Here is a 576,716-nt window from a genome sequence, read left to right as displayed (position 1 = left end):
TGAAGGTTCAGCAAGGGGGCCATGCGGTCCCCCTCCCCTTTTTTATTTAGCCCTGCAGGTTGGGGTGCCAGGGGCCTAATGAGGCTCATAAGGGTGGTCCTGTGGCCCCCTTCCCTTATTTAATTGAATTTGCCCAGAAGATGGAGTCCCCCAAAGCTTTGAGGCCGGGGTGGGGTTCACCTGCCCACCTCCCAATTTGAAATATATTTGGTCCCAAGGAATGGGGTTATTGGGGCTTATTAAGGGTCATGGAGGCAATGCTGTGTGTCCCTCACCTTAGAATTTGGCTCTGGGGGATAGAGTCCCCAGAGTCCAAGAAGCCTCAAGGAGTGTGGCTGTATGTCCCCTCCACTGTTTCATTGTGTTTGACCCTAGGAATGTTGTCCCTGGGGCCTAATGAGGTCCGGGGCGCATTGCCCTTGCCCCTTTTTAAATTGAATTTGGCCCCAGGGGACAGACATATATGACGTCTATCACTGGGTAGTTATAGTTAGGATCATTTTTCCATAAAAAAATATTTGGGGGTTTGCTTATGTCTTACGTGCTTTTTGATGAATCTTCACAAAACTCTCCCTAAAAATGATTTCACCTTCGCTCCTTCCTTGAAGCGCATTTTCCCTCATTCATTTTTCAATAGGAACTATAGACAGAGCTAAAGCCCAAACCGCTGAAAGGTTTACACCCAATTGGGCATCAAACTAGACCGTAGTCTAGAAAGAAAGCATTTTGTGACTTGGTGAAAATCAGTTCAGTAACTTTTTAGCAATTAAGGCTCGGAATTAATGAATGTCTGAGGCAACAGAGACTTTGCGGGTGGACAGGTCTCATGGTGAAATCTGATTAGCTGCCACCACATCATGTTCTGTTTCCCCGCCTGCACTGATGCGGGCAGGGAAACAGATCAAGATATTCCCCCCGCCCGGAGGGAGCAGCATAAATAGCTGGGTTGGAGAAATGCCAGAGCCTGCAGCACGTGGGGAGTTGACTGGGGTTGTAGCCCCCAACCAGTGCATGGTGGGTTCCGTGGATGGGCCACCTTCAGTTGCTGCAGGCCCTGGGAATGGGGCCCCAAGGCCAAATATGGCTTGTGGGAGTCTGTGGCCTCATCTCCTTTCAAATACATAAGCCCTTGAGATTGGGGGCCCCAGGGCCATAATAAGCTCGGTAGGGGGCCCCAACTCCTTGCTGTGCATGGCCAAAGGCTATGTGTAGGGTGGATTTGGCTGCGTGTAAGGTGTTTGCCACTGGGCCTGGGCACTAGGCCTCATCGAAGGCCCTGTGCAGCATGTGGTTGGCTGCGTTTCGGGGTGTTGGCCATAAGGCATAGCCAATGACTTTGCCAACCCCCCAAATGCATACAGCCAAAGGCCTTGCTCAGCGTGGGGTTGGCAGCATGTAGAAGTTTGGTTGGCAAGCCAGGCCCTGTGGCCAACACCCCACTATGCGTGACCAAATGCCCTGCGCAGAAGGGGGTCGGCTGCATTTGGGGGGGTTGGCCACAGAGTCTGGGGCCCCCCATAGTACATGGCCAAAAGCCGGGGTGGCGGAGAGTTGGATTTGCGTAGGGTTACTAAATTTTACTATTCACAAAAAAAAACTAGCAAGTACTGAAAAAAACAAAGGTTAAAGTAACATTATAGTTAGGTGAAATGTTCAGTAACAACATCACTTTTTAAACTCTAAAATCCATTGAAATTCACCAGTTATAGGTATTTCAAGTAACTGTAACTTGTGCTGTAAGGTAACTATAATTCGTGCCCTCGGCCTGCACTGCTAATTGCCCCACATATTACATCACTCATGGAATCTCCTGTGACATCATTGATAATGTCACTGCAACATTTGCAATTACATCATTTTTTGAGAAACTGTGCATGGTAGGGGCTTGAGTTACTTAGGACCATGTTTTGTGCTTTAAATTAATTATAACTCACACCTTCACCATGCACTGCTTCTACCCTTGCACAGTACATCACTCACTCATGACATATTCAGTGATTGCATTAATTACATTCCTAATGACATCCAAAATGACATCATAGTTAACAACACTTTGCACGGCAAGGGTGAGAGTTATAGTTACTTTATGGCATGAGTTACAGTTTGTCCCGATAACTATAACTGGTGAATTTCATTGGTTTTGTTAGTTTAAAATGGTCTGTTTGAAGTGACATTTTCACCTAAATGTATTCCTTTTAACCTTTGTTTTTTCAGTGAAGATAGATGGATAGATGGATAGATAGATAGATAGATAGATAGATAGATAGATAGATAGATAGATAGATAGATAGATAGATAGATAGAACCCACAATCAGCAGTTCAATCAAATCCTCTTGGAAATACTAGAGAACAACATGATGGAAAAAAGAAGGGAGGTCCCGGACAGGGACTGGCATGAGATAAAGCGAGAGAAAGAAAGAACGTGTGTGTGTGAAAGAAAGAAGGGTGGGAGGGAGTATGAGAGAAAGAGGGAGACATTAAAATGTGAGAGAGAAAGGGAATGCACACGAGCAAGAGGGAGAGGAAGACATAGTGAGAGAGGAAGAGAAAGAGGGGATAGAGATGAAGCGAATAAGAATGTGTGCTCTCTAAAGAGGCCAAAGCAGGGCCTGGATGAGCACATGGTTTGTACACCGAATGACCTACTGAAAGGCACTTTGAGGATCTCCACCTGCCTTCAGTCTCAATTCTAGAGCTTTCAATGGGCCCTATCATGAACATCTTCTCACAACCTGAACTCACCCAGACACCTAGTGGTGTCTCAGTTCACAGTAAGCACCGTGCAAGAGCTATATGTTGCAAGAAAAAAAACGACAGAAGCCTAACATCCAAAAAAAACAAATATTCTCCGTGAAAGAAAAGTACAACATGTGAAATGGAAATACGAACTGCATTGCTCACATGGATTACTTTTTAGGGTCGAGCCTGCGTTGCATGCGCTTGTGCATGCATATCGCAGTGAGACGCTTTTGTAGTTAGAAAAGGGCTCGGAGCCCTGTCAACTTCACGTCAGTGTTTTTTATTGGTTCGTGGGCTTGCCTAATAAAATCTGCTTGTTTTCATTAGTCGAAGGCAAGCATATGGCATGCCTTTTTCCGGTGGCTAGCCCTCCTCGAGCGCAGCGAACAAGTACAGAAAACATGCGAGGCTCGCTGTTTTCCATCGGGCTCGTGGACTTCTTTTTCTCTAATTTACAAGCGCGATCTCGCTTGGCAGAAGTCGAGCGTTTTACATAGTTAATTTCACTTTTTCAGGTTATGTACATAAATGTACTTTTGCCCGATAGGTGAAAACTCGGGTTAGGAGTTTACAACGTGATCAGCTCTAACATGAGCAAACGCGAGACCCGTTGCATTGTAAATGCTTGTTACAGTTATTGTTGTGCCTATTTCAAAGCCACCTTTCAACTGGGTACCACCAAAGGCCACTTAAACCCTGGTGATAGAAAGTGGTCTGCTTGGTTTAGGCCAGGGCCATTGCCATTAGACCATTCCCTGTAAAACAAAAACACACTAGCCATGTTGTGCTTATGTCAGGAGCTATGCATAAAATTGACTGATAATGTTGGTGAGCCAACAAATTAACAAGGAGAGACAAACCAAGGGGCCTACATTGGCTCCCAGAGGCTGTGCTGGATCCCACATAAAAAAAAAAATGGTATGTAAATCATGCAAAAACATAGTTTAAAATATCATATAGTCTCTTCAAAATTCAGAAAAACTGTATTATCCATTTTTGGATACATTTATTGAAAGTGACAGTTTTTAAACATGAACTTGATATTGGTGACCTGTGAGGCAAATGAGTTGTGAATTAAAATATTTGCCTAAGATCACAAACTTTGCAAGCTGGCCAGCTGGGATGAATTACACGTTTTCTTGTTTCACACACAATGGGGTTAAGATTGCCTGCATTTGTTTGGGGCCGGCCCAAGAAGACCTTGAGCAGAGCCAGGGCGAGGCATCTGGCTTGAGGTATCAGTGACTCTCCCACCTTACTTAGGCATACTGCACCCAGGAGGTAGAAGAGGTCATGGAGGAGACTGCAGCAGCATGTTACTAGCCTTCACATTTTTTTATCTGAATCTCAGACTTTGCAATGAATAATACAGGTCCCAGAACATTTGGAAGAGAAGGATTAGCAAACGATTAAAGAATCAACCATGTCAGGGAACTAGAATATAAAGGCTCGCCTTTTGATCCAAACCATTATATATGAGCCACAAAACTACACCTGTTCTTCCTATGAAACATCTTAGTCATTAGAGAGTGCAGTAATGCAGATTGAGGACTGGCCTTATTCAGGAGATGCTCCTGTCCACGGTAGCAAGACATGTTGTTTTGTATATTTATTTCCTGAAGGAGGCGGGTTTGGGGATGGGAAGGGCAATTTAAATTCAGAAAGATGCAATTCACGTTTAGAGAAGGCTGCTAGGACCTCGGCCAACATCCCATTATGATCAGATTGCAGTTGTTATTATGCACTGCTCAAGGCATCCATTAACAGCCCTCTGATCAAAGCTATTATGTGACTGATGCACTCCTGGCTTTTTATTGTTTATGATCATCTCATTTTACAATGGATCGGCTCCTCTATTATTCAGTCAGATAGACCCGCCTCTGGGCTAACAGTACAGGATCTCAATCTTAGACTTTCAATTGAGTAATACAGGCCCCAAAGCATTTGGAAGAAGCCAGAGGAAGACAAGCCTAAAGTGCACTGAACCAGTGCTTAATTTGTAAATAAAAACGTACCGGTGCCCAAAGCCCTCCGTGGCTGCTGCTATTAAATGTGGGAGCACAGAATACTGAGGCAAGGTAATCCTTAAGCCATCTCAGGCCTCTTCAATCCATTTACACTCACTCCCTGCCCCTCCAGCTCACAGTTGCAACTGTCTTCTTTCTCCCATTGTGACACTTTTTAGTTTTTCTCCTCCTCTGTCTTTCCCATATGTGCTTTTGCTCGCAGCAAGTGCTGGGGGCAGAAGAATAAGCCCCGGCCCTCAAAAATAAGTGCTGGTGCTCAGCACCGGAAACATCAGGCACAAATTAAGCACTGCACTGAAAACTGGTATTCATTCAAAAGCATTTTCATAAATCCCTTATCATGTGTTTTTGTTATGACGCAGCCTCTGCAGGAGGTAGCAGAGGGCATGGAGGAGGCTGGATCCCTTGGAAAGGCCAGCAGGACATGAGGGTCTGCTCAAAGCCACACAGAGACACATCAAGACGTTTAGAATTTCTGTTTTCTGTCAAAAGAAAAAGTGAAAGCATATGCTCCTGTAAATAGATACTCTGTGTATGCACACATAAACCATTCAGGGTGTCGGTGTACTGCATGGGACCCGACATCACAGGATCATCTGCGATTATGATTCTGATGACGCCAGGTCACATGGGCAGTCTCATGTACCAAGGCCCTCAGTGATTGACAGGCAGACCAGGGCAGGACACAGTTGAAACACACAGCCCCCTGGGCGACCTTAAAAGGTGACATTTGCAGAACATCAGGGAGGATGTGACCAGAATGTCCTAAAGATACCCAATCATGGTCAAGAACAAGGTTAACCAAACTTTAGTCCAACATATCTACAAAAGTTTGCACTTATCCATTAGCACATGAGCCTGTGAAAAGCGCCTGGAGGGCAGACCCTCACTGAAGCAGGAGTCACAGAGTGACAGCTAGCCAGGGAGAACTAATTTTGTAATTGCTGTTACATATTCATTTTGTAGGTAATTGGGTGGACAAAGCCCCTTCGCCCAAAGCAAGCAGCCGTCAAAGGAAGGCATTATTTTTTGGCACAAAGCCCTGGCTAACAGTTTTGGTAGGTGGAGCTTGGCATGAAAAACTATGGATAGTAGTGTGTGAACACCCATGTACTGCTCATTGGATTCCCCCTTGAGGCAAAGCGCTAGTTGTATCACCGTATGGGCTACTTTCCAGAGTGAACAAAAGCTTCTGCTGGAAAATAAACACTATATCAAAACGGTGTGAAGGTTTTCCTCACTTTGCACCGGCATAAAGTCTTGATGAATGGGCCCTATCATCTTCACCTACATATAACTCAAAATAATACCCATTGGTTTCTTACCCCAGAACTGCCATTACATTTTCTTGGCTTTTAGGATTCTGTGCACTTTAGTTCGACTAATCAGTGGTAAAGTGCTTGTGTATGTTCTGTCTACCTTAAATATGGTAAAATTGGTATACCCCTGATTGGCACATTTAGGTTACTTGTATGTCTCTAGTAAGTGATACTAGATGTACCCAAGGCCTCTAGAGTAAATGTTACTAGTGGGCAGCAGCACTCATAGCGCCATCCACTAAAGTAGCCCCGTAAAACATGTCTCAGGCCTGCAACTGCAGTCTGTAGTGCAGTTTTTAAACTGCCTTTTCAACCTTGCAAAACACACCTTTAATGAGACCTAAACCTTCCTTTTTTTAATACTTTTTTGCGAGACCTAAAACTTCCTTTTTAAAATACTGTTAAGTCACCCCTATGGTGGGCATTAAAGTCTCATAGGGCTGGGTGCATAGTGTTTAACAAGTAGGACATGTGTACTTAAGATTTACCTGTTATGATAGTAGAACACTCTAAAAGTCACTTTTCACTCTGGTACGGCTATTTTTCCCATAGACTAAGAATGAGTTATTTTATTGCACCTACTGAGTAATAACTTCAGTTTGGGTACAATGCATCTCCAACTCTATTGAATTGTACTTTATAATCATCTTTAATGGAAAAATCGGATTTTAAGATATTTCTCAGAAAATTCCACTTTTAGAAAGTTAGCAATTTACTGCCTAGACGAAATAAATGTACCTTTCTGCCAGTGTACCGGGTTACTTGACTGTGATTGGATCTTCTGCAGGTAATATTGTATACTCCTTCCAGTCATGGGGACAAAAGAGGCCTAGGTGTAGAGGGAGTGGGTCTTCCTACCAGGATGACTTGAGAGGACTTGTGACCGGCCAGAGCCCTGCAGCTTGCTTCCGCTAGAGTGAGTCCCAATCCCTAAGAGGTGCCCTTCAACGTCCTGGACCATTAGCTGGCACCAGACTGTACTCCTTCTGTACTCCAGGTACACATGAAGAGGTTTTGGGCTCTTTGAGACCTCATCGAAATAGCAAGGGTATCTTTGGCCCTAATACAATTGAGGAAAAGCCCATACCATGTTCGCTTCTAAAATTGTAAAAAACAGCCATTAATGCTGTGTCAAGTGCACCCCACCCCCAAGTACAAGCCCCATTGCCATTGTGTCTGCTGCACTAATGGTAGCTACATCATACTCCCTCTCCTTCAAGCTTCTGTCTCTGCTTCACCAGTCAACTTTGACTGTGTGACCAATCTACCTTTTTCTCTTGATCTCTCTTTGTCCTGTCTCTTTGTCATCTGTCTCTTTACATTTCTCTCTTAGGTGGCCTTCTTCCCTGCTATTTTGCTTTCTTCTGTGGTCCTCTCCTGGTTGCCTCTCCACTTTCTTGTGTCTTTCTTTCTCTGCTCATCCACTCACTTTCATTCAGTGGTGCTGGAACAATGTTCAAAGTGTGCATGCTGTCATCAATGTTACATCACTGAAGTCATAAGATTTGTGAAAAATCCAAAGACCTGATTTAAGAAAAGTGGCGCTGCATCCAATGCAGTGCCACTTTTCTTGCGCCCCTTAGCGCCCCCCTAATGTCACCATGTGGGCGCCTTATTTAAGCTATGGGCTACTATGGTGGTAGTTGGAGAACTATCGTCAAATGTTTTGATGCAAGTTTGGTGCTTTGCAGGATTAGCATCAAAATTCTGCAAAGCACATTGAGGCCCATTGAAAATAATGGTGTGCCACCTTTTAATGCCTGCTCTGCGCAGGCACTGACAATGCTGTAAAAAAATGGTGCAAAGAAATCTTTTGGATATCTTTGTGCCATTTTCTCAGCCACCCCCTAACGAGGGAACACCCCCCCATGCATACATAATGTCTGGCGCAGGCATAATATGGTTGAAGGTGTTACAAAGGGGTGGAATGGATGCAGCAGGAGAGTGTTGAGGGTATGTAATGTAGCCAGTTGTGCATTTTGGATCACACTGTTGCAAAATGTACTAAAGCATTGCGAGGAAGCACATTGTCATTAACAGACAAGTGGTCCTTCATAAATATAATATTGATCCTTGCTTTATTAGGGCCATTCAGGGACTGAATCAGAACCCCATTGCACGGTTCCAAATGTGGGGGTAGGATCCGAAGCTATTTTTATCACAAGAGGCACAAGGCAGGGGTGCACCTGCTCACTACTGCTCTTTGCGCTCTGTATCGATCCACTTATAAGAAAGCTGCTAGACAATAAGCTAAGTGCTCCAATGGAAATGATTGAGGGGAATGTTAAAACGTTAGCCTATGCAGATGACATTGCTATAGTATTGCCAGATCCAAAGACATCGTTAATAGAAATAGAGAAAGAAACGTCCAAATTTGGTGAGGTATCGGGCTATCTATTAAATAAGGCGAAATACCAGATAATGGTCAATGAATGGGCAACTTTAGAGGACGAGCGAAAGGCAGCGCAAGTGACTTTTCTGGGGGTTAGGCTAACAACTAATTTGGATAGTATTATTGATAATAACCTCCCTCTAATGTTAGCCAAGACTAGAAAGGAATTACAAGGTATGAATAACCTGTACCTTTTGATAGTAGGATGATGTAATGTTATCAATATGCTCTTCCTACCTCTGGTCCTATACTTTTTCAGGACAATTCCACTGAAATTCGGTAGGAGCTGGTTTAACCGTATGGAAGATTTAGCAAGCAGCTTTATATGGTCCTTTTCAAGCATGTTGTGCTTTTAAGCATTTAACACTCCCAAGGGCACGAGGTGGATGGGCAGTTCCCAATTGTCGTCTATATTACTGGGCTGCAGTCCTGCAATATATTCAGCCCCTAATTATACACAACGATCCTGGTAAATCACCAGGGGAGGCTTGCCCAACTATATATACAGCATGGGCTGAAGTAGTACAGCTGATGCTGCCTTTTTGAGAATGATGGAGCAAAGCTACTTTAAAAAAAATCATATTTAAAACAATACGGTCTGCGTTTAAAGTATGGTCTCAAATCAAGCGCAGAATGGGAATTGATCGGTTCTGCTACTACACTCCTGTTTGGAACACTTCTATCCTCCCTGGGATATTTAGGGATAAATAGTGTGATAAATGGGTACAGGGAGGTGTCTGAAAATTAGGTGACTTGTAGAATGGCAGGCACATTAAATCCTTTAGTGATGTAAAGGAGGATTTTGCTCTTGACAGCAAAGACTTTTTCAAGTTCCTGCAAATCAGACATTTTTTGATGTCCTTATCTAGGGTAGGGTTATTGGGGGAGAAGATTGCAATTATGAAGGTGCTTGAGAATAAGGCAGATTGCTGTATACGAGAACTCAACCCATTCTTATTGAGCCTCATGCAAGATGATTTGAGGAAGCATATAAAGAGATGGGGGTGTTGGATAGGGGCCTCAGAAACATCTTTCTTAGTTTCTTTGGAAATGGCCCAACGAATATTACTTTCTGCGGGACCTCAAGCCCAACACTATAAAACGCTATTCAATTTATATGATACCCCTGCTAGAATTTCCAAATGGGGAAAGTCTGATGGGATTTGCTGCCCGTGGTGCAAAGGACGGGAGCTGATTTAGCTCATATGTTTTTTAGCTGTGATAGGCTTCAAACACTTCTTTCTGACACCACAAAGTTTTTGGAGACAATAGTACAACGGGTAAATGGTCTAATCCCTGTATTACTAGGGATGAATAAAGAGGTGTGTGCAAGCTAATCTCAATGTTTTGTGTTTTTGACCACTGCTGTTATATGGTGCTGTATGGCTACAGATTGGCTAAAACCTGATCCTACAACGTTTAACCAGTGGCTGGCTCGTATACTTTCCATGTATTATTTGGAGATGGGCTTGTACGCATTAAAGGGCCATGCATGTAGGAAGAGGGGTATGAAACTCTGGGCCCCGCTGACTCTATGGCTAAGTAAAACGTAGACAGACAGTATTGAACGGTGTTTATTGAGAATGGGATAATTTCTGTAATTTGCTGATGGTAGTATAATTCTCAATGATACAGAAAGTGATGTGCGACTTTCATTTGCCCTTTTTTTCTTCTCTTTTATTTTTGCTTGTATAATTTTCTTTTTGTTTTTGGCATACCTTTTCTTTTTTTTATTCTTCCTCTGTTTTTCCTATTTTCCTTCTTTTTTTAGTGTTCAACAGGTGTCATTGTAACTTACTGCACGCCCATTAAAAAATAAAAAAAATAAAAAAATAAAAAAAATAAAAAAAATGACAGTTTATTTTCCATTGAAATGGTGACAAAATTAGCAGTTTTCCTCTAAAAACTGTATAGTGCACACATTATGTGTGGAAATCAGGTTTTAGCAAATATTTATCACTTTTGTTTCACCAAGTAAAGTGCCTTGATTTTGTTTTGATCCTATTAACGTTTTTTTCATCACACTTCAGAATTACAAAAAAATTACTACATTTGAGTTTTACGAACTGCTGATACATTTTGAAAATATTTTACAGGTGTTTAAATCTTATTGTGTGTTAGAAAACACTGACATGCTATAACCTTTGATTTCAGACTGTGCACACCAGCTAAATTGTTAAATAGTTCACTTTACAAAAAACTCTACATGTGAATCCTCTAACCTTACAGTCAGAGAAAGAAAAGTAAGCACCAATCTCCATGTTAAAAGAATAAGCAGCAATTTGTCAGAAGACATAGCCTCACATTTGACATCTGACTTTGATCTCACAGCAAAAGTGTCAAAGTAAAAAAGAATATAAAGGCATCTTTTTTGCTTATTCACCTTCCAAAGCGGCAGAAGAAACACAATCTAATCAAAGATTGAACTACAACACATTCTAAAGTTACTGTGCAAATCAATAGCAGAGTCACCTGCATCAATGAGATGAAATACAAGAAGTTTAGCAGAGAAATCCATCAAGCATTAGTCTCTATTGTCACAAGTCAGGATCCTTAACTAACATCAGATTAGCATCAGCAAATTGGTCTTCATGCAAAACAATTTAGTAACACCAATTTGGAAAACATCCAACCATGATAGAGTCATAGACAAAACAGCGCAGCTGGTACCTAGAAAGGAAAAGCAAATATGCATAATAATCACATTTCATGGTATATCTATCCTCTGTATGGATCAGCAAAGCAGAATCAGTCTTCGTCCTCAGGACATCAGTCAATCAGCAAGACATCAGGGTCTCAGTTAGGGAATATGAGCCAGAATATCGGAATAATCAGTTTTCTCTCAGAATATCGGAATTAATCTCTCTCTCCTAAAGTCTGAATGTTCTCCCTCTGCAGTGTTGTTATATCAAAGCCACCTAAACTATCCCCTAATTCCCTATTGGTCAGTTAATCCTATGTTCACACTCTGTCCAATAAAACTACTATACTAAATCTATGAATTCTAATATTTCTCTGTTCTCATACTGTTGATTGGTTTGTCTTGCAATGTCCTCATCATCTTGCTTGTCAGGAAACAATATTGTTGCAGCTTCCACTCTAGTCAGTATCTTCATTGTTCTTGTCCTGGGACAGTCAGTCTCGCACACATTACACACAAAATGTTGCATTAGAAAGAACATCATCTCCTAGCAGTTGGTTCTCACGATAAGCTTCCGTTATGAGCACATTTGAACAATACAATAGACATTTCACCGTTTAATTCACTTGGTCAGCAATTTTATTAAACACTAAGAACTACAGCTTTTACAGGAGGCCTGGCAAAAAAGGCCAAGGCACTCGCTAAGTTAAGGCTTATAATTTATACTGCTAAAGCATACTTCGTAGCCCTTAATACGACATATTAGTGCATTAGTCTAACATATATTCAATATTTCATAAGTATTCATCATTGATTAGTACACTTCGTTAACATTGATGCCCATTCTTCGAGATCACATTTTCAAATGTGTGCATTATATTTCTACATTATTTCATTTTCTACATAAACTCATTAATCAGAATACATAAACACTCATTAATAATTTCTCATTAAAACAACTGCGCTAGCACTGGCACTTCTCAAACAGCAAGTTATGTGTAAACAAAAACTGCTGGTTATTGTTTGGGCATCTCATGCAATTCTTACAGTGGCACTTATGCTACGGATGCTTGGGCTGCCTGGGGGCCGACACGCTCCATAAGGGTTGTAGTGCTTTGTGTTATGCCTCTGGTTTCTATGCTACCACCAAAGTCTTACGTGCAACAAAGGCCGGATGTGCAGTGGCGGCTGGTGACATGTGAAAGTGGTGGGATGCAAAAGTGTGTAATGAGTACCCTGTGGCAAGCAAGCATAGAAAGCAAGCCTGCCCATCATAAATGGCTTTCGGGGGGTTCTACCTCCTGGAAAATTTTGAAAACACAGTGGGCAAAAGGTGCATTTTCAAGCAAATTTGAGAAAGCAAGAAGGTTAATAAAGCAATTGTGAAAGTGCAGTTCTGACATCAATAAAGAGATTTCATATGATAATGAAATAGGTAGCTGCTCATTCAGTATAACCAGAGAACTTCACTTTACACCCTCCAAACACGCAACACATAGACTCACCTGTAAGCACTGTATTTTTATTCACTTCTGTCTCCTCAATATTTTGGCAACTGTGTACCTCCTTCACACACACCGGCACAGAATCACAATTGCAACTGGAATACATGACAACTGCTCTGTGTGCTCTGCAGAGAGGCCAAGGATTGGATGACCAAGTTTTTTACCACCTTTTTGATCCACTGACAGGACCTGTGAGAAGTTTGCGCTGCCTTCAGCCTTTGCTCTAGAGCTCTCAATGGGCCGAGAGCTCGGGAGCAAAGGCTGAAGGCAGCGCAAACTTCTCACAGGTCCTGTACCTGAAAAGCCTGAAGGTGACTCAGTTCAAAGTATGCACTATACAAGAGAAATATGCTACACAAAAAAGTACAGAAATATAACATCCTGGAATCAGATGCTCATTTTATAACAATTCAGTTGTCAGTTCCTGTTTTTTGTCTACTCTTTCAGATCAAGGCTGGTTTTCCTCTGAAAGAGGCTTCCATCCTGGAAAGTGGGTTGCTCTGCAGTATATGGCATTTAAAACCTGAAGGCATTTAAAACACAACTTTATGGTGTGTACATCATGAGACACCAAGCCCTGCTTACTGGAGCTCACAGTAGCATAAATGGGTGCCTTTGGGAAGTTACAAAGAAGTTTTTGACTCTAAGCCCCTTTTCCTATATCCTGTCCCCCTAAGCAGCAGCATGCATCGAACCAGCAAAGATCACATGTCACTTGTTTCTGGAAACAATCATTACATCTGTGCAGCCCTCATTTGCCAGCACTGCAGTGGTGATGGCTTCTGTGATCTTGTACAATTTTATTACCATCGTTAGTTTCACTTAAGTAAACCCTTGCCATTCAGGCAACCAAACTTTGGGGCATATTTATACTCCGTTTGCGCCGAATTTGCGTCGTTTTTTTCGCAAAACTAACTCCATATTTATACTTTGGCGTTAGACGCGTCTAGCGCCAAAGTTCATGGAGTTTGCGTCATTTTTTGGCGTGAACACCTTCCTTGCGTTAATGAGATGCAAGGTAGGCGTTCCCGTCTTAAAAAATTACTCCCAGGCATGTGCGTGGTATTTATACTCCCGGGCAAAAATGACGCCCGGGAGTGGGCGGGGCAAAAAAACCCGCATTTGCGCCTCTTTTTAACGCCTGGGTCAGGGCAGGCGTTAAGGGACCTGTGGGCTCAGAATGAGCCCAGAGGTGCCCTCCCTTGCCCCCAGGGACACCCCCTGCCACCCTTGCCCACCCCAGGAGGACACCCAAGGATGGAGGGACCCATCCCAGGGAAGAAAAGGTAAGTTGTGGTAAGTATTTTTTTTTAAAGAAATTTGTGGCATAGGGGGGCCTGATTTGTGCCCCCCTACATGCCACTATGCCCAATGACCATGCCCAGGGGACATAAGTCCCCTGGGCATGGCCATTGGGCAAGGGGGCATGACTCCTGTCTTTGCTAAGACAGGAGTCATGTTAATGGAGTCTGGGCGCCCAAAAAAATGGCGCAAATCGGGTTAAGACGATTTTTTTGCCTCAGCCTGACTTGCCCCATTTTTGGACGCCCAAACGCCATTTTTCCCTACGCCGGCGCTGCCTGGTGTACGTCGTTTTTTTTCACGCACACCAGGCAGCGCCGGTCGGCTAACGCCGGCTAACGCCATTCAATAAATACGGCGCCCGCATGGCGCTTCAGAATGGCGTTAGCCGGCGCTAATTTTTTTGGCGCAAAACTGCGTTAGCGCAGTTTTGCGTCAAAAATTATAAATATGGCCCTTTATTTTCAGAAACACATGCAGAACATCAGGGTCAGCCTCAGACTGTCTGAAACACAAAATAAACTCCAGCACCGGCTACAAAATAGCTAAAACCCAGGCCACATGATGACGCTTGCAAATCGGGGCAAATTTTAACTTTTAACAGTGTACAGTTATCTTGCACAGTACACTGCATGCATTTGTGTTTTAGCTGTAGTTAATGTATGCGGTAACATAATCAGGGAAAACAACAGTAAAGGCGAAACCAGGTCGCAGCAAAGCACAAAACATGCCAACATACAGCCACAAAAAAAAGCCCACACACGGACCTGTCAGACCAGCCCAACGGGGTCTGTCAGATTGCCAGAACACCCAGCAGGCCCAGTCTTCCCCAGACATCGAATTCACACACACAAACTTTCAAACAATCAGGAATTTGTAAAGTGCGCTACTCACCCGGGAGGGTCTCAAGGCGCTGGGGAGGGGAGGGGGAAAAGGGGGAGGGGGTGCTGCTACTGCTTGAACAGCCATGCTTTGAGAAGTTTTCTGACGGTTAGGAGGTCTTTGGTCTGGCACAGGTGGGTGAGAAGAGTGTACCACATTTTGGCGGCAAGGTGTGAGAATGAGCTACTGCCATTGACAACTTATTTTAACCCGGAGTCACAGCAGTAACGTAGCAAAACTTGAGGGGGCCCACTGCAAAGTCCCTGGAGGGGGCCCACTCCCCCCTGGACCTAGTCAGGGTCCTGCCGCCCGTGCACTGTGTACTGTGCTGAGGGCCGGTTCTGAAGCTCGGCTCCCACTCCGCACCACAGGGGCTGCAGGGGCCTTTGCTACACCTCTGAGTCACAGCGGAATTGTGAGGCGGAAGACTGAGAAGTAAAGCACAAGACCGCAGGAGCTTGTAATCCCGATTTGGGTGGAAACAGAAACTTGCACCAAGTCGAGAGTTACAGATTGTGTGTTAAAAAAATAACTTCTCACACACATTTCTGGCAGAATTTGTGGAGGAAAAATATATCACATTTCATTTTTTGAAGCTCATAATGAGGACAGCATTTGGTATTAACTCAGAATGGTGAGATAGCACCACCCAATCCGCATCGTGAGGTGTCAGTATTGCTTTTTTTGTGCTGCTCTGGAGAAACTAATCCGTCATGGTGAAAAAGGAACATTAGCAAGGATTTCAGAATGAACACAGGTCTGATTAATAAAAATACCTTCTATAAATCCCTGTCAATGGCTCCCAATGCAGTGACGGAGTCTGGCGAGGGACAACAGGCATTCACCCGGCAATCATTTTGGTAAAGAATATTTTCGTGAGAGCATGTAGCTGTTTAATGTGCTGGTCTTGCTTCCTCCAAAGGCAACAGCTGACATTCACACAGGGCAGTGGTCTCCAAACTTTTTAATGCCATGCCTCCCCAGTTGAAAAATAAAAATCATTTGGCCCCCCTCAGAATTTTTCACAATTGTTTGATAAAGATGTCAATGTTTAGATATGTCTGGACCTATTTAAACATTGCAATTAAGTACTATTACTTTTTTTTAAATGAAATAACATGCATCTGCTTAGAACAAAGGCCTGTTATCTGTATAATGCTTCTTTAGGCCAGAGCCTGAGGCCTCCCCTGGGATCACTTGAGGCCCCCCTTAGGGGGGCCCGCCCCACAGTTTGAAGACCTCTGACATAGGGGGATGTCATACGAGCCGGACTCTTCACAGACAGCCCTGCCCTTAAATGTCATTGTTTGAGCTGAGGCTCTGGTTCAAGGTAACACAAAAATCATACTCACAAATTATTAGTGAGTGTCTTACAATCAGCGGTGTCATCACAGAGAACAACCCTCATTGTGCCTTACTGCATCCGGGCATGCATAGATTTGAAAGCTGACCACCAGCTCCGCACTCCATCCACCCTCACATCTGCTGAGCCAGTCTTCTCGCTGCTCCCTTGCTGTTCATGATAGTAAACAGCATGAGAGCCGTGCAAAGATTGGCTTGGACAGGCCCCTTATGAGACTTAGTGGGTGCGGCTGCAAACCCCCTCGGGCTCTTAACATTGAATAGCCTGATGAGGGTTTGAGTGCGCATGTCAGTCTGGTCAGGGCAAGGCACCCATCCAACCCAACATGCGCACTTCACCCCCCCAGGCCCAGCTGAACCACCTGCCGATCATCATTCGAGCTCCACCCCCTGCCCCTCAATCACTCTCAAAGGCAAATGCGGGGCAATGGCGATGGGCTAAATTGAATCAGGTAACACATTTATGGGGCTACCCAGGGGCAATAAAACAGGAGGCGTGACGCACCCATGCTCCAATAAAGAAACCGCTGCTCTGGGTGTGCACCCCAGATTACACTGTACTTTGAGACTTATATGTGCCTTTTCACACATATACACCTGTACCGGGGTAATTATGAGGTTGAAGATGCTTGGACCATAAGTATGCAGGAAAATAATGCCCAGGATAATGTGGTGGTTTCTTTGCAGTCTTTATTTGGTGGCTCTCATTATGATTTTGTCCTGTTTTTAATTGTCTTTCTCTTCTTAGTTCCAGAAATGATGGTAAGGGTTGGGGTTTTCTTTAATCTGTTCTTCTTCTGACTCTTCGTAGGGACGCAGGATGCATTAGTCGACTCCAGGTACCTCAAGAAAAGGACAATAGTGGGTAAGTGGACATTTGGCCATTTGTTTTCATTATAGGGACAGGTGAGTGAGGAGGGCAGCGGGGAAAAAGGGGTCCAGAGTGGGACTCTAATACATCCAACACTTTGTGCTTTGGTAACCTGATCACACATGTCACCTACATCTACGTGTTTCGGTGCTCACCAGTGTTTGCAAGCTTTCCAGATACAAACAAGAAACAAGTCATGCAAGAGAATCCCTGCTAACTACGACTACCCATTGCCTCACTCCCCCACCGCCCTTGCTAACCCGAAACCAGTCACTCCAACCCCATATGTGGTCGCGTACCTTGGTAACCCAAATCCCTCTTGGGACGCGGACGGCAAGTGCATCTTCCTCATCTCCTTTGCACCCAAAGGATATCCTCCCGTCTCAATATCCCATCAGAGCACTCCACATTTCACTTCTCAGGGACTCCGATTCGGGTCCTGGCGTTCTGTGTCCTTCCCCGGGTCCCGGATTCTCTCCTCCCACTTCCATCCTCCTTTTCTGACGTCACCACCAGGCTCTCCCCCCCCCCTTGTTGTCCAATCTGTGTGCTCTATATCCCCTGATGCAGAAACAGGACTGCTAAGTGTCTGGGATGTGGTACCCCCGGGGCATTCCTCAGTCCTGTAACCACCAATCACTGGATATCATGTGCTGAGTTGTAAACGTGCCTGTTTTGGTGCCTCTTCCCTGACATTGCCATTCAGGCCATGATAACACTGGTGAACAGGACAAATAGTCTGCAGTGACCTGTTCTGCACCTGTAATATGATAAGTCTGAGAAGAAAAAGGTTGAAGTGAAAAGAACCATCGTAATACGCGGTGATTGGTATTTTTAGGTGGTGCCAACCAAGTGAGAGGGGCATGGTCGGTTAAAAGGGTGAAAGTATGGCCAAGAAGATAATATTGTAAGGCTTCCACTGCCCACTTAATGGCCAAACATTCTTTCTCAATTGTGGGGTAATGTCTTTCTCAAGGCAGTCATTTTTGATTGATATACAGCATGGGGTGTAATTAACCATCTTTATCTGGTTGGGAAAGCATGGCTCCTAACCCCTGGCCAGAAGCATCCGTTTGTAGAGTAAAAGGTTTTTGAAAATCAGGGCACTGTAGGACTGGGGCTGAGCAGAGGAAAGACTTTAATGTGTCAAAACTGGTCTGTTGAGGCTTTGTTAGTGTTTTGCAGGTGCGTGGGTTGGCATTTGTAATTTAGTCTGTCAGAGGGGCAGCCTTATACGAAAAGTGAGGTATGAATCTCCTATAATAACCCACTAGTCCCAAAAAGGATCTCACCTCCTGTTTTGTCGGGAGATAGGGAAGATTGTAGATAGCTTCAGTTTTGTCTATTTGTGGTTTTATTGTTCCATTGTTGAGAACCTAACAGAAATGGGGTTTTTGGTTGGCAGTCAGGTTGCCCTCTGTCCAAGCAAGAACCCTCACTCTAGTCAGGGTAAGTCACACACAATCCAAAATCAGCCTGTGCTCACCCTCCGGTAGCTTGGCACGAGCTGTCAGGCTTAACTTAGAAGGCAATGTGTAAAGCATTTGTGCAATAAATCATACAACACCATAGCATAACACCACAAAAATACACCACACAGTGTTTAGAAAAATATATAATATTTATCTGGGTATCTTCAGGTCAAAACGATCAAAGTTGCAATATGAATTTGTAAAGATATCACTGAAAAGTGATATAAAGTGTCTTAAGTCTTTAGAAAGTAAACAGAGTCTCTTTCAAACACAAAGTACCTGGTTTCTGGTGGAAAATCTCCTCAGAGGGCCGCAAAGGAAGAGGTGCATGGAAAAAGGGTGTGTGCGTCGATTTCTCCCCAGCACACACGGACTTGCGTCGTTATTTTCCACGCGGGGAAGTCGGGCGTCATTTTCCGGCGCGCGGACAGTCTCTTTCTGTGGGTCGCGGGGATTACCAGATGTCCCGGGTCTGTGCGTGGATTTTCCTGCTTGTTTTCCGGCTGCGCGTCGTTCTGCGGGGCTGCGCGTCGAAGTTTCGATCTCACGGCAGGCGTCGCGTCGATTTCTCCTGCGGAGTCGGGCGGCGTTGTCCTTGCGAGGCAGTGCGTCAAAGTTTTGATCTCACGGCAGGCGTTGCGTCGATTTCTCCTGCGGAGTCGGGCGGCGTTGTCCTTGCGAGGCCGTGCGTCAAAGTTTTGATCTCACGGCAGGCGTCGCGTCGATTTCTCCCGGGAAGTCGGGCGGCGTTGTCCTTGCGAGGCCGTGCGTCAAAGTTTCGGTCGTCCCAAAGGCGTCGCGTTGATCAGCGTCGGTGTGCGGCGTTTTTCTTGCCGCGGAACAAGCTGTGCGTCGAAAAGTTCGTCGCACGGAGCGTCCAAGTAAAAGAGGGAAGTCTTTTTGGTCCTGAGACTTCAAGGAACAGGAGGCAAGCTCTATCCAAGCCCTTGGAGAGCACTTTCACAGCCAGACAAGAGTTCAGCAAGGCAGCAGGGCAACAGCAAGGCAGCAGTCCTTTGTAGAAAGCAGGCAGGTGAGTCCTTTGAGCAGCCAGGCAGTTCTTCTTGGCAGGATGTAGTTTCTGGTTCAGGTTTCTTCTCCAGCAAGTGTCTGATGAGGTAGGGCAGAGGCCCTGTTTTATACTAAGTTGTGCATTTGAAGTGGGGGTGACTTCAAAGAGTCTCTAAGAAATGCACCAAGGCCCCTTTCAGTTCAATCCTGTCTGCCAGAGTTTCAGTAGGGGGTGTGGCAGTCCTTTGTGTGAGGGCAGGCCCTCCACCCTCCCAGCCCAGGAAGACCCATTCAAAATGCAGATGTATGCAAGTGAGGCTGAGTACCCTGTGTTTGGGGTGTGTCTGAGTAAATGCACAAGGAGCTGTCAACTAAACCTAGCCAGACGTGGATTGAAGGGCACAACAAGATTTTAGTGCAAAGAAATGCTCACTTTCTAAAAGTGGCATTTCTAGAATAGTAATATTAAATCCGACTTCACCAGTCAGCAGGATTTTGTATTACCATTCTGGCCATACTAAATATGACCTTCCTGCTCCTTTCAGATCAGCAGCTGCCACTTCAACAGTGTATGAGGGCAGCCCCAATGTTAGCCTTTGAAAGGAGCAGGCCTCACAGTAGTGTAAAAACGAATTTAGGAGTTTTACACTACCAGGACATATAACTACACAGGTACATGTCCTGCCTTTTACCTACACAGCACCCTGCTCTAGGGGTTACCTAGGGCACACATTAGGGATGACTTATATGTAGTAAAAGGGGAGTTCTAGGCTTGGCAAGTACTTTTAAATGCCAAGTCGAAGTGGCAGTGAAACTGCACACACAGGCCTTGCAATGGCAGGCCTGAGACAGGGTTAAGGGGCTACTGAGGTGGGTGGCACAACCAGTGCTGCAGGCCCACTAGTAGCATTTAATCTACCTGCCCTAGGCACATGTAGTGCACTCTACCAGGGACTTACAAGTAAATTAAATAATCAATCATGGATAAACCAATCAGTAGTACAATTTACCCAGAGAGCATATGCACTTTAGCACTGGTTAGCAGTGGTAAAGTGCCCAGAGGTCAAAAGCCAACAACAACAGGTCAGAAGAAATAGGAGGAAGGAGGCAAAAAGTTTGGAGATGTCCCTGTCAAAAAGCCAGGTCCAACATGACCCCCTACCAGCCTAAAGCCAGGGGAGAACAATCACTATCCTGATGTACTTCCCTGTTTGAGGCGACAGAACAAGGACCCAGGCCCACAACAGCAGGGGCATGCTCCAGTTCTTCGCCTTCCTGACTCCAATTGGATCACTCTGTCCATACTCTTAGGGCCCACTAAGCCAACCCATGGGGAACATTTCTCCTTACCTGCGGATCCCATCTGTGCAGCACCTAACCTTACTTTGCTCACAGATGTATCCCAGGAGCAGGATAGTACCACCATGACCAACACAGTGGTGTTGCCCACTCTACCCCCGGGGTATGACACTTGTCCCCTCCCCAGGGATAACTCTGTCCACCCGGACAGCAAGCCACAGTGATTACTGACAGCTGCCAGGGATGAGAGCCAGGCCCTAGGCCTCTCAAAGCTCTCCAACCACTGTGGATGTGGAGAGTGGGGGGCGGTAGCCCCAGGTGCTTGGCACCCTTTAACCACTCTCCCTTCCACCAGGTCAGGGATGACAGCCTGAACCTGGTCCTCCCCTCTGGGGCTCTGTACCCTCCCTCCTGGAGCGGTACCCCCAGAGTCCAACATGGTCAGGGTGCTTACAGAAGTCGCCCTGTACCATTCCTCCACCAGTGCAGGGCTGTTAACCTGCAACTGGCCCTCCAACCTGGGGCCTGTACCTTCAGGTTGGACTAGGGCCCGGGGTGAGGCTTCCCTCCCCCTGCCCTCCCTTCTGGGGTCCAGCACCCTCCAACTAGGAGTGGCCTCCTCAGAAGACAACATGGTAGGGGCACTGTTATCAGTAGCCCCTCCCTCCAGGTCCGGGGAGACACCCTGAACCTGGTCTTCCAGCCTAGGGTCTGTACCCTCAGACTGGATCACTGCCTGGCAAACCAGGACTTCCTGGGAGGCACACCTACCCCCCACCAGGTCAGAGTTTAACCTCTGCACCTGACCATTCAACTCAGAGTCACCACCCTGAAGTTGAACAATTGCCTGGCACGCCAGGACTTCCTGGAGGGCACACTGACCCTCCACCAGGTCAGAGTTTAACCTCTGAACTTGGCCATTCAACTCAGAGTCACCACCCTGAAGTTGAACAATTGCCTGGCACGCCAGGACTTCCTGGAGGGCACACTGACCCTCCACCAGGTCAGAGTTTAACCTCTGAACTTGGCCATTCAACTCAGAGTCACCACCCTGAAGTTGAACAATTGCCTGGCACGCCAGGACTTCCTGGAGGGCACACTGACCCTCCACCAGGTCAGAGTTTAACCTCTGAACTTGGCCATTCAACTCAGAGTCACCACCCTGAAGTTGAACAATTGCCTGGCACGCCAGGACTTTCTGGGAGGCACACCTACCTCCCACCAGGTCAGAGTTTAACCTCTGAGCCTGGTTCCCCAACCCAGGGTCACCACCCTGAGGTTGGGCAATTGCCTGGCATGCCAGGACTTTCTGGGGGGCACACCTACCCCCCACCAGGTCAGAGTTTAACCTCTGAACCTGGTCATCCAACCCAGAGTCAACACCCTGAGGTTGGACAATTGCCTGGCACAGCAGGACTTCTTGGGAGGCACACCTACCTCCCACCAGGTCAGAGTTTAACCTCTGAACCTGGGTATCCAACCCAGGGTCAACACCCTGAGGTTGAACAATTGCCTGGCACGCCAGGACTTCCTGGGGGGCACACCTACCCCCCACCAGGTCAGAGTTTAACCTCTGAACCCGGTTATCCAACCCAGAGTCAGCACTCTGAGGTTGGACCACTGCCTGGTACACCAGGACTTTCTGGGAGGCACACCTACCCCCCAACAGGTCAGAGCTTATCCCCTGAACCTGGTTAGCCAACCCAGAGTCACCACCCTGAGGTTGAACCATTGCCTGGCAGGCCAGGACTTCCAGGGAGGCATACCTACCTCCCACCAGGTCAGAGTTTAACCTCTGAGCCTGGTTCCCCAACCCAGAGTCACCACCCTGAGGTTGGGCAATTGCCTGGCACGCCAGGACTTTCTGGGGGGCACACCTACCCCCCCACCAGGTCAGAGTTTAACCTCTGAACCTGGTCATCCAACCCAGAGTCAACACCCTGAGGTTGGACAATTGCCTGGCACAGCAGGACTTCTTGGGTGGCACATCTACCCCCCACCAGGTCAGAGTTTAACCTCTGAACCTGGGTATCCAACCCAGAGTCACCACCCTGAGGTTGAATCTTTGCCTGGCATGCCAGGACTTCCTGGGGGGCACTCTCACCCCCCACAAGGGACACACTGTCCCCAAGGGCCACACAAGAGTCTGGTTGGCGCAGGTCTCCCGACCTCTGCCCATCCGGCAGAGTCTGGGTTTCCCCCAAACCAGAAACGGTTTCACCTGGGTCATTCCTGGGGGGCTCTGCTCTCAGAGCTGTCCCCTGACTCTCAAGGTCCTCCACTGGGGTCTGCAACCCCCTCTCAACCCTATGTCTGGACTTCTGCACCCCCTCACTAGGAGGGGTACTGCCAGACACCAGAACTGTTGGGATGCTGGCTACAGTCACCCCCCCAAGTTCTTCTGACACTGCAGGGCTTCCCTCAAAAGGTGGCCCTACGGTACAGGCTAGGCTTCCCTCCTGGTGTTCCCTCATGGAACCCTCTAGGACCTGGGACCTACCTGGGACACTACAATCCTTTCCCACCACACTCGGTTGGGAACCACCTAGACCACTCCCTTCAGGAGCACCCCCAAATGCCTCTTCAGACTCTCTGGTACTCACCCAGAAGTCTGCCTCCATTGTAAGTTCCCTGGGGTCAGAGAACTCACACTCCACCTGGTGTTGGCGTAGCTCTGGAAAATAAGGACCAGACATATGCTCTCCAGCAATTACATCACTCTGCCCTTCACATGTATTAACCACAGTACCCTTCACCCAACCACCCAGTAACTCAACCTTGGAAAAGCACTCTACTTCACCCTCCTGAGACTGGTGAGACAGTATCTGTCTGTCCCTGACACTCAACCCATACTCTTCTGGGATGTCTCTACACTCTATATCCAGGACGTCCACCAGGGGGGAACCCTTTTCTCTGTCACTCTCTGCTAGAGTCAGTAAAGTGTCCCTCCCCCCAGTAGGAATATGACTCCCTGTGCCAGTTCCCCAATCCTTCTCAGGGACCCTGTGCATAACGGGAACTACCTCATACCCTTGAACCGCCTGGGGTGTGTCAACTCCCTTCTTCAAGTTGGGCACCACATCTCTGGGCTTGTGCCCTTCTTCAGCAGTACTAGATGCAAGATTTTTGCTGCCACCATCTGAACTGGACTCAGCCCTTCCGGCCTCCAGTTTCAGCTCTTTACAGCTCAGCTCTTGAGCTGCAATCTTTTCTTCTTCCAGGGCTAAGAGTCTTTTTGCCTCAACCTCTGCAAGATACTCCTCTAATTGTTGCTCCTGTCGCCTTTGACCCCAGAGCCATTCATCTATTTCTGGGTCACTGTCCAACTCTGAGTAGTCTTCCTCCTCATGTGAGAAGTCTTCCTCCTCCTGTGCGTAGTCCTCCTCCTCATCTGAGGGGTACTTAGTCATTTGGTTTCTTGCTGCCTCTCTCTCTGCCCATATTTCCTCCCCCCAGACTATGAAGTGATGGAGCATCTCCGCCTTAGTAGATCTCCTTGCTACAGGAAGGCCCCATTTTCTGCAAAGCTCCCTTAGGTCAGCCTTAGTGAGGTGGTCAGTACGAACAAAGAATGAGTAGGTAAGCAATCCCATTCTGATAAGATCTTATCAGCAAAAACCAAAATCCAAAGTCCCAAATATCAATAGTATATCCAGGAGGACATCAGAGAACCAAAAGCCAAAAAAGATGAAAAATCAAGTTGACCTTCAACTGTGGGTAGGTAGTGAAATACTTAGCTACTGTATGTCACTGCACAAACACAAGTCCTATCCTCACCGCTGATCACCAATGTTAGAAATTGGGTTTTTGGTTGGCAGTCAGGTTGCCCTCTGTCCAAGCAAGAACCCTCACTCTAGTCAGGGTAAGTCACACACAATCCAAAATCAGCCTGTGCTCACCCTCCGGTAGCTTGGCACGAGCTGTCAGGCTTAACTTAGAAGGCAATGTGTAAAGCATTTGTGCAATAAATCATACAACACCATAGCATAACACCACAAAAATACACCACACAGTGTTTAGAAAAATATATAATATTTATCTGGGTATCTTCAGGTCAAAACGATCAAAGTTGCAATATGAATTTGTAAAGATATCACTGAAAAGTGATATAAAGTGTCTTAAGTCTTTAGAAAGTAAACAGAGTCTCTTTCAAACACAAAGTACCTGGTTTCTGGTGGAAAATCTCCTCAGAGGGCCGCAAAGGAAGAGGTGCATGGAAAAAGGGTGTGTGCGTCGATTTCTCCCCAGCACACACGGACTTGCGTCATTATTTTCCACGCGGGGAAGTCGGGCGTCATTTTCCGGCGCGCGGACAGTCTCTTTCTGTGGGTCGCGGGGATTACCAGATGTCCCGGGTCTGTGCGTGGATTTTCCTGCTTGTTTTCCGGCTGCGCGTCGTTCTGCGGGGCTGCGCGTCGAAGTTTCGATCTCACGGCAGGTGTCGCGTCGATTTCTCCTGCGGAGTCGGGCGGCGTTGTCCTTGCGAGGCCGTGCGTCAAAGTTTTGATCTCACGGCAGGCGTTGCGTCGATTTCTCCTGCGGAGTCGGGCGGCGTTGTCCTTGCGAGGCCGTGCGTCAAAGTTTTGATCTCACGGCAGGCGTCGCGTCGATTTCTCCCGGGAAGTCGGGCGGCGTTGTCCTTGCGAGGCCGTGCGTCAAAGTGTACTGCCATTTGTTAAATTTTGTTTTGACCAATGACTTTGTGTTTCACCACTTCGCATATTAGTTGCTCAATGTTCACCAGTAGCACATGGTATGTTTTGTTCAGTTTAGCCGCCTATGGGCTTTGACATTGCATTAGCCATTACTTTCTGTATTCAGTTTAGCTGCCTATGGGCTTTGACATTGCATTAGTCATTACATTCTGTATTCTGCCTATTGGCTTTGACATGCTGTATCCAGTCTAGCCGCCTATTGACTTTGACATGCTATTAGATATTCCTATTGGCTTTGACATGACACTAGACATTGCATTTGATATTTAGGTTAGCTGCCTATTGCCTTTAACATGACATTGCATTTGATATTTAGGTTAGCTGCCTATTGCCTTTAACGTGGAGTTAGACATTGCAGTTGAGAATCCAAGCTGTATTTTTCCAAGCTGTGTTTTTGCACCAGAGAACCAAGATGTTTTTCTCACAGTAGACTAGACCTGATAAGAGAGAGTACATGGGTGTTTTTCTCTCCGCTTGAGCTTGGGAACAGGAGTAGTCTCGGAGACCTGGCCAGTCTCCAAAAGGCTTGCTCAGTTTCCCAGGTCTGAGAGGAGGGGGCACACCTTTGTAACGAATGACACAGGCTGCAGAGAGTCAGATTCGAATCTGCCGGACCTCGTGCTGGAGCTTGGCGTCAGCTGCCAGCAATCCCGTGTGGGTAGATGAATCTCTTTCTCGCGGCTGACAGGGGTCATCAGCTTGCAGACCTTAGAAAGATGAAGCTGTAGATAGTTTCCCACACGGTGAAGTATTTGTTTTGCTTTGCATTCAATATCTTATAAATATAACCTGCTGTGTATATTGCAAACTGATATATTTTGTTTGATTAACGCGGACTTGAAAGCTACTAATTCGTCATACATAAAAATTGTGGTTGGGGAAGAATTAACAACAATAAAAGTCTTCTTTGACCTCAGAAGTGCATTTCTAATGTGTGTTATGTTAGTGCTTTAAAACTAGCTAAGACGAAAGCACTACACAAAGTTTCGGTCGTCCCGAAGGCGTCGCGTTGATCAGCGTCGGTGTGCGGCGTTTTTCTTGCCGCGGAACAAGCTGTGCGTCGAAAAGTTCGGCGCACGGAGCGTCCAAGTAAAAGAGGGAAGTCTTTTTGGTCCTGAGACTTCAAGGAACAGGAGGCAAGCTCTATCCAAGCCCTTGGAGAGCACTTTCACAGCCAGACAAGAGTTCAGCAAGGCAGCAGGGCAACAGCAAGGCAGCAGTCCTTTGTAGAAAGCAGGCAGGTGAGTCCTTTGAGCAGCCAGGCAGTTCTTCTTGGCAGGATGTAGTTTCTGGTTCAGGTTTCTCCTCCAGCAAGTGTCTGATGAGGTAGGGCAGAGGCCCTGTTTTATACTAAGTTGTGCATTTGAAGTGGGGGTGACTTTAAAGAGTCTCTAAGAAATGCACCAAGGCCCCTTTCAGTTCAATCCTGTCTGCCAGAGTCCCAGTAGGGGGTGTGGCAGTCCTTTGTGTGAGGGCAGGCCCTCCACACTCCCAGCCCAGGAAGACCCATTCAAAATGCAGATGTATGCAAGTGAGGCTGAGTACCCTGTGTTTGGGGTGTGTCTGAGTGAATGCACAAGGAGCTGTCAACTAAACCTAGCCAGACGTGGATTGAAGGGCACAACAAGATTTTAGTGCAAAGAAATGCTCACTTTCTAAAAGTGGCATTTCTAGAATAGTAATATTAAATCCGACTTCACCAGTCAGCAGGATTTTGTATTACCATTCTGGCCATACTAAATATGACCTTCCTGCTCCTTTCAGATCAGCAGCTGCCACTTCAACAGTGTATGAGGGCAGCCCCAATGTTAGCCTTTGAAAGGAGCAGGCCTCACAGTAGTGTAAAAACGAATTTAGGAGTTTTACACTACCAGTACATATAACTACACAGGTACATGTCCTGCCTTTTACCTACACAGCACCCTGCTCTAGGGGTTACCTAGGGCACACATTAGGGATGACTTATATGTAGTAAAAGGGGAGTTCTAGGCTTGGCAAGTACTTTTAAATGCCAAGTCGAAGTGGCAGTGAAACTGCACACACAGGCCTTGCAATGGCAGGCCTGAGACAGGGTTAAGGGGCTACTGAGGTGGGTGGCACAACCAGTGCTGCAGGCCCACTAGTAGCATTTAATCTACCTGCCCTAGGCACATGTAGTGCACTCTACCAGGGACTTACAAGTAAATTAAATAGTCAATCATGGATAAACCAATCAGTAGTACAATTTACCCAGAGAGCATATGCACTTTAGCACTGGTTAGCAGTGGTAAAGTGCCCAGAGGTCAAAAGCCAACAACAACAGGTCAGAAGAAATAGGAGGAAGGAGGCAAAAAGTTTGGGGATGTCCCTGTCAAAAAGCCAGGTCCAACAGAGACTTTATTGAGGTTTTGGCTAGGTGGCATTACTCCGGATTAGCCTTTAATCCGGAGTTGTGCCGGATGTGAAGTATAGTCTCTAGATGTCTTAAATGTGCTCCGAGGTTCGAATGTAGACAATGATATCATCTAAATAGGCAACAGCGAAATCTTGATGTGATCGTAATAAGGTATCCATTAACTGCTGGAATGTAGCATAGGCACCTAGTAGCCCAAATGGTAATGCCTTAAACTGGTATAATCCCAAGGGAGTAGAAAAAGGCAGTTTTGTCCCTGTCAGTTGGAGAAAGGGTGATTTGCCAGTACCCTTTATTATATCCAGGGTGGTTAAGTGGCTAGCTTGCCCTACTCTTTCAATCAGTTCATCGAAACGAGGCATGGGATACGTGTCAAAGTGGGAAATTGCATTAATCTGTTGAAAATCTATGCAGAACCAAATGCTGCCGTTCGGTTTAGATACCAATGCAATTGGGGAACACCATGGACTGGTTGATGATACAATCATTTTGTTGACCAGCATTGTCTTTACTTCCTGTTCGACTATTTGTTGACAAGCTTCTGGTATTCGATAAGGTTTTAGTCTCACTTTCTTTCCTTCTTCAGTGATAATTTTATGTTCTAATATTCTTGCCTTCCCAAGGAGGATTTAAAATACATCTTGATTACTTTGGACTAGGTCTTTTATTTATTTCTGTTGTGTCAGGGATAGGTGGTTTCCGATCTTGGGGGTTGTCTGGGTTTCTACCGGTGTAAAGGTGGGTAGATCTATGTCTAGTGGTTTAGATGAGGAGACTAACAAGGTAGGCTGTGGTGGGACCAGGTGGTCCTCCCCTTCCACCCATGATTTTAACAAATTGATGTGATATATCTGACCTCTTTGAGGGGCATGTGGAACATCCATACAGTAAGTTACTAGGGTGATGTGTTCCCTCACCATGAAGGGACCTTGCCATTTCGCTAAAAGTTTGTTGTCAGAGGTGGGTAATAGAATCAAGACCTTGCTTCTTATGGCTAATGTGCGCATCTTACTACCTTTATTATATTGGTCTGCTTGTTTCTTCTGTGCTTTTTCCATGTGCTCTCTAACATCTTCCCACAGCATGTGTATATGACCTTTTATATGACCTTTTATGTTTTATGACCTAGTATGTCTTTCCCTTCATCCTCATCCTCCTCTCACTGTTCGGCCGCCATTCGAGCAAAGAATGAGGATGACGTCCAAATGCTAGTTTGAATGGACTATGTCCAGTTGATGACTGAGAGTGGGATCTAATCGCACACAGTACTAAAGGCAACTTCTTGTCCCAGCCTCTTCCTGATTCAGAGATGGTTTTCTTTAACAAGGTTTTAATCGTTCTGTTGTAGCGATCCGCTAACCATCCGTTTGGGGATGGTACACTGAAGTGCTGATTTGGGTTATCCCCAGGAGTTGACATATTTGTGCCATGAGTTTAGACATAAAGGGGGTCCCTTGGTCAGTCAGAAGTTCCCTAGGAAATCCCACCTGGGAAAAAAAACTTGATCATGGCTTGGGTTACCATGTTCGTGGTCATGCTAGTTAGAGGAATCACCTCAGGATAACGAGTTGCATACTCAACCAACATTAGGACTGCTGAATGTTCGGGACATGGTACCTCTGGAGAATTCCTCACCGTCCTCTAACCACCAATCACTGGATGTCATGTGCTGAGTTGTAAACATTCCTGTTTCAACACCCTGGACTATTCCTGTACCTTAGATGTGAAGTGAATACACACAGAGGACAAGGGAAAACTGACACCCTGGAGTGCAGCCGGCCATTAACGTCAACTCAACAAAATGCCAGGGGTAGCAGAAGTGACTTCATATAACGTTGAACCTTTCTTTCAATCACACACTCATGCATGCATGCACATACACACATTCACAAATGCACACCCTCTCTCTCACTTAAACACACTCTCACTGGAAGCACGTACACAACATATTTTTTAAAGCATTTTTTACCTACCTTAACTGCTAGGGAAGGTCATATTCCATTTTTTATTACAGTAACAGTGAATTCACAGACAACAAGAAAAGAAGAGTTTCAAACAACGTCCATAAGGACGAGCTGCCCTTGTGTTCCTGGCAAAGCCTTTGCCACCTCTGACCAAGGGTTCCAAAGGCAGTGCCAGGGGTCGCAACGTGCAAGCCTGGCGACCCCTAAATGACTTCTGTGTAGTCGACTCTTCCCACACTTCATTCTCATCTTTGAACCTTTCTTCTGTAGAACTACTAATAGGAGTTCTCTTTACTGTACAGCTAAATCTGATCTAGATTGAAGGGAGCGGCAGATGAGTAGGAAGAAAACAAAATCTAAAGGAAACAAAAAAACGAGTCAAAGATAATAGGCCTGACTATAATGTGCTAAAAAATGCAAATAGCTTTTATTCATGCCTCCGCTTGCAGGCATAAGCTATGCCTGCCTTGCCAATGCATGTTTGGTCTGGCTATAGACAGTTTTACTTGTTGGGCAGAGCTCATGATATTAATCTCTGAAAATAAACACAAAGAAAAAAGAGCAGCTTTGGGTCAACCTCTTCGACCACTAGCTTTGTGCCATTTTTCTCAAATAGCTTGGAAAGGCAGTTCTTCAAGTCTTGGATTAGCCACTGGAATTTTGTGGATGTTTACATTATTCCATTACACCCTCTGTTGAAGCATTGGTGATGGTCCAAAAAGTAGCTCCTTTGTGTGACTTCAGCTCTTTGTCATCATGAGATGACACCCTCACAACAATGCCAGCTTATTGTCCCACTTGAGGTGATAAACATGCTACAGTATTTGTGGGATTCCTTGCTTCAACGTCAGTGCTTAGTCTGTAGCAAGCAGGGGCGGCTCCTTCCCTATGGCGAAAGAGCGTCGCCCCACTGGCTGTGCCCGAAGCAGAAAAATAAAACCATAGTTTACTATCATCTTATTTTTCTGCTTCTGGCACAGCCAGTAGTGCAGGGAGGGCCGGGGCTTGTCCTCAGGAGGTGGGAGAGGAGAGAGAGGGGAGGAGGAGGGAGTGCACTCAAGTGCGCATGTGTGTTTGGCCGGCCATCTGAGACCGTCAAAAACACATGCGCACTTAGGTTTCCCCAGCCCGGCTGTGTTTAACAGCCGGTCTGGAGAAACTGCACAGACCCCAGGGCTGTGTCTTAGCGCAGTCACTGCCATTCAGACAAATCCTGCCGCTGTTTTGATGCAAGGTTTTGCATGAAAGCTGAGCCAGGATTGCTGGGGAACCTGTGCTGTTGTCCCAGCAGTGAATGCTGGGACACTAGAAGAACAGGAGGGCAAGGCGACAGAGTCAAGGTAAGTGTTTTTTTTAATTTTTATTTTTACCTTGTCTCCATGCCAACACAACCCCCCCTCACCCTCCCCTTGAGCTATGCGGCCACCCTGCAGGTAGCAAGTTGAAATTTTTATAATTAAGTGTTTTTTCCTTAAATGGGGTTTGCCCTTCTAAAAAACTTTTCACATATACTGTGTTGTTTTAAGGGTAAACGTGTACCTCAAAGTGCTGTCAACCAATATGACGTCTCTTTGATGCCCGTTTTTCTGACCCTAATGTGATATTTTACAAGAATGTTTTCTTTTTGCACTGAGACACATAACTATAATATCATAATCCTGTTCAAATGACACCAAACAGATGTTACACCTCAATGTGTTTGGCCACCTAAATGTATGTTTTGTTTCCAAATATTTATTGCACCTAATTGTTTTTCCATACTGCTGCACATTTATCATTAAGGGCAACTTTTCTCCTGTATGTGATTGGGTACCTACACGTGGTTTTGCAAATTAATATATTTTTTTCACCTAAATTTGATTTTTGGACCGACATGTGGATTCAATTTCCTGTTAATCTTACACTAAGAGTGATTTTGCACTAGAATCTTGTTTTGGTCTAATATTGATTGGCACTCATATCAGAATTTTCATACACTTGCTGATGTTGCAACAAGGGTGATCCTATACGGTTTTCCTCCTAAAGGGATGTAATTTTATACATAATTATGGCTTTATGCCTAAATGTGACACCCAGTCCTACTTACTTTGCACTGAGGTTAAAGTTTTTACCAAAAAGTGATTTTGCACCTGCACACAATTTTTGCACAACATATGATTTTGCACATTAATGTGATTTGTGCTTCTAAACATTTTCACATTCATGCTGATAATGTGTCAAGGTTGAACTTGCACTAATGTGAAGATAACCACATGAGGCAATTCTAATAAGTGCCTTTTAAAAGTAACATGGCATATTTCTACCAAGAGCTTCCCTATACACTGTAACACCCTATGGCTCCCCACTGGAGTGTGACACACTGAATCTGCTTCTCAAGATCGCGCCATTAAAAATAAAAATAAATAGAGCGTAATATTAGACCAGTGACTAGGATGCTTGGATCTTGGGGTGTGTGAAATTTGCATAATTTGGTTTTACACAATAATGTGAGAGTTCATCAAAATTATATAAAATGACATGACATGCAAATGCGTCCTTTTGTGCTACATTTTAACACAAAATCTATCCTCACAACATTTTTTGATTCAAGGATTCATTTCAAACTAAACAAAATCTTCAGAGAAAAACAAAACCCCACAAACAGCTGCTTGCGATCTGTTGTTTCTGAGTATTTGGGTAGGCTTTTACTGTGAATGATGAGGTTACAATCAATTTTTACTGCAAATGGCACATAGATACACAAAGAGGCATTATGCATTAATTTGGGGAATTTCATGTAACAGCCATAATGCATAATTCCCAAAATTACATGAACCACTGTGATATACTTTAAATTTCACACAAGACTAGTTGTAACAAAATTTAGGAGATCCAATTCCCCCTAAAACACTGCGGCCTTACATCCAACCCGGAAACAACATTGAGTTAAAACTACCCTAGTTTCAGAGTATGCACCATTAAAACTGACTCACTCAATTTGTACTAATGACTTACCCTCCTGAACCAATAAACAAGGCTTCTTCTTTTTCTTAGCATCAACAGGCACAAAATACCTGACGGGAAAGAATCTACTATCTCAGATTACCATAAATGGAAATGTGAATTACTTATCATCGTTTATAAGAATCAGAAGATATTTATACCATCCTCAGATATTGACCTTCAGATCTTCACCACATTGTTTGATGCCAGGAATTGCCCAAAAGCTTATTTCAAGACCACGGACAGCAACCGTGATTTCATGCATACAACCTCTACTGACAGCACAAATCTGCCCTCATCGACTCCTGCAATCTGCTATCACCACCCCTTGCAACTGCAGGGAATGAAACCAGAGAACAGGAGTTCACCATCAATGAAGGTACTAAGGAGCTTAACCTGGAACAAAGCTATTTATATATTTATTCAATTCAAGATACTGCCAGAGACTAACCCTACAGCCGTCTTGGCCACCACATTGTCACTTGATACAGCCAAACTGTCAATCAAACCTTTGATCTAGTTTAGGTGCACTTAGACAACAGCTACACAAAAGGACATGACTATTGATAGAATGATACACATGTGAGGTACTATTTCTTACTTCATCTCAACAACTGACTGCACAAATGTGAGAGGAGCACAAAACTCTTATCTATTCTCCAAAAGAAACTGCTAACAAAGAGGTCTACTCACAAAGATAGATTTACACGTGACTAAATTTTCACATGTAATTGTAGATTTACAATGTGTAGTAAATGTAATACTTTTATCTATTCACCATTTCCCTCAAAGTGCGGACCTATATCTTGACCCTTAGAAACATGGGGTATAGTCAAGTATAGGTGTATAAAGTTGCTACTCGTAACATCACGCTCATAGGTGGAAGTCTTCACCACTCGGGAGAGATTTCCCAATGGGAAACCATAGGGAGATTTTAAAAATTGTAATAAATCTTTAGAAAAGAAGTATTTTTATATCAACATTTAATATAAATGAATTTTATATATTTATTGTAAATGTACAACATGCTACAGCACTAGTAACTTTGAATTAAATATTTAATCTAAATTTATCAATTAAGATTGTTTTTTAACGATTTAGTAAATAAATATACCCACTTAAAAAGTAAAATGTTTATATTTATTGTTAATTCAATTTCTAAATGTAACATGTAGTATTATTTATATGACTTTCATTTGTTCAGAAAAGTATGTAAATATTTTTAAATGCCAAAAGTTTATAAATGTATTTATTTTAACATTATCTCCGATGGAGTTCTATTTTCTGTCCCTGCCTCCATTATTTTCATTAGGATGGTGTTGTAATACATGAGAGTGGCCATGTGCAGTGCTAGACTGTTGGACCTGGCTTTTTGACAGGGTCATCCCCAAACTTTTTGCCTCCTTCCTCCTATTTTTTCTGACCTGTTGTTGTTGGCTTTTGACCTCTGGGCACTTTACCACTGCTAACCAGTGCTAAAGTGCATATGCTCTCTGTGTAAATGGTACTATTGATTGGTTTATCCATGATTGGCTATTTAATTTACTTATAAGTCCCTAGTAGAGTGCACTATATGTGCCTAGGGCCTGTAGATTAAATGCTGCTAGTGGGCCGGCAGCACTGGTTGTGCCACCCACTTCAGTAGCCCCTTAACCCTGTCTCAGGCCTGCCATTGCTAGGCCTGTGTGTGCAGTTTCACTGCCGCTTCGACTTGGCATTTAAAAGTACTTGCCAAGCCTAGAACTCCCCTTTTCCTACATATAAGTCATCCCTAATGTGTGCCCTAGGTAACCCCTAGAGCAGGGTGCTGTGTAGGTAAAAGGCAGGACATGTACCTGTGTAGTTATATGTCCTGGTAGTGTAAAACTCCTAAATTCGTTTTTACACTACTGTGAGGCCTGCTCCCTTCATAGGCTAACATTGGGGCTGCCCTCATACACTGTTGAAGTGGCAGCTGCTGATCTGAAAGGAGCAGGACGGTCATATTTAGTATGGCCAGAATAGTAATATAAAGTCCTGCTGACTGGTGAAGTCGGATTTAATATTACTATTCTAGAAATGCCACTTTTAGAAAGTGAGCATTTCTTTGCACTAAAATCTTGTTGTGCCCTTCAATCCACGTCTGGCTAGGTTTAGTTGACAGCTCCTTGTGCATTCACTCAGACACACCCCAAACACAGGGTACTCAGCCTCACTTGCATACATCTGCATTTTGAATGGGTCTTCCTGGGCTGGGAGGGTGGAGGGCCTGCCCTCACACAAAGGACTGCCAAACCCCCTACTGGGACTCTGGCAGACAGGATTGAACTGAAAGGGGGCTTGGTGCATTTCTTAGACACTCTTTGAAGTCACCCCCACTTCAAAGGCACAACTTAGTATAAAACAGGGCCTCTGCCCTACCTCATCAGACACTTGCTGGAGAAGAAACCTGAACCAGAAACTACATCCTGCCAAGAAGAACTGCCTGGCTGCTCAAAGGACTCACCTGTCTGCTTTTCTACAAAGGACTGCTGCCTTGCTGTTGGCCTGCTGCCTTGCTGAACTCTTGTCTGGCTGTAAAAGTGCTCTCCAAGGGCTTGGATAGAGCTTGCCTCCTGTTCCCTGAAGTCTCAGGACCAAAAAGACTTCTCTCTTCCTCTTGGACGCTCCATGCGCCGAAATTTTCGACGCACAGCTTGTTCCGCGGCAAGAAAAACGCTGCACACCGACGCTGATCGACGCGACGCCTTCGGGACGACCGAAACTTTGACGCACGGCCTCGCAAGGACAACGCCGCCCGACTTCCCGGGAGAAATCGACGCGACGCCTGCCGTGAGATCGAAACTTTGACGCACGGCCTCGCAAGGACAACGCCGCCCGACTTCCCAGGAGAAATCGACGCGACGCCTGCCGTGAGATCAAAACTTTGACGCACGGCCTCGCAAGGACAACGCCGCCCGACTCCCCAGGAGAAATCGACGCGACGCCTGCCGTGAGATCGAAACTTCGACGCGCAGCCCCGCTGAACGACGCGCAGCCGGAAAACAAGCAGGAAAATCCACGCACAGACCCGGGACATCTGGTACTCCCCGCGAACCACAGAAAGAGACTTTCCGCGTGCCGGAAAACGACGCACGACTCCCCGCGTGGAAAATAACGACGCAAGTCCGTGTGTGCTGAGGAGAAATCGACGCACACACCAGTTTTCCACGTACCTCTTCTCCTGTGGCCCTCTGAGGAGATTTTCCACCAGAAACCAGGTACTTTGTGTTTGAAAGAGACTTTGTTTACTTTCTAAAGACTTAAGACACTTTATATCACTTTTCAGTGATATCTTTACAAATTCATATTGCAACTTTGATCGTTTTGACCTGAAGATACCCAGATAAATATTATATATTTTTCTAAACACTGTGTGGTGTATTTTCGTGGTGTTATGCTATGGTGTTGTATGATTTATTGCACAAATGCTTTACACATTGCCTTCTAAGTTAAGCCTGACTGCTCGTGCCAAGCTACCGGAGGGTGAGCACAGGCTGATTTTGGATTGTGTGTGACTTACCCTGACTAGAGTGAGGGTTCTTGCTTGGACAGAGGGCAACCTGACTGCCAACCAAAAACCCCATTTCTAACATAGACTTACTCCAAATCTGGGCTGTAGTACATTTACAACTGTTTTGTGGGCAATTGGGCTGCAGAAATTTGAGAAGTGTAGTTTGTGAATATCAATGGGCTTACTCTCTTGTGGAGAGTGTATTTGCATGTCCCTCCTTAAACGCCAACTTACTCCTCCCTAGCCCCATCCTTACTCCTCGCTATAGCCCTTACATTTTGAAATAGATATTCCCTATGTTGGGCGACTCCCCGTGGTACCTTCCACCTTTCCTACTAAGTTGTAAACTTAATTGTGTGGAGATCTCCCCATAGAAGAGATAGAAGATATGGAGGTGGGGATTTACACCTGCAGGGTTATCAAAAGCAGTTTGTAGTAAGTCTAACCACAGAAGTTAGTTTATGCATAAAGAAATTCCATTTGTGACTCAGGCCCAAAGTGTGCAAACTGCACTATTACTCTCTCCCACAGGCACTCTCCTCTGTTTGACTGCTGTACAACCCTGTTACCTTCCTCAACACACTGCTGAAGAGCATAACCATAATACTAACCACAATGCTTCAACATGTCCCTCTAAGTGCATTATCTCTGATGCACCCAACACATCGGCATATGATCACAGACTCCACAACACATCCTATTACCACAATCTTTAAAGCTAGATGCCCTTCATGCAATCAAAGATCAGTCTTGCCATGAAATCTAAGGAGAATCACCTCTTCTACTGACCCACTTTCTACATATCACAGCTTCTCTCCTGAACTCTAGGGGACAGATTTATCATTATTCCACACAGCGCAACGCTGCAAGAAAACTTGCTGTGCTGCGTCAAATGGAGAGAGCAGAAATGCACCATATTTACTAACATAATGTGCAGCCTGCAGTTTCATTGCTCCAGTGCACTATGTGCTGCCTAGCGCCAATGCAGACACCCTTACACTATGATGCAAGAGTGCCTGCATTGCAGACAGGTTTGCTTTTGTGCAGGAAGGGATGCCTTCCTGCACAAAAATACCCTTTAGATGCATTTTATTCTTTCTAAGTGTGCTCATCATTGTGCCTCTATTAGTAAGGTATACAATGTTACGCATCCCCATGTTTACAACTCTTGGTAAATCTCAGAATGCATTATAAAGGGTGGATGCATGTGAATGTCAACTCTCCAATGCCTTCCCGGTGGAGAATAACGCAAGGCCACAACTTGCGCTGCCTTGCGTTACACCAGATTTACCAAGCTATGCTGGACCACACAAAGTTCCTTTCCGTGGCTTTGCAAATCTAGCTTAAGGATTGTGTTGTGCTTGTGTCACCCCTCGTGACACAAGGACAATATAACCCATTGATAAATCTAAATCTAGGTGTACACTGGCTACTGACTCTTTAATCGCTTCCATCATCAGAATGCAACATCTTTCAACTTGATTGAGCAAAAAAAAGAAAAATTGTTTCAGATTGAATAAACCAGGAGTTTCTATGAAGCGCGCATGAGTTCCTATGAAGCATATCTGCATGCCTGTAGTTGCATGCATTATCACAGAGCATTAGAGCAGACCCATTGGCTTTGCCAATGTGAGTATAGGAGGTTACATCCCTCCGGTCTGTCTCACGTTGAAGTTTTTGATTCAACTCCTATTCTCAATCTGACCACAAGATGGCAAACAAGGTCTATATTTCAATTACACATTTGTAAGTATGGTGCGAAAGTAGGCCATGAAAATAGTAACTCTCTTTTTGAAGGGTGCCCAGAATCATGCTAGGAAACATGTCCTATCCTTAATTCACGAGAAATGTTCCACAGGACGGCGCAGGCAACAGCACATCATACGCCTTTACTCTTCCGGCGTTTAACCAAAAGTTTCTGATGTTTGTTTCATTCGGGAATTATTTTTTTCTATCAATTTACGAGTGTTGCTTCAGAACACTGTAAGATAAAGTGGAGAGATTCATGATCCGTCATGCTTGCGGACGTCTCCTCGCACCCTTGCCTTATTTAGAGGAGACTTTGGACTCATTTGGAGGGCACACTGAAATGTCGGTGTACTAGAGTTTGCGCCGAATTCGGGATTCAACTTGCGGAAACAGATGTGTTTTTTCCCTCGGCTCAAATTTTGCATGTCAGAGTTCGTGCAATTACTCCGTTATTCCCCACGTAGAGGTCTGGCACTCAAGATGTAGAGGTAATACTGTACCCAAATAACACTACACCCTGTTGTTTTCACGTTACTTGCTTATAATGAGACCGTCACCGTCTGAAGAAGCTCTCTCTGGCAGTGCTTAATTTGTAAATAAAAGCGTGGCAATGTCCAAAGATCTTCTCCGAAACACATGGCTGCTGCATTTAAATATGGGAGCACAGAATACTGAGGCAGCGTAATCCTGAAGCCATCTCGGGCCTCTTTAATCCATTTACAACCACTCTCTGCCCCTTCAACTCACTCATGCAGCTTTCTGCTTTCTCCCTTTGTGACGCTTTTTTTTCTTCTCTTCCTACATCTTTCCCATATGTGTCTTTTGCTCACAGTAAATGCTTGAAGCAGAAAGATAAGTGCCGGCCCTCAAAAGTAAGTGCTGGTGCTCTGCACCGGAAACCACCGGCTCAAATTAAGCACTTAAGTCTCTGGTATCTAAGTTTGAGACTGGTATGGCTACCAGCTCTATTGAATTGTGTTTTTTTACAGTTATTTATAGCACAAACTCGGCCCATGGACATTAGAGCGCTTATATTAACACTAGTTAGATTATACAAGGTCAGATTATGTTTTTTTTAAGCGCAGCAGATAAAGTGATTTGCCAATAATCACAGGTTATTAAACGGACACTGGTGCAAGTAGGCAGTTCTTGCCATAACGCCACATCCTTCAATTGAACCATGGACCATATTTACAAGAAAGTAGCTCATCATAGATGATGCACCACTTTTCTTGTGCCCCGTACCGGCACCTAACTGTTGTGTTTTGACAACTTGTTGTGGAGCGCAGCACCATGTGCGCATTTATTAACACTGAAGACTGTATTGAAGTGCACACGGGCCAGCTGGCAGGTTGTTCTGTAGCTGCTGTCAACAAATGTCAAGGCACTCGTGAATTAAGTAAAAGGTCAGTAGTCCATGTGCTTGTGCCGTAATGTCCTTTTCCAAACCATCAAATACAAAGTGAACCGTGGAAGGTTAGCATGGATCCAATTTATTCTTGAACCGAGATATTTATATACTGGTAAAGCAAATATCAGCCAACACGTGTTTCGTCCTGAGAGATAATAATCTCAATGACTTCCTCAGGGCCAAAATACTGTTTACGAAAGAAGATGAGCGATTATGTGCTCACACAGACTGATTAGGAAATTACAGTTTGCTGGATAATTAATATTTGGGATCCCAGGAGAGCTACTTTAGCTCATATGGCATCGCTCATTTTCTTTCGTAAACATTATTTTGAGGCCTGAGGAAGTCATTGAGATTATTTTCTCTCAGGACAAAACACGTCACCAGTATATGAATACTTGGAAATGCTTTAAAAGCTTAAGCCAGCCCAGGGGTGGCGTAAGAGTGATGCAAGGGGGAGAAATATCTTTATTTCTATCTGTTATTTCTGATTCTGCAGCAGAGAAGAAGGAAATTGCATTCATTGATTGTTTTTGTGCAGGAAGGTGTCCCTTCCTGTGCAAAAACAATCATCCCCACAACACAGGCACCCTTGCCCTGTGGTGCAAGGGTGCCTGTGTAGGTGAATGGCAGCAGTTTGTGTGCCAGCGCAGGGGAGAGGACAGAAATGTAGATATGGCTCATTTGTGTCCTTTCCTAGGGGCCCAGGCTGGAAAAGTAAGGCACTTGCTGAGCCGCCCTGTGCCACAGGTCTTATAAATATGGTCCTAATTACTAGGAGCAGAAAATAGATGTCTGAGTGGTGGCAAATTTATTAGCAGACACAGACACTTAGGAGCATATTTACAAGAAAGCCGTGCATCGGTCCTGATGCGCCACTTTTCTTGCGTCACCCCTGCCCCACCTAACGACACCATGGTTGCACCATATTTACAATGTGGTGCACCATGGCGGTCGTTAGGACAAAAGCATCAACATTTATTAAACCATTATGGTGCTTTGCAGCACTAGCGTCAAAAATTCTTGACGCTTGTTCAGCAAAGCGCAGAGAGGCCCTTGATTAAAATGGGTGCGTCATTTGAACGCCAGCTCTGAGTAGGTGTTAAAAATGGCCGAAAAAATAGCACAGTGAAATGTTGTAAATTTCACTGTGCCATTTGTTTCGGCCTCCATGCGTCGGAACGCCTCCTTTGCATAAAATATGCCTGGTGCAGGCATAATGTGGCACAAGGGTTTACAAAGTGGTGCAATGCAAACATTGAGCCACTTAGTAAATATGGTGCAGTTAGAAAGGCCTCCTTTCCCTGAAGTCTCAGGACCAAAAAGAATTAATCTCTACAAAAAGGATTTCTTGTGCGGCCAGGAGAAATGTTTCTCCTTCCTATAATTTGCCCCCATTATTTTAGTTTATTTGACAAAGAATATTGTTAATCATGCTGGTTAGTCTAAGTAGAGACAGGAGCTATTTTAAAACAGGCATTTTTTTCAGGAGCGGGTATATGCCAATCCAGTGATGCACAACTACGTAAACTGACACCAACCTGTCACTCACCTCATTATCAGATCTGGAATATTATTCTACAGGTATGAATGAGGGAACACTTTTGGGACTGTCTCAGCAGGTCTAAACCGCTGCCAGCTAGTGCTCAATCCCACCACGTGAAAATCACTAGAGGTTAATTTGATTTTCATGCCTTTTCTCTTTTCTTTAACTTCATACAGTAAAGCCTTGTGCTGCAAATTCATGATAGATACCGCCAATGGAATATTTCAGAGAAAATGTCTCTCAAGAGATATTGTCAGTTTGACCCTCTCTACATCAGAACAAAAATTAACGAAATTTCAGGGGCGGGAATGTTGAGCGCATAATTACAAATGTACACAGGGCTACACATCTTCATGGTAAAACTTTACAAAAAATACACACAAGGCGGAACAGCTGCGACAAACCGTTCTGGAATTTCACGTTTGCAGCGTGCCCATCTTACACCAGACACAAACAAAGGACTGATGTTTCATTACCAGGATAGCAAGATTTTTGAGTTGACCAATCAAATCCTTGAGATAAAAATATCAACTACCAGAATAATGTGAAAGTGTGTATGTAAAGATATGAATCAGTTGATGGGCATTCTCTTTGTTTTCTGCACCTTCTCAAACTCTGTTAATTCAGAATAATATATGTGTGGATGTGTGCAACTGTGTGTATTTGTGAGTGTATGTGGCTGTGGATGTTTGTGTGTGAGTGAGCTTTTGTGTGTTTGTGTGAAAATGAGTGGCAGAGGGAGTGTTGATCAGTTATAGTGAGTGACAGTGAATATGTATGAATGAGTCAGATTGAATTAGAATAAGTGAGGCTGAATGAGAGACCGCGATTCTGGGTGAGAGCGAGTAAGCATGAGTGACTGATAATAAATAAGAGAATGAATGTGCGTTTGTGGCAGGTCGTGAGGAAGTGAAAGTGAGGGAGTTTGGATGAGCGAGAATGAGTGGATGTGTGTGATAGTGAATGAGTTTAACTTTGTGTGAGAAGGAGTCAGAGTTAGTGAGGATAAGTGAAAATGAATAAAAATGATTGAGAGTAAAAAGATGTTTAAGTGCTTGTGAGTGGGAGTCTGAATGAATGAGGTTAAGAGTAAATGCTAGTGAGTGTGACTGTATAAATGAGAGAATCTGAGTGTGTTGGAGTGAATAACAATGAATGGGTGATAATGATTTAGATAGAGAGAGTGTAAATGACCCGGGTGATGGTGATGGTAATTGTAAATGAGTGAGAAATACGGGGAGTTAGGGTGAGTGAGAGAGTGATTGAGTGTGAATGACTAAGTGTGAGTGAGACTGAATGAGAGTGAATGTATATGAGTGTGTGTATATATATATATATATATATATATATATATATATATATGTTATACTGACATTCTGCCATTGGCCTTGGTATACTGCAAGTAATTATTCAATTATTGATGTATGGAGATTACCGGGGTTAAATGCTGGTGCTGGTCTACAAGAAGTTGGTCTCCCTTGCTTCATTTGCTCACAGAAATGTAGGGCATGATAATGCCATTCACGTTCACAGTTTCAAAGATCACTGGCCTCCATTGGTAAGAATCATTTCACTACACTAAAGTTCAAAAATATTTACTATGACAAAACATATATTTTCAATGTATTCAGGTTTGCCTTTATCCAATTTGATGCCAGATGTACTAAAGGATTTTACGATCACTAGGCCAGTGATTTCCAAACTCAAAGGATTGCGACCATCAACTTTTTGTAATATACAAAAACCTATTCTGACGAGTTTTTCCCACTTGTGAAATCTGTATTGTGACCCATATAATTTGTAAGTGGTGAGACTGGGGTGTTCCTTCCAAATTGCATTTCTGTACGATATGTGTCAATAGTTTGTAAACACAATACTGGTCGCAAATCATTAATAAGTTACCAGCTCCTCAGAGAAGTGGGTAACTGGTTCCCAAAGAGACAGCTCCCTCTTTAGCAATGATTTTGTCAGCATCATTGGGAGCAGGCAGTGTTCGGGGGACCACTGCCTGTTCTTCTAGATGTCTTCCCAAACAGGAAACGCTCATCTTTTAAAGCAGCACCAGTTTCTTTAAAGAATGTGGGCTCCATTGCAAATAGTGTCTGTTTGGGTATGCATGTATATGGATTCTGATTTGCTGTTATTTGTGGATAGAAGTGTTAGGGACTGCCAGTACTGGTGGGCCGAAAGAAGGCTGCGGGTATAGGCTCTGTTTAACCTGACTGTACTCCCCAAGGTCTTCTAGTGGGTTGGTTCTGTGTTTCTTCTAGTACTGTATCAGTGACTGAATGATGATGGCCTTGGTCTACCCAACACACGTTTCAGAATCCTAAGGCAGCACGTTTCCTAACATGGGTCTGAGAATATCCTCATTAAGGGCCAGATGTAGGGGCAAAAAAATTTGCGACTCGCATTTTGCGAGTTTGTGCGACTCGCAAAATGCGAGTTGCAAATCGAAATGCAGGCAAAACAACAATGCCGAAATAGCGACTCGCACCCGGAGTCGCAACGCAGAGTGCTAGTCCGCCGATTGCGAGGTCGCTTTTTGCGACCGTGCAAAAAACAAACTCGCAATTTGCGAGTGGGTGTCGCAAATTGCGAGTTGCATGTAAATTGATTACAACTGCTGCAGAACACTCCAGAAACCACTCCAGAACACTCTGGAAACACTTCCTGGCACATGATGATGACATCACAGCCAGGAAGTTTACTAATACACCTGGGAGGAGGGAGGACCACACCCTTTTATAACTGCTGAACTGCACACAGGAGAAACAGCAGCTGCCATGGAAGGAACTCCAAGGAAGAGAAAGCTGAAGTTCTCAGAGAGGGAGCTGGAGGTGCTGACAGACGAATGCTGTCAGCACTATGACGATTTATTTGGCAAGGCAGCCCTAAATGTGCCTGAAGCCACCAAGAAACAGCTGTGGCAGGACATCCAGGACAAAATAAATTCCCTGGGGGTGAGCCACAGGAGCATTGATGACATCAAAAAAAGGTGGTATGACCTCCGCTCCCGGACCAAGGAGAGGGTGGCTGAAAGGCTCCGGGAGATGAGAGGCACAGGAGGGGGACCATCATCAGTGCCACCACCCACACCCCTGGAAGAAAGGGTGGAGGAAACCCTGGAGCAGGAGGCAGTATCCGGATTTGGGGACCTGGACACCTCAGAGCCCAGCACATCAACCGGTGAGTACCATGTGACATGCCTGTACCCCTATCAATGCAATAGCCCCACCCACCTTGTACACTGGGGCATGCTCAACCAAGATAGCTCCATTTCAGGGTAGCAAACACCAGAATGATGCATTATGGGAAATGTAGTCAAGTAGGCAGTTCATAGGCAAATGTTTATTAGGAAGTGTGCAACAGATAGTAGACACTGACAGTCTGTTCCCCATGTCCCACAGGTCTCCCACAAGACACCACCACTACTCCAATCAGCCAGCCCAATGAGGACACCTCAGGACCCGCCAGCACTCCCACCTGCACGGCCAACATCATCCCTGCAGTATCCACACCTGCTGCAACTGTATCCCAAGAGGCTGCGCCAGCAACAGGCAGGAGTGAGGCAGTGGAACACACAGGGCAGCCACCGCTGCGCAGGCGACGCAGGTCCAGGACATCAGGGCTGCAGTCCGGCCAACAACCTCCCAGCACCAGTGAGGCACAGCTGCTGCATGGTCAGCGCCTACAAAATAGAATTTTAGGGAGGATTAGTGGTGTGCTGCACCGCTTCGTGCGCAATAACGAGGCCAGCATGCAGCAACTGAACTCCAGGATGGACATGATATGCACGAACACTGGGGACCTTGCCCTAGCCATGAGGGAACTGGCGGGAGGACTACTGGCCCAGGCCGAGGGTGGGCGGCGCAGGGACCGTCAGCTCCTGCACAGACTAGACAGGATGGCCACATCCATCGGCAGGCTGGCTATGAACACCACAGGCCTGTCGAGGAGGACAGTTGGGCTGCAGGTGGAAATGGGCCATTTCGCTGGGGATGTGGCTAGGGGCCTGGGACGTCTCACCCACGTCATTGACTTGATGGAGGCACGGCATCCGTCTAGGGGCACAGGGGAAACATCCCAGGACAGTGAGGAGGGCTCTACAGTGAGCAGTGTCTCTGCCACTGACAGTAGGGTGCTCAGGAGAACCAGGCAGAGCACAGCAGAAGCACCAAGGACCAGCCAGGCTGGCAGGAGGGGCAGAAGGTCATAGAGATAACCCTGGTCCTGTTGAAGTGGCACATGACGTCAATGTGCCACATGCCTGGTTTGCATTTTCATGCCCATGGACAATCATTACTTGTATATAGTTCAATTTCTGCACTAATAAAATAGTTTATTTGTTCCACTTAACAAATGGTGTTTTTGGTCAATAGGTGAGTATGGTTGGAGTTGACACGTACCTTATTGGTTTGCAATATGTTCCCGTCTCAGTCTGCCTTGATTAGCTATACTCCGATCCCCATGATGGCGATGTGGTTGTTCTTGCTCTTCATCATCAGGATCTGGGTCTGCAGGGGTCAGAGGCAGCCCACGTCGGGTGGCTATGTTGTGGAGGATGGCACATGCGACCACAATTTTGAATGCTGTATTGGGGGTATACTGGAGGGCACCTCCACTGCGGTGGAGGCATCGGAATCTTGCTTTCAGGAGTCCAAAGGTGCGCTCTATGATGTTCCTGGTCCTCTTATGTGCATTGTTGTATCGCCTCTCACATTCATTGCTGGGTGTTAAAAACAGAGTCATAATCCTTGGCCTTAGAGCATATGCACTGTCACCTGTTGGGCACAAAAAGTACACTGTTAGGAAGTCCTGATTGGTGTGCACAATGACCTGTGTGTATGTCTGCAAGGTGTCTGTAGCTCTACCTAGGAGGTATCCGTCTCCAAATTCCCCACGTTCCAGGCGTTGATGTATCCCACTATGCCTAAAAATGTATGAGTCATGGGTACTGCCTGGAAACTTAGCTACAATGTCAGTGATGATATAATGGGCGTCACAAACAACCTGAATATTCAGTGAGTGGGTACACTTTCTGTTGCGGAAAATATGTTCCAGGTTTCCAGGGGGGCATGTTTGAATATGTGTCCCATCTACACATCCTATGACATGGGGAAAGTTTGCAATCCTGTAAAAGTCCAGCATGGTGCTGTTTATTTCTGCCTCATTCCTTGGTAGGTATATAAAGCGTGCCATGTGTGTGACTAAGGCATCTAGGAATACCCTGAGGAACCTTGACACTGCACTTTGGGATACCCCATCTGCCACATCAATGACCCCCTGATAGCTCCCTGAGGCCAAGAGGTGCAGTGAGCATAGCACTTGCACATGCGTAGGGATGGCGCAGCCACGCAGAGTCTGGTGTTCTAGCTGTGGTTTCAGTAAATCTATTAATTCTAGTATGGCTGCGCTGCTAAGGCGGTATTTGTCATAGATCTCCTCTTCAGTTTGCTGAAAAAGAGTCTGCCTGGTTCTATATATCTTCTCCTGTCTGTGGCCCCTCCTCCTCCTCTGCTGAGCTGCGTAGACTCTCCTCCTCACTGCTATGAGGTATATCTCTGCCATCTTGAGTAACCCAGATGGCTTCTGGGTCTCCTTTTATGCTTTGGTTATGGTTACCACCTGCTCTGAGTTAGTGGTAAATGGGACATGCAAACTGGGCTTTTTGCGACTAGTCGCAATTTGCGAGTTGCAATTGCATAAGCTTTGCGACTCGCAAATTGCGACTTGCTATTTGCGGGTCGCAAAATGGGGTCGCAATTTTTGCAAGTCGCAAACGGCTCGCATCACTTTTTGCAAGTCGGAAATGGGGTTTTTGAATCCCATTTCCGATTTTGCATTGTCGCAAATAGCGAATCGGGCCATTTGCGACTCGCAAATCTTTGCTACATCGGGCCCTAAATGTCTGGCCTGGCTCCATGTCAACTGCACTTAAAGAACAAATAGGTGAATTATTACTCTTTCCTGAGTTTTGATCCAGATCTAACTCTTGCCCTCAATGTCGAACATGTTCATCTACAACTCGGTGGTGTAACAGCTGCCTAGCAATTACAAAGGAAAGACAGTATATTCTCAGGTATAACCTTGGGCTCTGAGATTTATCTCCTACAAAGGTAAGTCATGCACACTCAGTTTGCTTGGAAGATTGTCAATCAGTACAATATGAAACATATATTTTCATATTTAAAAAGACCAATTAACTGTAGTAGGCATTTCTCTATTACCGTACACATTTCCCCTGTAAAAGTTTGGCAAGTTTGACCAGACGAATTTTAAGAAAAATCGAGGTATTAGCTCACCCGAAAAATATCCGATGCATTAAATACCTACAGTACTAAGCATTTCTTTAGCGTTTTTTTATGACTGTACACATTTCCGCTGATCAATTTTGGCAGGTTGGACCTGCCACAATTTAAGAAACCGAGGTATTTAATGCATACGACAATTATCGGATATGTTAAATACCTTTTAACTCATAATTCTGATCCTGCGTAAATGAGTGTTTACTCTCTGTTTGGAATATAACGAGATACTCATAATCAGGCTCGAAGTAGCTGTCTACACTCAACTGATATCATATGACCCCCCAAATAGTTTTTAAAACAGCTCACAGTACTGAGTTAATCCCTTAGAGAACCTTGGGATGGCTGTAGGTGTCAGCACACTGATTTTACTCAATCTATCTGTTGTGAGTGACACTGTCAGCTATTCCATGTTTAGGGAGTGATATATATCAGCTGGGATTACCCACTTAGAATTGGCAAAGTTAAGCACCTTTCTCAATGGTTCAACAAAATTGTCATGGCTACCACCCTTTGCTGCCATGGGGTCTTCCACTTGTGCGTGTGTGTGTGTGTGTGTGTGTATAACACCACTTACCATAATCGCCCACTCTATTAGTGTAGGACATATATTTGTATTTATTGTTAAGGTACATACATGCGGAGTAAAGCATAGTGAATCTACCCTTCCCTACATATACTTACCCTAATGATACAGTGGCAGATGCCATTTTGACTACAATATGTTTTGCTAGCACAATACTTAAATTGGCATATTCTGTTAGAATTAACCATAACTTACCATAACATTAAAAATAACACAAAGCTACAAGATACATAATTCCTGCAAAAAACAGGTGTGAAACTCAGATGTACCTAGCACATACTGCAGCAAGGCATGACAACACGGTTCACATCATATAGCGTAACAGAAGAAATTGAGAGGCAGAACCACTTGGACTGGGGCCAGCACAACATGCATGAGGGCTTTTCTTAGTTACACACATTGGCCCGTATTTATACTTTTTGACGCACAAATGCGCCAACGCAGTTGTGCGTCAAAAATTTTAATGCCGGCTAACGCCATTCCAATGTGCCATGCGGGCGCCTTATTTATGGAATGACGTTAGCCGGCGGAGCTGACTGGTGTGCGTTAAAAAAAATGACCCACACCAGGCAGCGCCGGCGTAGGGGAAAATGGAGCTTGGGCGTCAAAAAATGGGGCAAGTCGGTCTGAGGCAAAAAATCTGCCTCAACCCGATTAGCGCCATTTTTTTTTACTCCCACCCTCCATTGACATGACTCCTGTCTTAGCAAAGACAGGAGTCATGCCCCCTTGCCCAATGACCATGCCCAGGGGACTTAAGTCCCCTGGGCATGGTCATTGGGCATAGTGGCATGTAGGGGGGCACAAATCAGGCCCCCCTATGCCACAAAAAAATAAAAAAAATAAAAACTTACCTGAACTTACCTTAAGTTCCCTGGGATGGGTCCCTCCATCCTTGGGTGTCCTCCTGGGGTGGGCAAGGGTGGCAGGGGGTGTCCATGGGGGCAGGGGAGGGCACCTCTGGGCTCCTTCCGAGCCCACAGGTCCCTTAACGCCTGCCCTGACCATGCGCTAAAAAATTACGCAAAAGCGTCTGGACGTCATTTTTTTTTACCCACCCACTCCTGTGCGCCATTTTTGCACGGGAGTTTAAATTGGAGTCATTTTTTAGACGGGAACGCCTACCTTGCATATCATTAACGCAAGGTAGGTGTCCACGCTAAAAAATGATGCTAACTCCAAGATCTTTGGCGCTAGACGGGTCTAACGCCAAAGTATAAATATGGAGTTAGCTTTGCGTCGGAATTTCGTCAAAAAACGGCGCAATTCCGGCGCAAACAGAGTATAAATATGCCCCATTGTGCTTTATATAAATAATTTTTAGTTGTGCTTCCTATTATATTCAACACACCCTTTTGGGACCCCAACTTTCACAGCCTACTTAAAACAGCTACCCACCTACACGCATGCCTGGCTTGCAACATACATAAACCAGAACAGAGAAGGAGTCAGCACTCCCCAAAGCCTCTCATTACCCCAGGTGTCCTTACTTGTGACTCACAAACAGTTCTGTCAAATAACTGATCTAATGATGCTTGGAGGCACGTGCCGTTTTCGTATTGGAACCAAGGCTTTAGCACTGATGGTGTGGCAATTTTTTTGGCACGGTCCTACGGCCTCCTCCTCAGATTCCTTCACTATCACCTAGCAAAGGTGCTCACATCTCTCCATGGCCCCTCTCTCACATAGATTTCATTTGCTTTAAAGCACTGGTAAAGGCTGGATTTACTACTGCACTCAGCAATCCACATAAAATACAGATCTGTTCTTTACAGCAGGCTTGTAAACCTTCTGCCCAACTATATAGAGTCAAAACTGCTACTAGACAAAACTTCCATCACCCTCTCTAGCAGGAACATTAATCACATGAGTTAGCTTGACATTTTTATTGCTGCCTGAAAGCAGGACGCACAAGGAACTCCATAGCAGGTCTTTTAAAAATCTAAAGTTATTGCTCAATAAAGGACCCCTTCTGAGTTCAGCGCCCAGTGCACCCCACCAGTCGCACCCCCTAAAGCCGTCCCTGACTGGCACTTAACATTTACGGATTGTTGCACCCATACCTTGCGGTATTCGTGCGCACATCGATTCCATGCACCCACCTTTTTAATGTATTTATCTACACCTTTAGTAACACCCCTTTTTAAAGGCTGTGAATCCCTCACCCAGCCTCGGCCGCATCCTGGAGTATTTCCTGTAGATGGATCTAGACAGGTGGGTTACGTCACGCATTTGTCTGCGAATATTTTTCGAATGTAAAGCTATTTTATCCTTTCTCAATCCTACCGCAAGGTGGCAATAGAGCACAGTATTTGAATTGGACAGTTGGATTACTTTGTTAATCCTTGTCAACGAAGAGATATTGGGTTAAGAAACATGAATTGGCGCAAACGAAAACAAGCATTTGTAATGCAATAGGTCTCGCATTTGCGAGAGTTGGAGCGATTGGCGTTGTAAATGCATAATTGGAGTTATATACTGCTACATAATTGGTCCTCTCCTGCCACATAGTTCAAACCCTGCATATAAGTAAAGCACTTCCATTTACCTCCTTCCTCTATCTGCAGCAAAAAATAAAAATGCTGTAATTTAGCATTTGCCATGCTAATTCCAATAGAATACCACTTTCACCATGCTACCATCAGAGTTGCTTGCTAACACAATTAAAAAAAAAAACTAGAAAACACCTACACCGTGATGTACGTTGGTAAACACAACAAGATGTGAGGCACAAAATATGGATAATGAGTGGCGTCAGTGAGGTTACACATCCATGTAAGTAGCAAGGAAAGGCACCCATATACAATCCAAGTGCTGTGAGGCTTGCTTGTTACACAATGGCAGCTCGGCAAAGCAGGCCCTAACCTTTTGTGACAGAAGTAGCGTGTGAGTGGATGAGTAGCATAAAAGTTGCAGAAGGGCCAGCATGTACTCTGAAGAGAAAGACAGATATTGCGATGATGCACGTTGTAAGTTTTTGTCCTCAGAAACATGAGTAATAGTCCATTGTCATAAAAGTGACAAATGCACCCTTCCAAGATGGGTTCTCTTACTTTAAATTCCTTTTTTAGAGAGTAAAGCCAAGTAGCAAACAGAGCGAGTAAGTGTACAAACACCATTGCCGATGTTTTGCGGCTACATATACATTGGACCGATTTAGTTTAAGACAGTTTATTTTTGCTTAAGCGTCAGAGACACCACAGTTACAGCAAATGTATCTTGAAATGTACATCAAATAATTTGGACGGTTGCCAACTCTGTTCCAGTCTCTATGTGAATTTTTAGAGCCCGTGATTAAGGGCAATTCTTGCCATGTTTACACATAAGTGCAAGTATGAGGAGCGATACAGATCCTTACAGCGAAGCTCATTTTCTCTTTCATGTAGGATAGATATGGCTATCTAAACAGATGGGAGTGCATGTGGATTGGTTTCCATTGTAAAGGTAGCCTAAAGGCATAAGAAGGAACACATTTGACCTTTAGAGCCATCTGCTGAAAGATTTTTTTTTTACCCTGAACAAAAGTAAATTAGCAACAAGTAGTCTGGTGGGGCAGGAGAGGGTTAAATAGTATTTAGGGTACCGAAAAATAGAATGTATTTGAATGAAAAGGCCTCTACACTATTTAACACACCATACAAAGCTTTCCATTTTGTAAAGTTTAAATAAAGAATGCATCTGTTGTGCTCCTCATATACATAGTGCTTCATTTGTAAATAAAAAGGTGCTGGTGCCCAAAGCCCTCCTTTTAAACACGCGGCTGCTGCAATTTAATGTGCGAATATGGAATACAGAGGCAGCGTAATCCTGAAGCCATATCAGACCTCTTTAATCCATTTACAGTCACTCCCTGCCCTTCCAGCTCACTCTTGCAGCTTTCTGCTTTCTCCCTTTGTGACACTTTTCGTTTTTCTTTTCCTCCCTCTTTCCATTATGTGTCTTTTGCTCGCAATAAATGCTTGAGGCAAAAAAAAAGTTCTGGCCCTCAAAAATAAGTGACGGTGCTCTGCACCAGAAACAACAAGCACAAATTAAGCACTGCATATACGTAAATGTTATTTTATGTCCTTTGACTGTTATTCAGTATCATAGCTAGTATGCTCTGTAGTGTATTTTATGAATGCTGCAATTTTGAAAGCCAGCAAAAGGCTGAGGACAACAAAAATAACAAGAAGACACTGAGTAAAGACACATATCCCCACAAAAAGTGCTATCTAGGCTCAATCTTAAAAATAGTGTGGGTTTGCAGCTCTAGATGGGAGAAGCAAGTGGAAGACCTCTGAAAGCGTCAGAAAAGCAGAAGTGACCATATGCCCACAGAAGCGAAAACAAGGTACGCGTTGAGGCGCGTTGATGAAATGTTGTTTAAAGATGAAATGTAATCACACCAAAAAGAAATCAAGCGGTTCCAACGTCCAAACCTGAAAAGTAAATTGTGCTCCTTTTCACTCAAAACGCGATGCTGTAGTTTGTGACTGTTATTGTGTTAATATGTGTTAATATGTTGATTCCTTTTCCGACCATGAAGGCACTTTACAAAACAGCCACAATGCTAAAAGATAAAGCGCTGCTTTCGTGAAGCGTTCGCCTAGTTTTTGAGATTGTTTTTCTGTAGGAAAAAATAACAAAGATTTGAAATAACACGGGAGAAAATAAAGCTGTCCCTATGTACAAAAATTAAATAGTGCTCCTTTTCACAGCTACTTAGTAAATTAAAGTGCTGAAAACTAAATTTCTCTCACAGTACTGTTGTTTGTTTTAAAGTATGATGCTAATTCAACCGAGAATAAGAACGCGTCCCCATACGGCCATAATGCTTCCAGAAAAAGCGCGGTGATTGCTAAGCGGATGCCACGTTGAGGATGAAAACAAAACACAACAAAGATTTAGAGTCACACGAAAAAATAAATAAAGTTAGCGCTATACACAAAAATTAAATAGCGCACCTTTCACACATGGTTAGTAAAATAAAGTGATGAAAAAAGCAATTTATCTCCGCGAAAGCGACTAGTAAAAAGTCCTCCCAAAACTGCTATAATGTTACAAGTGAAATTAAATCACACAGAAAATAAATACAGCAAGTGCTATGTACGAACCTTAAACATAAATATTGCTCCTTTCCACAAGGGACATGATACTGTTTGTTTAAAAATATGTTACTAATTCATCCAACAGTAAGAACACCTCCCAATACTGCCACAATGCTGCAAGGTAAAGAGCGGCGATCGTGAAGCACACACTGCCTCGAGGATAAAACAAAACACGACCGCTGATGGGAATTCCAATTTTTTTTTTTTTTCTCAGATAGAAAATAAAATGGGACAAGTGGAAGAGTACAAGTCCTGCGGCGCTGCTCCAATGGGCGATAACAATTTCCAAAAAGGTGGGACAACGAGACAAGTTTAACGAATTACAAGCAAGGAAATCTGAAGGACAATGACACCGACAAATGCAAAGTAGGGGGCAGGCACTGAGCCCACAAACTACAAAACAACAGGTCACTAAGCGGCAGCGCCAGTGCTGTCTAGGCTCGACCTAAAAAAAGGGTTACATACTGAAAGCACCGGTTATTTTACACTATGACCACCAGGAAATATTTATTATTTTCGAATCAAAACTTTTTTAGTCACATTTTTAAAATAAGCATGTGCCGCTATACTTTCCCAAGCTTAACATGCCACATAAATTAAAATTAATTAAATAATTAAAACACAGATTTACCCAGACCAATGAGTGCACCCCATCATATTCCTAAATATGGGTTTGGGACAACAAGGACTGGCCATTCGTCTAGAAGTGCTATCATGACACAATCTTTGAAGGTCCCGTAAGGAATTTTGGCCACAGCCTCCTAATGTATGAGGCTGGTAAGAACAATTTTGTCAGGGCTCACTTTCGTTGCCAGTCTTTGTCAGGGACATCTTAAGGATTTGGGGGGGCCTAGGCTGAACGTTTTTGGGGCCCCTGCTTTGAATTAATGATCCAGTTTCAGCTTTCATGTCCTCTTCGGCCTGGTCACTGACAGATTACAGGCACACCCGTCCAAATTCTAAATGTGTTTACATCTTATATTTAAGGATAGTGACATGTTTTTAATATTGTAGCACAGCAACCGCTCACTGATGTACCTGCAACTACTCTCAATGTCACCCTCCCATTTCCCATATGTGAGGTCCTGTTTTGATCTTTCTCTGCAAAATGCCTGTAATAGACTCTAACACATCACCCACATTAAAATAAATTAAAGGCAAACAGTATTTAAAGCAGTCTATTTAATAATTATTCAAGTTCATCAGATCAAGACTCTCTGCAGAATAGAGCTGGCTCTATCAGGGCACCCTGAACGCTGGGGTCCTGGGCCAGAGCCCACTTTGTCTACGCCATTAAATGACTCCGGTCTTTGTTTTGTTGTCCTGATGTAAATAGTGAAGTCCAAATGCTTTCAGATGACGATAAAAAGCAACAATAAGCCAACAGAGACGTTTTTTGCCCAACACACCACCCCAGTTTGGAACCAGCCATATGGACATCAGTCCTGATGTTGTTCCCAATGGGAACTGTCCAGCCCAAACTGCCAGGCCAGGTCCTCCATGGACTGGAACCAAGCATCCTGGGACTAGGTTTGCAGTAAAAAAAATTATGTATTAAACCCAGAACCTTGTGATTGTGGTGAATGTGTGCATTGTTCAGCAATCCATCCATCATCTGTTCTTTTTGCATTTATCATCATAAGTGGGAAGGGTATGCCCAGATGTGGGTTCTGTGCTCACTGTGCCACTGGATTCAAGCTAGCCTGGCTGATGAAGGGTGATACCCAAAACTGGTCCCAGGATGCTTGTTTCCTGTCCAGGGAGGACCTGGCTTGGCAGCTCAGGCTGGACTATTCCCACAGGGAGCAGGATGAAGACTGATTTGCGTATGGCTGGGTCCAAACTGGGTTAGCTTGGGGGACAAAAAAATGGATTCAACCAAGATCTTTGTGACTAGGATGAATGTTTGCATTGCCCAGCATTCCATCCATCATCTGTTCTTTTTTGCTTCTATCCTCAATGAAGACACAATCTCATCCTTCCACCAGCAAAAAATTAAAAGAAGATCCTCCTTCACCAGAAAAAGATCCATCTCCTGTGTCAATGGACATTCTGCTGGTGGAAATCAGAGCCTTACATCATTTTGTGGAGGAAATAAATAAGCACATCCAGCACCTTGACAACAAATGATCTCTCATGAAAATGTGGGTGTCCTTGATAGAACAACAGATAGTTGAACATGGATGTCCTTGATAGAAAAACAGATAGTTGACCGACAAAACCAGTAAAATTGTAACTATGAAAAAGGAGGTTCTCCAATGAAAGAAACAATCAGAAGACTTGGAAAGCAGAAACTGGTGCAATGATCTTTGTATATATTTTCTTCCTGAATGCACTGAAGAAGAATCCTGTCTCCTTTTTTGCATCCGTTCTTCCCCTATTGTTGGACCTTCCTCCCTCTACTGTTCTCAACATTAAAAGAGCTCTCAGATTGAGTCCTTGTCTTTCTACACCAACATCTCATGCTAAAGCGAGAGGAGTTATTATCCTATTTTGGGAATTCACTGATCTCTTCAAAGTTCTCAATGCTGGCAAATCTAAAAAACAAATTATATGGTTGGGCAGGAAGATTTTTCTTACTCAAGATGTCTCTAATGCTACAGCCAGCAGACAGAAGAATTTCTTAGTCTTCATCCTGCTTTCCCAACTTGGGAGCTCGATATGGTCTCTTTCACCCATGCCTATTTAAGCTCAGTTATCAAAAGAAGTCCATGTTGTATGAAAATCCAGCTGACCCTAAAAAGTTTATTATTCTCACACTTTCCATAATATGGAAACTGCTGGTCCTTCCACACGCTAGAAGTTAGTTAGACTTGATTTATCTGTTACTAACTTGTATTTTTATACTTATCGCTTAAAATTGATTTTGCAATATATATGTTAAAATGCTCTTTATTTATCTTTTACAGGTCCATAATAGTTATGTACCTTGTTCATTCCCCTCCTGCTTATTTTTCATACTGCTGTGGTTCATGATCCCTTCATTGGCTGTGCCACCATCATCTGCGTTGTTGCTACCCCATTCTCCCTTGTCATATTTCTCAGGTATGCTTTTTCTGTCATCATTTTGTTCATGTACTCTCTCTTTTTGATATTCTTTTCTCTTACCCTCTATTTTGCTTACCTATTTTCCTTTTTCTCTTCTCCCCCTCATACCATTATATATTACTATTCACTTTTTCTTTCTCTTCTATGCTGTTCTTTATTCTAATTCTAATGTTTTTCCATGTTGGTTGCTCCTCATGATTTATTTAATATACTTATGCTGTAACATTCAGAGTAATCTCATGGAATATTGAAGGATGTATGAACACAGTTACATGGCAGAGAATAATATTCCATTTAGTCAAATATTGCTCCAAGAAACTCACTGTACTGAACCTGAAGCTTTAAACTTTAACAGAAGTTGGGTGGGTTCAGTTTTTGTCTCTCCCACCTCCAATACAAAATGCAAGAAAAATCTTAATATGTCTGTACTCTCACAAGGAAATGATGACAAAGGTACATGGATTGCTGTTAACTTTTTAATAGCTAAAATACCATTAACTGTTTTGAATATATATGCTCCAACAAAACCGGATTACACATTTTGGCCCACAATTGCAAACAAAATGTATACAATATCATGATTCATACTTTATTATAGGAGGTGATTCTAATCAAACCATGGATCCTTTTTTAGATAGACAACCCCAGGTCACTTTTTCCCCAATAAAATGCATAAACAATTTCAATCTGCTATTCCCCAAAGCACACTAGTTGGCTCTGGGAGAATCTCTAACCCCAAATTCCTGGGATTACTCCTTTTACTCCGCTTCACCTGGCACACTTACAAGATTAGACCACATTTTTATCTCTTCACCCTTATCACAATCCATTGTCCAATCAGTTTTTAGCCCCATACTACTCTCAGATCATACCATGATTATCACAGTTTTGCGCCCCCCTTCTGACACCCATAGATGGAGATTTAACTACTCATTGTTAAAAAAGGTTAACAATTCTCTTCCTCCTTCATATCATTTACCTCTGAGTATCACTTATTTAATGACTCTTCATCTATTTTTCCTCCTTTATTGTGGGATGCATTTAAGGCAGCTGCTCGAGGTTTTAGTATAGACGATGTAGCAAAAAAAGAAGAAAGGTCATATCTAAGAATACACATCACTATTGTCTTCAATTAAAACTTTTAAATATTTGTCTTCCAAATTCAAAACTGATCTCCAAAATCTGTTTAAAGACAAATTACAAATCAGTTCTATCTCCACCAACGATGCCTCACCTATTTTTTTTAGAAGTAGCACTTGTTATTATGCTGGGAAGAACAAAGTTGGTAAACTAATAGCTAATTATCTAAAGGTGAAGAAGAAACATCATACAAGCTACTGAATAGTTGACTCTCAAGGTATGCCAGTGACAAAATATCAAGATATCTTAAATGATTTTGTTAACTTTTATAAACATCTATATTCTCCCCAACATACAATTGATCAATTTCACATAGAAGAATATCTGCAACAAACCCCATACTCTAAATCTTCTCATTTAAATTTTGACACTCTGGAGGCGATTGATACTCTTGATGAAGTTGCTCATGCATCAAGCTTACTAAAATAAAGGGAAGGGAAAACACCAGGACCAGATGGCTTTATTGTGGAATTCTTTTAACACTTTTTTTTTTAACATTATCCTTTCTCATATGATATGTCTTTTTCATTATCTTATAGAATCTAAATCTACTTATGGTACATTTCAGAAAACCACAATTTGCCTTATTCATAAAGATGGCAAAGATCCTACACATTGTAAAAATTATAGACTATCTCACTGGTAAATGTAGGCTATAAGATTTTTGCTCAACTTCTTGCTAGCTGTGATTGGAATAATTGCTTCCTCATCTTATTGGAAAAGAACAATCTGGTTTCATTAAAGGGAGGTTGGCATCAAATAATACTAGATTGTTTCTCAATATACTTAGTAAATCTCCTCCTTTATATACTCCTCTTGCTGCACTTACAATAGATGCAGAGAAAACTTTAAACAAAATAAATTGTGATTTTATGTTGAAATCTTTGACTTGCCATGATTTTGGGCCTCTAATAATAATTTAATTTACTTTCTCTATCATTCAACACATGCCTCTGTTATTGTTAATGGGAAAATGTCTACATACTTTCCTCTTCAATGTGGTGTATGACAAGGTTGTCCTCTTTCCCCTTTATTATTTGTCCTAGCACTTAAATCTTTTCTTTTCCGCATTCGTTCTTAATCTTCTATACCTGGCTATCACTTTGGAGATCATCAACTAAAACTTACGCAGATGATGTACTCATTTTTATCTCTTCTCCAGAAACTTCTATCAATACTCCTTCGACAACTAACTCTCTTTTCTAAAGTCTTGGGATATAAAATTAATAAAGATAAAACTGAAAATATCCCACTCAACAAATATACCCTCAAACATTCTTTTATGGAAACTTGTTTTCTGTGGGCAGCATCCTCTAGAATTAAATATTTAGGTATCTGGTTTACTAAAAAATCAATACAAGACTCCATTATGATCGATTTCAAATAACTTCCCACTCAAATTGAAACTCTTCCATTTCCTGGAACCCCCTATTTCTGTCTTTATGGGGGGTGGTTAGATTCTAATAAAATGTTGATAGCTCCTTTTTTGCTATATCTTCTTTCTGTGATGCTAGTTCATATTTTTACAACTATGTTCAACAGTATTAATTCCATACTTACTACATTTTTATGAAATAATAAGAAAGGAAGTGTCTCTCTATCCCTTTTTAAAAATCAAAACTAGATGGAGGAGTACATTTCCCAGATTTTTATCAATATTCCAAAGCTTTTGGTTTATATCAATCTTCTGTTTGTCTTTCTGACTCATCTTCACGCCTCTTTTCCCCTAAGGGTGGAGGTAGAGGGAGCTCTTCTTTATCCTTTTTCTCCTAAAGAAGTATTATCTTTCATCATACTAATGCTCTGATCAAAACTCCTTTTGTTCCTAAAGCAACAAAACCTTCTATGTTTCTTACTATGTCTATATGGTATAAAAACCTATTAAAATTACTAAAAAGGCTGAATTTTCTGGCACCTCTGGAAAAATAAATGTGCAATGTGAATTGTACATCTGTTTGAAAATTATGCTCCTAGTTTGTTCCCCCATTTTAGTCTCCTTTTCAGCTGTCCTCAATCTCTTCACACCTGTTTTTCATTGCTTCTTAATCCTATACTAGATGCATATTTTAATTTGCTACGTACTCCCGTCATTTTTCCTCACACGTCAGACTTAACCAAACCTCTTACTGCTAGACTTAGAGCCTCTGCTTTTTTATAAAATTATTTCAATTTTGGATGTACTTAGAACCAAGTACAAAACTGCATTATCTTGTGACCAAGATCTTGGATTGCTATGGTAAATTCCCTTTTGGAGTAGGATTTGGTCACAGATTTATAAAATTTCCAGAACAACTGGTATTACACAATCCATATTTTTCCTCTACCGTAGGCTGTCTTTTGCCCCCATATGATGCTCCACAGTTTCACCACATACCTCTTCTAAAGGTTGGCCATGCAATCACCCCAATAGTGACATTATGTATATACTATTTAGATGTCCATTCACACTTTCCTTTTGGCACAAAGGTTGGTCCCAAATCAGAAAAATGTATCACATACAACATTATTTTAAGATTATCCACCTTTAGTGGGTACTTTATCTAGCTAATTTTCCCCTTCCTTCCTCGATTACAATTTATTAGACATTCTCCTGCCAATTGCCTTTCAACAAATTGTTTTTAACTGGAAATGCTCATCTGAATTATCTTATAAAGGTTGGGGGGTAGTATTTGTTTATAACATACACTCGACAGTACCTATTTGTCTCAGTGTTCTACATCTGAAAAATGCTCAAATATTATGGTTACCTTTGACCCCATTTCTCAAACATACAAAGGAAGATGTATTATCTACCAGTAATACCTTGCCTGAAAATTTTCAACCCTTGTGAATTGCAGGAAATATTTGTAATTGTTAAGTTAGTGTGCTATCTTATAGTTTATGAGGATATTACTTTTCCATATATAAGTGATATTATTTAGCATGTATTTATTCTCCTTTCACCCTAACCACCTCTTCCCTCAAAACATGATGAAGGCTATAGTTATTTAATATAATGTTTTATTTGTATTGTAATATAATATAATATCTCATTTAGTGATTATTCTCTAGTTGTATTCTGATAAATAAACATGGTAGTTTAAACACTTAAGGTAGTAACCAGGGTTGTCTTTGTGCCCAGACTGGTACAGCCAGTCCTCACTTCATAGAGAGAAACATTTAATGAATATTGGGGTGCAGATAGGGCGGAGGAGCCGTCAAAATTCATTTAAGTTGTACCAACAGTGTGGTATCCCAATACCGACAAAGGACTGCAGTCGAGTAGGATGGATGAAACTGTGAACAAGGTCCCTAAATGAATTCAGAGGGTCTCGGAATCCTTTTCTTTACAAAGAACCAGGAAAAGACAAACGACAGTCTCACAGTGCGAAAACTTGTTCAGAAGTCCCAGGGTAGATGGGGTGTCTATGTTCTGGTTCCATCACTCAGAACCTTTTACCGCTACTGTATTGCACTTTACTCTACTATTGAGCCTAAAACTGAAAATGAAATATACTCCTTTAGTGTTTGAACCTCAGGGTAGTGGAGTCAAGCAGTCCAAGGATTACTGATGGAGTTAGTGTGATGTTAGAGCACAGTATTTAAAAGAACATATACTACCAATCAATAAATCATTCAAAAGACAGTGCTTCTATAGTTGAAAGAGCACTTAACCTTTAACACACAACACAATACTTTGTAAAGTCTGAGGACACTTAAATTGGTACTCTGGGAACTTAACTGACAATTACTGTGGTTTGGGAGGTAGCCTAGGCTGCCTCTCTCGGACAGGTGTCAAGTGCAGTTCAGTGGAAGTTTGATGTTAGCCCTCTCGGTGGAACTTTTGGGTTCTGTTTACAGGGATCTCCTCCGAGTCTGGTTGAGCTACTTCCAAAGTGAAGTGGTTACTTAATCCCCAAATGTGAAGCCCCCTTTTTTATTTCATCCGTCCAATGATAATCAAGGCAGGGGTCTCCTTGACTCTGCCCCAGCGCAGCTTTTGTTGTCCCAATCTGCATCTAGTTTGCATGTTATAGATTTTGAAGCAAGCCGGTCTTGTTCATTATTGAAGACATGGCTAACAGAGCTATACTGCTAAATAGTGCTGGATCCTGCACTGCACTGCTATTTTCTCTGTCAATGCTTAATTTTTTTTAAACTTAGAAACAAGAGCTTGGGCTATGTGGGGCCCATTTTACTTAGGTCTCGCAAAAGCATCTAATATACCCGCTTGCGCCTTGAATTTAACCACTTTCTTTGGAAGCACGAAAGGTCCCCTGCCTCCATTCCTCTCTATAACCTATTTGAAGGACCTGTTCACCATGGGATTATGTTCTGGGTGGGAGTCCTGGGAACTCCATTTCCCATTCCTTCTTGCTTCTGAATATCTGTAGGGGACCATTGACCTCACAGGGCTCAGAAAGATGATGTTCCTATTCCATCTCTCAGACTTAGCATTCAACTTATCAAAAAACTATTGATGGTTGCCATGGGTCTGCCTCTTGCAGATCAGCCATCAGCTAGATACTACCTGGGCTCCGTTGTGCAATATTTTCTGCATTGCCAAAGCAATAAAAAAGGATTTGACAAATCAAAGTTTGTTTCCTTCATCTCTTTCACTCAGCCATTTATGTTGCCACATGCATAATCCCGTTACTGCTTAGGTCTGCCATTGGTTGCGTAGCATCTGGTGCATAAGACCAGCAGTGCACAGTGCGGGCTGAACTCCAGTGCAGCACCAGTTATAGCCAGAGGAGCAGGACTGTTTAGCAGCCGACAAGCAATCTGTATTATTGGAATCTAATTGTTATTTATCATATATGTTAACAGATTGTAGTGCATTTGGCCCATTTAGAACTGACCAATGAGTGTGCTGGGCTGCACTGATCTAATACAGAAAGGTTTCACTTCAGCACAGTTTAAAGATATTTTTAATTTGATGAAAGACATCACGGCCTGTGCCCAATCACGAGCATAGCTCTCAGTAGTGCAGCAGGTGCAGTGGCACTGGAGCCCAGAGGTATTAGGGTCCCAATGAGTCCAAATTATGGCTGCATTTAACTGTCCAGCCAATAGGTGGGGAGGCCTAATTTACTTTACTACCACAAGAGCCTCATCCTTCACCGGCTTCTTCTCCCCCCCTTGGAAGGGTGGCCAGGCCCGCATCTGACTCTCCACCCTCTGCCATTAACTGCCCCCTGTCAGCAATCTGCCCTAAACTGGCAAACCCGCACCCAACCCCAAACATGCTCCCCTAGGCACTCCTCCCCAACTCATACAGCCTGTGTCAGGTGGGCATGTGGCAACTTCCCACAGTGCGATTGGCTATTTACGGAAGAGGCCTATCCCTCCCCTTACCTAACTATATATAACCCTCCCCTAACTCCGTTCCCCTGTTTCCCTCCCACCAATTCCGTCCCTGTGACACCTTCCGTGTCACAAAGGATCCCGTGGAGAGACTAGACTGCGTCTCTGCTCTCTACAGGGCCCTTCATAGGACCCAGAAGGCAGAATACATACTGACCACAAAATGAACAAAGGATGTGCAGTGAATCTACTCCACATAGAGCACTGATAAGGATAAGCCAAAATTTAGGTCAAGGGGGAGGAGGGCTCTAGCAAGTCTTCGAAATGGGCTGGTGAAGATAATGGTAGGGAAGAGCCACAGAAGGAAGAGGCAGGCAAATGCTGAAGCTATTGAGGACTGCCAGGTTGCTTACCAGTAATCGTCCTGTCACAATCACAATTGTGGCTGGCAAATGGGCAGTGGCAGGGTGAGGGGAAAAAAGAAATATATATATATTTTTTTTAAACAACTCATTTTAATCGTACTGCCGCTCTCCACTGCAATCCAGGCACAGGCTCCTGAGGCCAATCATGAAGCTGCTCCGAGCAGCGTTATGATTGGCTGGAGCACCCAGGCTGGGCGCTCCATGGCAGACTGGGAGCCTGGGCATGCCTGAGACAGCCGACCAAACATACATGTGCACTGAAGGGAGTGCTCTGTGCACTCCCCTCATTGATCTTCACCCCAATGGCCCCACTGCTTTAAAAATAAAACGATAATAGACATTGTTTATCGTCGTTGTTAGAATTGGGTCTTTGGTTGTCAGTCAGGTTATGCCCTATCCAAGCAAGGACCCTCACTCTAGTCAGGGTAAAGGAGAATCACACTCAGTTAACCCCCACTCACCCCTTGGTAGCTTGGCACAAGCAGGTAGGCTTCACTTCAGAGACAATGTGTTAAGTATTTGTACCAACACACACTCAGTAATACAGTGAACCACTACAAAATGACACATCACAGGTTTTGAAAAATATTAAATATTTTATCTAAATAAACAAGATCAGATACGATATAAATACACAATGTACTCCTAAAAATACGAATTTAGCATTTAAGAGCAAGAAAACATTGATTTGAGGTAAAAACACTTCAAGTTGGTAAAATGCTGCATCATAACGAAGTCGTTTCCTACAATCCAACGTCAGTGGCGCTGTTTACAGAGTCAGTCCGCCCCCAGGTACAGTACCCTCAGAACGAGTAGAAAACAGACTGGTGCACGGAGTCGGGGAGAGTGGCTTCGCTGGTTCTGATGCAGCGTCTGTTCCTCTCTACAGGACAGTGGAGGTGAAGCGGCGTCGGATGCGAAGTCTGTCCCCTGGTTCCAGCAGATGTGAAGTCCGGCGGAGTTACGATGCTTCGGGGTGACCTCATGGGGTCGCGATGATGTCACAGTGCCGCATGCGCTGAGATGGCGTTGGATCGTCACAAACGTTGGACTTACAACACTCCGGTGGCAGAAGTCGGGCAAGATCAGCAGTTGCAGCGACATGAGGCCTACAGGTCCGTCGGACTTCAAGGAGGTCCACGGCCTCGGGGCAGTCAGCGTCATGGTTCAGGGGTAGCAGCGTCAGCTCACAGGGTCGTCAGATTCACACTAAGTGAGGTCCACGGCCGGGTAGCAGTGTCCTTTACGAAGTCGATTGGCATCGTCAGGTGTCGGTAGACAGGTTTCTCTCCAGAATTCACTTAGAGGGGTCCAGGAACTGGAATGGCACCCTCTGGCAAGCTAGAGTCCACTGCAAGAAGACTCATGTCTGGTTGTTGAAGCCATTGCTGTCCCTGAGGCTTCAAATAGGGGGCAATCTCTACTCCAAGCCATTGGAGTCACTTCTCAAGCAGGAATGCAGCTAAGTCCAGTGTCTGTCCCCTTGCACAGGCAGAAGCAGCAACTGCAGGATAGCCTAGCACAGTTATAGGCCAGGGCAGCACATCTCTTCAGCTCTTCTCCAGGCAGAAGTTCCTCTTGAATCCTTGAAGTAATCTAAAGTCTGAGGTTTGGGGTGCTCTTCTTGTAACCCTTTCTCCCTTTGAAGTAGGCCTTCTTCAAAGTAAAGTCTCCAATGTCTGTGAAATCCTTTCTTGTTCAGTCCAGGCCCCAGCCACACACCAGGAGGTTAGAGACTCCATTGTGACAGGGCAAGCACAGCCCCATTAGGTGTGAATGGTCACTTCTCCCTTCCCCTCCAGCACAGATGTCTCATCAGAATATGCAGGCTACACCCCGGCCTTCTTTGTGTCACTGTATAGAGAGAGGTGCAAGCAGCCCGGCTCTCAAACTGACACAGACGGGTAATCCACAAAACACAGAAAGTCACTGAACAAGAAAATGTCTACTTCCTAAAAGTGGCATTTTCAAACACACAATCTAAAAAACAACTTCATTAAAAGATGTATCTTTAAATTGTGAGTTCAGAGACCCCAAGCTCCACATGTCTCTCTGCTCCCAAAGGAATCTGCACTTTAACAACATTTAAAGGCAGCCCCCATATTAACTTATAAGAGAGATCGGCCTTGCAACAGTGAAACCCGAGTTTGGCAGTATTTCACTGTCACAGCATGTAAAACACATAAATACATGTCCCACCTTTCACATACACTACACCCTGCCCATGGGGCTACCTAGGGCCTACCTTAGGGCTAACTTTTATGTAAGAAAATGGAAGGTTTAGGCCCAGGTGAGTACACTTGGAGAGTCGAATTGGCAGATCAAACCTGCACACACAGACACTGCAGTGGCAGGTATGAGCCATGTTTATAGGGCTACTTATGTGGGTGGCACAACCAGTGCTGCATGCCCACTAGTAGAATTTGATTTACAGGCCCTAGGCACCTCTAGTGCACTTCACTATTGACTTACAAGTGAATCAAATATGCCAATCATGGATAAGCTAATCAACAATACAATTTACACAGAGAGCATATGCACTTTAGCGCTGGTCAGCAGTGGTAAAGTGTCAAGAGTCCTAAAGCCAACAAAACAGGTCAGAAAAGATAGGAGGAAGGATGCAAAAAGAGTGGGGATGACCCTGCAAAAGGGAAAAAGTCCACCAATTGTTTTATTTTTAAAGGTTTGCAGCTGCTGCTGGCGGGGGTCAGCCTTCCCCCGCCATATTGGAGGGGCCACCCATGCATAGTCCTTGCACAATGAGAAGATCTCCTTTTAAGAAACATGTCAAAACTTTGACAGGCGAAGCAGTCATTTTGATGGCACAGAGTGCCTATCTTTAAATACATTGATAGGAACCTCTGTGACGCTGGTTCCTGCCAATGTTTAGAGGTGTCTGCAGGGCTAGCAGACAACTCTAAATTTGGAAGGCAGGGGAATCTAGTTATGCCTGGAGTAAAATTACTCTGCCTTACAGAAGGACTTATCTCGACCTGCCAAAGAGGAAGACCATTGTCTCAAAAAAGCCATTATCCACAAAATATACTTCTGAACCTCCTACATACTCCTCCTCTCTCTGTTTTCAAATAATTGAAACAATTAAGCCATTTAAGCAATAAAATAATCCAGAAACCATAAAGCATATTTTAAATACAAGTAATGTAGGAATAATTTGTGCACTATTTCATCATTTTGTTTTAAAAAAGACAGTCTCTCACCTTCACAGCCGATGGCTTCTAAAGGCCCACTACCCTCCAAATTGAAAGGATCCCACAGATGCAGAGGAGGCAAAATGGCTATCTGTCCCACTCCTTAAGCATGGGCTGACTGCTCTAAATTAAGATCAAACGTGTCCTGCCCTAAGAAGGAGGAACTAAAGTATACAAGAGATTCACTGTAAAAAAGCTATACCTAACTGATGAACATCAACTGGAGCAAAACTGGTCCTAAGTTGTTTTTACTTCAGTTCAGGGAATACCTGGTTTGGCAATTTGGTCTGGCGTGTTCCCATTGGAGCTGGGCAACTCTGATTTGCAAACGGCTGGGTCTAAACTAAGGCGGCATGATGTGCAAAATAACAATGAACTAGAATTCACCATGAGTGATCACCTGAATCTGAGATTAATTGAAGCATTCCATGCATCTCTTTTTTGTATACTCTCGTGTGTCACCATAAGTGTGATGAGTATGCACACTGTGCACACTGTGTCAATGGAAGCAAACTATACCTGGCAATGACCGTCCTAACTACTGAAAAACAGGACCTATGTTGCTTGTGTTCTAGTTCAGGGAGGATCTGGCCTGGCAGTTCAGACTGGATTGTTCTCATTAGAGCAGTGCCAAGATTTATTTATATATGGCCTGAGTAATTACCAGTGGCGGAGATTAATTCAAGAGTTACAGCCACCATTTTATGTATGCTTTACTATGAAGGAGGAAGGCAGCAGTTGCCAAGTTGGAGATGGTGGCTGTGATCCCCAGTTGCAACTCTTTGAAGCCCACTGGAATGATGCAACGAGGATCAGGAGGTCAATATCAGAGCCGCAAGCTAGAACCCCACAGCAGATAGATGGCCTGCTCGCAGGTCTCATACACACAGGAGTCTCTATGAATGTCATTCACAGTCTGTCCTCAAAATCAAAAAAAAGTCTAACTCTATCACTGCGGAGAAAGTCATCTGCCTACTCTGGCAGGAGGAATGGAGGTAACTGTTTACCATGGTAAGAGAGATGCACCAACAAGACTTCTTGTCACTACCGAAGTGGGACAGCCTCAGCTGCCACACCGCAGAGGACATAGGCCTAATTTGCTTTGCACAGTAAGTCAGATGCCATCAAAAATGCCCCTGCCCCATGAAATGCTACCAAGTGTGCAGCTTCCTAGGGATGGTGAGGTACTGTTGGCGGTTCCTGCCCAACCTGGCTATACGGTCAGAACCCTTGAGGACCCTCACCAGGACAGCAGCCGCATGAAGACTGGAGGGCCAGAGGATGCAGCCTTCAAAAACATCAAAGACCCCTTCTGACCAATACCCCCATAGTCTACTTCAATCCCTAATGGCCACAGAGCTCGTAGATGACGTCAGCCCATAAGGCCTGGGGCAGTTCGTACACAAGAGGAAGAACCAGAGTGTGGTCCTCGCTTGCCTACACCAATTGAGCACATGCAGCCAAGGAAGCACAGTACACGTAAATTGAAAGGGAAGCATTGGCAATAACTTAAGGGTGCCACCACTTTCATCTCCTATGAGACTTCAAAGTCATCACAGACCACAAGTCACTGGTCACCCTAATTAGGGGCACAGATACACACTTGCTGCCACAGATTGAAGGAGGGGCAAAGCAACTGCTACCATTTTAGTTGTATAAGTCCCTGGGCATGGATTCCTGTGCACTTTCCATCATGTCATCCACTTGCCATTGGGCATAAGGATGAAGAACCTGAAATGGTTCAGTGGAGTACCTGAACTAGTGGTTCAGGGTGCTTGTTCCAGAGTGATGTCACTAGAGCAGATACAGAGAGTCACTCAGAAAAACAATGGGCTTCAAAAAGTGAGACATTCTTTGGTAGAACGCATGGAAGTTGTTCACACACATGATGAAAGCAGGCTACCCCACATGTGGAGGGTCTGGAAAGCACTAAGTAGAACCAGTAAAGGAACACCCCAGAGACGTGAATGAATAGTGACAAACAAGAGGGGTTGAACTGTGAAATGATGATCACCAAAGGATAGAAAAAATGAAGTCCCACCTCTGGGATAAGGTGAGGTTCCCTGGGTGATATGAGCAGGTAAAAGACATTGTGATGAGGTGCACATCGTGCCAACCAACAGGGAGAGCAGTCCCAATGCCCCTGAAGCCACAGAAGAAGCCAGAGCATGCTAAGGATCAAAGTCAACTTTGGAACCTTACTCGATGCGTGGCCCATGATGGCAAAGATCAACAGATCTTCCTGCCACCTGGTGGTGGAGCTCAACTTGTTGATGGCTTTCCAAAAGATACAACCTCTGTTGGAGAAAACTGTTACAGCGTTTGTCATCCCAGAGGCAATACAGATGGAGATTGGATCACCATGCCAAGGGATAGAGTTAAAAGATTACTCTCCACAAAATAACACTGGAGTGGAGTATATAAAACGATCAAGAAGAGATGTGCATAGTAGATTACGATGCCCCATACCTACTTCTGATTCTCAGCGCACATTGAACAAAACTTACCAAGGCAACACAAAGATGTATTTTACACAGTTTTTTTAGGAAAATGAATGCCTTTGGATGAGATCTTTCAACGTAAGCCAGAGTGTAAAGGTAAAGACGGACTCACGGCTCTCTGACACCGAGTCACCCTGTTAGTGTGAAGGCTGTGCCAACTTAAGTTATGATCAAGGGAAATTCCAAGGTAGTTAAAGGTCTTAACCTTACAAATTTATGACCCACCCAGATAAGATGATCTGGGTTTAACATTCTTGTGTCCAATGCTCATCGCAAATGATTTACTGAGATTTGTCCTTTATTCATCATGAAACAGGAGTAAGACACACCAAATACCCTAACCGTTTCATCCCTTGACCCTTGACCTTGAGCACGGGTAATTTACATATTCCTTCTACAGTTTTTATGTTCCTTTCTATTGCTCACCTCACTTCGTTTTGGCTTTTATTGTCCTGGGAGTTGTACTCCCACTATTTTAAGAAAACAGGTTACGTGTCCAGTTGTGCAAATAGATGTATAATGCGAGCCAAGTGACAAACTTTACAAATGCAGAGTGCAAATAAACATAATAACATGCTACCAAGAAGCAAAAACTTCGCAGCTCTTATTTTATGCATGCTTGCATTGGCTCAATTGTGCATCCATTATTTTCGAACACAAAACCCTTTCCATCACCATTATATGCCATTTTTTTGTAACCCAGAACTCGTTATTTCCTTTGGCTCTTTCATATATCATACACTGCGGCTCTAATCTAGCATTTGTGTTGTTTCCCATTGCATTGTGATTTATTTGGTTTCAAACGAGTCTCTGATCCGTATTCATATCATTATGCAGCTTTTTTGCACTTCGAGGTCCTCCAGTGTGCCGACAAATTTGCCACATATTCTCTGTTACTAATCAATTTTTTCTAAATTTTTATTCTTGTGCAAAAGATTGTATTCTTTCTCGTGTGTTGTTTTTTTTTTTTTTTTTTTTTTTTTTAAACTCGTTTTTTTTATTTAATGTCCCAGTGAACCAACTTATTTCCAACATTCACAGATTACTTGTTCGCCTTTGTGCATTATGGTTTTTGTGAATTCAGTTGGTCCACTTTTCTGTGTCCATATTATCATGTATCATTCTTTCAATTTGAGGCCCTCCAGGGGGTTGACCATTTGAATTATGTTCTCTTTAATCGATGCTCTTTTTATTTTGCACAAAAGATCGGTATTTGCGGTTTCAAAATGAAACAATCTTGTCTGTCCGTGTTATTACGCATCATCCTTTGAGACTCTCCAATGGGCAGACAAAAATCACTCACATTCCCTCTGATAGGCCATTTCATCATTTTTTCCTTCTGTTTTCCAGGTTGCATCCCTCCGGTGGGCTGTTTTTTTATTAGGCCACTCTGGCATTTTTTTTTAAACATTTTTCATGCAAACCACCCCAATCCCAAATAATCACAGTGCACTGTGCTATAACGTGTCATGTGCTAATCTATCACCAAGGAGAGAAACTCTCATCCATCTTCCAGTATTACACCAAACTTCGAAGAGGGGAATAAAGTGCACTCTTAAAAAGTGTAATGTGCTTATTTATCCCAAAGTCAGAGGTGCCACTTCTTGACACACAGAGCATGCGCTGGACTCTTTTACAATATGCAATGTGCATGTCACTTCCCCAAACCAGAAGAAAGCGAAGGTTAATGTAGTGTGATAGCTAGGCGGAATGTTCAGTAACAACCTAATATGTGAAACAAATTCATCAGTTGTAGATATCTCAAGTAACTATAATTTGTGCACTAAGATAACTATAACTCACGCCCCGCCATACACAGTTTTCTCATCAGTAATTTAATTGCAAATATTGCAGTTATATTGTTAATGTTGTCATAGAAAATGTCACGAGTGATGTAACATATGGGGTAATTAGTAGTGCACGGCAGGGAAACAAGTTAAAGTTACTGTTGTGCATGAGTTGTAGTTTCCACACGTAAGGCTTGTGACTTGCTGCAAATGGCTTTTGGCCGTGCGCGGCAGGGGGTTAGCTAAAGGACCTGACCTCCAGCAAGGCCCTGCTTCCCACCCCCCACAGGCAGCCAACCCTATGCTGCAAGATTGACCGCAGGCTAGGCCCTTTTTCCAACTCCCCCACTGGAAGCCAACTCCATGCGGTGCACGGCCTTTGGCCATGCGCAGCGGGGGGTTGGCCCCAGAGACTGGCTGAATCCCCAGAGAGGCAGCCAACTCCAAGTTTTGAATGTCCTTTGGCCGAAAGTCCTGATTTCAACCCCCAGAGTCAGCCAGGCCTTGGCAAACCCACCTGAAGCAACCAAACCCATGCTGCACATGGCCTTTGGTCAGGTGTGACAAGAGATTGCCCGCAGGTCCTGCTTCCAGCCCCTCAACAGGCAGCAAACCCCTCACTGCACAGTTAGCTAGATGGCCTGGCCGTGGCCAACCCCCTACCCACAGGCTGCCAACACCACGTGGCGCATGGCTTTCAGCTGATATTAATGTGAAATAATAACAATAAACAGTATTGCAGCAGATGTGACCTCTATGTTCTTCACACTACACTGAGAGACACATTATGAGTTGCTTGTTATATTCTGACCCATGCGGATAACTCCTGTTCCACGCTGGTCGAAATTATGAGTTAAAAGGTATTTACCACAGTCAATCGGATGCATTAAATACCTCTAGCTTTGTTAAATTTCAACAGCTCAAACCTGAGACATGCAGATTCAGGTGTGTTAGACACCAAACTCTGCATGTTATTCCCCAGTAACTCATAATAGGTGCTGTTTATCACACCCAATAAATAAAGAAACTCAGTGTATCATTATTTACCAGGTTCAATAAATAACACCTTAATTTGTAATCAGGTCCCTAGACTGCAGGATATTTTAAGGTCACATTCTTGCAACCATGCATGGGAGTCCTTATGAAGCTCACACAGACAGAATACTCTGTCAAGACCCTGCTGTGTGATGCAAGTTAAGAGCTTTCCCTTCACTGAAATGTTTTTTTTTCATTTACCAGTCATGCGCTGTGAAATACCTGGACTCTAAAGGATCCAGCCGCTTACAGTGAGGTCAGTATTCAAGGGTACAGCTAAGCTGTCAAACACCATATCCAGTCGATGAGGTGCTTCTCACTTGCTCATGGGGCCTCTTCCTAGTAAATTGCATCTTGGTGGATTGCAACCCTCTTCTTGCTAACCAGGGTTTTTTTTACATAGCACACTAGGCCACAGGGGGAGACATTAAGAAAATAGAATGCTGTGGAAAGGGCCTGCATGCAACAAGTACTGGTTTGAACAAAGATGTATCAGGGTGAGATTTGTATTGGCAATAATGGAAATGACTTATCTATCATAGTTGTAAATGTGCTGGGTATCATATTTACTCACTGTAGGTATACACAGATATGAACAGTGTAATGCCACAATAACTTACAATGTGAAATCCTGCTTATCTAGAACACCTTATTAAGGTACAGCCACACCAGTTAAAAAACCCAGAACCTCTGATGTGTTCGGGTTATGCAAACTCAGGTGACTTTCTTGTTTTTTGTTTTGTATTTTTATAATGGTGCACCTTAGAATGAAGCACTTTTCTTATGTCTCGCTTATGCTCCATTGACATGGATACCTTTACTCAATATGACACCAAATCATGGAATATGATACAGCTGCCAACGAGGTTCTAGATGTTCAATGTCAATGCAAAAAATATAGGGACCGATTCACAAAGGTCACATTTTTTTTTTTATTCAAAACATGGCATTATAATATTTTATAATTAAATAATAAACACACTATAAATATTTTAACATTCATTTGTATTTCATTCTTATTTATTTATATTCTACATATTTTAAATAATTTAATTTAATTTAACACTATTTCCTGTAGGGATTTATTTTAAGTCACTTCCTCTTTCATTTTTAATGAGTGTGGCGGTACCAGTCTTTGATCAAAAACAAAGGTGTGTTTTGAACAGAGATTACGGATTATCACAATACTAGATCTTATGTCAGTAATACAGGGCCAAAGCCCAGTCAAACAATTTAATGTTATTGCATTATTGCCCACTGCTGAGGGCTACAATGCTTGTTAAAGGACATTTTTGTGTGTTGTAAGCTTGAGCAGCAGGCAAGGGCTTGCAAAAAGGGAAATTACCCTTAACATCGGGTATAGACTGAGGCAGAAGTGTTATCACTCAATCAGAATCTTCCATCCACTGTGGGCAGAATGTTCTAAAATAAAAATAAAGGAACCAAAAAAAATCAAACTGGAAAAATAGAGCAGAAGACGTGTATCACCTATTGTTGGCCCTGAGTCACATCATTGTCTTCAATGGTGCACTCAGCATCTGAAAGTTCTATAAATGTTGCATTCTCAGGTGTTGAAAAATGAATGAGTCTATATCATAACTATACGTGCATAATATACATAGAATTCAAGCAAGTTGAACGTTCTGTTTTTTTAATTCAGTCTTTTGTGGAGGAATGCTGTTATCTAATATGTTGTGATGCAGGTTTTAGACCACTTCTTGAAAACAGTTGTGCCTTTGTGAATGCCTCGCAGTTTCTAAAGATGGCTGTGGAAAACAGAATGTCTTGAGGTATGCACAATGTAGCAGAAAGCAAATTACACATACACTGAGTCTATGGGTCAAAACTGAATCTGTCACACATGTTTCAAGGAAAGAGAAACAACTATGTTTAACAATATGAAGAATAAAAAACGTAAAAGCTTTTATAATTCTTTCATATTAGCAACTACATGGACCGATGATTTGATGATTTATCTCCATACCAAGGTTTATGAATTATAGCAAACCAACGAAATTGTATTAAAAATAAAAATGATGGTATATGATAATGATGATAATGAGCATTATAAGTGCGTTGCACCTTGCATGTGCCGATATAATACCATGGTGCAAGCATTAACAATGTATATGCACTGAGTAGATTTGGAGCACTCAGCGCACATTAACATATTTCTCCATAGATGACTAGTTATAAGATGGTAATACAAGAAATAGCAATGGACATCTGACATTTTTATACATGCAGAGAAATGGGGGCTGCACAACTGCTTTTTTAACTCAAAACATGCTAATAATAGGAATGAAGGCAGTGTACATAATGCAGTTCAACAGTGGTGTTTAAGAAAAGTGATCAGTTGTATGCAAGGGGTATCACATTTGTTTATGTTTACTTCTTCTATGTTCTATTCATTTTAGAGTCGTGACTGGTACTCTCCACCAACCACGATAGTCTCTCCGTAACATGAGAGGTATCCGATGAGCGGAGAAAAGAGACAATCCCAGCACATTCCTCTGGTTCTGCAAGTCTAAAGACACAAAGAAGATCAAGATTTTCAAAAATGAAGTAAATCCAAGGTACAGAACTGATTTCGATATGTTTCCAGTGTTTGCATCTTTCTCGAGATTAAAGTATTCTCATATTGCTTACATGTGTTTAAATAGTTTTAGCACCCTCTGGTTTCAGTGGACATTTCTGTTTGTTGTCCAAAAATATCATGACCCATTTATTTTGATAATTTAGGAATTCTCCTCCTGTAAGTCCTTTGGTAATGCTCTCTGACAGATGCTCTGTACATCAAAACGTTATGGATGGCGTATGAATATATACAGAGGTAAATAATATATTTAATTCACCAACATTGATATTTGTCATAGGGTTGCACACATTTACAAGCAAAGTACAAAAAAGTGACTTTCAAAAAATGAAAATACAGGAGGGATAAAAATGCATTAAAACAAATACAAAACCATTCCAAGATGGCTGTCATGCAATGGTGCTCATGTGTGTTACCCACCTTGGATTGTTGCTTCTTGAAACAAAAGAAAAATATTCCAAGATAGCTACTGTGAAAGCACAGTTGTGCGCTCATTTTGGAATGGTTTTAAATATTGTTACTAATTTCTTTTGAGTTAAAAAATGTTTTTACTTTTTGCTATCTTTTACCATGGGAAACTTTAGAATGAGGGTGGTGATCACCCTATGGTAAAGTATAGGAACAATTAATAAAGGTCTATTAAAAATAAAAATATATTTTAAATATGTATGTAAATTAATTGTATATATTTATTTTAAATCTAGAACAAATAAAATCAATATTTCATCACTATTAGTTGATTTGGAAAGAATTATTTAATTAATTTGAACATAATAAATGAAAATTATTTTTCTGAAGTTTAAATTATTAAATACATTCTATTTTAAAGTAGATGTGTTTATTATACATTATTAATGATAAACATGCTGTTTTGGATGAAATTAAATGATGTATTTATATTTTACAAAAAAATGTGGTTACATTCATTTATAAATTTAAAGAAGTTTATTAAAATATTTCGCAAGTAAATATTACATACAGTATATTTTTAGATATTTTCTTTAACATTAAAATGTATTTATTTATGTTTTTAATTATTTTATATAACTTTCTTTAATTTAACGTTATTTACAATGTGTTTTTAATTAAGCCACTGACTTCATTATTTTCTATGAGAGGATATTGCATTACCAGTGGTTGACCACATGTGGTGCTGGACTTACTGCTGTTTCTTTACAACAGTAGTAGTTTACACTCATAAATGTGGCCCCACCCCTTTTTCCAGGGGTGGAGAAATGTAAGTCTGCAGTTTTGAGTAACTTTACAATCTGATTTTGTGAATAGCCAAAGGTAGCTAAGTCACTAAAACGTTTAAGGGTAGATTAAAAGTATGACTTACTCACAAGTGTAAGTTACCTTTGTGAATAACCCTAATTATCTGCACTAATTCAGGACATTGATTTCAATGTAGAAATATCTGTTGAGTGCATTCTTGTGTACATTCATCCTCAGTAACAGCCATTTCATAATTCCCTAATTCTCACAGGACTGATCAGTACCCAGAATGCATCATCCTCAAGTAGGCAGCACAGGTGATTAGTGGGTTACAGTCCACCTGGTTCCCTGTCTAACGTTGGCTATGAGCCTGTGTTTGACCAGAGGGTCTAGAATATCTAAAACTGTATCGTATTTTTGGAACAAAACATATCATGGCACCAGCCATGGTGTTGCTCTTTGAGTACCCCTCGGTGACACACACATATTCTTTATCAATAATTAGTAATACGGGAGAAGTCCATTGTAATATTGGTTCCCTCCATCAGACAGGGGCTCCTTGTTCGCTGTGGATTTGTCAGGCTCTTGACTGGTAAAAGGTAGCCCCCATTCAATTTTGTTTTTTAATCTTTTTTTTGATCTGTGTTTCAATTGCTGCACAAGCTGTAGTAATAAGGATGAACTTTAGGGCACCAAATAATACAACACCACAAGGGAAGTGGTTTCACTGAGCAGGCTACGGGTGAAACATTTTCTATCATATATGCACGTGCTGAATACCCCTTTGGCATATTCTAATCATGATTAGAACATTGGAAGTTGGCAGCTCCATTGAAAACAATGGAGTGCTGCGGGCTTTTAACGCGGGAGCGGGCCTTTAGTAGCCGGTAGAGCCCGCTACGGCGGGTTCTAAGGCTATAGTAGATCTTGGTCCTGTAGATCTAATATCCATATACCTGCCAAATATGAACCTTGTCAGAATTTAGAAATTCTAATAGGTTATAAGGAACACCTAAACTCGGTTTGGTGGCATTTAGCACATGGAGTACAGAATGTCAGAATTAGACCCTTTGTGAAACCGAGAGCTACCTAGCCCATGGCGGCTGCAAGGAATCTGAATGCTTCAGAATCAAGACATTTGATAACAGAATTACTCACAATATGTAGACGACTTCGAAAGCACATTCTACAGACTGTAGGGACTAGTATTTGGTTGCTGCAGTTGCACAACTGCATGCTCAAATGCAGGCAATTAGTCCATGGAATAAGAATGCAGACATGGACAAAGCACCCACAATAAAAGATGATAATTAGTATTGGAATTCTCATGCAACTAATCAATTGGAAGTGGTCTCTCCGCACACTATGTCCCCAGACAAAAATGCTAACTATGCGTATTCTACTTGGCATGGTACAACCAGCAGAGAAGTGTACTAAATGAAGAACAATTTATGTCAGTAGTAACTCTACGATGTATAGCACACCATAATTAGCAGTGTTACCAGAGATGTTAAAACAAATACAGAATGAACATAGTACCAGTATGGCTGTTGTTTGGTAACTTTGAGACTGTCTCTATGATAGTTCTATGTAACCTTCAAGGGGAGGTTGCTGCTCTGACAGTACACCAACCCATGGCTGTAATTTGCTTTTAGATTGTGAACGTGAGCTTTCTCAAATTATTTCAGTAGTATGCACCTCTGTAGTTTTAGATACTTTAGGTTCTCATCCCACGAAACTGCAACTCGAAGCAAAATTTAGACTGAGGGTACTGGTAAGAAAAAGTAAAAGCAGAGGGCTATTGAGAAAACCAGGACTGGATTCTCCCCCATGGCATGAGTCTAGTAGGGATGGATCCAATTTGAAGCACCATGAAAAATGTAAAGAACTGTATTGCTATCAGTAACCTGATCTTCAGTTTCTTTGCATAACTCTAGAGAGTAGAACGATAGAAATAAGTAGATGGGATGATTATTGCATGAAGAGTGAGTATGATATGTCACACAGAAAAGTGAAAGGGAGCTTGCAAACAATGTTGAGATTAGCATGAAGAAAGGATAGAAAAAAATTAGACTCAGAATCTCATTTAAAAAAAAACAGAAAGTGGCTGAACTAACAAAAAATACATCAACAACTCTGCATACTTCTGCGGGCAGGATGTGAACAGTGGTACTTCTGGATAGTGAAACAGAAGTAACTATAATACACCAAACTCTCAAACAGCCTCTGGTGGTGACACCAATTAAAGAATATATGCATATTGTACAGATTAAATCCATATAGAGTTTATGATGTAGACATACAAATTGAAGAGCATATATTGTGCAAAATTAAAATTGTAATCTGGTCACATCTGCAGGATGACTACAACATCATTTTTACAGAGGAAGATGTGGCATGATAGGGCATGTCCCTATCATTTATTAGGCACATGCCTTGTGGAGAGTAGGTATTAATGCATGCATTTATCTCCTTATTATCTCAGGAACTCAGGGAAAATATGCACTCAAGTAGGCTTTAAAGCAGTTTTTGGCATTGTACAGAAAATTAGAAACCAAGGGTGATATTTACAAGAAGTTGGCGCATCAGCATTGATGCACTAGTTTTCTTGCCCCCCCCAATGGCACCATGGGTGCACCATATTTACAATACAGCGCACCATGGGTGCACAATACCACAATAGCATCAACATTTTTGGTGCTATTGTGGCGCTTTTCTGCAGTAGCACCAAAAATGTTGATGCTAGTCCAGCAAAGCACAGGGAGGCACATAGGAAATATGGATGCATCATTTTAATGCATGTCCTAATCATGTGCTAAAATAATGCCAGAAATGGCGCAGTCAAATCTAGTAAATTTCACTTGCTCCATTTATTTAGGGCATCCTTGCTTGGGAACACCCCCATGCATACATTATGCCTATCGCAGGCATAATGTGTCACAAGGGTTTACAAAGTGGCGCAATGCTCGCATTGTGTGACTTTGTAAATATGGCATGGGGAAGTTGCCTCCTTGACGCCACATTAGTGTAAAAAAAAATGACACTAGTGTGACACAAGGGGCTTGTAAATATGTGCCTAAGTGGGGTGGGACAAAGATCCTGTACCACATTAGGGGCCAGATGTAGCAAAGGGTTTTTCCCATTCTGTGTCAATGGGAAAATGTGTTTGTACATATGGCCCTAGATTCCCTTATGGAGTAAACCCCAAATCCAGGCTCATTATCAGTTAAAACCAGAAGCTATGCACCATGCAGTGGTCATCTAGGATCAACTACCATATCAGGGTGTAATAGTGCCTAGTAATTCAAGCATGAACACTCCCCTTTTTCTGGGATTGAAGCCAGGCAATTCATATAGAATAATTTTTGATTACATAAATTTAAAAGCAAACACACGTGTAGTGCAAAACACTAAAAATAATGGATCGATGAAGAAATTAGTTAGGAAGAAACCAAAAATAAAATTTCTCATAACAATGGATTTCAGTACGCCTATGCGAGTATGCCTGGGGGGTATAAAATAGCACAGCGCTTCTTATGGAAAGAATAATGGAGATGTTACAAGAAGATCCAGAGTGTTATACATTGATGACATCTACTTCACAAATGATGATTTAACAGATCACTTAAATATGGTGGGCAGAAAAGTGACTCTTGTAGCCTAGCATGGGCATAAAATAAATGTTAAAAAATCTAAGACTTCATATCTTAACATGATCTTCTTTTGATATGAATTATCCAGTGAGCATTCACTGCAGCAAGACCAGCATCTACTCCTCTCACAATATCCAATAAAACCATAGGTGTAGGTTTCCCATGTCGTGTTGGCCCAATGCTAATAATCAATATAAGTATCACTTGATTGTAGTTGAGTCTTGCTCTAGATTTCTTTTGAAGTGGCCACTAAAGACTGCCACTGTTTGCGCATTCATAAAATATTTGCAGTCACTAACGGCAGTGTGAGTAATTCATAAATTTCATTCAGACAATGGTCCTACATTCACATCTAAGGCGTTTTTGAATGCTATGTCTGCTCTTGGAATACCACTGCTATACTTGCACCCTTTCCGTCTGAAATTTAACAATGTGGTAGGGCAGGCCAATGGTATTCTTGTGCAAGCCTTGACTGCTAGGGTATTAATTTCAAGAAAGTCATGGGTCCATTACCTTCCTCGGGGTCAGAGGGCTCTAAATAACTAGCCTAGAGGAACATTTGGTGGACGAACCCATATCATATGCTTTTCAAAGACCCAGTGTAGGTACATGATTTTGATCACACAGATTCATCTGATCCTGTCTCACAACTGGATTTGTTACAAACACATTATGAAATTAGAGAGGCCCTATCCAAGAAAATAAACTCTGCCACTGAAGATAAAGCTGCTGGTGGGTGGCTTCCCAAAAGTAGGAATAAGTTCGGGATTCAATCCGAGACAAGTAAGTCTTCGGACCTCCTTACAGACCACCTACTCAAGCTCTTGCAGTCTAAGGTAGATACATATTAATTCTGCTGCCACTTCCTGGTGCAAAAAAATAACAGACGGCTATTGATCAATCATATCAACCAGCAATATGTAGCCAATTCTGAAAGCAGACCCCCACAGATACCAAAGTGCCTCTAGAGTAATCCAGTGAATCCTTTCCTTATTATGGAAATGCCTCAAGAGGAGGACAGCCATATTAAATTAATTGTCCCCATTCTGGGAACTGATGAGCCTGCTGTGTCCCCAGTTTAACACCCATCGTCAAGTACTGATCTGGACATGGTGCAAGTACCTTCTTCACCAAAATGGCCCTGCTATACTTTTGCAACAATTGCAACTGTAATTGATACCTATGCAAGAACATTAATTTTCTGGTAATGAATCCAATCCAGGTTCTGAACCAGGAGGGTTTTTCTTCCATCGTTTCAACTAACACAAGCAACATCTACTTCTGTGATTAGTAAATGCTTCAAATTTCTTCTTACCTGTTTCTGGGGCTTTGATCAGTATATCCACCCACTCTGATCCTACATTGAATCTTAGATGCAATATCATCATTCCTTTTGTGGTCCCAAAATATTAATTATAAACTTGCTACTGTTGCATAGGCACTATTCTCTAAAAAGTTCAACACTGTTTTTTTGTGCTTCAGAAATTGACACCTGTGAGAAATTGGGTTGTTGATTGAAGGGAGAAGAACCTTGTTCAAACAAGGGCCACAGGCCTCATCAGGGTGAACCACAAAACCCACTAAATTAACCTGTGGTTAACCCTCTGGTAGCTTGCCACAAGAGTAGTCAGGTGTAACTTAAAGACAACATGTAAACAATTTATGCAGCACACAAACAGTAATAAAGTGAAAACACAACACAAGAATAATCCTACACTAATGTAGAAAACTAGAGTACATTTTAATAAATTATTTGATGTCAAAATCCAACCAGTAGAACCAGAGTGATGAACTTTTCAAGTTTTTAGTAAAAACTAGCACCTCAAAGCACCAACCGGTGACATCTAGTTGACTGAGACTGGGTCAAACTCAAAATAAATATGGCTGGCCGCGATGGAGCACGGGTCGAATTCATAAAGTGGATTGGACCTGGTCAGCACTTACTTTTGGACTTACAAGAAATTCTGGGAAAAGTGTTCTGAGAAGGTAAAGTTAAGTGGGACAAGGCTGAGGAGGTGTCTGAGGCAGGAGTGTCATCGTTGGGGAGCTCCTGGTAAAGATTTCTATGTTTGGACTACTTTTTTGGAATTTGAAAATCTCGAGCTGGATGAGGCAGGAGGCTGTAGCAGTCTAGAGTCTAAGGATGCCAGATATCAGTTTGATGAAGGACCTCTGTACAGGATTTGCTGCTGCAGAGAAGAACATAGCAGGAGCATCTGTAAAATCAGGCCAATCTTTGATGCACCTTGGTTGGATAGATGAGCAGGTCTTCCTTTGGTTCTCGGAGTAGTTTTTAGAGAAGTCCCATCTGGGCACCTTTAGCACCACCACCAATGGTGTTGGCCTGGGAGGGCACAACTTGTAGCATTAAGACTCACTGATACTGGGTCCAGGTGTGGATTCAAGATGGTGGGAGCCTGTTATTTTTCTTTAGCTCTGATCAAGAGGCCATCAACCTAGCCCTTGGAGTCACTCTGGTAGTCCTCAGTTCAGGTAAATAAGCAGGGCTCAATAAGCAGGGCAAGCCTCTAAGGGTTGAAGGCATGTCCCAGGCAGCAAACCAGTCCTTCAAAGTGCAACAGAGCAGTCTTATGGAGTACACAGCAGGCCACGGCAGAAGGTAGTCTTCGGAGAGTCCTTCTGCAGGTCCAAAAAATGAACTGAAGTGTGGGTTTGAAGGTCCCCTTTTTACACATGGTCCCTTCTTACCCGTAGGAGAAGTTTTTAAAAGTGTTCCTATGAAGTCCTAGAGGTTTCCTGACTTCCTTACCATGGCTTCACACTTGCTTCATGAACAATGCAAGAGTGACAAGTCCTTTGTGTGAAGGTAGAGCACAGCCTATTCAGTTGCAGGTCGGGCTGTGCCCAGCTCTGCCCCCCATCCTACCAGTTGATGGCCCTTCCTAGTACACATAATCCCCCTATTGTGTGGCTGTCTGGAAGGAATAAACAAAGTCCAATTGCCTACTACATCAAGTCATGTGCCCTAGAACAGGCTGCAAGCACCAAATAGGTAGGGCAAGAAAATGGCAACTTTCTTAAAGTGGCATTTCAAAATTGTGACTTTAAATCTGTCTTTGCCATTAAAGAGGATTTTAAATTACTATTTCTCAGACACCAAACATGAAAATCTTTACACTTTTATTTTATTCTCGCTTACTTTTTTACGTCTTGCTTGTGTCTGCTTTGTTTGTTCTTACAATTTACTTTGAGTGTCTCAGTCTTTTTGTGTTCTCTACTTTCTTGTTGCTTTCCTGCTTCTGTCATTGCCATTAAAGGGGATTTTAAATTACTATTTCTCAGACACCAAACATGAAAATCTTTACACTTTTCTTTTATTCTCACTTACTTTTTCACTTCTTGCTTGTGTCTGCTTTGTTTGTTCTTACAATTTACTTTGATTGTCGTAGTCTTTTTTTGTTCTCCACTTTCTTTTTCCTTCCCTGCTGTTTTTCCCTCTTGATGCCTCCCCATGCACACCTTACCTTTATCAAGCATCCTTGCAATGCTCTTCCCTTTCCTTCACGCCCTCCCTGTCCTGGCCAACACCCTCTGCTCCTCTTCAACCTACCAGACCTACTTAATCAAGGCTTGCAAATTATCATACAAAGGATTTGCTACTGGCATACCAAACGCAAGCCAGTCTGTGCCCCACCCATGCCCGGAAGCAGGAATGCTTGTCCTCCCCCATTGCAAGCCAGCCATGAGCCTGCATTCTCTCAACCTCTGTCACTGCTTGCCGTGCTACTATTTTGCCACATCAAAGAAAACCAAAGGGCCACTCTCATGCCACCTACAAGTTATCCTGTACTGTCCAACACCCACCAGTTCACAACTCCCACACAAACGGCACCCAACTCCCAACTCACTGACTCCCACACTCAATAACTACCAATCACACTGCACTCCAAACTCTCCTGCATTCTCAGGACCTGCTCTCTCACCAAATCCACCACAGAGATAAGGCACCTACTACACAGCAATGCACCAGACCTGCTGTTTCTCACAGTGGGCAGCCGTCCGAGGCTGCAGGGGATGGGCTGGAACCTCCCCCCACCACTGCCAGCAGCAGCAGCCCCAGTGGGCAGCCGTCCGAGGCTGCAGGAGAAGGGCTGGAGCCTCCCCCACCACTGCCAGCTGCAGCAGCCCCAGTGGGCAGCCGTCTGAGACTGCAGGAGAAGGGCTGGAGTGTCCCCTACCACTGCCAGCCCGACACCAGCACCACCACTGCCACCACTAAGCAGCCGTCACCGCCGGCGGGCAGTGTGTAGTCCTGCCTCCAAAGGCTGTAGTGCGTCCTGGCCCCTGCAAATCCTGTGGGTGTGACACCCAGGTGAGAGACTGTGACTTTGCACTCCCCGAGATCTGCATCATTGGGCACAAGGCCCCCTCTAGAACCAGTGGCAGAAGCCATTGACTCACCCCATCCTTCCCAGGATGAAGCACACTTGGCACAAGGCCCCCTCCAGAACCAGTGGAAGAAGCCATCCACTCACCCCATCTTTCCCAGGATGAAGCACATTGGGCACAATGCCCCCTTCAGAACCAGTTGAGAAGCCATCCACTAGGGAGACTGTGGCCTTGCACTCCCCAGGACCAAGCAGTGGGGAACCACCCACTTGAGAGACTGTGGGTTTGCACTCCCCAGGACCAAGCAGTGGGCAAACCACCCACTTGAGAGACTGTGGCATTGCCTTCCCCAGGACCAAGCAGTGGGCAAACCACCCACTTGGAGACTGTGGTTTTGCAGTCCCCAGGACCAAGCAGTGGGCAAACCACCCACTTGAGAGACTGTGGCCTTGCACTCCCCAGGACAGCGCACAGGGCATGTAGCCCCTTCCAGGACCAGTGGCATTGTACCATCTTCCGGCTGAGATGCTCCCCCATTCCCCGTCCCCCTGAGGTGCCTGTGTATTTTCAACTTGATGCCCCTGCAGAGTTCTCTCCGTGATGTTGCAGGAGTGAGGTGGGGCCATGGCCTATGTAATGTGGCCCTGTGGCCCACGGACATTGAGGACTGGGCAGTGTCCCAACATTTGTAAATATGTATATAAGTTTGTATTTTGATGCACTTATTCCTGCTATTTTATCGTATTACACTAACTTTCTCCCAATCATTTGGTCGAGGCATTATTCCTGAGAGGTACAGGATGTATTTCTAATGGTACTGCATCTGCTTGTGTGTATGGGGGTGGGGGTGTTGCATGTGTGTGTCACTCTCTTTTTCTTACCCCCCTCCTTTGTGTGTTAGGCGGCAAAACTCATGTGATCGTCTTCGCCGGCGTTGGTGGTCATAGTGCAGGAGTCGGTAGATGAACATCGGAAAAATTTGCAACTCAGGCTCCATGGCATTGTGATTGTTCCCTGAGTCTGCAGAGGTGACTCATTTAACTTCTGTGTTCTGTTTCCACCGTGCTTTTGATGTTGTTGGTACTGCCCCGGAGAAGGTGGTGGATAGGTGTGTAATATTACTGTGGGCAGAACATTGTCTTCCGCCTGGCTGTTGGCGGTTACCGCTGTGGTGCTTGTTGATACCGCCGTGGCGGTTAGTGTGTTAAAGTGGCTGTCTGTTTGGGCGGTTTCCTCCATGGTCATAGTTTCATTTTTGTTACCGCTGGCCTTTTGGCGGTATTACCGCTGCTCTATCACCGACCGGCAGGGTTGTAGTAAGGGCCTAAGAGTCTTAATCCTTAAAAAACAGTGAGAATGCTGATGCTACACAAAGTACCTGGTTAGCGTCAAAAATAAAGCTGAACAGGTGAGTGTGCGTTGAAAAAAAGGTATTGATGCATTGATTCCTTACTTGCAAGTGAGGCCATGCGTTGCTTCCTTCTCTGGTCGGGTCAGCGATGCGAAGTTTCTGCTCCTTTGCAAGAGAACGATGCGTCAATTTCCGGACGGTGCACCTCGGATCCGCGCAGAGTGGGGTTGACTTGGACGTCCAGGGACCATGCATGGGAAATCTGGTCGCATTGTATCAGAAAACCGCACTGCGTGGGGTTTGCGTAGTTATCAACCTCCATAAGCATGTGTTGTGCATAGTTTCTCCACCTGCAATGCCTCGATCTCCCAGCCACAATGCATGTGGAGTGTCGATTTTACACGCAAAGCCGACGCGTGTAGTTTATCAGCCGCGTTGCGGAAGGTGCATCCAAAATTTCCCTCCATTGCGTTCTGTACTGGGATTTTCAGTTTTTTTCTGCCAACTTCACCTTTCAAGGGCCCATAGACTGGATTGGGCACCACTTGGCAGGTCAGGAGTCTAAGCTGAGAGTCCAGGTGCTGGCAGGGGAAGTCTTTGATGGTCCTGAGACTCCAACAACAGGAGGCAAGCTCAGTTCAAGCCCTTTGAGATTCTTCTCAAGCAGGAATGCACAACAAACTCCAGTCTTTGTCCCCTTTCACAGCCAGCAGCAGCAACTGCAGGATAGCCCAACAAAGCACAGTCACTGGCAGGGGCAGCACTTCTCTTCAGCTCTTCTCCATGGCAGAGGTTCCTCTTGCATCCATAAGTGATCTAGTTTTCAGGGGTTTTGGGACCCCTTTCTGCCTTTGAAGTAGGCAAACTTCAAAGGAAAGTCTCTCTTATTTGTAAGATCCTGCCTTGCCCAGGCCAGGCCCCAGACACACACCAGGGTGTTGAAGACTGCATTGTGTGAGGGCAGGCACAGCCCTTTCAGGTATGAGTGACCACTTCTCCCCTCCCTCCCAGCACAGATGACTAATCAGGATATGCAGGCTACACCCCAGCTCTCTTTGTGCCACTGACTAGAGGAAAGGTGCGAACAGCCCAACTGTCAAACTGACCTAAACAGGGAATCTACAAACAGGCAGAGTCACAGAATGGCTTAAGCAAGAAAATCCCTACATTCTAAATGTGGAATTTTCAAACACACAATCTAAAAACAACCTTTACCAAAAGATTTATTTTTAAATTGTGAGTTCAGAGACCCTAAGCTCCATATTTCTTTCGGCTCCCAAGGGAATCTACACTTTAATAATATTTAACGGCAGCCCCCATGTTAACCTATGAGAGAGATTGGCCTTGCAAAAGTGATGAATGAATTAAGCAGTATTTCACTGTTAGGACATGTAACACACATCAGTACATGTCCCACCTTTAACATACACTGCACCCAGCCCATGGGACTACCCAGGGCCTACCTTAGAGGTGCCTTACATTTATAAAAAGGGGAGGTTTAGGCCTGGCAAGTGGGTACACTTGCCAACTCAAATTGTCAGTTGAAAACTGCACACACTGACACTGCAGTGGCAGGTCTGAGCCATGTTTACAGGGCTGCCTATGTGGGTGGCACAACCAGTGCTGCAGGCCCACTAGTAGCATTTGATTTACAGGCCCTGGGCACCTTTAGTGCACTTTACTAGGGACTTACTAGTAAATCAAATATGCCAATCAGGAATAAACCAATCAGAAATACAATTTACACAGGTTAGCAGTGGTAAAGTGCCCAGAGTACTAAAGCTAACAAAAACAGGTCCGAAATAATAAGAGGAAGGAGGCAAAAAGATTAGGGGTGACCCTTCAAAAAGAGCCAGGTCCAACAGAAGTGGTTCTGCATTATGAACTCTTTGACAAATAGAAAATGAATTTGTTTTTTGTTGTGTAATGTCCTGCAACTACAGCAGTTAAGGTTTTACTTTGTAAACTGTGTGACAAATAGAAAGAGGTTTTCTATTGTGAACTCTGCGACAAAAGTTAGAAGTGCCTTTACATGGTTTACCACTGAAAGACCTTCTTACACCCATCTCTAGATCATGAGTGGTGGAGAGGTCTGGTTTTCATTGTGTACGGTTGTAACTTATTGTGTGCTTTGCAGAGCTCTGATTTTCTACCTCACACCACATTTAAATACCCACAGACTCTCACACCCTGAAGAGTACCCGTGCCAGATGGCCAGAAGCTTTCTGACATTCCTCATACACTTGTACTCTTCCACTACGAACAGCATTCCCATCAAAGTAGCAGCCATACACTACCAGAAGCACTTTCACACCCATACCAGACTAGTATTCATACACTGCTGGTATCACTTTAATTTCTCACAGAGTAGCAGTTCTGACACTACTGACAACATGCTTATACTCCTCACAGAGTAGAAGTTGCAAAATACTGGATGCATTTGCACACTCCCTACACATTAGCATGCACAAACTATCAACAACACTCTCTGCACTATGTGAAGCATTCTCACATGCTTAGGTTTAGCAGAAAACCTCATTGATTGGCGTGTTTTGGTGTGCTATTGGGGTTCAATGAAGTGGGAATGGAAGAATAAATCAATAGGTGGATGAGTCCTGTCCTGATTTAATTTTGCTGATATATTTCAAAATAAAGCATGATATAAGGCAGACCACATAACTGACTAAATTGAGTGAACCTCTGCTGTTAACCTACACACTAAAACAACAAAATATATTGTTGTGACGCATGCAAGTCTCAGCCACTGCCAATCACCTGCCTTCCTTTCCAGTCCATCGTTTATTGCCCACTGCCCTCTCACACAGGGAGCAACAATATCAATGGCATAGTTATGGTGCCATCGGTGCTAATGCAAGCAAGAAAAATTATTACTCCAACTTTCTCCTGATTTGGTAGTAAAAAAACACTATATTCAGTGTGCAGTGGTCTCCTCATATCCTTGAGCCCGGAGTGACTATTAACCCAGCTGCACTATTGATAGCTACACCCTTGATGTATAGCAGGCTTGGTCCCACTAGAAAGCTCAGGCAGAACTATTGCTATTGGACCAAGAGAGACCAACTCTGATTTATGTCAGCGATGTCTCTAGTGGCTTTATCAACAAAACATTATGGACTGCAATGCTTCCAGACTAATTACTAGTGGCTGAGATTAATTCAAATATCCTCCCCATCATTTTTTGTTTCTCAAGCTGAGATGCCTCAATGTGAGGGTATGTCCAGGAAAGGGTCCTATGCTCACTGTGCAAAAGACATAGATAGCACCACACTGAGAAGTCCTAAAAAGGCTGAAACCAGGGGCCACTTCTGTTCCTGTGTAGATGGGAGCTAGTCTAATCACTTACGTTTGAACATGGGTTAAATAACACACTAGTAAAACAGGCAGAAGGTTGGCCTAAGTTAGGAGGTGATAAACCTCTTTATAGTGTTACCTTGTAAAATAGCCCCTTCACTGTAATACACAGTAGTGTAAGCAGGGCCAGGGCTGGCTCTAGAGCAGTGCGACTTGTGCGGCCGCACTGGGTGCTGATGTGGGAGGGAGACCTCATTGGGGGGGGGGGGGCTGTGTTGATCAAAACCTTATTATGTAAAAGCACCTGCTGCAGAGTTTTTTGTGTGTCCAGCTTTCGGGAAGCAATAAAAGTAGTCAAGATAACTCTTCTGATTAATGTTCCTAATAGAGCAAGAGATCGGGGTTTTGTCTAGTGGCAGTTTTGACTCCCCATAAAGTAGCGCAGAGGGTTAATATGCATTCTGGAAATGAACAGTTCTGTATTTCATGTGGATAGCTGAGTGGAGTAGTAAAGGCAGCCTTTACCAGCACTTTAAAACAAATGAAATGTATGTGAGAGATGGGCTACCGAGAGATGAAGGACCTTTTTGCCGGGTGGTAGTAAGGGAATTCGAGGAGCAGGTCATGGGTGGGGGTGAAAAAAGATTGTTGCACCACCAGAGCTAAAACCCCGACTAGAGCAGGGCACACTGATCCCACTTCATGCAAATCAAACTTTCAGTCTTTTTGAAACAATTCTACTATAATAGTCTTTTTTCTTGTTCATTGATGTGTCAAGTCTATAACAGTTGTGCCTGTACATTTTTGCAGGGCGATTTTATCTTGTGAAAAACCTAGGGGCATATTTATACTCCGTCCGCTCCAAATTTGCGTCATTTTTTAAACACAAATTCAGCGCAAAACTAACTCCATATTTATATTTTGACATTAGACCCATCTAACATAACATTTTTGGAGTTTGCACCATTTTCTAGGTGCGTGAACCTACCTTACGTCAATGAGATGCAAGGTAGGCGTTCCAATCTAAAAAATGGTGCTATCCCCATAGCCCCATATTTATCCACCCATGCTAAAATGACACACGGGTGGGGGGGGGCAAAAAAATAGTGCAAAGCTTGCTTTGCACTATTATTTAAAGCCTGGTTTAGACCAGCCATTAGGGGACTTTGGTGGACCCATTTCCATGGTCTGATACCATGGAATGGGTCCACAGGGGCCCTTCCTAAGCCCCAGGAACACCCCTACCCCCACCAGAGGGACACCGGAGGATGGGGGACCCCATCCCAGGTAAGTAGAGTGAGTATTGGTAATTTTTTTTATTTTTATTAAAGTGCCAATGGGGGCCCAACTTGGGGCCCCCTGCACGGCACAGGGTGCAATGACCATGCCCAGGGGACACTTGTCCCCTGTGCTGGCCATTGGGGTGGTGGGCATAACTCCTGTTTTTTCTAAGACAGGAGTCATGTTTTTGGTGGTTGTGCACCAGGAAATGGCGCTAGTCTGGTTATAGGCATTTGTTTTGCCTCAAACCACATTTTTTCTGCCGCACAACCCACTCCTTCCCTAAGGCCACCCCCATCCGGCTAGAGTCTTCTTCTAAGACGCTAGCCCAAGTTTAGCGCCGGCTTGCGCCATTCCATAAATACGGCTCCGGCTGACGCTGTGGAATGGCGCAAGTTTTGCGGCAAAAAGTATAAATATGGGCCCTAGTTAGTGAGACACTTTGATGGATTTTTCTTTACGTCTTGTGTCCATGACTCCTAATGCGCCCAAGTCCCTGCTAACTTCCCACCTTGATACTCTACACCTCTGGCTCCATGTCTCCAGTCCAGTAGCAAGTCTTTCTTTGACTCCATACTTCAAGTGTGTCCCTGAAACCCTTAGCTTCAAAACATCGAGCCAGGTCAGTAGACTAATCCATCTGTTGATCTGATTGACCCTAAGTCACAGGTTTGAATCCCTCTTGGGTTCACTCAGCCTATCACATTTCCATGGCCGCTAAAATGTGTACCACTGAGTTAGGAAAAAATGACCATATATTCTCATAAGTGGCTCCATAAAACTTCCTTCGCTGTGAACACTGCTCTCTACATATACACACTATTAGGCCTTTTGGCTGCTAATTCTGAATATTTAGTGTTCCTTCACATTCACCAACACTTTCATTGTCTGCAACACAGGTTTTCTCAGCACAACCTGTCACACATTGAACTCCTGAGTTACCTGCAACTCTCCAGTTCCATTTCTGACTCCATTAACCATTGCTTTAATTAAAACAATATATATTAGATTTCTGCAGCTCCCTTCTCCTGGGGCTGCATTCATGTAACTGTTTCAATGAGCAGTGTGGGGTATTCCGGCCTCTGGGGTTATTGCTGTGGAAAGGGCTTCTCCCATGGTCCCATCTCCCCCACCTACCTTTGTATTATGCACTATTTGGCTGGTGAATGGGAAAATAGCCACTTCCTTGTTTCTTTATGTTTTTGTATGTGGACTCCACGAACATACACCTAAATAGAAGGGTTCTAATAAATATTTTTTCACAAAACCTGTTTTGACTAATTTACCAACTAGATTGGATTTCACTAGGGTGATGAAACCAAGACCGGGAGAATGCACTTCTTGGTGAAAAAAGGTTTTCTGTATGTTTAATCGACTCCCAACCCCTGACTCCCTCATCTCTTTTAAGGCTCTTTTTGAATAGATTGTTCCCTATTCTTAACTCCTAGACATCTTCTCACTTCATACTGACTTCTACCCCTCTATATCACTCCCTTACCTTAACTCACCTAAGGTACTGTTGCATTTTTTAAAGCAAATTCCTATCTAAACCACCCTACACTCAACTCCCACTCCCTTTGTCCCTTCTTACATGTTCCAGGTTCTTCTCTTCTTTTCCTTGTTTTTTCATGATCCTTTTCATTTTCACCACTGGTCGCGGTAGACATAAAAAACAGACTTCAACAACCAGTTTTGCAATAATATTTTTTTTAAACCGTACCCAGTCTTCAATCCAGATCTGATATGTACTTTTTCCACTAGATCATTCTGTATTCGCGGAGAAGGTATTTCATCAAGAAAGACCTTCTTCAAAATACAATTTTCTCAGTTTGAGTTAATCAGGCTGGCATTCTTCAATTTGGAACTTCGCCATAATTATGGAATGCTGTATTGTTTAGCACTAAAATCAAAAAATAATGTAAGTAGCTTTGCATCACTCTGAATTTGTTCCACTGTGCAACTTTTTATTCCGTGTAGTCCAGGAAGAGAGGAATATGAGAAGAAGGGCATGGAGTTTTTATGGTTGGAGCAAGAGGGGCAGGGCACACTTATCGGTTCAGGCATTCTTTTGAGGGGTAAACTACTGTTATTGGCCCTCTGTTGCATGACTGTCTTCAATAAAGGACCTAGAATTCCAATGCATTTAGGGCCGGATTTAAGAAAAGATGAGCTGCACCCTGTGCAGCCCCTTTTCTTGCGCCCTTGGCGTCCCACCTAACCCCACCATGTGTGCGCCGTATTTAATACGCACCACGGCGGTAGTTGGGGAACTAGCATCAACATTTTTGATGCTTGTTTGGAGCTATACAGGATTAGCGTCAATGATTTTGACGCTAACCTGCAAAGCCCATTGAGGCACATTGTAAACAATGGTGTATCTCCTTTCAAAGCCTGCTCTGATCAGCCGTTAAAAGTGCTTGAAAAATGATGCAAACAAATCTCTTAGACTTCTTTAAACCATTTTTATCAGCCCCCCAGAACAGCTCTCTCAACTCTGTTCTTTAAAATTTTGAAAAGATACATTCATAAACTCGCGGAAAGAGTGGGCAACATCCACTGAAATAAATCCAGTAATATTTTGGACAATGCACAAGTGGAACAGATTTCTGAGTTTTTGCCTCCAATACATTGAATTGCAGCTATTATTTTGTGTGTCATGCACCTATGGAGTGATTAAAAACACCAGTCACTGGATCACTGGCTTGGCATCTGGCTTCATTTACTTTATTCCTTAGGTAATCTAGACCTAGGTTCTAGAACTAATGCAAATCAATTATCATCCTGAAATCGATTTTGGTATTTCACTTGAAATATGGCAACAAAACTGGAATGTAAAATCCAGAAGGGAATTTACCTCATACTACGATTTTACATTTTTACATTTTTAGGGAAATTTAATATATGTGAAATATAACGCTTTCTGTTTTTGATCTGATGCATGTACTGTTAATAAACAGATGTGCAACATTTGAAAAGGAATGAAACTCATCTTTATGCTTATTAATGTGGAAAAAACAATCGTTCTTTTGCAATTTGGCATTCTCATTTCACAAACATCTGTTAGAGCATTTTGAAAGTACTTAGGAGAACCCAGGACACTTTTCATGGAATTTTTGCAGGCAGCCTGTTTGTTTGCAACTGCTCTCACTGCCAATTTCCAAAACAGATGCTGCTTTTGTGGCAATCCAAGACCATGCATATTACTTCTTGTGAATGTCTGCAAAACACAGCTCCATGGATACAGGCCAGGTCTGCCCAAAAAAAGGTGACCCGATGTATTCCGACACCGCTTGAACTGGAAAATATTGAGTGTAATTGTGATTACAGCCCTAGAAATGGAGTATAACATTGATTTTGGTGATTGCCACACCAAAATACGCCTGTTCTGTTTTTTGTCAGAACTTTAGATGTGGTAAATTCCGGCAGATTTTACCTCTGAAATTTACGCTGGGGTGCAAGGGTTAATACTCGTATTACACTTAGGCCCATACTTATACTTTTTTAGCGCCGCATCTGCGCCGCTTTTTGACGCAAAAGCAGCGCAAACATACAAAATACAATTGTATGCGGCGCTAAAAAAGTATAAATATGGGCCTTAATTTAAAAAAAATTAATTGGGGCCCTAGGGGGATATTCACAAGCGCCATTTCCTTACATACTACAGAAGGCTATTCACAGACCTACCAGCATAGGTCTCTGTCTTCACTTCTCCTATCTTTTATGTGGGGAGATCTGTGGAAATCTCCGCATACGCGCTTATATGTTTTTGTACAAAATGTGCAAGAGACATGGAAGTGCCTGGAAAATGGGGAATACTTGCTACAAAATAGGATGGGTTTACGGAGGGTCAAGGAGGAGTTATGGGAGAGACAAAAACCCTCTTCCGCTCACAAAACAGTAAGACCATTGCAATTCACAAACTGAAGTTACAACAAACAAGCATTGGCAAACCAATAGGTCTCTGCAGTCCCAGAGCTATTAGCTATTAGCATTGTCAGTGTCTTTTAGCCATGTGTTATAGAGTGAAGTGGAGTGGATGTATGTCATGTGGAGTTGAGATATGTGTAGTGTGCATATGTGCCATGGTGTGGAATGAATTTATGTGGAGTGTAATTATGTTGCATGGTGTGGATATATCTGGAGTGGCACATAGTGGAGTTGGATTATGTGTTGTGATGTTGAACTAAATTGTGTGGATTGCAATTATGGGGTGAGAAATTATGTGGGCTGTAGTAAAATTGTTTGTGAATATGTGTGGCGTTATGTGTAGTGGAAATATGTGGCATGGTGTGAGGTGGAATTATGTGGATGGTAAGTATGTGCCATTGACTGTAGTGGAACCCTCCACAAGCATCTCCTGCGGTGATGATAGACCATTCAAGACCAATATTGAGAGTATGTTCTTCAGCTACACCACCAGCAGTCGTTACCTCCTTCTCAACACTTGCACTCCTGACACCACTGAAACTCTTCACCCTCTCGCAACACTTGCACTCATGCACCCACCAACACAGGCACGCTCCACTACCCCCCCATCCCCCTACTGACCTATCCACTCTCTGAGCAAACACCTGTTAGAAATGCAGAGTCTTCAAAATGTCTTCTCCTTACACTCACAGAGACCTCAAAGCAAAATCAGCCCCCAAGATCACTAAAGACAACTTCCGGAGATACAAGATCACTAGACAGGATAGGACAAACAAACCAGGAGGAGGAATCTCAGTTATCTATAGAGACACATCCTTTGCTCCTTCGTCACAGCTGATGTCTGCAAGAAACTGAAACTCCTGGTGTACAGTCTTGGCATTTTCAACATCACCACCCTAGAGAAGCCTAACACAAGAACAACAAACAGATTTCAGATACTCGATATCATATATCATTGCCCAGCTCATACTCAACTCCAGCTCCTTCATCCTCCTCAGTGACCTCAAATTCTACCTGGATGACCTCACTGACCCAAGTACCACCAACCTCCTGGAAAGCCTGAGCATACTCGGGCTTCCACAAATGATTAACTTCCCCACCCACATCACAGGTCACCTGCTAAACCCCAGTTTCACCAACTTCACCAGCATTTCTTTGGACAGGCTTACTTTTCTGAGCTGGACCGACCAAACATTGCCCACAGAACTGCAAACCACTACCATCTGTACAAAGACAACATCACCCATTCTATTTACAACTTTAATCTCTGCATTACCCGTGCGCAGAAACCCTGGCACCTTTCAAAACCATGAAAAGGATGAGGCCACAAGCTACCTGCTACATCAATGACCTTTGACTCACCAAGTGCCATTGCAAGCAGTTTGAGCACTGATAAACACTCACAAATCACCCTTAACATAAAAAACAAGCCTATAAGTCAGCTCTTCGACATTTTCACAATCAATTGAAAGCCACCAATCACTCAGCACTAACTGAACAGATAAACAGGAAGATCCACAGCTCAAAGGAAATCTCTATTGTATAGGACTTAACCATGCCAGCTGCCACCTTCACCACTGTTTCCCCTTCTCTGGAACTATATTACCAGCTTGTGCGTTTCTTCAGAGACAACAATTTTGCACTCCAACTAAACCCTTCCACTAAACCCTTCCACTCTGGCAACCACCTTTCTAGGTGACAACGATTCCAGGAAACACTCTGAACTGCTGGCTCACCATCGCCTACACAGAAACTACCACTGCCATGCAATCTATCCACTCATGGGCACCATTGAACTCATGCATGTATTTCATTTTTGTAGGAGGACTCAAGCCCATCAGCACCTCCTTCAATCCAATCATCAGCAACTCCCTAACCATGGTTACCTTCCTGGACCCCAGGGAACACACAACACCACACCACCAACGTACCACTACTGAAGAAATTCCACAGAGGGCCTTCCTCACCAACTAAATATAGACCCATCTTTCGGCTACCCTACCCAGCAAAAGCCATGGAGAAACTCATCAACAAGAGGCGAGCAACCCACCTGGATAACAAACACCACCTGAACCCATCACAATCAGATTTCAGACCAAGACACATCACCACAAACCTCATCACCGCAACCGATGATATTCGTATCATCATGGACCTAAGCAACACTTCATGCTTCGCCACATCTCGTTGGCTTTCAATACCCACTCAATCCTCATCCAACACCTCCACAAGCCAGAACTTTTGGGAAACAGACCCTCAGTGGATCATTCTCTTCTTCACAGGATGTGTGCAGAAAGTCAGCCTATCACCCCCTAGACCTCTGAACCAATGGAGCTGATCTCAGGAGCCCGCAAGGGTGTATCACTCAGTCCAACCTTTTTCATTATCTACGTGCCTCATCAACACCAGTCTGAGAAAATTCCTCCAAATTCGTTGGCCAAACACCATCAGCAACAACGACCTCTGGCAACAGACATTCCAACTCCCTGCTCATGAAGAAGCCCTGAAAAGGCACTGGGGTTGGATTGGTCACATCCTAATATCAATCAGAGGCAGCAGATCACTTTTGTGAGGTAAGTGACACAAAGTGCAATAAATCAAAGAACATTTCAAACTGAAGCCGGCTCGCTAATTTAATTTAAATACACGCAGCCTCCAAATTAAGGGTACAGGCAGAAATATGGGCTGGTCTGCCCACAGAAACCCCGTGTAGCTACGACCATGCATAATGCATATGTTGACAAAAACATTAATTTAAAAAATAGCTTGCATGTTTGCATGTTTGCCAATTTCAAACCTAATGACTTGCCAATGCTTGTTTATTATTTATTATGTAGTTCCCTAAAATTGATTTTTCTGGTGCTGCTGAAATGCATTTTGTTGCAAATGTTTTCCAAACACTTCCTGCTGGTCAAATTCATAGTACTAGATGGATTAATGGGAAATAATAAATGTCATTATCACAATGGGGAATCGCTTGTTTCACCCCACCTCATCAAGCGCTGCAGGAGAAGATTTTCCTGCTTCCCAAGATTTGATTTTCCTTTCAGAGATGACCAGCCTGCCACTAAACGGCTAGAATCTAAAGGCCAGTTTCAATGACATCAGTGCTCCCAGGCACAGTTCATCCCACAAAGCACCAAACTCAAAGATAGAGATATTGTTCTCTTTTTCATGGTACCTCCCCGAGGGTGATTGATGCTTATAATTTATTGCAGTAGGGAGATACCAGAGCAGGAACACAGTCCGCCAGTGATAATATCAATGGGCATGGGCTAACACTCCTCTACTACCTAAGGGCCACACAGGGATAGATAGATAGACCATCCTTCCTGGCAACGCAGTGCAGCAGCGACAAAATCTGTGCTGCGTTGCGCGAGAAGGAGGGAGCAGGAGAGGACAATTTATGCAGCGATATGGCTCTCCCCTCCCCTTTCCCTAGAACCACTGCTGATTCCAGCTGCCGAGCGCCACGCACACACCTTTGCGCCTTAGTGCAAGGATGGTTGCAAGAGTCTAGCATAGGTTTTGTAAAGGAAGGGTACCCTTCCAGTACAAAAAAATAGGCCTAGACAACTTCTAAAACCTTTCCTCCTTTGAATGTGTGCTGCACAGTCCAGCACGCATACACCGTAGGGGAAAAAAAGGAGAAATTACAACATTTATCTTTTTAATGCCTGGTATTCAAGACGTTAAACTTTGACGCAAAAACCTGTCTCACATTTTTGGTAGAGAGGATTTTGTGTCAAAAAGAGTGGGTGGTTGCATGGGTATGCCCATGTAACATCCCTCAGACGCAAAGTAATGCAAAGTTGCACCTAATGCTACTTTGCATGCCTTTTAGTCATTTTCCAGCACTATACACGTTTGGTGCGGGAAAGTAAATAATAAAAAAAACATTTTGTACTGGTTTGCATCACTTTCATGACGCAAACCCAGCGCAAAATGTTGGTAGATGTGCCCCACAGACTTCTTGTCCCTATGAGGCAAATTTGGTTTTTCCCCAGCCCACTAGAACACTAGGGAAAAAATATAACAAGGAATGTTGTGGGTGGCGCCAGTATGCTACATAGAAAGGTTTAAATAATGTTACATCAAGATAGAATGTAGACTTGTCATAATGGAAATGTATTAACCATAGAATCTGACTTTAAATGTATGAGATAACATATTAACTCAGTCTGAATACCTGCTTATATGGAACAACTTTGTAAAGTACAGATCTAACCAATTAAAGACGAGATCATGTCACACATGACGCTACTGTCACAAAGTAAGGCAATATATCAGTCGCCTGGGGCGAAGGTCCAGTCAACCGAGTAAATATTATATATAATAGCAATATGGTGCTTCTGCGCTGGGCTACAGTTGTTGAAGGCCACCTACCAGCCAATATCAGCCCTAAGCTACTTCATTGTCTCAGGGTCTTTCAACATTCCAAAGTTCTAAGAAATGTCACCTTATAGGGTATACTAAGAAACATTTGGCCAGATTTACAAGGCCATAGCGACTCCTTATGCCACATTAGCATCATTTGTTTTCCGCTATTGTGGCTCAAGGAGCCAATTTTCATTGTGCCATGTTTAAAAAATGGCGCAATGCATGCATTGCCCCACTTTGTGACCCCTTGTGCCACATTATGCCTGCCTCAGGCATAATGTATGCAAGGGGGCATTCTGGTGTTGGGAGGCCGGCAAAAATGGCGCAGTGAAATCTACAAGATATCACTGTGCCATTTTTGGCATCATTTGTAACACCTGCTCAATGCAGGTGTTAAAGTGACGCACCCATTGTAATCAGTGGGCCTCCCTGTGCTTTGTTGCACTGGCGTCAAACTTTTTGATGCTAGTGCAACAAAGCGCCACAATAGCGTCAAACATTTTGACACTACTGTCCTAACGTGTGCCATGGTGGGCCGTATTGTAAATGGTATGATTAAGTCATTAGTAAGATATTTCTGCTACAATATCAAAATAGATTGTAAATGAGTTTCACATGAATATGTGTTATGTGATAATTGTACCCAGGTTCACATGAACATTCTGGGTTGCTCTTGTAATTGTTTTGTATTGTAAATACGGTGCAACCATAGTGTCGTTATGTGGCGGTAGGGGAACGCAAGAAAAGTGGCGCATCAGGACCGATGCACCACTTTCTTGTAAATCTGGCACAATGGAGCTGATCTGAGGCACCGCCGAGTCTGAAGGCTAAATAGGTACTTAGTACAAGAAGACAACAAACAAGTAACATTTGGAGGACTAAAAGCTTGCTTATTTGAATAAACTCTTTTGCAGATGGATACCAGGATCAGATACATAGTGATGATCTGTAAATAAATCACGTTATCATAAAAAGCATGTTTTAGATCACTTACTTGAACTGCAGTACTGCTTTTCGGAGTGTCCTGCATTTTCCGACGATGGCTGTGGAGAACAGCATGAAGTAAGGTATGCAGGATTTAGTTTTCTGCAATAAGCAAGTTACTCAAACATTGAGGCCATGGATCAAAACTGAATCTGTCACACGTACTCTTTAAGGCGCAAGGAGCAACTTTATTTATAATATGTAAAATACAAAATAAAAGCCTTTAATACTTCTTTTATTTTAGCAACTACAAAGGGCAGATGATTTGCTGCCATCGCCCTCCCACAAGGTGAATTCAGGGACTAAGGGCCAGATGTAGCAAAGGGTTTTTCCCATTCTGTGTCAATGGGAAAATGTGTTCGTACATATGGCTCTAAATCACAAGCTTTCCTCTCCATACTAATGTTCATGACCTAAAGCAAACCAACCAAATAGCGCTGAAAACAAAAATTATGTTTTATGTATTACACTTCATTTGCACCTTCATGCACTGAGTACCATTTTGCTGTACTTGCTTGAAAAATAATGAATATAGGTATAAAGGCAGTTGTGTCTTAGAAAGGTGATTAGGCTTGTGAAAGCTGTGTCACCGTCGGTGTGTTTACTTCTTGTAGAGTATTTGTATTATTTTTAGAGCCTTGTCTTGTATCCTCCACCAACTACGACAGTCTCCCTGGTAACATAAGAGGCATCTGACGAGAAGAGAAAAGACACAATCCCAGCAAATTCCTCTGGTTCTCCAAGCCTAAGGACACAAAGAACATGAGGATTATTAAAATTGAATTAAATCGAAGTTAAAACTGCTTTGGGTATTTTTTCAGAGTTCACTTATTTCCAGTCGCAGCTCGCGGGTCTTACATGGGGAGGAGCGGCGCGTGGCGTGGCAGCAGGGAGGGTAGAAAGGGGGAATACTGATACTGCTGTAGCGACTGCAGGCAGAGACTCCCAGCCTGCCCTGCTGCCAATCCTGACGCTGCTCAGAGCAGCATCAGGATTGGCTGGGAGAACCCAGCCAGGGGGGCTCCCGGGCGGACTGGGGCCTGTGAAAGCTCTCTCCAGCCCGGCAACTGTGTTGCCGGGCTGGAGACAGCCTATTGCGCATGTGTGTTTGACCGGACCGAGATGGCCGGCCAAACATACATGCACTTTTGACAGGGAGAGCTGAGCACTCACACTCGTCACACTCGTCACCCCGTGGCCCTGCCCCTCTAGAAGAAAACGATAATAAACTAAGTTTAGCATTGGTTTCTTTTAGAGGTTTTGCAGCTGCCGCTGCTGGTGGGGGGCGAAGCTCCTCCACCCTAACGGAGGAGCTGCCCCTGCTTATTTCATTGAGCTCAGACTGTACTTACATTGATTCATATATTGGACTAGTTTGGGCGCCCCCTGCTTTTATTGGAAATTCTGATTTGTTATCAAAAATATCATAACCCATTTGTCTTGATAGTTGAAAAACTCTACTGCTTTGTTTGCCTTGAACTTATGGAAGATTTATGAAAACATTAATAGATGGATAATATATTTTGGGGAAATTGACAAAACTTTCACACAGCAAGCCATCTTGCTGCAGGAAAGGGAGAGGACAGGAATGCACAGTATTTAACAGTATATGGTGCATTCCTGCGCTCTGCCTGCCCTGGCACACAATGTGCTACCTAGCGCCAATGCAGGCACCCTTGAACCAAGGAGGTATTGTTTTTGTGCAGGAAGGAGTACCTTCCCGCACAACCACAATCCTCAGAGGCATTTTCCTCTTTCTAAGTGTACTGGATGATTCAGCACACTTAGAAAGAGGACACAACAAGGAGAAATATAGATCGTTCTCTTTGTTACGCCTCTTGGGGGGAAGGCGTACAATTCTGAAGCATCCTCAGGTCTACTACTCTTGGTAAATCTGGAAATGTATTAAAATACATTGGTGGATGAACACCCACGCTCTACCTATGTAGTGCACTCACCATGCAGGGTAATGAAAGGCAGTAACCTGCGCTGACTTGCGTTGCACTATATTTACCAAGCTTCGCAGGACCATGCTGGGTGGCCATGCATGGCTTGATAAATCTCCTTGTAGGATTTGTGGTGCTCTGCGTTGCCTTGTGTGGCACAGGGCAACCCATTACTTATAATAAATATACCCCTTAAATTGTGCAAATGAATGTTTCATTCATGGAGTTGCACAAAATTACACAATACAAAAGAAGGGACTTTAAGAAAAATAAAAATAAAAGACAGGTTAAAATGCATTAAAACACAAGCAAAACCTTTCCAGGTTGAGTGCCTTGCATTAGTTCACATATGTGCTACCCATCTCGCACTGGTCTTTTTTTAATTAAGAGTGAAATTCCAAACTTTTACCATAGGGAGACTCCAAAGTCATGGTTGGGATACCCCTATTGTAAAGCATATGGAGCATTTAAATGTTTGCTAAACTGTATATTAAATCAGTAAAACTATTCAAAGTTAAATATTAATGTTAATTATTAATTTAAGTATTTATTTTAAAGGTCGAAAACCAAGGCAATCACCTGAAAGGGACAATGAGTCCTCAAACTGTTGGCCCTCTGAGGGGAGAGAAGAGGTGGACGTCCTCCTTTTTCTTGGACCCAACCCTACAAAAGCACCTCTAGTCTCCCAGAGCATGAGACATTGACACCTTCATCTGAATGTGACTTTGACTCCCAGAATGGCTGCCACTGTGTGGGGGAGAAGAGGTGGGACCCTCAATCTCGATGGACACTGTGCTACAAAAGTGCTTCTTGTCTCCTGCAGCATGGGATGCCAACAAAATCACTTGAAGGAGACTGCAAGTTCCAGAACTGCTGTCACTGTGAGAGGGCATAAGAGCTGGACTCCTACTACTTCTTGGCAACAGAGTTATAAAAGCACCTCCATTCGACCACAGCGTGAGATGCCAACGCATCACCTGAAAGGCACTACAAGTTCTCAGAACCACCATCATTGTGAGAGGGTGTAGGGGGTGGATTTTTCCTTGGAAACAGTGCTACAATTTCATCTCCAGTCATCCACAGAGCTGATAAAATGACTGTTCAAAAAATAAAGTCAAGGGGTGAGTTTAGATATTTTGTATATAGTGCCACTATAGAGTGTTCTGCTTGGCTTTATATGTAAATTGGGAAAAGGGAAGTGGCAGTTAACTTCCTGGGGGTAGTAAAACCTAAAATATTGGCCAATCACCCCACTGAAGATTGCACTCTAGAAGAAAGGGGCATATTGATAGAGGAGCTATAATCAATCCTGTATCCTAAGAAGGCTTCCAGAAACACAAACTAAAAAATGCGTCTGAGAGTGCTGCTAAAAAAGAACAAGGGAAAAGGAGAAGTTAAACAGAAATCCAGGACTGGATTCTCCACCACAACAAGAGTCTAATAAGGCAGATACAATTTGTGGTATCACGTAAAAATTAGAAAGCTATATTGGTATTGGTGAGCTAATGGCTGATCTTCGCATTCTTTGCAGGACTCTGGGGAGTATTTCAGGAAGGACATGTCATTTCAGACAGAAAAGTGAGAGAGCCAACACAAAATATTGAGGTTAGCATGAAGAACAAAAAGATCAGTCTCAAAATAACAATTTAAGAAAATATCTGGTCTGACAAAAATCTGCATCTGATGGTGAAACGAATTGAAGAGGACATACAAGTTGAAACACCGGATGGACACCTACATTCTCCTGATTAAGTTTATTATTTAGAAATACAAAATTATGGGGATAAATTGTGCAAAATTAAAGTTGTATTTTGGTCACATTTGTGAGATGCCTGCAACAGAATTCCTGCAGAGGATGATTGGCCTCCATCGTTTATAAGGCACATGCCTTGTGGATAGGAAGTAGTAAGGCATGCATTTTCCTTTTTATTATCTGAAGCTCATGGAAAGATATGCAATCAAATGGACTTCAAAGCAGGCCTTGGAATTGAATAGGATGATAGAAAACAAGTTTGGTGAGACAGATATTATGTGCTACATTTAAATCCCTTATGGACTGAGCACCAAGTCCAGGCTCACTATACATCAAAAACAGGAGCTAAGCACTATATAAGAACCATTATAGATCAAGTACCCTATTACGGCGTAATAGTGCCTTGTCATTAAACCATGAACACTACACTTTTTCTGGTGTTGGAGCTAAACAATCCATATAGAATATTTTTTTTTATTAAAAGCACAGACACTGGCATATGTGGTTCAAAATGCTCACAGTACTGGGCTGATGAAGAACTTAGTGAGGAAAAACACAAGCCAACATTAGTTATCTGCTGGAAATTTGCCTTTACTGCTGTCAATTTGCTGGCTACAGAACTATGCAGTTTAACACTGCTAACCAGCGATAAAGTGCTTCTGATCCATCTTTCAACATGCTAAAACTCGCATACTCCTGATTGGCATAATTAATGTACCCATACGTCCCTAGTAAATGGTACCAATGTATAGCCAGAGCCTGTAAGTTAAATGTCACAAGTGGACTTCAGCACCCATTATACCACCTGACATCAGCAGACTGGCTGTGCAGATTTTAACTTCAAATTCGACCTGCCCCCTTTTGACAGGCTTTTCAAATATTTGTATGTCACCCCCAAGTAGGCCTTAGTGCCCTTAAGGCAAGGTGCCTGGTATTTAAAAGAGGACTATGTAAAGGTTTCCTTTTAACTTTTTCATTATAGTGACTAGAGCTATTTTTATTGTGGCAAGGCTGGCATTTCCATCATAAAACACTGGGATAAAATAATAAATACTAATACTAAATCGTGGGAATGGAACCAGCTAAAAAGTTAATTAAATAATTATTTTAAAAGTTGTTACATCTCCAATTCAATAGAGAAGTCATATTTTTTGAAAATATTATGCAAAAGTAACTTTTAGAAACTTACTTTTGCCCTGCCTCTATTCTTTAGAAACTAAGGGCCTCATTATAAGTCTGCTTATCTTCAGACTTGCAGTGATGGATTGACCGCTGCATGGCAGGCCGTCTGACTGCCAGGAAACCGCTGCCAAGAACATGGTCCCAAACGGGGTGACAGCAGTCGGAGTCGTACTCAGCCACTGCAGCACTAAGTTCGGCCCCACCGTGCTGATCATGACTCCACTTTCCACCTGCCATGAAGATGCTGGTGAAAAGCCAATGCTGGGGGACACAGAGGGTCCGTGAAGTGCCCACGAACATGTGCTGGGAGCACCCTCTGTGTGACAGCATTGGCCCCGGCTCCATAAGGAGCTGAGGCCGATGCCGCTACATGGTTTCCACCTGGCTGACTGGCGGAATCCTCAGATTTTGGAAGTTTCCGTCATCAGCCTAGTGTAAACCTTGTAATGGGGTCAGAGAAGAGCCCGCAAATCCGTGGCAGTCTCCTCTACACGGGGCTGTCGGGCCGACTGTAGTCCTGCCAGCTTCGTAATGAGGCCCTAAATCCACATTTTGCTGTCCAGTTTTGGCTAACTTATAGTTTGCACTTGTATAGGCGTTAATGAGGTATGAACTTGCCACTAGGATCAAACAATACATTACCTGAATTGGCAGAGATAACCCATCTGAACCTGACAAAATATGCAAATTAGGCTGGGAAGAAAATAGTTTGATATCAAAGTATCAAATCCTGATTAAATGTCACATCCTGCTTGACAGGTCTACTGGGTTTTTCACATGACACTTGGGTAAATTTCAAAGAGGCATCCCCTGTCATAAGCAAATGTTAGCTGACACTGGGGCAGGAACCTGCTGTTGTCTCCTCATCCAGTCAGGCCCAAATACAGTGGGCTTTTCTGACATTGTAGTGTCACAGCCTATTGTCTATGATATTTGGATGCACATCAAAGTGTGATGGCAGGTTGCCAAAACAGTTCTTGTGTACCCCATGTCTGGTTGTTGAAAACTCAACTTTGTTCTTCCGGACTGCTGTATCTGAGATCTTTGTGAGCACAGGGAACGGATTGTGATGTGGAGTTAATGGAGAACACTAGGATTACCATTGTATACCCCTCACACTCTTGAAGCCCTCACAGCCCACGTTTCATGTGGCTGCATACTTCTGCATTCTTGAAAATGCCCAAAGTCTGCATGGTTAGCCCCAGGAACCTTTACATAATGGGTTAGGTCATTCTCACGGTTCATTCCTATCTACTAGCTTATTGCAGGCATAAATGTGGGATCTCCAGGGAGCCACTTCAGAACACTTCTGGACACATGGAAGATCATAAGAATAGTGAACCTGCAGTTTGAGACCTGCGAAGAGCCCAGGAGACTGGACCTGCTCTCTCACTTGTACAAAGTACAAAGAAGCGGACTCCAAGGGTCATAAGTCTAACCTCCTGTTAAAGCTACAAGGAGACAACAAGCTACAGGCAGCCTTTTTCTGCAACTTCCCACCTGATCTATGGCAAGTGACCCTGGAATAAAACCTGCTATTAGACTTCCAGCCATCACCTGAGTCTCCAAGTGCCTCCCCTGTGGTCCTCAGTGTCTTTAGATGTGCATTCCTGTGGTCTACTCGGACTTAAAGGACTAAAATCAGAAGGTAAAATCTGTGATCAGGACGAACACGATTAATGTATCCAACCCATGTTCCATTTCAGCTAGTGTCAAGTTGCGCCTAGGTCCTGTTTATTGCAACCACTAACTTTCATTGAAACGTTGTGCTTCTTGGCACTATTTATTCTTAAAAGTTTTAAAAATCACATCTCTGTTTCCCCTGCATTGCATTTTTGTCATTTGAGTGTCACTTTGTTTACTAAAATATACTCTATTGTTCTAATTCATTTTGAGATTTATATTATTGTACAGCTTTATTGCTGTTTTAGTACTGCATAAAATAATTTTAACCAGATTTACAAGGGTAAAGTGCCTCCTTGTGCCACACAGGAATCCTTTTACATTATTGTGGCTCAAGGGACCAATTTTCCCAGCACCATATTTACAAATTTGTGCAATGCATGCATTGTCCCACTTTGCGACCCCTTGCCTCACATTATGCCTGTGTCAGGCATAATGTTTTGCAAGAGGGATGTTCCGATGTTAGGAGGCCTGCAAAAATGGCGCAGTGAAATCTACAAGATTACACTGCGTCATTTTTTGTGTCAATTTAATGCCTGCTTAAAGCACCAATTTTATTCAATGTGCCTCCTTGCACTTTGCTACACTAGCGTGCATCAGTACTGGCGCACAAGTTTCTTGTAAATAGGCCCCGTTATTCATTGCCTCAAAGGTAAGATTGTCTACTCAGTGCAATAGTAGCTAGGGGGTTGAACTCAAGATAATTTAGTGACTTTAAGGGTTCACCTTCACAGGGATTGTGCATTTCACCTAAGGTGGTTTCTTAGCCCCCTCAACTAATAACCCAATTTCTTACAATATCTGAGACTAGTTCTTGAGTCTTAATAGAACATATTTCTCAAGTTGAGGATTTCAGCATGCCTATCCAAGATTGCCTTAGGCGGGGTTTTTGATGGCAAGAATAATAGGGATCCTACAAGAAAATCTAGAGGTGTTTTCATATATTGATGACATCTAGTTCAAAGATGAAGGTTTATCTGAGCACTTAAATAGGGGATGACGAATAGTGAGTCCTTTCGTCCATCATAAGAATACAATAAACTTTTAAATATTCTAAGATTTTTCATCTTTGCATAATATTCCTTGGATATGAATTATCCAAGGAGGGTAAAGGATTGACACCAGAGATCCTGCAGAAGTGTTCTACTTTACAACTTCCAAACACACTGAGAAAATTGCAAGTTCTGAGGGCGCTTTTGAACTTTGGATGAGCTTACTCATTGCAGTAGGCTGAGTAGGTTAATCCCTTATACTGACTAATTACTCCCAGATCTCTGGAGAAAAAAAAAACACATACTGCTATATTGCGCGAACTGCAAGCACACATAATATAGACAAAATAATTATAGATATGGACAACAAGACAAGCCTATTAATTAGAGTTATTACTGGAACTTAAGGCTACATTTATATAGTCTACAATGTGGGACAGATGACCCCCAACCTCACACAAATCACACATATATTCTGTAGCAGGAGAACAGTTTATTCCTACTGAGAAAATCTTCAAAGCAGCACAGGCAGCAATTTTGAAGGTGCATCCTCTTTCACATGTATAGTAAATAGTTGTAGTTCTCCTATACCTAGGCTTGAGGTAGCTAGTGAAGCTAGTATCCCCAGTCAGGTGCTCTATGCCTTTGCTGTACTCACACACAAAATGCGGCTATTGTAAGGTTTGCGCATGACAAGTATTTCTAAAGTATATGCAAAGTATCCCACAAAGTCCAATCCATTTATCTGTAAATGAGGAGAAGAGCTTATCCTATGTGGCTAGCTTTACGTAGCCCACGATTGGCACTATGCAACACTAAGCAACAAAATTCTCTGAATTGTGCTACAGTGCAGGAAAATTGTGAAGACAGTGACTTCAGCACTAAACTTGTAGGTTATTCCTTGCACAAATAGAAGACAAAAATGGCCTTTTACATGATTTACAGAAGGCTGCTCCATCAGTCCCTACAATATTTGTGTCAGATTGAGGATTATATATACAGGTTTAAAAAGTAGACTTTCCACTCTGGCATCTAAACAGATTCAGAGATTCAAAATGTAAATTGATAAAAATTTAACTGGCTTTGGAGAAAGGTAACTTTTGCACAGAACAAGCTTTTTTTGGTCCATATACAATGCAAAATGGCCCATAAGTGTGACGGAATTCATGCTGCTGATTTATCTGCAAAGACATTGATGCTTTAGTAGCTGCTGTGTCTCAATCTCAAACACGGATGCAGACATAATGCTGGTTATACTGAAAGGCGAAAAGCCTTCTGACATTTTCCCTTCCATATTCTCGTACAACCTCACCCAAAAATGTTCCTATGTTTGATATACTTGGCATCAGGACTGTAGTTAGAAGTGTATTTTTAGCGAGGCGAGGCCCTCAGCTGTGACCAAACATTAAAGTTGTACTCTTTAGGTGCATTCTTTTCCAAATACTGGTTGTACTACTATATATCGAACTCCAAAATATTGTGGTGCAAGAGTAACAAGGACAGAATATCACAAGGTAAGTGCATATAGCATGGTATAGATTTACTATTCCTAACACCACATCTATATACCTTGAAGATATACATATCATGTAGGTAAGTAAATGTGAAATAAGGTAAAGAAAATCTATACTTATTTACCTGTTGATATGTTGGATTCAATATTTTGTCATTGCCATTCCGTGCCTTTGATATTGTGGTTTCAATATTCAGGGAATGAATATGTGGATTGTTTGAAGGTACATATTAAAGCACACTCAATAAACTTTCACAATCCAACTTTAAATCTTATCAATTAAACAAGATTTAAAGTAGAGGGTTTAAAGTACTTAAGTAGTCTTACTCTCAACTTTGTGTATTTTTTAAAATGTTCAAGATTTTTGAAATGCAAAGCTTATGAAGTTCATTTAAAGCTGGCCTCAGCTCAGAGCCCTCCCTCCCACAACTCTCACCTTAGGTGGTGGCTGTCCAGCCTACACACTCATTTTCTTTTTCTGGCGGATGCTTTACCTGGGTCAGCCTGCAAAAGGAAATCATCACACCTGGATGGCCCAAAGGGATAACCTTATCTCACATAAAGTTAGAAAACCTCTTCTTCTTTTTAAAGTGAGGAGTTTTGGAATTGCTCCTAACATCATAAGTGAAGTTTCAATTACCTCGCCACTCATTTTAAATAACTTTACAGAGAGCTAGGAGTGTGCGCCACAAGACCTTTTGGGAAAATTATTGGTGCACAGCGTGTTTCAAATATTTTAGGGGTACAACAATGGTGAAAAGTAAATAGAATGTATTTGCTATTTACAGATGAAGTTGTGAAGGTCTCACAATAAATTTCATTATAAGGTTGTGACAAAAGATCGATAGTTCACTTACATTTGATCAAGAGCACCAGTCAAAACTGCATGGACTTGATGCTGGCTTGTACATTGACATATACCCCTCATAATCAAAGGCTGGTTCTGGAAATGTGTTGTATTAAAGGAGACCTTTGTTAAATATTGACCAGAAAACAGGTAGGCATGGTAAAGGATAGATGTGGCCTGGCTGAGGACACTTGTTCCGTCTCAAGTTAGAGGAGCCAGAGATGGGCAGGCAGCAGCACTGCCTCAAAGGGTCAGAGTAGTGGTTTCATGGTTTGCATCTAGAACCCTGCACTATGATAACATCTCTCTTTAATGCTGCTTGCATGTTACCTCCCATTTGGATGCTATGGAGTCCTCCATTTCCAGAATTATGGACAAGTGCCCCTATTTCACATGCAGTTGACTCCTTTCGATATCCTACCTTGGATACCATCAGAAACTGCAAGCCACCCTCCAATTCATAATATCCAAGCTTTACTACGTGTGCAGCGTATACCTTGGCTCATGTGCATTCATCATACACAAAATACAACTAATCTAAAATGCTGCTGCAAGAATTCTTCTCTGCGGTCTCCCAAGAGAGCACATTACTTCAATCTTGGAATCATTTAACTTGCTACCTATAGCAAAAAGGGCAACATTTAGGGCACATTGATTTGTCCACAGAGCCTCCAAGGAAAAAGGACAGCTATGTCTACAAGCTATATTCAAGCAATGCAAACAACAAGACAATACACTTCAGGTTTGCACCAATTTACCATAAGAAACCCATAGGAGGCACTGTTTTCTCAGTATAAGCCGCCAAGCTCTGGAACTTACAATCGGCCAGCATTCAGAACATTCAGGAGCATATACACTTCAGAAGAGAGTAAAACATGGCTGTTTCATAGACAACTACACACTCAAGTTTGTCCTCCAATTTACAAATTGGAAACAACCTAAACAGCAAACTACGTTCGATAGACGGGTACGTTAAGGAGGGCTGACCCATGGTTCCCTGGGGTATTATATTGTTATGTTATTCTTATATACCATTTCTGGCCACACCAACACTTAGCGACCATCCAACTTTAAACTTTAGTCCTCTTATATTCACATAGGGCATATTGCTGTGAGGCAATAAACCAGCCATCACCTAATTACCATATATGGAACAACGTAAGAGACCTGCCATGCAGTGTCAATTGGAGGACTTTAACCTAGTACATGACTGCAGGCCCATCATATCTATACAATGACTGGTTCTTTACAGAGCACAATGACTTGAGGTATGGGATGATAGATACAATCCACATTCCAGCAGATTTCTCAACTTCTTTCTCCCTCCAACCATGCCAGCTCAGGCCCACAAATATACACAATATTTGTGATTAAACAACCCAGTGCAGCGATCATCTAAGAAGACTACAATAATAGGGAATACCATAAAGGGATCTGCAGAATTGTTTAAAGCTGTGAATATACTGAAACACCAAAAACTGCATGTATGTGTCTCTCACACCTCATCATCCACTACTGCATCTCATAACATGATAACCACACCTTGGAGGTCATCATCCACAACATGGAAAAACTTCCCAAATAGGATCACAAAGCAAAGACAAGACCCTTACATACGCAAACCACCCAATACGGCATAGTTTAATGCTCATGTTCGTAAGCTCTTCAGTGCCTCACAAAGGGGTAGTAAGCACTAGACAAATGCTGCAATAAAATACTATATGTATCGTTTGTGCATCAGCATGATTTCCTTTGATCTTAATGAAATCTTTGTTTCCAACTCACTTGAGAATTACAAAGCTAAATGTGCTTCATTGGTGCTTCGTGATACAGTTTTTTACATTTTATATGCATGTGTTTCTAAAACATTTTGGGCCAGATGTATCAAGCTCCGGGTTTGCATTTCTTAAACAGCGAATTTCAGATAGGAATTTGCACATTAGGAAATGCAAACCCCAGGGTGCTGGGGGCCTAAGGCCCCCTCTGATGCACCCCAAAAACATATTTACAGACATGTGAAGCACACATGTCATTTTTAAAAATGCATTTATAATGCATTTTTTAAAATTGCACATGCTTACCACCAAATTGGATTTGGTGGTAATTGCATTTCCTAAATGCACAATTTGCATTTAGGAAATGCATGATGCATGTGCTTTGGGGTCACAATTTTAAGGAATCACTATTTTTGCGATTCCTTAAAATTGCACAGAGAATGCCTTTCATACAGCTGGAAATGCATTTTTGCATTTGCAAACGGCCGAATTTGTCAATTCGCACCGTTTGTGAATGCAAAATTGCTTGAAACATCTGGCCCTTTGTGAATTAGAAACAAATGAACATCCTACAGTCCTCATTTTTGCACTCACTGTATGCAGGGCCACTGGAATTATGTGTTTCTGCAGCCATAGAATTAGCCGCATAAATATGAATTTGCAGCATTTGCCACATAATCCATCATTTGTTGCATGATATACAGATTTTAACAAACATCTTATTGTGGCTCAAACGGATCAAAGGTCATTAAAAACACTGGAACCTGTGCTGCTGCACAGTGGAAGGTCCTTTGCATCGGTTGACCGGTCAGCATTCCAGCAGTAATTTGTTGTGGAACTGGTAATAATGAAGTGAAACCTTTGGCCAGACAGTGCTAACATGTGAAAATGCTATCAGAATGAAATAATACTTTAAATAACTCTTACCCATTAAGCCCCATAATTTGTGTTTTCTTGCCTCGTACTTCAGTCAATGTTGCCACATAATTTGGACCACCCCAGCCACGTAATTCCAGTGGCTCTGCTTGTAGGCCAACCAGATTGTCATCTTGCTTGCTTTGTAAAATCCTTTCACTTTACAGTGAGAGAAAAGAGTAACCAACTTCTCAACATTAAAAGAATAAGCAACAATTTGTCAGAAGACATAGCCTGACATTTAACTTCGGTCTTGTAACAAGATGAGACATTTTTATTGTTCAACTTCTGAACCACAACATGTTTTTTCCGAATATACTTTATGCGTTCAAATGTGCATTTAGTTTCCTTAGATAAATGTAATTTAAAGATAGATTTGATAATTATTCTGCGAACTGCCTAGGTCACTTGGGGTGGCCAAAGACTAAGGGGGTCATTCTGACCCTGGCGGTAGACTACCGCCAGGGCCAACGACCGCGGGAGCACCGCCAACAGGCTGGCGGTGCTCCCATGGGCATTCTGACCGCGGCGGTACAGCCGCGGTCAGATACGGGAAACCAGCGGTGTCCCGCCAGTTTCCCACTGCCCAGGGGAATCCTCCATGGCGGCGCTGCATGCAGCGCCGCCATGGGGATTCCGACCCCCTTACCGCCAGCCTGGTTCTGGCGGTTTTGACCGCCAGAACCTGTCTGGCGGTAACGGGTGTCGTGGGGCCCCCTAACAGGGCCCCACCAAGCTTTTCAGTGTCTGCTAAGCAGACACTGAAAATCGCGACGGGTGCAACTGCACCCGTCGCACCCCTTCCACTCCGCCGGCTCCATTCGGAGCCGGCATCCTCATGGAAGGGGGTTTCCCGCTGGGCTGGCGGGCGGCCTTCTGGCGGTCGCCCGCCAGCCCAGCGGGAAACTCAGAATTACTGCGGCGGTCTTCTGACCGCGTAGCGGTATTCTGGCGGCTCCCGCCGGCCGGGCGGTTACCGCGGCCGGCGGGAGTCAGAATTACCCCCTAAGGCCCATAGTTATACTTTTTTAGCGCTTCATTTGAGTCACTTTTTGATGCAAAAGCAGCGCAAACATACAAAATACAATTGTATTTTGTAAGTTTGCACCGTTTTTGGGTCAAAAAGCGGCGCAAATTTGGCGCTAAAAAAGTATAAATATGGGCCTAATATTGGCAGGCAGGGCCTCAATTATTATTCCAACATCACATTTTGGAACAAAGACAAAAAGTAAAAGATACAGGCTCCCTAAAGGCGAGCAAAGGAGTGCACTTGCCCCCAGTACCACCATGACTAATTTTGTGGTTTGTGTTTTATACAGCATGCTAGACACAAAGCAAGCACATAACAGATGACACAAAAAGTGTGAATGCTTCCTACACCAAGATACTGGTGGTCACCGAATGTAAATAAAAACACATGCAGCATATTTACAAGAACGTGATGCACCACTTTTCTTGCGTCGCCCTGTGCCCCCTTAATGACACCATATTGTAAATACGTCGCGCCATGGCCCACATTAGGACAACATTTTGGGGCTATTGTGGCGGGTTGCAGGATTAGCGCCAAATAATAAGGTGCTAATCCTGCAAAGTCAAGGGAGGCCTTTTAAAAACAAGAGCAGCGTCACTTTAACACCTGCCTCAGGCATGTGTTAAGGCGTAAAAATTATGGCAAAAATGGTGAAGTGAAAGCTTGTAAATTTAACTGCACGATTTTTACGGGCATCCCTGGGTGGGAATGCACCCCTAGGATACGTTATGCCTGGCACAGGCATAATGAGGCGCAAGGGGTTACAAAGTAGTGCAATGCATGCATTGCGCCACTTTGTAAATATGGCGTGGGGAAATGGGCTCCTGAAGACCACATTAGCGTAAAACAAATGACACAACCATAGCGCTAGGAGCTTGTAAATACCCCAGAGTTATTCCCCATGTATTTGTGCTGAACAATAGATCTAAAAGGCAATGGGAATTATGACAGAGTGCATACGTTTAACGGGATTGCATCATAGTGAAAGAGCAGATTGAAAGGACCATGGGGGAGGGTTTTTTGGGGAATATTTTCACATAAATTATATGAAAGCACACATTTTGGAAAAAAAGGGCTCGCCAGTATCTTGCATGGCTTATTTTTGCACAAGGACCTGCTTCACATAAAAAAGCCACTCAAGATACCTATAGGAAACTGATTTGAGATAAAAGTGTCTCTGGAGATATTTTCTACACAAACCAATCACTAGGGAGCAAAGTTCTAAGTGAAATCATAGAACGCAAAATGTTAAGAAATTTCACAAACTTTATGTAACATGAATTTAGGATATTTTTCAAATTTTGCCAGCCTACTAAAAAATCGTCCAGACATATGAAGGACATAAAGTACTACGGCCCTGATTGAGACTTTTTGACACTAAACTGAGTTAACACAGTTTAGCGTCAAAAAGTATACCACCAGCTAGCGCCATTCCAAGACGCCAGCCGGGCGTCTTATTTATGGAATGGCGCAATCCGGCGCAAAGGGTGGGCTAACGTCATGGACAATGAAATTAGCTGGGTGGGGGTGGCGTTATGGGAGAAGGGGGTTTTGCACCCAAAAATTACATTAGGCTGCTTAGAGTAAAAAAAGATGACTTTAACCAGCCTAGAGTCACTTCTTGATGCTAAACCTACCATACCACATGACTCCTGTCTTACAAAAGACAGGAGTGTTGCCCACCACCCCAATGGCCAGCATAGGGGCAAGGGTCCCCATGGCATGGTCATTGCACCCAGTGCCATGTATGGGTGCCCATTTCATGGCCCCAATAGCACTTTAAAAAAACACACCAATACTTACCTCTACTTACCTGGGATGGGGTGCCCCATCATCCGCTGCCCCTTTAGTGTGGGCGGGGGTGTCCTTTGGGTCTGGGGAGGGCACCTGTGGACTTATTTCATGGTGTTCCACCATGGAAATAGGCCCACAGGTCCCCTAAGACCTGTCCTCACCCAGGCATTAGATAACGGTGCTAAGCAAGCTTAGCACCATTATTCAGGCCCGCCTCCCTCCTGTGCACCATTTTTGCACGGAAGGGTAAATAAGGCACATGGGCCTTAGAGTCCTTTTTTGGCCGGGAACGCCTACCTTGCATCTCATTGACATAAGGTAGTTTTCCGCAGGCAAAAAATGACTTTAACTCCAATATTTTGATGCTAGACGGGTCTTGCGTCACAATATAAATTTGGAGTTACATTTGCGCTGAAATAGCGTAAAAAAATGACGCTATTTCAGCGCAAAAAGAGAATAAATATGCCCCTAGATGCATAACATGGAAGGGCATGACGACTGTGAAATTATAATTTTGCTGATCAAGTTATGCTATGGTGACAAACGCATCTACATAAACATGTTTTGTTATTTTCTCACAACTTACATTGCTGTAACAAATAGCCACAAAAACGTTTTGTGGGGACACATGTTGCAACAAAATCATCTCTCACTAAATAAGCTGAAGCAGGGTTGTTTTATTTTCTCGCCCAAACAAATTTTTACTGCGAACTTTGTAAATTATCTTAAGCATGTAAAGCTTATAAAAAAAGTTTCATAACGTATGTGTAGGAAAATATTCATAACTTTGCTCATCCCCCAGTTCCCTCACCATTAAAATGAGTAATACATCAACACAAAGGGCCAATTCTCAAAAGTATTCTCACCTCTAAGTTGAATTTGAATGCATAAGAACAAATACTTCCATTTACTTACAAGTGCAACTCACATTTTGTGTTCAGGAAATTTGACTGTACACTTTAAGAAATCTGTTTGCTATCAATATGTAGATTACTAGAGTATGCAGAAAGCATTACATTTGAGAAAACAGCTCCAAAGGGTGAGAATGACTATCTAACAAGGTGAACACTCACCCACGTTATGGTTGGAGGTTTGCTCAAGTAGTAAATCCCTATGCCTAACTTGAATGGGGGAAACATCCTCACAATGATGTGCCTCTGGAATATCGAGTTAGGAATCTCGATGCACCAAATATTGGGAACAAAATATCGAAGGACACAATTTCGAATGAAAAGTAATTATAGATTTTCTATGCCTAACTCCACACAAATATATTTATGCAAACAAAACAACTTTCACTTGTGAGTAACTAGAAGCTGAAAGAATTCCAGAACTAATCCCGGAAATCTGTGTGTCTCAGTTTCATAGGAATACTCGTGGGATTTCTCTGTAAACTCCAAAACAAGTTGGACTGTTACTCTAAAAGTGGGATTATGTATACTACAGTGTTTATCAATAGTTTGGAATATCAAGGTTTCACAGAACAATAATGATCCACAGGAGGTGTTTGGTGCTGTAAATTCTTAGGTGTACATATCAGTATGGTTAAAATAGTAAGAAAGTAAAGTATATACCTGGCGATGACATACTCAGTGGATGTATATATGATGGCAAAATGCTGAGAAATCGTAAAGTGACTTCACTCCGTACAAAGTACTTATAAAAAGTCGTGGTGTTTTCCTTCACACTGAAGGATAATTGTGTAGGTAAGTAAAAGGCTTTCCATTTCATGAGAGGATTCACCGCAGGCAGCCTGAAGAATGACTGTAATGAGATCAATCTTTTGCAGAATGTAAAGCACACTTATTACCTTAGGAATCCATAAACCTTGATCAGGTCTTTCAAAAAATCTTCGTTAGCCCATGCCTGTATCAAGAAAGGGTAGGAAAAACACAACTCTAAGTTTATTCATGTTGTCCCTGTCACTTAACAATTTCAAATTTTCAACATTTACAATTCATGACCTTGCATTTCAGAAAAGTGTATCCACTCATCCTTTCCTTCATACACTCACCTAAACTCAATAAACTAATGAAGTCCACAATTTTAGTACTCGATCAAATTTGGGTTATCATAGAAAACCCTCCACTTGCTATAGAAAATACTACGTTTAGAGGTATTTCAACACTGCAATATCTCCACCAAGGATGTAAGTGGGTGAAGGAAATTTAGCCAGTGGGTGTCCTGGTAGATTATGCATTTTGCAAATGTCTATTACCAACAAACTGTATGCCTGATTGAGACGTTCTAACCTTCTCCATACACAAGAAACATTTCATGTGGGGTCTGTGTCTCAAGTCTACTCAGAAAATGTGAATGATAAATGGGCCTCTGACCTACTGTCTAAATGTTTGTTTCCATTCTTTCAGCCTTTCAATACCTGTTCCCATCATTTACTGATCAATTACCATTTGATAAAACTATTTTTATTCTTCTTTTTATAAAGTTTAATTAATATTTTTATTCTTCTGTATACTTTACTGTAGCGGCACCTCCCTATGATAAAGTCTAGAGAAAAGTCAACATCCTTATTTGAGTAAAGAAAGGTAAAAATATTTTATATCAAATAGTAATAAAAATTAATTTTATACATATTTTAAATGTGGAACAAAATAAAACATTCTGCAGAACTATTAACTTAACTTAAAATGTATGATTTGACTTTAAGTATGATTGTTTTCTCCAATTGTTATTAAAAATAGATTCCCACCTACGTTATCTTTTTAATTATTGATTCATATTTATTAAAATTGATGTAAAAATAATTTAAAATAATATGATTATATTTTAATATAAAAGTCACATTAATATATTCATTTAAAAATGGTATAAGAATATTTTCTAAGCAAGTAATAACTATGTTTTATTTTTTAGATGTTTTAGATAATAATATATTTACCTGTATTTTAAATCATTCAATATAATATTATATCATTTCCTATGGGGTTTTATTTTCATATGGGGTTTTATTTTCTATGTGAACGTGTTGCAGTATCAGTGGTTGGCCATCTATGGGGCTAGGGGTAGGATCGGCAAATTCTTAATGAGACCTTTACACTCATATGCTTGGCAATAGCATTTTGTAGTACTCTAGTAGTAATATTGCAGCACTACTAAAAGAACTGCAGAATCCACATACATTTTGATGCAAAAAACTGCATATAATTACATTATTCTCAAATATATTACACCCTTGTAGCACATCCATTCAGCACACACACCACATCTCTCCACGCAAGAGGTTTATTATTCAACCAGACACTAAGGCCCTTATTACGAGTCTGGCGGTCCTGGGACCGCCAGACTCACGGTGGCAGTTGGACTGCCGCAAAAGCAGCGGTCCGGCCTCCACATTATGACCATGGTGGAGCCACCACGGTCCGACTGCCGGCACCACCAGGTTGCTGCCGGTCGACAGCCTGGCGGTGCTGGCAGTCTTAATCCGCCAGGGCAGCACTGCAAGCAGCACTGCCCGGGGGATTACGAGTCCCCTCTTCGCCGGCTATTACATGGTGGTTCCACTGCCATGCAAAGGCTGGCGGAGACGGGATACCGGGGGCCCCTGCACTGCCCATGCACTTGGCACGGGAAGTGCAGGGGCCCCCATGGACAGACCCATCACACTTTTCGCTGCCTGAATTACAGGCAGTGAAAAGTGCGACGGGTGCTCTCGTCCCCGACACACTGCAACATTGCCACCGGCTCGATTACGACCCAGCGTCAATGTTGTGGCCCAAAGGGAAACTCATAATAGGGCCAGTGGACGGAAAACCGGAGTGGGGTCTTTCCATCCTAAAGATTTTGGCCGGCAGCCTCCGCCACCTGCCAAACTCAAAATTAGGGCCTAAGGGTCTGATTACGATCTTGGCAGATGGGATACTCCGTCGCAAATGTGACGGATAGCCCGCCATCCATTTTACAAGTTCCATACAATATAATGGAACTTGTAAAACAGCAGGCGGGATATCCATCATGTTTGTGACAGACTATCCCATCCGCTATGGTCGTAATTAGGCCCTATGTCTATCCATTCCATGCAATGTCCATAACTGACAATAAATCGCTTGTACCTCTGTTGACCCCACTCATTATATCTATTCTCCACAAACACAATGATTGACCCGTTCATAGTATTTCCCCATTATAAACAATAAATGGTGATTCAAAACACATTACCAAGTCTTAAATACCATCAGGCCAAAATATTCTATCAAGAATATCAACTACCACAATATAGAGAAAGTTATTATCTTAGCTTCACATCGTCAAACATTTACAATATGTATTGGTATGTGACAGTGGATTTACCTAGACGTAGAGTTAATAGTAGCAAACCTGTAATTAACAATATATTATGATTCACAATAACGTAGGTTCACAATATTGCAATAGTTGATATTCTGGATACAATACTTTTGGAGGATGACATCTTGTCACTCTGTACTGTGGCATACATTAAGAATAAATACATACTCCCCTCATACCACCTTGATCCTACTTACTACATTCACCCAACATATACTACTTTGTTACCACATGCACTACCTCCTTCCTACATGCATTGCAGTCTCCCCACATACCACACCCAATAACCCATACAATTATTCCGTCAATCCCCCAAGCAATATTCACTCATCTAATGGATTTCATCTTTCCAAAACACATCACACATTTACCCACACACACATCAACCCACACCACAACATACAAGCATCAACTCAATATTCTTTTATAATACACAAAATACAAAACATCAGTCCATCCAATAAACTGCCTCCACCAATCACATTAGCTACATGAGTTCACACTCTGCTCTACATTCCTTTACCTAGCATACAGTTTGAATCATCTTATGCTATCCAATAATCTACCTAAGGCACTAAATACATCCCTCCTTTAAGAATATTTAATGAAAACACACTCAATGCCACTCAGTCCAAACGATTTTACCCATAACCTCCACCCATTATCTACAGCACCCCCTTGCATATTACTCATCGTCCTCATGCTTCTCACCATGTCACCTGGTGATGTACAATCATTAAAACCTCACACATTACATCTACAAATAGAAAAACAACGTTTGGGTTCTCGCCCATTTTTTAGGAATCTTGGCATTGCCATGAACAGAGAAAGATGAATGATGCATAGTTAATTCATGATTTGTTAAAGTTAATACGTACACAGCTTCCTCTAGTACATCTGGGAATTTTAGTGGGCCTTGGGACAAGTGAAAGTGGGATAATGAGTTATAAATTTCCTGTGAAGTGAATCTAAAATGTCTGTTTAATGTAACTAGTTAATAAATATTGGGATGGGAGTAGCCCCTGCATGATATACAGTTGTATTCCATTGTCTGGAGAGCCCCACTGCATGTTTATCAGCTATGCTGAGTTTTATTTTGGCCCTAGCGTCATAATAACCTAAGCATTTGCCTAAAGGCCTAGGCCTGTTCATGATGGTGTGAAGTCCTGGACCTGTCCTATGACCTATAGGGGTGCAGCAAGCTATCCCTCATTGTACGCAGTCGAATACGGTCATTGCCCTCAGTATAGCACTGTTTTTCAGAAAATCTCACTAGTGTGACCTTTTTATTTGTGAGTGGGATCTACTGGCCCAGTTGTGTAAAGTTCTGCTATTATGTGTATGCCTTAATTGGGGCTTAGGAGCTGGGGGACAGCCAGGAAGGAGTAGTGGAAGGAGTGGTAGGGTAGAGGGAGTAGTGGAGAGAGTGCAAAGGGTGTAGAACAGCAAAAAGAAAAACATAAAAACTAAACCATCTCACTTTACTCACATTCCAAGTCCTTGAGGATGAGGGAAGGGAGCGTTTCACAACGTACACAAGAAACTTGGGTGCAACAAGCAATGGTGTCTGCCTGTCAGATAGTTTCACAGATGTGAGAGAACATCATCTACAATTTCTGGTGATTGAGCTATGGGTCTGCTCTGAAACAATCTGTCTACTGACTGAGGGAAAAAGCCTGTCTCGCCCAGCAGGTGGAGAGACTGTCCTGGAGGAGACAGGTCCAGGGTGCCCCTGGCCTTTGTGAGACACCCAGTGAAAGCTGTCTGCATAAGAGCAAGCAAGAGAGGGACAGTATGAACTGTGTTCCCTCTTGGTCCCTCAACCATGTTCCTAAAGGGAACAACAGCTGTGTGATCATTTCCTGGGTGGCAACTGCTTAGCTGCCTGGGGGCTACAACTGTAGGGATTTCCCTTGATCCAGACATGGTCTACAACTACCGAGTTGCAGTAGGCCCTGATGGTGGCTACAACTGCTATGATCAAGATAGGCCCAAGCAGGGCTGCTCCCATTTCTGGGCTAATTAGGCCTGCAGCTGATATGACCACCCTTGGCCCAACCCAGGATGCATCTGTCCTTGGTCTAGGTGGAGCCCTATGACTGTAACCTAGGGAGAATGCCAAGCATAGCCGCAGACTGTGGTTGGATGAGAGCATTGATGGATGCTAACAACGGTCACTTCCTTTGCAGGCTTGCAGACGTTTTAGTCACCACAGCCCCCTCAAAACACACAGTGGAGGGTCTCCACTTCAACTAGAGGCAAATGAGGATCAAATGTGCCACCTGTATGAAGAGGGGTAAGACTAAAAAATAGAGGTGCTCATTTACAAGCCCCTTGCGCTGCTGTAGCATCATTTCTTTTTATGCTACGGCGGTGCAGATCAGTCCCCACCTGCGTCCTATTTACAAACTGGCACAATGGGACCATTGTACCAGTTTGTAAACCCTTGCGCCACATTATACCTGTGCCAGGTATAATGGATTCAAGGGAGGCGTTCCCCTGCAAAGAGGCCCTTTTGAATGGTGTAGATAAATCTACAAGATTTCCCTCATCATCCTAGCTTCATTTTTTAGTGCCAGCTCAGGGCAGGCATGGCATGCGTTAAAGTGACACTGTGCTTTGTTCTGTAGGCCTTCCTGTGCTTTGCTGGACTAGCGTCAACATTTTTGATGGTAGTCCAGCAAACCAATACAACTGCATCAGAAATTCTGACACAGCTGTGCTAATGAGTGCCAGGGTGTGCTGTATTGTAAATACAGCGCTACTATGGTGTCGTTAGGGGGGCACAGGGTGGCGCAAACAAACGGGCACATCGTGATCAATGACCCAGTTTCATGTATATGTGTGGCCCTGAGTGTGCATTTCACTTTGTAACCTAAAAGCTGCACCTGTGCTTGATTCAGGCTTTGGCTTGACCTTCAAAGGGGGGGATCACAAGACAGCGGGGGGGCCTCCTGTGAAGGAGTAGTAGAGAGAGCTGGGTGAGTGTAGAGCAGAATCTCAGTCAAGGACACACAGACACAAAATGGTATGATTACTGGTATTGTGTAGTGTTTAGTACAACTTTGTGATTAAAGTACTTTATTGAAAAGACAAGCACAGGCCTGGACATTGAAGGTATTGAGGCCATGGTTGAGTGCTGAGCTTGAGCACCCACACAACCTCATTGAGACCCACATGAGAGCCAAATGCAGAAGGTACTGTACTTGGTCCAGTTTACACAGACATAGCAGATGGACCCACGGACATTAGAGGCAAATTAACTCAACCCCTAAGATTGGGACCCACTAGTCCCAGCCTAGCTACGCCCAATGGGGCTTCCAAAGATAAGTCATAGAATACAGTAGTATTGTGCTGCGAACAAATAATTCTTTCACTGACAAAAGCCATCTTAGTAATAGGCAAGTCACAAGACATCATGACATATTATACTGGCCTTGCTGCTGAGGCGTGTGAGATAATGGTCTATAGCTGTTTTTTCAGATTTCTGGAGATCTGTGTAAAAAAAGACTCTCAGCACTTCACATTATAAAGCCCCTTCATATGACATTTTCATTTTACTTAAAAAACACTTTGGGGGTCATTACAACCCTGGCGGTCTTTGACCGCCAGGGCTGTTTTTGAGGAAGCACCGCCAAGAGGCTGGCGTTGCTTCCAGGGGAATTACGACCACAGCGGAAATGTTGCAGTTGCACTGCTGGCACCGGCGGTTTCCCGCCACTTTTGTCCCGGCGGATTTAATCCTAAAAGGGTAGCGCTGCCTGCAGCGCTGCACAGGGGATTATGAGTCCCCCTCCCGCCAGCCTTTTCATGGCGGTTTAAACCTCCATGAAAAGGCTGGCGGAAAGGGGAGTTGTGGGGCCCCTGGGGGCCCCTGCACTGACCATGCCACTGGCATGGGAAGTGCAAGGGCCCCCTGCCATGGCCCCATGCAGCTTTTCACTGAAAAGCGTGACGGGTGCAACTGCACCCATCGCACAGCCGCTACACCGCCGGCTCCATTTGGAGCCGGCTCCCGTGTTGTGGCCGAGATCCCCGTTGGGCCGGCGTGCGGAAACCCGCTTTCCCCCCGCTGCCCCAGCGGGGACCTCAAAATAGACCCCGCGGCAGTGCGGCTGCATTGGCGGCCGCACAGCGGTTCAACCTTGGTGTGCGGCCTCAGCCGCCCGCCAAGGTTGTAATGAGGGCCATTGTGTTTGCCAGAGTGTATAATGTAAAACCACATTCTTTTGCATTTGTCAAAGAGTTCACAACATAAAACCCCTTACAAATGTACCTCTCAGAGAGGCTGCAATGTATTTCATATCGGATCAGCGTTAATGTTGTCTTTAACATCTATGACCAATGCAACTACTTCATAGTGAGCTACACCAAATGTTGCTCAATCAAATGTCCATAAAGAATATCAACAAGTGGTTGGAGCCAGAATATTGGGGCTACCTTACTATTAGACCCAAACTGAGCAACAAACACAAAGCTTTAGTGCTTCACCTTTGGGTTAGGGAGACAGACGAGTCCAAGACTGGGGCCTGGTGTGGATTAGAAACTCAGAACTTTTCAAAGCACATAATTACACTTTATTGTGCATTTCGTTTAAAGTACTTGAATTCACACAAAGTTAAATACTAAACATACTGGTACAAATGTAAAAAAATGGAATTCAGATTATCTAACCCCTCCTGAACAGAGATTTGTGTTAGAAGGTTTCTCAGAGTTAAACATTGTAAAGCCCATCCTATGGGATTTATCCCAAAGGTCACACTATAAAACTTCTTCAACTCTATTTGTCAGTATATTCAAAATGTGAAACTTCTTCCAATAGTATTTGCAAGAGAATTTAATTTATTGCAGTTTCCTACAGCATTTGCCAACTGAGAGTCTCCATTGCAAAACATGTCATAATGTATTTATCATAGGATAACACCATGCAATGCCACTTGCTTGTGCGTTTAACATGGAGTCTGCATTAACAGTGTTATTATCAGTTGTGATTAATGTGGCGTAACACAACTGCTGCCCAACCAAATGGCCATAAAGAAAATCAACAAAGGACCTGTGTCAGAATCCTCTCTCTATAGTGCTTTTTATTAATTCTTATTGTGATCACATGAGCTCTGGCAGAAAATTAGCTCTGTCTCGACAGACTTAACCTATCTATAGTTTAATTATGTAGCTAAATTGCAGCTGAGACGCAAGGGGGTGCTGTACATCAATGAGTGATGTTGGAAGACTACACAGCATTAAATAAATCACCCTCATTTAAAATTGCATAACATGTTACATTGTTAACACTTTTAGCAAAGGGGAGATGAAATGATTGACCCAAAATTACACAATTGATATCTTTTAAGATCACCTTTTGTGATTCTTATGGCCTTGTAGCACTGGCATGCACTTGCAGAAGCTTAACGAGTGTTTATCACAGACTAGAATTTAAGTTATTCTGTTATGACGTGAAGAGCAAAAGCTAGGACTAGGGCCAAGGTCCCAAAGTTGCAAAACCTAGACACTTTTCTTCCCACAAGGTTACACTTGCTGACATGCTTCCAAGTTCCATAAGGCAGTGGTTCCCGACAGGCGGTCCGTGGACCCCTTGGGGTCTGCAAGGCATCCACAGGGGGTCCTTGTCTGCTTCGAAAATGTAATAATTTTAACAAATTTGGTCCCCAGCTTTCAGTAATGAATTACTGAGGAGGTTACCTGGATTCCAATAATGATTCAGTGGGGGTCCTTGAGTAATGATAAAGTGGGGATCCACAGAAGTCAAAAGGTTGGGAATATTAGACATATAAGGCATTGATTCAGTAACTTTATGTTATGGTTTATTCTTTTGCTTCAAAATAGTAACTAATGCTTATTATCTTTTTCATTCAGAAATATTAACATTAATTATGATGGGGTAGAGTAAATATCTGTATAAGTGAGGATATTGTTTTTGGGAGTGGATGACTTTGTGACAATAGATATGGACTGGAAGAGTGTGCATAGGGTTAAAGAGTGTCAAGAGTGATCAGTGAATGAATAGAGAGTGAGAGGTGAACAGAACAAGAAAATGTGGAAAGGTTGGAAAATGTGGAGGGAGAATAGTGGGATGAGAAGGTGTGGACGGGTTGAGGGTGTGAATATGGAAAATATGGATGGTGGATGGAGGTGACAGTAGAACGGTGCCTAAGGATTATGGGGCAAATACTTATTAAATCTGGCCCTACTTTTTTTATTAAGCATGCTGATCTGTCAAATTAGAAACATAAGCTGTTTTTTCTGAGAAATATAATCATGGACACAATTTAGAATGCACCATTCTCTTTACCAGGGCCCCCATTGGAAGAACATTAAGTCAATAGATGAGAGCTATTGTATGGTAAAATGAAAAAAGAGCACTGAGATACAGAGGTATAGAGAGAGGAGGGGTAACAAAAGCTGAGGTAGTAAAATGGAATCAAAAGTGACAAATATAGATGTAGGCACAGGGAAATTAAAAGCCATAAAACTTAATCCACCCAAAGAGAGAAAGTTTCTGCAGCCACCTCCCAGTGAGTACCACAGCCGGAGAAGATAGCCGCTCACTCTCCCTACATGTGCAGCAGACCATGGTGCTGCTGGGAACCTTTGTAATGGGACCCCCCACCCTCTGAGGGATGATTGGAAGCGCCCCCCCCTCCCCGCTAACACTGAAATACTGAGGCTGCCTCTCTCGGACCACATTGTCCCACTTGTTGTTCGCTGGTTCTTCTTGGCCTGCCATGCTCAACCCATGAGACCTCTTGGCAGGTTCGTGGCACCCCAACTGGCACATGCTTAAAATAAATGGGGACCATCATCGGCAGAGGGGATAGCCATAATGGGGCTGGATTGAAGAAGCGCCTCAAACACAGAAAATCTCAACTGCCCGGAGAGGGGCCGCAAACTAGTCATCTGATTCTCTGGGCCTACGAACTGAACTCTAAGGCTATACCATGATGCCACCAACAAATACTGCTACAGTTGATTTAGAGCCTTTGGGAGTCCACTGCAGCAGCCACACAGCAGCACCAACCCTGAAATTCAGCAGAGCCTTGGTGGAGGGGTTCTTCCTGCCTCTGTCACCTCCCACTGTGACGGGGTTGTCTGGTTGTCTCTGCCTGAAGGATCCGCATGGTGTCCTGATGCACCTGGCTCCACTACGTTCCTTAATGAAACAGAGGCTACTAACGCAGGGTGGCGGTTGATGAGATGCATGTGCCTTGTGAGGCCCTCCACGGGACACTCCTGGAGCCCAGAAACAGGCAGTTGCTACCCTCTAAAACTCGCTCACATAACACCTCCTAAGACTGCCCACAGCACCTTGTATTGTTCCCCTGTGAGACCTGGGGAAGCTAGAGAAGCACCTAAAGAATTATAGTTGAGGTACTCCAACACACTTGCTAACCAAGCGCTACTCATACTCAAGTCAGTTCTCTAGACCAGAAGAGATCACAGTATTTCCCAGCAGATGAGAGGCACATTTAAGGAGATATAGCGATAGCTTGAGCCAAGAAAGACTGCACGTTAAAAGAGATGCTGTCTAAACCTTTTGGGAGCAGATTGGAAGACAGGCCTCGAACCATCAACAAACTGGGGGGAATATGAGAGTCCATTGACCCAAACATTTCTAGAAGCCCTCTTCACCTCCTTCTGGGAGGACTTGCAAATTGTGTTGAAGGATCTGTCCCAGGATCTGAAGGAGGTCTGTTGCAAGCTGGTGGAGGTGGGTGAGAGGATCCCCAACTCTTAAGATCATGAGACTAGCAGAGCTAAGGAGATCAAGCAGCTCCAGCAAGAAGTTGCACGTCTTCATGAACAGTAGATTGACTTACAGGCCCATGCAGATGACCTTGAAAATCGGTCAAGGCATAACAATATATGCATCCAAGTGGTCCTTACAAATGCCAAGAAGGATGATATTGCCACTTATGTCAAGGCCCTTTTCACTCAAATCCTTGAAACAGCACCTGACAAGAAAATCCAGATCGATAAAGTGCACCGGATTGGACCGCAGTGACCCTGCAAACACCTGCCCAGCTAACATTTTGGTCTTTGTCCATGATATCCAACTTAGAGAAAGAATTCTTCACAAAGCTAGGGACCTGTACCCCCTGAAGTTCAGGGAACACACACTGGTTCCATACTAGGACTTATTGGTGATTACTGTACAAAAGAGGAGGGATTTCTGCCCCATTTTCACTCATCTTCGAGAGAAGGGAATAACCTACTTCTGAGGCTACCCCTTCTGCATTTTCTTTCGGTGGGAATGGAAGCTGCACCAACTTCACCAGCCTCCAAGATGCTGCAGATTAAAGCACCTTCCGAGGATGCTCAACAGGCTTCCCCACAAAAGTGCAAAAGCCAGGAAGCGCTCTCTTTGGCAGGGAGTTTCCTCAGGTGACCACCGACCAGATCCTGAGACTATGACACTGGAACGCTGGGCGGTGCTGGAGTCGCTGACAGGAGACGGCAACAGGTGAGATCCCGATCGACCGTAATTGTGGCTCCAGGACGGTAATTGAGATGTGGGAGGCTGGGGATGGGGGTGGAGGGGCAGAGGATGGAGTGCACAGGCTGGACAATGGAGGTCTGTATAAAGCCACAAATCCCATTATTTGTTTGCCTGAATGAACTATGCTGCTGTCCCTGGCTTTTCATCTTTGAAATGTTTATGTTTTCGTTATTATTGATTTGTTAACTGTTGGGAAGGAGTACACTCATTCTTGGTGGACACAAATCATGCTGGGTAGTTTCTTAAACATCAACTCCCGACATCCCTACATCCCTTGGGCACACATGGGTCGACTCTTAGGGCGTATGACTCCAGCACAATGACTAACCCCTTAAAAACACAATAAGTTAAAAGTCATCACTCTCAAAGTGAAGGAGCTTTACAACCCAACCAAGTGTTGTGCGATCCTTTCCTATCTAAAGCAAACAGGAGCTGACCTGATATTGCAGGAGATGCACCTGCTCCCTGGAGACTGCCACAGACTTCAGTCCTGAGCCTTCCCACATCAGTTTTTCTCATCTGTGGCCACTAAAGCCACTTGAATGGCACTCGCTCCTTCAGAAGGAAGGTGGGTGACAAACTGGCGGAGATCAAAGGGCACTTTTTGGACCACAGGGTGCATGTCAGGATCACCTTTTTATAGTACATGGCAACCAAGAAAGAATTCTTCACCGGGCACTAGCAGAAGTTATGTCTAATCATGAAAGGAATGTTCTACTTGGGGGGATTGGAACCTAGTTTTCCATTACGAGCTAGACAGGTCAGGGTCTTGATATGGTGGGACTGGGGTTTTGTTTCCCGGAAGGTGCCCATTGAGTAGGGGAACTGAGGCTTAGGGATCTGTGGTAAGAATGGTACCCCATGACCTAGAACTACACATTTTATTCCCACGCTTACAGGATATATGCCCTACTTGATAATTTTTTAAGAACTACGTGAATTCAGAATTTGCTTACAGACATAGAGCTAGAGCCTAGCTCCCTCTCGGACCATGCATCAGTTTCTCTTGTATTAGATCTCCCACCCTCGCAGTGGAGGTTCTGGCCCTGGAGAATGACAGAAGCCTTCCTCTAGAGGACTAAGGTAGTGGAACAGTACACCCAAGCCATTACCAACTTTCCTGAACTCAGTGACACAGCTGACACTTTCATCTCCCTTCTACGGGAGACTCTAAAAGCAGTGATCCAAGGTGAGCTAATAGCGGTCTCCACAGCTGATAAAACACTTCGGCAGGAAAAGAGGCAACAGCTGCGCCAGCAGGTGATAGAGCTGGAGAGGATACACAGACGCACCAGCATGCCATGTTTCTAGAGACAGAAGCGGCCAGGACACAACTCACTGGCTTGGATATGGACAAGACTGAACATGCCTTACTTAGACTTTGTCATTCCTTCTATGTGGGATGAAATAAGTGTGGATGCTGCTGGCCAAAAGACTTCATTCCCAGAGACAGGCAACGGGGGTTGAGTCTCTCTTGATCCATGAAGGCACTGAAATAGTGGAAAATGCCCACATCGCATCCACCTTCCATAGCTTTTATGAGGACCATTATTCTTCCCAGACCCTAATGGGGAGGGACCAGGCTCACACCCCAAAAGCGCCCACAGGGCATGCCTGTCGGCTGCACAGGCAGATTTGTTGGATCGCCCGATCAGGATAGAGGGGGTCATATTAGCCATAGCAAGATTGAAGCCTCTTAAATCACAAGGCGGCTTCCCAGACCTGTTTTATAAAATGTTCTGTCAAATACTGGCACCCATCTTGACCTGACTATTTAATGTGATAACTGTACCGGTTACATTCCTGTCCTCCAGGTTGGAGGCATCCATTGTGCTTACCCCTGAACCGGGGAATTTCCCAAATAACTGGAGTCCTACAGACTGACATCCCTCCTGAACATGGACATTAAGCTGCTCACTGGAATTCTGGCATCCCAGCTGATTCCCCCGTTACTGGGCCTAATTGAGCCCGATCAGGCTGGATTTATTCCACAAAGACAGTGCAGTGACAACACAAAGCAAATCCTACACTTTCTTGACAAAGCCAAACGCTCCCAATGTGACATTATGCTCTTGGCCATAGACGCAGAGAAGGCATTTGACTGGCTTCACTGGCCATACCTGGTAGCTACCCTGGAACATTTTGGTTTCGGGACCAGATTTTGAGCCTGAATCACGAGCAATTACAGTCAACTGAGGGTAACTGTACAGGTCAATGGCCTGATTTTGTCTCCATTCCCCATCTGCTGGGGGACAAGACAGGGGTGCCAAATCTCACCCCTGCTGTTCGCTCGTCCCGTATCCACCTTTGTCTAGTGGATACGGGACGATTTGAGCATCACAGTCATTGTTTTTGGCAAGGATATATATACCCTCACCCTTTACGCTGATGATGTCATTGTCACATTGGACAAGCCTCCCAGGTCCTCAATCTCTCACTGTCCCCGAAGACGGTGATGTTCCTTGCACACCACCATCCAATTCAATGTCAACCAACTTCTATTCCATACTAGTGCTTACAACTTGCACCTACCATTAAAGAGACATCGACCCTAAATTATCAAACCCTCCTAAAGCAAGTCAAAAGGGACCTGAAACACTGGAAACTTTACCCTTTTTCTTGGCTGGGCTGGATAGCAGGAATAAAGATGACCATGTTCCCTAGAATCCTATTCCCCTTTCAAACCATCTCCCTACCGGTATGTTCCAAGCCTTGCAGAGTGAAATACACGGCTTTATGTTGACAGAGAAAGGACCACCCAGAAGTCGGGCATTGGCTTATCAGTCTCCGCTGAAAGGAGGTTGGGCATTCCTAACATCCTACAATACTACTAAGTGGCCCACCTCTGCTACCTGGTAGAAAGGTCCAGGGAGCAAACCAATAAACATTGGCTGTTTATGGGCCGAGCAATCAATGTCACCTTCCTTTGGTAGATTCCATTCCTGGTGCATCAGCAGAGACCATGGGGCCTTTATTCCTCATCGGACAATCACACAATTACACAATTCTGAAAGTATGGAACCAGACTGCACAGTGTAGGGCCCTCTAAACATTCCCGTCCCTTCAGACCCTGATAGTACCCAACGTGGCTTTTATGCCAGGCCTGGATCAGGTCCCGCTTCACCACTGGCTGAGCACCGTCTGTAGTTCTGCTGGACAATTATTTGACAAATGGGCCTCCATCCATTTTTGCGACTGAGGAATGACTATGCACTCACGGAGTCAGAGAATACGATATCTGCAAATTCAACACTGGGTGATGCATCCAGGAATGCGCCCTGGAACACAGTGGACCCTCATGGATTATGAAAAATGGTTTCCCATGAAGAATAACCACAAACACCTTATCACCAAACTGCTCAGCATAATACAACACTCCACCCCAGCGTTTAAGTCACCGGACCAAACTCGCTGTGAGGCGGAACTGGCGATGACACTCACGACAAAGGGATGGGAGAAGGTGTATTATCGGGGCACACCACACTGTGCGTAATATGGCCAGCATTTAAACAGCCACAAAAATTGCCACGTATTGGTACCTTACCCCAGTACATTTGCGCAAAGGTAATCCTACTTGCAGCGATGGTTGTTGGAGGCATTGTGGAGCCCTGGGACATTAGTACACCTTCTCGGGGAATGTCATAGGCTCACCCAGTACTGGGAGGGAAACCTGAACAACAGTGACACTCATATTGACACTCATCTACCTCGGTTCCCTCTGCATGTCATCCTGGGACTTTCCAATCACCTAACATTCCCACTCAAATCGCACAGGGGATGGCAGATAGGCATGGCGTTAGAAGCAGCCTTACAAAATATCTTCGCTCACTGGGGCACCAACACAATCCCAACATATCTAAGGTGGCTTTACAGACTATGGCACATGCTGCGGATGGAGAAACTCTCCTTGGTCCTCACTGCTCAGGGAGATTTCTTCAGAGAGCTCTGGCACCCATACTTGACCCTACTCTCTAGAGAATTCATGGAATTGAGGCCCCAAATACTTGCAACTACTACAACTGACAGCTGTAGATGAACCCTGCAGGTCACAGGGGCGGTCTTGGGGATGATCGCCAGACCACAGTACGCCCTACCAGGTGTATTTGCCATCATGTGTACTCTAGGTGAGGGTGGGAGAGTGGGGCTATTACACTGTTCTTTTTGGTTAAGTAATTTCATAGGAATAGCAGCACCTTATTGATTGTTTTATCTTAGCTGTCATATGAGGGTAATATTGCTTATACAAAGATGTCAACCTGAGAAGGACTTCAGTCGATTGCTTGCAAAAAAGTTCCCAACTGACCAATAAAGATCCAGATCTTCCTATTGTCCTGGATAAGAGCCTCCTTACGTAAATGGCTGCACACCTCAAGGGGCTTGTGGATTGTGTCCCATGCCTATACAGTAGATTGTGATATAGGGTTACACCCTACAGCATTACCCTTACCTTTCTCATATATAATAATAACCAACCCCGAAAAATTACAAAATCTCAGGCATTGAGAACTGTGATCGAGATAAAGTAAGTATCAGCAAATAATAACAGTTCCTGTTTCAATCAGGTATGTTTATAGGCAAAACTGCCTGCAACTGATGGATTTTGGCTAGAAGTGGTTCTAGAGCTAAGAGAGAGAGGAGGCATCCCTGTCTGCCGCCCCTAATTGTAGACTGGCCTAAAGAAAAATCCTTAACAACTGACCTGCAATGTTGTCTTCATATCCAGCCATTTAGAATTGCTCAAAAAGCAGACCTAGCCCCTTCATTTCAAAGTCATAACGAGGCATCCCCATTCAACACAATTAAAAGACTTTTCAGAATTTAAAGAAGAGTTATTTTGTCATTTCAGACATCCTTCATTAAGTGTATCATGACCCTAATATTTTTCCTAGGACATATGCTAGAATTGAAACCAGCGTTACTTTATTGGACAAGAGATAGTATCACTGTTTCCAGTCTTTAGACGAGTACCTTTGTTTGGATCTAATACTGACATTTGCTTGTGGCTGGCACATTTAGAGGGTCTTTATTCAGCTTGGATTAAGCAAGATGAATAGTTGATTAAATTCATGGCATAAGTTTCCCATGGATGTTGTTTCACAAAGACCGTGCATCGGACCTCGCCACTTTAGCGTTACTCATCCTACATAATTTGGTGGGGAATTCATCATCCCCCAATGCCTTGTTGTCATCCACAACATCTAGGGCTTGTGTATCTCCTCTTCAGAAATGATGCCCTCTGAGGCATTAAGAGCCTTTTGCATTAAACAAGTCAAGGCCACCCCATCCAAGAAAGAAGATTTAAGACCTTGAATCTCAGTTTGATTGCAATTATACAGTTAAGCAAAGAACCAGGCAAATTCACTCAACATGTCTACCAGATACAAAAGCATTATAGTTCGGTGATTGAGTGTTGCAGGGATGGCCAACAGTGATTCTTGCTGCCTTAGCTTTCCACATTTTCCCCAAACTTATAATACTTCCTCTTCCAGTGATGCAGACCTGTTTCATAAGCAAATGGTTCAGGTCATCTTTTCCTTCAGTCACATTTCTCAACAGGGTGGGTGTGAATGTGATAACGTCTCTCACAACCCTTTCCAGATCCTTTCGATTCCAAATGGTGGGCACGTGGTATGTTGTGGAATATTTCATCATTCGGTCTATGAGTGTTGCCCAGATCACCTGAGCAGAGGCCTCATTTTCTGCCATGAAGACCAAAAGCATAGATCTTTTTTCATGTTATCAGAAGCCGTTTCATACTGAAAGATATTCATGCACTTATGTGTTACCCATGGAATGTTGAGGATAAGATCTAAATGTAGAAGAATCGAAGACTGATCAGAAATGCCTTTCCCAAGGATGTGCAAGTTACAGCAAATGGAGGGGAGTTTGCTGACATCCGTCTATATGTGTGTAGATTCTGTACACAAGTGAAGTAAAAACGTATTTTCTTTCTATTAGATTCCTAAGTCTACAAATGTCAGATCACCCAATAAATCCTTCTATAGGTCTATGCCTCTGGTATTCTGACATAGGGAGCACTAGACCTGTTTACGACTGTATTCACTATCACATCCCTACCAGAATCAATTCAGCCGTGCCTACTTCTGTAAGAATTCTAGATATCATGGGAAAAACGGATAGTTTAGTACCTATCGGCGCATACTCTGAACCACTCATCAGTATCCTTTCCTGCATTGATATCTTTGCTGGTACACCTCCCACCTTGATGAGACCACACTTTCAAAAGAAACATGCGCAATGATTTTCTGCTCAATAAAGGCAAGAACGCCTCTTTTGTGTGCAGCCATACCAAAAGTACAAGACTCTGAATCCAAAGTGTTACTTGCAAAATCAACCTTGATCACCCAATTCCTCTTGAGTTTCACAGATTCTGATGGCAGAAGTTAGGTTCAAGCTATAAGGGGGTTGTGGTAATATGGGCCAGAACGTATTCTGCTACAAATACTGTGTGACATTTAGTGATAGTACTGCCATATTTCTAGTAGGGACATGTCCACTTCATGTTGTCCCATAGTCCATTGAAGCGAAGTGGTAGAGAATAATTAAAAGTTCTTAAAAGTAGTTCAGAGTCAGGTCACAGTATATTAGTGCCTCGCCCCCTGTGATGAGGGAGGATCTAGAGAAACCAATACATTCAGAAGAATACCACATGAGTGCCAGAGACATCACTGTGATTAGAAGTATGGGCCTCAGAAAGAGGGAAGAGACAGGAAGAAAAGAAGCTGGTGAAGGGAAATGAGTATTCAGGTGGACAGTGATTACTCAGTATACTGGTAATCCCTCCCACGATTTTCATTGACACTTCTCTCCAAGTATTAGAAAAATACCAATCTAAATTTCAATCAAACATTCTAAACTCAAGGACTCTACCTTCTCACTCGGCCACATCTCAGAACTGGTCCAAAGAGTCACTAAATTATGAATTATGTGGCAAACAAGAACTCAAAACTCAGAATGCCAAGCCCACCAAGGAACACAAAGTCATGCAATATTGGGCAGAAGGATTCTGGCAAGAATCAACGTTGAAAAGGAAAAGTGCACCAGTCCCAACAAAGACTCTAACCCAGAGGCCAGCATTAACTCTAGGAATATGCTCAAATAAAGAAATTCAACATCCAACACTTCCACTTTCTCTTACAGTGTGAGATACATATTCATGTCTCACATCACATTCAAACTCAAACAAAAAGGAAACTGAATGTCACACATTGGTAGTAGACAAACACAATGCTTTCAATGAGCAGATTTTGCTTTCTGACCAACTCTTGCTATTTCATCAGAGACTACAATTTGTGCCTGCCCCTATTTGCAGTGTCTTCTGTCAGTATGCCATACTGGACCATCATCCTGTGACCAGCACTCACATTCCTTGAACAAATTGTAGTCACATTTTTTAATACCCAGGGAATCCTCTTGCGTTGCCAGATTGCCTTTAGCAATTCAGTGGTGTGCTCAGGGGTGTCCATTGCAGTGGATGCAAAACTCTCTAAAAACAACTCTAAGACATGTAATGAAACTCCATGTTTTTATTCTCCACTGTTATCCACAAGGTGGCTGGTTATAGGAGACTAAAGCAAATGTATTTTTCCCTGAGCTGCAGACAAAGAGCTAGACTCTCATTTGTTTTTACAGCAGTGATGAGAGAGAATTTGCCAGAAATTAACACCTTTTAAAATTTATTTCTGAAAGGGCCATTATAATTTTTTGGCCTCCAGGAAGATCGGTCTTGCATGTTGATTACACAGTAGGCAGGCATTTAATTTAGAGCAGGTCCTAAATGCTCTCTGATGAACGCAAAAATGCCATCCTATTCCTCAGATTCATTTAGATCCATGATCTTAATTTTACACAGCCTACTCCTGTCCTCCAAATCCCTTATTTTTCTGTGTAGCAACCAAACTTTCTGACCAAACGGAAAGAATAGGGTCGAGTGATAAAACATTTCCTTTAGCACGCAGATGTGCCATTCAGAGGATTCCAGCCAGAACAGAAAATAGGTTTGAGCTCTGCATTGGCCTCCTTCACGTTTCCTTGAACTGATGCAATTGAGGACTTTTTGGCTGTTACCTTGTACAAAAGTGTTTTGACCATAGGCTGCCTTTGCTTTTCGCTTTGATTGTGAACAATCCTTCTGTCATTTACCGGTAAGGGCTTCCATGAACAGAAGTTGTCTTGAAGATTTCAGGTGGACCCCAGAAAAATATCAGACAATGACAGTCATAGAGCTGTGGGAGAAGTATTACTGGGTGTTTCTGAGTGCACTCACCCTGCGGCTTCAAGTGGGAGATGGGGCAGGCGTATGTCTACAATCTCACCTGAAAGATCTCAACTGAGAAGAGTTGTCAGACTCCAACTGCTCGGTCGACAAAGCAGGTCCAATGAGAAGGAGGTGGGTATTTTGCACATTATGGCCCATATTTATACTTCTTTAGCGCCGCATTTGTGCCGCTTTTTGACTCAAATGCGGCGCAAAATTACAAAATACAATTGCATTTTGTAAGTTTGCGCCGCTTTTGCGTCAAAAATTGACACAAATGCGGCGCTAAAAAAGTATAAATATGGGCCTATATGTAATATATAGCCTTAGAGGGTGTCCAAGGGGTCTAGGTTTCAGCCACCGAATGGCAACCACAATGCTTCAGCATCGCACCCTAGCAAGCGAACAAGAAAAGCCAAATCCCCAGCTACAATTAGAGAACTCCCTGTGCCTGAATAGGCAGAACTGGTGCTCTTTTCATATCACCAAGCACTGGGAAGTGAGAGATCATAGTTACACAGTCTATACTTGTGAAACTGCACCAGTACAATGTTATATTTACTTATTTGGCAGCAGCCATGAATGAATACCACAGGATACATTGTTTTAGCGTGCAGCTGTGCCAGCTGATCAGCGGAGTGTGGCAGCACCTGAAGGGCATGCCATGTACTACTACCTGCTGCTCTTTCCCGTAAAATAAAAAATGGAGCCCCCTCATCCACTTCTTTGGGGCCTCCACTCCCAGGCTCATTGTGGACCACTGCTCCTCTCTGCAGTCACAGTGCACTATGGTCTCCAAGCTGCACTATGTAGTAGGCCTCACAGCTTCCTGACTCCAGAATTGATAGGGGTATCTTGGGCTCCTCAAGAGTGCAGTGACCTTGCGCAGTCACACTGTGGTCTTACTGTTACCATGGCCCCCCACATTAGCGGCAATAATGAGATAGATGAGCAGTAGAGATGGGAGCTGTATTGATCAGCAGCCATCAACAGCATTAACCACGTACCCCCTTGTATGTTGCTATTTGATGTATAAACCATTAATTTGTATTCATTAAGCTATGTTTCAATTTCTACTCACCTGAAATGATGACTGTAAAAATTTTGATTGATGCCTGCAATATTTAGCTTAGAAATCTTTGCGCTTTTTTTGAAGTGCTTATCTAGAGCCCTACACATCCATTCATCCTCTTTGCTATTATAACCAATACATGCTCTTCATCCTTCAACCTCATGATTTTGCAGGTAAAAAAAATAAATAGCTCCTAAAACACAATGATCAATCATCAAATCCAAGTGGCTGGATCCCCAATACACTCAAAATCAAACTACCAATAAAAACAAACTTTAAAATATTCTCCCCAATATACCTCACTGAACTGAAAGCTACATGTGAAGCCAGAACATAAAAAAAAAATCACACCACCAAAATTTGACGCAACCAGTTCATTTGAATGTTGAGGAATATATTCTTGCTTCCCCTTTATGTCCCTTGCATAAATCTTCATAAGTGATATAAATCATATAAATCTTTATTTGATTATTAAAAAAGAATCATCAAAGAATGAAACATACACCCACCCATAAATATTAATAAAAAAAGAAACGCACATAGATAGTACATAATAGCATGGCATCTGGGAGCAAGATCATTAGGAGCATTAACAATCTTTACCCTCATATATATTACGAAAAAATGGCATCTGGTTACAAAATTATTAAGAACTTTAAAAATCATTAACTTCATAGATACATCATTAAAATAAATACATTTTTTAAATGTGTAGCCTTTTAGATACCAACAGTCAATACCAGTGACTCCTGAAACCTGGAATACAATTTCTACAGATTGTTCTCCTTTCCCAAATTTGCAACTGATTAAAAGGTCAAAATGTCTTTTAAGTAGTTTATTTGCCTTCTTGATTTGCATCATACTATAATTTCTCATAGAGGTACTCAATATCCTTTTTGGAAAGATTTATGTGTAGGTCATTGAGAATCGCAAAAGGCTCTTTCTTCTGGCTATAAACCTCACTCAAATGGCACAGAGAGAACTGATGAAAATATGTGGTATTATTGTAATGCCTTTTAAGCCCCTATGGCTTCCCATTTACCAACTGAGGAGTCTTTGTGATATTATTCGACTCACAATGCCATAAAGGCATCTTCTTTCTGTATGTAAGAATTTCACCCACGAGTGTTTCCACTCTTTCTACTCTTTCTTTTTACAGATCCTTTTGTTCCTGTGACTACTGATGATTTATATTTGTGAGAGAAGCATACAGAGCTTCCTTATGAAAGCTCATGCCATACGGGGATATGATGTAGAATCAACATCAGCTTCTGACAAAGGGCCTAATTTAGAGTTTGGGGAAGAGGTTACTCCATTGCAAATGTGATGGATATCCCATCCATATTATTACACTTGCCGTAGGATATAATGAACTTGTAATAAGATGGACAGAATCTCTGCTAAGTCTGTGATTGAGTGCCCTGTCATCCAAACTCTAAAACAGGCACTAAAGGCCTGATTTATAAAAAGTTAGCACCACCTTTGCATAATTTTTTGATGCAAAAGTGGCGCAAATTTACAAAATATAATTATAATTTGTGAATTTGCGCTGCTTTTGCTTCAAAAAATGACACACAGGCAGTGCTAACTTTTCATACATCTAGCCCTAAGTTTCTCCTTGAAAGAACATTTGGTTGTCTTCTGATTTGTTTCTGCCCATACCTCACTAGTTAAATTTTGAACATGATTTTTGGTCATATAATTATAAATCATCATATCAGTCCTGTGACCTTTTGATTGAAGTTGCCTAATACTTCAAAGTGCCAGAGTTTTTTGTTCATCCCAACTGAAGCCATATGTTCCTGGTATTTACCATCACCATCCATCTGAACTTCCACCACTTTTGGTGAGTAACCAGAATATGAGGTCAAAGAAACATGCAATTATCAAGTATTGTGGTCGTCTTCAATTCCTTTTTCACAATGGAGATTCTTCTTCTGGCAAGAGTTCTGGGGAAGATGCATCTTCAGTCCATGCTTCTTGGTTAGTTTCACATTTATTTCAGAGGCACCTAGATTATCCCAGAGATTATATTTATGAGGCCTGAAAAACTGTTTTGGTTAATATTCAATTATTTTGGAAACTGTAGTCTGAAATATGTGCTACTGTTACTATTATCCGTCAAGAAGCAAAATGATTCAGTTAAGTAGGAGAATAATGTAAACCTGCCCATAGTCACTGGCATAATCCATTCTATTTGCTGAACCACTCACTGCTGAATTGTAGGAAAGATCCATATTAGTGATCCTAAGTGTACTACAAGTAACGTTTTTCCACACATGATTTAGATATTGTAACAATGGATGTATGGACAGGTCTTACTTGCTTTGTGGAAAAAGCTACTGAGTTTTGCAATATTTCAGGGTACAACCTCAATACCACTAAAAGTGAGAACGTAAAAACTAATCAACCATGAATAAAGGAAATCTAATTCTTTCTAAAATATTTTCACACATTAAATGTTGAAAGAAACATTGAGATTACTTGATCTCAATAAACAGAATCCAGTCCCCACTATCTAGGTCAAAATGAGAACTACGTCTCAAATGCTATATATTTTTCAGCACACTCACGTATTAGTTACAAAGGTTTGTTCTCCAAATTCGAATCCTGAAGCACTAACTTTATTTAGAACAAAAAAGCCTGACCACATAAATAGGAATAAAATATTTTAGGCAACATTAAAAAAGTGGAGACTGGCTTTAAAATGCAGTTTAGATGATAACATGTACGGAAACAGGCTTTTTGCAGGTTTCCCACAATTTTTGGGCCCCACTTGGACTAAAAGCTGCTTGTTTTTTTACTCTGACAGTGCCCTGAGGTCTTCTAACCAAACCTCAGTGCCAGTGTTCTAAGCTCTCACAAAATATGTTTTGAAATGGCTATATGCAATTGGCAAGTGCTAGCCTACTTATAAGTCCCTAGTTCATGGTACCCAGGGCATCTAAGACAGTGTGTCCACCCAGAACGGCAGCACTGTTTGTGGCACCCTAACTGTGACAAAGGACAAAATGGCTCCCAGCCTGCCAATGCAGACTAGAAGAGCAGGGTTACACTGCTAGTTCGATTTTGCTATTCAAACGAATGGCATAGGCACCACTTTCTTTAACCTTATATGGAAGTCTCCCGTATGGAACCCGATGGAAGGGAGCTATACATGAGTAAATAAGATACATATATTTTTATATGCCTAAACACTAACATTTCTTAAGTGTAATTTTGCTGGTGAAAACTTAGTTGCCACATTGGCTAATACAGAGTTACTCGCTGGCACCCCAGCCTAGCTAACTCCTGAATGGGACTAACTAAATGGGTACTGTAAGGTATCAAATTAATTGTGAAATTAAATCCAAGCTGATGTCAGGTCGAATTTAATGTCACAATTACAGTTCTGCAACTTTAGGTAGGTTGGCACTTTGTGCTACAGCTGGTCCAGTAGCCTTACAAGAGCTCTAGCACACAGGCACCTTTGTGCCCACCTGGGGAGACATGTGAATGACTTCCAGGCTTAAGGACAGTCAGCTTCTGCAGAGTGAGAAGTGACCTCTTCTTAAAGGAAGGCCACTCGGGGTGTCAGCCCAAAACAGAAGCTTCAAAGGGGAAGCCACCTTTTTTGGGCAAATGGTGATAACAGTTCCGGGGCAGGGTGCCTTTTGTTTATGTAGACAAATTGAAGCTAGAGACAGAGAGGGAAACTCAGTGCCCATACCGGTTTTCCTGTGGGTATGTAGCCCTGAGGTAGCAACAACTCTAGTGTGGGCTACCAAGCTCCTGATGACAGAAGAGGTGTTCTGACATCTCGACGATGGCTATAATAATCCACTCTGGGATAGCCATATGCCATATATTGAAGGAAACACAACACCAGAATGGAGGGGACCTAGTAGCTAATTGGCCAGTGACCACGTGGCCTCCGCAGTGCCCACTACTGGTATAAATATGGCACTCCTGGCAGTATGCCCATCAGATCACATTAGATTTAGGGAAAGGACTGAAGAAGGACTGCCAAGTTGACCTTGTAACTGCACAAAGAGAGGCTACATTGTTGGAAGGACTGCAGCTGCTGAACATTGGGCTAGTGAAGTTTGGACTGTATCTGTGGCTCCTGGTTCAGGGAAAAATGTATTCCTGGTCCCAGATCCAAGCAGTGACTCCCAGGTTTATTTGGATGATCCCCTGTAACCAGCTCAGGGATAAAAGAGCCGAAGAAGCCCCAATCCACAAGCTGGTAGCCACTGGAAACGTTTTACTGCTATCATCACCAGGCACCCTAATGACAATTCCAAGATAGCCAAAAGTTGCACCCGTGTCTGCTGGACCCAGGAGTTCTATAGCCCAGCATTGGCTGGCCAGCTACTGCAACAGAGGACTTCGAGGGACCCTAACCTCTGTGGCCAAAGCCACCACATTTCACCCGTGGACCGAGAAATAACCACAAAGACAGCCCCGTTGACCACACCTCAGCTGGAGCATCCTTGCACATCTTTTCGCCTGCATCCCCAGCATCAGGACCACTCCATTGAAGTCTATGGCGGTCATCCTATAAAGTTTGTAACTTGCATTAAAAATGCTCTGGTGGCCAGGTAACTGTCTAAAGTATTATTTCTGTCCCCTAGACCTCCATGCTGTTGGATTTAATCAACCAAGCTGGACAAGAGTTGCCAAACTAAGGGCCAGATTTACAAGGCCCTAGCGCCACCAGAGCATCACTTTCAGTGTAAATACGCGCATCCCTGCATTTCGAAAGTGGTGTTGCTATCTTAGCCACTTTGTTGTAAATCTGGGCCTAACTCTTTCAAACTTTTAAAAAATGTACAAACTTTTTGTTGACTGCTTGTTTGTGATTATAGTTAAATAGTTAAAAGTGATAATATATTCCAAAATTCTTATCACCAGAACACTCTGGTGGATTTTGCTAATCTAGGTCTCTAAAAAATAATATAAATATACTCTATCTTTACAAATGGGTTTCCTGGTTCTTTCCTGATTTGTGAGTTTCTTACTACATTGTTTGACACTGTTAAATGCTTTACACTAAGTTCCTTTGTTAAGGCATGCTGCTTGAAGCCACAGCTACCCAGGGTTGAGCTGAAGGTGATACAAATGAGCCTGACTGAACCCAAGATAGTTTTTGCAAGTGTATTCCACCATAAAGCCCCACAGCCATATCATACAATCCACCCAAATTCTCACAGACCATTTCCAAAAACTGATTTCAAATAGCCCTATTGAAGGATTGTTCCAATCAGAATATACCATTGGAAAATCTTATGTTCCAGAAGTGTTTAGCTTGCCAAAATTCTATAGAATGGTTTGTTTGAACTTAATCTTTCTACTGTGCAAAATGTGGAAGTAGGGAAATCAAAGTCTCTAATTTTATTTGACTCACACCAATTGCGACCAACTCCATTTTTCTAACATATTTAAGTATCTCCTCTTGGCATCTGAAAATTTTATAGGAAGTAAGACAGTAAGGGCAATGTGTTACACAAGAAAATAATAGTAAATGACACAGCCAGATGCATATAGCAGTTAGTAGAAGAGTTTTGATTTTTAAAAATTTGAGGAGGCAATTCCAGAGCACAAACACCACAAGATCTTTCAATGTAACAACACACATTTTTATTTGGGTTTTTAAAAAGTGCTACTCTAAAAAAGGCGTCAGCAAACTGTACACATCAACAAGATGCCAGCACTCCTTATAAAACTGTAACCTTAACCCCTAGGGTGCCCAGGACGAGCTGGTCTCGACCAGCTCGTCCTACTATTGGCCCCAGGGGGGAGCGCTAGCGCTCCCCCAAATGGCCAAGCACCCCCCCTCCCCTGGGCAGAGATGGAAGGGGAATCACTTCCCCTTCCACCCCCGACCCACCTGTGGCGTCTGATGACGTCAGCACGCTTTCGCACGCTGACCTCATCTGAGGCCTTTCCCCCGGCGCTGGAAGCTGAGCTTCCAGCGCCGATCGAAGGAGACACGCAAAAGCATTTCTCCTCCGATCACGTGGAGGGGCAGAGAGGCATGCTGCCCGATCGCAAGGGCAGCACAAATGCCACTAAACAGCAGGGATTTTTTTTTTCTTTGTATTTATGTAATAAGGGGAGCGGCCCCTTGGGCAAGAGCTGCTCCCCGTGGGGAATTTATTTCTTGGCTATTTCTGCCCCCGGGGGGGCAGAAATACAGTAAACATCAGGGATAATTTTATTTATTGTTTAAAAAAAAAATTTATGTTTAGGGAGCGACCCCTTAGGCAAGGGTTGCTCCCGTGGGGGCAAATTATTATTAGGCCATTTCTACCCCCCCTGGGAGCAGAAACCACTAGCAACCAGGGATATTTTTTTTTTTCGCACTTACGCATAAGGGGCACGGCCCCTTGGGCAAGGGCCGCTCCCCGGGGTGGGGCAAATGATTTTTAGGAAATTTCTGCCCCTGGGGGTAGATCAGCCTAAAATTATTAGGCCGATTTGCCCCGGGGGGGGGGGCAGAAAATCACAGGGCCTCTCCCCAGGGGGGGGGCAAACTATTTTTAGGCCTTTTCTGCCTCCCTGGAGGCAGATCGGCCTATTGTAATTAGGAGTATCTGCCCACAGGGGAGGCACAAACCTCTACACACCAGGAATATATATTTTTTTATTTATTTTATGTTTTTATGTATGGGGAACGACCCCTTAGACAAGAGTGGCTCCCTTGGGGGGGCAAATTGTATTTAGGACATTTCTGCCCCCCTTGGGGGCAGATCAGTCTATTTTTGTCAGACCAATCTGTCCCCAAAGGGGGCAGAAACCTCTAGACACCATGGATTGGTGTATGTGTGTATGTGTGTGTTTTGTTGGGGGGGCAGCTCCTTGGGCAAGAGTCGCTCCCCATGGGGACACATTATTGTTGGCCATAACTGCCCCCCTTGGGGGCAGATTGGCCTATTTTTGGAAGGCCCATGTGCCCCCTAGGGGGGTGGGGGGTAGGGGGGGGCAGAAAGCCCACCAGAGACCAGGGAAGATTTATTTTTCAAAATAAGAAGTTGGGGATATGGCCATACCACCACCCCAAATAAATGGGGCCAAAGTTGTTCTGCCCACCAGTGGGCAGATGGGGCAATTACTCATGATTCACACCCCCGGGGACAGAAAGTCTACTAGATGCCAGGGAATAAAAAAAATAAAAGAAAATAGTGGGGTGATGGTTCCAACCAGTATGGGCCTGGTTATGCCCCCACCCAAACTGAAGGGGCTAACAGTCTTTCAGCCCTCCCCCGCACACTAAAACATCGTATCCCATGACAAGCAAGAGGACATTTGATTATTTTTGGTTTTTGTTTTAACTTTGGGCCATGAGAGCTTGGTAACTCTCAAAATCGTCCCACTTGGAATGGTGAGGGCTGCACATTTTTTTACTTTGGGACGCTGCCATGTAGAAAAATCCACAAGACCTAGACACATCTGAAAACTAAACATCTAGTTGATTCCAGGGTGGTGTGCTTCACATGCACCCCGTACCATTTCCTTACCCACAATGCCCTGCAAACGTGCAACTTTGCTGGAAACCACACATTTTTCCCACATTTTTGTGATGGAACCTTCCGAAATCTGCAGGAATCCACAAAATTCCTACCACCCAGCATTGTCTCATCTATACTGATAAAATTTCTGCTGCACTTGTCAGCCTAAAAATGTTTTTTTCCAAACTGCCCTTATGGACCCACTTTGGTTCCCCCTCAATTTCGATGTGTTTTCTGCTCTTCCTTGTCACAAACACTTGGCCCACCTACACAAGTGAGGTATCATTTTTACCGGGAGACTGAGGAGAACGTTGGGTGGTAGTAACTTTGTCCCGGTGTGGTGGTCCCACACAGAAATGTGGGAAAAATGTGATTTTTTAGCTTAATGTGAGGTTTGCCGAGGATTCTGGGTAAGAAAACATTGGGGGATCCACGCAAGTCACACCTCCCTTGACTCCCTCGGGTGTCTAGTTTTCAGAAATGTCTGGGTTTGGTTTTCCTAGATGGCTGCTGAGCCCAGGACCAAAATCGCAGGTGCCCCCCCCCCAGCAAAAACAGGTAGTTTTCGAATTGATAATTTTGATGTATCCACGTTGTGTTTTGGGGCATTCCCTGTTGCAGGCGCTAGGCCTACCCACACAAGTGAGGTATCATTTTTATCAGGAGACTTGGGGGAATGCTGGGTGGAAGGAAATTTGTGGCTCCTCTCAGATTCCAGAACTTTCTGTCACCAAAATGTGAGGAAAAAGTGTTCTTTTAGCCAAATTTTGAGGTTTGCAAAGGATTCTGGGTAACAGAACCTGGTGGGAGCCCCACAGGTCACACCGTCATGGATTCCCCTATGTCTCTAGTTTTCAAAAATGCACAAGTTTGGTAGGTTTCCCTAGGTGCCGGCTGAGCTAGAGGCCAAAAACCACAGGTAGGCACTTTGCAAAAAACACCTCTGTTTTCTTTGGGAAAATGTGATGTGTCGTCGTTGTGTTTTGGGGCATTCCCTGTTGTGGGCACTAGGTCTACCCACACAAGTGAGGTACCATTTTTATTGGGAGACTTGGGGGAATGCTGGGTGAAAGAAAATTTGTGGCTCCTCTCAGATTCCAGAACTTTCCGTCACCGAAATGTGAGGAAAAAGAGTTTTTTTTACCAGATTTTGAGGTTTGCAAAGGATTCTTGGTAACAGAACCTGGTGAGAGCCCCACAAGTCACCCCCATCTTGGATTTCCCTAGGTCTTTAGTTTTCAAAAAGGCATAGGTTTGGTAGGTTTCCCTAGGTGCTGGCTGAGCTAGAGGCCAAAATCCACAGGTAGGGACTTTGCAAAAAACACCTCTGTTTTCTTTGGGAAAATGTGATGTGTCCACGTTGTGTTTTGGGGCATTCCCTGTTGCGGGCGCTAAGCCTACCCACACAAGTGAGGTATTATTTTTATCAGGAGACTTGGGGGAACGCTGGGTGGAAGGAAATTTGTGGCTCCTCTCAGATTCCAGAACTTTCTGTCACCAAAATGTGAGGAAAAAGGGTTCTTTTAGCCAAATTTTGAGGTTTGCAAAGGATTCTGGGTAACAGAACCTGGTGAGAGCCCCACAGGTCACCCCGTCATGGATTCCCCTAGGTCTCTAGTTTTAAAAAATGCACAGGTTTGGTAGGTTTCCCTAGGTGCCGGCTGAGCTAGAGGCCAAAAACCACAGGTAGGCACTTTGCAAAAAACACACCTCTGTTTTCTTTGGGAAAATGTGATGTGTCCACGTTGTGTTTTGGGGCATTCCCTGTTGCGGGCGCTAGGCCTACCCACATAAGTGAGGTACCATTTTTATTGTGAAACTCGGGGGAACGTAGAATAACAAAACAAGTGTTATTGCCCCTTGTCTTTCTATAGATTTTGTCCTTCCAAATAGAAGACAGAGTGTAAAAAAGATGTCTATTTGAGAAATGCCCTGTAATTCATATGCTAGTATGGGCACCCCAGAATTCAGAGATGTGCAAATAACCACTGCTTCTCAACACCTTATCCTGTGCCCATTTTAAAATACAAAGGTTTTCTTGATACCTATTTTTCACTCTTTATATTTCAGCAAATGAATTGCTGTATACCCGGTATAGAATGAAAACCCACTGCAAGGTGTAGCTCATTTATTGGCTCTGGGTACCTAGGGTTCTTGATTAACCTACAAGCCCTATATATCCCCGCAACCAGAAGAGTCCAGCAGACATAACGGTATATTGCTTATAAAAATCTGACATTGCAGGAAAAAGTTACAGAGTAAAACGTAGAGAAAAATGGCTGTTTTTTTCACCTCAATTTCAATATTTTGTTTATTTCAGTTGTTATTTTCTGTAGGAAACCCTTGTAGGATCTGTACAAATTACCCATTGCTGAATTCAGAATTTTGTCTACTTTTCAGAAATGTTTAGGTTTCTGGGATCCAGCATTGGTTTCACACCCATTTCTGTCACTGACTGGAAGGAGGCGGAAAGCACAAAAAATCGTAAAAATGGCGTATGTCCCAGTAAAATGCCAAAATTGTGTTGAAAAATTGGGTTTTCTGATTCAAGTCTGCCTATCTCTGAAAGCTGGGAATCTGGTGATTTTAGCAGTGTAAACCCTTTGTTGATGCCAATTTCAGGGAAAAACCACAAGCCCTCTTCTGCAGCCCTTTTTTCCCATTTTTTATTTAAACAAACTTTTCACTGTATTTTGGCTAATTTCTTGGTCTCCTTCAGGTGAGCCCACAAAGTCTGGGTGTCTCTAGAATTCCTAGGATGTAGGAAAGAAGGGACACAAATTTGGTGTGGGTAGCTTATGTGGACAAAAAGTTATGAGGGCCTAAGAGCGCCCTGCCACAAATAGCCAAAAAAAGGCCTGGCACCTGAGGGGGGAAAGGCCTGGCAGCGAAGGGCTTAATAACTCCTCCGTAAACAACTCAGAGTCTGTTGTCTATTTCAACAAAACTTAGGAATGTGACAGAATAAATATCAACGTGCAGAAGAGAAAAGATTCTATGCACGATTTCTTGATACTTTTTAATTCGGGAGATCAGATGACTACAGGTTCATTAGTAATACTGATCCATGGGGTTCAATTCCACTCCGAGGTCATTTAAGGATCCTTGGGCTTCACCCCCACAGAATGGTGCAGGCCCTTCCTAGAGGCAGTAGTGGACCTCTTTGAGCCCACCCACCTCATCTCCTTAGTGGCCCCTCTCTTTCCTAGCAGAGTCTTCCTCATGCAAGAGCTTCTTCAATGTCAATCCTGAGACATCGGCTAACCTTGCTCCTGGAAGCAGGGTACAGGCAGCTTCTCCTGACAATCAGTTGATTGCAGACCCTATGGTACTGGTCCCAAGCATGGCAACAGGAGTCCCTGTAGCTCACAATTTTTCATTGGTTAGGATTTCTGGAATCAGAAAAAGCAGTCTTGGTACACTACCTGGAAGTTCTGCCCCATCCTTAACTTACTGAATGCAATAATATATGCAACTCTTACTTCTGAATTTTCTTCTATGCAGTCCTGTCCTTTCGCTTATTCCACTCAGGCTGGTCCCACCAAGGTCATTGTTAGGAAGGGTGAACAGGAGTGCGAGGTAGAGCTAGGAGTCTCCTGCCACAAACTACCCAAAACATGAGCACAAACACAAAGGCTGCTGCTCAACCCAGCTACCCAGTGGGAATTGCCCTACCAAAGAGTAATGGACCAGCAAAAGGCAGGAGGAAACCCCTAGCTTAAAGGAACCTTCTAATACCAGTAGATATCTTTCCCACCCTGGTGATACCTAAAGAGGCGTCTCGCTATTACATTAATTTCACTGCCACCTCTGTAAGTGCTGACAGTCAGACAAACTGATGGTGCACATGGTGTGCCACTCTAGACCACTTAGAACTGCTCTAGGTCTCATTAAATTGACATAAAGCTCCCCCCAGTGCGCATATCTGATTGTCTTGTGTACTGGGGCACAGTTAAGGACGACAGCTTACTCATAGTGATGTAGTAAACACATCCAGTTTATGCAAGTTCCAGAAGTACATTAGCATATATAGCAAACATGTCCCGAACTGAGAATATTTTAAAATAGATCTGTGTCTCATTTGCCAACACAGAAATATGTATCCTCTCTCCACAGTTGTATGACTTGTGAAGAATTGTAAAACCTACATCCGTTTGACTCAACCGTAGGATTACAGTGAGGGGCTCAAAGCTAATTTTAAAAGCTTTTTAAAGAAAAAAAAAAAAAAAAAAAGCAACAATTTTTTGGGCTTGTGTGCTGTTACAATTTGGTTGTAAAGGTATTGTCATTTTTATCCTAGAACGTGTTCATCTGTCGGAGAACCGATCAAATAAAAATTCGGCAGCGTTTTGTTTACATGATTTCTATTTGTTTAAAAAGAGGAATATATCATGTTTTATTTTTGTGGACATAATACAATTCGACTTGATTATACTCACTCCAGAGCTGAACTGGGTTCTTGTAAGTCCCGGCGCCAGAGAGTTCAGCCGAATATTCATCGGGAGTAATTCTGATGCCAACATCTTGGTCAAACCAGCGAGGGCCGTCTTACTCACATTGTAGGGGCCAACATACTGGTGCGAGGAGGAAAAGAAGAGTGTTGGATACTTCAAGGAATTATATGTAGGTGATAAAAGGCCTACTAACAAGGAAAAAACACATATAACATATATATCATATATATGGCACGCCTGCGGTAATCTTGAACATGAGAAACAATCTGGTGTGGAGTACAGAGCAACAAAACACTCGTGGAAAACATCACAGTTTTCAAGCCATCATTTCCTTTGCGAACACAAAAAGCAAATTGAAAATCTAAGTCAGACACATTCTTTGTGAACCCCTTGAAATTAGAAGTAGGTAGTAATTACCTACCCAACGTAGGGCTTCATTTAGAGGCTAGCAGAGCACAGTCCCCGCAATAAACTGGTTTTAGCTCCTCCAGTGTCAGATTTGAGGTTCTCCTTTCTCATTTTGCCAGGGGAACCCTTGGGTTTTTCTCCCAGCATAACCTTAGCATCTGCCTCTTGCACTGAACATCTTTGCCCACCGCCACCAAGTCACAGTAATGGAAGCCGAATCCCAAATAACAACTTTTGTGCCAAGGAATTTGCTTCAGAATAAATGAAAAAAAATGAATACTGAGCGGCCCAAATATTTATTAAATTAGCTTGGTGCAGAGATTCCCGCCAGAAAGGTAGGGATCACTAAGGCCCTCATTACGAGGTTGGTGTGAGGAGACCCCCAGGGTACCGCCAGCACTGCCGGGATCCATGATCCTGACGACCTGGAGGTGACAGAGATTGCAATCAGCCGCACGGCCCTGCTGATTACAACCTCTTTCTCTGCCAGCCTTCTCATGGCGGTTTTACCTGGAGAACAGATGTAGGGGGCCACGGGGGCCCCGGCACTGCCTTTGCACTTGGCATGGACAGTACAGGGGTCCCCAACACCATTGCAATGTTCACTGTCTGCTGTGCAGACATTGAGCATTGAGAAGGTGCTGGTGCACCCTGCAGCAGAAGCATTGCCTCTGGCTTAATTACGGGCCTGAGACAATGCGCTTGTTTAGCACTAGGCTGGCAGGAGAAAACCTCGGTTTCCGCCCGCCAGCCCAGCGGGAAACTCTTAATGGGTCCCAGTGTGTCAGCAATCTCCCCATCGGAAGTTCGGAGGACGGTGAAAACCATCTGCCGAACTCTTGATTAGACCATAAATGTTGTGGGCAGACCTCTGGTATAAGGGTAGAGGGCAGGGCATCTGAAGACCCAGCAGGAGGGTGGGATAACCAATAGGTTTTAAATGACCCCCATTAATCTGTACTGTTCTCCACTGGTCAGATTACCTCTGTGTTTATGAGGTATTTTTGAATATCTACTTTGAGATTGAAAAACTTGAACATCAGTTGACTATACATTTTTTTGGAGGACAAAGGGAGTAAACATATGTAGAATGAACTCCTTAACTGCTGGGGCTGTTAAACCCCATGCTGAGTCCGTTTTTTACTATTTGGGGTTCTTCCGACTTATGGCGCTATCAATTTTTTCCACATAAGGTAACCTTGCCAAGTTTGCATCCTTTTTTTCAAAATGACGTGGGCATTCTTAAGGTGCCCAGAGTTTGTAGATTCCCATGAAGAGGCAGGGAAAACAGCCAAATTAGGTAACAACGTCTTTTTACAAAAAAATGGGCAACAAGTGCTGTGCAAGAAATGGTCTGTGTTTACCTCTAAAAAGGACATTATTGAAAGGTTTGGTGTGGTAAAGTTAGTATCCTTGAAGCTACTTTCAGTTTGTGATAGAAATAGGTGTGAAACCCATGGAAGAAACCCATGGGTGATGCCAGTAAGCTCTACATTTCTAAAAAGCAAATAGAATTCTGAATTCACATATGGGTAATTTGTATAGATCTTTAAAGATTTTACCAAAGAAACAAACTGTTGAAATAAAAAAATATTGAAAATGAGAAGAAATAATTCAGCTATTTGTAACGTTTCATCTGTAACTTCTTGTCATAATAACCGATTTACAAAAGCACTATACCATTAGTCCCCTAGACGGTCATAGGGATATATATCGTTTGTAGGTGTCTGCACCACAAGGTTGCCATAGCCACAAACTGAGCTCCATCTTACAATGGTTATTCATTGTGTACAGAGTTCAGAGCAATTCATGTGGTAAAATATAAAGAGTGAAAAATTGGTTTGAAGGAAATCTATGTAATTCTGAAATTAACACCAGCATACCAGCATGTTGTTCATAGGGCATTTTGCAAAATGTGTTGTGTTGCTGAAGAACAGGGACAGCTGGGTACAGAGGTCATGAGAGGCGTTATGCAGTTGGAGCTTGCTAGCGAAGAAGTAAAATCTTTCACTATGGCAAAGATTTCCTTGGCGCTATTGATGCGTTTGGTGGCTCTGATTTGCTAATGGTAGCGTCTGAGTGTGGATGTGTAGATGCTCTTGTAAGTGTGGTTCTGATTTTGTCTCCATCTGTGTTCAAATTGCTTGCAGTGGTGCTTGGTGAGTCTGAGCTCTTCTTTGTACCACCTTGCTTGCGGTCTGGTTCTCATGTCTTTGTTGGCTGTAAGGGCATCCTGGGTATCTGCATAGGTTGTGATAAAGGTGGTGCAGTCAGAGATGGATTTGTGGATGTTGCTATTGTGTCGAGCCTGACTTCAGAAGACCAGAACACATCTGAGATCGTTTTCCAGTCCTGTCATTAAGATCTAGTGATGGTGTTTCTGCAGTGGTGTGGGATGGGTATGCTGAAGTTGGTGTGGTCAGACTACGTGGTCGGTGTAGGCTGGTTGATATGGAAGGCAGACTGTGATCCTCCTTCCAGCCCCACTTGTGCCTCCACCGGCTCCAGAGGGGGGGGAGGAAACACACCACTCAGGACCATGTGCGGAGGGGGGCTGGTACTAGTTCCACTGCTTCTGCCTTCCATGCGGCTCCGGCTGTTGCTGGCTATTCACCGGTTCTAACCCAGAACCTGGCAAATCCCTTTCCCCAAGTGGTGTACTCTGCCATGCCCCCGGGGCTCCCTCTCTTCGGGGCGGTGGCCTATAGCGACGAAGGTTGCCTGAGTTGCGGCAGTATATCCACACTAGACGGTCCTTGCCAGTACCCCAGTGGTATTGCAGGGCTCGTGCCTCGGTTAGGCTCGCAAAGAAATTGTTGGCGGCTCTACTCTACTCCTGCAGCATCGGAAGGAGAGGGGGGCCACAATCACAATGCCACAGGTGCTTCCCTGTGCCTCCAAAACCTGCTATTAGTTAGGGCACTCCTCACTCTCTGTCTACCATAATCACAGAGTGCCTGGCCCTCGCTAACAGCAAAGAATGGGCTCCTCACACAGGAACTGAGCAGGGAGACACACCCAGTGCTCATCACAGGCTTGGTTACCTAGTGGCTCTCTGGGGGCACAAAGAAAGGTGGCAGCAGATGGGGAGACCAGCACCCCATAGGCAGGTAGTGGTGATCACCACCAACAGTCCAGCAGTGCCAGTCCAGCCCAAGTATAGGGGTCAGCTGGTCAGCATGGCAACAAGCAGAAAAGTGATCCTGATGAGTCCTTTGTGCCACCTAGCAGAAGCCAGGCAGCAGGGCAACAAACAGAAGGGCAGTCCAGAGGAGTCCTTTGTGCAGTCCAGTAGCCTCCCTGGCAGAGGTTCAGTCCCAGTTCCAAAAGTGCTCCAAAAATGTGGGGTAAAACCCCTGTACTTATACTCATTTTGCGCAGTCTTCACAAAAGGGGGAGAAGGGATTCCAACCAGTACTGACCGGTTCTAGGACTGCCCCTTTCTCCTCCAGCACTGGCTCCAGACATCAGTGGGAGGTAACCTAGCCCTTTGTATGGTGCTAGTGCACAGCCTTTACAAATGCAGAGGCAGAAAATGCGACATGGGCATGCCAAACTGTTTCACAGAACCCACCCTGTTTTCACAATGTGGGTAGCTGGGGATTATGGGACTTGTCTCAGCCAATACATAGGAATACCTACAAAACTCACACATTTCTGAACACTAGAGAACACGAGAGTCCGGGGTGGGGAGGACTGCAATGATCTCACAAGGTTGTCCTACTTAGAAGCCATTGAAACCTCAAATTTGGGGTAAAAACATACATTATCCTCACATTTTTGTGATGGAATGTTCTGGAATCTGCCAGGATCCGTACATTTGCTACCACTCAGTGTTCACATACATCTTCTGATAGCAACGGTAGTCAGCTTGTGTGGGTGGGCCAAACGGGCTGTTGCCATTCACTGGGGTTATTGATGCAAGAAGGTTACGCACCTAAAAGTCTATTTCCAAGTGAGGTCTGTGGCAATTCAATACATTGCTGTAAGGAGTGAGCTCATCCTTTGCGGCCAGTTTCAGTCACAGGAGGAGCATATTACAATATAGTCTGGAGTGAAGATGTGGTCCCATTAGACTAACGATAACAGTGTTAACCTGATGCTCATATTTTACAGAACAGCACTGATAATTATCCTAGGATTGGTCACCCTCACTGGGATCTCCCAATACGTTAACCCACACTGCTGGACGCATAGCTCTAACTTCTTCTCTCACTTTTCTTCCTCCCTCTCACTCTAAGTTTCACATTATTTGGATTAAGTATTATAGGTAATAACGAGCAGCGTTCGATGCTCAGATGTATGCGACACTAAGTTCTCCACATCAATTAAAAGATTAAAAAAAAATTGTACAGAACTGCACTGAATAGCCACAGACCTCACTTGAGTTTCGACTTATAGGTGCGTAACCTTCTGGCATCGATGAACACCATTCAATGCCAACAATAATTTAATTTGATCTCCGCAAGACTCAACACTTCACAATTGCTTTGAACCATAATGGATCAGACCAATTCTGGTAAAGTAAGTAATTACCTCACACAAGCAATTATCAATACATTGTGGATTAACCTATTTATTATTGACTATTGAATCAATGGGTTCTGAATGACTCTGCATTTGCAAACTCTACAAACTCATCATGAGCCTTGAGAAAGTCCTAGGCCTATGAGCAATCTCACAGGCTGAATCCTGTGTTGGCTTATCACGGAGAATCTGTGAACTGTTGATTGACACCTGATCAATATTAAAGGAGGCACTCTTTTAATGTTTTGGCACTCAGAATCTGTTGTACTAAAAACTATCTTGTAGTATTACAGTGCTTATCACATTAAACAGTTGATTAATCGTATTTCTGTTTAATTATGCAGCCCTAGTATTGTCAAGTTTATTACTAACTACGTGAAATGGCTTTTACCTAGATTGGATATCCTCTAACCAAAACACAATCATTATTTATTAGGTGAGTGCAGATTTTTGGCCAACAGCCCTTCTTGAATCTACAAACAAAATAGGCATTGCCAAAAACAAAAACTCAGCAGACGGTGTCAAACATATTGGCTTTGCCAGTGCTTGTTCTGTGTACCTCAGGTATATCTTGGTAGGCTTGTATGTTACTACATATATAGTACAACAATATTGTACTGTAAGTATATTGTATTCAAAACATCACACAAAATATACATTGACATTCAGTCAGAGCAATGTATAGTTTTATACCTTTTCTACAATTATATTACCTATGTGTACAATATATGTGTAGACAATATAAGTGTATACGAGGTACGCACAACCAGCCCTAACATTAGTTCTAACACTAACCATAGCTCTAGATCTAACTCTAGCCTTATTCCTGGTTCTAATTTGAGCTCTAAATTTAACAACAGCCCTAATCCTAATCCTAAAAGTAGCTCTAATGCTACGGCTACCCCTAATCCTTACCTATACTTTACCCTAAAATAACACTAGCCCTAAACATAATCCATACCATAGCTCTAACCCTAGCATTACCACTCAACATGGTTCTAATGCTTACTAACACTTACCTTAATGCTAGTCTGACAACATAAAAACAGATGATATAGCTGGTGCACTACTGAAAGACATCCTGTATCTCTAGCCAATGCAACTGAGTTGCCCTTGTGATTTAGAAATATGCAATTTTTTGTCAGCTATTACCATGTGGATCAAGTTGGTTAGTTTCCTTGTAAGCAGTTAAACTGGGAACCTCAACAGTGAGGCTGGTTACACATGATCATTAGTAGGAATATATATTTTTGAAATTCTTAGTTGTTCGTCTGAGGGGTTTTCTTTTGTGTAACAAGAAGTTGCTTTGTTGAGTTCTTGAAAACGTTTTTTTTCAAGATGTGTTTTTGTGCTTGTTCTGCTGGAGCAGCCAATTTAGAATGCTGTTTTGTGCATCATGAAATGGTAGGTTTAAGCTTCATCGGCGGAGACTTAACTGGATAGCTAAATCTTCATATTCAAATTCTACCTGGGAATCCTTCTAAGCATCATCTTGCTCCCCACCCTCATGTTATTCCTTCTGCTAAGCATCTTGATCTAGCTCCTGTTCAGAATCTTTAAGCAGATCTAAAGGTATCTAAGGCTTAGAAATTCCCAAAGCTACCTTCATAGCCTTTTTTAATAAAGTGTCTGAGATCCTCTGAAATAGCTAATGGCTGAAATGGCTAACTTGAAATTTAATTTCCTCTTCTTCTACAGTTGTTATTGTGATGAAGGAATTTCTGACACAATGTGCTCTGTTTCAGGATTTCAGTGGATTCTCCCTTTACATTCTGTTTTCCATTTTTCTTTGGGAGTTTGTGAAGTATGAGACATTGAAGGTTTTTTTCCTGTTTTCGGAGTCAACCCCTTATAATGGATTGATCTCCCACATATTGCTGTGATCCACCCTTATTTCAGTGTTGAATTTCCTCTTTAGTCTAATCCTCTTTTCGAAGTTAGTCATAGAGTAGAAGTGATCATCCCATGGATTTCTTTCTTCCCAACTAGGCTTAAACCTGTTTTTGAGACCAAGCCATTCCCTGGTGCTGTTGATCATCTTCTCAAGCTAAATCTGCTTCTTGGAGCTTACTCTCCTTTGAGGTCAATCCTCACATAGAGGCCAATCACACTGCTTAGTCAATTTTTAAGTGACAATGGTTGAAGCTTGTATTGAAATGGAAGTGTCTGCAGGAGATGCTTGTTTTGAGATTGTTGGACTTAAAATATGTTTTCAGACTACATTTTCTAGTTGTCCTACTGAATATAGGCTTGTGATCAGATCCCATAGTCACATGTTCACAGAGATCCCATCCCTCAAGTTCATATGAAGAATGCTTCTTTTTCTACTTGTCCAGATCAGTGTCAGTGGAGAGTTAATCATCATCCTCCTTGCCTCTCATTACTACTACTCATAAATGTGCATCAACTCAGTAGATTCCCCTAGGCCTCCATTCAAGTGTGGCACTCCCATTATTTTCCTCTTTGGCCTTTTTAATGGTTTTCTGCATCTGGATGCTTTATATGCAAAACCATTTTTTTCAGTTGACCCCTTGGCAAACAAAGCTTAACAGACTGTATAAGCCAGTGCAAGGGACATGAGTGTTTCATTAAGGACAAAGGCTTAGAACGTATCTTTCCCTATGAGCCACCCACATTATTCTCATACATGAACAACATGTGTTTGAAAAGTTTTGAACAACTTTGAAAAGATATATATGAAACAAAATAGATATATAACTATATATATATATATATATAGATATATATATATATATATATATATTGTTGGTCATCCCCAAACGTTTTGCCTCCTTCCTCCTATTTTTTTCTGACCTGTTTGCGTTGGATTTAGGGAACTTTACCACAGCTAACCAGTGCTAAAGTGCATGTGCTCTATGTCTAAGTTGTATTTGTGAATAGTTAATCCATGACTGGCATATTTGGTTTACTAATATGTCCCCAGTAAAGTGCACTAGAGGTGCCAAGGACCTGTAAATCAAATGCTACTGGTGGGCCTGCAGCACTGATTGTGCCGCCCACATAAGCAGCCCTGTAAACATGTCTCAGACCTGCCACTGCAGTGTCTGTGTGTACAATTTTGCGCTGCCAATTTGATCTGGCAAGCTTACCTACTTGCCAGGCCCAAACCTTCCATTTTATGACATATAAGTGACCCCTAAGGTAGGCCCTAGGTCGCCTCATGGGCAGGGTGCAGTATTTTAAAGGTAGGACATGTGCGGGTGTCTCTTACATGAAATACTACCAAATACGTTTTCCACTATTGCAAGACCAATCCCTCTGATAGGTTAACATGAGGACTGCCTTTAAATATCTTTTGAGTGAGGTTTCCCATTGGGAACAGGTAGCGATGTGGAGTTTGGGTTCTCTGAATTCAAAATTCAAAAATACTTAAAATCTTTTGGTAAAGTTGTATTTTAGATTGTTTGTTTGAAAATGGCATTTTAGGAGAATGGGCATTTTATTGCTTAACCATTCTGTGCCTCTGCTTGGCTGCTGAATCCACATCTGGATCAGAGTGACAGTTGGGCTGGTTTTGAATTCTTTCTAGAAAGTGACACAAAGGGTACTGAGGTGTGTCCTGCATATCCTGATGGGTCTTCCTGGGCTAGAGTGGAGGGAGGAGCTGACACTTGCATTTGTGCCTGACCTTACACTATATAGTCTCCAACCCACCGGAGTGTGTCTGGGACCAGGGCAGGGAGAGGCAGGGTCTTGTGCACTACAAAGACTTTCCTTCAAAGGCAGAAATTAGTATAAGTATTGGACTGCTGACCTCACAACTTACGAACACTTCTGGATCAAGAGAAACCTCTCCTAAGGAGAGCCGGAGGAGGAGTACTGCCCCTTTGCTGTGTGTGTTTTACTGAGCTGGGCTGGCCTGCAGTTTCTGCTTCTGCCTTAAAGAGGATATAGACTGGACTTTGCTGTATATACTGCTTGTGATGTTTCTCCGAGAGCTTGGACTGAGCTTGCCTCCTGTTAAGAAGTCTCAGAGACATCAAGGACTTCACCTACCAGCCTCTGGGTTCATTTGCTGTGAACCCTAACTCGCCAGATGATTCCAGTTTCTGGGCCCTTGAGAGTGAAAGCTGGCCCAAAACCAAGCAGAACTACGTGCAGTGACTTCAAACGACTCCAGGACCGACGCTACTGCCTGACTCCATGCCACTGCCTGCACCTGAAGTCATGGTCCCCGCTGGAGCGTGATGACAATGACTGACAGTGCAGGCACGATTCTGCCGCAGCCACCTCTCACAGACACCACATCACCTTCCCTGCTATTAATTATGTAAATTGGGTAATGATCATATACTTTTAGTTATATTTTAGGTGCACACTGCTGGGCTTGTAGGGCATAGGGTGGGACATTAGTTGAGTAATAATTGATTAACAATTAAAAATGTATGGTTAATTATTGAATTATTGAATTGATTATTATGAACATTATGTAATACTGATTTATTTTGGTTATATTTGCATTGGGGTTACAAGATTTGTAGGAGTATAGGGTGGGTGGTTAAATAATAAATAAAAAATAATCATTAATGAATAATTGACTAATTGATTTTAAATTATGTAAACTGTGTAATAGTTATATATTTTAGTTTTAATTTAGGTGTGGGGTGCTGGGAAGTTAATTAAGTAACAATTATTAATTATGTATTGATCATTAATTATGTAAATCGTGCTACGCTTCTTTATTGTCATTATTTTGTAGGTGTGGTTTCTAGGTTAGTAGAGATATAGGGTGGAAAGATCATTAAGTAAGAGTAGTAGTAAATGTGTTTAAAAAAAAATGTGTTCCATAAAACTTTATTATTGGCCAAATATACAAGCATTTCATTTCAGTCATTTTTAAGTCTCTATTGTCAATAATCCATTATCAGACAATCCTAAAATCACAATAAAAGTTCAAAATAATTATGTGTTTAACTAGCAGCTGGTCACAAATAGTTTTCTTTGAGTTTATAAACTCAAGACCCCAGGCCTGGCCGTGTTTATTAGGTGAAATTGCTAGCCTACTGTCTTCAAATGAGAAGTGAAGGACAGGGGGAGCACTATTCTGAAGGGGACAAGAGGGCATCACTAGTTCTATGGGGGCCTGCTCATATATCTCTGTAAAATGATCAACCCAAGCCCCTGGATTCAGATGGCAATCGGGCTGTGGGCTTCAAGGTCTACTCGAGTGGGCAATCATTTTCCAAAACAAGGTAGTATCCCCCTTATTTGCAACTAGTACTAATTTGCCCCCGCCTACATCCTCCTATGCTGCTATCAGATTTGATCATCTTTTTATACACTCCCCTTAAGGTACATACGTCTTGCATGTTTCATGTGCTAAGTGCATCAACTAGGGCTTTTTTTGCTTCGTGACATTCCTTTGAATACCATAGATTACTTTCCCTACTATGGGTCTTAACCAAAGTTTTCACATTTAAGGGTTTGGTCAAGATCATTTTCAAAGGTTCTGTCAGCTCAGTATGCATATCTATAATAGATGTTGAAAAATTGGCAGAGGTGCAGACAAATGCATTATATATCTCGGTCAAGATCCCTAAATTCCCCAGAACTGAGGGCCATTTAATTCCTCAATGATTATTCCCTATTACTGGGGTAGAAGTTGAACATGTTAAAGGACAGGAAATACTAGTCCAACATGTCACAATTTTAGCATGAAGGGGATAATGATCGCTTTCCATCCTAGATTCTATCTTGAAATCTACCAACATATCCCACATCAAGGCTTTAATCAAGACATAGTCCACTTTCAATGAAAACTGCCCTTTTCTAAATGTGGAAGCTCCCGGCCTGTCAGACTGAGATGTGCCATAGCAATCTCTCAGCCCACTGGAAGACATAAAGCAGAGAATCTGCATGGCCACTACTAAGCCTGGGACAAAGTGTTTGGAGGTGACAGAAGGTATGTCCCAAAATTCATCCTCCTTCTCCAGGAGCATATCATAGCCACATATGGGTTCAAAATTTATATTGTGATCCCCCGCTATGATTATTAGATATTTGGGACTAATTAAGGTTACAGCACGATACAAGGGGGCTAGTGTAGATGATTCTACACTCCTACTTCTAGATCTACAATAGATATTATATAGGTACATGTATGGCCCGAAATGTATTTTTAGACCCAGGATGTCTAGGGGGCAGGATCTAGGGTAAATAACAAGGTCAACTAATCCTTTCATGTTATTCTGGTGGCTGTGGCTTCGCAATAGCTGTGAATAGCAGAGGATGAGACAGGGAGAGAACTCTTAGAAGAATGGAGTCCAGATACATTATTGAGCTCAATACTAAAACCCCAACAGCCTCAACTGCGAGAAGACTTACTCACACATCTGTAATAAGTAGCAACTACTGTATGCCCTGCAGGACCTAGAGGAGTGTTACATTTAAATTGTGTCAATGTGTCTTCTTGGGTTTTATTAATTTGTTGTACCTTACACTTAGGTGCCCCTTTTACTTTTTTCTAAATGGTATAGGTAGATCATTTTATGAAAGTAAGCCCACTTGGGCCGGATTGGATATATGCAAACAAATCCATTGATATCTCTTTTTATGGAGACTATTTATACATTTTGAAGTGTGCAGGTCATTGGCTAATGGGTGCTGTATGATGTGTTGTAACTTCAGTATGACAATTTCATCAGGTGAGTTTCCTGCTTGGGAGTATTCATTGTATTAATATTGTTTAATCTGTAAGTGAGCGAAAAATAAGTTGTGGTAATTATGGATCATTTGGTTAATTTTCAGGGCCCGCTTTGCATTTAGAATTGTGCAATGTCACGTGGGGCTCTGCATGTATACTTATCCAAGCAGTACTGGGCAAAAAAATGCAGGGGCTTTTAACAATGAAGTGAGCAGCGGACATTGAGTCATTTATTTTTGTTCCCTTAGACCTTCAGTGATTCTCCTACACTTTTTATTGCAACTGACATATATATATATTTGTGCAAAGTATAGGTGGTTTTAAACACTTGGGTTAATCTTTTTACAGTTTTCATGATGTTGTCACATGTTTTGTAAGCTGTATATATGTGGTAATGAAATGTGCGTTTTTGTCAGTGATCAAGGTTGCGGATGCCACCGAAAAGCATTTGACAGCAGCAACATAATACACGTTTTTGCCCGGTAGCATACGTTGGTCCCTCTGTTGGAAAGTGTAAGAATGTTTTGGGTGTATATATATATATATATATATATATATATATATAGTGCTTTTTATAGCAGTACAAAAATAATATAATTTTAAATATATAATTTTAATATTTGTGTCATATTATATATGTGTGTGTGCGCGCATATAAACATACACACACATATGCATGTGTGTTTATATAAGTATATATATATATATATATGTATATATATATATATATATATAAAATATTAAAAAATTGTGGATTTATTTAATTAATATAATAATGGCATATATTATAATATTTAGGATTTACTACTTTAACATCTATATATATATATGTTCTGCTCATTTCACAAGTAAACATACTATGAGAGGTCATAACAGTCTCTGTGTAGTTTATGCTCAGTGCTTTTATAATTGTACTTCCATTAATAAAGACGACATTCACATAGAGTTAATTCATTAGCAGAACCTGTGTTTGAACATTTCAGTAAAGCGTTCTGTGCAGGCATACTGTTCAAAATAAGTCTTACCAGAATAAATCTTTGCTAGCCCCTTTGACCTCTGTCTCTGTGATAATAAAATTGTGACTTACTGCATTGCCTCGGGCCCTTTTTCCCCAGAATAGTTATTCAGTTAGGGCTGCATCGGTATTGTGGCATGATAATTGTAGGACTTCAACTCACCAAGCATCTTGATAAGGATGCCCCACTGATTTCTGGATGACGTAAGGTGCCTTTGAAGTTTTCATATTTATCAGTCCCCAAGTGTACAGTACACATGCAGGAACATAGTATTTCCTCGCCACCTGTATCATTTCATGATGTTTCCATTCCACAAAACCGCGCGCTGCCACTTGTGAATTAATTGCAAAACAATTGGTCTGAAAAGCATATATATATATATGTATATACATATATATATATGTATATACATATATATATATATATATATATATATATATATATATATATATATATATATATATATATATATATATATATAGCCAAATGGTGGTCTCCACTAGGTAGTTATAGTTAGGACCTAGTTAACTTTGGCGCCGTTTGATGAATATTTATGAAATTTTCAAAACGTATACTTTGCTAAGTGCAACTATTTTCTTGAAGGTTTCGGGGTGATCTGTCAAGTGGAGGCCGAGAAAAAGGGGGTCCCCAAATGCATTTCCCCGTTCATCTTTCCATAAGACCTTTAGACACCCCTACTGCCCGAACTACTGAACAGAATTACACCAGATTTGGCACGGAGCTAGATTTCGTTCTGCAGATCATGCTTTTTGTGATTGGGTGCAAATTCGTTCAGTAGTTTTGGGGAAAAACTATATATACATATATATTAGCTAGCTACATTTTTGTATGTTTTTTAAAGATACCAGTGTGAAACAATATTGTCATTCAATATTTATTTTTGTTTGTACTTACCATTATAAGGATAAGAAATCAATATTTTCATAAACAATATTTTTGATACAATATTTTTTACACAATTTTATTTATTTCTATATTATGCCAGTGATCCCATAAAAAATACCTTCGTAGATGGCCAACCACAGTAATTGACTTTTGCCAATGCAACCACAATTTTGGGAAAGCCAATAACAGCTACCAGAGTGTTGGAAATCTTGGGAGTGGGGAAGAGAGAGGAGAGAGCAAAATAGTGCAAAAACACAGAGAGTCCAGCAGTGCCCTATGTCAGAAAGAGAGAGGGGGAGAGGAATACCAAGGTAGGCTAGGGAGTAGAGGCACCAGAGAATAACTGGAGGTGGGGATCGCGAAATGATGTGGTAATAAAAACAGTAGGAGGTGCCAGAGAAAGTGTGAAGAAGGAGCAGGATGCATTTCCATAATGTTCTAAATCACAAATACTAGAAAGAAAATAAAGAAAACATAGTTCACTATCATTAACTGTTGACAAAGCAAGACAACAAGCAAAGTATAGACAGGAAATACATCCAGTCATGAGTAAAGAGAAGACTCAAATCTCTTTCTAACGGCATGATAATGAGTAACCTGTGATAGTTATTACATCTGATAAAAATCCAACACTGAAGTGAATTTACCAGAAGCAAGAATTATCAAGTATTCTGAGTGTTGAGGAATAATGTGCAGCTTTTGGACCTTACTGCACTAAAATCCATGTTACAGTAAATACTGTACACTGTTCCCATTCCAAGTCTGGAAATTTATTGATGCATAAACTATTTCATGTCCATCATGTGTTCACTAGCAGAAAACTCAGAATTGCCTCTCAAATGGGTTTACATAAGGGTCAGAAACTAGTGACCTACTCATAAACAGGGCCAAAGTATAGGTTAAGTTATGGGTATCAATGCTGTCTCTAACGAGGCCACAAACTGTGAGAAGAAGCAAAATAGTTCAAACCAGACGATGATTTAATTCTCTTCTTCGCCTTTCTGGCCCTGTAGCCACTAAACAATGAAGCATACTTACTGGGAAAAATGAATAGGCAGCTGCAGATGAAGTCAAAACAATGGATCCACCCCTGAAAAAAAGATGAGAATCAGGATCATATATTTATTTATATGTGTATGTGTGTGTGTGTTTGCGCATGTGTGAGTGTGAGTGTGCTTGTGTGTGTGTCTGTGTGTGTGCTGAGTAAATGATGTGTGTGTGTTTTTTCATGGACACAATTTTGAGGGACAACATATTGAACAGTAAGTACACAGATGGAAGTGTAGATGTACTATTTTTAACTTCTCATGTATTCACCTTGATGATATTTATATTGTCAAGGTACATAGATGTGAAGCTAGATATAGAAATCTATGAATACCTTTCAATATTTGTCCCTTCTTCTTTTGTCCACTATATTAGTGTCCCACAATATCCTGGTCCCGCTATTTAGGAGTCACACCTGTTTGTGTGAGTAGTGTGCATGTTTGTGTCAGTATGTGGCATGTCAGCAAGGAGAAACAGCCTTTAACACACAGTTTCTTTAGGACACTGCCTTTACAATGCATGCCTTTCAGCAGGCAGATACGTTTTGTGCCCTTAACACGCATGCAATTACCACGCTTGGTAGGTATTGTTAAGGTAATCACAAATAATGAGAAACCTGACTAGCCTGCAGGCAATCCTTTCAACCTTGTGGACAATTTGCGATCTGATTTGAAGATTTTGCCTGCAGAACACGTCTTAAAGGAAGAACTACAGGACTCTAGAGAAAACTTTTGGATATACCTTTTAAATCATTGCTTCCAACGGTATGAAAATCACTGGCAAGACCATCTGATTACTATACTGCGTATCTAAATAGCTCTCAGTACTGCCTTGATTAAACATTCTAATTGGAACCTTTACTCATTTACAAAAATCCTGTAGTGTCAACTATGAAGAGACTAGCAAACAAACTTTTATCACCTGAGGAAGGCAGGAGCCCAAATATTGTAGGGGAAAAATATTTACATTTTTTGGTGAGTCTATCTGTTTGAGATACTTCTTTCTTGGCATATTACATTTCCCTAGTAAAGTAGCATACCATTTAACAAGGGCCTGTGCATTAAATTCTACTGGTGGTTCTGCAGCAGCTATTGTGACACCCACTCAAGAATGTCTCAGTTCTGCCATTGCAGCCTGAATGCAGTTTTAAACTGACAAGGCAATTTGGCAATATCACCTCCTTGCCAAGCCTTAAACTTCCCCCGTATTGTACATAAGGCAACTCTAAGGCCGGCCCTTGGTAGCCCATAGGGCAGGTTGCATTGTAATCAAAAGTTTGGAGATTTTACATGTCCTGGCATTGAAAAACATCTAAATTAATCTTTCACTACTGTAAGGTCTACCTTACCAATAGCAAAACATTGGATTGCTTTGTTACATTTAATAGGTGATAACGTTTGATTTGGTACAGGTACCTATTTCATGCCTGGTGTCTTGGAAATTGTAATTTAAAACCCTCTTTAATGGTAATGTCAGATTTTAACTTACAATTTTGAAAATGCTGTTTTTCGAAATTTGACATTTCCTGACATAATTATTTGCTGCCTGAAACCTGTTCCTGAATTACGTGACAGAGTGTAGTTGGCAGTTGCACTTTGTTGGTTCCTCCAGGCAGCCACACAATAGTGGGATTTGGTGGGCCTGGATGGGCCATCACTGGCAGGATGGGGGTTGGAGATGGGCTCAGCCTGACCTGCAAATGAATGAGCTGTGCTTTGCCTTCACACAAAGGACTTGTCACCCCCGCATTGTTAATGCAGATAGCCAGCCTCCAGGGCAGGGAAAGCAGGAAACTTCAAGCACTTCAAAGGAAATTCTCTAGAAACTTCTTCAACTTCATTAAAGGCACCGGGTATAAAAAGAAGACCCTCAGACCCACTCTTCAATTCACTTTCTTGACCTGAGGAAGGACTCCTAGAGCACTGCGTGCTACTGAGTTCTGCTGAGTACTCCACAAGACTCCTTTGCTGCCCCTGAAATGTTTTGCTGCCTGGAGCCTGGCTTGACCCCTTTGAAGCCTGTCTTGCTGCATGAGCCGTCCCCACTGCTTGAACATAGAACTTCCAGAGTGACTCCAAGGATAGTTGGCTGGCCTCCTGATCAGAGCCTCGAAGACATAAACATTTCCCACCATCTTGAACCGACACCTGGGTCCAGCCTGAGTAAGTCCTAGCTCCCCAAATGGTGCCCCTACAGTCCACACCCTTGGTGGTAGTGTTAAAGATACTCAGATAGACAAAATTCAAAACTTTGAAGTTTAGGCGTGGGTAGTGTTGATAAATGAATGTAAAATTCTCTCTCTCTCTCTCTCTATATATATATATATATATATATATATATATATATATATAGAGAGAGAGAGAGAGAGAGAGAGAGAGAGAGAAAGAGAGAGAGGGGGAGAGGAGAGGTAGAATGGGGTAGGGACATGGAGTTAAATAACAGAGGGCAGGAGGGAGATGGGCAGGGGCACCAAACTGACTTCAAAGAGCAAGCGTTGGGTTGCAGCAACACAATACACCACACAGGTCAAGCAGGAGGGCAGTACACCACAAAAGACCATGGAAAGCAATAGGAATTGACATGAGCCTTGCACATGAACAAAAAGGAACAGAGGGGAAGAGACAAGGGCCAAAAGCTGATCATATTGGATAGAAAGGAGGGAAAGTTGCAGCATACCGGTCCATGAAGGGAAGGAGGGAGGTGGCAGTTGTAGCACATTGGAACGTGTTTGGCAAGAGGGAGAGGGCTGGTGCATGGACTTGGACATCAAAGGGTAGGGAGGAGGTGGATGTGGCAGCAAGCTAACAGTTCAAGGCAGCATAACAGCCACACAGGGCTGTAATGAGGGAGCAAGGGCCTGTACTTGGACAATGGATGGCAAGGAGGAGGGGGGTAGAAGCTGCAAGCTTGGGTGGTGGCAGCACAATGCCAGGCCAGGCTCTTTGTCAAACCCACCGGTGCATTGCAATGGGCATCTTACTTAACGTTCAAAAAGCACTAGAAATTCTGTGAAAAAAACAAACGTTACAGGGATATTATCTTTAGGAAATAGAATTAAAAAACTTTGGAAATTCACTAAAAAACCAAAGGTTACATGGATGTTAAAGTTAGGTTTAGATTTTACACACAAAAAAACTTTCAGCTGTTGCGTTATTACAAGTAATACACAATTTTTTGTCAAATATTTTACTGCAAATATTACAGGGAATCAACGGTGTCATCAGTGTCATAATTTGTGGGGTAATTAGCAGTGCACCGTGTAGGTGCGAGTTATAGTTACCTTAGGACACAAATTATAGTTACTTGAGATAACTCTAACTATAACATCTGAATTTCCATGGTTTTGTACATTTGAAATATCATCCTAACTATGCCGTCCCTATAACCTTTGTTTTTCTAAGTGAATTTCTTTTGCTTTTAAATTCTATTTCCTAACCATAACGTCCTTGTAACCCTTGTTTTGTTTAGTGAATTTCTAGTTTTTTTTAACATATAAGTATTTTAATTACTATACGTTATCTCAACCACCGCTGCTCATGGCCTTAGTCTGTGTATGTTGGCAGTTGGCCGCAGGGCCTACAGCCAACCGTCTACAAGCACCCATCCTTGCACCATACACAGCCTTTGCCCGGGCACAGCATAGGTTGCCCACAAAGGTTGGCCTGCAGCCAGTATCTGCAGCCAACTCCCCTAACCAACCAACCCCACTCTGCACATGGCCCTTTGGCCGTGCACGGCAGGACTTGGCCGCAACCTATCTCTCTAGGTGTGAGAATAGGTGTAAGAAGGGGTGAGAGTGGCTGTGAGTGTGTCTGTTTGGGTGTGAAAGTGCGTACATCAGTGTTTTACTGTGCGCGTCAGTGTATGCACAGGTCTGTGAGTGGGTGCATAAGGGTGTCAGTGGGTCTGTGAGTGGGTGCGTGAGTGTCTGAGTGCATCTGTGAGTCGGTGCGTGAGTGTCTGAGTGGGTCTGTGAGTGGATGCGTAAGTGGGTGTGTGAGTGGGAGAAAGAGATTGAAAGCGAGAGAGAGAGAGAGAAAGAGAGTGAGAGGGAGACTGAGTTTTTTAGACTTTGATGTATGTTATACTTAGAATGAGATATGTATGCACAATTTTAAAAGAAAAATGTATCACCTTTTATATGTCCCTTAAATATTTTTACTTAAAGGAAAAAGAGTCCAGCTGGACTCGAACCCTCTACTCTCAGTAAAGGTCTGTGACCTTCACACTGAGCTATTGATGTTTTATTTTTTTAATAGTTTTTTTTAGCCCTTTATGGGCTACCTGGGACCACAAGGGAACCCTCAAGGGCAGCCCTGCGGTCCCTACATGTTTTTTTATAATTATTTATGTTTTGAAAACATGCCCTTTACAGGCTATCTAGAACCACTGGTGAAGCCTCAAGGCCTACCCCATGGTCCCTTTCCTTCACCAAGCAAGGAGCTGCTTTAACAGCAGCTCCCTGCTTGGTGAAGCAAACCTTACATCTCTGTTCCCAGGGAATAGAGATGAAAGCTTCACTGTTTAACAGCGGTACCTGCTGTGGCAGCCAAAACACAGTAAAAAGTGATGTCCCAGTGGTGGACACCCCGGGACATAGCAGGAGCGGCCCTGCACTCCTGTGCTTGTTTTTTAATAGGCCCTCAGGTGGACCAGGTCCTGGGGGCATTGTTTTTTTTAATGGGGAACCTCCTGGCCCCCGCAGCCCCAGGGACCACCACCTCCTGGGGAAGTATGCAAAAGTAATGAGGGCGGCCTCCTGGCCCCCTTGCAGCCCTGGGGTCACACCACCTCCATGGAGCAGTCACTAAATTTGGGTGCAAGCAAGTATGAGTGTGTCCCTCCCTAGACCTTTGTTTACGCATCATTCTGAATCCTTAAACCCTCATGTCCTCTAGGATAGTCCATGGAAGTGGTGTCAATTGTTCTGCATAATCTCATACCCTTCCTATAGTACTGACTAGTTAGAATTAAAATTGATTCTGACACCCTCTGTAACATGACAGTAAGAAAATACATCCACCACTGAGCCACAGTAATCTGAAACCATATAATTATATTTTGGGCCTATTTGGAGTTTGGACTCAATTACAAAGATAGCAGAAACCCTTTTTTACAAGTGGATTATAGCCTATGGTACTTAGGGAGGGCGTGATTTTCACCCTACTTGTGACAGAGTGTCCCATCTGCCAATCTCTAAATAAGGCAGTTATTTTTATTTTATTCGTTTGCTCTTGTGCATCTTACCCAAGCTTCTGCATGTGAGGAAGGACATGCTTCACCAACAGGAACGTTGCAGTTACATTTGTGTGAAAAACCTGAAACCACAAACCACAAAATGAAATGGGTAACAATTATCTATCTTGAATGTATTTTTCTGAGAGAGGGTCAAAAACAGCAGCCCTCCCAAGGTTGGCTTGTTTGGAGATTACATTTTACCAATTATGTTTATCAAGAGATGAGGATGTTATTATGATTAGCTGTACTTTTTTTACAAGCAACACACTGTTCCTCTGATCATAAAGGGCAACCCTTAAAGCAGCAATATGGGTGCAGTAGTAAGTGTAATAATTATCAGTAGCATAATTTGCACTAGTAGTACTGCAACATTAACATTTCTGGGATAATGATGCTATTACCTGTTTTGCTAGGTTCTCACACTACATTTCCCCATTGCATTTACTTGTTTTCTTGATGTTATGGAGCTGATAAAAATAAAGAGTAACTACAGTAACTACCTTTATCCACATCCCTCCCATTGGCACCACTTTTCTAAATGAGGAGAATGCTCTAGGTCTGAAGTGCTTTACAAAGATTTAAGATAAAATCACTGGGGCACCCATTTTTCAGGACAAAATGTGCAAAGGACCACTTGAAATATGCGTTTAAGCACTGGACAGCATAACTGATAATGGATCTGGTTAGCAATGTGTTTTCAACATAATATTAAAATGTCCATGGTTTGCTTAAATCTTTTTACATAGGGCTGGATCCATATGCTCACACATGCCAATAACAAGTTTATCCTTAAGTTGATCGGAGCAGTAATGTTATCTCCTTTGTTCACTGTCTATTGGCGATCAGGGGAAGGCTCGTATGAACCTCGATTCTCAGGAGGCATCAGAGATGATACAGTGACCTGTCTGTCCTGAATGACTCTTTATTTGAGTTGGTAAGTTCAGAGCTCTCAGGAGTACGATGTCTATTACTGTGGGTAGATGAGGGAGCCCAGGTTTTAATAGTTTTGAACTGCCAGAGGTAAAGGTGAACCCTTCCAGAAGCCATGATGATGTCGACACTTGAAAGCACCTCAGTAAAAGGTGCCTTTCTGAAGGAGAAGTTCCAAAAGCAAAGCAAATACTTGATTGAAGCAAGGCTCTAAGAAGAGAAACAGCAGCCCAAGGAAAAGGCAACCTCTGAAAAACAGGAGGATACAGGAAAAACTGGAGAATCCAGTAACTGGAACCACTTGGAAAAAAGAAGTCGGCAAAAATCAGAGCTATCAGGAACAAAGTAAAACACCAACTGTAAATGAAGAAGTGTTGCGACACAAGGAGTAAAGGAGCAGCTGGCTTTTATACCTTAGGACAGAAAATACTTCACAGGAAGAAGTAGTCACCATCTTGGATTGAGAACACCCTGTGCAAACCATAGAGATGGTGGTCATCTTGCATTGGGTAGAATAATGTCCCAGAAATCCTTAGTAGATGATTCAGGGAGAAACAGGGTGGTTAAAGATGGTGAAAGGATCTCCTTATCAGCTGCACCCTCCTCCATGGAGAAGATAGAATGCACAATAGGTTGTACCGGCATGCCATCTGCCTTGAGATAAGTTTAAAGGGTGCACCCAGTGGCTCGCCAGCCTTCCATGTGCTGGACTCGCACTCAAGGGCCACGCGTCCCACCTACAGAGGTCAGCTTGGGAATAGACACTGCCTACTTGATGGATATCCCTCCCATTAAATTTAGAATTGAAGTCTCTTCCTAAAGGAAAGAGGGTTCCTGGACTTCAAATTTAGGAGTATTATTCTCCAAATTAAAGATGTTGAAAAGGATACTTCCAATAAGGTTTCAATTGAGAGGTATGAAACACAGGCTGGACTTTCCAAGTTGGAAGGTAACTGAATCCGAAAAGTAACATGATTGATGATTTGGACATTCCTGAAAGGGCTTTAAAATAAAGGCTTGGACTTGTACAGGGAAAGGGGAGTAGGCAGAAATTTAGAAGAGAGACAAACCCTGTACCCAATCTGATGAGCAGGAGTCTGGAATTGATGGGCTAAGCAGAAGATTTCATCATCCTCTTAGAGTCCTGTAGATTAAAAAATCTTTCTTTGACATCTTCTAACTTACAAAAGAAACTAGCAGCTAGAAGATAAAAATGGAATCTTGAGGGCCCAAAGGAGATGTCCTGGGTCGATGACCATTAAGGCAAAAGAATGGCAAAGTCTCTGTTGCTCTATGGACAGAATTATTGTAAAAAACTCAACCAAAGCTAAAAATGTATTAAAGATTCTGTTTGAGACCCTGGTCAAGTCATTTAGTCTGACCTTTAGTCTGGGAATGGAAACATGAGGACAAGGCATCCTCAATCTGAAGGGATTTAAAAAAAAGACTTTGAAAAATGAAAGATTTACTGAGGGCCTCTGTCAGATATAGTAACTTGAAGTAACCCATGAAGTCAGAAGATTCCCTGAAAAAAGATTGCCAAGCCCTTTGCAGGGGGTAGGTGTTTTAGAGTAGTACAGTGGGTCAACAATCAATATAATAACTCAGTTCCATGCAAGCAGGGGTAATGCTGTGATGTAGTCAATAGGGAGAGTGTGCCAATGCTCAGGAGGAAGTGGTTAAGGACAAAGTAACCCAGAAAGCTGTATGGGAAAAGTCTTGTTTTAAGCATAAATAGGGCAACAGCTGACATAGAGTTCAATGTCTTCTTGAATAGAAGGCTACCAAAATTAAAGGAGTATGAGTTCTGTACATTGGATGTAGCACCTCTGTGACCAGAAACAGGGGAGTCATGACACACTCTAAGGACTTCGAATCCTAGAGCCTTGTAAGAGATGAATAAATGATTCCCTTTAAACACAAAATATCCTTGCTTCTGAATCAGTCCATGTAAAGACACCCATTCTTTCTTAAAGACTTTATAATAGTTTGTTTGCACTCTCTCAAGGAACTATTGCATCACCCCAATAATTTGTTGTGAAGAATGGATATTCTGATCAAAAGTGGATAGAGACTCAGGAATCTGCAAAAGGATGAATTTTCCCAAGTATTCTTAGAGCCAGACGTATTAATGATGATAAAGCTATACTGGTTGAATAAACAGGCCCGGCAGGCCCTACAACTATTCTTCTCTGCATATTTCAAAGACATTGGAGGTTTCGGTGGTCAGTTTGGATCTAGCCCCATGCAAAATTGTCTCTAGTCTGAAAAAGCAATCTTCATGGATAAGAATTCTCATTTCAGAACAGTGAAATTGCATTTGGGAATCAGGTAGATGTGCAATAGGTATAAAATAGGGTGTTCTGCATCATTGTCTTTCTGCTGTTGTAGGAATATGGCTCCAGTGGCTCAATAAGAGGCATTGGTTTCCATGATGAACTTCTTACTGGTATGTGAATGGTACAATTCCAGGGCTTGAGTAAAGGCTTGTTTTAATTTAATATAGACTTCTTCAGCTCTAGAATCCCACAGAAAGCCACAACAAGGCATTTGCCTCTTAATGTTTCAGTTTTTCTCATTAGTTAATAGGGCAAAATCCCTAATAACTTGTTGGCAAGAACTGGTTAAGACAAGGAAACACTGAGCTTCCTTGATGTTGGCAGAAGGTGGCCAATCTGAAGTGGCAGAAACCTTTTGATGATCCATAGATTCCAGAGTTAATTCTGGTGTTGTTTAAATGGAAGCCTAATTATTTCACCTGAGACTGGTCGAACTCACAGTTTTCTCGTTTACAAAATAATTGATTTTTGCAGAGTCTAGATAGCACTTGACTGATGATAAAGAAGAGGGTCCTTAAAAAAAAAAAAAAAAAAAAAGCTATCATCCAGATAGGTAACATGTATGTCAGTTAAGACCTGGTACATGAAGTGCTGAAAGATTGCTGGGGAATTAATCACCCTGAACAGCATTACACTATATTGAAAGTGTCTGAAGGGGGTTCAGAAGGCTGTCTTCCATTCATCCCCTCTTTTATTTGCAAGAGGTGATACGCTCCGCAAAGGTCTACTTTAATGAAAATCTTAACTCTCAGGACAGATTTCAGTAGATCCTTCAATAAAGGAAAGGGGTACCTCTCCTTGATGGCAATCTTGTATAAACCTCTGAAGTCACCACAGGGTCTCAGTTTGTTTGCCATTTTTGGAAAGAACACTGAGGAACCGGCTTGTGCAGAGGATTGGGAAAAGAGAGCATTCTGATTATTTTCTTGCAGATATTATCTCAGGGCCTCTCTTTCAGATTCTGAGTGACAATAAATTCTTCCAAATGGAATAGTGATCCATGTCTTTTGGGAATGGTGTGAACAAACTCTCGATGAGGAGGTAAGAGCACTTCTTTAGCTTTCTGTAAGAGGTCAGCATATTCTTGATATTGAGCTTGAACCCTATGAAAGAGAATGATAGTCTCACCACAATGAGAGTCCACCACAACGTTCTAGGGGGGCGCTTTTTGGTCCAATAATCTTCTGTTGCATAGCAGCATTTGTGACAAAACTGTTTGGACATGTAAGTTGTTCTAGTTTTCCAGGGTTGTGATGCCCAAGCCATAGTATTCCCGAAATCAATGTATGGTTAGGAGAGCAATAAGGTCAAAAGAAGCAAACTCATGGTGTTCTTCAAATGTTAACTTCAAAGGAGCTGTCACCTCTTTTGTTTGAACTTGTTCTGGAGTCTCCTTCGGGAGCTGGAGGAACATCATTTCTTGCTCCAGACTGGTATCCAGTCACTAACTGCGCTATCTAGGATTCTCTCTGTCCTTACATTCAAAAGCTCCAGCTGCATTGGCAAAAGGAAAAGTGAATTGTATGTCTCAGAAAATCCAATAAAAGGGCTGTAAGATATTTCTGTACTTTTCCCTTTCAAAAAGCACAGGACCTGGCCTTTCCTGAGGATTTCTGAGGATAAACTGGTCAAAAACAAGTCAAATGCTAAGGTGATACACATTACAAAAAAAGCCCATGCTTGCATCAATGCTCTCTTTCGCTATCCAAAGATGTTCCTCGGGCTAGACCAATTTGCATTGGCTCATCACTAGAAGCAGCCGAAAATTCTTCAATAGGAGACGCAGAAGATTTTTCAGAAGAAGCTTCAGCCTTCCAGACATTGCTTCGGGTGCCTTCCAAGGCATAAGTGGGTTGCATTCTACTTCTTTCAGACCTTCATTCATGCTAGAAAGGTTCAATTAATAATTCCTCATCCATAAGCTTGGAAATAGTCTCAGCTAGGACTACGTACACTAATTTGTCATTTATCTCTTTTCTAAGGCCCCTGCAAAAACGAATGACAAGGGTCTACTTAATCCACATTGTCTCGACAGCTAGCTTACAAACAATGGTGATGCAAGGTAATTATTTCCTTGCTGAATGTCACAAAGGGCTTCCTCTGCAGAGAACCCAAGGTCTGATATCTCAAACATCCATTTGAATGTTTTAGAAAATCAGAGTTCTTTGATAAGCAATGATCTTCTGTAGCTACTGAAGGGGTTGTCCAGGCTAATCTGGATCAGACAATGTGCTGATTAGGTACCCTACTTTAGCCCCCATCAATGTGAAGGACAGAAGGCAAAAAAGACAGTCAAAGAACCTTAAAATTCTTTCAACTTGTTCAGGGCTCCGGAGAAACATAGTGTAGGTGAGGAAACAATGGGGACATCAGAAACTCCAGCATAAAGAGCTTAACGTAGGACTAAGTTCTCACCACACAAAATTGGAAGTTCTTGGAACTGTTGTTCAACTCTCTGGCTCAAGGCTTTACCTGGATCGACCTGCACTGCCTGAGTCGAGGCTTGACCTGGTACCGCCGTATCTGGCCCAAGACAATGAGCCGGGTGTCACAATCTGTTAGTTCTCTCAGGTGAAGTACAAATAGCAAGAGACTTCTGACTGGGGGTGGATCAGGAAGGCAAGGTTTTAACAGTCTTGATCTTACAGAGGTAAAGACGACATCTTTCAGTAACCACAATGCCACTATCACTTGAAAGCACCTAAACAGATGGCACATTCCAGAAGGATTCCTAAATGGAGGAAAAGGCCCAAAGACAAAAAATATTCTTGAAGGCAGCAAGGTTCTGAGAGGATGAAGGGAAGCCCAAGGAAAAGGCAACCTCCACAAAAAAGAGAAGACAGGATTAACTGGAAAATCCAACAATGGGAATCACTAGACAAGAGAACTCAGGAAAATCCTAGAGCTACCAGGAGCCTGAAAATACCCCAGCAGGAACCAAATAAGTGTTGTGACATAAGGAGTAAAGAAGCATCTGGCTTTACCTATACCATAGGACAGGAAATACCGAACAGAAAGGAGTCACCATCTTGGATTGGGAACAACCAGCGCAAACTAAAGAGCTGGCAGGCATCCTGCATTGTGTAGATTAATATTCCAGAATTCCTTGCTAGAGGATTCTGGGAGAAAGAGGGTGAACAATATGGAGACACTAAAGGCATCTTTCGATCAGTTTAGCCCTAGGGAGAAGAGTGAGCGAATGGGATGTTGTACTGGCAGCCAGCTGCTGTGAGGTAAATTTAAAGGGTGAGAGCAGCAGCCCATCGGCCTTCATCCAGCCTGTCTCGCACTTTAAAAGTGACAAATCCCACACGCCTGATATCGGACTAGAAGTTGCCGCCAGTCTGGATGCCAGACCAACAGTTAGAGGGAGAAGGTAAGCACAAGGATGTCATTTCCCAGAAGTCTGTTTTGCCATGCTCGTCACTCGTCAGGTCTTCTCATTCCTACTGGGTCCGGGGGTAATCTGTTTGTCTTTATGTCCTTGATTGGTTCTACTTTTGAGCTAGTGAGAGTGTAGGAAATGAGATTCTCCGATGATTACCTTTTGGTGCTCAGAAGTGGCATGTCCATTCATTTATTTATTTAATGGTTTTATATAGTGCTCTTTCCACCAGAGTGGCATCAAGGCACTGAGGCACTTGACTGAGTGATGACATCTGGGTGAACTAAAAGCCTTCCCCATTCTGAAATATTCTTTGTAGGAACTTTGGTTCTATCTGTTGAAAAACCCTGTTTTTTTTGCATGCTACTCTTTTTCTCTACTTTGGTTTGAGCCTCCTGAATTGACTCTTCCCTACTGCACATAAGTTACAGAGAACACTCAGAGAACTTAGCGCTTGAAAAACAAATGACTTGTCTGAACTGCATATAGTACAATGAACAAATCTGAGACTCGTAAAAGGAGAATCCTTTCAGAGCTATGCAGTCTTACCTCAGTCCACTCTTCTTCGGTGGTGTCAAAGGTGTTCTTGTATGAGAGGTCCTTGGCTGCGTTCGAGAATAGATAGTCAATTTTCCCATGTTTTCCTAAAGCCTTAACCAAAAACAGATTCAGCAATTTAGAGGAGCAGAAAGCAATCATTGTGTATTATATTTTGCATATGTAGGCCTATACTCCGAAAAATGTTTAAAAGACATAACAGAACCAGGGGGGCAGAAGCGTTCAAAATATGTTACAATTGCCATCTAAAATAAATTTTCATAACTTAACTCTCAATTGAACTCATTTAAATTGGTATTAGTCAGGCTGAAACTACAATTGAAATACCTGATCAAGAATGTGCTCAAGTTATTTTGCCACATATATAGTGTGTGTAGTTCATTTTTTAGATCTGGCTTTAGCCAAGAACCTATGATTCTACCAAAAATATGTATAATATACTGATATCAAGATATTTATAGTCTGCTGTGTGCTTTTGGGAAGTTCACATTTTTGCTACTGCCCACCAGAGCCATTGGTTCCTTTCTCTGTGAGTGACGTCACTGTACTAAAGCATGAAACACCCAGACAAAAAGTGGTCCCTTTCAGAGCTATGGTCTTGTGTGCCAATGTGCCCTTTTGTGTTACAAATTGTACTTTTTTAAATTAAAAGCCCTCTAAGGAGTTAAGAGTGGATGCATCATGTGGTATGCGAATTAAGTATAAATAGGGTGAAGCTGCTGAACTAGTCTGTTTTCCCATAAATGTTATAAAATGTCACAGTAATTCTGTGTTTTGGGGGTTTTAAGAAGCAGTTGGGCATGTTCTTAAGACAGCTCCAGAAACATGAGCGTATCAACTCACTGCTGCAGCTTCTGCAGCTTTTTGCTTAAGAAAACATATTCCTCATGTGCTGTAGTCTGCTACTGCACAACCCTAGTCCAACCATGCTACCATAGTGGGAATGTATATGCCAGTCAGTAGTTATGGGTAGGACCTAGTTTCCATAGGGAAAAGTGTTTTAGTTTCTCCACAAAATATAAAAAATTAGTAAGCCACTCACTTCAGCTGCTGTTATGAAAGTTTTGGGGGTGATTCAAGGAGGAGCCCCAAAAAGTGTTATCCCAATGCATTATCCCATAGGGTTTTTAGACATGACTACAGGCCGAACCAGTGAACGGACTTTCATCAAATTTGGCAGGAAGCTAGATCTTGGTGCACAGATCATGCTTATTTGTTATTTGGTGTAATCCGTTCAGTAGTTTTAGAGTATTTAAATGAAAACTAAATTTGTATATCTAGGGATGCGGAGGCTCCACAGATCCCAGGGATCTCATGCTGAGATCTGATTGCCTGCCAACACTTCCTGGTTGAAGTGTTGGCCATTTGGAACTCAGCCTCAGCCGAGTCCCCAAAAAACTTAAATGTAAAAAAAAAAAGGAAAAGTGGGCAGGATAGGAATACCCTTACCACCTAGACTTGATGCTGGAGTCCTCCTCGGACCCCACCAGGGCAAAAAAGCATTTTTTAACAAAATGTTTTGCTGAAATGCACAGATTATCTGCAAATCCGACAATTTAAAACAAAATAAAAACAAGCGTGCTCTCCTGTGCTTGTTCACACTTTAGTCCCACTACGGCCAGGTCCCAGGGCATAGTGCATTTTTAAACAAAAGAGGGAGGTGCATGGGGCCCCTTTAAAAAAAATATATTAGTGGGCCGTGCAAACCCCCCTCATTGGGCTCTTATGAACCTCGGGGACAACCACCTCCCCGGAGCTTGATTAGTAATATGGACTGGGGGTGTCTAGACCCCCCCTCTCCTGTTCCTCATTCAAGGTCGTAGACTACCACCTCTCTGGGACTAAATTTAAAATGTATGCACGGGGGCCGTGCGGACCCTCCAGGACATATACGGCCCGGGGGACCACCACCCTCCTAGGGCCATCTCCTCCCATCTCCTGAGTTGCCCATTCTCGGGAGAAAGAAGTTTGCTTTTGCTTGGTAGGAGCTGTGACAGTTCCCGCCAAGTTGGAGCAAACACGAACTCTGCTCCGAGCAAGTGGGAGGTGGAACATTGCTTCGCTCGCTGGCAGTGGAGTTTTCATATGTTTCCTGCCCATTGTTATGCGGGTAGGGAAGCAGGAGCAATGCAGGCTCCCCAGGAGGTAGGGAGCTGGCTGGAGCCGTGAGGGCATTCAGGCTCCCCTGCAATCTCCATCAATGCACACTTGGGCCCATATTTATACTTTTTGACGCAAACCTGCACTTGCGCAGATTTACGTCAAAAAGATTACCGCCGGCTGCTGCCATTTCTACACGTCAGCCGGGCGCCATATTTATGGAATGACGCTAGCCGGCGCTGCGGCCTGGTTAGCGTCAAAATACATGACGCTAACCTGACTAGCGTCATTTTATGACACACAACCCCCATGGAAATGACTCCTGTCTTAGCAAAGGAGTCATGCCCCCCTGCCCAATGGCCATGCCCAGGGGACAGGAGTCCCCTGGGCATGGTCACTGGGCACAGTGGCATGTAGGGGGGCCCAAGTTAGGCCCCCCATGCCACTTAAAAATAAAACGAAATACGTACCTGGACTTACCTGGGATGGGTCCCTCCGTCCATGGGTGTCCTCCAGGGGTGGGTGAGGTTGGCAGGGGGTGTCCCAGGGTGCAGGGAGGTGCACCTATGGACTGGTCTCCCACCATGGAAATAAGCCCACAGGTCCCTTAACACCTGCCCTGACCCAGGCATTAAAAAATTAAGCTATTCCGGTTAAGCGCCATTTTTTAAGGCCCCCTCTCTTCCTTAAGATAATTGAGCAGGCTGTGGGGGATGGAATCTGCAGGGCCAAAATTGGACCAGGGAGGGAGGGCCGGCGGGATGAGGGCCCTAAGGCCCAAACCAGGTAGGGAGTGGGCACCAATGGAGGGTTGGACGCAGGGCCTGGCTACAAGCCAGGCCCCGTAGCCAAAACCTGCTGCACACAGCTGAAGGGCATGCCTGGTGCGGTTGGGTGCTTATAAGTAACTAAAACTCTTGGCTATTCATAATCCTACCTAATGGAGGGGTCCGCCACTGCTCATTAGGTTTCTCATCATGATTTTCCAAAATAGATGTTTTATAGGGGTGACAGATGCTCCTGGGGGGAAGTATGGGGTGGGGTGTGAGTTGGGGGTGGGCAAGCATACTGTTTGAAATGCTTCAGTTGTTGTTTTGCAGTGCAGTTTGTTGTTTTTCCCCTTTCCTAAGTCCTCACGAATCTAAGCGCACACCTCACCTGGCAAGGCGCTATTATGGATATACACAAGACAATCCTGGATCCCCTGACTTGATCCCAAGAGGAAAGGGGTGAGGGGAGAACTCTGATGGCAACTATTCATGCTCTCTACACTGATATATGGTAAGCCCCATGCAAGCGATTTCATGGAATGCTAATGGTCTCCTGGATAAGATAAAGCGCACCGTGGTACTAGCTTTTTCACCACCCTGATGTGCTGCTGCTCCAGGAGACCCACTTTATGGGAGATCTCTTTCCCTTTCTGAACTGCAAAGGGTTTGATATGGTCTATCACAGTGGTTTTGTCCAGGGATAGAGGGGGGTTGCCTTCCTTTTACGTTGTTCCTTCACTTTGTTGGTCACCCAGGTGCAGAGAGACGAACAAGGGCATTTCTTGGCCCTCACTGGGTCTTTAGAGGAATGCACAATCAATTTGGTAAGTGTTTACACCCCTCCGGTAGCCCTTTGCATATTCTTAACTGACCTAGTTAAATTGCTACTAGATTTATCTCAAGGGATCACTCTCCTAAGGTGGGATTTTAATGCAGTCGCAAACCTCCGACTGGACACTTCGAGTCTGCACTCAGTTACTTGAAGTACCACAGCCAATACTTTAGCGAGCTGGTTGACCTCCCTGGGGCATTGTGTTGCCTGAAGGATGTGGCACCGTGCCAATATACTCACACATCACACTCACTCCAGGATAGATCTCCTTCTTTTGCTGGCAGTGAACTGCTGTCACCTTACTCACACAGAGATCCTTCCTCAGGGCATTTCTGATCATGCCCGCTTCAATGTGTTATCAGCTCTAGGGAATAGGAGCCTCACCCAAAGTGGTGATTGAATGCATGGTACCTGCAACAAGAATCATGTGTCCAACACCTGCGGAAAGAAATCCAGAATTACTTTGAACTCAACGAGGGCTGGGGCTCGGCAACAGGCACCCTCTGGGAGGCCATCAAGGCGGTCATGACAGGGATGGTGAGGGGGATAGAAATGAGTTCAAGACTGAAATCTAGAATTGTCCCCGAAATAATGAATACACATGGGGACAGGGTGACCAAACTACAGGAGGAGGTGGAAGTATTCGCAAATTGTTATACAAGGCTATATGGAGCATCACCGACTGTGGACCTGGATTATGCACCCCAATTTTTGAAGGACATGCCTCTTCCCATGTTACCTAGGCTAGATGCAGAGATCCGAGATGAACCAATCTCGAGTGAGGAAATAAGTGAAGCAATCTCCTCAATGGCCTCCAGTAAACACAGGGCCCCAATGGCTTCCAGTCGGAATACTATACAGTGTTTCGAGACAATCTGATGCCCACATTTCTGACCTTATAGAATGAGGTGGATATAATAGGTTATTTTCCGGAGGGAATGGATATGGCCTCTATTGTGGTGAATCCAAAAACACACTCACCGTCAAGGTCTTGTACTTACTACAGGCCGATTTTGCTCATCATTAGCAACGTTAAATTATACTCCACTCTTCTGGCGACCTGCCTTAAGAGGGTACTACCACTTTTGATACATCCAGGCCAATGCAGTTTTAAGGCTAACCGGAGCACGAGACACTGTATATGCAGCCTTCACACAGCACTGGCTCATCGCAACTGCTTGCCTTTTGATCTGACACTCCTTTTTGTTGATTTCGAGAAGGCTTTCTATACAGTGGATTGGGAGTATGTGGAACTCATCCTTCATCGAACGGGTATGGGACCTTGTTTCCGCAAGCTGGTCAACACCCTTTATGTGAATCTGGTATCCTGCATTCGGCTTAACGGTGCTCTCTCCCGTGCATTTCTGATTCGAAGGGGGACACGGCAGAGCTGCCCTCTATCCCCTCTTCTTTTTGCCCTGGCCATTGAGCCATTAGCACAGCTGATTAGAAAGGCCCTGCAGAGCCTTCATTTACTGCGCTGCTTTAAAGAGGCATTGTGGCTTTGTATGAATCCCTCTACATCAGTATTGATGCCACTGGTGCCAACCCGCGATTGTTATGCTTGGCAAGATGCGGTGCTTATCCGCAGGCTGACCTTTAAGTACTTGGGCAGACCAGGACCGAGTCTGCCTCACTACTATTCTGGAGCTGACATGGTCCCTATATCTTGCACTTTTGGCATGTCAGGCCAACTCAGATCTGATGAGATTTACAAAATGATGATTCTACCCAGCTCCTATATATTTTTCAAAACTTTCCACTCCCGATCCTGAACTCCTGGTTCTGGGAATTGGATAGAAACGCGTCTTCATTTCTCTGCCGGGAAGCTACACACAGAATCGCATTGCAACACTCTCAGAGGAGTACCTATGACGGTGGGATGGGCATGACTAATCCGTACTTGAATTATTTAGCAACCCAACTCCTGGTCATCCATGAGTGGTTTACCAGGGGATGGGCAGACCTGGCATATCAGCTGGAGCTCACTTCTCAGCTTCCTATAGATTCTAGATCTGCTTTAAGGCTTCCCGCTCCCTACAGCAATGGCTTTAGTGATTAAAGTGGTACTCTGTGTCTGGCTCTGCGGCATCCTCAAAGGATGAACATTCTGACCCAACAGACACCCCTCTGGCAGGGAACTTGGTTGAATGAGTCAGCGGCCCTGCAAGAATTTGGTAAATGGGACTTATTGGGAATTTCTCTGCTTGGGGATGTATGTGCTGGTACAGCCATTACAAGACGTACAGGATATCTATTAACTTTTCCGCACTCAATTTGATAAATATCTGCAACTTCATCACGGCCTCAATGTACATCTATCCCACCATGACTCTCTTCCAGAATACAGTCTGCTTGAGGCCAAATAGGTTATGGGGGCACTGAGAAGGGGAGGTGTGTCTCAAGTGTATAAAATGCTGATTAACCGTACACCAGGTGATCTGACTCATGTTAGAGCTCAATGGGAACAATGGGTGGGCCCCCTTGAGGAAGAAGAGTGGTGAGATGCCTTGATGCATCAAAGGTAATATAAATGTCTTCCAGGTTACAATTGCTACAACTGTATGTCTTACATGGGTCCTATCACTCACCCAATAGACTGTATCAAGCAGGGCTCCTCCCTGACTATAAATGCTCTAGATGCTCGGCAACATCCGCAAACTTCTATAAAGTGATATGGGCATGTCCACTCATTGCACGATACTGGAAGAAGATTTTGAATAAGCTCACTGATATAGAGGGATGAGAGGTTCCGCTGTCCCCTTTGTTGGTTCTCTTGGGGGTAATGGAAAGTGTAGATGGTCCACGATCAGAAGGTATCTTTGTAGGGATGGCCTTGATGATGGTGAAAAGAGACATTGCAACCAGCTGGAACTCTTAGAGTCCACCTTCCCTCTCGAAATGTTGACGAGGGGTTGATTGGTGCGCATGACAGGAGAGACCAGTTGATGAAGCACCAGGGTGTTCTCTGAAACACGCCAGGGTGTGGTGGGGGAGATGGCTGGGCCAGCTATCATGAACTTCTACGAGGCTCAAACTATTTTTGTTAATGTGTATGTTGCTCTGAAAGGGTTATGGATGATGAGGTTGTCATGCAGAGGGTTGTATATATATATATATATATATATATATATATATATATATATGGAGGAATTGGTGCTGGGGACATCTGTGGGTTTCCTTTTGTATCCCTCATTCAAATCTCAATAAAAATTGTTTATAAAAAAAAAAACTTTGGATGATGAGGGGGGCCCAAATAATTACATCACTCTTGAAAAGTTCTACGGGAACTCCATCAGGGCCCAGATCCTTGTTACCTGCTCATCTCCTCATGGCACCCACAACTTCATCAATGGAAAAAGAAAGGTCAGGATTACCCAACTCCTTCTCTTCAACAGAGTGTATTAAAGACTCTGTCCCAAAATCAAAAGAATAGATGTGAGAGAAATGATCATACCATTTGGTTTCATCTATCACTGAAGTCAAAGTAGACACATCCTCAGCTTCTAAAAAAGGTTGATTAGGAACTCTCCAAAAGGTGACACTATCATTGAGAATGCTAGCTCTCAATAATTGTTCCTAACCATCACCCTTCAAAGCCTCTTTTCTTCCCATCATAGCCTTTTCATAAATGGCACATACACATTTCACCTCCCCTCTATCCCCTGGGGAACATTTGAGGACCTATATTAGATCACAATGTGTTTGGAGCAGGTCTTGTCAAACTAGCGTTCCCCCCTGGAGATACTATGGCCTGACTAGAAACAGTAAGAAAAGCCCTCACGCTATCACAAAGCGCAGAAAAAGCAATTAGAACATCTGTAGAGTCTGAGTCAAGATGTAGGCAGCATTCAAACTCATTACTCATCTGCCACAATACTTTTCTACAAAGCTCCTCTGGGATCACTTTAGTCAATTTCAGTCGCCTACCTTGATCCACAGGAGCAAGAAACTTATGGGCATATTTACAAGCCCCAACACCACTGGAGTGTCAATTTTTGTGTTGCTTCAATGCCGCTGTTCACTGCCCCATGCTTACAAGGCGGCGTTAAGCCACCTTGTAAGTACAGCCCCTTCACACACAGCACTTTGCATGGAAGGGGCATGCAATGGGTGTTGCTGTGGGCGTTCCACAGCAATACTCATTGCATTTTGACGCTGCTCCATATTTACAAGAAATCATAAATCTGTGGCAGCGCCAAAATCTAATGCCACCTCAAGGGAGGCGTTAGTATGGTTCAACGAGGAGAAATGCTTTCATTTCTCCTTGTTTTCTGCTCTTTCTATGAGTGGTGGGTTCTGCAGCACACATAGAAAGAGCAAATTGCCATTGAAGACTGTTTTTGTGCAGGAAGGCTTCCCTTCCTGCACAAACAAATAACATCCCCCGCAATGCACCCATCCTTGCACCATGGCGAAAGAGTGGCTGCATTGACACTCGGCATCTAATTTAGTGCCTGTGCAGGGGGAAACACAGGCATGTGCCATATTTTTGTAAATACAGCACATCCCTGCATTTCAGAACTAATTCACTGTGGCACTGTCAATTTTGGCACAGAGCCGCACTGCGCCAGTTCTTTGTAAACATGCCCCTCTGTGGAGGGGCAGGCAAGAATTATCTATGGTGCCAATGCTTTAACGGTAACACTAGGGTATTGTGATCAATCCAACCAGCCCATATAACCTGGAAGTCAACTAAAAAGTGAGAAAGGAGTGAGGAGATCAAAATGTAGTCTACAATTGATTCACAACCACTACCAACATATGTGGGATCCACTTGAGCACTGGGTAAAACTGGGTTCAGAGACTGAACTAAAAAGTAAGCCTGGTCCCCTTGGGCAGTATGTTCAAAATGGGTTGTTGAAGAATCATCTCACATATGAAATTCCTGAAAGATGTAACATACCTTTTGACAGGAATGGATCTGTGGGAGGGTGTTCCAGACTCCTCCTCTTCCTGCTGCAATGTAGAATGTGGCACGTAGTCCCCTGGTGCAACAATTAACTGTCTCACCCCCCTGAGGCAGCGGGGCTTTGAAGGTGATAGTGATGTCGGAGGGAGTCCCAGGGCACCTCGTCATCCTGCTGCAATGTAGAATGAGAAATGCCATCCCCTGTTGCAACAATTAGCAATCTCAGCCCCTTTTCAATATGCTTTGACATTAAAGTCAATCACCAGCTACCCATTCAACCAGAGCATATGAAATTATGCCAGGGTGAGCAACATCACAGCAGAATTGGGCTAAGGGAAGATGGGGTTAACAGACCTAGGCAGGCCAGGAGTGAGTGTTGTAATGTTTTGACTGATTGGAAATACCGCTTTTGATTAAACACATTTTGGTGGTCATTCTGACCTCGGCGGTAAAAGGCTCTTACCGCCGGTCAGAAGACCGCCATTCTACTGCTGCGGCCGCGGTAAACCGCCACGGTCATTCTGACCCACAACTGCCAAGCCGCCAAAAACCCGACATCCACGGAAGGCCGCCTCATCAGCGGTCAGCGATAAACTGGAGATGACCAAACCTCCACCGTCACGCCAACACAAACACGCCCATGCCATTACGACCCACGAATCCACGTGGCGGTCTGTCAAACGCGGTATTCCATTGGCGGTACACACCGCTGCGTTCAAAATACACACACAGCTCCAAAACACAGCCACATTGGACAATTTGAAATACACACACCTGATACACATACAAAAAACACTCCCACACATCCAATCAACTATAAAACACACACCCACATCACCCACAAACCCCCACAACTAGAAATTCGGAGAGAAGGCGAGAGAGAGCACAGCTATCGAAAACCCCAACACACACAGGAACACAACATCATCACCCACACTACATCCACGCACAAAACACCACACACCACCACACACACCACACTCATCACCACAAACACCAACCCACACCACCCCATGGCACCCCCAAGACACCCCAGGTCCTCGGACCAAGAACTCAGGGTCATGGTGGAGGAAATAATTAGGGTAGAGCCCCAGCTATTCGGCACACAGGTGCAGCACACCACAATAGCCAGGAAGGCGGAGCTATGGCAAAGGATCGTCGACAGGGTCAACGCTGTGGGACAGCATCCCAGAAACCGGGAAGACATCCGAAAGCGCTGGAACGATCTATGGGGGAAGGTGCGGTCGATGGTGTCAAGACACAACATCGCTGTGCAGAAGACTGGCGGCGGACCCCCACCCACTCCACCCGAATTCACAGCATGGGAGCAAGAGGTCTTGAACATCCTGCATCCTGCGGGCCTTGCTGGAGTAGGCGGAGGAATGGACTCTGGTAAGTCTAATCTCAACTACCCTACCCCCCCCAACCACCAGCATGCCAACCCCCACCCCCACCCTCACCCCTGCAGGGCCCGAACGCCAACACACCGGCCAGGAGGGTCCAGATTTGTCCATCCCGCCCCCAGAACAGGTCCCCAGTGATGACAGCAGATCTGTCGACCTAGAACCTGATGACCAGCCCGGACCATCGGGGACCTCTGGACAGTCGGTTCCCCACACACAGACACAGGCCACAGCAGACCCAACCCCCTCTGGGAATACCAGCACAGCTCCCACCCAGCGGGCCCATGCCTCTGTCTCCAGGACGCGTCAATCAGCGGTGTGTCCACCACTACAGGGCACCCAGGCTGACCCACCACCCCAACAACAACAGGGACCTGGGGGCAGTGGTAGTGGGCACACCGTCCAGGGGACAGAGGCCCGGGGAAACAGGGGAACTGGGAGGGCTGCAGTGCGAGAGGGGGTGGACCGGCCCAGGGAACCCACTCTCCAAGAGGCCCTCACCACCATCATGGGAGCATACCACCACTCCCAGGAGACGATGGCGACGGTACTGGCCAGGTTCCAGGAGATCCAGGCACAGCAGGAGGAACGGTACATGGGGTTCAGAGACGAACTCAGGATCATAGGTACCGCAATGGGGACCATCGTCCTGGCCCTCAACCAGATAGTCACCTCATTGCAGGACCATGTGGCACCCCAAAGGGCCCTGTCACTAGCCCGGACCACGAACAGCCTACCACCTCCGCCGGCGCTAGTGGACAGGAGGCCCCCTCACAACGACTGGCCACCAGAACCCCACCTCCTGCTGAAGATCAACCACCCCGCAAGCGGAACCTGAGATCTCACAAGAAGACAGAGTAGGATGCCAAGACCCCTGCCAGCAAACAATACCCCCTGATGTCATCCCACTGACCCACATTGTCACCCTGTCCAACCTTGAAGTGCCCCTGCTCCATCCTTCCACAGGCATATGGACAATGCACCTGTGCGACTGAGAATTGGACTCTGCCATGGACATTACTCCACCCCCACCCATCACCGTTTTACTATCATGGACCCATATGCAGCACTTTAAATAAATCACCAATTGCACTTCAAAAATCAGGAGTCTGCTTGTATTCTTTACAAATGTATTACACATAACGGTGCAATAATGTTCAGTCACAATGTGATTACAACATACCAATGTCTATAAGCATTAGTCCATGGGCAAACAAAGCAGCAGTCACGCTGTGGGTCATACAGCTCTGAAAAGGGAAGGGAAAGTCAAAAATCAGTTAAAATGAACTGGGGGAAACACAGAAAGTAGAGATGCAGGAGGGCAGAAGTAAATGTAAAAAGGCGTGGGTGATTCTTACCTGTGTGCTACTGAAAATACTGTTGTATAACTGTGTCCCTGTTGTCCGTGTCGTCATCGTCGTCTTCCTCTTCTTCACTCTCCACAGGCTCCACAGCTGCTACAACACCACCATCTGGACCATCCTCCTGTAGGAAAGGCACCTGGCGTCGTAATGCAAGATTGTGAAGCATACAGCAGGCCACGATGATATGGCACACCTTCTTTGGTGAGTACATTAGGGATCCACCTGTCATATGCAGGCACCTAAACCTGGCCTTCAGGACCCCGAAGGTCCGTTCTATAATCCTCCTAGTTCGCCCATGTGCCTCATTGTAGCGTTCCTCTGCCCTGGTCCGGGGATTCCTCACAGGGGTCAATAGCCAAGGCAGGTTGGGGTAACCAGAGTCACCTATTAGCCACACACGGTGTCTCTGTAGCTGTTCCATCACATAAGGGATGCTGCTATTTCGCATGACATACGCGTCATGCACTGATCCAGGGAACTTGGCATTTACATGCGAGATGTACTGGTCAGCCAAACAGACCACCTGGACATTCATCGAATGGTAACTTTTTCGATTTCTGTACACCTGCTCATCGTCTTTTGGGGGTACTAAAGCCACATGGGTCCCATCAATGGCACCAATGATGTTGGGGATATGTCCAAGGGCATAGAAATCACCCTTCACAATGGCCAAATCACCCTCCTCTGGGAAAATAATGTATCTCCGCATGTATTTCATCAGGGCAGACAACACTCTGGACAAAACCTTAGAAAACATAGGCTGAGACATCCCTGATGACATGGCCACTGTTGTCTGAAAAGACCCACTTGCCAAAAAATGGAGTACTGACAGAACCTGCACCAGAGGGGGAATCCCTGTGGGTTGGCGGATGGGGGACATCAGGTCAGGCTCCAGCTGGCCACACAGTTCATGTATAGTGGCTCGGTCAAGTCGGTATCGAAGTATAATATGTCGTTCTTCCATTGTCGACAGGTCCACCAGCGGTCGGTACACGGGAGGATTCATCCTTCTCCTCGCAAGTCCCAGCGGACGGTGCCTAGGAAGGACAACATGGAGCACAGAGTCAAGCAACCCACAGGTACGTTCACCCAGCTTGCACAGTACACGAATCGCTATGCATTGAAAGGCTTGTATGAGTGGCAATGCAAGGCCTAGGCCTGTGTGACGCAGTAGCAATTAAGCCATGTGGGCCCTTGTAATGGCGGCTGCCTGACCTGAGAAGTGTGACAGTGGGATATGAGGTCAACGCGCTGGCGTGGCACACCGTGGCGGTAGGCGGTCGAAGACCGCAGTGCGAAGGCGCATTGGTTAACATTGAACCCTATGGGTCTCAGGAGCCAATGACGTTGTGCGCCGGCGGTCGCGGTACGCACCGCGGCGGTACGCACCGCTGCAGGCGTGACCGCCATTTTCTATCTGCTTAACCACTCGAGACCTGACCATCCACAGGAGAGGACCTATACTGCACGTGCTGCTGTGACCTCGGTCTGGAAGAGACAATGGCTGCTGCGACTGGGGAAAGGGCCCCTGCCTTCACTTCAGAAGAGTTGGAGAAACTTGTGGATGGGGTCCTGCCCCAGTATGCGCTACTCTACGGTCCTCCAGACCAACAGGTAAGTACACTGGGTGCACGTTGGATGGGGTATGCCTGTGTTGTGTATGGTGGATGTAAGATGGTGGGGTGGGGAGCGAATGAGGAGTGCAAGGCACGACAGATGAGAGCATGTGCCACATGGCAGGGTTGGGGAGGGAGGGGCAATCACATCTAACATGCAGAAAAATGATGAAAATTCCATTCCCACCCTGTACATGTCAAATAGGTCAGCGCCCATCAGAAAGTCGACATTTGGTGTGCCATCGCCAAGGAAGTCCGGGCCCTGGGGGTCCACAACAGACGGGGCACCCACTGCCGAAAGAGGTGGGAGGACATCCGCCGCGGGACCAGGAAGACCGCCGAGTCACTGCTGGGGATGGCCTCCCAACGTAGGAGGGGTGCCAGTCGTACCTTGACCCCCCTGATGTCCCGGATCCTGGCGGTGGCCTACCCCGATTTGGATGGGCGCGTGAGGACATCACAGCAGACACAAGGGGGTGAGTACCAGCACATTCTGCTATTTTTACACGCAGTGGAGGCGTCTGGGTGGGGGAGGAGGGCTGTGGGTGACATTAGGCCAGGGCGCTTTCTGTAGTGTAGTCCCCTCCTTTAGGCATGGCCCTGTGCCCCCGCCCCCCACCTCTGTAGGGTGCCAAGTACAGCAGTCGAAGGTCCAGCATCACCCATGTGCGCATTTGTTGTCCATAGACCTTTTGGCCTAGTCACAAGTACTGAGTAGTGTACCCCGATTGCGCGGCGTAGTGCATGAGGCTCCTGTGTCTGTCCTCTCCGCCAACGGTGTTGACAATGCATGCACTCAACCTGTTTTTATTTCTCCCCCCACCCTTTTTCTTTATCTTCTTGTGCATGTGTGCATTAGCATCATCAGGCGGAGGAGAATTTGCATCGGAGCACGAGGGAGCTGCTACTCACAAGGCCCCGGTGGGCCATGGTACAGACACCGAGGTCACCAGTGATACGGAGGGCGAGGGGAGCACCACAACGGGGACCCGTGGTGACACCAGCGACACCGACACGTCCTCGGAAGGGAGCTCCCTAGCGGTGGCGGCAACATCCGGGCCCCCCGCCTCTACAGGTACAGCCGCCACCCAGCGCACCAGCTCCGCCCTCCCAGCAGCCCCTCAGCCTTCGCTCCGTGCCCGCTCGCCCAAGAAGGCGGGCATCTCCTTCGCCCCAGGCACCTCAGGCCCTGCCCCAGTTACCCCTGCTGCCCTCAGTGAGGAGGTCATTGACCTCCTACAGACCATCATTGTTGGGCAGTCTACCCTTTTGAATGCCATCCAGGGGGTAGAGAGGGAGGTGCATCGGAGCAATGCATACCTGGAGGGCATTCATTCGGGTCAGGCTGCCCATCAACGATCGTTCAATGCTCTTGCCTCAGCACTGACGGCAGCCATTGTCCCTGTTTCCAGCCTCCCTCTTCTAACTGCCTCCACCCTGTCTCTGTCTCCTGTTCCTCAACCTATCCCATCCACACCATCAGACCAGCCTGCACACACCTCAACACCCAAGGGCAGGTCATCCAGACATAAGCACCACAGATCACACAAGCATTCACCCAAACAACACCCAGATGCAGACATGCCAACAGTCACTACCACCTCTGTGTCCCCCTCCTCCTCGTCTCCCTCCTCCCTCCCTGTGACATCTCCACTCACACCTGCATGCACACCACCATCAGCCAGTACTTCCATCACCAGCACACCCTCCAGTACAGTCCGCACACGTGCAGTCACCACCCCCACTGCCATTTACACGTCCCCTGTGTCCTCTCCCACTGTGTCTGTCACCCCCTCTTCCAATACACACAAACGCAGGCAGCCACCCACCCAACAGCCAACCACCTCACCACAGCCTACGTCACAAGCACCTGCACCCAAAGACCGCACACCTGACTCTCCTACAACCACATCCTCTTCCTCCAATCCCATAACCACTACACCTACCCTTTACATTGGTCCTAAAAAACTTTACCTCTCCACACATAACCTCTTTGCCCCACCTGACCCACCCCCTCCATCTGCTAAGAGTCCCAAGAGCACCTCAGCCACCACCAGCCCTGCTTCAAGTGTCACCATTGTGCACGGGTTTTGGAGTCCACCCTTTCCCAGCACTGATACATCGGCCAGCAGCAAGGGGACAGCCACCCCCCCCCCTGGAAAGAGGACCCGTAAAAACAAGGGCCGCCGCGAGAGGACTAACACGGCTGCCCCCAAGGAGCAAAGTCCTGGGCCGTCACCTGCCACAACATCCAGGGGAGGCAAGGCCCAGAGAGCCTCATCGAAGGAGGGCAAGGGCAGCAGGGCGGAGAAGTCAGCCAGCAGGGGCGCGGACCAGGAGGGCCCCACAAGCCCCATCCCGGGTGTAAGGGAGGACACCCACGGGCCCAGGACTCCGTCACAGAAGGGTCTAGCAACTGCACGGTCGGAGGGCGACTAAGCAGGGAGTCCTGGCCAGGTCTGGCTCCCTTGAATGACTGGACAGGCACCGCTGAAGCGGGCCCCGCCGTGCAGAAAGGCACCGCTGAAGAGGGCCCCGCCGTGCAGAAAGACACCGCTGAAGAGGGCCCCGCCGTGCAGAAAGACACCGCTGAAGAGGGCCCCGCCGTGCAGAAAGGCACCGCTGAAGAGGGCCCCGCCGTGCAGAAAGGCACCGCTGAAGAGGGCCCCGCCGTGCAGAAAGGCACTGCTGAAGAGGGCCCCGCCGTGCAGAAAGGCACCGCTGAAGAGGGCCCCGCCGTGCAGAAAGGCACCGCTGAAGAGGGCCCCGCCGTGCAGAAAGACACTGCTGAAGAGGGCCCCGCCGTGCAGAAAGACACAGCTGAAGAGGGCCCCGCCGTGCAGAAAGACACCGCTGAAGAGGGCCCCGCTGTCTCAAGCACCGCTCCACTGGGCCCTTCCTGTCAAGCACCGCTCCGCTGGACCCCGCCTTCTCAAGCACCGCTCCGCTGGGCCCCGCCTTCTCAAGCACCGCTCCGCTGGGCCCCGCCGTCTCAAGCACCGCTCTGCTGGGCCCCACCTTCTCAAGCACCGCTCCGCTGGGCCCTTCCTGTCAAGCAACGCTCCGCTGGGCCCCGCCTTCTCAAGCACCGCTCCGCTGGGCCCCGCCGTCTCAAGCACCGCTCCGCTGGGCCCCGCCATCTCAAGCACCGCTCCGCTGGGCCCCGCCGTCTCAAGCACCGCTCCGCTGGGCCCTTCCTGTCAAGCACCGCTAGCCCATTGACTGTGCCGGTTCTGTGTCGAGCTAGTGTTCACGCTGCACTCGGGGCACCCTGCCTCCTCCATTACCTGTGGAGTCTGTAATCCACCTGATGGCCTGTGTCTCTGCACTCCCCAGGATGGCACAGTGGGCAGACCACCCACTGTAGAGACTTGTGAGACTGTGGCTTTGCACTCCCCAGGATGGCACAGTGGGCAGACCACCCACTGTAGAGACTTGTGAGACTGTGGCTTTGCACTCCCCAGGATGGCACAGTGGGCATGGTGGACCCTTCGTGGATCTGGCGTCATGGACTCATGTGGTGAGGTGCCCCCCCTTCCCTTCCCCCTGAGGTGCCTGTAGTTTTGTCATCTGATGCCCCAGCAGTGTTCTCTCCAACGTACTCAGGTCTCCTGTGTGGGCTTTGCCCGTGTGTTGATACACTTTGGCCCACGGACAGTGGAAATTTAAGTGACTGTGCAGGACTTATTGCCTATGTTTATCGATTTCGCAATGTTCTTTCTTGATTTTTTACAATTCATATTGCTATTATAACATGACTTCAATGAACCTCTTTTATACATAAATTTTGTTTCTCACTTTAATTATGTATTTGCATAATTCCGGGGGGTTTGGGTGGTGTCACTGTGACTTGGTGCTCTGCATTGGTGTGTAGATAGTTGGGGGGGGGGGGGTGTCGCATATGTGTGTGCCCGTAAGCTTTCCTCCTCCCCCCTCCCCTGTGTCGTAGGTGCAGTACTCACCGTTGTCGTCTGCGCCGGCGTTCGTACTCGTGGTAGATGAGCAGGTAGACAATAGCTGGTAGGATGTTTAATTCCATGCTGTTCTCCGTCCTCGTGGAGTGTGTAGAGGTGAGCGTTTTCCCGTTCGTAGTCGGTTTCCGCCGTGTTTTTATCGGCGGGGCTCCCGCCCCGGAAAAGGTGGCGGATTGGTGAGTTGTGATAGTGTGGGCGGTACATTGTCTGCCGCCTGCCTGTTGGCGGTGACCGCCGCGCTGTTTGTGTGTCCCGCCGTGGCGGGCGGAGTGTTAAGGTGGCGGGCTGTGTTGGCGGTTCCCGCCAGGGTCAGAATTCCATTTTTTGGACCGCCTGCCTGTTGGCGGGTTGGCCGCCGCTTTAACACCGACCGCCAGGGTCAGAATGACCCCCTTTGTTTTTTTACATTAGTGTTGTCGTCAGAGATATAAAACCAGGGTGTACCCGTGCAAGGCAGTGCACAACTGGCCTTGATAGTATCTGTGTGCATATTCTCTTTGTGTAAGCAGCCAATAAACACTCAGGGGGTCATTACAACCCCGGCGGTCGGCGATAATCCGGAGGTAGTACCGCCAACAGGCTGGCGGTGCTTACCGCCACATTATGACATTGGCGGTGTGGCGGTGGGCGTAGCGATAGGGATGAACGAGATGACACGGGTTGGTGATTGAAAGGTATGTGATTTATTTAATATATATAGATATGTGTTCCCTTTGAATAATTTGTGGCTTTATCCGTTTATGTAGGTGACCTCTTCTTTTCTTCTCTTTCCCAGGGCTTCCAGAGGCAGATGGTTGTTCTCCCAGGAGGGTGGCGTCGTCAGACCAACCAGAAAAGGAAAGAAAGGTGGGTAAGTCACAAGTCTGAATGTGGTGTGTGTGGTGTTAGTGAGGTGGGAGGGTGTATAGAGAGAGAGAGAGAGAGGTGATGATGAGGGTCCGGGCAGTGATGATAGTCCAGGGTGAAAGTGATAGGCAGGATATTAGGAATTCCCCTTTTGTGTGACACCTCCTTGAGAAAAAAAAAAAATCTCTTTTCCTTCTACAGACACTGCTACCTTAGGGTCTGTTCCCTTATGCCTCCGGTGGTCGGGTTTTAGTGTTGTTAGTGTTCAGCTTAGCATTGCTAGGGGTTCCCTAGTCATCCTCTCTTCCCGGGGGTCCCTTGCCTGCTTCACTCCCTCTCCGACCTCTCCCTCCCTCGTCCTCTCCACCCTCCCTCCCTTCCCACCAGCGCACTTAATCTATTTTTCATGCAGGACTGTACCAGCTTAAGCCACGTCCCTCCAGGGACGTGGCGGAGTCTCCGCTGTTCGGGGCTTCTTTGTCCCTCTGTAGGGCCGCCACGAGGTGTGGACGCCGACTGCTCGTCGAATCTTCCGTCTTCAGGAACGTTCCTGTAGGCGCTCTCTTGTTCGTCCGCGTTTCCCTCTTCAGTAGCAGCTCTGTCCTCTTTCTCCCTCCTCTACGCGCGTTGTCCGTCTTCCTCGTGTACACTTTGGGAAACCCGGATATCCGGGTTTCCTAATCTTGCCATTGCCGGCTCAGCGGTACCCCCAGGGCACTGGTCGGACTGGGGGCCGCCATGACAGGTAGTCAGGTGGTCGGACGCCCGGCTACAGACGGATTGGATTAAGCCAACCCGCCAATGTACCACTCCGACTGCCACTGAGGTAACAGCCGCCGGGATTATGATATCCATCTCCAGCCCGGCGGCCACCATTGTGCCGCCTGCGGGATAATGATCCTGCCTACCACCATGGGTTTCATGGCCAGTGACAGGGAATTCCTTCCCTGTCACTGATAGGGGTCCCCCTACCTCTCCAGATACCCCCCACCTCTCCAAACCCCCACACAATCCCCCCACATCCACACCCCTTCACACACACAGACACACACACACAAGCATACACACACTCATTCACACATACATACACGCTTGCATACATCCAATCACAGACACATCCACACACACTTCCAAACATACATGCAGACACGCATTCACAGTTCACAACATACACGCACTCACACGTCCGTACATGCACACACGTATTCAACACTCAACACACACACACATTCAAGCACACACATATATTCACACACCCCCACACAGCACCCCCCACGCCCCTCCCCTGTCAGAGTCCTGACTTACCTGGATCCAGGGGTTCCTCCGGCAGGAGACAGGACGGGGCGCTGCTACCGCCAGCAGCACCCACCAGCAGATCACCGACAGGCCGTATAATTTGTCATAACACGGCTGGCTGGCAGCGCCACCTTACCGCCATGTGGCGGAAATCTGGCTGTGGTCATTGGCGGTCATCGCCACGGTGGTAGGCGGTTTTTACCACCGATGTAGTAATGAGGGCCTCAGTGCCTAACATATCAGAGGTGAGGACTGGAAGAGCACCAAGTGCTTCTAGTGCAAGTTGTAAGAAATGTGGGTCCTAATCCAAGCCCAATGGGGATGAGGACCACCAAAGTGGGGGGAAGGGGTTAACAATATGTTTATTAATTAGAAATAACAATTATTTATCTGTGTTAAGTTTAATATAATTAGGCCTCAAAATTGGCATTACTGGGCCTCAGGCTGCTTCAATTTACATTCATTTTAAAGCTGCTGAAGAAAAATTGTTCATTTCATTTTTCATGAATGAGCTTTCAGGTTGAAGTCTCTAGCTAGTGTTTTTCATTTTCATGAAATAAGAGAAATAGTATTTATTTTGTGGTGTTGTTTTATTACTGAAAAGAAATGTATTAATGTGTCTTTCTCAAGAAGAAAGCTAAGGAAGCTAAGCTGAAAGTAACTGTAATTGTAACATATTCAAGGCCACTTGCCCAAATTTACTTTAGAAGTTAACCGTTAGCTGAACTGTGTTTTGTTTTTACTTGTTGTATAAATGTCATAGCATTGTTCCCCATTTCCTATGCAAAAGTGGTGTTCCTTAGATTCTTTATATTTGTCAAAATTATAATTTCTTGTTGTGTTATTGGTTCATGTATGAATCCTTGTTAGTAAAGCCCTATGATATTGAATCTTACCATGGCAGGTATGTGGTTTTCCACTGTCTAAAACCTATAAAGTGTGCTATTTCTAGGGCTGTGCCAGTCTTTCCCTGCCCTTCAAGTCGAACAGTCTCTATTTCAGACTGTTATCTGACTCCATACTAAGATATTTTGCTCTCACTATTGAAGGCAGTCTCCATGTCACATTGTCTGCTTTTTATCCTTAGACCATCTTGCTCTTTCCCCAGCAGCAGACGTTTTGTTGTCCTCTTGTTGATTTATATTTAGGGCTCCCAGTTTTATGGTACTTATTTTTTTAATATTTCGGTCTGTATTTATGAATACTTATTTTTTGGTCACTTTATTAGTATTCATCCATATTTATTTTGTGGTTTACAAATAAGTGGAGTCAAAAATGGCACCTTTCTACATTTATTTAACTGTTAAATACGCACTCATACTTTGATGCATGTCGCATTTTAGCAAATTCAGTAGCCAAATATAGCAGAACAATACACCCACAGGTAAATATTAGCAATTTACTACAAATATATTCTTATGTACGCCTGCATTTAAAGAGATCCTAATCTGTTTTTGAACTCCCCATGCTGTTTATCTACTCACATGTTGTATTGGAATTCACAGCAGACAGCTTTGAAAGTCACTCATTAGAAGCACAATTTTTGCTACTTTTCCACTTTTAAAGATAAATACAGACAGGAAACACATTGTTTTCTGTCTGTATTCATCTCTAAAAATGAGTAAAAACAGAAAAATTGGACCCTTATTTATATTTAAACGCTCCTATTTTGGTTCATGCTTACTTACTTGCGTATGGAAAATGACCCTATGTCTTACCTCTTTCAAATTTGACATTTTTTGATATATTATTTGATATATTGATGCTGATTTGGATATGACAACTAAGTCCTTTGTGTCTTCTTTAATGATTCTTACGTTTTCAATAAACATTCATGGTTTTGACTTTGAATTTTGTTCTGCAAATTTTTTCTTTATTTGCATAAGGATCACTGTCCTTTGGGACTCAACGACCTTGTTCCTGCACATCAATCCTTTTAATTCATTAGTTAAAAGCTTTGACAATTGTACACTGTATTTCTAGTTCAGACATCTCATTGGCTGAGGGGTAAACATTTTGTTATAGAATTTAAAGGTTGTCTTGCTAGGTTGTCTGTACAATCATCTTTACAAGGTTGTAAGATTGTTGCTTGATGGTTGTTATTGCCTTGGGAGAAATCTAAAATAAACTTGGCCACTGGATGGTAGCTGGTCCTTGATAATGGGTTCTGCTGAGATGAAGGCAGGAATGAAACAGAAGGCAGGAATGAGGGGAATATAGAATGGTCACTCAATTATCCTCATTTGGGGAACCTTCAATCCCAACCACACCCGGCAACTATCTCTCCCTTTGGTGCCTTCAGAGGCTGTTTCCCCTTTACTGAGAGCAATAAAGGCAGCTGGGCTACAGCAGTAGTTCTAAGTGGGCCACAGAAAGTGAGGCCTACAGTGCCAGGACTGGAGATGCCTCCTGGGATATCATGTGCTGGTCCACTATTGCCTTTCAATAGCTGCTGGAAAGAGACAGGGATTCTGCCTACCAGGAGACAAGGATAGTGACAGATACTGCATACAGAGATGTTTTATGAGACATGCACAGCAGCACTACAGGTCCAGCATCCTGGGATCCAGGCACTGCATGAGAATGAGCTGCAAGACAAAATGCACTGCATCTGAGGATTCCGGGCAGCACAGGCTGCCTCTTTTGAAGGCAGTCTGCTCTTCTGGTTCAGTATCATCAGCCGTAACCTGCTGGCAGATCAAGCACGGGCCTTGTAGTCGCGCAGCTGATTGAGGTGCTGTGTGTAGCCTAGATAATGGATTCAAGGATAGAAGCTGGGCAGTACTCTGGTCCAAGACATGAAACAGAGCAAGCCTCTGTCAGCATCATAGTCATTCTTTGCTGTTCCGTTCAGGTTGAGGAGAGTCAGGAGCATTTGCATTTGCAATGATATTGCAGAGCAGTGAGCAAGATGCTCACGACCAAGCCCAGGTAGTGAGTAGGAACTCCAATAGGCCATTCTTCCCTCTCATTATCAGCTGCATTTTTTTAATCCATCATGTTGCCCACAAATTTTACATGTAACATTTGCACCTAATAAGCATGTTGCTTCAGTTTGAGCAGACTGAATGTATCTGTAAATTTTCAGGTAGGGGTTTAATTTTGATTTCTTTTTTTATCTGTGTGTTTGTCTGAATGTAGGGTATGCTGTGTACATGTGCGAGTAAAGGCTAAACTGTGTGAGTGCAGGCTAAATAATGTATCTGAATGCAGGGTTTCAATAACTATTGTGTACCGTTAGTGTAGAGTGTGGGCAATACATATGTGCAGGGTTAGGAGAGAGACTGTGGGAGTGCAGGGTGAGCTGTCTGCCAGTTTGAGTGCAATATAAGGGTGAGTATAGAGTTAGTTCTGCATGCATAGGTGCCTGTGCAGGTGCATGGTGTGTCTTGCTGCCGTCTTACTGCAGGGTTTTCTGTGTGAGTGTATAATGAGCAGTGTGTCTGCGTAAGCATTTGGTTAGAGGTGTGCCTGTGTCAATGCAGGGAGTGTTTTTATGCATGTAGCGTGAGTTGTAGCCACAAGACAGCGAAATGCAGCACATTTTAGTGAGCCTAAGTAGCACTTCTAATGCATATTAACCTAGATTTTGAGTTTGAACCCCATCAGAAGACTAACCCCATAGATATATACTCTGCCTCTGGTATACATTTTTAATGAAAGCACAGAAGTGTATTAGCAATGTGTGATTAACATATAATGAATTTGAGATAATTTGTTGAGAAGCTGTGTTTATTTTAACATTGAATGGTGTAGGACTTTATTTAAAAAAGACTGCTGCTGTATGTAGCCATCTTTCCCATGCACATTTCTTTTTGCTACCTTTCATTCAGTGTACAGTCGAAATTTTGTAAACAATGTCTTGAAACACAGTTTATTAGACCTATCAGCCTTAGGGTGGTCTTCCCCCAAACATTCTGCCTGTTTGCCTCACATTTTTGCAGGATATTTTTGACCTTAGGACTCTGGGAACTTTACCACTGCTGACTGTGCTTCTCCCTAACACTGGCAACACTGGTGTATCCACAAATTACATATTTAATTTACTTATAAGTCCTTGTAAGGTGGTAAACCATATACCCAGGGCCTGTACATGAAATGCTACTACTGGGCCTGCTCCACTGATTATGCTACCCACTTAAGTAGCCCTTTAAACATGTCTCAGGCCTGCCACTGTAGAGCCTGTGTGTGCAGTTTCACTGTCACTTTGACATGGCATTTAAAACCCCTTGCTAAGTCTTAAACTTCCCTTTTAATATATATATATATATATATGTCACCCCTAAGGTAGGCCTAGGTATCCTATAGAGCAGGGTGCTTTGTACCTAAAAGGTAGGACATGTACTTTTAAGTTTTACATGACCTGCAAGTGAAAAACGTCCAAATTTGTTTTTCACTACCGCGAGGCCCACTCCTCACACAGAAAAACATTGAGAATTCCTTAATATACTTTTAAGCTGTAATTCCTGATCAGAAAGAAGTAGCTGAATCATGTTTCATATACTTGGTATGATAATAATATATCCTCTTTACTCGTAAAGTCTGACTTAACATTACTATTTTAGAAATGCCACTTTTAGAAAAAGAGAATTTCTCTGCTCTTACAGCTCTGTGTGCCTGCAGTCTGTCTCCAATACATGTCTGGGGTGGGTAACAGCTACACTTTGTGCATTCCCTCTAGACACTCACAAACACAGGAAGATTAGATGTGTCTGATCACTCATCTGCATTTTGATAGCTCTTCCCTGGTAGGAAGGGAGTAATGGGGGCGGACACTTACACCTGAATAGGGAGTGTCTTTCCCCACACAAGTGACTGATTGTCCCCTGCTGGTAGTCTGGAGCAAGGGCTAGGAACCTCTGTGCATTTCAAAGATCCTTCTTCGAAGTCACCCCCACTTCAAAGGCACATTTGAGTGTAAGAACTAGGTCCCTGACCGCAACATATCAGTACACTATTGGACCTGTGAAGAACTCTGCCAGGAGTAAGGACTTCTGTGCTACAACGAGTGCCACTCTGCTGGACTACTTCCAAGAAGGACTGCTAACAGCTTTGATGAGTTACACTGCTGCCTACTGATCTCTGCCCGGCTGAGGAAGGACTGGACATCTTTCATCTGAACCCAGAGTGACTACAAGGGCTTGATGAATTGCACACTGTTCTGCAAACTCAGGGACATCAAAGACTTTCCTGCAACCTGCAATCAGTACTAGGATTATGTCTGCTGTGAGTCCTGCTCTGCCAAGTGGTGCCAATCTAGTCCTGGGCCCTTGGTAGTTAGTATCTGTGCTGCAACCAAAAGAAACTAATTCATCAACGACATTGCGCTGATCTGAATCAGTGCATTTCCTCTCAACACTGATGCATCACCACTGCTTCCTGATATGTGACACTGCATTGTGGTCTGTGCAATGCATTGCCCCTGGATTCTGACAGATCTCCGACCTTGCGCGGCTCCGTGCCAATGTGTCACTCTGACCCAACGGTTCAATGATGACGCATTGCCTCAATGCTCAATGCTTCCTGATCTTCAATGCATCCTCAGCGCTGCACAGCTTGGAACCAACGAATCGCCTACATCTCCTTGATCTACAGTGACACATCTCCTATGCTTCACACATCCAGTCCTCGACATTTACACTTCTTGCATCCAATGTACTTCCTAAGCAGAACCTGCATGGGTTCTATTGCTGGCCTGCCCTCCATTTCAATCAACCTGAAATTATGATCTCCCCCAGTCTAGCGTGACCTCAAGTAACCATTTTAGTGCTATTGACTTCTAAGCACTATTTTGGGTTTATTTTATAAAAATTCATAACTCGGCTTCTACTGATTGCATTTTTTTATTTTGGTCTTGCTTTACTCATAAAACAGTCCATTTTACTAACCCTGTGTTTGGTACTTTTTGTGGTGTTTTCATTGTGTTGTGTGTGTGTTGTACAAATACTTTACACATTGCCTGTGTTCTGTGCCAACATACCAGAGGGTGAGCACAACTAATCTCTAAGTGTGTATCTAGCTTACCCTGAATAGATAGGTGGTTCCTGCTTGTACAGGGTGCATACTCTGACAACCAGAATCCGCAGTTCTAACACAATGTCATTTTATCATGTACAAAATGATGCTTTGTCCTTAAGCTTCGTTTTCATGTTGTGATAGTATAGTCCATGCTTTCCCAAAGTCTTGCCTTCTGGGACCACTTTGTAATTCTCATGAGAACTTAACCTTCATTTGTAGCAATTTGATCTACTTATTGAGGTGTCACAGGAGCACCACTGATGGGAACTATATCATATGAATCTGTGGTATAGTGCTGGCAAATGTAATTTTAAACTGTATTGTTCTTTCATTAACATCATTGGAAGGGATTTCCATATCTTTGCACATTCACATGGAATGTATGAATCGGTTGTATGATGGAACCACGCATGCGGCAACCACGCATGCCTGAACAACGCAGTCGTAACTTTGACCTTGTTTCCACGCATGCCTTTACCACGCAAGCCTTTACAACGATTTTTCATTGTAAAGGCATGCCTAGTAAAGGTATGTGTGAAAACGGCATGTGTGAAAACGGCATGCGTGGTTGTCGCATGCCACCCCCACCCTAAAAACAGAAGTACCCCGATCTACACTAAAAACCCCACCCCTAAAACTACAGCGACCCCCCACCTCGCCCCTAAAACCTGCCCCCACCCTAAAAAGAAAATTACCTCAACCCCCCACCCCACCCCTAAAAACCCGACCCCCCAAACCCTAAATTGAAAATTACCCCGACCCCCACCCCTAAAAACAAAATAACCCCGACCCCCCCATCCCAGCCTCTTTAAAAAAATAGCGTAACCATCTAGACCCCTTCGCCCCACGCCCCCACCCCTAAAAACTACCCCCAACCCTGCCTCAGCCCCACTTACCTGACCGGGTCCTCTCCTGATGGATCTTCCTTTTTCTCTGCCTTAACCACGCATGTACATTGTTCAGCACATGCATGGTTAAACCAGAGAAAAAGGCCTGCGTTGTTCAGGCAAGCGTCATTCAGCTTGCATGAACAACGCTGGCGTGGTTCCCGATGCGTTGTTCCAGATCTCTCCCGTATGAATCTACTTCTATTCCACCCTATAAAGTGATCCTTATATAAAGTGTGTTGGGTTCACTCTTCCCTGATTTTTAGAAGGCAACACTTGTTTGGTTTTACCTCTGATTTATGATGTAGACCCTGATATAAATCAGGGTTAAAGCAAGGGAAACACTCGACCTCACCTCCATGACAAATGGAGGGTTATTAGTTCAGGGGTTTCCATTATTACGTTTTTTAAGACAGTTGTGCAGTTTCCAATTTGTGTAACTTAGGTGTCATTTGAAGCAGTTTGATTGATCCTCATAATCTATCCAGTGTCCTCGTATCTGGTGGTACCCTAGAGAAACTGGTAATTTTCCTTTTCTGCTAATGATTTTTGTTGAATCAGGTTAATGTTTCACAATGTGTAACTAGAGCATCAGCTTTAAATGGAACATTGTAAGACACACACGTCTTTTCCCACTGTTTTCAGACTTGTATTTGCGAGGAAAGGGTCTGGATTTCAAATTTATGAACTACACAGAATCTACTTTTTCTGTGCTCAAGCTTTTAGAAATCAACTATGCCAAGAACCAGCCCTGAATTCTGAATTTCTCTTCTGTGTACAAGAAGGAACCTTTCAGGGTCCCTCTGGGGTCCTATTGAGTTTTGTTAAAGTTTCCACTCACCAATTCCACAAGGTTCTTCCTGTGGTCTTTGTCTGTGACATTGCAGACGGTCCCTGAAACAGACAGGTTCTCTGACTGGAGCTTATTGATTGCTTTGTCAACGTTCTCTTGCTTCCGGCTGCTCAGGACCACGTGTGCGCCCTGTTGTGCCAGGCGGCGAGCGACAGCGAACCCAATCCTGGATGAAATCAAGATGAAAACACATTGGTCATAGTAGAGCAGTCTGTGAGTAGAACTCTGTCTCTGCTAACATTTCCTGTAGCCACTAGACCTGCAGAAGAAGGAACTAGCATTTGGTATAGAGCAGAGCGAAAGATCATGCATACAGCTCTGTATATTGTCATGTTGATGCATATTTATGTTCAATGTACAAATGGAATACATGTCTTTTCTTTTGGGGAGTGTGAGTGTGGTGCAATCCAATAGATGTATTTTCCCTGTTTACTCCCCCACTGGTGGAGTTTTGACATGGTGCTTCTATTCCCAACTTTTTAGGCCTATCCAACTTAGGCTTGACCCCTAGGTCACTGTGTTCCCATGCAAACGGCCTGACAGAATGTATGTATGGCAGAGAGAGAGACGTGCGAGGAGAGTTTCACTGTTAGGTGAGTTCAGAAATCTGCTAGGCACAAAGTAGGATTAAGCCTGCCACCCTACAACCTGCTGAACAGCTGTTGGTTTCCAAGTAGAAGGAGAACAAGAGAGAAACTGCAGGAAAGTTAAGAAGCCCCATTTTTAAGAAGTGAAGAGCAGGTTTCATGAGGAGTCCTAGGATACTGCCTGACAGCTACAACTAAATCAATAGGCTTCACTAGGACAAAAAGTCTTCAAACAGCTAATGATGTCTTTTAAGTACTATAATATCAGGAAAAGAATCAGAAATATTTACAAAAATAATAATACAGAAAGGACTAATGCGCATAACCAATCAAAACAGAACCAATTTGTTATGGTCATTCAGGAGTTAAGCATTTTTGTAGAAAATATGAAAAAAAACCTTTTAAGAAGCCTAGCAATGCAAAAATCTAGATTAATCGATGGGGTGTGAGTGACCAGCCACTCCATGACCAGCTGAGGGAACATAGTTAAACCACCAGTAATAAATATAGTGTGGGTAGAGTAGGCAACCCAGACAACAATTTTATCTTCAGACATAGGGGGCAATAATAAATTGCACGGTAATGGTAGATTGGTAAATCCTCGCCTGAAAATATAACTTCAGTGCACAATTACTTCACTATTTCCATGCAAATGCATGATAATGACTCTGTAATATAAAATTTGATGGGGACGTGAATTATGATTCTGCATGTTTCTCCAGTTAACTGCCCAGTTACTAGACATGAGTTCTGAGAAAGTAAATTGACTTGCACATGTGCCTTAATACTTGCAAGTGTACCATGAAAATGCTAATGCCCGTGTGTACCTTGACATGTGCAGTCACATTTTACTAACCATTTGATATTTCCTTTTTGTACCTGCTTGAAGGCCTCCAAGGCCTAAGTATTATTGCATGCTTACAAATATTTTAAACACATCTCTGCTATGCTATTCTGTGCAGAACACTGCAGGTTTTTGCTGAACCATTCTAGCAAAGAATACTCTTTGTTTGAGGGGGTCATAATGACCCCGGTGGTCAACGTTAATATGGAGGAAAGTACTGCCAACAGGCTGGCGGTACTTTTCTCCATATTATGACATTAGCCATACCGACCACCGCGCTGAAGACTTCACTCTCCAGCCCGGCGGCCGTTACGTGCCCGCCTGCAGGATTATGACCCCACCTACCACCATGGTTTTCGTGGGATCCTTACCGCTACAAAAACCATGGCGGTAGGCACTATCAGTGACAGGGAAACCCTTCCCTGTTACTGATAGGGGTCTTCCTACCCACCTCCCCTCCACAGGTTCCTCCCACCCCCCTCTTCCTCTCCAGACCCCCCATACACACCCCTCCCTTCACACACACACATGCATACACACACCCATTCCAACATTCATCCACACATGCATACATCCATTCACACACACTTACATACATACACGCATTCAAACAACACAACATATACGCACTCACACATCCATACAGGCACACACACACAACACACACCCGCATGCACGCACGCACAGACATACACACCCCCCCCCACACACACAACACCCCCTCCCCTGTTGGAGCACCCACTTACCTGTAGTCAGGGGGTCCTCCGGCAGGAGACGGTACGGGGCGCTTCTGCCAGCAGCAACGTCCGCCAGCAGAACACCACCAGGCCGTATTATTCTCATATTACGTCCGGCAGTGGTTTACTGGCGTGGTGCTGCTGCTGGCAGCAGCAGCACCTTACCGCCATCCGCCGGCACGGCCACAGTCAGATTTCCGCCATCCTTCTGGCAGAAAACTAGCTGTGGTCATAATCCATTGGACGGCTGGTAGCCGCGGCGATGGTCTTTTAGTGACCGTTGCCGTGGCGGTAGGTGTTTTTTACCGCCGGGGTCTTAATGACCCCCTGAATTTGGTAACAATGAAACAAGGATTTTATTAGCAGAGTCAGCTCTTGTTGGTTTAATTGTATTAGGTGTCTGAAGTCTTCTCCCATTCTTTCAACAATAAAATCCAAGAAGATCCTGCCACTGCTCATCAGTGTCCATGTACAATTTGATCACATGTTCTTGCTTCTAGTCACTTGCTTTGAGAAAAGGTGCATAAATATTGCACCAAACTGTGTGGTATTTTTTGCATGACATGCTCCAACTAATCGAAGACAGAGCTTGTCTGTTGAATTGGCAATTGCTGTGCTTATTTTGAATATTTGCTGGCTAATTTTGTATTAATCATGTTAGATTTCTATGCGCTATGACATGTGTTTTGTTTTCTTTTACACATTCTAGGGCACTGGACAGGAATCGTCCTTGCCAGGCAAACAGTCGAGCACTGTATCAGACTAGAGGTGCACTCGATCAGATTCAACACAGAAACCCTAGGCATCAGAGGTATGGGAGCCATTTATACATGTGGACTGGGGTGGAGCATGGCCTAGCATTGGAACTGGTGAACTGGCTTTCTAGTCAGTCTTACATCACCAATTTGTAGGGACAGTATATACATTTTGTGGAATTGCACAGTGTCCCACACCAAAAAAGTGTCTACCCCAGTGTCCCCAGAATAGTGTGAATTAGGTTCTTACTTTCATGTGATAATACCAATTGTCAACCTGCTGTGAATAACACTGAAATCCCACCTGACAATAGATTTACTTTCTCAGAGGTCCTACACTTTGTGGTCCACAAGAGCCAATGGTGTGGGGTTAATTGCTCCATGGAACCTTTGAAAATCACGATAAAAAAACAAACTGCCCAAACTCTCTCAGTATTCCGGCAAACCGAAGACAGAGGCTTGCAGGCCTCATCAAACTGATTTTACCTTTCAAATAAGTCAGAAAGACCGATGTGTACAGATCTGTACAAGATTGGTGCAGGTGTAATATTGTGGTCTGTGGTCTCTGGAGGAGCTTTTGTGTGCTTGAACTAAAATGTGTATAAGTATCAGTTACTCTGCACCTTATAACACATGGGTATACTGGCATGGAGCTATCCAAATTGAAACTAAGGGCCAGATGTAGCAAACGTTTGCGAGTCGCAAACGGGCCGATTCGCTATCTGCGACAGTGCAAAATCGGAAATGGGATGCAAAAAGCCCATTTCCGACTCGCAAAAAGCGATGGGACCCGTTTGCGAGTCGCATCCGTTGCGACCCCATTTTGCGACCCGCAAATACCAAGTCGCAATTTGCGAGTCTCAAACCTTATGCAATTGCAACTCGCAAATTGCGACTAGTCGCAAAAAGCCCAGTTTGCATGTCCCATTTACCACTAACTCAGAGCAGGTGGTAACCATTACCAAAGTATAAAAGGGGACCCAGAAGGCATCTGGGTTACACAAGATGGCGGAGATATACCTGATAGCAGTGAGGAGGAGAGTCCACGCAGCCCAGCAGAGGAGGAGGAGGGGCCACAGACAGGAGAAGATATATAGAACAAGGCAGACTCTTTTTCAGCAAACTGAAGAGGAGATCTATGACAAATACCGCCTTAGCAGCGCAGCCATACTAGAATTAATAGATTTACTCAAACCACAGCTAGAACACCAGACTCTGCGTGGCTGCGCCATCCCTACGCATGTGCAAGTGCTATGCTCACTGCACCTCTTGGCCTCAGGGAGCTATCAGGGGGTCATTGCTGTGGCAGGTGGGGTATCCCAAAGTGCAGTGTCAAGGTTCCTCAGGGCCTTCCTAGATGCCTTAGTCACGCACAGGTCTCACTTCATATACTTATCAAGGAATGAGGCAGAAATGAACAGCACCAAGCTGGACTTTTACCGCATTGCCCACTTTCCCCATGTCATAGGGTGTGTAGATGGGACACACATTCAAATATGCCCCCCTGCAAATCTGTAACACATTTTCCGCAACAGAAAGTGTACCCACTCACTCAATATACAGGTTGTTTGTGACGCCCATTATGTCATCACCGACATTGTAGCTAAGTTTCCAGGCAGTACCCATGACTCATACATTTTTAGGCATAGTGGGATACATCAACGCCTGGAACGTGGGGAATTCGGAGACGGTTACCTCCTAGGTAGAGCCACAGGCACTTGCAGACATACACACATGTCACTGTGCACGACAATCTGGACTTCCTAACCGTGTACTTTTGTGCCCAAAGGGTGACAGTGCATATTCTCTCAGGCCTTGGATCATGACTCAGTTTTTAACACCCAGCAATGATTCAGAGAGGCAATACAACAGTGCACATAAGAGGACCAGGAACCTGATAGAGCGCACCTTCGGACTCCTGAAGGCAAGATTCAGATGCCTCCACCGCAGTGGAGGTGCCCTCCAATACACCCCCATTACCGCATTAAAAATTGTGGTCGCATGCGCCATCCTCCACAACATAGCCACCCGACGTGGGCTACCTCTCACCCCTGCAGACCCAGATCCTGATGATGAAGAGTAAGAACAACCACATCGCCATCATGGGGATCGGAGTATAGCTAATCAAGGAAGACTGAGACGGGACCACATTGCAACACAATATTTTGGACGGTACGTGTCAACTCCCACCATACTCACCTATTAACCAAAAACTCCATTTGTTAAGTGGAACAAAAATAACTGTTTAATTAGTGTATTAAAGAAACTATTTACAAGTATAGATTGTCCATGGGCAGGAAAATGCCAACCAGTCATGTTGCACATTAACGCCATGTGCCACATTTAATGGTCCTGGGTGATCTCTAAGATCTTCTGCCCCTCCTGCCAGCCTGGCTGGTCCCTGCTGCTTCCGTGGTGCTCTGCCTACCACTCCTGAGCACCCTGCTGTCAGTGGCAGAGACACTGCTCACTGTTGAGCCCTCCTCACTGTCTTGAGGTGTTTCCCCTGTGGCCCTCGACATTTCCCGTGTCTCCATCAGTTCGATAATGTGGGTGAGACGTCCCAGGCCCCTAGCCACATCCCCAGCGAAATGGCCCATCTCCACTTGCAGCCCAACTGTCCTCCTCGACAGGCCTGTGGTATTCATGGCGAGCCTGCCGATGGATGTGGCCATCCTGTCCAGTCTGTGCATAATCTGCCGATCTCTGCGCCGCCCAACCTCTGCCTGGGCCAGTAGTCCTCCCGCCAGTTCCCTCATGGCAAGGGCAAGGTCCCCAGTGTTCCTGCAGATCATGTCCATCCGTGTGTTGACGTGCTGCATGCTGGCATGGTTGTTTCGCACAAAGCGGTGCAGCACACCACTAATTCTGCCCAAAATTCTATTCTGCAGGCGCTGACCACGCAGCAGATGTGCCTCACTGGTGGTTGGAGGAAGTAGCCCGGATGCAGACTGCAGCCCAGATGGTATTGACCTGCGACGCCTGCGCAGCGGTGGCTGCCCTGTGCTTCCACCTGTCTCCTCCCTGCCTGTTGCTGGGGCAGCCTCTTGCGGAATTGTTGCAGCAGGTGTGGCTACTGCAGGGATGCTGCTGACAGTGCAGGTGGGGGTGCTGGCGGGTCCTGGGGTGTCCTCATGGGCCTGGGTGCTTGGGGTGTTGGTGGTGTCTTGCTGGAGACCTGTGGGACATGGGGAACAGACTGTCAGTGTCTACTATCTATTGCACACTTCCTAATAAACATTTGCCTATGAACTGCCTACTTGACTACATTTCCCATAATGCATCATTCTGGCATTTGCTACCCTGAAATGGAGCTATTTTGGTTGTGCATGCCCCTGTGTACATGGTGGGTGGGGGTATGGCATTGATAGGGGTACAGGCATATCACATGGTACTCACCGGTTGATGTGCTGGGCTCTGAGGTGTCCAGGTCCCCAAATCCAGACACTGCCTCCTGCTCCAATGTTTCTTCCACCCTTTCTTCTAGGGGTGTGAGTGGTGGCACAGACGATGGTCCCCCTCCTGTGCCTCTCATCTCCCGGAGCCTTTCAGCCACCCTCTCCTTGGTCCGGGAGCGGAGGTCATACCACCTCTTCTTGATGTCCTTGATGGTCCTATGGCTCACCCCCAGGGAATTGATCTTGTCCTGAATGTCCTGCCAGAGTTGTTTTTTTGTGCCCTCAGTAACATTGTGGGCTGCTCTCCCAAACAAGTCATCATAGTGCTGACAGCATTCCTCTGTCAGCACCTCCAGCTCCCTCTCAGAAAATTTGAGCTTCCTCTTTCTTGGGGTTCCCTCCATGGCAGCTGCTGTTTGTCCTGTGTGAAATTCAGCAGTTATAAAAGGGTGTGGTCCTCCCTCCTCCCAGGTGTATTTGTAAACTTCCTGGCTGTGATGTCATCATCATGGGCCAGGAAGTGTTTCCAGAGTGTTCTGCTGTGGTTTCTGGAGTGTTCTGCTACACCTGTAAGCAATTTTCAAGGTAATCGCAATTTGCGACACCTACTCGGTAATTGCGAGTTCGTTTTTTGCACACTCGCAAAAAGCGACCTCGCAATCTGCGGACTCGCACACTGCGTTGCGAGTCCGGGTGCGAGTCGCAATTTCGGAACGTTTTTTTTCCTTGCATTACATCTTGCGACTCGCATTTTGCGAGTCGCATCAACTCGAAAATGCGAGTCGCAATTTTTTATTTTGCTACATCTGGCCCTAAATGACTACAATGTTTTAAAGGGTGTTTTTTTCTGACTTAGGGTTCTGAGGCCTCAGTTAGGCCTCAAAACCATCTTGTTCAAAATGGATGCCATATCACGATGGTAATCTGTATTTATATTTCTCACCTGACTCTACGTGTAGCAAGATAAGGATTTACATTTCTGTATGACACTGTCCTAAAAGAGGCTGCTAGAAAAAACACTTTTGCTACAATTTCCAGGTCTGCCCTACCTATATTGTCATATTTACAATCATTTTCTGTTTTGTATGCAACTAATTTGATCTAACAACTCTGGGCGATATTAGTTCAGAGAGGCAAGTCAATATTTTTGTAGTAGGGAAGTGCAAAGGTGAGAGGTTATGTGACGTTTTAAACTGTGAAAATGTGATTTTTGGAGCAATGATCATACCATGCTGACTTTGTAGTTTTAATAAATTCTATTCAAGAATACTGTATATAATCCATTGAATTTGGGATTGAGCCAGAGATCTTTTGAGACATTCCCTAAGGCTTTAGGGATGCTGTCCAATTTCTTACTGATTCTGCTGCACACTTTAGACTTTAGGCCTGTTGTAGACTTTGGCGGATGAGATACTGAGTCGCAAACATGATGGATATCCCATCCGCCGTATTCTTAATGTCATAGAATATACAGCAGATGAGATATTCATCACTTTTGTGACAGTGTAACCCAATGAGCCAAAGTATAAATCAAGCTCCTACACTTCCTCTGTTGTTTTTACTCATCGTTATATTATTTTAGTTTGATGTCCTACATGGCAAATGGCCTCTATGTAGCTTAGGGCCTGATTTAGATCTTGATGGTAATACTGCAGTCCTGCCACAGCGGCGGTTCCAAGTACTCCGTCAAGCTGATGGAGTTCTGACCACTGTATTTAGATCTATGGCGGTTCAACTGCTGTCCACACTGACGGAGTGTACTGTGTCCCGCAAGCTGTATCCCACACCAGACATGGCGAACTCCAATGCAGGTGAATATTACCCCATCGCTGTCAGGAAGTCGGGATTGTGCTGACCATATTTAAATCCTACAGTCATGATAGCGGTGTACCATTGACAGTCTCCTGATGGCAGGAGTCTGTTGTGGGACCCAATCAGCGTTGTAGTAGGTCAGTGGCTACTAGATGGGTGTTGGCAGCACACACCTGATGTATATTGGCCAATTGTGAACATCTGCAAACCACACTATGACACACATCATTTCAGAACATGATGTTTTACCATTCCACTGCTGACCACCATTATGATGAAGAACTTGCCACTGAACAGTCATGCTACATTATTTTTTAATTCTCCCTGTTTTTTCAGTTTTTCATTTCTTTGTTATTTTTCTAATCACTTTAGGGGTGCTAGTTATTTTTTTTTTCTTTTTGGATCACTATGGCAGAAGTAACCCATGTTTTACAGTGGGAGAATCATCGGTTAGAGTGGTTGAAAATATTAGAGTTTAGCCACAATTGTTTGGAGCACAAGTACAAAATATAACCATAGCTCAGACAAGGCAAATGTGGGCCATAATAGTTGACAGAATGAATGCTGTGGCAAACAATTTGCGCACACAGGAAACACAGGAGGAAATTAGGAAAAGGTGGAATGACCTGCGGGGTAGAGTCCGTTCCCTGGCTTTCAAGCGTCACCTGCCCTCTATTAGAACTCTTTCCCTGTCTTGCAGATCCTACATCCTGAAGGCTTGACAGGAATCCCTGGTGGATTAGAAACTGGTAAGTAAGTAACGTCTCACTAATCACAAATAGAGTTATTGCCCTTAACTTAGCTGTTCCTAATAGTTGTAGACCCTTATCAAAGCATATAAATAAACTCAATTCATAAAAATAGCTTGTTTTATCCAAACTACTATCATCTTGGCTGTCTCTCTCTTCTTAATAATGAATAATATGTGTTGACAGAATGTGTTTGTGTTCCATAGTTCATTCCTTGCATATGCCTAGTTTCTTGCTTTGTGTCAATGTAAGTGGTACTCTAAAAACAGGTTCCAAAATCCACCTATTTGCACATGAAGGAAGTAGTGCTTATAAGTGTTATTTACAACAATTTACTTCATGCACATTTTGGTGAATATATCGTACATGTCGGTTCATTTGTACTGGAGAGGGTTAAATACTTTTGTTTAACTCACAATTTTACAAGTATTGTCAATGGTGATTACCAACAACTACAACTACCATGATGCCTTTTTTGCTTCTGGAAAATATTAGTGCAATGTGATGTTGCTCAACATCTCCTTACTTCCATATATGCACATTTGTTAAAGTGTTATGCATTTGCCATTCACCATTTCATGCTATGTTGTCAAAATCGTTTACTCCATTGAATTAAAGTAATTGCCTTCATAATTTATAGTCTGTTAAATTAAATATTTCCAATCATTTTCTGTGGCATGCTGAATATTAGTAGTAATGACACACAATTTACCTTGCAGTGTTCGTATGATGACCAAAGCCATTAATTTCAAACAGTTGTACTAGTTTACTTTTTAGCCTGCTAGGCCTTGGAATTGTTTAGTTCTTAATTCTCAACACTTCTGTGTTGGTTTGAATGTCTGGGACATGTATTGTACAATAAATAAATATCACTTTTCATTTTAAGACATATCTTCAACATTGTCTCAGAAGTTAGCATCTGTGTAAAATTACCTTCATGTGTAATGTACCAAAAAATCACACAAAGGTCTAATCAATGCATTAACCACATTTTCACTCTTGGGTTGCTCCATTTGTAGCTGATGACACATTTGAGGTACAATCCAGACACACAATTTAAGTTGCTGTGTTCATTTGATGACCAATGTCATTAATTTCAAACAGTTGTACTAGTATGCTTTTTAGCCTGGTAAGCCTCGGAATAGTTTAGTTCTTAATCCTCATCACTACTGTGTTGTTTTGAATGTCTGGTACATGTAATGTACAGTTTCTAAATAGTAGTTGTCATTTTAGATCATATCTTCAACATTGTCTCAGAAGTCAGCATCTGTGTAAAATTACTTGCATGTGCAATGTAGCAAAAGGTCACACAAAGGACTAATCAATGCATTAACCTGCATTAACCACTTTTTCACTCTTAGGTTGCTACATTTGTAGCTGCAGACATATTTGAGGTACAATCCAGATTTTTAATTTTCTATTGCTTTCAATTCATTTTAGGTCCAACACCCAGGGCCAGTGCACCGCGGTCTGCGGGTAAAGACACCCCCACTCCAGACCAGGATCGAGCCTTCAGTGAGGACACCACTCCTGCAAGTCTGGATGATATGGAGCTGCCTGTTCCATCTTTATTGTCTGGGCAGGCAGCTCCAGCGAGTCTTGCTTGGCCCACACCTACACCTCCCACTCCTGATGCGACAACACCTCAGCCTCAAGATACCTCCAATTTCTGTGTCAACCAGAATACAACCTTTACCTTGTGCCCCCCAGTCCTGATCGCTGTTGAGCAAACAACACCTCTAATTCTGCTAGGATCCAATGGGGCTAGGCACAGTGCCTCAAGGGCACAATGTAGTTGGGGTAGTTGGGAAGGAAACAGTGGGCCAGCAAAGTGGGGCCACTGGCATAACTGTCACCCAGACCACTATCGACCTAGTCTTGGGAGCACTACAGCAGTCCCAAGACATGATGGGCCACATCCTAAACAAGCTCCGGAACACAAAGCAATTGTAGGGGGAGAACAATTATGAGACACAAAATCTAAACTCTAATTTGGGCTCCCTGACCGGAGTAATGGGTCACATCTATCAACATATGTGAAGAACTTTTCCTGTACCATCTACCCCTGTCTGTGGTCCATCAACATCAGAATAAGAGGCATTTTCCTCAATCACAAACAGGGAGGCCCTGCGACAACAAGAAACTTCTCCACCCACCCCAGTCCCTGCAACTGTGGATCCCCCCCCCCCCGGAGGGGTCATTTATCCAGATCACCAGGAGAGGAAGGCAACACCTCCACCACCACTTCCAAGATTCGCCACCCCTAAGCCCAGAGTTAAGAGGGCCTACTGCCTCTTTAGTGCTGCATTAGCGTAATTTTTTTGACGCTAAGGTGGCCTTTTCCCTGTGCCATATTTACAAAGTGGCAGAATGCATGCATTCTGCCACTTTGTAACCCTTTGTGGTACATTATGCCAGCTCCATGTATTCAAAGGGGGCATTGCCCTGTTAGGGGGGCTGGAAAAATGGCGCAAAGAAATCCAAGTGTTTTCTTTGCATCATTTTTTGGGCACTTTTAACACCTGCTCAAAGCAGACATTAAAAGGGGACACACCATTGTTTACAATGGGCCCCTATGAACTGTTCAGGGTTAACACCAAATTTTGGCACTATCTCCAAACAGTTCATCAATAGCATAACATTTTTTGATGCTATTGCCCCTTCCCTGCACCAGGATGTGCTGTATCTAAGATATGGTGCACACATTTTGGCGGAGGGGGTGGCACTAAGGTACAAGTGCAGAACCGCCCCCCCCCGCTAATTCCCTCCAGGGTGTGTCTACCATTCACTCTGTGAACTATTTCATGGACACATTTACTTTTTTTGAGGGCAGTTGTATTTTGTACATTGGACTTTTTAGCTCCACAAAAATAGTTCAAATCCACAATGATTGACTTTAATTTTTTCAATAACCTTTGGTTTTTGTTTGCAAAAATATTTTGGTTAATTTGTGTTATTTAAATAAATTCACTTAGCACAAAGTCAAAAACTGGTGTTGTGTTTATTAACATGTCTTCCTTCCACCATCTTCATTACAAAACAAAATATTCATTCATACGATCCAATGAAAAATGAGATTTCACAGTCAGGTAGTGTGTTTCAAATTACAATTAAATGCAAAAAAGAATATTACTAGAGATCTGAATTGATGTCATACATTTATAAGTAATAAATCTTTATTCAAATTTTAGACAAGCTGTACAACCCATGCATAACCCAAATAGCCTGTGTCGTGTAGACATTGATGCTTCAAGACCTTGACACCATGGACTAAGGGGACATGATCCAAAATAACAGTTTAAACCCATATTTATACTTTTTTTGCTCCGCATTTGCATCATTTCTGGCCCCAAAAGTGGCACTAACTTACAAAATACAATTATGTTTTGTAAGTTTGCACTGCTTTTGTGTCATAAAATGGCGCCAATGCGGCACAAAAAAAAGTATAAATATGGGCCTAAATAGGCAAACTAATTTTGATTCATGTCTTCAGCTGGAGCTAGGCAGGCTGCCTCATATTAGGAATTCTACATCAATTACACCAATAATCAAAATCATGGCAGGACTACGTTTTGTGGCTGCTGGATCAACTCAATACACTGATGGTGGTATCTGGCAGAATGTCACAACTACCTTTCTGTGGTATGCTACAAAAAGTTCTTTAAACTTTGATGAGACATATCAATGGCTCCATACTCTTAACACAAAAGAAAGATTTAGTCAATGTAATGGGAGATCATTATGCTATGGCTTGACTACATGTGATTAAAGCAAGTTAAGCAGCACATGTTGGCTTGGTGGTAACATTCAACATAAAACAGGTCTAATGTAATCACAAGAACCTCCATTCAATCAATGTGCAAGTTATTTCTGTACAAAATCTGTACAATCAAAATGTGTGTCTGTCCCAGGATCAACCCATGTTCCCATTTTATTTCCCAATAGCAACATATCACTGCAAATGTCACAACGTTGAAATGTCCAAATGAAGATGACATGGTGAAGGATCCTAAAAGCAAATTACAGGGGAAAATGAATGATTTTACAAAAGGAAAATTGCTTTAAAAGATGAGTTAAGAGGACACAAACACTTAGCACAAGGAAAGAGAATCATGATCAATAAACACAGTTTTCAATGTATGAAAACTTTGATCAACAAACATCTTTGCACTGGATTGTCCTCAACTAACCAGTACAACTTCACTACCAACACAGACTGATATATTCATTTTGTTACAATTTGATCTGGCATTTGGTGATATAAAATGTAAAGGTAGATCTACACACGGATGAAGAAGTGGTCAATCAGATCTTGACGTATGTCAGTTCCTTACTCTTCACCACTATCACCTTCATTTGACATTTCAACATCCTCACTCAGTGACTCTTTATGGTCTCTATCCTCTGTGATGTATAGGATGTTCCATCGCAGGGCTATGTTGTGAAAATGCAGCAGGCCATGGTGATCTGGTGCACCTTAACAGGTGAGTAGAGGAGGGTTCCACTGGTTTGTCCAGACATGTAAATCGGGCTTTCAGGAGCCCAAAAGCCCTCTCCACTGGCCTCTGTGCTCTTCCATGGGCCTCATTGAAGTGGACTTTCCCTGGCATTGTTGAATTCCTCAGCGGTGGTAACAACCATGGTCAGTTCGGAGAAACTGAGTCTACTATATGAGGAATAAATAGCCATTGTACATTCCTAAACTAGAATTAAAGTGAATGATCCTCAAGTCATGTTATACTTAGTAAGAAGCTAGGCCCTTTCTGGTCCAAGTAGTGACATTTGCAGGTGTACGGTGCAGTTCTTTAGTAAAAAAGGAATCATGTGTTGACCCTGGGAAGTGGGCACCCTACTTGAGATTACAAGTCAGGTAAACAGACAACTTGCACGTTGATGGAAGGGAAGTTCTTTCGATTGTGGTAGACCTATTCACTGGTGTGTGGTGGCACCAAGGCAATAAGAGTGCCATTAATTAATCCAACCAAATGTGCCAGGCCTCCCGAAGCATACAAATCTCCCTTCACATTGCCGAAATCCTTATGTTGTGAAAACTGGATGAAACTATTGATTGTGACTCATCATTGAAATCAGGACTTCTTGTAGCACACCACTGAAAGTTGGTTGTGACATGCCTCCAGATACTGCCAAGTGTATTGGAAAGATCCTGTGGCTACAAAATGAAGTCCTGCCATGATTGCCACTATTGCTGTTATTGCTGTTGTATTCCTATTGAGAGGCAGAATATCATGCTCCACCTGCTGACTTAATCCAGTATAGTTTGTCTATTTAATCTAAATTTCTATATGATCTCCCTTTTCCCCTACGGTGGCAAGGTCTGGAAAAGGTCTGAAGACTTGAGGCTGTTGTATTCTACCCCTCCATGGGTTCATATGTCTTCATATAAGGAAAACAAATTATCACTTAAAATTGCCCTACAATACACTGATAATCAGCACACTTCTAATGTAATAGTAAAATAACTTATCTTGTTGTGACATATATGTACACATAATATTTTGCATAGTCACAACTTGGAATATCATATTTTAACATTTCTGACATTTAAAAAAATATTGTGCAAATAATATATCTGAAATATATTATTTGCACATTATTTTTTGTTCTTTAAAAAAAAAAAGTCAACAGAAGTATGACATACTGTGGCACTATTGATGTTAAACACAGTAAAGGTTTACTATTTAATGTGTAATATTTTATCAAAAATAGTTGTATGTATCTGATATTGGCAAACAAACTAGTTTTGAGTGGTGGTGACACAAACAAAACAATTTAAAAACACACTGCTTCACATCCTAAAATGGCAGCAGCCTGACCTTGATGTCAGGAAATTGGCCATCTGACAGCCATCGGCAAATGTTCACTGCGTAGTAGGTATAATGCTCCCCAACGGTCACAGCATGGCTCACGTATGTGATGGATACGCACAAAAGCCAATGGCTGTGTCTGTTTTAGACGTGGATCGCTTACGTATTGTATGTGGCGTATCAAAAAAAACTTATTTGCCACCTTACACTGCAGCTTACAACACCTCCTCCAACTTTGCTGCTATTACCAACCACTGGGAGGCAGGATGGCAGGCACAGAAGGTGCCAGGGCCTCCGCCTTCTTTCCTAAGGGTTGCAACTCCTCACCATGGAGGTCCTGTCCCTGTACAGCCGGCTGTATGGGAACCCAGAGGAATAGGGACATGTTTGAATGGGAAATAGTAACTTGTTCCTTCTTTATACACAGTCTATATTCTCCATTTTAGTTCATGATTGAACTGTAGCAATTGGAGTGAGTGAACTGAATAATTTAGCAGGGGACAGAATGTTGTTTGACAATGTTTGAAATGTCTGTTCATTGAAATGGCACTTCATCTGAACAAAAGAGCTGACTTTTCAGTTTATGTTACTCACAATTCCAGATTTCATTTACCAAACTGCATGTCCCTTACTGCCAGTGGTCTCTAGACACTGTACCAATAGTATAAGTGGAAAGATACAGCGGGGGCGTGGCCAACATGGCGATCGGAGCTGCGGCATAAACCGCAGCTCCGCTACCGGCCCACTAAATTCATCCTGTTTAAGGCGCCTATCACTCTTCCCGAGTGAGGTGCCGTCCGCCTAGCTGCCCAGGACCCATACCTGAAGCGCGGCTTCGTTCCGGACACTGTTGCTGCCCTCTGCACGGTCGGGGAGCTGCCGTGCCGCTGGGCCGGCGCCTACGGCCTCGGCTGGGTGCTGCCTGACGACGCGGGCCGGCTCCGCCGCCGCTCTGCTGTGACGCGGCGCTGCCCTGAGGGACTGCACCTGGATTTCCCGCGGCGCTTGGGGGGCCCGTACCCCGGAGCACGCTTGCCGCCGATCTCCCCTGGAGGGGCGTTGACGCGGCGGCGCCGGGTCCGGCGCGCTGCCGCGCCCCACCCACCGTTGAGGGTCGCCGCTGCCTGCGGAGCTGCTTGCCGGCTTGGGCCCAAACTCCCCTTACTAAAGGGGAGAGCTCTATCAACACTGGATCGGGCCCGTGGTGCCTGGGCGCCGCGTCTTGCTTGGGTGCGGTCCGCGAGTGCAGGGGCCTGGGGACTCCACACACGACCTGACAGCGGGATGTCCGATGTTGCCAGCGAGATACCACAGGCCTGACACCTCAATCAGAGGACACCCTGCTGGGCCCCGTGTGCCCACACAGGACCAACGCTGTGATAGATGACGGAGTCGCAGTGAGTACACGGGACTCTGATCCCCACCCTGGCCAGCTCACGCTGAGCAGGTTTCCTCGCTCGGCATGCATGCATATTGAAGCAATGTGCTGGTGCGCCCACTGCCTTGCCCGCACAGCGCACTCCTCACATCCTGGTCACATCGTCGTCCTGGCATTGAGTTCATCATTGAGGCTCTGCTAGCGTGGACATTTGGGACGAAGTCGCGGCTCCCCGGCAAAACCAGTGCTCCTGGCGGACCGCGTCTCGCGAGCCCGCAACGATCTTCACCAGACCTTTGGTGTCACTAATGGTTCTCTCATTGCTTGTAACTGGGGAATCGCCGGAAGTACTGAATTTCGGGCTGCCCCCTATGGCGAGGGGTGCTGCGCATAGTACTAAGCCCAATTGGGTCCTGCTTGCTATTTGGGGCGGTGGCTGCTATGCAACGAGGAGCAGCTAAGTACCAGACTGGGCCCAAACTTACAGAGACGGAACAAGACAATGGAGGAACAAAAATAGACATCAACACCAGAACGGGACACGCAACTCCCTCCTGAACTTCAAACCAGGAGTGCTGGGGGACGTGCCGAGGGGAGACTGAAGGCGGGGGCGGACGCTCCCGGCAAACAGTTGGTTGGTAGCCCTGGCTGAACGATCGGGGCAGGACAACAAGAAAATAATGGTCAAACCAAAAAACCCCAAAACGGGGTCTATGGGAGAAGGAGACCTCCCCCAACCGACTGGCCATGCGGATACGCAATCGTCCACACTGCTACAGCTGAATGAAACATTACGCACGCATTCCCTCCAATTTGATAAAATTATGCAAGCAATAATGGACACTAAATCCTCGCTAGAAGGGAAAATTGACGCTGCAGTACTGGAAGTCTCATTGCTGCGCGCTGACCACCGCAAATTAACTGGTAGGGTCCAAGACACTGAAACGTCACTGAAAACTATCCAGCCAGAAGTAGTGGATATGAGAATTAAAATGCAAAAAATGGAACTGGACATAACTCAACTACAACGTAGGGCTGAGGAAGCTGAAGGAAGGTCCAGACGAAATAACATCAGATTCCTTGGAATCCCTGAGAGAATCGAACACCCTAAGGCAGAGGTGTTCTTAGAGACCTGGCTGAGGAACACACTTAAAGAGCAGTACCCTACTACAATACCAGTGATCGAAAGAGCACATAGAATACCGAGCAGACCACCTCGTCCGGGAGCGTCGCCCCGACCACTAATAGCCCGCTTCCTAAATTATAGGGACAGAGACTTGGTCCTTCAGCACTTCAGAACATCTGACCAGATCATGCTGGAGAACGGCAGAGTAACTGCCTACCCTGACTACACAATGGAGGTACAAAGTAAGAGAGTTGCGTATAACAAGATCAAGCAGTTGCTCCGAGAAAAAGGCATCACTTATTCACTTATGTTCCCGGCACGACTACGCATCGTCATAGACGAGAAAATCCTAATGTTCCCCACTCCTGAAGATGCATGGACATGGATCCACGCTAAAGGATTGGTCGATCCTGCCAAGGAAGTTACATTATCCGAAGAATGGTCTACCGCTAGCTCCAGAAAGAAGAAAAAAAATACTAAAACATCCTCCTGCCCCACAAAGGCGCAAATGGCGTTGGACCGTGCGCAAATATTAAAAGACACTAACTCATTCGCTTGTGGGATGCTGGATACCAGGAGTGAAACGGATACCAATGACACCGCCTCACACGGGGGAGACTCAAGCCCATCCCCCTCCCCGTCGCTGACGGGTCCGGACCTCACGCCGCGTTCGGCGGACGAGCTTTAAAAGTGAAGAGCTGGCGTCCATGGTGCCTCCCCAGCGGTGGCAGCGACTAAGGTGTTGCATGCCACCAGCACCGGGACCCTCTCATCGAGATCCGCAGTGAATAACAGCCATCAATATGAGAAGCAATGACTGAATCCTCGAAAGCTGCACAGGGGCACATGGGACAGCACAGGCGTGAAGTATTCTGTAGGTGGGCCACCCAAGGGCCCGATATCGAGTAACCCACGACCCCCTACACCTGAACGGTATCCGAATGGAACTGACTTCCCTGGAAGCCACGTTAGGCACCGGTTGTGCCACTTTGTTTAACGGACGTACACAGTCCGCAATATCCTTTTGGTTGTTATATCTGTCTTTTTCTTTTCTACCCTTAGCCCACTATGGGCTTATTATTCACTTTTCGGAGCGCGGGGGCGGGGCGGGCGTGTGGGGGACTCGGGGTGGATTGGTGGGGGCGCGGCCAGGGGGGGTGCGGGGGGGATGGACTGGAGGGGAACGGATCAGATAGCTCTCTATGCCAACACACAACATAATGAATAAGGAACCCAGATATAATATCATAACTTGGAATGTGAAGGGCATGGCCGGTGCTAGCAAACGTCATAGAATACATGCGTACTTAAAACGCCACCACATACATATAGCTATATTACAAGAAACACACATTACGTCTGCAGAGGCCGCTCGGTTAGAAAAGTGCTGGACGGGCTCAATATACAGCGCTGGCGACTCTTCCTTCGCCAGAGGGGTGCTGATCTGGATAGCGCCGGGTGTCCCTTACACAATACAACACAGCACAAAAGACAAGGAGGGCAGGTTTATACAACTAAAGGAGCTGTTGGACGGTGAGGAACTCGTGATAAACGGGCTGTATGTCTAGAATATCAAACAAGGCGAATTTTTACAAACTAAGGTCTCACAGTTAACCAACGGCCTAACTACATCATGCGTATGGGGAGGGGACATGAACTGTGTTCCACACATAGATAAAGATAGATCACACCCTCCGCTCGTGGCCGCCCCAACAATCAAAAATTCCCTAATACTGGGCGCGTGGATGGAGGAACGGCGACTGATCGACATATGGAGGCACATGCATCCACATGAAAGAGCGTATTCCTACTATTCTCCAGTACACCTATTACATACTCGAATAGACCTCATCCTTACCTCACAGAACCTAACACATAAAATAATGAGAGCGGAGTATTCTGCTAGGGTAATCTCGGACCACTGCCCACTCATAGTACAAATAAGATGGGGCAGACCTCGCTCATGTATTCCCACCTGGCGATTGCAAACGCAACTATTACAAGACCCCCTTTTTAGAAAGGATATTGCTACACACATCTCAGCATATTTCACGTTAAATAATGGGGCGTCCAGTTCAAGGGCCATCGAATGGGATGCTCATAAGACAGTCATAAGAGGGGTATGCATATCAACCACAGTAGGAGTGCGGCAAACATTGATGTGCGAACTCCGAGTATTAGAACAAGAAATTCAGTCAGCTGAATGTAAATTCGCTAAAGGCTCAATAACACCAGCGATACTCACTAACATGCGCTCCAAATGGACCGAGACAGACAGCCGCCTCAGACACTTCAACTATCGACATTACATGGCCCGTACGCATGCAGAAGGCGACAGATCCGCTAAATTATTAGCGTGGCTTATAAATAACGAATGCCGGAACACCCCCATAGGCGCTATCCGCCTGGAAACAGGACGGATAGTTAATACACAGGCAGAGATAAATAATGCTTTCAGAGAGTATTATAGCTCGCTGTACCAGGCACGGCCTCCGCCCACCTACATCCAATTAAACAACTTCTTCGGCGGCATCACCCTGAACCACCTGACCGCTGCTCAAACTGCAGAGTTAGATAATCCGATAGAGATAGCTGAAATCCAACGAGCATTGTTGCAGTTGGCACACGGGAAAGCGCCCGGCAGCGATGGCATACCTATAGAATACTACAGCACGTTTCAATCTCAGATTTTAGCCCCATATCTGGTAATGCTGAAGGAAGCTCTGGAACTGGGCCAGCTCCCTGATACATGCCGTGAAGCATTGATAGCAGTATTGCCGAAGGCAGGCCGAGACCCATTGGATGTTCGCTCATATAGGCCATTGTCATTACTAAATACGGATTGCAAACTACTTGGCAAAATACTAGCCAACCGTCTGCTCCCATACGTATCAGAGTTGGTACATCAAGATCAGGCAGGCTTCATACCTGGTCGCAGCACATTCAGCAACATCAGGAACTTACTACGCCTAATGAAAAATTCACCAGTAGAAGGTGAGCAGCAGGTGGCAGTTTCATTGGACATAGAGAAAGCGTTTGATACGCTGGGATGGCCTTTCCTAACAGAGACACGCAAACGGATGGGCTTCGGGCAAACATACATTGGCTGGGTGAGAACATTATACACTGACCCAACAGCGAGGGTTAAGACGGGGGACATTATCTCCGAAAAATTCAACATTGGTAGAGGCACCAGACAGGGATGTCCCCTATCCCCATTGTTATTTGCTTTAGCTATTGAACCTCTGGCCGCCCGTCTTCGCATAATGGCCCCCACATGGGGTGTTTTGGATGGCCGGTCGCACCAGATAATCTCCTTATATGCAGATGATGCGCTGATCTTTCTACGAGATCATTCGGGAGCCCTTCCGGGCCTGCTGGAACTTTTAGGAAAATTTAGCTCAGTGGCCGGGTTAACAGTGAACTGGGCAAAATCCTGCATATTCCCTATGCGCCCGGTCCCCGAAGCACTCAGAACACTATCGGGTCCGGGTGGCTTGAAATGGTGCTATACAACATTTAAATATCTAGGGGTAAATATATACCATGATAGTCAAAATCTTAGAGATGGTAACCTTGTCCAAGTGATCAGATCAACGAGGGGCTCCTTATCCTTCTGGTGCTCACTCCCACTGTCCTCTATGGGCAGAGTAGCCATTGCAAAGATGATAGTGCTGCCACGACTCCTCTATTATTATATGGCATTACCCTTGGTACTCCCGGGCTCCTTTTTCAAACTATTGAATAACTTACTAACGGACCTAATATGGGGCAATGGCCGCAGACGCGTCGCATTAACAAAAGTTCTCCAACCACTCAAACTGGGGGGGATGGGCGCCCCCAAATTTGAAGCATACTACGCAGCTGCTCAGATACAATGGATATCCACTTGGGTTGGAAACTCCGCCGGGGCCGAAACTCAGAGAGTGTTGTCAGATCTCGGCGGTACAGAAGTAATGCAATACCTCATGAATCGGACCGATCCAGTACACACTAGTAACGTGCTGCTGTACACCGTGCACTGGGCTTGGGGCCGGTACACTCTGAAATGCGTAAAAGAGCCGCAGTACTCACCAAGGATCCCACTATTGGCTCAATCGACATTAGCAAAAATAGCAGCCAAGGTGGGCCTGAACACATGGGGCAGCAGGGGCATACATACACTAGGGGACATTTACCAGGATGGGCAACTTCAAACTTACGAGGCATTAGCCGATAAGCATGCGCTGGGTCGGGGTGGATTCATAGCTTACGGGGCAGTCCGGCAGGTAATGCGAGAGTGCTGGAGAAGAGGCAATTCGGAACCAGAGGTCTCCCCTTTGCTTTACGAGCTGCTGGGGAGCACTAACGCCCCATCAAGTATATCTAATATATACAACATCCTCGCTGCCCAGTCTGAACACAAACAGGAGCATGCAAAAAATAAATGGGATCGCGTGTTACCGGAACCATTAACACACAACTCATGGGAACAGGCAATAAAAATGACTCGCGAGGTCTCACGTAACCCCCGCTTCCGATACACACAGTTTAACTATGTGCATCAGACTTACTTATCACCACATCGCATAACGCGCATGTTTCCCCGATCACCGCAGACATGCCCCAGATGCGACACAGTAGAGGCCACCTTCTATCACATGACATGGGAATGCCCCCCGGTCCGGAACACATGGACAGATATCATAACGTTGTTAAATGAATGGACAAACACCACATTATCTCCCACTCCAGAGGTGTGCCTACTGGGTATAACACCCCACCCCAAGAAACGCAAACGTACATATAAATGCATTGCCCTGGCATTGGTGCTGTATAGACGCCTTATTGCCATGAAGTGGAAAGCCCCGGGCGCTCCCAGTGTTGCCCAGTGGCGAGAGGAGGTAATACGATGGGCCAAAGCAGAGACACAGACACTACAGATTTTACTGGATAAAGGTATACTAGTTAAAGGCCTAGAAGTATGGAATTCATTTGTGATAGCTGCAGAAAACAAAGACGATGAACGCCCTCCCTAAATAAACGAGAAAGAGATAATTGCCATCACCTCAGCGGCCACAACAAAACATTATCGTACAGGCTGATGGATGCGCATGGGGGAAGTAATGAACCAATACAAAACCGCAACACCCTTCGCATGAACACCTAGGCGCATCACTGGTGATCTGTAGTGTGCTGGCGTGTGATGGGCTGGGGGACACTGAACCCTGCTGTGTCCTCCTATCGTGACCCGCTGCCCACACACAGCTGCCCACGGCTAGCAGCGGGCTGGACTCCTGTGGATCTGGGGCAGCATAGTTGAGTGCAGGTGCGACGACGTCACTGGGATGAGCATGCAGATGCGCTGCACAACTAGTGGAGAGTGCCTCTCTTCCCTCCAGCACCTGGTTCCTCTTCCCCTAGGCCTTCCGTCCCTCCCCCGCTGGTTTCCCTCCCCCCCCTCTGCCTGTGACCACTGGAACCGCCTCAACCCCTATCTTACTCTCTCTTACTATGTTGCTTGTTTCTTTAATAACCTTGCACATGTCGAATACACCTTGTGTGTAAAGATACAACCCGTAACGCCCAAGCTGGGTAATGGTGGACCCACATGGGATTTGCAGAATGTGCAAGCAAAATAATTGATATGAACAATGCATGATGTAACATAATGTAACCTCTTGTATTTCATTTAAATGTTGCCAATTGGCTGGTAAAACAATAAAAACATATAAAAAATAAAAAAAAAAGTGAAAAGATACAGCCCTATGTCGTAAAGACAGAAAAGTAAAGTGCAAGAAGAAACCTTTCAGTTAGGCAGTTGTCTGATATTTTCATTTCAGGTTAAACTGAAGTCAATATTAAGAAAGAAGAGTATCTGTATGTTTCTGACATGTCATGGTGCAAAATATGGGGAAAGGTATTTCCTGTGCTGCAAGTCTAAATGACACAGGCTTTCAATCACCAATTCAAGCATGTCCCATTACTACACACACTTGTTCATATATCACCAAACACCATGCTCTCACTGACACACATGGCCGCCCTTCGATACTGCCTTTAGTTACTGAATGTGGTTCATACCATAGTATTAGACTCTTATACCAATATAGGAACTAAACAAATATAACTGTGCATGGGGGGTATGTGCAAATAATTTATAGGTTGTTTAGCCTTTAGTAGCTAACAATGATTTGGCCCAATCAGGAGTTGGCCTCACTACAGGAACGGTTACATGGCCTTGAACTTAATGATGTTTGTGGCCTGGATTGGTAACATAAGGAGGTAGAAAGGGTTCAGGGAACTCAATAGGTCACTATAAATTAGTATTTCCTAATAACTTTGAAATGGTGGTAAATAATCTGTACTGACTCTTTTAGAAACGCTTCTGGGAGATGAAACAAAATTGTGTAAAGGCACTACATACAAACAAAATCACATGAAACATTTTTTTATCTCATCCATATAGGCCAATGGCCATCAAAAGCAGGACATTTAGAAGGGCATTGCCATGAAAGTCTAGACCCTGGGTGTCTATAAGCGGCAAAGCCTGCATTGCAGGAAGAGGTGGGATGACCTACGATGCTGGACCCCCAAGACAACAAATGCTCAGCTCTGTCAGTCCTCCCAACGGGACACCCTGAAACCAACCCTCAATGGCCTGTACCCTTACAGTGGCCTACGCAGAGCTTGATGGGCAGTCGAGAACCAAAAGCAGTATCAAGGGGATGAGGTATTGTTTGTGGCTATTCTTTTTTATTTACAGCAATGTTTTATGGTATCAACATGAAGGTTGACACACATCCAAAGTGCCCAAGGATTTCTGGAGATGTGAGTTTAGCAGAAGGTGTCTGATGATGCATTTTTTGTATTGATGTGTGGTAAATGTTGCAACTATATTCCTTATCACAAGCCAAGTAGTGCTTTGAGCATACACTTAGCTGCATAAGAAAAAAGAGGTACCTGCATGTTTTCTATGTTATGAGAGACAGTTATACCAAACAGATCCCATTTGAAGATTGGGTCAGGTGTGATGCTCCAGGGAATGTAGGCCCTATTACAGGTCACATGGCATACTAAGCACTTATGATCCAGTTGATGTTTCTGACTTTACATTGGTAAGTTTGTACAATGACCAAATAAAAATTTGTATCTGGTCCATAAGTACTGGGAACATGAGTACAATAGCATCATTCCTTATCAAAAACAGGTGAAAAATATGTTTTAACAACATGATTCAAATCTGATTATGTTGGCAGTAGCAAATTGACGTGAAGTCTTACTCTGTCACAGATGTGCATATAAGTCGATCTGCTTCAAACATAATGAATTAAGAAGGTAAACTGTATTGATTGAAACAGACTGGAATGTGTCCACAATTGTGACAGAGTTACACCTCCCGCAAAGAACATTTTAGTTTCCTTAGTTAAGTTCAGATGATAAATTATAAATGGTGAGAAATGTGATACTTAAGAAGACTATATGTTGGACTATCCCTTCTTGAAAGTCAATATCAGGCCCAAAAGATAAGTCTTTTGGAAATGTAAAAATGTATTTCATCTGTATTGAAGTGTATCATAAATTTATCAAGGCCTATATATTTACATATGCTGTAGACGTCATTTGGCAATCCACCACAACAATATTTTTCAAAATCTCTTTAAAAGCATAGGTAAGTACATAGTGCATGATACATTGCTAAGCTACCTCAATACAGACTCCATATAATATTTTGTACATTTGAAATATCCATTAGTTACTTGAAGTAAGTGTTACCATTGTGAAATGGTCAGAGAAAGGAAATGGACATATTGATACACAATGCAGTATTTATAGCCACACATTGATTCATCTTTTTACTTTTTTTTAATATAAATGATGCAGATTATTTGGCCTTGTAAACACATGTATTTCATGTTTGTATAGTTTTTTGGGACATAAGTTCACTATTCTAAACAACAAAGCCCTACCAATCAGAGGGGTGAAACAGTTACTATAAAGAAAAGAAAATGGATAAGAGACAGGGTGGTCATTATGAACATGGCGGTCTGGGCCGCCATGATGGCGGTGGTGGTCATTCCCATATTCTGAACTGGCTGCAAAGCCGCCAGTCCACTACTGCCCACTGCCAGGCCAGATTCGACCACCGGGCCACCTGTAGGCACATTCGACCCGGCGGTGGAGGCCGGACCGGCGGTGGGATTTGATTCCATTTCCACCAGAGATTTCCTGGCGGGATACCCTGCCAGGTAATCCCTGGTGGAAAGCATACGGGTAACAGGAATAACCATTCCTGTCACCTGTATGTGACACACCAGGCCCTCCCCCCTTACCACTACAAAGCCCCTAGACCTGCCCCCACCCCCCTGAACCCCAAAAACTGACCCCCAACCCTCCACCACCAAAACCCCATGTAGGTCCCCCAGCTCGACCCTCACCATCCCCCACTCCTACATACAGGTCCCCCCAACCCCCTACAACCTCATGCACCCATTCACCTACATGCACGCATGCATACATACACTCAGACACACATCCCCCACATACCCTCATGCATACCCCCATGAACTTGCATACTCACACAAACACACCCCTACCCCCCTTCCGACTCGGACAGCACTTACCTCTTTTGTCGCACTGCTCTGGGAGGGAACGGGCTCCCTGGATGCTGCTCCGCCGCCATCGCCACCTCTGAATGCATCATTATAGACATGGTGGTGCCTGGACTGACATGGCGGTGAGGGTGGGGCAGCATCCACCCCCGCCACCGACCACCAGCATGGCGCATTTCGGCCCTCACCGCCATCAATGGTCCAGGCGTCACTATTTGGGGGGATGCTGACCGCCGCCACTGGCGGTCTTCAGTTGACCTGTGGCACGGTCGTCGGGGGGGAACCCCCCCAAGTTCATTATATGGCCAAGGTCATTATTGATACAGCAACTAACATGGTGAATTACAAAACTTTGACCAAATGGTTTCTGAAAATGTTCCCTATATGCATGAAAAATTGATGATAAAGAAGCCAAGTTTGAGAGCCTTGAAGCTGGTGAAATATGTCGACTTGGCAAATGTTTTATGATCAAAGTTTATGATCAATCATATTTACACAGATACAATCAAAGTATTGTATCTGTCAGTTCATCATCATCGGGGGCAGACAGAGGAGGCATTTGCCACATTGACAGGGAAGCAGCTGGCAACTGTTGTTCTGGAGCTGAGACCACCAACATTGAGGAACCCAGTGGCACAGAGGGTGAGGGTATTGGCACAGAGAATACAAGTTGATCTATATCATCTTTGGAATCGGTCACAGAAGACCAGTCCCTAATGTGGGTGGAACCAACTGCGACTTTAACAATTGTATCCTTGTCCACCACCCAGATTCCCATCCCCACTGTCTCTCTTGCTTCCCCCTAGTTGGTCAAACCCACTGCCCTAAAAGGGGTGTCATCTCCTTTGCTGCAGGCACTTCCACCCTGCCTCTTCATCTCAGCTGCACTAAGTGAGGAACATATTTGTAGGCCAGAGTGCACTCCTGAATGCCATCCAGTGGCTTAGTTGCCAGATGCAACACATGTTAGCTTACCTGGAAGACATTCATTGTGTTACATCTGGCCTACAAAGTTCATTCCAAGATATAACCTCTTGAATGACCTTAGCCTCCCACCATCCCTACCTCGTGCCTCAACTCCTGCCCCTGCCCCTTCCCCATCCCAAATTCCTATTTCCAGCCCTGTCCAAGGTACATTCACTCCTTTACACACAACCCCTCCAAGTCACACAAGCAGCACATTCACACATAAACACAGACATTGCAAAAAACAGACACACATACAAATATACAGATACCACACCCACCACCACACCCACACGCAGCATCACCAGCACACCTGCAGACCCTACATCCACCACACACCCACATGTACCCGTACCACCAGCACACCTGCAGACAACACACCCACCACCACATCTACATGCACCACCACTACCAGCGCACCAGCAGATGCCACACCCACATCACACTCATGCACAACCACCACCACACCCACATACGCACCACAACCACATTCAGCACCTCAACATCACATCCATCCCCAAACACACACAAACACTAGGCACAACACCCACTGGACACAAACCTCCACACTCACCCAAACAACACCCAGCAACAAACACACACTCAAACATACACCACATACACCAGACCCACACGCTACTGCACCCCAACAGACAGACACACATCATCTACTGCAACTCCCTCTACCTCCCAAATCCAACTCCCTGCCATCTATCCTACCCAGTTTCCAAAAGATCTTTTATTTGCCCTGGCCTTGACCCATTCCACGGCCCAAATAACTCCTCCCAAATGTAACCCCACCCTTCCCAAACCCCAAGCCACCCTCCAAACTTACCACTCACAGATCCATACCCACCCCTCCCAAGCCCACCCATCCAAAAACCAAACCTACCCATCCCAAGTAAGAATACTATGGTGCCTGCTCTGTGCCCAATATATGCCCCTTCCTGAGGTTGTTCTTGGCAGTGCAATTAGGGGGCAAGGTCAGGGCCTGTAGTCCACATGACCACTCCTGGACTATTTGTACAATTGTTCATTTTTAAATGGAAATAAAGTGAGAGGAGTATCTCCTTATTATATTAAATATTAATTATTTTGAATACCATTGTCCTGGCATTTCTTTTAGATTCTGAGTAATTATTTGCTGATAATGGTATCTATGCTAACATGTGTGACATGCACTTATTCTCATTTCAGACAGTTACAAGCACAGGTTTTATTTCTGACATATTTATATAGCGCATACATTAGTGTTGTATATTTCTGATAGACATGTTCAATTTGGCATTCATCATGTTACTGGATAGTTACAACAAAATGATAAATGTTCTATTTTTGTGGCTTGCGAAAGCATGTGTGTCTATTTTAACATTATGGGGGTGATTCTCACCCTGGCGGGCGGCGGAGGCCGCCCGCCAGAGTTCCCCCCTCCAAAATACCGCTCCGCGGTCGAAAGACCGCTGAGGGTATTTTGGGTTTTGCACTGGGCTGGCGGGCGACCGCCAAAAGGCCGCCCGCCAGCCCAGTGCAAAACACCCTTCCCACGAGGACGCCGGCTCAGAATTGAGCCGGCGGAGTGGGAAGGTGCGACGGGTGCAGTTGCACCCGTCGCGAATTTCAGTGTCTGCAAAGCAGACACTGAAATTCTTATTGGGGCCCTCTTACGGGGGCCCCTGCAGTGCCCATGCCATTGGCATGGGCACTGCAGGGGCCCCCAGGGGCCCCGCGACACCCCATACCGCCATCCTGTTCCTGGCGGGAGAACCGCCAGGAACAGGATGGCGTTATAGGGTGTCAGAATCCTCCAAGGAGGATTCATTTGGGCAGCGGAAAACCGGCGGGAGACTGCCGTTTTTCCACTTCTGACCGCGGCCGAACCACCGCGGTCAGAATGCCCAGCGGGGCACCGCCAGCCTGTTGGCGGTGCCCCCGTCATTTTAGCCCTGGCGGTCTTGGACCGCCAGGGTTAGAATGACCCCCTATGTGTTGAACATATACACATATGCATTATACATGAAATATGACACTTTAGAGTTAAATGATATCTAGGGCCAGATCATCAATATTAATGAGGCAGGTCGCAATTTGCAACCCACTAGAAATCGCAAAAATCACAGGGAGGGTGGCATGCTGCGATCAGCAAACCAACATGTCTGTGATTGAGTTTCAATAAAGCAAGCATTTTTTTGTAATGAAGCCTGTTTTCCTTAAGGGAAAGAAAGAAGTGTTTAAAAAAGAAAAAGGAACAGTTTTCTTTTCATTTTTTAAAAGTAGGCAGGGCACCATGGGTCCAATGTTACAAACATTCACAAAGAGGAAGGGGATTTGCAAATGGGTTAGAACCTACTTGAAGTAGATGATAAAATGCAAATGCTTTGTGACCACATTTCAGTAGCAAAACATTCTTACATAAAGCTGTGATTTGGTATTAGGAAGGGACACCCTAAACACGCCCCTTCCTAATACCAAACCAGCTTGTATTCTCAGTTCCAAATTGCGATTCGGTTACATATTACCGAATCCCTAATTCATGCATACTAAAATGCATTTTTGAGGTCACAAACGGCCCAATTCTCCGAATCGGGTTGCTTGACATTACAAAAATGCTTGATACATCTGACCCTTAATGTTTAGCAGACATTGCAGAGACCAAGGGGACATGAGAATACATCAATGAAATGTTTGAAGATTAGAGATTACATTGGTTGTACATTCTGTGTAAATCTACTTATTTAATTGTGTAGTGCAACTACTACATTATATTGGCTTTACGTATTTACAATGATGTGTACTGTTTATTCATTTGATATAGTAATTTGTTAGATTATTACACACCTGTATGGACACATTCTTATTTAGGGATTGTTGTGACTTTTTGTGTAGTGTCCATTGGCATGCAGGCAGTTGGTACCATGTTAGTGAGTGTTTTTTTTTTTGTTTTTCTTAAATATATTTTTATTGATTTTTCAAAACAGAAGCCATACATTTCTTGCATATACAGACATTAATAACGATTTGTCATTGGTCACAGTTTGCCGTCTGGCTTTCCCGTATTAAGAACGATATATATAACAAAACTCCTAAGAACTTGTGTGCACTACCCGGTATGTTTATTCTGCCCATCACTTCCGAAGTTGCCGCCGCAAAAGACGAGGCGTTCAATTGCAATGTGGTTCTATTGCCACTGGTGACAGGGGCCCGCATCGCCACACGGGTGAGGGTGGGGGGTCAGAGGAGCTTACGGAGGGGGGAGGGGGAGGGGGGGGCAAGGGGAGGGGAATGGCACAGTGGAGCGTAGCGCTGGTGACTATTGGTTGAGTGTGCAGGCTTCTTAGTGCTGTGGCATGCATGCATTGGGAGGGGGGTGCTGCTGTGCTATCCATGTTGGCGAGGCATTAATGATGGATATATATGCTTCCCCAGATGTGGTGATGTCTTTCTGCCGGGGGGTGGGCCCACAGCCTTCCAGGTGGGTGCAGCCGTCTGTGATTCAGGGGGGTCTTTCATCGTTTTTGGCTTCTAGCCTGGCCACTAAGACGCCCCAGGTCTCGCAGCCCGCCTGTCGCAGTCCCCTACGAGCTAAATTTGTTAATACCTGATGCTCAGCGCGAGCCCAGCGTAACGTGAGGGCGAGCCAGACTTTTAAGTCAGGTGTGTTGCGAGCCTTCCAGTTCATTGCTATCAGTCTTTTGTACATTACATACGCTAGATCCACAAACCTGTGCAAGTGTTTATTTCTTTTCGTCCTTGACCTTAGTCCGAGTAGACAGGATTTGGGATTCGTGTCCAGGTTGAGCCCCGTGATTTTCCGCTAAGGCTGTGACCACCCCCCCCCCACCCCCCCACCCCCCAACCGCGGGCACTCCCAGACCATGTGATAGAACTGTGCTGCTGGTATTTTGCATCTGGGACAGGCTGGGTCCGATCCGGGGAACATGCGCTTAATCCTGGCAGGCGCCAGATATGTCTGATGTAGATAATTGAACTGTGTGTATCTGAATCTGGGGTTTCTTGAGACCTCGCGTGTGTGGCACAGAGCTTTTGGCCATTCTGTCTCTGAGATCGGAGTGGGCAATACGGTATTCCACCTCTCCCTAGCTTTCTGCAGGTTGTCTTCCGGGGGTCTGTTCAGAAGTTTATAAAGGTTTGAGACTGCTTTTCCTTGGGGATCCCAGTTCAGCATGTGGTGCAGGGTGACTGAGATATCAGGCTCTGCGTCGCCAGATGCCCACGTTTTCCTGATTGCATGGCATATCGCGTGGTATGCCAGGAATTGCCCCGGATTGATCTCTATGAGGGCCTGTATAGCTTCGAAAGTCATTAATTTCCCTTCCTCGAAACAGTCTCCTACTGTGCTTATACCCGCGTCTGACCAAGTTGTAGGTGAATATGAGCCGGCTTCCACCCACCCGGGGAGCCGATCCAATGGGAGGAGTGGTGAGTAGGGTAGCTTTTTAATTCCCTTCTGGATATACTTCTTCCAATATGTGTGTGCCACTATCATCAATGGATTTGTGCATGTGCTTTTAGTCTGCTTGTCCAGCAACCACACTAGTACGGGAGCGCCCTGGAGTCGGGATTGCAGCCATATGGTTTCTGCCGAGCTGGGTCTATGGAGCCAATTTAAGATCCACTGCAGCTGTGCGGCCGCAGAATAGAGCTCAAAGTTTGGGGCGCCTAGTCCACCCATTGCTACAGGATGATGCAGCGTGGTAAGTGCAATCCGCCTTCTGCCCTCACCCCACACCAGCTGTAGTAGGATGGAGTTCAAGCCACCGAAAAAGCTTTTGGTGATATTGATTGGCAGGGCCGCAAAATAATACAACAGTCTAGGTAATATCAGCATGTTTGCTATAGCTACTTTACCCAGTGGTGAGAGTGGTAATTTATTCCAGAAGCGTATTGAGCTCTTAACAGAGGACACCGCTTTCCCCAGATTTCCATCCCTTAGATCTTCCGCCTTGTGGTAGACGTTGATCCCTAGGTATTTAAATGTGTCGAAGCACCATTTTAGGTGGCCTGATGGGGCGCTCTCTTGCCTCACAGGGGGCAAGCTGGTTAGTGGGAATATACAGGATTTCCCCCAGTTAACTATTAGACCAGATACCCTTCCGAACTCGGATAGTAGCGACATCACTGGGGCCAGCGAATCCTCCACTCTGCGTATGTATATCAAGGCATCATCTGCGTATAATGATATGGAGTGGAGAGTACCGTTCCTTGACACTCCCATTCTTCTTTTTTGGCCCGGACGCGTACAGCTAGTGGTTCCATCGCTAAAGCAAACAGGAGGGGGGAGAGGGGGCAGCCCTGTCTTGTTCCCCTGCTAATCGTCTTCACCCTAGCCTGTGGGGCAGTGTACAGAATACGTACCCAGTTTATGAATTTTGGACCAATACCCAATAACTGCATGGTGGCGAACAGGAAGTCCCATTCTAATGTATCAAACGCTTTTTCTATGTCAAGCGATATCACCACTTCCTCGAGTGCGGTCGGGGAGGTATCTCCCATCACACTGAGCAGCCTCCGAATATTTAGGAAGGTGTTACGTTTCGGGATGAATCCATTCTGGTCATCATGTACCAGGATATGCATGTAGGGAGCTAGTCTATTAGCCAGGATTTTGCCAAATATCTTACAGTCTAGGTTCAATAGTGAGAGAGGTCTGTAAGACCTGACGTCAGTGGGGTCGCGCCCCTGCTTTGGAAGGACCACTATCATTGCCTCTCTCATTGAGGGGGGCAGGATACCGTTGATCCCTGCTTCTTCGAACGTTTTTAGGAGATGTGTGTTAAGGTGTGTCGCAAAAGTGGAGTAGTATTCTGATGGCAGGCCGTCTGTACCTGGGGCTTTATTCCTAGGTAGTTGTTCGAGGGCCTTATTAAGTTACCCTAATGTGATGGGGGCTTCTAGTGTCTCTCTGTCGATGTGCATTAGTTGGGGCAGAGGAGAGTCTGCTAGAAAGGACACAAGCTGTTGAATGGTGCTTGATGTGCTTTTGGTGTATAATTGTGTATAATATTCCCTAAACGCATCATTTATATTGACCTGCGTAGTAGCTATTGCGCCTGCGCCTGTTCCTATTGCCCCTATTGGAGGGCACCGCCGGTCCTCCCGCAGCAGCAACGCGAGCAGCCTACCAGATCTGTCGCCTTCCGACTGTAGCCTAGCCATGTGGTGTTTGTGGTCGTGGAGGCGTAATGTGGCATCAGCCTTTGCATGTTCCGCGCACGTTTCCTTCAGAGCCATGTATGGCGTTTCATTGCGAGCAACCGCGTTTTCTAGTACTCTTAGTTTCTGCTAACCTCTGCGTGAAGTGTGCGCCTCACTCCCCATGTAGTGGAAATACAATGTCCACGAATCACCACTTTGTGTGCGTCCCACTCCATTGCTCTTGATTTTGTGGTGCCGGTGTTTAGTTCCCAGTACTGTTTTAGCGCTGTTCTCAGTGAGTCTGTGAATGCAGGGTCATGTAATGCTTCCGCTTGTAGCCTCCATGTTGGAATAGCCTGCGCTTCCTGCCCCTGTCCAAGGCTATATGAGTGATCTGATAGTGTCTTGGCTAGATATTCTGTTCCGCTGATCCCTGTGCAGATCTCCTGAGTGCCCCACATCAAGTCTATCCTAGTGTGTACCTTATGTGGTGCTGAGTAAAATGAATACTCCCTGTGTCGTGGGTGTTTCATGCGCCATATGTCATGATGGCTCATGTTACTAGCCCATGTCGATAATGGGCGGCTGAGGTGTCTAATGACTATTGAATGTGTGGGGGGATTTGACCTGTCCAATGCTGGATCTGGCGTGCAATTAAAGTCTCCTCCCCATATGGCGGGTGCTTCGGGGTTCGTTAATAGCGCTGGAGTGAGTGTACTCAGGAACTCAGGCAGTGCGCTGTTGGGAGCGTATACCCCTATAATTGACAATTGTTTGTCGTCCAGCTTACCCTCCACCACCACATACCTGCCCTCGTGATCTATCTTGTGCGATGTTTGAGTGAAGGGGACACTTCCTGCTATCCATATGAGTACCCCCCTCGCGAAGGATGAATAGGATGTGGCCACAATCTGACCTCCCCATTTACTACGTAGATCCTGCAGGTCTGAGTCCCGCATGTGAGTCTCTTGTAGGATTGCAATATGTGTGCCATGGCGTTTGAGTCGTGTGTGCACCCTGGCCCTCTTGCCCGGAGTCCCCAGTCCCCTGACGTTCCAGGTGATTATGTCATATTTGTATGTGCTATGGGTTGTGGATTGGGCCATATTCAATTTGTGAATGTATGTCTTGCTCCCCGGAACCCGGGAAGCTCCATTGGGTCCCCACCGCCCCCGTCGCCCCCGCGGGCGGGCCCCACACCGCCGGGCATTTGTCCAGTGTTGTGAGCAGACCGGTAGTGCACTAACTAATGGTTACCCTCTTACCCTCCCCAACTGGATCCCAACCCCAACTGTGAACTTGCAACAGGCCACACACCCATAGTGGGTGCGGGCTAAGGTGTATCCGTATGGATATCTGCGGGGGAGCAATAATACTATCCAGATGCGGCTCATTTTAGGGGCTCGCATCCTTCTGCAGACACGGTCCATAATTAGCTTGGGGCGCTCCCAGGGCACGGCCCTCCGCCCACCCCCCTCCTCCGCTCTGCGCCACCAGCTGCGCACAATATGAATAAAGGAGTTATCTCCAGGAGCAAACGTGTAAGGATACAGAAGTTCAGGTGATATGATCACCTATTTCAGGAGGAAGTAGCAAAGTTCAGTTCTGTGCTCCGGCTGTGGCGGTTGGACACCTCTAGGGGGATAGTTCAGTGTTTTTTGTTCAGAGTGCGTCTGCGGACCTGGGGGTGAACTCCGGGCCTCTCAATGCCTCCGTTAATGTAGAGTCCGAGCTGATCGAGTCCGAGTCCGAGCCCTCCACTGGATGGGACCTAAGCGTCTCAAAGGAGTTCTGAGTTAGTAGGGGAGTTTCTTTAAGGGCCCTGGCTCTCTCCTCTGCAGCCTGTTCCTCCGTGGGTTGACCCCTGGCGTGCCTCTTAGATCGTTTCCTAGGTTTCGTCGTTGACCAGTTCTCGTCAGCACAGGCTGCCTCGCGTGGTTGGGCGAAGCCTTTGGCATGCATCCACGTCCAGGCATCTTCCGGAGAGGTGAACACATGGGTGCGTTCATCTGTTATTACGCGAAGTTTAGCGGGGAACATTAATGCATATTTTATGTCATACTCCCGGAGGCGTTGTTTGACTTGGGTGAAGGAATTGCATTGCCTTTGCACATCCTGAGTGAAGTCTGGATAAGCATGAACAGTCGAATCCTCATACCTGTATGGGCCTTTGCTGCGGAACTGTTGAAGTATGGTATCCCGGTCCCTGAAGTTTAGGAACCTAGATATCAGTGGTCTCGGAGGTTGGCCCGGTGCCGGGGGCGTCCGGAGATTCTGTATGCTCTTTCCACTGAAAAGAATTTGGATGGAGTTCCATTCAAGACCTCTTTAATTAACCAGTGTTCCAACAGGAGCTCTGAGCTTTGATCCAGAGATTTTTCAGGAAAACCGAGAACCCGTATGTTGTTGCGGCGGGATCTGCCCTCCGCCTCCTCTGCTCTTCTCAGCAGTGACTTAACTTCTGCATCTAGGCGGAGAATTTGTTTTTGGTTATCCGCTACCGTGGGGGCCAGTTCACTTAGCGCCGCCTCCGTTGTCTTCATTTTATCAGATAGTTTGCCATGGTCTACTCTGAGGATGTTCAGATCTTGCGATACCGTGTCTATCCTGGTTTCCAGTGAGGTTTTAGTGTCCAAGATTGCTTGCAGAACTTTCTCGAATTGTGAGGAATGGGACATGAGCGTGGACTCCAATGACTGCAGAGAGGGCATATGCTGCTGATCTCCGGGTGCCTGGCCTTGCGTGCTCCGATCCTGGTTTTTAGCTGATTTGGGCCTTCCGGCCATTTTGACTTATCTGTTGCGGCCTGATTCCTCCTAAAATCACGCGCACACCTGCGTTCTCTGTGCCCTGCAAGCGAGGAGGGCATACAATTCCCCGCGGGGCCACGCCAGTGCAGACTTCAGTGTTTGAGGCTTCGGCCCTGCTGATGGTCCTCTAAGCGAGATCTTATTCAGGCGATCCAGTACCTCCCGTCGCTAGTTCCACACGTGTGTCACAAGCCCCGGTCGGCAGGCAGCTCCAGGCTCTAGGTCCTCTTTCGGTGTGGAGTAGGGGAGTGGCGTTCCCGAGCTTAGTGTATTACGGGCCCGCACAGTTCTTTAAGTGCTATTCCACCCTGTGGTGCAGGTCAGCACCATTTAACAGAGGATATGGCTTAGCTTGATCCTGACTGACCCTGCGCGGACCACGTCTGTGGTGGCCTCGATATCCAGCTGCAGGCTCAGAGACGACTCCCGGGGCGGGCGCACCGCGCCATCAGACATGAGATAAAGGAGGCACCCCCAGTGGCCCACGTAAGGATTCGTCACCCGTCCTTCATCCCCCCTTGTGGGCGGGAGGGGGTAGTCAGCACAGGGCAAAGGCAATGACTCCAAGTTCCCCTCGCCGTTCACCCGTCTCACCGTCAGGACCTCCAATCTGGTGCAAAACCCACCTCAGGCTAGCAGCCTCCTGGAGAGGGCGCAACTGCTGTGGCCGAGCTCACAGCCGCCCGGCAGGCTCCACAGCCTTGTGAAGCATCCGGGGGGGTCCAGGGAGCGGGTCCCGACCCGCTCATGGAGCGAATTTGCCCCTGGCCTATTGTTGTACTCCCACAAGGCCTTTTGCGGGGGGAGTGCGTCTCCTCGCTCGTTCCCAGCCGCGGCTTGCCGCTGTGCCTCAGAACTCCCCATGCCCGGCGGAGGGGGGGGGGAGAGCCCCAATGTCTGATATCCTGGCGAGGAGGGGGGGGGGCCGCCCAGGGCAGAACCGAGACAGAATATGGGCTTAACGCCCTCGCGAGGTGGGTCGCTCATGGCTCCGCGCACTCACCTCTCTTCCAGATTCCGGGGCTGCGACCAGCCCGGCGCGGCCGGCAAGATGGCGGCCGCAGCTTTCTGCTCCGGTCCGCTCCGCGGCAGCACCACCACCCGGCCGCCCGAACACAACTGGAGCCGCAAGCAAGTGGAGAGCGGCCGCAGAAGCAGATCCCGCTGCAGGGATGTGGCAGCGGTGCCCCAGGAGCGCCCTGCAAATTTTTCCGTGGCGAGCCCGAGAGGAGTGCTTAATCAAGCGTCCTTCCCGGTCGCCATCTTGGCTCCTCCACCATGTTAGTGAGTGTTAATGATATGTTGAGGTGTTTTTTTTTAAAGTTTTTGTAATTACACCATTACGCACATATTCAGTGCACATGACTGATCTATTGCTTGCAAGTATTTTTTTAACATACACAAGTCCAGTGCTAATGGACATCGACAATTCTGAGGATAAGAAGTAAAACTGACTTATCTTTGGTTCCAGCAACAACTGGGATGATTTTCATCTTGGTCCAGTAGCAGCAGCAAAGGCAGGACTTGTACAATCAGACTCCTGGCATCAGGGAAGGTGAAAACTCAGAAAAAGTTAAGTTTCATGCTCAAATCCCTTATATGGCCCACCTATCCCTGGGTAATAAAATCAATAGTTAAGCACTTTCCGCAATTGGATTTAGTGTCCTCTTTTTACTGTGCTACTGCTGATGGGACAGATTCAGTTTGTCACATGTTAGCTTTCTTTGCACTTTCTGTAAAACTACACTTTCCCAGGATTTAGAGCCTGGATACCCACTTGATGATTAGCCTTGCTTTAAAAATCCGATTGATTGATTTTTGTATATTACTGATGCTGTGAGCCGCATGAGACTTTTAGTGTGGAAAATCCTTCTTGGTTTTCAACCACCATTAGACATAGGGTGTATTAATACAGGTTACAGCTATGTAAAACGGTATGCTCATGTTGATTGCGAGCAGCATTAATCAGTGTTGAAACCAGGGTAATAATCTAACCACTTTACACATGAAAATATAAATCCCAAAAGTTTATGACTTCCTTAGAATCAGGGGCCAGATGTAGGAAACGTTTGCGACTCGCAAACGGGCCGATTCGCAATTTGCGACAGTGCAAAATCGGAAATGGGATGCAAAAAGCCCATTTCCGACTCGCAAAAAGCGATGGGACCCGTTTGCGAGTCGCATCCGTTGCGACCCCATTTTGCGACCCGCAAATTGCAAGTCGCAATTTGCGAGTCGCAAACCTTATGCAATTGCAACTCGCAAATTACGACTAGTCGCAAAAAGCCCAGTTTGCATGTCCCATTTACCACTAACTCAGAGCAGGTGGTAACCATTACCAAAGTATAAAAGGGGACCCAGAAGGCATCTGGGTTACTCAAGATGGCGGAGATATACCTGATAGCATTGAGGAGGAGAGTCTACGCAGCCCAGCAGAGGAGGAGGAGGGGCCACAGACAGGAGAAGATATATAGAACCAGGCAGACTCTTTTTCAGCAAACTGAAGAGGAGATCTATGACAAATACCGCCTTAGCAGCGCAGCCATTCTAGAATTAATAGATTTACTGAAACCACAGCTAGAACACAAGACGCTGCGTGGCTGCGCCATCCCTATGCATGTGCAAGTACTATGCGCACTGCACCTCTTGGCCTCAGGGAGCTATCAGGGGGTCATTGCCGTGGCAGGTGGGGTATCCCAAAGTGCAGTGTCAAGGTTCCTCAGGGCATTCCTAGATGCCTTAGTCACGCACATGTCTCACTTCATATACTTACCAAGGAATGAGGCAGAAATTAACAGCACCAAGCTGGACTTTTACCGCATTGTCCACTTTCCTCATGTCATAGGGTGTGTAGATGGGACACACATTCAAATATGCCCCCCTGCTAATCTGGAACACATTTTCCGCAACAGGAAGTGTACCCACTCACTCAACATACAGGTTGTTTGTGATGCCCATTATGTCATCACGGACATCGTAGCTAAGTTTCCTGGCAGTACCCATGACTCATACATTTTTAGGCATAGTGGGATACATCAATGCCTGGAACGTGGGGAATTTGGAGACGGTTACCTCCTAGGTAGAGCCACAGACACTTGCAGACATACACACAGGTCACTGTGCACGACAATCTGGACTTCCTAACCGTGTACTTTTGTGCCCAACAGGTGACAGTGCATATGCTCTCAGGCCTTGGATCATGACTCCGTTTTTAACACCCAGAACTGAATCAGAGAGGCAATACAACAGTGCGCATAAGAGGACCAGGAACCTGATCGAGCGCACCTTCGGACTGCTGAAGGCAAGATTCAGATGCCTCCACCGCAGTGGAGGCGCCCTCCAATACACCCCCATTACCGCTTTCAAAATTGTAGTCGTATGCGCCATCCTCCACAACATAGCCACCCGACGTGGGCTACCTCTCACCCCTGCAGACCCAGATCCTGATGATGAAGAGCAAGAACAACCACATCGCCATCATGGGGATAGGAGTCTAGCTAATCAAGGCAGACTGAGACGGGACCACATTGCAACGCAATATTTTGGACGGTACGTGTCAACTCCCACCATACTCACCTATTAACCATTTGTTAAGTGGAACAAAAATAACTGTTTTATTAATGTCATGAAGAAACTATATACAAGTTGAAATTGTCCATGGGCAGGAAAATGCCAACCAGTCATGTGGCACATTAACGCCATGTGCCACATTAATCTGTCCTGGCTGTTATCTATGATCTCCTGCCCCTCCTGCCAGCCTGGCTGGTCCCTGCTGCGTCCATGGTGCTGTGCCTACCACTCCTCAGCACCCTACTGTGAGTGGCAGAGACACTGCTCACTGTTGAGCCCTCCTCCCAGGTGTATTTGTTAACTTCCTGGCTGTGATGCCATCATCATGTGCCAGGAAGTGTTTCCAGAGTGTTCTGGTATGCTTTCTGGAGTGTTCTGCTGCATCTGCAAGCAATTTTGAAGGTATTCGCAATTTGCGACACCCACTCGCTAATTGCGAGTTCGTTTTTGCACACTCGCAAACAGCGACCTCGCAAAATGCGGACTCGCACACAGCGTTGAGAGTCCGGCTGCGAGTCGCAAAATCGGATCGCTTTTTTTTCTGCCATTCCAATTTGCGACTCGCATTTTGCGAGTCGCATCAACTCGCAAAATGCGAGTCGCAATTTTTATTTTTGCTACATCTGGCCCCAGGTGTTTTAGATGTTTGTGCTTTTTACGGTGATGTGGTAACACAAATTTAGTGAGTTGTATGTTTGGGCTTTAGTGTATTTTACAGCTGCAGAGTGCAGCATGAGCCATTTAGAATAGAAAAAGCTTATTAGTTTAAATCCTGTGTAACGCTTTCATCTGGTAGCAGTCCTGATGCCATGATTTGTCTCCGCAAAAGTGAGACAAGAATCTTTCATTAGTTCAGTCCCATTTTTCTGTTAGCGCAGGTTCCCATCATGATCATGTGATCTGACGTGTGTCAGACTGTGAATTACTGATTAAAATAAAATACATTGTAAGATTCTCTCTGTGTTACATTCTAAAAATGTAAATGCATGTGAAGGTAATCTTTTGTGTATGACAAAATGCCATTTAAAACAAGTGTGATTAATGGGTTCAAATGAGCGCCATCTTGAAACAAAGTTCTATCTTACAACATTATGGTGGTCATTCTAACCCTGGCGGTAAAAACCGCCAGGGCGAATGACCGCGGTAGCACCGCCAACAGGCTGGCGGTGCACCGCTGGGCATTCTGACCGCGGCGGTTCAGCCGCGGCCAGAAACGGAAAGTCGGCGGTGTACCGCCGACTTTCCGCTGCCCTTGAGAATCCTCCATGGCGGCGGAGCGCGCTCCGCCGCCATGGGGATTCTGACACCCCCTACCGCCATCGGATGGCGGTAGGGGGTGCCGGGGGGCCCCTGGGGGCCCCTGCAGTGCCCATGCCAATGGCATGGGCACTGCAGGGGCCCCCGTAAGAGGGCCCCAAAAGGAATTTCAGTGTCTGCCTAGCAGACACTGAAATTCGCGACGGGTGCTACTGCACCCGTCGCACTCCAGCAACTCCGCCGGCTCCATTCGGAGCCGGCTTCATCGTTGCTGGGTCTTTCCCGCTGTGCTGGCGGGCGGCCTTTTGGCGGTCGCCCGCCAGCACAGCGGGAAAGCCAGAATGGCCGCTGCGGTCTTGTGACCGCGGTGCGGTCATTTGGCGGTAACCGCATGGCGGGCGGCGACCACCGCCCGCCGCGGTTAGAATCACCGCCAATGTATGGTGAGTCGAACATTTAATAACAAATAAATAAATACATAAATACATAAATAATGCATGGACTTGTCTTGGAAGGATGCAACCGATGAAAGACAGTTCCTGTTTAATACATAAAGAAATCTTTAATAACGGATTGGTGAGCAGTGAATTACAAAAAACATGATAGTTCTATGCGTTCAAAGAATCTCTATGGAGTTAAACTGACAATTTCTTTATCCAAAAGATTTCTTTTGCAGAGTAATTCTTTTTTATTTCCACACCTTGTTGACAATACCTTGTTATTTGGATGTTTGGTCATACATCCCTGTATTATGATTTTTAGTTGGGTGATGATAGGTCTCATTTTATTGAAGTGTACCTCCACTGAAGACTCTCTTTCTGCTACGTATGACACTTTTGTGTTCACTAAGGCTTGACTTTATTTTTTATTTCATTTTCCCAACCTTTATAAAACCAGACAGCATTTCAACATACACATAACATTTTGAGTGTTAGATGTTGATGTAACTCTGATTAAAAATGTGGTTCGTTTATATGACTGTCTAACTTCTGTACCCGGAATAATGGTATTACAGTTCCAACATTGTAGCACAGAATATTTGTGTGTGACTCATTGTACACTATTCTACTTGTTGTCCCTGGTTAACAAATGTTTAACTCTCTTTGGTTGTTCATATGTAAACAGTGGTGGACAATAAATAAACCTTTGAAATCTGCTTCATATTGCAGAACTTACTTGTGTTGCAATATTATTTTCTTGCTTTTCGTGCTGCTTGTAGAGTATTTTGCTATAAACACGATTCTGTTTGATTTATTCTGTTACTATTAGCTCAATAATACTTCACTACATGTTTTGACCTCTGCTTGTTTTATTGCTGCATGATTTCAGTAGGATAACTTACCTTTGTGAATTTAGAGCACATTGCTTGTTTTGCTGTTTAAAACATTTCTGGTAAGGACATTATTCTCTTTGTCCTTAATAGATGAGATTATGGTAGATGCTTCTTTAAAGCAAATGGATTATAGTGAAACACATTATTGTAGTCTATTGTTGTAGTATATATACATTTGGCTTACCTTATTCAATGTTGATCATTCTGTTTTGTTATTTATTTAATGGATAAAGCTGATGTGTTCATCGTTCTGGTTAAGTTCTTCTTTTTCCTCATTCAATGTGGATTTGCTACCTTTCGATATTAGGAATATGTCATCTAAGAATCTAGGGCTAAATGGCTAAAATATTGGGTCCAGCTCTCCTTTTGGGAGATGTTTTCATCCCCCAATTTGACTATAAACAGATTTGTAAAACATGTTTTCTCATTTTTTTGTAATTACATCTTCACCATCTGGTTTCTTTAAGACAGTTTCCAAAACATGAATTATGTGAGGATTCTATTGTTAAATGTTATGTAGCTGGTGTTATAGTGCACATATTGGCAATCACTATCCTTGTAAAATTCTATGACCATAACTACTAAAGCACTGCCTTTACCTGCTAAGTTAAAGGTTAGCTCAATTTCATTTACTAACTAATGTAAAAAGCAAAATTCTTTATTAGTCGTTGTTAGAAATGGAGTCCCTAGTTGGCAGAGTTATACAGCTTATCCAAGTAGGGACCACAATCCTAGTCAGGGTGAGTCACAACACAATCCAAATTATCCTGTGCCCACCCTATGGTAGCTTGGCACTGAGCAGTCAGGCGTAATTTAGAAGGCAATGTGTAAAGTATTTGTTCAGAATTGATACAATAACACAGTGAAAACACTACAAAAATACCCCTCACAGGTTTTGGAAAATGGAGAATATGTATCTAAATAAAATACTGTTGAAAAGATGAACATCCAATGTACACAAGTACGTATGAATTTTTAAAGATCAAATCCCACTAAAGCCCTTAGAAACAGAATAGCTCCATGGCTTCGTTGATAGGGTTGTTCTCAACAATCCAACATGACCGGTGCCAGTCACGGAGTCACACGAACGTCGCACAGAGTTGGGAGATGAGGTGTTGCTGTGGCTAGTGCGGCATCAGTCCCTTATGGCATCCGGGGAGATGAGGTTTCAGCTCTGCACTGCGAGGCAGGTGGAGGTGATTCATTGGTTCCACCCAGTTCCAGGGGGAGCTGATGCAGCGTAGGTAGCAGCGCGTCAATTCTTGGTGACCCGGTGGGGTTGCTGGGTCCAGTCAGTCAAGACGTGATGTGTTGATTTCGCAGTGTTGTGATGACCCTGCGTGACGTCAGCTGTGTCACATAAACATTGGGCTTTTGTTGCAGGTCGTGGTCGTGGCGTGCAGTGATGTCTACAGAGTGGGAGCAGGCTGCGACATCTGTGCATGCAACGCTGAAGTCGTTCCAGGTGTTGCTCAGGTCAGAAATCTAGCTAAAAGCCAGTGGATGAAGTCTTTCCTGTTCCTGAGTCTTCAGAATGGGAGGCAAGCTCAATGCAAGCCCTTGGACAGCACTTTTCAGGAAGGCAGAGTCGTTCCAGCACAGTCAGAGGCCAGCAGGCAGAGGAGCAACAGCAGGGCAGCAGTTCTTCTCAGCAAAGCAGTCCAGATGAGTCCTTTGGGCAGCCAGGTAAGTTTTCTGACAAAGTGCAGCTGTAGATCCAGAAGTGTCTGATTTGGTGGGGTCAGAGACCAAGTCAATTTACCAGAAAATGCCTCTGAAGTGGGGGAAACTTCCAAGAGTGGTTCTGAAGTGCACAAGTTCCCCTGTCAGCCCACTCCTGTCTGCCAGGGTCCTTGTAGGGGGTTATCAGTCCTTTGTGTAAGAGCAGGCCACTGGCCTTTGAAATGTAAGAGAGAGCCCCTCCACCCTTTCTGCCCAGCGAGACCCATTCAGTATGCAGATGAATGCAGCTGTGACTGAGTGTCCTCTGTGTTTATGGCTGTCTGGGTGGAATGCACAAGGGAAGCTGTCAACCAGCACAGACCCGATGTGGATTGGAGACCGGCTGTAAAACACAGATGGCAGTACTTGCAGAGAAATGCCCACTTTCTAAAAATGGCATTTCTATAATAGTAATATTAAAACCAACCTCACCAGTCAGCAGGGTTTTCTATGAACATTCTGTCCACACTAAATATGACCTGGCTACTCCTCCCAGATCAGAATCTAGCACTCAAAAGTATAGGAGGGCAGTTCCAATGCTAGTCTATGAGAGGAGCAGGCCTCACTGTAGTGCAAAACAACTTTGTGAGTTTTTCACTACCAGGACAGGTAAAACACACAGGTACATGTCCTGCCTTTTACTTATGTAGCACCAAGCCCTATGGGTTACCTCGGGCCTACCTTAGGGGGTTACTTATATGTAGAAAAAGAAGAGTTTAAGGCTTGAAAGTAGTTTTAAATATCAAGACGAAGTGGCAGTGAAACTGCACATGCAGGCCTTGCAATGGCAGGCCTGAGACATGGATAAGGGGCTACTTATGTTGGTGGCACAATCTGTGCTGTAGGCCCACTAGTAGCATTTAAGTTACAGGCCCTGGGCACATGTAGTTTACTTTATTAGGGACTTACAAGTAAATTAAATACGCCAATTGGGTAGGAACCAATGTTACCATGCTTAGGGGAGAGAGCACATAAAATGCTATCACTCACTAGCAGTGGTAAAGTGCGCAGAGTACATAACCCAGCAAAAACTGTGTCGGAAAAGTGGAGGGAGGCAGGCAAAAAGTTGGGAGATGACCACCTTAAGGCTGTCAGGTCTAACAGTCGTGCTTCGTATAACCATTTTTTCAATATCTCACCAATTTGAATCATTTAAGATCAAAGATTCAAATGTATCCAGTGTTTTTGTGTCTTATTGGAACCTGAACATTACTGTGTGGTTTGAACCTATAGTTGCCTTTGTTTATGCTCAGGGTTTCTACCACAATGTTTTCAAAAAAGCTTTTTATTTATATGGTTCTCATAAATTTAAACATTGTTATCTAGGTCTCCCAATCAGTATTTTCAAATGTGGAAACAAATGACGCTGTGTCCCTGTGGCCCCTCCCCCCTGCTCTCCCATTCGCTGTCCCCTCCCTCCTCCCTGCTGCCACTTCCTCCCACCTCCCCTCATATGGCAGCCGCTGTGCGAATGCACCTCTGGCGCGCCGAAGGCGCACCTAAGGCAAGCCCGTCTGTGCCTGTCTGCGCCCAGAACGCGCCCAGCGCCAGGACCCCTGGTCCCCAAGACCAGCACGGCCAGCAACGCCATTACACCGCCAGCACCCTCCGCGCACTCAGCACGGGACGAGCACAAGCCTGCTTCCTGGCCTCCCCTAAGCACACCCAGGGACCCTTCACCTGCCGGAAATGCAGCCTCACCAGCCTCCAAATTGCCAAACCTCCTGCCGAGCCTGACCGCAACTACCTCCGATGCATCCTACTTAACACCCGCTCCGCACGCAAAGACGCCGTCGAACTCTGGGACCTGCTCAACACCTCCACCCCGGACGTCACCTTCCTGACGGAGACCTGGATGAACGCCTCCTCGGCCCCAGACATCGCCATAGCCATTCCGGATATCTACAAGATCACCCACAGGGAACGCACCTACAGAGTCGGGGGCGGAATTGTCATCGTCCACAAGAACACCATCAGGGTCACGACCTATAAGGACGACACCCTCAGCACCGCTGAAAACCTGCACTTCCAGATCCACCCCGAACCCAACACCACCCCCAGAGGAACCCTCATCTACAGACCCCACGGACCTTGGCCTCAGTTCTGCAACTCCATCGCCAACCTTGTCAGCAGGCACGCCCTAGCTTCCGCCGACTACGTCCTCCTCGGCGACCTGAACTTTCACCTGGAGAATAACAATGACCCCAACACCACCACCCTAATCGACAACCTCGCCTCAAACAACTCATCACTACCCCAACACACTCTGCTGGCCACACGCTGGACCCCGTCTTCTCCACTAGCTCCCACGTCACCTTCAGCCACACCACCAAACTCCCATGGACCGACCACCGCTGTATCCACTTCACCTTCCAGAAACCCACCACACACCACCGCACCCAACAGATCCCCCGCCGCAACTGGGGAAAAATCAGCCAAGACCAGCTGAACAGCAGCCTCACCCGAAACCCACCCACCGAACCCACCAATCCTGATCTCGCTGCCTGCAACCTCTGCCGCTGTATCGACTACTGTGCCAACACTCTCGCCCCGCTCAATAAACCTTCCAACAGAGGTGCCAACAAGAGAACCAGCTGGTTCACCTCGGACCTTCAAGCCTCCAAGCAAACCTGTCGGAAACTGGAGAGAAAGTGGCTCCTCGAACAAACTCCGGACAACCATGCCACCTTCAAAAACTCCATCCGCAATCACCATCACCTCATCAGATCTGCCAAGAAAACCTCCTTCAAAGACTGAAACGCACACAACAGCAGGGAGCTCTTCAACATTGTGAATGAACTCTCCAATCCCAGATCCAGCGCAAACGACATGCCACTTTCACAAGACCTGTGCAACTCCCTCGCCACCTTCTTCCACCACAAGATCACAGACATCCATGACAGCTTCAACAGCCAGACCACCCTGCCAATCACCGACTCCTCAGACTCTCCACCCACTTTCAACCACGACCCCCTGCTCGTCTGGGCCAACGTGAACGAAGACGACACAATCAAAACCATCGGCTCCATCCACTCTGGATCTCCGTCAGACCCATGCCCGCACCACATCTTCAACAAAGCAAGCGCCACCATCGCACCCCACCTCCGCAAAGTCATCAACATCTCCTTCTAGACCGCGACCTACCCCGAGAGCTGGAAGCATGCTGAGACCAAACCCCTACTCAAGAAACCCACGGCGGACCCGAGAGACCTCAAGAACTTCCGCCCCATATCCCTGCTCCCATTCCCGGCTAAGGTCATCAAGAAGATCATCAACAGACAACTGACCCACTACGTCGAAGAAAACAACATCCTGGACCCACCCCAGTCAGGGTTCCGCAGCAACCACAGTACAAAAACCGCCCTCATCGCTGCTATCGACGACATCAGGGCCCTGCTTGACAACAGTGAAACCACGGCCCTCATCCTACTGGACCTCTCAGCTGCCTTCAACACCGTCTGCCACCACATTCTACGCACACGCCTCCACAACACAGGGATCCGAGACAAAGCTCTGGAGTGGACCACTTCCTTTCTCTCCGGCAGAACCCAGAGTGTCCGCCTCCCCCCTTTCTGCTCTGAAGCCTCCAAAATCATCTGCGGCGTTCCCCAAGGTTTGTCCCTCAGCCCTACACTTTTCAACGTCTACATGGTCCCGTTCGCCCGCGTACCCCGGCTACACAACCTCAACATCATCTCCTACGTCGACGACACCCAACTGATCCTCTCCCTCACCAAGGACCCCCTCATCGCCAAATCCAACCTCCATGAAGGAATGAAGGCCGTCGCCGAATGAATGAGGAACAGCAAACTGAAGTTGAACTCAGATAAGATGGATGTCCTCATCTTCGGTGCCAACCCCTCAGCCTGGGACGACTCCTGGTGGCCGACCGCTCTGGGAGCAGCCCCAACACCCACCAACCACGCACGCAACCTGGGCATCATCCTCGACTCAACACTCTCATGTCCAAGCCAGTCAGTGCTGTCTCCTCAACCTGCTTCAGCACCCTCCGCATGCTCCGCAAGATCTACAGATGGATCCCCACAGATACAAGAAGAACAATCACCCAAGCCCTCGTCAGCAGCAAACTTGACTACGGAAACACCCTCTACGCAGGAGCCCCAGCCAAACTCCTCAAATGACTGCAACTCATACAAAACGCCTCCACACGCCTAATCCTCAATGCCCACTGCCACAGCCACATCACTCCCCTTCTGAGAGACCTACACTGGCTCCCCGTCAACAAAAGTATAACCTTCAAGCTCCTCACCCACCTACACAAGGCGCTCCACAACACCGGTCCAGCCTACCTCAACAGACAACTCACCTACTACACCCCGTCCCGCCAACTCCGCTCAAACGGCCTTGCCACCGTCCCCCGCATCCGAAGAGCGACTAGCAGACGCATAACCTTCTCCCACCTCGCCGCCAAGACCTGGAACACTCTTCCCTTGCCCCTACGACAGACCGAAGACCTGCTGACTTTCAGGAAGCGGCTCAAAACCTGGCTATTTGAGCAGTAGCAGCACCCTCCCCCCCTCAGCACCTTGAGACCCTCACGGGTGGTAGTGCGCTCTACAAATACACTGATTGATTGATTGATTCCTCTTTGAAGAATTTAGATTTTCAGTTTTGACAATTTGTGCTGTGATATCTTCATCACTATATTGTAGTTTTCACTCCTCAGTGTCAAGCCACTTCCTTTTGATCCCTTTTCCATTCTGGTTTTTCATTTGCAACAGGACTGATGTCAAAAAACGGTTTTCTTAGTTCCTGAAGTTAAGACTTCAATGAGGTATCCGGTATGTGTTGAAGCTTTGTGAATCATTATGCTATTGTTTTGAGTTTGAGGTTTCTTTATCTTAAGTTGATGTTTTTCCAGTTAAAACTCATGAAAGTTTTTTGACCATTTTTAGGAAAAGCCTGTGCCCAGTCGTAGACCTCCTAAAATTTAAAATTTAGGGTGTCTCAATTGAATTTGCCAATTTTCTGCTCTGTGTTTCCCTTCACATATCTTGCTAGTTACAATTTTAGTTCTTATAGAATTTGTTTTTTTCTGTTCTCTTTTGTATTTCTGATTGGTATTTTCAAAGTTTTGTGTTATTTCAGTCAGTAATATACTACTATAAGTAATATTAACACAAGTAAAAATGTAATTAATATTAAATGCCAACGTTCAACATTCTGAGGGTCCCAACTTTTGGGCAGAGGCTCCCCCAATGATTCATTCTGCCTCTGTGATTCCTTCTCCAAGCATTAAAGGAAGAATTGGACAATTATGGGGTTTTCTGGGTTGGGTTTCTACTTAGGTGCAATGTGTTGATGACCTGCTTTTGGCATCGGTTATTTTAGCTCCCTCCAAGGGGAATTCACTCTACCTCCTCACTTAATTGACCAGAAATAGGAACAAGGCTTGGAAGGAGAAACTGCAGTTTTGCCCAGCCAAATGTGATACTTTGGTCATAAAATCTCAACCTGCGAGTGCTACCTGTTACCTAAGTGTATTGAAGCAATTCATAAGGTCCCCTATCTAGTGGCCATTTTCCAGGTATTAACTTTCTTGAATATCCTTGGGTACAGTGAAAAATGGATCCTAGGCTACGCCGCTATAGAAAAGCAACTGAAAATCTGTTTCTGGAAAGACACTCTTGAACCCTTGCAGTAGTCTAAAGAGGTTGAAAATGCCTTTTTACTAATAAACAACAATTGGCCAGTGCCCCTGCTTTGGGCCTACCTGATTGTGCTACACCTTTTACATCGTATTATCATGAATACAAAGTTTTGTCCATGGGGTATTGGTCTAAGATCACTGTGATCAGAAACATATTGTAGCCTACATTTCCTCAGCTTTACAGCCAGTTGCTGCTGGGCTCCCACCATGTCTCCTCTCTGTATCATCCACCCATCTTCTCAAAGCCTCCAAAAACATTGTATTGGGTACCACTTAGATTACTGCAGTGCCCCCATGCTGATGTTCCCCCTTGTACAAAAATGCAACACCTTTCTATTACCAAATTGTCTAGGTATCAAGATATTATTGTTGTTCACAATCCTTCTTTGAGCCCTGTATCTCTGACACCCACCCATGAAGAGGGAACACCTCTAGTTTGGCTGATTTAGCTACACATCACCAAACCCTGGATTATTTTGACTGACACACTCATACCTCACTTTCAATATTTTTTTTGTGAATGTTTCATGTTGCAAAAAAGATGGTGGTGTTCTTGTTCCAGGTTTTGCTGTATTTACTGTGTATTAAATTGCTCAAATCTGAAGATAAGCCAATTTTAGGCATGCTCTAGTTACTGAGAAATATGCTGTAACTATTTATGTGGACTCAAAGTACAGATTTGGAGTGATGCATGACTTTCAGCTCCTCTTGATATAAAGGGATTGCTAACATCTGCTGGAACCCATATAAAGTGATCAATATGTACAGAATTTGTAGAATGCTTTGTTTTTGCCCCAACAAGTTGCGGTAGATGAGTGTCCTTCCCACCAATATACTCATAAGAAAGTGTCCAGGGGATATGACCTCTCTAATTCAACTTCCAGAAAGGAAGCCATGTGATGTACTGCTAATGCACATATTTATGATTTAGAAAATGATTATTTTCCTTTACCATCCCTGAAAGATACATCTGGGTTGGCGGAATGAGCTTCTTAGTGTGAGAAACAATGAATCAAGTAGAATAAGATAAGGGACCCCAAAGAAGAGCGGAGAAACACCTCAGGGCATGTGATCACACTAAAATTACTACTCACAAACAGCATATAATTGTATAATTGACCTGCTAATGGTCACATCGCAATTGAAACGTGCGTTCACAGGAAGTTAATTTCACTTTCAGAATCCTGAGTTGCCAAACTAGAAAACAGGGAACACGTTTCATTTTATTCATAGTGCAGGAGATTTGCAAAGCCTTAGGAATCAATTAGCACTTTCCCTGCAAGTATGACTTTGAAATGGGGGCAAAATTATTTTACTCTCAGTAATGAAATAGTTAAGCTATGTTCTGAGAAATAACTGAAATGGCCTGATTCACTTTCCTTTGCTTTATGGCTCTTTAGGACTGTACAGAGAGAAAACCAAGCTGAACCTATACAGGATAGTTGTGGGATGCCCTTGATGTTGTCCTCAAACCCTCCGATTTCTACAGTGAAGTTAGACCTTAAACTGAATGATGGTGGAGTCCTACAAACTTGTAGACAGCTTATACACTTTCCTTACAGTTTCAGTTCTCAGGTTCAAGCTGGCTTACCCTAGTGCCTGAACAAGCCTTGCCATTCCAACCAGCCTGGACATTGGATCCTTACTTGCCTGCAACCTAGTTGGCATGACCTCTATCAAGCCCTGCTTATAAATAAACACAGCAGTTAGGTGTTGTGTGGTGGCAATCAGGATCCAGCCCTCCTAGCGCAAGGCTCTGCACATCCCTAGGATGACTGTCCATTATTGGTTGTTTCTGGATCTGTATCAAGCCTCAGAAGGAAGACCCTGTCACAGCTATTCCACCTTTGTGTGCCTTGGAACTCCATTGCCCAACTTCTTTGTTTACCCTCCACAGTCATGCAATGTTGCGCTCATCATAATTTATCATTATCACTTCTGCCTAAGTTAAACAGTCATCTCCTGGAAACAGGATACATATGCAGCTTAGCTCTGCTATTTCTGACAGGCTCTCAGTGTCTTTTTTTTGGTGGGATACTTTATTGCTGTGGAATGGGTAGTTATCAAGAACCTAACTATGCTGAACTCCTACTTAAGAAGAGACACGCCTAGGGAAATAACTACGTGCTTTTGCTGGAAAAATACTGTTGAACTGTTAATCTTTCTTCCTGCTGGAACTGCACTCAAGTTTTCTATTAACTGGGGGGTGGAAGAGTGCCTTTTAAGTGCCATTCAGCAAACATGTATCTTGCCTTGATCTATTCTATCACAGGTAAAGACTGTCTGAATATGCTGGCATCTCTACCTATCCCTTCGCAGGCCTCAGAAAATGCACCAATCCCCTTAACCATTGCATGTGATGGCCACACCTCTTACCCTTTCAGAATGTGGTTTGATTTTTTAGCAGACCACCAGAGTGTTTTTGTGGGCCAGGGTTTGCATGACACTGATATGTAGAATATAATTTTCAAACCATCTCTGTGAATATCTTCTTTTCAGTGGTATGGTGTTTCACAAACTTCAACACCAAGAAAGATCTGCACATTTCATCTATGTAACAATAGTCTAGCCTTGGTTACCTTGTGAATGGGCTGGGGCCCCATCCAAAACACCAAAAGATTTCTGGGGCCCATTACAATCATATCTTCTGGCCACTGGTGCACATGGGGCCATTGCGGAAGATTAGATTACATTAGAGTTATTAACCAACTGTACAATTATTTACAATCATTACAATAAAACACAACAGGGCATATATACATAAAAGCATCTCCTCAGATGTGACTCCACCTCTAAAGGTGTTCTGTGGTGTATTTGAGGATAAAACTATACATAAATGAGGACTGCTCCCACACCCTGTTATTGACTATACTATGCCCCTTGAGATGATCTGGTTACGGACCTATCCCTGCTTAGCCATGGGAGCCGAAAAAAGTTATTAACTTCTCTTCTACTTCACCACAACAGGCCATGTTCCAAAACAATTAAAGTGCATCAAGTACCGGGCCAAAAACTATTCTAAAAGTGTTATGAGTTCATAATTTGGGTATGAAGGATTTTAGCTGGGACTCTCTTGTATTAAAACAAGTTGCTAAAAAGAAAAAAGTGCTTCAAATGGGACCTGTAGTATAAATAACTCTTTGTAATTGGACTCCTTTACAGTTACGACTATTTGCTAATAGGAAAAAGTGCCTCCATTGAGGGCTGCGGTGTAAATTCACATTTGTAGTGCTCCCTCGGGGATTAAAACCGTTGTTACTTTAGCTAAATACAGATTCTCCATAGTTCACTATTTCCCTGTGTCTTGGGGCTTGAGGAGCCAAACATACAGTGACGATAAAACTCATTTAAAGCAGCAGTTCACAAGCAGTACAACATCAGTAGGGGTTGGTTGCACTTACAAGACAACTTGTAATAGGCGGAGCTCCTAAAATAGATTAGACATCTGCTTCTTCGTTGTACATGTTCTCACTGAGGTAGGCCAGCAGCATTGTTCAGTTCCGTAGCTGCCCTACTGAAAGTTTCTGAAACTGAGCTGATAACCTCATTGATTTTCTTTTTAAAAATAAATCACTTGCCACAAAACGTGCGAATGTTCAAAATTCCGAAGAGCGGGTGCAGCCAAAATTTCCCGATAGGCAGCAGCTTCATGCACATGAACACCACGTGGCTGAGCAATTCTGTCTCCAGATGACTCAAAGGCCCTAGCGCCTTATTTATCCTCCTGTCTGCGCCTCCACTTAACTTCCCAGATTGGTAGACTCAACAGATCCTTCCTCTCAAGTTCTGCTGAGATTATTTTTGCTTGCTTTGACAGTAGGCTGGCAATACTTTTTCTGCAGCAGGCTAGCCTCCATAATTCACCAGCTTCTAATTCGTCAACGTGCTGTGTCTACGTGGAGTAAGCCTGTGTTATCGCCTGCCATAGTAAATGCTTCAATGAGCTGACTGCTCAAATTCTTAGCATTGCACAAAATGAGAGGAACCTGGTTTTCATAGCAGCTGCTGCCTTGTGATATTGAATTCTTTCCTGATCTGCGAAGGGATATGCATACTGTAAGCATAAAATGTTGACAGAAACATTTACATTGTGCCTTGCCCGGCCTGCTACCAAGCTTGTTTTTAAAATGCGAGCCCCATAGGCAATACTAGGCATTAAATTGTTCATGATGAACATAAGGAGTACTCTTAAGTCCCTGAATATCAAGTTCTTGTTCAGACCTTGAAAGGCCAACGTCAAAGCTTGGGTGGAGCTTTCTTAAGTACTTGATGTGTTAGATCATGCACCCTCTCTCGTTTAGCCAGATCCCTTAATATTTATTGGCCAACACCCTATCTAGCTGAACATTTTTTAATGACCAAAAACCTCTCTTCATTGTGTTAGGGCCAAAGTCAATGACCTTGGTCTTGGCTGAATTAATGGCGCTATTATGGGGACAGACAAAATGGGCTAGGGCTTCAAGTGACCACTGAGGGCCAATAGGCATCTGATCAATGAAGATCATGTCATTGGCATATTGTAAGATTTGGATTTTTTTCTGGCCAGCAAGATGCATTAGAGAGGAACGTTCTTCATCCATCTACTGATTCAAGTCCGCTAAGAATAGACTGAATTATAAGGTGGCCAAAATACACCCTTGCTTGAGGCCTTTCTTGGTTGAGATCTTTTCTGATGTGGCCCAATTGTTTTTTACCCATGTGTCAGTATACACAGAACTTATGGGGCACATTTATACTCTGTTTGCGCTGAAAAAGCGTAATTTTGTTTTACGCTAATTCAGCGCAAACTTAACTCCATATTAATATTTTGGTGCTAGACATGTCTAGTGCCAAAATATTGGCGTTAAACTAATTTTTTGCCTGTGGAAAACTACCTTGCGTCAATGAGATGCAAGGTAGGCGTTCCTGGGCAAAAAATTACTCAAAGGCCCTAGCGCCTTCTTCACCCTCCTGTGCAAAAATGGTGCATGGGAGGGAAGCCAGCGTAAATAATGGCACTAAGATTGCTTAGTGCCATTATTTAACACCTGGGTCAGGGCAGGCGTTAGGTGACGTGTGGGCCCATTTCTATGGTGGAACACCATGGAATAAGCCCACAGGTGCCCTCCTCAAGGCTCAGGGTCACGCCCACCGACACCAAAGGGACAGCGGAGGATGGGGGACCCCATCCAAGGTAAGTACAGGTAAGTAAAGGTAAGTATTTACATATTTTTCTTAAAGTGCCATAGGGGCTCAGCAATGGGCCCCCATACATGGCACTGGGTGCAATGGCCATGCCCAGGGGACCCTTGTCCCCTGTGCTAGCCTTTGGGGTGGTGGGCATGACTCCTGTCTTTTATAAGACAGGAGTCATGTGGTTTAGTAGGTTTAGTGTCAATAAATGACACTAGGCTGCTTACAATCATTTTCTTTTACTCTAACCAGCCTAACGTCATTTTTTTATGCTAAACCCATTACTCCTATACCGCCACCCCAACCCGGCTAATGTAATTCTCCATGACGTTAGCCCACCCTTTGCGCCGGATTGCGCCATTCCATAAATAAGATGCCCAGCAGCTGTCTTGGAAGGGTGCTAGCCAGTGGTATACTTTTTGATGCTAAACTGCATTAGCGCGGTTTAGCATCAAAAAGTATAAATCAGGGCCTATGTCTTTAAACAGGGGTAATGGTATACCCCACTTTTCTAATTTGACGTACAGAGGTGTTCTATCCACACTACCACAAGTGTTGTAAAAAGTCAATGAATGCAGAACACACTAATTTCCTCTTCTTGACCCTAATCGCTTCAATAAGATTAGAAAGACCAAATAGGTCATCCTCAATGTGTCTACAATCCACCTTTTTGACATCCTGTTTGAAAGAAAGGGAGTATTTGGTTCTCTTTGACCCACTTTCCAGCTCTTGGTTTAAAATGCAAGCGAAACATTTACCCTCTATATTTAGATGAGCAATCAGACTAAAATTAGCAGGAGAATTAAAGTCTCCTCTTTTGTGAATGGGAACTAATAATGACACACTCAGCTGGAATCTTGGCCCACCTTGGCAGTGAGGTTTCAAAGACTGAAGCCCCACAATGCCATTTGAGCTTGGAGCTCCATAGCGCCAGATTTGTTAGATAGTTTGCACCACTGACTGAGAGGAGACCAATATTGTGATGATTAGGACTCCAGAGCCAGATATGCCTTTCTTAAGGCGCTCTTGGATTGACATAGCACTGCTGTTCATATACAACTTGATTATCTACTTCTCTCAAGTAGTGGGAGCAATTGTTGATGTTACTTGTTTGGGATTTTTCACCATGAGGTCATTCATTATGGGCCAAAAACACTGGGAATCATTGAATTTATTGACTGCATGTACCCTTGCCAATTTTCTGTCTTCTTCCATGTACATTTGGACCTAGAGCATTTTTCTGTCGCTTGATCTGATCCCTTTAATATGTTCTTTCATTAGCTGATCTTTCTTAGTGTTGGTGCATAGAGATCTCAAAATCTTATTAAACTGAGCTTTCATCTGTCTTATTTCTTTAGCCACAGCAGCAGGCTGGTCCAATCTACACTTTCTTCTCATGTCACCCCAAGCATTCCCTTAACTTCTTGCTGCCTTATTTAGTTCAGATGTCAATGTTGACTAAAGCTCCGAGAGATTCAGCTCTGGAGAGCATTTGCAATTACAATTGTACAGCTACTCTTACCACTAAATGGGTGGTTTCTGCATTTTAAGCGCCCATCATTTTATCCTTGCAATAGGTTCAGTTTTTTCTTAAGGGCTTATTAACCACTCCAGAAGACAATGGTATGTTCAGAGAACCTCCTAGCATTGTATGGTCATTTGACAATGGAGGCCGGAATTTGAAGTCATCAATTTGTCATGGGCGCTAAATGTCCACATGTAAGTCAATGTGGTCAATCTGCCAACTGACAAATGTGAATAAGCAGTGGGCTGATCATTGGGCATTCTATCAGACATATTCAGGAATTGGGGGATGAAGATTTTTGAAATTTTGAGTACAATTATTAACAATAATAATAACTTGATATGTTTCAATTGATTGTGAGCATCATCTAATCTGCTTATTGTAATAAATGTACTGTCCCTGCTTTCCTGGTTAGTACATTTGAGGATGATGGAGAATGTGACAATGAAGAACTTAAGACTGATATAATGCACTTGTTTGCTCTTGAGTTGCTGAGCTAATGACTCCGTAATCGGAAATAATAAGTAGGATGCAAAATATGACTCTGCATATTTCCTCTATTAGTGGGCCATTCACTAAGCATGGCTTCTGAGAATGTGAATTTGCTTGCATATGTGCCTTTATACTTACACATTTGTAATATAGTATAGTGTTATTGCACACTTACAAGGATTTTAAACAAGTCTTTGTTGTGTTATCCTGAACAGTGCACTGCACATTTTTCCTGAACCATTCAACTATAGTATATCTTTATTGCAATGTTACCATAATGAAATGAGGATTTTAGAAAAGTCAGCTCTTGCTGGTGTTACATGTATCAGTTCACCAAGGTCCTCTAACATTCTACCAAAAAAGTAGACCCTGATACCAGCTCATTTAACACCTATTTCCAAGTTTTATTTCTCTCTCATTTCTCACTTCCATTCACTTGCTTTGAGAAGAAATGTATGAATTTTTCACCAAACTGTATGGATTTTAGGATGAAATGCTCCAACTGCTCAAGGGTGAACCACTGGTCCACAGAAATGGCATTTGCCTTGGCTATTTTGGTAACATGGTAGTCCTCTATGCAGAGTGTTGGATTTTCTTTTACACTTCCATCTGCTTTTGGCAAGTAGCACAATGCTTGTGGTTTACTGCACTAGGTAATTCCAGGTGCAATAAAACCTAGAAAATTGTAATCCCGTTTTGGCATGAAATAGGATTTGACAGCTGGAACACAATTAATGTTTAACCTGTGAATAGGTCTAAATCTTTCAGATGAAAGTCGGAATAATCCATTGGGGTAAGGCGGAACGCTGTGACTGTCGAGGGGTCCACAAGGCCAAAATGACTATTTTGGGGTTGCATTAATGCTCTATAGTTTTGGTGCCACAATGTGTGATGTTCTTTGTCTAACAGTTGCATTTTTCTTTACTGCATAAATCTTTTGCATGACAACTTTGATTTGCTATTACTCAGCAAAATAATAACTAAGATGTCCTATTTCACCGAATATGTTTTTTTGTAGAATGGACCTGATATAAATGGATCACAGCATGTACAGTGGATATGAGAGGGCAAAGACAACAAGTTTCACAAATGGATGAGTGTGGTACAGTGCATTTGGTGTAGACTCAGTTTTTCTTTGTCTGACTAGAAAGGGTCTTCCTGGACAGGCATCAATATGTGCTCAACTTTGACATCCTTCTCCTGTCCTCATTTAAGAGGACAACAGTTACTCTTACCCTGTGCAACAAGATACAAGTAAACACATTGTTAGACTCTGGGAACTTTCCAAATTGATACAAGTAAACGCCTTGTAAGGCCTCCAGACACTTTAAATTTGATACAACTAACCCTATTGATAGTACTCCAGGGACTTCTGAAATCGATACAAGTTTCTGCATGTTAAGACTCCAGGGTCTTTTGAAGTCACTGCTCAACAAAAAAGCATCCTTAATTGCGTGTCTCAAAATAAATGTCTTTCAATCGGATTATTGAGCCTGAATTTAATTACAAGGATTTGTCATAGAATCCCGTCCAAATGTGAGCCAGGGAAGAAAAACATTACTAGATTTGGTCATAAAATGTTATAACTGATAAGAACAGAAGAGGTGGATAAGTTATTGGTTTTGTAAGAAAAAGTGAGACGGCGATGGAGATTGGCTTGGAGGATTGCTGTTAGTGAAAGCGGGGAATAGAGTTGCTTGACCATCACTTGCAATGCATCTGCTAACACTTTTCCCACTGGAATCAACAAAATCGTAATAATAGTTCAACTGAGTAATTTATATTGAGAATCCATTTAATACTTGTCAAGTGGAAAGCTTATAGCAAAGAAGATTTACTAGCTTGTAATGCAAAACCTCTACCATTGTTTGTGTCAAAACTATATAAAATAAATGAATGTCTGAGATTATGTGCTTTAGTTTGATATTAATCAAAGTTTTGCATTTCCTTGCACCACAAAAGGTAACATAAGGGCAGCGCAAAACCTAGATGAGATTTACCAAGCCATACAAGGCTACCTTGCCTGGCCCTGTGATGCTTGTTAAATTTGGAGTGATGCAAAACAGCACAAACTGCTACCTTGCTTTACTATGCCACAGGAACTCATTACATGGGTAGGGTGTGGATGTTCCAAGCATCCACCCATGTTTTTTGATAAATCTGACATTCTCAGATTTACGATGAGTGGCAGACCTGGGAATGCGTCAACATTCTATGCCTTCACAGGGGAGGCATGCTGGGGAGAAGTATCATTATTACTCCTCTTTGTACCCTTTCCATGTGTGCTGGATTCTGGAATGAGCAGGTTCCCAGCTAATTGTTTGGATGCTCTGAGCATCTGATGCCCACTACGGGTGAGAAACCTCCTGCAGGACATCAACGGCAGCCTTTTTCTTGAAAAGGTTTTGCAGCTGCCGCTGCTGGTAGGTGGAGGGTGTGGGGGGCGATGCTCCTTTGCCCTAATGGAGGAGCCACCCCTGCAATTATGTTATGATCTAGAACTAGAAAACAGAGTGGAAGATACTTTTTGAAAGAAAAGGGTATCAAAGGAGTGCACCTTGTAACAGAGAAATGTATGTGGTGTTAATGCATTGCCCCCGAAAACCTTGAATGGTGGGTTAGTATCACACCTATTATATACCACTGCTGGCGGTACTAGTATTTACTGGGTACAGTAATATCCCTGAAATATTGCTGATTATATATTGAACACAAGTGGTTTGCTCCGTTGCAAAGCCAACATGAGGAAAACGAATTAATCAAAATACAGGACTGCAGAGAATGAAGTCTCCTGTCCAGAAATGTATTAAAAAAATATTTTGAGAAATTACTGGATAGGAAAATAGTGCAACAACCAACAGGTGCAAATTGCACTTTGCATGTCTTTTTTGACCTGAACACTGGTCCAATCTGTATTATTTTGAAGTTGATTGTAAAGCATCAGTTACACCTGCATGTTTTTTTGTAGCTGGCAAAATCTCTGTCATCAAAAAGGTGGCTTTGTGAGGGGAGGCTGGCACTCCATGGGGGATAGCCCCTAGTGCCACCTTGCGCTACATTAGCATAATTTATTTTTATGTCAATGTGGCCCAACGAGGCCAAAATCCTCGCACCACATTAACAAAATGGTGCAATGCATGCATTGAGCCACTGTGTAACCCTTTGCGCTCCATTATGCCTGTGCCAGGCATAACGTATGCAAAAAGGGTGTTCCCCTGTTAGGGGGAGGGCAATAAATTGGTGCAAGGAAATCTGTTAGATTTCCTTGCGCCATTTTGTGAGGCACTTTTAATGGCAGCTTGGAGCAGGCTTTAAAAGGGGGCTTCCATTATTTAGAACGGGCCCCTATGTACTCTGCAGGAGTAGTGCCAACATTTTGGCACTACTCCTGCAGAGTACATCAATTGCATCACATAGAATAATGCTATTGCCCCTTATCATGCGCCATGGTGCACCATATTTTAAATAGGTCGCAAACATGGTGGCGGTAGGGGTAGCTAAGGGGCGCAGGGAAAGTGGCACTGCACTCGGCCCAACCCAGATTATCCTACAAACATTAAACTTTGGTTAAATTTACAGATTTTTCTTACATTCCTGTGAGGGTACATTTAGGAATTTATGGGTTAAAAAAAAATCATACCACCCAGCATTTCTACACTTTTCCCGATAACTGCAGTGTCCCACTTGAGTGTCGGGTCCAATCATCCTCAACAGAAAAGATTCAAAAAAGCAACAAGGAAACATCAAGATTTAAATTCACTCACTCTGCGGATGTGAGTAGCTGCAGGGATTGGGTCTCGGCCAGCACACTGGGAAAGCTACGTAACCCAGACATATCTGAAAACTAGGCACCCATCGTTGCCTAGAGGCATGTAACTGGTGTGAATCCAAATGAATTGGAAGTGAGTGCAGGAGGACGCAGGGTACAGGCCGGGTGGCTCTCTTCGGCGGGAAGTCTACTCGCCAACTCCGGTCCGCTCGCACGCGGAGGCCTCCAGCAGCCTCGGGCCGGGCGCGCCTTGAGCAGGGACGATTCAGAGCCCGTCAGCAGACGGAGGGCTCGGCACGCAGCGGGCACTTCGCGAGCTGCAACGTAGCGCTATATCGCCGCTGTCTGAAGATCCGCAGAGAACACCGGCAACATCCAGCGGAACCAGACCGGCCCGGCAGCAGGGAGTAGGTGGCTGCCGCTTCCGGAGAGAGGTGCTCTGCCCCCGTCGGAGGTGTACAGCCCATGGAAGATTCCGCTTGGAATCAGGAGGAAGGGCCGGGCCCCCCGTATCATCTGTCCCTCATCAGCGGCTGCGAGGTCCGGACCCCGACTGTACCTCCCCTCGCCCCGTTCTGGGCTTGGAGTGTCTGGCGCCCTTTGTGTCTGGTGTTCGGTGGGAGCCAGCTGCGCCCAGGGGACGAGACGCGAGGAGCCGAGCGAGGAGCTTTTGGACGCCGTGGGACGCTGCAGAGGGGGGCAGCAGGAGAGGTCGGTGAGGGCTGCTAGGCAAGCACCGAACTGCTTAACTTAACTGAACTGTTTAACTGGTTTGGTGGCTGTGAAGTCTAGGCCCTAAGCACGGGGGGCACTTTTTTAATCCAGCCTGCAGAGTGGGCCTGAAATAAGGACACGGAGCCCGGAGTCGGGTTAACAGGACTTTATTAACTTTGACATGCGCTCTGCTTCTAAAAGACCCCGCTCGTTCCTTGCTACGGCTATTAGCCCCTTAGGCTGAGGCTACATCAGTCAAATCATTTTCTCCAGCGTTACAAGAGGAGGAGCGATTACCACGTCTGCCAAAGGCGCAGTCTGGTTGAAACTACAGCCTAACAACTTGTCGTTCTTACTCATTTGGAACTACCTTCATCCTCACTTTTGATTATCTAAAACCCCAAGTCTCCTTTCACACCTCTCCTTTCTGCAAGCAACGGAACTGGAAACATCTTGGTTGGTCACTTACGTCATGGGGCCAAGTCAGAGACTACAGTGAATTTACCTACGCCCGCATCGTGCTGCATATCTGTGTGCCCCTGTGGTCCTTGAGGCTGCTGTTCCTTCCTTCTGCTGGCCTCCACGCCTCCCCCCCGCCGTCGCCTGACATCGCGACCGCTGTGTGGGGGGAGCATCTGACGGGACAGGACGGGACTACATTACCCAGGTCCCCTTGCACCCCTTGCATCCCGGAAGCGGAGCCAACGCATTTTGCGCGCCCGAAGACACTATTAGACTGATCCTGCCCCTGGCTGAGCGGGTCCGCGGGTCGCTGTGTGGCCGTTAGGGGGCCGGAAGGGGTCGGGTTGGGCCAATTCGCTAAGCTGCTAATTGCTTCTATTTTAATCTGATAACGCTTCAGTAAGCTGTATACTCGGGCTCCATTAATTTGAGTTATTGTGCCTTCTGGGTCATATACACCTGTTGTTCTGTGTTATTGCTGATATATGTAGGTGCCCTATACTTTGTTACGATACAAAAGCTCTGTGTAGGGCAGGGCTACAAATACTAGACAGTCTATCGAGTATTTTATCAATACTAGTAGTGGTTGTTATATACGTGAGGGTGGTGTAGAATGGCTAAAAATATTTCCACCCTGGATAACTACTTGGTTAAAATGGTGAGCAAGATAAACATTGATAGAAGGAAATCCTTAGGGAAGGAGTCCACCTCAGAAATTTTTTCTTCTGTAGACGATGGTAGCGGTTCTATTGTGGTGGATCCCCCTAATATTGAAGCTTTCCCTTTGGAAAACCCAGCCATTTTACCCTCAGTTTTAGAACCACCAATTCAAGACCCATTGGAGCCCCCGAGTGAGTCTGCATTGTCTCACTCTCCTCCTAAGAGAGCTGTTAGAAAATGCAGAAAAACGCAAATTAAGCGGGGGAACATACATCTTAAACCAACGATAGAAAATGGTCATAGAAGTAATGTAGCTAATAACGAGATTATAATTAATAAGGACGATGTGAATTGTGATCTCTTGGGTCACATCGCTAAGCTATTTGAGGAAAAACTAGACCATATGACTAAACCTCTTATGGAAAAAATTGAATTGTTATCTACGGAGGTATCTAGGTTGGGTGGTCTTTTAGATAAGATGTGTAAGGAACAGACTATGAAACAGTCTGAGCTACCCGTCCAATCCGGTAACTCTGCACAATTGGTTGTAGCACAGAGGCTATGTTTACCAGAACCTAGGGAGCCACCATGTATGGTGGATAGTACCTCTCATATGAAAGCAGCTGCATCTAATACCGTGAGGCACACTACTCCCGTGAACAGACCAAATCATATTAATCTCCCACCTGATTGTGAGGCATATGTCATAGTCCTTTCGAATGTCCCTCCCTTAGACCCAACAGCAATGAACTTCCGTGAGGAATCACATGATTCTCTCAAACGGAAATCAGTTGCTTGGTTAAACAAAAATTGTGGCTTCCCCCCACATCTATCCGATCATATACTGTCTACTAGACGGGTACCATGGATCGGAAACGCGAGGAAAAAATGTAAGGGGGATTGTGTAATTGTTAATTTTAGGCACCCTCAACATGTTGCGACTGTTCTTCTTAGAGCAGCTTCTTTGGATGTAGAGGAGTCTGACGTGGGTGTGCATCCTCTGGGTTATTTTTATAGACATCTAGCCAGTACATCAGAACTTCCTAAAAAACACAGACTCTTGACTAATAGAAGAAACACAAATTTTTATACTCCAATTGAAAATAGATTTTCGGTACTAAGTACTCTGGATGAAAACGATTGACTCCCACGAGCAGGGGAATTTATCACAGAAATGTTAGTATATACCCAGACGTGGGAACAAAAACAGAGTATAGAACATTTAGAACCGAAACTTATAGTACCTTCAAGCCCCAGAAATCCATGGACAGTTAAATTGGTAAACAGCGTTAAATTCCCTTATTCTACTTTGAGTGAGGTAATCAGTTTGGGCGTACCTGATAAGTGCCTCACAGTGTCTATGGAGGTTAATGACGTTAGTAAAGACTATAATCAAGACAAAGAGTTAAATCCTTTAGTTGAACTAGAGGATGTTACAGAAAAAGACAACTTACCTATAGTATTAGATTCACCCTGTGTAATAGGGAAAACAAATATTAGACTGATATCTTGGAATATAGCTGGCCTAGCCAGGAACCTTGAGGATGTGGTATGGTGTTCCTATATTGAGAATTACGATATCATATTCCTACAGGAGACTTGGATGGTAGAAACCCCTCATAGGTTGGGGTATAAAACATACTGTTCGTATGCTATTCCATCAACTAGAGGTAGAGCCTCAGGGGGGCTGGTTATCTGGGTTAAAGTGACTATAGAAATAGATATCACCCAGTTATCCATCCCCTCTCCGGACCTACTAGGCCTTAAAATTGATACAAGAGGGAAAGATACCATACATTTAATAAATATATATAATAGACCGTCCCCATCTAACAAGGAATCAGAGGTGGTAGAACTCTTGGATTCCTTTCTAGATTCATTAGGAGATAATGTAAAGGTGTTAGTTGGTGGGGATTTTAACTGTAAATATGAGCCTGTCTTGGGGTTGGAAAAATTACTTGATGAACAAGATGCGCCTAATGATATCTTGCCCTTAGAATCTGCAAGTTCAGTTAAAAGCACAATAGCCGCTTTACAGATTTTACAGTTTACTGTGGTACATGATCTAAGGGCTTGTAATGGTCGATTTCGATCAGACAGACCAGCAGCTCCAACCTATTTTAAGGGAAATTCCAGGTCACATATAGATTTTGTAATGGCTACCCGGAATATATGGGACCAAATAACCGATTTCAAGATAGACCATAGGACGGAGAGTGATCATTTCCCCCTCCAACTATGGCTGGACTCTCAATCATTTATTATTAGATCCGAAGAAGAGACCCTATTAAATACCACGGTCGCGGAGTTAGAGGTAACCAATAACAGGCGTGCTCTAAGATGGCCATATATCTTGGGAACAGAAAAGACGCTGATAAATATTTATAATGTATTTACTGAAACGGTAGGAGACTTACAGTCAGCATTAGTGGGAACACAAGGTGTTCTTGATTTACATCTTAAGCTGGTAGATGCACTAACTCCACTATTGAGTAAAATGTATAAAAAAGATGGTAATAGGATAAGGAACCATCTTGAGACAGCGAACCCATGGTATAATAAAGATTGCCGAATAGCAAAATCAAGACTGATCCAGGCAGTAAAATCCGGGAACTGTTTGGATATAAAAAGCGGTAGACTAGCCTACAAAAACACTATGGCCCAAGCTAAAAAAGCATGGGATGAAAGTTTTTGGGAGGATCTCTTGAATGCAGCTAAGTTACGGGATCAGAGCATGTTCTGGAATTTAATCGCTAAGGAAAATAAGCAGGGTAGATCAACAAAGGATATTTTCCTAGATGAAAATACTTGGTGTGATCACTTCACTAAGCTCTATGCTAACAAAAAGGAGAGTTTGCCCTTCGGGGACTACGGGACAAACTTAGAAATGAGTATTGCTCCATTAACTTTTAGTTTAGAAGAAACTAATAAGGCTTTATTAGCTGTGAAAATGGGCAAAGCCCCAGGCCCTGATAAAATTCCCGGCGATCTACTAAAATATGATGTGGATGTGTGGGGGCCTTATATAAATTACCTAAGTAATTCCATTGTGGCAGGCACACCGATCCCCGATTCATGGAAAGGGGCAGAAATTATAACAATTTTTAAAAAAGGTGATCGCTATGATCCAAGTAATTACCGCCCAATAAGTTTAATAGACATTTTTCAAAAGATATTGCCAGACACATTTTAAATAGGCTTTTAGATTGGATTGAAGAGACTAAAATATTAACCAAATATCAGGCTGGTTTTAGAATAAAAATCAGTACGGTTGACCAGGTGTTTAGGTTTATGTGCATCTGCTGGAAGTATATAAACATAAGGAAGGGTAGTCTCTATGTGGCATTTGTGGATCTAAGGGCCGCCTTCGATCTTGTTCAGCGCAATTTGTTGTGGATTACATTGAGGAACATGGCGGTCCCTGGGGAACTACTTAAAGAACTTATCAAGCTTCACACAGGGAACTATGCAAAAATTAGATGGGGAAAAGAAGGTGAAACCTCAAGGGCCATACCTGTAGACCGTGGTGTGCGCCAAGGTTGCGTGTTAGCACCTACACTCTTCTCATTATATGTTAACGATATTCCGAGCTATTTAAGGAATTGTGTACATGACTCCCCGAAGCTAGGTGGTGAGCCGGTTACGGCATTATTATTTGCCGATGATACCATCCTTATTTCCCAAACTCCGAGAGGTTTGCAAAATTTGGTGGATTCTTTCCAGAAGTATTGTGTGGGGAAGGGGCTAGAAATAAATCCTACCAAAACTAAGTATATGTCCATAAACCCAAAGAAATCCCTCAGGATTAATCTGTCCCTGGAGAATCAAAAACTGGAACAGGTAGGGAGTTTTAATTATTTGGGGTTAATGCTGGATAGTAACCTGTCCTGGAAAGCACAGATGGATAAAAGCATCTTATCCCTTAAACAAAACTCAATGCCTATTTTAAAAATACACGGAGCTAGTTATTCTAAAGCAATCTCACCGGCACTTGAAGTATATAAAGCGAAGGCCCAATCGGCCGCCCTTTATGGTGCTGAACTCTGGGGCTACTATTGTAACAATAATTTTGGAAAAACGGAAAACCACTTTGTACGAAGGCTACTTAAAATACCGACAAGAACTCCTCTAGTCCCTGTTTTCCTTGATATTAACCTTAAAAGAGCAGACTATCAAGCATTATTAAGACCACTGCTGTATTGGGTCAGGTTATGGGTAACCCCGGAGTTGAGTGATTACAAGAGTGGATTGACTGAATTAACTCAGATAGATGGTCATATGAATACCCCTTTGTTAAAATATGTATCTAAGTGGTATGAGAGATTAGGTTTATCACACCTATGGGAAGTTCCTCAGAACATGACAACATGTACCAGGAAATATGTAAAGGACACCTTTTGGTCTTATGTCAACGGAGAGCTATTGCATAGTTCATCGATTGGTATTCTGACTTTGAATTTTTTGAACATAAAAGATACACCTAAATTCGAACAATTTTTGGATGAGATCGGTCCCCCACTGGCAAAAACACTATATCTACAGTTTAGGTATGGGGTCTTACAGATTAATGCTTACATATGCAATTGGGGAGGGGTAAAGGGTTGTGAATTGTGCACTCTCTGTACTTTAGGGGCTAAAGAAGATGTTGTTCATCTACTCTTCTTTTACCCAGTATACAAGAAATCAAGGGATCGTTGGATCAAACCCGTTTGTAAATATGTGGGGGTTAGATCCTACAAAGAAGCAGAGTGCATATTTCAGTCTAATACTTCACAATTAGTGGTGTTTGGCACGAGTAGATTTTTATTTAATGTGTACCTTATCAGAAAACGACTCGGTCACAAGCTGTAATATTTTGTTAGGTGGCCCACTCTTTCCCTTCCCTGTAAAGGTATATGATGCACTGTTTCTTCGATCCAAGTTAATTAATTTTTCAGTTCTGGCTTTTAATTAATTTATAAACTGTTATTTATATTTTTATATGCGGTACTGCTTAATCATGGAGACACCCATATATCTTTTGCCAATTGTATGTATTGCATCTTATATTTAATTGTGAAATGTATATATGTATGTTGTATTTATCTCTTGTCTTGACTTTTATGGCAATATTTGCCGAAATAAAGTTTAACGAACGAACGAACGAATCCCACAATGTTTTCTTACCCAGAAGTCCCTTCAAACATCAAACTTAGACCAAATCCATGACTTCTTATAAAAACAGTGCCCTGCTTGTATGGGTGGGCCTTTTACCATTGCAGGAAAAGTCACAACATTTGCCTATTCTGGCAATGTGGGTATTGCAGTTATTAAGCCTAGGCTCAGCCTGCACACAGAGAAACATTTTAACCTTAGACATTTCTGAAGAGACACCAAGGCAAGTGCAATTGTTGTGACCCACACTTCTGCCAATAAAATAATTACCTTGCTTTAGTGTCTTGCCCTTTTGTCCTCAACAGGAAAGTCCTTAAAAGCCATCAAGATTTTGGCTTTCAAATTTATCCCATTCCGACAATGTGAATACTTGTGGTGTTTGGGCCGGCATTTGGTCCGCACCCAGGGAAATCTACCAACCTCACAGAGTTCTTTAAACCAGGCAATCCAGAAAGTCCACAGTGGGAACTCTGCCAGGAATTTTACTATGCTGTCTAACTCAGAATGCCCTACTGACAATAAACCTTGCCTACAATAATGTAGTTTTCTCATGTTTCTAGTGAGGGAAAGTTCTGTAATATGTGAGGTTCCCACCCTACCAACCAGCATTTTCACATTTTACCAAAAAAACAGTGTCCCACTTGGGTGACTGGGCCTGCTGCCCGCAACAGGAAAAATCCTAAAACACAACAATGAGCCATCAAGTTTTTGCCTTTCAAATTCACCCCTTCTGGTGTCGTGAGTAACTGCAATTTTTAGGCGTGAGCTTGGCTGGCACCCAGGCAAACTTGGCAAACATACGCATTTCTGAAACTAGAAATCTAGGAGATTCTAGAATGGTGTGACTTGCAAGCATTCCTCTATGAATTGTTATCCAGAATACATGACAAATAACAAACTTTGCCTAATATCACTAATTTTGTTTATCTTTCTGTCAGGTGAAGGTATCAGAATCTGCAGGATTCATAAAATTCCTACTACCCAGCTTTCTAACATTCTCCAGTATGCTATTTGTGTGGGATGGCTCTGGCCAGGAGTCCACTTGGTTCCACCAGCCTGGCCCTGTGCCCCTGATCCATCCGACTGCCGCCTGGACAGCAGTTCAAGGCCCTCCTCCACCCACAGGCGCCCGCCTGCGCCTCATCCCTGGTGCCTAGTGGTAGGCAGCTCCAGCTACCATGTAAGTAACCCTTTTGTTTTGTGTTTTCTATTCCTCTACTTTTGCTGTTGCCCTGTACGTATTTTTAGTATTCTGCATTTAGCCGTGTTTTTTTCCATTTCTGTATTCTTATAATTGCCGTGTACGCAGTTTCTAGTATTCTGCATTTTGCAGTGTTTTTTTCCATTTCTGTATTCTTATAATTGACGTGTACGTAGTTTCTAGTATTCTGTAATTTGCCCCTTTTTAGGTCGAGCCTTCGAGTATATACTTCTTTGTAGACTTCAATTCCGCCCACTGCTTCTCATTAGTTTATGTCACTGTCCTTTTAATATCCTTGCTTATAAGTGGCTAACCTTTCCTATTTGTCCCACCTTCTCCTCCTTTGTCTACTCCCACGGAGCACGCCCCTAGTACTTGTACCCTTCCACTCGTCCCATTATAGTATTTTTGTCAGGGACTTTTTTTTTCCCTGTTGCTCCAAGTGCTTTTCAGCCAGACACAACGTTATCTCCTCCAAGCTTGTTGTCGATCCCCTGCCTGCAGAGTTACTTAATTTTAATTATACTCCTAAATCACTTCATCTGCCCGTGCCATTCCTCCCCTAGCCCAACACCTCCCAAACTTCGCTTCTGGCATTTCATTACAACCTACATCTGCTCATGACTAGCCCCCAACCTCCTTTGCTCCTCACTGCTTGATATTTGTTTTAGCATTTGGATGAAAACACGCACAGTTGTTGGCCTTTTAGTTAGCTTTTTTAAAATAAACATTTAAGCATTTTATAAAAGCAATTCAGACAAAAAAACACACACACACACGACATGAGCATGGAGTCAGGATTCCTGCGAAACATAAAAAAACATTTTCAAAGTTAGCATCGGGTGAGCACTTTCTGGTCACAAAACAAAAATAAAGTTGATTAGAAAAACAGAGAATGGCATTTTGTTTAGTGACCTGAAAGCGCTCACCCAATGGAATCTTTGACAAAGGTTTTGCTTTTCCTGGGACTCCGACTCGGTGCTCTTTCCTGCATGCGTGTTTTGTTTCGAACTGCTTCCTGGCTGAAAAGAGCTCACTTTGAGCTTGTTTTCTGAAATCTTTGCACGCCTCTTTCAGTGTACACCCGTCCAATATGTGTGTTGTACCCAGTAAAACATAAACCTGTGTGGTTTGTTGCCATTACAAAGCATTTTATTTTTATTTCTGAAACAAAAAAATGTGAGCTTTCAAAACTGTTTTCTTTTTGCTGGACCGCTATCACAGCGAATTGAAAACGTTTTTGAAAACTCACGTCGGGTGTGCATTTTTTATTTAGAATGGAAAGAGCTTTGTAAAGACTCCAGAACATATGGCTTGCCAATAGAAAACACGCAAGCAGCAAGGATTGCTGTTTTGTCTATAAATTGTAAATAAAACATGATTCTTAAAAAAGCCTCAAACGCTGCTTTGCAATTACAATTGTAAGTAAACAAAATCGTTTTTCTTGCTTCACTGTTGGACAAAGCAAGGGATATAATTTTAAATTTGTTTGTTGTTGGGGAAGGTTTATGCTTTTCTTTTTAAAAGAACATATACCCAAGTAGTTAATATGCATTTTGGTGGAAAACAAATGTTTAGTTTGGAAACACATGTTGTTTCAGGCAGTGATGACTATCTTGGATGCTTTCAGCATTTACAACCTTTCAATGGATAAGACTAATTATTGGAGCATGTGGGACACAGACTTAGAATACTTTGCCTCCTTTGCCTCCTCACAGCAGGGCTGTCTCCAAAATATTTATAAAGAAGTGTTAAGTGTTAATGCTTTAATTAAAAGTGGGCTTAGCATAGACAAAAGGCTTGCTGGGACAGCAGCCTCCTCCTCTCCCTATCTTCAGTAATTTCAAAAACATAACACCTATCCTTTCCTAAGTGTCATCTGCACCTACTAAACTACTCTGTTGCCTTTGTAAAAGGCGATAGCTTTTTTCTTTCAAATCTGTGCGATCACAGCACTGTTTTCAGTAAGCAGTGATTATTTAAGGTATGGGGTATTCCTAAATTTCTCTCTTTAAACACTCAAGCACTCATGCTGTCACTTTGACATTGCCTCTTCCCCTAAGGCGCATGCGCACCCTGTTACAACATCCAAGATGCATCAATTATTTAGCAAAACATGGAGGGCTATTTTTAATATTTCTACTCCTAGCCTTCCCCCAGCAGTTCTGTTAGTCAGCTGCAACTCTGATGGGGGGGGTGGTGAAAGTGTATTCTATTGTAATTAGCATGGCTGATTTAAATTAGAATGCTAAATGGCAATATTTTCATTTTTTGCTGTGGATGGAGGAAAAAGGTACATGGAAGTGATTTAGTTATATGCCGGGCCACAAGACTTATGTGGCAGAGAGGACCAAATTATGTGGCAGGGTTGACCAATTTATGTGGTAAGAAAAGTCCAGTTATACATTTACAACACCAATAGCTCTAACTCTCACAAATGCGAGACCTATTGCATTGCAAATGCTTGTTTTCTCTGCTTTCCGCTGTTGCCGTGTTTTCATAGCCCCGCACTCGCCCTGTGATCCTCTGCCCCACGCCTCTCTGCCCCCTTGACCCCCGCTCTTAGCGCTTGCTCCGCTACCTCTCTCTCTCCCCGCCCGTTATCTCCCTCTCCGGCTCCGGACGGTCTCTGATCCCCCTGCCGCTGCCTCCCGGCCCGCCCCCCACACACACCCATTGGCCCTCCCTCCCTCCTACCACCTGCTCCACCCTCCCACCACACCCTCTTAATGGCAGCCACTGCGCCTCCCTGGCCAGGAGTCCACTTGGCTCCACCAGCCTACCCCGTGCCCCTGATCCATCAGACTTCCGCCTGGACAGCAGTTTGATGCCCTCCTCCACCTGAAGGCACCCGCCTGCGCCTCATCCCTGGTGCCTAGTGGTAGGCAGCTCCAGCTACCATGTAAGTAACCCCTTTGTTTTGTGTTTTCTATTCCTCTACTTTTGCTGTTGCTGTGTACGTATTTTTAGTATTCTGCATTTAGCCATGTTTTTTTCCATTTCTGTATTCTTATAATTGCTGTGTACGTAGTTTCTAGTATTCTGCATTTTGCCGTGTTTTTTTCCATTTCTGTATTCTTATAATTGGCGTGTACGTAGTTTCTAGTATTCTGTGTTTTGCCCTTTTTTACTCCACTTTCCGCCATTTGCCGTGTTTTCATAGCCCCCCACTCCCCCTGTGATCCTCTGCCCCCAGCCTCTCTGCTCCCCGCCCCCCTACTCACAGCGCTCGCTCTGCTCCCTCTCTCTCTCCCCGCCTGTTTTTTCCCTCTCCGGCTATGGCCGGTCTCCGATCCCCCTGCCGTTGCCTCCCCTGCGGAGGCACACCAGAGGCAAGCCCGTCTGTGCCCAGACCGCACCCAGCGCCAGTCCCCCTGCCCCCCCCAGTCCAGACCCCCCCCAGACAACTCTACTCCACAACACACACTCCACTCCCTCAACCCAGGAACATGCCCTGCATGCACCCAAACAACCCCCCACACACACAAGGACCTTTCACCTGTTATGACTGCCATTTTTCATGCTCCACCACTCTCACCTCCAACACCCACACGCCACACACCTCCCAAGGCACCCCGCACACCAAACAACACAACCCCAACACAACAGACTCACGCACAACCCCCTCACTCCCCAACAGACCCCACCTCAAAAGACCCCGCAACCCCAACACACTCCACTCCAACACCTCCAAAACCCACAACACCACCACAGGCACCCACACCTACACCATCGCACAACACAACAACACCCCCCACAACCATCTCAACTGCCTACTCCTCAACACCCGATCCCTACACAAGCACGCCATAGAACTCTTGGACCTCATCACATCACACTCACCTGACATCGTCTTCCTCACAGAAACCTGTACCAACCACTCATCTGAACCCAACATAGCCACATCCACGCCTGACGGCTACAAAATCCAACGCAAAGACCTCCTAAACAAACCAGGAGGAGGCATCGCCATCCTGCACAAAGACACCATAAAGGTCACCACCAACACACACGACACCCTCGACAGCGCACAACACATGCACTTCCTAATCCACATAAACAATAGCACCACCCTCAGAGGCACACTCATATACAGACCCCCAGGGCCACGCCCCCCCTTCTGCGACACCATCGCCGACATCATCAGCCCTCATGCACTCATCTCCACAGAGACTTCATCCTCCTCGGTGAACCCCCAAGACCACAACACCTCTTCGATCCTAGACAACCTCACAAACCTCGGACTCAAAGAACTGGTCACAGCACCCACCCACTCAGCAGGAAACACTTAAACGCAATCTTCACCTCAAGCCAGCACATATCCAAAACCCATACCACCGAACTCCACTGGACCGACCACCACTGCGTCCACTACTCCTTTGCCAAATCCCCCTCACACCACCAACAACACACCACGCCCTACCGCTTGTGGGACAAGATCCCCACAGAATACCTAAACTCCCATCTGGCACAGAACGCCCCCCACCCTCATCAACGACCCCAACACTGCTGCCCACAACCTCACAAATTGGATAACTACCTGCGCAGACACACTCGCCCCCCCTCAGAAAAAACATCACCACCCGCAATATCAAGATTGCCCCATGGTTCACCACTAGACTCCACGACTCCAAACGCAAATGCCGCAAAGCTGAGAAAGCCTGGTGACAGGAACACTCAATAGCTAACTTCCTCACCCTCAAAACCACCATTTGCACTCACCACCAGCTCATACGCACCACCAAAAGAGAATACTACAAGGAATGCATAGATAGCAACTCCCACAACAGCAAAGAACTCTTTACCATCATCAAAGAGCTCTCCAAACCCAAAGCCAGCAACATAGACCCCACACACACACAACTACTCTGCGACTCCCTCTCAAAGCACTTCCACTGCAAGATCCTAGATATACACAATAGTTGCACAACACACACACACCCGCTGCACACACCACCCACCCATCCAACACAGACCCCCCTCACACCCCCAGCCTACTTACCACCTGGGCCCCAACCACTGACGAAGAAACCAAAACAACTATGAACTCCATTCACTCTGGATCCCCCTCCGACCCCTGCCCCCGCCACATCTACAACAAAGCCAGCCCCACCATCACCCCCATGCTTCGCGACATAATCAACACCTCATTGGACACCGCCACCTTCCCAGACCCCTGGAATCACGCAGAAATCACTGCACTCCTAAAAAAGCCCAAAGCTGACCCAGACGGCCTCGCCAACTACCGCCCCATCTCTCTCCTCCCTCAAACACACGCCTATCCCACTTCCTGGAGGAAAACAACACACTCGACCCCTCCCAATCCGGTTTCCGCAAGAACCACAGCACGGAAACGGCCCTCATAGCATGCACTGACGACATCAGAACCAAAGTCGACAAGGGTGAGACCAACGCACTCATCCTCCTAGACCTCTCTGCGTCCTTTGACACAGTATGCCATCACACACTCCGCACACGTCTCCACAACGCAGGGATTCAACAAAAAGCCCTCGACTGGCTCACCTCCTTCCTCACCAATAGAACCCAAAAAGTCCACCTCCCTCCCTTCCATTCCACCGCCACCAAAATCATCTGCGGTGTCCCCCAGGGATCCTCCCTCAGCCCCACCCTCTTCAATATTTACATGACCCCACTCGCCAACATCCTCCGACCGCACGGAATCACCACCCTCTCCTACGCAGACGACACCCAACTCATCATCTCCCTCGCCCACAACCCTACCACCGCCAAAACCAACCTCCACGACGCACTCCTCGACACCGCCACCTGGATGACAGCCAGCCACCTCAAGCTCAACTCCAACAAAACCGAAATAATCATTTTTGGACCCAAAAAAAACCATATGGGATGACTCCTGGTGGTCCACCGCCCTGGGCCCCGCTCCCACCCCTGCTACAACGCACGCAACCTCAGTATTATCCTTGACCCCTCCCTCTCCATGACCCAGCAGATTAACGTCGTCACCTCCTCCTGTTTCAACACCCTCTGCATGCTGAAAAAAACCTTCAAATGGATTCCCCTAGAGACCAGAAAGACCATCACCCACACACTCATCAGCAAAAGGCTAGACCACGGTAACGCCCTCTACATCACACTCAAACTCAAACGCAAACTCCAGAGAATCCAGAACACAACCGCACGCCTCATCCTAGATCTCCCTCGCCATGAACACATCTCACCACAACTCAGATGCCTTCACTGGCTCCCCATTGACAAGAGGATCACCTTAAAAATCCTCAACCACGCACACAAATCCCTCCACAACAATGGCACAACCTACCTCAACCATAAAGTGAACTTCCACACTCCCATCCGCCACCTCCGATCTGCCAACCTCGCACTCACCACAATTCCCCGCATCAAACACACCACCACAGGAGGCATATCCTTCTCCTACCTTGCCCCCAAGGCCTGGAACTCCCTCACCACCGACCTCAGCAAGACCCAGGATCTCCTGCTCTTCAGAAAAAAACTGAAGACATGGCTGTTCGAACAGTAATTCCCCCCCCACCCCCAGCGCCTTGAGACCCTAGCGGGTGAGTAGCGCGCTTTATACATTTTCTGATTGATTGATGGCCTGCCACTCACAGCAGGAAATTGTCAGCACGTGGTCAATGTAAAGATAATGTGGGGTAAATAAGGTCTTCACGTTGTTACAGTTTTGAAATGTTCCTATTGCGGTCTTTAGGTCTACCCAACACATGAGAGGCTGTGTTTCAATAGGTAAGAGTGTGAAAGCACAAGGAGGTAAGACTTTGGTCATTGGTTTTCTGTCACATTAATATGGGAAAAATGTAACTCAAAGCTTGTTGAGGCTTAGAGGGAGGGGTGCAGTCTGATACCAGGATAGGCTGTCAATGCAGGGGGTAGGAAAAGACTGTTGTGGCTTTAGGCATGTGGCCTGCTGTCAGGTATGGCCAGCCCCACTGACATTCAAAAAATCTATCCCAAGTATCAAATGTTTTTTTGACCCACCCTGAGTGAAGATTGGGGACAAATCCCCCAATCCATTGCTGTTGAGGCAGAAACACTGTTGGTGTATGAGTATGGGATATTTGTCTAGGCCAGGGTGGGGTAACCCATTCCTTTTTATAAACAGCAAAACATCCCTATTAGGCTTTCTCTCCCCCACTGGTGTCAGATTGTGGGTATACCCCTTAGTGCAGACCCTGGATTGGGGGGGGTGGGGGCAGGGGAAGATTGCTGGGGCCTTCAAGGAATGGGATGCAGCCAGATGCCTGAGCAGGTCAGCCTCCACCCCAATTACTCTATATTAATTTAAAATCACTGGTGTTTACTGAGCCTTCTGCCCTTAGGACAAGGCAGTTTCCCTAATGTATTCATCAAGAAACTTAAGTCCATCTGGACATCCCACCTACTTTGTATTTTCCCACACCGCATTGAACTAGACATAACTAAGGGTACATGTGAAATGTCGTAATTCTAATTTCCAACGATGGGAAGGACATAATGGATCCAGGGAATTCTCACCCATTTTCCTTGCTAAATACACTGTGTAAACATATGTAAAGGTACATGCAAATAGAATAATACAGTTCTTCCTTCAGTAATATCCAGCTTTTAAGATAAAAAGAGGGTATACCAGAAACATCAGACTCCTTTTTCTGATCATTTAAGGAGTAAACCAGCAGAAGAAAAGACAGACATTTGCTGAAGGGGATGTTGAAGCTCAGTCCTCTGGTGTCATGCCTATTAACATAAAGGTTGTTCAGGAAATTTTTGTAAGGGCAGGCAGTGATCCAACAGACTACTGCTTACTCTTAAAATTAATCTTTTTTTTTTTTTTTTTTTTTTTTTTTTACACACATCTCATTTCCGTTAAGAAAAATGGGCTGCATTTAAACAAAAATATTGCTTTAATTAAATGCAATTACTGACATGGTGATCTGCTGATCCCAGCAGGCCACCATCCCTGGGATGGCAGCGAATCCTAGTGGGTCACAAAGTGCGACCTATCTTATTAATATTCATGAGGTAGGTCTATTTGCGACCCACTACAAATTGCTAAATGGGCCTGATATTACTTTTGTACATTGGTAATAGTATTTACCGAATGCGACTGACAAAAATGCTATTTGTTAATCGCAATTAAGAAACTTTGTACTTCTAGGCCTTAGTTGATTATTGATAATTTTAATTTATAACTGATTTTTAAAAAGAACCATGTATTGTAAATACTACTTTTAATATAGAATACCAATGTAAATTGTGTTCTGATTTCAGGGTTTGGACGGGGCTCAGTTTTATCACTTGTAGTTGAAAGTGACTCACTGAGCATAACTCAGTGGGGGAAGACATCCTCAGATTTATATTTCTCTCAAGAGGGTTGGAGTTTCACTTTGACCTAGGAAATTTGTAGGTGTGGCTCAAATAATTTCAAGATAAAACAACTCTTCACCTATCTGAATCATTGTTATATGTAACTGACCACTGTAGGAAGCTGTCCTGGTGTGTTGTGGACAACTGTGTTGTTGGCACCTTATACCAGGTCCAGGTATACCCCATTAGTGAAGTGTAGGCAGTGTCTAGGAAGCCAGGGCTTTCTAGAGGTAGCTGTGGATGAGCAGCCTAGACGTATCTAGGAGACATGCAAAACGTATGCAATGCCACTATAGCCACACAGCAACTTATCACACATCAAAGAACACAAAGAAAGCTATTTTTCTATAGTAACACACCAGTAGAATACTGATAGGCAGTCCCCCCAACTGGAGGTAAGTACACACCATATACATACACAATAGCAATCAGAAATTAGCGAAGAAACAACGAGCATTGGCAATAATGGTAGAAAATAGTGAGGCCCCTATTGGAGGGCAAAACCATATACTAAGAAAGTGGAATGTGGAGAGAAGTCCCCTACCCAAGGATGTGGAGTAGTTAGAGGGGAGCTGGAAGAACTGGGGACCCCAAGAGCAAAGTTGTCGCAGAAGTTGCATACTTGGGTCCTGAAGAGTCCAGTTGTGATTCCAAATGCCAGAAGTAGACATAACTGATGCAGAGGAGTCCTGGAGGAGTCTTGCACGTCAAACCTGGGAACCCATACACAAGGGAGTCCCTAAATTGACCTAAAATGTTTTTTTTTCACCTAGCACGATGACCACCTATCAGGAATAGTCTCTGACGTCAAATGCGTGACCTGGCCACTCAGGTGCTCCCAGGGTCCTCTGCACATCTTGGTTTCAAGATAGCAGAATTGAGTGGCCACATGGAGGAGCTCTGAGCACCACTACTGGGATGGTGTTGGACAGGGGAGTGGTGACTGCCCTTTCCTTTGTCCAGTTTCACCACAGTGCAGGGACCGGGGGTCCCTGGATTGGTGTAAACCGGTATATGCAAGGATGGCACCAAATGTGCCCTTCAATGCAAACCGGTGGTTTGGGGAGACTACCCATCCCAAGCCTTGTAACACCTATTTCTAAGGGAGGGGGTGTTGCCTCCCTCTCCCACAAGAAATTCTTTGTTCTGCCTTCACCTGCTTGAGAAGATCAAGCAGCAGAAGGGCAGAATCTTGTCTGAGGGGTGGCAGCTGTGCGGGCTGCCTGGAAAGCCCTAGAAGACTGGTAGGAGCAATACTGGGGGGTCCTCTAAGGACCCCCCAGAGTAGATGGACACAGGCAACCAATACTGGCAACCATATTGGGGTATGATTCTGACATGTTTGATACCAAACGTGTCCAGGTCCTGAGTTACCATTTTGTAGCTAGACATAGGTAGTGATCTTTACGAAGTCCAGTGCAATGGAGCCAGAGTTTGAAGAGACACACAGGGACCTGCATCAGGCCCTCTTAGCCCATAAGGGTTACTTACAGTGACCTGGTGTAGTTCGTGTGGTGAAAGTGTGCATGTACCTTTTCGTGCAGGCTGCAAAGGCAGACCTGCAGACACATTTTGCATTGTCTCCCATTGGTGGCATAATACATGCTGCAGCCCATGGAGAACCCCTGGTGTCCCAATGCCCTGGGTACCTAAGTACCATATACTCAGGACTTATAAGGGGACACCAATTGTGGAGTGCACAAAGGATCTAAGCAACTAAATTTAGAGGCGGAGAGCAGAATCACTGGGGTCCTGGTTAGCAGGATCCCAGTGAAAATAGTCTAAGCACTCTGCTAGGAGGCAAAAAGTGGGGGTAACCATGCCAAAAATAGGGCACTTTTCTTCAGCCACCATGAAAATGATGAGTTAATTGAAGACTCTGAAAATCTGGTAGACCTGGGACTCAGTGGGGCCATACTTACATGTGTCTGTCCTCCTTTCAGACCACTCTTTCAGAGCTTTCGGATGTGAAACTATTTTGCCTTGTGCTCTCTTCTCTAACTCCTAACCCACACAGCATTCACTAAAACTTCTCAATACTGTGCTCACTAACCCTAACTATATTGAATGTAACAGCAGACATAATGGACTAAATTGCCCATGAATAAGGCATCTGGGGTGAGCAGTCACAGCTCACTGATCAGGACAACCAGCTATGAACAAAAGCAAAAAAAACTAAATAAAAGAATGCAAAAAAAAAAAACTTGATGACTCGTTGCATAACTAATCAAAGTCCACCTTCAACAGAGAAGTTTACATTTGAAAACAAACAATGTTAAAGTGATTTTACCCATCAGTGGAAGCAGTCATAACAGCCACCTTGCCAGCATGGACAGCATTCCAGTCTACTGCACTGCTGTTCAGTCTCCATATGCAACAAAGGTTGATTACTGCTGGCTGTTCAAGAATTCCATGCGATTTGATCAAGGAACAAAAGATTCTTCTTCCTCTCATCACAGTCAACATCTCACTGTTGGATAAAAATACAAACTGTGATCACAGGACTGTGTAACTATATTTTAAAGTTTTCAGTTTGACACAGTATCTCATGCATTAGACAAATATCTGTAAAGGGTAATAAAGTTTTTCTGATTATTACACATGAACATGTTCCTTGGAGCAGCGCAAGTACAGCAAACGCAATATAGTATAGTTAATAGGTGGCCTCAATTGAAGCACTGCCAAAAACAAACCAAGCATTAGAACCAAAAATGAAAAAGCGATATCCTAGAATTTAGCTTTTCTCTTGATACTTCTAATTGAAAAATACAGATTTAGAAAAACTCCAACCTTCCATTAAAAACAACATTTATTTTGTTCTATATTTCTTTGTGAATTATATAAAAAAGCTAATCGTTTTTGTATTTATTTGATATCAACTTGTTTCTATATTTTTGTGTATTGTTCTAAAATTTCAATTGAGGAAATTGCTTAGGTCAGGTCCCTGAATTCCAGTAATAACTCAGTGAGGAACCCCAGATTCCAGTAATGATTCAGTGAGTGTCTTCAAATGTAATTATTGTTTCAGTGGGGGGCCTACAGACTCAATGTTATAGTTCTACGATGCCTCCAAAGATCCTAGTAGTTCGGAGGCCATTTCATTCAGTGTTATACAATTGCACATTAACGGTACTGTAAGTGTAAGTTCATTTTGAGTATTGTAACCACAAACTATGAATTGTAGAAAGTAGTGGAATTAGTTTGCTAATATTTTATTTGGTAGCTTTCAAAGGCTTTTCACATTCTTTTTCATGAGACAAGCCTGTATGGAGCCTGTATGGAAAAAAAGCTTTTTAAAAGTGCATGTAAAACATGCTTTATATCATGAAATGTTCCAAATGGATTTTATCAGTGGGCGGGGTCAGCCAGGTTTAACCTGCAAAAATCACTTTCAGCCATGTTGGATTTTTGAGGAATGTTGCTACCTTGGATTGATTTTTGCCACACTTCCCAGGAAGTGGTTGTCAAAGGGGGGGAGACTACCTGTGATTGAACACCAAGGATCCGCCTGTTTTCACCCAGGAGCAAGGATAAATATGGCAGAGCTGCACCCACACCTCAGATTCCTACAAGGAACAAGACACAGAAGAAGGTGGACTGCCCTGCTGAACCCCTGACCTGCACCTGGACACTGCACTCTGAAGGACTGCACCAGCTGCACACTTGGGCTTCACCACTAAAAGGACTTTGCCTGTCTTCTACTGCTTCAAGAAGGGACTTCCTGTTTGATACAGATACAAAGGAGCTGCCCCGAGTCCCCTGAATCAGGTCCTGCAAGCAGAGCCCAGCTGACAAGCGTCCAGTAGTCATTTGAGGATTCTGACCAGGTGCATTCTGGGAACTGTAGTCCCAATGCCCAAGGAGCAACTCAGAGCTTCTGGAACCTTGGATCAAGTTGTGAACACTTCAGAGACCCAAAAATGACCTCTGGAAGAAGAGCCAGAAGTTTGAAGCAACTTCATAGGTTGAAGAGGTACATTGTGGGATTTGTCGTCCCAGACCCAAGAGGCAAGCCAGAGCCTCTGAACTCTTGGCTGGTGCTGTGGACCACATTCCTGAATCAAGAAACACTTCTGAAAGTAAGTTTGACAGTGTTACCTTGTGGGTGGCCTGAACTCTGGACTTTTTAACCAAGGGGTTCAATTTATTGAGATATAACTGGACCTAAGTGGAGGTTAGTGGCCTGTTGCTAAGTGTAGGTACTTACCTGCCCTGACCAATAATCCACTTTCCAACAGTGACATTACTTGCAGAGTTATTCACAACTTTCTAGAATACATAATTCACACACAGTTTTCAGTGCATCTTAACCAGGTTACAGACTAATGATGACTCATGTCACCAGGAAAAGTAGACAAGAAAAAGCATGTCAAACAAAGGAATCAGTCCTTCACATACCTGTGATCCCAACATTATCAACTGTATCACAATGCTTTAAATTAGAGATTAGTGACTAGGGAAATCTTGACTGTGAAAAAGTGGCATATTAGTTGAAGTGGAAGATAGTCCTATTCAAGTAATGATGTCACTATTCCTGACTAGTTTTAGTTAGGTCTAAATAATTTAAACTTGAGCTCAACCCTTGGGTACTGTAGCACAGAGCAGACAGGCTTAACTTAGAAGAAATGTGTAAATCATTTAACAGTACCAAAATAGTTATGAAGTAAGAAACATAATGAAAATCCCACTCCAACCTACAAAATGAGAAATTTTTAGCGAGCAAATAGAACCCAAAAAGTATAACAAAAACAGATGTAGGGAACTGAAGAAATGTTTTCGAACTTTTAGGTGTTTCTAGCAACAAAACAGCAAGATGCTGACTGGGGATATCTGGAAGCACAACACCAGATCAAAGTCAAAACATAGGCTGATCCTGATAGAGTGTGGGTCAGACATAGGGATTAAGTTCGGTCAGCTGCAAAGCTTACATTCATTACGAGTGTGGTAGTCTAAGGATGGTCGGACCTCTGCACTCCAGGCGCCCCGACCACCATATTACAACCCTGGCGGATAGACCCACCAGAGGACCACTGTCACTTCAGGAACAATGTTCACAATGGGCTGACGCCAGCTTCAATTGTACTCAGCCACGGGGCCACTGAACTCAGCACTGCCTGGCTAATTACAACTCAGCTTTCCACCAGCTTTTCCTACCATGGAAAGGATGGTAAAAAGCCAGTGCTGGGGGCCTTAGGGGAGACCGTGCCCAGCACCATCTGAAGGCGCACTGTCTACTTTGTAGACAGTGTGCATTCCGATGGTACTGGTGTGCTAGACCAAGGGAGCTTAAGGGAGCCAAGACCAATACCGATGCACTGTTCCCACCGGTCAGCCTGGCGGGAATGCATAATATGATGTTCCCACCTGGCAGGAATATTGTAATATGCTGGGGGGCTCCACTGGTATGACGGTGGCGTTTTCCCTGTGAGTTTGACAGTCAAACTGGTAATGAGGCCCTTGGTCTTTTGCTTGCAAAAAATCCTTTTCCTGAAGCGGTCAGCAAGTTGGGTGCCAGCTGGATCCTAAGGAGGGCTCATTACCATCAGCTGTTTTGAGTGCAGGCTTCATTGGAAGTGCCGACTTTGGGATGAAATTTGAGGCTCACACATCGATGGCAGAAAAGTTCACAGTGGGTGATGTTTGAAGTCTTACCCTGGAATGCCTTCTCAGGGGTCAGCTACAACTCAACATCAGTCTCTGTGGAATTCCTCTATGCTTGGACCTAGAAATGTCTATGGAAGTTATACTACTTTCAGTGGGGCAGACCAGCAAGTTAAATCCGACATGCGATGCAGTGTCAGTGACTACAGTCCAGCACTGGTTTGGTGGTAGCCTCTGTCCCTTTTTGGAAAAGTCTGGAAGTCGCAATGGGGAAAGAGTTTAATCTTCACCAGTCCAGGACCACTGGTGGATTAAGACTCAATTTTCCAGAAGCTATAAGCAGGGCCCATGGCAATTCCTGTTGGGTCTGTTCTGCTGGGCTCAGTTTTTGGCTTCTTGCAGCTTTTGTGTCCCTGGAGCTTATAGGAGCTTAGAGGAGGAAAGCCACTAAGCCCTTAAAGAACACTCTTCAGTCCTGGGAACAAGTGGGAGAAGATCCAGCCCTTAGGGTTTCTCTCCACAGTTTACAGTAGGTAGTATCTTTCTGTTATCCAGGGTTTAGCAGGAGTATTTCTTCTTCTGCCTTCCACAGGTCTAGAGGTGTTCTGAAGAAACTAATAAGAGGTGCCATTTTTATGTCTGGCATATTATCTGGAATGTTGCCTGTCTTGTTTTTTTGCTTCTTTTTACTTCCGTATTGAAGCAAGGCCCGAGATCTTACAAGACCTCGGGCACTCGTGAGAAGTAGCGGCCATCTTTATACGCAGTATTCAAATACTGGGCACAACTTCTGGATCCTCGCTTGTTTAACCTATCAGTGAGAAGGGCACCAAGGATCCACCTGCCAAGTACTATTGTCACCATTCAAGTGGTTGCAGGGTTGGTAACATTTCTGGCAAGTAGTGGGGGCACCTAAACTGTATGAAAGTCTGGGCACTTACACACTTTTGACCCTTCGCACTAAACCACACTATTAGTGTTTGTGTATGTGCGGTCACAAGTCATTGGAGCACTACACTTGTTTGGTCAACACGGGTGATGGTGTTGGACAGTCATAAGAGAGCTTTAAACCAGTTTATCAGGGCATTTCCCTTTTTGCGTTCTTCCAAGGCCAAGAATACACAGAGCGGCAAATCTGGTGAAAGGAGCCCAAGAGCTGTTGATGGGACTACCGATTTGCAGAAGGAAGGACCGACTTTCAGTGTTTGGCCTAAATAGCGGTTCTCAAGGACTATACAAAGCGTACTCAGTATAGATCACTGCTTGAAATAAAGACTGTTTACTTAATAAAACTACAGTACTGCCTAACATTGCTTTTACAGACAGAGAAAATTATATTGATTCCCATTAGAACTATGCAATTAGGACCTCCCGCCTACAAGACTGCTGATGTAACCTCTAACATAAGGACTCCCTTAACTGCAAACAGATGCTTAGTACAACAGTGGGAAATGACTTCAAATAGCTAGGATCTTGGATAGTTATTCAGTATTATGTCCTGGCAGGGTCTCCCTGTCTGTCCTGTTTACAAAAACATCAGGGACAAGTCCAGAATGCAAAGCCAAAAAACATGGACTGCATCAGCTACACAAGCATGGGTCAGGAAATTTGAGAGCTCTGCATTTCTTTGTTGTTGCTCTGGAAAGCAGTAGCCCTCTGATGTACCTACCTAGCCCTATATGTCTGTCTCTGACATCCTGCTGCTGAACTGCTGAGCACCAGCAAGCATGGATGACACAACATCATCTGCAGTCTATGATTCCCTGTTTTTTCAGACAAAATCTGGGATATTCAATTTTAGTTTAAAAATTTTAGGCAAGGACTAAAAACATCATAACATGCGAAACGCTTTGAATAAAATGCCAGGTCTGTCTGATGGTGTCACGTCTCACATAGAGCCTCTTGACTCGAGTACAAACTTTCAATCCCCCACACTATCTGGGTCCATCAGAGTGTTGATGTCGCAATGCAGGCTTTTGGCACTCAATCTGGTGCGCCCTCCTTCCGAGGGAAGCCTCTTAAGCTATCTGAACAGTATTGTTTGCCCTAGGAGTAAGGTCCAGCATCAAACTTGTTTGTATCCTATGACCCCCTGCTTTGTACCTTCAACATAACTTTCCAGGAACCTAGAGAAGGGGTCCTGTGCTGGGAGAAAGAGATTTCGCTGTCGATAAAACTTCCAGTTGTGAATGCTCGCCGAGTGTGACGTTCACAGAACGTTTGTGAACCGGCCTCGGCGGAGCATCGACTCCACAGAACTTTCTTAGAGACACAAAAATGAAGTGAGGCAATGGGCGGACTACAAGGAAGAATAACAGGTTTTCTTTCCCTCCCAATAAAAACAACTCACTGTAATTACTGTCTCAAATGAGAAGGGTGGTAACACAGAATTTCTCAACACAGATTATGCTCATAAGTGTTGACAGTTAACTTGGACACTCAGGTGATTTAAGGCTACCATTAGCGTGAGCCAGTGAAAACACCAATGCAAGCTGGGAGAATGGCTCGGTTAACTGCTTGCAGCTCACATACTTGGTGCTCCCCGGGCCACAAAGTAAAGTTCCAGCCACAGCTGCAGCCGGCTCAGACATCCATTCTTACGAGCAATATAAATTAAGAACCAATATACCTATTACTAGTAAAACATATTGGGGGTTATTCTAACTTTGGAGGAGGTGTTAATCCGTCCCAAAAGTGACGGAAAAGTGACGGATTTACCACCAGCCGTATTACGAGTCCATTATATCCTATGGAACTCGTAATACGGCTGGTGGTATATCCGTCACTTTACCGTCACTTTTGGGACGGATTAACACTCCTCCAAAGTTAGAATAACCCCCATTGTGTAGAGCTCCTGGAAATGGCAGGAGTGTCATATAACACTACATGTAAAGTAAGGGATTGCACCTATGTTTGAGGTGTTTTAATATATTTGTTAATCATATTGTGGATTCATATAGTTTTGTGTGTATAATATATAGATATTTTATGCTATGTTCTTGTTTATTTTTGTACCGTATTTGTTATCTTTTGGGGTCTTAAATATTTTTAAGTTAGATAATATTTGACAGTCAATAAAAATCATTTAACTTTATTTCAATTTAGAAAGTTAAATATTACACTGATATTATTTGTTAATATTACATTTAAAATATATTTCATAGAAGTGTTTTTTTTCTTGTTTAAATTGTAGTAAAATGTATATTATTATATTTTTAAGTTTTGTAAGTTGTAAATGTATTCATTCATTTTTATTTTATTTCTTAGTTTACTAATATAGATTAATTTTTCATTTTGTAAATTGTATTCTTTATTGTAAATTTGTTTGGAGTAAATCTAGATCTTGTTTGAAATGTAATGTTACATTTTTCTAACAATTTGTTTATTTTACACTATAGTGAGAGTAGTGACTTGAACTCTCTAAAATTTTGAAGGTTACCATGCAAAATGGTGCAGATTGGAGTGAATATAATGAATGTATTCCCCTCAAAATTGAACACTTTCCCCCATGTGGTTTAGATTGGAGTGGAATAGTAAAGTCTATTCCCCTCAAACTCTATCACTTTTTCCAATGTAGCTTAGATTGGAGTGGGAATATTAAGTCTACATCCATCAAGGTTCAATGGTTTCCGCAATGTGCTTCAGATTGAAGGGGTGGTAGTAATTCTACCCCCTCAAAATCAAATGCTTCCCCCAATGTGGCTTAAATTGGAGTGGTAATAGTAAGTCTCCCTCCTTAGAATCAAAAGCTTTTCTTAATGAAGCTTTGGTTGGAGTTGGAATAGTAAATCTATTCCCATCAAAGTCCAACGCTTTCCTCACTGTGCCTTAGGTCAAATTGGGAAAAGTAAATCTATTGCCTCAAAACAACACCTTCCCCAATGTGGCTTAGACTTGAGTAGGAATAGTCAATTTTTCCCACATTACAATCCAACCCTTTCCTCAATGTGGTTTATATTGGAGTGTAAATAGCAAATCTATTCCTCTAAATGTCAACACCTTCCACAATGTACCTTGAATTGGAATTAGACAAGTAAGTCTACCCCCTCACAGTCCAAGGTTTTCCCCAATGTGGCATAAACTGTAGTGGAATAGGTCATTTATCCTGCTTAAGGTCCAGTGCTGAATTCAATGTGTCTTAGGGTGGATCCAGTGAAAATAGTAAATCTATTCTCCACCCCCAAGTGTGGCTTAGATTTGTGTATGAATAGTAAATGTAACCCCCTTAAAGTTCAACATTTTTCTCAATGTGATTTAGATTGGACCCGGAATAGTAAATCTGTACCCCTCAAAGTCCAACACTTTACCAAGTGTGGCTTAGATTGGAGTTGGAATAGCAAATATACCCCTCTCAGAATCAAACCTTTTCCCAACGTGACTTCCATTGGAATGGGCATACTAAATCTACCTCCTCGAAGTCCAAAGCTTTTTACAATGTGACAGGTTTGGATGGGAATAGTAAATGTGCATATTTTTATGATTACAGTTTTGTAGAATGTATTTTATGTTGGAGTTTCAAAATATTTGTAGTGCTTTGTAAATTGTTCACTTGGTTCAATGTGTTTAATTTTAGTGAGGAAGAAATACTTCTTTATGAATTGTTTTTTGTTTGTTTGAAGATGTGTTGGTGGAATTAGTTCTTATATACCAATTGCAAATTGTCACCATGATTCGCTTTACATTTTAGTGAAAATTCAAGAATGACACACTGTTTTTGTCCGGTAAGTTCTTACATTCATTTGTTTTAATAAGATGCACAAGTCTGTACTTTTGTTTTTGTATATTTTGTATTTATTTAAATTCAAAGAAGCACTCATTACCATAGTGGTCCTTAATGCAGAAGGGCAATATTTTATGTGCGGATGTGCTACTTGTGCAGCATGGTGAAACTGAAAGAGAAATCAGTCAGTAGCTGACTTGTTCTCACATGTCCCATGATACATGATGCAGTGGCTGCAAGAAATATGTGAATGGCACAACAGCAATAATGGATGAGTCTGACTCAAAAAAACCCTGTAAGTATCAATGTTATACACATAATTGTAGCAAATTTAAAACGGTTTTGGCTAGCCCCAGACTTTAAAAACCGAGTCCATCTGTCTGCCAGCCTCTTCCCTTTGCTAATGCTTTAAAACAATATTTTGGTAAAACTTTCTTACAAATAAATAGTGAAGCTCATAAAGACAGAGAGGCTTGCAAACACAGGCAGATAAGAATACTTGCAAAGACAGAGAGGTTTGTATAGATTGGAAGTGTTTTAAAGATAGATAACCGAGAGAGGTTGTATGGATAGTGTTGCAAATATAGATAGATAGATAGATAGATAGATAGATAGATAGATAGATAGATAGATAGATAGATAGATAGATAGATAGGGAAATTAGAATGAACACCAGAGCTACAATTGGTGATATAATAGTCTTTATAAGCTGGATCCGCAAGTGTACTGAAAGCACACTAGAAAGCCACAAAATATAGGTTTTCAATATAATGGCATACAGAAGCACTGAAAGCAACCTGTAGGCAGGACATTCAAACTAATTTGGTTTACAAATATAACAGTAGCCCACAATAAAAATGTATAATTTTACAATTGTAAACGCACTTTATTAGTAGCCCACAATAAAAATGTATAATTTTACAGCTGTAAACGCACTTTATTATGTGCTTACTTTAAAATGACAGCTTCTTGAAGAACAGTTTGAAATGGGCACAATTTGGCATGCTTTGAAATAGCAATGGTCAGATAAAAATGCCAATCCAAAAGAAATTTTCAATACCATTAGCAGGAGACAGGAACTAATAACGCTGGAATGCAGCTTGTGCTGAAAATGGAAGAGCTGCTACAAAGCGTCCTACTATCACATCAGGCTCTAAACACAGAGGGGTGGAGAAGGGTGTGGATGGCAATATAATTTATTAAGCATTGGTGTCATGCATGATACGTAAAGAGTGTGCTCCAAGTTTGACGTAGTACTGTGTGAACACATATCAATCATGTTGCTGAAAGCAAAGATGTGTGAGGATAGATTTACTAGTAGCATATACTGATTAGTAAGGACTGTGACCTAAGAGGAACCGAGGACCTCTTTTAGAATTTGATGGGACATCCATCCAAAAGATGTCCAGTCCCTCAAACTTGTAGGTCCCTACTCTAATTGGAACTGGCGGAAATACTGTGTTTCACAAGGGGAAGCCTCTGCTGGTTCTGCTGACAGCAACCTTTGACCATCCAATGAATGTCTACCATGGGGCCATCAGTCATTTTAAATTAGAAGTCTTTCTGTTTCACATTTCTTTCTGTTCAGGACCACGAAGGAAAGGTTTCTGGTCCTAAAAAAGAAATTGAAGAAATGCCTCTTGTACCCTAAAGAAAACTCCTAGGCTGTCAGCCTTTTAGGGACAAATGTGTGCTTTTGTGGGCTAGGTTTTTAAAAAACAAATAACATTGCTGAGCGTGTCCATTAAATATGACAGCCACATAGAATATCTTCAGTGCCTTCAGTGGAGCCTCCATGAGGTGGAACAGCTGAAGGCACACAGATTCCTGACTCCTTGTTGGAAATCTCTAAGCATGATGGGCATCTTCTACCAGGTCAGCAGAGACCTTCCTTCCACTGGGTTGGTGAACAGTCCAGCATTTAAATGAAGTCCTGAGTCCTGGTTATGAGAAAAATCACATCTTATCCTAAGTCGTCTGGGGAGCAGTGTAATGAAATTCAATTGCTCCTTGAAAACAGTGGAAGCTGACCATCAAATGTGTCTGCATCGTGCTGTCTGTCTTTGTTGCTGGTGGAGAAATAAAACTAGGAGAGGAGAACTGCACCATATCTGGCATTCATTAATAACTTAGGAGAACTGCACCATTTCTGGCATTCGATAACAAACTAGGAGAACTGCAGCATGCCTGGCATTCATTAATAAACTTAACAGTGGTGACGAGTGGCCTCTGATGGAATAGGCCAACTCCATCATTTGAAGAACCACGTATCACTGAGGATTCACCTTGCAGAGCGAAATATGAAATTAGTCTTTCAAACATTTTCACAGTACAATGTCAACAACTTGCGATTAAGCTACAATTTACAGTTGGAGTAGTACTTCACAACCTAGTGACTGAAAATCCCAACATCTACGAAAAAATAGATGAGATTACAGTGGGTAATGGGGAAGGAGAACTAAGGGACATTCAAGAAATGTCAATAACCGTGCTGGAGAGACATTTTGGACCATGAATCAATTTTGGAATGGATAGACACATGCTTTTCACTAGGGTACAAGCCAAGAAGGAAAATGTTGAACACTAGGTCACTTCTTTGAAATGTGTGGCATGTATCAATGTATTTAGGGACTTAACATATTCTCTAATCAGAGATCAACTGGGGTATGTTATATCTCTCACGTAAGGGTACAGGACAAACATTTGACGAAAATTCCCACACTAAAGTTCACCAATGATATTTTAGAAGGAATTTGACATACGTAATGTTGGTTCACGGAAATGCAAATTGGCGCACCAGGCACAATTGAAAGACCATGGAATAGTCTGTATTAAGGTAACAAACATACTGTACTCTTATCCCAGAAACGTAAGCATATTCAAGGAATGCATAGTTAAATAAATGTTACAGGCGTAATAAGTTGTTATGCCCGCAATATGTTGTGCAGAAATTGTGGAAACATGGGTCACTTAGCTTGTGTGTAGTAGGAATCCTTAAATACAAAGATCCAGATTACAAGGCCCTATTGCCACTGGAGCGTCACTTTGTGTGACGCTCTGGTGGCGCTAACCACTGTTCCATATTCACAAGGAGGTGTGTGACCGGGTGTTCCCGGCACAGAGAGCCACAAGTGACGTATCGGACGATGCCGATACGTCACTTCCGCGTCTCCCCGTTACCAGGGAAACGCGGCGAGAGCGAGGCAGGCAGGACGCCGTTGCCTGGGAAACCAGGACGGTTTTCCGGGACGACGGAAGAAAAGGGGAGGACGCGCCGCGACGGGGGCAGAACGAGGAGCAGAAGGAGGATGGGAGGAGAAAGGAGAGCGAGGAGCAGAAGGAGGTCGGAAGGAGAGAGGAGCGCGAGTGGAAGAAGGAGGACGGGAGGAGAAAGGAGCGCGAGGAGCAGAAGGAGGTCGGGAGAAGAGAGGAGCGCGAGTGGAAGAAGGAGGACAGGAGGAGAGAGGAGCGCCAGAGCCTGGAGGAAGGAGACACACAGGAGGATCACTACGACGCCAGCCACGACCCTGAAGGGTCGTGGCTAAGCAAGGTACGGTCCTTGTGGACACAGAAAAGAGGCATAAGTAAAAAGGGGACTGGGGAGGGGGTATAGAGGAGGGGTGAGAAGGGAGGACTAGAAAGGGGCACCGCGACCAGCACATCTGTGACACTTATTCCTCACTAAAATTAGATGTGGTCACGTCATTCCCCCAACTCCTCACTGGCACCAACCCCCTCCTTTTTGTGTTTACCTTTTCCCCAGTCAGCGATAGTCGAGAGAGAAAAACCCCCGGTTATAGACCCAATACTTAACTCAGCGTTTTTTCCTTCTGTTTCCGGTATCTTCCTGGATTCACCTGAGTGGGCAAGGCCGTACTTCAACCTGGAAGAGACAACAAGATCAACATAAGAAATCACCAATCTGGGAAAAGATAAAGAACAAGGACAGAATTACGGGAAAATCCAATCGTACCTTTGTTAAAAACACTTTTCACCATATAACTTAGAATAAACAACTTACCAAAATAATAACAACGCCTCTCCGTTGTCTTTATACTGTTCGATCTGTCACAGTGGTGTCAGAAGTGGGATCAATCCTGTTGCACCCCTTCCCGACAGTCGAACAGTATACACAATGAATGACAACCCCTCGTTGGAAGATATGATAAAACAATTGGCCGAAGGCCAGCGACATCTGCAGTTGGTGTGGGAGGCACACCAGCGAGAAGCAAAAGAGGACAGGGAAGCCTTACAGTCGGCTTTGAAAAGTCAGGCAACAATCCTAGCGAATAATCAACTGGTCCACGAGACGGCCATGAAAAAGTTAACCGAGACTATTGCTAGTAGTAAGGTTCACCCCAATGTACCCAGTTCTGTGTTGCAGAAATATCAAGACGGTGAAGACCCCGAAGCCTTTTTCACCAATTTTGAGAGAGTGGCTTCATCAGCCCAATGGCCTGAGGATAGATGGGGTCAGTATGTCGCCCCCCTACTTACGGGAATATTACAAGCAGCGTATCAAGCAGCAAACCCGGGCGGAACCACGCCATACCAAGAGATAAAGATTAGTATCTTAGAACGTGTGGGACATGGCACTGAATACTATAGGGTCAAATTCAGGAAAATCAAATGGGGACCGAATGAGGATCCCCGAACCTTTTATTATCGAGTAAAAGATTTGGCGTTGAAATGGTTGGGTCCTTCCGGGAATAGTAGGGAGGAAGTGATCCAAACGATCGTTCTCGAACAATATCTGGAGGCCCTGCCCACGGCCACAAAACACTGGATCCGTCAACATCCAAAGGTGAATACTGACATGGCGATCGAATTAGCATGTGCCCATCATCGCTCGGCGGATATAAGAAGTGTAACACCCCGACCCAGCCTAAAACCGGGACCTTCTAACCCTAAAAGCACTCCAAGAGCCCTTTCCGATGAACCAGTTCCTCGCAGAATAATCGACCATCCACCGATAGCCGGACCCCAATGTTATAACTGTAGGGAATGGGGACACATTGCCCGTATGTGCCCGAGGAAACAGGATAGTAGTGAGCCAATGGAGAAAGGAGTTACTAGGCGACGGGTACTGTGTACCGGAAGAGGTAACCAGAAATTTAAACAGACCCTGAACGTCAATGGACGAGCGGTATGGGCTCTTATTGATTCAGGGTGTAGCCAATCTGTAGTGAGGAAAGATATAGTAAACGTGGTAGATAAAGAAGCAGAGCGATGGGTGAATATTTGCTGTATTCACGGAGATAAAGAGCAATACCCCTTACATGAAATAACGGTGGAATGGGGAACGTACCGGGATGTCCTACCTATGGGAATAATGACAGACCTGATCGAGGAGTGTATCATCGGAACTGATTATGAACATTTTCAAGAGATCCTGGATTATGTTAGACAACCCAAACTGACACAGGACTGGTGGAAAGAAGCTCCCTTTTCTGACAGTGTTATAGAATGCCCCATAACACGTAGGAAATTGTCACGTAGAGAAAAACGAGTAGAAAGAGCGAATCATCTGGGAAAAGAGGTACCAGGACAAAGCCCAGGTCTTATTGCCGAAACACATGAGGCCCCTGTCAGTTTTCCCCAGCAACAAAGAGAAGATCCTTCTCTCGCCCAAGCCTGGAAGTCAGCAAAAGAGGAGGAAACCGAGGAGGTGGGTCCCTACTTCCTCATTAAGAAAAACCTCTTATACAGGATAACCACTACTAGTACAGGGGAACAGAAACAACAATTATTGGTACCAGAACATTATAGAGATCAGGTCCTAACTCTGGCTCATTGTCAACCAGGTGGGGGTCATTATGGGAGGGAAAAAACAGAAGAATATCTCCTCCGACGGTTCTATTGGCCGGGGGTTTTCGCCCACATACGCAAATATTGTTCCCAATGTCCCAGGTGCCAACTTACTGAACCATGTAGACCTAAGAAAGCCCCTCTAATGCCCCTACCGATCATAGACATTCCCTTCAGTAGGATAGGGATGGACCTAATTGGGCCTGTAGTGCTATCAACGAAAGGTCACACGTATATCCTAGTCATGGTTGATTATGCCACCCGATATCCCGAGGCCGTTCCTTTAAAAAGTATGACAACCAAAACGGTTGCCCAAGCAATGATAAACATCTTCTCTCGAGTTGGGTTTCCGCATGAACTACTCACCGACCAGGGGACCCCCTTTATGTCTACCCTCATGAAGCAGGTGTGTAAGACATTAGGTATTTCCCAAATTCGAACTTCGGTATACCATCCCCAGACGGATGGACTGGTGGAACGGTATAACCAAACAATAAAAACCTTACTGAGAAAAGTAGTAGAAGACTCAGGGAGAGACTGGGATCAAAAATTACCATTAGTGCTATACGCTATACGAACCCATGAACAGGCCTCTCCAGGCCACAGCCCTTTTGAGCTCGTGTTCGGAAGACAGCCTCGATCCCTTTTAGATATGGCCATTGAAACATGGGAAGAAGAGGCAGAAGAAGGAGGAAGACCCCTACTAGAATATGCCCACAATTTACGGTCTCAGCTACAAGGTTTATGGGAAACAGTCAGAGTAAATATGGAACGAGCTCAACAAACTCAAAAACAGTATTATAACCGAGGGAGTAAGTTAAGGGTTTTACAATCAGGAGATCAGGTGTTAATAATGCGTCCCACGTCTGAACAAAAACTGATCGGCAAATGGCAGGGTCCCTATAAGGTACTACGAGCTGTTTCTCCTGTCACCTACCTGATTGAAATCTCGAGCACTCCTCAGAAAACCCAGATTTATCATATAAATCTCCTAAAAAAATGGGAAGAACCAGACAACTCGGACACTTCCGGAGTAATGGCCAGATTCCTATCTCCTAGCAACAACTTAAATATCGAGTTCTGTCCAACTGAACACAACGATGAGGAGGGGCTACCCGCAGTAAATGAAACCTTAACGAGATCAGAGAAGGAACAGGTATATAGCTTACTAGAGCACTTCCGAAAGTTCTTTTCAGTAATGCCAGGTAAAACCACCTTGATAACCCATAAAATAAGAACTACACCAGGTAAAATTGTTAGGTTACGGCCGCATCGTATCCCCGAGGCAAGGAAACAGATTATGGAGACCGAAATACAGAAAATGCTAGAACTAGGAGTGATAGAGCCTTCGACTAGTCCCTGGTGCTCCCCAGTTGTTCTGGTGCCAAAACCTGATGGTACTATTAGATTCTGTATTGACTTCCGGAAGCTTAACGAACATTCAATGTTTGACACATATCCCAAACCCAGAGTAGATGACGTCCTAGAAAAACTAGGAAAAGCAAAATATATGTCCACCTTAGATTTGACAAAAGGGTATTGGCAGATTCCCTTAGCCCCAGAGGATAAAGAGAAAACAGCTTTTGCCACTCAGTCCGGTCTTTATCAGTTCACCGTGCTACCATTCGGTCTCCATGGAGCGCCAGCTACGTTCCAACGGTTAATGGATAGACTCTTAAACCCATTTCAGTCCTTTGCAGCAGCTTACCTAGATGATGTAGTTATATTTAGTGAAACCTGGAACGAGCATCTAAAACATTTACAACAGATATTCCACACTCTCACCAACGCTGGGTTAACTGCCAACCCCAAAAAGTGCGTTATAGGAAAACCCGACATATCATACTTAGGATACAAAATCAGTCAAGGGAGCCTACAACCTCAAACAAAAAAAGTAGATGCCATTCTAAATGCACCTAATCCTACAACCAAGAAAGATTTGCGCTCGTTCCTAGGGTTGGTAGGCTACTATCGAAGGTTCATACCCGAATATTCCACCCTTGCCGCCCCTCTCACAGATCTTTTGTCTAAATCCCATCCTAATCGGTTAGCACCTTTTTCGGAACAACAGAAAGCTAGCTTTGACCAGAGACCCAATACTCTGGTGCCCGGATTTTTCGAAACCTTTTCATTTATACACGGATGCCTCTGATGTAGGTTTGGGGGGGGTACTGGCCCAACCCGACGAGGAAGGTAGGGATCACCCGGTAGTATATGTCAGTAGAAAACTGTTTCCCCGGGAAAAGCACTATCCAACCATCGAAAAGGAATGTTTGGCCATTAAATGGGCCGTGGATACATTACAGTATTACCTTTTGGGTCGACCGTTTTTACTTTTTACGGATCATGCTCCCCTCACTTGGTTATCCGCTCATAAGGATACCAATTCCCGGATTTTAAGATGGTTCCTTGAACTACAACCATTTTCCTTTCAGGTCCGTCACATACCAGGACCCCAACAGGCCCGGCTGATTTTTTGTCTCGGTTCCCGGACTCTACTGCGGTCCTCGAACAGGACCGTTCATGGGGAGAGGTGTGTGACCGGGTGTTCCCGGCACAGAGAGCCACAAGTGACGTATCGGACGATGCCGATACGTCACTTCCGCGTCTCCCCGTTACCAGGGAAACGCGGCGAGGCAGGCAGGACGCCGTTGCCTGGGAAACCAGGACGGTTTTCCGGGACGACGGAAGAAAAGGGGAGGACGCGCCGCGACGGGGGCAGAACGAGGAGCAGAAGGAGGACGGGAGGAGAAAGGAGAGCGAGAAGCAGAATGAGGTCGGAAGGAGAGAGGAGCGCGAGTGGAAGAAGGAGGACGGGAGGAGAAAGGAGCGCGAGGAGCAGAAGGTGGTCGGGAGAAGAGAGGAGCGCGAGTGGAAGAAGGAGGACGGGAGGAGAGAGGAGCGCCAGAGCCTGGAGGAAGGAGACACACAGGAGGATCACTACGACGCCAGCCACGACCCTGGAGGGTCGTGGCTAAGCAAGGTACGGTCCTTGTGGACACAGAAAAGAGGCATAAGTAAAAAGGGGACTGGGGAGGGGGAGGGGGAGGGGGTATAGAGGAGGGGTGGGAAGGGAGGACTAGAAAGGGGCACCGCGACCAGCACATCTGTGACACTTATTCCTCACTAAAATTAGATGTGGTCACGTCATTCCCCCAACTCCTCACTGGCACCAACCCCCTCCTTTTTGTGTTTACCTTTTCCCCAGTCAGCGATAGTCGAGAGAGAAAAACCCCCGGTTATAGACCCAATACTTACCTCCGCGTTTTTTCCTTCTGTTTCCGGTATCTTCCTGGATTCACCTGAGTGGGCAAGGCCGTACTTCAACCTGGAAGAGACAACAAGATCAACATAAGAAATCACCAATCTGGGAAAAGATAAAGAACAAGGACAGAATTATGGCAAAATCCAATCGTACCTTTGTTTAAAACACTTTTCACCATATAACTTAGAATAAACCACTTACCAAAATAATAACAACGCCTCTCCGTTGTCTTTATACTGTTCGATCTGTCACAAGGTGTAACAACACTTTTTGTGGCGTTACGCCCCCTTGTATATATGGGCCCCTCTGACACAGTTTTCTTCGTCAGAGGGGCATGCAATGGGTGTTGCAGTGGTCGTTCCATTGCAACACCCATTGCTTTTGACGCTGCCCCAGATTTATGAGAAATTGAAAATCTGAGGCAGCGGCAAAAAGTAACGCCCCCCCCAAGGGTGGCGTTAGCATGGCAAAACAAAAAGGAATGCTTTTAATTCTCCTCATTTTTTGCTTTTTCTATGTGTGCTGTATTCTACAGTACACATAGGGGCAAAATGCGAAGGATGATTGTTTATGTGCAGGAAGGTGTGCCTTCCTGCACATAAACAATCATTCAAAAATGACGCTTTGGTACTTCTATGTGTGCTGCTTTCTGCAGCACACATAGAAGTGCCATACTGCCATTGCATATTGTTTATGTGCAGGAAGAGATACCTTCCTGAACATAAACAATAACTCCCCCCCAAAGCAGACACCCTTGGTGCAAGGATGCCTGTGTTGGAGCACACAGCCTAATTTAGCACCAGTGCAGGGGAAACTCAGGGCTGTGCCGTATTCTTGCACAGCCCTGTGTTTTAAAACTGGCATAGCGTTGCACTACTGAGTTTGGCATAGCATCACACTGTGCCGGTTTCTTGTAAATCTGACCGAAAATGTGGTAGATACACCTAACATCAATGAAAATGTGATGTTACATATTCTGACACCAGATTGATGAAATGATTATCGGAGGAAACATGTTGATGTCAGAATGTGTAACTGAGGTGCAGGGGGAGGTGTCAGTCCTAGCCGTTACTGGGACTCCATACACACTCACTGGTAAGAAGAACTGGGGGAAAATCTGGTATGTGGAATTTAGAATTGTTTCCTTCTGATGAAAGTCCTGGTGGTTATGGGGGCATGGAACTAGACCTTATTGGATACACAGTAGCAAATATTAACTTCAGTAGGAGAGAAACAATAGGCTAGTTATACATAGCTCAGAATGGAGACAATCTGTTAGGATGGCGACATCAGAAGGATTTAGGTATTATGATTAATCCCAACTCTAATGATCAAGTTCTGTCAATAGTGAATATTAGTGAGGATGGTGATATTGACTGTAAATGTACAGATACTAAAAGGCTTTTAACACAAATTCATCTTAAAGAAAAATGCCAAGCAAGTTGTAGAGGGGGTACCTACCCTCAAGTTGGAACCTCTAAAAAAGGTCTTGGATTGATTGTTAAAGTTGAAAGTCATCAAATAATTAAATGACTCAGAGTGGTGTACACAGGTGGTTTTAGTGAAAGATGACTGGGGCACCAAAATAAAGATGTGTTTCAATCTCTTGGATTTAAATCTCTTTTTAGAGGTGTCAATCTTAGGGACTTCAATGAGTGCATATGAGTCGATCTCCAACCATTGCCAAAAATAACCAAACCACTTTCCATGTTGAACGTCATCAGTGTGCTTAGTGTTATGGACCTTTCTGCAGTATATCACCATGTGTAACTTCATGAAGCTTCCGGACCTCACATTTTTTGTTACACAATATGGGGCCTTTAGATTGATAATATGACCTTCAGCTTGGCTTTGGCCCATGTGCTTCCAAAGGCTGATGAACAATTAATTGAAGGAAAAGGGTCTCACACTGGAGAGAATTGTAGGTTAAGGGTTAAAACCTTCTCTTCTCTGGGACACACTGTGTCTGGCGAATGGGTTAGTCCTGAATTAAATTGGGCAGAATCAAACATCAAGGCTCCACCTCCCTGTGATAAAGATGATGTTAGATCATTTTTAGGTTTAGTGGAGTATTACTCAAAGTTCAGTTTGAACTTTGCAAGTGTTGTGTCGTCCTTGAGTTTACTATTGAAAAAATGAGTTAAGGTTGGTTGGTCTGAGGAATGCTAAGTAGCTTTTTTAAATGTAAAATCTTAGATCTGAATGATGCCTAGCCTGAGACATATTGAGACCACTATCAGAGCAATTCTAACCACTGAGGCCAGTTGAAATGTGTTTGGTGCTGTGCTGACACAAGTGGATAAGGAGAGGAGAGAGTGATAGCCTCTCATGATCATTAAAAAGGACAGAAGGGAGGTATTATGTCATAGAACACAAGGCTCTTGTATGTATGTGGACCATACATCATTTGCAATTATTTCTTTGGAGGTTGCTTTTCACACAAAGGACCTACCACAAACCTTTAAATAAGATATTCACTTGTAAGGGAACTGAGAGGGCAATTCAAAGGATGATGAAATGGGTTGAAAGTGTGATGGGATTCAACTTCAATGTAGAATACCTCCCTGATTTGAGAAATACTGCCACCAATTGCTTGTGCAGGATGCCTAAAGGGATCCCCAGTGACAAGTGTAGGCAGCCTTGTAATGTGGATCAGAGAATCAGCTTTGAAAAAAGGAGTTCCTTATTAAGACTGTGGACTGATCCACACTGCAGATTTTTATGATGACACACTCCCTATACTTATGTGTGTGGAAATATCTACCCCGACTGAAAAATCTTCAGGTGCAGCAAACACCTCATACATAAGTATACAGAGTGGGGATTCATTCTACTCTGCACATAGATTATTAGTAATCCTATTATCTACTCTAAGTTTCCATTTATGAATTCGGCCAGGAGTGGAGTACTAAAAATCAATCAATCAGTACATTTGTAGAGCGTGCTACTCACCCGCGAGGGTCCCAAGGCGCTTGAGGGGCAGGGGGAGCTGCTACTGCTCGAACAGCCAGGTCTTGAGGTGTCTCCTGTAGGTCAGCAGGTCCTTGGTCTGCCATAACTGGATGGGGAGGGTGTTCCAAGTCTTGGCGGCGAGGTAGGAGAATGATCTGCTGCCGGTTGTTGTCTTGCGGATGCATGGAACAGTGGTGAGTGCGAGGTCGGCGTAGCGGAGCTGTTGGTTCGGGGTGTAGAAGGTAAGTCGTTCATTGAGGTATGCTGGGCCGCTGTTGTGGAGTGCTTTGTGGGCGTTGGTGAGGAGCTTGAAGGTGATCCTCTTGTTGGCGGGGAGCCAGTGTAGGTTTCTCAGGAGGGCTGTGACGTGGCTGTGGATGTCGAGGATGAGGCGTGCCGAGGCGTTCTGTATGCGTTGCAGTCTTTTCTGGAGGTTGGCTGTGGTTCCCCCGTACAGAGTGTTGCCGTAGTCCAGTCTGCTGCTGACAAGGGCCTGGGTGACCGTCCTTCTTGTTACGGTGGGGATACACCTGTAGATCTTGCGGAGCATGCGGTGGGTGTTGAAGCAGGAGGATGAGACGGTGTTGACTTGTTGGGTCATATAGGGCGATGAGTCTAGGATGAAACCCAGGTTGCGTGAGTGGTTGGTGGGCGTTGGTGTGGCTCCCAGTGGGGTCGGCCACCAGGAGTCTTCCCAGTCAGAGGGGGTGGGACCGAGGATGAGGACCTCTGTCTTGTCCAAGTTCAGTGTAAGGCGACTGTCCATCCAGTTGGTGACGGCCTTCAATCCTTCGTGGAGGATGCTTTTGGCGGTGGCGAGGTCCTTGGTGAGGGAGAGGATCAGCTGGGTGTCGTCGGCATAAGAGACGATGTTGAGGTTGTGAGATCGGACGATGTTGGCAAGCAGTGCCATGTAGACGTTGAAGTGGGTCGGGCAGAGTGAAGATCCCTGGGGTACTCCACAGATGGTCTTGGTGGCTTCAGATTGGTAGGGGGGGGTGGACTCTTTGGGTTCTGCCGGTGAGGAAGGAGGTGATCCTGTCCAGGGCTTTTTCGAGGGTAAAAACGGTAATAATGAGCTTTGGCAAAGTGTCATGAATTATGTGGTAGCAGAATGGTTGTCATACAGCACTGTGAACAGAGGGTAAGCTTTTGAAATGTAAGAAATGAGTTGCACACAGTGGAAGGCTAATTATATAGTTGTGACAAACTGGTGCCTCCTGTGGGTCTCAGATGCAAGATTGTAGGTTGAACCCATGTGGAGGACAAGGTATTGGTGGCCAGGTCTAGACAGACATGTAGAGGCTGTAGTGGTAGACCACTTGCAGAGTACAGGAAGTGATAAATCCAAACTTGTTAGTGCAGCTCCACGACAGTCTCTTGTGAAAATACCCGAGGAGCCTTGTAGCAAAATGAGTTGAGACGTTGTTGGACTTTCTGACCTTTTTTCATTGGGAAAGAGCGTTGTGTTGGTGCTTGTTAATTACACATCAAATTGAGTGACAGCTTGTTAAGTAAGCTCAGTAACTCCCAAAGGTATTGAAGTTCTAGGAAGGTGTATTTGCATGTGAGGGAATTCCCAAGACGACAATCACAGACAATGTGGTCCATTGGATGTCCAAGTTCATTAGCAATATGTCAATTGACCATCACCGCACTGTAGCTTATGCACCCTAAACTAATAGCCTCATGGAAAGGATGAACAAATTAGTGAAGGTTTGTGTGCAGACAGCTGTTTAGAAGAGGATCCCTCTCAGGGGTATCTTGCATGAACAAATATTGGGCTCATCACATGACTCCTAACAATATTAGTAAGGTGTCCTCCTTCCAGTGTTTGATTGGAAGATTTCCTGAGACCAAGCTCAGCCCTTTTTGGTTGGAATGCAGGAAGAAGTTGGAAATGTGGGATGCAGAGAGGGTTTAGATTTAGCAGAAGAAATACAAACAATGTTATGATGCTAAACATAGTATTCAGCTACGGAGGCTTGGAGTGTGGGTGGAATTATGTTTGTGAAGAAGCCCTATTGGATGCCCAGAGTAAAGTCCAGCTATATAGGGCCATTCAGTATCGCAAGGTCAAGAAGGATGTGTTTTCTCTCAATGATGGTGAGGCTTGGAGACTGTGACATTTAGCTAAGTGTACACAACATGGCCTTCAGGATTTTGAACACAGGTTTGGATGAGACGTTGATCATCCTGTATGTGGCCAATTAGGATGAAGTGGTGACCATGAAAAGAAGACCAGCTCATTTCAATTAATCGTTCAACTGATTAATTAGTTATAACTATATATCCAAATCTATTCATGCTACTGTTAGCAGTTTTAGTATGTTCCTTTCAGTAATTATAATGTTTTATTTTGAGATTTTGTACACATGTATTTTGGTGCATGGAGGTGTTTAAGTTAAGAGATACCTTCCTGCACAAAAACAATTACCAGAAGTGTTTTCAGAATGCAGCACACATAGAAAACAGAAAAAAGGAGGAGAAATAAGGGTATTTCTCCTTGTTGCCCCTACCTTATGCCTCCCTTGGGGAGGCGTACTCGTTTGGTGCATTCCCAGGGTTACAAATCCTTGTATATCTGGGAATGTGTCAAAGTCATTGGGTGTTGTGCAGGAACACCCACCACAACACAAATGGAATGCCTCCCTGTCAAAGGGTGAGTCAACGTAGTGACTTGGCCTGCGTTGACTCAGTTCATATTTACAAGGCCATGAAAAGCCACGCAGGGTGGATTTATGTGGCCTTGTAAATATGGCCCTGCAGTGTGCTCTGCCGGCCCATCGCTAAAAGTGACGTTCTGGTGGCGCAAAGGGTCTTGTAAACGTGGTAACCAGTTTAGTGTTTTGAGGGCAGGTGTAACATGACCCTCCCTGTTAGGCTGAGGACTTGAGTTGCTGTGTTTTATATTTTTTGAAGTGTAGCAACTGATTTTCTGCTGAACCTAAAGTGAAGTCTGTTTGCATAGTAGACTCTTAACATCAGACGGAGTAGTGATGTTGGTATTCTAAAGAACTTAGGTTAAGTTAGGCAGGTTTTGGAATTCAGAATTTTCGAATTAAGGTCCTTGATCATGGCTAGGGTTTTTTTCTTAATTTGTACAACACTGTAGGTGGCTGTCTCAATTCCTGAAGCCTAGAGGATGTTGGGATATAGTGAGCACATCTGATTTTTAGATGATTTTCTACAATCCACTGTACCATGGTAATAGGCATTAGCTATCTACAGGGGCTTTGGCTGTTGTCTTTGTTGATCTTCTCGATGGGTACTTGGTTGGGTAGCTGTTGTTCTGAAAGGGTGGATTTTTAAGGGGATGAAAGGAAAATAATTTCCAGTGGGCCTGCAATACTCACACTCACAAGGACCTCTTCACAGGGGGCCTGGAGTTAGGTATGATGTTTATGGCACCTGATAAATAAACATATTGAGGGGTTATTCATTCAGTGCATAAATAGTACCTATTTCAGGTTTTCCGAAAAAAATGGAATATCATAGGGATTGTGGTGCTTACCTTAGCAAAATTTGAATTTCCTGGTATGTTCCAGATCTTTGTCACCCTTAATATTTTGTCAGATTTGCTAAAAGGTAACAGTGGGTGTGGTGTTACTAAGTATGTGCCGCTTGTGATAAAACAATGTAAAGACAATTATTATGATATGTGCTTTAACAGTTAACATAGAAGTTATTAGTCACTCATAATGGGGGGGGGGGGGGGGGCTAAGCCCTAACCAGCTCAATAATTTCAAAATCCAAATCAGCCCAAAGTACCATTTCATAGTGAAGAGCATATTACACAAGTGAAGGGAATATTACACCAAGGGTATAATTGGAACATTTTCAAGTCAGTACACAACATAAAAACTTTACTATTAAATATGGTACAATATCAACATAAATAATGTGTTATTCAATAATGTATTTACAGTGAACATCCAGCTTTAAATCTGCATATACATATCTGCCAAGTTTTCAGAAGCATATGTGTGAGTATATTTCTATGGTTTCGGAGTGTGTATGAGTGACATTCTATTGTCGAATGTATGACAAGTCAAGTGACGCTTTTTCATGTGTAAATTGAAGCAATAACCACTATTTGGAGTGGCTCGCTGTGAATTTCCTGTTACTGTATCTGATCATCACACAACAATGAAATAAACCTGAATCTAGCCACACCCCTTTGCGTTGCTAATGCTTGTTAGCAGTATTGGATCAATGAGTAATACAAATTATATTGTTCTGAACAAATAGAATTTAAACTGTCGCAATTCTGAGAATATTAGACTGTCAATTTAACATTAGTAAGCCTGTGGAAGGGGTGTCGTCTTTAACATGTTACAGTCACTCCTTCTCTCCCCTTTATACAACTTTCCTCTGCAGTTTTTCACTCCGTTAGCCACTTATACTCTTTTTCTCCTTTCATCTCTCTGAGGCAATGCTTAATTTGTGCTTGTTGTTTCCGGTGCTGAGCACCGGCACCTATTTCTGAGGGCCGGTGCTTAGTTTTGTGTCTCAAGCATTTACTGTGAGCAAAAGATACGTGGGAAAGACAGAGGAAGAGAAAAAAGAAGAAGCGTCAGAAAGGGTAAAAGCAGGAAGCTGCAAGAGTGAGCTGAAGGGGCGGGAGTGGCTGTTATTGGATTGAAGAGGCCCGAGGTGACTTCAGGATTACTCTGTCTCAGGATTATGTGCTCGCACTTTTAATTGCAGCAGCAGCGTGTTAGGAGGAGAGCTTTTAGCACCGGCACCTTTTTATTTACAAATTAAGCACTGCTCTGAGGTCCTCAATTTGCATACCTTACGTTATCTCTTTCCTCTTAACCACTATGGGGGTTATTACAACTTTGGAGGCGGTGTTAATCAGTCCCAAAAGTGACGGTAAAGTGACGGATATACCACCAGCCGTATTACGAGTTCCATAGAATATAATGGACTCGTAATACTGCTGGTGGTATATCCGTCACTTTACTGTCACTTTTGGGACGGATTAACACCTCCTCCAAAGTTGTAATAACCCCCTATATTTTCATTGTTTCTGCATGCAGTTCCTTGTGTCGCTACCTTTGCAATGCTATCTCTCATTCCTGCATACACCATCTCTGTCTTTCACATCACCAGTAAATACAACATTACTTTGAGAGATGTGTACTTCTTCACAATTCTTTACTGTAAACAGTCATTACATTTGGCACATTTGTGACATCTGGCTTGTGCACTATGCACAGGGACTACAGATTAAATGAACATGCAGTCATAGCAACTTTATAACTCGCCAACAGGCACTGCAAAGAAACTGTAACTGACTTCAGCCTCAACTCCCAAGTTCTCTCTATCCTGCCCCATCATGCACAGTCACCAATAACCTGAACTTACCCAGACCCCAAGAGGTGACTCCATTCACAGTATTACCTTTATAAGGGTCACATATTACAAGAAATTGTGTACAGAAACACACCATCTGGAAAAGCATATTCTCTGAGGGAAAACAAGTTACAGAAAAACTGTGGACCAAAACTAGGGACTGCATTACTGACATTAATCACCTTAAGGGAAGTTTACCATTGTGCTGGATGATTTTTTAAAGAGGTCAGTGATTGTATGAGGATGTGGTCTGAACATCTTTATGAGCCACCAACAGGCACAGTGAGAAGGATTTGCTGATGTAATCTTAAACTCCAGCGTTCTCAATCATGCTCCATTATGCATACGCGCAAATAAACTGCATTTACCTAGATACCTTGAGGTTATGCAGTATACAAGACATGTGATGCATGTGAATAGACTACAGAAAATCTAGAAAAAGCATATACTTTTAGAGAAGACAAGATGAGGTTAACCATGAAATGTAAATAGGACTGATTAACTCAAATGCATTACCTGGTTTAAGAACTGAGAAATGAATCCGGGTGGCTGTGTTGATGGTTAACAAAACGAGCTGCAGTCTGGTTGCACTGATCTCGCTGCTGCTGTGTGACTGATCTGTCAGGCTCAGAGTCCCAGACTGATCATACTCTGAGCAGAGCACTGAGTGCCTCCAACATGCGGGACTTGTAGCACAGAGTACTTGGCTGAGCGCTGATCCCTGGAGCAGCACACGTCTTCAAAGCTTGCTTCCAGGATGTGCCGGCCAGGATCCTTTTCAGAGTGGGTTGTTGCCATCAATGCCACATCAGTGAAGTAATATAGATTGTGAAAAACCAAAGTGTCTCAAAAATAGCACGTGTAGCAAATGAGTCATGCCCATTCAGCAGAAAAGTGGTACGGGTGTAGTATGTAGTCCACGGGGCATCTTGGAGAACACTGGTGCAAATATATTTCCAAAGCATTCTGTGGTAGCTCAATGCCATCTACAAACACCACGTTAGCCATTGAAATGCCACATAATTTACAAAGACGTTTATTTTTAATGATAGAACAACGCAGTACATAATGGATAATGTGTTGAACTCTGGGTTCAGCGAATATTTATAACATCATTTGTGCAACCAGGCACATCCTAAGGATTTTGGGTGTCCTGGGCCAAATGTATTTTGGGGGCCCCTGTTAGAAACAGATTTGAATTTATAATTCAAATTTAGTTCTTTCATGCCCTCTTTGGACTGGTCGCTTAGAGGACACAGATGCATCGGTTCAAATTTTAAATGTATTTACATCTAATATTAAAGGATAGTGATCTGTTTTTTCAATATTGTAACACAGCAGCAGCTCATTAATAATTAATGTAAATAATCTCTAAGACACTCTCCCATTTCTCGTATGTGACGATCTGTTGTGATGCTAAAAGCAGGCATTAAAAGGACACTCCCAATGTAATCAATGGGCCTCGTTGCACTTTGCAAACATTTTGACACTAGTGGAGCAAAGCACCACAATAGTGTCAAAAACATTGACGCTATTGTTCCTAATACCACCATGCTATGTCGTATCATAAATACAACGCACATATGGTGACGCTAGGGTGGCGCGGGGGGGGCAAGAAAAGTGACGCTGCATTGGATGCAGCAACACTTTTCTTAAATTCAGCCCAAAGTGCTTAGTTTATGCCTTCCTGACTGCTGATATATTTTGAAAAACTGTGCAATCCATTTCCAGTTATTTAAGTTTTGTTGTGAGTTAGAAAATAGCTGGCCATCTACAGCCTATCACACTCCCTGTACAACAAAATTGCAACATAGTTCCTTTTACAAAATCATTATACTTTGCAGTGAGAGTAAGAAAAATAAACACCAGTCTCCATGTGAAAGTAATAAGCAGCAATTTGTTAGCAGACTGAGCCGGACATGTTACCTCTGTTACAAAATAATTAAAAAAACAAAATCTAAAAGGCATCTTTATTGCTCATTCATCTTTAGATCTCTAGCATGGTTACTTTGGGAGTCTTGTAGCAGGCACCTCTCTCACCCCAGCTGATAGTGTCTATAAAACATATAAATTGCAAAAAGCTGGGTCCAAGTAATATTTCCAGGGCCACCATAGTCACTCCTCTTCCATGGACCCGACTCACTCTTCATTGGAGGTTATGCAAATGAACGCAGGCTTTGCTCAATCCATCTGAACTAAAGAGCCTGGACAACGCTCAGAAGAACTAAGGGGGTCATTTTGACCTTGGCGGACGGCGGAGGCCGTCCGCCAAGGTACCGCAGCTGAATGACCGCACCGCGGTCAAAAGACCGCGGCGGCCATTCAGACATTTCCTCTGGGCCGGCGGGCGCTCTCCAAAAGAGCGCCCGCCGGCCCAGAGGAAATGCCCCTGCAACGAGGACGCCGGGTCAGAATTGAGCCGGCGTAGTTGCAGGGGTGCGATGGGTGCAGTTGCACCCGTCGCGTATTTCAGTGTCTGCTTAGCAGACACTGAAATACTTTGCGGGGCCCTCTTACGGGGGCCCCTGCAGTGCCCATGCCATGGGCATGGGCACTGCAGGGGCCCCCAGGGGCCCCGCGGCACCCCCTACCGCCATCCTGTTCCTGGCGGGAACAGGATGGCGGTAGTGGGTGTCAGAATCCCCATGGCTGCGGAGCGCGCTCCGCAGCCATGGAGGATTCACAAGGATTCCGCGGTCAGAATACCCTCGGGAGCACCGCCAGCCTGTTGACGGTGCTCCCGTGGTCAGTGACCCTGGCGGTCACCGGCCGCCAGGGTCAGAATGACCCCCTAAGTGTGTATGACAAATGCATTTTAGTGAATGACTATGGTGACACACAGTAACATGCATTAAAATAACCCTTGGTGCATGGCATTTGGATGGAAAGCCACAACCATACACGTAAATAGTATCAACAGCCTCTAAATGTATAGAGTCCAAAATGAGTTTTTGAATGATGAGTTATTCTCGAAAAGGCAGGTAACTGTTTAAAGAGTAACATCCAAAATTGCTTTGGATTAAGAAGATTTTGTTTACTCAGGGCTTTTCCAATAATTAAACCTAAAACTCGAACATTGATTGATGCCCCAATGCAAGAGGTAGGCTTAGATAGGGACCCCATGCTAACTGCGTGAAATAATAATTAGTTTGCACCTAATCCAGAAAGCCTAATAAAACTGGCACCATTCAAGCCCTACTTGATTTCCTGTACAGATGGGGCCTTGCCACTGGCATACCGAAACTTGAGGGGGCCCTCCTGCAAAATCCATGGAGGGGGCCTCCCCTCTGGACACAGTCAGGAGCTCTCAGACCAGGGTACTCTGCTGAGGGGACTCCCCGACGCTCGGGGGTCCCCCCCAAGGGCTGTGGGGGCCAATGCTATGCCACTGGACCTTGCCTGACAATTCAGGTTCGACTGTTCTTCCTGAGATTTGGGTAAAATCACACTGCAGTACAGGCAGAATGGTGTCCGAAGAAAGTTAAGCCCATATTTATACTTTTTTTGCGCCACATTTGCGCCGCCTTTTAACGCAAAAACGGCGCAAACTTACAAAATACAATTGTATTTTGCAAGTTTGCACCGCTTTTGCGTAAAAAAATGACGCAAATGCGGCGCTAAAAAAGTATAAATATGGGCCTTAGTATGTTACAATATAAAACCATCTCTTCAATGTGATGCGAAATCCTGCAGAACACGAGTGTAAACAACTCACACCATCCCACGTCATGCAGGTCGGTGCTTCAGCCTTTTTGAAATGGAGTTGAGGAGATTCTCTAATTCTGGTCTTTTTTCTCTCTATGCTATTGAAGGATCAGCTCTATTAGGGTCTCTTAAGGAGACTTTATTTTGTGTAACAGGCTCATGTTAACAGCGCCAGCTCCTCACAGAATGGATTTTTCCTTTAGCCCTGTGCCCATGACTACTCCTGCCACCATGTCTCTACTGTCTCCCCACCTGATCTCCTTGATTTTCAGCCCGCGGCGGCTGGTCTTAATAGGCGTAAGTGATGTCGACCTACCATTCTGGGGTAGAAACAAAAGGATTAGAAGAAACACTGTGCAGCTATCAATAAATTGTATTTGCTGCTCGGGACAGTTATCTAAATGAATGATTTTTGGGGGGTTGGGAAGGATGGCACTGCACATGTGTTGGTCGGGCAAAGTTTTCCTTGAATTGAGGCATCAGCCATGGCAGTGACAACACACTGATGGGTGGTGTGCATGTTCCTCCCAGGAATAGACTTTCACTTCGGGTGTTATTTATATGGCCCCAGTTGTGTGGAAGACCTCCATTAATCTCAGTGGGCAGAGACAGGGAAGGAGGTTTGGCACAATATAGAGTGAGTGTGCCAGTGGTTTCTGACATCTTCACTGCCACCCTTCAGCTTCTGTTGATTTACTTCTGATAGGTGAACCGGGAGCCCCGGGGAGAAGTTCAGCAGGTTCCTTCAAGGTGCACCTACTGTGGGGGTTCATGCATGTTCCTGCCAGTGAAGTCCAGTCACCAGGGCACAGGGAGAATTAATACATGAGAAGTGATCTTGCAAGTTTCAAAGTTCGGGTGCATTTCTTTTAATGTTCCTAGGTGTTTATTTCATTCCTATCCCACAGAAGCATGTCTTGGATGTGAGTACTGACTATTCGCAGATCCCCAGCACATGAGGGTTGCTGGGTTGCTTCTTTAAGTGAGAGGGTGCCAACCAGGGACTAATTAGCAAAAGTGTTTTTAGACTGACTTGTGCTGATTTTGGGATGTGCAAGACATAACATCGAAATTAATTATAACCATTATCGATATGTATGTAAATCTTGAAAATAAATAGAGGCAGTAGGTGTATAAACAAAATAATTAATGTATTTTCACAAGTATGAGAATATACAATTTACGGAGTAAAGGAACCAAAAGCTCCCAAGGTTCACAGACATGGCAACAGTCACATAATGCAATCAGGGTAACATCAGCAACTATCAGTCAATCTATTCTGACTCAGACGTGATTTGCAGAGACCGCTCGCTCCTTGTTTGGGAGATGGCTTGCTGCCTGATCTCTTGTGTCCCAATCACGATTCCCAGAGTGGTTGACAACATTCCTGTCCATCTGCACATTAAGAACTTGCTATTACTGTGTCAAACCAGGATTTCATTTCCTTTAATTTTAAAGACTTAAGGAGACTCTTATTCTTCATACAACTTTCAAGTCCTGAGGATGGTCCTATCACATTTTGCAACCGGGACTGAAACTACAACCCAACTCTTTATTAATTCTTTATGAACATTGGATTGCTACCTTATCATCAGATTTTTTTTTTATATATAATGGGTTATGGATACATGGATTTTTTGGTGATATCACCTTTATTTCACCATAAGATTGTTGCCATGTCTATGTACCTCTGAAGCTTTTGTTTTCTGTACTTCATTAAATTGGACTTAGATATTCTCATTTTTGTGAAAACATATAATTTTTTTTATACACCTGCTGTCTCAATTTATTTGAGTGATTTGCATACATATTGATTATTGTTACAATTCTTATCGACTCTTGAACATCCCCAAATCAACATGAAACAGTCCAAAAACACTTAAGCTAAAAAATCCCTTGTTGGCACCCTCTCACCCATTGTATTCATACCTAACCCTAAATGAGCTTACTGGGTTGTCCTTTTGTACTCACAGGCTGCTACTTTAGCCTCTCAGAGCATCTAAACTACTTTTTGGCTCCGGGGCTGATAATGGAGCCAAGGGAACGGTTGAGTCAGGCAGGGTGTGCGAGCTTGAAAATAGCATCAATTTTGTTAAATGCGTCTGTTGCAGAGTTCCTTCTGTTCTCAGCAGTTCTCACGGGATTAAAAAAAAATGCCTGCATAATGCTGGTGATTAGTGTGCCTGCCAGGGAGGTGAGTTTGCTTTAGTTGCAGTTTTGGATCATCATAAATTAACATAGAAGGGTAATGTGCTCACAGAAAGCCATAAGGTGTACCATGCAGATCATAGACTTGGATTTTCTGAAGATATTTAGTGAGACAGCTTTTGACAGAGAAATCCTTTAGTTATTAAAGCTCATAAGTTACAGTCCTCGCTGTGAGCTAGCATCAAACAGAAATATGCAAACTACAACAAAGGAACTGTGTGCCCAGTGGGCACAGCAGGCTGTGTTGCACAAGGTGCACAGCTCTGCCCTCACAGGGTGTTCAAAGCACCGTGCTCCTCTGGAAAACAAGGAGGTTCCAGCTGCCGCATGCTGCACAGCAATGCAGAGAGTTTTCTCTTGTATCTCAATTGTATTTTGTAAGTTTGCGCTGCTTTTGCGTCAAAAAGCGGCGCAAATGCGGCGCTAAAAAAGTATACATATGGGCCCAGTGTTTCCTACCTGTAGCACATCTCTGCCTCATTACTAAATTGATTGATCAAGTCAACAAGACTCAGACAGGTGGTAACACTGTACATTGTAAATACTGAAAAAATTACACCGCAAACACATATCCGTCCATAGCATGTCATCCTTGAACTTTTACTAATAGCCAAATTAACAGAAATAATGTGTAACACAGAATGTGTGTTTATTTTATAAAATATAACATTTATGTAGTATCTATTTACACACACAGAAGAACCTTATCACAACAGTTGAGGTGCAAAACATGTCTAAATCTGACTCGTTTTTTAGAGGTAAAGCAGAGATATAACAATTGACTGATGTGTTGAATATAAAGTGTTTCAAAAGTTACAATACAGAAACAAAATTTAACAAATAACTATAATTTTTAAATACAAAGATAAATACTATATCATAAATGCAAACATTAAAAACACACAGAGTACAACAAGAAAAAATAAAGGGACAAAAGCAGTTCACATTTAATGTACAAAAGAAAAAACTGTATGTGTGTTAAAAATGTAAACTTTAATGCATGTGATGGTGGTGCAAACTAGTTACTGTGGACATGTAAAAAACAGAATAATCCAGCTCCCTCTTAACACTGCAGATGCAAACAGAACTGGCATGTGAGGGCTTGTTTATTTACCTTTATTCCACCTCAAACAATGCTGCCATAGAAGACAAGCATTTTGGTGCGTGTCACCCTCTGTAAGAAACAGTGAGTATAGAAAAGTTGTGTTGTCAGAATCATTATCAGTCCCTCTTAGGAGAGATAGTACTGCTCTTTGCCGAATGTAACTATGTATGTTCATGTCTGTATGACTCACGGTTGCCTTGTGGGAAAGCTCATGCTCAGTACAGAAAGCCCCAGTTGATTATGGTGATAAACCATTGATAACAGCTACAAAGTCACAAGTTCCATCTATAATGGTGCATGGGACGGGTACAGGACTAGGTCCATCCCGCTGGAAGTTCTTCTTTCTTACTCTGATGGAAAGAAGGTGCAGCAGGACTCTGAAAGGATCTGCGTCATTTTCCACTGGATCCGATAAAGCTGTCAATCAGGAAATGTGCAGTGTTGCATTGTGAGGGTCTGTGTTAGATCTGTTGAAGCCACTGAACAGGAGTTGTGTGGTGCTGTGAGGCAAGGCCCTGCATTGCTCTGTGCTGGATTGGGGAAACCTTCAGTTAGCAGGGAGAAGTGCACTCTGCCAAGGGTTCGAGACCTATAGGACAGCACACGTGGATCAGGACTCACTCCCAGAAGACCAGCAGTGGGTACCAGGGCCTCACCAGTTGGAAAGCAGGAAAGGCCTCTAGAAGCTTGTTGTGTTCCCGTAGCTCAAACAGGAAGTCAGCCAACTGACCCTTGGAGCCCTGGATTCAAGGCAAGCAGGTCCAGTCTTCCTTCTTCAGACAACAGGGTAGACCTGCTTCTGACTTTCCTCAGTCTAGGATTATTCTGAGGAGAGATTCTGAGGTTACCACTTTTATGCCCAGTGCCAGCCTATGAGTAGGGGACTCTCCCTTTGTCTAACTCTAAACTGATTCTGATCAGTTCTTCCCTTTTTACCAGGATCTGGTTTCAGTTTCTCTAGTGAAACAAAGGGCAGGCAGGCCTAGGCATGGTCTGCATATGCCAGTGACAGGGTAGGCTTCTTCTGAATTCAATCAGGGAAGGGCCCTCACGTTCCCAGACCCAGGCTTTTTGTCCACTGTCTCAGAGGAATACAGGAGGGCCATTACTACTCGGGTGCCCTGAACACTGGCAGAAAGGCACATTTGTGTTAGGCAGGAAAATGCAAACTTTGTGAAAGTGGCATCTCTAAAATAATACTTTAAAATCTGATATTACCATTAATATTATTCAAATGAATGGAAGAAACGTCTCTCTAGCTGGTTACAAACTGATGTTGCCACTTTTTACTGTAATAAGGTAATCCTTATTACCCGGAAAGATACATGGAAAGGCTGGCAAAAACAAGAGTCATGATTAGCATGGCAGCGCTGAGTTCAGCAATGCCGTGGCTGACCACAAGTCTGACCGCTGTCAGCCCATTGGGAACCATGTTCCTGCCGGGCATGGCAGTCCACTGACAGTCCGACGGTCAGGGTCGTAATGTGGCGGTCAGACCGTCTGGAGTGCAGCAGTCTGACCGTCACCACGGGTCTGGCGGTCCTTGGACCGCCAGACTCATAATGAGGCCCTCAGGCCTTCATTTCTGTGGCGCAGATAAAGCTAGTACCCAATACTACCCTATAAATTGGGCATAATGTGGATTTTGTTGCTTACACCTGTTTTTTGTCTGCACTAGTTTACTCTGGTAAATTTCAGCAGGTTTTACCAGCCAAAATTTATGGATGGGTGTAAAACGTATTGCACAACTTTTCAATTCTTATAAATACAGTAACAAGGGTTACCACACATATCACATTTAATTCCATCAACCATGGTTGGGGTCTTATGGGCTATTAACAACCATGGTTCTGTAGTACATTTAGTTGGACCACAGTTATACTACTCACAAAATACCAAATGCTGTACACAAACCTAGAAGCAAAAGTCTCCACCTTTCCCTCTCCTACCTTTTATGTGTGAACATCTCCATCCTGACTGCGGAAATCTCTGCATACATATGTATAGTTCTAAGTAGTAAATCTGGGAGAGGTGTGTGAGTGGCTATAAAATGGGTAATTACTTACTACAAAGTGGGAGAGGTAAGAAGGAATTATGGGACGGACAAAGGCCCTCCCACGTAAGAGCAAAAATATTCCTAAGTATACATCAACTAAGACCAGGAGTAAGTTCAGCATCACACATGACCACTCGCACATACGGCAACACACTCCCATTGAAAATAATGGAGACAACAAATAACTATAAAATATATAAAGGAAAATAAAGCAGTGTTTAATATTTTGTTTTCATATATTTGAATTAGTGTTACTTTTCATGAAATCCTATGTTTTCTATACCTTACAATTTACAATATAAATTCCCTGTGTATATTGATAGCAAGTGGAGATTTGAGTTTTTGTCTTGAAAGTACCACTTTTTAATGTTTGAACCAGTGTAATTCATTTTTATGGTAACGCTTTAAATTGCCCTTAACCCTTTTGCTGCTAGGCCTTTGCCCCTTAGAATGCTAAACACTATTTTGGCTATTTCGGGTAGTTTTCACTTAGGCATCCATAACATATTTCCACATAAGATATACATGCCCAAATTTGTGCCCTTTTTTAACATCCTGGGGATTCCAAAGGTACCCAGGATTTGTGGATTCCCCTGGAGTTGACTATGAAAGTAGCCAAAATATGGCAAAGGTTTGGGTTTTTTGGGAAAAATAGGAAACAAGTGCTAAAGAAAAAAGCTGCTGTTTTTTCCCCCTCTGAATGGAATCAAAGAAATGTTTGCTGTGCTAAAGTCACAATTTTCTAGGCTATCGGTAACATGCAGAGCTGAATCAAAAAGGCTATTTTTTAATCACAGTTTTGCCCTTTTTCAAAGATCAATTAACAAAATATATGTAATGTGAATTAAAGATTAGATTTTATTAATTTTGTTACACTATATGTATATGTATGTATAAATATAAATATATAAATAAATGTGTGCATTTGTATTTATACAAGTATTCATTAATTTATACATAATATTACATATAAGTGAAATATATTAAATTCACATTATATTACATTTATATATTAAACTATTTAAAATTTACTTTTTCAGACTCAATTTATATGGAACAAAGTATATTTCTGTCAACTTGTTATGAAATCACAACACAATTTCAAACTAAAGACTGCTGGCTGACATAACTAAAATATATTAACCTCCTGTTATTGTGGTAATGGAGAATATGGGCTAGCCCACCCCAAAGTCTTCTCTGTAGCCATGAATATGCATACTGCATATGTTCCCAAAAACATTAAATCGAAAAAATTGCTTGCATGATTGCCAAATCCAAAACATTTTGGACTTGTCAATGCTTATTTTCTTTTTGCATTTACTTAATATTTTATATACTGGTGCTGATATGATGTTGTTGCAAATGTTCTCCAAACACTTGATGGTGGCCAAATTCATGATAAAAGGGAATATTAAAGGGAAAAAATAAACAGGTCATTGCGACCAGGGAGAATCCCTACCCCTACCACACACTACATGGGAACAGCTTTCCCTGCATCCCAAGACATGTCTTTTCAATTCCATAATGATTATCCTGCCATGAAATGGCTGTAGTTCTAAAGCAGTGGCTCCCAACCTGTGTTCTGGGACCCCTGGGGGTCTACAAAGCCTCCTCAGAGGATCCGCCACTGCTTAGAAAATTAAAATAATTAACAGATTAGGTCCCCAGCTTGCAGTAATGACTCGGGGGGGTCCCTGCTTTCCAATAATGATTCAGTGGGGGTCCCCGAGTTCCAATAATGATAAAGTGGGGGTCCACAGAAGGCAAAAGGTTGGGAACCACTGGTTTAAGGCTTTCAATAGTACCCCCATAGTGGATTGCTGCTTGGAGGGTGATACCCAGAAGAAATCCACATGACTAGACCACCAGAGCAATTACCACAAGGCATGGGTTATACTGCCCCTACTACATATGGCTCAACACAGTGTTTTTGCCCCTCCACTGTCACTGGGCCACATGTGGTTTTTCACCTATCCCATTAGAGCACAAGGGAAAAACAATTCTAACAAGCCTTTGCAATGCAATAGGTCTCGCATTTCCGAGAGTTAGAGCTATTGGCGTTGTAAATAGATAATTGGACTTATATTGCCACATAATTTGGTCCTCTCCTGCCACATAGTTCCAGTGGCCCTGCATATAAGTAAAGCACTTTCATTTACCTTCTTCCTCTATCTGCAGCAAAAAAAATGTTGTAATTTAGCATCCTAATTTAAATCTACTATGCTAATTCCAATAGAATACCACTTTCACCCCCTCATCACCAGAGTTGCTGGCTAACACAATAAAAAAAAAAACTAGAAAACACCTACACCGTTATGGACGCGGGTGAACACAACAAGACATGAGGCACATGGATAACGAGTGGTGTCAGTGGGGTTACACACCCATGTAGGTAGCAAGGAAAGGCAAAGATATCCAAGCCAAGTGCTGTGAGCCTGCTTGTTACAAAACTGAGAAGTAGTGTGTGAGTGGGTGAGTAGCAGAAAAGTTGCAGAAAAGCAGAAGGGCCAGAATGTATTCTGAAAATAAATGATGATGCACGTTGTAAGCTTTTGTCCTCAGAAACATAAGTAATAGTTTGTTGTCATAAAAAGTGACAAACGCACCCTTCCAAGATGGGTTCTCTCACTTTAAATTCCCTTTTAGAAAGTAAAGCCAAGTAAAACAAACAGAGCGAGCAAGTTTCCAAACACCAAATGCCAATGTTTTGCGGCTATATGTACGTGGGACTGATTGCTATTAAGTTTAAAACTTTTAATTTTTGCATAAGCGCCAGAGACAACACAGTTACAGCAAATATAGCTTGAAATGTACATCAAATAATTTAGGAGGTTGCCAACTCTGTTCCATGTGACGTTTAAGAGCCAGTGATTCAGGGCATTTCATGCCATGTTTACACAGCAACAAAACACACATTTGCAAGTGTGAGGAGCGATTCAGTTCTTTACAGCTATGCTCATCTCTTTCATCTAGGGTAGATATCAGCTTTCAAAACAGATGTGAGTGCATTGCAATTGGTTTTCATTGTAAAGATAGCCTAAAGGCATAAGAAAGAACACATATGACCTTTCAAGCCATCTGCTGAAAGTTTTTTATTTTTTACCCTGAACAACAGTAAATTAGCTAAGAGTAGTCTGGCAGGGCGGGAGAGGGTTAAATAATTTGTAGGGTACTGAAAAAGAGAATGTACTGAAAAGAAAAGACCTTTTCACTATTTAGCACACCATACAAAGCTTGCCATTTTGAAAAGTTAAAATAACGAATACCTCTGTTGTGCTCCTCATATATGTAAAAGGTATTTTGTGCCCTTTGGTTGTTATTCAGTAGCACAGCTAGTATGCTCTATAATGTGTTTTATGAAAACGGCAATTCTGAAACCCAGCAAAAGGCTGAGGACCACAAAACCTAGGGGCCACACAAAAACAGCTATTTACACTGTTAAAAGTGCTTCACTGGCATCGGCTTAAAGAAGCTGATGTGCATTCAGGGGCAGAGCTCGTCCTGGAAATCCCAAGAACGGGGAGGGCATTGAGCGAGTGCAAGTGCGTGTCCGAAAAAGAGAGAGTGTGAGAAAAGGCAGGCAGAGTGGCAAAGTTAACGCAGGAAAAATATGTGAAAAACGGATGAGAGAAGGAAAAGAGCGGAGGAAGTGAAAGTGTGAAGGATAGCAGAGAAAGGGAGAGAAGAAGGCAGAGTACAGACTCCGGAGTGAAGGATACAGACAGGAGTGAGAGTGAGATGGACGGGGATCCTGGGTAGAAAGTGCAGAAAAGCAGACGAGTTTGATAAATGTACTGAAGAGTAATCTTGTCAAAGCTGCATGTTCACTGAGTGAAACTCCGAGTATGCAGCACTGATGTCAGAGCAGGGGGCGGCTTGGAGGACCTCGCCCTTACCATCTGTACAGCCCGAGTCCTCTGAGGGCGCAAAACAAGTAGAAAGATGAGAAACCACATACATCAATTGAATCAGAGCCATCTTTAATTAGAACTTCATAAGTCCAATTGAAGGCAAAGAACAAAAAGTACGTCAAATGACGAGAAATGTGATGAGGCAGATCCAATAACTTCAAAAAACATAGGGTAGATTACAACAGCCGACACATGTTTCGCCCCTACGGTAGTTTCATCTGGGGCTTTTTCAAGGCAATATAGTGTTCATGGTCATTCATCACTTCATCATTAATCAATGGTCCGAATACCAGGGGGAGAGAATTTACATGTTAAAACCATGAGGGCACGCCGATCTCTGAGAAACCCCTCAGCACACAGGTTTTGACAAAAACAAACGCACACAATAGTCAGTCCCTGCTTGTGCCCCGGGGGCACTGTAAAGTGCATGCTCGATCAGATAAAGCAATGCACACACAAAAAAGCATTTGAACTGCAATGGGTCTCGCGTTCGCTCGAGTTAGAGCTATTAGCATTTTTCCTGCCATACAAACTGAAAATAAAAAGTAAAACAGTTAACATAAGCGGCTGGTTCAAAGCAATGCCGTGAGCTCGCAGAGACAGACAAAAGGAATAAGCATTTGCAATGCAAGAACAGAAAATGCCTGAGGGAGAGTAAGGAATGGAATAAACAAAGTCACACATGACTGCAGATGAAAATAAGTAATACACTAGAGCCCTGTAACAGAAACAGCCTGGAGCCACTGAAACATCCAGCGCTCTGGTCAAATGCTTTTAGCCTTTGAAAAAAGTAATCCCTAAGCACATGCTACATAGGCACAAGTGGAAGGCTATAATACTAGGGCCATGCTCCAGGGGAGTGTACAACTGTGGAAAAGGTGGGACAAAGAGCAATGATTGACCACTAGCAAGTAAGGATTTTATAAGGGCACTGAAACTAACCAGAAAAAAAGCAGAGACCCCACAAAGAAGTATAGAAGTATATACTAAAGTATATACAAGAGGTCTCGAATGCTCGACCTAAAAAGGAATGTTGTGTGATGGGACAGTATGCTACAAGTAAAGATTTAAACAATGGCATATCAAGATACACATTAGATTGTAATAATTGAAATGTCTTATCTACCATCGTTGTGAGTGTAAATGGTTTGGATAACATGCTCACTCAACCTTGAAATACACATATATGAATAGTTTAAGGTGACAATAACTTACACCTTGAATACCTGCTAATCCAAAGCAACCTGATAGAGAGCGAGGCTAACAGGTTAATAATAAAATACGATATTTTCAAGTTATGAATGCTCAGGCCACTTAGCTGTTTTTTAAAACTTTTTTCGTAATAGACCCCCTAAGAACAAGAACATTTTCTTATGCCTAAATGTGAGAGGTATTCGATGTTCAACGTGAATGTAAAAATGATGTGTTTAACTTGCTTTGTATATGCAAATCAACTGGAAATTATATATTATTGCTAGAGGGCATTGTAGTTTGAACAGCAGCTCTTGTCACAATACCATCCTTCATATCAGCCATCTCAGGCCATTATCCAGTCAACTAGGTCACTGTTATAGCATTATTGCCCTCCTGCCTAGGGATGTAAAGGTTGTGAAAGGTCACCTTCCTGTTTTATAGACCTTAGTCACAGCCAAAGGCCTATAAGAAAGAAGATGGCCTTTATGAAGAAATCCACGAATCAGATGTATTTTCAGAAGTTTATTTCCAGTAGTAACAGCCCCAGCACATAACGCGCAATACACGCTGCCCTTATATGTCCTAACCGCCTACCTCGAATCCACTCTTCCCACATTCTACCATCCTACATTTCATAGTCCTACATTCTGAGTCATTACATAGGTCACTACATAGACTAAATACATTCTACCATCACAACAGCCTTTAACTACCAGTATACTCCCAAGAAAATGATTAATATGGTATTTGAACAACCCAGTCATCGATGGTTGAACGTTCTTGATATGGGAGAAACATCAAAGCACTGGAGCATCCATGTATTATTGGCCCTGAGTCGCAACATTGTCTTCAATGGCACTCTCAACATTCCAAAGGCCTAATAAATGCCACATTGTAGGGTGTGCTAAGAAAGAATGAGTCAAAAGAATATATATATATATTTATATAAAATATATATACATTTTATATATATATAAATAAATATATATATATATATATTTATATATATATATATAAAATACAGAGGCATAGTATGCACACGATTCAAACAAGTAACATTTGCGTTTAATAAAATCTTTCCTACAGATATACCAGCATCAAATACATTGTCATAAACTGTAAAGGAATTGCCGTACTATGTGTTAGACCACTTACTCCAACTTAATCATTGACTTTTTGAGAGCCCTGCACTTACCAACGGGGGCCGTGGAGAACAACATGCAGTGAAATATGGACAACTTGGCAATCTGCAATAAGGAGGATACTAAAACACTGCCTTCATGTGTCAAAACTAAATTGGTCTTACATTTTGCATAATGCAAAACAGGCTGAGAAAATGTTTTTTTAAACTCAGAACATCCTGACATGATGTATGAAGGCTGTATCCGGTTCAACAGGTGTTCCCAAGAAAGGTGAATAGGAGTATGAAATCTATATTAACTTGACTACCTGCTTTTGTGGACAACTTGATGAAGTGTAGGTCTAACTGTTTTAAAGACCTGAACTTACAATATGCTCAAGTTATGCATAGAAAGGTGAATACTGTATTCATTTCAGAGTCTTGATCTGAACCCTCCCCCCACCACGATGGTCTCTCCTGTAAGGTAAGAAGCGTCCGATGAGAAGAGAAAAGACACAATCCCAGCATGTTCCTCCGGCTCTGCAAGCCTAAGGACACAAAAACATGAGGATTATCAAAAATGAAGTAAATCTAAGACACAAAAGTATTTTTGATGTTTTTTTCAGCGTTCACATCGTCCAGCCAACAATATTTTCAAACTTTCAATAGGTGATGAACAAATACTAGCCCACTCTAGGTTTATTGTAGATTCTTGTTTATGTTTCTAATAAATAATTTATTTTTCATAAGGTGCATTTTATTCACTGCGTTTCACAAATGTATTAACACAGTACAAACAATGTGACTATATAAAATATAAGTAAAACAGGGAAAAATATATAAAATTGGCATTAATAAAGTAAATATGCCTCGTTCCATGAAACATGTTAGAAATGGGGTCTTTCATTGGCAGTCAGGTTATCCCCTGTCCAAGCAATGACCCTCACTCTTGTCAGGGTAAAGGAGAATCACACTCAGTTAAGCCCGTCTCACTTCCTTGGTAGCTCGCCACAAGCATGGAGGCTCAACTCAGAGACAATGTGTTAAGTATTTGGACAAACACACACAGTAATAGAGTGAACCACTACAAAAAGACACAACACAGATTTAGAACAACTATTATAATTGTTTTATCCAAATAAACAAGACCAAATACGATAAAAATCCACAACATACAGTTAAACATACGAATTTAGCACTTAAAAGCAAGAAAACAGTGCCTTGAGACACAAATACTGCCAGTTGGTGTTATGAGGCGTCCTAACGGAGGTCGTCCCTACAATGTGAAGCCAATGGCGCTCTTTACCAAGTCGTTCAACCCCCAGGTACAGTACATTAGGAAACAAATAGAAAACAGGCCGGTGCACAGAGTCAGGGACAGCGGCTTCGCTGGGACCGATCCAGTGTCGGTTCCGGTGCCACGGGGCAGGAGGACTACAGCGTTGGGTCTTCACTAGAGGGCAGTGGAGATGAAGCGGCCAGCCTCAGTTTGGACCCAGCTATATTCAAATCACTCTAGACCCTGTTCCCCAAGGGAACAGTCCAGCCCAGACTGTCAGGCAAGGTCCTCCCTGGACCAGAAACAAGCAGCCTGGGACCCATTTTAGGGAATCACCTTTCATCAATCAGAATGGGGTGGCATGGTGAGCAAAAGAATTGATCGATTAAAGCCAGAGCTGTGAATGGGGAGTGAATGTTTGATTGCTTCTGCATTCTGTCCATCATTTGTATTTGTTTGCATTTGTCGCCCAGAAGTGTGTCCTGGACTCACTATGCCACTGGATTCAAGCTAGCCTGGCTGATGAAGGGGAAAACCCTGAAACGAGTTCCAGCATGCTTGTTTCCGGTCCAGGGAGGACCTGGCCTGGCAGTTCTGGTTGGACTGTTCATATGTGGAACTGGGTCAAGACTGATTTGCATATGGCTGGGTCCAAACTGGAGTGGCGTGGCAAGTAAAATAATTGATGGATTAAACCCAGATCTGTGACTGGGGATGAATGTTTGAATGGTTCTGCATTCCGTCCATCATTTCTGTTTCTTTGCATTAGTTAAAAAGAAGTCACAGACGTGGTGGTCTGCTGACCCCAACAGCCCACTATCTCTATGAGTGCTGGCCATTACCAATGGGTTTCAAATTGCAACCAGCCTCATGAATATTAATGAGGCAGGTCCATTGTGACCCATTTGGGAATCGCAAATAGTGTCTGAGACACTGTTGTACATCAGTGTTTGTGAGTCGCAAATTGCAAGTCGCAAAAAATGCAAATGGCGAGTCGCAAACACTGAGGGTCATACATCTGCTGCTTATTCTCTATAGCTTCACAAAGGCCGCCACCACCGGCAAACATCATAGGAGTCCTGTGGTTTCACATGACATGTAGATTACTTAAACACACTCCGGTGGCTCACATAGTGTATCCTACACTGCCACATAGCCTCGCTCTAGGAGCAAAGAGGAGACCAGCAAACACAACATGACGGTGTCACTATCTAGGTGCCTTACAAAAGAATCTATTACATATTGGTAATAATAACTATTGCTTGTGAGTATAAAATCCAAGCCTTTATTAAGATAATGTCTGCATGTTAGCAGTGGTGGAACCGCAGTCCATGTCTGTGAATATATCTGTCAACTGTGAGTAGAGCTGCAGTGTAGGCAAGGACATCAAAGCTCTGAACATAGTACCACAGTCTTATATCTTAATTTAATGTCTATCAAATTGCACAGTGTTTGAGAATTAAAATACCGGTGGCTTTTTTTGCTATCTGATGTCGAGTGTGTCACTTCATCAGTGATGTCAGTTTGTTATGTCTTGGGCGAGTTTATGGACAGTTTGTATCATTGTACGGCTAATATAACCATCGTATTGCAGTGGCTTTTAGGGCTCACTTACAGACAGCTTTTGATGTCTGTTGGCACATAGACACATGGTAAACAAGATAAACTATATAGACTTAGAATCTGCTTTGTATCTGCCCCAGTGGCGTATTGTCTATTTCAGTTACTGTTCCTGATTCAGGGGCTTTTCTCCCTATTCTTGGGTTCGAAATATCCAAGTAACATTTTCATCTCACAGTGTTTTGATTGGATACGTCATATCCTTTCACTGCTTCCGTCAGAATCGTGAAGTCTAATGCACGAGGGGCTACCTCTTTCTATCTGTGGTTGTCCTTCCTCCTACCCCACCTCGTTTGCTCCCCCAATTTCTGTGTAAGTTATTGCATTATCACAGTATCCCACAGCTGCATCAATGGGCAGGCATCTTTACATTTTTAAAGCCATTCCATGATGGACAACGGACAGCCATTTACAACAACCATCTAAGGGGAAAAACGAGCAGTAGCGAGGCCAACAGGTGTTGTAGGAATGATCTATTTTCTCTAACAATGTTTGTTTTAGATCATAACCATGATTTCCTTTCTTATTACATTTTTAAGGGCACATATATGGGTCTTTTTTTAAATGTTAGTTGTTTACTTTTCTCAGAAAAAAACAAACAAACTTTTTACCTTTGAAATCCATAGACTTTTATCAGGTCTTTTAATATAGCTTCATTAGTCGACACCTGTTTCAAGAAAGGGCAACAAAATACATTTATAGTTTTGTTAATAGTGTCTCGCGGTCAACTACGGGTTTCCCAAATTTCTTCATTTACAATTCACAGCTTCACATTACAGAACAGTTCAGCCCATGATCGGTATCTGATCCCTTGACTCATACACTGAACCACACTAAAACAAATATTGATTTCCAAATGTCTTGGTACTTGCTTAGGAATTGGGTAATGATAGGAAACCGTCCATTTACTAGAAAATGCTAAATTTAGTGGCAAATGAGCCTGTGGACTTTTCTTCACCATGGGTATTGGTAGATGGAGGACATTTAGAAAGTGAGAGTCTTGTCAGATTCGGTATTTTCTTCAAAAATTTACAATTTCCCACTATCACTAACTCTACAGACTTTAATTGTTCTAAAATTCTTCAAAATGCAAGGCCAAAGATGGATGTAATGTAGTGTCTGTTGCAAGACTAGTGAGTGTAATGAATGCTAGATGGGCCTCTCATCATTGTCTGCATGTTTATGTTTCTATTTATCTACACCTTAAATATTATGTCAATCATTTACTTATCAAATAACATACACTACAAAATCCATTTAATGCACTGCCGCAAACTAACACATAAATGATTCAAGTTCACCTATGCCCCACATTCCTTCACCTAGCACACTGCTTCCAATTTCCACCCATTTCCAATTACCTACCGCAGGCACTAAATCCATCACCCCTTTCACACTTCTTACCTAAAACACACACACCATCAATCCCTCCAATGCATTTTATTAATAAACCCCACCCTCTACACAAATCCTACCCTGCATCTTACTCATCATCCTATATGCCATGCAGCGCACACTCATACAGAACAATGATACCCTAGTCACATCTTTCAGATCTACACACAGTGCTGTACATTGTTTTTTGTTGTAATCCACTTACTGCCAATCAGAGTCAGATAATCATGCTTTGTAATGTTATATTGTGGCTTTATTCTCTGAACAAATACTTCTTTCAAGAACAAAAAAAACAACAGATGGCATCTTCCACCCTAAAGAGTGTATTACACTTTCAAAATCTAATGGCGTAGAGGTGGATTGAATGGCAGGGTATCAGCGGCCAGAGGCTTCTGCATGCCGCCCTATGGCATGGTGCTGTGTATTTTAAAGTTAGGACATGTACTGGTATGTTTTACATGTCCTGATAGTGAAATACTGCTAAATTAGGTTTTCATTATTACAATGCCTATCTCTCCCATAGGGTAACAAGTGGATTGCCTTAAAATATATTTTTTAGTGTAATTTCCCATTGGGAGCAGATAGAGATTTTGAGTTTGAGGTCTCTGAACACCCAATTTAAAAATACACCTTTTGGTGAAGATAGTTTTTAGATTATAACTTTGAAAATACCACTTTTAGAAAGTAGGCTTTGTCTTGCATAACCATTCTTTGCCTCTGCCTGACTGTTGAAATACACGTCTGGGTCAGGATGACAGTTGAACTGTTTATGAATTCACTCTAGACAGTCACACAAAAGGAACTGAGGTGTGCCCTGTATATCCTGATGGGTCTTCCTGGGCTAAAATGGTGTGAAGAGGTGACACTTGCCCCTGAATAGGGCTGTGCCTTCATTACACAAAACAGACTCCAACCCCCTGGAGTGTGTCTGGGGCCAGGGCAAGAAAGGCAGGGTCTTGTGAACTGCAGATACTTTTTTTTAAAATTTGCCTACTTCAAAGGCAGAAATGAGTTTGAACCTCTGAGACGACAATTTTAGAACACGTCTGGACTGAGGACATTCTGCCAGGAAGAAGAGCTGGATGCTGCAGGAGGAAATGCCACTCTGCCTGTTGCTTTGCTGTACTGGCATGCTGCTCGCTGTTTCTGTCCTGGGAGTGAAAGGACTGGTCTTTACTTTCTACATCCTGCTTTCAAAGCTTCTCCAAGGGCTTGAACTGAGTTTGCCTCCTATTAAGAAGTCTCAGGGACATCAAAGACTTCACCTACCAGTGCATGGGCTCTTCTAATGAGTGTACTGATACTGATTTGCCAAGTGGTGCTAAATCCAGTCTCTGTGCCCCTGTATTGGAAATGGTATCCTGAGGAAGAAACTCCACGCATCGGAGCACCACAGCTGAAAATCGACACAGCACCTGTTGGATTGAAGAAATTCCTGTTCCACCGCAGCCCCATCATCAAAGCGCATCTGGACTTTCCACGCATCATCCCTGGGCTTCACCTTCTAATCGTCCTCGCACCCTACTAAGGAATTAAGGCTGCGTGACTTTAAACCGATTCATCACCTCCCCTGCCAGTAAAGATGCATCACCTCCCCCGCCAGTAAGGAACCAATACACTGCTTCTCCTGCGAGGAGAGAATCGATGCATTACCTCCCCTGCCAGTAAGGAACCAACGCATCACTTCCCATGCACTGCAAGGAACCAACGTATCGTTTTGCTTTTCCAGCACCTCTCCCCCTTTGCGACCTGCATCATCTTTGTTTTTGACACATCCAGTTACTGTGTGTTAAAAGGATATACTCATTGATTCCTATGGATTAAGACTCATTTAAACCTTTAAAAAGTGATATATTTAATTGTGTTTGTTGTTTTTTTGTCATTTTGGTCTTGTTTTATTCAGATAAATTATGACTATTTTTGTAAACTGGTGTGGAGTACGTTTGTGGTGTTTACACTGTGTTACTGTGTGTGTGTGTGTGTGTGTATGTGTGTGTACTTTATGCATTGCCTATCAGATAAGCCTGACTGCTTGAGCCAAGCTACCAAGGGAGTGAGCAGGGGTTATAATAGGTGTGTGACTCCCTTACCCTGTTTAGAGTGAGGGTCCCTACTTGGGCAAGGTGTAAACTGACTGCCATCTAGAGACCCAATTTCTAACACTGGCAATCAGTGGTGAGGATGGGACTTGTATTTGTACTTGACATATAGGGCCTCATTCTGACCCTGGCGGCCGGTGACCGCCAGGGTCACCGGCCACGGGAGCACCGCCGACAGGCTGGCGGTGCTCCGAAGGGCATTCTGACCGCGGCGGTTCAGCCGCGGTCAGAAAGGGTAAACTGGCGGTCACCCGCCGGTTTACCGCTGCCCTTCTGAATCCTCCATGGCGGCGGAGCGCGCTCCGCCGCCATGGGGATTCAGACACCCCCTACCACCATCCTGTTCATGGCGGGAAACCCGCCATGAACAGGATGGCGGTAGGGGGTGCCGCGGGGCCCCTGAGGGCCCCTGCAGTGCCCATGCCAATGGCATGGGCACTGCAGGGGCCCCCGTAAGAGGGCCCCGCAAAGTATTTCCGTGTCTGCTATGCAGACACTGAAATATGCGACAGGTGCCACTGCACCCGTCGCACCTTCCCACTACGCCGGCTCAATTCTGAGCCGGCGTCCTCGTGGAAAGGTTGATTTGCCCTGGGCTGGCGGGCGGCCTTTTGGCTGCCGCCCGCCAGCCCAGGGCAAATCTCAGAATCACCGCAGCGGTCTTTCGACCGCGGTGCGGTGTTCTGACGGGGTTACTTTGGCGGGCGGCCTCCGCCGCCCACCAAAGTAAGAATGACCCCCATAGTGATTGGTGTACACTACTTCCATATCGCAGGCCATTATGTGGCCACATACTGTTTTTTCCTTTTTGGATCTTTTTGCCTTCTTGAAACTTTGCAATGTTTGAGCCTTATCCACATGTCTCAGTCTGCGGCACCATCAGCAGTTGATGCAGATTTGGTGTTCGAGCAGGAGAGGCTGGAAACATATTCAGTGTCTCAGATCAAAAAGTTCTGTAAGGAGTTCACGTGTCCTATTAAAGGTCTGACTAGAAAGGAGGAGCTGCAAAAGGTGCTGAGGGCTTGGTTGGCAGCAAAGGAGGCTGATGAGCACACACAGGAGGATAATGTAGTTGTGGATGGAGAGGATGGGAACCTGCTTGAGGATTTGGTGGATAACCAGGGCCTGCCTGGGAGGAAAGCAGCTCCAGGGCAAGCAGTAGTGTTTCCTTAGGAAGTCTGGCCCCAGAGGAGCTGGAGAACAGGTGGGAGGCAGGGAGGTTTTGAATGGAGCTGGAGAACCTCAAGCTGGAGCATGAAGGGAAGCTCCAACAGCAACTGGCTAGGCTCAAAAGAGAGGCAGAGAGGGACAACTTGCCATGGAGGAGAAGAAAATGTTTTTAGCTCAAGAGCTGAGCGTGAAGGAGTTGGATCTAAAGTGCAGGTCCAGCAAAGATGGTGGCTGCAGTTCTACACTGCAGTATGAGGGGAAGGTACATATACCCAAGGATGTGGTGAAAGATTTTGTTGTGGGTGATGACAGAGCAGTGGTTCAGAGGGTATGAAGTGGCACAGAGGATGCACAGGGTCCCTGAGAGAGATTGGGGGGGCAGGCCTGTGGAAGTATTTCTCAGTGGAGGGGAGGGACACCTTGTTGGCTTTAGAAATGGAGGATCAGATGAGGTACCTACCATGAAGGACACCCTAACCAGAAAGTATGGTCTCACCCCAGAGAGTTAAAGGGTAAACTTTAGAGAGAGTGCTAAACCTGGGTCACAAACGTGGGTGGAGTATGTGGATTTTTTTCTGCAGAGTATTGGATGGCTGGGTGAAGAGCAGTGAGGTGACAGACTATTAGGGGCTGTACAATTTGATTGCATTGGAGCACTTGCCTAGTCATTGTTTTCCAGAGTTGCGCCAGCACTTGATTGACAGCAAGCTTGCTCACTCCAGGAAGTTTGCCATGGAGGCGGACTGCTAGGTCAGCACCAGGATCCAAAAAGAAGTTGTATGTAGGAGTTTCAGCCAACGGTGGGCAGGGTCCCCAACAGAAGGAAGGGGAAGGACAAGGATAAAAGAAAGTAGTTCTCTAAAGGGCCCCAAATTAGTTCCCAGGATAAGGATTCCCGACCCCCTGTTGAAAAGAAAAGTGGGTTCTCTTCCAGTAAGCCTGCAGGGATGGGACCCCTAAAGTGTTTTGCCTGTAATCAGGAAGGGCATTCAGGGGGAGTCCCAAGTCCCCCTAAGAGGGCGCAGCCCCTACCAGTGGGCAGTTACACGGGGTGGCCAATGTAGAGCTTGAGGAGGAGTTGGCCTCAGTTAGTGGTGGGGGACCAGCTAAGTTAACCCTAGTCTCCTTGGGATAGGGTGATGTAATCCAGAGAAACAAACCATCACGCCAGATAACACTAAGAAGTACAGGTAGTGGGTGATCATCAAAGGGAGGCGGGTGGAGGCTCTGAGAGATACAGGAAACAGTATGACAGCAGTCTGCTGTCATCTGGTGTCTGAGGAGCAGGTAATTCCTAATGTGGTCCACCAGGTTGTAGCAGTAGACAACAGTGAGCGCCAATGTTTGTTAGCTCAGGTTCCAGATGAATGGGTGGGGTCTCAGGTTCCTTGACGGTAGCTATGAGTCCATCCATACCTGTTGACTGTCTGCATACTGCCTGGAAAGAGTTGGAGCTCAGGCTGCACTTGGAGATGTTAGAGTTGCCAGAATGGGCATGCATGACCACACGGTTCAAGGCCTCCAGGTTGGGTGATGAGAAGGACCTGGAGCTTAGTGGCCCAGTGGTCCAGGTACCTGCCAGGAGGAGGAGAGGCAAGGGGTGTGGGAAACCTGCTCCTTAGAGTCCCACAGTCCGAGAGGAGGCTGAACCTGAGGGGGATGCCCCAGAAGTTTCCAAAATGGGGGACCTGACCCATTGGCATCAGGAACGAGGCCACACCAGGGAGGAGTTCTGCACAGCCCAGAATGCGTGCCCCAATCTTTGGGTCTTCTGAAGCAGGCTGAGGCCCAGGCAGCTGGTGACACCTCTGAATCTCACCGGATATATTGGGAGAATGATCTCCTGTATAGCAAGCCTAAGGTTGCTGAGCCTCAGGGAGCCTATGTGCTGGCGGTACCCCAGTGTTTCAGAGCCTTCCTGCTGGGTCTGGCTCATGATGTGCCACTGGCGTGTCTTTTGGGGCAGGACAAGACCTTTGACAGGCTTGTCACCCTCTTTTATTGGCCCCAAATGAGGAAGGCCTCAGATGCGTTCTGCAGAACGTATCAAACCTGCCAGGTGAGTGACAAATCCAGGAAGAGATGCAAGGCTCCTCTTCAACCTTTTCCTGTTGAGAGCATCCCTTATGAGCAGGTGGGCATTGACACCGTGGGGCCTCTGGATCTCAAGACAGCTATGGGCAACAGTATATCCTGGTCTTGGTGGACCATGCCATAAGGTATCCCTCTGAAGACAGTAATTGCGCTCACTGTGTAAAGAGCACTTATGGAGATCTTTACCCGTGTGGGCTTCCCCAAGGAGTTGGTATCTGACCAGGTTCAATTTCATGTCACTGTACATGAAGGCCATGTGGAAGGTGTGTGGTGTTACCTACAAGTTCACCACACCTTACCACCCACAAGGCAATGAGTTGGTTGAAAGGTTCAACCATACCCTGAAGGGCATTATTATTGGTCTCTCAGAACTCATGAGGCATATTTGGGGTGTTCTGTTATCATGTCTGTTGTTTGCTTACAGGGAGGTACTGCAGAAGGGGGTAGGATTCAGCCCTTTTGACATTCTGCATGGGCACCCTAGGAGAGGACCTCTCAGTTTGGTGAAGGAGGGATGGGAGCAAGCTCCCAAGAAGCTGCCCCAGGATGTATTTATTTACATGCTGGCCTTCGGGAACCAGACAGTCCACTTCCAGAAACTCGCCCAGAAGATTCTGAAAGCTAGCCAAGAGGAGGACATGAAATGCTGGTATGACCAAAATAGCACTCTGGTTTAGTTTCAGCCTGGCCAGAAGGTGTGGGTGATAGCCCCGTGCTCTCTAAGACCGTTAGTCTGGCCATTTGAGGTGAAGGAGCGCAAGAGTGATATCGCCTATGTAGTGGACATTCAGACTCCTAGGAACCCTTTGAGAGCCCTGCAGGTAAACCACCTCAAGCCATACTTTGAGACGTCCGAGTTGACCACGCTTTCGGTCATGGATGATGGGCTGGAAGAGGAGAGTGTGCCTCTCCCCTACTTTCTATCTACCAAAGAGCAGACTGGGACATCAAGGGCATGAACCTCTCCCCTACTCTATCTCCAAAGCAGCAGAGAGGCTGTTGCCAGTTTCTGTGACAGTTTGCCTCCATGTTCTCACTCACCCCTGATAAAGATGTGTTTTAAGGAGTTTTCTGAAGCTACTTCTGAATGTTGAAATCTGACTGTGGCGTACAGGGCATTTCATAGTTTGGGAACAAGGTACGCAAAGGAATGGCCACCGCCACTCGCTCTTCTGACCTTAGGTAGCTTCCCTTGTCCTCCTTTGAGCACAGGGGAACATTTGTTTCTGGATGATCAGTGGTCTTTTCCAATGTATGACCCGATAGGTGAAATAAAGTGCCTTAAATGGAATTATTTTCTGAACTGACAGCCAGTGCATGGCTGCTGCTTCTGGACTGGCTAATTGGTGTTTGGGGATTTCATGAAGTATACAGGCTGCAGCGTTCTATACTACTTGTAGTTTTGTATCACATACTTTGGGCTCCTTATATAAAGGGATTTTCCATAGTCTAAATGTGAGCTGATTAATCCCTGCACCACAACTCTCCTGGTCGATAGAGGTAGGTTATGTAGGAATTTTCTGAGGGATCTCAGAATGCCAAAACATGACCCAGCCAGTTTTTGGGCCTGTGTCCCCATGGTAAGTTTGTCATCGATCCATGCTTTTTACTGCCTGGGCAGGCTTAGGAATCTCTCTAACTATTCTTGCCATAACAATATCATCCATCTTCAGAGGTTGTTACCGACAACAAGTACTTTTCATCTCTAAGTTTTAGGCAACTTGCAGACATCCAATCTGTGACCTCCTTCAGATAAGAGTTAAGTTGCGCAGGCCGCAGATGCCTACTTTGCTGCACGGGCGCTTCGAGATATGCGCGATTGTGCTATCACAATTTATATGAGGCTGCCTGTCTTTTAATTTTAGCTTTGTCAGACCCTCTGATCCTTGGGTATCAGTTTCTTCCGTTCAGTATAGAGACGCGCTGATAACAGAGGCTGCCTGTCTCTCCTTGCTGGTGATTTAAAGCCCAGGACTGGAAACTTAATATTACCTTTTAGAGTCACGTTTTTCGAACATTTATTCAGTGGGTTGTGTGCACTTCAAAGACTCGAGTTACATCACATGACGGAGGAGTCATATCCCTCTGAATGTAATGCACAAAAGGAATAATTCATACAGCAAAGTACTCAGCCTCGACATCATTTATATTTCCAATACCGGAAATGACTTCTATTTTGAGGGACTAAAGTCATCAATTATTTTTCTTTTGCTTGAGACATCAAGGTCACATCTTTCTTCTATAATTCCCTGAAGAAGTTATCTGGACTATATACGGTACTGCACGAACCACGCTGGTTGCTTTTTATGCAACACCAATAGAAATTGAAGATAAAGGACTATAAGAAATGTTAAAAGACTGAATAAGTTCTTTTTGTTCTAGTCCGCTGCTCTATACATATAGTAAGCTCGAGACAATGGTGGGAACAGCTGCACAATAAGAGCAGATAAATCCTCTCCCAACGGGTGAACTGACGAAAGTTATCCTCCTCTTGATTCTTAGGGCACTTGGAGGTAGTTCTGTCTGAGTTAGGAGTGAGATGCACTACTTGCACCATTTCTTCACAGCTGTGCAGCACTTAGTGCCAGTTGCAACGTTTAGGTTTGCGCAAGTACGCACGCTGGTCTTTCGCTGCATTGGCAGCAGCCCCGACATTCTGGAAACAGGGCATTTGAGCCCCTTTGAGTTGGCCAGTTGACCAGGGGGTCCTGGTGGTTTGTAGGGCGCCAGGCCCCATTGTGTATTTGTGGTGCTAGGAAATGTATTTCTTGTAGTTTTATTGTCAGACCCTGTTCTGGCTACCTCTAAAGTGTGTTTTATAATTTTGAGGTTGTCTTGCATACTTTGGGTTATGCTAGTGAAATTATGTTCCACCCTGTGCTTTTTGCCCATAATGTTGGTGATACTTAGGAGGTAAGTGTCTAATATTAGACTGTTGAGATTTTGGGCGTACAATGCGTTTGATACCTATTGTGATGCTGTGCTTTATGTGGTTTATATCTCAGGATGATAAGTACAGTGATTTTCCTCTTACACCACTCCATCTTCAGTCCTATCTTGTTGAATCAGCCCTGTTCTGAAGTAACAACCTATCCCTAATCGCCTCACTTTCCTGTCTCCACAATAACTCAGGTTCCTTCACCCGACGTCTGGATTACGTGCCCCCTTCTTGCCCTCATACTTCTCCTCACCACCACCGTCCTAGTTACACCCTTCCCTTATCCCCACCACCCTCCTCCTCCACAATTTCCCAACATGGCCACCGCTCGAATTAAGTCTGGAATTAATTGCTACAAAATCATCTACCCTTCTAACCTGACTAAAGCTGCAGCAAAACGTTTCAAGCATAACACCATTGAATGTTTCCCCGATTCCCTTTTTGTCGATCAGTTTTACAATGGTCGGTATGGGGGGCTCAAAAACGACCTAATTTTTTTCACGCACGACATACCCTCTTGGTCTACCTGCTTTTACAATTCCTTTAACGTCACCTCCTCCTCCTCTATCCCTCATGGGAAACAGCTAAAAATGTCCCCCTCTGCGGGTTTTAACGGCTCCCTCACTATCTCACTCTATAACAACTGTACTGTTATGATCCAAGCCAAAGACACCGTTCTCTCTCTCTTTGACCGCCTCTTCCCTTCCCTACTCCCCTCCCCTGCGACCGGGCTATCCCTTGACTCTCCATCTAGCTCCACCAATTACTCCCTTTCTCCTCCCTTGACCCCCCCACTCTACAATAGGCTACACCCTGGGGAGGCTCAGGTCGACCCTCTTCTCTCCCCTCGGACCTCCCCTCCTATTCCTCCCCCCTCACAGTATGCCCCTCCCCTCTTCACTTCAGCCCTACCTCTAGCTAACACGCTCCTCGTCCATTCTGCACCGTCCCGGCACTCCATTCTCATCCCCTCCCCCCTATCCCTTCCGGCCACCCCCCTTAGACCACCTCTCCTCCAGCCCTCTCCCCTTGTCTATGTTCCCTACGTTCCCCTTGTTCCCTCCTCCTCTCTGCTTTTCCGCCCACTCCTCCCCTCACTATGTACCCCGATTTCCCCACAAATACATTCCATCTCTCTCCCTCCCCACTCTCCTCCAGCAATGCTGTGCTACCCCCTTCCCTCCCCTGGTAACCCCTTCCCTCCCTCGGACCGAGCAGAATCACTTCCTTTCTTCAACTTCCCTTTCTCCCAATCCCCCCCACTCTGCCTGATACCCGCTCCCTCACAGCCACCTCACTTAGCTACCAGGACCTATCCAACCCCCTCCCCTCCTTTCCTTCCAAACCTCCCTAATCCCTATGACTCCTCACTCTCCTCTCCTCTCCTACCGTCCCACCGCCCCAATCATATCCTATCGCCCCCTAATTTTGCCCTTAATTCCTATCCTTCTTGCAACGCCAACAACAACAACTCTCCTCTCACCCCTGGCGCACCAACTCCTGCTCTCATCCAAAACCTTTCCCCACCCCTGAACCCTTTACCCCTACTCCCCTCCCGTTCCCCCACCTTTCCCTACCGTACACTGCCTAGTGCACCCCCTCCTGTTTCCATCGAGCCACCCAACATGCTGTGCTCTTCCTTACTCTCTCTGGAAAATAAGCTAGGCTCTCTAATCACCGCCATCTCCCAACTTGAAGCTACCATTTTAGTTTTAAGCTCCAAGATCTCGACTTTTCCACACACCTCAATTCCTTTGGCAAACACTCACCCTTCCACGAGATGCACCTCACCCCCTCACCCCAGTATAGCTAAGCATAGCCTGTCGTCTGCAATTCCACACAAGCACTCGAACGCCACCCTTCCTTCACTTCCACTTCCCAGTAACCCTGTTATCTACACTATTCCGACCATCTCCTCTGTCAGAACCACTCGCCCACCTAAACCCTCCCGAGCGCCCTCATATAAGTACAATATCCCTATCACCCCTCATAGCCCAAGTGCCCCCGTCACCAAAACAGTTGCGTTAGAGCTGCGCTGTTTGCTCCACAACTGCAGATCTGCAATAAAACACAAACTTGAAATCTCCGATACCATCAACTTGCACAATATTGACATGCTCTTCCTCACAGAGACCTGGTTCAACGATACCTCTCACTCTATGTTTGATCTCCTTGTACCCACAGGCTATTCTATACTTAGAAATGACAGAATTGATAAAGTTGGGGGAGGTGTTGCAGTCATCTTTAGAAACTCCCTTCAACTTAAGGCTCTTCCTAACAGCTCCTTCCACACTTTTGAATGCCTATCTCTTGAGCTTCAATTGCACCACCGCTCTCCTCTCAGATTCCATGCTATTTACCACCCGCCTGGTAGCAGCCCTTCGTTTATGGAGGAACTCACGGACTGCATCAGCGACCAATACACGCAAAGTGACAATCAGATCTTCGTGGGTGACTTCAATGTCCACTGGGGCTCGCCTCAAGACACCAATGCGAATTTGCTGGCCACCTTCCTCTCTCCAAACAATCTTATCCAACACTGCACAGAAACAACACACTCTAAAGGCTCAATCCTGGACCTTGTTATTTCTAAAGCAGGCTTGCTGACTATCGCTACCCCTATTCATGTAGACTGGTCGGACCACCTCCTCATCCCATTCTCTCTTCACCTATCACACTCTATAACTCTTGGCCAGCCTAAGAGGGCTACTTCCTGGTTCAGTGACACTAAAAATATTGACCTCAGTACCCTCTGTGATTCTGCTTTGCTATCACTTCCAAGGCTAGACCCGGACCTAGATGTTAACAAACTCACCTCCCAATGCCTCACAGTCCTTGCAGTCGAAATCAATAATGTCGCTCCTCTCCATAGCAAAAAGAAAAGGCCCACTCCCTCAGCACCTTGGTTCAACAAATCCCTCTATGAAGAAAGGAAGTTCCTAAGAGCCCTTGAGAAACAATGGAGACAAGCGCCCTCCACTGAAAATTTGGCCACGCATCGTTCAGCAAGATCCAAGTACCACAAGCTCATCTTCCTTGGAAAAGCGTCACACTACAAATCCCTCCTTGACTCAGCCAAAAATAGACCCAAAAAACTATTCGACCTCATCAAAAACCCAAGCAGCTCTCCCCCAACCTCCAAATTGGAAGATTCCACAAAGAAAGCAGCAAAATTCACTGTATTCTTTGACGAAAAGGTAAAATCACTTGTAGATCAGGTCATTCATCCTACCCCTACAGAGGAGCGCAAATCCTTAACCATTTGGCAAAACTTTGACCCCATCTCTGACGATGTTCTCCTTAAATGCATCCTCGATACAAAGCCCTCTAACCATTCTCTTGACCCCATCCCTAGTGCCATTGCCTCCTTAACACTCTTCAACAGAGAATGGGCATGGAGGGCACTGTGCTCAAATGGTTTGCCTCCTTCCTCTCTGATAGATCCCAATTGATCAAAATAGCGAACAGTCTTTCAGCTCCTTTAGCGGTCAGTCAAGGTGTTCCTCAAGGCTCCATACTTGCACCCACACTGTTCAATCTCTATTTAGAACCGTTGGGAAATCTCCTGAGTAAATCCGGGATCCACTATCATCTATATGCGGATGACACTCAGATTTACCTTAAGGTGGCCTCCAATCACGATCTCTCCTTCCTTAGCTCTACTCTCGACTCCCTTCAAAACTGGATGTTAACTCATCAACTGATCCTGAATCCCTCCAAAACAGAATTCCTCCTCCTCTCCTCCTCACTTTCTCATCCCCCAGTGCAATCATGGATGGATCAGATCAATCTAATGAACAATAAGCCCATCATTGTCGAGAGCGCAAAATCCCTTGGTGTCATACTCAACAAAAAACTCAATCTACTCTCCCACATCGACTCCATTGCAAAGTCTGCTCGACACCAACTGCGCCTTCTTTGGGGAATTCGTCGCTTCTTCCCGGAGCACGACCTTAAAACCCTGGTCCAATCGCTGGTTCTCTCCAGATTGGACTACTGCAACTCTCTTCTTACTGGCCTTCCCAAATCCCACCTTTCCCCCCTGAAGTCTATTCTCCATTCAGCAGCTAGTTTCATATATGGGGCCAAAAGAAGCGACCACATTACACCCATTTTATCCACCCTCCGTTGGCTTCCCATAGAGGCAAGATCTATCTACAAAACTGCATGTATCACCCACAAAGCCTTGCACTCCTCCTCCCCTCGCTACCTGGTGAATAAACTGAAACTCTCTGGGGGCTCCAGACCATCATGTAATGCAGAAAGGTTATTGCTTGAACCTCCCATTTTCAAGAAGGAAAGATCGATGGCCCAATCCTTTTCAGGCAACGCGGTGAGAATCTGGAACTCACTTCCGCCTCAGCTTCGGACCACCACCTCTTCCCAGGCCTTCAAAACTGACCTCAAAGCTCTCCTCCTTCAAAGACACTTCCAAATTTAATTCAAGCCCTCTATTTTCTGAAGGAAGTCCTTCCATTATAGGAAATTCTGTTCTCCATGCCTATAGAAGTGCCTTCCCAGGGTGTTTTTGTGTTTTGAGTGTCTGCCATTTAGTGCAGTTTTATACCTCTACCTGTATTTTGTACTCTTTTGTATCATGCACACGGCACCTTTCCTTTTACAACATATCATTTGCTACCTCTTATATCTTGTTTGCTTTTGATACATGCACAACGGCCACCACTGCCTCATGTAACGTAACTATTGTTTTAGTGTTTTGACTGTCTACCATTTATTGCTATTTGTTTTTTTTTTTTTCCTCTACTCGTACTTTATTTGCTCTTGTAACCTGCACACGTCACTTTTTCCTTTCGTATTGCCTCATGTAATGTAACGTTTGCGTTTGTAACAGGCCCACTTGTAATTCCTCTCCTCTTGTATCTTTACTTTGCCTATTGTGAAGCGCTCTGACACCTTCGGGTAAAGTCCGCGCTATCTAAAAACGCATTAAATAAAATAAATAAATAAATAAAAAGTTTGGTGGACGTTCGACTGGCTTCTGGTGTGAGGGCCATGATGATATGCATACCATCTGCGTACAACACTAAGGTTAATCCGGCTCATGCACAGTCTCTGCCTGGGGGTGCACAAGCAGATTAAAGAGTATGGGACTCAGTGAAGAGACCTGTGGAACCCCACAATTTAGAAGGTGCACGGCTAAGAGGGCATCTTTGCATAGTTGGAAGCTTCTATTCTCCAAGAAGACTTTCAGCCATTTTACGGCATCCCCAAAGATTCTGACTTCCTTCATCCTGTGGATGAGGGTGGGATGTGAGACAGTGTTAGTTCTAACATTATCATGGCTGCTGAGCCACCTTGGTCCAGAATTGATCGGAGTTCCTTAGTGGCTACGAGCAGAGTTGTCTCAGTGCTACTACCAGGTCTGAAGCCTGTATGGACAGGGTGGAGAATATCATGAGTTTTCAGGAAGCCTGGTGGTGTTTGTTGACATGTTTTTCCAATCATTTGCTTGCTATTGGTAACTGGGAAATAGGTCTTTAGCTCTTTACAAAAAGAGGAATGGCTAAAGGTTTTTTTTTAGTAGGAGTTTCACTATAGGATGTTTCCATTCTGGGGGAAACATTGTCACCTGCCAGGCTGTGGTTGAGAATTTCCATAATAATGGGCCTGAGCATTGCTGCTGTTTTCCTAGGATGTCAGGAGGAGCTGGATCAAGCAGCGATCCTGATTTTAGTGCTTTTAATGTTGATTCCATAATTTCCAGGATCTTTGTGGGAACACAGCCAAATTGGGCTTTGTCCCTGGCTTTGGCAGAGGGATTGTATTAGTAGTGATGATTGTAGGCAGGAGGCTCAGAATTTAACTAACTTTATTGAGAAAGAAGTTAGAAAACATTTTGCAACATTCTTTTGAAGATAGAGGACCTGTGGATCTAGAGGGTGATTTAATAAAGCTACTTACCACTTTAAATAGTTCATTGGATGAATTGGATAAAGTGTGCAATTCTAGCCTGCATTATGGCTCATTTATAGTTTTATATGTATATGGCTGTTCTATAGCTGTCTTTGATGTGGTCGTCATATGATTTTTTTCCATTCTCTTTCCCTTTTTATAGCTTCTATTTTTTCTAGTCAACTCTGGAGAGTACCATGGAGCCCATCGTTATGTTTGATTGGTTTTGAGAAGTCTGCAGTGGACAAGAGGGTTCAATGAGTTGTTTAGCCAGCTCTTGAATGTGTCATACCTTTCTGTTGTGTCACCACTAAATGTGGGAACAAATTCAATGAGGGGCATCCATCCATTCACTGACATCCAGATTCGGCCAAGATTCTCTGGGTCTTTAGAGAGTGGGAACGAGGGGTTGACTGACTGTAGTTTTAGAGACTTCACACCAGCGGGGGGCTATGTGGTGGTCAGACCAAATATTGGGATCGCATAATCTGTACCCACACTAATGATATTAGTAAAAACAGGGTCTAGGAGATGACCTTGATTGTATATTGGTTCCTTGACAACTTGCCTTAGGTGTAATGCATTTAAATCTAGGATTACCACTTTAACAATATGCACCCAGTTTCCTCAAGGTGAAAAGTTAAGTCCCCTAGCAGGGTGAAGCTCGATTTTTGAAGACCATGTTGTGCAAATATATCTGTTAATACTTGGGCAAACTGGGAAACAGTCCTTGGGGAGACGAAACATCACAGTGCCCGGGAAGGTGATGGTGGGGAAGAGTGCAAGTAAAAATTGAACAGTGTCACATCCCATTATTTTGATAGGTGTGAAGGTACCCATAAGGTATTAGTTGAAAATTATGGCTACCCTTCTGTCCTTTCGTTTGAAGCTAGCTATGGAATAGCCAGGTGGAAGGGCCATAACTATATCTGGAGTTGACTCTTCTTAAATCTATGTTTCTGAGAGAAACATGGCCTCTGGTTTCTTCTCTTCTAAGAAGATGAATAGTCCAGTGCTATGTTTTGGTAGAAATCAGCAGTTCAGCAGATAGATCTGAGTCTTTTGGATATGGAGTGACTTTTGTAATGGTTCGGCGCTCAAGGTAGGTGGTGTATGAACTCCTACATTGAGACAGCATATTGTGCAGGTAGGAGGTAGAATATACAGTGATATTATATGCTGCAATTGTTTCCCTTTACCTTGTTGATTTGAAGCAGAACTTCTGAAATATAAACTAACCTCATATTAAAAACAGGCAGCATTTCTGGCCCCTGGTGTGGAGAGATGCAGACGTGTGTGCCTTTTGCTTGTCTGAGCCACAGTGTGCTTTAAGTGCCAGAGGCGGACTGAAGCTGACAACTAGACCGCTGTTCCAAGATGGCGACTCTAGGCTTCACTAGGCAGTAAGGGGTATGAGTGCCTCTGACTGTTTCTTGGCTGCTACTCTGATGGGAGTCAGAATACAGTCGCTAAGTGCTTTAATAGTTCCCCATATATTTTCATTTAGGGCAATGACTGAAGACATGCTTTAAAGTTGCTTCAAATGTAAGACTTGTCTTTTGTTAAATAATATTACATTAGGTGTGTCTAAATGATGTCCCCCTACTTCCACTTGTAAGAAATTAGGTCTTGTGATGGTGTATACAAACTCTTTTTTATCACAGGATACTTTTATCCATGATGGGTTAGGAGGGAATTACAGGGATCATTGCAAATACAAAATTGAACCTTGATGTCAGAGTCTTTTTCATCCAGTTTGCTGATGACGAGTGAGTGGGTGACTGTCTTTCATGTGTTGGAGGGAATCCACTTGAAATTCTTCCGCAGGAGTCAGAGGGTGTGGAAGCATGACAAAGACGGTGTTGACTTGGCGGGTCATGGATAGAGAGGAGGGTGGGGCGTTTCCCAGAGCGGTGGGCCACTAGGAATCATTCCAGGCAGAAGGGGTGGAGCCGATCATGTGGATCTCTGTCTTGTCTGAGTTGAGTTTGAGGCAGATGGCTTCCAACCAGGCGGCGACTGCTCTCATCTTGCCGTGGAAATTTCTCTTGGCCATTGCAGAGTCCACGGACAAGAAAACGATCAGTTGGGTGTCGTTGGCATAGGATACTGTGTTTAGCTCGTGTTGTTTGACGACCTTGGCAAGTGGGGTCATGTAGATGTTGAAAATCATTGGGCTGAGTGAAGATCCTTGGGGCACTCCACAGCATGTGTCTTTGGGTTCTGACGTGAATGGCGGTAGTCTGACACTCTGTGTTCTTCTGGTGAGGAAGGACCTGATCCAATCCAGTGCCATATCCCGGAAGTGGGAGAGGGTGTCAAATGCATCAGAGAGGTCGAGGAGGATGTGTAGGGCTGTGTCTCCATAGAGGGGGTGTGCAAAATCTCAGCTCCATTGGCAGAGCTAACAGAGTTTTTGGAACTCCACACTCCACTTAGAGCGTGGAGTTGTCCAACAAACTCCGTTAGCCCCACCAGTGGAGCCCGCCCGCCCGGCGTGCACTGCAGCCCAGTTGGGCTGCAGAGCGCAGACACTCTGTGCTTGCGCTGTGCACCCCATAACAGGGCTGCAGTGCGCACCGGAGCAGCGGAGGGGGGAGGCAGCTGCTGAAGAGGAGGACCCCCGGGAAGACCCATGTAAGTCTTGTCCTCTTCTCTGTTCTCCTCTTCTCTTGGTCGTTGTTTGTGCACTCTGGTGCACAAACGAGGATTGAGATGGCAGCTTTCACTGCCTACCGCCCTGGCCTAAATTCAGGCTAGTGCCATAGGTGGAAGCTACCGTTTGAGGACTCTTGTGCACAAGCCAGTCCTGTGTGCAGTGCACATTGGGAAGGCTGGTGCACAACAGGCCTGGCAGCTTTTACTGCCATCAGCCCTGGCCTGAATTCAGGCCAAGGTCGTAGGCAGTGAAAGCTGCTGTTTCAGGCCTCTTGTGTTGAGAAATCTGCCACTTGAGTAGAAAATCCACTTGAGTTGCAGAAAGAGGTAATGCCCTCTGGCACAATGTGTGGTGCCGTTCGCACTGATTCTACAGCGCAGGACAACCTCCCAGCTCTAAAAATCAGCACGAGCAGCACAAAGTGTCAAATTCTGCCGGTCACAGAACTCTACGGGATCTTGCTGATTTTTTGGGTAACAGAGTGAAACTCGGAGTTCTGCACACCCCTAGTCATTTCTAACCTTCAACATTAAGTGCACCAAGGTCCTCATATTGTCCCCAGGAGGTATGTCAGGATTGAAACTAGCTTGATTCTCCTGGACAGGAGATGGGATCACAATTCTTAGGGCCTGGATTTCTCTCTCCATCAGGGTGGCGAAGGACATTTCTCTGCCATCCTGACAAACTACAGTTTGTCATACTTAGAGATGACTGTCAGCCTAGCGCTCATCTCTGTACATTGAAAGGAACCACCATCACTGCTGTTCCTTTCAAAGTTCAAAACTTTGGTGGACAGAAGCTGACAGTTTGATGGCTATCCATCAAACGTTTACTTTTTTTTTTACAGAAACAAACTCCCAAAACTGGAGTTTTTTTCTGAAAAAGAAAATAAAAATTATACCCTGACCCTGGAAATGTGTGTGGGGTCATTAATTTTTTTCTGTCCCTCGCTGTGAGCTTTTTTTGTGGCAGTAATGGATAGGAAAAAAGACATTACTCCATCCACCCTTAATTGAGCCGGCTGTGCAATGTCCTTCCTCCAAAAGCCCTTCCTCTGTTGGGCTGCCTGATGAAGTTCTCCTTAATCCTGCAGGGGGTGTGTTGTCACTAACAACCTATTTTACTGGTTTTTGACTATCATCGTTTGGTATCTACGTATGTCACACTGGAAATGGCAAATTCTGTGTATGGAAGACCTTACTTGTAAACTAGACAAAGATTGGTCACAACCAAATGGGCAAGAAATGGCAGAGATGATGCTCCAAACAATTATGTGCATGCTAACAGCGATAATATCCTCAACTGCTTCTGTCCAGACAAATGCAATTGAGACCATGAGACCAATACAGAGCTCAAATCAATGGCAGCAGATGAGCAGACATTAGTTATTTTCAATCCAGACTGGAATTCTTTGATCAACACAACAGCGCTAGAGGACAAGATGGATCTCTTGACCTTAGCCACTAACTTGGATCAGGAAGTTTGGTTGCTTCATAGGAAGGTAGATGACTTGGGGGGCAGGAACATCCATGGACAACATTAGGATCATGGAAGTACCAGCATATGTCCAAGAAATATATAATTGTCACATTTCTTGACTTTGTATTTTTGTTCATAGTCACTGGGATTAATATCCTTTTAGAGAGTGTTCTTGGGAAGATGCATCTTTAGTCCACGAGTCATTGGTAGTCTACAGTTTCTTTCAATGGCACCTAGATGCATCCATGATTTATACTTATGGGCCTGATGAGTTTTGTACATTTGTTGCTCAGTATTCAAACAATAATTAAGGAAACTGTATTTAGACATACGTGTAACTGGTATGATTATATGCCATGAAACTAAGAATTTTCAGATAAGCAAGGGAACAATGACAGTCTGCCTGTTGTAACTGGCATAACTTGCTCTATTTGTTGTACCACTGTCTGCTGCATTGCAGAGGACATTCAAATCTCTGATCTTAAGCATATATCAAGCAAGGCCTTGGATGACACTACAGCTCTTGCTCACATTTTTTTTAAAACTGAAATAAATAAGGATACATGGGTAATACCGCTAAAAGTGAGAAAGTAATAATCAATCAACCAAGCATAAAGGAACTCTCTGAACAACATATAAAGTATTTTAGAATGAAGATCCTCATAATTTGTTCTAAAGTATATTAATTAAACAACAGTTCCACGCTGAAAGAAACAATGAGTTTTGATGAACTCAAACTCTGTTTTTTCAGGCGTATACATTAGGTAATTTGATTTCTGTCCCAAATGCTATATATTTTTGGCACACTAATATATCAGTTATAAACTCGTATTCTGTAAATTAGAATCCTGAACAACTAATTTTATTAAGAACAAATAAAAAAGCTGAAAACAAGAATTATAATATAACAGGCTGCTGAACAAAAGTTTTGACTGGCTTTAAAACTGAGTTTTGGAAAAGCCATCTCTGAAAATTCAGGCCCAGATTTAAGAGGACCTTGCTCCATTCCAGCTCTACATTAGCATGGTTTTTTGGCTGCTAATTTGGTGTTAGAAGGGCAAAAACACCACACCATATTTTCAAAGTGGCTCAATGTTTCCATTGTGCCACTTTGTAACCCATTGCACCACATTATGCCTGCACCAGGCATAATATATTTAAAGGGGGCATTCCGACGCTAGGGGAGCAGAAAAAATGGTGCAAAGAAATCCAAGTGATTTCTTTGCATTATTTTTATCTGCATTTTTAATGCATGCTAAGAGCACGCATTAATGGGAGGTTCCCATTGTTTTTAATGGGCCTCTGGGTGCATTGTAGGATTAGTGTCAATTTTTGATGCTAATCCTGCAAAGCGCCATACTAGCGTAAAAAATTATGATGCTGGTACCCCTGACTACCGCCATGGTGTGCCGTATTTTAAATACGGTGCACACATGGTGGCATTAGGGGGGTGCTAAGGTGTGAAAGAACAGTGCGCACTTTCATAAATCTGCCCTCAGTTGCTCACAACCCCTTTTAAGGAGTTTTGAAAGTAGTGTGCAAGAACGTAAAGACCTATGCTGTCTTATGATCCAGAAGTATTATTTCTCATATTTGAGTTACCAACATTCAATAGAAGTATTGTTTGAAATTAAGGAAACAATATTCATGGTGGCACACTCTTTAGTGGCCATGTGTGCTGATCCTTGGACTTTCCTGAGACAAAAACTCAGTGGACTTACTTGGTTGATTAACTCCCTGGTTACGCAGTTAGTTTCAGTTGCAGCAGTCCCTCTCGCTATTGGTATGATCCCTTCCCTGGAAGGGTTCAATCACACAGCACCTTTTCTGTCCTGGATGAGTGTTCTATCCGAGCCAGACTGTGCTAGCATCCAATGGGGGGGGGGAGTTTGTGTGCACAGCCCAGGTCACAATCAGGCAGTGATCATGTCCAGCTTGCCTCATTAATGCACAAGGTGTCCCTTGCACCCATGAGGGAGGAGACAGTATAAGTTCAGGATAAGGAGGCTTGGGTGAAGTTGCAGATCATTGGCTCTTGCACTGGGCTCTTCATCAGGCCCTACCACAAAAACTCACCACCCAAACAAACTAGGTGCACAGCCTTCCTTGTTGTGGCAATTACGTAGCTCTTAGTGGAAGCTCCTTGACAAGTATGACTCTTCCCTGGCACAGGTGATTCTTTTTATGGGGGACTGCAGATGGCAGTTCAATCTTCTTTCAGTGACACATGGTTTTTTGACACTTTTTGGTTGAGGAACTCAGCTACCTACAAGTACCTTGGTAAGTGCAATCCAATGAGATATCCAGGTATTCCACTGCTGGGTGAATTTAGGATCTCTGTTCTTCACTCAGACATAATGGTGCAGATCCTCACCAAAGGCAACACTGAACATCTTCAGCTTCTCCTACCTCATCTTTTACATCACATTTCTCCTTCTCAGCTGATTCTCCCTCATGCAAGGAGACTTTCTATTCCAATCAAGAGCAACTGGTCTACTATATCCCTCGAAGCAGGGTGTAGCCATCTTCTTATAGCATTCTTGGGTCAAATTCCACACGCTACTGGTCCCAAACATGGCCAGGGGACTTTGCAATTACCCATTACTGAGCTCAAAGAGTTTCATGGTCAGCACTAGTGTGCAACTCTGATTTCAGGAAAACAAAAGCCTGACACATATGCTGGACATTTCCCTCCCATCTTTCAAATGCAAAAGGCTGGTGTGAGGGGTTTTGTTGAGGGAAGTCCAGCCTTTTTGCTTATTTCACTCAAATTGATTCAGCCAAGGACTTTCACAGGAAATGTGAGCAGGAATGCTGGGGGTGCTGGATGGTGCTGGTGTCTCCTGTCAGCCGCAACCCAAAACAAGAGCACAAAAGCAAGCAAGGCTGTCCAACTAAGCTCCCTCTTAACCTGCAGGATGTGTCCCTTCAGAGAATAATGGGGCAGAAAAGCTCAACAAGAAACTCCCTAGCTGAAAAGGGACCCTCTTTTTCTCTCCTTAACGCAATTCAGTAGGACTCTGTTGGGAAAGAAAAGTCCTCTGCATTTCTAAAACATGAATCCCTACCCTGAGTGGCCACCTTTATTGTTGTCTGGATCTCTAATGATGATTTTCTGTCATAGGCGAACACAGATCATGTATGTGCACCTTGACATGGGCCTGTCTCACAGATTGCAATCTTGTTGGACAGGGAGGGATGCACAAGGTGCTATCCTCATAGTGGGTGGAAGGCTAGTGCCTTCACCAGGAGTTATTCAGCCTACCACGGTGGTGGCAGCATACCGTGTAGTGATCGGTATTAGTGAACAGGACCATTTTATTGTGTGAACCTGGAGTGAGGTCTACAGGTTCACTCACCTTTTTAAAAGTTTCACTGCTGTGTGTTTAACTCACCACTGGCCTACATCAGGTCGATGTGGAAGTGCTTGTGTGATGAAACCTTGCTGAATGCATGTGAGCATGCAGCACATACACTACACAGAGGGTAAAGTGGGGTAAAGTGCACACATGCTAAATCCGTGTGTGTGTGTGTGTGTGTGTTTGTGTATGTGTGTGTAAAGTGACACTGGTACAAAATAGAGAGGCTGTAGCACTGAACAGTGTATGCATACTGAGTGTGTGTGCCTCATATGAGTATGCTTATGGTAGCATAATGCATGGCATATCAGTGCTGGACAGTGAATTGCTAGGAATATATACTGATTGCTGAAGTGCCTGCACTGGTACCTTACATGGAGGACCTTGGGTTCCACTTTGGGTTCCACTTTGGGGAGTCCAGGACCCCTGGTGAAAACTGCCAAATAGTTTGTGTATCGCTGCATTCCATTAAGCTGGGTGGGAAATACACTGGAGGATGGGAGAGCCAGTCTCTCTCTCTTTGAAAGGCCTATTTGATTCAGTGATAGATCATAAGGAAGGGGCCAGGGCACATCTCAGGAAGAGAGAGCAGTGACTAATAAGGAATCATAAAGAATAGGGCTGAGGACCCAGGATTAACATTTTTATCCACATATCACTGTGGTTGACATTGAGATGTGAACTCTTGTTACTCCCAAAAATCTTGTTGTGGACAATCAGCTTCGGAGTCTTGTTTGCTGTGACAGACATCCTTCAGAATGAAGAAGAAAGAAAGATGTCCATTTCAAAAGATCACAACCCCAAAATAAAAAATCAAAGACTCAGACACTAAATTACATTTGGTACCTGGGAAAGAAATGCTGAACAGCCAGCCATTCAGCTGGAGAAGAGGAAGATTTGCAAGACTTCTGCTTCTGACCAGGACTAGGGGCCCAGCATGCTAGTCTCCTTGCTGGTTGAGGGGACATCACATAGGTAAACCAATATCGCCTGCCCTAGAACCTGGAGAACCAATGCCTGCCTGCTTGCCAAGACCAATGTGCTTGTGAGGAAGAGGAGGGCATTGGAGGAAGCAAGATCCAGAGGGGATCCCAAATGTTAGGGCCACCTGAGCAAGGTGCAGGGAACTGTGCCAGGCAAATCAGGCTATTGTCTGTGTGTAGCGCATGGAAATTGGTGACCCTGTATGGCAGGAGGGGCTGATGTGAACTGTGACAGATAGCAGAGGGAGAGACCCACTCCCGTATTGATCTAGCCATCACCTCTGTACGGAGGTATATATATATGTGATATCCATGCCCCACAGAGATGAGTGGAGGACCCAGTTGTAGGAGACTGTCAGATCAATATATAGAAAAATATGAGAGAGGCCAGTAAGCCACTCTTCCTAACAGAGGACAGGTAAAACATTTTGTCGTGCCAATACAACCATTTCACCGCCACCACAGTAACTCCTGTAAGCCTGCTGAGTTGGCTGTAGTCACATTTGGCAAAGAAGATGCACATGGTGTGCCCTCTACACTACAGAGTATGGCTCTAGGTCTCAATCCTTGTTGTAAAGGTGCCTACAGTGCATTAGGATTTTTGCTGTATGTAATAAATCAAGGGTTAAAAACTACAACATGATTATGATTTTCAGGACAGGAGCACCGGACCCTTTCCTTTGCCACAAGAACAGCAATTCTTTGTTTAACTTTGTGTCACATGGTCTGTGGAAAAGAATAATTTCAGTTTTATCCAAATGAAATGTAAGCCAGTTTGAACACATCCAATAATGCAAGGTCCAAAGTTAATTTATTTTATGATAAACAAGGACATATTTATATAGATCTGTGTTTCATCACCATACCCAGGTGTAAGTATCCCCTTTCCCTATTTGTATAATGCTAGCTATACTTACACTTTCGTTCATCTTCGTCCTCGTCATTCCAGGCGCTAGTGAGTTTAGACGAATATTCATCGGAGATAATTCTGATGCCAAAATCTTGGTCAAACAAGCGAGGGCCGTCTTGCTGACACAGTAGGCACCAAAATACTGTTGCAAGGAGGAAAAGAAGAATATTTACTCTACTTTGAGGAGGTACAAATGGATGATGAATTGACAGTTCACAGAAGGTTTTACTCTCTTTAGGGATTTCCATACAACAATGAGAAATCATGCAGCACAGAATCAAGTTTCATGCAGAAATACATGCAATGCAGAAGAAAAGTGGATCTGACAACTTGACTTTTCAATGTAAGACATTTGAAGAAAAAGAGGAGAAAAACGTACATATTTGGTGAGAGGAAGAGGCAGCTACACTAAAGTTTTATTTTAGTTATATTCAGAAAAACCTTGCAGATGGTTTCTCACATAAAATCCAAACATATCTTGAAACCTCCAAAACTGGTGAGAACAAGGTCCTATCACGCATGTGGATTTGGAAAATGGGTTTAGCAGCAAGGAAAAACATTGTGCCTTTCATGTATTATGAGGGAGAACATAGACTTTTGCATAAATTGGAAACCTGAGAAACAATCTGGTAAGGTGTACAAGCATCAAAAAAGTATGGGAAACACTGAACATTGACATTTTCAAGACACAATTTTCCTTGTGAAAATAAAAAGCAGTTGAAAATCTAAATCTGAAGGTTATTTGTGAATGAGAACTCTTGAAATTAAAATTAAGTAACTACCTATTGAACTCAGGTCCTCAGTTAGAGTTTGGCGGAGCAGAAACCATGCATGAACTGGCAGACCTCCTTCACTGTCATCCTGGAGGTTCCCCCTGCTCATTTAGCATTGCAGACTATCAGGTTTTTCCAGCGTAACTTAAGCTTGTGTGTCAGCTTTCTCACACACTTTACCTGGCATTACCTTCCGTTACATGGACACCAAGCCACGGTGATGGCAGCCCTGCCCTACTAAGCTCCCTTTCTGTCTTGGAATTTGCTGCAGAAAAATGAATGGGCAAAAACTATAGTGTCAGCTCGCCATTTACTTCAGCACATCAGCTAGTGAGGCAGATATACTCAAGGCACAGAGATCCCCATCAGGAAGGGGGATCTTAAATATGGTGGGTGGTCCTCCTGAATTGGGTTAGGGGCCATGGCGTCTATGACCTAGCACACAGGCAGTCCACCGAATATGTTCAAAATTACCCTTTTGACATTCAGCTACTTCTCTATGTTTTTTTAGGCGTGGCGAAAAAGGTGAGCATATTTGTAGAATTCAATAACAGCAAACCATGTTGCATTTGAAAATAAGAATTCTGGAACACCATACACTTTTATCATTTCAGGCACACAATCAGTAGAACATCCAAGAGCTTTTGACAAGATGTAGCAATCAATTAGACAACTATTCCATTAAGGAAACCTGCAGCATCCTTCTCTCACATCTCACACTAGAGGATTGTCTGAAAGATGTCGTAATTGGACTAGGCCAATCCTTCAACAAGTCTCAACTGTCAGCCCAGCCCTGCCGGTTCACAAGCAGTTCCTCACCAAAAACCCAAACAGTAAAAGGTGACTTGTGGTAGCCTTCACACATGGACTCAAGAGTGCAACATCTCTGGGGAGTCTTGGTGAAATGGAGATTACCCTTTTCTCACATGAGCAACAACTCTCAGACACACACAGGCAATGAAGGAGATGCAGTAAAGTTTTCAATAGGTTTTATTTCCAAGACTGCAATCTACTGTACAGTGCATGGGCTGCAATGATTAGGATAATGAACAATACAAGAAACAGAATTGTAAATACGAGAGTCATGATTATAAAGACCCCGCCATCTTGCAATAACATAAGATGTGAAACAGGCATGAAATAGACCCTTATACCCTAGCATGGAGAACCTAATCTCTAACCTAAAGAGAGCTAGGTGTGTTAAACCTAATCTGCCAGTACTACGTCCATAAGAAGAGCCCTATAACCCTCATTACCTTGGAATGAACTCTCTAGACATGAAGGCTGGGTCTGCATCAAGGTGACGTGTAGCATAGATAGCGTTGATGGCATGTGGTAGGAATCCCTCTGATAACACTGTCTTCATGAGATGTAATTATACAGATATTGTAGAACCCCTGACGCAGGTATGTTCATAAACTATAGATAAGAAGGCATGAAAAAGTACATTATGTTACTGTCACCCGTAAGTGGGAAACTACATGATGTGAATACCTATGTATATCACTTATCACTTGTCTTTGATGCTGATAGTGACGCCTTCACAAAGTGCCATTGAGCTGGTGAAATTGAACATCTTCCTAACTATAAACATAGCAGCTATCTTGGAAGAAATAATTAAATAAATGTGCTAAAACAGAGCAGACTATGTGGGTTAAAAGCCACTAGAAGGTAAGCTAAACTCCTGATTCCCAGTAAATCTAAATAGGATCCACTACAAAGACACACAAACAGGGATAAAGGGATGAAGGTGTTTCTTACTGTAGATATACATAACATAAATGCCCTAGTATGGAAGTTGATTTCTTTCTAACAGGTGAGATTAATACATTAAAGACTCTCAAGAAATATTTCTTTAGTTTGGACAGAAATCATGTTGATATTATGAGCATCTTCCACTCAGCATCAGGTGCACAATCAACCACCCCAGTGTGCCTCATTGAAATTGACACACAGGTAGGTAATAAAGACAAAAAATACTAAAGAAGCATTGCTGCTTTGATCAATATATTTTTCAAGGCCTATACGTTAATAATATAAGTTTCTTAATAATCAGTTGATCAAATTCTCACTCTCTCGAAATTTCACAGAACATTCCCCCAGGCCATACTATATGGAAAACTATAATTACATATTTTTCGAGTGCTCATCTGCACCAGTTTTAGATTCACTTCTTGATTGGTTTGGCTGATATCCATATAGCATAAGATGTGTAAAATCATAAAAACAAAATTGGAGATATGGGTAAAGGGTCTATTTGGGAAAAAAAATCTGCTTTTAACCTTTCAGATGATTTGAACGCTCCTTAATGAACAAACTGGAAACTGGCAAACAACGGCTATTTCCCACTCTTTGAAACTCAGATCTCTGTATTGCTCCACCAATTCCAGTCATGCACAGATATCAACCACTGCAATTTGTGAGATATCACATAAATGTTTGATATCTTGCCAAACCTGAGTAGAAGTCCATGCGATTTTTAATTCCACACTGTTAGAAATGGGGTCTATATTTGGCAGAGGTATACACCTTTGTCCAAGTAGGGACCACAATCCTAGTCAGGGTATGTCACAAACAATCCAAATTATTCTGTGCCCACCCTCTGGTAGCTTGGCACTGAGCAGTCAAGCTATACTTGCAATGTGTAATGTATTTATCCAATTAATCATGCAATTGCAGAGTGAAAACACCACAGAAATACACAACACAGGTTTAGAAAAATATAAGATATTTATATGAGTGAATTAAGGTTAAAACGTACAAGTTGAAATGTCACTTTTGTAATGATAAGAAGAGTCTTAAGTCTATAAAAATCATCAGTTGTCTCTTGTGTGCACAAAGTATCTGGCGTGCATCTAAATTACACGCACGGAGACTGCAGAGGAGATGCAGAAAAAGAAAGGTGTGTGTCCGATTTCCGGGCACACACAGACGATCTGTCTGTTCTTTTCCATACAGCAAGGGCTTTGCGTCGAATTCTGGTGCACAGGCTTGAATCCTATTTGTGATGCGGGGTCTTTTGATGCCCAGGGATGATGCATGGAAATCTGTGTTTGCTGGACAGGTGCAGTGTCTATCCGGTGGGCGATGCGTCAGAGTTTCTGTTGCAGGGCAGGCGCTGGGTCGATTCCTTATGTAGGAAGTCAGGCTGCGTCATTGTGGCTTGGTGATGCATTGATCCGGTGGGCCATGCGTCGAAGTTCTGGGTGCAACACTGCGTCGATCTCCACTCAGGGAGCTGGGGTGCGTTGTTCCGGGTCGGCGATGCATTGATTCTTTCACCGCTAGGCAGGCTGTGTGTCAATTCTGGCAGACTGTGCGTCGATTTTTGCCACACCAAAGTTCCTTGGAAGACATGATGTCTTTTTGGCCCTGAGACTTCAGGAAAGAGGAGGCAAGGTCAATCCAAGCCCTTGGAGAGCACTTCTCAGCAGAGAGGCCAGCAAGGCTCAGGGCAAAAGCAAGGCAGCAGTCCTGCACAGCAGTCCAGGTGTGTCGTTTGGGCAGCCCGGCAGCTCCTCTTGGCAAGTAAAGCAACAGGTTCAGAGTGTCTATCCCAGGAAGTGTCTGCATTGGTAGGGTCAGGGATCCAGTTTATATACCCAAAAGTGCCTTTGAAGTGAGGGAGACTTCAAAGAGTGGTTTTGAAGTGCACAGGGTCCCCTTTCAATACAGGTCTGTCTGCCACGGTCCCAGTAGGAGGTGTGGCAGTCCTTTGTGTGAGGGCAGGCCAGTACCCTATGAAATGTAAGTGTCAAGCCCCTCCACCCTTTCCTCCCAGGAAGACCCATTCAGTATGCAGATGTGTGCAAGTGTGACTGAGCATCCTGTGTTTGTTGTTGTCTGGGTGAAATGCACAAGGGAGCTGTCAACCAGCCCATCCCAGTCAGTGATTAGAGACAGGCTGTAAGGCACAGATGGATTTTAAGTGAAGAGAAAGGCTCACTTTTTTAAAGTGGCATTTCGAAAATAGTAATATAAAATCCAACCTCAACAGTCAGCAGAATTTGCATTACCATTCTGGTCATACTAAATATGACCTGTCTACCCCTTACTAGTCAGAATCTACCAATCAAACAGTATATGAGGGTAGCCCTAATGTTAGCCTATGAAAGAAGCTGACCTCACATTAGTGGAAAACAAATTTAGGAGTTTTCCAGTACCAGGACATATAAAACACACAGTCATATGTCCTGTCTTTTACCTACACAGCACCGTGCCATATGAGTTACATAGGGCCTACCTTAGGGGTGACTTATATGTAGAAAAAGGGGAGTTTGAGACTTGGCAAGTTCTTTTGAATGGCAAGTCGAAGTGACAGTGAAACCGCACACACAGGCCTTGCAATGGCAGACATGAGACATGGTTAAGGGGCAACTTATGTGGGTGGCACAACCAGTGCTGCAGATCCACTAGTAGCATTCACTTTACAGGCCCTGGGCACATGTAATGCACTTTACTAGGATCTTACAAGTAATAAAATATGCCAATTGGGTATGAGCCAATGTTACCATGTTTTACAGAGAGAGCATATACACTTTAGCACTGATTAGCAGTGGTAAAGTGTGCAGAGTCCTAAAGCCAGCAAAAATTAGATCAGACAAGGAGAAGGAGGAAGGCAAAAAGTTTGGGGGTGACCCTGCAGAGATGCCATTTCCAACACACACTCTTAAGCAATAATGCTCTTCAGTATCAAATAGTTCAGTAGAAAAGTGACCAAAAGGGACACCAAGAGACCTTTGCTGGTGTGTAATCATTTGGCATCTGAGAAATGCCCAATAAAATAACTTAAAACCAAGGAGTGCAAACCCATTGGGTCAATTGAGCTCTTATAAATACATAAGCATTTTACTGTTTTTATACACACAGATAAAACTACAAAATGGCACACTCTCAATGGCAATTTCTTAAACAACAAGCTCAGAATATGTAATGGGATTAGCCTGAATTGATACATTTTATCAGTTCAACCATGGTAACAAGGATAAATTAACTGTAAAGGCTAGGTTGTGTAGCAAAAAGACTGTCAATTGTGTGTAGGTGTGGCAATTCAGAACCTCCACTCTACCAACCAGTAATCCGGGGAAGAGTAGACATGAGTACACTTACAGCTGAGAGGTGTCACCATAATATTAGACATTTTCTAATTAGTCTAGGTGCTGACTCTATGCCAAATAGGAGTAGTTTGAATGGGTAATAGGTGCCATGTTCAGACAATGACGCATATTGGATTTGGGCTTTATGAATAGGTATAAGGATATATGCAAACAAGTCCAATGTGCTCCAGAATTCACATTCTTCCTATACTAGGGCAACCTTCTGCAGAGTGGTCATCTTGAAATGCACTTTTTTTATATATCTGTGAGTGAGTATTAATATAGCATTGATTTCAGTGCCCTTTTCCTCAGTATAAGGAAAGGGATTGAATATATTCTCTTGCCTTCTTTTGATGAAGGAAACTCCTTTTGAGAATAGGTAGATGATCCCCATTTGTTATGTCATTTTCTGTGGAGAAGGGTGAAGTAATTGGTCTTCTATTACATAACATTGGGGAAGGTACCCAATGATCAAAAATTATTTCCCTCCACATTTCTGAGAAATGCTCAACTATTCCTGATGGCTGTGCATTTAGTGTGGGTTCAAGCATGGCTTTTGAAGGGAGATGCACGTCTTTCTTGATGGGTTGAACCTGAGTTTCCATCACTTGTGAGATGAATATAACTGAAAAAATAGTTTTTCTTTTAGTTATTTTTTCATGTTGGCCAGGGCGCCCCCAGTACTGGTACCAGCCACTACAGTCCCACGTGTCTACTTACAATAAATGTTCTCAAAAATGGTGTTGGCAAAGCAAAAAAGTTAACAGCCAGTGCTAAACTTGTTAGATTTGCAATTGCTTGTTCAATGCGGTTCATTAACATGTTAGGCCTAGGCAAAATTGAATGATGTAGTACACCACTGCAGAGAATGGTGACATTTGTAGTGAAAACTTAAAGAGAACACACAGATACAAAAAAAAACCACAGGGTTTTTGTTTAAATGCTTCCCGCATCAAAAACGTGACACAAAGACACATTGGGGGTCATTCTGACCTTGGCGGTCCATGACCGCCATGGTGGAGGGCGGCGGAAGCACCGCCAACAGGCTGGCGGTGCTTCCTGGGCTATTCTGACCGTGGCGGTAAAGCCGCGGTCAGAAAAGGGGAACCGGCGGTTTCCCGCCGGTTTTCCCCTGGCCCAGGGAAACCGCCATGGCGGCGCTGCTTGCAGCACCGCCATGGGGATTCCGACCCCCTTCCCGCCAGCCTGTTTCTGGCGGTGTCCACCGCCAGAACCAGGATGGCGGGAACGGGTGCCGTGGGGCCCCTGGGGGCCCCTGCACTGCCCATGCCACTGGCATGGGCAGTGCAGGGACCCCCTAACAGGGCCCCACAAAGATTTTCACTGTCTGCTTTGCAGACAGTGAAAATCGCGACGGGTGCCACTGCACCCGTCGCACCCCTGCAATTCCGCCGGCTCCATTCCGAGCCGGCTTCCTCGTTGCAGGGGCTTTCCCGCTGGGCCGGCGGACGGCCTTTCGGCGGTCACCCGCCGGCCCAGCGGGAAAGTTGGAATGACCGCAGCGGTCTTTTGACCGCGGTGCGGTCATTCGGCGGTAACCGCATGGCGGGCAGCGACCGCCGCCCGCCGCGGTCAGAATGACCGCCATTGTCTACTAAAACTTAACATAAAATGACAGGACTCTATTTTGCAGAATTACGCTGAATTTATTACCTTTGTGCCACCATAGTCAATAAATAACGAAACATACTTACAGGGACAAATGTGTAGCCAACTACAGATGATGTCAGGACGATAGATCCCCCTCTGTAAGAAAGAGAGATAAGAATCAGGATTAGAGGCGGGAGGTGTGTGTGTGTGACTGCATCCACATATACATGTTTGGGTATGTACAAATACATGAATCTTTGTGTATGTAGTAAGCATGATTGGGTCTTTACGTGGCATGTGTGTGCCAGCAAGTATGAAAATGTGTGTGTGAATCTTTACCAAACATTGAAACACTTAGCAGAAGGATTTTGGGGGTGATTCTAACCCTGGCGGTCGGTGATAAATCGGCGGCCAACCCGCCAACAGGCTGGCGGTCCAAAAAATGGAATTCTGACCCTGGCGGGAACCGCCAACACAGCCCGCCACATTAACACTCCGCCCGCCGCGGCGGTACAGACAAACAGCGCGGCGGTCACCGCCAACAGGCAGGCGGCAGACAATGTACCGCCCACAGTATCATAACTCACCAATCCGCCACCTTTTCCGGGGCGGGAGCCCTGCCGATAAAAACACGGCGGAAACAGACTACGAACGGGAAAACGCTCACCTCTACGCACTCCACGAGGAAGGAGGACAGCATGGAACCCGAATTAAACATACTACCTGCTCTCATCTACCTGCTCATCTACCACGAGGACGAACGCCGGCGCAGATGACAATGGTGAGTACTACACCTACGACACACGGGAGGGGGGAGGAGGAAAGCTTACGGGCACACACATATGCGACCCCCACCCCCCCAAACTATGTACACACCAATGCAGAGCAACAAGTCACAGTGACACCACCCAAACCCCCCTGATAAATGCAAAGACAGAATTAAAATTTGAATACAAAAATTTATGTACAAAATAGTCTCTGAAAAGTTTTGGCAACTAGCCAAAAAATCAATATCAAAATAAGTCTATATACAGTGCAATGGATAACCGAGGCAATTAGTCCTGCACATCAAAAGAAAATCGAAGTGTCCGTGGGCCAAAGTGTAACAACACAAGGGCAAAGCCCACACAGGAGACCTGAGTCCTCTGGAGAGAACACTGCAGGGGCATCTGATGAAAAAACTACAGGCACCTCAGGGGGAAGGGAAGGGGGGGGCACCACAGCCACATGAGTCCACGACGCCAGAACCACGAAGGGGCCACCATGCCTACTGTGCCATCCTGGGGAGTGCAAAGCCACAGTCTCCAAGTCTCTACAGTAGGTGGGTTGCCCACTGTTCCATCCTGGGGAGTGCAAAGCCACAGTCTCTCAAGTCTCACAAGTGGGTGGGCTGCCCACTGTGCTATCCTGGGGAGTGCAAAGCCACAGTCTCTCAAGTCTCACAAGTGGGTGGGTTGCCCACTGTGCCATCCTGGGGAGTGCAAAGCCACAGTCTCTCAAGTGGATTACAGTCTCCACTGGTCAAGGAGGAGGCATGGTGGGCACAGTGAACCGTTAACAGTGCATGCAGGAAGGGCCCAGCGGAGCGGTGCTTGAGAAGAAGGGCCCAGCGGAGCGGTGCTTGACAGGAAGGGCCCAGCGGAGCGGAGCTTGAGACGGCGGGGCCCAGCGGAGCGGTGCTTGAGACGGCGGGGCCCAGCGGAGCGGTGCTTGAGACGGCGGGGCCCAGCGGAGCGGTGCTTGAGACGGCGGGGCCCAGCGGAGCGGTGCTTGACAGGAAGGGCCCAGCGGAGCGGTGCTTGAGACGGCGGGGCCCAGCGGAGCGGTGCTTGACAGGAAGGGCCCAGCGGAGCGGTGCTTGAGACGGCGGGGCCCAGCGGAGCGGTGCTTGAGACGGCGGGGCCCAGCGGAGCGGTGCTTGACAGGAAGGGCCCAGCGGAGCGGTGCTTGACAGGAAGGGCCCAGCGGAGCGGTGCTTGAGACGGCGGGGCCCAGCGGAGCGGTGCTTGAGACGGCGGGGCCCAGCGGAGCGGTGCTCGACAGGAAGGGCCCAGCGGAGCGGTGCTTGAGACGGCGGGGCCCAGCGGAGCGCTGCTTGACAGGAAGGGCCCAGCGGAGCGGTGCTTGAGACGGCGGGGCCCAGCGGAGCGGTGCTTGAGACGGCGGGGCCCAGCGGAGCGGTGCTTGACAGGAAGGGCCCAGCGGAGCGGTGCTTGAGACGGCGGGGCCCAGCGGAGCGGTGCTTGAGAGACGGCGGGGCCCAGCGGAGCGGTGCTTGACAGGAAGGGCCCAGCGGAGCGGTGCTTGACAGGAAGGGCCCAGCGGAGCGGTGCTTGACAGGAAGGGCCCAGCGGAGCGGTGCTTGAGAAGAAGGGCCCAGCGGAGCGGTGCTTGACAGGAAGGGCCCAGCGGAGCGGTGCTTGAGACGGCGGGGCCCAGCGGAGCGGTGCTTGACAGGAAGGGCCCAGCGGAGCAGTGCTTGACAGGAAGGGCCCAGCGGAGCGGTGCTTGAGACGGCGGGGCCCAGCGGAGCGGTGCTTGAGACGGCGGGGCCCAGCGGAGCGGTGCTTGAGATGGCAGGGCCCAGCGGAGCGGTGTTTGAGAAGAAGGGCCCAGCGGAGCGGTGCTTGACAGGAAGGGCCCAGCGGAGCGGTGCTTGAGACGGCGTGGCCCTCTTCAGCGGTGCTCTTCTGCACGGCGGGGCCCTCTTCAGCGGTGCTCTTCTGCACGGCGGGGCCCTGTTCAGCGGTGCTCTTCTGCACGGCGAGGCCCTGTTCAGCGGTGCTCTTCTGCACGGCGGGGCCCTGTTCAGCGGTGCTCTTCTGCACGGCAGGGCCCTGTTCAGCGGTGCTCTTCTGCACGGCGGGGCCCTCTTCAGCGGTGCTCTTCTGCACGGCGGGCCCTCTTCAGCGGTGCTCGTCCAGTAAGTCAAGGGAGCCAGACCTGGCCTGGACTCCCTGCTCAGTCGCCCTCCGACCGTGCTGTTGCTGGACCCTTCGGTGACGGAGTCCTGGGCCCTTTGGTTTTCTCCCTAACACCCGGGATGGGGCTTGTGGGCCCCTCCTGCTCCGCGCTCCTGCTGGCTGACTTCTCCGCCCTGCTGCCCTTTCGCTCCTTAGATGGGGCTCTCGGGCCCTTGCCTCCCCTAGCTGTTGTGGCTGGTGAAGTGGGCGAACTTGGCTCCTTGGGGGCAGCCGTGTCAGTCCTCTCACGGCGGCCCTTTAGTTTCCGGGTCCTCTTGCCTGGGGGGGGGGGGGGGCTGGCTGTCCCCTTGCTGCTGATTGAAGTGTCACTGCTGGCAAAGGGTGGACTCCAGAACCCATGCACCACAGTGACACTCGAAGCTGGGCTGGTGGTGGCTGAGGTGCTCTTGGGACTCTTTGCAGATGGAGGGGGTGGGTCAGTGGAGGGAAAGAGGTCAAGATTAGCGAGGAAAACTTTCTTAGGACCAAGGTAAAAGGTCGGAGAAGTGGTGATGGGAGTGGAGGAAGAGGATGTGGTTGTAGGAGAGTCAGGTGTGCTGTCTTTGGGTGCAGGTGCTTGTGCTGGAGGCTGTCGTGAGGTGGATGGCTGTTGGGTGGGTGTCTGCCTGCGTTTGTGTGTCTTGGAAGAGGGGGTGACAGACACAGTGGGAGAGGACACAGGGGACGTGTAAATGGTAGTGGGGGTGGTGACTGCACGTGTGCGGACTGGACTGGAGGGTGTGGTGGTGATGGAAGCACTGGCTGATGGTGGTGTGCATGCCGGTGTGAGTGTAGACATCACAGGGAGGGAGGAGGGAGACGAGGAGGATGGGGACACAGAGGTGGTAGTGACTGTTGGAATGTCTGCATCTGGGTGTTGCTTGCGTGAATGCTTGTGGGTTCTGTGGTGCTTGTGTCTGGATGAGCTGCCCTTGGGTGTTGAGGTGTGTGCAGGCTGGTCTGATGGTGTGGATGGGATAGGCTGAGGAACAGGAGACAGAGACAGGCTGGAGGCAGTCAGAAGAGGGAGGCTGGAAACAGGGACAATGGCTGCCGTCAGTGCTGAGGCCAGAGCATTGAACGATCGTTGATGGGCAGCCTGACCCGAATGAATGCCCTCCAGGTAGGCATTGCTCCGATGCACCTCCCTTTCTACCCCCTGGATGGCATTCAAAAGGGTAGTCTGCCCAACAATGATGGTCCTCAGGAGGTCAATGACCTCCTCACTGAGGGCAGCAGGGGTAACAGGGGCAGGGGCTGAGGTGCCTGGGGCGAAGGAGACGCCTGCCTTCCTGGGCGAGCGGGCACGGGGCGTAGGCTGAGGGGCTGCTGGGAGGGCGGGGCTGGTGCGCTGGGTGGCGGCTGTACCTGTAGAGGCGGGGGGCCCGGATGTTGCCGCCACCGCTAGGGAGCTCCCATCCGAGGACATGTCGCTGTCGCTGGTGTCACCACCGGTCCCCGTTGTGGTGCTCCCCTCGCCCTCCGGATCACTGGTGCCCTCGGTGTCTGTTCCTGGTCCCACCGGGGCCTTGTGACTTGCAGCTCCCTCGTGCTCCGATGCCAATTCTCCTCCGCCTGATGATGCTAATGCACACATGCACAAGAAGATGAAGAAGAAGGGTGGGGGGAGAAAAACGAAGACCAGGTTGAGTGCATGCAATGTCAAAACCGTTGGCGGAGAGGACAGACACAGGAGCCTCATGCACTAAGCCGCGCATTCGGGGTACACTACTCAGTACTTCTGACTAGGACAACAGGTCTAGAGACGACAAAGGCGACATGTGTGATGCTGGACCATCGATAGCTGTACTTGTCACCCTACAGAGGTGGGGGCCGGGAGCACAGGGCCATGCCTAAAGGAGAGGACTACACTACAGAAAGCGCCCTGGCCTAATGTCACCCACAACCCTCCTCCCCCACCCAGATGCCTCCACTGCGCAGAGAGATAGCAGAATGTGCTGATACTCACCCCCTTGTGTCTGCTGTGATGTCCTCAAGCGCCCATCCAAATCAGGGTAGGCCACCGCCAGGATCCGGGACATCAGGGGGGTCAGGGTATGACTGGCACCCCTCCTAGGTTGGGAGGCCATCCCCAGCAGTGACTCGGCAGTCTTCCTGGTCCGGCGGCGGATGTCCTCCCACCTCTTGCGGCAGTGGGTGCCCCGTCTGACGTGGACCCCCAGGGCCCGGACGTCCTTGGCGATGGCACGCCAAATGTCCACTTTCTGATGGGCGCTGACCTATTTGACATGTACAGGGTGGGAAGGAAAAATCATCAATTTTCTGCATGTTAGATGCGATTGGCCCCCCCTCCCCAACCTTGCCATATGGCACATGCTCTCATCTGTCGTGCGTTGCACTCCTCCACACAGGCATAGCCCATTCAATGTGCACCCAGTGTACTTACCTGTTGGTCTGGAGGACCGTAGAGTAACGCATACTGGGGGAGGACCCCATCCACAAGTTTCTCCAACTCTTCTGTAGTGAAGGCAGGGGCCCTTTCCCCAGTCGCAGCAGCCATTGTCACTTCCAGACCGAGGTCACAGCAGCACTTGCAGTATAGGTCCTCTCCTGTGGATGATCAGGTCTCGAGTGATTAAGCAGATAGAAAATGGCGGTCACGCCCGCGGCGGTGAGTACCGCGGCGGTGCGTACCGCGACCGCCGGCGCACCTCGTCATTGGCTCCTGAAACCCATAGGCTTCAATGTTAGCCAATGCGGCTTCGTATAGCGGTCTTCGACCGCCTACCGCCACGGTGTGCCACGCCAGCGCATTGACCTCACATCCCATTGTCCCACTTCACAGGTCAGGCAGCCGCCATTTCAAGGGCCCACATGGCATAATTTGTACTGCGTCACACAGGCCTAGGCCTTGCATTGCCACACATACACGCCTTTCAATACATAGATAATCGTGTGCTATGCATGCAGTGGTGAACGTACCTGTGATTTGCTTGACTCTGTGCTCCATGCTGTCCTTCCTAGGCACCGTCCGCTGGGACTTGCGAGGAGAAGGATGAATCCTCGCGTGTACCGACCGCTGGTGGACCTGTCGACAATAGAAGAACGCCATATCATCCTACGATACCGACTTGACCGAGCCACTATACATGAACTGTGTGCCCAGCTGGAGCCAGCCCTGATGTCCCCCATCCGCCAACCCACAGGAATTCCCCCTCTAGTGCAGGTTCTGTCAGTCCTCCATTTTTTAGCAAGTGGCTCATTCCAGACAACAGTGGCCATGTCATCTGGAATGTCTCAGCCTATGTTTTCAAAAATCTTGTCTAGAGTGTTGTCTGCCCTGACGAAACACATGCGGTGCTACATTGTATTCCCTGAGGAGGTTGATTTGGCCACTGTGAAGGGTGATTTTTATGCCCTTGGACATATCCCCAACATAATTGGTGCCATTGATGGGACCCATGTGGCTTTAGTACCCCCAAAAGACGATGAGCAGGTGTACATAAACAGGAAAAGTTACCATTCTATGAACGTCCAGGTGGTCTGTTTGGCTGACCAGTACATCTCCCATGTGAATGCCAAGTTCCCTGGGTCAGTGCATGACGCGTATGTGATGCGAAATAGCAGCATCCCTTATGTGATGGAACAGCTACAGAGACAACGTGTGTGGCTAATTGGCGACTCTGGTTATCCCAACCTGCCTTGGCTATTGACCCCAGTGAGGAATCCCCGGACCAGGGCAGAGGAACGGTACAATGAGGCCCATTGGGCGAACTAGGAGGATCATTGAAAGAACCTTTGGCCTCCTGAAGGCCAGGTTTAGGTGCCTGCATATGACAGGGGGATCCCTGATGTACTCACCAAAGAAGGTGTCCCAGATCATCGTGGCCTGCTGTATGCTTCACAATCTGGCATTGCGACGTCAGGTGCCTTTCCTGCAGGAGGATGGTCCAGATGGTGGTGTTGAAGCAGCTGTGGAGCCTGCGGAGAGTGAAGAGGAGGAAGACGAAGAGGACGACCCAGACAACAGGGACAGAGTTATCCAACAGTATTTTCAGTAGCACACAGGTAGGAATCACCCACGCCATTTATCATTCACTGAAAGCCCCCTGCATCTTTACCTTGTGTATTTCCCCCCAGTTCTTTTAAACTGATGTTTGATTTTCCCTTCCCTTTTCAGTGCTGTATGACCCACTGCGTGACTTCTGCTTGGTTAGCCCATGGACTAATGCTTATTGACATCGGTATGTTGTCATCACATAAATAACAGAACATTATTGATCAGTAATGTGTTATACATTTGTAAATAATACAGGCTGACTCCAGCATGATTTCAGTGCAATGAGTGATTTATTTTTAGTGCTAGATATTGGTACATGATATTAAAACGGTGATGGGTGAGGGTGGAGTTATGTCCATGGCAGAGTCCAGTTCTCGGTCGCACAGGTGCATTGTCCATATGCCTGTGGAAGGATGGAGCAGGGGCAGTTCAAGGTTCGACAGGGTGATACTGTGGGACAGTGGAATGACATCCGGGGGGATATTAGGCTGGCGGGGGTCTTGGCATCCTACTCTGTCTTCCTTTGAGATCTCAGGTTCATCTTGCGGGGTGGTTGTTCTTCAGCAGGAGGTGGGGTTCTGGTTGGCCGTCGTTCTGTGGGGGCCTCCTGACCACTAGCACCGGCGGAGGTGGTAGGCTGTTCCTGGCTAGTGACAGGGGCCCTTTGTGGTGCCACATGGTCCCGCAATGTGGTTTCTATACGGTTGAGGGCCTGGACTATGGTACTCATAGTGGTAGCGATGTTCCTGAGTTCATTGCTGAACCCCATGTACCGTTCCTCCTGCTGTGCCTGGATCTCGGTGAACCTGGCTAGTACCGTCGCCATCGTCTCCTGGGAGTGATGGTATGCTCCCATGATGGTGGTGAGGGCCTCTTGGAGAGTTGGTTCCCTGGGCCTGTCCTCCCCCCCCTGTCGCACAGCAGCCCTCCCAGTTGCCCTGTTTCCCCGGGCCTCTGTCCCCTGGACGGTGTGCCCACTACCACTGCCCCCAGGTCCCTGTTGTTGTTGGGGTGTTGGGTCAGTCTGGGTGCCCTGTAGTGGCGGACACACCGCTGATTGACGCGTCCGCGAGACAGAGACATGGGCCCGCTGGGTGGGAGCTGTGCTTTTGTTCCCATAGGGGGTTGGGTCTGCTGTGGCCTGTGTCTGTGTGTGGGGAACCGACTGTCCAGAGGTCCCCGATGGTCCGGGCTGGTCATCAGGTTCTAGGTCGACAGAGCTGCTGTCCTCGCTGGGGGCCTGTTCTGGGGGTGGGATGGACAAATCTGGACCCTCCGTGGCGGTGTGTTGGCGTTCGGGCCGTGCAGGGGTAAAGGAGTATGGTTATTGTTTCGGTGTGTGCCATGGCGTGCATTTTGAGTGCCCTTGGCCCCCAGTGCTGGCATTCCCTTGTGCGAGCTGTTGTGAGGGTGTTGGGGGGGGGGTGTATGGGTATGTGCAATGGTCATGCTTTGGTGGTGGCTGTCTATGGTTTGTGTTGGCATTCAGGGGTTGGTGTTGTTTAGGGTGGGTTGTGCTGGTGAGACATTGGCAGGGAGGTTGTGTGCTGGGGGGTTGAGATTGGGGGTGAGGGAGGGGGTTGGCATGCTGGTGGTTGGGGGGGGGTGAAGTAGTTGAGATTCGACTTACCAGAGTCCATTCCTCCGTGCACTCCAGCGAGGCCATCAGGATGCAGGATGTTTACCACCTCTTGCTCCCATGCTGTGAATTGGGGTGGAGTGGGTGGGGGTCCGCCGCCAGTCTTCTGCACAGCGATGTTGTGTCGCGACACCATCGAGCGCACCTTCCCCCGTAGGTCGTTCCATCGCTTTCGGATATCTTCCCGATTTCTGGGATGCTGTCCCACAGCGTTGACCCTGTCTACGATCCTTTGCCATAGCTCAGCCTTCCTTGCTATAGTGGTGTGCTGCACCTGTGTGCCGAAGAGCTGGGGCTCAACCCTTATAATTTCCTCCACCATGACCCTGAGTTCTTGGTCCGAGAACCTGGGGTGTCTTTGGGGTACCATGGGGTGGTGTGGATGAGGTGTGGGGTGGTGTTTGTGGTGATGTGCGTGGTGATATGTGGTGATGTGTGCGTAGATGTGGTGTGGGTGATGAAGTTTGGTTCCTGTGTGTGTTGGGGTTTTCTATTGCTGTGCTTGCTCTCTCTATCTCTATCTCTCTCGCCTTCTCTCCGATTTCCAACTAGTGGGGGTTTGTGGGTGATGTGGGTGATGTGGGTGTGTGTTTTATAGTTGATTGGATGTTTGGGAGTGTTGTTTGTATGTGTGTCAGGTGTGTGTATTTCAAATTGTCCAATGTGGCTGTGTTTTGGAGCTGTGTGTGTATTTTGAGCGCGGCGGTGTGTACCGCCAATGGAATACCGCGGTTGAAAGACCGCCGCGTGGATTCGTGGGTCAGAATGGCATGGGCGTGTTTGTGTTGGCGTGACGGTGGAGGTTTGGTCATCTCCAGTTTTCCGCGGCCCGCTGATGAGGCGGCCTTCCTTGGATGTCGGATTGTTGGCGGTTTCACAGTTGGTGGTCAGAATGACCGTGGCGGTTTACCGCGGCCGCGGCGGTAGAATGGCGGACTTCTGACCGGCGGTAAGGGCCTTTTACCGCCGAGGTCAGAATGACCCCCTTTATCTCTTCCCTGCTCAACCATGCATACTTTTACCATGCAGTATATATAAATATATATATATATATATATATATATATATATATATATATATATATAAATATATATATATATGTATATTTATATAACCTATTGGCATTCGCCAATAGTTAGTTATAGTTAGGACCTAGTTTCCATAGAAAAAGCTGTTTTTGACGTGGCTATATCTTTGACGCTGTTTGAAGAATCTTCATGACATTTTTGGAAAAAAGTTTTACTTTGGGTCTTGTTATGCATCCTGAACTGAAGAACGGAATTACACCAAATTTTGCAAAAAAGTAGCTCTTGGTTCAGAAAGCACCTTTTTCTTATTTAGTATTCTGTAGTTTTTGAGATATTAAAGGGAAAAATGAGGGCAAGGCAGGCTGCAAGCACACAGAAAAAGGGGCTGAGAGTGAGGAGAAAGAAGTGAGAACAAGGGAAAGACAAGATATGCACAAAATGGGGCTGGGAGCTAGGAGGAAGCAGTGAGAAGGAGAGAAAAGCAAGCAACAGACAGCACAAAATGTGTCTGAGAGCAAGGAGAAAGCATTGAGAAGATGGGAACATCAAGGAGCAGGCATGCAAAAAGCTGGGGGAGCAAGGAGAAAGCAGTGAGAATGAGCAAAAGGCATGCAGCAGGCACGCACAACACCCGTTTTTGTGAGCCTTCTCCTTGCTTGTCCCTCAAAGGCTGTGCATGGAGTGTGAGGAGGGTTCGATGAACACAGGGGGTCCCCCCCAAAGCATTAAAAAAAATCTTAGAAATTCACTGAAAAATCAAAAGTTACAGGGACGTTATAGTTAGGAAACAGAATTTAAAAAAACTTCGAAATTCACTGAAAATCCAAAGGTTATGGGATATTATAGTTAGGATATATAATTTATAATCCTCAAAAATTCACTAAAAAATCAAGGTTACTGGGATATTATAGTTAGGAAATAAAAAAAAAAACCTTAGAAATTCACTAAAAAACAAACTTTACATGGACATTATAGCTAGGAAATAGAATTATTAAAAAAAACAGAAAAAAACAAAGGTTACAGAGACATTATAGTTAGGAAATAGAATTTTAAAAATAGCTGGATGATGTCATCAGTGATGTCACTGTCCATGTAATGAATGATGTAATAAGTGAGCAGTGCACTGTGCAGTCGTAATTACGGTTAGGGGTGGTAACTAGAACAGCTGAATTTCTATGGTTTTGGGTGAGTAAATTCAGTACCTAACTAGAATGTCCCTGCAACTACAAAATGGTGGCCGGGCCGCACTTAAAGGGATACTGCCCCAGGGAGCCCACTATTTGTTGAGCTGGGCTTGGGGGGAGTGTGGTCCCTGTGGCCGAAATCAGCCCAAGGGGACACAGCCCCCAGCCCCCTCCCCACTGAATTTGTTGCCGAGCCCCGGAGTATGGAGTCCCTAGGGCTGAAATTGGCCCAGGAATGGGGTGGGGCGGTGTGCCCAAATCCCCCCTTGAATATGTTTCCGGACCCCAGGGTTTGGGATCCATGGGGCCAAAATCCACCTAGGGAGGGAGCTATGGTCAATGTGGATCAATTCAGGGAGTAAAGGGAGAAAACACCCCTTAGGGACCTTAGCTAAGATTTTGTACTCAGTAGCGAGAAGAAATAGAGGTCTATAAGAAGACAAATCATCTTGATTACGACCAGGTTTGAGGAGGGATGCAACTAAGACTTAATGGGTAGTGGGCAGCAGGTTTCCCTCTTCTAGCAAGGCATTATAAAGATGTTCTAATTGAGAGACCAATCGTGAGGCAAAGGTATTACATAATTCAATGGGTAGACCATCTATCACCGGTGTCTGAAGTAGTTGTAGATCCTGAAATAAATCATCCATGCTGCCTGGAGGTAAGGGGGACAAGCATCATACAACTCAGCGTGGTAATCTGGAAAGGCTCTGTTAATATCTAGCTGGGGAGTGCAATGGACAGCAGACAGCGTGATCACAGAGAAGATAGGTGTAGGGAAGGGGACCCGATGGATCATGTGGGCCAATAATGAACCTGCTTTAACGCCCTCTGTATCGTGTCTCTGAATATAGACGTTGAAGTTGAGGACTCACAGTTATTCTAGGGGTTCTGCATGGGTGACCTTAGTATCTTGTAAAGTGTCTGCATGTGTATCATCGTGAGCTGCCGCTTTTTCAAGATGGCCAAGTAAGGACTCAGTGTCGCGCAGGTCACATATAGCTGACTGGTGTGCCCCATTAACCGTGTCAATCCATACTCCCCTTAATGCAACTTGAAATGCTTCCCATTCTATCAATGAGGAGGAAGCAGAACCAGCGTTATCTTAAATAAGTGTCTATGGTTGTGGCTAGCGTATTGTTAAACACAATGGGCCTGATTACAACTTTGGAGGAGGTGTTAATCCGTCCCAAATGTGACGGATATACCACCAGCCGTATTACAAGTTCCATAGGATATAATGGACTCGTAATACGGCTGGTGGTATATCCATCACATTTGGGACGGATTAACACCTTCCTCCAAAGTTGTAATCAGGCCCCATGTCTTCCAGGAGTAGGGTAGGGACCGACCCCAAGATAGTTCTAATTCTAAGGGGTTTTGGTCTCCCAATATTTTGCCCAAATATGTGTCATTCGTGAGTGCTGTTTTAGGTATAAGGGGCAGAGGACCAGGCTTGTATGTAATTTGTTGGTGGAGAAAAAAGGAGTACTCTCTCTTTCCTACATTGTAAGCTCAAGACACATCAGTCAGGGATCATCCCATGACGCAATTGCTTAGTCCCTGGCTTGTTTTATTGAAGCGGTGCTGGGCAATGGAGGGGCAATTTGAATGCCGAGGTCTGCATTGAAATCTCTGCCAATCAGCCATGGGAGGTGCAACCAATCGGCTATAACAGACAATAGGCTTGCCAGGGACACATCTTGGACTATATTGGGCACATTCACACTACCCAGGACCAACACCTCTGCATCCATCAGGCTATGGACAATGACATATCTATCATGAGTATCTGTCCGGACCTCTCGTAGCTGTGAATGGCACTTCAGCCCTCAATGAAATCGTCGCCCTGTGGGAAAACACTGAACAAGACATGGCAAACATTTGGTCCCTCCATTTAGTTTTCAGTTTAAGGGTTTCAGCGTTGGTGAGGTGTGTCTCCTGTAATCATACTATATGTGCCTTGTGGCAGTTAGGCTGAGCATGGGTTCTATGGTGTTTATGGACAGACCCAATCCCCCGGACATTCCAGGTCAGTATTTTATTACATTTTATCTCAGTAGACATGTAAACAGTAACCTTCTAGTAATATTCAGCAGTCCCCACTCGGAGCATAGGTCAGAACATAATCTACAATAGTCTAAATGATGGCATGATGGAAACAAACAATTTTCCAATACTTGGTCAAGCAAAAAACAGCTGCTCGACCAAAACAGTAAAACCACAACAACAAAATACACACATGTGCTACCGCCTTCGGGGTAGGCCAACATAGTTTAAAAGAGGAAAGACTGCTGTCAAGGGGCATTTCAGAAAGCCCCATCAGAGTGAAGCAATAGGGTGAGGAAAGTGAAATTCCACGAAGGGGCTGATAAATGCGTGAGAGGTGTGGTGGTGTGGGAAACAGAAGGGATACAAGGGCAAGCTCACATAGGACTCAACTTTTTGAGGTGCGATATGGAGGGGGGAGCAGGAATGGGGAGGGAAAGATAGGCTTGGGAAGGGAAAGAGAGGATAGGGGAAGAGGAAACTGTTGAAGGTGATCATATTAATAAGAGTAGGAGTAGGGACTGCAAGGCCCAATGAGGAGGCACAGCACAGGGCAGAATAGGCACATCTAGGAAAGGTGCAAAACATAGAGAGCTCATTGTCCAGAAAGGGATATTAGGAACCAAGAAAGTAGGAGATTCGAGCCACAGTCTATGCCATAGTACAGTGAAGCAAGAGGTATCCCCCGTGCCCATCCACAGGAGATGAGGAACATGGTGTCTATAGAATTATTTTACAGTATCCACCATCTGTGGTTTTACCAAGGGAAAAAGCGCCATGTTATTATGAGAGTCTGAGTTCATGGCAGCGCTCTCCAAGGAGCTGGAGATGAGTAGAAGTTGTTGGGATCTAATGGAGGATATGGATATGAGAACATCCTGTCTGCCCACCAGAGCCTGCTATGAAGCGAAGTTTGCACTTGCAAAACCATCCGTGGTCCACCGCAGTGGCGTCGTCAAGGTAGTTGCCGTGGCTCTCGTGATGGAGGCTCCGATGAAGGGTGTTAATGAGCATGAGGGTAATGCTGCTCTAGTCAGTCCCAAACAGCCTCTGGTGTGTCAAAGAATAAAGTAAATAAAGGGGGTCATTCTGACCCTGGCGGTCATGGACCGCCAGGGCCAACGACCGCGGATGCACCGCCAACAGGCTGGCGGTGCATCCATGGGCATTCTGACCGCGGCTGTACCGGTGTCCCGCCGGTTTCCCGCTGCCATGGGGATTCCGACCCCCTTACCGCCAGCCTGGCTCTGGCGGTTTTGACCGCCAGAACCTGGCTGGCGGTAACGGGTGTCGCGGGGCCCCTGGGGGCCCCTGCAGTGCCCATGCCACTGGCGTGGGCACTGCAGGGGCCCCCTAACAGGGCCCCACCAAGATTTTCAGTGTCTGCCAAGCAGACACTGAAAATCGCGACGGCATCCTCATGGAAGGGGGTTTCCCGCTGGGCTGGCGGGCGGCCTTCTGGCGGTCGCCCGCCAGCCCAGCGGGAAACTCAGAATAACCGCGGCGGTCTTTTGCCCGCGCAGCGGTATTCTGGCGGTTCCCGCTTGGCGGGTGGCTCCCGCCGCCCGCCAAGCTCAGAATGACCCCCAAAGTGTGTTGGTCACGGATGACCTTTATTCAGGCTGGGAACATCAAAGCATATGTGAGGGCTTCTGATCCAAGTTGTTTTTTGTATACAAGGAAGGAATATGGGCAACAATTGGCCCTGGTGGCGCCCCTGCAGGTGGGCGATATGCCGACACACTTTGTGCCTGTTCTACAGTCAATGATGGATGAAAAGGCGTCCGGGCCATTTTGGTACATAGAGAGTTTTCAAGTAAAGAGAGGTATTGGAGCCCTCTGCTCCCTCAGGCGTGCCTATGATGCATATGTTGTTATAGGGTGCTTGCCCTTCCACATTGTCCGCCTTGTCCTGCACAGCTGTAAGTTTTCTGCGAAGGTCTTCCATCTCAGCAGAGTGTGACGCTTGTAGAGGAGCCAGATCAGAATGCCCATTCTCAGCAGACTTGACTTTGTCACACAATTTTCGGTAATCATCGCACAAAATGCCAAGATCCATTGCCAGTGTGCTGATGCGGCTGTACGGAGGCCGAGCCGCACTGCGCGGTCGGCTGACCGCCCTGCAGCAGAGGTCCCCTCTGTGTGGAATAGCAGCAAGGGAGGCTTCAAAGGGGCTCAGGGTAATGTCTTCTCAAACAGGTGGCAGCATTCTGTGTTGCAGGAGTCAGATGATAGTGGAGCTCTTGGTAGATGCCTCTGCCATCTTCACTAGTCGGCCGCGCCCCTAACTAAGCACCTCTTTTCATTAATTACTCAAAAACTACTGAACAAATTTTTAGCAAGTTAGAATTGGACCAAGATGCACCTTTTGCTGAATTTGTTATAATACCGTCCAGCAGTTCAGGCTGCAGTCGTAGGTCCCTGCAGCTCCTCCGGCTCTCTGTGTACGGGAGCTGGCTCGGAGCACAGCGGTCTGGAGGCTTCCCTTGCGGTCCCCATGTTAAATGAAAACTTTTTATGGAGCAACTGCAGAGAAAATACACTTCAGTGTTTCTCTGCACTTGCACCTAGAAAAGTTATGTTTGAGGAACAATAACATAGGAAAAGTTACAGAAACACAAGGGCACTGGAGACATTTCTTCAGCGTCATTTAGCAGCTGTACAAGCTGTACTGTAGGAGTTGCGTTATATATTTTACCAACAAGGTAGCACTTACTAATTTGTCACTAGAAAGCACTCCAATTGGGTAGACATTCTGCACAAAATGGTGGCCTATTCTTGTATAAATACGCTTGGCAGGATTCATTCTGGCCTGATGGTTTACTTCACAGAAATGAAACTTCAATGGAAGCACAGATATAAACAAAGCAGGTGCCCAAGTTAAAGTTCCACTTCTGTAAAGTACTAAGCCTCCTAATTTGTTGTACATGGTCCAGACAAAGCATGTTGTTTGTGTGCATTTCCATCCTGATAAGTTATCTGTAATCTTTGATGGAGGTGTTTGTATCATTAGTTTTTTTAGCACAAAGGGCCTGATTACAACTTTGGAGGAGGTGTTAATCCGTCCCAAAAGTGACGGTAAAGTGACGGATATACCACCAGCCGTATTACGAGTCCATTATATCCTATGGAACTCATAATACAGCTGGTGGTATATCCGTCACATTTGGGACGGATTAACATCTCCTCCAAAGTTGTAATCAGGCCCAATATCTCTTGTAGTGACTGTCACAAGTGGGTTCTTTCTTGTCATCTGCTGATGAGACCACTGATTGTGTTATACCTTTTAAAAACTATAAGCATGTAAAATGCTGTAGAAGCCTTGCATTTTGTCCCCGCCCCATATACATTGGGGATCCATATTCCAACGAAGATGGACATCTTACTAAAGGCCCCCGGAGTGCATTTCCCAGCGATTTTGGTGACACATTATTCATGTACAGGAATTTGATCACATTTCCACCAAACAAAGAGAGCACCTCATGAGTGCCAGGAGGTAGACCACATGGCCTGGGCTTAGGCCAGACACTGCGGCCAACCCCAGCCGCGCCCAGCCAAGGATGTGCCTGGCATGGGGTTGAGTGATTATAGGGAGTTGGCAGCTGGGTTATTATTATCTCAAGTAACTATAACACACACCCTAAGGTAACTATAACTTGTGCCCTCATCATTGACTGCTAATTACCCCACATATTACAGCATTATAACATCATTAAAAATTTTAAGGCAACATTAGCAGTCAGATTATTGTAGAGAAAACTGTGCATGGCGAGGGCACGAGTTATAGTTACCTTAAGGCGTGAATTATAGTTACTTGAGATAACCATAACTGTTGAATTTCTATGGTTTTGTGCAGGTGAATTCAGAACCTAACCATAATGTCCCTGTAACCTCTGTTTTTTTCAGCGCATATATATATACACATATATATATCTATATATATATATTTTTTTTTATGTCACTGACCATGTCATGGGTGATGTAATATGTGAGGTCATAACCAGTGCATTACAGGGGCGTTTGTTGTAGTTAGCTGAGGTAACAATAACTGCTGAATTTGATTGGTTTTGGATGTCTGAAATGTTAACTTAACTATAACAGCCCTGTAACCTTTGTTTTTTTCAGTGAATTTCTATGGTTTCTTTAAAGTTATTTACATCTGCATAGTTATGGAGACCTTTATGGAATAATATATACAGTGCACAGCTGTAACTTTAAAATAGGGTAAGCTAACCTTGTCCAGACCTTTTATCTAATTAACCACAGCTTGCTTACTATACAATGTCCTAGGTAATCTACCAATTTAAGTCTAATTTATTGAACATAAAGTTAGTAACAAATTATGGGGGTCCTTCTGACCCCGGCGGTCCCGGCCCGCGGGGCCAGGGTTGGCGGGAGCACCGCCAACAGGCTGGCGGTGCCCCGCAGGGCATTCTGACCGCAGCGGTTTGGCCGCGGTCAGAAGAGGAAAACCGGCGGTCTCCCGCCGGCTTTCCGCTGCCCAAATGAATCCTCCATGGTGGCGCAGCTCGCTGCGCCGCCATGGAGGATTCTGACACCCCATACCGCCATCCTGTTCCTGGCGGTTCGCCCGCCAGGAACAGGATGGCGGTATGGGGTGTCGTGGGGCCCCCTTAAGAGGGCCCCACTTTGTATTTCAGTGTCTGCTTTGCAGACACTGAAATACGCGACGGGTGCCACTGCACCCGTCGCACCTTCCCACTCCGCCGGCTCAATTCTGAGCCGGCGTCCTAGTGGGAAGGGTGTTTTGCACTGGGCTGGCGGGCGGCCTTTTGGCGGTCGCCCGCCAGCCCAGTGCAAAACCCAAAATACCCTCAGCAGTCTTTCGACCGCGGAGCGGTATTTTGGAGGGGGGAACTCTGGCGGGCGGCCTCCGCCGCCCGCCAGGGTGAGAATCACTCCCTATATATGGGAGGGGACATGAGGGCAATGACTAATAATTAGGTGGTACTCTGTCCTATATAAAACATGAATTAATTCCATTGTTACGTTACTGCCATGGACATTCATCCTCAATTGATACTTTATTCACTGATTGTTGGACCTGCCCCTTTTGGCAGGTTCATCCCCTGACTTTTTGCCTCCATCCTCCTATTTTTTCTGACCTCTCGTTGTTAGCTCTATGACTCTGAGCACTTTATCACTACTGATTGTGCTAAAGTGCAGGTGTTCTCCCTTCTAAAGTTGATATGATGGCGTATACCTAATAAGCATATTTAATTTACCTGTAAGTCCCTTGTACAGTGGTATCTCTATACCCCGGGACTGTAAATTAAATGCTACTAGTGGGCATGCAGCACTGCTTGCTCCACCCACTGAAGTAGGCTTTCAAACCTGTCTCAGGCCTGCTAGCACAGGGCCTGCGTGCACAGTTTTCTGCCAAAGGGACCTGGCATCTAAGTTTACTTGCCAGGCCAGAAATCCCCTTTTACTACATAAGGTAGGCCCTACCTAGCCCTATGGGCAGGGTGCTATGTATGTAGAAGGCAGGACATGTGCCTAGTAGCGTGGACTGTCCTGGTGGTGACAAACAGCCTATTTGGTTTCTCACTACTTTGAGTGCTGCCTTCTCATCGGATGCGTTGGAAATGCCCTACCTTATGTGTAAGGGGTATTGTCTGATTTATGAGGGGGTAGCGTAGGCATGTTAGGAATGGTTGTGATGGTAGTGAGAAATGCTCCTTACTGGTGTAACTGGATTTTTTAATTACTATTACAGAAATGCCACTTCTAGAAAGTGAGCATTTCTCTGTGTTTATGACTCTGGTGTGTTGCAGCTTGACTCTAATCTATGTCTGGGCAGAGTGACAGTTGGGCTTTGTGCATACTTTTCAGTCAGCCCGTACACAGGGAAGGTGGAGGTGTCACAGAGGTCCATCTGAATTTTGAATAGTCTTCCTGGGCTGAGAGAAGGGGGCGGCAGGGCACAAATGCATCTGTAAAGGCTGTGCCCAGGCCTCACACAAAAGAGTTGTTTACCCCCAACTGATGTTTGGAGCGTGTGCAGAGAGGAAAGAGGGGGCACATACAGAACCATTTGTATCTGGTTGGAACCTCCTCTCTGCTTCTTTGTTAACCCACTACAAAAACTAAATATAAGTATAGGGGATTTTTCCCCACAATTTGGAGACATTTTGGAACTTAACTTACTTGTAAATGGACACAGAAGACTGATGGGGGGGCTCACCAGGAACAGCCTTGGACTGCTGCTGTGCTCACCTGTGACCTGGCTGGTTACCTGGAGGAACTGCCTACTGCCTGCAATCCTTTGTGCTCGCCTGCTGCTGGGCCCTGCTGCCCTGTGCTCCATCTGCTGTGTCCCCGAGGGGAAGGGTGCTGTGGTCCCTGACCCCTGTAACTGCCTGAAGGGCTTGAGGAGCGCTTCCTTTTCCCTGATATAGCACCTGAAAGAGCGCTTTCTACTTATCCTATAGTGCTTTGAGAGCACTTTCCCTGTGTGCAGTTTGGCGCCTGGAGAGCAACTTTGTGGTAATCTCTAAGCGCCTTGAGGGCCCGTTGCCGGGAAACGATTCACCTCCGCGACCTGACTTTGCCTAAATCGGAGCGCATCAAGAACGCGTTTTCCAGGTTGCACCCGGAGCACGACGAGAAGAAGGAGAAAGGGAGCTCAGTGTTGCCATGCCCCTGGGGGACTAGGCCACTGTAAGGAGTACCCCAGGGCACAGGCAGGCACCACCTTTTGAGGATCACCGCCGTAGCCCGGCCTGGGTGCCATCGGAGACACACGGGTGGTCATTATAACCCTGGCGGACGGTGTTAAAGGTGCAGTAATACCGTAAACAGGCCGGCGGACAAAAAAAGGGAATTATGACCGTGGCGGAAACCGCCAACAAAGACAGCCACTTTACCACTCCGCCCGCCACGGCGGTACAGACAAGAAGCGCGGCGGTCACCGCCCACCGCCACCTTTTCCGGGGCGGATTCACCGTGGATAAAAACACGGCGGAAACAGGTTTTGCAATGGGAAAACGCTCACCTCTACACATCCCACGAGGAAGGAGGCCACCATGGAGCCGGAATTACAAATCCTGCCTGCCCTTGTCTTCCTACTCATCTACGAACACCAGCACCGGCGGCGGCGAAGACAATGGTGAGTACTGCACCTACGACATAGGCAAAAGTCAGGGGGACACACACGCAACACCCCCACCCCCACCTTTGCACACTACAACACACACACCAATGCATTTCCAAACATCACAGTAACAACCCACAACCCCCCCGAAGAATGCAAAGACAAAAGGAAATCAGTTCAAACATTGTAATGTATCAAAATACATTTACCAAATATATACAGATATATATACACATTCAAAAGAATATACATTACGAGAAGTAGTGCAGATATGCACATATCAATGTCCGTGCACCACTGGGCCACAAATGCATGGGCCAGGCCCACACTAGATACCTGTCCACAAACGGAGAGAACACTGCAGGGGCATCAGATAGAAATACAACAGGCACCTCAGGGGGAAGGGAAGGGGGGGCACCTCAGCCGGATTACAGCACCACACCAGATCCAAGACGGGGCTCCATGCCCATTGATGTATCCTGTGGAGTGCAAAGCCACAGTCTCTCAAGTCTCACAAGAGGTTGGTTTGTCCACTGTACCATCCTGGGGAGTGCAAAGCCACAGTCTCTCAAGTCTCACAAGTGGTTGGTTTGTCCACTGTACCATCCTGGGGAGTGCAAAGCCACAGTCTCTCAAGTCTCTAGTGTGGTTGGTTTGCCCACTGTACCATCCTGGGGAGTGCAAAGCCACAGTCTCTCCAGTCTCACAAGTGGGTGGGTTGCCCACTGCATTATCCTGGGGAGTGCAAAGTCACAGTCTCTCAAGTCTCACAAGTGGTTGGTTTGTCCACTGTACCATCCTGGGGAGTGCAAAGCCACAGTCTCTCAAGTGGATAACAGTCTCCACTGGTTCTGTAGGCGGACTGGTGCCCAGAGTGCTGCATCCTGTTAAGGACAGACGGAGTGGATGCATGTCTCCACTGGTTCTGGAGGGGGAATGGTGCCTAGACTGGATTAGGCTCCCCGTGACCGTTCCTGTCCCGTCACTGTCCCAGCTGTACAAGGGATAACGATGCTTGATGTGGCGGTGTTTTCCTTCTTCAGCGGTGCTCTGCCCTGTTCAGCGGTGCTTTGCCATGGAGGTGTCTGGCCTGTTCAGCGGTGCTTTGCCATGGCGGTCTCTGGCCTGTTCAGCGGTGCTTGCCCTGTTCAGTGGTGCTTTGCCATGGCGGTCTCTGCCCTGTTCAGCGGTGCTTGCCCTGTTCAGCGGTGCTCTGCCCTGTTCAGTGGTGCTTTGCCATGGCGGCCTCTGGCCTGTTCAGCGGTGCTTGCCCTGTTCAGCGGTGCTCTGCCCTGTTCAGCGGTGCTCTGCCCTGTTCAGCGGTGCTCTGCCCTGTTCAGCAGTGCTTGCCCTGTTCAGCGGTGCTCTGCCCTGTTCAGCGGTGTTCTGCCCTGTTCAGCGGTGTTCTGCCCTGTTCAGCGGTGCTTTGCCATGGCGGTCTCTACCCTGTTGAGCACTGCTTGCCCTGTTCAGCGGTGCTTTGCCATGTTCAGCGGTGCTCTGCCCTGTTCAGCGATGCTTTGCCATGGCGGTCTCTGGCCTGTCCAGCGGTGCTTGCCCTGTTCAGCGGTGCTATGCCATGGCGGTCTCTGCCCTGTTCAGCGGTGCTTTGCCATGGCAGTCTCTGACCTGTGCATTGGTGTGTGGCATGACGGTCCCTTATTGCCCAGCGGGGCTGTGGCAGCCGGGGTCCTCCTGGGCACTGACTCCGGCGGTGGTCCCATGACCAGTGACGATACTGCTGCCCTCCTGGGCACTGACTCCGGCGGTGGTCCCCTGACCAGTGACGATACTGCTGCCCTCCTGGGCACTGACTCCGGCGTTGGTCTCCTGACCAGTGACGACGGTGCTGGCGGTAGCGTCCCGGCCGCCGGGGAGGATGCCGCCCTTCTCCGCCGTGCTGCTCTTACCAGGCTGTGCAGACTTCTTCTGGCACTTCACCACCTTTGGAGGAGTCACAGCTGACTCTGCAATCCCCCTGGGACCCTTGTGAGTAGTTTTGCCTCCAGGAGTCTTCACCCGGTCCCGTCGGCCACTTTCCAACTTGAGATGCTTTACAGGGGGTGGACTGGCAGTGCCTTGGCTCCGTGTCACACTGCCTGCCCTTGTGGCCGGTGCACTCCACACACCTGTAACATGCACCACTGGTACTGGAGTCTTTTTGGCTGAGGTGCTACTACGGGACTGATGAATTGGAGGGGTTGGGGTGGGAGCAAAGAGGTCAACGTTGCAGAGGGACAGTTTCTGACGAACACTGGGATGGGTAGCTGGAGGGGGTCTGGGAGTGGGGGAAGTGGAGGTGGTTGTAGGAGGTGTCACTTTAGGTGTTTTGGGTGCAGGTGCAGGTACTGGAGGCTGTCATGAGGTGGATGGATGTTGGGTGTGTGGGTGCCCGCGTTTGTGTACTTTGGGAGGGGGCGTCACAGACACACTGGGAGAGGACACAGGGGACGTGTAAATGGGAGTGGGGGTGGTGAGTGCAGGTGAGCGGGGTGTGGTGCTGGGTGTTCTGGTGTGATTCCTAGTGCCAGTAGATGTAGTGCATGCAGGTGAGAGTGTAGACGATACTGGGAGGGAGGAAGGAGATGACGAGGTGGGGGACACAGTAGAGGCAGTGGATGTTGCTGTGTCGGCATGTGTGTGATGCTTCTGTGAGTGCCTGTGGGTTGTGTGGTGCCTATGTTTGCCTGAGCTACTTTTGTGTGTTGAGGTGTATGCATGCTTGTCTGATGGTGTGCTTGGGATAGGCTGGGGTACAGGGGATTGGGTCTGGGTGGAGGAAGTTGGAAGGGGGAGGCTAGACACAGGGACAATGGCTGCCATCAGTGCTGAGGCCAGAGATTACAGGGTTTGATGATGGGCAGCGTGACCAGAATGAATGCCCTCCAGGAATGCATTAGTGTGTTGCAACTCCCTTTTTACACCCTGGATGGCATTTACAATGGTAGACTGCCCAACAGTGAGTGACCTGAGGAGGTCAATGGCCTCCTCACTGAGGGCAGCAGGGGTGACTGGGGCAGGGGCTGAGGTGCCTGGGGCGAAGGTGATGCCTACCCTCCTGGGTGAGCGGGCACGGGGCGAATGCTGAGGGGCTGCTGGGAGGGCGGTGCTGGTAGGGGAGCTGGCGGCTGTACCTGTAGAAGTGGGGGGCACAGATGGTGCCGCCACCACAAGGGAGCTCCCATCGGCGGATGAGTCTGTGTCACTGGTTGGTGATCCAGTGGCCAACGTGTAGCTCCCCTCGCCCTCCGTCCCACTGGTGCATTCTGAGTCCGTGGTGTGGCCCTCCATGGCCATGTGGGATGCAGCTCCCTCGTGCTCCGGTGCCACTGTACCTCCGCTTGATGATGCTGATACACAAAAGAACAGGGAGAGCAGAAAAAGGGGGAGGGGACGACAGAAGAAAGACAGGTTGAGTGCATGGCTTTCCGCTACCGTTGGCGGACAATATAGACACAGCAGCCCCCTGCACTACGCCGTGCTCTTGGCCTCTACAGATGCAATTCCTGGGATATGGCCTACATGGCTATGGTGGACATCGGCACACATGGATGCCACAGGGGCATCTATACCTGTACTTGGCCCACTACTGAGGTGGGGTGGAGTGGCACATGCCCTGCATTACGGAGGGGCCTAGCCTACGTAAATCTGCCTGGCCTAGGGACACCCACAGCCCTCCTCCCACACCCAGACCCCTCAACTGTGCGCCAAGTCCCCAGAATGAGAGTGTACTCACCCCCTTGTGTCTGCTGTGATGCTCTCAAGCGCCCATCCAACTCCGGGTAGGTCACCGCCAGGATCCGGAACATCAGGGGGGTCATGGTGCGACGGGCACCCCTCCCACGTTGGGAGGCCATCCCCAGCTGAGCCTCTGCCGTCTTCTTGCACCAGCGGCGAATGTCCTCCCATCTTTTCCGGCAGTGGGTGCCCCGTCTCTGGTGGACCCCCAGGGTCCGGACTTCCTTGGCGATGGCATGCCAAATGTCCTTCTTCTGGTGGGCGCTGACCTACATGACATGCACAGGGGAAGAAGAGAAATCATTACCAACTGCACCGTCGATGTGAGTGGCCCCCATCCCTACCCTTGCCATGTGGCACATGCATTCACAGTCCTTCATGTTCCCTGCACTCTGCCCCCTTCCCTCTTACAACTAGCCCTCTCCACCCAGGCATAGCCCATACAACGTGCTCCCTGTGTACTTACCTGTTGGTCTGGAGGACCGTAGAGTTGCGTGTACTGAGGGAGGACCCCGTCTACTAGCTTCTCCAACTCCTGAGCAGTGAAGGCAGGGGCCCTTTCCCCAGACGCAGCAGCCATTGTCTTTTCCAGACCGAGGTCACAGCAGCACTTGCAGTGTAGGTCCTCTCCTGTCGAAGATCAGGTATTGAGTGATTGAACAGATAGAAAATGGCGGTGACGTCTGCGGCGGTGACGTCCACGGCGGTGCGTATCATCACCGCCGGCGCACTTTGTCATTGGCTCCTGGGACCCATAGGGTCCAATGTTAACCAATGCAGCATTGCGCCGCGGTGTACGACCGCCTACCGCGACGGTGTACAACGCCAGCGCAGATACCTCACATTCCCATTGTCCCAGTTTCGAGGTCAGGCAGCCGCCATTTCAGGGGCCCACATGGCTTCATTTACTACTGCATCACACATAGCTAGGCCTTCACTCAACACACATACAGGAACAGTTTTGTGTTTGGTGTCGTGTTCTGTGTAGACTGTGGGTACATACCTGGGACTCTGTGGTCGCTGTTGTCCTTCCTAGGCACCGTCAGCTGGGACATTTGAGAAGATGGCGGAATCCTCCGGGGTACCGACTGCTGGTGGACCTGTTGACAATGGAGGAGCGACATTTAATAATCACCTACAGGTTTGACCGTGCCACTATCCAGGAACTATGTACCCAGTTGGAGCCAGACCTGATGTCACTAATCCGCCATCCCACTGGAATCCCCCCTGACGTGCAGGTGCTATCAGTGCTTCATTTCCTTGCTAGTGGGTGTTTTCAGACAACAGTGGCCATGGCATAAGAGATGTCCCAGCCTATGTTTTCCAACGTGTTGTCCAGAGTGTTGGCTGCCCTGCTGAAACATGTAAGGAGCTACATCGTTTTCCCTGAGGTGGAGGATTTGGCTACAGTGAAAGGTGAATTCTATGCCCTTGAACATATCCCCAACATCATAGGTGCTATTGATGGGACCCATGTAGCTCTGGTCCCCCCCACAGTAGTGAATAGTGCAGGAACCGGAAGAGTTATCGTTCGATGAATGTACAGATGGTATATTTGGCAGACCAGTACATCTCGCAGGTAAATGCCATGTTCCCTGGCTCAGTGCATGACGCCTACATCCTGTGGAATGGCAGCATCCCTTATATGATAGGTCAACTCCAGAGGCACCGTGTGTGGCTATTAGGGGACTCTGGTCACCCCAACCTGTCCTGGCTATTTACCCCAGTGAGGAATCCCAGGACCAGGGCAGAGGAATGCTACAATGAGGCCCATGGGCAGACTAGGAGGGTGATAGAACGCACCTTCGGGCTCCTGAAGGCCAGGTTCAGGTGCCTCCATATGACAGGTGGTTCCCTATTCTACTCACCGAAGAAGGTGTGCCACATCATCATCGCGGGCTCGATGCTCCACAATCTTGCTTTGCGACGCCAGGTGCCTTTTCTGCAGGAGGATGGTCCAGATGACGGTGTTGTGGCAGCTGTGGAGCCTGTGGACAGTGATGAGGAGGAAGCTGAGGAAGAAGACATCGACAACAGGGAGTCAGTCATACAGCAATATTTCCAGTGACACACAGGTGAGAACATTTTCTTTTTTACCATTACATTAACTTTAACACGTCTACCTCTATCCTGTCTGTCATTTCATACCAGTATTTGGTCACTGAGTTGTACCTTTCCATTACGGTTTTTACAGGTGTGGTTACCAACGTGTGTCATCTGCTTGCATCCTTCAAGGACTTGTGATGTGTGACATAGGTATGTTGGCTTTACAATTGGAAACGCATTATGACACTGTCATTGATAATAAATATTTACCAAATCACAGACTGACTCCAGATTGTTTTGTGGTTCAAGGGTGTTTATTGAAGTGCTCAAAAATGGAGGGGGGTTGTAATATGGTGATGGGGGACGGTAGAGGAATGTCCATGGCAGAGTCCAGTCCATTGGTCACACAGGTGCACTGCACCTATGGGCATAGGAATTGGAGCTGGGGCAGTTTAAGTATGGACAGGGTAACAAAGTGGGACATTGGTAGAACAATCAGGGTGGTCTCATTTCCTGGCGGGGGTCTTGCCATCTTGCTCTGTCCTGTTCCTGGATCTCAGGGACCGCTTGCGTGGTGGTTGTCCATCTGCAGAGGGTGGGGTGCTGGTGTGGTGATCCTGTGGCGGGTCGTCCTGTCCACTAGCGCCGGCGGAGGTGGTGGGCAGTTCATCGTCCAGGCTAGTGTCAGGGGCCTCTTGGAGTGCCACGGTGTCCCTCATGGTCTGCTGTATGTCCTTCAGCACCCCTACGATGGTGCCCAGGGCGGAGCTGATGGTCCTGAGCTCCTCCCTGAACCCCAAATACTGCTCCTCCTGCAGGCACTGGGTCTCCTGAAACTTGGCCAGGACCGTCGCCATCGTCTCCTGGGATTGGTGGTATGCTCCCATGATGGAGGAGGGGGCCTCGTGGAGAGTGGGTTCACTTGGCCTGTCCGCCCCCTGTCGCACAGCAGCCCTCCCAGTTCCCCTGTGTTCCTGGGCCTCCGTCCCCTGGACCGTGTGCCCACTACCACTGCCCCCAGGTCCCTGATTTTCTTGGGGTGGTGGGTTATCCTGGGTTCCCTGTAGTGGTGGACACACCGCTGATTGACGTGTCCTGGGTATGGAGTTATGGGCCCGCTGGGTGGGTGCTGTGCTGGTGTTACCAGAGGGTGGAAGGTCAGTGTTGGGCTGTGTCTGTGCAAGGGGAACCGACTGTCCCGAGGCCCACGATGGTCCGGGCTGGTCATCAGGATCCAGTAGGGCAGAGCTGTTATCGTCACTGTGGGCCTCTTCTGTGGGTGGAGTGGAGTTGTCTGGATCCTCCGGTGTGGTGACGTTCCTTCGTGGTCCTGCAGGGACATAAGAGCATGATTATTGCATCTGTGTGTGTAATGGTGTGCAATGGGTGGGTGTGCGTGTACCCCAGTACAAGCATTCCTGTGTGTGGGTTGGTTTGATGATAGTTAGGGGGGTGTTATGGGTATGTGCAGTGAGCAGGCTTTAGTGAGGGGTGACCATGCTTAGTTGTGTCATGCAGGGCTTCGTGTTGGGATGGGTGGTTTGTGTTATTAGTACATTAGTGAGGAGTTTGAGTGATAGGGGAGGAGGTGAGGGTGGGGGTGTGTGATAGCATGCAGGTAGGGTGGGGGATATGATAGTGAAGATTTGACTTACCAGTGTACATTCCTCCACCGACTCCTCCGAGGCCCGCAGGATTCATGATGGTCAAGACTTGCTCCTCCCATGTTGTTAGTTGTGGGGGAGGAGGTGGGAGTCCGCCGCCAGTTCCCTGAACCGCAATGTTGTGACTGGAGACCACTGAACGCACCTTCCCCCGTAGGTCGTTCCACCTCTTCCTGATGTCCTCCCGATTTCTTGGATGCTGTCCCACAGCGTTGACCCTGTCCACTATTCTGCGCCATAGCTCCATCTTCCTGGCTATGGATGTGTGCTGCACCTGTGAGCCAAATAGCTGTGGCTCTACCCGTAGGATTTCCTCCACCATGACCCGGAGCTCCTCCTCGGAAAACCGGGGGTGTCTTTGGCGTGACATGGGGTGGGCGATGCGTGGGGTGGTGTCAGTGTTGATGTGTGTGGTGATGTGTAGTGGTGTGTGGTGTATTGTGCTTGTAATGTTGTATGGGTAATGGTGTTGTGTGCCTCTGTGTGGTGGAGTTCTCAGTTGCTGTGCTCTCTGTCTCTCTGGCCTTCGGTCGTGACTTGCGGTCGTAGGGGTTTGTGGGTTATGTGGGTGTGTGTTTTATATTGTGTTGGGTGTGTGGGAGTAGTGTGTGTGTGTATCAGGTGTGTGTATTTTGAAATGTCCAATGTGGCGGTGTTTTGGAGATGTGTGTGTATTTTGAGCGCGGCAGTGTATACTGCCAATGGTATACTGCATTTGAAAGACCGCCACATGGATTCGTGGGTCGTGATAGCATGGGCGTGTTTCTGTTGGCGTGACGGTGGAGGATATGTTTTCGCCAGTTTTACACTGACCTTTGGTGTGGCGGACTTGTGTGGGTGTCTGAGTTTTGGCGGATTCCGAGATGTGTGTCATAATAGCTGTGGCGGAATTCCGCGGCCGCGGCGGTGTGTTGGCGGTCTTCTGCACGGCGGTAAGCGGCTTTTACCGCCAATGTTGTAATGACCCCCTTGGTCTCCACTGACGGCAGGAAAGTAGTGTGCTGTGCCCCCAGATGAGGAGAAGGGCACCGGAGAAGCAGGACATGGGGGTCAAGGATGAGCCCCTCACCCCGGGTCACTGCACTAGGAACGTGAGGCTCCAAGGATTGCCATTGGAGACTCCCTGCTACATCGGGCCCTTTTTTCGTGCTGTTTCAGCTCTGTGCCCCCCCTCTTTGGAGGGCCTGTTGGGGTCAGGAGGGGCATCCTAGAGATCACAGAGATGCCCCCCTCCTTCCAAAATCACCAAACGGTCCCCGTTCAGTACAAGGAGCGCTGGGGGACCCCTTGTGTGCTTCGTGGCACTAGAAGTGCTTTTTCATCAAAAATAGGTACTCTGTTGTGGAAACACGATTTCTAATGTTCCTAGTATGGAAATTATGGACTGCTGTGCTAACCTGCTTTCAATGTGATGCAACATATATGTGCTAATTTTCCATTTACGGGCATGACAGACTGATATGTTTTTATGACATGCCATTTGTTTTATATTGTTCCTGGGATGGGCATTTATGATACTTTCATGACAAGTGCATTTCTTTAGTAATGTGATTCCTGATTACTGCTTATGTTGCAGAATAATAAGGAACCTGTGTGTTATGTGGGACTACTGCTGGTTTCTGCAGAGTAACTATTGTGTAACACTCTGAAAACTGCTTCGGTAGTAGGGCATTACTGACATGTTGTGTTTGGTCTAATTATGTTGGGTACAATAGAGTTTATTTTTATATAACTTTTGTGTTTCCTTTGTGGTGGGGATAGTGCATCACGTGTGTTGTGCAATCGCTTTCCGCATTGCCTCTGGGATAGGACTGACTGCTCGTGCCAAGCTACCAAGGGGTAATCAGGGGTCATCTTGGACGTGTAACTATACCCTAGCCACCAGAAATCCCATTTCTAACATTGATATTAATAATAATTTAATGTTTAAAAATAAATAAATTTAAAAGCTGCATACGATACACGAATCTTCATACACAGTAAGCAACTCCAGCGTGAATTACATGTGTAAAAAATACATATACACACACTATTAAAGTACAATTTTATATGCAACATTTATTACTATTGCTGTTTAAGTTTCCTAGTAATATTTGAAAATGATTTCAAATGTTTTTGTAGCGCTGTATCAGGAGTCATGACGTTGTTGTGTACCCTTCCCGCACGTATTTCCAGATTTGCACATTGTACGTGACGCTGGCATTTTTTAAACACACGTTATACGCATATATACTGTTTTTTAATGCTTCTATTTCATGTAGAGGTTTACTACCACACCCTTAAAACTTATGTTTCCACAGAATACATAAGTACTAATAGCATTTAAGTATTTTTTTCTGGAGTCACGTTTACGTCGCAGCGGGATCGCAGTGGCGGTGTGCAGGCCAACTGACCTAGAAAAACACAATTCCATTGGCTAAGATCATTTCTATGCCTTCCAGTGACAAGTCCCTCTCTGGGAGTTGCTGTGTGTTTTCGCACTTCTCTAACACACCCAAAGTTTATCCTGGTGGATTTCTACTGCTGTTTCATTGTTTGAAAGAAGATGGCAACATCAAAGGACCAGCAGGAGGTGGGAGATGCTATGATGTTGGAGGAAGAAAAGGAGGTTCCCCAAAAGAAGAAGGAGAGCATCATGTGGGAATTTTTTACAATTCCAGATGGGGAAAAAAAGGCTAATGCGAGGAAGGTCTCATGCAGCCTGTGTTAGAAAGTATTGTCTGGAGCAGGGATACTCGCAAACATTTTCACAGGGGCCAAAATGTTTGGTCTGTTATGTGACCGAGGGCTACAAATGATGCCACCAGAGTGATGGTAGGGGTTAAAGGGTGTTTGGGGAGGAGGGGGATTGTTGGGTAGGTGGTTGGAGGGGAAGTGGATCATATACATCTAGTGGCTGAACTGCACAATGTGAAACCAGAAAACCTGTCAGTTATTCCCAGCTTCCTCACTTTACCCAATTGTGCGATCCTACGCAATTGTTTTATTTCACTTTCACTCTTTTATCTTCATTATCACATGTAAGAGGACATCGAAATGCATGACCTCAGGATGTGCACTGCACAAAAACTTCTCCTTTGTTTGATTTAATAAGCTGTAATGTTGTTCACGTATAATGAAATAAACATTTTGAAGAGACTTTATCATATTTTTACACTTTTGCTGCGAGATGTCTTTAAAAATAAAGCTGTTCCCACAGTTAAGTGGTGCAGGACACCATAGTTACTTCCTTTCTTTAATGTCAATGAAAATTTAAATGAATTATTTCCCGTTTTCTGAACATCCTTTTAATGCTTGGGCAGAGTTGGGTAAGCAGCAGCCAAGTGCTGCTGTGGACCAGGGGGCGTGCATGTAATATCAGGAGAGCCAAATGCGGCCCCTGCACTGTACTTTGAGGATATCTCTACCATTACCAGTACCAACACCAACGCGAAAAAAGAAGGGCTTAGAACAAAGTTTATCAAATTGGAAAGACTAAAATACAAGAGCTATCTAGATGGTGGGACTCCACCATTTTACAAAAATACTTGCAAAACAAACAAATACCAAGGGGTTTGAGAGTAGTGCTCTTTCCTTCCTTTGGCGACTTAAATCTGGCACTTCTACAGGAGTGGGAACAACTGCTAATTACTTCCTCCTATGGTATTATGGACATCCTTATCAGAGATGTGGATGAGAAAAGGGATAAGTTACTTGTAGAAATTAGTGAATTAGAAAAATAGATCCAAGCCACCAACCTGTTGGAAGCAATCACCAAAAACTATGGTATCCTAAAAGAAGTCCTTCAGGGACACCAAGAATATGTGAGAGAGAAAAAAATGCGCAAACTTAAAAGAGACGCGACAGATTATGCGACAGGGAGAGTTTTTACTTATTCATGCAAATTAGACAACACCAACCTAGAGAGACAGGCCAGCCAAAGCACTACAGCCCAGTCTCCTACACTTTCCAACATTAGAACTAGCGATACGGATATGTCTAGCTGCTCCAGAGCAAACAGTGAGGACACCAATGGTTCCCTACGAGACAATACCAACACAGGCAATACTAAGTCGCCTTTTTTATTAGAATTGGAGAGGTTCCGCAAGGGACAAAAAGTTACCAGAACAGGGCCAGCTACGTACCAAAGAGAACTAGAAGAGGCAAAAGGCAAAGCACTAGAATCAAACAAAGCAAAGGCAGGAGTCATCACAAGATCAACTTCACGCAGCACCAAGAATTAGACCGTACTATCCAGGAGGATACATCTGCTACAAATAATGTCTGTGTGACTAACCTATCTAATAACATTTTGGACACACACCAATTGAGCATTCTTAACAAAGGACTAGGCTTCGTAGCGACATCTACACCCTACTACACTGAGATACACATTAACTTATTCAAGTTTATACGCAAATGCAAACTTTTCAAATACTTTAGTGATAAACAAAGTATGACCAATTCTACTGTCAGTGATACGATCTCTTGCCCATTACTCATTACGGACAATAACGACATACATACACTACTGTCCTTAGAAGACACAATAGATACCTCTTATGCACCCACATACGATGAGATCTTACTAGATCTTGGTTGGGGAACCACAGATACATGTCACAGTGGATTAAAACCCACATCACGTTTTGTTCCCACCTTACCGGCAGATAACACCATAGATCTTTTTTAAAAATGGGTCACTAAAGATTTATACCAGTTGGAATCACGACACAAGAACAGATTCAGAACTATTCCACAGAATATCACTGCTAATGAGCGCACAGCACTCAGAACCCTATCACAAGATAAAGACATTGTAATAAAAGAAGCAGATAAAGGGGGCAACATTGTGGTCATGAACCGGGAGGATTACATCACAGAGATTAATAGACAACTACTTGACAATGTGGCATACTGCAAATTAGCCAACAATCCCATAGCTAGAATCATTAGGGATATAGAGACCAAACTTACCATATGGAGGGATATGGGTCTCTTGATGGACCTAGAGTTCAAATATCTGTTTAATCCAACACCTAGTTTCCCATGTATTTACACACTTCCAAAGATACACAAAACAGCCAACTTCCCTCCTGGAAGACCTATCATTTCGGGTATCAATTCCCCAACCGAGAGACTCTCGGAATACATTGATCTGTACCTACAACCACTTGTACAGAATCTTCCATCATACATCAGGGATACGAAACATCTTCTTTGTCTTATATCTGACTACCAGTGGACAGAGGGACATATTCTAGCCACCCCGGACGTTACATCACTCTACACGTGTATACCCAAAAGGACTGGCCTGATAACCATAAGACATTTTTTAGACAAGAGGGATGCAACACTTCTTCGACATTCTGATATGCTACTCAATCTCATACATCTGGTCATGTACAACAATGTCTTCTTACATGAAGGCATATGGTACCAACAGACACAGGGAGTTGCGATGGGGGCCAAATTTTCACCCTCATTTGCTAACTTATACATGGGATACTACGAACAACAACATATCTGGCTCAACTGCGCATCAGAACTTACGTAACATATTATGTACTGGGACGATACATTGATGACGTTCTCTTGTTCTGGTCTGGAGATCTTGCAACACTGGATCTCTTTATCAATCACCTTATCACCAATGATGTTAACATTCAATTTACTAGGTGTTCAAGCACAGACAATATAGATTTCTTAGACCTGACCATCTATACTAAGAAGGACAAAATCTATACAAAACAATATAGAAAACCCACAGCGACTAACTCCATTTTGCATGCTACTAGTGCCCATCCCTCCTCACAAATAAGAGCTATCCCATACGGGGAGGCTGTAAGGGTGAGACGCAACAGTTGTGAGGAACAAGAATTTACTAACCAACTTTGCATATTGAAACAACGATTTCTCAACCGAGGATACTCAGGTCAACTGTGGGAGAAAACCCATTAGAGAATCCGCACAATTGACAGAGCAATACTACTAACTAACACCACACCTAGGAAGACCACTGGAAAAAAGGGTTTAATCCTAATCACCCCGTATAGCACTGTCAGTTCAGATGTTTTCAAAGTCCTAAAGAAAAACTGGCCTATCTTATTGTCATATGACACCTTAAAAACTGGTCTCGGAGACAGACCAAATATTATCTATAGCAGGGATCGCACCCTGAGAGATAGCTTATGCCACAGTTTTCTACCCAATCTTACTAAAAGTAACTGGATCCCACGACCACCACCTGGATTCTACAAATGCGGTCACTGCAATATATGTGAGTACACCATGGACAAAACCAAATCCTTTTGTTACAACACTGGTGTCACATATCGCATTAAACACTTTATGAATTGCAACACCAGACTTGTGGTGTACTGTCTCATCTGTATCTGTAAGCGCATATATATAGGTAGCACAATCAGACCCTACAAGGAGAGATTGCAGGAACATGTTCGAGCAATCAAAAATAACAACAAAGAATACCCATTTGCCGTACACTTTAATTCTACACATACTCAGCGAGATTTACACAATATCAAAACACATGGCATTGCCACCCTGGGCGGATGTCCCAGAGGTGGCAACAGGACATTACTACTTAGACAATTAGAAAGTAGGTGGATAATCAAGCTACGAGCAGTGGAGGAGGGTCTCAACAAAAATAAAGATCTACATGTCTTCCTGTAATTACACTGCGTACGATGTCACTCTGTATACATGTGCACACAGTTATTGTCAGTTGCTTACTATCATCTCAATACCGCATATATGGTGTATACAGTTTATCTTTCTAGTAGATCAAACGTAGGGGGTTTGAGTATGCTGTCATCAAATGTTCTGTATAGCAGCCATACGTGGAAATATTACTGATGATACTGTTGGTTATGGCTAACTGCATACTTAAGATGTATTATTATATCATGTCTGTACATACTTGGTTCAAGTAATCAATGAGACGTATATTTGTACTATTTATTGGTTTATGAAAATAATGGACATTCCAGTGCCTTTCTAATGAACTCCAATCTTAGTTGTTTACTAAAACATGCTGGTAACATTAGATTACCACTACACTTTCCAGAATTATCGGACATACTAGATCACAAACAGTGTTACACTTTGGGTCTCTTCTATCACTCTATTACTACATCTGACGCATTTTGCTGAGGAATGCATATCTGAACTATTTTGGATTCAGTCCAATTTATGCTTCCCCACTAAAAGATGGCAGCCACCAAAAAAAATGGAGCCCACAATATTGTCCTTCATCTATTTTTACCACACTAGGGGCCAGATGCATCAAAAAACCAAATTGCATTTCTTAAATAGCGAATTTTAAGAAATAGCTATTTAAGAAATGCAAAATGGTATGTATGATTTGTGCAATTCGGTAATAGCGATTTCTTAAAATTCGCAAATGCTATTACCGAATCGCAAATAGAGAATCCAACTCCATTTGCACCTATGGGCCTGCTGTGAATGGTTTTGCATTTCCTAAATTGCGAATTCCAGTTAGGAATTCGCAATTTAGGAAATGCAAATCCCAGGGTGCTGGGGGCCTAAGGCCCCCTCTGCTGCACCCCAAAAATATTTTTACGGACATGTGAAGCACACACATGCCTTAGGGGCATGTGTGCGCTACATGTCAATTTTAAAAATGCATTTAAAATGCATTTTTAAATTTGCACTTGGTTACCACCAAACTATTGTTGGTGGTAATTGCATTTCCTAAATGCCCAATTCGCATTTAGGAAATGCTTGATACATGTGCTTGAGAAATTGCAAATAAGGATTCCTTATTTGCGATTTCCTATTTAGAGAATTGCAATTTGCGATTCTCTAAATGGGGTCGCAATGTTAAGGAATCGCTATTTTAGCAATTCCTTAAAATTGCACAGCGAATGCCTTTCATACAGTCTGAAAGGCATTTTTGCATTCGCAAATGGCCGAATTTTGCGATTCGCACTGTTTGAGAATGCAAAATCGCTTGATACATCTGGCCCTAGGTAACTATAAACGGCTCGTTTGAGCAGCACTAGCGTAGAACACACATGCTGTGAAACTACGCCTATAAGGACCACTTTATGGGTAAGAATTTGTCCCGTATTTATCTGTTTAAAGCAATCTGTCCTTTTTACTTTACATTTCAGACGAACTTCAATTTACGCTTTATTGTTTTTACTCCTATCGCCCTAAGCGATAGTATAACTCATGCCGAACTAAAAGGATGCGGCACACTTGCCATTTAATATATTGTAATGCAGCATCTTGCATGAACATTTGATATATTCACTTCCTTGTGGTCTGGGTACATGTACGGTTTATTTTTACAGCGCAAGAGCGCGTAACCGTACACTTTAAACACAACGTTTGCCGGACGTACACGGTCTGGGAAGAAAAACAAAAAACAACAATTTACAAAAACTTCAACAAGCACAAAAACACCCAAAACTTAAAACTTTTTCGAAACACATCTTTCTTTATAAAAGAAATCTGCTGATTGCTTGGAAGAGTGAATACGTGGGTGACTATGTACCTGAGTAGCTCTATGGATGAGTGATAGGGTGTGTGACTAGCTCTATGGGTGAGTGAATCTGTGCATAAGTGACTTTATAGTGAAGTCACTTAGAGTATGAGTGGGTATTTGTGTTACTGAATGGGTGTGTCAGTGGGTGTATGGGTCAGTGAGTAGATTTATGAGTGCATTGAATGGCTGTATTAGTGACTGTATGGGTGAGTGAATGGGTGCATGAGTGACTATGGGTGACTGACTGGGAGCATGACTGACTGTATGAGTGAGTCACTGGGCGCATGACTGGCGGTATGGGAGGGTGAATAGGTGCATGAGTGACTGTACAGATGACTGAATGTGTACTTGAGTACCAGCATCAGTGAGTGAATGGGTGCATGAGTGGATCTATGGCTGATTGAATGGGTGCATAAGTGACTGTATGGGTGACTTACTGGATGGGTGATTGCCTATATAGGTAAGGGACTGGGTGTGTGAGTGGATGTATGGCTGATTACATGAGTGAATGAGTGCATATATGAGTGAATGACTGGGTCCATGAGTGACCTGTATCGATGAGTATGTGGGTGTGTGAGTGTCTGTATAGGTAAGTGATTGGGTGTGTGAGTGGATGTATGGGTGAGTGAATGGATGCATCAGTGAGTGTATGGGTAAATGGCTGGTTCTGTGAGTGGGTCTATAGGTGAGAAAATGGATGTGTGAGTGACTGTATGGGTGAGTGAGTAGGTGCATGGGTGACTGTATGAGTGAGTCACTGGGTGCATGAGTGGTGTATTAATGAGTGAATGGGTGCATAAGTGACTGAATGTGTGCATGAGTGTCTGCATCAGTGAGTGAATGAGTGGATGGCCAGCTGCAAATGTAGCATTATGGGTGAGTGACCTGGTGCAAAAGTGTCTGTATGGGTGAATGAGTGCATGTGTGAGTTGGTGTCTGAGTGGCTCAATGTGTGAGTATCTGGATATGTGAATGCCTGTAGAGGTACGCTAATGGATGCATCAGTGGCTGTATGGCTAGGTGACTGGATAATGTCTGGGTGGTTGACTCGCTGTATCGGTGGGTGATAGTGTGGAACAGTGGCTGTATGGGTGAGTGACTGCATGCATTAGTGACTATATGGGTGAGTGAATGGGTGTATGAGTGAGTATATGGAGGACTCACTGGGTGTAGGAGTGCCTGACAGATGAGTTAAAGGGTGCAGAACTGGCTCCATGAGTGGCTGACTGGCTGTCTGAGTACCTCTACAAGTAACTCATAGAGTGTATGACTGCATTTATGAGTGAGTAGATGCATGAGTGATTGTATAGGCAACTGAGTGAGTGCATGATCTCATATATGTATTAGTGTTAGGGTGTATAAGTGGATATATATACTTGATTGAGTGGATGCCTAAGGATATCAATGGGTGAGTGAATTGGTGGCTAACTTCCTCCAAGAGTGATTGGCTGGGTGAATAAATATATGTATAGTTTATGTATTAAAGAATAAAGAAGTAATTACGTACATCTATTATTCCTAAAACAATTCTCCTTTGATCTGTATAAAAGAAAAAAAACAAATAATAGTTAAAGTTTGATACAATTATTATATTTATTAAAACTTTCTAACCTGCAACATAAATTATATTGTTACTAAAAAATCACTAGCATCTTTTCATTTTTAATACAGCGATTACACACATTATGTAGAAATGTTACGTTTCCTTCTGCACTATTCTCAGCTGCTACACTTTTTCATTCAGAAAGAAGTGTGTATAGCTGCTCATCACTGAACAGTGGGGCAAAAAATAGTCATGTAGTCTTGAAAAAATAGTAAGTTATTTAAAATGAACAATACTATGCATAACAATTCTTCATTTTCAATATTTTTCTTTAAAAAACTATATTTTGCACTCACTATAATTTCTGAATAAAATATACCTTATCCTATAATTCCTCCACTACAATAAACTACAGATCCAACAAATATGTTGATAATTATTATACCTGGTACAAACATATTTTTCATAGAACAACAAATTTATCCACAGTTGATTTGTCCGTAGCTATTCTTGACATCACCCTTGATAAGCCGAATGATATCTAAACCAGTGATGAAAGATGAACAAAGAAGGATACCTGTTTTTTTTTTCTGAAAAAGTATTAGGAAACCTTTTAGGCACATAACACTTTTTCCCATGGTGTTCAAGATATCACCTTAGTTAGTCTGCATGGTGTCTGTAGTAAAATTTATCCAGATAAAAAATAATGTTTCCAATAGTGTCCAACTGAATGGCATTACAACTTTAGTTGTAGAAACAATAAATGTGAGTTAGGAAGATTAAAAGGTAGTTTCTGTTTAAATTAGAGCCTGCTATCATTGCATTCTATCCATTTACTCTGACTCGTAAAATATACAGTATAATGTCCAGATGTAATATTTACTCCTTTATAGAAGATTATAGCCAAAGTACAATCTGTTCTACCAGAAACTGAAATCTGCCCAGGTTTAAAGATGGTAATCTTGGTACCCAATTTTGTTCCATTAGCTCTCATCATTGAAACATTGTTATAGTGTATTTACCACTCCCCTGTATAAGCAATGTAGAGATTACATTTGATTTATAAGTTGGACAGGTCATATTTTGTTCACTCGATTAGTTTTTTAAAAAGCACACTTTTACAATCTGGCAGAGCTAAATACATAAATTGCTCAGATTGGATTTCAGTTGTAGATGAGGAAGAGCAATGTTCTCACTCATGGTTCCATGTATAAATTAGTCCACATATATCATCAATATTCACATTCTGTTCTTCTAAAATTCCAAGGATTGCCTTAATAAACTCCTGTGCATCTTGTTGAGCATTTCCAGTAAATACAACAGATCTACTATACTTATCTACCAGTTGTCGAATCCCTGTAGCAGATTGTATTACAGCTCTGTTATGACACAAGCGTTGAAGGCAACTAAATAGTTCTGGGCACAACATGTTCTTTGTTTTTTCCTGGATTGCATTTAAAATGTGTGGTTGATGGAAGAGAACGCTGAGAACAAGCATAGCAGTTAACACCACTAGTATTATCCAGCTGGTATCCAACAATATCTCCATCTTCGTTTCTTCACACCTCCTTCTTTACCTGTGATTTCCGTTTTTTTGTATAATGTTTTTTGATTGCTTTGTCAATTTTCGCTTAGGACATAATACCTTTTTTTCATAAACAGGATAGTGTTCTAAATGAGGAGTATTGGAAATGACCTTTATGCAGGGTCATCCCCATACTTTTTGCCTTCCTCCTTCTCTTTTTCTGACCTCATTTTTGCTGGCTTTAGGACTGCGCACTTTACCATTGCTAATCAGTGTTAAAGTGCATATGCTCTCTCCTTAAAACATGGTGACATTGGCTGATACCCAACTGGCTTATCTAATTTACTTGTAAGTTCCTAGTCAAGTGCACTACATGTGCCAGGGCCTGTAAATTAAATACTACTAGTGTGCTGCAGCACTGGTTGTGCCACCCACATAAGTATCCCTTAACCATGTCTCAGACCTGCCATTGCAGGGCCTGTGTGTGCGGTTTCACTGCCACTTCGACTTGGCATTTAAAAGTAATTGCCAAGCCTTAAATTCCCCTTTTTTCTACATATAAGTCATCTCTAAGGTAGGCCATAAGTAGCCCATAGGGCAGGGTGCTATGTCGGTAAAAGGCAGGACATAAACATATGTGTTCTATATGTCCTGGCAGTGTAAAACTCTTACATATGTTTTACACTGCTGTGAGGCCTGCTCCTTTCATAGGATAGCATTAGTGCTACCCTCATATACTGTTTGAGTGGTAGATTCTGATCTGAAAGGAGTAAACAGGTCATATTTAGTATAGCCAGAATAATAATAGAAAATGCTGCTTAATGGTGAAGTTGGATTTAATATTATTATTCTAGAAATACCACTTTTAGAAAGTGAGCATGTCTCTACACTTAAATCCTTCTGTGCCTTACAATCCATATCTGGCTGGGTTAGTTGACAGCTCCCTTGTACATTTCACTCAGACAACCCCAAACACAAGATGCTCAGTCACACCTGCACACATCTGCATACTGAATGGGTCTTCCTGGGCTGGGAGGGTGGAGGGCCTGACACTTTCATGTCAAAGGACAGTGGCTTGTCCTAACACAATGGACTGCCACACCCCCTACTTGGACCCTGGCTGACAGGATGGGAGTGAAAGGGGACCTTGTGCACTTCTAAGCCACTCTTTGAAGTCTCCCCCACTTCAAAGGCACATTTGGGTATTTAAACTGGGTCCCTGGGTCCCTGTCCTACCAACTCAGACACTTCTGGACAAGATACCCCTGGTGAAGAAACTCTGAACCAGAACCTGTAACCTGCCAAGTGGAACTGCCTGGCTGCCTAAAGGACTCCTGACTTTTTTTCTGCAAAGGACTGCTGCCCTGCTGTTGCCCTACTGCCTTGCTTCCCTCTGGCTCTGCTGAGAAGTGCTCTCAAAGGGCTTGGATAGAGCTTGCCTCCTGTTCCTTGAAGTCTCAGGGCCAAAAAGACTTCATCCTGCAAAGAACTCCTTGTGCAGTGCAAATTCGACGCACAGCCTGCATCGCCATGAGAAAATCACCGCATGCAGAACTGGAACAACGCAGCCCAGCTCCCCGAGAGGAGATCGACACAGCGCCAGCGCCAGTGTTGGAACCAGAACTTGGACACACGGCCCACTGGATCGACGCATAGCTGAACCAGAACGACGCAGCCCGACTTCCTGTCAGAAGAATCGATGCGGCGCCTGCTGTGCAACACAAATTTCCCTGCATCGCCCACCGGATCGACGCAGCTCCTGTGACTTCATCCTGCACACCCAGGATTTCCCAGGATCGTCCCAGGGGCGTCCAAATACCCCGCAACCCGAAAAGGATCCAAGTCTTCACGCCGGAAATCGATGCAAGGCCCTGACTGTGTGAAAAATATTGACGCATCAGCTGTGTGCACCCAGAGGAAACCGATGCACACCTCCCTGTTTTCCACGCATCTCCTCCTCTGTGCCCCCCCTTGCAGAGAATTTAGACGCAAACCAGGTACGTTGTCCTTGCAAGAGATACTTGTTGCTTTTTAAGACTTAAGACTCTTTTTATCATTCTCTAAAGTGATATTTCAACGTGTACTTATCAAATCTTGATCGTTTTGACCTGCATTTAACCAGATAAATATTCTATATCTTTCTAAACACTGTGTGTTATATTTGTGTGGTGTTACACTGTGTTATTGCATGATTTATTGCACAAATACTTTACACATTGCCTTCTAAGTTAAGCCTGACTGCTCAGTGCCAAGCTACCAGAGGGTGGGCACAGGATAATTTGGACTGTGTGTGATTTACCCTGACAAGAGAGAGGGTCCTTGCTTGGACAGGGGGTAACCTGACTGCCAACCAAGGACCCCATTTCTAACATTGGTGATCAGCGGTGAGGATAGGACTTGAATCTGAGCAGTGACATACAATAGGAGCGTGCACACTACCTACTCACAGTTGAAGGTCAACTAGATTTTTTTTAAAAATCTTTTTCTGCAATTTTGTTTTCTAAAATCCTCATTCAACATGTCTCTGGTTCTCAAGCAGGATCTGAAAAGTTTGACCTAGCCAGGTTGGAGACATACACTGTTAACCAGCTAAAGCGGTTCTGCAAGGGGATGGGAGTACCTACCCAGGGTGCCTCCAGAAAGGAGGAATACCAAAAGGTGTTGAGGGCCTGGGCAGAAGCCTATTCAAAGGAGAATGTTAAGGAGGAGGAGGATGGCCCCTCAGAGGATATTTTGCCAGCAGTATGGGTTGTTACCCATGGAGTTGTGCCCCCTAGTAAACCAGGGAGCAATGTCTCTAGTCATGGCCTGACCGCAGAGGAAAGGAGGGAAGAAAGAGAATTTCAACTGTCAATGGCAAAGTTAAACATGGAGGCAGAGGAAAGGACAGCAGAGAGTGCAGCTGAGAGAGCCTTGGCTGAAAATAAACTTTTGTTGGCTCACGAACTGAGTCTCAAAGAGTAGGATATCAAGGCAAGGAAGTCTGAGTCCAGCAGTGATGGTGGCAGCATATATGCAGGACCTGCTGGGAAAAGGAAGGTTCATATACCTAAAAATGTAATGCCAAGTTATGTGGTGGGAGATGACATTGATACGTGGTTGGCTGCTTATGAAGTTGCAGTTAGGGCTCATGGGGTCTCTGAAGAGCAATGGGTGGGTGGCCTTGTGGTGGTATGTACCAGTAGTGGGGAGGTACACGCTTTTTGCATTCGATCCAAAGGACCAAAACACTTACGCAGTCATGAAAACTGCTTTACTTGCCAAGTTTGGGCTGACACCTGAGAAATACCGTCAGAGGTTCAGGGACAACACCAAACTCTCCACACAGAACTGGGTAGACTTTTCTGATTTCTCCGGTAAGTCACTGAAGGGATGGGTGCGAGGCAGTAAAGTAAACAATTACACAGGATTATATAATTTATTTCTGAGAGAGCATATGCTCAGTATTTCGAGAGAGCATATGCTCAGTATTTGTTCTACTGAGTTGAGCAGGCACCTGGTTGACAGTAAGCTGACTGATCCTAGAAAGCTTGCTGAGGAGGTAGACCTCTGGGTTAGCACCAGAGTGTCCAAAAAGGTACCTGGGAGTGACCCCAAGAAGGATGGTTCCGGTTCCCCCCAACAGAGTGAGGGGGGGGTTAAAGATGACCCGGACAAGTCCCAAAGTAAGGGGGGAAGGGTTGCCATGCCCCATCTCAGAAACAAGGTGGTAGTTCGGGTGGCCTCTTTTGGTTGCTGTCCTTGTGAACAGAGTTTTCCCTGGGTTGGGGACAGAAGTCAGACCCAAGTGGTGGAACGGGCCACATCACTTTGTTGGCCATGGTGATACTGTCTGCCTACTGGGATGCATCTGTGAGCAAATTAAGGTTAGGAGCTTCACAGATGAGGTTCACAGATGAGGAGAAGGGTTCCCCATGGGTCAGTTCAGTGGTCCCAGAGAGTATAGAAAGAGGAGCCTCACTGAGTTCAGAAAGGCGTAGAACTGGCAAGTGCCCCTGCAGTAGTGGGCCATTGTCCCTGTTCTATCGCCTTAAGCTGGGAAGTCCATCAGAGTGTTGATTAGCCTACCCAGGCTAGAGAGAGGGTCCTTGCTTGGACAGGGGGTAACCTGACTGCCAACTAAGGACCCCATTTCTAACAAGGAGCATATTTACTTCTTAGTCTGTTGTACTCTCTCACGCAATCTGCATCTGCACTAAGATTGTTCTCATCAAAATCAACCAGATACAAACCAGATAAAGTCCAAACTCATGACAATGCTACATATGACATTCCCTTTTTAAAAACTGTACTTGCAATATTTATAAATGCAGCATCAACACTTAATCCTTGAGACTTGTGGATCGTTACAGCATATTCAAGACAAACTGGAAACTGTTTTCATTGCACATACAAATCTTTTGCAAGCAAAAATCATAAACAAATCGTCCAATTTGCTTCACACCATCAACGTGATCAAACTTTATAGCTAAGAATTCAACAAATTTACCCATGGCACCATTTGCCAATCCTTCTTCCACATTTAAATTCCATCTTAAAGTTACTCTGCAGTTTTTTACAAATGCATACATGTTTCTCTAGTCCAGCAGTTCTGGACAGTTATTCAGTGAGTCTAATTTAGCTTGCAATTTTTCACTCACAACTATAGTTACTCTCTGATGTTCCATTTTGTCAATTGTAATCTGCAAAATGTCTTCATTCTCAAGTTGTAGTAATTCCTTATTACATGCAACACACTCTTGAATGGTAAGCATCAACAAAACTATCTGTTTCCCCTCTTTCCAAAAATTATGCATTAGCTCTGTTGCAGTCTTGTTAGAGGAAAACTGTTTTTCAATAAGTAAACTTTCCAACATATGTTTTCCCTCTTCTGTCCGATTCTAATATCCTTTAGAATGTTTCCATAACCCATGTCACAGGTTTGACGGCTATTTTTCACAAGTTCTTTGTATTCAAAGTATTCCCAAATGTTGACATTACTAAAGCTCCCCAGTGAGTTTCGAGTCGCTTCATGTAAAAGATTTTGAAAACATGCTGTCCTTTTACTAGAGTAGGTTGTAATAGGTCTCAAAAAACGTTTTTCTCCAAACAAGACATCAAATTCAGTTTTTCAAATTTCTTGCATTCGAAGGTGGACAAAGGCAAGCATTAGATTTGAAACCATGCTTCATGCAGGATCAATAATCAAAAGCTTAATTTTCTTCAAAACTCTTGCTACCCCATGACAAGCTTCACCTGATATCTTCTGGTATTCCAGTTTATTGTCATGTTCAACTAGTAGCATTAAAAGTCTATGTAGAATAATTCATAGTGTGCAGCTAGTCCAGTAGGTGATGTAGAGAAGAAGAGATAACTTTAATTAAAATATTTTTCCTGTGCCAGCTTGACCACTAATATTTAATAGTGTTAGCTTGAAAGAAGGGCAATTTTATTCCCTCTTTTCATGTTGTAATCCATTTTACTTTTTACTGCAATATAAATCTCTTTTTTCTCATTGTGTAGTTGTCCAACTAGCTGTTTTAGATGTACAGGTTTTTGACTAACTTGTTCCATTGTAGTTTCCACTTCATTCATAGCTATTGCAGCTTCCTGTTCAATTTATAGTTTTCCAAGATGATCCTGACTTGAAGGTGCTAAGCTCTGGCTGCAGTTGTAATACCCATGTTATTCCAATCCACTATGCCAAGGTTTGAACAACTGAAGGAGTGCTGAAAAAACAATATCTTTTTCATGAGTTTGACAGGTCAATTTATGATGGTTATTTAAATTTGGCTTTTCATGTTTCACTAAGCATTCATCACATCCACAGACTGCATATTTTCCTTCTTCTATGTTCTTGGATATATAACTTTATTATCTGTAGTTTTGAACAATTTCATACAAAAGACACTTGTCCTCTAGATGTGGGCTTCTTCTTGGATAGTACATATCTAGCATATTAGATTTTTCAATGTCTGTACTTTCTGTGTCAAACTCTGCCAGATACTAAATTGCAGGCGAATACTTCAATTCTCTGTTTCTTATAGTAGACAGACCAACCCACACAATTCCTTTGTAATTTGAGAACACACTTGCCGAACGTAACCTGTTACAGGTCTCAAGAAATTCCCATTTCCCTATACGAAAGCATTTTCAAACTGAACAAATAAAATTTTGCGCTAAGTGTCTTCTCTGCAGAAATCTCCTCCAACATCTCCTTCATTTCAGTTTTTTTAGATTTTGTGTGATGTGACATACCGAGCCACAGCGATTGAGTTGTCTGCAACAAATTGAATATACATGTTAGCATTCCACATTTTTTAAATCACATGATTGTTAATCATTAATATATTTGGAATCTTCACTTCTTTTTAAGTTAGATGTGTTCTTTGGTGATTTCCGAGTTAGTGAATGTCTCACTGAAGAAACCATTTACGACAGGTCATGGAAATCCAAATCGACATCATGTATAAAAAAAAATCTTTGGACCTATATGTATGACGACAACACTTCCCACATCTATGTGTTTAAAAATGCAAAATTTGTTCTCTGAGTCCTTTGTCAGCAGTCTGTTTTGGTATAGTATATGTGACACAGTCCTCTATAAATGACAAGACAGTCCTCACTGTCTGATCCAAATTTGGGTGCATCTTTTATCCACAGTAGCATGTGAATGTGAGGAGCACCTCTTACCTGGTATTCTTTCTGCTGAAAGAAATCACTTACTTCACCAAGAGGAGGATTGGCTTTATTGCAGATAAAAGCAAGCATAGTTTGGAACCTGCCGTTGAAGTATCTACAAACATTAGCATGATCTAATGAAGATAGTTCTCCAGCTGTCTTGCAATTGACATTTTTTTTAAATTAGAGTTTGCTTCTCTCAATAATTCAGTGAGATCATCCCACGCATACTCTGCATAGCTCAATGTCAAAAACCAGGTTGCTGGTCCTAGGTTTCTCAGCATACATTTGAGTTCTCCAAATGATGAAGGAACCAGTATTCATTGGTAGCACGTTGAAATGCCATTAAGTGAATTAAATTATATTCCAAGTTTTCACCTTTTCCTGAACTTTGTAAACAAGTTCTCTTGCACACATATTTGAAGATCAACTCCTGTTCTTAAGATATGATTCACTGCATTCGACAGACCAGAGAAGTCACTCTCAAATAGAAAGTGAAATATGTATGGAATACACTGTCTGAACCTTGGATCTTCTGAATATAATCATGTTGATCGGTATTCAGCTGCTAGTATTTGTATGGGCCGGTCATCGTACTGAACTCATACTCCTGTGGGAAATAGGTGTGGAAAGCAGCAAGCCTCTAAACTCTTTTCCCACACACACATGGGTGCTCCCTTAGCATGCTTCATCTGGTAAAGGACTATAGCACCACCAATGACTTCTTTGAAATGTAATGGATGGGTGCTGTAGTGCTCATAGATTTTTCCTGATCATGATTAATCCACTTTTTTCTATTTGTCCCTTTGCAGCCAAACTCTCATCATCATCATTATCATCAACATTTCTATATGATTCTAAACATCAACATTTTTATAATAAACATTATTTTGTACCGGGTATAATGTGGCTTGTTTAACTTTATTAACATCAACCAACTCTTTTATTCTTGGTAGGTACATAATTTACCAAAATAATAAGTGGTTCTTCATTGTCTTTTTCTACTGCTATAGTTTCAACATTTTTTAAAGTCTAATGGCAAATACACTACTCTTCCTTTAGGGCCTTTCAATAACTCTGTTGGATGCGATTTACCTGTCTTTGGTTCCAAAGTTATAACTGCTTGAAATGGATGTACAGATTGTATAAGGGTAGATTCATACAGATTTAAATCTTGTAGTTGCTCTGGGACAGTTATAATTTCTAGCCCATTATGCACTGCCCTAGCCGGTGTTCTCTGATCCTCTAATTTGTCATAGCAGTACTTACAAATTACTTGTCGAATAAACAAATCGAAATGTTCTTCCACAAAAAAATAAGCAGCAAGTTCTTGCCACTTTTTCTTGTTTTCCCCTTCAGGTTTTGAAAATGCATCTGCATTTTGTGTTTGTATCTTATAGTGAGGGCATCCACAGCAAATACAACATAGTTTGGCTTCTCAGAACTAGCTGTTTTGATTTTTGTAATCTCTTCCTGGAACTTCTCAGGACCACCTTCCGCTCTCTCCTTCAATAACTCTACCTACAGATTCTTCATCCACATTACACTCCTGTTCAAGACCAAAGAACCAAAACTGGACATCCTCACAAAACGTTTTGTAGATCTTGTATAGTGCCATGAAAAAGTATTCTGTTCACCTCACCTAAACATACCGCTGGAGTCTTCACATAGAAAAGTCTTCTAGCTAAACTTCTTATTTTAGAATGGTGAACTACTAGCATTCAAAAGTGAGGAAAGGTGCTCTGGCACACTTTCCTAGATAATCATGCTAAAGAATGTCCTTGTAAATGTGATAGATTTCTTACTTTGCAAGGACCGAAGCCTTACAAAATTTACATTTTTCTCTTAAGACTTCTACTTGGAAATTCACGTACAAAAGCTTGTAATAAATCAATAGATTCTTGACGAATGGTACAAATACTGCTACACCTCCACTAGTAAACAGGGACCTGTGTACATCTTCCCTGAACATCCAAAGCTATCAACTCTTCCTTATCTCTAGAAACAATCTTCTTGTTTTCAATTGGACTCCCATCCTTCATTTCATAACATCGACCAGTTGACTCCACTGCATCTACTCATGTGCCTTCTTGCAAAGGACCTTCTTCATTGAAGTAAGGTACTGTGCTGGATGTATGCTTTCATTTACCACTAAATATTTTACAAAAAATACTTTTATTAACAAGTCTTTTCCTTTGGCTGCATTTTTTCATACCCAACACCATTTTGTCCAAGGCTCTCAGCCTATTGATTGTTAAAATAAAGTTTCCTCTTCAAGTCAAATGCCTTATCAACCTCTATCCTCAACATTTTTTTTCTTTCAATACTTTTGTTCTCCTTGTGTATTTCTGAATATTTTAATAAGATACTGAATTACTCTAGCACGAAACATTCTTACTCTAATTTTCTTGAACAGTTGCTGTCTGCTGGTTGAGCTTTTGGCTTTCTTCTTAGACTTCTTGCCTCTATTTTTACAATTTCTTTTAACTTTGTACAACTGAGTTAGAAGTTTTCTGTTTCTTCATCTTGCAAACATTTTAGTTTGCTGCATACAGATTTTAAAAAGTATATTTTGCTGGCTTACCAGCAACTCCTTTGTGCGAGTAGGTAATATATTTTCCACTTTCTTTTTCTGTTGTGTTTTCTTTGACATTTTTCAAATGTCTTCCACTACAGAAAGAGAACTGTGCAAATAAAAAATACATCAGAATTGCTTGTCTATAAACTACTCTCATTTCCTCCATAAAAAAATATTCATTTCCACAACTCAAAAAGCCATGGACCACGGTGGTGGATTCTCTGCATGAGACCTACCCACAAATTTCTACATCGTCGCAATGGCAAAGAAGATAAATTCATGTTAATTTAATAGATAATCTAATTTCTTGGCATGTAGAGTTGGACAACAATACAGATCAGTACTTACACTTCTTCCTAGCATAGCCAATACAAATGTGCACATACATGTATTTCATTATAATCACATACTATACCTAGAGCCAGTGGTATTATGCAATTCTGCAACCGTGGCAATTTTCATATAATTACAGATTTACCTCATTTGCCACATAATCCATCATCTGCCCCGTAATCTGCAGATATGAACAAAAAAACATTTTGTTCATACCTCAAACAGTTCAAAACCTACTAAAAATGAGGTGCATGCATTGCCACTCAGTGGAAGGCCCTTAGCAAAGTTATAATTTTGTTGCCATATTGCTATATTAGGGTGCTAAACTGATACTAATGAGGTCTAATAATTCCCAGACAATGTGAACAAGCTTGAAAATGACAAAATAAACAAGTAATAGTATTACAAAATATGCTGCATTATATCACATAATTTGTGTTTTCTTGCTGCACAATTCACTCAACCCTGCCACATAACATGGCCCTCCCCTGCTGCCTAATTCCAGTGGGCCTGACTGTACGTCCAATACTTAATGTACCTTCTATTTCAAACATAATATATATGAAGTAAACATTTAAGTATAATTCTTCACAAACCTTTCCACATAAAAACTCAATTTCTATGTTCAAGTATTAACTAAAAAAGCCTACTAACATATAATCATTTTTTATAAAATAATCAACATCTATCTCAGTACACCGTACTTAAAATACATTTTTACATATTATGTAATGGTTTATTTTTTACTTTTATTAACAAACAGATCATGCTCTAAAATTAATGTTGGAATTTACATACCTCTAAAACGGTTTTGATGATAGATAAAAGGCATTCACAACATTTCCTCTGCTCATTTTTTTAGCTGAATAAAAACTCAGAATAAGAATTGTAGCCCACTCTCATTCCAAGGAACCAGTAATTGCAACCTATTCAACTTTGCTCTCAGTAATACTCTCATAGTTATCAAATCATAAGCTCTGATTCATCTTTTATTTATGTTAGCCTGCTTCACGATGGTTATTGTGTGTTAACCTTATTTTGTGATCTTAGTCAAAAGCCCAATTTCCTAATGTTCGCTGCAGGAGTCGCGTCTCATTTGCGTCCCCTTGCGCAGACCACTGTGTAACTTTGTGATGGAATCACGACTCCAGTCAGGTTAAAACTAAATATTTTCCATTATTTTCTTCTACTTTTTTCACTACATTATGAAAATACAGATGATTTTTTCTGGGAAAACATTTCTTTCGAAATCCTACTCCACCATAACCTTTCTTTTACTGACAAATGTTTGTCTCATTTAAGAGCTTCTCTTCCCTACACTAAATGGCCATAGGAACCATAGCAACCTCATCTAGACCAATGTACTGTACCAAGAGTTCAAAAGTTCACTATATTTATTGCTAGCTGCAGTCTAACTTTACTGCATGCTGTAGCAGTTGTGGTTTACAACTAATAAATGTAACAATATACAAAATCAGCTTACTGCTGTAAAAAAATAAGAACCATTCACAAATTGACTAAGTTCTATTTGTTATTCACAACCTTCTTTTATCTTTAACTCCTTTACAACATCCAATGAAATACATGCATTTTTTAATTCTGAAAGTCCCTCCATTTTAACGACCTCACACTTTCAGAGCTCCTTCATTGAGCTGCAGCCTTCTCCTGTGTGCAACAGCTCCTTTCCTTGAAAATGTTCAGAGTATGGATTGTAGGTCACAGCTATGTTTATTGGGCTATTGAGTATGCTTGAAAGAGTAGCATTGACAGGGACCTGGGTTTGCCTAATATGGATATTACTTGGGTTGGCCGGAGAGGGTTAAAATGGCATCAATTGCTTCTATAGGTTGAAAGCATTAGAGATTGCCAACTACCTCACCTCATGATTGTGCACTGCGGTGGTAATGTATTGGGCACCGTCAGTGGTGCAGAATTGAAAATCTTAAAGAAGAATGCATTTTTTCAATTAATGCACCTTTTCCCTCATACTGCCTTTGTGTTCTCTCAGATATGGCAGAGGCCGAAATGGAATTGGTCTAATCATTTCTGTCCACAGATTGAAAAGCCAGGAACCATGTAATAAAACTGTTTCATTAGTCCTCCGAGAACATCATATACTCTATCTACATTAATAACCAGCAGTTTCACATGGATTGCATATATAGATGAGATGGCGTCCACTTCACAGATGAATACAACAGAGTCTTCCTCAGCAACTTGAAACTCTACATCCAACTTATGTGCACTAAATATATACACATAATAAACACAAAGGCTCATTTTAGAACCTCCATGTCCCCCAAATTCTTTTTTAATTTAAAAAGAAAATCTGGATTATTTTTAACCAAAAATTTGGAGTTGTGACTCTGTTGTGGATAGATTAGCAAACCAAAAGTTCATATTCAAAGCACAACACCAATATATTGTTCATAAATGTTTCTTTCTCTCTCTTTATGTTACTATACATTTCTTAAAACCTAAGTATAAATATAATGGGGCCTCTAATTACACGTATGACTGTTTTAGCAAGTCTAAAAACCACTGTCTGACATTCTGAGTGGACCTGTCACTAGGTAAGTAAAACACTAAGTGGGTCTTTGAGTGGATGAGTGAAATTGTGACCAGGTCAGGGAGTGGGTGTGTCAGTACCTGAGTGTGTCTCTGAGTTGGTGATTGAGTGTCTCAGTGGATCTCTGAATGTGAACGTCAGGCTCTGAGTCAGTCTCTGAGGGGGTGCATTAGGGTTTCAGTGTATCTGTGAGTTGGTGTGTGACACCCTGAGCCGGTTTGTCAATAGGTAGGGGAGTGTCTGAGTGGGCTGTCAGTGGGTGCTGTCAGTGGGTGTGTGAGTGTCTCTGTCAGCCTGAATGGGTGCATCGGTGAGTGAGTGGGTCTGTGAGTGTGCGCATGAGTGTCTCAGTGAGTCTATAAGTTGGTGCATGAGTGCCTGAGTGGGTCTGTGAGTAGTTACATGAGTCTCTGAGTGAGTTTATGAGTAGGTGCATAAGCGTCTGAGTGGGTCTGTGAGTTGCTGGATGAGTGTCTCAGTGGGTCTGTCAGTGGGTGCATGACTCTTAGTGGATCTGTGGGTGAATGTTTGTAGGAGGCTGGTCTGGTCTGTAGTTGGTACCAAAGGTACTCACACCTTATACCAGGCCCAGTTATCCTTTATTAGTGAGATGTAGTCAGTGTCTAGAACCAGGCTCTCTAGGGGTAGTATGGGCAAGCTGCTAAGGCCTAACTAGGAGTCATACAAAGCTCAAGCAATACCACTGTAGTCACACAGTACTCAAACACATGAAAGAAAATGCTCAGTGTTACAAAAATAAAGGTACTATATTTTGGTGACACAATTGCCAAAATAACTTAGAGACTATAATCCCTTAGGAGGTAAGTGATATATACAGTATATACACTAGAATGCAGTAATAGATGTATGAACAGTTAGAAAACAGTGCAAATTTTGAAAATCACAATAGTTAGAAATGGGCCTAGGGGGAACACAACCCATATGCTAAAATAGTGAAATGCGAAAGTCAGTTTCCCACCTAGGCAAGTGTGTAGAGGGGTGTTGGGAGTGTAAGTAAACACCAAAGGTAAGTAATAGAACCCATCCCAGAGCCCAGGAAAGCAGGAGTAAATCACAGTAACTTTCCAAGAACACACAAGAACATGTGATTTAAGATTTTGAAAGACCCAAAAGAGACTGCAAGACACCAACAATGGATTCAAGGAATATGAAGACCTGTGGAAGAAGGTGACCAAGTCTAAGAAGCACTGAAGAGTCCAGGGAGAACAGGAGTCCCTGCTAACCTGGATGAAGGTGCAAAAGAAGAACCACCGCAGTACTGCACCCAAGAAGATGGATGTGGGTTCCTGGTTGGTGCAAATTCTCTCCCAGGCTGGATGGATGATTGAAGTCTGGTTTGCGTCGCTGTATTCCACCAACAAGCCTTGGCACATGCAAAGCTCGCAGTTAGTGGAAAATGGCGCTGCACAGGACCAGGAGGGACCTGGTGGCCTCTATCCAGGAAGGGGAGATAGAGGGGGCTCTCAGCAACCTAGAGAGCCCTCAGAAGACTAGGCAGCATGCACAGGAGTCGCACACAGCACAGGGACAAACAAGGTGCAAAAGGAGGCCCACGCAGCACTACACAAAGGACTGCCACGTCGCCAGAGAATCATGCAGGAGGCTGTGCACCACAGGAAGGAATGCGGGAGCTGGAGCTGCACGGTGCACGAAGAACTTTATGGAAGGATGCCAAAAAGCCTTGGCAACTGCAGGAGGCTGTGCATCACAGAAAGGAGTGCGGGGGCCGGAGTTGCACGGTGCACGAAGAACTCCAAGGAAGGATGCCAACAAGCCTTGGCAACTGCAAAACATGCAGTGCACGGGGGTACTGTCTTGCTTGGAGAGGCAAGCTGTTACCTCCACCAAAGTTGGGCAGTAGGTCCACCAACCATGATGCTGGATCCATGCACTTCTTCAGGAGAGGGGACTCAAGCCACCAGTCGTCACTGCAGAGGAGTGCCTGCTGAAGCAGGGAAGTGACTCCTTCACTTCAAGGGAGATTCTTTCGTTCTTCTGGTGCAGGCTGAAGACAAGCAGTCCTCAGAGGAGGCACAACCTGGAAATAGTTGCAGTTGCTGGCAGGAGCTGAAGATACAATGTTGCAGATGTCGTCTATGCTTCTTTGTTTGCTCCCTCCTGAAGGGTCAAGATGCAGTTTCGTCAGTAGAAGGTGAATTAAAGAATGCAGAGGATTCCTGCTGGAGTCTTGCAATCTGAATCTGAGGAAGCACCCAGAGGAGAGACCCTAAATAGCCCTGAAAGGGGGATTGGTCAGCTACACAAGTAAGCACCTATCAGGGGAGGCTCTGACGTCACGTGCTGGCACTGGCCACTCAGATGCTCCCAGGATTCCCTACCACCTTGGAATCCAAGATGGCAGAACCCAGGGACACTCTGGAGGAGCTCTGGGCACCACTCCTGGGGTGGTGATGGACAGGGGAGTGGCCACTCCCCTTTCCTTTGTCCAGTTTCACGCCAGAGTGGGGACTGGGGGTCCTTGAACTGGTGTGATCTGGATTATGCAAGGAGGGCACCATCTGTGCCCTTCAAAGCATTTCCAGTGGCTCTGAGAGGATATCCCTCCAATGCCTGTAACACCTATTTCCAAAGGGAGAGGGTGTAACACCCCTATCACAAAGGAAATGCTTTGTTCTGCTTTCCTGAGCTCGAGCTCCTCGAGCAACAGGAGGGAGGAAACATGTCTGTAAAGTGACAGCAGCTGGGGATGCCTGGAAAACCTTAGAAGGCTGATATGGCAGTACTGGGGGTCCACTGTCGAGCCCTCAGAGTGCATGGAATTATAGAACCTATGCTAGAATCAGCATTGGGGTATAATTCCAAGATGTTAGACACCTTACATGGCCATATTCAGAGTTACCTTTGTGAAGCTGGACATAGGTATTGCCCTATGTCCAGTGCACACGCAAAATGGCATCCCCAAACTCCGGAAGTCTGGGAAAATGGTCCTGGACGATGTGGGGGGCACCTCTGCTGGTGCAGAGGTGCCCTCACACACAGGTACTTTGCACCTAGCCTTTAGGGTTGGAAGACCTGACATATAGTTGACTTATAGGTATTCTAGTGCAGTGTAAATGGCAGTAAAAGGGTGCATGCACCATTTCACACAGGCGGCAATAGCAGTCCTGTAGAAGCCTTTTCATGGGCTCCGTAGGGGTGGCAAAAGTAATGTTGCAACCCATAGGGATCCCCTGGAACCCCAATGCCCTGAGTAGCTAGGTACCACATACTAGGGACTTATAAGGGGGCACCAGTATGCCAATTATGAGTGGAATACTGTGTTAGCAGTATGCAACAACCAAATTTAAAGGGAGAGAGCAGAAGCACTGCGGTCCTGGTTAGCAGGATCCAAGGGACACAGTCAAACACACTGACAAACAGGCCAAAATGGGGGTAACCATGCTAGAAAGAGGCTACTTTCTTACAATGTGTGAGTGTCTGGGTGGCTCTGAGAGAGGGTGCATGGGGGTCTGAGTGGATCTGTGTGTCCACGAGAGTCTGAGTAGGTCTATGAGTGGGTGCGAGTCTGTGTTAGTGGGTCTGTGAGTAGATGAAAGAGTCTCTCACTGGCTCTGTGAGTGGGTGCATAAGTGTGTCAGTGGGTCTGTGAGTGGGTCTGTCAGTCTGTGAGTGGGTCTGTCAGTAGGTAGGTGACAGTGTGTGTGAAATCTATATATATTTTTTTTCTTTCATCAGCAGGGTTCATGACGACTCAAATGCAACGTTACATGGGGGAGGGCTGCACAGAGCACCCCGACAGAGTTTCAGATTCACGATCATGGACAAAAGGAGGTTTTAACATTTTTAAAGTAATAATTCATCCCTCACATACCCATACATTATCCCTATGGGATCAGAGTACCTCTACCCTGACCCCTTTTACCCATTTGTGAATAATTAAAACCATACCCCAGGACCATTGCCAGTCAATAAAAATGGTGGCAGCAACTTTCTGAACTGCTAACAGCCAGCCAATCACACTCCTCTGTGTGGCTCTCAGTTTTGCAACGGTCCGGGTCAGATGCGCGAATGATTCACATCTCTAAATATACAGATTTGTTTTCCCCTTAATTTCTCAAAAACTACTGAACGGATTTTCACCAAAACAAAAAAGCAGGTCGCTTTCTGCACAACGACCTACCTTTCTACCAATTTTGGTGTAATTCCATCAAGTAGTTTTGGTGCTATCCCTCTTCAAAATCCATATGGAAACATGAATGGAGATAAAGGGGGTTATTACAACTTTGGAGGAGGTGTTAATCCGTCCCAAAAGTGATGGTAAAGTGACAGATATACCACCAGCCGTATTACGAGTCCATTATATCCTATGGAACTCGTAATACGGCTGGTGGTATATCTGTGACATTTGGGACGGTTTAACACCTCCTCCAAAGTTGTAATAACCCCCAAAGGGTTTTGCCCCCCCCCCTTTTCTATGCCCCCCAAGACAGATCACCCTGAAGCTTTCCAGCCAGCAGCTGACCTGACTGGCAATTTTTTCAGAAAGTTTTGTGAAGTTTCCTCAGACAGCACCAAAGATTTAGGCAAGAAAAAGAAAACACTTTTTATAAAGAAAATGTATATATATAAATAAATATATATATAAATATGATCTAAATATTTCTGGAAAGTTTTGGGGTGGTCAGTCAAGCAAGCAGGGGCCGAGAAAATTACTGAACGAAATTACAGCAAATTGGGCATGAAGCTAGATATTGGTCCAGAAAGGGTGCTTTTAGTGAGATGGTATAAAGCCGTTCAGCAGCTTTTGAGAGGTTCAAGGGACTTCCATAGAGTCCTTTGGACCCAATTTCAAAAGGTAGATCCTTCTGATTGGCCCAGGGAGATTCTTTTCCTTGGGACAGTTCTCTCCTGGGAAAGTAAGACTCCTAAGAGAGTACCACTCTGATTGCCTGCCAGCAACATGAGAAATGTTTTACTGGCAACCATCACAGAACTTGGGGACTTAATTAATTGTCCTAAGGTTTAAAAATTAAAATAATATAAAAAGGCAGGATATGGATACTCTGCTCCCCTTAGGTGCTTTGAGCAGGGGCCCTGAGGGACCCCATAGTGGCCAAAATAAAAAAATAAAAATATTGACAGATTTTGCAACAAACTTGCAGGACTCCTGAAAGTTCACATAAAAAAAGGAAATGGTGTACCGCCATTTTTAAAAATGAAAATGATACTTACCCAGTAAGCATCTGTTTGTGGCATGTAGTACTGTAGAGTCACATGATTAGCATAAGTCCACCATCTAGTTTTGGGCTTGGGAGTGTACTAGTTATTTTTCTACAAATAACTCTTTTGAGTCAAAATATATGGTGAATCCTCCTCTTGCTTGCAGTGCGAATGTTCCTCGATTCCATTGTTATATTGTTTTCCGTTTGGCGAGTGAGGATGGAGTGTAAGAAAAATGTATGCTAGTGAGATGACCAAGCTAAAATAATGTAATTATGTATGTTCTTATAATTTGCAATCCACCTAGGCATCCTGCGAGGATTTCAAAGAGATGCTTACTGAGTAAGTAACATTCCGTTTGAGGCATGCATGGCTGTAAATACACATCCTTAGCAAAGACTGGAAAGCAGTTGTTCTAAAGTTAGTGCCTGAAGCTCGCTGACGCTTCTGAGTGAAGTGATTGCATTGAGAAATGTGACTTTCTAGCATAGAAACTGAAGAGGCTATGAGTATATTGGCTCAAATGTGGGACCCAGTAACCTTGTTAACACAATATTGAGATACCAAGCAGAGGCTGGAGATACCATAGGTAGAATAACTCTTTTAAGCCCCTCTATAAAAGCTTTGATTACAGGGATTCTGAATATAGAGGTGTATTTTCAATTTTGTATATATGCAGCGACTGCCGCTAGGTATAGCCTTATGTAAGTGAAAGCTAACCTACAGGTATGTAAATGAAGTAGGTAGCAGAGAATGTCTTCAGCCTTTGATGTCGCGTTTTCACTGTGCCACATAACAGGCTCTAATAGTGGGTCTTCTTGCTTCTTTAAGAATATCCATACATTGTTGAGGTAGATTTAGGCATCTAAAATCTAAGACCTCAGGTGCTAGATCACAAGATTGAAAGCTCTTAGGTTTGAATGTCGTACTGCTCCCTGGTTTTGTGTAAGAAGGTCGTGCCAGTTGGGAAGTACCCAATGTGGAACTACTGAGACGTCTAGTAATGTGGTGAACAATGGTTGCCTCACCAATGTGGGAGCTACTAGGATGAGGGTTAGAGACGTCTGCCAAAGTTTGCAAATTACAAAAGGGAGCAGAGGGAGAGGTGGAAAAGCGTAAGCAAATATCCCTGACCAACTCATCCATAGTGCTCTGCACTTGAACTGTGGGGTGGGAACCTGGAGGTAAAGTTTGCACATTTTACTGTTTCTGCTGTGGCGAAGAGGTCTATGTCTGGGTGATGCCACTGTTGGAAGAATGTGAGGAGGGCTTGGGAGTTGAGCTCCCACTCATGGACTTGCTGCCTCCTCCTGCTGAGATCGGCAAAATCGTTGTTCATTTCCAGTAGGTATTCCACTAAGAGCTGAATATTGTGTCAGACCTACAAATGGTGTGAGCTAGATGAGATAGTTGTGGTGACTCTGTGCCCCCTGTTTTTGCAGAACGTATATGATAGTCATTTGCTGCTTTGAGGAGAATCACCTTGCCAATGAGGTGAGTAAGGAACAATGTTTTTAGAGCTAGATAAGTAGGGAGTAGCTCTAGATGACTGATATGGAGATGAGTTTGACTGGGTGTGCATTGACCCTGTACAGTCAACTCCTGTGAGTAATGTGTCCGTTGTTATGGTTCTCTGCTGAACTAATACCAAGAAAGACCGTCTTTTTTGAAGATTGTTGGTATTCCACCACTGCAGAGAATGGCAAGATTGATGCAAGTGCACATGTTGAATCTGGCAGAACATGCCTATACATGATGATATGGTACCTTGGAGGTGCATGACTGCTCTTACTGGTATCTGCAGATAAGGCTGAGACTGTGGAATAAGTGTTAGGAAGGACTTAAACTGCCCCGCCAGAGACCACAACTTCCATATACATAAGTAAATGTCTGGTGAATCCAATGCATATGACCATAGAGGTTAGAAGCCCACTTGGCCTGCTATCACTCTGAACCAGTAAACCCTTGAAGATGGATTGTACGCCTTGTGATTACAGTGGGCACGTACATTGAGACTATAATCTAATCCACATATGGGATGACATAGTGATATTTATGTGGTGTTACTTACATGCCTAATACCTAGTGTGTGACTACAGGGACACGCCCCCTGGCTCTCCTCCCGGGAAGCACAATGGTTATCCAAATGGGGTAAGTGGGCAGCATGACTTGAACTCAAAATTAATGAACGCTTCTGTTATCATACCGTTTTTTGTCATGTTTGGTATATGTATTTGTCTTCACAAATCTATGTTTGTTTTTTACAGTCACTCTTGGAGTATTTTGATTGACACATATTTTGGCAGATTGCTCACACTTTATAGGCAAAGAGTGAGTATAATGCATATGGGAATATGAGCATGCATGTTTGAGGTTAAAATGTTTGGAAACTAGCACTGGTTCCCCACGTGTGTACATGCAACATCCCCCTCACCACATCCTGATATTATTATTTACCCTGTATTGCATATAGTAATATGCTTTATTAACTCTTTCCTTCTCTTTGTGCTTTAGAACTACCTTTAGAACAATAACCACTCAGGCGAGTTGATGTGCTCCCTTCATGTGTGTGATTTGTCTTGTCACTTAGTGTGGACAGAAGACTTGACGAACAGGTCAGGGACCTGGGTTCCTTCTCTTATTTTTTGTCATAAAGAAAGCCCAGGACCATTTTTTGGCCAAGGTAAACATGATGATGATTTTTTAAAAAGAGGGTCATAGTACCATAAAGACCCCTAATTGTAATTTGTTTTAATGACACCCACTATGACAGATAATAGAGGGATACCTTACTGATTACTGAGATATTTTTATCTTTAGACCCCAGGCAGGTTATCTCAAGTGCTCTTGAAATCCAGTTGAGCCCAGATTAGCTTATAGACACCAAAGCGAACCCGATGTAGGAGCATGCCACTATTAGAGTGGGCAAGAGTCTTATAAAGAACATACATTATTTTATTTACTACTAAGAAGGTCTGGGTTGTGTCCCAAGATAATTGTGTAGGGGTGAGAAATACCCTTTTCTGTAAAAATAGTGTATGTCTACAGGAGGTGTGGTGGTAGTGAGTGTGCCCTTGGTGCTGCAGGTGTTGGTGAACTGATGGCCGGTGGGCTGGTGTCCTTATCCACTCTCTTTCTTTGCTTGAGTGGGCAGGGGACCTCCAAAGCCTCTTCTAAAGTTGTCTTTTGTCTTGCTTGCCAGTTGTATAAGGAGGCATAGTTAGGATACAACCAGTGCCAGGATGTATAAGCAGCTGTTTCTGTCTCGAATCAAGATGTTCCTGTAACCGTTCAAGCACAGGTTCCATAGGTCCACTACTGGCCCTTTGCTTACAGAAGGTGTAAGACTTTGGTTCTGAAGCAGCTTTCATCACCAAAGGGTTTGATGGAGAGTGTTTTTGGTTCGATGATGGTTGAGCAAGTGTTTTGTACCGCCCTTTAGGTGCCGGGGATGGGGGTGTCCAATGCAGCTTTTCGGTGCCGACTATGGCCCATGGACGGTGTTGGAGCAAGGACTGTCTGAACTGGGTGGTCGACCACTGCAATAACTCTGAGGATGTGGCTGAGGTGGAGGGGCACATTATTTACATTTTGTCCCAGTGGAAGGTCCTGGATATCGAGCTCAGATCCTGGACTGTCATGCAGAAATGAGCCTTCATCCACTGCTGACACCTATGCTTGGCCCTTGTGGTGGTATTCTTCTGATCGAAAGACGTCAGGAGTGTCTTCAACAGTGCTTTTGGACATTCTGAGGTATCTTGCATGTCGATCGTGGAGTGTTTTCTTCAATCAGAGGGATTTGAAAGCTCCCCAGTTGGATTCCTGATGACCTGGAGAAAGGCACAAGTTACAAACCAGAAGGTGGTCGGAGTGTGGAAACGTGGGGTGACAGCGTGGGCAAAAACGAAAGGGCATTCGTTCCATCATTAGATGGGCATGGCGTAGACAAGACATTGAGAAATAAAAAATTTCTCCAAAGGACGGAGGCCCTCCAGGCCCTGTCTGCTGGAAACACATTGGTATCGATGAGTGATCGATGTAGAGCTATACATAACTACGATCAAGGACAATACCGACGTTAAGGCCTAGATGCTAGGAAACAACAATGTTGAACTGAGCAGAGGAGCACACATCCAAACCTGACTGTGGAAAAAAACAATCTAACAATGGAGTCGAGGACCAAGTGCATTACAAGCAACAGGAGGAGTCACCATACCTCGTAAATCAAAAGACTTTTTCAAAGAAACAAACTTGCACACTTCCGAGACCAACACTAGATAGAAGACTTATGCTAAGCATGTGTATCTACTGCAACACATGCCTCAAACAAATACTTGGGGAGGGGGCATGAGTAAGGCACCATCCCTGAGCTTATTTGGGGCCCTGGAGACCCCATCCCCACCAGGGCTGTGTACCTTAGGTAAAGGGAAGTGGATGTGTAGCCCCTGTCCCTGAGCCAATGGAGGCCCCTAGGACCCAATCCCCCTTGGCCCAGTGCATAAATTAAGGGGAGTAGGGCACACAGGCCCCCTTTACAAACCTTAAAAGGCATCCTCCAGTGCTGTAAAAAAAACTTAGGAGAAGGGGTCATGCGGCCCCCTCTCTGACCCTCTAAAGGCCCGAGGGACCCTGCCCCCAGAGGCAGCTCAAGTACTCCGTCCCATGGAGCCCACCCCCAGAAAAAAGTACTTTCCATGCCTGCACTGATGTGTGCAGGGAAGCTTGTGCTTGCTTGTGCCTGGCAGGAGCATTTTTAAACCTCAACCGGACAGGAGCATACATTCACTTGCTGTCTGCAGGAGTGCAGGCAGGGACAGCAAGTATGCTCCCACTCAGCAGGGGATTTAAACATGCTCCCACCGAGTGGGAGAAGACCTCTGGTTCTCTGCCTACACTTCTGCGAGCAAGAAAACAAACAGAATGCAATGAGAGCTGCTCCCTCCAGATGGGACCAATGCTTGCCCTGCAATATACAAGAGCTGGCTGGGGGAACGGGGGGCCTGGGACATCCTCCATGCCCCTAGCTGAAGGTTTGTGGGTGCTACCGGGGCACACATCTGTGGCCCTTTGGAATGGGGTCCCTGGGACTCATAAGGCACATTCTGTGGCCTCCAACTGGTGGTCTGTGGGTGCCACCAGAGCACACATCTGTTGCCTTTTTTAATGCATTTGGCCCTAGGAGAGGAGTACCCATGGGCCCAATAAGACACCAGAAGGGGGGCCCCTTTCCTTTTTTATTGCTTTGGCCCAATGAGTTGGGGTCTCAAGGGTCCAAGAAGGCTCAGAGAGTGGAGACAGCATGCCCCCTCCCCTTAATAATGTAATTCAGTCCCAGGGAATGCAGTACGGAGGGTGTAATAAGGCTCGGGAGCAGGGCTGCATACCTCCTCCCCTTATTAATGTCCTTCTTCCCTGGAGAACGGGGTCACATAAAGGCTCAGGGAGAGGGGCTGTATGACCTCACTAACCCTGTTTTATTACTTTGGCCCTCGGGTGGGGTCCCCAGGGCCCAATAATACTCAGGGAGGTAGGCCACGGGTTCCTCCCTTCCCTTTGGAACTGCATTTGACAGAGGGGTATGGGGCCTTCGGGGCCTAATAAAGCATAGAGAGGCATCTGCGTGTCCCCGCTCCCCTTAATAATAGAATTCGGTCCCAGGGGATGGGGTCACCAGGGCCTAATGAGGCTTGGGGAGGAGGGGAGGCGCGCAACCAAGTTCCTCTGAATACTCAACTTCAGTTACATAACTAATGCCTTACTATGAACAGCCTTTATCTTCATCAAACCCTTCTCAGTTACCGAACATACAGTGAGAAATGAAACAGACATGGTTAGAAAAGTGGGTCCTTTAATTAATGTGTACCCTATGCAAAGACCTTACCCTGTATTGCACTATGTGCAGACAGCCAAACTCTCATGACGAATACGCCACAGATTATTAAAAGCATCTACTAAGAGGAAGTGTGTTCACACTATGCATAATGGTGGACATTATGCTTTTGGCAGTCACCTGATCGGCAGGTAATGCACCCAGAGACAGGAATCTCCATTTCTGTGGCCTGCACCCTTCCCCCTGCGTCCACACACATGCACGTACCCCCCCCACTCCCACGCAGATATAAGCACCCTCCCGCACTTCCACACACATGCAAACACACTTCAACCACATCCACGCACATGCAAACACCTTCCCCCAACTTCCACGCACATGCACGCACCCCCCACCGCATCAATTCACGCACTCCCCTCACCACATCCATTCACGCAGTCCCCCCACCGAATCCATATATGCACTCCACCTCTCTGTATTCATTCACACACTCCACCTCTCCGCATTCGTGAACACACCTAGACACCACATCCATTCAAGTACCCAGACACCCCCATTCGCACACATACACACACCCAGACACTGCATCCATTCACGCACCCAGACACCCCCATTCGCACACAAACACACTCCCAGATGACACACATGCACCCAACACCCGCCCCCTTTCACTCGAGCAACTTACCTTTTCTGGCGAGGTGGTCGTCCGGGAGGGGATGGGTCCCAGTGTTTTCCACCACCAGCAGCGCCATATCATAATACGGTGGGTGAAGTCCTGTTGGGGTGGCGGCACAGGTGGTGGAACCGCCTCTCTTCCTCCGTTGGCCAGGGGGTTGGATTTCCACCCGTAAATGGGTAGAAATCTGACCTAACTCCAAATATGACAGACTTCAGACCGCCAGCACTAGCGGTCTGTTGGCGGCAGCAGCTTTGGCGGTCTTGGAAAAAGACCCCCAAAGTCGTAATGACCACCAATGTCTCCAAAGAAAGACTACTCACTGTAAACACCCAAAGCCTAAAGGTGCTACATATGTGTAGCTGCTACATAACCACAGTCATCATACTCTGCTGAAAACTTTACAGATAGCCCAATTTCTGAGCTAAATAGATAAAGGTACATGGTAGGTATCAGGTGCACACAGTCATCAGTGCTATGTAGAAATTGTCTACCTGAGATTATTACCTCAAAACACTTAAAGCTGCTTGCAATACATTGAAAGTACTACAAAGAATATTTTCACTGTTGGAATCTTTTTGACAAAAGTCATCACGTATCAGCTGCACAGAGTGTTAGTCCTTTATAGAAGCATTCATATGGCCGTATTTATAGATCCCTAGCGCCACAGGAATGTCACTTTTTGTGACACTTTTGTGGCGCTAAGCACAGCACCGTATTTACAAAGTGGCGTTAAGTCACTTTTTGTGGCTTAACGCCACCTTGTAAATACGGCCCCCACCCACGCAGCACTGTGAGTGGAAGGGGCGTACAATGGGTTTTGCTGTGAGCGTGCCACAGCAAAACCCATTGCAATTTGACGCTGCCTCAGATTTATGAAATTACGTAAAGCTGAGGCAGCGCAAAAAATCTAACGCCACACCCAGGGGTGGCGCTAGCAGGGCATAACGATGAGGAATACTTTCATTCCTCCTCATTTTTAGCTTTTTCTATGAGTGCTGTATTCTGCCGCACGCATAGAAAAAGCAAAATGTCAGAAATGATTGATTATGTGTGGGAAGGTGTCCCTCCCTGCACATAAACAATCTTTTCAAAATGACGTTTTGCATTGTGCAACACACACACAGAAGTGCCAAAGCTCCATTAGTGATTGTTTATGTGCAGGAAGGGACACCTTTCTGCACATAAGCAATCACACCCCTCAACAAAGGCATCCTTGCTCAATTGTGCAAGGATGCCTGCATTGGCAGCTAAATTTAGCGACAGCGCAGGGGGAAACACAGGGGGTACGCTGTATTCCCTTAAAAATGGCGCATCCCTGCGTTTTAAAAGTGATGCAGCGCAGCGCCACTTTCTTTACATCCGCCCCTAGCACTTCTACACACCTATGACACATTAGGAGCACAGGCATTTTGTAAACAATTATGCCCCTTGGCAAAAAAGAGGCTGCACCAAATTAGGGGGAGACGATGGATGATATTTCAAGATTTTACATTGGCACTAAAATTTCACATAACAATTAGCTTTGTTATTGAATTTTCAAAGTTTTTTTGAGATGTAAAATATATATAACTCTACTTGCTAACTTAAACATCACTTTGACCACTGGCTTTTTAAGTGAAAATATATATATATATAGTAGTTACATACAATTAGGTCAGCGTTTCCACCTTTTTTGTTTTGCTTATAACTTTGGCACAGTTTGACAGATCTTCACAAAACCTTCCAAAAAAGTGCTCTTTTCTTGCTAGTTTGTGTATGGAAAGAACTGGGATGATTCATCAAGCAGGTGGTCGAGAAAAAAGGGGAGTCCCAAAACACAAAATTCTAATGCATCTTCCATATACTTTGGTCAGAAGCGTTTTTGCAAACCTACTGAACAGAATTACGCCAAACTGGCAGGAAGCTAGCTCTTGGTATGCAGATTGTGATTTTTGTGATTTGTGTCAATCAATCTAGTAGTTTTTGAAAATTAAGGTACAAAATGTTTTGTAAGTCTTGACGGTTGATTCTGAGAGACTCTCACCAATTCAAAAATAGAGTGTTTTGATTGGCCCTGGGAACTTCTTTTCCTTGGACCAATTCTCCTCCACAGGAGTGAGTCTTCCGCAGGAGTGAGAGCTCTGATTGATGCCAGCAACACTAGAAAAAAGTTGCTGGCAGCCAGAACACGACTAAGGGACTTAGTCACCTCTTGTGAAGTTAAGAAAAAAATATTTTAAGGTGGCAGGGACCTGCCCCTTGCCTATTACCACCACAAGACCTAAAAAAACAAATCTGTGTTCTCTCCCATCCCCAGGACTGAAATTAAAATGAAAAAGATGACACAATCCCCCAGGGCTACCTCAGTGTTTGTGCCCTTCCCCTGGACAAATCAGTTTCCCTGCCCACACCAGCAGCATCTGGCAGAAGTATTTTTACAAATCCTGCCAAACCGGAGCAAGCATGTTAGTCTTCTCACAGCCAGTGGGAGATTTAAAGATGGTCCCTCAGGCTGAAAGCAGACTTGTGTTTGATTGACTGCCCGCACTGATGTGGGCACAGTAAATAACAGATTTTGCTCCTGCCCAGAGGGTGCAAGCATAAATGGCTGCTCCCTCCAGGTGACTGCCAATGCTGGGTGCCCCACCATGCAGGAGAGCCAGCTGGTGCTGCAGGGCCCCAGGTGGCCCTCAACATGTGGTACCCACCTCTGGCCTCAGGGGCTGGGGCCTCTGGTGTGCCCAAGAAGGCCTGTGCAGCCCCTCTCCCCATTTAAATTAGATAAGGCCCTGGTGGATGGGTCCTCAGGGCCTAATGAGGCTCTGAGAAGAGGGCCACATGCCTCTTCCCCTTATTTATGTACTTAGAGGAATGGGATCCTTTGGGCCTAATAAGGCTTGTAGAGGGTCCCCCTCCCCGTTTTTCAGTGGATTTAGTTCCAGGGGATGGGTCACTAGGGTCTAATAAGGCTTAAGGAGGAGGCAGGTTGGCCCTCTTCCCCTTTTATATTCAAGTTGGCCTGATGGGATGGGCTTCTTGGGACCTAATAAGGCTCGGGAGGAGCAGCAAGAGGCTCCCTCTCCTTTCTTTTGGAATTCAGCCCCAGGGATGGGGTCCCTAGAGCCCAAGATGGTTTATGATGAGGGGGTGTGAGTTCCTGCCCCTTAATTATGAAATTTGGCACCAAGGAATGGGGTTGTGTGGGGTTGTCAGCCGACAAGGTGTTGACTCCGGCCAACTCTGTAACATGGCAGTAAGAAATTAGCTCCACCTCCGAGCAACAACATTTTGACACCATTTTTATCAGATTATAGGCCCATTTAGAGTTTGGATGATGAGATTCTCCAACACAAACAAAGTAGATGGAGATTCTATATTACATGTGTACTATTTCCTATGGTACTTGCAATAGAGGACAGGATTTTCACCCTGTTTCTGACAGAGGATCCTCTCTGTCAAAGTCCAAATATGACCCTCAATTTCTTCATTACCCATAGTTTGCGAGCCTTACCCAATCTTCTGCATTGTAGGAACAACCTGCTTCACCAACAGGAACATTGAAGTTACATTTGTGTGCAAAACCTGAAATCACAAAGGAAACAATGAAAGCGGGAACTAATATAGATTTTCAATAATTATTTTGAGATAGGGTCAAAACATTAAACCTCCTCAGCTTGGCTTCCTTGAAAAATACTACTTCCAAATCATTTTTGGAGAGGGTTACATTTTTTGTATTCTTTTTCTCTGACTTTTGTTTTTCACCACAAACATGTCATTGGTCCGATCATAAAGTGTACCCTTAATTACAGTATAAAACGCCCAGCCATTAGTAAATATGTATCAGTAGCATCATTTGCACCGGTAATACTGAAGCTTTGTGAGACATCTTTTATAATTACTAGGAGAATTATGCTATTTTTTGTTTTTCTCCTGGTGCTTCCACAGCATTTTCTGATATTACTTCCATATTTTCTTTATGGTAAGGAGTTGAAGAATGAACAGTAACTGGAATACCATACATTTAGTCAGCACCATACATTCACTACTCCTTTTCTAAACTAGGACCATGTTGTTAAGTTAACATCAGTTAGACAACAATTAAAAAAGAAATTAAACATAAAATGGGCGAAGGACCACTTCAAAATATGAGTCCCACAGCTGGGCAGCATAACGAATGATGGATCTGGTTAGCAAACTTAATTAACATATTAATGCAATGTCCATAAGTGGCTTAACTTGTTTTTACATAAGAATGACTGACTACATATGCTCGCAAATGTGAACAGCAAATGTATCCACAAATCGGTCAAAGAATTAAAGTGATCTCCTCTGCTCAATGTCTTTTGGTGCTCAGGAGCAGGGCTCATATGAAGCTTGATTCCAAGGAGGCAGCTCAGGCGATCCTCTGCCCTATCTGTTCCTAAATGACTTTTTATTTGAATTGGTAGGCAGTAAAAAGTAAACACAACTGACATTTCCCAGGAGTGCTGTTGTACCACGTGGGCACTCTACAGGCTTTCTCTTTCTTGTTCCTATTGGTCCCTGAAGCAATCTGTTTGCCTTTATGTCTCTGATTGGTTAAGTTTTTGAGCTGATGAGAGAGTGAAAAGTGAGATTCTCGGTTGATTGCCTTGTGGTGCACGGAAGTGACATAAGATGTAGATCTTGGCGGAAGGAAAACTCCATTACAAACATGAGTGATATCTCCTCCACCACATTATGATGTCCATAGGATATAATGGGATCATAATACGATGGAAACGATATCCGTCATGTTTGTGATGGAGTATTCCATATGCCAAGATCTAAATAAGGCTCATGGTCATTTATTTATTTTATGGTTTTATATAGCATTTTTCCACCAGTTCAGTATTCAGGCATAGGTGTTCTGTAAAGCTCTTATTAGGGATTTGAATTATACCTACAGAAAGTGCCCATTTTATTGCACTCTTTTTATGTATCCTCTGCTATGGTGTGAGCCTTTCAAATGGACTCTCACTATAATGATCCTGGGAAATTGTTTCATCTACAACCTCTAGTGTCCCCCTTTAGTTAAGTTCTGTTGACTACAGTCAGTTAGGTAAGGGTGTCTGGTTGGTTTTGCTAAAGGTGCGCAAAGAGCATGGAAGACTGTTGTCTGCACAGAAGTCTTAATCTTGCAGATGGGAGTCAGTCAAATAGAATGTAGCCTGATACATAATGATGTTAATACCTTAAAATTCATCTGCAAATCAAAAGGGAAGGCACCTTTCCTCTGGGATAATGAGTGTAATCTGCAGTGTTTTCACATTGTGTTATTTACATCTAAAATGTGTTCAGTTGCAACTTTCGATTGGTACACTGTACATTTTTGAGCCTGTATCCAGTTCCTAAGGTTAGTTTCACCCTAGTAGTATTTATGTACATATCTGTGTATGAATGATATTTTAGAGCCTCCAAGTAATACAATTTACTGTTGAGGTGGGTGGAGACTCTCAAAATGCGAATCCTTTCGAAGTTATGAAGTCTTACCTCAGTCCACTCTTCTTCTGTGATGTCAAAGGTGCTCTTGACGTCATGCCCCATGGCTGCATTGGAGAATAGATAGTCAATTCTCCCATGTTTTTCTAGAGCCTTATTCAAAAACAAATTCAGAGAATTAGAGGGCCATGAAGCAGTCACCATGTAATTACATGGCACTGGTTAGCATATTTAGGCCTACACTAAAGAAAAGGTTTCATAGCCACTGAAAAAACAGGGGTGTACAACATAGGTCCATAGGTCCAGGAGAACAGGAATTATTCCAATATTTAAGACTTTCCACCTAACATACATTTACATAATTGAACTTTCAATTGAACTCATTTACATAGCTAGTGTTTAGGCCTTCAAAAAATATAATGATGTACAACAATGTCAAGTCACACACACACATGAAACATCTGGTCACCTGGTGAACAGATCAACTGTTGCTATAGTAAGGGGTATGTCCCTCTCTTTAAAAAAAAAACACTATATCCATCAAAATTTCTTCCCAAGGACCATTGGGTGAGTCCCTAATCGCCATCGAAGGAATGCGGGTTTTGCAACCTGTATTACTATTCTGACACTCTATAAATAAACTTACAGACCTTTCATAAGCCAAATCAATACCTGGCCACCAGAAACCTTCTTGAAAATGATCCTTTATTTTGAGAATACCCTATTGTCCTTCATGGGCAATGTCAATTACAACACTCTTTAAACCTTCTGGGACCACTAATCTGGTGCCTCAAAATAAGAGTCCTTCCTTGCTAGAGAGTTCATACTTGACTTCACAACACTGGCAAAGTGCAGAAGAGAGATTGCAGGCCATCCTTTTTTCACAAACTCCAAACACTGTTGAAAACTAGAGTCAACACCCTCCCTCTATTTCCAGTCTGCCTTAGTAGTTACATTCTGGGTGATAAGACATATAGGGAAATTTTTTGTACACTAATTCAGTGCAAAACGAACTCCATATTAATGGAGTTAAAGTCATTTTTTGGACGTGGAAACCTACCTTGCGTCAATGAGATGCAAGGTAGCCGTTACCATGCAAAAAATTAATCTATGGCCTTAGCGCCATATTTATCCCCCATGCTAAAATCACACACGGGGAGGAGTCAAATATTGCTTTGCACCATTATTTAATGCATGGGTCAGACAGGCGTTACGGGCCCTACGGGCCTATTTCCATGGTGGAACACCATGAAATAAGCCCACAGGTGCCCTCCCCAGGCCCCAGGGACACCCACACCATAGGGACAGCGGAGGATGGGGTCCCCATCCCAGGTAACTATAGGTAAGCACTGGTAAGTATTTCTTTTTAAGTGCCATTGGGGGCCCTGAAATGGGGCCCCCTACATGGCACTGGGTGCAATGGCCATGCCCAGGAGACCCAGGTCTCCTGTGCTGGCCACTGGGGTGATGGGGATGACTCCTGTCTTTTCTAAGACAATTGTCATGTGGAATGGATGGTTTTGCATCAGAAAATGATGCTAGGCTGGTTAGATTCATTTTTTTTACTCTAACCTGCCTAACTTCATTTTTTGGTGCAAAACCCCCTTCTCCCATGCCACCCCACCCGGCTAACCTCATTTTTTTTACACTAGCCTACCCTTTGCGCCAGCTTGCACCATTCCATAAATATGGTGCCCGATTGGCGCGCAAGAATGGTGCAAGCTGGTGCAAAACTTTTTGATGCAAAACTGCGTTAGTGCAGTTTTGCACCAAAAAGTATAAATATGGTCCATAGTTTCTTCCACGCATAACTCATCTTCTACTGAACACTCTTCCACAGCTCAATCTGAAGAATTGGAGACTTGAGTAAACAGTTAGCCATGTAGTTGACAGACCCACATGTGTATTCCACTTCAAATGAGTATTGTTGAAGTCCTCAAACCATTTGTTAATTTGAGCAGATACCAAGTCAAGGCCCCTGTTACAAAAAATCTCCTGTAATGGTTTAATAATTTATCCAATGGTGAATTATCATCCTCCTAATTTTTGTACACCCCAATTCACAGATAGAGCATCCCCTTCTCAGAGTAATTATTCTCGACTCCTCTGTGTACTCTGAAAGCACAGTTAGATGTTCCTCATTGTTATCTTTCTGCAGTAAAACAGACTGTTGATACAAATAGTTGATATACCAGGTACAACACACAAAAATCAGGTGCTGTCTCTAAGCCTTTCTTAAGACCCTCAAATTCTCGCTTGTACTCATTAGTCCATAAACACTCAACACCCTTCTTCTTGATGTGCCTCTAACTAGTGCTTTGTCAAGAAATGTTCTAGTAAAGAAGTCTGCCATCCCCAGAAAAGGCAGAACATCTTCCTTAAGTTGAGGAGTTTCTAGCTCTGTGAAGGTTTCCACCACATAATTTCTGGTCTTACCTCGTTGATTATCATTTTGTTTCCAAGATATGAAATGTGTTCTTGTCCAAAACTCCATTGATCTTTCTTAAGGATGAGACAAGCAAATAAGCCCTCCTTTAATGTGCCAGTGGTTGTAAACACATACATTGAACAATGCTGATTACGTGTGTTACATGCACAAATGCTGTTTATTATATTCAATCTTTCCAACACACCTCATGCTCTGACATTTTTCTTATCCCACTTCTTACCATATATCAGCACATCGTCCTGTAAACATGTCAAGCCATCGAGGGCTCCAACAACACTCTGCACAGCACTCTCCACAGCTCTTTAGAACAAAGAAGCAGATGGGATGAGGCCAGACCTCATTCTTAAACATGTATCACATGCCATGGGTATTGCAGATGCTATGGGGTCTTGCAAGCTATTATGCAGTCTAATTTGACAGCAAGAAGTAAAGTCCATTGAGTGATGAACTAAAGATGCTGTCAACTGCGAAAGCTGACACTATCAAAGTCGGTAATAAAAATTAGTCCAAATCCATTTCCTCTTTATCCACTAAAGGTCATAGTCCAGTGACCTTACTTGACTTTCAAGAAACCACCACTGAGGCCAACCACTCCCTGGCCATCACAGGAACATTTTATCTTCTTCATTCTTTCAGGTCTGATCTTACATCATCTTTGGTATGATTCTCCATTTTTAAATTAAAGGACACAGAATCTTTTTTAGCTAATTCTTTGAGAATAGTTCTTCAAAAAGCTTAAATTCCTACTGAACTTCAGAAATCCTCACATCACCTATTGAACCAGAGCACAGATACTTGGGCATCAGCAATAGAGTCTAAGAAAAGTCCTAAGACTTATTAATTAGTGGGGACAACCTAGAATATTACCTCCCTAATTTTAAACTTAGATTCCCCCCTCAGTTAAATGACCTCTAAACTCAATGAGTTCTGTAAAGTAGCTCAGCATTTTAATAATTTGGCCTCCATAACCACCAGATCTGATAGCTTTTTGTCTTAGAATGACTCTCCCTTTAATGTTTTCTTGATGCATTAAATGTTATAGATAGCAGAGGATAAAAAACATGTCTCTTGTCCTTAGAGACTACAAAAACAAAATCATCTTAAAGTGGCCTTGGACAACAAGAGACTCAATAGATATGATTTTTAAAATATTATGGGACCGCAATGGTGATTGAGTATACATCCTGGCAACATAATTGTCTGCCCACCCGAATTAAATTTTAGCGGGCCATATGTTTGGCTATAGCACTGACTACTAAATCATCACTATAGCTAAACATCTTTGACGTCGCCATGGAGAAATGGCTACATGTCTGGCTGACCACCCATTTTAGATAAGCGGACATGTAGCCATGTTTTGTTTTTCCATCACCGCCAAGGACACTCTTGCAGTGAGAGACAGTAAAATGTAAGTAATGTTCCCCACGCCATGGGAGATGACTCTCATGGCGTGAGAATATTTGTTTTTTATTTTGTTTGGTGCAGAGTTGTCTCACGCTGATGCAACCCTACACCAAACAGCAATATGCATTGACTGTGACGGTGGTTCTTGCCAATGCTTTATAAATGACAACTACCTGGGATACTGAATGGCAGTCTCACAGTGCTCAAAGTCAGTACACCACTACATCTAGCCTAAAGAAATGTGTAAAGACTGGGGCAACAACTCAGAAAGGTGAATTCCCTCACTAAATATAATATGAAATATTTATTTGATGTGCAACAGCATACGAGTCAAGTGATGTAGCTGTCCAATTTCTCTGGTACTGTGGAGGATGAATACATTTTCTATATTTCATTGTCTAGTACCATATTGAAAATCATGTCTTGGAAGGGATGGTAGGAACTGGCCCTACATTGAGAGAAGTATAGCTGAGTGCTGCTCTTACGTCCACACTGAAAATACAGAAAGTCAACATTTAGGTGAAACGGTTGTGACTTGAAGGCAGTTCCAGTACTGAAGGCACCACATCCTTGTACACTACAAGGATTGCTTTATCCATTCAACAATGATGAAAACAGCTGGGCCTCAAATGTTTACAGTTGGGGAGTTTGTGTCTGAGATTGATGGCGTACAAAATATGTTGAGAAAGAATTATCTTAATGCACACTTCATTTCAGCTTTGGGACAGTTTGCAAAAATGTATTTGTAATTATATAGATACAGGTTTCTGTACTCTATTATGGTGTTCTTGTGCTGAAATTAGAAACACTTAATACAGTTTGAATTGGTTAGTAGCATTTATATAGGACTGCAATCTCTGAATCGACTTAACAGTCTTGTGCTTTATTTTATCAGTTTAAGATACAGAACTGGCCTTGGCAAAGCAAATAAGCCCTTCTTTAATGTGCCAGTGCTTGTAAACACATACATTGAACAATGCTGATTATGTGTGTTACATGCACAAATACTGTTTATTATATTCAATTATGTCATGTTAGCTTTTGCCAATGATAGGAAAAAGTAGCAAGAATGGACTGCTTTCAATTTAGAATGGATAAAGGAGATAAAGATATGAACTTATCACACAGTGTGACTGTAAAGTGTATTTTGCAGATTTATAAATACACCCATAAGCCTTCCAATTGAACCATTTCTGTAAAGGCAGAATAATACACCAGTAGCATCAGGTGAGAAAGTTATGTTCCTGTGGGTGGAATCAAAGCACACCTTATGTATATTTAAAGAATTGTTAACATTATAATTTTAGGCATACACACTGGACACACAATGATATAGCATAAAGCATAATTACAATGCAACAAAAAAAAAACAGGACAAAACAGTCAAAACTGAATGCATCACAAAAAACACAATATATCACAATAATGACACAGTTCAATTTTGCAGCACAGCAGCTCAAATATACAACATCCTGACCACAACAAAATACAACCCAAAAATATGCATAAATGTTCTGCTCACACATTACTACCACCATATCTCTGCTTTTGTAAATTCCTTGGTAAGGGTGTTTTTTTGCAAGCACTGCTTTTCTCACCAACACAGGCTCTTTTAGCATGATTACCAGTCATAAATGTATTTGGGTCCAACCCCATGAACGGCGGCCTCTTCTCCAATAATGATAAGAGAGAATGAGGACCTCCAAGACAGCTATAAAGAGAGTTAATGAGGGAGAATGAGCCCCTCCACTACAGCCATCCAGAGAGTGAAGGTGGGCATTCCTGGCTTCCACAAAGAGAGGAAATGAGAAGTGGTGGGCTGTAATTTTAGGAGGGAGGGTGGTAGACAGGACACACATGCACACATACACACTCACCTACTACACTCATTCATTCACACACATGTGCCCACACACATGCACCCACACATCCATTCACAACACTCATTAGCAAATAATCAAACATACACAAACACACATACAAAACATTCATTAAAAAAAACACACACACTTACATGCAAACTCAGTGTTGGAGGTGACAGGAGGGTTGGGACTGCTGCTTTCCCTCATTAGTTGACCTTAGGTCAGAGAATGAGGGATGGCAGCAGCCCTAACCTTGTCACAGAGTGGGATGGGGTCAGTGAGACTGCTGACCCCACCACACTCAGTGACAATGTGTCACTGATTAACACTCAGCCATGGGTGCTTTTTGGCTTAAAACTGAAGCACCCAGGTTTCAGGCAATGAGTGTCACTATCCGTCTCCACGAGGGGGGCGCCCTGAGGACCTTTGCTGAATTGAGGAGGTCATGCTGACAGGAGCTGTGACATCCTCAGCCCAGCAACGTTCAGCTGAGGCAGCCAAGAGCCTGTGCAAATAGCGTATGTCTAGCTCCTGGCTCACTGACCTGAAAATGAGAAGTGTCTGTCAGGCTGACCTTTGCTGACAGACACTCTTCTTGAGGGGAAAAAGGCAAGGAGATGTGGCCCCTCAGTACCAAAGGACAGGCCACAGCTGTAGTTGAGGGTCTCCACTACAACCAGGAAAAGTGTGAAAGAGGGCCTCCACCACAGCCATGAGGGGAGCGAAGGAAGGCCTGCACTACAGCCGTGACTAGAATGAAAGAGAGCCTGCACGAAAAGACTGAAGAGAATAGTAATGTCTCTAAGAAAGTAAACAGAGAATATTAAATTGAATCAGAGGCTCTATTACTGCCATAAAAAAGTGAATAATGGCCCAGGCCCACATGATAAACTTACATTGAGCAAATAAGGGCTGCCTCTAAAACAATGAAACATGTAAAAAAGAGCCCTACTGTAGTACTGAATGAATGAGGATCATGTTGACCTGCAGTTAGAGTACTCCAAACAGTCTATAAATGTGGAAAAGATAACACCTAAATGCAGAGGGCAGTCCACACAACTGCACATGCACATATCCACAGGCAAGTTCAACTACATGAAAAAAGCAGGCACACACTTAGTTGTGAACTAAAGGACATACACATGCACCAAGCAGCGTAACAAAAGCCCAAGCAGACCTCCTGGTGTGGTGGGTGGCAAAGTCCAGGGGGACCCTCAGCACAATACCCTTGCCTGAAAGCTCTGGAGGGGGTCCGGAAGGGGCCTCTTCATGTACTTTGCAGGGGGCGCCCTCAAGGTTTGTTACACCACTGCATGCGTCCACATCAATAAGTATTGCATGCACACATCTAGGGACATGCGCACCTATCTGGTAGCTTTGCTGTTCACCACTAGAGGAGGCTTCACTAACTCCTTGGACATTCTTATTGGCTCATCTGCAGGCTCCACCTTCCAAGCACAAGTGAAGATGATGATTTATCTTTCCGATCTTACAAGGAGCAGGAACATCCATTAGAACAATTGTTCCCCTTTAAAGTCACATTTAGTTTTTACTTTTATGTATTTTATTAACCAAATTATGGCTGGTTTCATCTGCTGATGATAAAGGTAAAGTGAAAAACATAAATAGAACTAAATTTTGAAAGTGAATTCAACTCAGGCGAAGGGTTAGTACTGGTATCATTGAAATTGAATTATAAATAAGGCCCCAATTATGACCCTGGCAGTGAGTGATAAAGTGGTGGTAATACTGCCAACAGGCTGGCGGCAAGTACCACCAAATTATGACCATGGTGCTGATAGCTCCCACAGACAGCCAAAGTACCACACCAACCACCAGGGTGGAAACAACACTCACCTTGGTGTTAGCCGCCAAAAGCCATGCGGGAGACAAATTACCGCCCACAATATTAAGACACTGCAAACCTCCACCTTTTCAGGGGTGGTACTAATGCCAACAAAAGCCAGGCGGAAACAGAGCTGAGAAGTGAAAGGGCTCACCATTGGAGATACAAGGAAGAACTACGCGCCATGGGACCCGAACTGCCAGTCTTCCCGATGATTTTCTATGTAATGCTCCACCTGGAACACCAACGCCGACGAAGACGACGACGGTGAGTACAGCCGCCTAGCACACAAGGGTGGGTGGGAGGAAAACAACCCAACACACACACACACCATACACACAACCAGCTGCACATGTAAACCAATGGCACACAACACATGGCATAATAAAACACGGACCAGATTGCTGAGGTACAGACAATGTATTAGCATAACAAAACCCACCACATGAACCAAATATATACAAATGTTTATAAAGGACCAATGCCCAGTCCAAAGTCATAAGGGCACACAAGACCACAGGTCAAAGTCCAAGGCCCAACCTGTATCCTGACACATCCGAGGAGAACACTGCAGGGGCATCATTTTGCAAGTGAGAAGGCATCTCAGGGGAATGGGGGGGCACCTCAGTTGAATACAGGAACTTCCCAACTGCTTCTGGAGGGGGCAACATGCCCATTACTCTTTGGGGAGTGCAAGGCCACAGTCTCTCAGGTGAGTGACTTGCCCACTGGTTCCGGGGGAGGGGGACCAACATGTCCATTGCTCTGTCCTGGGGAGTGCAAGGCCACAGTCTCTCAGGTGGGTGACTTGCCCACTGCTTCTGGAGGGGACAACCTGCACATCAGCCCCTGGAGTGTGGCCTACATGGCGTCCGCTTGCGGTGACGGCTGCAGTGTGGTGGTAGATGGAGGAGCCTCCTGGGCAGCCTCTGCACTGTCTGATGGCTGCACTGTCGTGGTGGATGGTGAAGCCTCCTGGGCAGCCTCTGCACTGTCTGATGGCAAAAAAGAATCCACACCACTTCAATACCATCACCACAATGTGGGACCTAGCTCCAAGGGGTCACTTCCCCTGTGGTTTATGCATTGTATGCCACCTAAACTCGGTAACCACAACCATAGATTTTACACCTGGGTTCCAGTGGGTTTCAAGGAATCACACTAATTGTAATACAATACATGTAGTTTAGATGATAACATGCCTCTGCAACATGCGGTATATAGGCATGACATGCAGGAAGGTCAAGACACACATATGAGAAAAAAGGAGTAATATTAGGTCCCAAAGAATCACAACTAGCATGAGTAATAATTTTCTGATTGCACAACATACAGTGGATGATTTGAAATGGGTGGTGTTGGAGACCCTTGACAATGCAGATGTACATGCAGACAGAAATGTATTACAAAAATAACAACGTTGGATTTACCACTTGAAGCAACATCACCAGGGCCTTAATGATGAGATCCCTTGGACCCAAGTGATGTAATAGAGATCTGTGACTTTTGTTTACAACTCTATAGAGTCAGTACCAACTATGGGGTGGAGGAACAATGACATGGAGGAAAGAAGTAGAGTAGATGCATCCAAATAATTATTCCCAGAAAAATTCATAACTTGTAAAGACGGAGGATGGAGTTATATATGGATTTTTTTTAAAACAAGACATAGAACTCCACCCCTGATTTTAATCTAAAACATACCCTGCGCTTCTGGAATTGGCAGTCTTTAATAATAATCCCCCAATGACTGTGACACACTTAAACTAATACACGCATCTCTGCCCAATAAAATAATAGAATTGTGATTTTGACTCAGGACTTATCTTATGTGTTTTTTTAAAGTGGAAACAAAATAATCTTTTTTGTCCTGGTTTCTCAAAAAAAATAGTAGCTAGTTCCTAGGCTTTGGAGTAATAACCAGCAGGTCCCAACACCTAACTATACCGATATTCTTTAAGATTTATTTAGAAAGCTAAGCAGCGGTGGGCTTGTCAGCTGTGGGATGGGAGACAACCGAAGACCTTCTTATTCCCAGCTTGATAGATAGTTAATATTTCTTTATTTTTTACTCCTATTTACGTTTTTCAAGGTTCCAATGATATAGAGAAAATAATAAGATAAGGATCAGTTGTGGAGTAATGTTTGAAAAAAAGGTTATATGTGAGGATGAGAGCTACTAGCTCGATTTGATTAATAGCCTACACTAGAGGAAAGTGCATTCACCCCCTTTTTGTACTTTCCCTAAAAAAACTGTTTTATAATTCTCAGGACCTTGTAGCTGTTACATTTTTTGAAATATTTGAAAAATATATATTATAAAAAACATTGTATTTATGGAAGGATTTTATTGCTTTCTCCTGCAGCTGCTAAATTAAACTGTCTGATCCACAGCTGTGAGCAATCATAGGCCTGAATAGCTGAAAAAGAAAAGGTAGAGGCCACAGTTTGTAATTGCCTGGTCATACAAGCTGCTGCATGAGTGAATTCAGAGGTTAACACAAGTAAGTGGAGGGGCACATAAAATTAGAAACATTTAATAATGTTTTGAAGAAATGACTCCTGTAAGATAAGAAGGTGGGGTGAGCCATAAATCATGGTTAGTTTTCTATTCAGAGCCTGTTTTAACTGCGTTGCCCTCTTCAAAATGAAGGCCTTCTCCTCTCTGTTTTATATACTTGCTGATGTTTGGAAGTTAAATTTAGAGTTTTAGGAGATAAAATAAACATCATTTAGTGTGTGAAAGAGGCAACCTTGAAAATGTATGTAATTATTATTAACATAATTAGGGCAGGGAGAGAAGAGAGTCCTAAGTTAATGAGTGTGTTTGGCTTGCTTGTCGATAGGACACAAAGGCATTTTACCACATATTAATGCTTGTGTGCATTCAAAGCCAATCTTTGGTGCTTTTAAACAGTGGCATTTGACTGCATTGTGGTTGTTTCAACCAGAAGTCCTTTAGGAATAGAATGGGCAGGGTATTTTAGTGAGAGGAAAGATTTATAACATCTTTACAGGTTAATGCGATGATTGAGGTGATTACATATAAGTGTGTATGGAACAACCATCAGAAAGCCAGTTTTTTTACTGTCTTTTTTCTGTTGCCTGCTGCTAGTATGGGCATCTGATGCAAGGAAAGTTTCCCCATTTTGATAATGCCCATCTATTTCAAATATTTTAAGGAAAGCTGATTCATAGAGGAAGGTTTATGCAAAGGCTATGATAAGTATGAGCAGAATAATGATGTTCCAATCCGCTTGCCTTTATAGTGTTGTTAAACATCAAGAGATGTGACTCTGTAAAAAACAGAAGGAGTAGGTGATTCTCTTAATAAGGTAGGTGAAATGGTAGATACTTGTGTGTTATGAATAAATAAAGAAGGTCATCTTTGAATTTGGGGGGACTGCCATACAAAAATAGAGTGAAATGTTCTCCTTTTTATCTTTGTTTTTATTTTAATTTTTATGTTCATTTTCTTTTGGACTATGTAAATACATTTTGGATATGTGGTGTATGTTAGTTGATCTAGGGTAGTGCACAAAGTATGGTATGAGTTTGCATCTCCAGATTAGAAAAAGGTATGGAAGTAGTTATCTCAAAGAAATTATATGAATTAAAAATATGACCCCTATATATATGTTTTCACCAAAGAAGCAGTTGAGCACCACAAGTATGGAGCTTGCGAAGTCATTGCACTAGATGGAGAAGTCCAGGAAGGTAAAGCCCATATCAGGGCACTTTAGGATCCATTGATTCTTTGGCTGTAAAGAAAGCCAATGACCCTATTGGGAAAGAGTGGGCTGAAACATGTCGACCTGATCTGATATGTGTGAAGGGCACGTAATTCGTTCCTATCACATTTATATTTGTTTTTAAACATACCCTATCCCAGCCATAGTGAAGTTGGATCGTAGCTGAGTGATAGAGGCATTTTTAGATCACTTTGTCACTTTCACTGCACTTTTTAGTATTTCTGTTCATGGATCCCTAATAGTTTCTAGGACTTAGGTGGTAACTACCCCCTTGGTAGGGAGAAGCAGGAGTCCCCATGATGATGCTATTAGCTATGAGTACACCTGAGTAATAATATACTTGTGGTAGAAAATAACTGGTGAGAGACTCCCAAAAGAAACTAGAGGGACTCCTTTGTGAATACTGGGACAAGTGGTTATACTCGTGTTGATATTAAAAGATTGTTGGTTGGGAAGCTGAGTGGTAACCTGATATTTCTAACTCTCCTGTTTGATTCTGGTGAAGAGTTGAAACATTCAGAGAGGGTCCGCAAACTGAGATTCACTTATGACAACAAGCTATCCATGGAGAGCCATGTAAATAATGTTGCTGACACCTGCTACGCAGTTCTCCGCGGCCAGAGAAACATCTACCACTGTTGCCCCCCAAGATAAAACTTTGATTGAGCAAAGGGTGATACTAAGTAGGCTTGACTATTTCAATGCCTTGTAGCTAGGGTTACCGGACTATCCAGTAAACAGACTGTACCAAGTCCAAGCATCAGCTGCTAAACTGGCATTCAACAGGTCTAGAAGATCGTTGGCCTCACGCTACGAAGGAACTTCACTGCCACTGATAAAAAAAGAGACCTGCCTTTAAATCTCTGTGCATGGTTTTTAAAGCACTTCAGGGTAATGGCCCCTGCCCCTGCAAAAAGAAGATTAAAAAGATATGATTCGAAGGAGATGTCCTTAGTCAGACACCGCAAATATAATTTGTGTCGCAAAATTTCTAAAAACAGGACAGGGTAGTTGAGCCTTTATGGTCATAACGGCTCAGCTATGGAATATTTTACAGTCACCTTAAGATCTGCAGCTGACCTACTATGCTTTTGTAAAGCCTTGAAAACTTGGGGTTTCCCTGTGTAATCTACAATCCACTGATCTGCGTTGTGCTATAGCAGTTTGCTTATGTCTATGTAGAGACTCCCACTCCAGGATACCTGTATGGTACAAATGCACTCTATAAGTGTTATAAATATAAATAAGTAAAATCTATAAAAGGGAAAGTAACTTTTCAAGCTAAAAAAGGTCAGATCGCTCTTAAGGAGGCCTATGGCATGACAAGAGCTCCGTAATCTGAGCCATCTACCAAAACACTTTAAAATATTATATTCTAAGAGGTCAAGGACACTAGAACTACATCATAGGGCCACTTTAGAAAGATTTGATGAAAAATTGAGGGATTGGCTGAGAAGACTGACCAGCTATCTAAGACTAATTTGCAATCGGAAATAAGGATTTCAAATTTGGAACCCATTTTCAAGGAGTCGACTCAAAGCCTGAGGTTAAAATGAAAATCCTGGAGAGCAAATTTGAAAATGTGAATAACTGATCTTGCAATCCAACATCCATAGAGAGGGCATTCAGGAAAGAACTGGAGTGCTGCAGGAACCGAAGGCACACTGGAGATAAGACAGAATAAACCATTATTAATTGGTTTTCAGAACAATAGCAAGAATTGGTTGTGGGCAAAAACAAAGATATATTTCCAGAGCCTCTGAGCATTCCTCGTGCCTAATGAGTACCATTTAGCCCCATAGGGAAGGTGATCTTGTTTATGCATATTTGTTGTTTACTTCCAAGGCAGTCTGATGAAAAGAAAATTATTTCCCAGGCTGGAGACAAGAGACTTATTAACCCCACCATGGCTTTCACCTTCTTTAGTTTTTCCTTCATCTAACATTTCCTCCATCTAAGTGACACAAATCCAAGAGATCTCAAATGACAGATTTCGTGAAGCAAGTAATTCCACCGACACTGACTGGTAAAACAGATTTGAAAGTATGGAATGTCGGCTATTAGGAATTAAAAGATACCCAAAAACGCAAGACACCCAGAGTTTGAATACTTCACCAGTTATCAAGGCTGTATTTAAAAGTTATGTCATTTATGGCTTTCTGATCGTTATGTTTTTTAATATACTTCCGATTCCAGAAAGGATGGAGGGTACTGTGATTTAGAGATAGTGTTTTTTTTCTTTACTGACAAGGAGACAATGTTCAGGGGAAAAATTGCCTGGCCTCTTGGAAGTGCATTTCTAAACAAACACCTATGCAAGGGAATAGAAAGGGGGTTTATGGTGGGAAAATGTGGACGAGCCCAAACCTCCAGGCACCATGAAGGTGGATGGAGAAGTATTGGAAGGGCAGGAGGAGGCAGCCTAGGCACGGACAGGACAGAGGGGCGAACAGATATAGATGGATGAGGATGGTTTAGGATGGAGAGGAGGGTGACAATAAGAAAAAGTAAAAAAGAATGTCTGGTATAAGGATCAACTGAGATACAAAAATTATTTGAAGAAGGAATGTTTTCCATCTCAGAAAAAACATGTTTGCATACTAATGTGGCAATGCGTCCTAAACCCAAAAAATTTGTGTAGGAAGTTGGCTCTGTATATACTATCTCAAAGTGAGAGATAGTGTGCAGAGTCCAAGAGTTCCCCTTAGAGGTTGATAGTGGCGAAATTAGATAATACTAATGCTCTATTTTGTGGTAGTGTGGTCGAGCAGTAGGCTTATCAGAAGGTAGTGTTAAGCATTTGGTGTACACACACAGGCAATAAATGAGAACACACACTCAAATACAACTCCAGGCCAATAGGTTTTTTATATAAAAAATATATTCTTTTCTTACTTTATTTTAGAACCACAAGATTCAGATTTTAGGTAAGTACATAAACTGTAAGGTACTTCACCCAGGTAAGTATGGAACTTTGAATTAAAACAGTAATGTACACAGTTTTGGCAAAAATGGCCATAAGCTATTTTAAAAGTGGACACTGCAAAAATCAACAGTTCCTATGGGAGGTAAGTAATGGTTAGTTTCTCAGGCATGTAAAGCACTTACAAGTTCAGTCTCCAGGACACAGGCAGCCCACCGTTGAGGGTTCAAGTCAACCCCAAACACCCAGCACCAGCAACACAGGGCCAGTCAGGTGCAGAGGTCAAAGTAGGGCCCAAATAGGATAGGCACCTATGGCGAACAGGGGTACTCCGGTTCCACTCTGCTAGCAGGTAAGTATCTGCGTCCTCGGGGAGCAAACCAGGGGGGTTTTGTAGAGCACTGGGGCGTCCCAAACAGACACACAAAATACACCCTGAGTGGCACAGGGGCGGCCAGGTGGAGTGTGTGAACAAGGCTTCGGGTTGTAAATAGGAAACAATGGAGAGACCGGGGGGTCACTCTGGCGATGCAGGCAGGGCACAGACAGGCTTCTCGGTCCAGCCACCTACTGGGCTAGGATGAGGGCCGCCTGCTGGTCACTCCTGCACCAGTGGTTGGTTCCTCTCGGTCCTGGGGGCTGCGGGTGCAGTGCTTTCTCCAGGCGTCGGGTTCCTTTGTTACCGGGCAGTCGCGGTCAGGGGGAGCCTCTGGATCTACTCTGTAGGCATCGCTGTGGGGGTGCAGGGAGGTCGACTCAGGGTGTCCACATCGTTGGAGTCGCCTGGGAGTCCTCTCTGCAGTGTTGGTTTCTCTGGACACAGGCCAGGGGCGTCGGGTGCAGAGTGTGAAGGCTCACGCTTCCGGACTGAGGCTGGAGTCTTCTTTAAAGATGGTTTCTGGGTTGTAGATTTGGACAGAGCTGCTGTCCTCTGGAGTTTCTTGGTCCTTTAGGTGCAGGTCAGTCCTCTGAGTCCTCAGAGGTCACTGGTCCCGCTGGATGAGTCACTGTGCAGGTTCTCTGAGTCTGGAGACAGGCCTGTAGGGCTGGGGCCAAGTCAGTTGTTGTCTCTGTCGTCTCTGCGGGGCTTTCAGGTCAGCAGTCCTTCTTCTTTCTTCAGGTTGCAGCAATCTGATTTCCTGGGTTCAGGGTCACCCCTAAATACTCAATTTAGGGGTGTGTTTAGGTCTGAGGGGCAGTAGCCAATGGCTACTGTCCATGAGGGCGGCTACACCCTCTTTGTGCCTCTTCCCTGTGGGGAGGGGGGCACATCCCTAATCCTATTGGGGGGAATCCTCCAAAAGAAGATGGAGGATTTCTTAAGGCAGGGGTCACCTATTCTCAGGACACATAGGGGCTTTCCTGACTGGTGGGTGACTCCTCCTTGTTTTTCTCATTATCCCCTTCCGGACTTGCTGCCAAAAGTGGGGGGCTGTGTCCGGAGGGACGGGCATCTCCACTAGCTGGAGTGCCCTGGGGCGCTGTAACACCAGGCTAGAGCCTTTCAGACTCATCGCCAGGTGTTACTGTTCCTGCAGGGGGAGGTGTGAAGCACATCCACCCAGTGCAGGCTTTGTTCCTGGCCACAGATAACAAAGGCACTCACCCCATGTGGCCAGAAACCCATCCGGATGTGGCAGGCTGGCAGGGACTGGTCAGCCTAACATTAGGAATTGGACTGGTATACAGGGGCATCTCTAAGATGCCCTCTGTGTGCATTTTTTAATAAATCCCACACTGGCATCAGTGTGGATTTATTGTGCTGAGAAGTTTGATACCAAACTTCCCAGTATTCAGTGTAGCTATTATGGAACTGTGGAGTTCGTGTTTGACAGACTCCCAGACCATATACTTTTTATGGCTACCCTGCACTTACAATGTCTATGAATTTGCTTAGGCACTGTGGGGGGATAGTGCTCATGCAACTATCCCCTCACCTGTGGTATAGTGCACCCTGCCTTACGGCTGTAGGGCTTGTTAGCGGGGTGACTAACCTATGCCACAGGCAGGGGGTTGTAGACATGGCACTCTGAGGGGAGTGCCATGTCGACTTAGTCATTTTCTCCCCACCAGCACACACAAGCTGTGAGGCAGTGTGCATGTGCTAAGTGAGGGGTCCCCAGGGTGGCATAATACATGCCGCAGCCCTTAGAGACCTTCCCTGGCCACAGAGCCCTTGGTACCAAGAGTACCACTTACAAGGGACTTTGCTGTGTGCTGGGGCTGTGCCAGTTGTGGAGGCAAATGTACAGTTTAGGGAAAGAACACTGGTGCTTGGGCCTGGTTAGCAGGGTCCCAGCACACTTTCATTCATAACTAGCATCAACAAAAGGCAAAACGTTAGGGGGAAACCATTCAATGAGAGGCATTTTCCTACAATGTGGATTTGTTAAAAAAAAATCTAAGGGGCACCAGTGCCAACATCCTCATGTTGTCAGTGGCAAAAACATCTTTAGAAAAGGTTAACAGTTTAAGCTGGAAACGTAAATACCTTTTTCAAGAGCGTTTATTCTCTTGCACATCGATGGCACATAAAAGATATTACATTATTTGTATAGGCATACAGAGTTACAGATCATAAAATATGAGCCTGATCCTTAGAGCTGCTGGATCACAGCCCATATAAACTTTTAAGTCAACACTTTGACACTAGTCTGTTAATACAGTGCCCTAACTAGTGATCCCGCAGCTTCAATTCCGAAAATGACCATTCTAACAACATAACAGGAAATTATTACAGGAGATGACTTTAATGACACATTCTCCCAGTTAAACTTTTCTGGGGCTCGTAAGGGGATGAAATCCTCCAGACACATGGTTGTGATGCACCTTCAGTAATTGATGCATGAATGCAAACTAGTAAAGTGATGCACAAATACAAACTGAAATACATGTGGATAGATAAAGCTAGAGAGCATATATTTGGTTCTCAACTGAAGCTCGATTAGACTTCTTTTAGGTAACTCCTGACATACAGGTGCCACAAACAGACTTAAATGTGCTTTACTTGCTGATCACTGCTGTTATGAGAAAATTAAATTAAATAAGCTAGAAAAAAAAACACGCGGCTGTAGGTTTAAGGGTGAACTAGAAAAAGAATGCTAAAGAACCTCTTGCAGCAATACATACTTTCTAAGAGCAAGAACATAGCACTACTAGGTAAAGACAACTGGTTTACACAGACGACAATACAATAGGAAAACATCTCTACCGACAGGTTAAACATAAGAGAACTAAAGGGGACATCACATGCCCACAAGTAGGAGCCTGTAACAGGACATGCTAAAATATCTGTGACATTCACCAATCTGCTCACATTTTATAACAAAATATCCCATTCTTCTAATGAACAGGTAGATCTGTTGCTTTCACGATTTAACTATGCTTTGCATTATGAAGAGTCCACCAATCTAGAATGTTCAATAGAAGGTGAAGAGATCATCGCGTTTATTAATACCTTACCTGTAGACCTCCCACCGGGCCCAGTGAATTTGGCTCTGAGATTTATAAAAAAAATCCCAGAGATAGTGGTTTCCTATTGCTAGAGACAATTCTGTCTGGGAGTCTGGGATCTACCTTGATCTTTTATTCAGGGGTCATTATGTGTCATTCTTCAGGCTTGCAAAACCCACTGCAATTTAGTACATATCATGCACCTAAACACACATTGTACCACCTGGTGGAATAATTTAGCTAATATATTGGGGTCCAGAATGAAGCCTAGCAGCTCAAGCTAATTTTTTAGTTGAAGTGCTTTGGTATCTGTCTGAAAATTGTAAGCCCGATTTAATGACATTTCTAGATGCTGAGAATGGATTTGAGATGCCACTTTCTTTGATCAACTTTAAGGAAAATTTAATTCCCTATTGAGTTCATCGAATCATTATTCCAGCTCTGTACCAGTATATGGCTCAGTCAATCATCAGTGGAAATTTGGATAGAAAATCTTCATCCAGAGAGAGACTAGCCATGGTACTTCTTTGTTATCATTATTGTTTGCAGTCTTTGAAGTATCTTGACCTCAAAATAGGGAATGAAAAAATGTTACAAAGCATCCTTTTTTAAAATAGGAGCATTAGTTTATACATGGACAGTGCTGTTTGTACTTAGCAGCCAACAGAAGTTGCTTAATTTGAAGAGCGCCTATCATTATTCTTCAAGCTCTAAAATCACTTCACTTGTTAACAAACGATGGAATTTGCATGCTTTACGTGGTCTTTAAGGCTTGCATTCCTCAGCTCTTACCTACCTTGCAAACTTTGTACTGTCTACCTTCTAAGTAGAAGCTTTTGGTCAGGCTCCAAACCCTCCCTCTCAAATTCCTCACCAAAACAAATAAATTAGGGTTAGATCCCTACTATAACAATGCTCCATCATGTAGAACCCCACACCTCTGGCTCTTTACTAGAAAAGCAAAATTCTATCATTCCAGTGGCACCTGAGGACTCACCTCTTCCTTGGAGCCTTTTCATCTTAAATAAGACTACTAATTTGCTTCTACCACCTCTCATCAATGTTGCCGATGTTTAAATATTCAAACAATGAAGAAATATACAGAAAGAAAGAAAAAATAAAGGAAGGAAAGAAAGAAAGAGAGAAAGAAGGAAAGAAAGAAAAAAAAGAAAGAAAGATGCATGCACACAAATAAATGCCCATAAAGAGTTATACATCACTACCACAAAAAAGGGACTCTCAGAAATCATCGAAGATTCCATACAACATCCATCTTGCTACTCCATTTTTGTTCTAAGCTGGCTGCTTTTGATCTTCAAACATAATAGGTAACTTGCTTCTTAGGGGTTTAAGCAAATGTGCTGTAACTGGTTGGTGGACTCGATCTAGTAACATGCTTATTACTGTACAATTTGAAGGTTATGTAGAATCCCAAGGACTTATTGAGTCTCCCAGTGTGATAATGCTTGCAGAATGTGCATTTAAGCTGCAGTGGGGGTACAGCACACAGATAAACCATAATAAACAATGAAGCGTTGTCTCCAAAGCCGAGCAGTCCATTGTAGTGTAGAGATCAGCGTTCGTGAAAAGCTCGGTTCTCTTGGGGCACAGACTGGCATTGAGTCCACAGACGTTCAGGATGCACTGTAGGATGGGGCCCTAAACAATGACTGCTAAACCTGAACACACAGCTACATTAGTAGGATACACTCTTTATCCTGAGAAGTGAAGAGACACAATATAGACAGACGTGTAGCTCCCCTGCTCCCAGCTCCCATGTTTATATTTTTGTGCATCATTAACGATGACCAGTATGTATTTTCACACTTGATTACAATTGTATACAACAATATAGTCTTTGAAACAAATTCTCTATTATGTGTAGAAGTGTGTTTTCTTAACCCTTGTTAACAAGGCCTCAACGTAGACTAAACGCCATCTCATCTAAGATGGAAGTCACCTTTTGCACTCATGACTTCCTCCTGCACCTCACTGCCTGTCGTATCTGTTGCACCTAGTCAAGCAGATTATTATTTATTTCCATTGTTATTCTAATAGTTCATGCTGCTTTAAATTAACTTTCCCTTGCTCAGTCATGAACTGCAACTATTTCTTCAAGGTCTTTCTGCTAGATCACTGTGCCTACTCATTCCTATACCACACTGTTGTTTAGGTATCGCGTTTCTAGCATCACCAGATGGCATTAGCATAGAGGGGGCAGACTAATTATTCATAGTAGGTTAGTGCGTACAAGGTAAGCCAATATATAATACGTAATTTTACTGTGCTTTGTTGATGAAATGATACTGTTGATCACACCACGGTGATTCTGCAGTTCTGTTAATTTGATATGTGAAAGTAATGTATAAGAACACTTGATTTTGGGGGTGAGCCAGAAGTCTTTCCTGTTCTACTATGGATGATGTTCATTACTCTCCTAATTTTGATGCCCACTTGGGACTTAGACTAATTTCTGATTTTGCATTTCTCTGTATTGCCCTATTCACTAAAAGCTTTTATAGCATTGCCTCTATATCACCTTATTATTGAATTTTGTAATAAAGCAGTTTAACTTTCTATTGACTTAGACTCAGTTTTTCAGTGGGCCCATTCACTTAATTTACTATATTTATGATTTGTGATGCATTGGGAGGTGCCTTAACAAGGGGCCCAGGGTGTTTCTCATGTGAACTTAACCTTGATTTGTTCTAACTATGGAGGTGACACAGGAGCACCAGGGATGGGATTTTAAACCATATCATTCTTTCTTCAACATGATCAGATAGAAATTTCTTTACCTTTGCACATTTACACTAAATGTATGAATCTTATTGTATTTCACTCTATAAGATGAATCTTACCAAAAGGCGTTGAGCTCACTTTCCCATGATCTTTAGAAGGCAACACTCTTTTGATCTGACCTATGATTTATGACATATTTAATTGGACTAAATTATACTTTATACTGTCCTTTCATACATGCATTTTATTCTGAGCTTCATGCTTTTATATGACAAATGACTGACTGACTCTTTGTCATTTATCTTACTTTTTTGTAATGCCTTTAAGTTTTTAATAACCCTTCATGGTGTTCATTACAATATTAGCCAGTTCTTATTGTGAAGCCTAACAACCTTTATATTTAAATCTTAAATGTTATTTGATATTTGATTTACATGTCCTGTGCAGAGCAACAAAATCCTTTGGGATTAACACTTCTGATGGTTCATTTGTAGTGCTTTTGGTCGAAACAAGGGAAAAAGTGCTACATCACCTACGTGACAAATGTGAGATTTATTAGTTCAGGGATTTGTTTGTAAAGGTTTTCAGTATTTACTTTATCAGTTTTAAGTCAACTGTGGAGCCTCTGATTTGTGTAACTCATATGTTATTTGAGGCAGTTTACTAACCACCATAAACTAACCATTCTTCAACTTAGTGGCCATGTTCGAGTGGTACCCCAAACAGCCACAAATTTTCTTTTTCGCTAATGATTTTTTAAATCAGGATGATGGGACACAATGTGCAAGTAAAGAATTAGCTTTTAACGGACACATTGTGAGACACATACATAATGTCTCACTGTTTTTAGACTTGTGTTTGCCACTAAAGTAATTGGATCCTTGTTTTAAAATCTGTTGATTTCACTCTCAAATTTATGAAAACAAAGAAATTAAAAACCATCTTCTAATGGTATTCTAGCTCTTGAGCTTTCAGAAATCCCCTAAGCCACAAAATAGCCCAGAACATGGAATGTATTTCTTCTCTCTCTCTACAAGTTTCTCTTGGGTTATATACAAAATGTGTTTGTTTCCACTCACCATTTCAACAAGGTTCTTCCTGTCGTCTTTGTGTGTGACATTGCAGACAATCCCTGACACAGACAGCTTCTCTGACTTGAGCTGTTCAATTGCTTTGTCCACGTTCTTCTGCTCCCGGCTGCTCAGGACCACGGAGGCACCCTGTTGTGCCAGGCGTCGGGCCACGGCAAGCCCAATGCTGCAAGAGAACAATAGGTAAGCAAACTGTGAACAGTGGAGGAGCCTTTGGTAGTGGAACTCTAGATTTTCCTGTAACCTCTCTATAGAAGAATGGTTAAAATTTTAGCATTGAACAGTGGCAAAAGAGCCTGCTCACAGATATAAAAAATGTCTGTGGTAGTATCATGTTGATGCATATTCTTTATCAATGTACAAACGTGAAGGAAATTCTTGTTTTTGACTTGTGGAAGCGTGAGTGTGGTGCAATCCAATAGATGTATTTCTCCAAGTTTTCTCTCCGTGCAGCCAAATCTCTGTTTAGATACTGCTATTCTCAGTTTTTCAGTACGTCAAAGCTGAGCTTGTCCCATTGTGTACTGTGTGCCTAGGTAAACTGTTCAGCAGAATTTCTCTATGGCAAAAAGAGAGACACACACATGAAGATGTTAACTGTGAGGTGCTTTCAGAAAGCAAGAGACTTGCCTCAAAGTACGTTTAACTCCTTTCTCCCTAAGTCTCGTTGAATAGCTTTGGGTTCTTTAAGTGCATTTAACATGATGTTTGTGAAAATCTGGATTCCAAGTAGAGGGAGAACAGGAGATGAGATGTGGCAAAATGAAGTAACACTATTATAACAGCAATGAAGATTGGTTTTAATTGAAGAGTCACAGGCTACTTTCTGGCAGCTCAAGTAAAGCATTAAGCTTCTCTCAGAGAAAATGTGAATTTACTCATGAAACGTGACACGTGGCAATTTTAAAGCCATAAGAGTCAAGAAGAGAAACAAAAATAATGACAAACATAATACAAAAAGGAAACCTGCAATGTGCATAGCAAAACAACAATTAGTTTTAAGGATCAGGAGTTGTGCATTTCCAAGAAAAACGTGAAAAGGCACTTTTAAGAAGCATGGGAAGGCAAAATCCATATAAGTCAATTGGGTGCGGGTGACTAGGCCTTTAGCACCTTTCCATACCATCAACAATATAGTGTGGGTCAGATACAGTCTAGAGTTGCAACCCAGTCAACAATTTTACGCTCATACTTATTGGGAAATCACAAGTTGTATGGTACTGGCAGGTGGTAAATTATCACCTGGAATGACCACTTCAAAAGACAGTAGATGACCATTCCCATGCAATTGCAAGATAACAACTAATGGGAAATATTAAGTAGGACGCAATGCATGACCCTGCATGTTTCTCCAGTTAGTGGGTCTTTGACTAGACATACATTCTGAGAAAATTAATTTGCTTGTATACATGCCTAATGCCAATTCATGTACTATGAAAATGCCAGTGTCCATGCATACATTGATATGTGCTGTAACATTTCACTAATCAATTGATATTTTGGTTTTTGAGACAGCTTCAAGTCTACTAAAACTTTGGTATTATAGCACCCTAGATGCATTTAAACAAGTCTCTAGCACGTTAACCTGTGCAGTACATGGCACATTTTAAATGAATAATTCTAGCAAAGTATAGCCTTATTTAGAAAATAGCATAGTCAGCTCTTGCTGGTGTTAGTTGTATCAGTTTACCATTCTTTCTACAAGAAGATCTTGGCATCTGCTCATTTGTGCCAACCTACAAGTTTAATTTCTATCATACATTCTTGCTTCCATTCACTTGCACTGAGAAAAGGTGAATACATTTAGCACCTGCTCTAACTGATCAGGGGTGACGCTCTTGTCCATTTAAATGTCAGTTGCCCTGCTTATTTTAAAAGCCTGCTGACTATCGTTGTATTAAAAGCATGTTAGATTTCTAGGAGCTATCTCAGGTGTTATATTTTGTTTTACAGATTGTTGGAAGTGGCCCTTTTGCAGAGTTATCCCCAAACATTTTGCCTTCTTCCTCCTATTGTTTTCTGATTTGTTTTTGCTGGTTTATTGTCTCTGCACACTTTACCACTGCTGATCAGTGCTAAAGTGCAAGTGCTCCCTATGTAAATTGTATTGCTGATTGGGTTATCCATGATTGCCATATTTGATTTACTAGTAAGTCCCTAGTAAAGTGCCCTAGAGGTGCCAAGGGCCTGTAAATCAAATGCGACTAGTGGGCCTGCAGCACTGATTGTGCCACCCATATGAGTAACCCTGTGAACATGTCTCAGACTTGCCACTGCAGTGTCTGTGTGTACAGTTTTAAACTGCCAATTCGACCTGGCAAGTGTACCCACTAAGGTAGGCCCTAGGTAGCCCCAGGGGCAGGGTGCAGTGCATGCTAAAGGTGGGACATGTACTGATGTGTTTTACATGTACTAACAGTGAAATACTGCCAAGTTATGTTTTCACTGTTGCAAGGCCTATCTCTCTCATAGGTTAACATGTGGGCTGCCTTTAAATATTCTTAAAGTGCAGCTTTCCTTTGAGAGCAGATAGAAATCTGGAGTTTGGGATCTCTGAACTCACAATTTAAAAATACACCTTTTGGTAAAGTTGGTTTTTAGATTGTCAGTTTGAAAATTGCACTTTTAGAAAGTGGGCATTTTCTTGCTTAAACCATTCTGTGCCTCTGCCTGTTTGTGTATTCCACATCTAGGTCAGACTGACAGTGGTGCTGTAGGAATTCCCTCTAGACAGTGACACAAAGGGAACTGGGGTGTAGCCTGCATATCCTGATAGGCCATCTGGTCTAGAGTGGAGGGAGGAGTGGTCACTTACACCTGAAAGGGCTGTGCCTGTCCTCACACAATGCAGACTCCGACCCCCTAGTGTGTGTCTGGGGCCAGGCCTGGGCAAGGCAGGATCTTGTCAACAACAGAGACTTTCCTTTGAATTTTGCATACTTCAAAGGCAGAAAGGGGTATAAGTAGTGGACCCAAAACCCCAGACTTTTAGGATCTTTCTGGATCAAGAGGAACCTCTGCCAAGGAGAAGAGCTGGAGGAGGAGTACTGCCCTTTGCTGCGTGTGCTTGGCCTGCAGTTGTTGCTTTTGCCTTAAAAAGACAAAGACTGTTTTGCATAAATCCATAGTTTTTAGTGAGCTTGCACTATAAATAGTTTGAAAATGGGGAAGAAAGGCAAGAGCACCAGGATCCAAAGCACAGGCTCATGAAGAATGACTGTGCAAAAAGAGGTTCCCTGATCCAGCCCTCCCAGCTCCTTCACTAGGCTCTTCAGGAATATAACTGAAGGTCGGCAGAACGCAAGGGGATATTTTGCTGTGAGTCTTTGATACTTAACATCCCCCCTCCACAAGTTAAATTAGAAAAATAACTGAGGGAACCCTTACCTTCCTTCTCATGTTGGAGCAGAAAGAAATAGAAAGCCACCAATGAAAGGGACCCGTGCCGAAGCTATGTACCACTCTGTGCTGGTTTGTGAAACAGTGGATGGGAAGTCCTTTCCTAAAAATATCTTCAACATAGAGAGATTAGGAATTTTCAAAAGAAATTAAAAGATTCAAAAAATTAAATAGATACTGAACACTGGGCACTCTTTTTAAAGTGGCATATGGAGGTCCATAAATGTAAGCACATATCCTGAGTCTGTTGTATGAAAACTATTCACAAGAAACTGGAGTACCAAATAAGTTACCTCAGGGGCAGAGTTAGGGCTTGTGTTTCTACTGCTGCACTTCCTCCCTAGCTATTTCCCCAGATCTTCCATCAGATCACTGAACAACAAAGGAAAGAGAGGGAGAGTGAATACCAAAACCATAACAATTTTCTGGACATTTTTCCCTTGCCGACTGATGGGGCCTGGTGTGAAGCCACTGATGCACCTCAATACCGAGCAGGGTTGGCAGGATTGCATGCTGATGAAGCACAAGGAGGTAATGCACCTGCAAGCACTGCACTGTTACAGACTGACAGCAAAACCTGGCATCAGTCTAGAGCTCAAGTGTGCTCCATCTCAACTTAGTGCTGAGATTAGCAATCATGCAGCTTCACAATCAGTAGAAAGGTTTTATGAATAACATCCAACTGAATGGCTAGAAACACTTAGCCACACCTCATTTTAGCCATGTAGATGATGAAGGGCCCACCCCATCTGCACCTGATACTCTCTTTCCATTGAGAAACCACCCTGCAGCTGGGGGAGAATTATTGTTCACATCCTTTTGACCCAGCCTGACCTGACGAGCATTAAGAAAGTATTCTCTAACATTAGAGAAAACCTAACCCATTTCAGTGAAGAACTGCAGAATGTGTCTGAAGTGTCTAGTCTGAACTGAGCCAATGTGATTCAATTGTTGCGTTTGGGGGGAACAAGTGAAGCAAGGGATTTATTGATAGAAAAGTCTTCATCTCCAAGGTAGGAACCCAGAAATGTCAGGGGCCGGAATACATTGTTATATGTGACTGCAGATATGTGGCCAGAAAAAATGAGGTAGACCAAGATATCAAACTTCAAGCAGAATAAAGATGAGTTGCCTAAGGTTATATACACTGGGCTGAGGATGGGTTTTAGTGATACTCGAGCATTGCCTGTCCTAAGTAGATGGATCAGGAAGCATTGGTGTAGGGATTGTTACTGAATGTGAGAAGTCAGTTGTTGACAACATATATTGGTGGGCAAAAGAAGACATTAGTGGAATTAATTAACTAGTGTGTGGCTTCAAAGGAAATAAAGAAAGACAATGTTGATCAAAATGAATGACTTTGAAGCTGTAAAACAGACAGAAAAAATGTGAAAGTGGTATGGTGGGGGGAATCCTCAAAGGGATGAAGAAAGGGGGAGTCGAGATTAGGACAGGGATAGACTAAAGGAAGGAGCAAAGATGAAGCCACATATACAGGAGAATTATGTTTTGCCTGTGGTCATTTGGAGTACTGGAAAAGGGACAGCCCTAATACAACTTACAATGTTCCATGTCTTGCTGATCTGCCTGTATTTAACCATGTTACACAGAACTCATATCCTGAGTTTTAGGACACCACAACGGGTTCTGGCTGTGCCCAGAATCCAATCATTCCAGTAGGTCAGAAAGGTACCTATGATGATTTTTTAAACACTAGTAAATGCATCACTTGTCTTATTGGCATTGGTGCTAGTTACACTGTCTACAAAAACCTCTACGTTTCCCTCATTACCTCTTGTGGGCTTCTCCATAGGTACAGTTGGTATTTGTAAATAACATTTTCCCTTTCACATCTCTGATCCCACATCTCTATTTCTCTTGGAACCATTACCCACAACCATGCTTTCCTGGTCAGTCTTACCATACCAGCAAATCTACTGGGGCAGGATATTTTGTGCAAACCCAATTGCACAATGCTCTATTTCACAATAGTGTCTACCTCAGTATACCCCAGTACTGCAAAAATGAGGTCCTTTGAGAATATATTGTCAACCCACTGTAAATAACACTGAATTAACTCCTCATTTAACCGATTTGCTTTCCCAGTTGCTTTCCACATTGAGGTTCACAGGAACCAATGATGAGGAATTCATTGCCTCTGTAGAACCTATGAAGATCAAGAACAGTTGCCTTAAATCAATCAAATCCAAGTAACAGACAGGGACTCACCCTATAATTGCAGATCTCATTAAACTGATTTTACCTGTCAAAAAAGCCCAAAAGGTAGAAAGATTAATGTGTACAGATTTGTACAGGGTCTACACGCCATTTACAATGTAGTTGTGCCTAGTGTTCCTGTGGTCCCTAACCCTGCTACCATTTTTTTGTAAACCCTAAAAATATCCAATTGGTTTCCTTAGTGGACCTCTACTCTATCTTCTTCTTCATTCCCATAAACAAGGAGAGTCAGCACCTCTTCGAGTTCTCACTTGAAGGGTCCTAACCTTCATGGCAGAGGTTCTCACAAGGTTCCCATATAGATTGATAGAGTCTCCATTAATTGTTTTGCAAGCTTTCAAGAAAGATGTGGACACCTTAGTCTTTTCCTGGTGGGTCTACTTTGGAGAAGCTGCCACTTTAGATCACTCCAACGTGGACTCACTTCAGCTCCTTACTGAAATGGCTAAATTGGGCACAGGGCTCAGAAGGGCAAATTGTAGCTTTGTGTTCACTGAGGGTGATACCTTGGATATGAAATCTCAGCTGACAAGTGCCACGTTTTATTGGATAGCATTGACGCTAATAGTAAATTGCCCCTTCAAGTGACTGTCTCCCAGGTATGGACTTCCTTGGGTATGGCTAGGTAATCTAGAAAATTATTCCTATGGAAAAGCCCCTGATAGTCTATGTCAGAAAATCAATACAGGTAAGCCCCTTGATAGGACTCCGATAACTTTTAAAATCAATACAAGTAAACCCACTCTTAGGACTCAAAGGACCTTTAAAACTGACAGAAGTAAAGCCCTTTTTAGGTCTCCAGGAACCTTTAAAATCAATACAAGGTAGCCCCTTGAAAGTACTGTAGGGGCTTTTAAAATCGATACAAGTATGCCCTTTGTTGAGACTCCAGGGACCTCTACAATCGATACACATAAAACCCTTGTTAGGAATCCAGGACAGAAACACAATTATGGCTGATAGAACTACCGCATGGACTTCTAAAATCAATACAAATGTCTCGGTGTTAGGACTCCAAGGTCTTTCAAAATCATTGCTCAACACTAAAACATCCTTTATTGTGCGTCTCTACACAAATAGTTTTCAATCAGACTATTGAGAAGTGAGAAGTACAGAATGGAGGGGATACATGATTGCTGTTCTCTAAATAATGATGTGATGGAGATGGTTGTGAAGAACAGCTGTCAGTGACAGTAGCGGTGTGAGAGATGAGTTTGACCATTACCTGCCTGTATCGGCTCACACCTTTCCTCGGAAAGCAACCAAAACCTTAATAATTGATAAACTGAGTAAATCATATTTTGAAAAGACATAGAAATAAACCCTACCCATTTTACTACACACTACTTGGCAAGCAGAAGCCAAGTACCATAGAAGATGTATTTGTTTGAGATTTGCAAATCTGTGATAAATAATCGGTTACTCTACAGTCACTTGCAAAATATCTCATTTTGTTTCTTTTAAGCTGGTGTACACAAACTAAAATAAATTCGGAGATACTTTCAGTTAATATATGAGCTTAAATGCAAAAAAGTTCACTGTGCGCCCTTCTGTGCAGACACAGTGGAGAAAATGGCTTCATCAAATGATCCTTGGTCCTTTTTCAATGTTGCTGGTCGCATCTGCCATTGCTGTCCTTCTTCCATGTTGCTGACTATATGTGCCATTTTATACTTCTTATGTATTGCACTTTCAGAAAAAGTGAATCCCGCCTTGCTAATAGTTTCTGCCCCCTTTTTTAACCCCCGTAAATTACTTCTTTTCTCCTCCACCTCCTGGCGTGGAACCCTTTCATATGGTTGGGGCAGGTCTTGCTTAAGCCTTCATAAGCTTTGTATCACAAAAGGAATGCACATCACATCTGTATACAATTTCCCCACACATTAAAGATTCTGAAAGTACCCAAGTTTCGTGGATTCTCTTGAGGGAGAGCCAGGACAATATCCAAAAATTAACAAAAGTGATTCCGGGAAAAATGTAAAACAGTACTGGACAAGAAATGATGTATTTTGTTTTCCAAAAATAGTATAAAAAGGTTTTCTGTGGTAAGATCATCCTCTTCCAAACCTTCAGGGACAGGCAGAGTTGTGAAAAAAACGTCTTTCCCATATTATTTAATATTTGTTAAGTAGTAGTCAATTTTTCAACTGTTTTGTGGTTTCTACTTACTTTGAGTTTGTGGTGGAAATAGGCCTGGAACCTATGGTTGGACCAGGAAAGCTATGCATCGTTGAATACTCAGCAAGGGGTCATTTGCGTACAGTGCTCATGGATTTCCCAAAGAATCAGTAAAATAAAAAAATGAATGAAAGGAAAATGGACAAATATGAATAGGTGATAATGTTTCCAAGTATATCTTTTGCCCCGATGGCCAATTTACAAAATAATATACAGTAACATCCCTTAAACTCTTCCGGTAACAAGGGGTGTATAGGGTTTACTTGTTGTCCAAAAACATGTGATACCCAAAGACAACATCTGAGCTGCAGCATATAATGAGCTTTTATTTTACAGGGACTACACATGAATCCATTTGGTAAAATATATGCCTGTTCAAAGTTTAAATGATGCTACACAATCTGCATAATTTCAGGAATGTCTCATTAAATTTGTTACATCAAATTCCTAGAATTGTGCCACTTTGCATAATTTCATTCCATTTATATTATTATTTGCCACCAATGGTGCTATTCATTGAAAAAAAAAACGGCAAACATAGGGAAACAACAGAAGGCGTGCTGTTATGATTTAGTTTAGCAAACTCTAACACTATAAATTGATGGAGGACACGTTTCCATCTGAAACACTGCACAAAATGATGTATCTGCAAGGTGCATAATCATGCAAAATTTCACATAATGTTGCATAATTATGCCAAAGCAAATTACGTACATTTTATAAACCCCTAGTACAATCCAATGAATGAAAAATAGGTATAAAGGAAACATGCATTGTTTTTAATGTGCCAAGGATAATGGGTTTAGAACTAGTAGTTATTTGTGCAACCCTGAATTTAGGGTTACTCCTATAAAGCGATTCAGAAAGTATTTTGTCAAACTTGTTCTTTCTTTCAAACTGTCTTTTATTTGGAGGTCAAAATTGGAGACAAATTTAACTGACTCATAATTTTTTTAGTATTCTGTCCTCCCACACTTCTCTCAATAAATATATTTCTGACTTGTGTGCCTAATCGCCCGCTGCAGGAGAAGCCTCCTAAAACAAACAAAAAAACAGAATTTTGCCTTTCAAATATACCCATTCTGCTTATCTTGGTAGTTACAGTATTTTGGCTGCTCTGCTTATCAGTCAGAATCTAGGGAACGCTACCAAACCCAGACATTTATGAAAACTAGACATAAAGGGGAGGCCATGTTGGTGATACTTTAGTGTATGCCCCTATGTTTCTTACCCAGAATGCCATGAAAACATCAAACTTTAGCTAAACTCACTAATTGCTCTCACACGAAGGAGGGAAAGGTTTGTATACTGTGTAGATCCACAAAATTCCTACCACCCATGATCATTCCCAAACTTTTCCTGCTAAAAAATGTACATCTCTTACGTAAACTAGGCCTATTACTTGCAGCAGTTAAGCCTTTAAAACACAGCAAAGGAAGATCAAGATATTTCCTTCAAATTCACCCACTCTCCTTATGGTCTGCATTAGTTAACCCTACACTCAGACAGCATCAATGGAAACATACCATCCCACACTTTTCTGAAACCTGGACACCCAAGGAAGTCCAGGGAGGTGAGATCTGCGAGTGTCTACTTGTTTTTCTTGCCCAAAAATCCCTGTAAACATTAAACTTTGGCTAAAATCACAGATTTCCCACACATTTCTGACAGGCATTCTGGATTCTATGGTGATGCACAAAATTCCGACTATCAAGTATTTCTATATTTCTCCTGATAAAAACGGTACCCCATGTGTGTGGTTGGTCCTATGATCCTCAATAAGAAAGACCTTAACAAAACCTACCAAACTAAGACATTTCTGAAAACGAGACACCCGGTGTAGTCTAGGCTTGTGACTGGTGTGGGCCACCATGTTTTCTTACCTAGACATTCGTGCTAACATCAATCTTTGTCTAATTTCAAGGATTTCTTCACATTTCTGTGAGGAAGAGTTCCTGCCCTGAGGTTTCCCATGTTTCTCCTGATCAAAACAGTATCCCACTTGTGTGAGCGGACCTATCACTGCTACAGGAAAGCTCCAAAATGAAGATTTGTCTTTCAAATTCAACCATTCTGGAGATGTGGGTAACTGCAATATATGTGCCTTGGCTCGGCTTGCACGCAGGGAAAAATACCAATCCCCAAACTTTCTGAAAATGAGACACCAAAGGAAATCCAGCAGAGTGTGACCTGCATAGATCATACTACATATTCTTACCCACAATGCACTGCAAATGGCCAAAATCACAGATTTGTCTTGCATATCTGTGAGGGAAAGTTCCAAAATCTGTTGGGATCCGGTAATTCCAACCTCTCAGCATTCCCACATTTCCCCCAATGTTAACTTTACACTGGATGTGTGCCTGGGCCAATCAACCACATCAGGTACGTCCTGAAAACACAGGAAGCAAGCATCAAGATTTAGCATTATTTTTCACCCTTTTTGTTGTGTGCAGCTGCGGTGTTTGGGCCCATGCTCGTCTGACACCCAGTGAAACCTACCTACCCCAAGAGGGTTCTACAAACTTGGAATACCGGGGAATGAGTGTCCTGTGGCTGGTATGAATTTCACTATGTTTACCCCAAAGCCTTCTAACTTTGTCTAAATTAATAGATTTTCATATCCTTTCAGTGTCTGAAACCTCTGTAATCTGTGGAAATCCACAAGATTCAATTCCAATCATTCCCACACTTCACCTGATAAAATCAGTGCAGTATTTGTGTGGTTTTGACTATCACCCATCATGATTTTCATTTTCTGATTCACCCATTCTAGCGACCAGGTAGCCAATCTATTTGGACATGGACTTGGCTTGCACTCAGGGAAACCTATCAAATCAAAATATTTCCTGAATCTAGCCATCTAGGTGAGACAATGATGGTGTGACTTGTGTGCATTTCTCTAGGTTTTGTTATCTTGATTAACCTGTAAATCTCAAACTTTGGCAAAAATCACCAATTTTCTTTGCATTTTTGTGAGGTGTAAGTTCAAAGTTTCATAATTTGCTGGGATCCACAAAAGTTCTCCATCCAGCTTTTACACCCTTCTTATGGTGCACCATTTGTGAGGAAATGCCTATTACCCACAACAGGAATGAGTTAAAACTTGGACTATGAGAAGTTGACTTGATGTCAATTAGGTCTTCATGTAGTTATAGTTTTAGTCCATTCCTCTGATGTGCCTTAGGTATAACCAACACATGTGATGCAGCATTTCATTGACAAGAATTGTGAGAATACAGGGTGGTATATGTCTTGTCTTTGGTTTTCTTTCACATAAGAATTGGAAAAATGCTCGTTGATCAAAAATGTGATATTCACTGGGAATTCTTGGTAAGAATACACGCTGGAATTCACACAAGCCACACCACACTGAAATCCCCTAGGACTCCAGTTTTCAGAAATGCCCAGGGTACAAAGGGTTCGTTGGTTACAGGGTCCCGGAGACCAAATAATGCAATACTTTGCCATGACAACCTAGAGGAAATTGTGACTTCTTTGGTTGTAGCTTTGTCACAGATTGGCAAAGAAAGGGTAAACCACCCATTCTGTCTTCCCTTGGTAGCAGAAATACTGTCTGGTGCCAGTAGGGTAAGTGGGAGTGTGGGTTATCCTAATGCGTACATGGTCCAGCAACCCACACCGTTCCCTTTTCTCCTGGTTTGCCCAGTGGCCTTCCACCCCTCCCAGATGGGTAAATTGGGGTATCTACCACCTACCTGCTTCTTTGAAGGGGTCAGAAAGCCCACAAGACCATCAGGGAAAAAGTGTAAAAGTGCAGATTTGCCCGTCTTGGCACTAGACTGCTTATCACCACCCCCATCACCCCTTCCCCCCTAAAGGGATTGTTCATTGTTTTTGTCACTGGTAGTAGAATTGAGGGGGGGAAGCTGGTATGTCAAAGCTATACCCAAAACTATTTATATTTCCTCTCACTTGCCATGTGGATGTGGGAGCGGGCAGAACCATGAATGAAGTTTAAAAAAATCTATTCCGGAGGCATATTTGTCATTGTACTGCATCACCCTTGCACCACATCAGATTTATCGAGACACCCAGCCAACTTGCGTGGCAGAGTGCCTTGATACATCTAGACTAAGGCAAGGCAGCGCAAATTACTGCTTTGCATTACTCTGCAGCAGGGAAGCATTCCATGGGTGGAGCATGAGTGTTCCCACACATCCACCCATGAACTTTGGAGCAGTCCCAGATTTACCAACACTGGCAAAAGCTGGGAATGCATTAAAATGCTACACCTATCAAGGGGAAGCGCAACAAGGAGAAATATCTTTATTTTTCCTTGTTGTTTCCACTTTCTAAGTGTGCTGCATCGCCCCTTCCTGCACACAAACAATCCTTCCTGCAACGCAGCAGGCACACTTACACTATGGTACAAGGGTGCCTGCATTGGCACAAGGCAGCATATTGTGTGCCAGCGCAAGGAAGGAGTATTATGTTATATATGGCACACTCCTGCCCTTTCCCACAGAGCAGCAGGGTGTCTTGCTGTGCAAAATAATGATACAACTGCTCCCTGGTCTGTAATATCGATTTTGATCCCCGGGGAGGATGGATTAGGAGCAAAATACAAATACTCCAATCTGCCACCCAGTAGGGGGTGGGGAAAAAGTCACTTGTAGCCTTAGGGGTATGGGTGTGGTGGTTAGTTGCCAATGGTATGACCACAGATGTGGGTCCCTGCGACAGGACCCAAGCTCTACCTCACCGACAAGGCCAGTTCCCTTCTGTACCAGGCCTTGTCTGCATTTCAGGATGAACCGTTCCCTGAGCAGCAGGCTCATTAGTGATTTGGACGAGGCAGGCATGCAACTAGAGTGGGGCAATGGGTGGAAAACAATAAGTTAGAATGCTACTTCAAGTGAATGCCAGTGATTAGACTTTTTACAAGCATTCCTCCCACCAACTTTTGTGTGACTGATGTTATGCCCTAAGTGGCCAAGGGTATACATAGTCCTTGATCCCATGGTCACTGTGCCATAGGAATCAAGCTATACCTCACTAGCGAGGTCTTAGCAGGCTGAAATTGGTCTGAGGTTCCTTGTGTTTCTTCTGGAGGGGGACTTGCCGGGCAGGTTGGGATGAACTGTTCGCATGAAGAGCAGGGTCAGTACTGATTTGCATAAAGCGGGCCTTTGTGTAGAATAGCACAGTGGTGAAAAAACTATGGGCTTGAATGTGCTCTGAGCAATTGGCAGTCACTAGCCTTTTTGCAAGAATTCTACCTTTACCATTTGTGTGATGAATATGGTCAGATGACAGGATAGGTCGGATACCACTGCATTTATCCCTAGCATGGAGTGTTCTTTCTACAACCCCTGATCAAAGATTGCTGATAAATTCCCAATCGACTCTGAATGAGGCAGAAAGATTGTTGGAGGCCTTAGTGTTAGGGAGTAATTCCAAATGTCAGGGCAGGTCGCCCCAACCCTTTCTTTTTTCTAAATAGAAAAAAATCCCAAGTGTTTGTTGTGCCTTCTATGCCCACACTGGAGATGGCAGTAAACCCTTTACTCTGCACCACAAGGGGCAGAAAGACTGTTGGGCCCTTTAGGAATGTAGTACAGCTAGATGCCTGGCCAGTTCGGCCCCTGCCCCATTTCTTATTCAAGAATGTAAAAATCCATGGTGTCTAATGGGCTTTCTACCCTCAGGCAAGACAGTTTCCCCAATATATTCAGCAAGAAATGTAATCCATCCAGTCCTCTCAACTACTATTTATCCCTCCCACTCCATTGAAATAGGTGTAACTACAGTTATATGCACTTACACTTCCATAGTTCTAATCTCTAAAAATGGGAATCATCCAAAGTATTCAGCCAATTATTGCATATTTTCCTCACAGAAACAACAGTGTAAAATATATTCAAAGATAAATGCAAATAGTATAATACCCGATCTTCTTTCACTAATATCAAGGGCCCAAATGTTTTATAATTGGAAAAAAGGTTTAGCAATTACATTAAACTACTATCCCAGATTATTGAAGGAGTAAACCAGCTGAATAGAAGGCATATCTTTTGCTGAAGGAGAGGCCGAAATCTAGCTGATTTCATGACTATTGGCTTAGTGGTTGGCAGCGGCCTTTATGTGACTAGGCAAATGATTCAATATGCTTACCACAATAAAATATGGAGTTTTAAGCCAGCAAAATGTATTGTAGTTAGGCACAGGTGTATGAAATATCAACTTTGCGATTTTCTAATAGCGAATCTTAGCGATTCACTATTAGAAAATTGCAAACGGGATGTAAAACAGTTTGCTGTTCCAAAACGGGTCACAAGAGACCTGCCACATTAATATTCATGAGGCAGATTCCAATTTGCGACCCATTTGGGAATGGCTACGATCACAGAGATGGTGGCCAACTGGGGTCAGCAGACCACCATGTCTGTGATTGCTTTTCAATAAAGCAATCTCTTTTTTAAAGGAAAAGGGGATGCAATGCAAAAACAAAACTGAAAAGTTTTCTTTCTGTTTCTTACGAGTAGGCAGTGGTCCATGGGACCACTGGTTACTCTTAAAAAATGTCTGAATCTCCATTTGCAAATTCGTTTGTGAATGGCTTACCACCAACTTGTAGTTGCTGGCAATTGCAAATGTTTTGCAACCAAATTTCCGGTCGCAAAACGTTTTTACTGCGACTCACAATGAGGAAGGGATGCCCTTGGCACACCCCATCCTAATAGCGAATCAAAAGCTTATTTTACAAGATGGTAACAGGTTACCGACTCGCAGAATAAGATTGCTACATGGGCCGTTTGCGACCGGTAAAAGGCTTTCATACTTCTGGCCCGTACAATAGTGGATTAGGGATGTGTAATGAACAATATATGAGGTTTATCTCCACATATGCCCCTGTTACAGTTTATTGAGAGGTTTAGAATTTGGAATCCAGTAATGTTAAATCACTTTTACCCATCAGTGGAAGCACTCATAACAGCCACCTTCCCAGCATGCACAGCGTTCCAATCTACTGCACTGCTGTTCAACCTCAGTAGCCCGCGAAGATTCATTAGTGCCGGCAGTCGATTCATTCCATGAGGTTTGATCGAAGTGAACATCGTTCTTCCTCTCATCATAGTCAACATCTTACTGTAGAATGAAAATATAAAAAGTGACTAAGGGACTGTGTAACTATATCTTATAATATGGAGCATGCTACAGTATCTCATGCATAATTCATATACCTGGAGTCAGTAATATAATTGTTTTGACTATTGTACCTAACCATCAGATTTATCAAGCCACGCCAAGTCACAATAGATGAAAAATGTGTAACTCTCTTTTGACTCTTTAAAGCTCCTTATTAACTTACTTGGCACCTTACCTGCAATAGTAGTGGGCTCACCTAACCTGCCTTTGTGAAACAGGGCAGTTAGACAACATTTTTCTGAAATTAGTAAAAGTTCAGAAGAACTTCATATATTTCTTTGCCTTAATGCCAGTGCATTATTATGACAATCCCAAATAAAAAAATGCTCATGTGCCCATTAACCTGCACTGATATGCTACATGACTGAATTTCAATATTGTCTTTGTGTTAACCTGAAGCGCACAGCAGTTCTAGCATGCCTGGAAGGTTTCATGGAGTTTTGAGGCCCTGTCACCATTTTTTCCAGTGAGGTACAAATGTACATTTACAGCACAGTACTAAGCATAGCCTTGTTTTGATGATTGCCACCAGAGGTGTGAATTTTAAAAAGCAGTGGAGTCAGCTATTCCTTATATTTTGGTATCAAGAACTTTTCATATTCTTTCTTGAGAAACATTCCTTGCATCTTCACCTTAGACATGCTCAACAGTTTCAATCACAAGTTCATATTTCCAATAACTTGTATTGAGAAAAACTGTTTATAACTGAAACATGTAAGGATTTCATCCAGCTTTGAATGTTGCATCTGTATTTTCGGCAGAATCTCTGGTCCATTGAATTGAAAATTGTTGCTCATTATTTTGTTTGCATTCTGTTTATTATGTGAATATTAGACTTTTAGGCTTTCCGAAGTGCTGTGTTTTCTTTTACAGAACCCATTATAGAGTAGGCATTGATCTTCGAACCCCCACCCTAATATTTCATAGGTATGTTTCATAAGGACAAAGAAGAAATCCATTGCAACATTTTAAGGATCCAGATCACTTAGAAAAGACAATTAATAATAAATTTCCTTAATTACCCACAGGGGAATCACACTACAAGTGCCGCCTGCATACCTGGTTTAAGGGGTCAAACAATATTCCTAGATCTACACCAGGCACCGTATTACATGCACAACACACTTTCCTTGTTTGTGTCACAGGGAACCTTTAACTGGGTGTGCTGTCCGCAAACAGGGAAAAGTGTGCCATATTACAGTGATTGTACTGTCTCAAAGATAGCCGCAAACTCATGTTACACTGAGGGGAGCACATTCAAGTCAAATATGGGGAGGCTACTTCACAGCTGCTCTGTGTTTCACTGTGCAGGCAGCACCAGCCTGCACTTACAAGAGGGGCGAGAGATCCTCATGCAGGCGGGTGAAGGGCGTGACTACACCCGCCTGCAAGTGCATGTCTAGGGTTTCATGTGACCCTCTTTCTCCCCTCCAGAGGGCTGCGTTTAGAAGGCACACTTAAAGTGTGCTACCTTTTTGTAGTGCACTTTCTATGTACCTCCTAAAGACATATTTGCCCCTGTGCCCACATACATAATACGGCGAGCAAGCAGAAGCAAAACTATTCCTTCATTTGCACAGGGCCACGCCCTTTTATGATAGTGCTGGTACTACATGTGCCCCATAGGTATGTGTATCACAGAAGGAGCCGCACAAACATCTTCAGCCTATTCAGTAGGACCAAAGTGACCCAGGGGGGGTATAAAGCAGGTGCACATGCCTATTGTGCCCTGGGGCCATCTATGTAATTTGGCCCCAGTTGATCTAAGTCATATCGAGGGCAGTTCACATTGTTTATTTTCCTATACTATAGGACACACCAGTCACTCGAAGAGATTGCATAATACCTACAATATTAAACACATACAGTCGGGAGTCTTCTCATCCTCACCCATTGTGGATACTGGCTGCTCATGCTGCTGTCGCCTCATCACTTGGGGCAAGCGGGCCAGGACCTGGGCCTCCCCTTCAAGCTCCCAATAACTCAGTGGGCTGGGCAACACATCAGCTACCTGGTGCAGCTCTGGCCTGGCCCTGGGGCACAGAGTGGCCAAAAGGGGATGTTGGGGCTCTGGTGAGGCCCTCGGGCTGTTGTGCACCCTCCCCTTTTGTGGGGTCCCTGACTGTGTTGTTCTGAAAATGTGTGTTCCTTCTCACCACATCTGGAGTGTTCCTGCTGCCCATCACAAGTAACACTCCTACTGCACCCACACTGCTATGTCCTGCAGATGCAGTTTCCCAGTCAGGACACCTGACTGCGGGGGATTGCCCACTGTGCTGGGGCCCAGCGCTGACTGTCAATTTCCCTCCCTCTCTTGCCCCATGGGTAGAGGATGGCTGACTCTGTGGATTTCTGCCTGCTACCAGAGGGCCACTCCAAGTAGTGGCCGACAGACATGAGTTGTGATAAGCCCTCTGCCTCCCCCTCGCAGTTTAAGATTAGTAAGTACATGGCCTCTACTTGAGCCACCCAAGGGGCACCGGACCTGCCGAATCAGGCTACTTTACCCCCAACTTCGGACAAAACTGACTCAATTTTGCTGGCCATCCAAGCCTTTTGCACAGCCCTGGAATCTTAGATTGGTGAGGTGGGGTGGAGTCCTCCTTCTTACAACAGAATTTCAGAGGGCGGGCCGATAGGGTTACTGAGGTGGAGGGCAAGGTATCCAAACTTAAGGACACAGTTATGTAACTTAAAACAACAGTCCTGAGACTTTCAACTACATCTAAAGCATTGGGGAGCGTGCTGAGGACGTGGAGAGACGGACGTGGAGGTGTAACCTGCGCTTTGTGGCCTTTTCTGAGGCGATGGAGGGTCAGGCACCCAAACACTTTCTGGTGACCCAGCTGGCTGCTAGGAGTTCCACCGCGCCCTATGATTGGAAACTCTTTAAACTACAAGGACCTAAATAAAATACTCAGGGTGGCACATGTTGTGGAAGAGGTGCGGATCAAGGTAAGCCGCAATATGATAATTCCAAATTACACCCACTTAGAAAAGCAGTGTTGCAGGACCTAAGACAGGCTTAAACAGCATCTTAGTCCAGGGGAATTTGATATATGCTTCTATTCTTGGCTAGGCTCAAAGTACTCTATGATTCCAAATCCTCGTTTTTCTAGACTGCTGAGGCAGCCTTGACCTGGGCGACAGAACAGTTGCCACTTAAGAGTAACTTTAGCCTACGTGGGGTCCCAATGATGCAGGGTGTGTGTGTGATGGAACCCCTCCCATAGAGGTTGCACGAGGTCAGCAAGGCGAAAGTGCAGGGTGTCCCAGATTGGGTCACCATTGGACTCCGAGAAAGGGGGTGGTCGAACCAGAAGACTCTCTTTCTCCCTGGGCCCCCAGCAGCATGTGTCAACCTCTTCATCTTGCGGGCTCACCAGGGGACCTGAACACCGCAGCCATTGACCAGCCAAGCACTGCAGTTACTGACAGTTTGCACTCCAGCACTACTATATCCTTTACGTATGATCTGGCTCACTTGGGTTGTGTCCCAGTTCTTGACTTGACCACCTAGTGTATTGTTATCGACAGATGCCTCTGGGTGGACGTGTAGGGTGGGCAGGAGTTACTTTGGCTTTGTTTCTCTGGTTCAGCTGCTCTCTATGTTGTTCTTTTTCTTTCTGTTTTTGCTGTTTTTTTTTGCCTGCCTCCCTTGCTTGCCAGTTTGTAACTCAAGCCCCATGATGGATGGCATAGACATGTTCACTGCCCTCTCCTGGAATGTAAGTGGTCATAATATTAAAATTAAATATTAAATATACCTGAAGTACCACACCCCACTGGTGGTACTCCTGCAGGAGACCCGTCTGCTTGGTAACCACTGTCCCTTTATGCAACCGGGGGATACACCACGGTATATCATGCCAACTTCACTGCCACCTCCCAGGCCATCACCATTCTCCTACACAAGCGCCTCTCCTTTGCTGGTTTCAAAATCTCACTGTGATGCCCTTGGTCACTTTGTCTTCACTGCGGGCAATATAGCAATATGGGAGTTTCTACTGGAAGATTGCTCTGTCTACGCCCGTGCTTGTGTCTACCACATTGAAGGCACTATAACCCCTGCTCCTTCAAACCTTTGCTGATCCTACACTACTGGGGGGTGATTTTACCTCGGTGATGGACCCGCTTCTGGGCTCTAGTAAACCACAGACATGCATATCAATTGACCTGGCGCCATGGGTCACCTCTATGGCTCTCACAGACGCCTGGCACCTGATTCATCTACATACAAGGGAGTACACATTCTACTCCCACCCCCACAAGTCTTTCACCCATTTTGATTCTCTCCTTATGCCCTTCAAGGACACAGCTGGGTTGATCGACTCCTCAATCCTGCCCTGCATGCTGATTAATTATGCCCCCATTACTATTACTCTCAAATTTTCCAAGAGACAGCAGCAGCTGGGGCACCGCAGGCTGAATGCCAGGTGGCTCAAAGACGTCTGCTATGACGGCTTTCTTCAAATGCAAATATCTATTTCTCTACCAATAAAGACTCAGTTGCCTCACCTACTGTACTGTAGGAGGTCAGGAAGACGATCCTGCGTAGTCAGATAGTGTCCATAAGGCAGCTGTTCAGCCACATAGACACAGGGAGAACGCCACTCCAGAGAACTAGTTTCACTCAGAGGAGGTGGCCCTCATGTTCCCTCTACTGATGGGCAAGGCATGAGTTAGAGATGAAAAGGCTAACACTTAGCCAAAAATTACTGAATAAGACATATCTGGCACACTTCGCCATGTAGGGCAGACTGCAAAAGGTGGGGTACAATGCGGGTAAATTATTACATTGACTGTCAGGCAGTGACTTGGCCCTCGGCCTAGTGCCCAGTTTAACCATGGACACAGGGCGTGTCGTGTTGACTCCCATCTCGTTTTCACGGCACCATGAAGGGGGCAGGGCCAGGAGCCCCCATAAGGACTTGCTCGCGCTCCCGCTTCGTGGGCAGTGCGTTTTCACAGCACCAGGAAGGGGGCAGGGCCAGGAGCCCCCATAAGGATTTGCTCGTGCTCCCGCTTTGCTCGCGCTCCCGCTTTCGAGGGCAGCGCCCGGGCAAAGCCCGGGCCAAGGGCGGGCCCGTACTTCGCCCGTCATCGCCATGAAGAGGCTGGGCTGGGCCCCCCCTAACATCTTCTCTGTGACTGTGGACTTGGAGGTGCGCGGGTATTAGGATTTTAGACAGGTACTTTTAACTGCTGTTCTCTGTTGTCGGGTGACTAATTTTGTATTACCACAACTATTCTCCCAAACATACACTTTTTTTTTCTTCTCTCTGTGCAGGTTATTCACATTTATATTTATACTTATATTTTTTTATTGTTTCAGAATTTATAAGATAGTTTTATCTGTGCTAGCTCCTTCAATCCTAGCTCTTACCCAGGAGTGCTTCAGATCAATATTGGTTGTCTTTTTTAGCACAAAAATCAGCTAAAATGGGTAAGAGGAAGCAACTCAGTGTAAAAGATATTACTTCTCAGAAAGACCATTCCTCAATTTTAAAATTTATTTTACTAACGTGGAGGAAAAGATACTAACTCAGAAGGGCCCGATGGGACCTTCCAATAATTCACCTTTGCTAGTATCAACCTCTCCAAATCCGACTAAGTTGTCGGAATGCAGGATTCAAACCAAAGGGTTAAATGGATGCATTCAATTCCTAAATGAGTCCATTTCAGATATAGATGAGCATCCACCCTCACCCAAACGCATAAGGAAACCTAAGTCAGTTAGGAAGGGTAGAGTCCCTAGTCAAGAGCTACCCGACATAAACAGACATGGCAAGTTCGGTGTCCAACCTACTGAACAAGTTCAAACTGATCGTGAAAACATTAAAACTGGTCAGAAGCCTAAACAGCCCACAGCAAAAGTAATAACTCCCACTTTAGACACTATTAACGCCTTGGAACATCTAGTCAGGTCATCTTTTGAGCTAATGATAAAGCGTCTGACCCAAGTGGAGGAAAATGTAGAGTTAATGCTCAATCTAATGAAGGCGCAGCCTTTAGGCTTAACACCTGCAATTACTCAACATAGTGGAGACATTGACCCAACTCGAAATCCAATCTCCCGTAAAGAGTGTCAACACCCACCTATCATCCCTCAGATCCCTCAACGATATGTAGACTCTTGTTATCCGTCAACCAGCACTAGAACTTCCCAACATTTAAAGGTAAACCCTAATGGTTCGAAACCACAGAACAGTCCGAAACCTCTCCAGGATATTCCTCAAGCACCAAGAGATACATTAGATCTTCCTCCTGCGGCATCTCCCTATGTGGTAGTCCTCGCAAATGTCCCTACCCTTTCCGTGGATAATAGGGAATCATGGTCAGCTTTGAGAAATAAATCCCTGAACTGGATAGGGACACGCATGAAACCTGTTATGACAGAATCACTTTTTGATGATATTAAAATGGTCAGAAGGGTAAAATGGGTGGGTAGAAATCATAAACTTTTTGGAGGTGATTCCCGATCATGGCATTTCACTCCTTCCTTTAGGTTTCTTTTATAATTGTAATGTAAAGCACGATCGACCTACCCTGAATCCTGCCAAACAATCAAGCAGATTTTAGAGAAATTACACGGTCCCCACCAAGAATAGATTTCACGCCCTTTCCTTAGAAGAAGTTGTTTGACTGTCAACAGATAAAGGAGCGGGCAGGATCAGGTGTATTCCTACGAGCTCCACTCCTGATCTATTGAAGGGTGGTGATGGTCTGGCAGGGAGTACGGGAGTTGAAAAGATGGTCACGGGAAAACTACTAAGACAGAATGTTAGCGATGAAACTTTAAAAGGTGGAGTGCCTGCTCAAACAACCTCTCTTATATTAACTTCCACATATCATACAGAGAGTAATATCCCCCCACCAACAATGAATGCAACACCAAATGCACTTCTGGGACAGGGCACAAACACATTGAGAGATTATATTTTATTTTGGAACGTTGCGGGCTTGCGCACTAAAATTGAGAATAAGGATTGGCTAGATTTTGTCTGACCTTTCTCCTGTGTGTGCTTACAAGAATCCTGGTTAGTGGATCCTATTCACATAAACGGGTTTAGGACATTTCATACCCCTGCAGTTCCTGGCTTACGGGGTAGGGCGAAAGGCGGGTTGTGTACTTTTAGCTTCAATAAGTTTGATTTAATAAAGCACATTCGTTTAATTTCCAACACGTTTTATCAACTGATCAAATGTGAATTAAAAAATAAAGCACAATTGGTGATTATTAACTTTTATAATAATGCCCCCCAACTAAGATTTTTATCTATACTTAGGCTATTGCAGGATGATTTGGATCGTGTATGTGAGTCCTCACATAAAGAGACTTTTATTGTATGGGGGTGATTTCAACGTACACCTGTGCCCTCAAATTGACGTTAAATCCTGTTCCTCTGGCACAGGAGGCAATGAAGATTCACTTCATTTTATACATAATCATTATGGTAATTTGCTGAATGACGCATTATTTAAATTTGACCTCCTTTTATGTAATAGCCTAAATGATAGTAATTTACAGCTAAAACCAACTTTTAATTGAAGATGTGCTAACACAATAATTGATTTCATACTAGTGTCTAGCAACTTTGTTTTCTGTATATCTGAGTATAGAATTCATGATATTGCCTTTAGCGACCACTATCCACAAAGCTTAAGCCTCGTGTTGCCTCAGATTACAAAAAAACATAAGGGTCCAGTAGAGAAGGTAGTGAACATTGAAGTGGGTGCAAGAAATAGTTATACTATTCGGTGGTCACAGATCGAACCTATAGGCTTTATAACACAGCTGTTGAGTAAATTCACTAATGAGTTTGAAATTTGTCTATCAGATAACATCAGCCCACAGGACTGTATTAAAGCATTCACTGCAATTACTACTGGAATGAAACAGTCTCTCACTGCAAGTTGGGGTAAATCTCGATCTCGGGGAGACAAAGGATGGTTTGATAGCGAATGTACACAAGCCCACAAGAGACTCAAACAGCATTTACATAGCCAAAACCCTGATAAACATGGAACTACTCTCCTCAGGAAAGAGTATTACAAGGCCATAAAAAATAGGAAACAGACCCTGAAAAACGAGACCTGGCACTCTCTTCACGAAGCAAGTCTCCAGAACAATAATGTTAAATTCTGGAGGATTGTGAATTCCCCCCTTCTGTATGATGGAACGTCACCAACTATTGAATTAGCCATCACGGAAGAGGAGTGGGTTACCTATTTTTCCGGAATATATTCCTCAAACAACTTAGTCTTGGACTCAAACGCCCATAGACTGGATTTCCACCCTATTACTTCACCATTTAGCTTAAATGAGGTTACTGATGCTATCAACGCGAGTAAGAGTGGGAAAGCTCCAGGCACAGATGGGGTTCTAATTGACAGCTACAAGTCCAGTGTTTCACTATGGGGCCCACTACTGACACAGATCTTGCAAGCCTGTTGTGCCACAGCCTTTATCCCAGCCTGGGCAGAGTCCATTATTGTCCCAATATTTAAAAAAGGAGATCGCCAAAATCCTGCATGTTATCGCCCAATTTCCCTGCTTGATACCCTTGCAAAGATTGCTGGACGATTTGTCCTAAATAGGTTGCAGGAATAGACGGAAGTTAACAATATTCTCTCGGACCTACAATATGGCTTTAGGGTTGGGATAGGGACTATGGAACAGGATCTGAATTTAGATTTTATAATCGGTAAATATACGAAGGCTAAGTCAGGAGCCTTACATCTTGTATTCGTGGACCTGACCTCAGCTTTTGACTGTGTGATCCATAGCAAACTTTGGTCTATCTTATTGGATATGGGGGTAGATATTACTATAGTTCATTTTTATGATGGAACTATATACTGGAGCTAATGCTAGGGTACGTTACAGGTCTCAGGGGGAATGTACCTCAGTTCTTTCTATAAAACGGGGGGTACGTCAAGGTTGTGTTCTAGCTCCTCTATTGTTTGCTTTGTATATTAATAAATTAGAGGAGGTACTATCTACTGCTTGCAGAGACCTCCCACAAGTTGGCCCCCGAAAGATCCCAGCACTCTTATACGCGGATGATGCTGTTCTGATGGCACGTACCCCAGCAGCTTTGCAACGATTACTAACAATCTTTGATAATTACATGGAAGACTTAGGCCTCAGAATTAATTACTCTAAAACCTTTTCAATGACATGTGGTATAAAAACTGTAAAAAAAAAAAAAACTCATGTTAAAAGGTGTGAAACTAGATGATACAGAAACCTTCTCATATTTAGGCGTCATGTTTGACAACAAAGGCACCTGGTTGCAAGCTAAGAGGACTAGAAAAGTATTATTCATGAAAACTATTATGGCTGTTAAAAAAAAATTCTAAAAAGGTTGGTAGGGTTATCCCTAAAGGCATGATGGCAATTTATAATGCAAAATGTGTTTCTGTTGCACTGTATGGGGAAGGCCTCTGGGGATATAGGAATTGCAATGCCCTCCAGCTAGTTTAAAATGATTTTTTAAAGTGTTTCCTAAGTGTTCCAAAATCTACTTCAACCTCGGTGTGTCATACAGAAATGGGGGCAACATACATTACAGATCTAATAAATATGCAACCAATTTTACTTTAGCACAAAGTTTGGACTTCTGACTCCGCCAGGCTGAATAGGGCTATCATTGAAGATGCTCAATTATTAACCTATTCGTTGCAAACCCCATGGTTGAACTATATAAAGAAATTTCTTATGGATCTGGGCCATCCTGAGCTATATTATACTCCTGAAAAAATTTAAACAATTTATAGGAAAAACTTGAAAACCATCTGCCTTACTCATTTGGCCGATCTGAGGTGGGCCACCGAGGCAAAGAAATCTAGTGTACGAAGGAATCTTCTGCTACAACAAGTTGATGGCATGGAACCATATCTAAAATATGTATCGAACTCAAGACATCGATATGTCCTCACACGCCTAAGACTAGAGAATTTCCATCGCCTCGTCAGTTTCCCGCACACCAATGACTGGACTCTAGCTCTGGAAAAATGCCCTTGTGATTCAGTGTCTGATCAAAATACCATGCATACAGTCTTTTTTTGCAAATTTTATTTTGAGTGGAGGAAAGTGTGCGTGATTCCTCTTGTAAACTCCATGCATTTTACACAATGTCGCCCAGCTTTCATATACTTGCTGTCTCTTCCATCAATTATGATTTGCAATGGATTAGCTTTATATTTATGTGCAATAATTAAGGACAGATCTTATTATTAGGTAAATCAGGGAGGTCTTCAACTTTTATAACTTTTTAAGCTAGATTTATTTATTTATTTTAAATTACATTGTCTTAGCGATTGTATATTGTTTTCAAGAATAATATATGAATTTAGATTTTTGCAGTGAATTTATCATATGGAACCAATTGTTGAACGGTTTGATCTATTTTACATTCCCCTTTTTTTTCTTCTTTTTATGTGATTGTCGATTGGTGTTATTTGTATGTATTACCCGCTTTTATGATTGTGAGATACAATCGAATAAAGAGATATTAATTGATTGATTGATTGATTGAACCCAAACTCAAACATTTCAACTATTGCAGTATAATCCCTCCCGTGAGTCCATTCAATCAGTGGCAGAGCCAGATGAGAGCACCACTGCTATGCAATCTCTTTTAGCAAAAATAAAGCCCATGCCAACTAGCTGTATGGTGTAGTGGCTCCCCCCTGTTCTTTATCAGTCCCAACAGAGCCAATTTCGGCTCTAGCATTATTGCCATGCCCAGAACCTGGGACAGAGCATTGCAAATATTTTGCCAGTAGCTGTGAATAAGTGGGCAGTCCTAAACCATATAAAAAAGGTACCCAAAGGGTGCCAGCAGCCTCAGTATCGTATTGGGAGGTCAGCCCTCATCCTATGCAAGCTTGTAGGGCTGTAATAATTCTTAATCTTGTATCAGTAAAAACAGATCAAATGTTATCTGCGTCATTCTGCTTGTGCCACATGCATTGTGATGAATGACACACCTATGTTATCATGCATGTGTCCCCTAATGAACTGACACAACCACGAGCATCGGCTGTGTCATTACGCTTTTTTATTTTTTTTTGCCTTTTTTGGTGATGCTGGACATTTTGCTTTTTCTCCAATGCTGTACAGCATCACCAAATGTCAAGATTCTACCATAATGCCACTTTGTTTCACTCACGAAGAGCCTTTGAGAAAGAGCTTTTCTATCAGTTAGAAAAATATACAGATCCCCACTAGCAAACTTAGGTTCTCTTCACCTTCCAGTCCTGGTTTCTGCCCCACTTTCCTGATGCATTAGGGTCCTTATAGTTCACTCTGCCTTCAGATCGTGCCTAGATCACGTCCTGGTGGTGGTTCACTGTTTACTAGTTTGGTCCTGGATTTTACTTTTATTTTGACTTTTTTATATCTGCCAGGTGTGGCTGGTAACGTTTGAAAATGGCGGGGCTAACAAAGTGCCCCTCTGCTTCCCAAAAAGCAAAATACAACACCCTGTTCCTCCAAAAACCTAAAATAAAACACCCACTCCCTCAAAAGCCCAATATAAAACAGCCCCTTCCTCCCAAAGCCCATAATAAAACAATCCCTTCCTCCACAAGCCCAAAATAAAACACTTAAACTAACATTTAAAATAAATAAAATAAAAATAAATGTTGCCCACTGCTGCACACCCTCCTCGGTGTTCTGAATCTGCAGTCTGCTGTGGCACACGTAGAAGAGCTCCCCTAACAAATCCAGATGCAGAATTGTATGGAGAGGGTTGTGCAGATGATTCTTCATGTCTTGCAGGCCTGGGCTTGCTCTACACCCAGCTAAGACAGCTTGGGATGGAGAGCTTCAAAATTTGCCCTGCAGGCTGTCTGTCGCAAGACAGCCAATCAAACTGACATGAACTTTGGAGCATCCATCCAGCCACTGCCCCAGTCCTCAATGCTGCCAATCAGCAGTAGAGGACACACCTGCATGTTTCTTGGCTCAGGGGCACCCGGGGCAGGGTGTGGTCACACTGGTTTCAGTGCACAGTGTATATCTACATGTTTGCCTCAGCACCACGTTTGGTAGTTTGAGGTTTGTTGCTGGTTGCAGTGTCTTTATGATTAGACAAATCTTTGTGCAGCAAAGCCCATATAAAGAGGTCTACAGATGTGCATGCAGTTCTATAAGTTATCCTTAATTTGTGCTTGTGGCTCTGGCAATTCTGCCATTGATTTGACCTTGCAGTCTTTGTTTTTCACTGTTGCAAGGCCTGTCCCTCTCATAGGTTAACATGGGGGGCTACCTTTAAACCTGATTAAAGTGCAGATTCCCTTTGGGAGCAGATGGACATGTGGAGTTTGGGGTCCCTGAGCTCACAATTTAAAAATACATCTTTTAGTAAAGTTGATTTTAAGATTGTGTGTTTGAAAATGCCACTTTTAGAAAGTGAGCATTTTCTTGCTTATACCATTTCTGTGACTCTGCCTGTTTGTGGATTCCCTGTCTGGGTCAGTTTGACAGTTGGGCTGGTTGCACCTCACACTAGACAGTGACACAAAGGGAGCTGGGGTGTAGCCTGCATATCCTGATGAGCCATCTGTGCTAGGAGGGAGGGGAGGAGTGGTCACTTACACCTGAAAGGGCTGTGCATGTCCTCACACAATGCAGTCCCCAACCCCTGGTGAGTGTCTGGGGCCTGGCCTGGGCAAGGCAGGATTTCACATTCAAAAGAGACATTCAAAGGAGAAATTGGGTATAAGAAGGGCCCCCAAAACCACAGACTTTAGAAACACTTCTGGAAACAAGAGGAACCTCTGCCTGGAGAAGAGCTGAAGAGCTGAGGAAGAAGAGCTGCTCTGCCTGTGACTGTGCTTTGTGGAGCTATCCTGCAGTTGCTACTTCTGCCAGAGTAAGAGGGCAAAGACTGGACTTTGTGGGGCTTCCATCTTGAGAAGAAATCTCCAGGGGCTTGATTTAGAGCTTCCCTCCTGTTGTTTGAAGTCTCAGGGACAGCAATGACTTCTCTCTGCCAGCACCTGGAGTCTCTGGAGAGACTCCTACTCTGCCCTGTGGTGCCCATCCAGTTCCTGGGACCCTGAAAGGAGAAGTTGGCAGCCTAAAGACAAGGAAATCCACGCAGAGAGCACCATGTGGGGAAAAGATCGACGTGACTCCGATCTGCAGCTGAGAATCGACACTCGCAGGAAACGTGACAGAAGAATTGATGCACGGAGCAGGAGAAACGACGCGCAGCATCGCTGACGGAGGCTGGGAGATCACAACCCGCGCTGCGGGGTTTTCGGATCATCGTGTGGCTGGATTTTCGACTCAAGTACTGCTGGGCATAGAAAAACTACGCAAGGCCTGCCAGGGCCCGATAGAGCTGACCCGAGCGACGCATCGCTCTCCTGCGGAAAGAAGAAATTACGCGCCCGACCCGGCGAAAGGAGAAACTACGCAAGGTCCCACTCGTGAGTGGAATCAATGCATCGCAAGCCCTTTTTGACGCGCACTCGCCTGTGCGGGGTTATTTTTGACGCACCCAAGGTACTTTTTCAAGCTAACAGCGTTAGTGTGTATTTGAAACTACTTAAAGACTCTTTTTGCATTTTTATTAATAACTTGACTTGTGCATTGTGGATTTTTGTAATTTTGGTCTTGTTTTGTTTAGATAAATATTTCCCATTTTTCTAAACCTGTGTTGTGTCATTTTGTAGTGTTTTCATTAAGTTACTGTGTGTGTTGGTACAAATACTTTACACCTAGCACTCTGAAGTTAAGCCTACTGCTCTGCCAAGCTATCAAGGGGGTAAGCAGGGGTTAGCTGAGGGTGATTCCCTTTTAACCTGACTAGAGTGAGGGTCCTTGAACAGGGGGTAACCTGACTGTCAACCAAAGACCCCATTTCTAACACTATGCATAACCTGTTTGTGGGTCAGTGAGTAATTTTATATATGTTATTTGATTAGATGCTTATGGGTCTCTGTATATCTATCACAATACGCGCTACGCTTGACTAATGAAATATTGAGGAAAAGATCAAAATAAATTAGTTATAACAAAATAAACAAATTACTTTCAAGTACTGCAGCACTTGAAAGTCTTGGTTTATACAATACAACTTTAAATCTAAGTGTATTACTTTCCTTATATATACCCTTTCTATGTAGTCATGTATCTATATATTTATTACTTTACTCCTACTGTAGAAGAGAAAAAAAAACTTTCACTCTCTCCAATGCTCTACTCTCATCCTGTACCTCTCGCAACACATCCTCATTTCAAACCTGATTCTGCTACTATGATCGTCCAAACAACCCTTTCTAAATTCTTCCCTCATGTATCACTCCTTTGACTACACATCCCAACCTTCATTTTACTGCTATGACCTCCCCAAACCCTTTCTGCAGACTCTTCCCTCTACCATCTCTCGTTTTACTCATGCCAAACCTCATCCTACTACTATGATCTCCCAATTTACACTTTCTAGACTCTTTCCTCTTTTATCCCTCCATTATTCTACTCAATCCAGTTACCAGGATCACATGTCCACCACACAAATTAACTCATGTGTCCCCTATACTAATTCATCACTAATCTTTTTGGGTTCTGGAGTAACGTGCTACTCTCTGAAAAGCGCTTCAAAGCCTCATCAGGGGCAGTAAGCGCGATATAAATACAATTACAATACAAGTACAAAATAAACAACGTATTATTCCAATACAGTGGTGTAGCTCTCAATAGTAAAGTAGGTGCAGTGGCAATGGCCCCAGGAGTATGAGGGGCCACTGTACCCCAGTTAGCATTGTTTTCTATTATTGAAACTGGGGGATGCAGCCCACTTTCCCCATTTTGCTCTAGGGGCCATGCAGTAGCCTAGCAAGGCTGCCATGGCCGCATGCAAACATGGAAAATCCCCTCATCTACTTGCTGGGTACTAACATAAATATATAATAATCAGGGCAAGGTGGGTCCCTGAGGACTCAGGGCCCTGTGCCACTGCACCTGCTGCATCATTGATAAACACGCTTTTCAGCCCATGGGACCTTTGTAACTCAAATGTTCCAGTGGGATCATTAACTGACATTATCACGCCCATCGATACTTACGGGCACTTATAATGAGAGTACTATGTATACTTTACTCAGAGTAGAGAGTACACGGGAGACTATAATTCTTCCATATCACGTGTAAGTAGCTCATTCATCTATTTCCGGATTCATCCGGAAATTTTCATTATAAACTCAAAAGTACATGTTTTAGGAAGGGGTGCAATGAAAAAAATGGAAACTGAAATAGTGCTTTTATGCTCGCGATCATGCGTCATTCAAAGAGCCACATGAGGCGTACAAACGTCACAAGGTTAGAAATGTCACACGCAGGAGAGCTGGCAGCTGGCCAGCTCTGTAGATAGTGTTTGCAGGGTTAATAGTGTGAAACCAGGAGCAGAGAACGTCTAACTGCAACAAGTGGGGAGATAGGGGAGGGGGGAAACATGCAACTTGAAAAGGGAAAGAACAGACAGTGGCCGCAGAAAAGACTTTCGCCTACGTTTATGCTCCAGCGTGAATGCCCGGTGGTCGCACCGTGTGCCCCTCTGCAGGCTATTTCCTGGTCTGCTCTCTGCTGCTTCAGACTGGAGACGGAGGTGCGAGGAGCACTGGATCCGAGCGGGACCCTTGAAGGGGATGCCCCCTGCCTGCCTCGCTAAAAGCCTGCTGTGCCTCCCCTCGGACTTCAGGGCCTGGGACTCATTGGTGCACTTTCCGACGCATGAGAGAATATCTAAAGTAAACTTGTTGGCGGCCTGAATATCTTTTCAAGCCACTGGAATTATGCGATTGTGAAGCCGCGCGATTTTCGCAAAATTACACATTTGCCACATAATCCATTCTCCCGCATAATCTGTAGATTTGAACAAAGAAAAACGTTTCTAGCTCAAACGATTCAAAAGTTACTAAAAATGCAGTGAAACATGTTGCCACGCAGTGAACGCCTCTTTACAAAGCTGCACTGGTTACCTTTTTTTTTTGGGCTTGTTGCTATACTCTATACGAGTATTCGGTAAAAAAAGGTTTCAGCAGTATGAAACATTTCAGGGCGGTATTACAACTAAGCTTGTCCTTTCTGACTTTCTGTGTTACCTTGTCATTTGTAATCTGACAAAATAATGAACATGTTGCAATAGTTTTATTTCTACCCTTAAACCAAGCTGCCTGGCAAATCCAGAAGACCAACAAATAAAGCAAACCTTCTGGGCATAAAGGTCCAACTCTGGCAGTACTTAAAATGTAACAAATGGTCCTGGGGTAATGCTTTCAGTATCAGGGAGGACAGTGCTTAATTTTTGAATAAAAAGGTGCCGGTGCCCCAAGCCCCCCTCTTAAACCCGCGGCTGCTGCAATTAAATGTGTGAACACAGCAGCGTAATCCTGACGCCATCTCGGAACTCTTCAATCCATGTAAAGCCACTCTCTGCCCCTTCAGCTCACTCTTGCAGCTTTCTAGTTTCTCCCTTTGTGACGCTTTTTCGTTTCCCCTTCCTCCTCTGTACCATATGTGTCTTCTGCTCGCAGCAAATGCTTGAGGCAGAAGAATAAGCCCCGGCCCTCAAAAAGAAGTGCAGGTGCTCAGCACCGGAAACAACAAGCACAAATTAAGCACTGATGGAGGGTGATTTATGTTAACAAAATGAAATATAGGGCTTTTCTGGTGGCCTGCCACCCTTTTGTCAGCCTCCAACATATGACATTATGGTTGGTACTACCCTCCTACCAGGGCACCATCAAAAGGCATATGCCAAATTATCTTAAACCCAGTGAGGCTGAATGGGGCGATCTCTTGAAGCAAATGCCTGGTCTTTTGATCCCATAGGAAATAATGTTAAAATAATTCACTTTTAATTATATTTACCAAATATTAATTACAATAAATGGTAAGGAGTGTGATATTGTTTTATTTTGTTGAAAAATGAATGTGAAAAAATACAATAATACATTTATTATTAGCTATTTATTTAAAACATATTAATTTTGAAGAGGTAGTGTTCAAACATTTTATTTTAGAAGTGCTAGTGAAAAACTGATTACATTACCATATTTTACGTTAAGATATATTATATATATATATATATATATATATATATATATATATATATATATATATATATATATGGCCTAATGTACAGAGTGATTTAGTTGTTACAAACCCTGACTTGAATTATTTGGTTTGCAACTGCTACATCACCGGAATCAGGCAGTAGACCTGGGGAACACTGCCTTATCTCACTAGAGTTTTCCAAAACATAAACATTTTTTTAAACCAGCCTGGGATCCATTAGTAACTCAGGATACTTATAAAAACATTGTTTCCATTTTAGAAAGCAATCACAGGGATGGCTCCTTGCCCGCCACCAGCCCTGTGATTGTTTTCACATAGTATTTACGTTCTAAATCGAAATGTATATATTGGCATGAGAATAATATTATGCAATATGTTTGTAATTGTCTACCATGGATAATTTAGGCAACAGGACATTTCTACTGTAGGCAATCCACATGACTATCACTAATGGCAAGTCCTGTGGTTCCACAGGAAATGTGGTCCTCCTTGCCTTCATTCATGTCTTCAATATAACATATTCTTGTCTTCAATAGCAATATGAAGCTTCTCTCCAGATGGCATTCACACTCTGTACACTCCTGCATCCTCTTCCTCTCCCAAAGGGATGCAAGTGACTGAGCCTTAAAGTAGCACAATATACAAAGCCAATATTTAAAGGTAAGTGGTCCCTGACAGTCCTTTGTTAAAGAAGGAAAACTCAGTATGCACTTCTTATTTTAGCTGAGAGACTGCTAACAATCTTGCTACATGAGGCCTGACAGAGATTCAATGTCAAATGGTATCAGAATGTTATAACTAAAACACATATGACACAAATATAACAGAAATATCTCCCACTGGAGTTATTAAAGGAAAATCTACATACCATGTGATTTATTTTTGAAAATGCTATTTAGGACACAACATTTCTGCCAGGCAATACTTTTCCTACCAATATTCTGATATTTAATGTTTTTGCCATATACATTGCATCAACCCTCGCTGGAGGAGCTGTTTTTGCCCAAACACTGTCTCAGGATTGCGTTAACTGCTGGTAGAAACGGGGTTTCTGGTTGGCTAGGGTAAACAACTCAGCCAGGCAGAATCCACCACTAGTTAGGGCGAGTCAGTTACACACCAAAGATAATCTGTGCTCATCCCCTGGTTGTATGGCACAGAACAGTCAGGCATATCCTCAAAGGTCGTGCGTAAAGCATTTGTGCAACACACTCACAACAGTAACCCCATAGACACACCACAAAGGAGACTCCACACCAGATTATATAAAAATAGGTTTCTGCATTATATATCTGTATATCATTAGATTAAAAACAACCTAGTTCATAAAAAGTGTGCTTAAGGTAGTAATCCTATGATTATACTCATCATCCTGACAAGGCAAGCTAAAAAGATCACATATTTTATAGCACCAGGTCACGAGATGCTGCAGCAAAGCATGTGGATGGCAATTATTGTGCCTCGTTAAACAATAACAAGAAGAAGACACGTTGTCCTGGGTAAGATAATAATCAACAGTGACCTAGATCACAACACCACTGAATACTCATGGCCTGAAAATGCAGCAGCTCAACCCATGAATCACCACAGTTTGCCATACATGTATGGGTCCTAAAACATTCCCCACCAGTCCTGACCACGCAACACACTGGCACTCATAATAGATATGCTCCGGTAATGAGGGAGGCCATCACAATGATTGCTAAAACGTACTGCTGAGGGAATCCTGTGCAACTACTAGGTGATATTCAGTAATTTCTTTCACGAGGGCTCCGACACCCGCAAGGCACGCCCTAGAATCAAATGTCCCTGGGTGTGGTATCCAGGGTCGAGACACCAAGACGAACCGTGAGAGACCTCGCTGGGTCCCTCACGGCCTGGGTGCCTCAACGCCACTGCCTGCGAATGCAGGGGCCACTGCCAAACTTCCAGGGACTTGACCAAACCTTTGGGTGAGACTCAGGACAGGCCCTGGGTCACCTTGTTCAGCCTCGCCCTGTGAAGCCGGTTCTGTGGCAGGGACGTCTGCTGGCGTCTCTTGTTGTGCTGGGTGCTGCGTTCTGGGGATTGTTGTTCGATGGATCAGTGCACCAGTCAGGTCAGGGCTGTGCTGGAGGCAGGGCTGCCCTCTGCCTCTCCTGGCACTCCTGCTAGAGGAGTGCCTGGCAGCACCAATCTGGGACTTCTTGGAAGGCACCTATCATACACAGGTGTCTTGACAGCACACAACATGCGCTGAAAAGCAGCAAGGCGTGCCGGTCCTGGGGAACTATAGTATGCAGTGCTCCCCAGTGCTAGTTGTAGAAGGTGTAAAGCGCTTACCATGCGCTGTATTTAAAAAGCCAAGGGCTGATAACCACACACTCACCTCGTGCTGATTAAAAGAGGAAATAAAAGGGCAGCGCCTAACACGTTCTGTGTGAGGAGACTGTGGGGGCCAGACTCAAGGTCCCACAGCAAATTCTGGAGCAGCCCAGCCTCACAAGACCACTTGGAGGCACAATAGGGGCAGGCCAGCTCAATAAGGCACTTAATGGTAGTTCCTCGGGGCAGTCCAGCAGTGGCTAGGTAGTCCAGAGTCAGGAGCAGCTGGCAGCAGGGCAACAAGCAGAAAAGCATTCTAGTTGAGTCCTTTGTGCCACCCAGCAGACACCAAGCAGAAGACAACAAAAGAAGAGCAGCCCAGATAAGTCCTTTGTGCAGTCCAGCAGTCCTTCTGACAGAGGTTCAGTCCAGTTTAAAAAGTGCTATGAAAAATATGGGACAATAGCCCATTTACTTATTTCCAAAAATGCCTTTGTTCAGGGGGTAACTTCAAAGAGACACTTTCAAGTGAAGCACAACAGCCCTATCAACCTAACCCAGTCTCCAGACATCTGTAGGGGGTAATCAGTCCATTGTGTGAGGTCAGGATACAGCCTATTCAAATGTAAGGTATCAACAACCGTCCCGCTCCCCAGCCCAGGATGACTATAAGTAAGCAGACGTCCCTTCTGTCATGCCCAGCCCTTCCTGTATTATGGCTGTCTGGAAGGTATGCAACAACTGGAGCTCTTACTCTTCCCAAGACGTGGATTGGAGTCAGGCTGCAAAGTAGTAAAGTTATAAGCACAGAGAAGCGGCCACTTTCTAAAAGTGGCATTTCTAAAATACTAATGTAAAATACACTTACACTAGTAAGCAGAATTTCTCACTACCATTCCAAACATACCAAACATGCCCACACTACTCCCCACAGATCAGAAATTACCACTTAGTTATATCTAAGGAAATTTCCAATGTAAACATGAGAGAGGAGCAGCACTCACAGCAGTGAAAAACAAAATAGGCTGTTTGTCACTACTAGGATATGTAAAAGCATAAAAGTATATGTCCTACCTTTTACATACACAGCTCCCTGCCGATATTGTAAACTAGGGCTTACTTTAAGGGTGACATAGGTGTAGTGAAAAGGGAGTTGAGGCTTTGGCAATTAGTTTGACTTGCCAAGTCAATGTGGCAGTAAACTGAGCTCACAGGCACTGCAGTAGAAGGCCTGAGACAAGTTTAAAGGGCTACATCTGTGGGTGGCGCAATCTGGGCTGCAGACCCACTAGTAGTGTTTAATTTATAGGCCCTAGGTATATGATACACCACTTTACAAGGGGATAAAAGTAAATTAAATAAGCCAAATAGGTATAGCCAATCAAACCATGTTTTGGGGGAGAGAGCACATGCACTGTCGTACTGGTTAGCAGTGGTAAAGTGCTCAGAGTACTAAAGCCAGCAAAAAGAGGTTCAGAAAAATAGGAGGGGAAGGCAACATTTTTGGGGATAACCCTGCACAAAGGGCCATTTACAATTGCATTGTACTATGAGGTGGGAACTGCTCACCACAGCCCACATGAAAACCATTTCCATAGTTCACTGCTTGGCCCTACAGCCCTGTACAAAGCAGGCTGGAGAAAAAATCATTGCTGCTCTTTGTTATCAATATAAGGAAATAGTTTGAAAGCACACTGTCTTTTAAATTGCTAGTGTATAGCCAAACAACTGATTCATATGCACGTGTGGAATGTTGATACTTTGAATATTTATGAATTCATTTTTCCAACCACATAATTATATCCCCCAATGCCACATCTTTATATCCCAATTATATCCCTAATGCATTTCAGACTTGGAGGGACTCATGTCAAGGGGTTATTTATTACCAGAAATGTAATAAACAAAAGGTTAAAATCTTATACCAAGCAGATAGGTATGGCTGCTGAAAGTTGACAACTCCATTCCCTTTACAGGAATGAAATATCCCCTTCTCCACAAACAATGTACAATGCTTGTATTTGCCGGCTCACTGTTTTTCTTTTTACCATGAACGCTTCCCCAACTCTGGTATTTGTGTGTGAATGTTTAATCCCAGAGTGATATTTTTACTTTTACATGTTCCTTTTTAGGTCTCGGGTTAGCCAAGACCTTTTGATTTTACTACAACTATATGTATGTACATATATATATATATATATATATATATACTGTATATATATATATATGAATATGGGCTTTAGGTTATCCTTTATCCATTGGCTGGTTGTTGTGTAACTCACATTTTCACCCACTACAGCATGGAGCAATGGGCCACTTTAAAGTGAGGGACAGCATGCTTCTCTTTAACAAAAGCTTATCCAGTGCAAGAAGCTACTACGGGAATATGTGATTTTTAAGACCAATACATTTTTTCCCTTTTAAACTGAGGAGGCCCTGGCAGCTACCCCAAAAATAAAGTTTTCCAGAAACCATGATAAAAGAAAACAAGCACTGATAAAGCCAAAAGGCTGAGGGCCAACACTAGACCTATTGGCATTGGCAATTCTTACTTTACTGGTCATGTGAATTGTGTGCCTCTTACTACTGACAATGAATCGTGTCTGCTCCACTCGTGCGCTGCTCCCAGGTTCAATTGCCATTGTTCTTTCGCCACATTTTATCACCTCAAAGCCTTGTCCCAGTGCTGGATCATTCACATGACTTCACCAGTGCATCTCATTTGCTTTTTGAACCCCAAACAATCCTTCAAACACTGAGCTTGTACAGTCTCATCCATTCCCAGCTGGGGACCAGCAGGGCACTCTAAATTATACTGGATGTTGTGAGCCACGAAGATCGTGTGTCTCAAGTGGGAAATTTACATCTTTGAATTGAGCAATTGCATTACAATTCACAACTGCATTTCACATACTTACTTTTTTTAAGACACAGTTATTTGATCAAAGTCACAGGACTTTTAGTCAATGGATGAGGCAAGCGCTGGAACCTGAACCCCAACGTTCCAATGATGACGGCTTAGCCACTAGACCGCATCTCTTCTGATTTTGACCTCCTATTGCGATGCAGGAATCCACGCAGAGTGCATTGAGGAACACCATACAGTGCTGCCACAGCACCTTACTCCAGACTTGTGGTGGCACAAGTGCATTGCTTGAAACCTGATACAGCTCTGCTAATGCACAGGTTTCTCCATCACCCCTCTCAAACTCAGAGTACTGTAACCCACACAAAACACATTCAATGTACGCAAACCCTAACATATAGAATACTGTGCTGCTGAATTACTGGGAATCACACACAGCTCTGGCAATGCACCTTTGTCTTGCTCAATGACTCCCTATCTTGTACTATGACCCACACAGCTCTGCCAGAGCATTTAACAGAGAGCTCTGTGACTACATGCTATTCCAAAATAAGCATCAAAACATACCTCTGTGGAGACATCACAGAACACTGTAAGAATTAAAGGGCCACAGACAATGAAAAAAATAGCAAATTAATCAGGTCTCTCCTCTGAAACCTACTGGTTTTTGCAAATGCTTGTTGACATCTTATACAGCTGCTCTGCGCCACTACCCTTCTCTATTGCCAGCTATTTTGCACTACAACCCCCTCGACATCAGTCCCAAATTAAGTGTCCTTGCAGACAGTCAGCAGAAGAACAACAACAGAGAGCCATGCAGGCAGCAGGAGCTGGGGTGTTTCAGCTTTTGCTTTGATCCATTGCACTTCACTGACCTTGGTCCAGCTTCCGCTTCACCCGTAGGTCGTTAGAAAGCCCTGGGCGATCAGAACACAAAGCAGGGCAGCAAAGGAAGCAGTCACTGTGGCCTCTGTGTCTCTGGCCACTCAATGGGTCTGAGAGGAAACAGCACGGACTGGAGCACCTGCCTCCTGGATCAGAGGGCGTGTTTAGAAATGGAAGGCCCTGCAGTGAACTTTGAAACTATTGCATTGTGTACTGTTTCTAACTGATAACAAAAACAACTGCAACCTCATCTCACACAGTGTTTTCACCTTGTACTCACATCCCAGGGGCTCCCAACTCTCTCCTATAATGTAACTGGTGAGCTACAGTTAGCACAGCAGACTGCAGAGTCTGAGGGTGCTGGGCCTGGGGGCCCCCTGTGGCCCCCTTCACTGTGTTTCCACCAGCCTTTCCATGGCAGGGTACCCGCCATGGAAAGACCGTCAGAAACAGGAGTTGTGATCAGCACAGCGGTGCTGAGTTTAACGATGCCGTGGCTGACCACGAGTCTGACTGCCGTCAGCCCATCAGGAACCATGTTCCTGGTGGGCACCGCTTTCCTCTGTGGGTCCAACCGCCAGGGTCATAAAGTGGTGATCAGACCAACTGGAGTGCGGCAGTCCTCCCGTCACTGCGAGTCTGGCGCTCCTTGGACCGCCATACTCATAATGAGGATCTTAGGCCTTAAGTAATGCTGCCCAGAAAATGCAAAGATATTTATGGTATCGGACATATTCAAATATTTCTGGGATCGGAATATATAGAGTGTGAAAATTAGCACCCAATTACTACCCTAGAAATTATGTGGATTTTGGTGCTTACACCCGTTTTTTTGTCTCCCTTTTTGCTCTGGTAAATTTCAGCAGGTTTTACAGGTCACAATTTATGGATGGGTGTAAATTGTATAGCACAACTTTTAAATTCCTATAACTACAGTAACAAGGGTTACCACTCATATCATATTTAATTTCATCAACCATGGTTGGGACCTCAGGGGCTATTCACAACCATCATTCTGTTTTACATTTAGTTGGGCCACAATGGTACTACTTACAGAATAAAAAATGCTATAAACAAATCTAGGAGCAGAGTTCTCCACCTCTGCATCTCCTAACTTTTATGTGTGAAGATCTCAATAGCGAATGTGGAGGTCTCTGCATACATAGATATACTTTTTAATAGTAAATCTGAGAGAGGTGTGCCAGTGGCTGTAAAATTGGGAATTACTTATTACAAAATTGGAGGGATAAGAAGGAGTTATGGGAGGGATCAAAGTTCTCCCACAAAAGAGGAAGGTCATTGCTAAATATACTCCATCTACGACCAGGAGTAAGTTCAGCAACACACATGACCACTCACACATACTACAACACACTCCCATTGAAAATAAAGGAGACAGCAAATACTTTTAAAATACAGTATATAGGAAAATAAATCAGTGTTTATTATTTTGTTTTCAAATGTTTAAATTTGTGGAACTCTCATGAAATCCTATGTAAAGTACTATTTTGTTCTATACCGTTACAATTTATAAAGTAAATTGATAGCAAGTGGAGATTAGAGTTTTTTTCTTGCAAGTATCCCTTTTTAATGTATGAACCATGCTAATTCATTTTATTATAATGTTGTCAAATTCCCTCAACCCTTTCGCTGCTAGGCCTGTTTACCCTAGAATGCTCAACCCTTTTTTGGCTATTTGGGGCAGTTTGCACTTAAGCCTCCATAACACATTTTCTGCAAAAATGTATGCATGCCAAATTTACCCCCTTTTTTTCTAACGTATTGCGGATACCAAAGGTACCCAGAATTTGTGGATTCCCCTGGAGGGGGCTATGAATACGGGCAAAGGTTTGGGTAACAATAGGAAACAAGTGTTCTACAAAAAAGTTCATTTTTCCCCTAAAGGTGGCATCAAAGACATGTTTGCTGTGCTAAAGTCACAATTTTCCTAATTGTAGGAGCATAATATTATGGTAAACAATATTCTAGACAAGATATTTTTGTCAACAATTTTGTTTACCACAATATTGTGTCAGACATCTGCAGTGTATGCACATGTGTGTGACCTATGTATATGAGCAAATAAACTTTCTTGAGGGCAAGAAAGGCATACTCACTTTATTGCTTCTTTCGCGTGAATGCTTAATTTTTGTCCACAAGATAAATGATTTGTACAAGTAGCAGAGGCTTGCTTCTGCTTACTGGGTATATATCTAGGGTTTCATTACTGTGTATATACCTGAGGCTATCTTACTACGCACATATCCGATGAGGACCTAACAAGCTACAAGTATGTATGCATATTACTCTGTAATTTTAAAACTCTCCATTAACTAGAGGAGTATTCTTTTCCTAGCAAGAGACTTACTAGAAGGACTACTACATATATACAAATGTGCCCAGTAGGTGCATTAGCCCACCACGTGATCTTGCTGGTATGGGCACCATAGCTGTCATTCAGCCTTATGAGCCATTATAAGCCCTTCTCGATTTAACTTTAAAAAAGCACCCAGACACCCATTTAGATTGATGCGAAGGACTATAAGAATGTTTGGCTTTTCGTAAATCTGTGCTCCCTCCAACCACCATTGTTATCCTTCACTACATCCTTCAACCTAAAACTACTATCTGCTAAAGGCATCAGCCGCTTTTATGAAGTCAAGCACAACAACCACAAGAAATCAGACACCATTACAAACTAAAGACTGCTGGCTAACAAAACTAAAACACATGTAGCCTCCAAATTAATGAGGCTATGAAGAAATATGGGCGAGCCTGCCCTAAAGTCTTCCCTGTAGCACACTGCATATGTTCACAAAAACATTAAATAGAAAAATTAGCTTGCATGATTGCCAAATCCCAAACATTTTGGACTTCTTTTTGCAGTTACTTAACATTGTATATAATGGTGCTAATACGATATTGTTGCAAATGCTCTCCAAACACTTGATGGTGGTCAAATTCATAATAATAGGGAATCTTAATGGAAAAAAATAAACAAGTCATTGCTACCAAAGAGAATCCCTATCCTTACCACAAGCTACCCGAGCAGGAATTCACTTGAGTAATTATCACAAGGCAAGGGGTATACTGCCCCTATTACATAGAGCTCAACACAGTCTTTTTGCCCCTCCCACCGTCACTAGGCCAGATTCGGTTTTTCACCTAGCCCATTAAAGCACCAAGGAAAAAAAATAATGACAAGCATTTGCAATGCAATCGGTCTCACATTTGCTGCAGTTAGAGCTATTGTCATTGTAAATTCCTAACTGGACTTTTCTTGCCAAATAAATTAAAAATGAAAAGTAAAACATTAGTTGCCAAAAGCGAACCGATTCAAAGCGCCATGGCTGCCATGAGCAGGAAGGAGAGGCACAAAAGAAAAAAGAAGTTCACTCACAGTCAAATATTTTGGCAATCGTGTACTTATCCATGTGACAGAGTCAGTCTGCAAGGCGGTAACAAAACCTCCTCAAGGAAGGACAAACATAAAGCAATTACCAATGATACCAAACGATTTTTGAAAGGCAAGATCACGAATGACTGAAAGTAATAGGCATGAAGTGGGCGTGGTTAAAGCCCTCAATACATAAAACAGGACAAAGCGCTTGAGCGCTCAACCTAAAAATGGAGAAAGACTTGAGCAACAAGGGTATAGAAGATAGAAAAAAACAGACAAAAAAAGGAGCAAAGAGAAGGGGACAGAGACACAAAAAGAGAAGGCGAATTAAAGGGAGAGAGGAAAAGAGCAACAAAGTTAGCACAGTGCACTATTTTCTAGTGTGCCAGTCTGACTAAGCCCATGGTGCAACCTGTGCACTGCCTCCTTCAGTCCATTAAATCTGCAGATAACAGCTCTGTGCACACAGTGCAGTGTCTCCTCCCTGTGTGCCTGTCTCACTAAGCCCATGGTGTAACCTGTGCACTGCCTTCTTCGTCCATTTTACCTGCCAATACTAACATAATGCGCATAGTGCAGTGTTTCCTCCCTGTGGCCTGTCCACACTTAGCAATATGGTGCAAGCTGTGCAGGCTATGCTGCTTTTTTTCATTGTGCCTGCCCACTTTAAGGACATGGTGCAAACAGTGCAGTGCCTCCCCCGTTTCTACGTGCCTGCCTATACTAAGCACACCATACAAGCAGTGAAGAGCTTGAAGTCAGTGTTTTTTGCCCTGCGTGTCTTCCCAGCATTTACAGTCTCCGTGTGCCTCCACTAAGCACCATACAATTGTCCAGTATCTCTGTGATGTGGCATCCCACACTTAACACACTGTACAAACAGGCAGCGTTTCCCTTCGTGCTGCCTTGCATCACTAACCATGAGACATAAGGAGCACTATTTACAGCCTGCTTGACTACACTAAGCACATGCAATATATGCAGTGTTTACCATTTTAGCTTGTATTGTGTGCTTAATACGGACAGACACGCAGAAACTGAGTTTTTTTACTTTTTTGTGTAATAGTGCACCTAAGAACGAGAAAGTTGTCTTTTGCCTAAATATGAGAGGTACTCGATGTTCAATGTGAATGTAAAAATGATTTGTTTAGCTTGCTTTGCACATGCAAATGAAATGGAAAGTATATATCGTTTGCTAAAGGGTCTTTTGTGTCATGGTTTGAACAGCAACTCTTGTCACAATGCCATCCTTCATATCACCCATCTAGGGCCATGGCCCAGTCAACTAAGTCAATGTTATAGAACTATTGCCCCCCTGCCTCAGGATGTACAGGTTGTGAAAGGTCACCTTCCTGTTTTATAGGCCTTAGTCGCAGCCAACGGCCTATAAGTAAGAAGAGGGGCTTTAACTACCAGTATAGTCCTAGGCAATGATTAACATGGTATTAGAACAACCCTCTCATCAAGGGTTTAATGTTCTTAATATGGGAGAAACATCAAAGCATTGGGGTACTGGAGCATCCATCTATTATTGGCCCGAGTCGCATCACTGTCTTCAATGGCACTCTCAACATTCCAGTGGTCTAGTACATGGCACATGTGTGCTGAGAAAAAGAATGAGTCCAAAGAAAATTAACATATATATATATATATATAATTAATACAGAGGCTTAGTATACACACACTTCAAACAAGCAACATTTGCGTTTATTAAAAAAACGTTTGCACAGGTATACCAGCATCACATACATGGTCCGCGGTAGGTAAATTGCCGTACTGTGTGTTAGACCACCCACTCCAACTCCATCATTGTCTTCCTGAGAACCCTGCACTTACCAACGGTGGCCGTGGAGAACAACATGCAGTGAAATATGGACTGCTTAGCTTTCTGCAATGAGGAGGTTACTAAAACATTGAGTTCATGTGTCAAAACTGAATGGGCCCACATACGTCTTAATGCAAAACAGGCTAAGAAAATGTGTTTTAACTTAGAACATGCTTACATAATGTATGAAGGCTGTATACATATTGCAGTTCAACAGGTGTTCCCAAGAAAGGTGATTAGGTGTATGAAAGCTATATGAAGTTGACTACCTGCTTTTCTGGAACAACTTGATAAAGTGAAGGTCTAAATGTTTAAAGACCCGAATTTATAATTTGCTCAAGTTATGCATAGAAAGGTGAATACTGTATTTGTTTCAGAGTCTTGTTTTGAACCCTCCCCCAACCACAATGGTCTCTCCTGTAAGGTAAGAAGCATCTGATGAGAAGAGAAAAGACACAATCCCAGCGTGTTCCTCTGGCTCAGCAATCCTAAGGACACAAAAAATTGAGGATTAATAAAGATGTAGTAAATCTAAGACACAAAAGTATTTTCAATGGTTTTTTCAGCGTTCACATCGTTCATCGAACACTATTTTCAAACTTTTATTAGGTGATGAACAAATACTAGCACGAGTGCATAAAAGTGGCACCCCTGACACCTAGACCTCAGATCATTTCTGTACTTGAGAGACCACCAAAGAAGGAGGCAGTAACCCATTTCCCAACAGAAATAGGTCCTCCATGGACCCCTTCCCCTTTGTGAATAGGGGCACCACCATTTTGTCAGAGCAGACAGTGGCCCACGGACCACTGCCTACACTTATAAAATGAAAAGAAAACTTTTTGTTTGTGAAATACATCTTGTTTTCCTTTAACCACACCAACCCAGTTTGGACGCAGACATATTCAAATTAGTCTTGACCCTGTTCCCCATGCGAACAGACCTGCCCATACTGTCAGTCCAGGTCCTCCCTACAAGCAACCTGGGACTGGTTTTAGGGTATCGCACTTCATTAGCACCTTTACCGTCACTTTTGGGACGGATTAACACCTCCTCCAAAGTTGTAGTAACCCCCCTTCGTCTTCTTCAAGTGGTTTTCAGTCAGTCTCCATGCTGTTGTTGGTTGCCTTTCCTTTTCAGTGCACAGAGGCAATTTGGGATTTATACTCTCATGACCCACACCTGGGAACTTAGCCATCCTGTGAGTATTCTCAATTACATAACAGGCAGCACGAGTCATGTTGATGCATTATAAGTGGATGAGTGCACATATCACACTATTAATCTTCACGATGCCAGTAAGAATATTAGTCAGTTGGATGATTTAAACTCAGTGAATTCAAACGTTTGTGTATTTAGTTCAATGCCTTTAATGTTCCTCACAGCAATCCAGTCCGTATTTTACTTAGCCCCCTGTGCACATATAACATTAACATTGAAATGGCAAATCTGTGGACCTTGTAATGACCACAGGGCCACAACTTCCAATGCGCCTTGCAGCACATTGCAGTTGGAGGGATGGTCTCATCGAGGATTATGGTGAGCGTAAGTCCCTTCAGTTTATGTTTCACAACATCGATGCGACCCTTGTAATCATTACAGGGTCCGGAGATTTGGCATTTCAATGTTATTATTATTTGTGCACCGAGGCTCTGACCCGGACTGGATTGCTTTGGGTGTGCAGTGTTTCTTTTCTTTGGTGATGATATATATATATGTATATATATATATATATATATATATATATATATATATATATATATATATATATATATATGTGTGTATATATATATATATATTTAATGTCACTTACCCAGTGTACATCTGTTCGTGGCATGTTCCGCTGCAGATTCACATGCTGTGCATACGTCTGCCATCTAGTGTTGGGCTCGGAGTGTTACAAGTGTTTTCGAGTCACGGGATCAAGTGACTCCTCCTCTTTAGCTCCATTGCGCATGGGCATCGACTCCCTGTTAGATTGTTTTCCCGCAGATCGTAAGGTAGGAGTGATAGTGTATAAAGAAAAGAGATGTCCATGCAAATGGAATATATATATGTATATATATTTATATACACATATGTACAAGTGATTGTTTAACATAAACAGCTACAGGCTTCCGGGGAGGTGGGAGGGTGCATGTGAATCTGCAGCGGAACATGCCACGAACAGATGTAAACTGGGTAAGTGACATTTTCCGTTCAATGGTATGTGAAGCTGCAGATACACATGCTGTGCATAGACTAAAAAGCAGTTGTTCCTCCCATAAAAGCAGTGGTTAGCCTGTAGGAGTTGAAGTTGTTTGAAATAATGTTCTTAGTACAGCTTGACCTACTGTGGCTTGCTGCGCTGCTAACACATCTACACAGCAATGTTTAGTAAATGTATGTGGTGTTGACCAAGTAGCTGCTTTACATATTTCAGCCATTGGTATATTTCCTAAGAAAGCCATTGTAGCCCCTTTTTTCCTTGTGGAATGTGCTTTAGGTGCAACTAAGAGTTGTCTTTTTGCTTTAAGGTAACATGTTTGGATGCATTTTACTATCCATCTTGCTAAACCTTGTTTTGAAATGGGGTTATCAGTATGAGGTTTTTGGAAGGCCACAAATAACTGTTTAGTTTTTCTGAACAATTGTGTTCTATCCATGTAATACATTAGGGCTCTTTTAATATCTAATGTATGCAGGGCTCTCTCTGCCATAGAATCTGGCTGTGGGAAGAAGACTGTTTCGCTCAGAACCCACCGAGATCATCTGCGGCGTACCCCAAGGCTCATCACTCAGCCCGACACTCTTCAATGTCTACATGAGCCCCCTCGCCAACATCGTACGCAAGCACGACATCATCATCACCTCCTACGCCGACGACACCCAACTTATACTCTCCCTCACCAAGGACCCCGCCAGCGCCAAGACCAACCTACAAGAGGGTATGAAGGACGTCGCAGATTGGATGAGGCTCAGCCGCCTAAAGCTGAACTCTGAAAAAACGGAAGTCCTCATCCTCTGCAACACCCCGTCCGCCTGGGACGACTCCTGGTGGCCCACGGCCCTCGGCACCGCACCGACCCCCACACACCACTACCGCAACCTCGGCTTCATCTTGGACCCTCTTCTCACCATGACCAAGCAAGTCAACGCCGTGTCCTCCGCCTGCTTCCTCACCCTCTGCATGCTCCGCAAGATCTTCCGCTGGATCCCCGCCGACACCAGAAAAACCGTGACCCACGCCCTTGTCACGAGCCGCCTGGACTACGGCAACACCCTCTACGCCGGGACCACAGCCAAACTCCAAAATCGCCTGCAACGCATTCAAAACGCCTCGGCCCGCCTCATCCTCGACATACCCCGCAGCAGCCACATCTCCGCACACCTGAGACACCTGCACTGGCTCCCAGTCAGCAAAAGGATCACCTTCCGACTTCTCACCCACGCACACAAAGCCCTCCACTACAAGGGACCGGAATATCTCAACAGACGCCTCAGCTTCTACGTCCCCACCCGCCTCCTCCGCTCCTCTGGCCTCGCACTCGCTGCTGTCCCTCGCATCCGCCGCTCCACGGCGGGTGGGAGATCTTTCTCCTTCCTGGCGGCCAAGACCTGGAACTCCCTCCCCACCAGCCTCAGGACCACCCAGGACCACTCCGCTTTCCGGAGACTCCTAAAGACCTGGCTGTTCGAGCAGCGATAACCCCCCCTTTTTCCCCTAGCGCCTTGAGACCCGCACGGGTGAGTAGCGCGCTTTATAAATGTTAATGATTTGATTTGATTTTGATTTGGTAGTTCCACTGTTTGAATGATATGAAAAGGTGATATTACTTTTGGAAGAAATTTAGGGTTAGTTTGTAGTATGACTTTATGCTTGTGTACTTGTTTGAACGGTTCTTAAATTGTGAAAGCTTAAATTTCACTAACTCTTCGCAATGAAGTAATTGCGACTAGGAAGGTTACTTTACATGTTAAGAATTGTATTTGACATGAGTGCAGAGGTTCAAATGGTGGGCCCATAAGTCGCGTGAGCACTATGTTTAGATTCCACGAAGGCACTGGAGGCGTTCTAGGTGGGATGATGTGTTTTAACCCTCCCATAAAGGCTTTGATAACAGGAACTCTAAATAAAGAGCTGTGCTGTATATTTTGCAAATACGCGGAAATTGCAGTGAGATGTAGCATACAAAGTCTTGTATTGATGCAGAAAGAGGGGTAACTTGTTTAGATTGACAGTAATACACAAATCTTTTCCATTTGTTGGCATAGCACTGCCTGGTAGTGGATTTTCTTGCTTGCTTAATTACTTCCATACATTCAGTTGGTAGTTGTAGATACCCAAATTCTATGACCTCAGGAGCCAAATCGCTAGATTGAGTATGTTGGGATTTGGATGCCTGATCTGCCATTTGTTTTGTGTCAATGGATCTGGTCTGTTTGGGAGTTTGATATGTGGTACTACTGACAGGGCTGATAGTGTTGTGTACCACGGTTGACGTGCCCACGTTGGCGCTGTGAGTATCAGCTTGAGCGTGTTTTGCTGCAGTTTGTTGACTAGAAATGGAATGAGTGGGAGAGGGGGGAAGCATAAGCAAATATCCCTGACCAATTGATCCATAGAGCATTGCCCTTGGATAGGGGATGTGGTTATCTGGATGCAAAGTTTTGGCATTTAGAATTTTCGCTAGTGGCGAACAGATCTATGTCTGGTGTTCCCCATTGTTGAAAGTATTGTTGAAGTACTTGAGGGTGAATCTCCCACTCATGTGTTTGTTGATGATTTCTGCTGAGAACATCTGCCAATTTGTTGTGTATCCCTGGAATGTATTGTGCTACCAGGTGAATCTTGTTGTGGATTGCCCATTGCCAATTGTTTTGGGCTAGGTGGGAGAGTTGGGACAAATGTGTTCCTCCTTGTTTGTTTAGGTAATACATTGTTGTCATGTTGTCTGTTTTGATAAGGATATTCTTGTGAGTGAGAATAGGCTGAAAGGCTTTGAGTGCTAGGAGTACATCTAACAACTCTAAGTGATTTATGTGTAACTGTTTGTGTTTGGTGTCCCATTGTCCTTGAATGTTGTGATTGTTGAGGTGAGCTCCACAGCCAATCATTGATGCATCTGTTGTAAATATGGTCTGAGGCACGGGGTCTTGAAAAGCCTGCCCTTTGTTTAGGTTTGTGAAATTCCACCACTGAAGGGACATTTATGTTTGGCCGTCTATCAACACTAGGGGCCAGATGTAGGTATGTTTTATTTTGCGACTTGCAATTTGCGAATCATAGCGACTCGCAAATTGCAACTTGCAAAAGTGCATGTAGAAAGGTGTCTCAGACGGGAAACATCCTTTTTTACGACTTTTGTTTCCCGAAAGTCGTGGTTAACGAAAGCACAACAATGCTTTTTTTAAACACGACTCCGGTTTTTTGTGCCTTAACTACGTATGTTCTGAACAACAAACATGCGTGGTTAAGGTACAAAGAAGGAAGTTGGCGAAGGTAAGTGGTGGGTTTAGGTTTTGGGGAGTGGGTGGGGCGTTTTTGGTTTTGGGGAGTGGGTGGGGGGTCAGGGGGTTTTAGGTTGAGGTTGGGGGGGTGGGGCGTTTTTGGTTTTGGGGAGTGGGTGGGGGGTCAGGGGGTTTTAGGTTTTGGGTTGGGGTTAGGGGGGTGGGGCGGTTTTGGGGAGTGGGTGGGGGGGTCAGGGGGTTTTAGGTTTTAGGGTGGGGTTGGGGGGGTGGGGTGAGGGATGTAGGGTGAATGGTGCCTATTGCTAATGATTTTATCAGGAATGCCTTTACAACGAAATTTCGTTGTTAAGGCATTCGTGGTAAAATCATTAGTAGTAGCAACGAGGTCGGTGTTCCGACCTCGTTGTTAAGGCAGTCGTTGTTTTTGAAGTCGTTGTTTCGTCGTACAATCGTCTCAGACACCTTCTGCGACTCGCTATGGGGTCGCAAAGACCCACCTTATGAATATTAATGAGGTGGGTCACAGTTTGCGACCCCATAGCGAGTCCATGCACTCACAGGGATGGTGGCCTGCTGGAGACAGCAGACCACCATGTCTGTGTCTGCTTTTTTAATAAAGCTGTTTTTTTTCTTCTTTTTGCAGCCCGTTTTCCTTAAAGGGTTACTTCAAGTGGATGGTAACTGCGAGTTGGTTTGCGACCGCATTCGTGGTCACAAAGCAACTCAGCATGGCGATGCGGTCGCAAATAGGAAGGGAACACCCATTCCTATTTGCGAGTCCCAGCCCCAAATTGCGAGTCGGTACTGACTCGCAATTTGTGGTTGTGCATCGCGTTTGGCCTTTTGCGCGTCGCAAACTGCGTTTTTCTCAGTTTGCGACGCGCAAAAGGCTTCCTACATCTGGCCCTAGATCTTGAAGTTGACCCTGTGACTGTGAACATTGCTGTGCAAGGCACTGTTGCAAGGGCCGCATGTTTAGTCTTGCATGTGGAACAATTGCAATATAGGATGCCATCATGCCCAATACTTTCATGACGAATTTGAGAGTGTACTGTTGGCATGTCTGTATTTGTGCTAATATTTTCTGAAATGCTTGTATTCTTTGTGGACTTGGTCTTGCTAGCGCTCTTTGAGTATTTAGTGTCGCTCCTAAATACTGTTGAATTTGGGCAGGTTGTAGTTGTGACTTTTGGTAGTTTAAGGAGAACCCAAGGGTGTGCAGGGTTTGTATTACATAATGCGCATGGTTTTGACACTGTGTATGACTGTTTGATTTTTTTAGCCAATCATCCAGATATGGAAAGACATGAATGTGTTGCCTTCTTAGGTAGGCTGGAACTACCGCCAGGCATTTTGTGAATACCCTGGGAGCTGTTGTTATTCCGAAGGGTAACACTTTGAGCTGATAATGCTTTCCTTGAATGACAAACCTGAGATATTTTCTGTACGCTGGATGGATGGGTATGTGAAAACACACATCCTTGAGGTCTAATGTTGCCATGAAATCGTGTTGTTGAAGTAGTGGGATAACATCCTGTAGTGTTACCATTTGAAAGTGTTCTGACAGGATGTAAAGATTGAGGGTTCTGAGATCTAATATTGGCCTTAAGGTCCCGTCCTTTTTGGGAATGAGGAAATACAGTGAGTAAACTCCTGTCCCTACTTGATATTGTGGCACAGCTTCTATTGCTTGTTTGAATAATAGAGATTTTACTTGTTCTTGCAACAGAGCGATGTGGTCTGTGGACAGCTTGTGTGGTTTTGGTGGAATATTTGGTGGAGTTTGTGTCAATTCTATGCAATAGCCATTGCGGATAATTGATAATACCCAGCTGTCTGTGGTAATGGGTAGCCAATTGTTGTGGAACCTTTGAAGTCTTCCCCCCCACAGGTGAGGTGTGAATTGGGAAGGGATGACACAAGTCACTGCTTAGTTTGTTGTGAGGCTTGTTTTGCTGTTTGAAATTTTCCTCTGCCTCTGGGGTACTGGCCTCTATAAGTACCTTTGAAACCACCTCGTTGATATTGAGGTTGGAATGCCGACTTTGGCTGTGAGGTGGATGCCTCGGCAGTTTGGGCTCTAAATCCACCTCTATATTGGGGCTTACGAAAGGATCCCCTGTATTGCGTGGTATACAGAGCACCCATGGCCCTTGCGGTGTCTGAATCTTTTTTCATTTTTTCAATTGCAGTGTCCACCTCTGGGCCAAACAGTTGTTTTTGGTTGAACAGCATACTGAGGACTGCCTGTTGAATTTCAGGCTTGAATCCTGAAGACCTAAGCCACGCGTGTCTTCTTATGGTTACAGCAGTGTTGATGGTTCTGGCTGCTGTATCTGCAGAGTGTAGGGCCGACCGGATCTGTTTATTGGTGATGGCTTGCCCTTCCTCTACTATGTTGTGCCCTCTTTTGCTGTTCCTTGGGGAGATGCTGAATTATGTCTCATTTCATCCCAGTGGGCCCTGTCGTATCTAGCCAACAATGCCTGAGAGTTGGCTATTCTCCACTGGTTGGCTGCCTGAGATGCCACCCCTTTCCCCACAGCATCAAACTTCCTACTCTCCTTGTCTGGTGGGGGTGCATCACCTGATGACTGCGAACTTGCTCTTTTTCTGGCTGCGCTCAAGACTACGGAGTCTGGAGGTAACTGTTGGGTGATAAAGACAGGATTATAAGGAGGTGGCTTATATTTTTTCTCCATCCTAGGAGTAATTATTCTTGCTTTTACTGGCTCCTTGAATATTTGGTCAGCATGTTTTAACATGCCGGGGAGCGTGGAAAGCGACTGATAAGTTGCATGTGTAGAGGAGAGTGTATTAAAAAGGAAATCATCCTCTAATGGTTCAGTGTGCATGGCGACATTGTGATAGGATGCCGCCGTAGCTATGACTTGAGAGTAGCCTGTACTATCCTCTGGTGGTAAAGGCTTAGAGGGTAGCAATCTGGGTTGTTGTCTGGAATGGGGCCTGGATCATAAAGATCCCATGGATCCACATTTGTCCTGCTGCGAATCAAATGAGTGTGCTGGTGACTGCATAGGTGTAGGACTAGTAGGGGGAGAGATATGTAAATGTGGAGAGTGAGGAGGAGACTGAGGAGGAGAAAATTGAGGAGGAGGAGGTTTCTCCTTTGTTCTTGGCACTTTAACTGGAGGCTGTGCAGTGTCCAAATCCTCTTGAAAGGCTAATTTCCTCTTTGGTTTTGGAGGAGGTGCTGTTAAAATTCTGCCAGTCTGTTTATGGATGTGAAATCTGGCTTGCCTTTCATCCATTGCCTCCATTTATGAGTCTTCCTCAGTAGCTTTATGGCTTTCTTTAAGTGCCTGTGAAAGTCCATGTTACTCTGTGTAAATAGGCTTTTTCGGCTCCGAAGCTGTTTTTTTCGGTATCAAAAAAGTCGGGGTTGAGGATGGTCTCGGCTACGAAAATGATTTTCGAGATTTCCACTCGAAAGAGTGATGTTTGTTGGGCTCGGAGACAGAGCTTTGGCTCGAGTCCGATGGCTTGGGAGGAGTGGCCTTTTTCGGTGCCGAAGTTGTGGGTTGGTCACCGAAGGTCATTTTTCGGGTTGAGCCATGGCCTTCCGGCAGTGGCGTCCCCAAGGCCTTATGTTTGGGCTTGGCTGGAAAAGGGGCAGGCGTACTCATGTGCTGTCCTGTCGTGACTAGTCTGTCCTCCTCAGATTTCTGCTCGGAGTCGGATCCTCGAACGGAGACAGCAGTCTGCATGATCTCCTCCTCTACGTCGTCGAGACGTTTGTGCTTTTGGATACCATCTCGAGTCTCCGTGCTCTTCTGTCTCAGAGCTTTTTCTTGGAATGGAAGGATCTGCAGGCCTCGCAATTTTCATCCCCATGGTCTGGGGAAAGGCAGAGATTACAGACAAGATGTTGGTCTGTGTAAGGGAATTTAGCGTGACACCAAGGACAAAAGCGGAATGGAGTCCGGTCCATGAGGCTTCAACGTGGTCGGCCCGACTAGGCCCGAGTTGGGCGTGGGTGCCCCGAAGGGCGAGTAAAGATGTTTGATCCGACGGTACCGAAGTGTCGATAGAAGATGGAACGCGATCGAAACAATACCAACGAGAAATAGAGAGTTTTGAAACTTTTCCGACTCGAACTATAGGAGCAAAAGGAAACACGCCCGAACCCGATGGTAGAAAGAAAACAATCTAACATGGAGTCGATGCCCATGCGCAATGGAGCCGAAGAGGAGTCACTCAATCCCGTGACTCGAAAACACTTCTTTGAAGAAAAACAACTTGTAACACTCCGAGCCCAACACTAGATGGCAGACGTATGCACAGCATGGGTACCTGCAGCTACACATACCAAGGAACATATAACATATATATATATATATATATATATATATATATATATATATATATATATATATATATATATATATATATATATGTGCCCATGTGGGTAGGTAGATTTGGTGTTAGGAATAGTAATAGTAAGAATATACTTAACTATATATAATTATCTACATTTGGTAGTCTGAATTCCAGACACAATATTATTGCTGGAGGATATTTTATTGGTAACTTGGTATTCTGACATACGTTCACAATAAAGCCATACTCCGTGCACACTACATTAACCAAACTCACTACATTTGCTCCGTATACCACATTCATGAAGTACATACAATCTTTCTGCCTACCCTATACAACTCATCCACACCCTCAATGGTTTTCAAGTTGCTGAAACACACCGTACATCTACCCCTACACACATCAAAGCACCCCACACGATAAAACCATCCACCCCATTTTTTTTATATTCCACCATACACTACAAAATCCTTTTAATGTACTGCCTCAAATTAAAACAAAAATTATATGAGTTCACCTACGCTGTACATTCCTTCACCTAGCACACTGCTTCCAACCATCACACACCTCCAATTTCATACCACAGGCACTAAATCCATCACCGCTTTCACACTACTTACCTAAGACACATACACCATCAATCCCTTCAATGCATTTTATTCATAAACTCCACACTGTACACAAATCCTACCCTGCATCCTACTCATAACCCCCAAGCTCTTCACCAACTCACTCCATAATTGACAATAAATCAACAGTCCCACACATTAGATCCACAAGTTGTAAAGAAACATTTTACTTAAAGCCAGTTTTCTTGGAAGCTTCATATTGTGATGGTCCAAGAAAGATGAATGGCATGTGGTTAGCTAATGTTTTGTCAGAATTATTAAATGTCAGGCGTCTTGCAGTAGAACTGTGGGTTTCACTTAGCTTTGGGACAAGTAAAAGTAGGGCAGGGAGTTATAGATTGCAAGTGCTCCCTGTCTTAATTGTATTGGCGATTCGTTTATCCATGATGTGCAGATTTGATTTACTAGTAAGTACCTAGTAAAGTCCACTATGTGTGCCCAGGGCCTGTAAATCAAATTCTATTAGTGGGCCTGCAGCACTGATTGTGTCACCCACATGAGTAGCCTTGTAAACATGTCTCAGACCTGCCATTGCAGTGTCTGCATGTGCAGTTTTAAACTACAAGTTTGGCATTGCAAGTGCACCACCTGCCAGGCCCAAACTTTCCCATTACCTACATGTAAGTCACCCATAAGGTAGGCTTACAGCAGCCCCATGGGCAGGGTGCAGAGTATTTAAAAGGTAGGACATGTACTGGTATGTTTTTCATGTCCCAATCGTGAAATACTGCTAAATTCATTTTTCACTATTGCAAGGCCTATCACTCCCATAGAGTAACATGAGTATTGCCTTGAAATATCTCTTAAGTGTAATTTCTCATTGGGAGCAAATAGAGATGTTGAGTTTGGGGTCTATAAACGTACGATTCAAAAACACATCTTTTAGTGAACTTGTTTTTTACATTGAAAGTTTGAAAATGCCACTTTTAGAAAGTCAGCATTTTGTGGCTTAACCATTCCATGCCTCTTCCTGTCTGTGAAATACATGTCTGGGTCAGGATGACAGTTGGGCTGTTTGTGAATTCACTCTAGACAGTCACAGGTCTTCCTGGGCTAAAGTGGTGGGAGGAGCTGACACTTGCACCTGAATATGGCTGTGCCTGTTATTACACAAAGCAGTCTCCAACCCCCTGGAGTGTGTCTGGGTCCAGGGCAGGAAACGTAGGGTCTTGTGCACTACAAAGACTTTCCTTTTAAGTTTGCCTACTTCAAAGGCAGAAATGAGTATAAGTGTTGGACCTCTCAGACCAAAATTGTAGAACACTTTTGGACTGAGGACATTCTGCTAGGAAGAAGAGCTGGATGCTGTAGGAGGAACTGCCTCTCTGCCTATTGCTTTGGTGTGCTGGTCTGCTGCTTGCTGCTTCTGTTCCGGGAGTGAAAGGACTGGACTTTGCTTTCTGCATCCTGGTTTCCAAGGTTCTGCAAGAGCTTGAACTGAGCTTTATTCTTATTAAGAATTTTCAGGGTCATCAAAGGCTTCACCTACCAGTGCTTGGGATCTTGGAAGTGGAAACTGGTGTCCTGAGGAAGAAAATCCACTCATCGGAGGGCAACAGCTGAAAATCGATGCAGCAACTGTTGGATCAATGCACTGTCTGTTCCACTGCAGCCCCATCATCACAGCACGTCTGGATTTTCCACACATCATTCCTGGGCCTCACTTTCTCATCGTCTTCACACCGCAGTAAAGAACCAAGGCTGCCTGGCCAGAAACTGATGCATGGTCTCACCTGCGAGGAGAAAACTGACGCATTACCTCTCCTGCCAGTAAGGAACTGATGCATCACCTCTCCTGCGAGGAGAAAATTGACGCATCACTGCCCCTTCCATTAAGGAACCGATGCATCACCTCCCTACAAACAAGGAAACGACCTATCGCTTTGCTTTTCCAGCTCCTCACTTCCTTTGCGACCCACATCGTATTTGTTTTTGACACATCCTAGGTACTGTGTTCTAAAAGGATATAACCATTGATTCCTATGGATTACGACTCATTTAAAACTTTAAAAAGTGATATCTTTACTTGTGTATGTTGGATTTTGTCATTTTGGTATTGTTTTAGTCAGAAAAATATTAGCTATTTATCCAAACTGGTGGAGTACTTTTGTGGTGTTTTTACTGTGTTACTCTGTGTGTGTGTGTGTGTGTGTGTACAAATACTTTTCACATTGCCGCTGCAATAATTCTGACTGCTTGAGCCAAACTACCAAGGGAGTGAGCAGGGGTTATCTTAGGTGTGTGACTCCCTTACCCTGACTAGAGTGAGGGTCCCTACTTGGGCGAGGTGTAAACTAACAACTAGAGACCCCATTTCTAACACTGCTGATCAGCTTTGGGAATAGGATTTTTATTTCTCCTTGACATATAGTGATTGGTGTACACTACTTCCATATCACAGACCATTTTTTGGCCACCTACTATTTTTTTCCTTTTTGGATCTTTTTGCCTTCTTGAAACTTTGCAACTCTTGAGTCTTACCTACCAGCATGTCTCAGTATGTGGAGCCATCAGCAGTTGCTGCAGAATTGCCTCAGTGTCTCAGCTCAAAAAGTTCTGTAAGGAGCTTGTGTCCTATTAAAGACCTCATTAGAAAGGAGGAGCTGCAAAAGGCACTGAGCAACTGGTTGGCAGCAAAGAAGGCTGATAAGCATACAGAGGTGGAGAATGGTGTTGTGGAGGGAGAAGAGGAGAATCTGCATGAAGATTTGGTGGCTGACCAGGGTGTGCCTGAGAGGAAGTCACCTTCCAGGGAAAGCAGACCAAAGAGGAGCTAGAGGACAGGCAAGAGGCTTCAACTGGAGTTAGAGAAGCTCAAGCTGGAGCATGAAGGGAAGCTTCAATTAGAACTGGCTAGCTTCAAAAGGGAGGCAGAGAAGAAAAAGTCTTGCCATGCAGGTGAAGAAAATGCTTTTAAGATCAAGAGCGGTATTAGGGGAAGGTATATATACCCAAGGATGTGGTGAAACTTTGTTGTGGGTGACGGCAGAGCAGTGGTTCAGGGGGTATGAAGTGGCACTGAGGATGCACAGGGTCCCTGAGAGAGATTGGGGGGCAGGCCTGTGGAAGTATTTCTCAGTGGAGGGGAGGAACACCTTGTTGGCCTTAGAAGTAGAGGATCAGATGAGATACCCTACCATGAAGGACGCTCTGAACAGGAAGTATGGTCTTACCCCAGAGTTATAGGGTAAAACTTAGGGAGTGTTCTAAATCTGGGTCACAGACATAGGTGGATTATGTGGATTCTTTCTGCAGAGCACTGGATGGTTGGGTGAAGAGCAGCGAGGTAACAGACTATCTGGGGCTGTAAAAGTTTATTGCATGGGATCATTTGTCTAGTTGTTGTTTTCCAGAGCGGTGCCAGCACTTGATTGACACCAAGCTTACTGAGGAAACTTGCCAAGAAGGTGGACCGCTGGCTCAGCAGCAGGGTACAAATAAAGTTTTATGTGAAAAACTCAACCAAGTGTGTTCAGGGTCCCCGACAGAAGAAGGAAAGGGGGGCAAGAATAAAACTAAGGAGTTCTACAAAAAGTCTCCAAACTGGTTCCCAGGGTAAGGATTCCCAACCCCCTGTTGAAAAAAAAGGTTTGTTCCCTTCCGGTAAGACTGCAGGAAGGGGCCTCTAAAGTGTTTCACCTGTAATCAGGAAGGGCTTTTCAGAGGGAGTCTCAAGTGTCCTAAGTGGGCACAGCCCCCTACCAGTGGGATGTCACATGGGGTGGCCAGTGTAGTGCTTGGGGAGGAGTTGGCCCTGGTTAGTGGTGGGGAGCAAGCTGAGTTAACCCTAGTATCCTTGGGAGAGGGTGAGGTGGTCCAGAGAGCCGTCATGCCTAATAACACTAAAAACTATAGGTAGTGGGTGACCATCAGTGGGAGGTGGGTTGAGGCTCTGAGAAATACAGCAGCCACTATGACAGTCCTCTGTCATCTAGTGTCTGAGGAGCAGGTAAGTTGAAGCAGAAGACAACAGTGAGCGTCAATGTTTGGTAGCTCAGGCTCCCTTTGAATGGGTGGGGTCTCAGGTTCCTTGAGAGTAGCTGTGAGTCCACACATGCCTGTTGTCTGTCTGCTGGGAGAATGACCTAGAGCAAACTACAGGGAAGGAGGTGGAGCTCAGGTCGCACTTTGGTATGTTAGGGCTGCCAGAATGGCCATGCATGACCACACAGTCCATGCCACCCAGGGAGGGTGATCAGAAGGACTTAGGGCCACATGTAGGTACAAAACAATTTGCGACTTGCAAATTGCGAGTCCTTCCGACTCGCAAATTGCAACTCGCAAACTGGTATGCAGAAAGGTGTCTCAGACACCTTCTGCGACTCGCTATGGGGTCGCAAAGACCCACCTCATTAATATTTATGAGGTGGGTCTCAGTTTGCGACCGCATAGCGAGTCTAGGCACTCACGGGGATGGTGGCCTGCTGGAGACAGCAGACCACCATGTCCGTGACTGCTTTTCAATAAAGCAGTTTTTTTTTTCTCTTTGCAGCCCGTTTTCCTTCAAGGAAAACGAGCTGCAAAAAGAAAAATTACCGAAACCTTTTAGTTTCGGTTTTTTTCAGAGTAGGCAGTGGCCCATAGGACCACTGCCTGCTGAGAATTTTTTTTTTTTTTGCATTCCCAAAGGAGAAGGGGTCCCATGAGGACCCCTTCCCGTTTGCGAATGAGTTACCATCCACTTCAAGTGGATGGTAACTGCGAGTTGAATTGCGACCGCTTTCGCGGTCACAAATCAACTCTACATCGCGATGCGGTCGCAAATAGAAAGGGAACACCCCTTCCTATTTGCGAGTCGGAATCACATTTTGCGAGTCGGTACCGACTCGCAAAATGTGATTCTGCATCGCGTAAGGGCTTTTGCGCCTCGCAAACGGCGTTTTTCGCCGTTTGCGAGGCACAAAAGCCTTCCTACATCTGGCCCTTAGAGTCTGGGGCCCAGGTGCCTGCCAGGAGGAGGAGGGGCAAGGGGCATGAGAAGCCACTCCTGAGATTCCCACAGTCTGAAAGGAGGCTAAACCTAAGGGGGATGCCCCGGGACATACAAAGAAAGGAGCTGCTGAACTGGGGGAGGGAGGAGTTCTGCACAGCGCAGAAAGCATGCCCCACTCTTGAGGGCCTTCGGAAGCAGGCCAAGGCCCAGGCAGCTGGTGACACCTCTGGATCTCACCGGATATACTTGAAGAATCATCTCCTGTATAGCAAGCCTAAGGTTGCTGAGCCTGTGGGAGCCCATGTGCCTTGGTAACTGGTTTCAGAGCCTTCCTACTGGGTCTGGCTCATGATGTGCCACTGGCATGTCATTTGGGGCAGGACAAGACTTTTGACAGGCTTGTCACTCACTTTTTTTGGCCCCAATGAGGAAGGCCTCAGATTCTGCAGGGCCCGTCAAACCTGTCAGGAGAGTGGCAAATCCGGGACTAGGTGCAAGGCTCCTCTTCAGACTTTTCCTGAAGACAGTGACTGTGCCCATTGTGGAAAGGGATCTTTAACCATGTGGGTTTCCCCAAGGAAGTGGTATGTGACGGGGGTACCAATTTCATGTCACTGTGCATAAAAGCCATGTGGAAGGTGTGTGGTGTTCACCACACCTTACCACCCCTAAGGCAATGGGTTGGATGAAAGGTTCCACATAACCCTGAAGGGCATGATTATGGGTCTCTCAGAACCCATGAGGCATAAGTGAGACATCCTGTTACCGTGCCTGTTGTTTGCTTACAGGGAGGTACTGCCGAATGCGATTGGCTTCAGCCCCTTTGACCTTCAGCATGGGCACCCTGTGAGAGGGCCTTCCAGCTTGGTGAAGGAGGACCCGGAGAAAGCTCCTTAGGTGCCACCCCAGGATGTATTCAGTTACATGCTGACTTTCAGGAACCAGAGAGCCAGCTTCCAGAAACTATCCCAGGAGAATCTGGAAGCTAGCCAGGACGAGGACATGAAGCACTGGTATGACTAGAATACCACTCTGGTTTAGTTTCAGCCTGGCCAGACTGTGTGGGTGATGGCCCCGGTAGAACCTGTGACCATTGGGCTGGGCCATTCGAGGTGATGGAGCGCAAGAGTGATGTCACCTATATGGTGGACATGCAGATTACTAGGAACCCTTTGACGGTCCTGCAGTTGAACTGCCTCAAGCCACACTTTGAGATGTCTGAGTTGACCACTTGGTCACGGATGATGGGGTGGAAGAGGAGAGTGATCCTCTCCTCTACTTTCTATCTACCAAAGAGCAAGATGGGACATAGAGGGCCTGAATCTCTCCTCTACTCTGACTCTAGAACAGCAAAGGGGCTGTAGCCAGTTGCTGGGACAGTTTGCCTCCATGTTCTCATTCACCACTGGCAAAGATTAGTTTTAAGGAGTTTTCTGAAGCTAACTTTCCCACTCCTGCTCTGCTGACCTTCAGGAGCCCTAGCTTCCTGAACCGAAGAGTCCTTCTTGGAGCATAGGGGATGATTAGTTTCAGGATGATGAGTGGTCTTTTCCCATGTATGACCTGATGGGTGAAATAAAGTGCCTTAAAGTGAATTCTTTTCTGAACTGGCAGCCAGTGCCGGGTTGGTAGGGCTGGACTGGCTGATTGGTGTTTGGGGATTTCATGAAGGATCCTGGTTGCAGCGTTCTCTACTACTTGAAGTCTTTTTATCACATACTTTGGGCTACCGCTATAATGGGAGTGTCTACAGTCCAAACATGAGCTGATTAATCCCTCCACCACAATTCTCCTGGTTGATAGAGGTAGCAGGTGTAGGAATTTTCTGAGGGCTCTCAGAATGCCTAAACAGAACCCAGCCAGTTTTTAGGCATTTGTTTCCATGGTAAGTTTGTCATTGATCCAAAAACCCATGCTTTTTACTGCCTGGGCAGGCTTAGGAATCTCTCTAACTGTTCTAGCCATAACACTGTCATCCATCTTCAGAGCTTGTTACTGACAACAAGTACTTTTCACCATTGAGTTTTAAAGGCTACTTGCAGACCTCCGTTCTGTGACCTCCATCAGACAGGAGTTAAGTTGGGTGGATACTTGTCTGGCTTCTGGTGTGAGGGCCATGTTTGTTCTGCATACCACCTACGCACAACACTAAGGTTAATCCGTGCGCGCACACAATCTCTGCCTGGGGGTGCACAAACAGAATAAAGAGAGTGGGGCTTAGTGAAGAGCCCTTTGGAACCCCACACTTTAGAAGGTGGATGGCTGAGAAGAGGGCATATTTGCGTACTTGGAAGCTTCTATTCACTAATAAGGCTTCTAGCCATTTTACGGCATCCCCAATGATTCTGAGTTCCTTCATCCTCTGGATGTGAGACAGTGTCAAAGGGCGCGCTTAGTTCTAACATTGTGATGGCTGCCGAGCCACCTTGGTTCAGAATTGATCAGAGTTCCTTGTTGGCTAGTAGCAGGGTTGTCTCAGAGCTACTACCCGGTCAGAAGCCTGTATGGGCAGGGTGGAGAATATCATGAGTTTTCAGGAAGCCTGGTGGTGGTGGTTGACATGTTTTTCCAATCATTTGCTTGCTATTGGCAACTGGGAAATAGGTGTTTAGCTCTCTACCAAGAGTGGACTGGCCATGTTTTTTTTGGTAGGGTTTTCATTATAGCATGCTTCCATTCTGGGGGAATATTGCTACTTGTCAGGGAGTGATTAAGAATTTCCACAATAATGGGCTTGGGATAGCCGCTGTTTTCCTAGGATGTCAGGAGGAGCTGATGAAGCAGAGATCCTGATTTTATTGCTTTTAATGTTGACTTCATAATTTCCTGGATGTTTGTGGGGAACAGTACCGTGCTGCACCGCTGACAGGTTTTGTACTGCCGGAACAGGTAAGCTTAGAACTGGGCCTTCAAACCCGAGGGATATACCGCCTTTGTTTGTGCAACCCTTTCACTCTATGTGACTGCTCCTTACAAACAGACTCTGAAAGGGGAGAACCCTTGAGTATGGATAAATAATTTACATTCCATGGATGCTGCCATAAGTGAATGGAGAATAACAGAGCACCTCTTACATGAGAGCTGGGAAGACAGCGAGTGGCCTGACAATGACTATCTCTAGGTGGACTTGTGTTATTGCTTTTTGAATGTTGTGTACCTTTACCTGTGTAGAATTAGAATTAAAATACTTTTGTACACAAATAATTATTTGACTGGACATTGATTAATTGCATGCGCTGCTTTCACGTTGAGTTAGGAGTCGTGTCCACTGATCTGCAGCTACACTTCCCTCCGAGGCAGCCTTGACTGATGGTGCTAGGCTACATACCTGAGAGTCAGGTGCAGAAGCAGGTGCTTAAACCAGTTGAGCAGGATTCATAGTAGGGTGGGTCCTGGGCAGTGACGGCCGGCAGCTTTGGGAGGGGGGCGGGCGGGGTGCACACACACACACACACACACACACACACACACACAAACACACACAGATTCATTCTTTCAAACACAGACACGCACGCACATCCATTAACAACACTCATTCCATTCAAACATGCACGCACGCACCAAACATTAATTTTACAAGATCACACACATTCATTCTTTCAAACACGCACGCACGCACATCCATTAACAACACTCATTCCATTCAAACGTGCACGCCCGCACCAAACATTCATTTTACAAGATCACACACATTCATTCTTTCACACACACACAGGCACGCACGCACGCACATCCATTAACAACACTCATAACACTCAAACATGCATGCGCGCACCAAACATTCAATGTAAAACATAACACACATACATACACACACACACACTTATCTTTAGCCTCCAGGCACAGAGATCCCCATTAAGAAGGGAGATCCTAAATACGGTGGGTGGTGCTTCTGTATTGGGGTGAGGCCCAGGGCTTCTGCAACCCAGCACACATGCAGTCCACTGAATATGTTCAAAATGACCATTTTACTATTTGTTACTTTTTTATGTTTATTTTTTATTTTTAGGCAGGGCAAGAAAGGTGAGCGTATTTGTAAAATTTAATAACAGCGAACCATGATGCATTTGAAAATACGAATTCTACAACATTACAATACTTAATCATAGTACATAAAGCAATTCATCATCCACTTTATGCATTTCAGACACACAATTGGTAGAACATCCCAGAGCTCTTGCTATGTTCTCCCAGATCTCCTGCTACCCTTCGACAGGATGTAGCACTAATTTAGCCAACTATTCCATTAAAAAAACCTGCAGCATCCTTCTCTCACATCTCACACTAGAGGACTGTCTGAAAGATGTCATAGTTGGACTCTTGCTCTAGTCAAGACTGCTGGTTTAGGAATGACAGCACTTTTGTTTGTAGGCGACTAGGCCAATCCAACAACAAGTCACAACTGTCGGCCCAACTCTCCCAGGGCACAAGCAGTACCTCACCAAAAACCCAAACAATAAAAGGTGGTTATTGGTAGCCTTCACACATGGACTCAAGAGTGCGACATCTAAGGGGAGTCGTGGTTAAACAGAGATGAGTAACAAGTCTCAGCCACACACAGGCAATGAAGGAGATGGAGTAAAGTTTTCAATAGGTTTTATAAACAAGACTGCAGTCTACTGTACAATGCATGGGCTGCAATGGTTAGGATAATGAACAATGCAAGAAACAGAATTGTAAATACGATAGTCATGAATATACAGACCCCCACCATCTTGCAATAACATAGGATGTGAAATAGGTGTGAAATAGACCCTAACACCCTAGCATGGAGAACCTAATCTGTAACCTAAAGAGAACTAAGTGTGATAAACCTTATCTGCCAGTACCATGTCCATGAGAAGAGCCCCACAACCCTTGTTACCTTGGAATGAGGTCTCTAGATCACTCTCTGTGGGGACACAAACTCTGGGTCTGCATAAAGGTGATGTGCAGTATAGATAGCATTGATGGCATCTGGTAGGAATCCCTCTGATAACGCTGTCTGCGTGAGATGTAGTTATACAGAACTTGTTGGACCCCTGGCGCAGGAATCTTCCAAAACAATAGGTAAGAAGGCATGCTTGGGATGGCAATTATATAAACAATTCCCTAAAAAAGTACTGTTGGACTTTTTTGCTTATGCAGGGTCATCCCCAATCTTTTTGCCTCCTTCTCCTCCTATTTTTTCTGACCTGTTGCTGTTGGCTTTTGAACTCTGAGCACTTTACCACTGCTAACCAGTGCTAAGGTGCACATGCTCTCTGTGTAAATTGTAATGTTGATTGGTTTATTCATGATTGACATATTTGATTTACCAGTAAGTCCCTAGTAAGGTGCACTAGAGGTGCCAGGGCCTGTAAATCAAAAGCTACTAGTGGGCCTGCAGCACTGGTTGTGCCACCCACAGAAGTAGCTCTGCAATCATGTCTCAAACCTGTAACTGCAGTGTCTGTGTGTGCATTTTTAACTGTAAATTCAACTTGGCAAGTGTACCCACTTGCCAGGCCTAAACCTTCCCTTTTCTTACATGTAAGGCACCCCTAAGGTAGGCCCTACGTAGCCCCAAGGGCAGGGTGCAGTGTATGGTTAAGGTAGAACATATAGTAATGTGTTTTATATGTCCTGACAGTGAAATATTGCTAAATTCGTTTTTCACTGTTGCAAGGCCTGTCCCTCTCATAGGTTAACATGGAGGTTACCTTTAAATCAGATTAAAGTGTAGATTCCCTTTGGGACCGGATGGACATGTGGAGTTTGGGTTCTCTGAGCTCACAATTTAAAAATACATCTTTTAGTAAAGTTGATTTTAAGATTGTGCGTTTGAAAATGCCACTTTTAAAAAGTGAGCATTTTCTTGCTTATACCATTTCTGTGACTCTGCCTGTTTGTGGATTCCCTGTCTGGGTCAGTTTGACAGTTGGGCTGGTTGCACCTCACACTAGACAGTGATACAAAAGGAGCTGGGGTGTAGTCTGCATTTCCTGATGAGCCATCTGTGCTAGGAGGGAGGGGAAGAGTGGTCACTTACACCTGAAATGGCTGTGCCTGCCCTTACACAATGCAGTCTCCGACCCCCTGGTGAGTGTCTGGGGCCTGGCCTGGGGAAGGCAGGATTTCACATTTAAAAGAAAATTTACTTTGAAGTAGGCCTACTTCAAAGGAGAAATTGGGTATAAGAAGGGCACCCAAAACCACAGACTTTAGAACACTTCTGGAAACAAGAGGAACCCCTGCCTGGAGAAGAGCTGAAGAGCTGAGAAGTGCTGCCCTGCCTGTGACTGTGCTTTGTGGAGCTATCCTGCAGTTGCTGCTTCTGCCAGAGTAAGAGGGCACAGACTGGACTTTGTGTGCCTTCTATCTTGTGAAGAAATCTCCAAGAGCTTGATTTAGAGCTTGCCTCCTGTTGTTTGAAGTCTCAGGGACAGCAATGACTTCTCTCTGCCAGCACCTGGAGTCTCTGGAGAGACTCCTGCTCTGACAAGTGGTGCCCTATCCAGTCCCTGGGCCCTTGAAAGGAAAGCTGGTGGAAATCCAAGGAAATCGACTTCGGACGACTTCGGACTGACGCCGCCTGCAACTAACTCCGTGATCTTTGCTGGAACGTGACTACCTTCGCAGGTCCGACGCCGCTGCAGCCCCGCTGAGGTCCGCAACTCTGTGGAAGTCGCCGCACCACATCGTGACCGATGCCGCTCGAAGTGCGCGGAGTCAACGTTTCTCACAGACGCTGTGATCCCCGACTTCGCGCATCGAATTGTTTTCACTCTTCACCAAAGGTACTGTACTTGGGGGTCTATGCGACTCCGTGTCCGGCGCTGCTGGTGTCGGCTTGTTGGGAACGACTCCTCATCGAAGCATTTAGGGGGTCATTACAACATTGGCGGTAAAAGTCGCTTACTGCCATGCAGAAGACCGCCAACACACCGCCGCGGACGCGGAATTCTGCCACAGCTATTATGACACACATCTCGGAATCCGACAAAATTCAGACACCCACACAAGTCCGCCACACCAAAGGTCAGTGATAAGCTGGCGATAACAAAACCTCCACCTTCACGCCAACAGAAATACGCCCATGCTATCACGAACCACGAATCCACGCGGTCTTTCAACTGCGGTATTCCATTGGCGGTACACACCGCCACGCTCAAACTACACACACATCTCCAAAAGACCACCACATTGGACAATTCGAAATACACACACCTGATACACATACACACACCACTCCCACACAATCAATACTATATAAAACACACACCCACATCACCCACAAACCCCTACGACCAAAAATTCTGAAAGAAGGCCAGAGAGAGGCAGCACCAGCAAGACCAACAACATCCACATGCACCCAACACCATCACCCACACTACTTCCACGCACAAAACACCACACACCACTACATATCACCACACTTATCACCACAAACACCACCCCACACATCACCTACACCACCCCATGGCACGGCAAAGACACCCCAGGTTCTCGGAGGAAGAGCTCAGGGTCATGGTGGAGGAAATTGTCCGGGTAGAGCCACAGCTATTTGGATCACAGGTGCAGCACACCTCCATAGCTAGGAAGATGGAGCTATGGTGAAGAATAGTCGACAGAGTCAACGCAGTGGGACAGCACCCAAGAAATCGGGACGACATCAGGAAGAGGTGGAACGACCTACGGGGGAAGGTGCATTCCGTGGTCTCCAGACACAACATTGCGGTACAGCAGACTGGCTGCGGACCCCCACCTCCTCCCCCACAACTAACAACATGGGAGGAGCAGGTCTTGACTAGTATGCATCCTGAGGGCCTCACAGGAGTCGCTGGAGGAATGGACTCTGGTAAGTCAAATCTTAAGTATCATATCCCCCACCCAACCTGCATGCTATCACAGACCCCCACCCTCACCCCCTCCCCTACCACTCCAACTCCTCACATATGTACTATTAACACAAACCACCCATCCCAACACCAAGCCCTGCATGACACAACAAAGCATTGAAAACCCATCACTAAAGCATGCCCACTGCACATACCCATAAAAAACCCCTCAACCATCATCACACAAGCCCCCACACAGGAATGCTAGCACTGGGGTACACGGCCACCCACCCATTGCACACCATGACACACACAGATGCAATAATCATGCTTTTACACCCCTGTAGGACCACTACCCAACGTCACCAGACAGGAGGATCCAGACATCTCTACCCCACCCACAGAAGAGGCCCACAGTGATGACAGCAGCTCTGTCCAACTGGATCCAGATGACCAGCCCGGACCATCGTGGGCCTCGGGACAGTCGGTTCCCCACAGTCACAGGCCACCACAGACCTTCCACCCTCTGGTAACACCAGCACAGAACCCACCCAGCGGGCCCATACCTCCGTACCCAGGACACGTCAATCAGCTGTGTGTCCACCACTACAGGGAACCCAGGATAACCCACCACCCCAAAAACAGGGACCTGGGGGCAGTGGTAGTGGACCTGGGGGCAGTGGTAGTGGGCACACGGTCCAGGGGACGGAGGCCAAGGAACACAGGGGAACTGGGAGGGCTGCTGTGTGACAGGGGGCGGACAGGCCTAGGGAACCCACTCTCCACGAGGCCCTCTCCTCCATCATGGGAGCATACCACCACTCCCAGGAGACGATGGGACCCAGAGCTACATGGGTCCCATCAATGGCATCTATGATGTTCGGGATATGTCCAAGGGCATAGAAGTCACCTTTAACTGTAGCCAAATCCTCCACCTGAGGGAAAACGTTGTAGCTCCGCATGTGTTTCAGAAGGGCAGACAACACTCTCGACAACACGTTGGAAAACATAGGCTGGGACATTCCTGATGCCATGGCCACTAGTTGTTTGAAATGACCCACTTGCAAGGAAATGAGGCACAGATAGCACCTGCACTTGAGGGGGGATCCCTGTGGGATGGCGGATTGCTGACATCAGGTCTGGCTCCAACTGGGTACACAGTTCCTGGATTGTGGCACGGTCAAACCTGTAGGTGATGATCAAATGTCGCTCCTCCATTGTCAACAGGTCCACCAGCGGTCGGTACACTGGAGGATTCCACCATCTCCTCACATGTCCCAGCGGACGGTGCCTAGGAAGGACAACAGCGACCACAGAGTCAAACAACTCAGGGGTATGTAGCCACAGTCTACATAGAACACCATTCACACACAGAATCTGGCCTGTATTTGTGTTTTGCGACAAGGCCTAGGTCTGTGTGACGCAGTTGTGAATCAGGCCATGTGGGCCCCTGAAATGGCAGCTGCCTGACCTCTAAAGTGGGACAATGGGATGTGAGGTAACTGCGCTGGCGTTGTACACCGTCGCGGTAGGCGGTCGGAGACCGCAGCGCAATGCTGCATTGGTTAACATTGGACCCTGTGGGTCCCAGGAGCCAATGACGATGTACGCCGGCGGTGATGGTACGCACCGCCGCGGACGTGACCGCCATTTTCTAGCTGTTCAATCACTCGATAGCTGATCTTCAACAGGAGAGGACCTACACTGCAAGTGCTGCTGTGACCTCGGTCTGGAAGAGACAATGGCTCGTGCGTCTGGGGAAAGGGCCCCTGCCTTCACTGCAGAGGAGTTGGAGAAGCTCGTGGACGGGGTCCTCCCCCAGTGCACGCTACTCTACGGTCCTCCAGACCAACAGGTTAGTACACAGGGAGCACGTTGTATGGGCTATGCCTGTGTGGAGAGGGCTGGTGGTAAGAAGGAAGGGGGCACAGGTCTGCGTGCATGAAGGACTGTGAATGCATGTGCCACATGGCAAGGCTAGGGATGTGGGCCACTCACGTCGACGGTGCAGTTGGTAATGACTTCTCTTCTTCCCCTGTACATTTCATGTAGGTCAGCGCCCACCAGAAGAAGTATATTTGGCGTGCCATCACCAAAGACTTCCGGACCCTGGGGGTCCACCACAGACGGAGCACCCACTGCCGGAAAAGATGGGGGGATATTCGCCGCTGGAGGAAGAAGACGGCGGACGCTCAGCTGGGGATGGCCTCCCAACGTGGGAGGGGTGCCCGTCGAACCATGACCCCCCTGATGATCCGGATCCTGGTGGTGGCCTACCCTGAGTTGCCAGGTTTCCCTAGGCCAGGGAGAGTTCCTTAGGCTAGGCCACTCCGTAATGCAGGCCATGTAGCACCGCACCCCACCTCTGTAGAGTGCCAAGTACAGGTATACATGCCCCTGTGTCATCTATGTGTGCAAATGTCAACTATAGCCATGTAGGATATATCCCAGGACTTGCATCTGTAGAGCCCAACAGCGCGGCGTAGTGCAGGGGGCTTCTGTGTCTGTATTGTCCGCCAACGGTAGTGGTAAGCCATGCACTCAACCTGTCTTTCTTCTGTCGTCCCCCCCTTTTTTGTGGTCTCCCTGTTCTTGTGTGCATCAGCATCATCAGGCGGAGGTACAGTGGCACCGGAGCACGAGGGAGCTGCATCCCACATGGCCACGGAGGGCCACATCACGGACTCTGAATACACCAGTGGGACAGAGGTCGAGGGGAGCTTCACGGCGGTCACAGGATCAGCAACCAGCGACACAGACTCGTCCTCCGATGGGAGATCCCTTGTGGTGGTGGCAAAATATGTGCCCCCCACTTCTACAGGTACAGCCGCCACCACCCCTACCAGCACCGCCCTCCCAGCAGCCCCTCAGCCTTCGCCCTGTGCCCGCTCACCCAGGAGGGTGGGCATCACCTTCGCCCCAGGCACCTCAGCCCCTGCCTCTGTCCCCTCTGCTGCCCTCAGTGAGGAGGCCATTGACCTCCTCAGGTCACTCACTGTTGGGCAGTCTACCATTTTGAATGCCATCAAGGGTGTAGAAAGGGAATTGCAACACACAATTGCATTCCTGGAGGGCATTCATTTTGGTCAGGCTGCCCTTCATTGAACCCTGCAAACTCTGGCCTCAGCACTGATGGCAGCCATTGTCCCTGTCTCTAGCCTCGCCCCTCCAACTTCCTCCACCCAGACCCAATCCCCTGTACCCCAGCCTATCCCAAGCACACCATCAGACCAGCATGCACACACTTCAACACACAAGGGAAGCTCAGGCAAACATAAGCACCACACATCCCACAGGCACTCACGCAAGCATCACACACATACAGACACAGCAACATCCACTGCCTCCACTGTGTCCCCCTCCTCGTTGTCTCCCTCCTCCCTCCCAGTGTCATCTACACTCTCACCTGCATGCACTACCACAACAGCCACTACGTCCCGCAGCAGCACACCCACCACACCACGCTCACGTGCACTCACCACCCCCACTACCATTTACACGCCCCCTGTGTCCTATCCCAGTGTGTCTGTGACGCCCCCTCCCAAGATACACAAACGCAGGCACACACCCACCCAACAGCCATCCACCTCACGACAGCCTCCAGCGCATGCACCTTCATCCAAAGTCACCAAACGTACACCTCCTACAACCACTACCTCTTCCTCCACTCCCAAACCCCCTCCAGCTACTCGTCCCAGTGTTCCTAAGAAAATTTTCCTGACCAAGCTTGACCTCTTTCCCACCCCCCCCCCTCCAAATCATAGGTCCCGTACTAGCACCGCAGCCAAAAAATCTCCGGGACCAGTGGTGCCTGTTGTTACAGGTATGTGGAGTGCACCGGCCACCAGGACAGCCAGTGTGACACGGAGCCACAGCACAGCCAGTCCCCCCCCTGTGAAGCACCAGAAGTTGGACAGTGCCCGGCGGGAGAGGGTCAAGACTCCAGCCAGCAAAGCCGCTCACAAGGGTCCCGGGGGGAGTGTCGACTCAGCTGTGACTCCTCCCAAGGTGGGGAAGGGGCAGAAGAAATCTCCAAAGTCTGGGAGGAGCAGCACGGCGGAGAAGACCCCCATCATCCCCGCTGCCCAGGAGGCCACCGCCAGCCCAATCGTCACTGGCCAGGAGGCCACAGCCAGAGTCAGTGCCAAGGAGGGCAGCCCGATCGTCACTGGCCAGGAGGCCACCGCCAGAGTCAGTGCCCAGGAGGGCAGCCCGATCGTCACTGGCCAGGAGGCCACCACCAGAGTCTGTGCCCAGGAGGGCAGCCCGATCGTCACTGGCCAGGAGGCCACCGCCAGAGTCAGTGCCCAGGAGGCCACCGTCAGCCACAGCCCAGCTGCCCAATGAAGGACCGCCAGCCCCAGCCCAGCTGCCCAATGAAGGACCACCATGGCAAGCTCCGCTGAACAGGGCAAGCACCGCTGAACAGGTCAGACACTGCAAACTCAAGCACCGCTGAACAGGGCAAAGACCACCATGGCAAGCATCGCTGAACAGGGCAAGCACCGCTGAACAGGTCAGAAACTGCAAACTCAAGCACCGCTGAACAGGGCAAAGACCGCCATGGCAAGCACCGCTGAATAGGTCAGAAACTGCAAACTCAAGCACAGCTGAACAGGGCAAAGACCGCCATGGCAAGCACTGCTGAACAGGGCAAGCACTGCTGAACAGGTCAGACACTGCAAACTCAAGCACCGCTGAACAGGGCAAAGACCACCAACACAAGCACCGCTAGCCCATGGGCGGCAGGGGCAGTGACGCAACTGGGACCGTCACGGGGTGAGTGCTGCACTCTGGGCATCAGTCCCCCTTCAGAACCAGTGGAGACATGCATCCACTCCGTCTGTCCTTCACAGGATGAAGCACTTTGGGCACCAGTGCCCCTACAGAACCAGTGGAGACATGCATCCACTCCATCTGTCCTTAACAGGATGAAGCACTCTGGGCACCAGTCCCCCTCCAGAACCAGTGGAGACTGTTATCCACTTGAGAGACTGTGGCTTTGCACTCCCCAGGATGGTACAGTGGGCAACCCACCCACTGTAGAGACTTGAGAGACTGTGGCTTTGCACTCTACAGGATGGTACAGTGGGCAACCCACCCACTGTAGAGACTTGAGAGACTGTGGCTTTGCACTCCCCACGATGGTACAGTGGGCAACCCACCCACTGTAGAGACTTGAGAGACTGTGGCTTTGCACTCCCCAGGATACATCAATTGGCATGGAGCCCCCTCGTGGATCTGGCGTGGTGCACTCATCCGGCTGAGGTGCCCCCCTTCCCTTCCCCCTGAGGTGCCTGTTGTATTTCTATCTGATGCCCCGCCAGTGTTCTCTCCATTTTGATCAGGTATCTGGTGTGGGCCTCGCCCATGCATTTTGGGCCCAGTGGTCCACAGACAATGAATGGTGCATTACCTGCACTACTAATCGTGATGTATATTTTGTTGCATGTGTATATATATATATCTGTATATATTTGGTTACTGTATTTTGATATATTACAATGGTTCCACTCATTTCCTTTTGTCTTTACATTCTTCCGGGGGGGTTGGGGGTTGTTACTGTAATGTTTGGATATGCATTGGTGTCTGTGTTGTAGTGGGTGAGGGTCGGGTGTGGGTGTTGCGTGTGTGTGTGTGTCCCTGTCTTTTGCCTTCCCCTCCCCTATTTCGTAGGTGCAGTACTCACCATTGTCTTTGCCCCCGGCGTTCATGACCGTCGTATAGGAGCAGGAAGACTAGTGCAGGAAGTATATGGAGTTCCTGCTCCATGGTGCCCTCCTTCCTCGTGGAGTGTGCAGAGGTGAGCAACCATACTCCTTGAGCTCAAGGAGGACCATCATCTTTTGGAGATTTACTTTCAGACATTCCGAAAAACATCTTCGAATTTGGAGAAGTTGGCATTTGCTGCAGAAAATGCAAAAAAGTTTTGAGTGTTGACGAACAACTTGTTTGTAATCTAAAGCAAACAATCAACAGTCACAAATGTTGAAAACCTTCTTTTTTTCTGGTTCTCCTTGCCATTGCAAATAATGTATCTTTTTTTGAGAAAATTAAACAAAAACAACAAAACATTTACAAAAAGTTCAACAAGCAAAAAAAAACACAAAAACATAAACTTGTTAGAACCACATTTTCTTGAATAAGTGGGTGACTATGTGCATGAGTAGCTCTATGGATGAATGATAGGATGCATGACTAGCTCTAAGGGTGAGTGAATGTGTACATAAGTGACTTTATAGAGAAGTCACTGAGTGTATGAGTGGGTACATGTGTTACTGAATGGGCGCGTCAGTGGGTGTATGTGTCAGTGAGGGGATGTATGAGTGCATACGTAGGTCACTGAATAACTATGTTAGTGGCTGTTTAAGTAAGTGGCTGGGTGCATGAGTGGCTATATGGAAGAGTGAATGGGTGCATCAGTGAGTGCATGGGTAAAGGACTGGATCCGTTAGTAGGTCTTTAGGTGAGCAAATGGCCGTATTAGTGACTGCATGGGTCAGTGAGTGTGTGCATGAGTGTATGGGTAAGTGAATGGGTGCATAAGTGAGTGAGTGGGTATATGACTAGCTGTATGAGTGAGTGAATGGGTGGATGAGTGGATGGGTGAATTAATCTGTGCATGAGTTAAGGTATGGATGACTGAATGAGTGCATGAGTGCCTACATCAGTGAGTGAATGGGTGCGTGAGTACTGTATGGGTGACTGAATGGGTGCATGAGTGACTGTATGGGTAAGAGAATGGGTGGATGACTGACTGTATGAGTGAGTCACTGGGTGCATGACTGGCTGTATGGGTGAGGGAATAGGTGCATGAGTGACAGTGTGAGTGGGTTGAGTGCCTGCATCAGTGAGTGAATGGGTGTTTGAGTGCCTGTTTGGGTGACTGACTGGGTGCATGAGTGAGTCACTGGGTGCATGGCTGGCTGTATGGGTGAGTGAATAGGTGCATGAGTGACTGTACAGATGACTGAATGTGTTCATTAGTACCAGCAGCAGTGAGTGAATGGGTGGGTGAGTGGATCTATGGGTGAGTGAATGGGTGCATAAGTGACTGTATGGGTGACTGACTGGATGTGTGATTGCCTATATAGGTAAGGGTCTGGGTGTGTGAGTAGATTCATGGGTGATTAACTGAGTGAATGATTACCTGTATGAATGAGTGACTGGGTCCATGAGTGACTGTATGGGTGGGTATGTGAGTGCCTGTATAGGTAAGTGATCGGGTTGCATGAGTGGATGTATGGGTGAGCGAATGGGTGCATCAGTGAGTGTATGGGTAAATGGCTGGTTCTGTGAGCGTGTCTATAGGTGAGAGAATGGAAGCATGAATGACTGTATGGGTGAGTGAGTAGGTGCATGAGTGTATGGGTGAGTAAATGGGTGCATGACTAACTATGGTTGACTGACTGTGTGAATGAGTGACTATGAGTGAGTCACTGGGTGCATGAGTGGTGTATCAATGAGTGAATGGGTGCATAAGTGACTGAATGTGTGCATGAGTGCCTGCATCAGAAAGTGAATGAGTGCCTGAGTGGCTGACCAGCTGCATATATAACATTATGGGTTAGTGACTGGGTGCATAAGTGCATGTAGGGGAGAATGAGTGCATGTGTGATTTGCTGTATGGGTGATTGCATGGGTGTATGCGTGGCTCAATGTGTGAGTATCTGGATATGTGAGTGCCTGTAGAGCAAAGCTAATGGATGCATCAGTGGATGTATGGCTAAGTGATTGAGTGTGTGAGTGGTATTATGGATGAATGTCTGGGTGGGTGTCTTGCGGTATTGGTGAGTGATAGTGTGGAACAGTGGCTGTATGAGTGAGTGACAGGGTGCATGAGTGACAATATGGGTGAGTGAATAGGTGTATGAGGGATTATATGGGCAACTCACTGGGTGTAGGAGTGCCTGTACGGATGAGTTACTGGGTGCAGTACTGGCTCCATGAGTGACTGACACTGGCTGTGTGAGTACCTCTACAAGTAACTCACAGATTGTATGACTGCATTTATGAGTGAGTGAGTGAGTGAGTGAATGAATGCATGAATGTTTGTATAGGTAACTGAGTGTAGGAGCTCTTGCATGTATTAGTGTGAGGGTGTATAAATGGATATACACATGTTTGAGTGGGTGCCTAAAGATATCAATGGGTGAGTGAAAAGGTGGATACCTGCCTCTAAGAGTGAGTGTCTGGGTTAATAAATATATGTATAGTGTATGTATTAATGAACAAAGAAGTAATTACTTACTTTTATTGTTCCTAAAAAAAAATCTTTGATCTGTATGAAAGAGAAAAAACAAATGATAGTTAAAGTTTGATACGATTATTATATGTATTAAAACTTGCTAACCTGCAATATAAATTATATTATTACTGAAAATTCAGAAGCATCTTTTAATGTTTACTAGAGCGATTACACACATTATGTAGACATGTTATGTTTCCTTCTCCACTATTCCCAGCTGCTATACGTTTTCACTGAGAAAGAAGTGTGCATAGCTGCTTATCACTGAACAGTGGGACGAAAAACAGTCATGCGGACCTGAAAAAAAACACCATAATCACATAGTACATTATTTAAAATTAACAATACTATGCATAACAATTCTACATTTTCAATATTTTTCTTGCTGCTCATCACTGAACAGTGGGACGAAAAACAGTCATGTGGACCTGAAAAAAAAAAAAAACATAACCACATAGTATGTTATTTAAAATTAACAATACTATGCATAACAATTCTAGATTTTCAATATTTTTCTTTCAAAATCTATATTGTGCACTCACTATCATTTTTGAATAATATTTAATTTATCCTATTAACTTACCCTATAATTCCTCCACTACAATAAACTAAATATCGTACAAAGATGTTGATAATTGTTATATCTGGAACAAAAGTATTTTGTTCATAGAAACAGTATCAACAACTTTATCCACAGTTGATTTCTCCATAGCTATACTTGACATCACCCTTGTTAAGCGGGATGATATCTTAACCAGTGATGAATGATGAACAAAGAAGGCAGTATACCTGTTTTTTCTGAAAAAGTGTTAGGAAACCTTTTAAGCACATAACACTTTTTCACATGTTGTTGAAGACATCACCCTTGTTAGTCTGAATGATGTCTGAAGGAGCAATGATCCAGAGAAAAAAAACTACTGTATCCAATAGTGTCCAACTGATCCACTTTAGAACTTTGGGTTTAGAAACAATAATTGCGAGTTAGGAATTAAAAGGTAGTTTTTGTTTAAATTAGAGACTGCTATCATTGCATTCTGTCCATCCAATCAGACTCTGCAAATATACAGTATAATGTCCAGATGTCATATTTACTCTTTTATAGAAGATTATAGCCAAAGTACAATATGTTCTACAAGAAACTGAAATCAGCCCAGGTTTAAAGTTGGTAATCTTGGTATCCACTTTTGTTCCATCAGCTCTGCGCCGTTGAAATATTGTTAGAATGTATTTACCACTCCTCTATATAAGCAATGTAGAGAATACATTTGATTTATAAATTGGACAGGTCAAATTTTGTTCACTCTTTTTGATTAGTTTTTCAAAAGGCACACTTTTACAATTTGGCAGCGTTAAGTACAGAAATCGCTCAGATTGGATTTCAATCGTAGATGAGAAAGAGCGATCTTCACACTCCTGGTTCCATGTATAACGGAGTCCAAATCTATAATCGATATTCATCATCTCTTCTTCTAAAATTCCAAGGATTACCATAATAAACTCCTGTGCATCTTGTTGAGCATTTACAGTAAATACCACAGATCTATTATACTTGTCTACCATTTGTCGAATTCCTGAAGCAGATTGTATTACAGCTCTGTTACGAAATAAGCATTGAAGGCAATTACATAGTGCTGTGCACAATGTGTTTTGTGGTTTTTACTGGATTGCATTTACAACATATGGAAGATGGAAGAGAACACTGAGAACAACATTAGCATAGCAGTTAACACCATTAGTATTATGCAACTGGTATCCAACAATATCGCCATCTTTTTCCACTTGTTGTTTTATCACACGTTCTTCTTTACCTGTGATTTCTGTTTTTTTTGTATAGTGTTTTTTTGATTGCTGTGTTAATTTCCACTAAGACATAATACCTCTTTTCATAATCAGGATACTGTTCTAAATGAGGATATTTACTTCTTAGTCTGCTGGACTCTCTCACGCAATTTGCATCTACACTAAGGGGGTGATTCTAAGTCTGGCGGGCGGCGGAGGCTGCCCGCCAGACTTCCCCCCTCCAGAATACCGCACCGCGGTCGGAAGACCGCTGCGGCTATTCTGTGTTTTACACTGGGCTGGCGGGCGACCGCCAAAAGGCCGCCCGCCAGCCCAGTGTAAAACTACCTTCCCACGAGGACGCCGGCTCAGAATTGAGCCGGCGGAGTGGGAAGGTGCGACGGGTGCAGTTGCACCCGTCGCGAATTTCAGTGTCTGCAAAGCAGACACTGAAATTCTTTTTGGGGCCCTCTTACGGGGGCCCCTGCAGTGCCCATGCCATTAACATGGGCACTGCAGGGGCCCCCAGGGGCCCCGCGACACCCCTTACCGCCATCCTGTTCCTGGCGGGAGAACCGCCAGGAACAGGATGGCGGTATGGGGTGTCAGAATCCTCCATGGCGGCGCAGCTTGCTGCGCCGCCATGGAGGATTCATTTGGGCAGCGCAAAACCGGCGGGAGACCGCCGGTTTTCCACTTCTGACCGCGGCCGAACCGCCGAGGTCAGAATGCCCTGCGGGGCACCGCCAGCCTGTTGGCGGTGCCCCCGTCATTTTAGCCCTGGCGGTCTTGGACCGCCAGGGTTAGAATGACCCCCTAAGATTCTTCTCTTCAAAATCAACCAGATACAAACCAGATAACGTCCGAACTAGTGACAATGCTACATACGACATTCCTTCTTTAAAGACTGTACTTCCAATATTTATAATTGCAGCATCAACACTTAATCCTTGCGACTTGTGGATCGTTACAGCCTGCAAGACAAACTGGAAACTGTTTTCATCGTACATACAAATCTTTTGCAAGCAAAAAGCGTACAACACATCATCCAATTTGCTTCACATCATCAACGTGATCAAACTTTATAGCGAAGAATTCAACCTGATCACAGTTAGGAAAATTAATCAAATCAACAACTTTACCCATGGCACAATTTACCAATCTTTATTCCACATTTAAATTACATCTTAAAATTACTTTAGTCCAGCAGTCCTGGAGAGAGAGTTTTATATTATCTTGTAATTTTTCACTCACGACTAGAGTTACTCCCTGATGTTCCATTTTGCCAATTGCCGTAATCTCCAAAATGTCTTCATTCTCAACTTATAGGAATTCCGCATTAAATACAGCACACTCTTGAATGGTTGGCATCAAAGAAACTATCTGTTTCCCCTCTTTATAAAAAGTATACAATAGCTCTGCTGCTGTCTTGTTAGAGGAAAAAAGTTTTTAAATAAGTCGACTTTCCAACATAAGTCTTACCTATTCTGTCAGAACTCCTACTCTAATATCCTTTGAGTGTTTCCATACTCCATGTCAGCAGTTTGACACATATTTTTCACAAGTTGTTTTTTTTAAATATTCCCAAATGTTGACAATACCAATACTCCCCAGTGAGTTTCGAGTCTCTTAATGTGAAAGCGTTTTGAAAACAGACTGTCCCTTTTACTGGAGTAAGATGTAATAGGTCTCCAAAAACAATCATACTTTCCTCCAAACAAGACATCATATTCAGTTTTTTAAATCTCTTGCATTCAAAGGTTGACAAAGGCATGCATTAGATTTGAAACCATGTTTACCTCATGAATAATCAAAAGCTTCATTTTCTACAAAACTATTGCTACCTCATGACAGCCTTTGTAGGCAATGAACATTGCAAGGGTGCTGGTGCACCCTGCATACTACAACAATGCCACTGGCTCTATTACAAGCCGGAGACAGTGCTGTAGGCCATATCTTACTGGCCCAGAGGCAGAAACTGAGGTTTCTTGCCTCTAACCCAGTGGGAAAGTTGTAATGGGCCCGGCAGGGAGGTAGCCACAATGGCAGCAACCTCCCCATTGGAATTTCGGCGGACGGGCTTTTCCATCTGCTGAAATCGTAATAAGGCCCTCTGTTTCTTATATTAGACAGACCAGGACTAACCCACACAATTTCTTTGAATTTTGAGAACAAACTAGCCGAACTTAACCTGTCACTTTTTAAGTGACAGGTCATGGAAATCCAAATTGACATTGTGTATAAAATATTTCTTTGGACCTCTATGTACGACAACAATATTTCCCAGATCTATGTGTTTGAAAACGCAAAAGTTGTTCTCCGAGTCCTTTGTCAGCTGTCGGTTTCGTTATAGTACATGTGACGTACTCTTCTATAAAAGGCAAGACAGAGTCATCACTGTCTGCTACTAATTTGGGTGAAACATTTAAGCATGTGAATGTGTGGAGCACCTCTTGCCTGGTACTCTTTCTGCTAAAGGAAATCACTTACTTCTCCTAGAGGATGATTGGTTTTATTGCAGTTATAAGCAAGCCTGGCTTGGACCCTGTGGTTGAAGTATCTACAAACATTAGCAGGATCTAATAAACAGAGTTCTCCAGCTGGCTAGAAACTGGTCTAGTTTAGCTTAGAGTTTGCTTCTCTCAAGAATTCAGTGAGATCATCCAATGCATACTCTTCACAACTCAATGTCAAAAACCAAATTGCTGGTCCTAGGTTTCTCAGCATACATTTGAGTTCTCCATGATGACAGAACCAGTGTTCACTGGTACCACGTTGACACCACCATTACATTAATTACATTATATTCCAAGTTTTCATACTTTTCTTCATCTTAAAATACTTAACTCCTGTTTTTAAGATATGATTCACTGCATATAACAGTACAGACAAGTAATTCTCAAATAGAAGGTGAAATATGTATGGAATACACTGTCTGAATCTTGGATCCTCTGAATATAATTGTGTTATAATTGTGTACCTCCTACTCCTGTGAGAAATACGTTTGGAAAGCAGTGAGCCTCTAAGCTCTTTTCCCTCACACTCATGGGAGCTCCCTGAGCTTGCTTCATCTGGTAAAGGTTTACAGCATCACCAATGACTTATAATATAATGGATGGATGCTGTAGTGCTCATCAATTTTTTCTGATCGTGATGAATCTACTTTTTTTATTTGTCCCCTTGCAGCAAAACTCTCACCATCATCATCAACATTTTCCATATCATTCTGAACATCAACATTTTTATAATACATATTATTTTGTGCCAGGTATAATGTGGCTTGTTTAACTTCACCATCAACCAACTCTTGCCAAATTCTCTTATTCTTAGTAGGAACACCACTTACCAAAATAATAAGTGGTTCTTGATTGTCTTTCTATACTCATATAGTTACAACATTTTTTAAAAGTCTAATGGCAAATACACTACTTGTCCTTTAAGGCCTTTCAATAACTCTGTTGCATGCAATTTACCGGTCTTTGGTTCCAAATGAATAATTACTTGAAATGGATGTACAGATTGTATAAGGATAGATTCATACATATTTAAATCTTGTAGTTGTTTTGGGATAGTTACAAGTGCTAGCCCATTATACACTGTTCCAGCCGGTGTTCTCTGATCCTCTAATTTGTAATAGCAGTCCTTACAAATTACGTGTCGAATTCACAAATCAAAACGTTCTTTCACAAACAAATAAGCAGCAAGTTCTTGCCATTTTTCCTTGATTTTGAAAATAACTACACATTTCATGTTTGTGCAAACATAGTATGGCTTCTTAGAACTAGCTGTATCGAATTGTGTAATCTCTTCCTGGAACTCAGTACCAACTCCAGAACTCTCTCCAACCATACCTCTACATACAAATTCCTCGGTGACATTACGGTCTTCTTCAGGACCAAAGAACTGAAACTGGACATCCTCACATATTTTTTGTAGCTCTTGTACAGTGCCATGCAAAAGTACTTTATTATTCTCTCCTAAACATACCGCTGGAGAACTCTCATAGTAAAGTCTTCTAACTAAACTTTGTATTTTAGAATGGTGAACTGCTAACATTCTAAAGAGATGAAAGGTGCTCTGGCACACTTTCCTAGATAAACATGCTAAAGAATGTCCTTGTAAATGTGTTAGCTTTCTTATTTTGCAAGGGTCTAACTCTAGCAAAATTGAAATGTTTCTCTTAAGAGTCCTACTTGGAAATTCACATACAAAAGCTTGTAATAAATCAATAGATTGTTGACGAATGGAACAAATACTGCTACATCTCCACTGGTAAACAAGGCCTGGTGAACATTTTCCCTGAACATCTTCAGCTATCAACTCTTCCTTATCTCCAGGAACAATCTTCTCTTTTTCAATTGGATTCCCTTCCTTCATTTCATAACATCGGCCAGTTGAATCCACAGCGTGTGCTAATGTGCACTCTTGCAATTAAGCTTATTCATTAAAGTCAGTTCCGTGCTGGATGTGTGCTTCCATACACCACTAAATATTTTACAAAAATTACTTTTATTAACAAGCCTTTTCCTTTGGTTGCATCTTTTCATATCCTACCCCATTTTGTCCAATGCTCTCATTCTATTGATTAGTAAAAGAATAAGTTTCCTCTTCAAGTCAAATACCTTATCAACTATATCCTCAACAGGTTGTTTATTTCAATATTTTTGTTCTCTTTGTGTATTTCTTGATATTTTGAATAAGATTCTGAATTACTGTAGCACAAAACATCCTCACTCTAATTTTCTCAAGGTGTTGCTGTCCGCTGGTTGAGCTTTTGGCTTTCGTTTTGGACTTCTTCCCTCTATTCTTACAATTGTTTTACTTTCTACAACTGATTTAGAATTTTTCTGTTTCTTTTCTCATCTTGCAAATATTTTAGTTTGCCGCATACAGTTTAAAAAAAAAAAAGAATTTGGGCTTACCTCCAACTCATTTGTGTTTTACTGACACTGTCCACATGTTTTTTCGGTTGTGTTCTCTTTGGTATTTTTCAAACATATTCCTCTGCAGAAATAGATCTGTGCAAATAGAAAAATATCAGAATTGCGTCTCTATAGAATACTCCCATTTCCTCCATAAAAAAATATTCATTTCCACAACTCAACAAGCCATGCACTACGGTGATAGATTCTCTGCGTGAGACCCACCCACAAATTTCTACATCGTCACAATGGCAAAGAAGAGAAATTCATATTAATTTAATACACACTCTAATTTTTTGCCATGTTAAAATAGAGTTGGACAATAATGCAGATCAGTACATACTCTTCTTTCCAGCATTGCCTTTACAAATGTGCACATACATGTCTTTTATTAAAATCATAATATAGCCAGAGGAATTATGCAATTTTGCAGCAGTGAGAAATTTTCACACAATCAGAGATTTACCACATTTGCCACATAATCCATTACCTGCCCCGTAATCTGCAGATTTGAACAAAAACAATTGTTTGTACCTTAAACGTTTCAAAGCTTAGTAAAAATGCAGTACAGGCGTTGCCGCTCAGTGGAAGGTCCTTAGCCAAGTTATAATTTTGTTGCTGTATTGCAATATTTGGGTGTTAAGCTGGTAGTAATGAGGTCGAACAATTCCCAGACAATGTTAACAAGTTTGAAAATGACAAAATAATGAAGTAATAGTATCACAAAATGTGCCACATTATACCACATAATTTGAATTTTCTTGCTGCACAATTCACTCAACCCTGCCACATAATTTAGCCCTCCCCTGCCGCATGATTCCAGTGGTCCTCACTGTGAGAAAACAGGAATGATTGCAGAGGCCCCTAACCTTTTGCCTCCCTTTTTCACTTTTTGCTGGTGTTTTCCATACTCTGATGGTGCCCTGGGTACTGCTAACCAGTCCCAGGGCCTGTGCTCTGTGTAAAATGAGTATGCAAATTAGGCTAATTATAATTGAGTATGTCAACCTACCTACAAGTCCCTAGTGTATGGTAGGGCATGTGGGTTTAGGGAACCCAGCATAGGTAGTGCACCCATAGGTGCACTGTTGAGGTGCCCAGGGTCATTTTAAAGGTAGGCCTGCCTTGCTGGCTGCTCTTAAACTAACGTTATATGCAAATTCGACTTTGGAATTAAAAGTACTGCCAAAGTCTTAAACTATCTTATTTTTACACATAGATCACCCCTAAGGTGTGCCCTATGAGGCCCTAGTGTTGGGTGCCATGTAAATATAAGCAGGGACATTATTAATATTGTTTTATAAGCCCCGGTGAGGTAAAATAACCAAATTCGTTTTTCCCTCACTGTAGTGAATGGCCTCCATAGGCTAAAATGGTGAGACTTTCTTTTAATTAACAAAGTCCCCTTAAGTGCCAGGTACCTTGAGTTATCAAAGTAATTGTTATAATATATCTCACAACTTGCAATTGTTGGATTTAATATAACTAGTTCAGGCAAAGAGTTTTAAAACTGTACCTGAAAGTTGCCAAATTCAGCTCTGTAGTGCTCTTCTCCGATTGGCCAGCCTCTGACAGCCTGGCTGTCTTGATGAAGTGTAAAGTGGCCTGGGCGGAACACAAAGGATGTGCCTGAGGGAGGAGATCTGCCTCAACAGATGGCAAAGCAGGATGGCGGGGGGGGGGAAGAGCGGCCAAACTGGTCTTCAAAGGCACGAAAGGATATTTGGAGAAGCGCAGGTCCTCCCGCACATCCTGCAACCCCAGGCAATTAGGTGCTCTCTTGACAAGATTAGGAGATGGCAGGAGAGGGGTGTGTTTGGGATTTTTCGCCACACCAGTTGGTGGGCTCATCCAGATCTAACCTCCAAAAATCACTTTCAGCCATGTTGAATACTTGAAGAATGTTGCTCCCTGGGATTGGTTTTTGATATACTTCCCAGGAAGAGGTAATCAAAGGGGGAAAGAGCCTGCCTGTGATTGGACAACTAGGACCCCCCTGTTTCCACCCAGGAGCAAGGATAAATACGGTAGAGCTACACCCACACCTCAGATCCCTACAAGGAACAAGACAAAGAAGAAGAAGGAATGCCCTACTGGACCCCTGACCTGCACCTGGACACTGCACTCTGAAGGACTGCACCAGCTGTACACCTGGGCTTCACCACTAAAATGACTTTGCCTGTCTTCTACTGCTTCAAGAAGGGAATCCATGTTTGCTACAGGTACCAAATATCTGCCCAGTGTTCCCTGCATCAAGTCCTGCAAGCAGAGCCCAGCTGATCAGTGTCCAGTGGCCATTTGAGGATTTTGACCTGATGCATTCTGGGAATTGTAGTCCCACCTCCCACGGAGCAACTCAGAGCTTCTGGAACCTTGCATCAAGTTGTGGACACTTCTAGGAACCAAAAATGACCTCTGGAAGAAGATCCAGAAGTTTGGAGACGTTTGGACCAACTCCATAAGTTGAAAAGGTGCATAGTGGGAGTTGTAGTCCCAGACCCCAAGAAGCAAACCAGAGTCTCTGAACCCTTGGCTGGTGCTGTGGACCACTTTCCTGAATCAAGAAACACTCCTGAAAATAAGTGTGTCAGTGTTACGTTGTGGGTGGCCTGAACTCTGGACTTTGTCACTTTCCAGGGTGACCTTTTTTAACCCTTTGAGCGCTAGTTGCTTCTAAGAACTAGAAAACATTAATTGTTTAAAAATTCATATCTCCGGTTTCCCTTATCCGATTTTAATCGTTTTGGTGTCATTTTAAAGATAAAAATATAATCTATTGTTGTAAATTGGTATTGGATTTTATTGTGTTTTGTGTTTTACTTATTTACTGTTTTTATATTTTTAAATTCTTTACACACTTGTCTCCTAAGTTAAGCCTTGTCGTTCATTGCCAACCTACCAAGGATTGAGCTGGGTTTCATAAATTAAGACCTAACTGGACTTAAGTGGAGGTTAGTGGCCTGTTGCAAAGTGGAGGTACTTACCTGCCCTTACCAATAATCCACCTTCCAACACTGACTATACGTCCTATACCTAATATACCTCCTATTTCAAACATAACATATATGAAGTAAAAAGTAAAAGTATAATTCATCACAAGCTTTCCACACAAAAAGTCAATTTCTATTTTCAAGTATTAACCAAGAAAGTCTACCACCCTATCAAAACATTTTTATTAAATAATCAGCGTCTATCTCAGCACACCATACTTAAAATACATTTTTATATTATGTACCTTTTCTACTTTTATTAAGAAACAGAGCTTGCTTTAAAAATTAATGATAGAATTTACATACCTCTCAATAACTTTTGATGATAGATAAAATACTTTCACAACATCCCTTCTGCTCATTTTATTTAGCTGAATAAAAACTCAGGATAAGAATGGCAGCCCACTCTCACTCCAAGGAACCAGTAATGGCAACTTATTCACCTTTGCTCTCAGTAATACTGTCATAGTTATCAAATCACAAGCTCTGTTTCATCATTTATTAATGTTTGTCTATTTCTCAATGGCTACTGTGTGTTAGCCCTATTTTGTGCTCTTAGTCATAAGCCTAATTTCCTGCAGTTTGCTGCAGAAGTTGCGACTCCATCGCATCCCCCTGTGCAGACCCCTGTGAAAATTTGCATCTCCAATCAGGGATAAAAAATATACATATTTCCCATTATTTTCTTTTATATTCTTCTTACTACATTATGAAAATACAGATGATATTTATCTGGGAAAAACATTTATTTCAAAATTCTACTCCACCATAATCCTTCTTTCACTGACAAATGTTTGTCTCCTTTACAAGCTTCTCCCCCCCCCACACTGAATGTCCACAGGTGCCATAGCAACCTCCTCCAGACCACTGTGCTGTACCAGGAGTTCAAAGGTTCGCTATCTTTATGGATAGCAGCAGTCTAACTTTACTGTGTGGGGTAGCAGGTGTGGTTTACAACTACTCAATGTAACCATATCCAAAATCATCTTACTACTGTAAATAAGAACCAATCACAAACTGACTTAGTTCTACTTGTTATGCACAACATACTTTTATTTATAATTCCTTTTATAAAATCCAAAGAAATACATGCATTTTTTAAATTCTGAAAGTCCTTCCTTTTTAACCACCTCACATTTTCAGAGCTCCTTCACTGAGCTGCAGCTTTCTCATGTGTGCAACAGCTCATTTTCTTGAAAATTTTCAAAGTCTGGATTGTAGGTCAAGCTATTTTTACTGAGCTAGTGAGTATGCTAGAAAGAGTGGTATTGACAGGTACCTAGGGTTGAAATGTGGATATTATTTGGGTTGGCCAGAGAGTGTTAAAATGGTTGAAAGCATTAGAGATTGCCAACCACCTCACCTCATGATTTTGCAGTGTCAGTCAGTAGTGTAGGATTGGAAATCCTACAGAAGGATACCTTTCTTCAATTAATGCTCCTTTTCCCCACACACAGCCTTTGTGTTTCCTTACATATGCCAGAGGAAGAAATGGAAATGGTCAAATCAGTTCTGTCCACAGATTTACAAAGCCAGGAAACGTGTTAATAAAACTGTTTCAGCATTCCTCAGAGACCATAACCTGAGCTCTATCTACAATAATAACCTGCAGTTTCACATGGATGGCATACACAGATGACATCCACTTCACAAATGAAGGCAACAGAGTGTTCCTCAGCAACTTGACACTCTGTAACCGCTCTTATATGGACTAAATATATAGACACAAAAAACACAAAGGCTCTTTTTAGAGCCACCCTATACCCCAAACACTCTTTAACTTAAAAAGAAAATCTGGATTTCTTTAACCAAAAATTCGGAGTTGTGACTCCATCATGGATTAGCAAACCAAACTGTCATATTCATTGCACAACACCAACAAATTGTTCATATGTTTTTCTTTTACTCTCTTTATGTTACTATACATTTCTTTAAACCTCAGTGGAAATATAATGGGGTTGCTAAGTACATGTATGACTGTTTTAGTAGGTTTAAATACCACTGTTTGACATTCTGAGTGGATCTGTCACTAGATAAGTGGGTCTTTGAGTGGATGAGTGAAACTGTGACCAGGTCAGTGAGTGGGTGTGTCAGTACCCGAGTGTGTCTCAGAGTTGGTGTTTGAGTGTTCCAGCAGACTCTGAGTCAGTCTCTGAGTGGATGCATTAGGGTTTCAGTGTATCTGTGGGTTGGTGTGTGACACCATGAGCCAGCTTGTCAATGGGTAAGAGCAAGAGTGAGTCTGTCAGTGGGTGTGTGAGTGTCTCAGTGAGTCTGTCAGTGGGTGCATTAGAGTGTGCATGGGTCTGTGAGTACGTGCATCAGTGTCTCAGTGAGTCTATGAGTGAGTGCATGAGACCCTGAGCAGGTATGTCAGTGGGTGCATGAGGGTTTGAGTGGGTCTGTGCGTGGCTGCATAAGTGTGTAAGTGGGCGTGTAAGTGGGTGCATGAGTGCCTCAGTGGGTCTGTTAGTAGGTGCATGAGAGGGTCTGTCAGTGGTTGCATAAGTGTCTGAGTGTGTCGCTAAGTGTGTGCATAAGAATATAAGTGGGTCTGGGAGTGGGTGCATTAGTGTCTGAGTGGGTCTGCGAGTTACAGTGAGTCTCTGAGTGGGTCTGTGAGTGGGTGCATGATGGTCTGAGTGGATATGTGTGTTCATGAGAGTCCAACTACATCTGTGGGTGGGTGTGTGACTGTGCGAGTGGGTCTTTGAGTGGGTGGAAGAGTCTCAGAGTCTCTGTTAGTGGGTGCAAGAGTTTCTGAGTGGGTCTATCAGTCTCTGAGTGGGTCTGTGAGTGGGTGCATGAGAGTCTCAGTGGATCTGAGTCTCCATGAGACTGAGTAGGTCTGTGAGTGGGTGTATGAGTGTGAGCACTGGTCTGTGAGTGTGTGGAAGAGTCTCTGAGAAGGTTTGTGAGTGGATGCATCAGACTCTGAATGGTCTGTGAGTGGGTGTATGAGGCTCTGAGTGGGTCTGTGCATAGGTACATGAGGGTCTGAGTGGCTCTATGTGTGCTTGAGCATCTGAGAAACTGTCAGTGGGTGTGTGACTGTGTGAGTCATTCTGTGAGTGAGCTGGTGAATTGAATCTCTGAGTGGGTCTGTGAGTGGGTGCATCAGTGTCCAAGTCAATCTGTGAGTGGCTACATCAGTCTCCAATTGTGTCTGTGAGTGGGTGCATGACTCTCTGAGTGGGTCTGTTAGTGAATTTGTGAGTGTCTGAGTGGGTTGGAGAGAGGGTGCATGAGGGTATGAGTGGATCTATGTGTCCTTGAGAGTCTGAATAGGTCTGTGAGTGGGTGCATGTCTGTGTGAGTGAGTCAGTGAGTAAACAGAAGAGGCTCTCACTGGCTCTGTGAGTGGGTGGGTTAGCATCACAGTGGGTCTGTGCATGGGTATGTCAGTGTTGCAGTGGTTCAGTAAGTGAGTAAATTGCTGTTTGAGTGGGTATTTGAGTGGATGCATAAGCGTGTGACTGGGTCTGAGAGTGGGTGTGTCAGTTTGTGAGTGGGTCTGTCAGTGGGTGTGTGAGTATCTAACTGGGGCTGTAACTGGGTGTGACAGTATGTGTCAAATCTATAAATATTTTTTTCTTTCATCGGCAGGGTTCACAACTCTGCGCTACGTTACACAGGGGGCAGCTCTGAGCACCACAACAGAGTTGCGGATTCACGATCATGGAACAAAAGGAGGTTTTAATTTTTTGTAAGTCATAAGTCATCCGCACAAACCCTTCCATTATACCATGGGACCGGAGTACCTGTACCGTGACCCCTTCTACCCATTGGAGAAATTAAATCCATACCCCAAGCAATAAAATGGCAGCCACAACTTTCTGAACCGCTACCACCCAATCAATCACACTCCTCCGTGTAGCTCACAGATTTGCGTTGGTCCGCAGCAGATGTGTGAAGGATCCACATCTCTATGTATATCAATTTGTTTTTCCCTTAATTTCTCAAAACTACTGAACGCATTTATACCAAAATAAAACAAGGTCACTTTCTGGACCAGGATCTACCTTTCTGCCAAATGTTGTGTAATTCTGTCCAGTAGTTTCGGCGCTATCACTGTTCAAGACCCCTATGGAAAAATGAATGGAAAAAAGTGTTTTGGGACAACCCATTTTTCTAGGCCACCACCGTCGCCCAAGGACAGACAGATCCCTCCCAGGACAGATCACCCTGAAACTTTCCAGTCAGCAGCTGACGTGACTGGCACATTTTTTTGGGAAGTTTCATGAAGATTCGTGAAGCGGCACCAAAGATATAGGAAAGTAAAAAAACGCTTTTTATATAAAAACAAGGTCCCAACTATAACTACATGGTGGTGACCCTCCATGTCCACTAAGATATATATATATATATATATATATATATATATACACACACACACAGATATAGATATATATATATATATATATATATATATATATATATATATATATATATATATATTCACTGATAAAAATAAAGGTTACAGGGACGTTATAGTTAGGTTCTAAATTTTCTCGTACAAAAACATAGAACTTCAGCAGGTCTAGTTAGAGTTCTTTTAAGTACCTATAACTCGCACCCTAAGATAGCTAATATTTGCGACCTTGCCACTAGTGCAACTAGTTTTTAAAAAATTAAGGGGTAAAAGTTGTTATTTATCTGGACAGTTGGTTCTGAGAGACTCCTGCGAGAGTATTGCACGAGGGCCAATTAAAAAAAAAAGTGTTTTGATTGGCCCAGTGAGCTTTTTTTCTCTTCCACAAGAGTCAGACACCTCTGATTAATACCGCCAACACTAGAAAACAGTTGCTGGAAGCCAGAACATAACTAGGGGACTTAGTCGCATGTTGCGACGCTAAGAAAAAGAAATATTTAAGGCGGCAGGGATACCCTAACGCGCCCCAGGCCTAGGACCACCCCCTGGGCCTAAAAAAAACAAATCCATGTCTTCTCCCATCCCCAGGGCCAAAATCAAAGTGGAAAAAAAAGGACACCATTCCCCTGGGATGCCTCAGTGTTTGTGTCCTTCCCCCTGGCAAAGCAGTTTCCCGGCCCACACACAAAGCATCTGGCAGAAGCATTTTTAAATCTCCGGTCAAACAGGAACAAGTATGTGAGTTTTCTCAAAGTCAGTGGGAGATTTAAAGATGGTCCCTCAGGCTGGAAGCAAACTTGGGTCTGTCCCGTGCCCACAATGATGCGGGCAGGGAAAAGAACAGATTTTGCTCCTGCCCAGAGAGCGTACGCATAAATGGATGCTCCCTCTGGGGGAGCCAATGCTGGGTGCCCCACGATGCGGGGAGGTAGCTGCTGCTGCAGGGGCCTCCGCGGCCCTCAACAAGTGGTCCACACCTCTGGCCTCAGGGGATAGAGTCTCCAGTGTGCCCAAGAAAGCCCATGCAGCTCTCCTCCCCATGAGGGCCGCCTGCCCCCTCCCTTTATTGATGTAGTGTGAGGAATGGGATCGTCGGGCTAATAAGGTTCACAGAGAAGTCACCTTCCCCTTTTTTTGGTGTATTTGGTCCCAGGGGATGGGGTCACTGGGGCATAATAAGTTTTGGGGAGGGGCAGTGTGGCCCCCTCCCCTTTTTTTAATCCAATTTGGCCTAAGGAGATGGGCTTCTTGGGCCTAATAAGGCTCAGGGAGGAGCAGCAAAAGGCTCCCTCTCCTTTTTACTGGAATTTGGCCCCAGGGATGGGGCCCACAGAGCCCAAGAGGGAGGTAAGTTCCTTCCCCTTAATTATGGAATTTGGCACAGAGAAATGGGGTTGTGTGAGGTTGTGTGAGGTTATCAGCCGGAAGGGGGTTAACTCCAGCCACCTCTGTAGCATAGCAGTAAGAACTTCTCAGAATTTACCATATTATAGGCCCATTTAGAATTTGGTTGATGAGATTCTCCAATACAAACAAAGTAGATGATGATTCCGTATTACAAGTGTATTATTTCATATGGTACTTGCAATAGAGATGACAGGATCTTCAACCTGTTTGTGACGGAGGATCCGATCCTGTAAATATGGCCCTCAATTTCTGCACTGCCCATAGTTTGTGAGCCTTACCCCATCTTTTGCATGTGAGGAAGGAACTGCTTCACCAACAGGAACATCGAAGTTACATTTGTGTGCAAAACCTGAAATCACAAAGGAAACCATAAAAGTGGGAACTGATATAGATTTTCAATTACTTTTTTGTGATAGGGTCAAAAAAGCAGCCCTTCTCAGCTTGGCTTCCTTGGAAAATACTACTTGCCAATCATTTTTGGAGAGAGTTGAACATTTTTTATGCTTTTTCTCGGACGTGTTTTTTCACCACAAACATGTCATTGCTCTGATCATAAAGTGCACCTTTAAATACAGAATAAAACTCTCAGTCATTAGTATATATGTATCAGTATCATAATTTGCACTCGTAATACTGCAGCTTTTTGAGACATCTTTTATAATTACTAGAATTATGCTATTTTTTGTTTATCTCCTGGTGCTTCTACAGCATTTCCTGGTAGTTCTTTACATATTTTCTTTATGGTATAGAGTTGAAGAATGAACAGTAACTGGAATACTGTACATTTAGTTAGCCCCATACCATCACTACCCCTTTTCTAAACAAGGACCATGCTGTAAGTACAAAGTGTTTTTGCAAGGTCTAATCAAAAGAAGTTAACATCAGTTAGACAACAATGTTTTTAACATAAAATGGGCGAAGGACCACTTCAAAATAGGAGTTCCAGAGCTGGACAGCATAACAAATAATGGATTTGGTAAGCAATGCGTAATCAACACATTAATGCAATGTCCCTGAGTTACTTAACTTATTTGACATAAAAATGACTACATATGCTCACAAATATAAATAGCAAATGTATCCACAACTTGGTCAACTAATTAAAATGATCTCCTCTGCTCAACATCTATTGCTGCTCAGGAGCAGGGCTCATATGAACCTTGATTCCAGTTTGGCAGCTTAGGCGATCCGCTGGTCTATCTGTTCCTAAAATGACTTTTTATTTGAATTGGTAGGCGGTGAAAAGTAAAACAGAACTGCCATTTCCCAGGAGTGCTATTGTACCATGTGGGGCACTCTATAGGCCTTCTTATTCCTAATGGTACCTAATGCAATCTGTTTGCCTTTATGCCTCTGATTGGTTAAGTATTTGAGTTGGTGAGAGAGTGAGAAGTGAGATTCTCTGCTGATTGCCTGGTGGTGCTCTTAAGTGACATAAGGCTTGATGTAGATCTTGCGGAAGGAATACTCCATCACAAACGTGAGTGATATTCCATCCACCATAATATGATCTCCATAGGATATAATGGGATTGTAATACGACAGAAGGGATATCCGTCTCATTTGGGATGGAGTATTCCATCGGCCAAGATCTAAATAAGGCTCATGGTCATTTATTTATTTAATGTTTTTATTTGGCATTTTTCTACCAGATCAGTTTTCAGGCATAAGTGTTCTGAAAAACTCTTGTTAGGGACTTGAGTTATAGCTACATAAAGTGAGAATCCTTTTAGAGTTATGAGGTCTTACCTCAGTCCACTCTTCTTCCGTGGTGTCAAAGATGCTCTTGCCGTCAAGCGCCATGGCTGCGTTGGAGAATAGGTAATCAATCCTCCCATGTTTTTCTAAAGCTTTATTCAATAACAAATTCACAGAATTAGAGGGCCATGAAGGGGTCACAATGTAATTATATGGCATTAGTTAGCATATTTAGGCCTACACTAAAGAAAAGGTTTCATAGCCACAGAAAAAAACAGGGGTGTACGACATAGGACCATATGTCCAGAAGGGCATGAATTATTCCAACATTTAAGAATATCCACCTAACATACATTTACATAACTTAACTTTTAATTGAACTCATTTACATTTGCTCGTGTTTAGGCCTTCAAAAAATATAATGATAGACGACAATGTCAGGTCAGACACATAAAACATCTGGTCACCTGGAGAACAGATCAGCTGTTGCTACCTGGTAAGGGGCATGTCTTCCTGCTCTAAAAAAGCGCCATCAAAGGAATGCAGGTTTTGCAACCAGTATCACTATTCTGACACTCTATAAATTGCCTTACAGACCTTTCAACAGCGAAATCAATACCTGGCCACCAGAAAACCTTCTTGAAAATGTTCCTTTATTTTAAGAATACCCTAATGTCCTTCATGGACAATGTTAATTACAACACTCTTTAAACCTTCTGGGACCACTAATCTGGTGCTTCAAAATAAGAGTCCTTCCTTGCGAGAGAGTTTGTACTTGACTTCACAATACTAGCAAAGTGCAGAAGAGAGATTTAACTTCTCAGGCCATCCTTTCTTCACAAACTCCAAACACTGTTGAAAACTACAGTCAGCATCCTCACTCTTCTTCCAGTCTACCTTAGCAGTTACATTCTGGGTGATAAGACATATAGTTTCTTCAACGCATAACTCATTTTCTACTGAACACTCTTCCACAGCTAAATCTGAACAATTAGAGATTTAAGCAAACAGATAGCCATGTAGCTGACAGACCCAGATATGTAATCCACATCAAATGAGTAATCTTGAAGCCCTCAACCCATTTGCTAATGTGAGCAGATACCAGGTCAATGCCCTTCTTACAAACAATCTCCCTCAAGGGTTTATTAATTGATCCAATGGTGTATTATCATTCTCACACGAAACACCTAATTTTTCTACACCCTAATTCACAGATAGAGCATCCCTCTCTCACAGCACAGTTAAATGTTCCTCATTGTTATCTTTCTGCAGTAAAACAGATTGGTGATACAAATAGTTGATTTACCAGGTACAACACACACAAATCAGGTGCTGTCACTGAGCCTTTCTTATACGTTTACACGTTTCAAGTTTCCTCGGCCTTCTTCTTCAAGGTAAGTCGCTTTCGCACCATTGTTCCTTTTTGATCCCAATCACTGCTGTTTACTTTTATCTACTGCCGCTGTTGATTAGAAGTATACCAGGGCATAATATATGGCCGGCGTCAAGGTCCTCACACTGTTTACCTCCACGGTTAGTCTGGACATACCAGGTCTCCTCTGTGGTGCTTTTGCTTTTGCTTCCCATACCATGCTAATATTTTCCATGTATTCACCGTTTTTTTTGTGTTTTTCATGCGTTTCACCGCTTTATCATGTCACTAGTTTTAATGTTGAGTAATTAGAATACCATTATTATAAATATAAATCACATACTGTAGATTCTGTGTCTTAGGTTTTAACAAGGCCTTTTAAAATTCATATTTGCTCCCCCTAAGACTTTCTGTTCTACTGTCTTATAGTACCCAGAACATATTGTGTTTTTTGTTCTTTAATATAGTCACTTACATGTATAACGCTGATTTAATAGCTCTAATCTTTAGCACACCTGATTCAAATCTTTGGTCCTTTCCGAGGCCCCAATTGTTTGCTATAGGTCATTCCTACTACTGATGCTTCCTATTGGACTTGCACCATGGCACTTAATGCCTCCCATTAGATGTCCATCTAAATTCTTAGCTCTGACCTCACACCTTGCCGCTGTTCAAAGCTTCAATTCCATGTCATCTCTCCATAGGCAGGATACTTAACATGGTCTCCTACTACTTCGATCTTGCCTTTACACTACTATGAACAAGTCTCTTAACGCAATCTTCTGACTTACTTTGTCTACTTTGGATGCACATCTGTTGCCTCTCAGTTTGTGCTTACGTCTTTAAAGGTATTTAAAGATCCTCCCTTTGTCGTGGCAATCCTCTTATCATTCCTATGTTGCACCTGGATGTGTGTATGCACTTGATTAGCACTTATGATGGTGAAGGGGCACCAACGAAAGATTGTCTATACTGCATGTTCAATGCTATCACGTCACAAAAGGACACCCAGGTCACGTTGGTATAGGACACTTGGAGCTAGCAACCTAATTATTAGGTGTGTATTTTTACGTTTCTTTTCATACCATCTTTCATCTTTTCTCTCACTGACACAATATATCACAATAATGACGCAGTGCAATTTTGCAGCACAGCAGCTCAAAAATACAACATCCCCACCACAACAAAATACAAACCACAAATACGCATAAACGTTCTGCTCACACATTACTACTGCCATAAATCTGCTCTCATAAATGCCGTGGGAAAGGTGTTTTTTGTAAGGACTTCTTTAATCGCCACCACGGGTTGTGTTAGCATTAGCACCAGTCAAAAATGTTTGTGAATTGACCACATGAATGACAACCTCCTCTCCATCAGAGCGAATGAAGACCTCCAAGGCAGCTGTGAACAGAGTGAATAAGAGTGAATGAGCCTCAAGTTCATTACTGAATAGTACAAATGAGAGCCTCCACTGAAGCAAATAAGGGCCTCCACTACAAAAATGAAGAGAGCAGTTCTGGGCTGTACCACAGCAACGAAGAGAGAGCAACAGTCATGAAGAGTGCAAATGAGACTCTCAACTCCAGCCACAAAGAGAATGGAAGGAGGGCATCCACTGCTTCCACAAATAGAGGGAATGAGTCCCTCCACTACAGCCATCCAGGGAGTGAAGGTGGGCTTCCCGGCTTCCACAATAGATTAGGAAATGAGCAGTGGTGGCCTGTAATTTTAGGAAGGAGATGGGCGGATGGGACACACACTCACACATACACACTCATTTACACTCATTCATTTTCACACCCATGTGAACACATACACACACGTCAATTCACAACACTCATTAGCAAATATTCAAACATACACAAACATACTCACCAAACATTCATTAAAAAAACAAACACACACACTTACCTGCCGCTCAGCCTTGGAGATACCAGGAGGGTTGGAACTGCTGCCTCCCCTCACTGGTTGACCTTAAGATGTGGTCAGTGAGACTGCTGAGCCCACCCAACTCTGTCACGGTGAGTAACTGATTGCCCCTCAATCCTGGGTGCTTCAGGGCTTAAATCTGAAGCACCCAGGTTGATGGCAATGAGTGACCCTATCCCTCGTCACAAGGGGAAGGGCCTTGAGGACTTTTGCTGAGCGGAGGTCATGCCCACAGGAGCTGGGACATTCTCAGACCAGCAAAGTTCAGCTGAGGTAGCCAGGAGCCTGCACAAATAGTGTTTGTCTAGCTCTTGGCTGCCTGACCTGAAAATGAGAAGTGTTTGTCAGTCTGATCTTTGTTCAGCCTGACAGACACTCTCCTTGAGGGGCAAAAGGTGAGGGGGCGTGGCCCGTCACCCCTAAAGGCCAGGCCACAGCTGGAAATGAGGGACTCCATTACAACCGGGAAAAGCGTGAAAGAGGGCCTCCACCACAGCCATGAGGGGAGTGAAGGAAGGCCTGCCCCACAGCCATGAATAGAATGAAGGGGGGCCTGCACTAAAATACTGAAGAGACTAAATGGTGGCCTCCAGGAATGCCTTTAAGAAAGTAAACAGAAATTATTATACTGAATCAGAGACTCAACTAGTGCCTCAAAAAAGTGAATCATGGCCAAGGTCCACATGATAAAATTACACTGAGCAAATGGGTTGAAAAGAGCCCTTCTGCAAAGCTTAATGAATGAGCAACATGTTAACCTGTGGTTAGAGGACTCATAAATGTGTAAGTGTGTAAATGTGGAAAATATAAAACATAAATGCATACGGCAGTCCACACAACTGCACATACAGGTATCCACAGGCATGTTCAACTACATAAATAAGCACACACACACACTCACACACACACACACAAATACACACACTTAGTTGTGAGCTGAAGGACATACGCTTGCGCCAGTGGCATAACAAAGGCCCATGCGGTGCATTGTGGAGCGAACTCCAGGAGGGCCCTCAGAACAGTAACCTAGCTCAAGAGCTCCGGAATATAGCCCAGAGGGCTCTTCATGGACTTTGCAGGGGGCCCCCTTAAGTTTCGTTATGCCACTGCATGCACCCACATCAATACGTATTGCATGCACACATCTAGGGACATTCACACCTATCTGGTAGCTTTGCTTTTCACTAATAGAGGAGGCTCCAGTAACTCCTTGGACATTCTTACTGGCTCATCTGCAGGCTCCACATTCCAAGAAAAAGTGAAGATTATGATTAATCATTCCGGTTTCCCAAGGGGCAGGATTATCCACTAGAACAATTTTTCCCATTTAAAGTAACTTTCAGTTTTTACTTTGATGTACTTTATTAACCGAATTACGGCTGATTTTATCTGTGATGATGACAGTAAAGTCAAAAACATAAATGGAACTTAATTTTGAAAGGTTAAGTCAGGCGAAGGGTTTATACTGTTATCGGCGAAAGTGAATTATAAATAAGTATTTTCTCATGTTTTTAAAAAAATTGGTAGTGCTAATGAAGACAAATTCTTGATCATTGGCTTGGCAAGACGTACAACGGGGAAAGAAAGCAAAGAAACAAATGCACTGCCATAGAGTACTGAATACCAGATAATAAAAGAGTTCATTCAAGTATGCAGTAGAAGGATGCCACTCTTCGAAAACGCTGTACGACCGAACTGTTCCTGGGCAGGAAAAACACAAGAATAGGAAGGGAACTATCAAATTATAGGAGGCCAAGTGAAATAGGCAACAAAGCCAACCAGTCATGCGCAGTGGGATGGCTCAAAGCACAGCCCATGCATACTGCATACATGCCATGCCATTTTAGAAGAGGAAAGTGGACGATTTAAAAAATAACCTGGAGAACGTATTTTCCTACGTTTACTTCTATGAAACAGAAGCATTTTCAGTCGAGAAACAGTCAAAATAAAGCCATTTTTTGCTTTAAAAATCGGGACCCTCCTGCCTGAATTGGGGCTATAACCATGTTTTCTATTGGAAACAATAGCTCTGGCATACAGCCATAGATCTATCAATAGCTCTCCTACAAGACATTGCTGCAAGGCAATTACACTCTGTGTATAACTACACGTGCAGCACAGCACTTGCATGTTAGTAAACAGGATTTCAAACAACTTTTCCAAGACTGGGACGGTACTACAAACGCATTTTTTTTTTTAATTGCAACCATATGAGGAAGTAAACCTGTGGGTGCAGATTAAAAAACTGTTTTAAGAATCATGCCCTCACTTTTTAAAGTGAGAGAGACACCACAATGTCTGAAGGTACACCACTTTAAAGCAAGCACACTATGGGCCAGATGTAGTAAACTCCAATTTTGCGTCTTGCAAAATGCGAGTCTGACCGACTCGCAATTTGCAACTCGCAAAATTGGATGCAGAAAGGTGTCTCAGACACCTTCTGCGACTAGCTATGGGGTCGCAAAGACCCACCTTATCAATATTCATGAGGTGGGTCGCAGTTTGCAACCCCATAGCGAGTCCCTGCACTCACAGGGATGGTGGCCTGCTGTAGTCAGCAGACCTCCATGTCTGTGACTGCTTTGTCAATAAAGCAGTTATTTTTTTCATTTTGCAGCCCGTTTTCCTTAAAGGAAAACGAGCTGCAAAATGAAAACTAAACTGAAACCATTTGCTCTGAAATTTTTTTTTTTCGGCATTCACAAAGGGGAAGGGGTCCCATGGGGACCCCTTCCCTTTTGCGAATGAGTTACCACCAGTGTGACACTGGTGGTAACTGCGAGTTGGTTTGCGACCGCATTCGCCTTCCTATTTGCGAGTCGCATTCCCAAATTGCGAGTCGGTACCGACTCGCAATTTGGGGATGAGCATCGCGTTCGGCCTTTTGCATGCCGCAAACTGAGTTTTTCACAGTTTGCGACATGCAAAAGGCTTCGTACATCTGGCCCTAAATCACAGCACAGTAACAGAGCACGTCCTATATCCGAACCCTAAGCCACCATATTACTTGTTGTCTGTGCCTTTGTACTGGACTCTTTATAACGATCAACTGACTTTTGGCTAGGTTCTCACTACAAAATATCACATTCATATGTACATACATAGATAAAGGGCCCCATTCTTAAATCATGGCTGTGCAGTCAGCAGTTCCTGCTATGGAGAAGGCTAAAAATATCTCATTTATGGGAATTCCTTTCTAAAAGAGAGAAAATACTTTTCCTCTGTGGCCTTCTGCCAGACAATCAGGAGAAACAATGCTCAGTTCTTACTAGTGGACCATTTATGCTGTGTGTTCTTAAGAAACTGACATCTGGAACATAGACAGAATATTTGAAAAGTATAGTAAGCAGGAGGTCGGTACCATTCATTTGAACCTGAATACTATGGGTCCGTTTTCAAGGTCTTCTGGGCATGGAATACCAAAGGGGACATCACATTCCCACAAGTGGGAGCCTGTAACAGCACATGCTAAAATAGCTGTGCCATTCCACCACTTCTGCTCAGACTTTTAGAACAACATGTTTCATCCCTCTAATGAACAGGTAGCTTTGTTTTTTAAACATTTAACTTTGCTTGGATTATGAATGCAGAGGCTACTGATCTAGAATCCCCAATCAAAGGTGAAGAGATCATCTAGATTATTAAATTCTTACCCACTTCCCACGTGTGTCCAGTAGTAGAATGAAAAGTACTTAGAAATGTGTATGTACATCTATGTGTTCAATTGCCTTACTACTCCAAGGCAAAAACATATATTCCAAGACCACACAACATACATATATCAAAATCAGACCACAGCACTCCAGTGGTGTAACAAAGGCCCCTGGGCCCCTGTGGTGCATGGGGACCCCTGCGGTACAGCACCTGCCCCAAGTGAATCAAGAAGGGGCCCTCCATGTTCTTTGCAGAGGCCCCCCTCCAGTGTTGTTATGCCTCTGATTGCCACAGTAGTTCCAGGCACTGAACAAAACTACTTTGTGTGCTAATATGCTCGTTGTGGAACAGCAGAATGTGATCACTCACAGTGAAGCCAGCCGATAGATAGAGAAATAGAATTTTAATAAAAACAAATTGTTTTGGTCAATGCCAGTCTTAATTAGGGTCCCAATTCTTAAAGAAAGTCACCAAAGGGCTCCCATGCTGTATGTCTTTGAATTAGTGGCTTTCATGAAGTCACAAGAACTTACAGTAGGCCAGGAAATTGTACTCCTAGAAAATATTTGTGAACTCTATTTTAGCACGAGCAAATATGCATGTGTAGATTTGTACATGCGAAAATCTGTTGTGTGTTTCGAAGTTCCCATTGACTTCAACCACTTTTTTCCCAAACCTTGAAGAACTTCCACTTCTGTCTTTGTTAGGAGTAAATTTCCAACCTTTCTCAGTATGGGAAAAGATTAGAAAGGAGCTAGTGAACATCCTTAATACATGCAAGTTAGTAGGTTTGGAGACTCAAAGGCATTCCACCCCTGGAACTAGTGCTTACTGTTTCCTCCAGCCCCAGCACTTAGATCTGCAGAAAGGTAGCAAAATAAGGAAATTATTATAGTAGGGATTGAAATTGCAAGTATTCAAGCCCTACTATAGTATTAGCCCTGGCATGATCAGAGAGGCTATTAACAGAACTCTTACATAATGAGATTACGGGCATAACTTGTCGTCACACTACATGGAACCAAAGGGACAAGTAGATTTGATCCACAGGACAAGCAGATTTAAGAAGCAACCTGTCCTATGGACAAGTTTATATTTTATTAAATTCCACACCCCTGCTGAACAGTAAAACACGGAGTGACTTTAAAGCTGACGCTCCGTTTTTCACTTTAATGTGCTGCTCCCACAGCAGCACGAGTTCGCGGCTACCCTGCGGGAAATGCATACAATATAATATGGAGCATTCTCCTTGTTTGCACTGGGTGATAAGACAGAATATAGCATAATTAAATGGTTTGCAGAACTGCAGCAAGAAGTGGTTGTGGGTAAAGCCAAAGATCTCTACCCAGACTGTCTGAGTATGATTGTTTCAGTTCCATGAGGAAGGTGGTCTTATACACATATTTACTGTTTACTTCCAAGGCTGAAAATTATTTTCCGGACTGGAGAGAAGAGACTTATAATTATCACCATGGCTTTCAATTTTTTGAATTTTTTCCACATCTAGCTTTTGAAACATCTAAAAGATACAAAGAGAAAAGATTTCTAATGGTGGATTTCAAGAAGCAAGTAATTCCACCTACACTGATGGTATGACATATTTTCAAATATTGTGGAATGCAGACTTTTAAGCCAAAGATGCCCAAAAACTCAAAGATCAGTGTTTGAATTGTTCACTTTTTATCAAGACGAGAACTGAAAGTTATGACATCACTGATTTTTCATTGTTATTTTTTTAATATATTTTCAGTTTCTGAGCGGATGCAGGATAGTGTGATTTAGAGAGGGCAGTTTTCACTTTACAGCGAAAGAGACAATATTCAGGAAAAAAAATTCTGCCTTTTTAGATGTGAATAGCTAAACAAACACCTATGCAAAGGTAAGCAAAGGGTGTTTATGGAGGGATGGTGTGGACCAGCATCAACCTCCAGACACCATGAGCGTTGAGAGGGGAGTGCTGGAAAGGCAGGAGGAGACAACCTGTGTAGGGACGGGACAGAGGGGAGAAGGGATATAGGACGTTGGAGGTCTGTTCGCAGGAACTGAGGTTGAAAATAAGCAAAAGTAAAAAAGAATGTTTGGTATAAGGGTCAATTGAGAAGTTAAAAATCTGTGAAGAAGGAAAGTATCCAGCTCGGAAACATGTGACCAATATGTTTGCCTACCAATGTGATGAGGTTACCTAAGGCAAAAAAGTATTTAAAAAAGGTTACCAGTTTAAACTGGAAAAGTAAATATCTATTTCAATAGTGGCACATAAAGGATGTGGCATTATTTTTAGAGTCATGTTGGGGCTTACAGATCATAAAATATGAGACAAATCCTAATAGCTGATGGACCACAGCCCATATAAACATTCAAGTGAACATTTTGACACTAGTTTGTTAATATTGTACCCTATCTGATAATCCCACTGCTTTAATTCAGAAAAAGATCATTCTAACAACATAACATCATATTATTATACTGGAAGACCTTAATGCCACATTTTCTCAGTTAAACTTTTCTGGCACTTGTATGAAATCCTCCAGACACATTGTTGTCACACACCTTCAGTAAGTGATGCATGAATACAAACTAGTAAGTGATGCAAGAGTAAAAGAAAATACAAACTAGTAAGAATAAAGAACTTTTGAGAGATAAGCATCCAGACAATAGGCGATATATATATGGTCCTCAACTGAAGTTTGATTAGACTTCTTTTAGGTAACTCATGACTCACGGGTGCCACAAATAGACTTAAACCTTCTTTAATTGCTGATAATTGTAGTGGTATAATGGAAGATAATTTAAATAAGGTATAAAACCCCCACAGGGTTGTAGGTTTAAGGGTAAACTAGGTAAATGATGCTAAAGAAGCTCTTGTAGCAATGCATACTTTCTAGGAGCAGGAATATAGCACAACTAGGTATAGACAACTTACAAAGAAGACAATTAAATAGGAAAACCTCTCTCCTGACAGGCTAAACATAAGAGAACCAAAGGGGACATCATATGCCCACAAGTAGGAGCTTGTAACAGGACATGCTAAAATAGCTGCAGCGTTCCACCACTTCTGCTCAGACTTTTATACCAAAATGTTTCATCCTTCTAATGAACAGGTAGCTCTGTTTTTTAAACATTTAACTATGCTTTGCATTATGAATGCAGAGGCCACTGATCTAGAATCCCCAATCAAAGGTGATGAGCTCATCTTGATTATTAAAACCTTAACTGAAGACCTCCCTCTGGATCCAGTCGGGCTGGCTCTGAGATTTATGAAAAAATTCCCCAAGATATTGGCTTCCTATCTCTAGAGACAACTCTGTCTGGGATTATGAGATCTGCCCTGATTTCTTTACAGAAAGGCTCATTGTGTCTTTTTCTTCAGGCTTGAAAAAACCCAAAGAAAGAAAGAAACAAACGAAGGAAGAAAGAAATCAAGAAATAAAGAAGGGCACAAATAAATGCCCACAAACAGTTGTACATCACTACCACATAAAAGAGACTCTCAGAAATTCAAAACAAAATCCATCTTGCTACTACATTGTTATAGTAGGCCGGCTGTTTTTGATCTTCAAACATAGTAGGTAACTTGCTTCTTGGGGGTTTCAGAAAATGTGCTGTAACTGGTTAGTGGGCTCAGTTTAATAACATGCTTATTACTGTACAATGTCAAGATTATGTAGCATCCCAAGGACTTACGGAGTCTCCAAGTCTGGCAATTCTTGCAGAATGCACACTTAAGCTGCAGTCGGGGTACAGCACACAGATAAACCATAATGAACAATGAAGAGTTGTCTGCCCAGCAGCCATTTGTACTGTGGAGACCAGCGTTTGTGAAAAGCTCTGTTGTCTCAGGGCACAGACTGCCATTGGGTCCACAGAAGTTCAGGATGCACTGTAGGATGGTGGCCCTAAATCATTGACTGCTAAACCTGAGCACACAGCTAAAATAGTATGATACACTCTTTAACCTGAGAAGTGGAGACACAAGATAGACAGACAAGTGCAGCTCCCATGTTACACACGTAGAGTTAAGGATTTTCAGACTTTTTATTTTTTGTGCATCATTAACGATGTCGAGTATGTATTTTCACACTTGATTAGAATTGTAAACATTGTTATAGTATTTGAAACAAATTCTCTATTATGTGTAGAAGTGTGTTTTCTTAACCATTGTTAACAAGGCCTCAACTTAGACTAAACGCCATTTCGTCCAAGATGGAAGTCACCTTTTCCACTCATGTCTTCCTCCTGCACCTCACTGCCTGTCATATCTGTTGCACCTAGTCAAGCAGATTATTATGTATTTCCATTGTTATTCTTATAGTTCATGCTGACTTCAATGCACTTTCCTTGGCTCAGTCAAGAACTGCAACTATTTCTGAAAGGTATTTCTCCTAGATCAACTGTATCTGCTCATTCCCATAACACACTAGTATCTAGTTTATTGTAGCATCACCAGATGGCATTAGCATAGAGGGGCAGACTAATTATTCATGTAGTGGGTTAGTGCTTACAAGGTAAGCCAATATAACACATATTTGACTGCTTTGTTGATGAAAAGATACATTTGGTCACACCACAGTGATTCTGCAGTTCTGTTAATTTGATATGCAACAATAATGTATAAGAACACTTGATTTTGGGGGTGAGCCAGAAGATTTTACTGTTCTACTAGGGATGCTGTTCACTACTCACCTAATTTTGAGGCTTACTTGGAACTTAGACTAATTTCTGATTTTGCATCTCTCTGTATTGCCCTATTCACTAAAGGCTTTTATAGCATTGACTCTGTATCATCTTATTATTGAATTTTGTAATAAAGCGGTTCAACTTTTCTATTGACTTAGAACTCAGTTTTTGAGTGGGCCCATTCACTTAATTGACTATATTTATGATTTTTTATGCATTGTAAGGTGCCTTAACAAGGGGACCAGGGTGTAATTCTCATGACAACTTAACCTCGATTTGTTCTAACTATGGAGGTGTCACAGGAGCACCAGGGATGGGATTTTAAACCATATCATTCTTTCTTTAACATGATCAGATAGAAATTTCCATACCGTTGCACATTTACCCTAGATATATGAATCTTATTGTATTTCAACCTATAAAATTAATCTTACCAAAAGGTGTTGAGCTCACTCTCCCCTGATATTTAGAAGGCAACACTCTTTTGGTTTTACCTTTTGATTTAAGAATTATTTAATTTGGATAAATTATACTTTATTCTGCCATTTCATACATGCATTTTATTCTGAGCTTTATGCTTTTATACGGCAAATGACTGACTTACTATTTTGTCATTTATTTTACTTTTTTGTAATGCTTTTCAGGCCCATATTTATACTTTTTTTGTGCCGCATTTGTGTTATTTTTTTACGCAAAAGCGGCGCAAACTTTCAAATTACAATTGTATTTTGTAAGTTGGTGCCGTTTTTGCATCAAAATTCGCGCAAATGTGGTGCTAAAAAAGTATAAAGATGGGCCTACGTTTTTACTAACCCTTCATGGTGTTCATTACAACATTAGTCAGTCCTTATTGTGAAGCCTAACAACATTTATATTTAAACCTTAAATGTTATTTGATATTTGATTTACATGTCCTGTGTAGAGCAACAAAATCCTTAGGGTTTAACACTTCTGATGGTTCCTCTGTAGCGCTTTTGGTTGAAACAAGGGAAAAAGTGCTACATCATCTCCGTGACAAATGTGAGATTTATTAGTTCAGGGGTTTATTTGTAAAGGTTTCCAGTATTTACTTGATCAAATTTAAGTCACCTAGGAAGCCCCTGATTTGTGTAACTCAGATGCTATTTGAGGTACATTACTAACCTTCATAAACTAACCATTCTTCAACTTAGTGGCCTTGTTCGGGTGGTACCCCAAACAGCACCACATTTTCCTTTTCTGCTAATGATTTTTTTAAATCAGGATGAGGGGACACAATGTGCAACCAAAGAATTAACTTTTAACGGACACACTGTGAGACACATACATAATGTCTCACTGTTTTTAAACTTGCGTTTGCCACTAAAGTAATTGGACCCTTGCTTTAAAATCCGTTGATTTCATTCTCAAAGTTATGAAAAACAAATAAATTAAAAACGACCTTCTAATGGTATTCTGGCTCTTGAGCTTTCAGAAATCCCCTAAACCAAAAAACAGCCCAGAACTCCGAATGTCTTTCTGCTCTCTCTACAAGGAACAAAAATCATGGTTTCTCTTGGGTTATATACAGAGTTTTTGTAGTTTCCACTCACCAATTCAACAAGGTTCTTCCTGTGGTCTTTGTTTGTGACATTGCAGACAATCCCTGACACGGGCAGCTTCTCTGACTTGAGCTGTTCGATTGCTTTGTCCACTTTCTTCTGCTCCCGGCTGCCCAGGACCACGGGGGCACCCTGTTGTGCCAGGCGTCGGGCCACGGCAAGCCCAATGCTGCAAGAGAAGAATAGGTAAACAAACTGTTAACAATAGAGCAGCCTTTGTTAGAGGAACTCTAGATTTTCTAGTTTTTCAGCAATTCAAACTGAGCTTGTCCCATTGTTTACTCTGTGCCTAGGTAAACTGTTCAGCAGAATTTCTCTATGGCAAAGAGAGAGACACACACAGGAAGATGTTAACTATGAGGTGCTTTCAGAAAGCAAGAGGCTTGGCTCAAAGTATGTTTAGCTCCTTCCTCCCTAAGTCTTGTTGAATAGCTTTGGGTTCTTTAAGTGCATTTAACATGATGTTTGGGAAAATCTGTATTCCATGTCGAGGGAGAACAGGAGATGAGATGTGGCAAAATGGAGTAACTCTATTATAACAGCAATAAACATTGGTTTTAATTGAAGAGTCACAGGTTACTGTCTGGCAGCTCAAGTAAAGCAATAGGCTTCTCTCAGAGAAAATGTGAATTTATTCATCAAACATCACACACGCGACAATTTTAAAGCCATAAGAGTCAAGAAAAGAAACAAAAATAATGACAAACATAAAACAAAAAGGACACCTGCCATGTGCATAGCAAAACCACAATTAGTTTTAAGGATCAGGAGTTGTGCATTTCCAAGAAAAATGTGAAAAGGCATGTTAAGAAGCATGGGAAGGCAAAATCCATATTAGTCAATTGGGTGCGGGTGACTAGGCCTTTAGCACCTTTCCATACCATCAACAATATAGTGTGGGTCGAATACAGCCTAGAGTTGCAACCCAGTTAACAATTTTGACCTCATACTTATTGGGAAATCACAAGTTGTACGGTACTGGCAGGTGGTAAATCATCACCTGGAATGACCACTTCAAAAGACAAGACGACCATTCCCATGCAATTGCAAGATAACGACTCCGTAATGGGAAACATTAAGTAGGACGCAATGTATGACCCTGCTTGTTTCTCCAGTTAGTGGTTCTTTGACTAGACATACATTCTTAGAAAATGAATTTGCTTGTATACATGCCTTAATTCAAATTTATGTACTAGGAAAATGCCATTGTCCATGTATATTTTGATATGCTCTGTAACATTTTACTAATCGATTGATAATTTGTTTTTTGAGACAGCTTCAAGTCCACTAAATCTTTGGTATTATTGCACCCTTAAATGCATTTTAAACAAGTCTCTAGCACGTTAACCTGTGCAGTACATGGCACATTTTAAATGAATAATTCTAGCAAAGTATAGCCTTATTTAGAAAATAGCATAGTCAGCTCTTGCTGGTGTTAGTTGTATCAGTTTACCATTCTTTCTACAAGAAGATCTTGGCATCTGCTCATTTGTGCCAACCTACAAGTATAATTTCTATCATACATTCTTGCTTCCATTCACTAGAACTGAGAAAACGTGAATACATGTAGTACCCAAGAGAATGGATTTTAACATTACCTGCTCTAACTGATCAGGGGTGATGCTCTTGTCCGTTTAAATGTCAGTTGCCCTGCTTATTTTAAAAGCCTACTGACTATCTTTGTATTAAAAGCATGTGAGATTTCTAGGAGCTATCTGAGTGTTACGTTTTGTTTTACAGATTGTTGGAAATGGCCCTTTTTGCAGAGTTATCCCCAAACTTTCTGCCTTCCTCTTCCTATTTATTCCTGATTTGTTTTTGCTGCTTTATTGTCTCTGCGCACTTTACCACTGCTGATCAGTGCTAAAGTGCACGTGCTCCCTATGAAACTTGTATTGGTGATTGAGTTATCCATGATTGGCACATTTGATTTACTAGTAAGTCCCTAGCAAAGTACCCTAGAGGTGCCCAGGGCCTGTAATTCAAATGCAACTAGTGGGCCTGCAGCACTGATTGTGCCACCCATATGAGTAGCCCTGTGAACATGTCTCAGACCTGCCACTGCAGTATCTGTGTATACAGTTTTAAACTGCCAATTCGACCTGGCAAGTGTACCCACTTGCTAGGCCCAAACATTTCCTTTTCGTACATGTAAGGCACTCTAAGGTAGGCCTTAGGTATCCCCAGGGGCAGGGTGCAGTGTATGCTAAAGGTGGGACATGCACGGATGTGTTTTACATGTCTTAACAGTGAAATACTGCCAAATTCAGTTTTCACTGTTGCAAGGCCTATCTTTCTCATAGGTTAACATGAGGCCCGCCTTTAATTATTCTTAAAGTGCAGCTTCCCTTTGAGAGCAGATAGAAATTTGGAGTTTGGGATCTCTGAACTAACAAATTAAAAATACACCTTTTGGTAAAGTTGGCTTTTAGATTGTCAGTTTAAAAATTGCACTTTTAGAAAGTGGTCATTATCTTGCTTAAACCATTCTGTGCCTCTGCCTGCTTGTGTATTCCACGTCTAGGTCAGACTGACAGTTGGGCTGTTGTGAATTACCTCTAGACAGTGACACAAAAGGAACTGGGGTGTAGCCTGCATATCCCAATAGGCCATCTGGGCTAGAGTGGAGGGAGGAGTGGTCACTTACACCTGAGAGGGCTGTGCCTGTCCTCACACAATGCAGTCTCCGACCCCCTGGTGTGTGTCTGAGGCCAGGCCTGGGCAAGGCAGGATCTTGTCAACAACATAGACTTTCCTTTGAGGTTTGCATACTTCAAAGGCAGAAAGGCATATAAGTAGTGGATCCAAAACCCCAGACTTTTAGAATCGTTCTTGTTAGAAATTGGGTTTTTGGTTGGCAGTCAGGTTACCCCCTGTCCAAGCAAAAACCCTCACCCTAGTCAGGGTAAGTCACACACAATCCAAGATTATCCTGTGCCCACCCTCTGGTAGCTTGGCACGAGCAGTCAGGCTTAACTTAGAAGGCAACGTGTAAAGTATTTGTGCAATAAATCATACAATACCACCATATAGCACCACAAAAATACACCACACAGTGTTTAGAAAAATATATAATATTTATCAGGATAACTGTAGGTCAAAACAAATAAAGTTACAATGTGAATTTATAGAGATATCCCTGAAAAGTGATATAAAGGCGTTCATTCTGACCGCGGCGGGCGGCGGTCACCGCCCGCCATGCGGTCACCGGCGAATGACCGTACCGCGGTCAAAAGACCGCGGCGGCCATTCTGGCTTTCCCGCTGGGCTGGCGTGCGACCGCCAAAAGGCCGCCCACCGGCCCAGCAGGAAAGACCCAGCAACGATGAAGCCGGCTCCGAATGGAGCCGGCAGAGTTGCTGGTGTGCGACGGGTGCAGTGGCACCCGTCGCGATTTTCAGTGTCTGCTAGGCAGACACTGAAAATCATTATGGGGCCCTGTTAGGGGACCCCTGCACTGTCCATTCCAGTGGCATGGGCAGTGCAGGGGCCCCCAGGGGCCCCACGACACCCGTTCCCGCCATCCTGTTCCTGGCGGTGTTTACCGCCAGGACCAGGATGGCGGGAAGGGGGTCGGAATCCCCATGGCGGTGCTGCACGCAGCGCCGCCATGGCGGATTCACTGGGCCAGGGGTAAACCGGCGGGAAACCGCCGGTTGCCCTTTTCTGACCGCGGCTTTACCGCCGCGGTCAGAATGGCCCAGGAAGCACCGCCAGCCTGTTGGCGGTGCTTCCGCAGTCCCCGGCCCTGCCGGTCATGGACCGCCAGGGTCGGAATGACCCCCAAAGTGTCTTAAGTCTTTAAAAAGCAAACAAAGTCTCTTTCAAGCACAAAGTACCTGGTTTGGAGTGGAAAATCTCCTCATAGGGCCACAGAAGCAGAGATACGCGGAAAAATAGCGTGTGCGTCGATTTCTCCCCAGCACACACGGACTTGTGTCATTATTTTTCACGCGGGGAAGTCGTGCGTCGTTTTTCCGGCGCGGGACTGTCTCTTTCTATGGATCGCGGGGATTACCAGATGTCCCGGGTCTGTGCGTGGCTTCTCCTGCTTGTTTTCTGGCTGCATGTTGTTTTGTGGGGCTGCGCGTCGAAGTTTCGCTCTCACGGCAGGCGTTGCGTCGATTTCTCCTCTGGAGGTCGGGTGGCATTGTGTCGATCAGCGTCCGTGTGATGCGTTTTTCTCACGGCGGAACAAGCTTTGCGTCGAAAATTTAGGTGCACGAAGCGTCCAAGTGAAAAAGAGAAGTCTTTTTGGTCCTGAGACTTCAGGGAACAGGAGGCAAGCTCTATCCAAGCCCTTGGAGAGCACTTTCACAGCCAGACAAGAGTTCAGCAAGGCAGCGGGCCAACAGCAAGGCAGCAGTCCTTAGTAGAAAGTAGACAGGTGAGTCATTTGAGCATCCAGGCAGTTCTTCTTGGCAGGATGCAGTTTCTGGTTCAGGTTTCTTCTCCAGCAAGTGTCTGATGAGTTAGGCAGAGGCCCTGTTTTATACCCAAATGTGCCTTTGAAGTGGGGGAGACTTCAAAGAGTGGCTAAGAAGGGCACCAGGTCCCCTTTCAGTTCAATCCTGTCTGCCAAGGTCCCAGTAGGGGGTGTGGCAGTCGTTTGTGTGAGAGCAGGCCCTCCACCCTCCCAGCCCAGGAAGACCCATTCAAAATGCAGATGTATGCAAGTGAGGTTGAGTACCCTGTGTTTGGGGTATGTCTGAGTGAATGCACAAGGAGCTGTCAACCAAGCCCAGTCAGACGTGGATTGTAAGGCACAGAAAGATTTAAGTGGAAAGAAATGCTCACTTTCTAAAAGTGGCATTTCTAGAATAGTAATATTAAATCCAACTTCACCAGTCAGCAGGATTTGGTATTACCATTCTGGCCATACTAAATATTACCTTCCTACTCCTATCAGGTCAGCAGCTACCACTTCAATACTGTATGAGGGTAGCCCCAATGTTAGCCTATGAAGGGAGCAGGCCTCACAGTAGTGCAAAACGAACTTAGGAGTTTTACACTACCAGGACATGTAAACTACACAGGTACATGTCCTACCTTTCCCCCACACAGCACCCTGCTCTAGGCGTTACCCAGGGCACACATTAGAAGTGACTTATATGTGGAGAAAGGGGAGGTTTAGGCTTTGTGGAAATACGGTTTATGAATTGCCGAAAGCTCCTCCATTTTGTGTTTCCCAGTCGCCATTTTGTGTTAGCCCTTTTCTAGTTTGCCACCTCAGCACATATAAAATCTGCTCCATCCGCACAAAGAAATGCTGATATATTAAATGACCCCCAGAGCATATGTTTGTTCTTTACTTGATAGCGTGCAAATAGAGCAGGGCACGTTGACACAAGGTCAATGACTCATTTGTTTAACTTTCCTACTGACTGATATCACATGTATTACAGCTAACAAAAGACTGCTGATGGTAACAGATTATTGTTGACACAAGAAATGTGACCTTTTTTTCCATATCCAGATGATTAATGATGTGAGCGCCTGACTCTGTAACCACAGGCATATCTATGTTTATATTTTGTCACAAGTTATACTCAGTTCTGCTTTATATTTGTTCTCCAAAGAAATACTGATGATTGATGGAATTTAGTGAGTAATCTAATATTTGTGCTCTGTATGCCACGTATACAAATCCGCAGAGGAACTGGTCCTGACCAGTTCATGATACTGTCCTGAGATCATTAATCATCTTTGGCAGTTGCTAATCCTTCATACCTACTCCCACCCACTCTTGTTCCAGCACAACCATATATAAGGCCACCTGTGACTGTGTACGTTGTCCACTTCTCTCATAGCCACATAGAGCTGTGAGGTGGTGTACCCGCTTGAGCGCAATAAATCTTTTTCTATTTCAGTTACCTCCGACTGCTGGTCTTCCTTGTTGTAAGCGTACCTGGGTGAAGTAAGAAAAGATTCACTTTCCCCAAATTGGCAACTCTGGTGGGACCTCTCCGTGGGACATCCAACGGCTAGTTACGTCCGTGGTTGGAAGGTGCGACCGAGGACCGAATGATCGTGGGGGCCCCTGCACGAAGGAGACAGCGTTTCTCCGCAGCAGCTGCCATCTGAAGTCCCGACAGGCCTTTCGACACAGGATTCCCCGGCAGAGGTCCAGGAGCTGATCCCTTCTGAAACAGACGTGTTGTCCGAAGACCAACAGTCGGACGATCCAAGGACCACAAGGAACACCACAGATTGGTGAGATTGTTCTGTTGCATATTATTGTTACAAGTTTTGGTCAATTAAGTCTGTTGAAGACTGTGGTAAAGGAATAGTTATAACTAGAAATAGTAGGAACAATGAAGAAATGCATTTCTAAAACGTTTTGTTGTATAGGTTCAGGTTATAGGTTGGACGAAAGTATCCCCACTCCTGTTGAAGATAGTCCTGGTTGGATATTAATGATAAAGAAAGGAGTGAATGTGAACTTATGTGTGAGAAAACAGGGCTGATTGCAGAGGCCCCATAACTTTTTGCCCCCATTTTCCTCTTTTTGCTGGTGTTTTCCTGACTTTGATGGTGCCCTGGGTACTGCTAACCAGTCCCAGGGCCTGTGCTCTGTGTAAAATGGATATGCAAATTAGGCTAATTATAATTGGCTAAGTTAACCTACCTATAAGTCCCTAGTATATGGAAGGGCATGTAGGTTTAGGGACCACAGCATAGGTGGTGCACACCTAGGTGCACTGCTGAGGTGCCCAGTGTCATTTTAAAAGCAAGCCTGCCTTGCTGGCTGCTTTTAAATTAAAGTTATATGCAAATTCGACTTTGGAATTAAAGGTACTTCCAAAGTCTTAAACTACCTTATTTTTACATATAAGTCACCCCTAAGGTGTGCCCTATGTGCCCCTAGGGCTGGGTGCCATGTAACTATAAGCAGGGACTTTATAAAAATAGATTTATAAGCCCTGGTGAGGTAAAAACAGCCAAATTCGTTTTTCCCTCATTGAAGTAAATGGCCTTCATAGGCTAGAATGGGCAGACTTTATTTTAAAATTTAAAGTCTCCTTAAATGTTACATACGAAGAATTTGGTATCAAATTGATTGTTGTAATAAATCCCACAACTTCCAGTTGTTGGTTTTAATATAACTTGTCCAGGTAAAAAGTTTAGACTTTACCTAAAAAGTTGCCAATTTCAGCTCTGCATTGTTTTTGCTGCTGTGCTCTGATTGGCCAGCCTGCAGCAGCTTCTGCCAGGCTGCTTTGATGAGGTGTGAAGTGGCCAGGCTTCACACAAAGGAATGTGCTTGGGGGAGAGAATCTCCCCTCAGCAGATGGTGAGGCAGGAAGGGGGAGGGCTGCCAAACAAGTCTTCAAAGGCAGAGAAGGACATTTGCAGCACCCAGCAACACCCCCACATCCTGCAACCCCAGACAATTAGGTGCCCCCTTGATTAGATTAGGAGAGGGCAGGAGAGGGGTGTGTTTATGATTTTTAGCCACACCAGTGGGTGGGCTCAGCCAGATGTAACCTCCAAAAATCAGATTCATCCATGTTGGATTTTTAGAGACTGTTGCCTTCTGGGATGGATTTTTGCCACACTTCCCAGGAAGTGGTCATCACAGGGGGACGACCCTGTCCCTGATTGGAGAACCAGGGCCCCCCTGCTTTTCACCCAGGAGCAAGGATAAAACTGGCAGACCTGCACCCACGCCTCAGATCACCACCAAATTTCAAGAAGAAAGAACTTAAGGAGAAGAAGGACTGCCCTGCTGGACCCCTGGCCTGCACCTGGAACCTGCACTCAGAAGGACTGCACCAGCTGCACACTTGGGCTTCACCACAAGAAGGACTTTGCCTGGCTTCAACTGGTTCAAGGAGGGACTCCCTGTTTGCTACAGGTGAAAAATTGCTAACCAGAGTCCCCTGCACCAACTCCTGAAGAAAGCGACCAGCTGACCACTGTCCAGTGGCCAAAAAGGAGTTTGCGCCAGGTGCATTCTGGGAGTTGAAGTCCGCACCACCAAGGACCATCACAGAACTTCTGGACCCTTGGGGTGAGCTGTGGACCCCAAAAGAACCTTAAAAGAACATCTGGGTGAAGCCCCAGAAGTTTGGAAAAGATTTGAGAATTTTTGGAAAAAAGCTCCAGAGAGGGACCGACCCGCCGCGGAAATTCTAGCCGGCTTGCCTCAACCGCGACCCGGCCTGACTTCGTGGTTCGTCCCGGTAAAGAAAAACATCCAAAAAAGAGACTAAGTCCGAACGTAAAAAGTTGACCAGGACCTCCCAGCCATCGTATCCGAGAAGGGCTCCATGGACGTCGGATCAAGATCCAGGTTTACCCCGGTCGAAGGATTTTCATCTCGAAAAAACGACTAAGTCCGAAGGTAAAAGTCTCCACCGAGGAAACCCACATCGCGTATCCAGACAAGGGCTCCAGGAGGTCGGATTCAACTGGCAGGTTCGTCCCGGTGAAGAAAAACTTCAAAATAAAGACTAAGTCAGAAGGTAACTTTTTAACCGAGGCCTCCCGCGACCTGTAGCCGAGCAGGGCTCCATCGCGGTCGGCCTGAAAGTTTGACTTTGCCCCGGTCGAAGTGCAACCAGATGACCCGATTGGCACTTTTTGTTTCTAAGCGCTAGAAAAGTAATAATTCTTTAAAAATTCATATCTCCGGTTCCCCTGAACCGATTTTAATCGTTTCTGTGTCATTTTAAAGATAAAAATATAAACTATTTTTATAAATTGGTTTTGGATTTTTAAACTGTTTCCTGTGTTTTATTTAATTACTGTTTTGTGATATTTGAATGCTTTACACTTTGTCTCCTAAGTTAAGCCTTGACGCTCGTTGCCAAGCTACCAAGGGTTGAGCTGGGATTAATTTACTGAGACCTAACTGTACCTATGTGGAGGTTAGTGGCTTGTTGCTAGGTGTAGGTACCTACCTGCCCTACCAATAACCCATTTTCCAACATTATGCAATAAAATATGGCATGAGTACACAAAAAAGGATAAGGAATTACAGTTTCCTATTGATGGTACCTTTGATTTAGCTAAATTACAGTATCTACAACAATGTATGATGGAACGAAAGGTTCGACCTGCTATGTTTGAGGTATTTCAAACATGGGAAAAATATGCCAGAACACGGAATATGAAGCAGAAAAAAGATAGGGAAAGAGAACAAAATAAAACACCTATGGCCAAGGTAGCAGAATATAATAATATGCAGATAAATGAAAATATTGAACAGCATGACAGAGAATTTAGGATGAAAACAGAAAAATGTTTTGTTGCAGTAGAAAAAAGAAAGTGCCCCCCAGTCGATGAGGTATTGGAGGATTTGTTAGATAAACCACCTCTGTATAATATTGTCCAAATACCTGCACCCCCAGGTCCAGGGCCTGCGGGTCAACAAGCGAATGTTATTGCTCAGCAAGCTCAGCAGGTGATCCCTCCTGTTGTACCGGTTCCCCAATTAGCCACTCCCGTTGTACAGACTCAACAGGTAACCACTCCTGGTACACAAACTCAACAGATAAACACTCCGGTCACTAATACACAGGGTACTTCAGGACCTCTAGGCTATACCATAACAACACCTTCCGCTCCTCCACCAGTATCTTTAAGCACAATGACACAATGTACCACGCAATGTAATTCCCCTGCAATAAATTCACGAAGAACACACCACTGGATGGATTCCCCTTACTCTTGTTCACTAACTAGGGATAGTTTGTCACCAAATAAGCACGTCAGACAATCCCGACTAGGTCACTTAGAAAAAGATACTATAAAAGAAATGACAAAAAAATGGATGGACCTAGGAGACATAACTAAAAGAGAAGCCAAGGAAACGTTTGAAGGAATGCAAGAATTAAGAGCTAAAAATGTCGTCATTAATACTATGGTGGAACGACTGTTTGATCACTGTAATCTTTTATTTGAGGTCTGTAACATCAGTTTCAACATGACGGACAGGTTGAATAAATTATGGCGAGATAGCGACCATTCCACATTAACGCTCGCACAATGTGAAACTACGTTTGAAAATTGTTACCACTATCAAAAGGAGCTAGATGCTATTGCATGTAGTACCACCGATAAACACCTACACCAGCATTATGGCCCAGAAGGTAATGAAAATACCTCAGCCTTCCCTATGAGAGAGATACATCCAATTCCAGATCCTAGGGGTGGAAACCGTCCACCTATTCCCCAATATGTTCATACTCCTTGGACTAGAGCTGATTTGCTGGCTATGAAAAAAGAGTTGCCTGATCCCCGAAAGAATCCAAGAATATTTTACGAGCAACTGCAATCCTCTATTAATTTAACACCTATGATATTAAAGGACATTGATTTTTTTGTTTGATTTTTTGGTACCTCAAGATATATGGCGCCAAGTAAGGGACGTCGATTGCCCAACCATTAACTGGCAAAACATAATAAATAATGACACTGGTAGACAACCGGGAGGGGATGTGCCTCAAGTATTAAAGAATTTACCAGGGCTTATTATAACACGATGCAGGAAATATTGCCCAGAGAAAAGGTGGATTGGGATAAATTGACTGCATGTCGACAGAAGGAGGGAGAAGAAGTGACTGATTTTTTCAGTAGAATGGAAGAGGTTTTCAAAGGATATAGTGGACAAAATATACAGACGGTACAAGGAAAGCGCATTTTTGCAAATCAATTCGTGCATAATCTCTTACCTGATTTATCAGACAGTATAAAGACATACGAAAGTACATGAACTGCTAAAGATCCAGCTGAACTATTAACAATGGCCTGCTATTATGAGAATAAGAGAAATGCAGAGAAAGGAAAAAAGGATAAGCAAATGAAGGAGTTAAAAACAAAAGCATTAATGCAGCAAGCTTTTCCTGACAGAGGAAGGTCAATAGAACGTACAAATTTTCAGAGGGGAGGTGGACGTAGTAGAGGGGCTGGTCGAGCTGCTTCAGCTCCGACGCAGCAGAGGGCAGGGTTAGGGTACAATACATGTGCCAATTGCTATCAGGAGGGTCATTGGAAGAACGAGTGCCCTTTGTTACAGGCCAGGGTCAGACTATGAGAAATAATACAAATACTTACAGAGGGAATGCAACACGTCATGCAGACAGAGGGAGAGGTAGGGGACAACAGAGAAATTACAACTACGCAGAAAAATCAAATTATTTTGATAAAAGAAATAATGCGTATTTTACACAGGATTATGCACAGGGTAATGAATTTCAAGATTGGACACAATAGGGATGCCCAGGAGAGGACAGGGAGCGAGTTCAGATACCAGTGGATTCTTCAGGGCCATATGTAAAAATGGTAGTTGAAGGTGAAAAGAGAGTATTTCTTCTAGATACTGGTGCCACTAATACATCCATTTCCCACTGCTTACTCCCCCATGCTCCTCTCTCTGGAAAATTAGATAAATCGGTGGGATTTTCTAATGCCGTTGTCACAAGCCCCATTTCACGACCATTGGACTTCACAATAGGTCCCATAACAGGGAGTATGCCATTTGTATTAACAGAAAAATGTTCACTTAATGTACTAGGTCTGAAGGCTTTGAAAATGATGCATGCCACTATATACTGTACACCTGATGGTGTCTACCTAACTTGTAAGAAAATGGCACTACCTAAGCAAAAATGCCTATCTAGACAATACATGGTTTTAGACAAAAATGACATTCCACCTGAACTTCATGACATAGATCCAAAACTATGGGCACATGGACCAAATGATGTAGGAAAAATGGATATTGACCCAGTACGTATTCAAGTAAAACAAAATGCTAGATTGCCTCGTATTCCCCAATATAAGATTTCAAAAGAAGGTGAGGAGGGACTAAAAATGGTCATATCAGACTTGCTGCAACGACAGATAATAAAGGAAGTGACAAGTAGCCTATGTAATAGCCCCATTCTACCTGTGGTTAAACGTGATGATGGTACAGGACGAGTCAAATATAGGATGGTTGTTGATTTACGAGCCATTAATAAAATAGTGGAACCCCAATACCCTGTTGTACCTGACATTACTGCAATGTTTTCGTCTGTACCACCTTCAGCCCAGTGGTTCACTGTAATCGATCTCAAAAACGCCTTCTTTAGTATTCCAATACACCAAGATAGCCAATACTTATTCAGTTTCAGTTTCCAAGGAAGATCGTACCAATTTTGCAGAGTTCCTCAGGGCTATACAGAAAGTCCGAGCATCTATAGCCAAGCATTAAAAAGACAATTAGATACTTGTGTAATGCCACCTGGTACAGTATTATTACAATATGTGGACGACTTGCTAATAACAGCTGAAATGGAGGACATCTGTAAACAGGCTACGCATGCTGTTTTAACATTTCTCGCTCTGAATGGACATAAGGTTTCGCCAGCTAAACTGCAGTATTGTCGACAGGAGGTGACGTATTTAGATCATCTCCTGTCGAAAGGAGGGAGGAGATTATCATCTGACAGAATACAAGCAGTGCAGAGCATTCCCAGACCTAGAACTCAAAGAATGGTCTCGTTTTGTAGGCAATGGGTACCAAATTTTTCTTACCTGGCCAAACCATTACTGTTCTTAACTCACAAAGATGTGAAAGATCTTGTCTCTTGGGAGAAAGAGCATCACAAAAGCTTCATGGCTTTAAAGACTTCTTTATGCAACGCACCTGCTTTGGGCACACCAGACTACACGAAAGACTTTGCATTGTTCGTGTATGAAAGGGAAGGGTGCGCAATGGCTGTACTAACCCAGAAAAATGGAGAGAAGAATAGAACATGTGCCTATTTTTCCTCAACATTGGATCCGGTAGCAAGAGGCCTACCAAACTGCCTCAAAAATATTGCTTCTGCGGCTGCTGCAGTAAAACAGGCCGATTCTATTGACCTTGGACATCCAGTTATGGTTCACGTACCTCATTCAGTGGACATACTATTAAACAAAACCAAAACTCAGCATTTAACTAATGCTAGGTTGACTCATTATGAGCTGATACTAATGGCCACTAACGTGACCTTACAACGATGTAATACGATAAATCCAGCCACTCTGATGCCTCTCCCTTCGGAGCAGGATGAAGTACAACATGATTGCGTGATTGTTACTGAAACTGAAACGAAGGGTCGAGTAGATTTGGTAGATGAACCTATGCCCACAGTTGATGGTACACTATTTGTGGATGGCTCTTGCCTAAAGAGACCAGATGGAACTACCTCTGTAGCCTATGCAATCACAACCAACACAACAGTGGTTGAGACATGTAAAATACAACAGATGTCTGCACAAGCAGCCGAGCTTATTGCTCTAACTAGAGCATGTGAGCTTTCAGAGAAATTAGTAGTAAACATCTACACCGACAGCCAGTATGCCTGGGGGTGGCTCACAACTTTGGGAGACTATGGGCCGAGAGAGGGTTCATTACATCTGGGGGTGCCAAAATACAGCATGGCACCTTGATTACAAGACTATTAAATTCTATTGCATTGCCAACAAAGTTAGCTATTATGAAGTGTAGTGCACACAAGAAAATCACAGACAATGTAGGTCAGGGAAATGCCTTTGCCGATGAAACAGCAAGACAAACTGCTTTAAATGAGTACACCTTAACTTATGTAGTGTCAAGTGCAGACGAAAAAAAAGATGAAATTGATCCTTACAAAGAGATAAAGGAGATTCAGGGATTGGCAAGCGAAGATGAAAGAAAGCAATGGGTAAAAGAAGGACATTACTTTAACACACACCTTGGGGCTTGGATGAATACACTTGGGACAAAGTGGATCTTGCCCGAGTTTCCTCCTACCCATGCTTCAGATGGTGCATGGTCCTGCACATCTGGGGGCTGATGGGATGACAAATACAAATGAAAAGATATGGGAAAACAAAAGTCTAAGAAAGACAGCTGTAAAACTTTCAAAGAATTGTATGACCTGTGCTCTTCATAATGTGGGGAAAGGGATACAAGTACCACCTGGCCATTTCAGATTACCAGAATACCCCTTTGAATGCCTTCAGATGGATTACATAGAAATGCCCCCTTCCAATGGCAAAAGATATGTTTTGGTTATTATATGTAGTTTTAGTAATTGGGTGGAGGCATTCCCTTTGAAAGATAACACTGCATTAAGCACAGCTAAGATGTTGCTAAAAGAGTACTTCCCCCGCTACGGCTTGCCAAGAAGTCTGTGGAGTGATAACGGAGTATATTTTTCAAATAAAATAATGGACCTAGTATGCCACGGACTGGGCCTCAAACAAAAATTCCATTCAGTTTATCACCCAAAAGCGGCAGGACTTGTAGAGCGCTGCAATGCTACATTCAAAAATAAACTGCAAAAAATATGTGCATCAAGCACTCTCAGTTGGGTAGATGCTTTACCCTTAGCTTTGTTCTCCATGAGAACAACTGTTACTTCCAAAAAGAGGCTCTCTCCCTACGAGCTTGTTAAGGGGAGACCAGCAAATGTATATGGGTTTGCTTCTCCACCAAAGTTGCAAGAATTGACGCATTCTGCTTTATTGGATTATTGTAAAGAACTAACTTCTGCCTTGTCTACCATTCGCCAACAGGTCAGAGACACTTGGTCCCCGCCTCAGGAAGGAGATGCACATGACATCAAGCCTGGGGACTGGGTCCTGACCAAAAACTTTGTGAGAAAGAACAGCCTGCAGCCCAGATGGAAGAAGCCATCCCAAGTTTTGTTAGTCACACAAACAGCAGTTCGATGTGATGGACACAAAAATTGGATTCCTTTGTCAAACGTGAAGAGAGCACCACCGTTCTGGCCAGAGTTGCCCCCGGAAGAGGACCATTCTGACCGAAGGACTGGTGACTGCACTCCTGCAAAGATTGACAATAAACAAACAGTATCAAGATACAATTTACGCCCAAGGAAATTGGAGAGTGCTTAGGACGGAGCAAGCACCAACTGCCGCGCACTGAACAGTGCCATCTTTAAAGGACTAACTTGTGCAGTGAGGTTAGTAAAATAAGGACACTGCCGGAGAAGATATAAAAGGAGCATAACAGAATACCTCCCAAGCCCAAAGACCCATGGGAGGAGAGGGCGCGAGGTTGAATTTTGTCAAAGAATACCAATTGTAGAGCCTGTAACAGTGAGGCCTATAATGAACACTGTTGAACTGCCGCATATGTGAAATTATATATTGCGAATGGTATTACTATTTGGAAGAACGACAAACTACATTCCTTTGGTAGACATGGAGGATACATATTCTACCCTAAAAGTAAATAAGAGAGGGCCTGGTACTCCAAAATAGGCATATTATGTTTGCTATTCTGTGTAATGTCTTTGGTTATCGGACTGTTATATATTCTAGAACTCTACCTCCCTATAAAAAATAAAGCCCCACTTCCCTCTGAGTTTCTCTCAGATATTATCCCTTCAGTTACGGTAGCACCCTAGGATATGGATCACAGGGAGGAAATGCATCATAATTCTTTTCTTACCCTACTTCATCAGACCCATAAAATAATAGATAAGAATAATTGCTGGATATGCATGCAATTTCCAGCCTATGTAGACGAAGAAATACCCCTTCTCCAAATACCCCTCCCATTCGAAGCATCTTGCTATGCATTACACATTGTCGTGCTGAAAATAGAGCTAATAGGGGTCCTCAGTAAACTGGTCACCTCCCGCTCTAGCACTATGACATCAACAGTCTCCCTGTACAACCGTTATCATAGTGACATCCTTGAGTCAGGGAATTGCACTGAAGTTATCTTGCCTAATACAACGTTCCCCTTTTCTAATATATTTACCCCACTGTTTTTGGTAAATAATGGCAGTACACCTCCGCTTGATAGGGACTCCATGAAAATACCCTTTCTAAAAATAAGACAACGTGGGGTGTTTGGGAGCATATGTATTAGGAGCAACAGAACTGCCAATATGGGGAATAGTACAAATTGCAATATGACTTTTGAGGTGACTTCTCAGGAAATATCTGTTCCACTTTATGTCGGTGACTCAGTTTATTTCATTTGTGGTTCCAGAGCCTATACTTGGTTACCAGTGAATTGGGGTGGCTGTTGTCATCTAGGACTTGTAACACCAGCTATGTCTGTCAAAAATACCCAGGAAGTAAATAGAGCGTTTAAGGCTATAAGGGGTAGGCGGAGTGTTGACCAAGGAGACACGGTGTCTGAGATAGCTGGTGATGTGCTGACGGCGTTTGTTCCATGGTATGGCCCTGCCATAAATTCCAGGAATATTCGCAGATTATCCCGTTTCTTGGAAGCAACTATAGAGGAGACAGCGGGGATTATTGAGAACATCACAGTCGAGCTCAAGGCCGTCAGATTAGTTTCCCTTCAAAACCGGATGGTTCTAGACATGATGTTAGCAGAACGGGGTGGAGTCTGTAGGGTGATCGGGGCTTCCTGCTGCACGTATATACCTGACTCCTCCACGTCAGTTAGGGAAGCTGTCAAAAGACTGTATGATATAGGAACACAGGCCCATAGTGATGTTGGCTGATGGGACCCTGCGGGTTCCTTTTGGGATACGTTATCTGCATGGGGCTGGAAAATAGGGATGTTCCTAGTGACTATCTTCCTTATCGTGGTTGGGTGCTGTATTCTCATTAATTGCCTACCCATGTGTTGTCAGTGTTTGGGGCGTCTGTTGAAACCACCCCCGATGCCCCCAGTGACCCTAACTAATGCTCTTATCATGAGGGATGTTGTAACAGAGCAATTGATGGATATCGACATTTCGGATAACGCCCCATCAAGCGTGAGTACGGTTGATTATGTGAATGAGCGCAATGATGCCCACTATAGTAACAGCCGGCCTATTTATGAGCATATGCGCTAGAAGCTGCATCAAAATGTTGGACCTTGCGTCCAATGGGTCGATTGTGGAAATACGGTTTATGAATGGACGAAAGCTCCTCCATTTTGTGTTTCCCAGTCGCCATTTTGTGTTAGCCCTTTTCTAGTTTGCCACCTCAGCACATATAAAATCTGCTCCATCCGCACAAAGAAATGCTGATATATTAAATGACCCCCAGAGCATATGTTTGTTCATTACTTGATAGCGTGCAAATAGAGCAGGGCACGTTGACACAAGGTCAATGACTCATTTGTTTAACTTTCCTACTGACTGATATCACATGTATTACAGCTAACAAAAGACTGCTGATGGTAACAGATTATTGTTGACACAAGAAATGTGACCTTTTGTTCCATATCCAGATGATTAATGATGTGAGCGCCTGACTCTGTAACCACAGGCATTTCTATGTTTATAATTTGTCACAAGTTATACTCAGTTCTGCTTTATATTTGTTCTCCAAAGAAATACTGATGATTGATGGAATTTAGTGAGTAATCTTATATTTGTGCTCTGTATGCCACGTATACACATCCGCAGAGGAACTGGTCCTGACCAGTTCACGATACTGTCCTGAGATCATTAATCATCTTTGGCAGTTGCTAATCCTTCATACCTACTCCCACCCACTCTTGTTCCAGCACAACCATATATAAGGCCACCTGTGACTGTGTAAGTTGTCCACTTCTCTCATAGCCACATAGAGCTGTGAGGTGGTGTACCCGCCTGAGCGCAATAAATCTTTTTATATTTCAGTTACCTCCGACTGCTGGGCTTCCTTGTTGTAAGCGTACCTGGGTGAAGTAAGAAAAGATTCACTTCCACAGCTTGGCAAGTACTTTTAAATGCCAAGTCGAGGTGTCAGTGAAACTGCACACACAGGTCATGCAATGGCAGGCCTGAGACAAGGAAAAGGGACTACTTAAGTGGGTGGCACAACCAGTGCTGCAGGCCCACTAGTAGCATTTAATCTACCGGCCCTAGGCACATATAGTGCACATTACTAGAGACTTATAAGTAAATTAAGTAGTCCAATCAGGTATGATCCAAGATAACCATGTTTAAAGGGAGAGAGCATATGCACTTCAGCACTGGTTAGCAGTGGTAAAGTACGCAGAGTCTAAAAGCCAGCAAAAACAGTGTCCAAAAAGTGGAGGGAGGCAGGCAAAAAGTTAGGGGTGACCACCCTAAGGCTATCAGGTCTAACAGTCCTGGATCAAGAGGAACCTCTGCCAAGGAGAAGAGCTGAAGAGCTGGAGAATAAGTACTGCCTCTTTGCCGCCCCAAGCTGCTGCTTGCACCGTGACCTGTGGGCCCGCACTCCGGCATCGCCTTGCTCACACCACAACCTGGGCCTCCCCGATGACGTCGCTCTTGCCTGCACTGTGGCCTCTTGACACCACTCGTGATTTACACGAAGCACTGTCCCTTCCCGCACCACAGCCCCGGTCCACCAACGCCAGCACCATCGACTACAGTGTCATCACCAGATGTGCCTGTCTGCACCGCGACCCGTGGACGCCTCACAGGACCTGTCCTGCGCCACCAACTTGGGCCTACCGAAGACAGCACTTCAGCACAGACAACGCCGCTGCCTGCACCGTGACCTGGTGACACCACACGTCACACCGACCAGCTTCACACCGCAGACCTGGTCTCACCAATGTCACTGGACGGCGTTACCGAGCCGCTGTCAGCACCGTGACCTGTGGGCACCACACGTGGCATCGTCCCGCTTTGCCCCGCAGCCCTGACGCCATCCACGCAAGTGCTCCTGACTTCATCAGCCCAAAGTTCGATCTGCAACGTGTGTGACTTCAAGGGCCTGACGACCTCGCACCGACCTCCGGAACCAACACCGCAAGGCTGATCTCCGGACCTCGTAACAAGGATCACGATGCCCTGTGTTTCTAAGGTACTGTTTGCGGGTCTTCCTGACACCGTAGCTGGCCCTCAACACTGCGGCCGGCCTGAACAGTTGGATTTGTTGTTCACAACGCCGTGATAGCCCCAGAGGGAGCTATCGACTTCAAGGAACTGTCTTTTTAAGTAATTCTTGCAAAATGTGTATCTTATTTATTGTATGTTGGATTTTTATCATGTTTGGTCTTGTTTTATATAGATAAATAGTGGTTCTTTTTCTAAAACTGTTGGGGTGTCCTTATGTAGTGTTTTCACTGTATTACTGTGTGTTATGTGCAAATGCTTTACACATTGCTTCTGAGATAAGCCTGACTGCTCGTGCCAAGCTACCAAGGGGGTGAGCAGGGGTTATCTGAGCAGGTATCTCCCTTAACCGGGCTAGAGTCAGGGCCCCTACTTGGACAGGGTGTAAACTGACTGTCAACTAGAGACCCCATTTCTAATGCTGGTTGTCAGTGGTGAGGGTAGGACTTGCAATTGCACTTCACCCACAGTGATTGGTGTACACTACTACCATATAGCAGACCAGATCTTGTGGCATTGTCTGAGAATTGTGTTCACAAAACAAACAGGGGAGCCCTGGACCAGACTTCACAGATGACCCTAGGTACCATAGGTATGGGAGAGATTCCTCCAGGTGAACTGGGGAGGAGCAAGGCCCATCTCTGGACCTGGTCATGTGACCATACAGCTTAAGCATGATAAACCAAAGTTATATGAAGTCTAACTGCACTTACTGTATTTCACTTGCTTGTTGCATTGCATGTATTGTCTAGCATTTGTATGTAATGTGTTAAATGTACATAGAAAGTGTCCTCTGGAAGACGGAAATGGGATAACAGAATGGTTTTCTAGGTCGAAATAGGAGGAATCTAGAGACTGTTTGGCGTAAATCCATAGTTTAGAGTGAGCTTGCACTATAAATAGTTTGAAAATGGGGAAGAAAGGCAAGAGCACCAGGATCCAAAGCACAGGCTCATGAAGAATGACTGTGCAAAAAGAGGTTCCCTGATCCAGCAATCCCAGCTCCTTCACTAGGCTCTTCAGGAATATAACTGAAGGTCAGCAGAACGCAAGGGGATATTTTGCTGTGAGTGTTTGATACTTATCTTCCCCCCTCCACAAGGTCAGTTAGAAAAATAACCGAGGGAATCTTTACCTTCCTTCTTGTGTTGGAGCAAAAAGAAATAGCAAGCCGCCAATGACTCGTGCCAAAGCTATGCACCACTCTGTGCTAGTTTGTGAAACAGTGGATGGGAAGTCCTGAAAATTGTATCTTCCACACAGAAAGATTCGGAATTTTCAAAATAAATTAAAAGATTCTAAAAAACAAAATAGATAGTGAACACTGGGCACTCTTTTTAAAGTGGCTTGAGGAGGTCCATAAATGTAATCACATATCCTGAGTCTGCTGTATAAAAACTACCCACAAGAAACTGGAGTACCGAATAAGTTACCTCAGGTGCAGAGTTAGGGCTTGTGTTCCTACTGCTGCACTTCCTCCCTAGCTATTTCCCCAGACCTTCCACCAGATCACTGAACAACAAGGGAAGGAGAGGGAGAATGAATACCAAAACCAGGATTTGCTGGACATTTTGCCCTTGCCGACTGATGGGGCCTAGTGTGAAGCCACTGATGCACCTCGATAACAAGCAGCATCAATAGGATTGCATGCTGATGGAGCACAAGAAGGTAATGCACAAGCAAGCACTGCACTGTTACTAAGTGACAGCAAAGCACTGGCATCAGTCTGGAGCTCAAGTGTTCTCCATCTCAACTGAGTGCTTTGATAAATGAGCATGCAGCTTCACAATCAGTAGAAAGGTTTTATGAATAACATCCGATTGAATGGCTAGAAACTCTTAGCCACCCCTCATTTTAGCCATGTAGATGATGAAGAGCCCACCCCATCTACACCTGATACTCTCTTTCCATTGACAGACCACCTTGCAGCTGAGGAAGAATTATTGTTCACATCCTTATGACCCATCCTGACCTGATGAGCATTAAGAAAGTATTTCCTAACTTTAGAGAAAACCTAACCCAGTTCAGTGAAGAACTGCAGAATGTGTCTGAAGTGTCTAGTCTGAATTGAGACAATGTGATTCAATTGTTGCATTTGGTGGGAACAAGTGAAGCAAGGGATGTATTGATAGAAAGGTCTTCATCGTCAAGGTAGGACCCCAGAAATGATGGGGCCCTGAATACATTGTTAAATGTGACTGCAGATGTGTGGCCAGAAAAAATGAGGTAGACCAAGATATCAAACTTCAAGCAGAACAAAGACGAGTCGTCCACAGGGTATTTTGCACTGGGATGAGGATGGGTTTTAGTGATACTCGAGCATTGCCTGTCCTAAGTAGATGGATCAGGAAGCATTGGTGTAGGGATTGTTACTGAAAGTCAGTTGTTCACAATATATATTGGTTGGCAAAGGAGCACATTATGTATGTCTGTATGTATGTACGTATTTTTATTTGTAAAGCACATTCTGGCCGTAGCATCAAAGCACTGAAGAGAGTCGGTGAGTTACGGGGATAAGAAGCAGAGAGGGGACCATCGCCAAGGTTGTCCCAGAGTCCCACTACTCATTTGTGAAATTAGTGACTGTTCTGAACTATTGTTTGGCTTCAAAGGAAATAAAGAATGAGAATGTTGAATCAAAATGAATGACTTTAAAGCTGTAGAACATGACAGAAAGAACGTGAAAGTGGTATGGTGGGGGGACTCCTCAAAGTGATGAAGAAAGGAGGAGTCGAGTTTAGGACAGGGATAGACCAAAGGAAGGAGCAAAGATGAAGCCACAAATGCAGGAGAATCATATTTTGCCTGTGGTCATTTGGAGTATTGGAAAAGGGACAGCCCTAATTCAATTTAAAATGATCTATGTCTTGCTGATCTGCCTGTATTTAACCATGTTACACAGAACTCATATCTTGAGTTTTAGGACACCACAACGGGTTCTGGCTGTGCCCAGAAACCATTCATTCTAGTAGGTCAGAAAGGTACCTATGATGATTTTTTGAACAATAGTAAATGCATCACTTGCCTTATTGGCATTGGTGCTAGTTACACTGTCTGCAAAAATCTCTAACTTTCCCTCATTACCTCTTGCGGGCTTGTCCATAGGCACAGTTGGTATTTGTAACTAACATGTTCCCTGTCACATCTCCGATCCCACAACTCTACTTCTCTTTGAACCATTACCCACAGCCATGCTTTCCTAGTCAGTCCTACCATACCAGTCAATCTGCTGGGGCAGGATATTTTGTGCAAACTCAATTGCACAATGTTCTATTTCACAATAGTGTCTACCTCAGTATACCCCAGTACTGCAATAATGTGGTGCCCGTTTTACCCTTTGAGAATATATTGTCAACCCACTGTAAATAACATTGAATTACCTCCTCCTTTGACTGATTTGCTTTCCCAGTTGCTTTCCACATTAAGTTCACAGGAGCCAGTGATGGGGAATGTATTGCCTCTGTGGAACCTATGAAGATCAATAACAACTTCCTTAAATCAATCCAATCACAAGGTTACCATAAAGATTTATAGAGTCTCCATCAATTGTTTTGCAAGCTTTCAAGAAAGATGTGGACACCTTGTGGGTCTACTTTGGAGAAGCTGCCACTTTAGATCACTCCAAGGTGGACTCACTTCAGCTTCCTACTGAAATGGCTAAAATGTGCACAGGGCTCAAAAGGACAAATTGTAGCTTTGTGTTCGCTGAGGGTGATACCTTGGACTTGAAATAACAGCTGGCAAGTGCCACGTTTCATCTGAGAGCATTGACACTAATAGTAAATTGCCCCTTCAAGTGACTGTCTCTCAGGTATGGACTTCCTTGGGTATGGCTAGGTAATCTAGAAAATTATTCCTATGGAAAAGCCCCTGCCAGTCTATGTCTGAAAATACCCCCGTGAACCCTTGTAGTGTTCTAAATACGCTGGAAATAACTTTGCACAAATAAAGCAGGTACTGACTTCTATCTGTGGTTAAGTTTGCTGCCCCCAATACCGTCATGATGAGGTATCCTGGGGAAATGCCCTTACTGATGCCACTGCCAGAATGGCTGCACTTTTATGTACTGCTAATCATCCTATTTATGTGGTAGAACCTGATTTTTTTCTATAACTTTCCTGGAATATCTATCTCTGTTACAATAAGCCTCTTAGTGTGAAAAACAGTACTACATTAAGCAAAAGAGTGATTTTATCTAAATGCCCCGGTACTCATACATAATAATGATTATCTTCATGCAATTGGTTTGGGTGGAAGATTACCCATGCACTAGAGCAGATACCTTCAAAGATGCAAATCACTGACGTGAGGGGATTCGTTCAACATATCTGAATCTCAAGTTGCTTATTAAGGGACCAAGTAACACACTTCATTTAATTCATGGTGCTGGAGATTTGGCAAATCTTAGGAATTGGTCAGCACTTCAACTATGTCTATCATCTTGAAACAGGAGGAAAAATAGAACAAAATAATAGTACTCCCTAGAATATGATAGCTAAGATAAGTTCTGAGACACAACTGAAATGGCCTGATTCCCTTCACTTATGGTCCACTAGAGATGTACCAAAACAGAAAATGAAGCTGAGTCTATATAAGGTAGTTAAGGAATGCCCAATGACATCAATCACAATCTCTCTTATCTCATCTACGAAGTTAGACTTTCCACTAAATGATGATTTATTCTTATAATATTGTAGAAAGATTATAAGCTTTCTTCACAAATTCCACTTCAAGGTTCAAGGTATATTATTATAGGGCCCGATTCACAAAGGTCTACTTAGACTAAAAGTCTAAGTTTAGACCAGAAGTCTAAACTTAGTCCAAAAGTGTAACTTTACTATGAGTAAAGTTAGATTTTTGGTCTAAGTTTGGACTTTTGGTCTAAACTTAGACCAAAGGTCTAACTTTACTATAAGTAAACTTAGCTTTTAGGTCTAAATTTACACTTTTGGTCTAAGTTTACCTTTGTGAATCGGGCCCATAGTGCCCAGCTGAAGCTTGCCACTCTCAACATGAGGTGAGTGGATCTTTATATGCATGCAATACAGGCAGACCTCTCTACAACCCTGATGGGATGGTTCCTAAAAAGGCCTGCTCATCACACACTCTTAAGCAGGCTCCACCTCTCTGGGATGACTTATTATTGAAAGCTTCCCAACCTATGTCACACCTCACATTGGAGCTCTTTGCTGGCGTTGTTCCTGTTGCTGCCTTTCCATCTGGTGGTGGGTTAAATCTCCAGTGCCCTCCTTCCGCACCTGCATCTCAACAGACATGTATGGTTGCACACATCACCCTTCATCATTTCTACTTCCATCCGAGATAAGCAGCTGTCTCCTGGAAACTAGATCCATCTGCCTCTCTGGCCTCCTCTCTTTGTCACTGCCCTCAGCCTCAGGCTTTTGGTTGGATATATCACTGCTGTGGAGTGGGAGTTATCAAGAAACTCAACTGTACTGAACCTATCTTTGAGCAGAGCTGCACCTCTGTGTTTGAAATAAATATGTGATGTTGCTTGAGAAATACAGTCAAACAAGTAGCCTTTCTTTTTGCTAAATTTTCACTCAGTTGCCCATTAAGTGGTAAAGTATGTCTTTGATCAGTGTGCCCTTCAGCAAAAACAAAACTCATTTCAATCTGTTCTCTCATGGTCAAAGACTGTCTGATTGTGCTGACAACTCCTCACTCTTTCTGAGGCCTCAGAAAATATAACAATCCCCTTGGCATTTTACAGTCCAGATGTCACTCATCTTATCCTTA

General features: G+C 44.3%; 2 protein-coding genes and 2 long non-coding RNA genes across 4 annotated transcripts; all 4 read right to left on the bottom strand.

The window, feature by feature from the left end:
* Positions 1 to 44,462: 44,462 nt before the first annotated feature.
* On the bottom strand, positions 44,463 to 50,209 carry LOC138266553 (uncharacterized). The gene is made up of 3 exons (XR_011199543.1): positions 50,111 to 50,209; positions 45,524 to 45,898; positions 44,463 to 44,805 (listed from the first exon to the last, which is right to left on the bottom strand). It is a non-coding gene; the product is annotated as an uncharacterized lncRNA (long non-coding RNA).
* A 48,577-nt stretch (positions 50,210 to 98,786) lies between these two features.
* LOC138266552 (dehydrogenase/reductase SDR family member 4-like) lies at positions 98,787 to 307,189 on the bottom strand. Its single transcript, XM_069215404.1, has 10 exons — positions 307,032 to 307,189; positions 298,196 to 298,265; positions 281,099 to 281,278; positions 202,003 to 202,180; positions 175,135 to 175,236; positions 167,941 to 168,011; positions 162,685 to 162,736; positions 148,111 to 148,245; positions 115,819 to 115,874; positions 98,787 to 99,323 (listed from the first exon to the last, which is right to left on the bottom strand). The coding sequence occupies exons 3-10, from the start codon at positions 281,272 to 281,274 to the stop codon at positions 99,209 to 99,211; spliced, it is 885 nt and encodes a 294-aa protein (XP_069071505.1). The 5' UTR covers positions 281,275 to 281,278; positions 298,196 to 298,265; positions 307,032 to 307,189; the 3' UTR covers positions 98,787 to 99,208.
* Positions 307,190 to 321,058: 13,869 nt separating this feature from the next.
* On the bottom strand, positions 321,059 to 485,291 carry LOC138265370 (dehydrogenase/reductase SDR family member 4-like). The gene is made up of 9 exons (XM_069213015.1): positions 485,165 to 485,291; positions 461,785 to 461,961; positions 447,022 to 447,199; positions 425,563 to 425,664; positions 423,563 to 423,633; positions 357,297 to 357,348; positions 349,720 to 349,854; positions 325,325 to 325,380; positions 321,059 to 322,362 (listed from the first exon to the last, which is right to left on the bottom strand). The coding sequence occupies exons 2-9, from the start codon at positions 461,955 to 461,957 to the stop codon at positions 322,248 to 322,250; spliced, it is 882 nt and encodes a 293-aa protein (XP_069069116.1). The 5' UTR covers positions 461,958 to 461,961; positions 485,165 to 485,291; the 3' UTR covers positions 321,059 to 322,247.
* Positions 485,292 to 490,284: 4,993 nt separating this feature from the next.
* On the bottom strand, positions 490,285 to 552,373 carry LOC138266551 (uncharacterized). The gene is made up of 5 exons (XR_011199542.1): positions 552,175 to 552,373; positions 539,020 to 539,120; positions 537,549 to 537,619; positions 528,502 to 528,597; positions 490,285 to 490,887 (listed from the first exon to the last, which is right to left on the bottom strand). It is a non-coding gene; the product is annotated as an uncharacterized lncRNA (long non-coding RNA).
* Positions 552,374 to 576,716: the final 24,343 nt, after the last annotated feature.

This window comes from Pleurodeles waltl, chromosome 11 (assembly GCF_031143425.1).
Source record: "Pleurodeles waltl isolate 20211129_DDA chromosome 11, aPleWal1.hap1.20221129, whole genome shotgun sequence".
Lineage (NCBI taxonomy): Eukaryota > Metazoa > Chordata > Amphibia > Caudata > Salamandridae > Pleurodeles > Pleurodeles waltl.
Note: the sequence above shows the minus strand (reverse complement) of the source record. Positions and strands in the feature narration are given on the sequence as shown.

Excerpts from the sequence above, each read along its gene's own strand:
- LOC138266552 (XM_069215404.1), bottom strand. The coding sequence starts at position 281,274 with ATGTTGACTGTGATGAGAGGAAGAAGAATCTTTTGTTCCTTGATCAAA. Across the intron at positions 115,875-148,110 it reads GAACCCAGTTCAGCTCTGGA|GCATGGGCTAACGAAGATTT; the intron begins GTGAGTATAATC and ends TTCTTGATACAG. Across the intron at positions 99,324-115,818 it reads AAGGTTTATGGATTCCTAAG|GCTTGGAGAACCAGAGGAAT; the intron begins GTAATAAGTGTG and ends TTGTGTCCTTAG.
- LOC138265370 (XM_069213015.1), bottom strand. The coding sequence starts at position 461,957 with ATGTTGACTATGATGAGAGGAAGAACGATGTTCACTTCGATCAAACCT. Across the intron at positions 447,200-461,784 it reads ATGAGTGCTTCCACTGATGG|CATTGGGCTTGCCGTGGCCC; the intron begins GTAAAAGTGATT and ends GTTCTCTTGCAG. Across the intron at positions 425,665-447,021 it reads GGAAGAACCTTGTTGAAATG|GCTCTAGAAAAACATGGGAG; the intron begins GTGAGTGGAAAC and ends TTTTTGAATAAG.